We start from the raw sequence: 550,850 nt of genomic DNA, 5'->3' as shown, positions 1-550,850 counted from the left end.
TCCACAGTCTTGACCAGAATGGCAAGCAGGACTTGGGAGACACTTTTCATTTACCTAAATGTTAAAAAGTGAAACTTCTACTTCCTACAACTTAGTTTAGGCTTTTTCTAATCCCAATTGATTTTTTTCCCTTGGAATCAAAGAGGTGATCTAATCCAACTACCTCATTTTACAAATTCACAGAGAATCTTTGAGGTTCAATGCCAAGCAAAGCTTTAGCAGGTAACCTTAGTCCTAGACCAGCATTCTTTCCATAAGTGGTCAATGCAGTAACCAGAAATAAAATTAAGTAATTTTTTCATTTCTTTTAAGTTTTTGAAAATGAAACAAGGAATGCATGAATGCATAGCCATTTTAAAATACCCAGTACAGAAATAGAGTGGTCTATCTCTATACAAACACGTGCTGACTATCCATGCCCCTTTTCCAAAGTATTCCTTACTAATCCTTTCAGAAATTCTTCTATGCATTTTCATACATATTTATAGAAACTTGGGGATTTAAAATTAAGTCATCTAGGTAATTATTTCTTCCACCATGTTGGCATTAGCTTTTTGGGCAGAAGTAGGAGTTTCTGAGATCCTTGTTTCTCTCCCAGATGCGTCTGTACCAAATGGAGGAGTAGTTAATAGAGACATCTCACAAACATGGTTGCAGACCATCAGACTCTTATCACATCCAGAAGTTTAAAAGTGAATTCTAATATGCAATATTCCTTTTTTCTTATTGGAAATGGACTTTCTCTTTTGATGTCAACTAGGGCCCATGTGCTGTGAGAGAAGAAAGTGAATGACCCATGCCCGAAATCCAAATCGATTTTCTTTTCTTTCTTTTTTTTAAAGATTTTATTTATTTATTTGACAGAGAGAGATCACAGTAGACAGAGAGGCAGGCGCAGAGAGAGAGAGAGAGAGGGAAGCAGGCTCCCCGCTGAGCAGAGAGCCCTATGCGGGACTCGATCCCAGGACCCTGAGATCATGACCTGAGCCGAAGGCAGCGGCTTAACCCACTGAGGCACCCAGGTGCCCCCAAATCGATTTTCTTGACAGGGCTTCTTCAGCTCTGTCTCAGCAAAGACACACAACAGTGTAGAAAGCAAAGACTCAAGAAAGTAAACTCTGTGATTCCATTTAAAAAACAAAAACAAACAAAAAAAAAAAAAACACTAACTAATGAAGATCCCGGTGATCCTATTTTCCTGGTCGCTTTCCTTAGCTATCCTGACTCACACTACCCATAAAATGGATGCATTGTAGTGGGCAAGAGCGAAGCTTGGTTTTGTCACCTCTTCCTTCTCTGCCCTCCTCTCCACCCGGCTTTCCCCTTTCTAATTGCATCAGATTTTCCGAGTTACCAGCATTAGGGAGGAAAGCAGTCCAGTTCCTTAATGAACTAGACTAGAGACACCCAGGAGCCCCTAGGCCTGGCAGGGGTCCCAGGCCTAGTGTCTTCAGCTGTTTGACCTTGAGCAAGTCACTTCATTTCCCACTTAACACATTTCTGAATTAAGGCAGCAAACAAAGATATCCCTAAGATCTCTTCCAGTTAAAAAACTCAGGTCCGTTTTTATTTAAGTAGGAAGAAATGATGGAAGCTGTCTCTAAAATTGCAAAGCTTCCCAGCACTTTCCTGTTTCCATTTGCACAGTGGCCCTCCTCCTGTGAACACATGGACTATTCCACTGAACACATTTGACCAGAAGAATTGGCTTTTTCATTGTCTGTGGGAGGAGATAAGCTGCAGGTGCTGTTTATTTCCCCCAAAGGACTTTGTATATGAAATGCGGGGCTTATTAAATGTATCAAATGCAATAAGAGAGAAATCTGCCATCTTATGTTGAGACAGCGGCATTCCAGAAGCCAGGTCAGAGCACTGCATTTGCTGTCTGGAATCAAGCCAAACCAGGAACCTATCCTTTGGCTTGGTTTGATTCATTGTGAGTCAGTGATGGGTTTGCACCTGTAGAAATCAAACTGTCAGATCAGATGGTAAAGCCCATCCTCAGACTTATATTTCTAGAGTCATGGCACAATCAAGGATTGATTGTAAGTTGTTTTGCCACTCTGTCATCCTGGACGAGGCCACATTCTGTCAGGAGAGCTCTGCAGATTACAGAGTGAGAGCAGAGGCTCACCTTGTCAAGGCCAGATCTATACACAGGTGTTCGTAAGCAAGGCTTCATTGAGGCCCTGATGTGAGCACAACAGCTGGTGGAGAAAGAAACTGAAAGAAGGGACCAGGCTGGGAGTTTAGAGGCCTGGGTCTCCATCTCTGTCTCCAGGGCAGCTGCTGAACACCCTCAGGGCCTTTGGCAAACCACCCGTCCTCTTGGACTTCAGCTTCCACACCTCTAAATTAAGAGGGTTAGAGTATATGTTCCTTTTGGCTGAAAAGTTTTTTACACTTAGTGGTCACATGTCACCAAAAGTAGAAGACCATAGTAGAGTGCAAAACCTATCTCCCAATGTTTCCAGTTGTGCATTATCACCCCAGATAAATGGGGAATTCTACAAGGCCCTCTTAGCTGTTAGTGATGTGTTACCAGGATCTGGGCAGTGGGAGAAACTCAGTCTGTCAATATACCCACTCATTTCTTCAGTCATCCTTCTATTTATTCTGGATACAGACTAACATTATGTATGCAGTGTCTGCCTGTGAAAGAGAATCAGAAAAACCAAAGATGTTTCCATCCTCAGGACCTTTTAGATGTATTTTAAAAACCAAAATACTCTCCTGAACTAACGATTAAAAGAAGGAATGACAGTTTCCCAAATCCTTAATTATGCACAGCAGGAACCTAAGTACCTTTCTCATACCATCATTAACCATAACTGATTTCAAGGAAAGGATATTTGGTTCCATTGAAATTTTCATCACAGACAGAAGCTTCATCTCTCGGGAGCATAGCATCAATTTTGGCATTAGGAATCCCAACCCTCACCATCACGGCCGGGTCAGTTACTAGTCCTTCCGGAAGTTGGGGAGATTGTTGGCACCTCTGTCTTCCTCTGAAGACAAATTTAACAAAAGCATGAAATCTTCCAAAGATTTCATAAGGCCTGGTGAGTCTCCTTTCTAAGGGAAATTTGAATTTTAAAAACAACAAAAGGAAGGATTTTTGATGATAGGACTTGGGATTTCAGCCTGTCAGATAGATAGAGAAGGGTTAGTCTGAACACGGGAGACTTTCCGGCAGCCTTTCAGGTCTCCCCACCTGTGAGTGAACCTAAGCGCACTTGAGCAGCACTAGTGAAGCCCTGGCCTCTGAAGACCTTTGGGTTTTTTGCAGAAACCCAAAGAATGCTTTAAAGGCCTGGGTGGGGGCAGGTTTTAGTCCTGCAGATAATTTTATTTACTACAAATGTCCCCAATCTCAAATTTATCTCCCTGCCCACGAGAAATGTATCATTTTGGAGGCTTATAAAAATTAAATTTTGGGAAAATTCTGCCTCCCTTCTACTAGATTGCATCTACAAGTCCAAAACAAAATCGCGTCCTTGACCTACACTCATAACATGCTATTTCTGTTTTGTTGTGATTCAGAGAACAGGCAGAAGTCAGGAGGAGTGATTGGTCCCACATCACCTGCCGAGGCAGGAGGGGCCTGCCCAGTGGAATTTAGCCAAGATGGAGGGGGTGTGTCGGGGTGGCCCCTTTCTTCATAGTTCTTTCTTGAACTCGCCAGTTCACATTGTTTTGCTCTTCCTGATCAGTACGTTATTGCTGAGAAATTGTTTCAGAAAGTGCTAGAAATGTCTCAGATGCAGCCATCCCTCTTCTCCGTAATCCCACTATCCTTTTGGTTTGTGCCCTAGAATCCTTGTTCCATGTTCCAAGGAAAGTAGTAACCCTTGTTCTTTCCGTGGAAAAAACATCAGTTGATATCGTAGCCCTGACACCTCACCCTCTTTTATCTAGAATAGAGAAGTCCTTCCATATTTGTTGTCTTTTTCACTCAAGCTTAGTGTCGACCCCCATGCAGGGCGACTCCGTGCTGCCCTTCTGTTGCCTGTAATCATCCTTCTACCTAACTGGGAGAAAGATTTTTCTAAGAACCAGCTACTGATCCCCTTCCCATCCAGTCTTTTATCAATATTGCTCTACCAATAAGTTCTTCGTTGGCTAGGTCCTGGAATTTATTTCATGTTTTTTTAAACTTTAATTTTTTCTTACAAAATTGCTTCTTTTATCTTAGAGCAGACTATGATCTTTTTCCTTCTGCGTACTTTATAAGACAATTTGAACATAATAGAACATTCTAAATAAAGTCAGGCAGGGATTTCATCATAGCCAATATTAAATGCCGGGAGAGGCAGATCATATTTAAAAAAAGAGAGAAGATCTGGGATGAAGGAGGCTGGCTCTCCTAATCCAATGCAGCGCTCTTACTGCCTGCTGAGCACTGGGCTAGGCACTGAGGATGTAGAAACAACACAGTGGATTCCAACACATGGATACATGTAACCTTCACAGACTATACCATACTCCTGGGAAGCTTTTGAAGGGAAAGGCAGGGAAATGCGTTTTGATGACTTGAGAAGAGGGGGAAAGGTTTTAGGGAAAGCTAACAAGCTTCCAAAGATTTCTGACCTATTCGTGCTCTTTCAAACACAGGATTAGGCAGAGGGAAGAGCCTTTTAGCAAGGAGGAGACAAGGCTATGTAAGGAGGCCCAGGAGACCACCGTGAAAGAGTCAGTGAGACAGAAGCCAGGCCTAGGAGGCATGTGTTAACATATCTGCTGAGCAAAAGTGGAGAAGGAGGTTTGGAGGCAGAGTTGTGGTAGAAGCAGGTTCTGGAAAACAGCCCCCAAACTGGCTTATTCTCACTGAGTCATCTGGCCCAGCCTCCTGCCTCCAAGTACATCCCGCCTGTGGCACGTCTGGCCAACTGCTTTCTCAGCTCAAGAGGGCTGGAGATGCGACAGCTTCCCGGTCATCTGTTCCAGAGCCACTCCCCGTTTGCACTGAGAACCTCTTGCTTTCAAGGAACGGAGGCCAGAGCGGGATGCTCAAGAGAAAGAGAGGCAGAGGGGGACTGGCAGAACAGTCAAGGCAGAGGACCCAGGGGAAGAGGAATTGGAGTGGTGAGGAAAGAGACCCCACATTTCCCACTTCGAGTTAGTGCAAGCCCGTGGGAGCGCTTGAAGTGGGAACCAACCATCTGGAAACCCCGCCCCCACAGATGCCCTGTCTGGCATAGGGGGTCTCCTGTTCTGCTCCGGGAAAGCAGTGGGAATGGAGACATCCAGCGCCTCCCAAGAGGAGCTGTGCTTTACTCGAAATGCTGTAACTTTAACAATCCCCTTCCCTTCCATCCTCCAAGGAATGTTCTGTAATTGAAGGCATGCCTTCAGTACCTATTGTATTTCCTGCACTCTGCCAGAATAGTGGCTTTTCGTGCCAATTTTTGGATGCAAAGAAATCTTGAGTAGTCCAAGTGGACTTAGATCCAAGTAAAGTTTCCATTTGGACTTTTCTGTCCATCTCCATCCTCTGGGTCACTCTCCTAGAAGCAAGCCAGAAAGCCTGTCCAACCAAAATCACTATCCCAAAGCCCGAACACTTTGCTGTTCTCCTTCTGCTCCTAAGCCACCATGGATTTGGACTAATTTTATACCATTCATAGTTCTCTGGCTTACGTGGCTGTGCGCTATCTGACAGAGCAGGAAGGCAGGCAGAGGCCGGGGAAGCAGGTGGCAGGTCAAACGGCTGCTGAAACAGCAAAGGCAGCTCATGGAGCAAGAGCCTGCAACAGTCCCATGGCCACCACCATCCACACTGGGTGGGGGAGGGGGGAGAGGCGCCCGGGGGCTAACGCACTAAATAGGCTTCCAACTCCCATTCCCCGAGGTGGTTCCTGTAGATCACCCTGCCTTCAGCCTCCCTCTTGACCTTGAGCCTCATTACCATTCATGCCCCCCCATTCTCTCTGGTTAGTCCCAGGCTGCAGTGAAGTGACTCCCCTGATTCCTTTCATTCAGTCTACAGAAAAGCAAAGTCCTTTCCTGCCAGGATCTGGGTCCACCCTGAGAATGGTTTTTGGCTGAAAATGCTACAGTTAAACACAAGAAGTTCTGATTGCCAGAGTGAAATAACGTTCCATCAGATTGCAGCCGACCCCGCACTTCCGGGGCAGAGCCTTAAGCTCCACTTAAGGAGGAGCATGGGTCAGGGCTGGGCCAGAGGACTGAGGATAAACCAGATAATCTCTTGTGATTCCTTCCAGCTCCAGGAACTGATTTTTCACATGGCAACGCTAAGATCTAGGCAACACAAAGAGGCAGACTCTCTGGCAGCGGGGGCTCACCTCCTATGACACCCCATGTGCCTGGGCAAACTTCCTCTTCCCAGCACAAGACATGGTGTAAATATGAACAGGTGCGGAGGGAGCATAGACCCTGCCCAGCCGGAGACTCGATGCTGGGGGAGAGGAGGCGGTTGTGTGCATATCTGCCGGCCTGGCTCTGTGACCCAGTGGGTCTATGCAACTGTCAAAGCATGAGAGCGTGTGATAAATGCCCTCTGACACTCATCACAATTTAGGAAGTGTTCTGTGCGTTTTTAGACAATTCTTACCATGTAAAGATTGTATTACATTTTAATAAAAAAAAATTTTTTTTGCATTTTACTTTTTTAATATTTGGGGTTTTATAGACTTTTATTTTATGGCCAAGTATACTTTTGTAAGGAAATGTTGAAGTCTTGAGTATTTTTATTCTATAGTTAATGTCAACTGTAAGCACTGATAAATAGTATTCATATGCAGTTTTCCCTCCTTTCCATCAGGTCTTTTTAAGAAACTTATGTTTTGGCAAAGCGCTTTATTTCAAACTCTGCTTCACTTCACATTGTGAAGACTGAAGATTTTGAAAAATAAAGATGCATTTAAAATCTCTGTGCTGTTACATTGTGAAAATGGTAATGTGCATTGCTTTGCCAAAGTGGTAATTAAATGTTTAATGGTTTAGAACTCCAGTTCAGAACGGGGTTCTAGTCATTACTCACCTTGCGGGAGCTTCCATATAAGCCTCCGCGCCTTTGGAGAATGCACATTGGAATGGCGATCTCCTGTTCCGTTCGGAAATACTGTTATGTTGACGTTATAGTTACTACTGTGCTGTGGTTTTGCAATAAATGTGTACTGAAAGCACTCGTGATAAAGTGGTCCGTATTTTGTTTTTAATCAAACTCCAAATGGCAGTAGAAGTAAAGCCAAAGCTCCACGAGTGTTTGGGCAGCGAGATACAGTAGGAAGATGTGAGCTTGGGAGCGGGACAGGCTGGGCTGAATTCGGCTCCTTTACCAATAAGCCCTGAGCCCTGGGAATTCTTTCAACTCTTGGTGATCCTGCGCTCTCCTCCATTAAAAAAGGTATAATCAGGGGTGCCTGGGTGGCTCAGTCAGTTGGGCATCTGCCTTTGGCTCCGGTCATGATTCCAGAGTGCTGGGATGGAGTCTGGCATTGGGCTCTCTGCTCATCTGGGAGCCTGCTTCTCCCTCTGCCCGCCGCTCCTCCTGCTTGTGCTCTCTTTCTCTCTGACAAATAAATAAAATCTTAAAAAAAAAAAAAGTATAATTAACATGAAAGAGTGGGATAATCATACTTGCCTCACATGGATTTTGTGACGACGCAACAGAGCAGCGAATATAACGGTCATAAAGCCCCGGGCATCTTGGTTGCCTGATAAGCTTTGTTTGCCGCCTTCTTTCCTTTTCTCTTGTATGCCTCCCAAAGTCTTCATTTTAATTTTCACTTAATTTTTTAAAACATTCGAGGTTAAACTTGTTGACCATTTAAGTAAGGCAATCGTTATTAAATCTGTACAGATTTAATACTACCTCTGACTTATCATAGGTGTTAATTCCCAGAAAGGTTGATCACAGCTGGATTGAAAGAGTCTTTGGGAAATGTGACAATGTTGTTGATCTAAGTATGCCAGACTATTAGTATGCTGGAGATCCAAAGGGATTTGCCTTTGTGGAATTTGAAACAAAAGAACCAGCAGCAATAATTATTGAGGTAGGTCCAGTTCTGTCAAGAAAACATGGAAGAACCTTCTTTTTCAGTTCCAAAGCAAGGACATCCATGGTGAAGTGGTGGAGAGCCGCCTGGGCTTGGAAAGACTCGGAATGATGAATGTCCTTCAACCTTTTGGAGGCATGTTTATCTTCACACTTTCTGGATTAGTTTCCAAACAGTCCTGTTCTCCCCTCTAAGGTTCTAAAGTCTTCATTTTTAAAAATAGAGAAAAGTGTACTGCTGTCTTTACGTTTTACTGTAAACAATTTTAATTTAGAACAAATTGCAGCTGTATTTTTATTTTCTTTCCTTAACATTATATCATGAATGTTTTCCCATGACCATGGAAAAATTTATACTTTAAAGTATCTAATTTTATTATTGGACATTAAGGCTGTTTCTGGGGAGTTTTATTCTGGGGAATACATGTTGTATATTTGTCCTCGACCTAGTTTCTGATTCTTTTCTTAGAAAAGATACCTAGAAGGGGAATTACTTGATTCAGGTATGAAGACTTAACTTCTGACAAGTATCCCCACAATAACTTAATTATTTATCCGGCTTAATGGAAAAAAAAAAGTTTTACTTCTCTACACTCACTTCTGACACCAAATGTGTAGGTTTTTTTCACACCAAGCAATTCTGTGAATCTCATCAGATACCAACGGTATTTTTTTTTTAATTTTCAAATTTTTAATTCTTAATTTTACTTTTTAAAGTAAATTCTACCCCCAAAGTGGGGTTCGATCTCACGATTCTGAGATCACGAGTCGTATTTCTACTGACTGAGCCAGCCAGGCACCCCCAGACTCTAACAGTTTAACTCAATTGTGACAGTAACTGCCTGAGTTAAGGTAGACCCTCCCAGGTTAAAGGCTCAGTCTCACAGGAGTGCTTCCCTGTTCCCTACTTCAGACCCCCAACTGCAAGTCCAAATTGCCTGTCACCTCTGCTTCTGATCAATAAAAAACTATCAATCAGCCATTCCCCTGACCCCATCCCCAGGTTTGATAATTCACTAGAAGGGCTCACAAAACTCAGGAAAACGGTGTGTATACTAGGTGACCAATGTATTACAACTCGGAACAGCCAGATGCAGGAGATGAACAGGGCAGGGTGTGGGGGAAGAGGCAAAGACCTTCCAGGCCTTCTCTAGGCTTGGCACCACCTCCTGGCACCACCACGTGATCATCAACCCAGGATCCCTGCTCCAAATGCCCTTCAGTCAGGGTTTTTAAATGGAGGATTCGTTAGGTGGGCATGACTGATTAACTCATTAGTCATTAGTGATAAACTCAATCTCCAGTCCCTTGGCCGTCCTAGGCTGTTGAGGGGAGGTCTGAAGTGTCCACCTTCTAATCACGTGGTTGGTTCCCCTGGTAACCATCCCCCATCTAGAGGCTGTCCAGGAGCCTCCAGCCCAGTCATTCAATAGCAGACAAAAGGCACATCACATTAGAGATTCTGAGGGCTTCGGGAGCTGTGTGCTTAGAAGTGGGGTCAGAGACCAAAGGTTTGTTTCTTATGGTGTCACAATCCCCATTAGGGTCCACCAGCAAATGAATTTTTCAGGGAGTCTCCTCAGCTGGGAAAGGTGACAAAGAGGGGTGACAGAAGGGTAAGTCACACTGCTCTCTCCTTCCTCTTCCTGCTCTTTTCTTCACTTCTCATAAACTGCACTCCCTGGCACTGGGGTGGGCCCTGAGTCAGCCCTTTAGTCCTTTCTTATATTAAAATCCTGGACCTAATGATCTTGAAGATTCTGTTCAATTCTGAATTCCAGCAAGTAGGAGGCAGAAAGGAGGCAGCATATTAAAGGATGGAGGGAAGAAGGGAAATTCTCAAGTAGATAAATGAAGGTGGGAAGGCCTTATGTGGGAGACTAGTTTTTCACTAGCGATGTCCTGCACGAGCTGATTGATGCATAATTTACCAGACGGGTATCATTTGTTCCCCCAAAGGAAGCTAGGTCACATTTTGGAATTTTGTCTGTGAAGCAATTTTTGTGCAACTCAAGACCACATTTTCCGTGTTACTTTGACATACTAGTGACGCGGATTGCAGGATCGACCCTTCACCCTCCCATGCTCAGCTCAGTAACAATGGGAATAATTTGGGGTGCGTGCTGGATACTGTTCTAAGCACTCTCCGTGCTTCAGCCCTCCCAGCAAACCCAGAGCAGGTTCTATTATTAGATCCGTTTTTCATTAGAAGAACAAATTGCCCGAGGTCAAATAGCTGGTGAGCGGTGGGGCTGGGTTTGAGCCCAGATTGTGTGGCTGCAGAACTCCAGCCCTCAACTCCGTGGACGTAGGCCCTGGGTAACGCCTCCTCCCCACCATTCTCTATCTAGCGCGGGCTCGCAAAGGAGTTTTTTTCCCAAGAGCAGTGTATTGGTATTGCCAGACTTTGTTGGAGGCCCGTTCTAGACTCCATTTACTCTTCACAAAGTTCTGCAAGGGAGGTGCCACTACACGCCCACCTCACACATCACATAGCTGGGCAGTGGGGACGGCGGGGTCTAGAATTCGAAAGTCCAAGGTCATCCCTCTGTGTCTGGGGCCTTCAGATCAAGGCACTCACGTGCCCTGGATTTAAGGAAAACCAAATACTGCCTTTCCTAACACCGGGTCTGAGATCTGAGACCCTCCCCCTAACTTGAGGTCAGAGCTGGGTTCCCCTTTCCCACTCCCCTTTCAAGTTTGTCTTTCTCCCACTTTGCAAATGAAAAGTAGGTCTCTCACACTTGCACTCTGACTGCGCCCTCCCCCGCGCCCCCCCCCCCCCCCCCGCAAAAAAGTGGGAATGCACGTGTCCACAATACCTCTTCTAACCAGTTGTTCTGCGCCCACGGTGGGGCCTCAGCGCTCTCCCTCTCTCACACAGTTTCTGTCACAGACGACGTGGCATTGTAAGTGAGGCTTTGACTCATGTTGAGATGCTCAACCTTTGGACATATTACAGAGTGGGCGAGCAAGAAGGATGACAGCTGTCATTTAATAACCTTGGTCATGGGGGTCCTGGGTGGCTCAGTCGGTGAAGCAACTGACTCTTGGTTTTGGCTCAGACAGCGATCTCTAGTTGTTGAGATGGAGCCCCATGCCATTGGGCTCCGCACTCAGTGTGGACTCTGCCCAAGATTCTCTCCCTCCCCCTCCGCTTCCACCACCACTTGCACAAGCGCACGCCCTCCCCCAAATAAACAAACAAACTCTTAAAAAAAAAAAAAACACGAAAAACCTTGGTCATTTAATCACTTTTTCATCCCCTAAATATTGTCAAAGATTGCCAAGCTCCTGAGGGAGTCCCAGGAAAGCAAAGCAGAGAGAGTGTGAGAAACAGTGAAAGAGGCAGGCCCTTATCTCCGCTGTGACGCAAGTATGGCAAGGCTGCATCCCTTTTCTAATTGTATCTTTCCTGGAATATTCAAGATTGAGGGGCGCCTGGGTGGCAGAGTCAGTTAAGCTTCTGACTCTCAGTTTCAGCTCAGGTTGTGATCTCAGGGTCATGGGATCGGAGCCCCATAGCCTCACATCTCTCTGTGCTCAGCGGGAAGTCTGCCTGAGACTCTCCGTCCCTCTACCCGCACCCCTCCCCCACCGCTGCAAGCACTGCACTCTCTCTCTCACCCTCCCTCCTGCTCTCTCTCTCAAATAAATAAATAAATCTTTAAGTAAAAAAGAATACTCAAGATTGGAATAAAACATGACGCTTTTGAAGCCCAGCCTCCCTGCCTGGTCCCCATTCAGTCTTGAGGAACAGCTTTGAGAGTCCTCTCTGGCCACCCCCACCCCAGCCACCCACCTGTGCCTCTTCTCCACCCCAGGGCAGGACTCGAGAAGAGGGGAAGAGGATAAGAAGTTCCCCAAGTACTTCAGACAGATGAATAGTAAGCCTTCAAGTAAGACACACATGGTAAGAGCCAGTTAGTACTGTGTTTTCTTGGACATTTATTCACATTTTCTAAATGGCTTGTTGAGATGTAATTGCCATGCAGTTAGCCTCACATATTTAAAGTGTACATTGTCTGTTTTGATACATGTATACACCCACAAAACTGTCACCACCATCAAGGTAAGGGAACATCTCTCTCACTCCCTTTAAGATCCCTTTTTCCCGTCACCCCAATGATCCACCTAACCCATCCCTAGGTAATCATCGGTCTGCCTTCTGTCACCATAGGTTCCGTTTTCTAGAACTGTGTGTCGGGGCACCTGGGTGGCTCAGTGGGTTAAAGCCTCTGCCTTCAGCTCAGGTCATGATCCCGGGGTTCGGGGATCGAGCCCCGCATTGAGCAGGGAGCCTGCTTCCTTTCCTCTCTCTCTGCCTCTCTGCCTCCCTGTGATTTCTGTCTGTCAAAATAAATAAAATCTTTAGAACTGTGTGTCAGTGGAGCAATACAGTATGTACTCCACCTTTGCCTGGCTTCTTTTACCCACAGTCATTATTTTGATATTCATTGATGTTGCTGTGAGTATCAGTAATTCATTCCTTTATATTGCTGTTTATGTCCATTGTATGGATCTACCACAAGGTGTTTATCCATTCACCTGATGATGGATAGTTGGGTTGTGTCTGGTCTGGGGCCCTTACAAATAAAACTGGTACGAACATTTGTGTATAAGTCTTTGTGTGGACACATATATTCTTTTCCTTTGGGTAAGTAGCTAGGCATGGAATGACTGGATCATATAGTAAATGTATGCTTAACTAGTTAAGAAACGGCCCAACTGTTTTCCAAAGTGGTTATTCCATTTTACATTCTCACCAGCAGTGTAGGAGAGTTCCAGGTGTCCCCCAACTCTTGTTGTGATCAGCCTTTTTAATTTTGCCATTTTAATAGTGTGTTGGGATATTTATCTTGGTTTTATTTTGCATTTTCCCAACAATTAATGATGTTGGTCATCTTTTCACATATTTATTTGTTATCCAGAAATCTCTGGTGAAGGGTGTCTTCAAACTTTTTGCCCATTTGTTATGGGGTGGTTTGTTTTCTTGTTATTGAACTTCGGTTCTTTATATATTCTAGATTTGTCAGTAGTTTCTCCTAACCTGTTTATCTTTTAATTGTGTTTAACAAGGTTCTTAATTTTCACGAAGTACACTTTATTAATATTTTCTTTTGTAGATTGTGCTTTGGATGTCATATCAGATCCCTACTTAACCCTAGCTCCTAAAGATTTTCTCCTAAAAGGTTTATCATTTTTCATAAATTTCATCCAAAGAGTCCCAAATACTATAAGTCCATATTCATCCTTTACTTGGATACAAGTCCCCTCATCATCATGGCCAACTCTCTATCATTTTTATATTTTTATTTTTTTAACAGACATGTATGTATGTATGTATTTATCAGAGAGAGAGAGCACAATCAGGGGGAGCAGCAGGCAGAGGAAGAAGCAAGCTTCTCGCTGAGCAGGGAGCTCAATGCAGGACTCAATCCCAGGACCCCCGGATCACAACCTGAGCTGAAGGCAGAGGTTTAATCGACTGAGCCACCCAGGCATCCCTCTCTCTATCATTTTTAATTCCTGCTGTAGATTTCAGTGTGCCCACTCTAGCAGGAGTGCTTTGTGGAGCCTTCTGGAAATGATGCCCTTGGCAACAAGTGTAAAAACATGTTTCGTAAGCCTTCAGACTCTCACTCTTCTCTCTCTGCTGTTAATCTTTTTCATTCTAGTGATAAGTAACATCTATTCTACACCACTGCTCTCTAAAATTTTACTTGACATTTAATAACTGTCAAAATTCAGGGAACTCTAAAATGTTTGATGTTAGTAATAATCGTGGTATCTCAATCCCAAATCATTTTTAACTTAGATCTCATCTTCACAGGAAATTTTAAAAATTAACATTATAATTCACATATATATTTTAGTTGCAGAAAAGTAAGATAGTGTGAACAATAAAAGACTTTCAAGCTTAAAAATACATTACATTAGGATAAAACTCTCTGGGGGAAGTGGACTGATACACACCTTTAAAGGGTAAAAGGAACAATGTAAATTTTCCAGTTGTTAAAGTGGAACCCTTCCTGTATTTTTAAAAATGCAGTACCTTTTAGATTCTATTAGTTGCAGTTAAAAGAACGGCTTTATTTTTAAATGTCAGTATTTACAATATGCTGGCAATTACATTCTTTGTGGATCTTTAAACTTGGATGGAAAATACTAGATGTCAATGTAAAAATTGTAAGTGTGTAACTAAATTCTTTAAAATTCTTTCAGAAACTATGTGGTTAAAAAAAAAAAGGACTAATTATGAACCATTGCTCTACCCCACTGTACCTCGTATAAAAGAGGTGTATGCGTGGCACTGGCTGAGTGCAAGGCACACTCCTCAGAGGAGGGAGATATGTTCAGGGAACTGGATTTACCTCAGCATGAAGACTGTTTCTGTATAAACCCCAGGCAGGCAAATGTGAATGTGTCAAATTCCTCTTTTCTCTGAAAGGGAGTTTAAAGATAAAGATCAGAAGCCAAACCAATTTTTTACTCTGTGAGTGGAGAATCCCCATGGTGGGGCATCTGGGTGGAAGGAGGAAATGGAAGACTTGGGCCCGGAGAGAGTTCGGAGGAGGACCATGGTTATCCATGAGCTAGTGTACTCCTGTGGTTACAAGAGTGGGTTACTTCAGCCATCTTAGCAAGATGGTGTGACTGGATATATGGGCTGGAGCCTAGAGAGGGCGCAGCCAAGCCTCTATCCCCCAGTCAGCCTGGTCTCTCCATGGAATCCCTGTGTGTCTACTCCATTCTTATATTGTTACTGGCCGATCTAATCTTCATTCTTTAGCCCAAATCCCATAGAGAGCCAATCTTTGGATTGGTTTAGGTGATTTCCCTCTGGGATTTTGGGCAGAGTCCTTCATGCCAGGCCACCCTGTGGCAGATAGAGTCAATCACTAGTCATCCTTAATGCAAACACCAGCCTAATGGGAGGAAGACTGGGGTAGGGGTGGGGTTGTTTCAGAAATTTGGGACCAATAGCCTTGAGAGGAAGGACCATGACTGGAGCATCCATTTGAATGTCATTCTCTGGGGTTGGGATGGAAGTCCAGTGTTCTCTATGCTTGTTTGTCCCAAACCATTCCCACAAATTAAGTTGAAGAAATGGCCTTAATATCATTATTGTAGGAACATGGTCCTATATAGACATTAAAATAAAGATAAAAAAAAAAAAAAAAAAACACAGGAACTTGGAAGTCCACAAAGATGCCCTAAGCAGCAGAAGGGAAACTGCTTCTTGCTCAGATCAAAGTACTAAAAGTAGAGGGTCAGGAAGGAGGCCTGGAGGAATTCAAGGAAACTCAGGCCTTTTCCTAACTCCTGAAATAAAGAAACGGGTGAAAGTGTGTGGGTGGTGGGGGTGGGGTCATAGTATCCCAGGGAGCTTTGACAGACAGGGCTTATCCAATTGCTATTTTAAAGAACAGGGACCCAGGAAACCTGGAACTTCTGGCAGTCAGTCTTTGATGGCTCAGGAAGAAAGGGTGTGATGGAGCCCTCAAGGGAGTTTTGACCAGGTGCCCTAGGTGATCAGGGCTCTGTAGGCAAGAAAGGAGCTCCTTGGAGACGAAGGGCCATAGAAATCACCTTGCCTGATTGTCTTTCCCCCCCAGGAATGAGCCCTACCACTAAAACTAGAGAATTAACTCTAAGAGACAGAAAAAACTAGAAAGTGCGATGCCATGTTCCAGTAAGTTGGACAATGTATCAAATGTGAATAGTCTTTGAGTAATGCCTTTTTTAGGAATTCACTCTTCTTTTCCAGCTGTACACATCCAAGGATCGACCTTGTAGCACTGTCGATAACAAAAGACCAAAACGCAGCCAGCAAGTCTCATCACTGGGGTTTGGTTAAATAAATGGGGTGTAGTTGTCAGGAAAAAAAAGAACCATCGAGCACTCTGCAGGGAAAGTGGCAGAGGGACAAGGTGACGCTGAGCCACGTGCAGGCAGGCTTCCATGCCACCCACCACACAGACCAGAGCAAACACATTTATAAATGTGAGGTTCGAGTTGAGGCCAAAACCAGGGGGATGCAAGAATTCATCTGCAATTTCATCCCAAAGAATGAAATGATTCTTAACGGTTTTGCTATTAAAGTTGCTATCCGTCACATTTTAAATTTCACATGACGGTGCAGGAGCCAAGGTGGCTCAGGATGGTCACCCACGGTTTTGTGACACAGACTCAATGCTCACGTCACCGGGAACAGCAGAGAAGCCAGATATTTTTTGGAAAATAAATTTTCCTGGGTTTCTTTCTCTTCTCTATTTCCTTTATGTTCTCTTTTCGGTTTAGATCAAAGGGGATTCATCATAGATATTGTACACGTATTGGTAATTTTTTCTGCTTATGAGATGTTGAAGTAGAAAAGCTGATGTTCTTTTTTTAAAATCCATATTCTTTTTCTTTTCTTTTTTAAGATTTATTTATTTATTTATTTATTTGACAGAGATCACAAGTAGGCAGAGAAGAAGGCAGAGAGAGAGGAAGGGAAGCAGGCTTCCTACTGAGCAGAGACCCCGATGCGGGGCTCAACTCAAGGACCCTGGGATCATGACCTGAGCGGAAAGCAGAGGCTTTAACCCACTGATCCACCCAGGTACCCCTTAAAATCCAATTTCTTAAGATGTAAAAATTCCCAAGTAGAATTTATTCTTGAAAGACTCATAACCGAAATGGAGTTAAATACCCAGAATTAAACAGACTGCTTCAAGGTTATTTTGTTTAACATAACGAATGCTATAGAAAGATGCCAACCCAGCTGACAAATATTAGAATTATTATTTAAACAAATCTCTATTATTCTGCCCTGTAATATTTTAAAATTGCTTAACATATGTTGGTTCACAAAACCCATAATGTTCTTCCTAAAGTTCTCCTGCTCACATTTTCTTGCATTACTTTTTTAAAAGATTTTATTGTTTATTTGAGAGAGAGAGAGAGAGAGAGCTCACGCACCAGTGCTGGGAGAGGCAGAGGGAGGAGGAAAAGCAGACTCCCCACAGAGCAGGGAGTCCGTCGCAGGACTCCATCCTAGGACCCCAGGATCACGACCTGAGCCGAAGGCAGATGCTGAGCCAACTGAGCCCCCCAGGCACCCCTCTTGCAGTATTCTTTTTAACTCTCAGTCTTTTTCATATTTATTTGCTATTTTAAAGTGCTTAAGTATGTTTGAACATAAAATTACCAGCTTTCACAATCATTAGTTATCTGGCATTTTACTTTTTACAATACTAAACATACATATATCATCCCACTGTCAGGATTTGAACGTATGAAACATTGAGTTTCACTTAAAAATTTATCTAGACATTTACAGTGAGTATCATGTATTAGCAGTAAATCTGAGAGGCATGCCTGTGCCTACTATGGGAGTCGAAATACTGATTTGGTCCAGTGGCAACCTGTGTACCTGTGACTGTAGACCAGGCTCAAACTCAGGGCCACTGTAAATGACGATGAAGTACACAGTCAGCACTTAGACTTCCAAAAGCTGAGGCCGAAGGCCAAGTTTTGGCTGACTATCAAGGGTAAAGGCAGACTGGCACATTTTATGGGCACACACAAAAATGTACCTATTTGCACGTGTCTTGTTGTCAGCCTCTATCTAGCTTAGGGAAGGGGAACTTGAGGCCCAGGAATGAAGAATAGGAGATCCAGTGTTCACTGAGTATCTTTTAGTACTGTTTTCTGTTTTGTTTTGTTTTACTCCATGCATGTACTCCTTTTAAACACCTGCTATATTCATTAAAGAAATTAATTTTTAAAATTAATTTAAAATTTTAAAATATGTTAATAAAATTTTTTTTAAATAAATAAAGAATACACACACACACACTTAAGGGAAATTGTGAGCTTACCTTCAAGTAAAGAAAGACTGCAGATGATCAAATGGGAATTTGGCTCTATCTTGATTATCCCTGGTTATATCCAGGAGAGTTTCATGACACAAGCTATTTGGGGCCTACTCCTCTGGGAAATCAGGGAGACTTGGTGGGGTGGGGGAAGTAGAGCCTTGTGCTTGTGAATGCTTAATGTCCTGGGTATATGGGGAGGGGTGCTATGTCCCATCAGCCCCTGGACACTGGGTACAGTCCTAGGGAAAACTGTCTCTTTTATTAATGTTTTTTAAAGATTTTATTTATTTCAGAGAGAGAGAGCACACACATGTGTGCGCAAGCATGAGAAAAGGCAGGGGGAGAGGGAGAAACAGACTCTCTGCTGAGCAGATAGCCTGACCTGGGGCTCGATCCCAGGACCCTGGGATCATGACCTGAGCCAAAGGCAGAGGCTTAACTGAGTTCCCCAGACACTCCAAACTGTCTCTTTTAGAATGTTTGGAAGGACCTCATGAGTAGGGATGAATTTTCCAATAACTTCAGAGATAGGACTCCAGAGCCTGAGGCCTGAACCACCCCCAGCCCCCCATAGTCACCAGCATGGTCACCATAGTCACAGAATTAGAGCCCCCGCTCCTTAAGCATTGGTCATCCTGTTGGCAGCTTGGGATGAGGAGAAAGGCCTTGCCTGAGTCCGTGTCAGACTGGCCAAGCGTTCTCCAGTGAATCATCTGGGGTGACCTAGTAGTGTAACTGGAGGCACAGGAGGACCTGAGCAGAAGGTTAGCTAGGACTAGAGCAGCTGGGCCCTAGGAGAAGTCCTAGGGCCACAGACACGGCCATTTGAAAGACTCTCCTTCGAGGGACGGAATCAGGCCTTGGGAACTCACAGGGCCGCAGACCAAGATAAGAACCCACTGCTTGGTACTAACAGCTGGCTGTCTCTTACCTAACAGAAGCTCCTCTTTTAGAATGTTGCCATTCTGGGGTGCCGGGATGTCTTCTTTGGGTGAGGGTCTGACTCTTGGTTTCAGCTCAGGTCATGATCTCAGGGTGATGGGATCGAGCCCCACAGTGGGCTCCATGCTCAGAGGGGAGTCTGCTTGAGATTCTCTCCCTCTCTCTCCCCCCTTGCTCCTCCCCCTGCTTGCATGCATGAGCTCTCTTAAATTAATTAATTAATTAATTAAAACTTTAGAATGCTGCCATCTTAGGAAACAACATTCGTCCAGTTGGCTCTCCGAGAAAGACATTTTCCCCAGTTCTGTGTGAGGGCAGTGAGTTCAGGAGGCTGATTTCTCCAGCAGATGACCCAGCCCTGAGTAGCCCAGCAGAGTCTGAGACACGTTATAGGTGGCAGAGAAAAGGCCCAGCGCCAGGGTGACACCACAGCACTTGGCTAGCAAAGAAAAGACAGAAAAAATACTATGTACAAGATTTTTTCAAAAGCTCTCGGATCATAGAATTTGGCAGGGATCCTGGGCCCAACCCTTCCATTTTATCGGCCAGAAAACTGTGACCCACAATGAGGAAGAGATTTGCTGAGGCCACACAGCTGGTGAGTGATAAAGCTGGAAACTCTGAGCTCTCAGCCGTCTGTCTGTCCAGCATCTCTCCCACAACAAATACCCAGAATGGCTACTATGGGACAGGTGTCTGTCCATTGCCAGCTGCCAAAGCAAGTTTGGGTCAATATCGTCTGTCCCCAGATGACACGTACCAAGTGAGACTACATTTTCTTTCTTTCTTTTTAAAGATTTTATTTATTTATATGTCAGAGAGAGGGAGAGAGAGTGAGTTCACAAGCAGGGGGAGCAGCAGGCAGAGGCAGAGGGAAAAGCAAGCTCCCTGCTGAGCAAAGAACCCCATGTGGGACTCCATCCCAGGACCCTGGAATCATGACCTGAGCTGAAAGCAGATGCTTAATGGACTGAGCCACCCAGGCATCCCTATATTTTCATTTTGAATATGGAGGCTTGAATTGTGCTGTATGACTTTGGAATCAGGACCTGGAAGCCAGCACCTCGTTGGAGAAGATCTGACCCTCACCCGGGGGTACCGCCTCTTGTCAACAGCACCTCCCTGGCTCTGTAGGGAGATCATCTCCTTGCAAGATCAATGGACTCTTCACCGTGAATGCATGAGGGTTATGATTGACCTGCTCAGAGACACAGCTGTGATCCAGGGGCCCCTGTACTCTGGGCATAGCCATCCCCCACTGTGGCCCGTCTCTGCCACCCAAGAAAGAACCCCTGGGTTTTGTTTTTCATCAAAACCTCATTTGCGGGTCACCTGGGTGGCTCAGTGGGATAAAGCCTCTGCCTTCAGCTTAGGTCATAATCCTAGGGTTCCGGGATCGAGCCCCACATCGGGCTCTCTGCTCAGCACGGAGCCTGCTTCCCTCTCTCTCTGCCTGCCTCTCTTCCTACTTGTGATCTGTGTGTGTGTGTGTGTGTGTGTGTGTGTGTGTGTGATATAAAAATCTTAAAAACAAAACAACAGTAACAAAAAACCCAAAAAACCTCATTTGCCCTGACAGGCAGCAGGGGCCCGTCTATATTTCCTTCTCCCAGAGAAATGAACCTCTCACCTCACACCCTGTGGTTGTTCTCACTCTTAGGCATTCCTCTTCCTTTGAAGAGCATAGGATGTGAGCTCCCTTAAGTCAAATCCCAAATAAATAGTTCCCCAGCCTGGAACTATCTTTTCTTCTCTAAGGTAACAGCTTGTTCAGGGCTTTACTTGGTTAGGGTCACTGACACCATGTAAGGTGTACAGGAAAGAAATATGTCCCCAGGCTCTATGTTTTTGAGCTTCATGTTGCTAACCGTGACAAGACTCATTACTTCAGGGTCATTCATGCAAAATCAGAGCAATTTTCATTTAAAAAAAAATCTGTAGCTCTATGTAAAAAATCCAAACATTTGGTGTCCAAGCAGGCATATGATCAGTTCGAGAAATATTTCAATCTTTCTGACCAAGGATTAATATACTTATATACACAAGAATTCCTTTTTATACTTTATATGCAAAGCAGTAGGGAAAAGATCACCACCTAAGAGAAAAAGTACAGAACACCTCCCTTAAAACATAAACATGCAAATGACCGATATGTATATAGGGGAAATGGTCCCTCACTAAATATGTTTAAATGAAAATTTAAGCAATTGCACTTAAAAAGCTTGATAACAAACACATGGATTCTCTGGGTTGAAATTCTGGGACCCTCACTGACTAGCAATGTGACTTTGGGCAAGTTACTTAAATTTATTAAACGTCAGTTTCCTCATCTGAGAGTTGGCCTGCGAATAGGACATTTGTCTAAGGATTGCTGTGAGAACGGAAGCAGGTGTCAGTGCTCGCCCCCTGATCCAGTGTTTAGAGGGGATAAGACTTATCAGTGTTGGCTACTAGGGTTAGAAATCGGAAAATAGGAATACACTGCTGGAGGGAGTGTGTTCTCATCAGCAAAAGACCTGGCCAGAGACGTTGAGACCCTTCACTCCTGGGAATTTATCCTAAGGAAATATAGTCAGAGATATGGATAAGAAGTTCCCTAGAAAATTTTGAAACAAATGAATGGTTTCAATAAATTATGATAAATTTATGTAATAGAGTGGTATATGTCTATAATAGAGTAAAAAAAAATGTATGTAATAGAATAAATCTATGTAACAGAAATAGAATTTATATAACAGAGTGTTTTAGGCCAGTATTTTTCAAATATTATGCAAACTTTTCAAAGTAAATCTTCCTCCATGGTGTAAACAAATGAAATATATAAAAACTGAACTCTCTCTTTCAAGGGGGGAAAGGTGGGGATACATTGGTACCTGTGGGGCTCTGCAAACAAGTCCTCTCTCCACTCCCTGACCCCTTCCTAGGGCAGCCCCTGAAAGGGTCTGAGGCTCCCAGAATTTTTAATAATGTGGGGAAATAGGGACATAACGTTACATATCAAAATCAGAACAATACCTCTGAAACCAATAACACATTATATGTTAACTGAATTTAGATAAAAAAATAAATACATTTTAAAAATCAGAATAAAAACCATGTATGTATCTTAATTTTATCAAACTCACACACAGCTATTAAAAAAAAAAAAACCTGGAAGAGAACATAATGAAATAAAGATGGCTATTTCTTGGTTGGATTTTGAGAATTTGTATTTTCTTTTTATAAGATTTTTGGGTTTTTTCACACCCAATTTTTAAAAAAAATTATTTAGTTACTTTATAGGGGAGGGGCAGAGGGAGAGGGAGAGAGAGAATCTCCAGCAGACTCCCCGTTGAGCTCTGAGCCTGGCAGGGCTCGATCTCATGATGGAGACGTCATTGACCTGAGCCAAAATCAAGAGCCCAATGCTGAACTCACTGAGCCACCCAGGTGCTTGTCCCAAAATTTCTTTAATGAACATGTACCATAGTTATAATCAGGAAAAAAAATCATTTAAAATGTTTTATTCCTGGGGCGCCTGGGTGGCTCAGTGGGTTGGGCCTGGGCCTTCGGCTCAGTTCATGATCTCGGGTTCCTGGGCTGGAGCCCCGCATCGGGCTCTCTGCTCAGAGGGGAGCCTGCTTCCCTTGTTCTCTGCCTGCCTCTCTGCCTACTTGTGATCTCTGTCAAATAAATAAATAAATAAAATCTTTTTAAGAAAAGTTTTATTCCTTTCTTTCCCAATATCTACCCAACATTCAGTTGGCAACAAGAGTTAGGGCTTGTCCGTTTGGTGCCTCCCCATGATTAAAAAAATAAAAAGTGTGCTATATCTGTATTACAAGGTATGCTTAAGTCGACCTATAGTGTTTTAATTACTACAATTATATAAATATCATGGTTGCACCAAGTGACAAGCAATGCACCAAGTGACAAGTGTTAACAATTATCTCATATTTGGAAGGAAGGGGTTGTGACAAGGATGGCACAGAAGAAGGGGATCTAGAGTATTTGTGAAAATTCTATCTCTTGACCTGGATGGTCATTACAAAGATATTAACCCTATACACAGTAAGCTATACTTTTGTCCTGTGTGGTTTTTCTGCACCTGTATTTTATTTTAAATAAATCATTTAAGAACCAAAAAAATGCTTTTTGTCCTTAGTTTTCTTTGGACCCAAGCTTAAGTCTTTCCATACACAGTTTTATAAAATAACAGTTTTTTTAAAAAGATTAACTTATTTATTTTAGAGACAGTGTGCATACATAGGGTGGAGTGGGGAAGGACATAGGGAAAGGGCGAGAGAATCCCAAGCAGACTCCACTAAGCATGGAGCCTGACAGGGGCCTCGATCCCACAACCCTGAGATCATGAACTAAGTCAGAATCAAGAGTTGGATACTTAACCGATTGAGCCACCCAGGTGTCCCTAAAATAATGGTTTCATAAAATAAATCTTCATATAATTTTTCATACAAATCTGCAAGGTAATCTGCCTGTTATTTTTCCTGGCTCTCCCTGGATGCATGCTCTCCTCCTACACTAACCTAGATTGTTGCTCCCTGGGCCTGTTGCATCACTGTCAGCCTGATATCTGTCCTCCTCCCCTTTCTGTGTTACGTCCCCTTTCCCTTGGATCCACATTTTCTTTGTTTTCTCTTGTTTCACCAAAATAAGAGTACATGTGATGTATGTTTTTTTTTTTTTAGATTCTTCATGTCTAAAAATGCCTTTATTCTACTCTTATGACTCATAGTTTGGCTGGGTATAAAATTTACAACCAAATATTATTTTTACTTTAGAATCTTGAGGATAATTTCCACTGCATTCTAACTTTAAATCTTGTTAGTAAAAGGTTTATACTATTCATATTCCTGAATTTTTTTGTCTGTTAGAATCTTCTGTTCAAGGCTGTTGTTTTGAAATGTCACATGTCTGTCTCTTGGTCCTAGGTGCTGATCTGAAGACCTTGTCTTTTGGTTCTGGCAAATTTTCCCATAGACTTTCTTTGATAATTTCCTCCTGTGAGTTTTTCAGTGTGCTGTTAGACCTCCTGGATTGATCCTTTAATTTTTTTAAAGATTTTATTTATTTATTTGAGAGAAAGAGATCACAAGCAGGGGAGAAGGATAGAGGGAGAGGCAGACTCCCTATTGAGCAGGGAGCCCCATGTGGAACTCAATCATGACCTGAGCAGAAGGCAGATGCTTAACTGACTGAATCACCCAGGTCACTAAGATTTGATTCTTTTAAGTCATCTTTGTACCCAACATCGGGCTAAAACTTACAACCCCCGAGATCAAGAGTCACATGCTCCACCAACTGAGCCAGCCAGGTGCCCTCGGTCCTCTAATTTTCTTTTCTTTCCTATTTTCCATTACTTTATCTTTTCATTCAACTTTTTGGGGAACTCCTTTTATCGTTAAATCCTTTTTATTTTTTACTGTTGTCATTTTTTTTTAAGTTCTAAGAGGTTTAATTTGTCCCTTTTATTTTATCTTATTATTTCAGGATAATAAGTATCCTGCAGTATCTTATCCTGAAGAATTATGGTGTCTTTGAAATGTTCTCTATATTTACCACCTCTGTTTTCATTGAGTTCCTCTTGGTCTTCCCTTCATGTTGGCACTTTTTTCTGATGTTTGTGACCCTTATCTGCGTGTTCTTGTTTATGAGTCAGGTGCTAAAAACTGACTCACGTTCTGTGTACTCGGACACTGCTTGTGTCTTCACTGTAAGACTGTTGCACAGATGACCAGCTGACTTATTTCTTCAAATTCTGTAGACTTAGCATGCTTCTTCAAAGAATTATCTTCCAATCTCCTGCCTAGAGGAGGGGATAGGGAGAAGCTTGGTTGCCAGAATCTTGGAGTTAGTCAAAAAGGAAACTGCTGTATCCCACCAATAATCATAGTGTGTTTCTTAACCCTCTAGTTGTCCAAACAGACTCCCACACACCCACTTTGCGCCTGATATCTCCATGTCCAGTCTAGTTCAGTCTCAAGGGAATATACTTATTGCCCTCTGTGGAGAGAAAGGAGTAGTGACTTAGGTTTAACACTAGAGAATGATGTCATCTTGAGGGTCTAGATGAAGCTTAAGCACAGTTTTTCAACCAACACCTCATTTTTAGGCTCCCACCTTAACCCCACCTTCCTGATACCAGGTCTTCCAATTTGCTGATTCTGAAATCGCTTAGGTGCTTAGGTTTGACCCATGCCCACTCCTCCAGATGATTTCTGTTCCTCTATCTGCTTTCTGTATTCATGTACTATGATTTGGGATTATAGCTATATCCTAGTTTTATTGAAAATAGTGACAGCTTTTGCTTTTTGTCCTCTTGGCTTTTAGAGTGATGTTGAGAAAAGAAATGTCTCATATCGCCATTTAAAAATCCCTAAGTCTCTGCCTTGGTCTTTACCTATAACTGTGTTTATATTTTTTGTTTTTTGTAAACTTCAAATTGTCTACAATAAACATGTATTACTTTAATGACAAGAAAACATACATACAGGGTTATCCAAAAACAAGATGGCCCAAGAAGGCCTAGAGTGCCCAACCCCACATTTCCCTTCCCCTTTGGCTGAGCCAGCTGAGCCTAAGAAGCACCTCTTCTTCATACCTCAGCTTCCTGACACTACACAGTCATCCAGGTGGCCTCAAACACCTGCCAGAGAACACAGCCTCCAGGAAGAACATTCTTGGCTTCCTCATCTGTGGGTCAGGGCTGGCTACAGAGCAGCTTTTGCCAACCACGCAAGCTCATTTGCAGGCAGTGTGGATCCCTTTAATGCATTCTGGTGGTCATGCGTCCAAAGACACAACAGTTTTGTTTTGTTTTGTTTTTATTAATAAAAAGTGAATTCAGTGTGTGTGTGTGCGTATGGTGTTTTTCCACTGCACCCATAGGTTTTTCATTCCCACCAGTGCCATTCCAGTCAATAGGGGGTGAGCATTAGCTAGTTACTCTCCGTTACTACTTCCTACAGACCTATCCAGTCCCTCCACTTGAACATACAAGTGGCCCTTGAGAAGTAGGCCCTGGGCCCTTGGACACTCTTAAGCTTCACTTGCTTCTACCAGGTCCAAGAGAATCAGAGACCTCAAGATCTAACACACCCTTGGTTCCCACAAGTTCTGCGCTCATGTTAACAGGAACCTGGTGAGAAACCCCAAAGCAGAAATACTCCTTTGTCCCCTGAGCTCTCTCTGATTGGGCTCCACCCTGCCCTGAGGACACCACTACTTAATTTGTCCCAGAAAGGACAAGGGATTATAGGACTGGGGCCCAGGAATGCGCTTTTCCTCCTCCTTACTCCTAGGATCATAGGCCTTAAAGTCTGACCTACAAGTGGAATTCGTTGGGAGTCCTGGGAGAATTGATCCAACCAATTAAGTTGGGAAATTTTGCTCTGAATTGAACATATCCATCCATTTATCTCTCTTTCTGACTCGGTGGGCTGAGGCTTCGAGGTTATTTTTACTTAATCCAGCAAAAACTATATTGGGCTTCTCCCACTTCACTGGTTTATTCATTGTTTCAGTCAGCTTTGGTTTTTTATTAAACTTAGCCTTATAAATACGTCATAAATTAACCTCCATCAATACTCTGTTGCTGCACTCATGCATTTCCATTCTGGAGCTGTTGTCCAGAAGAGCTACTAAGGGAACAGGCAGAAAAATCTCCAGTTGTGTTGCCTTTGGTGGACTTTGTGTTCCTACTTATGGATTTGTCCCTCATCTCTTTCCCAAAAAGGGTTTAGAGCAGCAAGTGTGTATGTACATATTGTCACCCTCTATGAAAGTCAAATTCTCTGTGGATCACTCCCCGAGCCCTGAGAAGACCACCTATTACCCCAGTGCACTGCTCGGCTTGACGAGCCCGCGCTGAGAGGAGCCCACACACATAGGCACGAAGACAGAATTCTATTTGGAGACTGGATATCATCTTTAATTAATAATGCCACAGTCCAACATCCTTCTTGTTGCTGTAGCATGTTGAGTGTGTATATACGTGTGTGTGTGAGAAAGTGTGTGCATATGTGTGTGTGTGTGTGTTCCTGAACAGACGAAGGGCCAGCAGAGACTCCCAAGCAGGTCTCAGCCAACAGCTCTACCGAACAACAATCGAAGACAGTCTCCATAGTGGCACGGAGGGTGGACTCCTGCCTCCCTTTCTCTTGGACCACAATTCCTGCATTCTGAGGGCAAAGCTGAGGCCTGCGCCAGCCCAGATTAAAGGGCTTCTTAGCAAAGATCGATCTTCAGTCCCCAGCCCTCACTGCCTCTGACCAGAGGAGGGATGTCTCCTGGGCAAAGCACAGACTGCTAGGCAAAAGTGGACAACCTGGGCCAGCCTTGGCCCCCAGGTCACACAGGGGCAGCACCACAGTGGCCCAGCCCTGGGCAGAGAATCCGCAGCAGCTTCTGGGACCATTTGCTTAGTTCCTCTCAGAGATAATCAGGGTGGAGGCTGGCCCTTCCTGGGGCCAGCCAGAGAGGGACAGCTTCGGCCCATGGGGGCCATGTGAGCCTCATTTCCAGCCCAAACCTAAAAGTCTGCTGTCCTGCCATCTCCACTCTCCAGCTCCTCTCATGCCCAGTAGGTCCACAGCCCACACACGGCAGGGGAGATCAGCACGGTAGTGGGTCGCAAGGAGGCCATGAGAGACCTGGGCTGAGCTGGAAGTGCCGCCATGTGCCAGCCCTCTCCCCCATGGTCACCGCCAGCCAGAGCTCTTTGAAGTTGGATGGGACCCCCGAAGGCAAGGCAGCAAGTTCTTGGCCTAGTGCAGAAGGAGAAAACCAAACTGGCTCCGCCGTCCCATTTCCATCTGCTCTGTGTCTCAAGAAGGCAAGGAGCCCAGGTCCCCAGAACAGTGTTATCAGCTGTTGGGGAAGCACCGTTGTCCAGGCGAGGCCTCGGGCCGGAAGCTGTGTTTGTTCAGCGGGCTGGGATAGTAGGTGGTTGTGTACACATTGGTCTGCTGCAATGGGTAGAAATTGGCTCTGTCATCGGGGATCAGGTTATTCTTGTTCAGGGTCTGTGGGAGAAGGAAGGAACCAGAGAGGAAAGGGTAAGGGAGAGATGGGAAAAGGGACAGGCCAGGGCAAGGGGATCAGGCACCAGGCAGTGAAAAAACATTCTGGCCGCTGACACAGTTCACACCACTAGGGCGCCCTCCCCAGTGCCCAGCCCAGTTCAGCCCAACTCAGGGCCAGAACCCAGACACCCTTCACCCCACAGTCTCTGTATGAAGGCTCCCACCTTGAACTCCATGGGCGTGTACTTCTCATTCTTGGGGGTGCCCCCACCCTTGTAGTGCAGGTGGTTGGGGGTGGCGGGGTGGACGAGTGTGGATTCCTGGGACTGACGTTGGCAGTGCTGGCAGGACAGGTACACTGCCAAGGTCAGCAGCCCGGAGCCCAGGAAGCAGGAGACACCTGTGGCTACCAGGTGGATGAGACTGAACCCTGGGAGAGGAAGAAGGAAGTGGTAAGGATAGGCCCACTGTGAAGAGGAGAGACTCCACTTCTGACAGCCTCCCAAGAAGAGGCTCTGAGACATAAAGGGAAGGGTTTTAAGGCCAGAGTTACTGAAAACAGGAAAGCTGGGCAGTCTGCCAGGGGCCTCTCTCACAGGACACCTGTGGTTGAGTAAGAGGAGGCCACCAGAGGGGGTGGAGCTGGGTGACTTTTCTTGAATACAGGTTTGGTAACTGCCTCCTAGTTGGGGGGCAGAGATGGAACCTCTTGGACCCCCCATACACGGTCCAGAGCAGCCAGGACCTCCACAAGGTTTGTCTCTCTGGAGCAGGAAGTGGAGAGACTCCAGATTTCAGAGCAGAGCTGGTCTCCTCTTTGGGGAGGAGAGGTGGAAAGACAGTGTCATGAGGTGGGGCAGGTTCCCTTTACCTCCACAGCCGGCGGACTCCTCCGTGCTGGAGGCAGGCAGGATCACTGTGGGAAGACAAGCGGAGAGGGGCTTGGTGTAGGTAGGAGAGAAGGCTCCCTCTGGGGTGAGGGATATCTCTAGGAGGACCCCTGGGTCAGCACGGAGCCATGGGACATGGTCGGAGGCCTTCATTCCACTCTGTCCCCACTCAGACTCTGTCTCTAAGAGAGGTCAGCCCATTCACTAGAGAAGGGGCAACAGCCCCAAACAGGCGTACCGCCCACCCTGGTGTTCCATTTGAGACTTACTAAGGTTCTTTAGAAGGGGAAGGAGGCTGGGAGCTCAGGGTGGGAAGGGCTGAGGTGAAGCCTTTGGCTTCAGGGCCTACCAGGAATCTCGCTGTAGGGGCAGGGACGGCTCTGGCTGCTGTTTCCGGCACAGGTGCTGGGCCCTGGGACCAGCTCTTCACAGTGCCGACTGCGGCTCTGGGCTCCATCCTCAGTGCACGCGCTCCACTCAGACCACGGGGACCAGCCTTCTGTGGGTTGCAGGCTGGCTTGAGTTTAACTGACCTGGGCCCCCATGAGGTTGATCAGAGGGATCCAGCCCTGGCCCAATGTTCTTAATACCTGGGCAAGCCTGTGTCGCACACAGTGCCTCCTCTGTGTGCAGACCAAGACAGATGTCCTCTCCTGGGGAGGGCGCGGGACTGGTGCAGGACCTTGTGCGTTGATAGTGGCCTCCACCGCAGGAAGCTGAGCATGGGGACCACGAGGTCCAGCAGGACCAGGCACCACGCACTACAAGGGGATGGGGTGTGTGAAGGGGGCTGTAGGGGCAGGTGTGACCCAAGACAGACTTCTACCCTATCCCAAGTTAGGCCACTCTGCCCCCATCACCTGCACCCCCACCCCCAGCCCATTTTTAGGGACTGCCCCTTCCTCCTCAGGGGTCCAGAGGGAAATGTAGGATGCAGAGGAGACATCAAAAACCAACCCCACTGCAAATCAAACCTCTAATCTGGCTAACCCGTTAGGGGAGAGAAAAAAGTGACAGGGAAGATGAGGAAAGGACCCCCCCTCTGCAGGAGTAGGTGGTGTCTGTGGTCAGGCCACAGACTTGCTCTAGGGCCCAGTCTACAGAGTTGGCAAAAAGAAGAGGTCATTTGGTTACGAAGTATGGCCTAGTGGGTCTCCCAAATGGGGGCTCCCTGAGCCCAGGGTCACCTGGACAAGCCTGGGGGTTACAGTCCTGGTACTCGGCTGCGTCGCCTACACACGGCAGGCCTCCATTGCGGGGCTCCGGGTTCGTGCACGTTCTCTTGCGGACGCGGAAGCCCAGCTCGCAGTCCCGGGAGCAGGACGACCACGGGCCCCACGCGGCCCAGCCACCACTCACCGAGTGCGGGGAGGTGCCCCCGCTGCGCAGGAGATCCTCCACCAGGGCTGGGTGGGGCACGGGTGGGGAGACTGGTCTCAGTGAGGAGCACACCCCACGGCCCCACTCCCGCCCCACAGGCCTCCCGGCTCCTTCCAAGCCATGTGATCCACCTCCCTGCTCTCTGTCCGACTCTGGCCTCCCCCAGTCCCGCGCCAGCGCTCTGGGCCTGGGAGGGTGTGGGGCGCGGCGCTGTACCGTCGGTGTCGCAGGCTCCCGAGCCGTCCGCTGGGCAGGTTCTGGTCTCTGTCCTCCTCCTGCCAAACTGCAGGCCGTGGGGGTCGGGCAGGGGCGCGCGGCACGTGAAGCGGAAACGCTGCTCCTGCCGCGCCCCACCCTGAGTCACGTTCACCGGCAGCCACGGTGTCCACGGCGTGTTGCGCCTCACTTCTGGGCAGCCCTCCGGATTGCACGTCTTGAATTCCTTGGGATGGGAGCGGGTGCTGTCTGGTGGACCTGCAGCCCCAGGCCTGCCCTGCGGCCCCGCCTCCCCCCACCCTTCCCTGGGGGCAGGTCCTCGGCAGGGCCTCACCACACCACAGCCAGGGCAGGAGTTGCCGTTCTCACAGGAACGCCGCCGCGATTGCACGCCGCCCCCACAGTTGCTGCTGCACTTGTTCCAGGAGCCCCATGACGCCCAGAAGATGGGCACCGGGCAAGGCGTGTTTTCGTTACAGAACCTGAGGGGAAGAGTGTTGGGGGGGGAGCAGTCAACGCACTAGGGAGCAGGCACCCCTTTCCCTAACAAGAGGTCACTGGGAGTGCAAGCCTGAGAAGGACAAGAGTCCACTGGCTCACTCGTAGAATCCAGGCCACTTCCTAGGGGGCCGGGCAAGTCTGGGACTGCAGGGCTAGCTTGCCTCCAAAACCTCTGGCCACGCGCTCGCTCACCGCTCCTCCCGGCTCTTGCCCACGCAGATGCGGCCGCCGTGGCGGGGCGCGGGGTTGCTGCAACTTCGCTGGCGGACCTGGAATCCGATCCCACAGGACGTGCTGCATAGGGCCCACGAGGACCACGGGGTCCACGCCCCATTCCTGGTGGGGTCAGAGGGGACAGAAACAGGTGACCCTCCGACTTCTAGCTACTCAGATCTATCTATATCTGGGCGGGTGGGTTTTATATTGCTATTAGACAGTGATTCTGGGAAATGGCAGCTCCTAGCCAGGTCGGTTCAGGCAGACTTATTTATTCGTTCCTGTATTCATTCATTCCTCAAACATGTGTTGAGGGCCTTTTTCCAGGGCTAAGGGCATAGAGATAGGACCCAGGGCCTGGAGATACTAGTGGGGCCAAAGGACACATTCTCTAGAAAAGTCTCCATTTGCCTTTTCAATATGCAAACTTGGTTTCATCTTTCTGGGTTGCCCAACCCTTGCACTCACACTCAATGCCATGCTCTCTCCCCTGTTCTCCAACATCCCACGCTTTGCTCCAATCTCAGACACCACTCACTATTGTCTACTTTGACTCCAATTTTCAAGTTTTGGCTGTATCACTTACTGACTGTATGAGCCTAGGCAAGTTACTGAAAATGTCTGTGCCTCATAAAACTCTTATCTTTAAAATGAGGATAATGATTGTATTCCTACCCCATGAGGTTGTTTTGACAGTTCAGTCAATACATGTGTAGAGAATTGAGTTATTTTAAGAGAATCCAGGGTCATACTTAGAGAGGATGGCAATCCAGGATGGGCACCAGCTCTGCCTACTGTACCACCATCCTATGCTATCCCTCGTGTTTGGAACAGCAAGGCTTATTGAGGCCATGATCTGTGACGCTGGGCCTGTCCAGCCTTCCTGTTTGTATCAAGAGCCCCCACAAGGCAGAGACTTCTTTCCCACTAGAGTGGAGGGCTCATATTTTAGCCACCTCTCCAGTTCCCTGCACCGTTCTGAAGTGGCTTCTGTCCCTTTGTGGGAACACCTGTCTGGGGATGCCCCATTTCCTCTATTCTACCCCAGCCCCTTTTCCAGTCCAAAGCAGCCACCATCCAGGTATCTTCACATACCTGGAACAGTTGGCAATGTGGATGGCTGGCCCCAGGCAGTCTCGTCCCCCACAGCGGGGTCGGGGGGAGTCACAGGCTCGAGCCCGACAAAGGCAAGAGCCTGAATTGTCCCCATCCAAGTGCTCGCATGGTTGCCATGGTGACCACTGGCCGAAGCCCCCATCCCGAGTCACGTTTCGAACCTGCAGATACACATCAGTGGGTCAAAGGAGGCAGGGAGAGGGAAGATACCAGGTCCCAGGGGACACGCGGATACTGATGGAGAGTCATAGCATGAATTGGGGGGAGAGGTCCCAGGTGGGGAGCATGAGAGGGTTCTCACAGGACACGCTGTTATGTTCTGGGTCCAGAGGCTCATGTTGGAGCTGTCCTCAAGTGTGCTGCACCGTTGCTGCTTCCCGTCCCAGCCGCAGTATGGGTCCCGTGCCCCCAGGCACGCCCTGCCAGACAGAGGTCCTGAGACTCAAGCCTGCTGGCCTCCCAGCCTCACCTGTAACCCATGAGCACACCTCGCCACTCCCCTCTGGGGGCCCTGATCCATCCAGTTGCCCTCCAAAGTAATAACTAAGCTCACTGAACACCTTCTGTGCCAGGAATAATTTTAAACACTTTATGAGCATGAGTTAATTTAACACAACAACCCAATGCAGGAGGTACTGTTATTATCCCCATGTTATATAGAGGAAACCCAGAGAGCTGAACAAGGACTCAAACCTTTGCCTTCCAGGGCCCACACACTTAACCTTGCCTTCCCCAAGCCTGGGTGTCCCGTGTTCCCCATCTAGGCCCACAGGAGAAGATAAGGGGAACAGAAATCCAAGACAGCAGTGCTGTGCCTCTCTGCCAGACACTATGAAGATAGCTCCATAAAACACGAGTGATGGATGAGGGACGGTCCGGCTCAGGGTTCTCAGCCCTGGTTGCACACTAGAATCACGAAAGAAGCTTTTAGAAAACACCAATACCTGCCCCGTCCATACAAAAATGTCCAGGGAGGAAGGAGGAGGTTTTAAAAGCTCCTATGTGATTCTAATGGAAGCCAAGGTGAGAATTACTGGGATCCACAACACCACATTTTCATTGTATAAAGGAAGAGACAGTCACAGAGAGGGAAGAGGAGTGTCACCTAGATCACATGAATTACACATGGCAAAGCTGGGGCTAGAGACTAGAATTCTTCTTTCTAGGAGCCTAGACTTCTTGACCATGATTCTTCCACCATGCTCTTGCCTCCCAGCTGGAGGCTGTGTCTGACTTCACCCACTGAGGGAACCTAGCCCCATGCCTCAAGCCACAGGCATAGGGTCAGGGAACACCAAGGCATGGTCCCCTCCTGGGCACCCACATGCCTGTGCTGCTCAGCGGCAGGAACCAGAGTCTAGTGCGTCAGCATCATGAGAACGAGTGCAGGCTGCCAAGAGAGGGAATCACGTGGCTCACATCCCCTTTCCCGGGCTCTCAGGGCTGGTCTATCTGCAATGACCTAGAGAAGGTAATGGTTCACACAGCAATGAATGTCCCGGATGCCTCCACTTCTCACGTTCTAGGGCTCCTCTCTTCCCTTTCTCCTTCAGATGTATTCATTGTATCCTTTATAGTTTTTCTTTTAAAGATTTTATTTATTTATTTGTCAGAGAGAAAGGGAGAGAGAGAGAGGCAGCACACAAGCAAGGAGAGAAGCCAACAGAGGGAGAAGCAGACTCCCTGCTGAGCAAGGACCCTGAGGTGGGGCTTGATCCCAGGACCCTGGGATCATGACCTTAGCTGAAGACAGACATTTAATCAACTGAGCCACCCAGGCATCCCATCCTTTGCAATTTTTTCCCCCAAAGATTTATTTATTTATTTATTTGACACACACACACACACACACACACACACACAGAGAGAGAGAGAGAGAGAGAGAGAGAGAATATTCTTTGCAGTTTTTAACAACAACAACAGCAACAAGTTAATGTTGGGGGTCCCTGGCTGGTTCAGTCAGAAGGGTGTGTTATGCTTGATCTCATGGTCATGCGTTTGAGCACTACCTCAGGTGTGGAGATTACTTAAACTAAATAAACACATAAAACTTTTATAAAACAAATCTCTAATAGTAAGATTTCAAGGAGGAGAAAAAGAGTATGGAAATTATGGAATCAGAATTGGCTATTCATTGCTAAGTAAATGGAGTAACAGATTCTGGAGCCTGAAGGAAGTACCCTCTGCTGGGATGAACCCACTGCCAACCCCAGGGGATTCTGGGTCCCTTCTGCCTCCCCTTCCCAACTTCCACCCCTTTTACCAGACTTGGCTGCTCCCCAGCAGTGGGCCTGCAAGACAGGGTCTAGAGAGAGCACTGGGAGTAGGGGCAGAAACTGGAGCCCAGGAAGCAGAATAGGCTTCAGGTAAAGGGAGGTGGGGGGAGTCCACACCATGACGTGACTCTGCAGAGGGATTTTTGATGGGCCAAAGAGGCCAAGGATGTCAAAGGTGAAAGGAATCTATGAAGGAGTCAACGGTTTTCTCTTTTTGGTGTCTCCAGGGTAGAATCTTTCTTTCCTCTCAAAGCTTCAGGGAGAGTCTCCCGTCAGGTGAGTTCTTTATTTTCAGTGGAGTTCATTGGACCATGTCAGGTTCCAAAGAGAAATAAGGTTATATGAGAGAGCTCACCAAGCGGGGGGTGGGGCTTCCCCTTGTTGCCAGAAGCAGCTGAAGATGCTGCCCCTTGCTCAGGCAGCCCATGACCTCATTTAAGGGGGGTGATGCCTGGGGCTTCAGTGGGTGAGGCCCATGCTGGACCCTAGCAAGCACACCATCACCTGCCCGGGAATCCAGAATGCTCATCTGTTACTCAAAAATCTGTTTTCATTTTATTGACTCAAGGACAATTTGTGTAAATTGTACAATATAAGTGTGTTCGTATTTTCATTTGGGGCCACTGGTTTGATGCGGGGGGTGTTTCACCAGCAGAATGCATCAAACTAGACACCATGGGACTAGATACAGTACATAGGCAAAGTAGTCCCAGCAACATGTGGTTTCGAGATTCTGCTCTCTGGCTGATGCATGGACCAAACTTGCCGCTAGCAAATCCAGCCCATCAGAACTCACTGAAGTCCACACTCCTGAGGGTATTTCCATCAGGTCTCAGAAGGCAGAATCAAACTCCAGAACCAACTGACAGGGCGCTTCAGAAGCAACACAAATTAAATAAAAGAGAGCCTTGACTAGGGATGAATAATAATAATAAATAAAATTCTACTCATCAGAAACTAATGTCTGTCAGTAGAGAAAATGGAGAAGAGCAGAAAATTTGAATCAGTTTGTACAAGATAAAAGCAGATGATTCTTGAGGAATGCAATTTTGCCTCATGCTACTTCTTTCATCTATGGTCTAGCCAGTAGACTAGACTTTTGACGTCAAATTGGAAACTCCTAGGGATCTTTTAAAAAGCTTCAGCAAACAAAATACCCCCCCCCCCAATCTCTGGGCATTAGGGACCAAAGTTGGCTCAGCCACTGGAAGCTTTTAAACACTCCCCAGGTGATTCTCAGGAACAGCATGGTGGAGAATTGTTGTTCCGGGGCCATGTTGGTCAGGGCTCCCAAGCCAAGAGACCAAATGCCTTGTCTTTCCAATCCATGACAGAATAAGAAGGGAGGGAAGAAAAGCCCAGACTGGCCCCAGAACCCTGACTTGGGGTCCCTTACTCTCTCAGCCGGCTCTCAGTTCTCCCAGACAAGAAAGAGACCAGATTGTCCACAAACATGCCTGCTCTGCCGTTCCCCGATCCTGGGCGCCTGATGGGGCTTACACGACTTCCCCAGAGCCAATATTCAAGCTCTTTTCCTGGCCACATTTGCTGCTTTTGGCCCAAGACCACTCCAAAGTTTATAGAGCAGGGAATGTTCTTAACAAAATTAAAGCTCCAAGGAGAGAATTAAAGCGTGTCTGCCTGCAAAAAATGGGTATCAGTTGATTGTTCCTTTCATAAAAGCGGCCATTAGACCAATAAGATATCACCATGTCTTCTTTACTGCAGTGTCTCAGGCAGCCATTACAAAAGGGAACAGGTTCATTCCGTGGGCTGGGAAGCAGGACAGAGACGGATGGTGTAAGTTGAAGAGCGGGCAGATTCCAGCACCGGGTAGCACTAGTCTCACAGCGGGAGCTGTCCAAGGTGGAGATTGGGAGCAAGTGGCCATCATTTCAGATGGCCAAGGAGGAAAACCCAGATTTCCTATAGGGAGTGAGGCACCTTCCTGAGCCAACCGGTATAGACACCCCCACACCCCCTCCAGTGCAGCATGAAAGGCATGCTGAAGGGAGGGAGGAGGCGGTTCACACATAAAACACTTGCTTTGCAGAGCCTGTCAACAGCTCATTCCCTCTGCCCCACCTCTTGTGGGCCTCGATCTCTCTCTGGCCAGCCCAGGGTCCTGGGTATGCCCCATGGGGCTGTGATTTGCCTGAGCCAAAGGAGGGGGCTGGAGACAAGCCCCTGGATTCTGGGCAGTGGAGGGGCCTGAAAAGGCCTCTGCCAATCCACCCTCATCCTCCTGCCAGCTTTGGAAGGAATGAGGTAAAAAAGCATGAAATGTCTATGCTAGGACACGGTAAAACCTAAAACCCTGTGACAACCTGCCCCCAACAGCACAAATTCAGATATAGTGTGACAGTTGGCTTCCAGACTCCGGGGTGCACAAGGTTGGTGACTACAGGGCCTCACTCTGGTCATTTTATTACCGTCGCGATCATGAGACCTCACATTTTCAGATCCACCTAGAGCCTTACAGCAGCGTCTCACTGTACATGTCAAGCACTCTTATCTCAAATTCAGGAATCCAGAGAGGGTGAAAGTATCAGATTCCAAACTGACCTTGTTCTACCTTGCGGTTCCACCCGGCCACGGGACGCAACCTCCCTGTCCCTTCTCCGCAGCGTCACCTGGCGTTTTCCTTCCCCTGGTTCCCCTGCAGACCCTCGTATCTGGCCGGGAGCCACGCTAGCTCACGCTGGCCAACCGTCTTGTCCCCTTGACAATGCCACTCACCACTGTCTGATTGATCTTTGTCAAACACCTAGTCATGCTGCCTATCACTCTCCTCCCCGGCTCAAAGACCACTTCAGTGCCCACAGGCGAAGGTTCAGATCCCATCTTCCCTTGGCATTCCCAGCTGGCCCGAGTCCCCTTCCCCACTCCTCTCCTGCACCGACCTCCTCTCAGGCCATATGATTAATGAGCTGAAGGATCAGTCATGTGTGCAAGGCCACTTTGTGCCTTGGGCTGGACGTGGCCCCCTGGTGAAGTCTAAAACCTACTGGGATAGTAGTGGGTTTGCCTTCAAAGATTTACCAGCTCCTAAGCAACAAGACACACATGAAAAGTTTAATAACAACACAAGAGTTGAAGCAGAACACAAGGTACGGGGGAAAGGCCATCAGCAGAGAGCCTGCGATTCGTGCCAAGCAGTGCTGCCTGAACTCAGTGTGACAGGTGCTGAAGCCCCCGAGAACCCAGGCGGCTGCAGGGCCCCGCCATGCATTTGTGGAGATAAGAAGGGAATAAGGACGCCAGCTACCATGCGCGAGCACTTCCTGAATGGAATTCCCAGTCCTTACAATATCTCTGCCAGAATGAACTATCATTTGCTCCATCACAGTTTCCTCCTATTTTCCCCTAAGAAGAAACTTCGAAAGTTGAAGTAGCTTGCTCAGGATTGTGTAGCTGGGAGATGACGGAGCTGAAGGAGAAGTCCAATTCTGCCATGGGAGCCCCGCTTACGATGCCCCACTGTCCCTCCCCACATGTCCACTACCAGACATCCACAGCGCTGGGGGAAATGAGTGTCCTGGGCCCATTTCATCTTGTCTCCCTCCTCCCACATCCACAGTCCTGCAAAGTGCTTTGAGCACTAGAGCTTGGTAAATGTCAGGTGTTTTGTGGCTGGAGCCAGGGGTTGGGGCCGAGGGGAGCCTAAGTGTCTGCTCTCCCTTTCTTCTTCCCTGGTTGCCACCCCATGACCATCCAGCCTCCTCCCCGGGCGTCCGGCCCTCTGCTCAGCTCCTGGCACATCCCACAGGGACTGGAGAATGACCCTTGGCAGCAGGGGTACCATGTGTCTCTCAGATCTCGAGGACAGATGGGCGCGGCCAGGAAGCTTCTGGGTTGCAAAGACCACGGGAGCCGACATGGCTGCGGCTGTGCCAGCTAAGGCAGCTTTTGATTTATCTCGAAAATGAAGGGGCACCGCTCGGGGGGCGCTTCACATGGTAGGAATCAGAGATACATTTCCATTTGGCTTCGGAATAGGTTTTTGTTTTTCCCCTGAAATGCCAGTGCCGTTATTGCCAAATTCATGAATCCACTTGAAGCTGAGGTCCCAAAAGCAGTTGGGAAGCAAATACAACCAACAGCTCCACATGGTTCCTGATCCCCACCCCACCCAAGCCAGGTCTCTCTGAAGGAAGAAAAGCAAAATTCTGATGCTGACTCAGAGAGAGAGTCCTCTCTGATCTCCCCACACATCTGGGTAGTAAGTCCTGTGGTTTCAAAGATAAAGACCTTTCTCTGGATTAAAGGGGTTGAGAAGTTAGAGACGGCTGACAGGCCTGAGCTGCGGGGTTGACACAAGGAATAGAGCGGCCACCCTCATTTGGGAAAGCACACACCTTTCCCGGGCAGTGATAAGTGGTATATGCAGACTAGCCCAATTAACCTTTACAAAAAGCCTGCGGATATTTTATGACCCGGGAATTGAGGTTAAGTGACTTGTCCAAAAGCAAACAACTGGAGACTGGGTCAGGAAGCCACCCCAGGCGGCTTCAGAGCTCTGCCTCTCTAGAGCCACCTCCGAGGTGTGACTGGCAGGGCCTAAGCCTGGAGAGGGCCAGGGCCAGGGCCAGGGCCAGGGCCAGCCCGCCAACCCGCCCTGCAACACCTCCCCCACTCCCCGGCCCCGGCTTACCCCTGGCTGCGGTAGGTGGCGCACCTCTCCAGGGGGACCCGCAGCACGCCGTCGCTCAGACCCACGAAGAGCGCGCGTGCGCTGTGCAGGATGCGCAGGCTGCGCAGGGGCTCGCGGCGCCCCGGAGGAAGGACGTGCAGCTCTTCTAGGTAGCAGCCACGGAGGCTGCGGCTCGCGGTGGACAGGGCCTTCAGGATGGTGCCCGACTCTGGAGGGGCCAGAAGAGGGGGGCCTTGAAGGCCCAGCCCCGGCCTCGCCCCTCAACCACCTCCCGACCCGGGACAGGGCCCCGCGCGCCGAGGGCTCACCGGTGCCGATGTAGAGCACGTGGTAGAGCGTGTCCTTAGCCTGCACCAGGTCCACCACGAGGTGTGAGAAGCGCACGCTGTCCTGGGTGACACAGGGCTCGGGGGTCACCGGCTGCACAGCCTCGCTCATCAGGAACAGGCGCTGCGCGTCCTGCAGACTGCGCTCCGTCAGGTTCTCGTTGGGGCCCACCTCTGGCAGGGTGCCGCACTACAGCGGGGAAGGCGTGGGGGTCACGCGGGCCCAGCCGATGGGCCGCCCCGTCCCCTGTCCTTCCTTATCATAACCCAGGCGCCCGCGGGCAGGTCGTGATTACTCGATCCCGGCCCCGCCACCCCCACCCTGATATCCTCTCTCCGTTCCCTGCAACCCCTTCCTGGGAGGAGAGATGCCTCTTCCTTGAGAACTAAGGGAAAATGAGGCTGGGAAGATGCAGAGGAGGGACCTGCGAGGGACAGTGAAGGGGGGGCGGGGGATGAAAAAGGGGCTGGGTTATCGAAAAATGAATCCTTTGAGTGTGGATATCAAGTGTCCTGAGATTTTCTACTGTTTCTGTAGGTGCTTCTCCCCCATGCTGGGCCACAACCTGCCTTCCCGATCCTGTGTTCCTACCAGCTCCAAGTTCTTGTGCCTTCTAAAGCGGAGCTGGAGGGCAGCTACCATTTATGCAGCAGCCTGTCAGGTGCGTGTTTAACCCTTGCACTTATCTTTTTTTTTTTTTTTTAATATATATTTTTATTTCTTTATTTGACAGAGAGAGATCACAAGTAGGTAGAGAGGCAGGCAGAGAGAGAGGAGGAAGCAGGTTCCCTGCAGAGCAGAGAACCCGATGTGGGACTCGATCCCAGGACCCTGGGATCATGACCTGAGCCGAAGGCAGAGGCTTTAACCCACTGAGCCACCCAGGCGCCCCCCCCCCCCCGCCTTGCACTTATCTTTGAGGTTGAGAGTGTTATCCCTAGTACCAGATAAGGGTAAAGAGATTCTGGGAGGTTCGGTGACTTGACCCATCCATCAGGATGATCCCACTGCAAAACTTGAGGTCTTCCCATACTCCATACTGCCCGGTGGGCAGGAAGTTGGATGGATTCCAAAGTTAACCATCAGTAGCTTCTTTTGCCTCATGGCTCTTTCCCCTTCTCCATCATAGCACTAGGGATGTTCCCATCACCCATGGCTGGACCCTGACCACTCCTGGCACTCAGACCCTCCAGGAAATAGTACCCAGGCTGGGTAGACTGCAAGCAAATTCCAGCTAAAAATCCCCCAGTTCTGACCAGACAGCTTGTAAGTGCTCCCCTAGTTCCCTACATTGAGTCTCCCTGGAGGTGTGAAGTCACGTTTAGAGATCGCTCAGAGCGTGCTCCCTTGCTCTGCATGCCACCCACTCTCCCGCTCTCACTCCACTGTGCTTGGGAATCTTCGCAGACCCCACAGATGGGTGCAGACCAGCACGGATGGGTCGGTGTTTGCACCAAGCAGCTGGGAATCAGCTGGGGGCTGGTTATCTAGGGAAAGCTGCTCTGTGAGGAGAGGGAAAGGGGAGGAGAAGCTGTACCTGGAAGTTGGGGATGGGGTTAGCGATGGGGAGCCAGGCAGCCCTGGGGTTCTCCTGGTAGCGAAATGGGCCATTAAAAGCCTGGGAGATGGCGCTGAGGTTGAAGGCGCAGACAGCAGAAGCCGCAATGCTGTTTCTGAAAGGCAAGAGGTGGTGGGATACTGCCCTCCCTGTGGGCATTGGTGCCTTAAACCCCAGTGGTGGCCGTCCAGGCATGACGTGGCACAGCTCCGAGGCCTGCTGAGGACCTAGCACAAGACCAGTGCTCTGCACACCAGCGGTGTCACAGAAGGAGGGCATGCAGTCCTCGCACTCTGGAAACCCTGGGAAAGGCCCCCTGAGGAGAAGCCCTCTGGGAGAATTCTGTGCTAGCTCCTCACCCCTTTCCCTTCTCCAGTGGGAGGGTCAGATAAAGTTAGTGTTTTTCAGACATTTAATCTGGAGTCCACTGTCAGAAATATGTCCCAAGACAACATGCACCCGAGCACACACATCTGTAAAGCATTTTCATGAAACAATACCCTTACCAAATGCATTGTACTCCACTCTTTTGATTCCATTTTATTCTGCTTTTTTCATTTTATTTGACGTTTCAAGCTGGTTATCAAACCACTGATTCCTGCTGCTGCCCACCCCAGCCTGGGCCGGACAGCCTCGTGAGACCTGTTCAGTCCCAGGATCAGGCGTTTCTGGGAGTCCGATGTGAACAGGTCACAGAACCCATAACATGCCAACAAATGTTTCCAGTTCTGTTCTCTGCATTTATTCCCTCTCCCAAAGGTGTCCATTACCCTCCCTGCCCTTTCTGCCTTGCCTCAGCACCTCCATCACCTCCGTGGTTGCTGTGCTGATCTCATGGCTGCCCTTACTACAGCCTGTCCAGTCTCGTGGAATCCATTCTCCACACAGCAGCCACGGTGAACATTTCAAAATACGCATCCAAGCTAGTCTCTGGCTGGCTTCAAGCCCTTCAATAATTTCTCCTTGCTCTTAGAATAAAGATCAAAACGCTGAAGCAGTCTCTAAGGACATAATTCTTCCCGTCCCAGCCCCTCAGCCTCCTCTCCTGCTTCTCCTCTTCCTCACCCCCCAGGGTCCTGCCACACTGATCTCGACTAAGTTCCTGACATTTCTCTCTTCCCACTCCAAAGCTCTGAGTATGTTGTTCCCTTGGGCTGAAATGGTCCTCTCCCCTAGTTAACTCCCATTCATCCTGTAAATGGCACTTCCTCCAGGAAGCCCTCCCTGATCACCATCCCTCCCTCCACACTGGCAGAGACTTCCCTGAGCACTGCCCTTTCCCTTTGTAGCATTCAACACAGTTAAAACTGGATGTTTAATAACTCCCATTTCTAGAAGGTAAGTCCCTTAAGGGCAGAGCCAGCTTTGCTTTTGCTCACTGGTACCCCTGCTTGTGACAGGCACCACCACAACAGGCACCTGACATGGAGAAGGTACACAATACAGAAACTATTTCCAATCCATGCCAATGTCATCACTTTCTCCCCATGCCTCTACAGCAGCTCCTGCCCCTGCCTCATGGCTGTCCCCTTTCTGGTGCCAACTGCCGGACTGGTCACTAATTCCTGGTTGTTGGCTCATGGCCTGCATGGACTGTGATGCCTGGGTGTCCCTCTGCCTTGGATGGTCTCTCTGCTCCTGTTTCCCAGTTTTACCCTCATCCTGTCCATCCCCTCAGACTATGCTTCCTGTAGCTAGCCTGGCCCTCCTCCAGTCCCTGCTACTGGGGGCCCAGGGTAAGCACACAGCACTCTACGCTCACATGTTTCCGAGGTCCTCACCAAGAATCCCGCACAGAGTTCTGTACGACAAATGAGTTCCTTGGTCTCTGCTGCCTGTTCAGCACTCTGTACATGACAATCACCTGACAGGGTCAGCCTTTACACAGAAGGGGATGAGGCGAGGAGGGGCTCGTGATCTCCATGAGGGCTACCCTTCCTTACACCCAGGAAACAAAAGGGGCTCCGAATCCCAGCCTGTGTCTCCCAGTGCTGGCAGGACTGCCAGAAGACTCTGCTGCTTAGGTTTAGCAGGATGGTGGAGTCCTGAGGTTGGAAGGGACCAGAAAGAATTCTCTCTGAGTTTGCCCATAGGGTGGCTGCTCCTGGACCCTCCCAGGGCTGCTATCCCCTCATCCAAGGCAGGCCATTTTCCTTTCTCCCCCAGCAGTTTCTTCCCGCACGGAGCCATAATCCAACTCCACTTACTTTCTTCAGATCTGGCCTCAGCCTGCCCTTCAATAATTCAGAAAAAAGTGCTCCCCCCTCCAAAGGCAGCAAGCCACAGCAAGGGAGGAATGTAGGATCTGGGAGCAAGTTTACCCCAAAGACCGGCTGGAGCGCTATTGCACTCCCCACTTTACAGAAGGAGAAACAGAGGCCCAGAGAGAGGGACGTGCCCAACCCCACTGGTCCGCGAGGCGGAGAAGGGATGGCAGCGGGCCAGGGACTCACACGTTGGTGGTGAAGACCCCGTAGATGAGGTCCTGCTCAGGAAGGTGGAAGGCACTCTGCAGCTCATTGTAATAGAAGGGGACCTCGCCTGGGCGGGAGCAGTTGAGCCGGGCCTTCATGAACGTGGTCCACGTGTCCTCCAGCAGGAAGCGGCCCCCCACGTCGTTCTTGCACACTCGGGCCACCCGGGAGTACACAGTGCGTCCACAATCGTGCTCCACCGCGTTTTCCCGCAGGAAAAAGTATGCGAACAGTCCTATATCATAGGCTGCCACGAAGTTTGGCTCTGCGGGGCAGAAGAGGAACAAAGGGGTGGGTCAGGCCAGTGGGGAGGAAGGGGAGAGAGTTGACTTCTGTTTTCCCAGATGGGCATCCTGACACTCCTGGACAGTTGGCGGACCTGAGGGCTCTAGCTAACCCTGTTCCCACCTCCACTATGAAGTTATAATAATAGTTAATATGAGCTACTGAGCCCTCACTGCACACCAGACATTATTATAAGTCCTGTAACCCTTTCTCCTAATGAATTCCCAACTCCTCCTCAGCCCTCATATCCTCCCCTCCATTTGTTCTGGGTACACCTGTGATTTCATTTGAAGTCCATCTCCAATGTACTTTATATGATCCTCTTAACAACCTATGAGGTAAGTGCTGTGATTATCCTCTGATTACGGATGAGAACATTATGGCAGAGAGAGGTCAAGTACGTGCTCAAGGCCACACAGCCAGTCAGTGGAGAAGCAGGAATTCAACTCCAAGGGAAAAGAAACTCCTACTGCCCTCTCCTAATCTGTTCTTTCCTGTAACCCTTTCTCCTAATGAATTCCCAACTCCTCCTCAGCCCTCATATCCTCCCCTCCATTTGTTCTGGGTACACCTGTGATTTCATTTGAAGTCCATCTCCAATGTACTACTGTCCTTGGTGAAACATTGGCCCAATTCTGGGCATCTCAAGGGAGGAGGTGTGATCCCTTTCAGAGGCGGGCAGGGACGAGGATCGAAAGGGGTCAGGGCAGGCTGGCTGGCAGGAGATCCCCCCACCCCTGGGCCTGCGCCCCCTTACCATTGAGCCACTTGGAATTATACTGGGCCGTGCGAAGTGGTGGCCTGCTGCCCAGGCTGCGGTAGATGGCGGGGTCCCGACCTGAGAAGTCAATGACGGTGGCCGCATAGAGCTCCCCCTGAGAGGAGATGACAGCTGTGGAGTTGTGGCGCGGATCGTAGGGGCAGCGGGCCACACCATTGATCTTCTCTATGGTCCGGCTGAGGTTCCCCACCTGGGGATGATGGGGAGATAGGGGCACTTTTCCCTGAGACCCAGGGGCTGCATGTTCTCCCCTCCCCACCGAGCCCCAGAGTTTGCTTCTTCCTGGGTCCCTGGTCTCCCTGTCTCCAACCTCTTCCTTACTCCCCACCACCACCATCGTCCCTCTGAGAGAGCCGCCATCATGGAGGGAGGAGGTTGTGCCAGGAGCTCCTTCGCCTCTGTTCCCTGCTCCACCCCCAAGTCAGGACCCTCCACGGTGAGGTTGACTGACAAAATAGAGTAGACCCAGTTAAATTGGAATTTTGATGAATTACTGTTTAGCATAAGAATGTCCCAAAGTTTTCATGGGATATACTTAAGCTAAAATATAATTTGCTGTTTATCTGAAATTAAATTTAAGTGGGCATTCTTTTTTTGTTTTGGGGTTTTTTGTTCTTACTAAATTTGGCAACCTCACTCTTTGTGGTGTCTGGGTGAGAGATTCTCTCCATGCCCTTTACTGTTTTTATTTTTTAAATATTTAATTCATTTATTTGACACAGAGAGAGAGAGAGAGAGAGAGCGCGTGCGAGCGCAAGCACAAGCAGGGGGAGTGGCAGGCAGAAGAAAAGGGAGAGGCAGGCTCCCTGCTCAGCAGGGAGCCTGAAGCAGGGCTTAAGCCCATGAGCTCAGGACCACAATCCGGAGCCAAATGACTGAGCCACCCAGGCACCCCTCCGTGACCTCTTGAGTCTGCCTTACCCCGAGGGGGCCCCACCTGTCTGCTGGAGCACACGGGGGAAAAGGCATTGGTCCCGCACATGAACACTTTCCGGCCAGTGACAATCAGGACTCGCACGTAGTTCTGACACTCCTCCTAAAGCAACCGGGATAGAGAAGTAAGAGAGGGACCCGTGCACCCCGTGTGGGCCTGGCTGTCCTTCCTTCATGCCACTGCACCACAGACATCTGAGAACACTCCCCTCTGCCCCTGATGCACCCTGCTCCGAAGTTGAGGTTGCCTCTATGGACCTCTCCTCCTCTCACACCTCCGCCCCCAGGTCAGCCCGCTCCACCAGTGCCTGCTCCCATGCTCAGTGCTGCCTCTTTAACTGCCCCCAGAACACCTCCTCACACACACACACACGTGCACACGCACACACGCACACTCCTCCAGGCTGGGCCTCTCTGCAGGCGGCCCTGTCCCCACATGGTGCCCCTCTGTCAAGCCTCCCGCCAGCTCTAAGTCAGTCCCCTGGACCCCCAGAGCCACTTACCTCGGTTTTCCCTTTGCTTTGGCAGGAGCGGCGCGTGTCCTCGTTGGAGGCCCACTCTGTGGCCTGTGGGAGGAGCACACAGACATCACATGGCTGTGCTGCTCACCGTCGTGGCAGGCAGCAGGCAGGGTTGGGAGAGGACCAGAGTTGGGAAAGGGTCAATGACAGCCAGTGGGGTAAGTGTCCCCCTCACTGCATCCATGTGAACTCAGAGGGCTGCCAGATCTCCTTACACAGAGACCTTGAGGACGTCCCCTCAGTCCAACACTGCCCCCACTTGGGTCAGGGAGGTCTGCAGTAACAATGTCTCCATGCTGAACCATCCCCAGGCAGCTCTGTCCTAGGACCTCCCCTTTTTTCCTCCCCCAGGCCAGCCGGGGAGCTGGAAGTGGCCAAGGAGGACCTTTAGGACCACCCCAGACCCAGAGTGGGAGATGGAAAATGTGCCTCCCTTACGGGCCAGATGGCCCTCAAATGGGTAGGAGGCGGGGAGGGAGGAAAGGCTAGATTTGCAAACCTTAGAGACAGACCTATTTCATTTTCCCACTATTATCTTGCAAAGTGTTTTGTTTAGTTTTGTTTTTCCTTAACAGGTAAAGAAACTCTGATTCTGTGTGACTTGCTGCTGCCATGTGGTAGAGCAGGGATTGGAACCCAGGTTCTTGATTCAGAGGCTCTGTGTGTTTTTTCTCTTCATCCCACTGTCTCAGAACCTCAGGCTTCCCGTTTCCTAATTGCTCCCCCTTCCCCGACTCTGCTGCCAGCTTCCCTTGTAGCATGACCCTTGCTCTGTCGTGGGGTGCACCATGGGGTACTTGGGGATGGGGCTTTCCGCTCAGGGACTTGTGTTCCCCAGTATTCTTGGCATTGGGAGAGGGGGGTTCCACCTAGGACCCCCCCCCTTCACCCATTCTGTCTCTACTCTCTCACATCCCTCCCAGCCTCTGAAGAGCAGCGGCAGGAGGAACGCTACCCTCCATGTCCCGGCAATGCCACCAGCCCTGGAGTGGGGCTCCTTATAGATTTCTGGGTCACATGGATAAACTTGAACTGCCTATCTGCCCTGGGAGAGGGAGCCTGGAGCAAGCAGTCCTTCAATCCAAACAGGAAACAACAAAAACAACAAAGCCAACCTGTTTTTAATTTCTCACAAAGCTCCTTCTTGCCTGCAGAGCTCCAGGGCCAGGGTGTGGGAGGGGAAGGGGGCTGGGAGAGGAAGCAGCAGGCTGCTGTCCACCCACAGCTCCCCAGGCGGCTGCTTTGTGGGGCAGAGGGAGGGCTGACTCCTGCAGAGCCTGGAATCAGGAGGTGGGGGGTGGGGGGAGACAAGTTGGTCATGCCTCCGTCAGCGCTATGAGCAGACTGGGCTCCTTCTGCCACGCCAGGCCTGGAGCACAGGCAGACCTCTGCTCCCAGACCTTGGAGGGCAAAGGACCCCTGGCATCTGACCTCAGAGCCATAGGGTTTATCTGGACAGGGACAATGGAACCATTGTCATCCTCAGACCTCCATCAGCTCCCTGGCTGAGCCTGATGTGAGAGGAAAGAGGGACATAAATAAGCAACTCAGGGGGCCCCAGGGACCCGACAAGAGCAATGGCCCACAGACACTGCAGAGGTTTGGGCCTGAAGCTCCAGACAGTGGGAAACTGCGTGGGAAGGAGGGGCTGGGAGCTGGTGGGCAAAGGGGCCTTGCTCATAAGGGGGTGGGAGTTCCACTGGGTGGGTAGGGAGGACAGTTGTGCACGATCAAAAGCAGTTCAAGTTACCCTGGGCTGAACACCCAGACAGGCACTGTGCCACGGACTTGACAATACCTCCCTCTTGGATCCTCACTGCCAGTGAAACATGTAGACTTTTGCTCATTTTATAGGCGAGGATAATGAAGCTCAGAGCGGTTGAACAGTTTGCCCAAGGTCACAAAGCCAGTTAGCAACAAACCTAAGATACAACCTGGACAGTTAGCACTAGAGCTGAGCCCTCTCTGTTATATCCTGCAGCTTCTCACTCACAGTGAATACATTTCTCAAGCCCAAAGTTAGAACATATGGCCCGAAAAGGATATGTATATTTATAATGATAACAGCACAGAACAGACTTGTTTGAGTCATTTTGAAAATTTTTATTTTATTTTAAAAATTATTTATGTCCAAGTAATGATGTACAGAGTTGAAAAAAGTCAAATGATATGAAAAAATTAATAAAAATAAACCCCGACAACCCACTCCTCCTCCAACTCCTCCTATTTCCTAAAGACAACTACTTCCAATGCTTTTAGCTATTGCTGTGTATGTGTATGTTTTAATAGAATTTCTTTTCATTTAATTTTTTAATCCAATTTCTCAGAAATATGTATCAGTCTCAGACTTTCTCTTCTGACTTCCTGTTATGGAGGTAAAGATTTTTCCCAATCACCCATCCCATTCTCCCCCACCCCAAAGCACACATACATTTCTCTTTTCCCCATCCTCTCATTGTAATTATATAATAGTATTTAAAATGTTAAAACAGTTATTTGTTTTTAAATTAAAATCAACATTGGTATTTGCATTATTATGAATATATACAAATTGTTCACTACTACCAACCAGTGCCCTGGATTTCGCTGAATATAAAACACCGTTGATTGCAATATGAAATGCCAAGAAAGGAAATATATCGCCAATCAAATCTTTATTACTTAAAATTTTAATGTAAACTTATTGAAAGTACTCTTATTTAGATTTACAATTGTTATCATCTATCAATCTTGTGTGTACAAAAAAGAAAAACAGAAACAAGATTAATTAAGTATTCTTAAACCTTCTTTGAATTCAGAGTTTGCCTCTTCTGAGTCACTTTACAGTGGTTGGTGCTCATTTGTTTTGTTTGCTTGTTTTCGAGGATCATGTTTTTGAACTGCCTGGGGCTTCAGGGATGCAGCAATTCTTAAAGGATATTCCACTCTGGTCTCCAGAATTTTCTTCCAAGCTATGGATCCCATTCTGTAAGTTGGGATGCTGGTACTTTCTTGGTCTTATGAGAAGGTGTCCACAGAAAGTTTTCCAAAAAATCAGGACTCATATTCCCTCCTCATATGATCCTAAAATGGTTTGTGGCCTGAAATGTTAATGGGTTGCTGTTATCAGACTAATGACCAAGTTCACGCCTGCATAGGCGAGGACAACTCAATCAGGACAACAGTCTGGCTGTCGGTGATGGTAAGACGCCACAGAAAGACATGGCCTGATTTCAGACTCATTAAAATGTGAAAATGTGCATCTGAGAGTCAATGCAATCATGTCTATTCTGATGAGGTTTCCTTCTTGACCAACTTTTTATTTTCCTGAACTGAATAATTGCCTTGGTTTTCTTCATTTGCTTGTTTTGCGATGTACTTACCATTAATTTCTTCCCGGGTGTTCAACAGATGTTACAAATCCCTCTCAATATCACTTGTATCATGTAAATACAAATGGTTCTGATCATCCATTCATTCCTGTCCTCTCCCTCCTGCCCCAGCCTCCGGCCTCCTGCCCCAGTGTGCACTGGTTGTTCCTGGGGTCTCCTATTTGGTTGTTATCCCGGGACTTACCTTCTCTCCTTTCCTTTTTGCTAAATCCCATTTTTCCCATTTTTTTGATTTACTTGCTTATTTTGGTGAAATACATTTCCAGTATCTTCCTAAGAAAAGGAACATAGTAGATCAATTTTTTAAAAGTTTTAATCTATTCATTTATTTAAGTAATCTCCACACCCAACATGGGGCTCAAACTCACAACCCCAAGATCAAGAGTCCCATGCTCTTCTGGCTGAGCCAGCCAGGTTCCCCATGGCAGATTAATTTTTTTAAATTCTTGCGTGTCTGATTCATCTATTTTCATACTTGATCGGTAGCTATGATACAGAGTTCTAGGTTGGAAATAATCTTCACTCAAAATTTTAAAGACATTTGTTCTTCCATTGTCTTTTAGATTCCAGTGTTGCTATGAGAAGTCTGATGTAATTCTTTTTTTTTTTTTTTTTTTTGTTGAGGAGATGGGGACAGAGAGGGAGGGAGACAATCTTGAGCAGGCTCCATGCTCAGCACAGAGTCAGACGTGGGTGTGGATCTCACGACCCTGATATCATGACTTGAGCCAAAATCAAGAGTCAGATGCTTAACCAACTGAACCACCCAAGCACCCCAAAGTTTGATGTAATTCTTACTCCCCAACTTTTGTAGTGACCATTTTCTTTTTCTTTAGACTCTAGGTTTTTTGGTCTTCTCTTTCATAACAATATCCTAAATTTCACACTGACGTGCTTTAGTGCATGTCCCTTTTGGGGACTCATTCAGCCCTTTCAATGTGAAGACTGGTCCTCCACATTGGCAGATATTCTTATGTAATTTCATCTTTAATTTCTTCCTCACCTTTTCCTTGGTTCCCTTTTTTGTAGTTCATTAATGCAGTCAACTGTTGGCCTTTGTCTGTTGATCCTCTAATTTTCTGTTATTTCTCTCCTGTTCTTCATTACTTATTTTTGTTGTTGTTCTAATTTGTGGGAGATTTTTCTTCACCCTCCTCTTTTATTGCTTTGATTCAACTTTTATTTCCCCAATCTCATTTTAAATTTCCATATTTTTATTTATTGTTTTACAAAACATTTTTATATCTCAGAAGATTCAATTCATTTTTTCTAATTCCTTTTAAAAAATGTTTTCTTATATTTTTCTTATTGTCCCTGTTTTCTTACAGCTTTCTTAATTCTATTTGTTTGTTTGTTTTGGTCTTTCTCCTTCCCTTTAGAGGCTTTCCTGATAGGTCTGGTGATTTGGGCTATTTTTTAATATTTAAAAATAAATCCACTAGCTATTTCCCACTGAAAGGAACTGGCCTCTTAGAGTAATGGCTGATTCCAGGTCTGGGGTTAGGAAATGTACAACAAGGCAAGTTTGGAACATCTCCTCACATCAAACAGCAAGGATGCAACCAAAGGCAACTAGGGTCATGATGTCAGAAGACCCAGGAACTAAAATGAAGAGGCAACCTACTTGCAGAGAAGGGATAGTCATGAAAGATAACTCCAATGGACTGAAACACTTCAATAATGTTTAAAGCCATTTTGAGTTTGTAATAATAAGAAAAGAATAAAATTAACTGATCATCATTGACAGACTGATCATTGACAGACACTAGCATATTCTTTGAAAAGTGGTAAATAAAGAATATCAAAATTTATCCTGCGCTTCCTATAGGACTCTATGGTTGAGTAACCAAATAGGAGATGAAAAGTTTTTCTTTGTAGAATCCAGCTCATACACTGTAACATCTGCAGAATTAATGGATCTGGGAAACAATCATCAATGGCTGCTAACATTGATAAAAACAGAATACTCTGTGTGTCCTAAAAAAAGCACACAATAATATCTACAAAGTAAGCAATCTTGCAACGATCTAAACTGAATGAAGTCTTTAGATCTAGCAATCAATTTACAGATGATACAGAGAATAGAGGAACGTGTTACAATGTACCACTTGCATGGCAATCAGCAAAATCCAGACTGTGGAGAACTCTATAGGGTAAATGACCAAGTTTCTTCAATAAATAATTGCACAAAGAGAGAAAGGAGAGAAACACTGTTTTAGCTGCATACCCCATTAGTGTCTTTAGCCTTCTTGGAGTCTTAAATTTTGGAGACTCGCCAGTTAGCTCTTTAGAGAAAGGGTCTTAGTCTCCCTTTGTTGGGGGAGGGGTAAAATGGATGATGGGACTGCTATGTGGGATGGGATAGGAACCCTGGATAGGAACCTCTCAATTTAGACAATTTCAACTAGTTCCCCGTCTTATCGTTATACGTCATCCTCACATTCCACAATACCTAGCAACCCAATTTCTGAGCCCTTCGGGTGCAGGGGGTGCAGCTTACTTCTGTGCCATATTTTCTTCTGTAAACTGTTCTGCTCCGCTGAATCAGTTATGACTGTCCATCCATGTCCCATCTCCCTGAAATATGTTTAATCTCTTCTCCATTGACATCTCTCTGTCATCGTGGATCCGAACAATTAAAAATTCTTCACTGTCCTTTTAGTGGGTTTTTGTGAAGACGTGGAGATAGATATGTATGATCAAGCAATGTGCCATGCATAAAGCTTTAAACTAGGACCGTCCCAGAAATTCCAGTATGTTAATCTCTGGTAACTACATGGTTTTTTGCTATGGGAGAGAACGGACGAGTTGGTCAGGAACTGGAGAACTCTTTGCAGAGACTCAGCACCTCGCTTGGACACCAGTGACAATGGCTCAACATTAAAATATCCTCTGAGCATTAAGTCCACTATTCAGCAGAGGTTAGATTTCAAAGAACTTGATCGCTGCCAGACGAGGCTGGAGAATGTAGCGATAACTAGAAGAGAGCTCAAAATCAGCTTCACTGCCAAGGCCGAACAAAGCCCCATATGCGTGCTGACACGTATGTGCAGAACAGACTGCGTTTCTGCACTTTCGAGACATCTGGCAGCCCAAGGTCATAAATCCATTGCAATTAGGCCGCCAGTCAACTCATCCCCTGGAACCCCTCCAGCAAAGGGCAGAAAATTGACAAATCCAAGTTAGCTCATCACACTGTAGCCCCTGTCACTGTGGACGACTGGTCACCTTTTCTTTCCCCAAACCACTTTAAGTTACACTAATAAATAACCTCCACAGATGAGGCGATTTGACTTCCCCTTCCTGTCCACAAGCATGAGTACACACACACACACACACACACACACACACACACACACACAAACACGCCTGCACGCGCACACACGCCTTCTGTGCTGCTTCACGCATCTCCACTCCCTTTAGCATGCTCAGCATTTCGATTTTCCTGAAGAAATAGTCATTTACATAAATTGTTTAATAGGGGTCGGGTACTTAGAAGTCCTTTTAATGGACGCTGGTTTGCATAAACTGTTTGTGATTAGATTTTCTTTAATTATTTAAACTATCAATAAAGCATGGAGCTTTAAGTTTGGTTAAATCCTACCTTGGGGCCAGTGGGGTGATCATTTGGCTGCAAGGAGAGGTAGAGCCATGGGGACTCCCGGGGCATATGGGGAGTAGAGGAAGCCGGGCAGGAGGGGGGTTGCTGGGCCCTTCCTCTCTACTGTGGGCAGTGGTCTGCTCCACTTTGGATAGCAAATGCTTCAGACTGAAAGCTTATAAGCAGGAACCCAAAGCCCCAGAGAGGGCAATGGAAGGGCACTTGTTGAGGTCAGGCTTCTGTGGTCAAAAGTCAGGGCTTGTTCACCAGGCCAGATGACAGACGAGGGGACTGGAGGCTGGGGCTCCCCCCCGCCCAGCCTCTCCAGGGAATGCTACGCAGCTTCTCCAACTTCTCTCCCTCTCTCCACTTTGTGGTTAGAAGGTACTCACTATGGGGGGTGGATGTGGGCATGAAAAGTATTTATTCTTCTCCTGAGTTCTGTCATGGGGAATCCACTCTGGACTCCTGAGATCAGGCCCCAAAGAGACCCCCTGGTAAGGTGGTAAAACCAATTCCTGGTGCACCTGTGGCTGATTTGCCACCGCTGAAGCTGAGCCCTGCCCCTAGTGTGAGCCCCCAGTGTGCCTATGGGGCCAGCATAAGGTCTCTTCCTAGGGCTGAGGCCAGGTCCTCACAGAAAAGGATGAACCCAATGCCAGGCCTCATCAGCAAGCCAGAGAGTCCTAACATCTGATCAGGTGTGGGACCTGGGATCTGCTGTCAAGGACACCTGGGGAGGCCAAAACAGCTGGGTAGCCCCTACAGAAAAGATACTAAATTTGGCTGCACACTGGAATCACCTGCAATTAAAAAAAAAAAATCCCAGTGCCCAGCTGTACCTCGACCAATCAAGTTTGAATTTCTGAGGGTGGCACCCAGGCATCAGTGTTTTTTAAATCTCTCCTGATGACTCTAGTGGGCAGTGAAGGGTGAACCACTAGCCACTAGCTAGCCACTAGCCACTAGCCACTAGCAACGAGCCAGGCTAGCTCCATTCCCAACCTGATCTATGCTACCCAGCTCTGGAAGCTAGAAACCTAGATGGCACCACAGGGGCTTAAGCCTTTGGTTAAGCCCTCCGGGGCTGCTAACTTCCCCAAATCCAGGGGTCACCTTCACGGGGAAGACTGTGCTGGGTACGTTTGATGTTGTGACCCTGTGTTTCTGTCCCCTGAAGATCTTTCTCTTCTCTCCATCCCCATTCCACTGCCTTAGTTCCATTTTCCCCACTACACACTTGGGTTCTGGCAGTTGCCTCCTAACTGGCTCTTCCACTAATCCATTCCCTGCACCAGGCCAAGTGATCTAAACACCAAAACTGGTCATGCCACTTCTCTGCTTAAAACACTTTGGTGAGCCCCACTGCATCCAAATTAACATATAGACTCCTCAGCTCAGCAGTGAAGACCCTCCAGTGTGGCCCCTCTCTTTCCCCAGGCCTCACTTGCCACCCCTCTCCCAGGCACACCCCATGATCCCAAGCACTGGGCCCCTCAGCACCCCATGCTATCTCACACCTCTGTGTACCCCCCTCAGTTGCTTGGCAAACCCCCATCCTTCAAGCTCCAGCCCAAGGGAAGCTTTCCGAGAAAGCTTTGCAGACCATGCGGAGCCTGATGGGTTCCTCATGCCTCTGGGCCGTCGTTGAACCTAGCATTCACCCCGCCGCGCATGCTTCCCACTGCATCGTTTTTATTTCTGTGCATCCGTTTCTCCTCTCTTTGACTGCTTTACTGCTCTAGTACTGCTCCTAGAAGACCTTCATTTGCAGACCTTGGGGACCTAACAAAAAGCCAACTGCCTGAGCTCAGGGCAGGGCCCCGGGATCCACTTCCTTCCACCCACTTCAAACCACCTCAGCACCAACTTTCCCCAGGCCCTGACCTGCTGGGCTTAGCATCTTGGCTTCATTTTCTGTGGCTGTCAATTGGTGACTAAGTTCTGGACGGGCACTTGTTTACCAAGCTGGCAGGCCACTGGAAGGCCATAGCCCAGACCCAGGACCATGCTACAGATACCCCATCCAGGACAGGGAATCATTTGTGATCCTACCTGCTTATTCCTGAGGCCAGTGACTGAGCCTTTGGATCTCAAAAGCCTAGTACCATGCCTGAGACCAGACTTGGCTTTCAGTAGGTACTCAATAAATGTTTATTGGGTGGGTTGGTGGATGAATGGAGGGCGGCTTGGCTGCTTAAGGTAAGGACTGAAGGATAGATGGACCCATAAATGCACGAATGGCATTTTCCTTTCAATTTGTCCTAGGTCCTCTGGGCCCTTGCCTTCTGATGGTTGCACCTTTCCTGCTCTATTTCCCCGCCCCTCTGGCAACCAGTTGCAATGTGGCCCTTGTGGGTAGACACCCAGGCGCAGCTGGAAGAAACCAGACCAGAATGTTACAACAGCTCACCAAGGAGGTGCCCCTTCCCCAAATGCCCTTTGCTGTGAAATCCTGTACCAAACAGCCCAGCACTTGACCACCTCCTATAACCGTTCCATAATAAGGTCCGAGGCGGCACTTATCATCTTGTCTTGGCTACACTGTGAGCTCTAGAGGTCAGAGTCTGATTGTCTTAGAGCCCCTGCCCGCCCCCACCCCAGTTCTGATGAAATAAACACTCAAGCCTCCCAGACACAAGAACTGAGTCTTTTCCTTCACTGAGGAAGAGATGGACTTTTTTCTAGAATGTTCTGCCTCTGCAGAGGTGGTTTGGCATCTGTTTCTCAATCTGGGATAAATGTTCTGGATCAAGGGGTCCCATTAAAATGCCTCCCAGAGCACTTAGGGAATTATGCTTGGGGAGTCCTTCTTGGCAGCAGATAATAAATCAATCACAGCTCAGTGAAAATGCTGTGTTAGAATGGGATCACTCAGGCCAAGCTAAGAAAGGAACCAGGGACACCCTTTCTCTCGAGGCCAAAATTCAGACCTTCCTGTAGGACTACGAAGGACCAACCATTCCAGTTTGCCCAATAATGTCCCAGATTTCGCACCATAATTCCTGCATCCTGGGACCCCTTGTTCCCAGGCAAACAGGGCCAGCTGGTCATCCCCACCCACGTGCTCCTTCTCTCCGGCGGCAGCAGCCCCTCTCCATGATGCAGGAGCCCCGGGTGTCTCCGTGTTTATGTGGCCATGTCCCCACCGGCAGCTACCTTCCCCCAGTTACCTGGAAGCCAGTCTGAGTCCATGCCCATGGGGCTCCTGTTTTTGCCCCCAAGGGCTGAATTTTGAATCTTGCTCCCTCTGCTACCCCAGCCCCAGCTCCCAAACCCCAGGGAAATCACAGGGAAGGGAAGGGAAGGGAAGGGAAGAAAAAGGAGGCAAATGTACCTGAAGGAGAGAAACATTGGCAAGGCTGAGTCTGAAGAGGTAGTTCCTGTGAAAACAGAGACAGAAATCATAAGTCAAGCTGGCTCTGCTGATAGGTCCCCAGGAAGCAGCTTCTTGGCTCCTGTTTCATGCGGGGCTAGGTGCAGAGTGCGGAGGGCCTATGGTAGGCCAACCCCAGGGATAGCTTCACCCCCACTGGCTCTTTTGACTTTCCAGCAACCCCGGGAGTAGAGAGAGAAAACTTGATTTACAGACAAGGAAACAGGTTGTTGGATCAAGCAAAGGAGCTGGGATTAAAACCCAGACTTCCTGCCCCCTGGTGGTGCTGGCAGGCCCAGGGAGCAGCCCCACCACCATCTTCCCAGCCAGGGAGCCTACTTCTGTTAAACTGGGAGCCTCATGGACCTCCTGCTAATGAGCCATCTCCTTCCTTCCAGCCGACGCACTCCGCTCCTCAGACAGGCCAGCCCTCTCTCCCAGTGTGGGGCCTTGGGCCCCTCCAAGTCCCGTCTGCCTCGTCATCTCCTGCCGTCCCTCCTGCAGGGACTCTGGATCTGACCTTCCCACGGCCACCTCCCTGGACCACCATGTCTCCTCTTGCCCAGATCACCACGTCCGTCCCCTCCCGATTCCTGTCCCACACCACCCAACCCACACCACAGCCTCATTGACCCCAAACACTGTTTTCATCCCATTGGCCTGCTGCTCGAAAACCTTAAATAAGGAAACGTGTCCACACAAAAGCCTGCACATGGATGTTTTTCACACCTTGATTCACAATTGCCCACACTTGGAAGCAACCAAGAGGCCTTTCAGTGGGTGAACGGGTCAATACACTGTGGTGTATCCAGATACTAGAACATTCCACAAAGCAAAAAAGAAGTGAGCGGTGGGCACCGGGGACATCGCTTTGCATGGACTTTGGAGCTATGACTCATCATGGACATGGAGGGTGGCAGGACCACTGGTCAGCGTGCCACACAAAAGTGACGGCAGGCTCACTGAGCAGACCCCTCGGCAGGCGCAGGGAGAATTCTGGCTTGGCTATCTGCTGGGTGCCCTCTGGGAGCCTCAGTGTCTGCATCTGGGAAATGGAGAAACAAACACCTGCCTTTCTCATTTCACAGTGCTGTGAGACAAGGGAATGGTGTGATGTGTGCTAAGAAGCTTTATTAATATCAAGCAGATGTAAAGTCTTGGTTTTCCCTAAGAATTTTCTTTATTTCCTTCTAACGTCTTCTTTTGGCTGTTCGTCTTTTGGTTACTGAAGTGTTTAGGAATAATTGCTTTAGAACTTTCTGGCGTACCTCAGCTGTATTGAGAAGAGAATTGAGGAGAAGTTTGTGGAGTAGGCCAGCAGGAGAAGGGAGGCCTTGCTGTAGGAATCCGGGGGCCTGAAGGAGACCTCAGCCTAGGGGCTTCTCTTCCCCAGCTGTGGCTCCAGGCCCAGCCTCCACTTAACTTTTTCGCTGTGCTGGGGCTGAGCAGGCCTTCCCCGTGACCTTGGCTCTAGACCTCTGCTGGACCTCCCTAGCCCCTGCTCTGCAGAGCTTCCCCGCCCCCTCCGTCCTGGCCTAAGGACAGATGGGCTCCGGCTCTACTCTCAGGGAACACCAGCATCTGCTCACAGCTTTAAAAAATTAGGGGAAGCATTGCATCACTTTATTATTATCCCATCAAAAATCATTCATCACAGCATTGCTTGCAGTCTGCTCTTCTGGGAGATGAGAACAGAGAGAGATCTCTGCAGGCTGACCGGCCCCTAAATCCCTTATGGAATAAGACAGGGTATCCATGAGTGAAAAATATCCCAGCCTGAATGCCAGAGACCCAGGGGCTCAGAAAGAATGGGGGAAATGTCTAGCAGAAGAAAAGGAGGAAGGAAAGTGACCTAGAAGAGGGAGAAGAAACTGAGGACCCACTTGATTTGCTGTGAGGGCTGCGAGGGACCAAGTCCAGGCCTGACTTTCCCTGTCTCTGAGGGCACAGGCAGGCTCACGGAGTGGGAAAGCCCTAGAGTGGGTGAGAAAGAGCCGAGTGAACACAGGTGGGTGGCCCAACCCTTCCAAGCCTCAGTGTGCCAGTCCATACAATGGGGATAATCACAGAACACCCTGCCTGAGGCAAAGGTTAAGATGAGGTGACTTATGACATGCGTCATTTACTACATGCTGTGGCTGCTCTCCTGCATGTGTGGTACCCTCTTGTCATCTTATCATGTGATCTTGGGAAGCTCCCCTCCCCCTCTCCTGCCCCTTGCCTCTTCATGTTTAAATCAAGGGCAGTTGGATTAGACTAGTGGCTTTCAAACCTGAGAGTCATCAAACTCACCTGGAGGGCTGCCTAAAACACATTGTTGAGCCCCCAGCCCCAAACTTTGGATTCAGCAGGTTTGGGTGGAGCCCAAGAATTTACATTTCTAACGAGTTCCCAGGGACTGCTGCTCCTGCCCTCCAGGGACCACACTTTGAGACCCACTGGAGTGAACGTCTCTAAGCTCCCTTCCCTTCTAGAGTCGATGGTCCATGCTTTTGTGAGAACTGTCCTTCTGTTCTACTCCATACTGCGTCCCCAAGTCCTCCGTGGAGCTGGAACAGTTCAGCAAGATGAGCAGCACAGAGGGAAGTGAAGGAGACGCCCGCAGCCCAAGTCCAGCATCCCAGGTGCAGGCAGCCGGCCAGCCAGCAGGGGGCTCCTGGGCACCTTTTCTGCAGGGAGCTCCCAGGGAGGACATGGACAGGGCAGTCCTGGCAGCTGGGTAGGGACAGGGGGTAGAAGGTGGCCAGCAGGTATTCTGCTCTTGGTAACTACCAACCATGAAGGAATATGGCTTGCTGAGATCTGGAGATCTAGAGGTCACCTCCCACCTCTGCTCCCCCCACACCTTGCTTCAACTAATGCTTCCTTTTGTGGGAGACAGACATTCAGTTACAGAAAAGGAACCTGGGCCCAAGAGAGAGTCTGCCCATAGTGGGCTCATCCCAAATAATATTCCCTCTACCCAGGTCTAAGCACACCGCCACTGGTGGCACCAGCCCTCCTACACCCCCTTACCTGGCTCCCACGATGAGCTGGTTCCTGGAGGGATCCAGGGCAAGCTGGGAGAAATCCCGGGCTCCAGGGTAGGTGAAGTTAAAGACCCACGGCTTCAGATCTGGTGGAGGGAGAGGCAACCATTCTGGTTACTGCTCTACCAGCATCCACCCCCAGAATGGAAGAGCTAAAGTCAGCATGAGGTCAGGGAGCAACGAAGCAGGGGCACCACCGAGACCTCGGTTCCACCTGCCCCCTCTGTGAGCAGCCAGCTGGGGGACAGGGAGTGGGGGTGTTGTCACTGTTCCTGCTGTGTTCCCTAGTTTGGAGAAGGGCTCCCCCTAACCCCTAGCCATCCAAAGGGAAAACTATAATTATCCTTGACTCCCGTTAGACCCTCCCCAGCACTTAAAAACACTCACAAATCCCGACTGTTCCACCTCTAAAAAAATCCATCCCTCTTGCCCTCCGTACCCCACTCCCATTCCAAGCTACTAGGGTCTCTTGCCTGGACTGGTGCCAAGAGCATCCTCTCTAGCCTGGCTTCCACTCGTGCCAGTCGACTCCTTAGAACCCTTTACTAGCTCTCAGTTGCCCCAAGGAAAAGTTGCAATTCCTGGGAAGGCCTTTGGGTTCTGCACTCACTGTCTTCCTTCCCGGTTTGAATGCCAGGTACATTAACTATTTAGTGACCCACCGAGAGAATGATGCTTCATCTTTTACATCCCCCTCAAACAACCACCCCAGCCACACTAAACTAGAACACTGCGCAGATCTCTCTTTGCCCCTCTGTGCTTCCTCAATGGAACAATCCTATTCACCCCCATCGCCATTGCACCTCCTCCGAGAAGCCTTCCCTGACTCCTCCAAGCCAGAGTAAGGTCTCTACTTTACTGCCACCAAAACCCCCATCTTGTTGGGGGTCTAGTCCCGTTGTTTTCTCTGGGAGGTAGGAAGGATCTTGCTTCTTAGATCTGTAGGCTCTGCCCAGCGCCTGAAAGGAGTCTAGTGAATGCATGAGTAATTCACTCCCTTCTGTATACGAAGAATCAAGTTTTCGGACAAGACTCCATGGAAGTGGGAATAACAGGGACATGTGTGGTCAGTCTTGAGTCCTGTCTCCAAGAAAGGCCAAAGCCCACCAGGGGATTGGGGGTTGGGCAGAGACTTCACAGCCCTATGGATGGATGGGCAGTCGTCTGAGGAGGGTATGCCTGGGGCACAGTGCCTAGCTCTTCCATATTACCCTCCCACTGGAGAGCCCCTTCTCCTATCCAGGTCCACAGTCCCTTAACAGCTTCCCTCAGCCCTGGCCTCATGGGGTGGGGGGAGGGACCTGGCCAACAATGAGCAAGCCATGGGGCAGAGAACTTTTATGTCAGTGGGGATGAAGATGAGGGGGGAAATGTGAGACCCTGTGCTGTCTCCCCGCAGTGCATTAGCAACTGGCTCACAGAAGGTCCAGAGGAGTGTGTGTGTGTGTGTGTGTGTGTGTGTGTGTGTGTGTGTAATCCAGGGGAAATAAATCATTGCTCATTATCCTCCACTACAGAGTAAAAGCAGCCCTTCATTTCTGCACGATAGGCAAACACTTAATCGCTCCCTGGAGAACTCGAGGTTTTGTGAGCTGGATGTTTTTCAGAAAACTGTGATATGCACGATTAAAAAAAAAAAAAAAAAGAGGAAGAAACTCTGCAGCAAAATGTAGCAAACCCCTTGGGTCTGCCTCAGCCCTCAGCAGGTGACTGCAGGTTAGCCAGGATCGTCATGAATGTGCAACGCCATCTGAGCAATACTGGTGTAAGGAGTAGATTGGGAGTCCGGTGGGCTGGGTTTTTAGTAGAACTCAGGGCCACTCTCAAAAATCCTGGCAGATAGTATACTACATTAGAGACTAAGCCAAGGGTCCTCCTCTTCCAGGAAGACTTTCTGGATTGTAATCTCCCACCCTGAGTTTATTTTGTTCCATATTCTCTCTACCTTGTCTGGTTTACTCACACTGTATGTTTTTGTTGCTCTAAATGTGCTCAAGTCTGTTTTCTGTGTGTGCAGGGGGGAAATACGAGGGGCTTGCCTGTCCCCATCAGACTGCATGCTCCCCAACAGTAGCAACTGGATCACACTTCATTCAGTTCTCCTCTCCCCCTCTGATGGGGATCTTCCAGGTGTGGGCAGCTGAACAGGGGAGGAGGTAGTGTGATTGGTGTGCAGCAAGCCAGAAGAACTCTGTCTGGGGACTTCTCAGCCTGGTCTCCACTCAGGTCCTTTCCTGGGGTGGGGGGCGGGGAGGGGAAGACAATACAGAGCAGGAGGGGGGTGGCTGGCAACGGGAGGAAGGGGCAGCGATTGGAGTGGAGTGTGGCAGCCCCTTCCAGTTTCTGTCCCTCTCCCCCGGCCCCAGAGGGACCCCCTGACAAGGGCAAGGGGAAAGAGGCGAGGGGAGAGAGATGCAGCGGGTGCAGCACGATGATCCTGGGGGAGCTGTCTCGGGAAGGGAGCCAGCTTCCTCTTATTAAACAGGCAAACAGGACCAGAGGGAAGGCTGTCTTTAAAACACCAAGCACGTTCTGAGCTCCGTGTGCAGTGAAGGCTTTGGACGGTGACTTTAAGAGAAAAATGACATTCTCCATGACGCGCCTGTGATTTTAATTATAGTCAATTCAATTACCCACTTTGTGGATTAACCACTGTCAGTGTTAACTCCATACTGGCTTCTCCCTGCCTCCTACAAATTCCATGCTCTGGCAGAAGGAAGGATGTGCAGGCCAAAGACAAACACAGGTGGGCCCCCCTTAAAAGAAATCCGTAGGAGAAAATTTAACCTTACGAAATGGAAAAATGCCTGTCAGGTTCTGCAACTGGCAGTTCCTCTAGGGCATTTAGGGGTTACTCACAGATCAGCCAGGTGTCAGGGGAGAAGGGAACTCACAGCTACAGGGCTGGAAGCCTACTGATCAGTCAGAAATAAAATGTAACATCTGAGGGGATCCTGGGAGCTGGGGGTTGGCACTGGGCTTGGTCGCGTGGCAACTTCTCTGGAACATGGCATCACCCAGAACAGTCAGTCACCCAACATGAGTTGAGTCCCTTGTGTGTGCTCAGCGGTACTAAAAGATGTGAGGAGATGAAAGATCCAGTCCTGGTCCAGGACCAATAGCTCTAGGGAACCAAAGGGAGTGACCTGTAAGGAACAAGAGGTATTCGAGTACCCAAAGGGGACTCTCACTCCCCTGATGTCCCACAGCACCCAGAGCTCTGCCCCTGGTGTCAAGTAAGGCTCAATAAAAAATTTGGTGAATGGAAAACAAAGTCGTCAGAGTAGAGAACTGAGTTGGTGGAGGGCAGGCCAGGAAGGCTGGGGGAAGCGGGGTGGGGGGGGGTGGGCGGGGAGAAGCAGACACGATGCTTCTCTCCTGGGCTGTCAGTCTAGATGATGGACCATCTCTGCTTGCTGGGGGGAAGGGGATTTCTTAGTTACTCTACGTCAGCTGGAGCCTCATTTCTCCATTCAGAAAGAGGGTAGGCGGAAAGTTAGTTTCATTCAAGTGATATACACCTGCAGATTAAAAATGGTGTCAAGGAAAAAAAAAAAAGGGTGACAAGGAAGCCAGGCACTCGAGGAACACATCTTCTACCACTCCCTCTCCAGTTGGCTCCAGTACAGGTATAGACCAGCCTGGTGGGGGTTGGGGGTGGTGGGCAGGAATTCCCATGCTCTCCTTCCATTGTCCCTGCTGCCAGAATTAGTCAGGCCAACTATGTCCCCCAGCAAGGCCCCCTGAGAGGAAATGGTCCATCAGGAGCTGCCACAGGGCATCCAACAAGAGGACAGCCCTCGGAATCCCACCCTCTCTGTCCCCTACTTGGTCCTTCCCTTCCGTGACGGGTACCAGAACTCGGAGCCATCAGAAGTCTGAGAGTGTACGCGTGTTTTGTAGGCTTAAAGACACTGCTAATTTACTTTAATCCACTTAAGCCTTCAAAGCCTTGGATCCCAGCTCAAACAAGACAGCACGGAGGAGACAGCTGCAGATTCTCCTCCCTCAGACGGGAGCCAGCCCACAGCTGGGAATCCCGCACTTCTAAACCACCCCAGCCTCCCCCACTTTGCCACCCTTCCCCCACCTGTCCCACCCTCCAAATCCCATGCCAGCCTCAGACTCTTGCATTTATTTTTCCGCTCCAGTTTCCGTCTTGCCCCCCTTGACTAGCTGTGTGGAATCCCAGAGGACGGCTTCTCATCCTCCTGCCGAGGGGCTGTGAAGGAGCTCCGGTCATTCCCCCATGGGAGCTGGAAGAGCCCTTGGATGCCCGCCCTTAAGTCCTGCCTCAGACAAAGCTCTCCAAAGCACTACACCTCAGCCCTCCCATTGTTGTTGTTGTTGTTTTTTAAGTTGGAAAAGATTGAAATGGTTTATTTTTTTAACATCTTAATTTTATTTTTATTTTTATTTTATTTTTTTCAGTGTTCCAAGTTATTAAAGGAGATCGACCATCCTTGCCCTGCCTCCCTGTTAGGGTCATTGTGATGTGGAAATAGGGCAGGTGTTTGTTTATTAGACTTATGAACCTGGGGACCCCTTCAAGCTACATCCGCAGATTCCAGCATGAGCTGTAATGCAGGTGATGGTTCTGGAAGGGTCGATGTGATCGTGGCCCCACCGGGGAGCCCCACACTGGCCACCAGGTTATGGGAGGACATCCGAGATGTTCTGGTATTTGTGTTTTGTTTGGGATTTAGATTATCATTGAATACATGTATATTCATTTTAGAAACTTTTACTGAGAATTTATAGACTCCTCAGAAAATGTCCAGCGATTCACAAATCCCAGTCTGTGAAACACTTTAATAGGACATCTCATGCCCTCCCTTGACAGACAAAGGGAGTTATTAGTCATCAGGCCCCCTGTCCCTGTGGGTTCCCAGGGCCCCGAAGAAGACAGGAGTCCCTGCAACTGTCTTAGAGCAGCAGGAAGCTTCCAGAGAGCTCCAGCACTTCCTAAGCAGTGAGTTATCTTCATTCTGCCTCCCGGGGGAGCTACGAAACAGAGCTCATGCTTCCAGAAGAGCTAGAACTGAGATGGCCAAAGAACTCTTGCCCACTCCAACCAGGGCACACACACCCCTGCTTCTAACAGGGATCCCAGAAAAATGGGCCCTCCTCCTCCTGGTGAACATGGATGAAAGCTTAAATAAACAGTCTGGAGACTCAAAGCAGAGCCCTCCAGCCCATGGCTGCCCATCCTTCTTATATCTATCCTCAAGGGGGGACATCCGGGACTTCTGAGAGCTGGAGTCCCTGCCGAGTCCAGACCTAAGTCCTTCTAGAACCAGGCATCTCGAAACAGGAACTAGTGGGAAGGGGTTCTCACCTGCAAAGGCCACAGTGGGGTGTTCCCTCAGGCTGCAGAGCTGCGGCTCACTGCTGGGCTCAGGGGCGACATCCTGGGAGCTGGACAGGTGGAACACCAGCAGTGTGAGGCTAGGCGGCAACAGGGTAATAGCCAGGGGTCCCGGGAACACCATGGTGGGCCCCTCCGCAGTCCTAGCTCCCGGAAGCAGGTGGGGAAGATCTGCAAGGCAAATACACTGAATCTCACCACGCGCTTCCTCAGCAGCGCCCACGTCTTCCCGCTTTCTCCAAGGTTGTGAGCCGTCCCCCCAGGCTCTGTTTATTTGTCGGTGTAAATAAATTTATATTTTACTTATGTGACTTACAGTTTACCTCGCCCTTGTAACACAAAGTTAATAGATCATATCTTGAGAGCTAATTTCCCTTGTAATGGTATTCTGGATAAAACTGACAAATTACTGAGCTTTTTCTATTATGATCCCCAACGGCTTAAAATTAGTTTTCATGATAAAGGTGGTATCTAGGGGTTTTAATAAGTGGAGCTGGGACAAGAGGGTAACCATTCATAAAAAGATAAATTGGGATCCATAATCCACACCTTGTACTAGGAAAGATTCCAACTGGATACAAGATTTAGTCGTTAAGAATAAAATCATAAAAATACTAGAAGAAAATGTGGGCAGAATTCTTTATAACTTTGGAATAGAGAACCATGACTCAAAATCCAAAAGCTGTTAAAGAAAAGATCGACAAATTTAACTACACAAAACCCCAAACTTCTGCAGGCCCCCTTCCCCCAAAAGTGAACAACAAGCAAAATCAAAAAGGCAAGTGACAAACAGGAAAAACTATTTGCAATACAAACAAAGGGCTAATATTCCTAATACATACATAATTCCTGGGGATCCCGAGGGAAAAGATCAACAATCATTTAGAAAAATGGGCCAAGAATATAAATACAAACAGGGCTTAAAAATATGCATGACCCTATTTTCACTCATAATAAGAGCGATGCAGGGGTGTCTGGGTGGCTCAGATGGTTAAGCATCTGCCTTCCGCTCAGGTCATGATCCCAGGGTCCTGGGATCGTGCCCCATGCTGGGCTCCCTGCTCAGCGGGGAGTCTGTTTCTCCCTCTGCCTCTCCCCTTGCTTGTGCCCTCTTTGTCCTTCTTTCTCTCTCAAATGAATGGATAAAATCTTTAAAAAAATGAGAGCAAAGCAAATTAAGACTTAGCAGAGGTAAGCACTGTTCACCTATCACTTTAGAAAAAATCCAAGTGAGACGGCACTTTCGGCGAGGCTGTGGGAAAGGGGGTGCTCGTAGAAACCATGGTGCAGAACACTACAACTACCAGGGACAGAAGTCTGGCCAAACGGCAGAGGTGTGAACTCTTCGACCTGATTTCTGGGAGTCTTAACCCGTGCAACTCAAAGTGTGGTCCATGGAGCAGTGACCACCCACAACCTGCAATGACTTTGGAGTAAGATAAATGCAGAAACTTGAGAGGGAGTGGTGAAAAAACTTTATGGTAATGCGACACAGTGATTTTTATGTCCGTTGGATCTAATAAAATTTGGGGGCTTGTATCTTTCCTAGTTTTATTATTTTTTTTGTCAATTCACTTCTCCAGTAATTCACTTTTATTGAATTTTATATAAGTACCCATCTGCGACAAATTGTAAATTGAAATGTAAAACCTGCTCCTTCACCAGAGATCACGGAGAGGCAGAAATAGACTAAAGAGGCACCTGTACATATGCGAAGTGATTCATGTACAAGATGATCCCATGGGGCATTCTTCGAAATAACAGAAGATGGGGACACGACCAACTATCTAGCCACTGGACACCACTTAAATAAGATACAGCATATATTTGTGATGGAATATTATGCAGCTCTAGAAAAGAATGGTGATTTTTCTCTAGATTTTGGTAGGGAAAAATCTCCAGGTATATTAAGTGAAGAAAACAAAACAAAACAAAACCCACAAACCAGAACAGTGTAATAGTATGCAACTTTGCGTGCAAAAAAAAAAAAAAGAAGGTAGAAATGAGACTATATATTTATATATGCTTGTATTAGCATTAACATAAATAAACCCAAACTAATTGTAAAACTGGTTAACTATAAGCAGAAAAATCATGATAGAGGCTTCTCAACATACACCTGTTTATGTTATTTTCGCTTTTGATTATTAAATATGTTTAATATTACCCATTTCATAAAAAATTTAAAGACCGTTTAAATCTAGTTTAGTTCCCTAAAATGTCTAATATGGGGGAGCACAGCAGTTCCTCTGGAGTCTGACTCAGAATCTCTGAATCAGCTCCCACCTTTCTCCTTCCCCATCACCAAGCCTAGGTGACAGCACATCCCTCACCTGTGACCCCTCCTTGGAGTCACATCCTTACCTGGGAAATACAAGGTTGCACCAGGCCAGAGATTTCTGGCTGGAGGTGGGAGAAAATCAGAATCACCTGCAGTGGGGGTGGGGTCCTGGGTCCAGCAGGTGAGTGATCCCAAAGGGGATTCCGACCAACTTCTGCAGGGACTAGAGGTCCCTGGGGGTCCTTCCCACTCTAAGACCCTTTGCTCCCAACCCCTCCTATTTCTTCCCTTCCTATTGACGTTGCTTTACGCTAGGTCTAGAAAATGAGAGCAGGGTGATTTTCTTCCTGCCTGTTCCGGCACACACGTGTGAGATGGGCTAACACCTGACATTGTATTGCTTCGAGTTTTGTAGGAAATCCACTGGTGACTCTGTGGACTCTGCACTCAGCAGAGCCCCCTTCTCCTTTACCCTGGCCCATCCCGCACATCCCACGGGGCATAGGTCCCTAGAGCACCTCCTTGGTCCCCTGAGCCTCAGTGGCAAACATGGGACTCTCTGTTCCTCCCCAGGAGAGCTGGCCATCCCTCTTTGAGGAAACCCACCGGGTGGGAGGTTTGGTCCAGGCATACCCCCTAGAGTGATTTTCACATGGCCACTGGCATGGCATCATTCCTGAGAGCTGAACGGAGTCTTTCCTGCTGCACAGGGCTGGGCACTGCTACAGAATTTCCTCTTGCCCTTTGACACTTGTGCTAGATGCTTTCTATTTGTCCCTCTACTCCGTCCCCTCCTCCCCACTGTGCCTGGACTGCAACAGGGGACTCCTTCCCTCTGTTTGGTCAATGGAGGCACTGGGAGAGATGGGAGGAAGGAGGGAGAAGGGAGCAGGGTGAGTGGCTGCACCCCTTCCCCCCAGAATGTCAGGGTTAAGCCCCCTGGTTTCAACAATTACCTGGCTCACCCTTCCTCCCTTGGCCTGGGGCTAGGGCTATTTCCTGATAACCAGCTGCAGGGTAGAGCCCAATGAGCAGTCCCATAAGGCTCCCAACCCCTTCCCAGACCTTCATAGATAGTTCCTTTATTAAACTGCCCTCCCATGTCCCGACCTAAGTGTGCCATCTGTTTCCTGGGGGGATACTGACTGATAACAACATCTCACGGGTGATACTCGACACAGAGGCAAATACCATCTTTTCAGACCTTAGCTGGGGCTTTGCCTCTCTCGGCCCCTCCCTGGAGATGCTATGGCAACGGCCCTCCCCTCATTGTTCCCCAGGGTCCCTTGGCCCCATCTTTCCTCCAGGCCACAGGCCTTAAAGTACCCAATTTCCACAGCAGAAGTTCCAGTCACATCATGGCTTTTATGTAAATATGTCCTCCAAGTCCCTCCTGAATCAATAATTACTAGATTAATATCAACCTGGTCCACCTTGGGCGCCCCGCACTGCGCTGTTTGAGACCGGAAGGGAATGGCGCACAGAAATGTGGGTGGGGAAGGGTGGGTGGGGGGCAGGACCCTGATTTCAGATCAGCTCCACTCAAATGAGGGAGGAGGAAGAGAGGAAGAGAGAGCCATGCACACTGCACACAGACCAGACAGGCCCCCAGAGGGAGACAGACTGAACGCTAATCAGGGAGGAGACAGGAAAAGCCTTTATTCTGATGAACGTTCCGAGTCTTAGGAATGCAAGTTCGGGCCAAGGAGCTGACTTCAGGGATCCCGTGGGGACACATGCACAGGCCTCTTTTGGCATCACCTTCAAGGACCTCCTCTGCCCTTGCTAAGAAAGCCAGCAGACCCCAAGAGGGGTGCAAAAGAGGGACAGAATGAGCAAGACAGCGAGGAATGGGGCCGGAGTGTGGAGTGCTGCTGGTCACGGCAGAGAGCCTGATAAGCCAGGGTTTGCAGCCTTGTGAATGTCAGCCGGAAGTCGAGGATGCCATCCCGAATAAAGGAGAAAGGTGGTCCATCCCCACATCACTGAGCCCTACAAGACTGGTCTTCGTGAGCAGAGTGTAAGACACTGGTGTGTGTGTGTTGAGGGGGTGGATTTCCAACCCCTGAGGGCCCCTCTTTGGAAATTACCTCCCCTCCATCCACAGGTCAAGGGGGTAGTCCGGCCAGTCTTGCATACACCCATCCCCACCCACCAGAGCCCAAAGCACGGAGGATAGTCATGTGGTCAAAACAGACCAATCAGATGCTCTCCCGTGGCGATTTGGGAGTATGACCCCCATCCCACCCCAGGGTCAAGTCAGTCTTTGTGGAGGAAACGGAGAAGAGCATCATGGGCCCTGTGGGGGGGTCTGCCTTCCCCCTGTCACATGAGATAAGTGGGGTAGCCGAGGAGATGGCCATCTAAAGATGGCCAGCCCTGGCGGGAGACAGACAACAGAGACTCTCTGGAATGCTAATAGATTTCCTGAAGTCTGATACTTCCTACTTCCATGAGGCATAAGCCTACTTCCCAATCCCTGTAATAGAATCTTCCATGTTTGCTTAAGTCAGCCAGAGTCATGTCAAACCTGGAGTTGCCTCACACTATCAACTCTGCATGTGCATGCTTTCCTCCTCCTTCCTAAAGGAGCCTCTGCACTGGTGGGCATTGCGGGCAAGGTGCCCTGCTCAAAGCCTCTGCCAGCGGACCAAACCAGACAGAGATGGCCGGGGCGATGCGTGAGGAAGCCATCAGTGGGGCCTCTGCGGAACCATGAGAGGAGGCTTTCCTTCTCCCCACTTGGCCTACAGCCGGGATGTAAGGTGCCACATTGACTTCCCTGAGCCGCATGATACGGATGGTGGTGCAGGAGGGTAGGTGGGACCTGGGAGGGTGACAGAATCAGTCGGCTTTGGTCTGCCCCCATCCAAACCTTTTCTGTGATGTTTGCCCATCACACTTCTGTGCTTGCTCCCTTGTCTGTGACATGGGGAGACTCATGGCACTTGACTCGGAGAGGGGTTGTGAAGATTGGATGAGGCTTAAAACGGCTCCAGTGGGCGCCTGGGTGGCTCAGTGGTTTAAGCTGCTGCCTTCGGCTCAGGTCACGATCCCAGGGTCCTGGGATCGAGTCCCGCATTGGGCTCTCTGCTCAGCGGGGAGCCTGCTTCTCTCTCTCTCTCTTCCTGCCTCTCTGTCTACTTGTGATCTGTCTGTCAAATAAATAAAATTTTTAAAAAAAAAAATGGCTCTGGTCACCTGGGTGGCTCAGTGGGTTAAGTGTCTGACTCCTGATTTTGGCCCATGTCCTGATCTCAGGGTTGTGGGATTGCGCCCCGCATCTCGCTTGGCGCTGGGCATGAAGCCTGCTGAAAATTCTCTCTGCCCCTCCCTAGAACCACACCTGCCCTAAAGTACAGAGCACGGGGGTTGGCTATTATTATTGTTGTTGTTGTTGTTGTTGAAGAACTCACTCCCCATCCGTTGAAGCCCTTGTTCTTCAGGTCTCGGGGATCACCTATCCCATACAGTTCCTATCTCATACAGTTCAGGTTTTCATTCCTGTAACCAGATATGCCTCAGACAAACAGGAATTTCTATTTCTAGTACATTTGTCTGATCTGACATTAAAATAATCTGGGAATTTCTCCGCAGGCAGTGCATAACAGAGGTCTCCCCCCACTCCCCGCCATCTTCTGGAGAGCTGTAGTCCTAAGCTCAGGAGGCCACCGGGCCTGTGGAGATTGGTGGTTTTGTCACCTGTAAAATGGGGCTTATAGTTCCCTGCCTGAGAACTAAGTCTGGCACAGTGTAGGCCCTTTATGAAATCCCCTTGTATGAGTGTATTCATACACATAAAACCCTCACTAGTTACTGAAGTGTCTTCCCACGTATAGCCATTCGTTCACTTATACCACACTTGCCTGAGCATTAGTTGAACACCTGCTATATGCAGGTGTCTGGACAGACAGGGGAAGCAAGGGACAGACAAAAGCATGGTCCCTGTCTGCAAGGAGCCCACAGTACAATCAAGGAGAGTAGACCATTTTCCCAGGGCCAATATATCACTAGACAGACACAGCGGCCCGGGGCCCGGGCTCGGACAGGTAAAGGGACCCAGAAACCCTGCACTCCGTCCTGTCCCGGAGCCACATGTCACTGGCACTGTGGCAGGGTTCTCGAGGAGTGGGGAAGAGAGAACCGTAGCACCAGCCGACTCTTGCTATTTTGGGAAACCGCCAGTGATAAGGAAAGCATTTTCCCGAATCATGGGCCAGAGCTTCTACAGCCTTCTCTCCTGCTGCTGCCCCAATTCCCTGCGGTCCTCGATATGGGGTCACTCTAATGATGCTGGGAGGCGTGTGATGCATGTGCTTGTGTGTGAGAGAGAACGAACACCCACACAGGCACCCTCTTGAGGACTCCTCGCCTTCCATGGGACTTCTCCCGGGCTCATTTTCCCAGCACAGACAGTGGGAGGAGGATTAGTAGCAACGGGGGCGGGGGGGGAGTGGAATTGCTGAGTGCGAGGGCAGGAAAGCAAGGGAAGGGCAGAGGACCAGGGCCAGAGCTGTTGGGAGGCCCAGTGACAAAAGGAGCTTTGCTCTTCTCTCTGGGGCAAAGGATGAGGGAGGCAGGGGCGGAGTGTGTGTGTGGGTGAGAGAGAGAGACAGAGAGAGGGCACACGAATCCCACCCTCCCATAGAACCCAAACTGGCCCCCACTGTTTGCTGCATGACTAACTCCCCAGGCCTTCTTGTGGTGGCGAGAAGCTGAACGTCACACGGGAGACCATCTTCATTTACCAAGCCATTCAGTACGGGGACAGACAAGGGGGTCCATCCCAGTGTCTTGCAGGTGACAGTCCAACAAAGGAGAGGGAGGCCTGAGTGGAGAATGAGCAGGAAGGGAGGTTATGAGGGGGGGTCTGCAGAGAGGTGCAAGGTGTCCTGAGAAAGGGAAGAGAGAGGAAGGCCAGGGGCTGGAGGTCTAAGATGCCTCTTGTAGAAGGGAGCACTCCTTGAAGGAGAGAAGTGGGGAGCTTCCCGGGCCATCAGGGGCAAAGAGCATTCCAGAAGGACGGAATGGCAAACAGCACTCAGCCCTGGACCATCCTCACATGAGCTAGAGAGGCTGGAGAACCGGGCAGGGCGCACTGAGTCTGGAGAGAAAGACCGAGGCCAAATCATGGCAAACTTTCACAAAAACCTACAACATCAGGAGGGTTCCTTCTGCTGAAAGGAGGACTAGTTGGTGGTTGGGGCAGCGGAAGGATGTGGTCAGATCTGTGCTTTGGGAAATCGGGTGGCGGTGGCAGCAAGAGCAATGGGTCAGAGCTGGCCGCTGGCCTGCTGGGCAGCTCAGAGAATGGAAGTGGGTGCCTCTTGCTCCAAGAGACCCCAGCCCCACACCCAGAGCACGGTGGATCTCAGGCCTCACCTGCACCCTGCAGAAGACACCCCAGCTCAAATGCAAGTGATGGTCCTGGACAGAAGCAGGGAGGGACTGGGGGACGAGGTGGGAAAGGCTCTGTGTCCCAGAGCAGAATCAAGGCAGCAATGGAGACCACTCATGTTGCTGTTGCCGGCGGTCCTCTCCAGAGAGACCGGGGACCCTTTTCTTTTGATTGGAAAAAAGGGTGGAATCAGAAAGGAAAAGACAACCTATGACCCTGAGGATGAGGGCTTACATAAACAAGGCTGCTATGTACTGAGAAATGCCACGTACAGTGCTAAGTTCTTTCCCTGCAAGACTTCATGGCCATTTGGCAAGATCGCTGAGAGATGCCTTTGCTATCATTCAAGGATTACCCTTCACAGTTGATAGAAGGAAGTGGAGGTTGGCAAGGCTGAGGACCATGCCGAAGGTCCCAGTGCCAGTGGATAAGAGAGGAGGGATTTGAACTCAAGACGGTCTGCTGCAGAAGCCCAAGTCTGGACCACCCCACACACGCCATCCTACCTCGAGGAGATGGGATCCCAGCCCTCCTGGCACCTTCCAGAGCCCTAACTCCACATTCTCTCCAGGCAGCCTTCAGAGTTTCATTTGGTTTCCTGAGTTGGCTTCCGAACTAGGGAGAGCACTTTCTGGCTATAAATTATTAAACTGACTTCCTGCTGCAAATCAGTCTCCTGTGAGTTGGGGCTGTGGGACCCAGTTTTCCAAGTCCTGAGCAGCTACAGAAAAGGAAATTCCAGAGCTGACAGACAGGGCTGGGTCCAGACCTCAGCCTCGTTGCTAACAGCCACACCCCAGCCCCCAGCACTGCAGGACTGCCAGGGGCCAGGCTGGGTGGGAGAGAACGAGACTCTTCTTTTTGTGCCCACCTCATGCTCAGCCCGGGAGCCCCTGAGGATCTTTCAGGAAGGGGGCACCGTTGGTCCTCCTTCCCAGCCCCTCCCTTCTTGCCACCATTCAAAATCTCCACTTGGCTGCCTGCCTGGGGAAAAGGGAGAGAAAGAGAAGGAAAGAAAAGAAGAGGAAACAGGGGGATACTAAGAGCAGGAAAGAATGCATTCTGTCTGCGGTTTGGTAAGGAGGGGAAGGCGTGGGGGCGCCCCTCACTCCCCCACCGGGGCCACCAATGCCATCTTCCCACCCACCCATCACTCACCACTTGGGGGGCAAAGCTTAGCCAAGCTCAGCACAAAGATAAAATTGAGATGCAGATTCCTTCCCATTGCTCTGAATAGAGCAGATTGGATACGGATTTTCCTCTTTTCTTCCCATTTAGACCATCTGGACAACTGGGGCCCAGAGGGAAGGTTGGGACCAGGTGGGGGAGGGACAGAGGCTCAGAAAGACTTCCCAGCACTTTTCAGCTCTGGAACCTGGGAGGGAGCACCCCCACCCACTTTTCCAGGACCAAGTTCATTCCCTGCCTTTGCAAGGTGCTCTCGGCTCTTTGACCAGGACAGGTCCTGGTTGGGTTCTCCTCTCCCCTGTCTATTCCTCGCGAACTCCAGGCAATGCATTTGCCCCATCAGCGAGGGGTACTCCTTCTTGCGGTCTCACCCATATACCCCCCGCTGCAGTCAAACCCAGATGGAAGATCAAAGGAAAAAGGCAAGCACAGAAAGTTGAACAGGAAGGGCTCTTGAAGATCATTTAGTTCAACCCCATATTTTACAGATGAGAAGACTGAGGCTTTGGGGAGAGTGTCTAGCTCAAGACTGGGCAGGGAGGTGGTGGGGGAACCAAGACTAAATAAATAGCAACAACAGAGACCGTGTTACCATATATGAGGTGGTATTCTATGCTCATTTTGCCATTTAATCCACACAATAACCCCCGGGAGGCACATACTATTATCATATCCATTTCATGGATGGGGAAACTGAGGCACAGAGCAATTAACTAGCTTGCATAAGGTCAAACTGTCAGCCAGATCAGAACCCAGGCCGTCGGGCTCCAGAGCCTGCCCTTTGCACAGTCTTAGTGCACATCATGCTGGAAAATGGCATTATTTGACATAGCCTCGTGAGCTTCTCACCAGGGCTCAGGCGGCTCCGGTGATCTTTTGCAAATGAGAGCCCTCTAACGCACAGCCCACGGCCATTCTGTCTTTATAATCATGAATCCCTGGCTTGCTCCAGGGAACAAAGGATGTCCACCCAAGGTAAGAATTGAAAACAAAAATACAAAGGGAATGTTCACATCACTTGGGAAAGCAAGCGAGCTCCGTAGGAGAGGGCACATGTGTGATGGCAGACGGGCCAAACGCATGAGGAGAGAACCGGTGTGGGAGGGGGCTGCACAGGTTAGACCCAGGACGCTGCCTCATATTTGCAGAGCAGCTCAAGTGAAGGGGAACAAATGTTCGGTTCATGCCTGGCACAGATCAGTATTAGGAATGGCGATGGCAGTCCCACGAAGGTAGTATGACGACGAATAGGGACTTTCTCCCCCAAACATTCTGTAATATTTTATTGTTTTTGCAAAGAAAAGGAAAACAGACTTGCCTACTTTAATTGCTGAAATTAAATGCTAAGGATGTTGCCAAACACAAATCAAGCTTATCTATTCATTAGAACAGCCGCCTTTCTCTCCTCCCCATGGGCAAGCTCTCTCCGTGGAAACATTTTGCTATCAGATATTCAGTTGCTGTATAAAATGAAAACTGCATTTGAAAACATGCCTACAACTCAAAAATAGACAGCAAATCCGGGAAAGGCCCAGGTTTCCTTGGGGTTTCAATGACAGATTCACTGGCTCCACATAAACCTTTGCAAAGGAGGGCCCATTTCTGTTCCCACTCCCGAGCGAGGTTTGACACCCCGAAAGCCAGTGCTCTTAAAAAGATGGGGGGTGCAGGTGGCTGCACAGCTGTGTGAGTACTTGATGGCCTGCACTGGCCTGCACCGTGAAAACTGGCTGAAACGGGCTGGCGGGAATGCAGAATGGAGCAGCCGCTATGAAAAACGGTATGACGCCCCCTCAATTAATTAAAAGTAGAATCACCATCTGATCCAGCCGTTCCACTTCGGATACGCCCCCCCAAAAAAGCTGAAAGCAGGAACTCCAAAAGGTATTCGTGCCCCCGTGTTCACAGCAGCCTTACCCACATCAGTCAAAAGGGGGAAGCAACCTAAGTGTCCACTGGCAGACGAATGGTAAACTAAATACAATGGACTATGATTCAGCCTAAAAAGGAAGGAAATTCGGCCACCTGCTGCCCCGTGGATAAACTCTGGGGGCCTGACCCTGAATTACAATAAGCCAGACACAAAAGGACCAATACCGTATGATTTCCCTTACATGAGGTACCTGGAATGACCAAATTCATAGCCATAGAAAGTAGAGGGGGGGTTGCCAGGAGCCGGGAAGATGGGGTACTGGGGTTGTTATTTCCTGGGTACAGAATTTCAGTTTGCAAGAGGAAAGAGTTCTGGAGACTGTTGGCGGTCCCGGTTGCCCAGGAATGTGAGTATACTGGTACTTCTGAGCTGTACGCTTCAAAGTGGCTAAGATGGTACATTTTATCTTCTTGTATGTGGCCCCAATTTAAAAAACAAAAAAAGAGCTCCTAAAATCCGCCGGGCTGAGGAGGACCAGGAGATCTCAGGAGGTGGGCTACAGGCCCCCCAAATGGTCAGGTTTCCTCTCTGCTCTTCCCTCAGCGTGGGCCCCGCCAGCCCCTCCCTCTTCCTCCTGCAGGGCACCGTGATCCCTAACCAGGGCCAAGTGAGCCCCCTCCTGTTCATCCGCACCTTCGCTGGGTGTATGGGACGTTGGGAGGTTCAGGGATGAGGTGTGGGCAGCAGGAGAGAGAGGGGAGCCACAGGACATCCAAAGGGACAGAGCCTGGAACGAGCTGAAATCACTCAGTGAAAGGGGAGAATTTCGGGTGAGTCCATGAAGATGCCGTGAGCGAGGCCAAAGAGACGAGGTTCAGTGTGTGGCCAGATTTCCCGACAGACTGTGGGGTTGTCACCATATCCGCTTCCTGTTGCTGCTGTAACCGAGCGGCCTCGGACAACACGTCCATTCTCTTCCAGTTCTATGGGTTAGAAGTCAGACATCTGTTTCAATGGGCTAAAATCAAGGTGTCGTCAGGACTGGATTCCCTTCCAGAGGCTCTAGGGGAGAAGCCACTGCCTTCCTTTTCTGGCTTCTAGAGGCTGCCCACATTCCTTCCATCTTCAGAGCCAGCAGCACCGCCTCCCTCCAGCCATTCTTCCATATTTACCTCCCCCTCTATCACACCTGGGAAAAAGTCTCCGCGTTGAAGGACCCTTGTGATTACAATGGGCCCTGCCGGGTAATCCAGGACCATCTCCCCACCTCAAGGTCCTTAGCCGAATCACAGACGCAATGGCCATTCTGGTAACACTCACGGGTTCCAGGGATAAGGACATGCATATCTTCGGTGGTCGTTTTTCTGCCTACCACACTCATCGAATGTATTCTACCCAATTGTTCATTTCTGATACCCCCTCCCCTCCCCCCAGACACATCTGTGGAAGAAGGAAGAGCAGTAAAGGATCACCAGCAGGTCATGGTCACACAGTCTGGGGGTGGGGGCGTGGGGGGAAGAGGCTACTGCTGAGGGAAGGGTCAGGGGGCATGACGTGAGAGCCTGAGGGGGGCAGTGGGGAGAGAGTACTACAGATGGGGGACAGGACGTACAGGGAGGGGGAACAGCGTGTCCCGTGGGAAGGAAGACGGTCCCAAAATTCTAAGAGGAGATCATGGGAAAGACCTTCCATGAACTGCGCTTCAGACACTGGCGCAAAAGTTGTACCAAAGGGTGATTATTATTCACTTCCCAAAAGGATTTTCCAATGTGTTCTTCAAGTAATGAGTTCCACTGTGTTCTTAAAATAGGATTTACACCCAATTTTTCAGTAACACATAAAGGCATGCTTGTAAATCTATTGAAATGAAGTGAGACCAGTAACATCTGCTGCCTTCTGTGCTGGGTGGGGGGTGGGGGTATCAGAGGGAGCGGGAGGGAACCTCTGCCGGACAGGGTGGGGCTCAGACTCCAGCCTGGGCCCCCACGAAAGCCACCCACTTTGTGCTCATGCCCAGCTGCCACCCTTCCACACACGTACAAACACACCGACAGTAGAGAGGTGAGAGGGAGGCAGGCCACAGGCTGGGGAAGGGCTCCATACCTCGAGGACTCCACAGCCCCACGCCTTCTGCCTCGCCTTAGAGATGAGAGACTTTTTCAGGGTGGCAAGGAGTTGTGCATCGGTGTTGGTTAGAGAAGCTTGCATCCCTCTTAGGTGCACAGGCACAAGGGGCTGCTGGTTGCCTACGGGATCATTTCTGGGATGACACTGAAACTTTCCATGAGGGACAAAAGCCTTTCCTTCTAAAGTTATTAAAGACGCTGGATGGCCTCAAAAGGGCAAAACTGCCACGATGTAAATGGATGATTTCACATGTCTTCGAAGGAATAAGGGCATTAGTTCCATTTCCCTCCCTGGGGCCATAGAACTTGCTGGAAATAGCCCTTGGGCTTTAAAGCAAAGAACATAGAAGAAGGGTCATCAAAATCTTGGACACTTCCTACTTCTCTGTCATTACACTGTCCACGTTCCTCCTCAACCTTTATGTTGGCCCTAACTTTCATTTCTAGCTTTTTCTCCCAGACATGTGCTTCTCCAGGTTTCTATTCCCCGTTCCCTCTCCTCTCACTCTGACTGCTCCCAGGGTGGTCTCAGCCCCCACTCGCTCCTGCCAGGGCTCTCACTTGTACCCCAGCTCCGTGAGCGCCCCAGATCTCACCCCCTCTCTTTGAACTCCAGACCACATGGCCATCTCCACATCAAGTCACACAGACATGTCTACAGCAGCCTGTCCCAAATTCACTTGTCACCTTTCTCCCTTCACCTGCTCCTCCCATGTCCCCCATTTCTGTCAATGGAACTATGATGTCCCCAGGTATCCTGACTCACATCTCAGTATTTCCAGACCTCCCCTGCCTCCCCTGTCTGGTCCACTGTCAAATCCTGGCCCTTGTACTCTGCTGCAGATCCCAAACCCAGAAGTCCTCAGGGGCAGCAGGGGCACATGAGTTAGGTGGATGGGGAGGGGACAGCAGAGGACAGAAAGGCATGGACCCCATATGGACAGGACAGCTGGGACTCAGATCCCTCTTCTCCAGCTGACTGTTGCCTTCTCAGGACACAGTCCTTGATCTGTCCATTTCTCCCACCAAGTTAGTAACCAGGCCCGACCCTGCTTAGCTTCCAAGATCAGACAAGATCAGGCACATTCAGGGTGGTATGGCTGTAGACTCATCTGTCCTTTTCTAAAGAAAGTCTATCCATCTGATTTCATGCGAAATTCCCTTATTGTTTAAATGCTGGCAATTACTTGCATTTTTTGAAATCCCTAGGTGCGTTAATCAAAACATGTCTGTTTGTGACCTCAGGGCTTCAGTCTCTCCTATTATTCCTTCTCTCTGTTCCCAGTGTCACTACTCCAGCATGCCCATGCTCCCCTCCTGGACAAGAGCACCACCCCCTCAGGGTCACCCTGGGCCACTTTCCCCATCTTCCCTCTGCTGGTCTCAGGCCCCCTGCACCAATCTGGGCTTTCCAGGTACAGAGGGTAGTGAGGGTGAAGGAGACAGATAAGAGAAGGCTGATGCCACTCAGGGTAACAGAGCCATTAATTAACAGAGTTAAACATCTGGTGTTTAATTAACACTTTCCCTCCTCTTTCATCCTCCTTCCCATTTTCCTTTCCCAAGGGGGCTTCATGGTGGGTAAAAAGCAAATCAGAAAGCAGGAGGGCAGAAGGCAGATGTGGGGAATGGGATGGGAGGTCGTGGCTGGCAGTGGGGCAGGGGGAAGGGTGGAAAAGTGAGGTCCATGTGTGCAAAAGGGAAAGAGGACAGGCTAGGGAGAAGCAGGTTTACGATTCAGCAGGTGGGACTCAGATCAGTCCACAAATTTCTTTGGCAGGAGCAGGGGCGGAAGCTCAGTGCCTAGGATCGTACAAGGAAGTTCACAGCTCGTCCTGTGATTGCCTCCCCACTGGATGACATTCATTCCCCCACCACTCTCAGTAACATCCCCATGTTGCAGAGTGGCAATGCTCCCAGCCCCAGGTAAGATGCTTTCCCAACTTTCATGCAGTTAGGGGTGGCTCTGTGTATCGTTGTAGCCAATGAGAAATAAGCAGAAGTCAGCTACAGATTTTGGAAAAGTGCTGCTTTCCTTATAAGAGAATAGAGTAAGCTGGCACCAACCCCTTCTGTCCTGCCACCCTCCTTGGTGACTTCCTTGAATGTGATGTCTTGAGCTATGGCAGCCATTTTGACACTATGAGAGACAGGCTGAGAGAATTACAGCACACCCTGATGATGCTGAGCCAGGAGACAAAGGCCAGCAGCTGCAGTCACCTCTACTCTTATGTCCTTATGTTTAAAGTTATTTTAATGGTGCTTTTGTTACCTGCACCAAAAGTATTCAGGGAGGTCACAAACTGATCCCTTGCTTATTTAGAGGTGAGTGACGTCAAGAACACACACTGCTGTTCAGAGCATTTCACAGCCTGGACGGCTCAGGACCGGAGATTAGGGACTGGAAAGATGACAGCAGGGTGGGCCGTGTCTGCATTAGATGGTGAGCTTCAGGCGGAGCCCTCTCCTCCCTGTCTCCCCAGAGCCAAGCACAGAGCCTGCCATGTAGTGAGAACTCAGCTGACACGCACGTGTTCTGCGAATGAATGGAGGAACGGATGGATGTGCCACTGCTTGGCAGAGGTCTCCCAGTGACAACCAGCTGGCAGGAAGGGAATATTTAGCAGCTAGCTTGAATCTAGCTCATTCAAGACCCATGTTTCTCTAAGGCCAGCCTGGAACACCTCTCCCCTTCAGAAAACCACCCCCCCCACTCCGACCCATCCAGTTCCTACGATGCGCACCTCTCCTCTTACTTGGCATTTGATCCAACCTGCCTGTTTGTTACATATCAGGCTCCCTGGTTAGACCGAAAGCCCATTAGGCAGATAACACAATCTTTTCAAAGTCCCCAGACACTACCAGTGTCTTGAACACTGAAGACCATTGATAAATATTTTCATTTGAGGTTGATGCTTTGAGGGTAGGGTGGGACTAAGAGGTTGATGATTTAAAGAGTTCCTTTAAAGAAAGAGCTCTCCTAAAAAGAAGAGTCCCCAGATGTCTGTAGTGTTACCTACAATTTTACTGTTAGAAATGAACTATTTTGCCTAGCTGAGTCACCTCAAGTAAAGCGCTTCGCCATTCTGAGCAGCAGTTTGTGCAGCGGGAATAACAACAACAACAATAATAAAAAAGCTGCTTCCCAGTGCCCTTTTGAGAAGCGAGTCAGCGTGAAATTTCATCATAAGAATATTTATTAGAATAAGCCTTTACAATGATTGGTCTTGGAAGAATTACCCCAATAATTACTCACTGTGGAGTGTAATCTTAGAGACTTTAGGATAGAGAAGAACCTTAGACTCCCCCCCTTTCCAATCACCCCACAAATGACCTCTATATGGTTTTCAGAAATACATGAGGAACTTCTTGAGTTTAATTAATGTGGCTTTTCACAGGAGAGAAAGAGGAGAGGACGAGTGTGGAGTTGGAATAGCTGTGTAGCAGGTGCTGCTGGCGTCCTGCCCAGACCCCCATTCCGCAGCCAGAGTACCCATCCCCCACCCCCAGCAACCTTCTTGAGAGGCTGGCCCTGAGCCCAGGGCGGGCTCCTCCTGGAGTTATGTCTGGGAGACGAGTGGGCAATCACCGAAGTAGAAAACCCAGCCCCCAGTCCTGGGTGCACCAGCTTCTGGTCTGTAATTCATGCCCCAGAGCTCCCCCGGGGATCGGCAGGCTTCCCCGGATAGCACGCCTTCAGCTGGCCTTGTCCTCTGCTCTGTCCAACTTCCCTCACACCCTGGCAGGTGCTTCAAAAGGGCCCTTTGACCACTTGCACGGGAATCCCAACCAGCTCAGACTCTGCTTCTCGGGAATCTGCCCAAAAACAAGTCCTTAGGAGGCTTTGAAGAGGAGGGCTGACAGGAGCTGGGGGAAGGAGCGCGCTGTGGTCAAGACCAAACTGCATGAAACTTTGGTTGGGGGCTCTTCCCTTCACCCTGTTGGTATGACAAAGTGTGGGCCAGGCCCAGCCCTCAACCCCTTCCAGGGCTGGAACCTTGACCAGAGCCGGTGTGGGCACCTTCTTCCTCTAACCTGTCTTTCTCTCCTCCATTCCTCCCTCCCTCCAAGGGAATTTGTGAATCCTCTCCAAGGCTCCAGGATGTTTTCCTGGAAAGCTAAAAATCCAAACATCAATTGGTCTCCATGTCACCCGATTATCAGGATGGGCCCCCAGGAACGTTTAGGCTCACAGACTCGCACAGTCCTCGGGCAGAAAGAGCCTTGGGGGAATAGTGTAACTCCCCTTTGCCGTTTAATTTGGATTATACTTCTGCATCCGTGCTCTCCCTGCTCATTATAATTGTTATAATTACGGGCTGCTTTAGTCTTCACTAAGCCATTTACACAGCTGGACAGAATCAGAAATGCATGGATGCTAATCCCCCACTCCAGGCCTTTCTTTCAGGGTTGGTCTCCTCAGAAGCAAGAACCTGAGTCAGAAGGAATAGTGATCCTGGGGGTGATCTAGTGGTGGCCTGGGTGGCTGGAGGGGTCCAGCCCTCCCAGTACTGTCCCTTTTATTTACTTCTTTTGACATATTTTATTTGTTTATTTACCTTAGAGATAGAGAGCGTGAGAGAGCGAGCAGGGGGTTGGGTGGAAGGAGCAGAGGGGGAAGGACAAGAAGACTCAGCTGAGCAGAGAACCCAACAAGGGGCCTGATCCCAGGACTCTAAAATCATGACCTGAGCTGAAATCAAGAGTCAGATGCTTAACCAACTGAGCCACCCAGGTGCCCCAGTACTATCCCTTTTAGATTAGAAGAGAGAGGAGCTGTTTGCATCCCAAACCCCAAGCCAAAACACAATGGGACATACCATTTTTTTGTGAGAAAGGGCAGGGGGAAATCAGGCAAATTTGGATCTTCCTGAGGTTAATGTTTGTGCGGACACCTGAGGTAAACCTGTCCATCACCCCCAGGTCTAGGCAACACAGATCCTCCCCACTCCATTGAGGCTGGCTTCAAAGAGGGGAGGAGGAGTCATGTCACATGAACATCTCTTAGTGACTTCATCCGTGTCTGGCACCCACCACTAACAGGACATTCTTGCATCTCTTTTGCTACACAAACCAATACTTATCAAGGGCCCTAATAAATGCCACGAGCCCCAAGTATTAGGGAAGGACACTGTCTCTTTCTTTGCAGTACCTCTCTTTTAAGAATTACATGATCTTCTGCTCATTGATTAACGTTTACATCTGAATCCATTTTCCTCACCAATGACGCCATTTTGCCAAATTCAATACCCGGGTTTCCGGTGAAAAGACATGGTTTCTGCTGTCTGATAATTATAAGTATAACTAAGCTTATTGTGTTCTTTATTCTATGACAGTATGCTAATGGTTTCACAAATGTTATCGCATTTCATCCTCACCATATGCCTATAAAATGGGCTTTCCAGACCTTTGATAGGTGAGTAAACAGGGAGGTTGGGTCCCTTGTCCAGAGTCACACAGGAAGTGGCTGAGCTGGGATCTGACCTCAGATCCGTTGGATGTCAAAGCTTGTACTCTTAGCCTGTTTCCTATGTCCAGATGGAGCTGCTATTGAGGTGTATTCTCTCCAGAAGGGAGGAAGCATTGGTCTGGCCCCGGGGGTGGGGTGGGGTGGGGTACAAAGCAGGGAAGCTTCCTGAGTCTCCTCCACATCCCTGTGTCCAATGTTGAGCCCAACTCGGTCCCTCTCCCACTGCCCACAGTTTGCTCCTCACAACCCATTCCATCCCATTTCATACTGAGATCTGGGTCCATTTTCAGTCATGATTATCTGTTCCAGCCTCAGCATTGAGAGCTCCCAGCTCCACACTCCCCTGCTCCATCCCCCAGACACCACAGCCCCCGGTCCTCCCAGCCTTCCTGGATCCCACTTGGATGTAGACTTCTGGGGCAGGCAAAGTCCCGCCCCCAGCTGAGCTGCCCACTGCTGGCCCTTCTGTCTCTCCACGTTAGCCATCCCTTTTCCAGTCACTGCTCATCAGCTGGGCCAGTGGCGAGGGTGGCACAGAGCAGCCAGGCAGATAATCCAAGGTAGTGGGGAATGTAAAAATCATCTCAATTTGGCTGTGGAAGGTATTTTTGGACTTACAGTGGAATGTGGGTGTGTGTGATGTGCTGGGAATTCACAACACTTCAGACCAAATCCCGAAGTGAAACCAGTAGGCTTTGGGAATTAGAGTACGGGCTTCCTTGTTCCTGTTGCCTGCTGGGCCGGGGAGCTCAGCGTCCCAGGACGTTCTCCCAACCCCACGACACTCAGGATCTGGTGAAACAGAGCAGCTCCCTCTGTGTGAGTCAGACCCTGACCTAGAGCCCTGGCTGCAAACTCAGATGCCCGCTGCCAGGGGCTGGGCAGCCAAGGGAGGGAGGCCAGCTGGTGGGACACAGGAGGGAGCGGCAGAGCGAAGACTGTAACCCTTCAGAAGGGCACAGCCACTCTTCAGAGGCAGCTGCTGCTCAGCTCCAGCTGATGACAGAAGGCAAACAAAACACATCTGTGCAAGAACTTGGCCCCCTGACAGCCGGTTCGCAATCTCCAGCCCAGAGGTTCCTCACATTTTAGCCTCGATCACAATCGCCTGGAGGCTTGTGAAAATCGATGATTGGGGTCCCTCCCCCAGGATTTCTGGTTTAGTAGTTCTGAGGTGGGGCTCGAGACTTTGCCTTTCTAGTTAAGTTCCCAGGTGCTGCTGAGTCCAGGGCCACATTCTGGGAACCACTGTCCTATCCTCGTGGGCCTACGCTAGGGGGCTTCATTATTGCTTATTTTCTAGCATTTGCTGCTTTTTCTTGGGAAGTGTCAACTCCAGAGGCAATCATGCCCTTAAGAAGCTGAAAGTCATTTGGACACTGAAGGAAGAGTGGTCAACCCTCGATTAAATGACAAACAGTCCAGAAGCTTTCATGTATCGTATCACATTTAATTACTGCAGCGAGATTACTGCCCCCACGTCATGCTAGGGAGCTGAGGTGCACAGACATTCACAACTCGCTCAACCCCCTAGCTAGGTAGGTGACAGTTCTGGGCCTGGAATCCACATCTGCCTAACTGCAGCGTGGCCTTTGCCGAGCCACCAAACTCCATAGAGAAACAAGGCCTCTCTTTTGCCCTCTTTCTGGGGGTGGAGCAGAATGGCCTCCTCTTTTCAGAGGCCCTGCTAAGCTTGTCCACTGCAGGCAGCTCTCATAAGAAGGGCTGGATCAAGAGCCAGAGACCAAGAGAGTGAACATGTGTCCTCTGCCTCATTCCAAAGGGAAGGATCCACCAACACCTGGTCCTCGGGCACTGCCACAGCAGACAGGACAGGCTGAGGCTGGGGCAGTCGAGGACCCTAGGAACGCCATGCCTGAGGGAGCCACTCCTGAACAAAACACCTCAGTCCTTGGGAATGCATCAGAGCACGACGAGGGAATCATCCGGTTAATGTCTATAAACTCCCATGGGCAGGAATCCTGTCTTTTCTGCTCGGCACTGTATCCCCAGCTCCTAACACAGTACCTGACATGCAGACCCAGAGTTATTTGTTCACTGAGGGGATGACTGAACGGTGGAACAAAAGGTAGGGGATCCTTGCTCTTAGCCAAAGGGAGGTTAGATAACGTGCCCACTCGTGGTTGAAAGTTTAGATACTCATAAAGCAGCCAGCTTGGAGAAGGAAAACGTGGCAGGTGAGAATTCTGCTCAAGGTAATTGATAGGAAATGTTTTTGGAATCCGGTGTGGGCTGAGAAGCAAATATATTAACAGGTCTGCTAAGAGGTGACAAGAATAATGTCATATTCCTCTCTGGATTCCCCAGCCCTGATGTCTGTTGAATGAATGAATAGGAGGCCCCATCCTGAATGCCCAATGAGGAGGGTTTCCACACACGGCTGCATGGGTGGTGCCAGGCTTCTGCAGAGGAAGCCTTCCCTGAGGCTTTCGGGCAGCCAGGTGGGGTGTGGGGACAAGTGTATGTGCTGTGCCGGCACTGCCTCTCTCCCTGAGCTAGTCAAAGGGCACTGTCCCAGGCGGGGCAGGGTCAGACGCTGTGCTCAGAATCATGGGGCCCCACTGGCCCCTTTCTCTTTAAAAGAGGGATCATGGGGTGCCTGGGTAGCCCAATGTGTTAAAGTCTCTGCCTTCGGCTCAGGTCATGGTCTCAGGGTCCTGGGATCGAGCCCCCCATCGGTCTCTCTGCTCAGCAGGGAGCCTGCTTCCCCTTCTCTCTCTCTCTGGCCTGACTCTCTGCCCACTTGTGATCTCTCTCTGTCAAATAAATAAATAAAATCTTAAAAAAATAAAACAAAAGAGGGATCATGACTACAACAACACTAGTGGTAATGACAGCTACTTCATAGACTCTGCAGGAAGATGAAATGCCGGGGAGGTGGTGGCACCACGAGTCGAGTAAATAAATGTTCAACGAAGGCCTCTCAACCAGACCCACAGGGGCCCAATCATGTCCCTAGTGGCAGCTGGTGAGACCTCTCCACAAGACTAGTTCTTCAGTATTTCTAGGAAACCGGCAGTAATACACTTTTTGGGAGTCGCGCACTGATGTCGCGGGGAGTATGCGTTGAACGTGTGATGTGTTCAAATGAACACAACTTCAGACCACACAGCAACAGGTATCGTTCTGCTGCCCCGAGGGAAGGGTGCCAGCTCTTTCCCCTGCGGTCCAGCACTCCCCGGATCTCTCCCCTCCCTCAGTTGCAGAGGCGCAAAACTCAGTCTAGACCTGTCATCCTCAGAACGTGAATCAAATACAAGTTATTCACAGTTTGCACGCTGTTTTGCACTATCTGTGCCTTGGGCTACGGTTTGACTTTATTCAGCTCTTCATTTAACCCACTGGCTTCACTCCTGCTCCTGGGCTAAGAGGTCCAGCCCTGGGGAGAGACTTCCCCGGGAGTTAGTGAGGGTGGTTAGGATGCTGGCTTGGATGCAGATGAAATGGCTCCATGGAAAGGCTGGGGTCAGGGAGGACACACACCTCCTGCCCTTTGAGGACCCCGTCAGATCCCCTATGAAGTCTGCAGGCCCTAAGAAGGGCCACAGTTCCGAATGTTCGGAGTGCGAAGTTAACCTACCCCGGCCCTCCCCTGCTGTACCCTCTCCAGATCTTGAATGCAATCTTCTCCCCAAGTCAAGCCTTGATGGCCACCCACACTGGATAAGGCTCTGAGCAACGTGGGCCTGGGAGCCTGAAACTGAGAGCCTGTCCTCATTGATGACAGGTAATTCTGAGGGCCCACATACCTTGATTCAGAAATCTGGAAGCTGCAAATGACTGAATCCCACCATCTCCAGAAAAATCACTCTTAATACCCGCTTTGGGGAGTGAGCAGTATTGAGACCATGGCAAAAGAGAGAAACAACAGCTAGTCATCAAGCCCAGGGTGCACATGCTGATCCAGCTCAGCTTCTGAGATGCCAGCAGCCAAGGACAGCACCCACACCTCTATCCTGCAGGCGAGTCTTCTCCCCTACCCTCGGTGACCTGGGCAGGGCCTGGCAGGCTGCAGGAGGTGCTGAAATCTGCCCCCTTTCCTCTTACAGAAAGGAAGGAAGGAAAGGAGTTGGGGGGGGGGAGGAGAAAAGAAGGAGGGATATAATATGGACAGGGACTAGAAGGGAACAAAAAAAATTGAACAGCTCATCTGTTAAGGTCATGAAATGGAGGGAGACTTTTTCTTTGGTTTATGTTATTGCTGTTATGGTGGTGTTTGTGCAATAAATAAAACAGCGGAGGGCTAAGAGACCGGAGTTCGTGCTCCAGGAGAGTCGGTGGCCTGAAGATTTCCAGGGAGGGCAGCGAGTGTAGAGCCCAGGTTGGGGGCGGAGGGTGGCAGGGAGCCACTCCAGGAGGGTTTCCTCCTGGAGGGCCGAGAGTTTTCTCCACCAGGCTCAGTTCCTGTTGATCTGGGTCTTGCCAGCTCAGATCCCCGAACTTCCAGAACTTAACTGTGTCCCAACTCATCGGGCAAGGCCACGGGCTGGGAGCTGGCTGCCATTCCCTGCGCATACCCCATCGGCACCCAGATCCATCTGGCAGCACGTGGTTGGCTGAGGGAAGCTGGGAGAAAAAGCCCAGGGACACCACCCCCCAGCTGCTCCCCACACATGCTACACACTTCAGCCCAGGGAGGAAGAAGGCTTACAGGTGGTTGGCTGATGGCGAGGGGAGGCAGGGACAGAGACAGGGCACACACAGCCCCACTGTCCAGCCCTCGCAAGAAGCCTTTCCAGAAAATGCTTCCATCATCCTCCCCTGCCAGGTGAGCCCCATTCCTCCTGCACAAACAGGTAAAAAACAGATTTGAATGAAGAGCAGGTCTGGGACTGCACCACCACCACTGCCCCAAACACACACCCTCCATATGGGAATACGCACATGGGTGCACATTCAGCTGCGTGCACACACACGCACACAGATGCCTACAAGGCTTCTGCAGGTACAGTAAGAACCTCACTGCTGCCCTAGCCCCAGGCATCTATGAGGCGGGTCCTTCTGGTTGGTGAGAGGGGGAGGTGGCGGGGCAGGGCACGTGCTCAAAGACCTCCCAGGTGGAGAGTGTCCAGGAGCTGAGCAAGCCTTGGGGCTTGGTGGAGGACAGGACAGAGAGCTTCAGCCCTGGGCCAGGGGATGGGAAGAGAGGAGGGGGTTCTTTAAGAGAAGTACAGTGAGCTCTTTCTGACCTGGTATAAAAGCAGCCCTTCTTAGAGACAGAAAGATGGTCAAGATCTGACAAAGCCCTTCCAGTGCTTAATGAATGTCTCTCTTTAAACCTGGTCATTGGTGCCAAAGTCCCCAAGCTCTGCATTCATGGAGCCCAGTTATAAAAAGAACAACAGCTAACAGGCTTACTATTTGCAGGCATGTTTCTGTAAGGACTGTTACTTACCCTACAGGTCCTGCCCAAACACCCATTCCCTTTTCAGTAATGGAACTGCCTGGGTATACAGTGGCCATGGTAGGGTTAGAGGAATGCCCGAAATGCGAGAATTCTGGGGAAGTGCCTGGAAGTGTCCTTTCCTCAGGCCCAAGGACAGTAGGGACCTCGAAGGGAGTGGGAAGCAAGGTCACTTTTCTCCTAAAAGCTTTAGTTAAGTGACTACAGGTGTGGTGTACAAGCAGCCGCAGGGAGCACTGCACATGGAGGGACAGAGAGTGGGTGCTAGGCCCGGGGCAGGGTAGAGGGAGGCACAGCTGAGTCTCTGCTTGCCAGGAAAACCACGCGTGGCTGGTGGCGGAGGAAGAGCGATGGCTTCCCCCCGTCCAGCTGCACCTCTCCCAGCTCGGGCCCAGCCTCAGCAGGGACGTGCACGAGACCCCGAGCTAGGGACTGATGATGACTCCCTGGGGATGTGAGGACCCAGGCAGGGACCTGCCAGCCTCCTCCTCCTCCCCACCACTCTCCTCACCTTTGTGGGAGCACCCACACAAAACGCACAGCCCTGGGTTCGAATCCCAACCCGGGCACTCCTTAGCTTCTCCGAGTCGGTTTCCTCACCTGGAAGACCAAGCAGTGCAGTTGCAAAGATTAAAAAGGAACGTTTGCAAAAGCACGGCACTGGCTAGCCCCCAGAAAGCACTGGATAAATGTCAGCCACTATTTTATCATCATTATCCGTGTTGTGATTACGTGGACCCTCCACACGACTCACCGTGGATGCTCACAATAGTCTCCTAAGAACGCTGCCTATCTTTCATCTCTCCTCCCCAATCTGTCCCACACAGAGCTGCCAGAATGAACAGTCCACGGCGATGATTTGGTCACATCATTTTGCTGCTAATAAACCTTCGCTGGCTTCCCACTGCCCACATGATCAAATCCAAGAGCTCTTGCCATCTGGCACAAGCTACCCTTCCTGCCTCCCCTCTGGCCATTCCCTCTCCATCCCCCACCACCCCCTCGGTCCATCCCCAGATCCAGCTACCCCTCCTGCACTTGCCCACCTCCCTGTCTTTGCTTCTACTGTTCCCGCTGCACAGAAGGCACTCTCCTCCTCTGAAAACCTCCCCATCATGAAAGCCTTCCCATCTTCCAAAGCTCGCACAAATGCAGGCTCTTCCGCAAAGCCTCTTCTGACCCTCCCACAGCTAATAGCTTCCTTGGCTGACAGATGCGGCGTGTGGTTGATACTATGGCTTAGCATGCATCCACCCTGTGTCTGGCTGTGTTTGTGTGCGCGGTGCTTCTCAAAGTGTGGTCCTGGCACCAGCAACATCTGCAACCCCTGGGAACATCTACAAAGTGCAAATTCTCAGCCCCCTACCCAGACCTACTGGATGAGAAAGTCTGGGGAAGAGGCCCAGTCATTTGTTTTACCCAGCCCTCCACACTCAGATGCACTGGGAGCCGGGCAACCACTGATGCAGGATACCTGTAGCCTGCAGGGGGTGCCTGGTACACAGGGAGGAGGGATGGGTGAGCTCAGATCACCTGGGTAGCGTTGAAACAAGACTGCTGCCTGGGCCTCACCTGCATAGATTCTGATTTAATTGCTCTGGGGTGGGACCTAAGCATCCAGGGTTTTTTCCTCCCAACTTTTAAGGAATACTTTCAAATATACAAAGCAGTTAAACGATTGAACAGTGAACACCTGTATACCCACCGTCTAGATTCTGTCATCAATGTTTCGCTATATTTGCTTTATCACATATTTATCCACCATCCCTCTGCCCATGCATTCATCCATTTTATTTTCTGATGCATTTCAAAGTAAGTTGCAGACATCATACACATCACCCAAACACAGGGGAGTGATTTAAAATCCCTCCAGGTGGTTCTACTGTGTAGCAGGGGCTGCTCTGATCTCAGCTGGGAACTTCTGACAGTCTCCTACCCTCAGTTCCCACTGTGAAATGGGGATAATGGCTATGATGCCGGCTCTGCCTCCCCATCGTTGCAAGGGTGGAAAGAGATCACATCAGAGAAAGCCCTTTGTAAAGGAATACAATTAACAAGAACCAATCATGGACTCCAGGCTCAAGAGAAAAGTGTGCAGAGCTGTCACATCCTGAAATGCAGGATGCCCAGTGAGATCTGAATTGCAGATGAAGTCTTTTAGTATAAGTATGTCCCAAACATTGCATGAGACACACTTCTACTAAAATAAGTTTCAATGCTTATCTAAAATTCAAATTTTACTGGGCATCCTGTATTTTTATTTGCCAAATCTGACAATAAAATCGAGGCTCTGTCCTGGGGAGGGCAGCAGGTCAGGACCCTCCGCCCAGAGAAGAGTCAGGGCAGGGCAACAGCAGTACTGCTATGCTCAGCCAGCCTCTCTCAGGTGCTTTAGAACACATGCTTACAAAGCCAGGACTGGTGGGCAGAGGCAGACAGTGGACTGCTTTAAGCTGACATCTGCCCAGGTGTGACTGTGATGTGAGGGCCAGGGTCTTACACATAGCAAGCCAGTGTATTAGTAGAGGTTCTTTCGGTAAACAGAACCAAAAGGGTGTGTGTGTGTGTGTGTGTGTGTGTGTGTGTCAGAAAGGGAGGTTTATTTCAAGGAATTGGCTCCTGTGATTATAGAGGCTGGCAAGCCCAAAATCTGCAGGGTGGGCTGGAAGAATCCCCTTTCACTGAGAAGAGGTTAGTCTTTGTTTTATTCAGGCCTTCAACTGATTGGACCAGGCCCACCCACATTACAGTGAGCAATCTGCTTTGTTCAAAGTCCACCAATTTAAATGTTAACCTCATCCAAAAATATCCTCACAGAAACATCCAGAATAATTTTTGAACAAATATCTGGGCCCCATGGCCCAGCCACATTGACACAAAATTAACCATCACAGCCAGCAAGTCTCAAACATTAGGGCACAAAAATATCACTTTGGGGAACTGATTAAAATGCAGATCCCCAGGCTCCACCCAGAGATTCTGATGCATTAGGTCTGGCATAGTGCCCAGAAGCCAGCATTTTAACCATCATTCCAGATGGTTCCTATCCAAAAGCTCCATGTTCCCACTTCGGGAAGCACTACAGTTCGAGCTCAATAAATATTTGCCAACTAAAGGAATGTCGAAGTCAACAGTGTGGGCAGGAAGATGTCCGAGCCAGGGCCAGATCACCCCTGCAAGACTGTGTCCTGGAGCTCTGGTGTGGAGACAGCCGTGGCAGAAGAGGAGCCTTGCCAGCCAGTCCTAGCCCAGGTGGGGATGCACAGCAGCGTGGGCAGACAGCCATGGGAGATAGATGGCAAGACTTGTGCCTACACCAGCCCTGGCCCTAAACTAAAGGGTGAAGCCCTGAACCTCCCCTCACCCCACTTGGACCCTAGAAACCCCCTCTCTCTCCAGTGGGAGTTGGTGTACGTGCTCAGCCTCTCATGAGCCGATGAGATCATGGCTCAGGAATCCGTGTGCAGTTGGTTGGCCCTGAAAAGAACCTCTCACTCAGCTGGGGAAGTGAGCAGCTGAATGCTCACAGGCTGGGGTGGGGGGGAGGCGGGCTGCCTGGCTGCAGGATCACAGCATCCCAAACACCAGCCAGCCAGCATTCTTCCTTTCCTGCAGAAAGGAGGAAAATCGATCCAGGACAGTAGAAGCCCATTATAACACAGCTTGTTTTTTAATGGACTCCCATAAACCATGGGTCAAAGTTATGTCCCTGAAAACCTAACAGCTAAATAGGAAACAGCCTGGGAGTGGAGGGAGTTAGGCAGACAGAAACTCGGTGGTTGATTAGCCTGTCTTCCAGGACCAGCTTCGCAGAGTAACAGGAGTTAGGCGAATGGAGGTCTTGGCCATGCAGCCCAGAGTGAAGCTCTGCAGGGGTACAGAGGAAGGACAGGGGGTCCTTTCTGGAAGACTCGCTCACCCTCAGCCTCCACGGAGTGTGTAGGTCCTCCATAAATGCGTGATCAGCTTACCTGGGCAAATGGTAAGGGAGAGAACAGGGCAGGAGGGGAGGCTGATGATGGTTCCTCCTCCCAGGCCCTTTGGGCTCCTGTCTCTATGTCCTATGGCCCTGGGCTGCTCTGTCTGCCCCTTTCCCATGATCTCAAAGCCACCATGATCCCTCACCCCCAGTCACCCTGCCTCTCCCCCCATGCTTTTAACTTCTTCAGCTTGCCCTGCCATTGCATAGTGCCTAGGAATGGGGGTTCAGAGGGAGAAGTGGAAGAGACATTTAATGAGACATTTTTCAACGAACACCTTGAAAAAAAGATAATGTGCTGGAAATCTACAAACTGGAACAGGAACAAGATATCAATGGAACAGGAGGTGGGGGGAGAGAGTCAAAATCTTCAGGTCTCTGAAAGGCTATCACCTAGAGGGGATGACCAGAGACAGCCAACAAAACAAGGCAAAGAGAGTATAAGGAAAATCAGAATCAGAATTGGAGCTGTGGGGCAGATCCAGCTCTCTGAGGGCACTCAGGAGTGTCCCCAGGGGGAAATGTCACTCCACCTGACACAGAACTCAGAAGCTGTCCTCCCAGCCCAGAACCCCCTGACCACCCACTATGGATTGTCATCTATGAACATTTCCGCACTCTCCCTGAGTCTAGTCCTGTGTTTAGTTTACGCCACCTCTGGGGGCTATAAGTTCCAAAGATGCTTGTTACCCGCTATGTAAATAACACTTGCTCATGGTTGTGCTAAAGCTGCCTTTTGCCAGGTCCTCGTTCTGATTTGGGGGACTTGGAGATCAAGTTCATATGTCACCTCAGCCAAAACGTTAAGGAGAGGGCATTCACGGTGGGGGATGGCCCCTGCCTCATGACTGCCCTCCCGTCCTGGAGTCCTGGTAGATTTAGTCTCACCTCAGAAAGACAATCCCTTCAAGAAGAAGCAACAGGCTACATGTCCAACTTTTGCCGAGGTCAGACCCAAATGCCTTGCTGTTTCCAGCACCCTCACTATAAGGCCTGGCTGTTTGGCTGGTCTTTTTGTCCAAAGCAGCACATGAGTCTAAAGTCTTTGGGAGAATGTTTCCAACAGCTTTTTAGATTGGCTGGGCTGTATCGGCTAGATCGAGGACATGACATTACTTATTTTTTCCTAAATGTATAGCCTTACACATCTGGGGTAAAGGGAAGCTGACTCTGGTTGGAGCCATGCACACCAGCTGACCCAACATTTCATTACTTGGAAGCTTCTGATGGCATCCACATTTTCTTGGAGACTCTGCGTTTGGCTTCCCCCATTCGAAAAAGTATCATTTCCTTCCATTTTATTAGGCCAGTCTCTGACTCATGCATGACACAAACCCCTCCTGTCCCAGCATGACTTACTGTGGGGTGGATCTGAAGGACCCAAGGACCCAAAGAAGGACCCCGTCTCCAGGGTGTGGGATGCTGGGCGGGGCCGTGCTGGACACAGACCCCCCTTCTCTGGAGAGTTGCAAGGCCAGGGCAAGGCGGAGCATTCTAGCTAGCAGCGCTCTTCCCAGGGGCAGGGCAATGGCTCAAATTATTAAAAAGTTTTTTATCGTGATGAAATACACATAACACAAGTTTACCACTTCAACCGTTTTTAAATCTACAGTGGCATTAAGTTCGTTCACATTGCTACTATCACCTCCATCCATCTCCAGAACTTTCTTCATCTTCTCTAACGGTGGCGCTCCACTTCCTCCTCTTTCACCACCCCTCATCACCATTATCCTATTTTCTATCTGTATGAATGTAACTACTCTAGGAACTTTATATTAGTGGAATCATAGAGTACTCGTGCTTTTGTTACTGGTTTATTTCACTCAGCATCATGTCCTCAAGATTCATCTATACTGTGGAACGTCTCACCAATTTTTTTTTCTTTTCATTTTTCTTAATGATTTTATTTATGTATTTGACAGACAGCATGAGAGCACAAGCAGGGGGAGCAGCAGAGGGAAAGGGAGAAGCAGGTTCCCCGCTGAGCAGGGAGCCTGATGTGAGATTCAATCCCAGGATGCCTGGATCATGACAGGCAGATGCTTAACCAACTGAGCCACCCAGGTGCCCCTTTTTTTCCCCTTACGTAAGCTGTAAGCCCAAGGTGGGGCTTGAACTCATAACCCAAGATCAAGAGTCACATACTCTGCCAACTGAGCCAGCCAGGTTCCCCTCAACAAAATATTTTTAAGGCATGCCGGCAGCTGGCACTTTGGAGGCATGGTGATGTAAGAAGGGGCCCAGTTCCCAGAGTGGCACCCATAAATATGGACATGAGCACACACTTGACTCCTATGGGTCTAAGCATGCAAATGCACGTGTGCTTGCACACTCTTTCCCACATGACCTTCACAAATCCCAGAGGGCTGCCCTCCTGCCCTTTGGGAGCTGTTCTCAGACCTCCTTGTCATTAGACACACATGACAATCTGGTCGCAATGCCAGTTCCAGGCTCTGCAGGGCTTCCTAGTGGCCCAGGGACATCAGGTGATGCTGAGGCAGGGGACCGGGCACCATACTTTGGGAGGCATATAGTCACAGGAACCGCTCCATGTGCAACAAATGGTGGCCTTCACCCCAGACCGAGCTCATGTGTAGACAGTCAGCTTTGGATGGCTTTGTGGAAAAACGGAAGGCGAAGGCTCTGTTGGGAGATGACAGCACCATGTTTTGGAGAGCAGGCCGGTCCTATGACACTCAGCTCTAACTCGCTACACCCGTTCCAGGGGAGGATCCCATTTTCTCTACTCAAGGAACCCCTGGACAGCACACGTTGATGGCAAGGCAGGGTTCCGTGCTTTCCGCAGGGAGGACAGACTATGCAAGAAATTTCAGGGTGTCTGGGTGGAAAGAGACAAGAACGCCAAGGCTGTCACATAGGTAAAGCTTGACATGAACCATAAGAGAGGCACATCTGCCACCAGTTTTCTGAGCAGAGGGAGAGAGAGGGAGAGAGTGAGCACTTTTGGAACAGGGACAGGTCCTCAGAAGAGGTGGCACCTCGGATCAACAGAATCCTGACAGCAGAGAGAGAAGAGGCAGGAACTGAGGTGCGGCTTTGGGAGTTAGCCAGGATCCAGCGTGCTATGGATGGATGGGAAGACTCTGAGTCAGAATTCTGGGTACAATTCCAAGTGCTTTGCATCTAACCACGTGACTGTGGCAAGTTGCCAGGCCCTGCAGGCTGTTTTTCCTAATGTCAGGGGCATGGCTGGAATGATGGGAGAGGAGGTTAGAACCTTGCTACGGAAGGCCTTAGGTGCACTTAATTCAGGGAGAAGCTGGGAGCCATTCAATGTTCTAGAGAAGAGACTCATACTCCTCTTTTTTTAGCTATTGGCTTGGTGGGGGTGGGAGGGAGGGGGAGTGGGGAAGGTGTCCTCTTGACCAGGGCCCTCTTGTGCGATGGGCCTGGTTAGCCTAATACCTCCAATCTCATCTTCATTTCCCACTTTGGGGATTCCCGCCCATGAGTGCATAATCCCTGGAAGAGGTTTTCCTCTGGCTTCTGGGAGGACTTACAGCCCCCTCCCAGCACCCGTTCACAAAATCATGAAATGTGAACTCTAAATAATTTATAAACATGTTAAATAAGACTGCTTCTAGCCTTGATCCCTGGGGAGCTCGCTGTTAATACTTCCCTCATTTAACATCAGCCTGAGCCAGACATCATTAGGAAGGGAAATCTCCTCTCTCTTTTAAAAATCATGTAGCTTAAATGGTTTGGGATTATTTGCTGCTTTGAATCATTCTTACCACCGCTCCCTCCCATTACGGGGATAATTAAGAATTGACTATGGTTGGCAAAAAGCATTCGACAGCCAACTTTTCATTTGGTTTTCCAAGTGCCCCCACCATCCCTGCCCGCCCCGTAGTCCTCCCTTTCTTGTCCCCGCAGCCTTGCAGCCCCAGTCCCCGGTGGCCCCCACCGTTCAGGTCTGCTGCCTGTAAACACACTTGGGGCCCCATGGAAACCACACACTGAATGGAGGGAAAGCAGGGAGGCCATTCACTCTCCTCTTATTCCACTGCCCCATTTCCTCCAGGCACCTTGCCTGGTGTCCCTTGGGCCTGGAGCCAGAGTGTATTTTTTCGGCTGCCCTGGTCACCCGGGAATGGGGTGGGCTCAGATCCCAGGCCTGTCCCCCAGCTGGTCACTCTTTCTTTCAAGAGTCACTCTCTCTGATGGGCTATGGCAGGATTAGAAGGCTTCAGGAAGAAGACCATGCCTCAGATCACAGAAGAAGGGGGTCACGACACCAGGCAACCTCTGAGACCAGCCAGCGGGCTGTGGGCAGAATTGCCACCTGTCTCCATCTCCCCCACCATGAAGCCTTGGCAGTGTCCTGCAGACATGAGTGCTTTTGTTACTGGCTTGTTGTCATTATTGGCAGTAGTGGGGTACCCGGCCTGCCTAACCCTTTGAGGGCAGCCCTAGGACTGGGGTGATCTCTATTTCCCCATCCCTGACGAGAACCACATCCCAGTCATCACACGGATTTTCTTCCTTTTTGTAGCTCCGTGTCACTGATTTCTAGTATTCTAAATTCTTTGTGCGGTCTCACATTAATCTTTCCTGCTGTAGGTCCAATGAATTCTGGGTTGTTCTGGGTTCAGGAAGCTGAGGCCTCGGCTTTTTTGTATAATATATCATCAGGGAAACTAACAAACAATAAACCCCATAGAGACACACAGGCAGTCAATCTACCTTTTCATGGAGATGGAGATTGGAATGCAGAGAAGATTCTGGAATGGCTGCCAGCGTTCTCTTTCCGCACCTGGGTGGGTGTGAGGCACGAACCTTAATATAGCCCACTACTAAAACACCTATGTTGTGGTTTGTTATATTTGTTTTATAATATCTCAATTAAAGGTAAAAGGAAAAAATAAATCACTGTGGTGTTAAAAATAACCAGTCATTTGAGTCATCCTTCAGGCCCCCCTCCCTATGAGCTCTTCTTTGGGGGTAAAAAAAACCAATTTCATTAGCATCTCCTCCAAGGTTCAGAGCCCCTGCACCAGATGGTTAGCCAAATCCTGTGACATCTGTCTTAAGGCAACCTTTCAAGTGAGGTGCTGCTGGCCCACTGAAGAGGACAGAGTGGGCCCTTCCCCAAACTTCCAGAACAGGTAAGACTGTTTTGTGCTGGTTCACTAATCAATACAGGGAGATAGAATGTGGCCTGAGACTGCCTTTCCTGGCAACCTGGTAGTGAAGTGTGAGGTGGGGCCCATAGCCCTCACTGACCCTTAAAGGTTGGAAGTACTCAAATTGACCAAAAAGAACTTAAGACCCAGGCAGTTCATCTCAGCCCAGCATCTAGTAACTGCTCAGTAAAAGGTGGCTATTGTGACTCCCCCCATCACCACCGCTGTGAAGAAGGGGAGGGTATGCCATGGTCATGGCACACGAAGGGAAAAGAGAAAGGAGAGCAGAGAGGCAAGGGCAGGTCACCCTCAGGGTTTGGCCCTAGAAAGACATTAATCCCTCAGCCTCCTAAGCGGCCCTGCCATGAAGGGGGGTAAATTGAGAAACAGCTGGCAGGGCGGAGAAAAGCCACCCCTGCCATCCTGCAGTGCTCTGCTTCGGAGGATCTGCCCACAGTTTTCCAGCTAAACTTCCCCATGCCCTTCTCATTGGCTGCCTCCCCTCAGGGCACCCCAGAGGCTCATTCACGTAGGGCCAGCCTCCAGGTATCAGAAGCTGTGAAAGCCAGTCCAAGTGCTCAGAGTGAGCCCCCCTCTGCCATCTGCCCGGCCAACCTCCCCACACCCAGAGCTAAGGAGGATGCCTGGCAAAGTGCTTGGGAGATCCTCACTCCCATCGTGGTCAGGGGACAGGCTCATTGCTAGGAGGGCATCTGGGTTTGACACTAGAGTCCTCTTTCTTTGTCACTTGTCAGTTGGCACTGCCAATCTGACAATCCATGTCTTTTTTTTTTTTTTTTGAAAGATTTTATTTATTTACCTGAGAGAGAGAGAGTACATGCGAGCGCAAGTGGGGGGAGGGGTGGAGGCAGAAGAAGAGGGAGAAGCAGATTCGCTGCCCAGCAAGGAGCCTGATGCAGGGTTCCATCCCAGGACCCTGAGATCAGGACCTGAGCCCAAGGCAGACGCCTAACCGACCGAGCCACCCAGGCACCCCACGTCCATGTCTCTTTATACCCATCTGTGGTCTTCGGTTTGGGCCTGTGTCTTCATCTCTTTGCTTTCTCGCTCTCTGACACTCTCGGCCTCCTCTGCTCCAACCAAAAGCCATAGTAGAATTCTGAAATCACCTTAGATGGTTTTCTTTAAGAATGACAAAGGAACCTACAGAGGAGGAAGACTTCATCCTAAATTTGCTCAACACAGAAGATTCCCAAGGGATAAGACTGAAAATGTGAAGGCCTAGAAGAAACACATAAGGGAAAAAAAAAATTCCCCCCACCCTGGTTTGGTCCCAAGGACTTCTTTGAAACAGATTATTTCAAATATATCTCTGGATTCTGAAACTTTTTCAGAATGAATAAAGTGTTGAGGATGGAGTGTTTTTATGCTGTTTCTAAAAATTATGCAGTAAGATTTTATGTTAAACGAACTACATCTATCTTTTCGTCTGGATATAATGGTGCACCATGTTTGACATTCCTTTCGAAACGACCTCCAGAAAAATCAATTGTTCCTGGGAATCCAAATACATTTCCACTTATACGTACAGAGAAAAGTAAAACAAATTGCTTTAATCAAGTATGGGAAAAAATTTTGTCCTCAGCAGCTCAAATTGTTGTGAAAGCCCTGGGTCCAGGATTCAGAGGCAGATCTGTGCACAGGTGAGAGGGAAACGGCCACAGCACCTGACCAAGCCACGAAAACACACCTCAGCTGCTCAGTACTGCAGACAGTGGGCATTGCTGGGGGGCCTGGATCTAGGGAAAGCTGGGGGAGGGGGTGTCCAAAGCTAATGTCCCCAACATGCTCCCATCTGTCCCCAATTCTCACTGCACGCGGCTGCCATGGAGCCGTATTTGGAAAAACGTGACGCAGATCAAGAGATAAGTTAACAGGTGAAAAAGGAGAGCAGATTATCTCAATCTAGGTGAATCTTCAGTTTCCAAGACTCTGGGAAGGCCCTAAAAATGCAGCGCTGGAAGAATCCAGAATGACTCAAGGTGGGGGCTCAGAGAACCTGGCTGGTTGGAGAACATTCTGCGGAGCAAATTGTGTCCGGTGAGATTGGGAACGTCTCTCTCTTTGCACAATTTCCTTCCTGAAAATAAGTGCTTTTCTATCTCTCCCAGCAGCAAGTCCAGAAACCATAACGCTGTCCTTTGTCTTGTTCTAAGTGTACTGCAGATGGGGTCTTCTGTTCAAGGTTTTACTACTTCTTAAAAAAAAAAACGATCAGAAGAGAAGAGATGCCAGGCTTCTGAATGGGCAGGTGCTTTTACCACCAGAAACTTAGAATTAGCAGGATAGACTAGAAATTTGACATACCCAACAAACTCATTTTATTAAAAAAAAAAAAATCAATCATCTGCAATCATTCTGATGTTTCAAAACAAAGGAGCATCCGATTTTGTGAAATCACCAAAAGGAAGTTTTATACGGGGGTGCCTGGGTGGCTCAGTCATTAGGTGACTGCCTTCGGCACAGGTCCTGATCCCAGGGTCCAGGAATTGAGCCCCCCATGGGCTCCCTGCTCAGCAGGAAGCCTGCTTCTCCCTCTCTCACTCCCCCTACTTGTGTTCCCTCTCTCGCTGTATCTTTCTCTGTCAAATAAATAAACAAACAAAAAAACTTAAAAAAGGAAAAAGTTTTGTATGTATGTTCATTTTCTATTATTTGAAAAAACATACCATCTCTTTTCCCTGTGTCTCCCAAATTTATGAGAATGCTTACATCCAAAATAAGACTCTTCTGGTGCTCCCCAGAAAGGAGAAGGAGAGGCAGGGTAGAGCACTGGGAGGTGAGGCCCGCTCCAGACGCAAGTGTGCATGCGTGGGTGTCTGTGTGTGTCTGTCCCCTCCCTCACTCCCTACCCCGCCCCTCCCCTGCAAACGGTGGACACAAGGGAAACAAGGGACACACACACACACACACACGGGCATCCACTCAGCCAGGAAAACACTCTCAGCAGAGGTTAACCTCCATAAGCCTTCATTCTCTCTGCCCCCTTTAAAAGAGATTTGGAATTCCTTCCCCAACTTTGCTGCACTTTCCATGAGAATGGGGATGTTTCTGCATAAAACATGAGTGTGGGAGGGCAGGAGCTGCCGGCCTGGGGGAGCCTTGGGGAGCTGGGGGTTGGGGGGAGGAGTGGGCAAGGAGAACAGAGCAGTGGGGGAAGGGAAGGGAGGCCGTTTTCTCAGGCTGCATTTCTTGCAGGCTCCTTGGAGACCAGAGAAAGGCCGGGAAAGGTCTCAGCTGGGGCCGGCTGCTCACAGAACCAGCGCAAAGTGGGATGCTGGGTGTGACCCGATGGAGCCCGACCAGCAGGGGTTTGAGGACCTCCAGGAAACTGATGCCAGCTGTCTGCACCACGGAAGGAGAGAGGCTTTGGGCCAGGGGAAAGGCCTGCAGGGGAATGGAGGGAGCCCGAAGCAAATGCTGAGGACTGCGGCATGGCCCCCGGCCCCCCTGCTAGACCACTGGTTCATAGAGGGCAGGGACAAAAGTTCCATTTCCTTTGGGATCATCACAGAATCCAGTCTAGCGCTGCTTTTGTGAATGACTGCAGGGGGCCAGACAGGCTTCCTAAGCTGTTATCAGCACCCCGCGAGTAGGGTTTAGGAGTAGGGTTTAGGGGTCTGCGAGAGGTCTCCTCACCGGCAAGCCGGTTATTAGTATTGCTTGAATTAACTCAGCAATGGGCTAAATGCCAGCAGCAGGAGAGAGATGTTAGGGCATTCTGCTCCTCCGGGGAGGGAGGCGTTATTAAAGTCACCGGCGCAGGCCTCTGTGCACTGCTGTGGGGGGCCTGTGGAAAAGAGGGGAGCAGCTTGCAGCTGGCCGGCGGTTCTCAGGGCCGCAGCCCCCATAGCAGATGCCCTGTTATTGTTCACTAGACTGTGGCCCAGCTCCGCGGGTCCTCCCTAAAGCCCCTGGGATGCAAACCACCTTAAGTCCTTTCTGGAAAAAATGAACGGTATAAATAGTGGGCTTTGTTTCTACTTGATTTGAGTTGGGGTTTTTTGGTTTTTTGGGTTTTTTTTTTTTTTTTTAATTTTGAGAATTTAATGACGCCCTCGGGATAACTGGCCATGCTCCTGAGTGTGGCTGCTGTATTTTTGCAAGTCACTAGTTATTGCCAGGTGGAACATGATGAGCCCAGCCTTAGTATTGCAGTTGGAGAGGGGCCTGACTGGGTTCCAGAGCTGTGGTCCCCAAACGTGGGCTGAACCAGCATCACCTAGAGGGCATGTCCAACACAGGTTGCTGGGCCCCAACCCTGCCGCCTTTCTGTTTCGGTGGTCTTGTGGGGGGCAGGGCTGAGCGTCTTCACTCCTACCAAGCTCTCAGGTGCTGCTGGTGCTGCTGGTCTGAGGACCTCACGATGAGGACCCCCATTCTATCTAGAACTCCCCTTCACTTTAGATGTGAGGGACAAGAGAAAGCATTGGGGCTTTAATGTAGAACCAGGTACCCAACAGCCCCTTTTCCAGAGCCCCCCACCCCCCACTCCCGTGGAACAGGAGAACGGGAACAGGGGAACGTGGAGGTGAGCTGAAGGAGAGGAAAAACACCAGACGCAGTGAAAATCCAACACAGTCCCTCTCTATACTCCGTGTTCAGGTAGGCTCTACAGAAACACCAGCCACGTGGCTCCCCCTGGAGGGTCTGAATGGGCCAGTGGGGAGGAAGGGACAGTCCCAGAGCCTGGACAGGCAGACCCAGCAGGGGGAGGAAAGGCCGGGAGGGAGCGAACAGATCGTGGAAAGCAATTAACTGAGTGCAGAGAATTGAGGGGCATCGAGGAGCCTTCCGCCAGCCCCGGGGGAGCAGAGTTTAACAAGCCCCTTTAGGACTTGGCAGTTTGGGAACAGCTCCACTGCGACCCGCTGTGACTTGACCCCGCTTCTCAGTTATCTCCCCAAAAGCCTTGGGGTGGAGCCTGGAAAGCTCTGCTGGGAGAAGAGCCAAAAAACCAATTAATCTGGACCTCAAGTGGGCTCCCACAGATGTGTGCGGGCCACCTTGTCTCCACCAGCCTCCATCCTCCCCCTGGCTGTGAGCTCCGGGAAGCCAGGGATGGGGTTACCGGGCACAGGGCTAGCAAGCACTCCGTGAAAGCTGGATGACAAAACGGACGCCATAATGAATGTGGCCTCCGGCTCCCGGAGGGGTGGGCTCTGTCTTCGTATACTTCCCCAAGAGGAATCACATCTGCTTCAGATTTCAGGCTCAGTCCCAGGGCGGGGCTGGCCAGCAGCGCTCCTGCTGCTCACTGGCATGGGATGGGCAGAAGCGCCCTTCTACATGCCCTCTCCACATCTTTCTCTCCTTGATCCTGATGGGAAAAAATTCTTTTTGCCTCTGCCCAGAACAGACCACATGCGCTGACAGTCTGACCACTACTCAGGGGACTGGGCTGGGAATCTGTGACGCTCTCAGAAGCTTCTCATGGCCACCCTACCAGTTCCTGGGCTCAGAGCCCTGCTGTTTCCCAGAGGCCACACAGAAGCAGCGGTGGGCCAGAGGGGACTGGGCTAGGGTTGCTGCCTAATGTTGCCAGGGCTCACTGATGAGCTCTCTCTCTGGAAGAAACAAGGGCCTCTGTGCCTCTGAGTGACCTCTCTGTCCCTGTTCCACGGTGGATGAATTTCATGGAAGTCCTGGAAGTTTCATAAATCCAGGCCTGGCCCTGCCTGCAGGCCCTGGGCTCCTCTAAGACCCACCATCTCAGAACAGAACAGAATAATAGGTGAGGACCCAGCTCTGTCTTAGGACCACGACACCGCAAACCTCAGAGCCTAACCAGAACACTATGGGTTCAAAAGCTGCAGGTCACAGAGTTCTGTGTTGCCCCCAAACTCTCCATGTAATGAGATTTCTCTCCCCTTCTCCGTGGCCCATCAAGCTTTTCAGGGAAAACCGGCTCACTGAGGGAGATGGGGGGTAGAAAGGGAAGGTCAAAGGCCCCCAAAGAGTTGCTGGGGCAAAGAGTCCACGTAGTTGGGTGAGACCGTGGAGAGTCGGGTGGAAGGACGCTGCATTGTGGCTTATCGGGGGTGACTAGAGATGCCAGGGGCCACCGCCCAGCCACCTCCACATCCCTGCCATCGAGATGCTGTTTGGTGGGAGCCTGTAAACTTACCCACCAGAATCAAGGCTCACTAGGAGACATAATCTGCTACAACTGGACCACACAAGGCATTTCAAAGCCCAGCAGGCCGATTAGGTGATGATTTGCCGGCTTGTGCACCGGCACAAGCTCTATCCACAAATTAGAACGTGGCCATAATTTCTCTGCAGCATGGGGCTTTCTGTAAGTCCCTCCTCTGTGCTGGGGGTAAAAGAGTCTACCGTCCAGCTCAGAAGACAAGTTTCAGTAGAGTACGTGGGAGGCATGGAAAAAAAGTGCTGGCACCTTGGTTACTCAAGGAGGAAGGATAGACACTCCTTAGCCAACTTCTCTACCTGCCCCCGCAAAATCACTGTCAGCAAAAAGGTCCAATGCTTTCTCTCTCTCTCTCACACACACACACAGACCATGTTGCCTCCCACCCGCATTATAGGTTCTAAAATATCTCCACCTTCAGGAAGTCCTCTTGAATTGATAAAGAGCAAGACCACTGTGACCCCCCAGAGGTTCTGATAAGCAAAAAACTCAAGAACTTTCTTCTCCCCTTGTCTAGTCTTCCTCAGAAATAATTTGCCTAGAAGAATGAAACTTAATCTAGGCAAGGCACAGAATCCTTTGGATTGGTTTATTTCTTTATTGGTACATAATAGGATGTCCACCTCACTCTGCAAGTTTCCCAAGGCAGGGCTCGCTTCCACATCATTCATTCAGGACAGGGTCCGAAAGCTGCAAGCAAGTATGTGTGTATATACATGTACACATATGTGTGCATTTACACTTGGCCCTGGGGACTGGACCCATCCTGGCTTCCATGCTGCTTTTGGCTTTAGGGCAAATGTCAGGAAGAAATGGTGGTATCCTGCAGTGGGATTTTCTTTCCCAGGCCCCATCTCTCCTGGGGACTCCTACCCAGCTCCTCTGAGCCTCACCACGATGTTTCCACTAGGAGATCTGGAAGTTGGCGGAGTCAGGGGAGGACTAGAAGTGATTCTCAGGCCAGACTGGGTGAGAATGTGAGATCACTCAGGCCCAGAACCCAGGTGTCTGCATTCCAGGACCAGAGATGGCTACACTTCACTTGGCCACACTGGGCACACACCCATGAGGCCGAAGAAGAGAACATAGCAAGAGGAGCACTAACCTGAACCAGTAATTCTCAACGAGTATAATTTTGTCTCTGGGACAACATTTGATAATGTCTGGAGATGATTTTGGCTGTCACAAAAAAGGGTGCTACTGGTGGATAGAACCCAAGGATGCTGCTAAACATCCTACAAGGCACAGGGCAGTCCCTCCACCCCACCAAGAATTATCCAGCCTTAAATGTCAATGGCGCCACCATTGAGAAAACCCACCCTAACCACACACTGCCGCCCCAGCCCCCTGCTGTGATTTTGGAATCATAAGATCGAAATTCTCAAATGAGTCAGAATCGGGGCGCCTGGGTGGCTCAGTGGGTTAAGCCGCTGCCTTCGGCTCAGGTCATGATCTCAGGGTCCTGGGATCGAGTCCCACATCGGGCTCTCTGCTCAGCAGGGAACCTGCTTCCCTCTCTCTCTCTCTGCCTGCCTCTCCATCTACTTGTGATTTCTGTCTGTCAAATAAATAAATAAAATCTTAAAAAAAAAAAAAAAAAAAAAAAAAAAAAGAAAAATGTTCAAATGAGTCAGAATCCCAGTTTTCCACCTATGCGTTAGATTTCAGATGGGCCCCAAAGGATTGGGGTGTAATAGGACATGGGGGTACAGAGTTGTCCCGCCCCCACCACGATCTCCAGAAAGCTGGAGATGTTCCCCAAAAGGACTTCAGATCTCATCATGTCCAAACACATTCCCTGTATGAAATTCATGCAGATATAAGCAAAGACTGTGCCATCGTAAGGGAGCAGAAAACACGATCATCGACACATCTAAAACGCTAGAAAGTGGGCCTTTGACCATGGAGTCCAAAGAGACAGTGGAGGGCCCATGTAGGAATATAAGAGGTATTGGGGAGCCTGGGTGGCTCAGTCGTTAAGCACCTGCCTTCGGCCCGGGTCATGATCCTGGGGTCCTGGGATCGAGCCCCACATTAGGCTCCTTGCTCAGTGGGGATCCTGCTTCTCCCTCTCCTTCTGCCTGCTCCTCTGTCTACTTGTGATCTCTCTCTGTGTCAGATAAATTAACAAAATCTTGGGGGGAAAAAAAAGGAATATAAGAAGTATGACTTCATGCAGCATGGGGCGGCCTCCCAGACCTCCTTGTTCCCAGAGGTGGCCCACGCTGAAAACATGTCTGTAACCAGCAAGGCCCACGCTTTAGAGGGGTAGGTAGGGAATGGAGTGATGACAGAGAGCCCCTGGGTCCCAAGGCTGCATCTCCCCGGCCTGGAGACGGAGACCGGCCCCCGTCCCAATGTCTTGTGCTGGTAGTGCCAGGCACAATCTAGCCCTCAGCAGCCCAGTGTGCACGCGAGCAAGGAGAAGAACCGAAGGGCCCTCTCTGATGGCCACAAGGCAGAAAACAAGAGGGGAACCTCACTCAGCCCTTCGACCCACGGGGCTGGGCAACAAGAGGGCAAGTTGGCCCCAAAGCCTGAAACACCCATGAGGAGCGGGCATTCAGGGGCGGCCATTCCTCCACACAGCCCTAGACACATCCCCCCCCAACCAGGATGGGGACTCAGTGAGACAGGCTTCTTCTTCCAAGGTTCCCTCAGTCCTCTGAAAAAACACTTGCGGCCCCAGGTGCATGAAAGCTCACCTCCTCAGCCTGAGTTGGCCCTGCTCCCTAGATTTTCCACCCCACCCAGCTGGCATGAGGTGAGGCAAATTCATATCTATTCTCTGAAAATAAATGGCAGAGATAGCCACGTGGCAGAGCTAGCCACGGTGACTCATGTGGGCATGGCCAGTGAACACGAAAAGGCACATCTGTCCAAGTACTCACCACTAGCAGCTCAGCCGTGGATACGCAAGACCCAAACACAGCACAGGCAGGAGAAGCGATCCCGGGGAAACCAGCTCCTTGAGCCTGGCAGCCCAGCTGTCTGTCAGAGCCCAGGCAAGCTGCCGCGCACCTGCTCCTCACCCCCAGCACTAGCGCTGAGGACCCTAGTCGCAGCCTGGGGGCAGAGCCCGGGTCACAGGGGAGCCCAGTTCCCAGGTCTCTGAAATGGACTGGGGGCTTCCTTGGGATGATGAAGGGCCAGGGCTTGAGTCCCTGATAGTGTCTCTCAGTCCAGGGGACCAAGGCTGCTGCCACTGCTTTCAGAAACATTTGCTGGTAATATCAACCCAGGCTTCTGCGCTCAGGTTAGCAAGGAAAGCTCTTGGTCCAGCCTGGGGGCTCTGGCAGCCCGGTCTGGCCACCAGAAAGGCAGGACACAAGACAGCAGCCTGCCTGAGTGGCTCTGATTGTCCCTCCCTCTGCTGAGCCTTGCTCCCAGCACCAAGACAAAAGCACTGGAAACAGCTCGCCGGTGACACACCAATCGCCAGTTCCCAGGCTGTCCTCCCAGCCACCCCACCAAGGGCTGGCTCTGCCTCCTGAGCTTCTTCAAAGGCGCCTAAGGATGGTTTAGGATGATTTATCCTCACGGAGTAGACTGCTCATCCCAGAAATACTTCAACTTTGGCTGGACCAGAGAGCAGTAGGGCAATGCTTACGGAGACAGAGAAAGAGAGACCTGCGAGAGTTCGTGTGTGTGTGTGTGTCTGCGCTGGTGTGCGTGTCTGTGTGTGGGTGTGCATGTGAGCAGGAGTGTGAGAGGCAGGGTGTGTGTATCTTCCTGGGGTGTCTGTCCCTCTCTCTCTCCTCCTGGGTTTTGAGCCTGAGGGTGTGTGGGGGGAGGGATGGGTGGTGACAGACACAGATTCCAGAACAGGCAGGAGACGCCATCCCCCTTCCCGCCCCGCAGGGTGATAACGCCACCCCTCCAGCTCCTGCCGCCTCCACAGCTGCTGCTGTCAGCAGTCAGCTTCCTCTCCCTCACACTCTCGGGGAACAACTTCGGAGGAAGCAGTGTTTCACAAAAGTCAGCGGCACCATCTCTCCTGTTCCCAGCCCGTGTCCTTTTCTGTCCCCATTTTGGTCACTGGCCTCCCTGCGCCCCTCCCAAGGCCCATGCTCCCGAAGAGAGCCCAGATACCTCCCCCATCTTCTCCCATCACAGACCCACATCCCTCTTCTCTATCTTCCCCAGGGGTCCTGGGCTAGAGGGGAAGGAGAAGCCAGCCATCATGGAACTTCCCGTCAGGGAAAATGGGGAAGCCGCCAGCTGGGTGAAGGACCTGGAACAGGATGAGTGCTTTGGAGAAAGACCACCAGGGTCCCGCCCAAGACCTAAAGGTCATGAGCTTGACCACACTAGCTGACCACCCAGGTAGCTTGATATTGTAGGTAATGGCTTGGGCTCAGGAGTTAGGCCCAACTAGGACTTTGAAACTCACTAACCGTGGCATCCTGAGCAAAGTGCCAAACCTCTGACATTCTGTGTCCCTGCACGAAAACTGGGAATGTTAACATCTACTTTATGGGACTGCTGTGAGGAGTCCAAGAGATAAAATATGTAAGGTGCCTCCCCCATGCCTGGCCACCATATCAGGCCCTCAGGAAAGCCTGGTCCCTACTTTTCTTCATCTGTGGAATGCCGAGATGGTTGAGGCGGGTCCTTACAACGGGAAGGTCTCCAGGTGGGCTGAGCAGAGAAGGGCTCGGCTCTGAGACACAGAGAGCCGTGGAGAAGGAGCAGAGCCAGTGTGTAGAGCTGGAGGGGAGAGGCTGAAGGACGGAGTGTTGGGAAAGGGAGCCCAGCAGAGGAGGCAGAACAGAAACGGAGCAACTGTGCTGGAGAACAGGACCCATAGGAACCGTAGGAGAGAAATGGGCACGGTTGCTGGTACTGGTGGCAGAGAGAGCCGCCCACCCAGAACGAAATGTTAGTTTGGGGTTTTCTGGAAAAGAATCCAGAGACTGAGGCAGAGAGTGGCTGGATCAGCACCAATAATCAGAAGCCAGAATGGACAGGGGCGTCTGGCTGGCTTAGTCAGTGGAGCATGTGACTCTTGATCTGAGGGTTGTGAGTTTGAGCCCCACGTTGGGTGTAGAGATTACTTAAATAAATAAATGAATCTTAAAAAAGAAGAAGATAAAGCCAAAATGGACAAACTGAAGCCTAAATAGAAGAGAGCCAACTTTACCAGATTCTTCCAGAAAACCCTCGATAATCATCAGTGCCAACAGGGATGATGTGGGGCCCCCAACCAAAGGATCTGGGCCTGGAGACAGCTCCAGGGCTAAAGAGGTGGTAAGCAGGGGCTGCCCATGAAGGTCTCACTTCACAGCTGCAATGGGTTTGCCTAACCTGCAACTGGCGCACATTCTGAAGCCCTTTCTGGCAGAGGAAAGGCTAAGAAAGCCTCATACCCAGACTCAAGAGGTGGGCCTGACTCTGTTGGACAGGGAGGGGAAACAGAGAGGGCTTCGAGGCCATGCATGCTCAGGCCAGCACCTCAAAAGAGGCAGCCCAGTACCCTGGAGCAATAGGGGAACCGAGGGGTTTGGGCTCCAGTCCCCACTCTGCCAGTAACTGGCCAGGGTACTGACCTTCTCTGGCCCTCTGTATCTTCCTCTCTGAAATGATACCAGATCTGTGGCCTTCAAACTTTTGTTTCTAGCAGCCGAACCCATTCTTCAAATGCAAACTTCTCTAGAATATCTTTATCTAAATCAGATACAAGCAGAGTTACACAGATGGGCGGGGCCGGGGCCCTGGATGCTCCGCATCTCTCAGCAACTCTCGAGGAGGCTCAGGGAAACCCCAGAGCTCCTCCAAGAACAAAGTCTAAAACCACAGCACTAGCTGTCTCTGGAGTCCTTTCACCTCTCTGACACCAAGGCTTTCTATCCCCAGGGGAAGCGAAGAAGCTACCAGCTCGGATGGGCACCAGTTAGAGAGGCTAGTGTGAGGGGGTCCTAAGAAAGGGAGCAGGCTCCCCGCCTCGGAGCACCTGCTGGGGCTGGGAGCTGTGGCCACAGATGGCAGAGGGGAGGCCAGCCCTCTTCCAGGCTCCAGGGTGATAAATGTACTACACAGAGAGGCCAGATGGATGCCCCTGGCTTTGGCACAGCGGCTCCTCCAGGAAACACTGGGCCGCTTTTCATACCCTGGATTGTTGCAGACTCCCGCTCTCCCCAATTCAGCCAAATCATAAATCTAGCCTGCCAGGGGAGCTGGCTGCCCTGACCCCGGCCCTGTGCTTCCCCCCGTCTCGGCCTTGCCTCAGGCCAAGATGGCGATCCAGACACAAGCAGCAGAAGGAGGGATCGTGGGTGGAGCTGGGCCACACGGACCGAAGGTCCCAGCTTGGCTTGGCGTTCCAGAACTCCTTCACCCAGACTTTTCTCTTTTTGCCTCTCGAATCACTGCCTCGGGCTTTTACCACGCCCCCCTCACACCAGCCTCCTCAGTCGAGAGTTACGGAAATCGGGGAGTTCCACAACACCTCGAAGCCCGAGTCTGCCTTCTCCCTTCCTGGAACCTTCCTCCTGGCCCAGCCCCGCCTCAGCTGTTCTCACCCAGGCACAGGCTCCTCAGCTGGAGATGCAGACACAGCCCACGACTGACAGCCGCCCGCATTCTCTGTCTCCCGGAGGGAACACAAACTCCCTCACCAAGGGAAGGTTTTATGTGTCCCTTGGTCCATCTTTGGTCATTTCTTTCCCACTCCCCATCCCTCTGTCTAGCCACGTCCCCAGACGTGAAAGGTTCCTAACAGGATCTCCCCTGGCTCCCTGCCCCCAGCCTTCCCTGCCTCTCTTCTCAGTGTTTTTTATTGCGAATTCAGCGTGTGAATTTGGGTGCTACTTTATGGCTTATAACCTGCTTGTTTTACCCCAGGGCCCCAGTCTTGCATTTTAGGTGTGGAAGGCACGGCCCAGAGGCCCTGACTCACCAGAGACTAAACCTCTGAGCTCTGTGTGTTTCTCATTTTATCGTGGTTTTTTTCTCCTCACCTCTATCCCTACCCTCCTCTCCCCGCCCCTTTCTTTCTGGTATCTCTTCTCAGTCCCATCCCCTGGTGCACAGATGAAGAGACTGAGGCCACGTTATGTGGCTGGGTCCCCAGGCTTCTTCCCCTAGCTCCACCAAGGCACGTGGGTGCCTGTGGGAGGCCAAGAGGGGTGATGGATTTCTTAAGTCAACCTGATTTTATTACTTGAAGCATTTCTAGGGCAGGACACAGACAAATGCTTGCTGGCGTGCTCCCTCCCTCCCTCTGCAGCAAAGACTGCATCTCTGCATAATGTTTGCACCCTATTTCACTCAGAAGGGAAAGGTCAAGGTCTTCTGTCTCTGCAGTCAATGTCATCAGTCCAGGACTTGGAGAAGTTCTCCTGCTTGCTCCCTGCCTCCAGTCCCACGCCAGGAGACCCTGCCCCTCCCCATAGTGCACAGCTGGGGGTGGTTCTTATTGTTCTTTGGGTCTCCTTACTGTTTGTCTCCCTGGAACAGTGATCCTCCCTACTCCTGTGGATCAGGATTTCTTGTCCTCACACCCCCGTTTTAGGGCATCCCTCCCTGAGATGCAACCTCAGGGGGCCAGAAAACACTGAGCGCCACCGTGCTGGGGACTGCCATGCTGGGCTCGGTGGCAGGCGTGGCTGTGCCCCACTCTCAGCCACAAGGGCACAGCTGGTCAAGAACCATGGAGCCTCCCTAGGAGCCCCCCAGGAGCCCTCTGCTGTGCCCCACTCTCAGCCACAAGGGCACAGCTGGTCAAGAACCATGGAGCCTCCCTAGGAGCCCCCCAGGAGCCCTCTGATCACAGATTGGATGACTTCACCGCCCACACCCTCCTGATCTTTCCCATGCCCAAGGCCAGCCCACAACAATGTATCTTGGGTAGTTTGCAGACCCTCCATAGGGAGGCCAGTAGAGGTAGCCTGCCAGGCAGGACAAGCTAGCCCTGGTAAGGTAGAAGGGACATGGGCTTTGGAATCAAGAGGTTTTGAGCTGAATCCTGATGATCACTTATTAGCAACTTAACCTTATCTTGAGTGAGCCACCCCTTTGAGCCTCCATTTCTCATCCGTTAAATGGGGGGGATAAAAGTTCCAAGCTTATCTATTTCACCAGGTGTAGGAGGATTAAACAAGACAATGCAGGTGAACGTATTCTGGAAATGGATGTAAGGCAGAAGTACAATTCCCCAGATCTGCAAGTCTGCCAATATTCCACTCTATCCACATGGCTCCAAGCCTACCCTGAGAGGTGGCTCATTTTGTTTTAGGACAGTGCCACCTAGCTTTCTCTATGTGTGGCTTTGATCCTGACTCCTGGCCTCCCGGAGTCCCCAGGTAGGAGCTGGTGGGTGGCTCTAGCCTCCCTCTTCCCAAGGGCTCCATTAGGCAAAAACACAATCCGAGTCTCATCCACTCAACTCATTACAAGAAGTGGAGAGATTTACTTCTGAGGCCTTCATTATCACCTAATTGTGTTCCCACTAAAAACTCATTAATTAGCCATTCTGAAGCTGTCAGCACATTTAAATAGACTTGTAAACTTACAAACTTTTAGAGTTGGAAGAGAACTTTGGCAACTCCAACCTGTTTAACATCCTTATGCTAGAAATGAAAAAGGTGAGGCCCAGAGAGGTTAAATGACTCAACCAAGTTCACACAACAGGCTAGTGATAGAATCAGAGCTCGAAACCCAAGCCATTGACTTTTTTTTTTAAATATTTTATTTATTTATTTGACAGAGCTCACAAGTAGGCAGGGAGGCAGGCAGAGAGAGAGAGAGAGGAGGAAGCAGGCTCCCTGCTGAGCAGAGAGCCCAACTTGGGACTTGATCCCAGAACCCTGGGATCATGACCTGAGCCAAAGGCAGAGGCTTTAATCACTGAGCCACCCAGGTGCCCCCCAAGCCATTGACTTCTAGCCCAAAGACCCTCCTTCCCACTACATCACTCTTCTAAAGCAAAGTAATGCCACCCCTTACCTGTCTCCTCTATCCTTTTCTCAAAGGAGCGATTCTAGATTGAGGTATGACCCTAGCTGGAAGAAAATATAAATGTGGAATTTTAAGTAGATATTTTTAAATGATGATATATGTACCTGAGCCTAGGAGTGATCAGCTCTAACATGTCAATGGACCTCATGTTTCCTGGGAGTGGAGGCAGCAGTGGTCCTCCCCTTACTGGACAAGAGCAGACACAGACACTGGACCTCTGGAGCTAGAGGCTGCTCTGTGGATGCCACCAGCAGCAAGCCAGATGCGGAGTCTTGGTCCCCGGCTGGATATCCTACTCAGAAGCTCTGGAGTGGGGCTCAAGAACCTGCAATTTGAGTACCACAGCCTAAAAGAAGTTCTAAAAAAGAAACGGGAACAAACATAAAGAAATACTATGGAGAGAGAAAAAGAGAAATACCATAGAAATAGACTTCTAATGAGAGGATCAGAGAAGCCGCCCTCCAAAATGATCGAATGGAGTGAGGGCAAGAGGGAGGAGCTGAGCAGGGACCAGGGTCAGGGAAGCATAGCGACCCGGGCTGGGGGGCTTGGGTCCAGGACCCTGGGTAAGTGCCCATACCTGGGGCCAAGTTTCTCAGTCCTGGTGGCTGGGGGCCCAGCTCTTTATGAGGCAAATGTCGGCTAGGACCACGGCTTCGACCTTGGGCTGAGTGGTGGTCCTGGAGGCCCATCAGGAAGAGGGAATGTTCTCTAGCCCTTGTGATACATGGGCAGTCCTAAGTCTCTATGTCTATCAACACACCAAATTCTAGTTCAACTCTGAAATGGGGGCACCCGCTGAAGTGGGAAATGAAGGAGGCAGTGGGGAGATGCCCTGACTCCCAGAGTCTGGGCTCCCTCTGTGGGGGGGGGGGCTGTGGTGACAAAGGAGCTGGCCAAACCACAGGAGGGGTGCCTGGGAGGAGCAGGGAACTGGGCTGCTGCAGGAGGTATAGGCAAGGGTGATGCTGGCCTGAAAAGGGAGAGAAGAAGAAGCCATAAAGCCAGACACAGACGCTTGAAGGGGAAACCCCAGGTAAGTCTGGGATTCCCTCAATTGTCTTCCCTTAACCCCAGCATCTCATTCTCTCACACGGTTGGTCAGAGCGGCCACAGTCCTCTGAATCTCAGAGGGTGACCTTTCCCACGGAGGCCAGGGTAGCAGCGAGAGTATCAGGCAGAAAAAGAGAAACAAGTCTGAGAACCCAAGCCACTGACTTTAGAGAAGGAACTATCCCTCTACCACCATTTTTTAAAATATTTATTTATTTATTTGAGGGGGTGGAGCGGGACAGAGGGAGAGGGAAAGAATCTCCAGGAGGCTTCTCGCTGAGCTGGGAGCTCCATGTGGAGCCCCCATGTGGGGCTCAATGCCCGGCTCTCCTAGGGGCTTGACAAAGTGTGGGGCTTGATCTCACAACCCTGAGGTAATGACCCTGAGATCTTGACCTGAGCCAAAATCAAGAGTTGGACACCTAACTGACCGAGCCACACAAGCCCCCCTGGCCCCTGGCCCCACCCCCCTGCTGCCATTTTTCAAAACATGGCTGGTGGCAGCAGAAAATTCAAGAAGAGCTGTACAAGCCCAAATGGTCTGGGAGAGCCCTGTGTCCCCGTCATCAGGGACCCTTCCACTTCATCAACAGATGTGACATCAGAGCAGAGCCCGGGACCTTCAAACCTCTCTCTCCTAGTATTCAATACACTAACCGCATGGCGTGTATCTCTGCATTTCCCACCACTCTCCCCTTCAGACCCCTGCAGACCAGACACCCAGACGTATCTGTAAGGTCCTGAGGAATGCACTCAGACATTATACACTACATCCACGCCCACTCATCCCCTTAAAAGCCTAGGCTTCGTGAGTCCTGAATTCAGTCTCACAGTGAGTGGCCAGGCAAGGTACTCAGCAGAGGAAGGAAGCACCGATAATCCATAAAGTCGAACTCTAGGAGGCGATGACATTCCTCAGGTATTTACTGGGTAATGCATTTGAAAACTCTAAAAATTCTATAGGATAAGGTAAATGTTAGATGCGGTGTGTCATTGAAGAGCAATATAAATCATAATCCTCACCCTGTGGGAAACAAGGCATACACACAATGTCATTTCTGAAATAATGTCAAAATAGGCGTTCTACACAATAATTTCTATTGCTGTTTGGAAATGCAGCAGAGATCAGCTCGCCATATCCAAAGGAACAGGAATCAGAACAGGCTGTGCACCCCCAGCGTGGCAAGCATCGTCAGAGAGGCCCTGGCAGAAGTTCAAGTGCAGGGAAACAAAAATGGGTTAGGCCCATGGGGCAATGGGAAGTGAGAAGGGAAGATGCCCTATAATAGGATCATTCTGGGGGCTCTGGGCTGGTTCAGGCCATGCAGGGGATGTGGTACAGATCACTTTTAACTCTCCAATGAACCTTGGGCCATGTACACCAAAGGAGCCCTTCACAGCTTTGCTATACAGAGGGGAATGCACTTCCTCGGCAGCAGACCCACTTCAGAGCTCCCAAAGGCCATTGTGTGGACCACCATCATGACGCAGGTCCAGAGCAGGAAACCCTCAAGTGTCACGATTGCTGTTTTTAGCTGCGAAACTTACAAGAGCAGACAGAGGCAAACTCCTGCTTCTCTTCCACGGGGGAGAGCAGCCCAATTTGAAGAGTAAGCACCAATTAGCTAGGTGAGAAGCTCAAACTGTGAATCTTAAAGAGCTTTAAGCTGATGGCAAATTGCAATTCTTCGGGTGGCAGTGGGAGGTAGAGACAGTGCCATCCTCAAGACCCGACCCGCAGTGGCTGATCATTACGTGATTTATGTCTCTTAGCGACCAGAAGAGCACCCATTTAGGAGAAGTCTTGTAAGACAGGCTCCTTTTTAAGCCCAGGGTTATTTGTTCTCAAAGGAAGTGCTTTGGATGCCACTTCAAAATTAAATTTGTTAAGAACTAATTATAAAATTAAGCTTTGTGTAAATCCACTGACCTTTGGTTTTCTTATCTGGAAAAGGACCATGATCCAGGCCCTACCTATTTCCTGAGATAAGGCTGAGGCACTATTTTACGGGCTGGAAGGCGCTATGAAAAAATTACTAGTGTTAAGACTTTGTGGTCTGTCTTTAACATCATAATAGACTTGGTAGGTGAGTGTCCGCAGGAAGGAGAAGAAACACGAGGTTTGAGTCAATCTGACATTTTTTTGAATGCCTAGTAAGGGCAAGGCCCTGTGAAGAGTACTGGGGATACAACGGTGAACAAGAAGCAGTCACCAGACCCCTGGATGAATGCAGGAAGAAATAAGCCTCCAAAATCAAAACACAAAAACCAGAATAGAGTGACAAGTACACATACTACAATCTCCGGGCTTCACCTGGAGCCCACTCGCTTTTATTTTGTACATTTGATATTTAAACATTGTTACGCTTTTCGTTATAAGTAACCCAAAACCCTATTCAATTCCAAGGGGCTGAAACCAAAGCAAATATAATAATTCACACGAGAGGAGGTGTAGACATTCCAAAAACCCACCCAGCTTGTGGTTCTTTCCGATTTCTCCACTACGGCAGCCTCTGTCACATTTCCATGTTCCGCTCTGCCATCCCCAGGAGGTGTTTTTCCCTGAAGAAAGTTCTGAAAGTTACAATTTGGCTGCCAAAAGCAATCAGGGCTGTGTGTCTCATTTCTATCTACTTGGGAAATGTATTCCCATGGCCCTCCATTGCTAGTGAGGAAGAACTTTCTCAGAAATCAGTGGAGAACCTCTCTTCAAATCCCGTTAGTCAAAATTCCATCATGTGCCCATTTATGACCCAACCACTAATGAAAGAAAAGAGTGTCTCCTTATACCAATCAATCAGGCCACCTCCTTAGGCTGAGGTCGATCCCAGATGTCCTTGCTGTTACTCGGGGAGAGGGTGTGGAATGAAAAATGGGAAGTTAACCACAAGATTTCCTACCCAATTACAAGGACCTTAGTTGTCCATTTCCCAAACCTATATAATAAATGCAAATTGGAAGTGAAGAGACATTTGCTTTAGGCAGGTACATTGTGTCTAGCAAGAAGGGACATCACTCAGCAAGAACCACAGCTGGAAAAATTAAAAAGCAGACACAAAAATGCAGAACCTCAGGGGGCCATTTGGTATAAGCCAAGAGTCCTGTAAACCCCACTGAATTACAGCCCCATACATTAATTAAGGTCCCTAACACACCCTTGGGACATCAAGAAAAGGTTACATTTATGCTTGTGTGACTGTTTAAAAAGGCAGGGGTGCATGTAATACATTTTACAGAGAATCGCAAATGCAGTGGCTGACAATTTTTCTAAAGTGTTGTTGTTTAAGTGGACAAACTTAAACGAGTTAGAAAACTTTGAAATTTGGAATGACCCAGCTCGGCCTCCCTGGAGAGCGGGGCTTTAGTGTGCAGAGTGTAAAGAGGATCCCCGGCAGGCCGCAAGATGTCACGGCTGGCCTCCTCCCAGACTCCTTCGCACTGATGGAAATTGATTGCCGCTCATCTCCAGACGGGGTGGCTGATTACCAATGCCAAACAAATAGTAGGTATTTGTATTATGGTGTTGCTCTTCTAGAACAAATATTCAGACTGCCAGCCCCACCTAGATTTATCACAGCAGAGTCTCACAGGTGTGGCTCACACTCTTCTTTCCTTAACAGTCCCCCTAAAAAAACCTGATCCTCAGCCACACCAAACCTCATGCTACCTTGCTGAGAATCCAGAAAGCTCTGCAAAGGGGAAAAGCCCTACGAAGGACAGAGCCAGGCCTCATGGACTCCAAGAGTCTTGCAACAGGAAGGCCAGCATGAAATGTCAGAAACCACAGGTGTTCTGGGCACTTAGCCCTCTGGGGACGGGCACCGCTCTGCCCCAACCCCAACAGGAATGTCTCGACAGTACGCGACGCACACCACCATCAGGTTAAGTCTCTTGCTCAAGAATCACCGCCAGTCCACCTCCTAGACCCAGCTGCTCCCCTCCTCCACCTGGTCCCCAGTCTTCCCCAGCCAGGCCCCAGCCCCACAGCTCGATAGCTCCCAGCCAGGAAGGACGTTCTTTGTCACCTGTCACATGGTACCACAACCAGTTTCTACTCCACAGGTTCCCTTTGCAATCGACCACCCCACCCTACCCTCAACTCCCTCTCCATCCCATCTCACTCTTCAAGGCCTTATTCATGTTATATCCAGTCCCAGTCCCTCTCATCACAATTGGCTGAGCGTGGGGGTGGAATTGGGACTCACGACTCCAAGGTCACCAGACCGTGCTCCGAGGGACCGAAGGGCGATTAGCCTGAAAGGGAGACATGTACTCCCGTTTACCTTTCTCGAACAAGGGAGAGCGTGATATCCTGACCTCAAACACTCCAGCTAGGGAGACACGGGTCTCAGGCCAGACAGAAGTCACCATGTTCTGCAGGCCGGCCTTCAGCGTCTCGGACACTCTGCCTCCACCTCCCCAACTCCCGTGGCCTTTAGTTATCAGCCTCTGTGCAGCCAGAGATTACGGAGTTGGCCAAGGCCTTAAGGCTCTTCCAGTTCTGGCCCCACTTAGCACCACCTGTGTGACCTCGGAGAGGGTCTGCAACCTCTCTGAGCCTTCGTTCCCTCTTCTGGGATGGATAATGCTTGTCTTGGCTCATCTCCCCAACTCTCATGAGGCTGAAAACACAACAAATGTGAACGTGCTCTGTCAACCCGAAAGCACTGTTCACTCACGAAGGATCACTGTCCACTGGGCTCGGAGCATCTCCAGCTGGGGAAAGTGTCTCATTCATCTTTGTGTCTCCAGTGTCTGGAGTTGGCAAATGTCTCCTGAGGAAGGGCCGTGGGTGGTACATGAACTGAATGAGGAGAGGACAATAAAGCAGAATGGGCGTGCCTGCCAAGCCAGGACAGTGAAAACGAAGAAAGTTGGGGAGAGAAGAAATGCCCCCTCTTTCCTATCACCCTCCAGTCTCCAGGAGCAACAATGTCTGCCAAATGCTTCTCCCCTACCACTGATTAAAGAGGTAGTTTTGAAAAGCTACTCTAGCTCCAAATAGAAATAGAAAAAGATGTTATTAAGGCTTTTCCATGCCAATTTAAATAAATAGCAAACATATCCAACCTTTAAGCTAAATGGAAAGACCCTTTTTGTTAACAACCTTCCAAGGTTGCTTGCTTGCCTTGGCTGGTGCCGCAGGGAACCCTGAGATTGGGAACTGCGGGACTTGAGAGCTTGGGGTGGGGCCCTGGAGGGCACAGCTTTCCCCTAACTCCATGTTGCTCTGGTTTTCTGGAGAAACAGGCCCTCCAGAGGCTGAGGGAGCCAGGATAGCCATTAGGTAATTTAAGTCAAGGTAGGAACTATTTCTACACATGGAGCAGCTCCGGTCCTGGGAACTCACAGGCAATTCCTACCGTCCGCCACCATCAGCTCTGCTCCCCGCACCTACCCTACCACCACCACCACCCCTGCTCTCAGAACAGAAACATGACCCCTTAGGAGATGAAAAGTACAGCTGCTTTTCACCACACACAATCCCTCCTACTACAATCTCCGCTTCATTGTCAACATTTCTGCCTCCTTTGCATCCCCAGGCCTAAACTGTAATAGCATAATTGGGATACACTGTGAAGGAGAACCCCTCCCAACTCAGAAAAGCATGAGGAATCAGAAGGTGGTAATCTGGGGACACAAAAGAATATGCCCGCTACGTGACCCTCACCCTTTGAATGTGGGAGCAAACCAGCACACCCTCTTGGTACATCCTTGCAACACACATATACACACGCATCTTGTTCTTGACCCCTCCTTCCTCCCCACACCGTGTTAGAGCTGGACAGGGCCTTGCTCCCAGGAGCAGAGGGCGGACTAGGGCTTTCTGGAGAGTCCCACATCCACAGAACCCGACCATCCTCTCTCTCTCCAGGGTAGAACATAGGGAGCCAGAGCCAGGGGACCCCCTTCAGCCACCTCCACCCTCACCCCCCAGCTCCCTGACATCTGCTAAGCACATCCCAACCTGAAACATCAATTCTTCCCTTTTTAATAGGAGACTGAGTCAAGTATAAATCCAATTCCTTAAAATCTAGTCCACGCCAAGCAGGAGACTAAACAAGGACAGATGAAGAAAATGGATAAGCCCCTGTCAAAGGATGGTTTTCCAATGCTCTCATGTAAATGTAATTTATGATTTAACTCATTCATGAGGGATGGTGAAGCTAGCTCCAAAGAGAATTTGAAAATGGGGGTTTGTATAATCAGTCAGGGAAGGCACGCAGAAATGAGTTTGCAAAGCCCAGACAAAACTGGTTAATGACCTACAGGGCAAAAAACCCATAACTTTGCAGTTATCTCTTCCACTGAACAGAAATCATTTGCATCTCTGCTGGGTAAAGATCTGTGTTTTATCAACCTATATGTTAACATTTAACTTCATAAAGTCTGGCCCCCAATCAATAATACATTGAAAGTCAAGCAAAAGTACATCCCCCTAGAGAATTATGTAACCTTTGGGTGCACCTGTTAGGCAACAGTATGAGGTTGCTAAGACAAGCAATCAGCCTTTTGCCTTGTCTCCAAGCTTTGGATGCTTTTTTTTGACACCCTGGTCCTTGCTTTCAAGGGGCTTCCAACACCTGGCAAAGTAAGACTGTCAGACACAGCAGAGTTAAACTGTTTAACTCTGTTCTACCTGACAAAGGTAGTGTTTACGTACAATGTAAATACATCTTAACCAGTTGTGATGTACATTGAATTCTCCATAGATAAGATTTCAAGAAACCTGGGATTGATTGATTGATTGATTGATATGCTGGGACAAATAAAAGTTTGGCCGGGGGAAGGGAGCGGTGGGGGGGCAGTCAAGTGGAATAGGTGAAACAAAATGGGCTTAAGTATTGTCAACTGTTGAGGCAAAGTAAGGAATGCATGTAACCCATATATTTGGGAATTTATTCAAGCTGTTGTCCTGCTCACAGTTCAGACCACATCCTATCCCATGTCTATGATCTTCTCACACACTACATGGTTTACTGTGGTTTTTCTCAGTGTTTCCTGCTTAGAAGAGAAACTCCGTGGGGAGGGCTTCTCATCAGTGCTTTCGGCTGGCAAGCAGCGGAAGGCCAGCAGCAGCTGTGCGCACAGTAGGTACTTGTGAAAGGATTCTTTGAGACCCTCCACCGCTCTGGGGGCCTGGTCCCGGCCCTAAGGGGGCGGGTGGGATCAGCACGGGAGGGGAGGAGAGCTGTCAGGGAGCAGAGCAGGAGGACAAGGGGTGCAGGCTGGCCAGAAAGAAGCCCCGGGAAAAACAGGGTTTTGTGTAGAGCGTTAAAGGTGGGGGATCCCAGGGGCCGAGCCCTAAGAAGTGGCCCCTGGGCTGAGTCACTGGAAGCCCTCCGAGAAGATCACTCAGGGAAAGGGACAGTGGCCACTGGAGTGTGGGAGGCTAAGGTGGGAATGGGGGGAAGGGACGGCACGGAGGTCGGAGGTCGGAGGTCGGAGGTCGCAGGCAGAGACGGCACATGGGAAACCCTGACAGACCAGAGGTAAAGCAGAGGCAGTCCCGGGGAGCAGCCAAGCTAGGGGCAGGTCTGTGGAGAAGGGCCAGACTGGGCCCATTTGAGATGGGAGGAGAGAGGCAGGACTGTCCAAGCAGCAGGTAGGCTGCAGACCTATTGGAAGGGGCTCTCCCAGGGGTCCTGGGCTCAGGGGGCGTGGCAGGAGGCGGGGCCTCCAGCGGGAGGGGGAGAGCCTGCAGCTACCCAAGGCTGAGGGCGGGTGGGTGGAGGCGGCCACCCCCCACTGTACGTGCGCCTTTGATGTGGCTTAGGCTGTGGGGCAGAGGAAACCCGAGCTTCCCAGCGTGGCCCCCTGCATCAATGCCACCCAGTCTTCAATGGGGTCGCAGAAGATGTGGGCCCGTAGCGGGGTTGGCAGGAAATCAAGGCACAACATTTCAGCAGGAGATGAAAGGGAGTTTGTACCCAAACTCCTACCAACACACCCAAGCTCCATTCTCTCCCTCTGGGAGGGGTTCTCAGTGTGGGGAGCAGGCTGCTACTCTCTCTTCCATGTCCTCACTTCACTGAGGAGAAGATCACCCAGTGGGGTGTCTGTTACGAGAGAGACTGGGGATTGAGAGAAGGGTCTTCCTTATCTGTGCAGGTTTCAACAAGCTTCCCCTGTGGGATGAGGGAGGGTGCCATGCATACATCAGGTAAAAACACAGACACAAAAGGTGTCCCCTCAGCCCTTGCCTGTGGGCTCCCCCACCCCCGTGTTTCGAGATTTAGCACCTCCATTCACAATTCAAACCATGTATGAGAGAGAGACAGAGACAGAAAACATGAGAGTGTGCAGCTTCATGGCGACCCCATAAAGGACCCTGCCCATGTCCCCTGCTCTGTTTCCAGCCACAGACACTCACCAGTGACCCTGAACTCCTGGAAGGGTTCAGGACCCTTCTCCTCACCCTACACTGGAGATATAAAATCCAGGACCCTGTTTTTGAAAACATGCCTGGTCCATGCTTTGAAAGAAAGAGAAAGGGAGAGGGTGGCCAGGATGTTTTCTGCTTCAGCTTTCATTAACAACTCAACACACATCGACTGAGGCTTCGGTGCCAGGCATTGGGCTGGGCAAAGGGACATGAAAATAAATGGGGCTCTCTCCCTGCCCTGGGTGACGGAGCTCATGTCAGGGACACCATCACCGGTTCTCAAACAGTACAGACAGTGGTAAGGCTGAGGGCAAGGCAGAAAGACGTGCCCCAGGGTTTCTTACCCTGACTGTTCCTGAGATTCAGCTGGGGAGCCCTGAAAATTAGACAATTGTCCAGCACCCTTCCCCCACCCCTGGGCCCGTGGAAACTCTCTTTGATGGTGGGACCTGAGCTTCAGTAGTTTTAAGCCAACCCACACCCATCATTCCCTACCACCCCCATGATTCTACTGTGCTGCCAGGTTAGAGAACTGTTAAAGCATATGTTCCTTTTCAAAACAGACATGAAAAAGGATAAGGAGTCAGGGCCCCAGGGAAATGCTACCAGCTCTGATTCGCCCTTCCCCACCAAAGCATGGCATGGCAAGTGGCATAACAGTCTCCCCTCCTCAAATGGCCACTCTGGCCAGTTCCAGGACAGCCCAGAGCAAGAAAGGGAATGCTTTGGGCTCTTTTCCCCCCAACTTTGACCTCAAAGGTAGAAAAAACCAAGAGGTTTTGTTGACATGGAGCCCAGAAGCATCCTGTCCCTCTCTTTCTGAAACTCATTCTGAGTCTTATTGTTGCCTTTTTTAAGCACTCCAGCATGCTGGAGAAATGAAAAGGAACAGCACCCCTGCTGAGTGTCCTAGATGCCCAGGGAAGGGAGAGGCACTGCTGATAACTACAGGCACTATGGGTGGGCACCTTCAAGTCCAATTCTGAACAGATCTAGAGACGAGCAGTCAGGGTTTACCCTTAAGGAAATGGAGCAGGTAGCCAATATGGCTAGCTCTGCGGGGTACGGGGCAGGGAGGCCTCAGAAAGTCCAGAACACTAGGGCTTATGAGAGCCTGGCAACAGAGTCCCCCCAGATACTCACCCTGAGAGCAGATACTATGTGTTATGTTCGGACATAGCATGGAGTTTGGGATTGGAAACAAGGATCTCAAACTGCCTCTTACTACATGTATGACTGAGACATATTCTTTCTGAAGAATCTCTTTCCTTCCTTCTTTCTTTCCTTCCTTCCTCCCTCCCTCCTTCCTTCCTTCCTTTTCAATATTTATATATTTATTTTAGAGAGAGAGAGCAAGCCAGAGGGGCAGAGGGAGAGAAAGAATCCCAAACAGACTCCATGATAAGCTCGGAGCATGACACGGGGCTCGATCCCATGACCCTGAGATCGTGACCTGAGCCGAAACCAAGAGTGGGATGCTTAACCGACTGTGCCATCCAGGGGCCCCCTCTTCATTTCTAAAAAATGTATATATACATACTGTGCTGTGGGGAGAGCTGTCAGCCCAGACGACCGAGCAGGAAACTCGGGGGTGCCCAGCTCGATCCTGGTACTGTTGTCGCCTCCACCTTCTCTTTCCTGCCCTGGCTCTTCTCTGCCGCATGTGGGCGCCTATGTGGGGTGGCGAGGCTGTGGGAATCCTGACATTTCCTCATATCTCAGCCTCCCCACCTGATGGAGGCCAGGTATCCCTGGGTCCACCTCTCATTCTGAAATGTGAGTATCATCAACAGATAATGAGAGCTCCAGAAGTTTGTCCCTTCAAAGCCCTGAGAACAGGGCACCTGAGTGGCTCAGGTCAGTTGAGTGTCTGCCTTCAGCTCAGGTCATGATCTGGGGTCCTGGGATCAAGCCCCACATCAGGACCCCTGTTCAATGGGGTCCTCTCTCTCTGCCCCTCTCCCCTGCCTTTTGTTCTCTCCCTCTCTCTCTCTCTCTCTCAAATAAATAAATAAATAATCTTAAAAAGAAAACCCAAACCCTGAGAACAACTGTGACCCACACTCAGAAGAGCCCATCTCGGGGGCGCCTGGGTGGCTCAGTGGGTTCAAGCCTCTGCCTTCGGCTCAGGTCATGATCCTGGGGTCCTGGGATCGAGCCCCACATCGGGCTCTCTGCAGAGAGCCTGCTTCCTCCTTTCTCTCTCTGCCTGCCTCTCTGCTTATTTGTGATCTCTCTCTGTCAAATAAATAAATTTTAAAAAAAAGAAGAAGAAGAAGAGCCCATCTCTCATCAATGTCACTCAATGAGGAGGACTGGCTCGGCTGTGAAGCCAAGTTCACAGACTGCCATGGCTGAAATTCCAGACCCACTACAACCTCCATATCCCAGCTCTTGCTGCCTACACTAGATGTTATCCCAGATCTTTCCAAGCCCTGTGGTTCTCCCGTTCACTGCAAACATTTTTATCCACAGTGTAAACACTGCACAAGGTTTTGAGTTTAGAACCAGGAAGAATTTTGGCACAGTCCCATCAGAGCCAACCCAACAGGAAAAACCTCAGTTTCCTTAGTGCTTGCAAGGATGGATGGTCCAAGCACACAGACCACCCAGCGTCTGAAGCCCCGTCTCCCTCCCACTGACCTTCACGCCCTCACAAAGGGCACCAGCTTGTGTCAGGCCCACAAAACAGGTCTTCTTACCATGGAAAGATCATCTCAGACCCGCAGTGAGTGGAGCTTGATTTCTACCAGTGCTTCTGAGATGAGAGGCTCTCCATCTCAGCCTCACCACCCCAAATCTTTAAGACAGATATGGGGTACGGTTTGGGCTAAATGTCTGAATGTAAAGCCATGGTGCCTGGTCCTGGGAGCCCAGCCTCTGGTGGGGAGGCCCAAAAGCCATTGTTGAATGAAAGTGGGTGGGAGGTAGTAAGCCCCTCTCTTAGCTGCTGAGCCCCTTTCTCTTGCAAGCCCTCTCAAGGGCTGCAAGGAAACAGAGGGTATCAGTCAGTATGGCCTGGGACCAGTTACCTAGCTACCAGAGCCTCAGTTTCCCCATTACCAAAATGAGGGAACAACTCTTGGGATGGTTCCCTGGTAATTATTTGGAGAGCAGAATGCCAGGCATATTGAGCACCCAAGACATGGTCCCCCTGGTCTAGCCTTCCTTGTCACACATGAGCAAGCTCAGGTCCAACACAGAGCACTGTGGGACATCTGGGATGACAGGAGATGGAGTCTGGAGTTCTGCCCCAGAGCAATGGGAATATGAACTCTGACTGGGGATGAGAGATGGGGCCTCCACAGGGCAGCAGACTCTCCCTCAGGCTTCTGTGAAAAGACTTCCCTGTCTCAATAGAAGGACACATACACGCTTGTAAGTCAGGGCCAACGGTTCTCTCCTGAAGGCTCAGAAAGTGCCCAGGACATTGGAACTTGGCAGAGGTGCAGGCCAGGGAGTGGTCACTAGAGGGCTCAGGATGGCACAGAGGTAGCTGCCCCAGGGAGGTCACAGGAGAGGGACAGCCTGAGAACCAGGACAGGGCTGGGGGTGGGGGTTGGGGAGAGACAGAAAGAGAGAGAATGTCAGGGGGAGGGAGACCACGGCTGAGCAGGATGGGAGAGCAGGATGGCTTCCTGTAAAGCTTCCCCATTACCTCCTCAGGACCCAGAAAGACCCAGAGAAACCCAGAGCCCCGGGGTTCCTAGCAGTGACAGCACTCACACACAATATTGTGGCAGAAAACACTGCCTATCCCAAATGCCGGAATCCCCTAGTTTCCTATCCCCCTCCAGCTCAACGTGCATTTCCCTGGTTCTGTCTGGCACTCCCCACCTACAGGAGATTGCTACGGGGAGGGGCAAACAGCTTCTGGGAGAGCCCTACCGTCAGGAGGAAAGAGCACTTGTTCTGCGTTGACTGGGGCCTGGGTTCAAATCCTTCCACCTTACTTCTATATAGTTGTGCCATGCTAGATAAATTTCTTCACCTCACTGAGGTCTTTCCATCCGGTGTAAACCAAGAGCTAAATCCCTCCATCAGAGCCTCGGGAGCTTAATGAGAGACTGACCCCCATTAGTGGTTGTTACTTGTGAATACAAAGTAAATGCCTCCATGATTGATCCCTGGGGCTGGAGGCATTCACCCACCCCTAGGGCTAGCTGTGCTCCTTTCTGCCCAGCTCCCTGTTTCCTGCTATCAGAACCCCTGAATGAGGCCACAGCACCGAACTGCCAGCAGAAGTATAAGTCACAGTCAGGGAGGTTTCCCCAGAGAGGTGACCAGCGCAGGACAGGGCAAGCCACAGTCACAGGCATGCCCCCCTTTCCTAACCCCCAGGCCCAGACCCAGGCAAAGCCGTCCTCCCAGGCTCTGCCCACTCCAGGAGAGGAGTTTGTGAAGTGGAAACTTCTTCCAACATTTAGCCCTGTGTGACAATCTCAGAGCAATCCTCTCTCTCAGCAGGACCAGCCTGTGAAGTGTAATTAAAGCCACGGGTTAATTACGAGCAGCAGCCATCTTGTCCAGAGGAGCACCTCACTGCTGCTCCTCCTGCATCCAAAGCCATCCTCCCAGAGGTCCAGACACGGGAGTCATACCACCTCTCCACATCCTCTCCCTCTTCCGCTCCTCCACCTCAGCCCTAAAGGTCTCCAGCTAAGTCATGCCAGTGTTGCCTTCAACGAGCTGTTTTAGTATCTACTGCAGTTCGTACTTCACAAGGGCTCCCTGTGCTCTGACTTAAATCCGTCCTTCTACAGACTGACGGTGGGAATGGGAAGAACAGACGTGGATGTGAGTTAGGGCTTCATGGAAGGTGCCCTGAGAAGGGTCCTTAGTGAAGGGCAGGGCCTTGTGACCCACCCCACAACCATGAAGAGGAGATGGGGGGCGAGGATCTGACAGGATCCAGCCAGGGGTGGGGGCGATGTGACAGTTGGAAGGGAATGGGGAAGGGAGAAGCCTGTCGGTCGGAAGGAGGAGAGCGCGAGCTGGGAACTGGAGGCCTGGATTGGCTTAACAGTTATCTACTAGCTCCGTAGCTCAGTCAAGCCACCTATAAAATGGAGGTAATAAAGTCAAACTTACTCTTGGGACCTTTGTGAGCTAAAATACAGAAAACAGCTTTTTAAATGGCCTGGCACAACTTAAGCTCTCAGTAAACTCTGGGAAATCCTCTTAACACCCGCATCCTTGTCCACAAATTGCTCAGAATCCTAGAGCTTCTTCCCTCTCCTTTTCTCTCACACTAACTTCTTCTTCCCCATTGCCACGGCCTCAGGCAGTCATGGCCCTCATCCCAGCCTGTGACCTCACCTCCTCCCCGGCCTCCCCACGGGCCTCCCCAAGGGCCTCCCCAAGGGCCTCCCCCGCCCCCACCACATCCACCTCCAGCTCCCCAGTCCACTCTGCAGAAGGGCAGGTGTGCTTGGTACCCTCAGTCCCCAGGTACTTTTCCAGATGTCCCGCTCTACTAAAAAGAAGCTCATTTAATTCAGTCCTCACGCTCACCCTCGGAAACAGGTGTTATGGCCACTGAGCCTCAGGGAGGAGAAATCATCTGCCCAAAGTCACTCCACCAGTAAATGGCAGAGCCAGAATTCAAGCCCTACCGTGGGGATCAGGCCGCCTTCCACATGGGACTCCTCAGCAGAGCGTCTAAGGCCTTCCGCTCCCGGCCCCCCTCCGCTGTCCCAGTGGAGCCCCGTGCTCGCCCAGCTCCTGATACACCCACCTCACCTTCACTTCTGTCTTATCCTCAAGGAGTCAAAGAGTCCAATTAGAAAAAGAGAGGAGAGACTATAGGACAGGACAGGAATTGGGGAAGGAGAGAAGAGCCGGAAGGGAAAAGAAGGCCGAAGGGAACGGATCCGGCATCCAAAGGTTCGAGGACTTCTCCAATGGGCCGTCAGCTCTTCCTCCAGCTTTGCTTCTGTTTTCCCCATCAGGACCTGGGATTCCGCAGAAAGGAAAAGGGGAGCCGAGCGTCGGGTGCAGGAGGCCCAAGCTGGAGGCTGGTGCGCAGCCTGTAAGAACTCCAGCTGCTCTGCAGCCAGGGCGAGAGCCAGCCACTTGACCCAGCCGCACACCCGGGGTACAGGCAGATGAGGCGGAGAGCAGCTGTGGGGATCTCGCAGGAATCCTGACAGGATCCTGGCAAGCATGAGAGGCGCTGGGAGGCCTCAGGCAGGCTACACAGCCCTCATTTCCAGAAAGGGGTCTGGGGTGGGTTGTGCAAACCACACAGAGGGAAACTCAATGTGCTGCCCTAGAAAAATTCCTGCAAAGACTATAAACGAGGGGTGGTGGGCACTGGGGAAAGGCGGTTGAGATCGCGAGCAGGCAGTGTGTGTTCAGTAATAAAGTCCTGTCAGGCAAAGCTCATCTTCTCTGTTGACAGGGTCACCAGGCTGGTAGACGAGGGAAATGGGGTTTGCCGGGAGAGCTGATCTTGAAACCATCTGACAACCTCGTCATGAAATTGTTGCATGTAAGCTAAAGAAAGGAAGCTATAGGGTGGGAAAACGAGTAGGACAGAGCCGGCCCACAACATCATGCCCAAGGGTGCTTGCCCATGGATCAAGTCCCTTGGGACAGAACTGTCCAGGGGCAGGTAGGGCTCTGAATTATCCCACTGCATTCAAGATCTTAGCAGTTCCTTGGATCAATAGATGGGAAGCATTTGAAGGTGGAAGCTACTGGTAGATTTTTGGATGCCAGAGACAGAATCTGAAATCTTTTTAAGATTTTATATTTTTAGCAATCTCTACACTCAACATGGGGCTCAAACTCACGACCCTGAGATCAGGAGTCGCGCGCTCCACCGACTGAGCCAGCCAGACATCCCCACAATCTGAAATATTTTAATCAGCTAGGGAGATGGACTGAACTTAGACAAGATGAAATGAATTAAGGAAAAATACAGAGTCCCAAACACAAGACCAAAAAGGCTACAGTGCTGTTATGGGTTGAACTGTGTCCCTCTAAAACTCATGCATTCAAGTTTCAAACCCCATCACCTCCAAATGTGATCTTATTTGGAAAGAGGGTCGTTACAGATGTAATTGGTTAAGATGAGGTCATACCGGAGTAAGGTGTGTCTCTAAACCAATATGACTGGTGTCCTTACAAAAGGGGGACTTTGGAGGCAGACAGGTATAGAGGGAGAATGCCATGCAACGATAAAGGTAAAGATGAGGGGGAAGCTTCTATCAACCAAGGCATGGCAAGAAACCACAAGAAGCTAGGGGAACACTCTCCCTTATAGCCCTCAGAAAGAACCAACCCTGTCAATGCCTTGATCTCGAGCTTCTAGTCTCCAGGACCGTGAGATAGTACACTTCTATTGTTGGAGTCACCAGTGTGTGGTCCTTTGTTATAGCAGTCCTAGCAAACTGGTGCAACACAAAGACACGACTGGAAGATGGGACTGAGTTGCAGATTATGATAAAGAAACCTGAGGGGAATGGTTGGCTGCTAGCTCAGTAAAAGTCAGCAGGGACACGTGGCTGCCAAAAATAGCCAGGGCAGAACTGAGGCTGCAGGAAGAGAAGCTGTGGTGCCTGGACTGATGTGGGTATGCTGGCCAGGCCCTCACCTGGAAGACTAGATTTGGTCCTGGTGACCGCAATTTAAGACAAATGGGAGGACTTGCAGAGTTCTGTGCCTAGGGATGAAGAAACAAGTCAGAGGAGCACTAACAGGAGTGGGGAAGGCAGTTGGTCTCCAAAGCTTGAAAAGCTGTGGCATGGAAGTGACTGGGTTCACCTAGAACAGCCACATGAGAAAGGATGGAACCCTCAGTGAGAGACACGGACTTCAAAGAAATAGAAGAACTTTCTATTAGATGTTGTTGTCCAAAAACAGAATGGGCACCTTGTGGGCAAGAAGAACTGGAGACTTTACCCACTGACCACTCAGTAGGGACTTGCAGAGGTGATCTTGGCACCTTCCAGCTCCAAGGGACCCATTCCAATTGCCCAGCTTGGCTGACACCAGCAACTCAAGTTCCTTATTCATGTAAATTTAGAGGCTCCTGAGGACTATTGGGGCCCAAGTCCTTTCATCGAGGCTCTCGTGAGTCAAATTGCATGCTAGACTCATACACCTCAGAATATCAGGTCTGGCAAGACCCAGGCCACCGGAAGGATGGACTTGCTCGTGCTCACGAGGATGAGGTCAGGAATAGGGGCGGGAAGGAAAATGGTCCTGGCTCTCCATTGTCCAGAAGGGGAGTAAACTGGCAGACCCAGAGTCAGCCAGCCTCTGCCTTGAGGGAGTGCTCTGCTGGTGGGTGCTAAGGGGAAATGGAGGAGGCTTCACCCAGGCCTCCCTTTGAGCAATGGCTATGCAAACAAACCCTTCCCAGGATGACATGATAGTAACAGTGAATGTAAGCTATATACAGGAGTTCCTCTACTTCATGTAATCTTCCCTTAAACTAGTCCTCCCTCACTTTACAGTGCAAAAAGCAGGCTCAGGGAGGGAATGGATTTCATACAAGACCCGCAAACACAAACCAGTCACGCTGGGTTTGAACTCAAGTCTGTTTCATCCTGAAACCCATGTTCCTTCCAAGTTTCCACACTACGTCGCCAGGAAAGTGTTATGGGTTGTAGAAATGCCACAAGCACCCAGCAACGGAAAGAAGAGCTTAGTGTGGTCTAAAGTCGTGTCTCTCAAACTTCAGCGAGCATCCAGATGGCCTAGAGAGCTTGTCAGAGGGCAGGTTGCCGGGTGCCGGCCTGAGAATTGCTGAGTCAGTAGGTCTGGAGTTTAGCCCAAGAACTCTCACATTCCCAGCAGGTGCCAGGCGGAGCTGATGCTGCTGGTCAGGGACGTGGCTTTGAGAACAACCGCTCCAGAGCAATCAGGAAAGGAAGCAGGTGTCCTCCAGACTCAGAGCCACACAGAGATAGAGGTTCACTTCCGGGTCGATCATCTGTCTCCAGGACGGGAGTCCCCCAGCAGCATCCTGGACAGCAAGACTGACAGCTGGTGCTGCTTCACCACAACCCATCTGGTTGGGAAGATGCTCATTCTGAAAAAAATCCAGCTTCCTGTACTTCCCACTCTGGAGTCTCCCGCTTCTCCCAGGTAGATGAGCTATGTTCTCTCCTACCGGAAATCCTGCCTCTTTGGCAGTCAGCATCCAGGACCCCAGGGTTTTCTCCCCCTCTAAGTGGACAAGTTCCCTTCACCAGACCTTCTGTAGCTGGGTTTCCCTAACCCCTCCTGGCTGCCCTCCGTGTAGCACACTGGACTTGGTCGGCTCCCCTCTAAAATCCATGTTCAGAGATGAGGACATAATGACCAGGAAGAACCCAATCTAGTCCCTGCACTTCTCTTCGTAACACTGAAGATGGTGTTGTTTTGAGCAAGCCCCTCGCCCTGCTGGTTCCTATAAAGCCTGTGCACAATTAAACCCCTCAGATCTCTTCCTGAGGATCCGCAGCCAAACCAAGTCTGCTCCCGCCCCCATCCCCCTCATGAACTTGAGCAATTAATTTGTGCAATCTAAATGTGACTTTCCATCTGCCCCTGTTAAATTTCATCTTGTTGGTTTAAACCCAGCATTCCAGTCTGTTGAGATCATTTTGAATATTTATTCTGTCTTTTATAGGAGCTGCCCATCACAGTCTTGTCATCAACAAATTTGATAAGCTCGCTTACTCCAGTTTCATCCAACTCATGGATAAAAATGTGAAGCCTCATTTTTCAGAATCTCACCTGCCATAAGCCATCTTCCCTTTTGGAATCCCTAATCACAAGATCCGACTTCCTAAAATCAGAATTCCTAGATTCTAGAGAAGGTCTGTGGGCATGTCATTTCTTTCTCTGGCTGTTATTAACACTAGGCTGATGTGGTTGTCTTTCATCCAAGCACCATGACATCACCACCTAGCTCTTGGTCAGAATCAAATCAGAAGGATAGTTTCAGTTGCTATTTCTCTATCTGTTGGGCAAGGATGATGTAAAAGAGACAAGAATACAAAAATGTATCCACTCCTCCACTTTAAACAGTATTTGACATCCAACAGAAGTCAGACTGCCTATCCCCTCATCATTGCTGTAGCATGCCTCCCTGACAGCTTTATAAGCCATACTGGGCAAGTAGCATCCAAATTCTTCTGACTGGGTAGGGAAGCTGCAATAGGGATGGATATGTCAAACTTGGGCCTGCTCAGCTGCAAGGCATGCTGGGATCTTGGCAGCTGGTCAGTGAGGAAGCAAGAAATGTTTTCTGGCATGGGGTACCTGGAGGAAGGGATGAGGACAGAATCAAGGAAGTGAAAAAGGGAAAGGGGTTCCTAACAAATAGCCACTCTCCTGCCATTCGTAGGAGAGAACTGCTCTTCTGCTAGAGAAAGGCACAGTCTGTGTCCATAGGATGCTGACGGAGCCTTTGTGAACAACGTATTGATACCATAAGCCAAGGATGAAACAAAGTATACACACATATACAGACATTCAAAGTATACAAAGTATACATAGTTAAGAGGCTAGGCTCTGAAATCAGGCAGTCTGGGTTTAAATCCCAGCTCAGCTATGTTTTAACTGGGTGACCTTGGGCAAATTGTTTTCTCTCTCAAGGTTTCAGTTACTTTGTGCAGAATACACACAGAGAGACCCATGAGTATTAAAAGAGAGAATGGGTATACAAAGTGTAAGAGACTGCCTGGTGCATAGTAACAGCTCAATAAATAATAGCTGTTATTATGGAACAATAGCTTGAAGGCAGAAAATGTAGATAGTTCCTGGGCTGGAAATTCAAAGAAGAAAAAGCCAAGCAGGTGAAAGAAGAAACTAAATATGTGGGCAGGGTGGGGTGGGTGTTAGGAGCAGGAGAGACTTGGAGCTCACCTGGAGAGGGGTAGCAAAAATTTGTGGAACAGACCTGGAGGTAGAGCTGAGGCACCAGGTGAGGGCATGGATTCTGACCTTCAGGTCAAGTGGGGGTGAAACAGCCAGCTTGCGGGCTCAGAGGAGTTCAGTGAAAACAGTTTGTTTTTTCAGCTCTGAATATGAAAAAATTTTATTGTGATCGGAAGTCAGTCAAAAATGTCTAGAAGGTCCATGTTAAAAGGAAGCATAAATATCCCCACTTCTAGAAATCTGTTCTGCGGAAATAGTCATCAATGGGCACAAAGATTTACGTACAAGGATGTTCACTGCAGCATTATTTAAACCAGTAAAAAATGGTTTACAGCCTAGATGTCCAACTCACAGAGGGTTCTTTAAATAAATTATAGCATATCCATATGATGGAATACTGGAGGCCATTAGAAAGCCCATTTGAGAAGAATACTTAAGACACGGGAAAATTCTCTCAGTATGTTATGAAATGGAAAAGGCTGGTTACAGAGCACCGCAGGGTACAATCACAATTTTGTTATCTACATATCTAGAAGGAAATAAGCAATGATGTTGAAGGAATATGCATTGCTTTTATAAATGCTTTTTAAGAAGAAATGACCACAGAGAAATTACCCTGGAAGGGTGCTCCCACAATCAGCTTATAATAGAAAGTCATTAAATTCAGAACACAGGAACACAAACAGTAGCTATGAACCGAATGCCAGGAGCTGTGCTGGTAACTACTAGAAAGGACCTGGCTGTTCTGAAGGGCTGAGGGCAAAGAGATTCTGCATGCCATTGGCGTGAGTCCAGGGGGAGCCTAGGAACGAAGATTTAGGTCAGTGGCTCTCACCCATGGCTGCATTATCGGAAGCTCAAAAAAATATCAATTGCTCAGGGACTCTGACTTAATTAAAAGGTCTAGGATGGGGCTGGTCATCTATAGGTTTTCAAAACTCTCCAGGTGATTCTAATAGAAACCAGTGAGTTAGAGCTGAACTGGGCCAGGCTACTGTTACTTGAATACAGAGGTCAGTGGAGCCTTGCTCTCCAGGCTGGGCCCCGTATGCCGAGAGACTTGCTCCGTAAGTTAGAGGAAAGGGAGAAAGGGAGCAGGTGGCCCCAAGGTACCTGGTCTATGAAGGAAAATGCCCCCTCAGCCAGGAAGGGCATTCCCAGAAGTACTCCTTGGAGCTGGTCCCTTTGGGAGTTTTCACCACAAGGATCCTACTCTCCACGGAGACTCCTGAGGGGGCCCAGCTAGCTCTATGAACAGGAGAAGGGAAGAAAACCAGAATCCCAGGAAACCTATAGGGACCTGACCCTGTACAAGCTAGACTTAGTCTAGTGGTATTTTCCTCTTCTGTCCTGCTTTGGGGCAGAAACACACCCTGGTCAACAGAGCAATGTGCAGACCTTAAAGGCAGTCTGTTCTAGGTGGAGGAGGGCTCTCAGAGGCTCCTGGTTTCCTCCGGGCACCTTGAGGGAAGAGGAGCAGAAGGAACAAGCTGCAAGAAACAAAAGTTTGTATTAAATGATAAGATCTCCCCCAGCTTCAAACTACAGGTATAGGGTTACCCCAGGCACCAAAAGAAGGGAAAGAACAGACTTGGGTCGGGTGCTTTACACACTGAATCCATCCATCCCTGAATAATTAAGAGCCAACTGCAAGCTCTTTTGTACTCCTTAAAGGGGAGCTCCTGGGGGCCCTTCAGGACAATGATAAGGGCAGTATGGAGGGAGTTGGGGTTCAGGAGGAAAAGTGGGGTTAGCAAGTAGGGATGGATCTAAATTGCTACCCCACCAGCCCTTTCCCTGAAATTCTCTCTAGGGGCAGCCTTACATCAACTCTAGCAGGTGAACGGAGCTGTGGATAATCCAAAATCGCAGATGGCCAAATGATAACACCGCTTTGCAATGCATCGCATCTATGTTTATACATGGACGTGTATGCATATGTTTACACATACACGCACACATGCATATACCTAATATGCAGCAGATTTACCTTGCAAATGGTGTTGGCTCAGGCAGAGGCTAAAAGGACCATGTACCCTCTGAAGGGACCGGCAGTCAGGTGTCTCACCAGCAGTGGGGCTGGAGGGAACTAGAAACTGGTCTTAGACTAAATATTCTCCACAAGTGAGCCACAAAAAAAGATTTTCCTGGAAAATCTAGTAGTAACTGGAGTCTCCATTCAAGATGGCTGAACTGGAGGGCCAGAAAGTCTTAGGGTCCATTTGACCTCCTCGTTTTCACAGATGGGGAATCGAGGTCTAGCAGAGGTGCTCAAATGGGGCAGACTCCCTCATTTCTAGGCCTCCTCCTTTGGGAATTTAAACTGTTGATCTGCTCCGATATGATCCGCAGTGGACTGACAGAGCAGATGGTCACCAGCCATCCTCTTGTACCAACCCTTTCTTATCACAGAAGAGCCCAGCCAGAGACATTCTTGGTTCAAATGCAAAGATATTCTGATAATATTGACAAGGCTTCAAATTCAAACGAGTTCCAGGTGCAAGTCTGATTAAGTCATCCTTATTAAACGCAGATCAATGAGGGCAGTGTCATGGCACAACTCAACTCAGCACATACAGCATTGCCTTTAAAGCTTCCATTTGCTCAGGAACAGCCCAACAGAATCCTTGTCCTCCTGTTTCAAGTCAGACTGGAGGAGGCTGAACAGCCCAACTGTTGGGAGGTGTGCTCAAGGTCAAACTCTCCCAAGCCTGGTCTCCATCCCAGGGGTCTCTCCTCCTGCTTTCCTCCCTGTGCCCAGCAGCAAATTAGACAGGGAACCACCTTCTTCTTCATTTTTTTTCCCCTTCCATTTAGAAGCCATCAAGTGTAGTAATTTCTCACTGGTGAGAATGTCAGGATTAAAGAGTGCATTCTGCAAAGGTTTGGTTTTCATCTCTCATGCTCACTAAAGCAAAGCACTACAGCAGAAGGAAAGGAAAGTGACACGGCAGAGCCACAGAACATTCAGCACCCTGCTTCCTTGTCAGAACTCTGCTCCCAGCTGGAATTTTTCCCTGCTACTTTCTAGCATTCAAGCCAGTTATAAGGGAATTTTTCCCCCCCCGAAAAGAAAGCCTTGGGGGAGAGTCCTCCATCTAAGACAGAGAATGGCATAGGCAAAGATCCCCTTCCAGATTACCCATTGTTGAGCCATCTCTTTAGCTAAGCCACGTGTTATCAAATGGAAAGTCGGAGAGAGGGAGGTTCACAAAGGTAGAGCACTGTGAAATTCAGGTGTTGCCCACACAAGCTGGAAAAGAAGGGCTCCATTCAGCAATTCAATGAAACTCCATTAGTTAAGCCACTTGCTTTGGCTTCTTTTCCTGTATTTAAGACCAAGCTAGTTAAGCTTTGTCGTAGATTTAAGACCAGCTCCGCTGTGGCTAAACTAATATGCAAAGATCTGAACATGAAGAGAACTCATTCATTAGAGGTACCTATTCCCAACACACACACACACACACACACACACACACACACACACACGGAGTCACCAGTCAGTGAAGACAGACTAATGATCTAGGTGCCTGGGTGAGGCGAAAGATGGTCTCAGGTCTCAGTGGGGCTCAGACTCTGAAGATTAACCAACACTCCCTCCCAACAGTTCTCATCTCCACATCTCCAGGTGCCTGGCTATGCCTCTGTGTACACCACAGGTACAAGGTAGGTATTCAGCCCCCTTGATGAATGAGAAATTTGAGGAACCGAGGGACGATCTGAGGTGGTGGCATCCTAGAGCTGCCAGCCACAAACCCTGGATGACAGGTCATTTGGACAACTCCACCTTAGCTGTCAGATCACCCAGACAAACCTACAGGGAAAAGAGGGGAAAAAAAAACCCTCACAGTAAATTCCATCACAGAAGTCGAGGCAAGGCTAGTCATTATGTCCTCCTAGTCATATCGGTTTACCTCCATTCAGATCAAAGATATGTCTTGTTTACTAATATCCACAGCTTCTAGCACAGTGCCTGGCGTATAGGAGGTGCTTAGTAAATGGTGAACATGTGAGTTTACTGCCACTATTGTTCTCATCTACCTTGCACCTAGGCAATAACAATGCTAGCACTTGAGGATCTTAGGGAACATCTGGAGGCTGGAGGCATGGGGCTCAGCCCAGTGTCATTTAAGGTTTACATGGTGGCAGGCACTTCTAATCAGGTAACTTCCTTTGCCCTCTCTGCCCATTCTATCACCTCCATCCTCAAAGAAAGTAGTAAACTGGTTAATTATACGGTAGTGATCTGAGTTGCTACCTTGTTAAATTTCCCAGTGGGATGTAAGAGAGTTACCAAGATTAAGAACAAGAATGTCATGATCAATGTTCAAAATAATTGGACTCAACAGCATCTTCCTCCCAAGGGCACATACTCTATCTACTAATCCTCAGCCTTGCCAAGCTAATCTGTAAATGTCTGCCACCCCTCTCCCCATTGCTGGGGTTCCTCTTCCCTTTTTTATACCCACACTCAAGGCTCAAGACTTTCTGGATATTTCTTGGGATCCCTGAACATCCCCTAGGTGAGGTTCTAGATTTTTCTTATCTAAACCCTGAATAAGGTTTACTGCATTAGGGGAAGCAAAAAGTCGTGGTTGGATTTTCTTCCTTTGGAAAGAACAAAGCTGGCTTACATTCACTGGGTTCCTAGGGTGCTGGGAAGGGAGGGGGAAGTAGGGACTGGCAGAGGTGTTCCAATCCTGGCTCTGCATCTGGAATCTTGCATCAGTAGATGTGAAATGCTCAGATTTACAGAAGACAGACGACTCCCTGCCCTCAAGGAACTCATCATCTAGAGAAGTCATCATAGAAGAATCCTAATGGGTCCTGAAGATGAGAGCGAGCTGGGAGTCCAACAGGTCAGAAATGGGAAGAGACTGTGGGCTGTTCCAACCAATCCCCAAGGTGCTGGGAGACACGATAACACACACACACACAAAGAGATAATGCTTCTCAGGATCTTGATTTCTTGATCTATAAATATAGGCAATATGACTGCCCAAGGGCAACACATTGGTTTTGTTTAGACCATTATTTGGACAATTTGACTTTTTGCATCCAGTTGTCCAGCCTTTCTAACTGCCTGATCAGCACATTGTTCCCTGCCTGCCCTCTGTAGGCATCAGAGTTTGTGACCCCCCCGATATGGACAATCTCCAAGCCCTCTTCCAGATTTGAGCCTCAACAAGAAGTAACAAACTGAGGGGCTTTCAAACAAGCCAAGAAGGGTACACCAAAACAAAAAAGCTTCCGCAAAAAAAAGAAAAAAAGAAAAGAAAGAAAGAAAAGAAAACTTCTGTCAATCCACCAGTCCTGAATGGGAGATCAAGCCACAGAACCAGGGTGGACCTCTCAGCTTCTCTGTCTTCCTGGTCTGGCTCTAGAAGTGGAAAGGGAGCCCCTTCCTGACCTTCCCTTTTCTCTCCCACCCTCCAGATATAGACAGCTGCTGGGGAGGGAGGCAGAGTCAACAAGCCCAGCTCTTGGTCCCCCCTGAGTCCCAGAGCTTTCTTCAAACAGTACTCTCTTATGCCCTAGGTCACCATTTGGCACCAAGTCCTTGATGTTTTGTATTGCCTATGGATTTCCCCTTTCACATTCCCCTCCTCAAACAAATACACACATGTCTTCTTTGAATCAAACTGGTGAATTTAGCAGCCTCTCTGGTTATGAGCTCAGCCCTGGACCGCTCTGTATCTCTAGTCACCGAGTCTGGTGCAGCCAGCACAGTAGGTACTTAAAAAGTGTTTGATGTCCAAGTGATGATAATGCTGACTGCTGTCAGCTCTTGAACTTACTCCCTGGAAACAGAAAAGAGACGGAATATCTGTCACCCCCCTCCCAAACTGGTGTTGGTAGTTGTTGATACCCCTCCCCCACCACATACACACTTTTCCTGGCTCGGAGAGAGGCAGCCTTTCCTGCTGAGCAGGTCTCCCAAACTGTCTTCTGGTGGACCAAGTGGCACACCCCCCTCCCTCTTTGATATAGTCTCCCATTTTCTCCTCGGTTGGGGGTCGACTTTTGGGGCAGGATACTGACCGTTTTTCCCAGTCAGCTTCTTAACCTGCTCCCCTTTTCCTAGTTGTGAGGTCCAGTTCTCAGGCTCAAGATTTCCCCCTGCCCCACCCTCAAGGTCACCTATCCAGTCTCAGAAAGGGTGAGAGGTCACTTTTAAATGTCAACAAGAAGGGCGGGTGAGAAGTGATGGGAAAGAATAGACTAAAAGATGAGGGAAAGTGGGGGTGGGGAGGACGGAGAGGCGGGCATGGAGGGCGCTTGGGAGAGGCGCTGCTGCCTTCAGAGCAAAATGAGGCCAAAGTGGGAGGATGGGGAGAATGGGAAGCGGGGTGCCTGAAAAATGTGCGAGGAGATTGGAATTGCTAGGGGCTGAAGGAAAAAGATGGGGGTTGGAGGCAGAAAAGGTAAGATCGTGGTGGGGTCGAGACACAGGCGAGCTTCCAAGCCTCCAAGGCCAGTTGCGTTTGCTCAGGCTTAGGGCTGGGAAGGAGCGCATCCCGAGGGTGAGCTGCCCTTCCCAGCTCCAGCTGCTCCCATCCCCACCGCAGAAAGCCTGGAGGGGATCGCAGAGGAGGGGGCAGAGACCAGCGGCTACCCGTCCCCATCCAACTCGGGGCCCACTCCAGCTCGAGGCGGCTGGGCGGGCGGGATGACCCGGGGATTGGACACCGGGAGATGGGGAGGAGGCAGGAACCGCGCTTCAGGTGGCTCCTCCTCGTTGTTTAAAGTTTGCGGCAGGCGAAGGAGCCGGCTCTGTCCACCCCCCAACCTCCCCCACGGCCCGGGCCGCGGGCTCGCTGCTCGGCTCGGCCGGGTCGCCTCAGCCTCGCCTTCTTCCTCCGCGCGTCCTACCGCCACTTGCCTCTCGGCTCCCGCCCCGCGCGGGTCCCGGATCCCCTCTCCTGTCTCCATCCCTCCCTGTGGCCGAGCGCCCCCCGCTCCCTCCCTCCGCGCTGGATCTCCCGCACGACGTGAGCAGAAAGTGAATGAGCAGCCCCAACCACAAAGACAAATTACCATGAGAAAAATAAATCAGGAAATCGCCGTTCGCGTCCCCCTTTCCCGCCGCCGCACCCCTCTCTCCACCGGCCGAGGCGGGAGCGCGGGGCTCCCGGGCCGCGGCGTGTGGGGCCTGGCAGGGCAGAGTTTGGGCTCTGCGGGGCCCTGGCAGGGCAGGGGGTCTGAGAAGAGCCCGGGTGGGGGCCCCGCAGGCGGCGGCGGAGCGGGGACGCCGGCGAGCGTGAGATTTCACACTCCGAGCGGGCCACGCGTTCCCACGCGCGCTGCCGCCCGCACTCTCCTTCCACCCGGTTTACTCGTCGGCCCTCCGTGAGCCTCCATCTCGGCGCCAGTCTCAGCGCCTTTGCCCGGCGCTCTCTCAGCTTTTCATTCGTCCGTCCCCTTCTCCAGGCCCGGGCCGCGGGTCCTCATCAGGGCTGCAACCCAGACGCCCTGGCCGCGGCCCCGCGAGGGCCCCGCGCCGCCCGGACCCGGAGCAGGCGGGCGGCGGGAAAGCGGCAGCTCTGAGGGCGAGGGAGCACAGGGACCCCCTTCTCCTCCCGCCCGCGGCCTCTCCCACCTGGTTCCAACTTGCTGGAGCCTCGGGGCCCCTACCCCTCTGCCCACCCGAGTTGCTGAAGTTTGCAACTCGCAGCCCCAGCCCGCGCAGGGGAAACGCCCGGGGCTCCCGGGACTCACCTCCGGGCTGCGAGCACAGGTGCCCGGCTCTCTGCGGCTCCCGGCTCCCGGTGGCACGAAGCGGCGGAGGCGAACCAGGAAGGCTGGCAGCCCGTCTGGGAATGGGGCGGCGGCGCCGGAACGGCCCCGGCTCTGGGTTCGGTGCTCCCGGTGCACTCCGGACCCGGGCCCGCGCCCGCTGCGCTCCGGCTGCTCCCGCAGCCGCTGGACGCGCGGCCGACCCGCCCGGCTCCGCGGAGCTGGGCTCTGGCAGCAGTCCCCGCGCTCCAACTAGCTCCCGACCCGGAGCGCGGGTGAGAGCGGGGAGGAGAAGACCGAGGGAGCTGAAGGAGCGGGGGGAGAGGCTGTGGGGGAGGAGTTGGGAGCGAAGGGAGAGAAGGAGGGAGCGGGAGCGAAAAGGAGGAGGGGGTTGGCGAGGACCTGCCGCGGCCGGCGCTTCACCCGCCAGCCCCGAGGCGCGCGGAGCAGCGCGAGGGGGCGCCCTGCATCGCAACGTCCCCAGGCTCAGCCCGACTCCCGCCCCTGGCCTGCCGAGTGTGTGCCGCACGGGGGGTGGACACAAGTCCCGCTCCGCAGCCGGCGTTCGAACGGCGAGACCCAGGTCCGCCTGAGCACTTGCTACCTTTTGCTACATCCTGCCTTATTGTCCTCGGTGACATCCCCCATCTCTAACATGACTTCTCCGGGGTGTCAGCTCACCCGAACCCTGCCCGCCCAACCCTTGGAGCCTGAGGAACCCCACCCCCACCTCCACCCCGCCACCCCCGTCACCCGACTCCCAAATTCTCCAGCCCTGTTAGCTAAAGACGATCTTCCTGCCTGTGGATTGAAAGTGGGAAAGAAAGAATCTCGTACGAAACAGGAGAAATCTGGAATAAACTGCAGTCGAAGGGAGTGAGGCGAGGCTGTGGGGCTGGACTGTAAAGCCAAAACTGGCTGGATCAGGGTTAACTTTACACTGGACACGACCTTGAGTGAACCTCTCCAAGCCTCAGTTTCCTCAACTGTGAATTAGGGTTAGCAACACCTACCCTACAGAACGATTGGAGGAACAGTAGGAGCTGCAGTGAATGAAATAACCTCAGGAACTTGGGGAGGGCATCCCGGATATTAGCGATCCCGGGAGGCAGAGGGGTGTTCTCGGTTAAGAGCGAAGGTTTACCGAGATCACGCATCAGGGCTGATTGTTGACAAGTTTAAGTATCTAGCGTCTGATGGCTAGAAAGCGGGAGGGAGAGACGGGGAGGCGGGCGGGGGGCTTCAGATTCTATCTGCCCGGGCTGCGCGAGAGATGGGAAGGGAGCCCTCTGCTGAACAAAAAAAGGTATTTTAAAAATTTAAAGAGGTGACCTAAGATTTACAACGAAAGAATGAAGGATAAAGACAAAAGACCAGAAAAATTAAACATGGAGAAGTGTGATTTTAAGAGATAACCAAAGAGAACTGTGAAATAAAACTGGATAAGCCAGAAGAAGAAAAACATTAAAATATTTTCTGGAATATGCCGGAAATGGAAGAATTAGAGTGAATCACTTTATAGAACGAAATTCTGGGTAAAGGAAATCCCAGATAAAGCAGAGGGATGGAGACAATAAGAGCCCCAGAGAAGCATTTCCCTACACACACACACACACACACACACACACACACACACACACACACCCCTTAACTAGATGAGAAGCAATTTGGCCAGGATGAGGGGAAAGAAAGAATCCAAGAAGGGAGTTTATGGGATGCTGTAAAAAGGGAAACAGTGCACAATCTCAGAAATAAAGACTTTCTAGGGCAACAGAAATGCCAGAACTCATAAAGTGCAGAATGGAGAGGAACTTGCAAAAGTAAGACACACTCTGGACAAGAAGAGAGAGACACAGACAAGAGAAGAAAAGGAAGTTGTGTGTCAGGGCATACCAGTCTGGTAGCGATCCATTTAATTAGGGGTCGAAATCAAGTTGGAAGGGGAAATACAGGGCATTGAATCCAAATCTATTATATTATAGGTAAGGACAATGAGATCTAGAGAAGGAAAGCAATTCTCCCAGAGTTCCAGGCTAGGGGCGGGGAGGAGGTCTCCTGATCCCCTGAGACCCTTCTACCACTGTGAGATCTGCTTCCCCCACACCCACCTCCCCATTCTCATTCCCTACAGAATCATGAAACTGTTGTCATTGCAAAAACATAAATGTGTACAATAGATAGACACCCTTTAATGAATACAAGAAGAGGAAAATATTCCATGTATTGCAGGGGTAAGGAGTGAGCCGGAGAGTTTCCCATTTGTCTGCTGGGAGAGTAGACAAAATGCCTTCTGAGTGTTTCTGTGGCAGCAGCTCTCTCTTGAAAGCTAATAAAAATCATCTCCATCCTTCACCATGTTCTCTCACCCTCCCTCTCTTTCTCTACCATGTTCTGATTGCTTTATCTTTCTGCCTTTCCCACATCACTTCATGCCGCTTCCTGGTTCTCCCTCTCCACATTATGAATGAGTAAATGAATGACAAGGGACTTGATGCAGTATGGGAAGCAAGGAGACGGGGGACACTGGTCAGACTCTTTCTTTCTAGGGGAAGGAGGAGCCAAGAAGGGGAGACACCAAGGAGACACACACAGAGGAACAGAGCTGCTTGGGATGCTGGGCTAATTAATCCTAATTGTGTCCTACAGTATTGTATTGATTAACAGTGATTACTCAAGAGCTCTCAATAAAAGAGAGCTTCAGAAGTCCGAACCTCAGGAAAGGACAGTTGCTTTTCTAGCCTGGCTCATCACAGGCCTCAGGCAGCTCCTGAGTTGGACAAATCCAACCTATCAGGATCTCTGACCATTTACTGGGAACAAAACCTGGGGCTTTGACCCCATCACCACAGCATGCCCATCACCTTCCGTCCCCTTCCTTAAAACTTGGCAATAACCTGTACAGTAATGACTTCTATTAGAAGTAATTCTCTACCTACCGGAACGGTACTTAATTAAGTAGAATGCAAATACAGTAATTAATACAGAATTATCCAAAACAAACATGCTAAAGAGCAGTCAACATAGGTGGTGGAAAGGAGTTCTTAGAATTCACACTTGACCTAGAAATTCCAAACTTAACCTTGAACTAAGTTGCCAAGAGGTTAAGAAGTAAGTCCAAATTTTCAGCTGGAGGATGACAAGTCTGAGCACAACACCGCCTCCTGCCTCCCACCGTAGGGCATTTTTCTGGGAGATCTTCGGTCCCTCTGGAAAACTAGAGTGCAGCCTCTCTCAGGAAGGCGTGTAGAGGTGTGTGTATGTATGTATACACACCTGTTACACGGCCCAGACACAAGCACAAGTCTGCCCTTGTAGCAAAAGGGAAACAAACAACAGCCACACATATATTGATAGGAGAGAATTGAAAAGAAGTCACCCATCACTTAGAATGTCTGAATAGTTTCCTGGTCCCCAGTCACCTGCTTATTGCGCCTGGGGAGAGAAAAGAAAAAAGACATTCCCCACCCCACCAGTCATTGTCAATTTGTGAACCAAGAGCACACTTAGGTCAGAGGAACTGAAGTGTCACTAAATGGCAGCTTTGCCATTGTCCTGAGCTAATGCAAGAGAAAAGACCTTCCTTCCTTCCTTCCTTCCTTCCTCTCCAAACATTTAAGCACCATTCACTAAGGCTGGGTGGAGAGGTCTTAGGAAGAGGAGAGAGTCTGAGCCGCACCAGCAGGCGGGAGAAGCAGGCAGGATCACAGCAAATCTGAGGACTGCCTCAGGGCCAGAGGACCGCAGGCCCGTGGAGGGCCAGGGACCAGCTCCACTCGGCAGGGCAAGGAAGTCTTCATGGCACAGGGCTGGGAATGGAGACAGGGCTGGGATTCGCCAGACAGAGAAGCAGGAGGATGCAGAGTATTCCAGGCAGAGGAAATAGCATGTATGAAAGCACCAGGCGATATAATTAGATTTCTGTTTTGGAAGAATTACTTGGCCCCGGTTAACAGATTCAGAGAGCTGAAGCAGTAAATGTGAGCAGGTGCGTGGTGTTTGGAAAGAGCACTGCACCAGCAGTTAGGGCTTCTCAGTTGTAGGACCGGCTCAGCCACTGATGAGCTGACTGTCCTTGGGCAGGCCTCTTAACCTCTCTGACCTCAGGTCCTCGAGGGTAACAGAGGGTAAGTGAGGGGTGGGTCAGCTGCTTTCCAAGGTCCCCTTGCTATGATTCTCACCCTTCTGCAGACACTCTTTACAATTACGTTCTTTACCGTATTTATGCACTTTGCCTTTTCCATGTGTAGAGCACTTCCAGCTTACAGAAGAATTTTCCATTTGATATCTTTTGACCTTCACACTCCTGCGAAGGGGAGAGCTCCACTGACACTCTAGATGATTTTGCTCAGCTCCATGGTGGTAAACACCACCTCTGTGCTGATCACATCCAAGGTTTTATCCGTGGCTCTGACCTTTTTCTTAAGACCCAGATGTACAGACCTGACTATCTGCTGCTCTCCTCTATGTGAACATCTAATAGACATCTCGAACTTAACATTCCCCGAGCCTAATTTCCAATTTTCTTTTCCAAAGCCAGATCTTCCTCCCGACTTCTCTAATCTAGTAAATAAAAACTCTGTTCTTAGAATTCCTCAAGGCCAAAATCTTGAAGTCATCTCACACCCACACCCAAGCTATCATAAGCTATCATGGTCTCAACCTTTGAAATGCTTTTAGAAACAAACTGCTTCTCACCCCCTCCTCCACTAACACCTCAAACACCTCAATTCAAAACACTGTCTTCTCTCACCTGGTTGTTTGCTCCTCCTGCTTTCACCTTTGTACTTACTGTCTATTCTCTACATAGAAGCCATTCTAAATCAGATGCTGTCACTCTTCTGCTCAAACACCTCCCATGGCTCCCCAGCTTGCCAGATGAAATGTTCCATCCTTAACAAGCACACAAGGACTTGCTGACACCATCTCCTACCACTCTCCCCTCCTTCACTTCTCTTCAGCCCCACCAGCCTCTCCACTATTTCCAAAATACCTAAGACTGTCACCTCAGGGCCTTTGCACTTGATGTTCTCTCTGCCTGGAAGCTCTTCCATCAGATACCCATCTGGGTCATTCCCTCGCTTCCTTCAGTCTGCACTCAAATATCAGTTCATTAGAGATACATTGTTATCCTTTCAAAAATAGCAAACCCCTTTCACTATCATCACCCAACATTGTTCATACCTATTTATTGTCAGTCTTCCCTGACCAGAAGATGAATTCCACGGAAGTAGAGACATTGCCTGATCTGTTTATTACTATCATCCCAGCCCACAGAATGGTGCTTGGTAAACAGAACTGTGCAATGACAATTATTTGTGTGAATTATTATTATCCCCATTTTACAGGTAGGAGAACTGAGGCACGATAGCAAAATTGGTCATTTTCAGAGTAGGGATTTGAGCTTAGGTTTTCCCATATTAAACTGTGCTCTCCAACTGGTTATTAATTAACATCTATATTTGCGCTTAAAACTTTTTAATGGAAAATGCATATAAGAGGGGAAAATATATTAATTGTTTTCCACCCACTTAACCACACAGGTCTATTGACCTACACAGTTAAGACAGAGTAGAGTTAGCTCTGAAAACCCAGAACCTCTAGTGTCACTAATCCCACATGCACATACTCATCCTGGCATCCTTTTGTTAAAAAGATTTTATTTCTTTATTTGACAGACAGAGATCACAAGTGGGCAGAGAGGCAGGCAGAGAGAGAGGAAGAGAAGCAGGTTCCCCACTGAGCACAGAGCCCCATGCAGGGCTCAATTCCAGGACCCTGGGATCATAACCTCAGCTGAAGGCAGAGGCTTTAACCCACTGAGCCACCCTGGCGCCCCTCATCCTGGCATCATTTTTGTTTCTTGTGTTACAGTTCTGGTTTTTCTTCTCAACTCCTGAAAAAGTAAATCCCCTTCCAGGCCATCACATATTTATCCTCACGCATTGTCTCTGGCAACATGTATAAGTGAGTGTGTGCATGCATGCTTGCCCCCCCCCCCCACACACACACCATTTTCATGTCTCCTAAATCAACGGTGTGGTGAGAGAGGAGGAAGGCTCCCTGCGTAGCTCGCTCTGGGACCAACACCGAAGAAGAATCACATGTCTGTCCCCAGGCACTCAAGAGGGCCTCTCCACCTTCCTCTTTCCTGTTGTCCCAGCAAATACTGTCAGGTCTGGCCTGCGGATGAGTCGGGAGGAAGTGAGGTATGGGAGGGGTGTGAAGAGCAGAAGAAAGGACAGAGGCACAGTTGGCCCAACAGATGACACCAGACTTCTCAGTGCATGAGCTACAATGGACGAGTCAAGGACTCAACTCTAAGCCAGCAAGCAGGGGTCACTGTCAGGACATTAGGATTCAAGGAAGAACATAAAGTGTGGTCATTCTTCTCAAAGACATTTGAAAACATAAGATCTGGGTCTGTGATTTTCTCCCAAGATCAAGGTGAAGCCACAGAGGTCCCATATTGATCAGGACAGGATGGATGTTGGCCAAGGAAACATAAGGCAGTGTTCCCAGAAGGAGGACCTGAATCCTATTAAAACGAGGATCCCAAGTTGTAACCAAGAAGAGACCCAGGCCTGGCCCTAAGAGGACCTGAGCAGGGCCAGACCTCTGGACAGGAAACAAGGAGGAATGGGAAGGAGACCTGCTGCCTGAGTGGGCATGGAAAACCACTAACCTGGTTGAGAGGTTATAGAAAGTTTCCTTTGCCCTGACTAAAACATCTCTCCTCTGATGTTCAGTGACCTCAGAAATCCTCCCACTGGGGGAACAATAGGTTGGCATAATGCCTTATCTAGACAAGTAACCCATAAACTAACAGCACTTTTGCAGGAGTGGGGATAAACAATCATTCCTTTCAATTTATTTACTGAGCACACTTTCTTATTATTTACTCAAAATGGTCCCAGAACACTAGCCCGAAGAGAAGAATCATTCCATACATTGTTATTCATTGAACACTAGGAGATATATAGTAGGGAGTGATGTCTGTCTGGCCTGTGAGCAAGGCCAGATTGGAGAGGCCTTGAATGCCATGGAAGGGGGCTGGATTTAATCCTACCGGCCATGTAAGGAGTATCATCTGAGGTTTGGAGCAGGAATTTGATGGGTTCAGCTGGGTGGCAGTGGGTGGATGGGGGAGGGAGGCCAGCTAAGAGACTGTTAGGACAGCTCTTACAAGCCGCTGAGACTTTGACCAGGGCAGAGATGACAAAAAAGTCATGAAAAACCATGTCTACCTTTGCAGCATGAAGTAGGAATCTAAGGGATTGGAGTGCGGGATGGAGAATGGAGACAGAGTGGGTTGGAATGAATAGAAGCAGGAATACGCATGCCCAGGAGAGCTGGGAGCAGGAGCCAAGTGAATAATGGGGAAGGCCTGAGAAAGAGAACTTTGCCACCGCAACCCCACCTCCAGTATGGCTTAGCCTTGACTCTTCCCCAAGTCCGGGAAATGCAGGGGCATGATCTGTGCCCTTAAGGCAACCTGGTGATGCCGGGGGCAGCTCGGATCTCAGACATTGGCTGAGAGGCACCAATTCTCAGGGAGGAGCAGCAGACTCCTTCATTTCAATTAAATAAGAATTTTCCCCCCTCTGTTATTTGCTCAGTTCTGCAGTGAGGCCGGAGAAGACAGCAGAGGATGAGCAATTCTTAGGGGATGATCGTGTTATTGGGAATGTGAGGTGCATGCAAGAAGTAAATAGCAGGTAAATGCCAGATTGGCTGCTGCAGGCAGTCAACAGCAGACAGGCTCAAGGGAGAAGGAGCCCGTGGAGCTGCGTCTGGGAAGGCTTCTTGATGATGGGAATTGCCTGGACCACACAGAAAATGGAGGAGCAGACAGACACTGGGGAGGGAAGAGACCCACTTGACGGAGTTCTTTGAGACAGTAAAAAATATATATAAATAAATAGAAAGGAGAAATAACTATAATCTACTGAGACTTTTTCAAAACTTTTGACTAAGTTCTCTAAGAAAGGCTCTTTTAAAAGTTTAAGTTGCCCTGTGGCTACAGGAGGGAATGAAGTCTCTTTTCTTAAGATTAGTGAACAAAATTAGGAGCAAATTTTGGTCTCTCCAGATGATGCCCTGTTCAGACTCCCTCTCCAAGTATGGACGCAATGCGTGGAGAGATAAAATGGGGTAAGACGTACAATGGAATAGTATTCAGCTCTAAGAAGGAAGGAAATTCCGTCACACCCTACAACATGGGTGAACCTTGAAGATATTCTGCGAAGTGAAATAAACCAGACACAGAAGGACAAAGATTGTCTGGTTCCAATCATACGAGATACCTAGAAGAGTAGAGCTAGAATGGTGGTTGCCAGGGACTGGGGTGATGGGGAAATGGGGAGTTGGTACTTAATGGTGTAGAGTTTCAGTTTGGAATGATGAAAGAGTTCTGGAGATGGATAGTGGTGAAGGTTGTACAACAGTGGGAATGTACTTGATGCCACCCCACTGTGCATTTAAAAAATCATGAAGATGGTGAATTTTATGTCATGTGTATTTCACCACAATTAAAAATGCAGGGCAACCCAATATAGATAGGATAATCCAGTTTATATGTTTAAAAGGAAATACATATTTTTTAAAGATTGTATTTTTTTCATTTTTTGAAGTTTATATTGACTTAAGCAATCTCTACACCATACGCAGAGCTCGACCTCACAGCCTGAGAACCAAAGTCGCGTACTCCACCTACTGAGCCAGCCAGGCTCCCCTAAAAAGGAAATTACAAAAAAAAAATTAGTCAACATGCTAAATGTTACATTATGTATACTTTATCACCAACACCAACACTACCACAACAAAAGAATCTATGCCAAGACTGACCAGATTTAACATGTATATGCATGTTCTGGAGGGAGGGGAAAGTCACAAGACAGACCTCCACCTAGCAAATGACTACATGTTATCTGGATACGGTAGAAATAAACTAACAGGCTCTGACAGTAGGAGGCACCAGAGCAATGGTCCTCAATCCTGGATTGAGGATGGAATTGCCTGGGGGCGTTTTTATGGCTATTTGTATCCTGGACCTCAGTCTCCAGAGAGTCTGACTCCACTGTCCTGTGAGGTGAGGGCTGGGAAATTGGTGTTTTTTTCAAAAACTCCCGGATGATTCTAATCTACAGCCAGTTAACTGCATAGAACATTCAGGTTGAAAAATCTCAGCCTCTCGGGGGTTGAGTCTAAGCTCTGCCATTTACCAGCTGTGCAATGATCAAGTTACTTTTTCTCAATATTTCTTAATACTCTAATTTCTCAATATTCTCAATAGTTTGCTTGTCAGTATTCTCGTCTTCAAAACTGGGTGATAATAATCCCTACCTCGGAGGGTTGCAGAGAGGATTAAGAAAGATACTGATCATTTAGCACGGTGCCTGGGGCATTTTCAGAGCTTACTAAGTGTTAATTACTATTGTTATTGACCGGCCGTGTGTAAATTGGTGGGGAAGGGACAGATGAATTTAACATGCATGTGTAAATATGTTTAAAAATAAGCAAATCCAAACTTTGTGACTAACACCTCTGTCAAAAGCCAGGAAAGAGCTTGTGTCTTTGGAAGACACGAATTGGAGGGCTGCTTTGTTCCAGGCCAAGAGGACAGGCATCCACAAGGGGTGGGGGCGGAGACTGAGAATGAGTTTACACCCTTGCGTTTCTCTAAACACCATACATCCTCCCCTCATTAATTCGTGGTGAGTTCTAGTCAGCAAACCTCCGAAGGGATATTCTGACCCTGGAGAAGGAAAGGAGATAGAACAATTGAGGTCTGAGGAGGGCAGACAGGCCATAAAGGTTAGAATTCTCCAGCCTGGAAAAGGACACGATGGAAATCAGTAAACTCATCAATAACCAAGAGAAGATGAACCAAGAGTTATTCAACTCAAACACTCGCTGGAGGGGAAGATGAGTGAGGAACAGTTAGGACAAAAAAAGGAAATGGATAATAAACTCCAAGATGGAGCTCATGAGGGAGATATAAATGAATTCACAAAGGATCTGGACAAATTAATGTCAGAATGTAAACGGATGCCCAGGGGAGCTGACATATGCCCACTTTGAAGGTCGGGGTTGGGGAAGGCAATGAGCTTGTCCTTTCCAACGATGGCTGTGGAGACTGCGGTCTGACCAGGATGTATATTGCAATTTTCTTAGTGTCCCTATGGAAGGATTTGGCAAAGGGTCAAGAATCAATATGAATGTGCTACGTTCAGCGACAGTGAGAAAACTGGTTTGGCTAGAGTAAAGGGGCCGTGTTAGGAAGTGAGGGGGTTTGGTCTGGATATGCAAGACTGGATTAGATTATCAAGAGTGCCCAGAGTGGAGCCGAGGGGCTAAAATTAGTTCAAGAACCACAGAATGTTGTAGCTCTTCCAATCCATCCCTTTCCTCTTTAGGATGGAAAACTTAAGCACAAAGAGATGAATTCACTTGCCCAGGATCCCACAATGTGTTAACAGCAGAGCAGAGACAAGAATCCTGAGGCTTTTCTATTAAACCACACGGTGGTCTGGGTCTGGGAAGGACTTTGGAGAAAGATCATTACTAAATCAATAACCTTTAACAAGTGTCTTAACCTCCTCCGAGCCTCTGTGAAATAACATAACCCTCCCCAGGCCGCATTAGCCTGGGGGTAAAAGCAGAGACTTGGCAGAAGTCACAAAGTTGTATTTCTCGGACTCAGCCCCCTTCAGCTTGTGGAATTGTAGCTTTCCCCCAATTCCCTCCCGGTTAGTCCTTGCACCCTCCAGCAGAGATCTCAGTCAAGTTCTGGGCTCAAGACATATTGGCTGCTCTTGCTTTATTCTTGCTCTTTGCTTTGGTTGATGGGGTTAATGTCCTCAACCCGTACTGATGTCCTATCTTGGTGGCCAAGAGTACCTACAAGGCCTGTCTTGATGCTGGCACACAGAACATTGTCCCACAGGACGCAGAAAGCCCTGTTTTCCTCCCACTGCCCTTTTGTATTGTTTTTTAAAAAATGGAACCAAAATGATTCTTGGTGTTGGTTCACTTTGTACTTCAGCTGTCATACCTTGGGAATGGGGTTTGGGTCACAGGACAGTCTGAGTGGTTCACTGCCTGCGGCTCTCAGAATTCACCCTCCTCTCCAAAACTGGCTCATTGCCCTTCAGTTTCTCACAATTGTATCCGTGGTGCCCAGCACATTGTAAGGACTCAACAAATATTTGTCCAGTGAATTAGTGTGCAAATTTCTCTTACAGTGGATTCTCTCTTTAAACTTAGGAAATTAATTTTTTTCCCAGGAGGTTCAAACCAGCCCCTGAATACTTGTTCGCCTCATTCTTTCTTCAGATTCCAGATGGGCTTGTCTGAAGCTTAGGGTAAACATGGCTTAGGCTTCAGCTAGGATCTTATAAATTGAGGTGCGTGCAGTGAGCTAATGTAGATAAACGTGTCCAGCATAGAGCCTGGGATATCATAGATAACTCAGCATTGTTATCCCTTTTCTTTCTTTTGCCTAACTAGGATCACTGACTCAGAAGGGGGAAAAACATCAAAGGCTTCACACAAAGAAATTGACTCAAAACGAAAGCCATTTGGAAACAGGAAAATTATGGTGCAGCTACGTATGACATAATGTGGGTAGTTCTACTCACTGAACCTTAAAAAGGCTACATGGATTTTATTTATTACAATTTTACTTTAGATGCTCATCTACTTCCAGACAGGATTGAAGGCAAGTAAAAAGGTTGGAAAACAAACACATATATAATAAAAGAAGGAAAAGAAGAATAAATATGTCAACCAGAGTGGTAGGCATATGTGATGAAAGTATGGAGAGAGTAAGGCTGGGGACAGAATGACACGTCCAAGGTGCAGGGCCCGGTGGCTGGGGAGGGCAGAGATGGTCGTCAGCAGCACTCACAGGTGAGTGTGCTTGTGCTATAGGGGTACATCTGTGGGAGCTCTTGGATGAGGGGAAAGTGCTCAGTGTTTCCTGGTCAATCTAAGAATAAAGTAGATCTGGTTAAAAGGCAGAGAAAAGGGGCCCCCAAATGGCTCAGTCAGTTAAGCATCTGTCTGGCTCAGGTCATGATCCCAGTTATCTGCCTTTCAGCTCGGGTCATGATCCCAGATTCCTGGGATGAAGCCCCGCATCAAGCTCCCTGTTCCTCCCTCTGTTTGCTACTTCCCCTGCTTGTGCTCTATCTCTCTCTTCCAAATAAATAAATAAAATATTTTTTTTAAAGGAAAAGGCAACAAAAAAGGTATGTTGATCAATTTAAACTTGGAAATGAAAAATAGTAATGCTTGGAAGAAGACAATTCGTGTGATGCAACAGAATGACTTTTGAGATGTTAACCACTGTGTTCTTTTCTTCACCTCATTTTCCGCTTCTCCATCGCATTCTGGCCTCAAAGCAAGAGAAGAGAAAGATCCCTGGATTTTTTAGACCTTGGGAGTGGCATGAGAGGGCACATCTAGCTCCTGTGAATGGGGCAAGAGCGTTAACTGAGAGACCACTGGAGAGCCCTCCACTTTTCTGAAAAAACTGGAACCCTGCGTGGAGTGTCTCAGGATCAGGAGACAGCCGTCAGGGGATATGATGTGGACAGTCCCCACAGCGAACCTGATGAGGGCGTGACCACAAGTCAGGGAGCATCAGCACCAGGACCGTGCAGTCTCCATTCAAAGGAGGACCAAACGTTACCCCAGCCAGCCTCAAATATCAGGGTCTAAAGAAGCTACAGAAGGACACCACCATCCACCTCCCAACCCCAATGTAGGGGGAGCATTTGCAGAATTCCATCTTCCTTCAGGAACTCCATTCCATCCCCAGGGGGAAAGGGGAAATCATCTTAAACTGACTAAATGTTAAGTAAAAAATGGCCAAGAAATCTGAATTTTATAGAGTTTTCTTGAAAGTGACTAGAATTTATTTCTTGCATCAAGCAGAATGAGAACAGGAATTAACCTGAATTATAAGGAAATGAGGTTTGATGTTCGCACACCCTAATCTGTGGATGTGAAATTTGTACTTCCTATTTTGGTTTTTATTGTCTCTGTTGCTATAGTAACACTTCAGTTAACCAGAGAGCAGCATTCCAGGCTTTAAACTTCAGGCGTAGCCCCAAAGTGGAGACTAAAGCAATTTCTAATGACAAATGTCCCCGGATGTGGAATGACAACGAAATGGTAAAAGCAGGAAATGTCTGAAGAGCTCACGCTGAGATGGTTGATTTGTATGCCAGAAGTCTTTACAGTCTCGTTTGTCTTCCACCACATCTTATTTGTGTGACCTTGGATAAGTCATCTAACCTCTCAGAGACCAAGAACTGCAGTGGGAGATGTGTGGGCACACTTGGGAAACCTCAGCGAGCTACACACGTGCAATGCAGACTTTCCCTATCAGACCATGACTTTGGGTTTGCCTCTTAGCCCCTGATCCAGTGCTCAGCAGGGCTAACTGCTCACTGTATGTGACTTGGACTAAGCTGAACAGGTTGACCACAGCTAGTAAGGTCAGAATGCTCCTTGGGAAAATGAAGAATATAAGAAGAGGGATAAGGAGAGAAGGAAGAAGAAAAAGGGCAGGGAGCAGAGCAGAATTCACAGAGCAAGAAACAGTGGAAAAGTCAGGCAGGAGCACTCCAGAGCCAGACCCACTAGCTGTGTGACCTGTGTGGCCAAGTTAGCTCATCGTGCTGAACCTTGTTTGCCAAACGGGAGTAATAATAGTACTTACTAAAATAAAATAAAATCTTTTAAAAAGGGGTGGTGGCACCTGGGTGGCTCAGTCGGTTAAGCATCTCTTGGTTTGGGCTCAGGTCACGATCTCAGGGTCAGGAGATCCAGCCCCAGGTAGGGCTCCCTGCTCGTGGGAGTCTTCTTCCCCTCTTCCTCTCCCCCTGTCCTTTCTCCCTGATCACACACACACACACACACACACACACATACTCTCTCTCTCTCTCTCTCTCTCTCTTTAAAAAAAAGGAAAATAAAATCTTAAAAAAAAAAAAAAAACATTAGTACCTACTGCATAGGATCCCTGTGAAGATTACATGAGTTAGCAGAAGCAAAGTAACTGGCATATAGTAAGAGTTCTGCTAATTATTTTGATTATTAGACATATCCACAGGGCATATGAAAAATGGGTACTTATTAATAATTAAAGAAACACAAATGAAAACAAAATACCATTTTCACCTGTTGGCAAAGATTATTTTTAAAAAGTATAATTCTTGAATACTTCACATTCTATGAAGATATAAATGAAGTACAGGGGATGGCGATTGGGGAGGAAAGAATTAAGAGGATTTCTTGGAGAGTGTTGTGCTGAGAATCACACACACACACACACACACACACACACACACACCGTCAAGGTAGGATCCCAGTGCCTACCCATCAACCCAAGCCTGGTGAAGGGGATTTCAACAGGAGGGCTCAGAAAACTAGATATGTGACCCCTACAGTTGCAGGAGGGGAGTGCAGGAGGCTGGTATCTGTTCCCATGAACCTAGAGGGCAAGTGAAGCCAATGGACCCCTTGGGAGGCTGAGAGCAGGAGAGCTGCTGTCAAAGAGACACAGCAGGGTAGCCTCAAACAGATACATGAAAGTTCCCATAAGAGAGTCAGCTTTAAATACTTGCTGTGCTATGAAGGAGCACAAGGCCATTTCATGATAGCACCAGTTAAATACTTTCTTTTCCTCCTTTCCATTCCCTCTTCCCCTGCTGTTACCATGGAGGGATGAGAAATACTAGGTAGTGAAAAGGAAAGAAAATAGGCTGACCACTCACACTGCCAAAGGCAGACAGCTTGCCCGCAGCTGATCCCAGTTGGGGAATGGGGGAGAAGACCTATCTTTGAATGAAGATTAAAGAGCTAATAGAATTAACATTCTATTACTGAATTTAACACCGCGTTTGCATCTTGGAGTGATCACAGGCTGTTTCGCTCTTTAAAAATGAGTAAAGTTTATACATTCAGGGACAGAAAGTCAATTTTGTTCGCTAAGTGGGATTAAAGAGACATGGGCAGCAGGAAAAATGTTTTATTTTTGCATCCTACGATTCCTTTTTACTGATTGTGTATTGTTTTCAGGCGGTGGTCTGCTGTTGCTATGGATGGTTGTATTTGCCTGTCCAGCACCCACCTGCCCCAGTAGCATCCCCCGGGTTTCCCTGGGTATGTGTGGGTGGGGGAAATGCCTTCCTCCAGGTGCTAGTTTGGGGACATGTTAATCCAGACAGACCTTCACTCTGGCTAAGAAGGGCACATACCCAAGCTGAGTCTGTTGGACTTTGTCTCCGGAGTCTTGGACCTTGAAAGCAAGACTGGTATGCTGGAATTACTTCATTCCTGCCCCTCTGATTAGATCCTCTACCCAGGATAGAAACTCTGGAATTTTCCGTCCCTCACTCCATGGGCCACCCCATGTCCTTCAAATAAATACCTTTTATTTTAAGTTTTTTTCTTTTTGGTTATTTTTGTTTTTTTGTTTTTGTTTTTGTTTTTGTTATTTTTGACAGAGAGACATAGCAAGAGAGGGAACCGAAGAAGGGAGAGTGGGAGAGGAAGGAGAAGGCTTCCCACTGCACAGGAAGCCCGATGCAGGGCTCGATCCCAGGACCCCAGGATCACGACCAGAGCCGAAGGTAGACACTTAATGACTGAGCCACGCAAGTGTCCCTAATTAAATTTCTTTTACACATATATGCGTCATTGCCAGTTTCTACTGCTTGTAGCGGAAAGATCCTAAGTGTTAAACCAGAGAGAAACCGTATGTGACAGAACAGAGCTGGCCACGTGACGAGTATCCTCCTATGAGGGGGATTCCCAAGTTCCTCTAATGAAAATGTCACAGAGCACATCTCAGCTTTTGTGGAATGTGGACAGTTATGCAAGGTGGCAGGGAGGGAGGGAGGGAGGGAGGGAGCCAGATGTATATGCAGATATGGATAAAATGTTTATTTCATATATTGTACAGCCATCTCTCTAGCCCAGTATGGAAATGACATATGGCTGTGAACGAGCAAGTGTGGCTGACGGAATCACGTATTTTCTGAAGAGCTGCTTTGGCATTTCAAAATGAGGCACATAATTAGAAGGTTATACCAAGTTAGTGAAAAGTAATCACTTCGTTACGAAGCTATAGACCAATTTTGTGGCTTTTTCAGGAAACTGTTTCCTGACTACTGTCTCTCTTGAGCAGTTTTATAGTGTTTCTGAAACTGGTTTGTTATTACGTGAGGCTTAATGATCTCTATCCCAGTAGGTGTCAGTGAATCAAATGTCCTGAGGTTTAAGTGGAATAAAATAGATTAAAATTAAGAAATGTGTTGAGCCCTGCAGCAGACGTTGTCAGTGCCCTGCTCAGAGCCACTCTCCCACCATCACTTCTTTGTTAATAGAATATGTGTGCTGTTCAGATGTCAAGCCGTCATGTAGTTTGAGGATATGTCACCCCAGCACCAGTCCAACGGGTTACCTGAGACCTTTAAAATAATTCTATTTATTTTTCTAGGAAGCAGCTTTGAAAAGGACATGTGACTGAATTCTGTCCACTGGGATATTAGTATCTCTTTGCTGAGCAGAACATTTCAAGAGAGACTGCTGAGTCTTAAACAAAAACACCAGAAAGAGGTTTCCCCTCTTCTGCCTCTGGATGGTGGTGTTTGAGGATGTGGTGCCTAGAGATAGTGCAGCTACCTTGTGCCTATGAGGAAAGCCAGCTAATATACTTGGATAACAGGAAAGGCAAGCAGAACTTGGATCACCAGTAATGTTAAGTCAATTAATTGACCAACTCTAAAACTGTCTTACCTTTAGACTTCTGCAAATTAATGGTGAATCTTTTTATTTTTTCAGTCATTTGGAGTTGTTTTCCATATTTGGAAGGCTTGTTCCTTGAGGATTTTACATTCTCTTTTAAAATGTTTGCAGTTGCTGTCAGACAAAGATATTTTTCCTAACTGGTACTAACATCATTTGAACTTTATATGAAAGGTTACTTGAGAACCACAGAATTCCCTGGGTAAGCAAAGCTATCCTATTACTAGATAATTATAAAATGCTCCCTAAGGTTACGGTCTGATAATATTTTTACCAGCTTCCTGCCATCCCCCATCACCCTCCCCACTCCGTGTTACTTTCCCGATCTGGCCCATGGACCAGGGGATACGCTGAATATGAAATATTATTACAAAACAAATGTCAGGAGCAAGCTGCTTTATCATGTAGACACTACAGAGGATTTCTTCCGTCTTGTGACAATATTAAAGATATGGCTTTCATATTGCTTGTGCCTGGGAGTCTGTCAAAAGTCAAACATTAAAAAAAAAAAAAACAACTTGAGGAAATCATGATCAGTGGCATATTTGGAGAAAAGTGTCACCTGATGAAAAAGAGGATGATAATATCAATGATATTTTGAATAAATTGGTGTCCAAACACTCTTGCACAACTTCTTGGCCATGGCAAAATATAATCTTCCTTCACATCCCAACACAAACCTCCCACACACGTGAAGGCATAGTAGGACCCAGTACAATCTACCAGGTAGAGAGGATGGCCACGGTGAAAGGGAAAAGCTCTTCTGGAGGACCAACCAATCACTGGGGAGGAGGTGGCTCTGACCTTTGATTGGCTAATTAATTTTGCAGAAAGCCAAGTTATAGTACATTGCCCCCAAGAGCAGGCAGGATACAACCTTCCCCTAGCTTTATGAGAGAGAAGCAAATAGCCAAAAAGCAAGCTGACTCTGGGATTTTCCAGGAGAGCAGTGTGCAGGGTTTCCTGGGGTCAATGATCATTTAGCCCCATGGCCATCCTGTCTGCCGCAATTACTACAGTGCAAAGTGATGGCCAGTGTTTGAGAGGCTGACGGGAGACTGCATGGCACGGGAGGTGGGGGGGGGGACATCCCAGGCTTTGATTCCACCTACCTCCTACCACTCCTGCCTTCAGTCTTCACCCATCCCCAGCTCTGCGACCTCTGGCAAATTCTTGATCTTCTTTTAAACCTTATTTTTTCCTCTTATAAAGTACAGATAACAGGCTCACCTGCCTTATTATAAAGACTAAAGGAGATAATATGAATACAGTGGATGCTTACTGCTTTGTGGATCCATACCCCTTTGCCTTAGAATACTTCTCTCTACCTATAAGATTTTCAGAGTGTTCATCTAATTGGAACCAAGACCCTTGCCTCATGGCCACGGTTGATGGGCCCGAGACACACACACGGACCTAACTGAAGTGTAGGAACTGAAACAACCCAGAAAGAAAGGCTAGTCTCATTCTGAAACTGAGAACCAATAAACTGAAAAGAAGGTAGCCTTATATTGTAGAGCAGAAAAACATAGTCAGCAAAGAGAGAGAAAAAGGAAGGAGAAGCCCAAAGATAAGTAGAGATGAGAAGAGGGGATTTCCCCTGCTTTCCCCAACCTTTCCCCGCCCCCTCCCGCCAAGGCAAGGCTCCAGCCTGGTCCCAGTCATTTCCTGGTGCTCAGACTGCAATTAGAGACCCCATAAATCGCTCTAATCATCTCCATTTTTGCCTACCTTAGCAACAGTCATTTTCTGAGAGTAGCGACGGAGTCCTCCGTAATACAGTGTATTATACAAGAGTGGGTTCTCACGCATTCAACAAACATGTCTCTGTGCCTGCTCTGTGCCGGGCATGTCTTTGGGGATGGGGTATATGGTCCCAAACTTCATGGAACTCCCAGTTCCTTGGGGAACACGGGCATTCACGCAGATAATCACCCAAATAGATATATGATATACTCTTGGTGCTTTTCCCTCGCGTTGTTAGAAAAAGGCTAAATTATGCCCCATACAGACCCTGATAAGATGGAGGAGCATCTTAGTGGGGTTAAAGGTCAAGTCCTGGCACTTCAACAGTTAAACATCAGTCCTGTGGAAAATGTCCTAATCCTAACAGCTTATCCCCTCCTGCCAGATGAGTGAGGCATCCCGTTTCCCATCATCACCTTTATTGCTCTCTTTAAATCCTGGGGTTTCAATTTCCCTTCCCATCAGAATGACTCTGCTTTTAACAACCCCAGACCTTTCTCCCTGTTATTCTATAGCCCTAGGCTGGCGTATCACATCCTATAAGAGAGCCATCTCTCCCAAGCGGAGGGTTGCACAGACCCCAAGGAGCTGTGTTGTCACTGATTTATGACTCCCTGTCCTCTGCCTGTTGAGGGAAATCACTTTATCAAGATGAAAAGTCAGGGGTGGGGGTGGAGCGAGGTTTCCTGTTTGGCTCCGCGCACTCTCCTGCATATTCCAGAAGCACTTAGAGCTACAAGTCATCAGGACTGCGTGTGAGTGATGGGGAGAGAAATTACCAAATATTGAACAGAGCTGTGTGATTTGCCTTACACATATTCAGTTATGCTTTTAAGGATTTCAACACAGGCTGGGGAGCCAGAGCGATTCTGAATGTAGAAATAAGGAGCGAAGGCACCGGTCTGCAGACATTTTAAGGAAGATATTTTTCTGCCTCCTTAGTCTCCCATTCAACGACTACGAATGCACCTGTCGCCCGTTAACATCATCTGCATTGTCACATTTCAGAACCGGACATTTCTTGGGCATCCTCCTCGTTGAACCCATTGTTTCACAGATGAAAAAACTGAGGCTCAGAATGGGGACCGATTTGCTCATGGTCATCCTGTAAAATGCAGGCGGGACTGCAAAGCAGACCCTTTGACAATTATCAGGACTCTTGGGCAGGGTGAAGCACTGGGAGCTATTCAGGGGCCTCCGCAAGGTGTGTAGTGACTTCCTCATTAAGGTGTTCCCAGTCTCAGACAGACATCTGAAAATACGCACAAGGCATTTGTTTCCACTGAAATAGTAACGCAATCACGTGATAAAATCTTGGGGAGTAGGGAAGAGAAAAAAAAGATCCAATCATCATCGTCGTCATCATCACACAATCTATGTTAGCATTTTGTTCTTTTCCTCTCTAATTATTTTTCCTTTACATTTAGTCTTGCCTGCATGCAGTTGTGAAGAGCGTGTATCTGCACAATCTTCATTTGAACAAATGGAAACAAATTTTCATTTAACTTTATGGCACAAGCACTTTCCATATTATTGCTTCGTCTCCATGACTGTAATTTTCAGGATTACTTAATATTTTACCAAATAGATGTGCCACCGCTCACTTGCCCATTCCTGTATCATTGGACATTCAGGTCGCTCTGGTTTCCCATCAATACAAATAATGCTGCAATGAGCGTCTTCGCATAGAGCATCCCACCCCCTCCCCTTATTTATGTTATTTCTCTAGGATAGTTTCCAAAAGTGAAATAACTAGGCCAACAATTCTAAATAGTTTTATGGCTCTTGACACATATTGCCAAATTGACCGCTAAAAGCTTCTTACCAATTTACATGAACAATTTTGAAGAAGAGTCCAAAAGGTGACCAAATAAAAACTTAGCACGGAATTAAGAACCTCTTCATGTATGCACCATGTATGCACCCCAGGTCAGTGCACTCTGACTTGTCTGTTGTGGGATAATCCTCTCTCACAGGGTTGAAAGAGAGGATGAGAGTAAAGACCCTCAGGCTTGTTACGTTGTTATCATCTCCCGGCTTCTAGGCTGTAGTTCTTGTGATTATACAATAGAATCACCTGAAATACTTCCCAAACTGCTAATGTCCTGGGCAGGTCCCCAGTGATTCTGGTTTAATTGGCCTGGGGTGTGGTCCAGCTCTGAGATTGCAGAAGTTTTCCAGGTGATTCTAATGGGCAAGCGAGCTCCCCTGCACGGACTCAGAGGCAGGCTGGGAGGCAGAAGAGGTCAAGAGAAGCAAAGACACTGAGTGATGTCTCCAAACATACTTCCTTCTCTGTTTCCTGTGCCCCAGCGAGGCCGCAGCCCATGGGTGCCAAAAAGTCTCCCACTGCTCCTCCCATCCTGAGGCCGGATGTGTCTGCTGCATCCAGCTCTCACGCCCTGACTTTAGAGGCCCAGGGAGTCCAGCGATTAAGACATGTGGAAGAGGGGCGCCTGGGTGGCTCAGTGGGTTAAGCCATTGCCTTCGGCTCAGGTCATGATCTCAGGGTCCTGGAATCGAGTCCCGCATGGGGCTCTCTGCTCGGCAGGGAGCCTGCTTCCCTCTCTCTCTCTCTCTCTCTCTCTCTCTCTGCCTGCCTCTCCGTCTACTTGTGATCTCTGTCTGTCAAATAAATAAATAAAATCTTTAGGAAAAAAAAAAAAAGACATGTGGAAGAGTATAATGTCAGGGACAACTGGGGAGACTCTGAGTTGTCAGCCTTAGGGGACTTAAAAGGATGGGAATGTCCAACCCCGAGTACCTCCATTCACTTCGTGGAGTGTCATTCGAACATTACAGAATTTATTTGTGCTACAATGAAATGTTCTTCAAGATACTGAATGAAAAAAGCAAGGTGCAGAAGGGAAGTACAGAATGTTCTGATTTGGAGATAAAAAGAACCTATTGATAGCAAGTTCACTTGCATACACACGGAAGGTGTCTGAGAGCTACATAAGAAAAGAAAAGGAGGGGCGCCTGGGTGCTCCATCGTTTGGGCCACTGACTCTTGATTTCTGCTCAGGTTGTGATCCTGGGGTCATGGGATCAAGCCCCATGTCAGGCTCCACACTGAATTTGAAGTCTGCATCAACTTCTCTCTCTCTCCCTTTTCCTTTGCCCCTCCGCCTGCATTCTCTCTTTCAAATAAATAAAATCTTTAAAAAAAGAGGAAATGAATAGGAGTGGTTATCGTGGCGTGGGGTGGAGGCATGGGATGAATGAGGGGAAGTTGAGCTCTTCACCTCAGGCCGTTCTCTCCCGCTTTACTGTGTGTCTCAAGCATGTGTTACTTTTAATTGTAGGTATAAGAAAATAATTACAAGGTTTCCCAGTAACAAGGGGCAGGAAAGAAAGACAACCATAGCAATAATAAACTTGTACGTCCTTCAGTACCTTAGTGTTCTAAAAGCACTACTACTATCTCTTATGAGATGAGTTGTGTCAGTATTTTTCCTGTTTTAAAGACAAACCAAAGCTCAAAGAAGTAAAGAGCATTGGGACTACTAAGAAGTGGAGTTCAAGGCTCCAGACTTCCAGCTTCTGACCCCAGCATCCTTTCCATAATCCCATACTTCAGAAGCAAATTCCAGGGGAACAGGGTTCGGAGGACCCAGAAAACACTTATTTTCATTTGTCCTAGCTTCTCCTGACCCTGCCCCATACATGATGAGGCCTCAGGTAGTATCAGAGGAGCCCAGAGGAGATGGGAGGTGAAGAAGAGCTAGGTAGCTCACCTTCCAGGACCTCAATGGCAGAGATGAGACCCAAGAGGCAAGCAGGACCCCCTTCCCAGAGGGTCTACGGTGATAGGTCTCTGCCTCCCAGCCTGTGGGTTGAACAGAGGAGAATGGCAGTCTGAGGGTGAGCTGGCTGGAAGGGTTTTGGGGGAGAGGAGGAAATACAATCATGGACAACTGAAAATGCAACACATGGCACGAAGCTTACCGGCAGCTCTTTAAGCAGCCAAGACCTGGCTCCCAGCCCAACCCTGTCAAACCTGGCCAGAAACGGTTAGCCATCAATCACCACCTGAGTCTGGGCCTGAATTCCCCCAGGTCTGGGGCAGAGCCCTCCAGAGAGACTGAGTGAGACAGAGAGAGAGAGAGAGAGAGAGAGAGAGAGGAGAGAGGGAGAACCAGAGAGAGGAAAGAGGGGAGACAGAGACAGAGAGACACACACGGAGAAAGAGAGGTAGTGAGGGAGAGACGACAGAGGAGAGAGACAGACAGACAGACAGAAAACACCTCCAACACTGTCAGAGCCCCATAAAACACCACACCTACAGAGATTATCTTTTAAAGGTCATCTGTGTAGCTGCCTTCTGTGCTGTATCTTTTCACCTCTCCTCAAGACATCTCAAGTGCTGGGGGCTGGAGTGCTGGGAACCGGGTGGCAGGATGCCAGCGGCCACCAAAGCTCAGAGGGAGGCCTGGACCCGATTCTCCTTCACAGCCCTCAGGAGGACACCCTGCTGACATCTTCGCTTCAGATTTCCAACCTCTAGAACTGAGACAGTGAATTTCTGCTCAAGACACCCAGTTGGTGGTACTTTTTTATGGCAGTCACGGAAAACTCATATACACACTGCTTTTGGTAAAGGTCTCCTCCCCTTGCAAGCCCATGGTTTACTCTTCTGGCTTCTGCTCCTGCTCCCTCCTCAGGGCCATGGCTGTGCTGATAACACAGAGCCAGCCGAAGGTCCTTCATGGTAGGCACCACTCCAAGCACTCTAAATGCAATCTTAGTAATAATCTGTGAGGTGGGGCCTCTTGTCATCCCTATTTTACAGACAAGGAAACTGAGGCGTAGCGACCATAAGTGCCAAGTGTCACACTGCTAATTAATCCCAGCGGCAGGGTTAAAACGCGGGCAGTCTGGCTCTGGCATCTGTGTTCGATCCTCTGCGCTGGTCTGGCACCCCTCCCATCTGGCCCCGGAGTGACAAGACGTGCCCCGAACTGGATCAATGCGAGCACACTCTAAGGATTTTCTTAAATTGGATTTTGTGGAGAAGAGCCAACCTTCTCAGGAGCCAAGATTTATCGGGTGCCATTAGTGTCCTTTACCATGTGGAAGGAGTAGGCGTACGTTAAGAAAAGGACACTCGCAGGCAGAGATGAGAAGCGGAGAGATGAATGACGTCCAGTCCCTGTTACCCTCTGTCCAGGGGGCCTCACGTCCGCCCTGCCCATCCTGAAGCTTGTTTATCAGAGCCATAAATCATGTTTTTGTCCAAGCTAGTTATGTTGGTTGTCCATCACTTGCAAGGAGAAGATTCCTGACGGGCATACCTGCAGATTGGAACCCGGGACTGAGAGACTCCGTTTCCACTGGGGAGTAGTTGCTTGAGTGGTGGGGATAAAAATCAACCTTGGCTCTAGTGAGGCAGCACCCTTGTGCCAGGGGCTGAGTACCAGAGAGAGCCCCGTGCATGGAGAAGCAGAGGCTGAGAAAGGCAGAGAGGGGATGGGAGAGAACCCCGCGGAGTCCGGAGAGTTTTCCAGTTGTGAGGCTTGGTTACATTCCTGCCCTTGGGTACTAGGAGGTCTCCCCTTATCGGAGTAACCAACTCCTGTTCTCAATTTAAGCTGTCGCACGATGGTTTCTGCAGGCTGCGTGCAAAGAATCATAAATAATACACACGCAGTAGGAACACAATGCTTCAACTATAATTGAAGGTTTTTAAAGGAAGGGCTGAGTAGGATGGGGACTGTTCCTTAGGAATCTCACTCTAGAACCTGTGTGTGGGAGAGACTCCTTGGGGGAGCCTTGGAGAGGTGCCTACAGAAGCCAGTGTGAGAGAGGGGCTGGGCCTCCGTGGCTGGAGAGATGTGGGGGATGCCAAGAGAAAGGACATGAGATGTGAGGGTAAAGAACCAGGAATGTCAAAGAGGACAGGGAATTGGAGCCTGGTTTCCAGGACGAAGGATGGTGCATTAATAGAAAGAGGGAGGCAGGCAAGAAATGAGCAGGCTTTCACACACTGATGAGCTGAGCTCCCAGGGACAGAACTAAGTGATCCACTGAACAGAAAGAAGTGTGTCCTGGCATTCGGGAGAGGGGTCAGCAGTAAGAGTAGAGACCCGGGGGTCACCCTCGGCTGAGAGGCCAAGGCAACTGAAAGAGAACCTTCCGAAGAAAAGACACCTTGCTTTTCCTGAGGCACCTTGCTCAGGAAGCCAGAGAATAAAAAAACAGAGTAGCTGAGAGATGGGGCAGGCCTATGGCACAGACAGCGTAGGAGAGACGGAGGAAGGTGACAGTTTCAGAAGTGGTCCTCAGGGGCCAGAGACCAGGCGCTCTAACTCCGCAGGGAGGAGAGCCTGGGAACTCCCAGGGAGGTGTGAGGTGATGATGAGGGTGGAAGATAGATGTCAGGGAGTCAGGGAGAGGCAGGCCCTAAGGAATTGAATGCCACAGCAGTCTGCAGCTGCTTTTGCCTTCTCAAGGAGTGTGGCGGGGATGATCTCACAACTGGGAAAATATCTGGACGGTCTGCCTGAGGGAGAAAGGTGAAGACTTCAGGACAAATCCGGGCTATGCCTGGGAGAGCAAGAGAAACCTGAGACTGAACTCCCCTGCCTGAGAAAGGGGGAGGGCTGAGAGCCTGAGGCAGCAGGCTGGGGGACGAGGGGGAAGGTGTGAAGAGGTGGTACTAGCCAGCGCTCTCGGTTGCCAACAGCACAAATGGACTCTAGCTAACTTCCACAGAAAAAGAATTTATTGGAAGGTTTTTGGGTGGCCTACAGAATCCATAAGGGCCTTCACGGTTCATGCTACATCACAAAATTATTTCAAAAGTTAGAGGCTAAAAACACTGTACATTTATTATTTCGTGGTTTCTGGAGTCAGGTATTCGGAGCAGCTTAGTGGTGGTGGTTCAGGTTTGGAGTCTCTCAATAGGTTGTAGTCAAGATGTGGGGGCCGGGGGGGTTCAGTCATCTGAAGTTTGACTAAAGCTGGAGAAACTGCTTCCAAGTTGGCTCGCTCACTTGAATGTTGGCAGGAAACCCCAGTACTTCATTGGCTATTGGCAGGAGGCCCTTTTCCCTTGCATATGGGTCTCTCCATAAGGCTGCCTGAGTGTCCTTATGACATGGTAGCCAGCCTCTTCCAGCGGGGGTGATCTAAGAGAGTATAAGGAGGGAGCTGCCATGCCTTTTATGACCCAGTCTTGCGAGTCACACGTTGTCACTTCTACCATATTCCATTCATGAGAGGTGAGTCACAAAATCGAGCCTATCCCTGATGGGAGGGGAAGGAAGGCCCAGCTCCCGAAGAGAAGAGTATCAAAGAATTTGTCGGCATATTTTTGAGTGAAAACCATTCCAGGAAAGTGGGAGAACTAGACTTGAAAAGCAGGCTGGAAGAGGTACCACAAATGGAGTCCTCAGATGACCCCCACTTTTGCCTGCCTGACTATAAACTTGGGGTTTCCCACAATTCCTCTCAGGTTTGATAACTCACTAAAATGACACACGAACCCAGGAAAACACTGTACTTATGTTTACTGGCTTGTTACAGAGGATATTCCTCAGAAATAGCCAAACAACACAGTACATGGCGGGGAGGGCACACAGAGCTGCCACGCCTTCTCCGGGGACACCATCTTCCCAGAACATCAGTGTGTTCACCAACCCAGAAGCCCTTCCCAATGTTCTTTTTTCAGGAGTGTTTATTATATCTCAATCTCCAGCTTCCTATGCCTCCCTGGAGGTTAGGGTGGTGGCTGTAAGTTCCCACCCCCCTAATCAGGTGTTGGGTCTTTTTGGTGACAGGTCCATCCAGAAGCTCTCTAGATTTATGCTCCTTAGCAAAAACGCAGATACAGTCAAAAGAGGCTCTTTATGAATAACAAAAGACACTCCTGTCACCCCTTGGGAAATCCCAAAGGTTTCAGAATCTCTGTGCCAGGACCTGGGGACAGAGACCAAATATGAACATGAATATAAATATGAATATTTTGGGTGGGGCTTGAATTCAGACCCTGAGATCAAGACCTCAGCTGAGATCAAGAGTCAGATACTCAGGGGGATACAAATCAAAACCACAATGAGATACCACCTCATACCAGTCAGAATGGCTAAAATGAACAAGTCAGGAAACAACAGATGTTGGCAAGGATGCAGAGAAAGGGAAACCCTCTTGCACCGTTGGTGGGAATACAAGCTGGTGCAGCCACTCTGGAAAACAGAATGGAGGTTCCTCAAAAAGTTGAAAATAGAGCTACCCTACGACCCAGCAATCATACTACTGGGTATTTACCCTAAAGATACACATGTAGTGATCCAAAGGGGCACGTGCACCTCAGTGTTTATAGCAGCAATGTGCACAATAGCCAAACTATGGAAAGAACCTAGATGTCCATCAACAGATGAAGGGATAAAGAAGATGTGGCGTATATATACCATGAAATACTATGCAGCCGTCAAAAGAAATGAAATCTTGCCATTTTCAATGACATGGATGGAACTAGAGGGTATTTTGCTAAGTGAAATAAGTCAATTTCACTGAGTGAAATAAGAATTATCACATGATCTCACTGATATGAGGAATTTGAGAGGCAGGGCAGGGGGGTTGGGGGGTAAGGAAGGAAAAAAGAAACAAGATGGGATCAAGAGGGAGACAAACATAAGAGACTCTTAATCTCAAGAAACAAACTGAGGGTTGCTGAGAGGTGGGGGAGGTTAGGGAGAGGGTGGTTGGGTTATGGACATGGGGGAGGGTATGTGCTGTGGTGAGTGTTGTGAAATGTGTAAGCCTGACCATTCACAGACCTGTATCCTGGGGCAAATAATATATTGTATGTTAATAAAAATAATTAAATAAAAATAAAGAGTCAGATGCTTAACTGACTGAGCCACCCAGGCACCCCAAAATATATTTTGGTTATACCGTAGTTCCAGAGAGAGGGGATGTAGTAGCATGGTGATGGCGGAAGGAGGAGGTCTGAGAAGAAACCCCAGCCAGCGAGGAGTTCCTTGGGGCAGATGCCACAGGCTTTTATTATTTATTTTTTATTCCATTTAGGCCATTTGCCATTTGTGGTATTTGCCTGTTAGTCACATATTGCAACTCTCCTCCCTAATCAGTAAAGCTTTCAATAAAACTCTGTTGGATCCTTGTATTAATGCTTGCCTCCAAGAATGGGAGGAAAGTGGGCTGCATCATGTTTGTGCCAGCACAGGACGGAGAGAAATCAAAGTGCCAGTGAGATTCAAAAGCTTCAGTGGAAACCAGATTTGCGTTCTCAGCCCTGAGACTTCTCAGAACCCCATCCTTGATTATTCCCAAAACCTCTAGAGGTACTTGGTGGGGGAGGGTCTTGGGTTTTCCACCCTCTGTGGGATGAGGTTTTGAGCCATTTACATGTAACTATTAACAGAAGGGTGACCCCACAAGGCAGAAGATATGAGGACATCCTGGCTTTTGACACTGGGCTTTAAATGTCAACTCGAAGTCTTCCATAATGTGAATACCGTTGTTAAGGAAGAAAATGGTATCATGTAAGGTCAATTCAGGATTTAGTTGGAGCAAGCCAAAGATTTTTTTTTTTTTAATGAGCTAGAGCCTGAGGCCGTGTAGGTGAAGTCAGATAGAGAGCTAGCTAAGTTCTAAGAAGAAAGGAGAAAGTGAAAAAGAGGTCAGGGACATAACTCTCTCGGACATCTTCTGACCATGACAAAGGAGTCGGGGTGCACAATTTCAGGGTGCTATGGTCTCACCTCTAAAAAGACCTAAAAGCTCAAGCCAGAGGACAGTCACATGGAAAGGATGACGGTTCCAGCCGAAGGACAAAGGGTCAGCTCGAGGGGCCTCAGGTTTAGGCAGTAGCCTGCTAACCATAGGTAAGAGAGGCCGGTGGGAAGGAGGGTGAGGCAGTTGGAAGAGAGGGGTCAGTCTCCGAGAGGACAGCAGAAGAGTGCTCTCACTGACTTGAGAACTGGGCTTTTTAATGTGATATTTTTTTTAAATGAAATGTCAAAGGGAGACCCTGCAAACGAGCCTAGGATGGATGTTCAATCGATGTCCAATAATGAATTACTAATTATTGTTCAATGAACAAGCGTACTCTTTCCAGGCCTGCCATGGAAACGAGGGCTGACAGAGACCCTGAAAGCGTCACCTCCACACCCTGGTTTTGGGAAGGACATGCTCTAACCCAGACCTGTGAGGATTATTTTGGGTCTTCAAATTACTTGATCAGCCTGTTCTGCCGTTTGTCTGGATTAATGTTGAGAAGGTTTCCTTTTCTGTGTTGTCAAACCCTTTTGCTAAACTTCACTTCAAACATTTAATGAGCTCCTGCTATGTGCCAGGCACTGGCTGACCACTGGGAACAAAGGCAAACAAGGTAAAACAGAGGTAGTCTTTGTCCTCAAGGGTTTGCATCTAATGCGCATGTGTGTGCCGGGGTGTAGGCAGTTATGGTGGTTGAGAAATGGGAAGCTGTAGGAAATTATAATGCTTTGTAAAGAGGGTTGTTAGATAAGAAATAAACATTCATACAGTAGAAATGCTACCTAGATATTTTGCACATATAATCCCAAGTAATCCTCAATACTGCCCTGGGAGGAAAGTACTCCTCCTGTCCCATTTTACAGAATGGGGATCTGAAATCACATGACCTCTCCAAGGTCACACAGCTAGTGAGTGGCAGAGACAGGACTCAAATGTGACCTTTGTAAGGTCACATTTCATTTTTTTAAAATTGTGGTAAAATAGACACAACATAGAATTTACCGTTTTAATCGCCTCTTACAAAAAAACTGGAGTCTTGTTCTTTTTTTTTTTTTAAAGATTTTATTTATTTATTTGACAGACAGAGATCACAAGTAGGCAGAGAGGCAGGCAGAGAGAGAGAGAGAGAGAGAGAGAGAGGGAAGCAGGCTTCCTGTGGAGCAGGGAGCCGGATGCGGGGCTCGATCCCAGGACCCTGAGATCATGACCCGAGCCGAAGGCAGCAGCCCAAACCACTGAGCCACCCAGGCGCCCCTGGAGTCTTATTCTTTAACTTATTTTGACATTTTGACATTTCATTTTTTATACTTTCAATTTTTTTACGTTTTTTTTTTTTTAAGATTTTATTTATTTGACAGTGCGAGACACAGTGAGAGAGGGAACACAAGCAGGGGGAGTGGGAGAGGGAGAAGGAGACTTCCTGCTGAGCCAGGACCCTGGGATCATGACCGGAGCCGAAGGCAGATGCTTAACAGCTGAGCCATGCAGGCACCCCTATACTTTAAGTTTTTAAAAAATTGTGATAAAATATACATAACATAAAATTTACCATCTTAACCACTCTTAGGTATACATTCTGTAGTGTTCAGTATACTTACACTATTGTGCAACCAATCTCCAGAACTCTTTTCACTTCCCAAAACTAAAACTGTATGCCTATGAGACAACTGCCCATTTCCCTCCTCCACCAACCCCTGACAACCACCATTCTGCTTTCTGTGTCTATGAGTCTGACTACTCTAGGTACCTCCTATAAATCAGCTCATAATATTTGTCTTTTTTGTGACTGACTTATTTCACTTAGCACAATAGCCTTAAGATTCATCCGTATTGAGGCACCTGGGTGGCTCAGTGGGTTAAAGCCTCTGCCTTCAGCTCAGGTCATGATCCCAGGGTCCTGGGATCGAGCCCCATATTGGGCTCTTTGCTCAGTGGGGAGCCTGCTTCCTCCTCTCTCTCTGCCTGCCTCTCTGCCTGCTTGTGATCTTTGTCTGTCAAATAAATAAATAAAGTTTAAAAAAAAAAAAAGATTCATCCGTGTTGTTCACATGTTGGGATTTCCTTCCTATTTTTTTTTTAAGATTTTCTTTATTTATTTGACAGATAGAGATCACAGGTAGGCAGAGAGGCAGAGAGGCAGGCAGAGAGAGGGGAGGAAGCAGGCCCCCTGCTGAGCAAGAGCCCCATGCAGGGCTTGATCCCAGGATCCTAAGATCATGACCCACTGAGCCACCCAGGCGCTCTGATTTCCTTCCCCCTTTTTTTTTTTAAGTTTTATTTATTTATTTATTTGACAGACAGAGATCACAAGTAGGCAGAGAGGCAGGCAGAGAGAGAGAGAGAGGAAAGCAGGTTCCCTGCTGAGCAGAGAGCCCGATATGGGGCTCGATCCTAGGACCCTGGGATCATGACCCAAGCCGAAGGCAGAGGCTTTAACCCACTGAGCCACCCAGGCACCCCTCCTTCCTTTTTAATGTGGATCATACTCCGTGTCTTGAACAACACAGAGGCTCTTCTGCACAGTCAAACATTCACATATGGGGGTGCCTGGGTGACTCATGTGATTAAGCATCTGCCTTTGGCTAGGGTCATGATCTCTGGGTCCTGGGATCAAGCCCCAGGTTGGACTCCTTGCTCAGCAGGGAGTCTGCTTCTCTCTCTCCCTCTGTTTCTCCCCACCACTCGTGTTCTCTTTCTCTCTCTCAAATAACTAAATAAAACCTTTTAAAAAAAAAGAAAATCATTGAGAATAAAAAACACATTTATAGTACTGTCCTGTAAACAATTTGCTTGTGAGTGGACCCTCGCAGTTCAAACCCATATAGTTCAAGGATCAACTGTATATTCCACATCTAATTTATCCATTCATCTGTTGATGGATACTTGGGTTGCTTCCACCTTTTGGCTATTGTGCTGCTATGAACACCTATGTACAAATATCTCTGAGATCCTACTTTCAATTCTTTTGGGTATATACCCAGAAGTGGAATCGCTGGATCATTTGGCAATTCTATTTTTAATTTTTGAGGAATCACCATATGATTTTATATAGCTGCTGCAACATTTTATATTCCTACCAACTATGTGTTAGGATTCCAAATTCTCCACATCCTTGCCAACGCCTGTTATTTTTTGCTGTTTTTTTTTTTTTAATAGTAACATCCTAATGGGTGTGAGATAGTAGTTTGTTGTAGTTTTGCTTTGCGTTTCCCCTGATGATTAGTGATGTTGAGCATGTTTTCATGGGCCTGTTGGTCATTTGTATATCTTCTTTGGAGAAATATTTATTCAACTTCTTTGCTTGTTTTTAATGTTGTTGTTGTTATTGAGTTGTAGGTATTCTTTATATATTCTGGATATTTAGTCCTCTCAAAAGAAACATTCGGAAAGTTTTATTTAGTATGAATATTTTATTGAGCAAGAAACAAACTGTTCAAAAACAAGGGCTTCAAACCCAAAATGGTTAGAAGCTTGTTTTCAGCAATGACAGCTCAGTTTCTAAAGGATGAATGAGGCAACACCTTCTTCTCTATTGTGATTGATTATTAGAATCTTATATTCTTTCTCATGGCATAAGCTTGCTTATTTGTAGCTAACTGGCTTGGAAGCTAGAAGATCTGAAAAAAGCTTAAGTTGAAGCTCCAAGTCAGCATTTGAGGAACATCAGACGAGTTCTACATTCTGGTTATGTGACTATGAATGATGGGTTCAGGGGTATATTCAAACTGTGGCTTGTGTTTTTGGTTTTTCTTTAATGCATCCCTGAATATATGATTTGCAAATATTTTCTTCCATTCTGCAGGTTACCTTTTCACTCTGTTAATGGTGTCCTTTGATGTAAAGTTTTTGTAAAATTTTGATGCTGTCCAATTTATTTATTTTTACTTGTGTTGCGTGTGCTTTTGGTTTCATATTTAACAAATTGTTGCTAAATCCAATGCCATGAAGCTCTCCCCACGTGTTTTCTTCTAAGAGTTTTATGGTTTTAGTTCTTACGTTTAGGTCTCTGATCCATTTTGAGTTAATTTTTGTATATGGTATAAGTAAGGCTCCAGCATCATACTTTTGGGTACAGGTACCAGGTTTTCCCAGCACCATTTGTTGAAAAAACTATCCTCCACTTTTAACCATTTTAAAGCATACTGTTCGGTCGTAGTAAGCACTTTCACGTTGTGGGGCAAACATCATCACTTTCCATCTCCAGAACTTCTCATCATCCGACTGAAATTCTCTACCCAATAAACAAAAACTTGCCATTCCCCTCTCCCCTCAGCTCCTGGAAATCACTGTTCTACTTTTTTGGTCTAGGAATCTGTCACAATCCCTGCTCTTAAGGACCATGTTCCAACAGGATGGAACTAAGAGCTCCATGCTGTGTGGGAGCCTGGAGAAGGGACACTTAGACCCAGATGGGTGGGGGTATCGGTGGGAGGCTGATGAGTGTCCCAAGAGGTGTTTGGAGCAGAGTGGGGAGGGTGCCCCACCTAGGTGTGAACCGGCCGAGCAGGGGAGGGCTGGGGGAGCAGCACACCCGCTGACATGAAGAGCCGAGGCAAAGGCTGGTGAACAGCACCAGGAACTCTGGGCACTAGGAGTCGTCGTGTTCACTCTCTCTTTGTTGGGACTAGAGGCTCACCCCGGTGCAGGGATTACAGAATGATTTCCCAGCTACCTCTTCTTTACAAGTTCCCTTCTTTTCACCTTTCCTTTTCAGAGCTGACCTTTCTTTCCCTCCATCCCCTTCCTCTTCCTTTTTGTTCTTAATTGTAAATTGTAATTGTAAACTTAATGAAATGTAACATATGTTCAGCATCCCCTTTGAATATGGGTGATGAATTTTCACCAAGCTGGCCTCCCCAGGTGCTCTGTGCTCAGAGTCACAGAACCCCAGCACTCCAAGAGACCCCTTCTGGCGATTCCCCACACCCTTCCCTCAAAGGGAACCACTACCTTGACTTCTCACAAAATAGGTAACTTTTGCCTTTTTGTACCTTAAATATATGTGGCATCATATGGAATATACTCTCTGTGTCTGGCTTTTTGGCTCATCATTCCTCCTGTTTTGTTCTGGCCAATTCTCATCTGTGCTTGAATGTTGTGAAAATGGTCATTGTGCTAGACCTCATCCGAGCTGAGAGGATGGAGAAGAGCTACACAATATATAACACAAATATAAGGTGGCGACACAATTCACAATAAACGGCAGGACAAGAAGTTTCTCTGGCCTGACCCCTGGGGCCACTGCTGGGAAACAGATGGCTCCCACGGAGGGCTGTAATGGAGGAGGGACAGCACTTGCCCTGTGCTAGTCTCCTAATATTTCAAGGAGAATGGAGCTTAGAATTGTTAAACATTCCCAGAAGGGCCATAAATCTCATTTTAGTTAGTTTCAATTGCAGAATGAAATGGCCTATTTTCTTGGCAATTTTTATTTTCCCCTCTCAGTCCCTTGCCCTCTGGTTCTCTGGCTCACAGGCTCATGACTTCCTTCCTTCCTCTCCCGGACTCTTTCCCTTTTGGCACTTAAATTTCTGCAGAATCCAGCCCTCCTCCCAACCCGGGAGCTTTTAGACAGCCCTGGACTCTGGAGATATAAGAGTTACAAGGGATGATAAAGATGAGTGGATTCACTCGACCCTGCTTTTTTTTTACTTTAAAAAATTGAGCATGATTTACATAAAGTACATGGATCTTAGAGTACAGCTCATTATAATTTAGTTCAATTAATAAGTCATTTTTACATATGCAGGCTGTTATGTAACTATTATTTAATCAAAATACAGAACATTTCTAGCACCAAGATTTGCTCATGTTTTTTCCCAGTTGATTTCTCCTTGCCATCTCGCCCCACTCCACATCACCCCGCATTGGTAATTCCTATTTCTCTTCTAACACAATAGATCATGCTAGCCTGTTCTCGAACTTCTGATAAATGGAATGATATAGTATGTGCTTTTTGTCTGGTTACTTTCATTCAACATTATGGTTTTGACATTCATTCATGTTGTATATCTCTACATTGTTCTCTTTGATTGCGCAATATGCTATCATTTATTTAACTATTTTTCAAGGGCATTTGGACTGTTTCCAGTCTTGGCTACTACATCAGTTTGTTAGAGCTACCCTAACAAAGTGCCACAGGTAGGGTTGCTTAAACAAGAGAAATTTACTCTTTCACAATTCTGGAAGCTAGAAGTCCAAGATCAAGGCGTTAGCAGGGATAGCTGCCTTTTTTTTTTTAGTGGGAGAAGAATCTTTTTTAATTTCTTTATTGAAGTATAGTTGATATACAATGTTATGCTAGTTTCAGGTGGTTTCACAATTCTACACATTATGTAACGCTCACCATTATAAGTGTACTTACCATCTGTCACCATACTAAATTATCACAATATTATTAGCTATATATTTCTATGTTGTGTTGTTCATCCTCATGTCTTACTTATTTTATAGTTGGAAGCTTGTGCCCCTTAATCCCCTTCATCTGTTTTGCCTGTATTCTCTATGTTGTACTTTTTATCCTTGTGAATTAACTGGAAGTTTGTACCTCTTAATCCCCTTCACCTATTTCACCCACCGTCTTTCCTCTGGCAACCACTCGATTGTTTCTGTATTTATGGGGGGTTTGTTTGTTTGTTTGTTTGTTTGCTTGTTTTCTTATTAAGTTTCCACATATAAGTGAGATCATATGGTATTTGGTTTTTGCCTGGCTTATTTCACTTAACATAATACTCTGTAGGTCCATTCATGTTGTCACAAATGGCAAGATCTCATTCTTATTTTTTAAAGAGTTAATTTATTTATTTGAAAGAGAGAAAACAAGAGAGAGTGAGAGAGAGAGAGCACAAGTGGGTGTGGAGGGAAGGGCAGAGGGAGAGGGAAAAGCAGGCTCCCCGCTGAGCAACAAGCCTGATACAAGACTTGATCCCAGGACTCTAGGATCATGATCTGAGCCAAAGACAGATACTTAAATGACTGAGTTGCCCAGGTATCCTAAGATCTCATTCTTTTTAATGGCTAAGTAATACTCCATTGTTTATTATGTGTGTATATATATATACTACATCTTCTTTATCAGTTCATCTATCAATGGGCATTTAGATTGCTTCCACATCTTGGCTATTATAAATAACGCTGAACTAAACAAAGGGGCACATATATCTTCTCAAATTAGTGTTTTCATTTTCTTTGGGTAAATACCCAGCAACAGAATTACTGGGATTGTGTGGTAGCTCCATTTTAATTTTTTTTTAAGGACCCTCCATACTGTTTTCCACAGTGGCTGCACCAATTTACATTCCCACCAACAGTGCACGAGGGTTCACTCTCCTCCACAGGACTGGTTTCTCCTGAGGACTTCTCTTCTCGGTTTGTAGATGGCTGTCTATCTCTGTCTTCACATAGTCTTCCCTTCTGTCTTCCCTACCATCCCTTTTTGTAAGGACACAAGTCATACTGGATAAGAGCGTCCACCCAATGAATCCACTTAACCTTAATTAATTCTTTGAAGGCCTTCTCTCCACAAACAGTCAAATTCCAAGGTACTGGGGGTTAAGATTTCAATATATGAACTTTGGGGGACACAACTTAGCCCACAATAGCTACTATGAATATAACTGCTATGAACATTTTGGTACATACCTTGTACTGTTGCCCAAAGTGGTTGAGCCAGTTTTTACTCCTATTAGTAAGTGAGAGCACAGTTGTCCTAACATCCTCACCAGCCCCTTCATCGTATAGATGAGAAATGGAGACCCACAGAGCTGAAAGGCCCACTTTCCCCAGATCACGAACTTGAAGTTCAGAGCAGAACATACAGAGAAAGTCCTGTTCCCAACCTGCATTAGGAGTTCTTGAAAGTCCCAAACATATCCCCTTACCTAATCATCCAGTCACTCATCAAGAACTCTGAGAAACACCAGAGGCTCTGGTCCTGTGCTAGGCTCAGAAGGTGGGTGGCAAACAAGAGAGAGGTGAAACTTACATTTCGTTTGTTGCAATGGACAATGCGACTAAGTGTATATTGCAGATTGTGGTAAGTGCTAGGCAAGAGATGAACAGACCCTGAGATAGAGCATAATGGGCTTGGGAGTGGGGAGGGTAAAATCTCCTGGAGATGGGTGGCTCCAAGGGCCTATCTGAGGGGAGAGTCATGGAGGATTTGAAGGAGCCAGTCAGACCAAGGGCAAGGGAAAATGTCAAGGCAAGGGATATAGGAGGAGTATTGTCCCAGAAACAGTAACAGCTCTCAGGTGGGAGATGGGCAGAAAAGTGATGGTCTGTATAACTGGAAACAAGTGCACAGGGTAGGGGAGAGGCAGGAGATGAGGTCTAGAGGGCTGGGCCCAGAGTATGCAGGGCTTACAGGTCCTGTGGAGGGTCTGAATTTCATTCTAAGGGCAATGGCAAGCCACTAGAGGGTTTCAAGGAAGTGACAGGCAACGTCTAACTGACATTAACATGCATTATGGGGGGTATGAGGAGAAAGAAGCAGGAAGTACACCAGGAGATTTTACCCTTGCTCAGGTGAGACATGTCAGTGACTTCAACTCAGGAAGTGGCAGAAGAGATAGATTGTGGAAGTAGAAATAATGGGACATGGTGATGGGTTGGATAAACTCACTGTCAGTTGAGAACTGACAGTGAGTCAAGGATGACTTCTAGGTTTTGAGCTTTGAACCTCTAGACAGTGGGCAAGGATCTTTCACCTATAACCTACTAAGCATTTTAGTGCATTCAGTCTGTGCATTCCCTTTCCTTTGTTCATCTTACTAGTGTGTATCTTGAACCTCAGGATTTAGTAGGTGTTCAATAAACATTTTTGAATGAATAACTGCATGCAAGAATGTTTTAGCATGAAATGAGTTCAATAGAGTTTTTTTTTTTAAGATTTTATTTATTTATTTGATAGAAAGAGCACAAACAGGGGAAGAGGCAGGCAAAGGGAGAGCAGGCCCCCACTGAGCAAGGAGCCCAATGTGGGACTCGATCGCAGGACCCTGGGATCACGACCTGAGCCAAAAGCAGACACTTAACCTCCTGAGCCATCCAGGCATCTCAGTAGAGTTTTGTGGGTTTTTTTTTTTTTTAATTTTTTGCTGATGTAAAATTCACATAACATTAAAGTAACCATTTTAAAATGGACAATTCAGTGGCATTTAGTACACTCCAATTTTGTCCAATCATTACCTCTTTCTAAAATATTTTTACCACCCTCAAAGGAGGTCCTTTACCCACTGAGCATTCACTCCACAAACCCTCCTCCCTGCCAGCCCCAGGCAACCACTAGTTGCTTTCTATCCTGATGGATTTACCTATTTCTGGATATTTCATTTAAATTTAATCATACAATATGCAATCTTCTGTGTCTGACTTCTTTCTCAGCATAATATTTCAATAGATAATATTTTCTAGGTTCATCCACATTATAGCATGCATCAATACTTCCTTTATATGCCTGAGTGATATACCACTGTATGGATGTACCATATTTTGTTAACCATTAATCCCTCAATGAACACTTGAGTCGGAAAACTCTTGGCTATTGTGAATAATGGTGCCAGGCACATCTATGTTCAAACATTTGTTTGAATACCTATATCCAATTCTTTTACGTATATGCTTAGAAGTGGATTTTTAGGTCATGTGATAATCCATGTTTAACTTTTTTTGAGGAACTGCCATAGTGTTTTCCAATAGCTCAGTAAAGTTTTTCTGAATGAACAAAAGACAAGGTAAGTGTGAGATTTTTCTACCCTCCACAAGCAGCACGTTTTGCTGCTTTTGCACCTTTTGCAAATTATGTGATTTGAGTCAAACTACTTAACTTCTCTGGGCTGCCTCTTCATCCTCAGAGTGGGGAAAATAAAACTTACCTCCGTTTCTGAAACTTCAGGCACAGACTTAGCCCTGCAAATTAATTGTCTTCCCTTACAGGCTGACCTTGCCATTTCGCACTCCACTCAGGTCCCTCTGTGCGCTTAGGGCCAAGTCCACGCTAGAGGCCCCCAGCCCAGCCTTGCTGCAAACTACGACTCCCAGCAAGCACCTCTTCCCGGCCGCCTCTCCCACCCTGGTGCGCATGCTTTGGCAGACGTGGCACCGGGAACTCGGAGGCGGGGAGCGGCTGGGAAGTGGCCGTGGCTGTTGGACCCTACGGAGCTGCGGGAGCGGGAGCCTGAGTGGAGAGCGGAGCCCTCCGTAGGCAGCGGCGGCAGGGATGGCGCGGGTCGGGCGGGCATGGCTGCTGCTGCTGGCGATCTCGGTGAGGCTGCGGAGCTGGGGTCCGGGCGGGGGCGGCACGTGCGCCCGGCGTTGGGGTCCGCGCCCCCTGCTCCCGGCCCTCGTGGGACAAACGGGGAGAAAGCCCCCAAGTTCCGGGGTGGAGGCGTGCGTGCTGGGCAGGCAGGGACCCAGTGGCTGTGGGGGGAGGCGGCGGGGCGGCCCCTGCGCCTTCCTCACGGAGCGCTCCAGGGCGCAAGGGTTGGAGGGAGCCGCGCTGGATGCTTGCGCCGCAGGCACAACTTTGCGGGGGTGCAAGTCAAGGGGCGGCCGCCGCCTAGGGCGGGACTCCGGCAGATTGGGGGGTGCGCCGCGCCCGGGCTCTGGGCCCTGCACCTGTGTGAGTGCCTGGTGGCATGGGGGTGCTTTATACCTGCACTGCCGGAAACCTCGCTTTAGGGCCACCTCGCTCTCGATTTTCACCCTGAGCAGCCGGGGTTTTCCACCCTGAGCAGCCGGGAAACTGCCTGTCACCGCCTGGGCCCCCGCCTGCAGGCACTGCCGGGCGGGCTGGGTGGGGTCCGTGGAGGAGTTCTGCTCATACACCCAACGGCCTCCCGCTCGAACCCCAGCCACTTTCTAGCTTGTGACGCAGACTATCACTTAATATATCTGACTTAGTCTTTTCATCCATGAAATGGGGACGGTAAAGGCACCCGGCTCACAAGACCGTCAAGGGGGTCGGATGAAGGAAGTTCTGGGAATTGCAAAATCGGAGGAGAGTGAAAGAGGGGTGGTCGGGTCGGTGTGCTGGGAGTGGTGGACTCTCTGAGAGGAGTTTGCTACACTTGGGGTTGGGGGTGGTAGCTGTCCCGGGGCATCTCTAGAAGAGGCCAGAATGGGTGTGGCCACCGTGCCCTGGACTCTCTGGGTTTGGCCTTGGTGTTACTGTGGGGGTGTGATGGGATAATCTGGCCTGTTTCCACTTATCTCCATAACTCCTGGTCTCCCTTGTTTTAGGGCAATCTTGGTTCCTTTTTTTCTTTATTCCCCGAAGTTCCAGTGGAAAACTTTCTGCTGCTAGCACCCTCTCCAGCCCAGATTTTTCAGTTTTTTTTCTTTTGGGTGTGGCAAGGATGCAGGGCAACATGAGGAAAACTGGAGTGTGGATTTAGTTACTTGAAACACTTCCATCTCCAGATACCCTGCCTTTTGGGGTTCACCAGTGAGGAGTGGCCCTGTCTCTTCCGGTTATCTGGAAGTGGGTGGGAAAGGAAGCTCCCTGCCTCCTGGATCTGGCCTTTCTCGCTCTGGGAGAGAGTGTGGAGTAGGACAGTGTCCCTTCACTTGCATCTGTGTGTGTAAGATCTGTTTTGCATTCTATTTTCTGGAGCCAGCTGGCCAGGGCTGGTCTCTAGGCCAGGTGGTGCTGCAGGACTGGGCAGAGGGGGCCAGCTCCAGTGGGAGCCCCTAGCAGGTCTTTGCACTTGGGCTGTTTTAGCGGGTCCTGCTTCCCTCCCCCCACCCTTCTGTAAAAGTAAAGGGCTTGGGAACCTGACTGGGAAGAAGTTTCATGCAGCAAACATTTATTTGTCAACCACATTGTTTGGCGTTGGATTGGATTTTGGATGGAGAGCAAAGCACAGACTGTCCCTACCCTCCCCAGTGCTGTGCTGGTTTGGGCAGGGGAGTGAGTCCTGTGAGCAAATAAAGACAGGACAGTGAACTCTAATACCCGAAAGGCTGAGAGCCTCCATTGAAGAGGGGGGCCACACATTAATTTGGTGGGAAGGTCAGCCCCAGCTTTCTTGAGGCAGTGGGTTGTACAGTCTGGAGGGAGTGTGGGGAGAGTGCAAAGTGCAAAGACCAGCTTTTGAGGTCTGCTCCTGCATTGAGGTACAGAAGGGTGGTGAGTAGGTTTGCCGGGAGCACTAGAATGGGTAATCTGCAGAATGAAATAGACATTATCCTTTCCCCATGCCCTAGCTCGGCTCAGAAGGTGTCATTGGTGCAGTTTGATTGTCGAGCGGCTTGTGGATACCAGGGTGGGCCTCTGTAAATTTAAACTCTATGTCCATCTGATAAGGGCTCCCAGGTCCTGGGAGTGTACTGGGTTTCCTTGTTCACTCAATATTTACCGAGAGCTGATATGTGCAGAGCAGTAGGCTGTGACCCAAGGAACATGAAGCAGTATAAAGGGGTCTACAGAGATTCATGGACAGTGATCCATACCTATCACATTTTTTACAACAGCAAAAATTTGGAAATGGCTTAAATGCTCAACAATAACAGCATGGTTTAAATGACTTTTGGTCCTGTCCATGCCATGGAAAGTGATGTTTATAAAGAATGTTTGTATTTACTAGAATGCCATGATTATCAAAATATTTTATGATGCTTATGAGGAATATTTAGGGACGTGGGAAAGTGCTCGAGTGTGATAATTAGGGGAGAAGCAGGGTACAGCATGAGTCCCAGGGTGGCTGATGGTAGCTGCGTAAGTGGTTGAGGAATTAGCCCTGCACTGGAACGCCCATAGCGATTGTTTAGGAAGGCACAGTTGTGGGTGATGTTTGTTTACTTCTTTGCTTATGCTTTTTTTTCTGTTCCCCCAAGTTTTCTCTATGAATATGTATTAGTTTTTGATCAGAAAAGTTAATAAAGGAAAAAAATGTTCCTTTGGGTCCGGCCTTTCAGCCTTGCACAAGAATATGGGGATGAAGAGAGTCACAGTTAATTCTTTGGACCAGTTAGTTCCAGCCCCTCCCTCCTGGCTGGGTGTCTCTGCCCTAGGCCTGAGGAGGCTGTGCTGTCCTGCCCGTGCCCCTGGGGCTGACTGTCCCTTCCTGCTGCCCAGCTCAGCTCCCCTCTGCGGCTGCCCCTTCCCCAGACCATCCACGCTGACTGTGGTGTAGTCTTTTCCAGTCCTCAGGATGGAGACTTGTTGCAGCTGGAGAGGACGCTAAGTCACCCAGCTCAGCTGGTTACAAAGTTAGGCCAAGGACCAAAGCTGTGCTCTGACAGTTTTCATAGGATAATAGACACATTGGAAAAGTAACAACAGTGAATGGTTTTTCCATGAATCCAGATATTTTCAGTTTAAAAACTTGTCTGCTTTTTTTTTTTTTTTGATGTGATGTCATGTTGGGGGGGTGGCTTTCAGTGTCCTTTTGAAAAATTAAAGCAGGAATCATACATTGTGTGCTTTTTAGAAGGGATTGATAAAATTCTTTTAAATATTTAATATACATTATGTATTATATTTAAAACATATGTATTTAAAGTATTTTTTAAATATATGAAATATATTTAAAAAAATATATCCTGACAATCTCTGAGATTCAGAAGTCTGAGAAATACCAACGTAACTCAGCTCTTTCATTTTAGAAAAGCGAGGCTTTGAGAGGGAAGGGTCTCGAGGCCACCATGTTTGTAAAAGCAGAGCTGGGATTGGTGCCAGGCTCCTGAATTATAAATCAGGTTTCTTACTGCTCCATCTCTGCCATCCCAGCCCCCTACCTTCCACCTGCTTCCCTCTTTTCCAGTCCCTGCTCTGGTCTCTGCCCTTGACAGTGGCTTGACGCTCAGCACCTGGTGGGACGGCGGGCGGGGCTGCAGGAAGCAGATGTCTGTCCCCAGTCTTTCCTGCAGAGCTTTCAATGTACACATATTTAGGTTCTACACCATTATATATTTAATAGGCTTTTGTGGGCTGGCCTGGGGACCTAATTGCCATTTATAATGCTGTTTGGAACCTGGAGTGCACTTTTCCCACAGAAATAAACACATTACAGAGGAAGTTTTAAAACACAACCGGCACATGAGTTGGAAGAACAGCTGAGAGCCATATGGAAGGGAGATACTGAGCACTGTGGATCTGGGCCAGGGTGGGGCCACGGGGCACCTCGTCATTGAGTGCTGTGGATTTGGACTGGGGTGGGACCATGGGGCACCTTGTCACGAGAAGGGTCCCAGCTCACGCCTTACAACGAGAGCTGACTCTTGAGCTCTGTGCCAGTGGGGATCCTCCTGGTTCTGCCCGTTGTGTCCCCAACACCTAGCCCAGGACCCAGCATACAGTCGTCCCTAGTCCATAGTTAGCCGAGGGAACCATTGTCATAGGCAGAGAAAGGAAACTGTCTGAGACAGAAATACAGGCAATGAGGAGTTATGGTCCAGGCTGAATGGAAGGAAAGATTTAAGTCTGGCGAGGGGGGATAAGAGTGGGAAAGTGGATTGTGAAGAAGATTACATGACTGGCAAAGCTTTGGGGATTTGATTCTGTAGGTAGTGGAGAGATGTGATGAAAGCTGCCCTTTTAATAACAAGAGCAGTCAGTGCACAGTGTAGGCTTGGGTTGGAGTGGAAGAGACTCGATGAATTTTCCCAGAACAACACTTTCTTATCTGTTATCTACAAGATAAAGTCAAGTGTGATGCTGTGGACAGAACATGGGTTTTTAGCCAGCCTGACACTCAGGAGCTGTGAGACCTTGGGCCCTGCCTCCGTCTTCTTTCTGTTAGTCGTGGTGATGATACCCTTTTGCAGAGTTGAAAGCATCAGAAATAACACAGGAAGCAGCCAGCACAGTGCCGGCACACGGTGGGCGGGTGGGGGGGGGGGCGGGCAGTAAATGGGAGCCATGGCAGTTATCTCAAGTTGGAGAGGAGAGGTACTCAGGAAGCCAGGAGGCTGTGGCTGTGGAGGGCCAGAGGGGGTGTAGGCAGAGGCTTCAGGCTGGGAGTTGGGGGGCTCTGGTGCTGGGATTCTCCCATCACAGGTCCTCTGAGCTGGGCTCTGGACTCTCTGTCCCTCTCAGTGGGTGGGCCCCCACAAGAGGCCCTGGATGAGTGGGAGAGGCTGCCGAGGAGCTAAAGATTTAGGCGCTCTGGGTTTCTGTCCCGTTTCTTCTGAATGTGGGTCCTCTCTTGAGAATGAGGAGAGTAACCACACCATCTCCCCAGAGGGTTTGCTCCAGCTGTGTGGTTTTGTTCCCTGGGGCTCTTGTGTGTCATTTAGTGGTGGTGGCAGGTTTTGGAGGCTTAGTGACAGTGGGTCAGAGAGTGATGCATGGGGTGTAAGGAGCCCAAGTTCTCTTGTGTTCCGAGGACTTCGTGGTTTCTTTGACTCCCACCCACCCCATACCTAGCATCTTAGGTCCCAGCGGGGAAGGGAGGAGCAGTGATGCCTGTCCGTCGCTGGACTGCCTGGCGTATCTTGCAGCGCTGACTGGAGCTTCTGGCTTCCCAGTTGATCTGTTGTCGAGGATTATATGACACTTGGCACATTTGGAGAGGATGTTAGAGTTTGCAAAGCATCTCCATGTATTTTATGCTGGTGAAACCGCTTCTAAATACTAGCTTTGCCATCATGGGGTGGGGGGGTTAAATACACTCAGATGGACTGTAGGTTTAGAATATCCTTCTGATGTCTTTTTATTCTCCAGGGTCATCCTGAGCCCCCAGGTAGATGTGCATTTTGCCAGATGGCCTGATGGCAAGCCTGTGGCTGACTTCATGGCAGCTGGCTGGGGTCAGGGTAGAGGTGGCCACCCTCTGCCCTGCCCCCCCCCATCTTACCATTCTCCCAACCCTTTGGCTTGAGCAGATGTCTTTAACTCATGAGCAGATGCTTTAATCCTTGCTTTGGAAGGTATTGATGGAGACCTGGGTCGAGGGCTCTATGCTGGGGCTGAAACATGGAGGTGATCTAGTATCTGAGTTGAGAAGTGGGGTTGCCTGGAAAGTTCTGTTGTTGGGTCGAGTAGAGCTGGCTTGCAAACACTAAGTGGGTCTGCTTTTGTCAAGGGTCTAACTTTGCTGGGCCCTGGACAGAGTACGGTACATGCTCTGTATCTCTAAGGCATGTGGACAGACATCTGCATGCTACTTGTGTCACGGTGTTCATTCATCCCCCAGGTCTTTCTTTTTTCTTTCTTTTTAAACAGATATTTCTTGATGGTCTTACGAGTTAGATATATCATGCTGAGGCATTAGGGACATAATGGTAAATAAGATGGACATCATCCCTTCCTCCCCTTGTCTGGTGGGGGAGCCACTAATTTATTAATTCGGGCAGGAAGTGCTGGAAAGAGGAAATATAAGGTGATAAACGAATGTATAACATGGGTCCCTAACCTTAATGCAGGGAGGCAGGAAAGGCTTCTCTGAGGACTTATGGACCCTTTCTTAGAATAACGTTTTTAAATGTATAAAACAATGCACAAGATTACAGAGCAAACCAATGGTACTGAAGTACAGTTACCAAAATACTACAACAAGTACATAATAAAAATATTTATATTCATAAATGCATCATTTAAGAAGAACTGATGGCAGGTTTCGTATTTTCTGTACTATTTAGTGATGAGCATCAACGATGTTTCAAGATCTCTGCACCTTTTGTTATGAGAAAAATGTAGTTTCTGGGGGACGAGAGTAAAAAAATTTGTATGATTTCTGCGTCACAGACACCTGCTAGTGCTTCTGTAGTTTGTTACCTACCTTTGTAATAAAGGTAAGGCCAAATTTCATTTAGAGGTTAGTGAAAATAAAGATAGAATTTTTCCCCACCCAAGTTCATAGATCTCATTGTAAGGAAGAATTATCCCAAAACTTGGAAAGAAAAGCTTATTTAGTGTCTTTATAATGTCATACTAGAGCATTGTCTAAGAAGGATGGCTAAGGGCCACCTGGTGCTCTAGGGAATATAACTTTGATTATTATTCTTTAGGACCCATACTCTACAGGTAGATGAGATGCAAATGATTTCTCTTTGGTAGAGAAGAGAGACGAGGTGGTTTCCCTGCAGGACATTAACCAGTTTGATACCGGATTTAGCAGCCTTCTAACAGGATGCCTTTTCCTCCCTATGACCTATATGCATATTAGTTTCTTGTAACTTCTTTTTTTGAAATATTTTTAAGTCTTTTTTTCCTTATATCTTTTTTTGATGTCCCTTATTAAGAGCTCAGTAACACTTTGGAAGAGGCTCTGTATCTCTTTGTTTGAGATTTAGGTTTTTAACACTTGAGAATTCTATGTGACCCCCATTTAAGAGCCACTGAGTAGGTAAGATGTGAGGACGTGGCACCGAGGAGGGAGGTCTGGGCTGGACATGTTAACTCAGGGGTGCTGCTCCAGAGGTGGGTGAGGCCCCCATGGCGAGTGTAGAGAGGGGAGAGAAGGTGGAGGCAAGTGAGCCCTGAGGAGCTTCCACATTGAAAGGCTGGGGGGACAAGGGATTGCAAAGAAGATGGGAAGCGTGACTGGAGAGGTAGAGGGAGGCCAGGAGTGACCCGCTGGGGCTCACAGGTTGAGGCACAGAACTGGAGATGTCTGTGGGGCTATCTGTGTGGAAGTCATTGCGGGTCCTCCTCAATCAGCGTCTTCTTGGTGGTGGTGGTAGGGGAGCGTATGAGGGGGCTGAGGAATGGACAGGGGGTGACTGGAGATGGGGGATTCTGGCTGTGAAGGAGAACGGAGTGGTGTGGAGTCCAAACATGGGTGGGTGGCAGAGGTTTCCCAACCTGGCTGTGGATCCAAATCCCCTAGAAGGGGATACGTGTATGGTTGGATTCCCGGCCTCCCCGGATCTGTGGGCTGATGCTCTTCAAGGATAAGGCCCAAGAATCTATTTCTAAAAAACCTATACTTAGAGCTGTTGTGCCTACAAAGCAGGAAGATTTACCAGTTTTTGTGCATAGTGTTTTGCCCGCCTAGGCCGTTACTCTGGGCTGAGTGGCGTGGAACACACTCTCCCGTGTCGTGATCCATGGGACGCTGCAAGGTGGCCCTTGGCTCGAACCTACATTGCTTTGCTTTCCTCTGAAGGCGTGCAGGAAACTGCAGGGAGCAGGGAGCAGGGAAGATGGGTCAGGTTGTCGCTGCATCTCCTTGACTTGGTGTCCTTTAATGGCTGCCCCAGAGGGGCAGGCGGTCCTGGTGGCCTCCCTGGTCTTGTTTTGGGTGGAGCTCTAGGGAGCCCAGCGGGCTTGAGGGATATCTGGGAAGTGTTTGTGTGGACTCGCTGTTTTCAGAAGTCAGGCAAGTCTTCGGCTTCACCTGAGGGCTTTCCCTTCGCTTCTGTGAGCCTCAGTTTTCACATCTCTAAAGTGGGGATAACACAACCTCCCGCCCAGATTGTTTATGACAGTTTTTTGAGTATTTTTACTGCAACTGCTGCAAACACAACTCTACATTTTACATCATTGCCAAGTGTATATGTACATAACTACAACAGATATAAAGGTTTTACAGAACACTTAGTCTTGCTGTTTATGGTACATACTGATGTTTTCTAGTTAGCGTCATTTTTAAAATGCTGGTGGTAATCCACTGAATTGATTTTGTGACTCGGCTCATGAGTTGAAGCCTGAAGGGGAGAAAACACTGGTTTAAACCCTGAACCTTAAGGGACAGAGAGAGAGAATGTGTGTAAAAGCATGGATATACACCATGGGTCGTGAGCGCCTGAATTGTTACCTTCTTCTCAATTAACGAAGCTTCGAGGCAGAGTTGGATTTCCGGAGTGGGAATTTACCTGCTCTCCTTCCCTCCCTGCTGCCTGATTCACTGCTCCCTCTACCCCCTCTTCCTTGTTAGCAGGCCTGGCACACCAGGCTGGCAGCGGCCCAAAGCCCTCTTGGCGCTAGGAGAGGTTTTTCAAAACATTAAACGCTTTAGGGACTTAAGTCCTGGTTAAATGCACTGCAGTTGCAATTTCAGGATAAGAAAACCTGTTTTCTTAAGCTCTCGGATCAGTTGTCCTGCCCCTGAATTGTCCCTTGTTGACCGCCGCATGCTGTGGGGAGCACTAGGGAGGAACCCTGTATTACGTGGCCCACATGTGCGGTGTGGCGCTTAAAGGAAGCAACATAGAGGAAGTGCACCTAGTTTGGTGTTTAGACGACCCAGCAGGAACATGTGTGTGGCTCCAGGGGTCTGTGGTCTCCATGCTCCGGCCGGGGCATCCGAGCCTGTGAGATGGGGCTCTGGGTCACTATGCACCTATCTACTTGCTGTGTGATGTTGAGCAAGTTTCTTAGCTCCTCCTCGTCTCAGTTTCCTTATCTATAAAATAGTGATACCAAAAGGACCTGCAGAGTTCTCTTGTCAAGATGATTAAGTGAGACGGGCCTGTGGATTTCTTAGCTGCTCCTGGTCCCACAGGAAGCACTCCACACTTGGAGCTGTTGTCATGACTGGGGGCTCATCCCTAGGCCCTGGATTTAGGGACTGGAGAATTTGGTCTGTTCCGTGCCAAGTGCTTTCCTATCTCTCTCTCTCTCTCTTTCTTGCTTTCTTTCTAAAAGATTTTATTTATTTATTTGACAGACAGAGATCACAAGTAGGCAGAGAGGCAGGCAGAGAGGCAGAGGGGGAAGCAGGCTCTCTGCTGACATCGGGGCTCGATCCTAGGACCCTGGGATCATGACCTGAGCCGAAAGCAGAGGCTTTAACCCACTGAGCCACCCAGGCGCCCCTCTATCTCTCTTTCTTAATAAGCACATTTAGCTCCTAAGCTGCAGCTAGTCAGGGCTCCACCACTCAGAGCCAGGCCCTCTTTGTATGTCTGACACACACATACACACACACACTCACGCAACCCCCCCCCCCCCTTCAGGGACTCACGGTACTTGTTTTCATTTCAAAGGCTGCTGGGTAGACATTTGCACATTGGGAAGGATCAGTGGTGAAATTCCCAAACTTGGTTTCTGGTGAGGCCTTCATCCTGGCAAAGAGTGCTGTTTAGCTGTGGTGGTTGGTGACAGATGCTTAAAATTTGCCTTATTAAAGGGCATAAATTACCCATATTTAAAAAGGAATGTTCTTTTGTATTTCTTTTTCTCTCTCTCTCATCAAAGCCGTTCTAGGTTTGTGCTGCATGCAGAGTGCTTTGCAGATTTCATATAATAGATCCTATAAAAAACTACAGTGTCAGGTGAGCAGAGGAGCAGAGAGTCAGCTGGAAGGGAAGAAGGGCAGATAAGCACTCCTCCTACTTTGGAAGGTGCCACCAGTGTGTGCTGGCTGGCGCAGGCTTTCAGGAAGAGGTGGGGACAGCATTTGCTTGTGTTCTGGGCATCTTTTTTTTTTTTTTTTCTCTTCCCTATCTTTTTTTAGGGAAGTTTTTTTTTTTTTTTTTTTTTTCTAACTAATTTCAGACTTACAGAGGAGTTGCAAGAAGAATACAAAGGATTCCCATCTGCTCTTTACCCAGATTCCACACATATTAACATTTTATCACATTGGTTTTATCACATTCTCTCGTAGCGTTTATAAAGTTCAGAGACATGATGCTCCAGTCAGGATTGTGGCATTTGGCTCAGAACCCAGTTCAGAATCACACGTTGAATTTGTTTGTCATATCTCTTTAGTCTCCTTTAATCTGGACTAGTTTTTCAGTCTTTGTCTTTCGTGACCTTGATAATTTTTAAGAATGTCCTTCACCTTTTTTTTTTTTTTAAGATTTTATTTATTTATTTGACAGAGAAAGCACAAGTAGGCAGAGCCACATACAGACGGAGAGGGAGAAGCAGGCTCCCCACTGAGCAGAGAGCCTGATGCAGGCTCAGTCCCAGGACCCTGGGATCATGACCTGAGTTAAAGGCAGACATTTAACCGCCTGAGCCACTTAACCGACCAAGCCACGCAGGCGCCCCTCATCAGCTGGGTTTTTGATGATGTTTTCATTCAGTGCATTCGGTCTGGAGGCATATGATATCAATTTTACTCATTATCTGTGTTGCTAGCACTGGTCCCTTAGTTAAGGACGTTTCTGCCAGGCTTCTCCCCTCTGAAGTTATATTTGCTTATGGGGTGATAGTGTGAGATTGTTAATTATTTCCATGATGGTGTCCAAATGGTGATAATTCCTTTTTTTTTTTTTAAGTTTTAAATTGGACATGCATATTGTGGTGACAGAAAAATAGACAAAGGGGGAAGAAGAATAAAATCTATCCAAGGACAGAGTTTTACTTTGGTGCATTTTTTCATCCAGTCTTTTTCTGAGCATAATTTTGTGTATAGTTGTAATCATACTATGTACATTTGAATTGTTTTTTATTTAATTTTTATTTAAAAAAATTTATTTCTGTATTTGAGAGAGAGAAAGAGCAAGGGCCCACACACGAGGTGTGGGCAGGAGCAGAGGAAAAGAGAGAAGCAGGCTGCATGCTGAGCAGGGAGCCCAGTATGCGACTTGATCCCAGGACCTTGAGATCATGACCTGAGCTGAAGGCAGACCTTTAACTGACTGAGCCACCCAAGCGCCTCCCTGGATTTTATTTTGTAACACTTAATATTAAAGCAAATATTTTTTTCATTGTGCAGTTTTTGAAAACATCACTTAAATGGCTGTGTTATTCCATTGAGTGGTTTCCTCGAAATAACCATTCCCCTGCTCTTGAATATTGAGGTTGTTTACAATTTTTGACTCTTACAAGTGGGACCCTGTGAGTCATCTGTCAGAACCTTTGCTCATTTCCTCAGGACAGATTCCCAAAAGTGGAATTACGAAGTCAAGGAGCATAAATACTTTTAAGATACTTGACCAATTGTGCCAAGTAGCTTTCCAAAAGAACTGTACTTTTGCCAGTGCTGTATGACATTTGGGCGCCATAACTTAAGAGATTCGTTAATGATGTGTCTCAGCTTTTTTTTTTTTCTTTCTCACTGTGACCCACTGGTCAAGATTTGTGTTGAGATTAATTTCCTATATTTTGAATTATGAAAGCAGAGGTATTTATTTCCCAGAATAAATTCTAGGAATATAGCACGTTGTTCTTTCCAAGCTCTAAAACTCGGCTGCTGGCGTGGGATAGCTCTGAGAGCCATGAGCATTGTCCTGTCTGAGTTACGTCATTCAGAACGGTGAAGGGCTTGAGGGCATAGGTGAGGAAAAAACTGAGGTATTTTGCCTACAGAATCCTAAGAAGGAATGCGTTTGCCATCTTCAGAGTGTGATGGGCTGATAGAGTGGCCTGGGAGAGGGGGCCATTTTTGCTTTCTAATGACGAGATGGTAGTGTGGAGGGCATGGACGTATGAATATTTAGTTCCCAAAGCCTTGGGGACCCACTACGTTGAACAGCATCCAGTTTTGAGTCGTTGGTCTGGAGGGTTACCTGGAGGCTGCATATGGCATGTGAGGAATGTGGAGAGGAGTCCTGTATCGGGGAAACTGATCAGCCCTATTCTAGTCTGGGAAGTGCAAGGCCTTTTGGTCTCCTGCAGTGACCCCACTTCTTAGTAGTAAAAGCCCGAGGTTGCTGGGAAACTGAAGAGCTACTAGCTAATTTTCCTTTCATTTGTGGGTAGTTGTCACTAACTGACCAATACACATGATTGGAACAGACATAATGAAGCACACAGTAGATCAAGTAGATCACAGTAGATCAAGCCTTTGATACTTTCTCTGTCTCCTTCCTTATAGCAATTTATCTGAAGTATAATACATGATTTAATGCCTTAGACACTTTGAAATATCCCAACTGGAGCAGGTGTTAATATTTCTTTCTAGTTTAAGCTTTTGTTCCGCAATAGATCCTCAAGATCTATTTGTGTGTGTGCCGGAACACCCAGAATGATAGTACCTTACAAAGATCATATATTTCACTCATGTCAAAGCCTAGAAAGCAGTGTTCTAAGGCGAGTATATACCCGTGGAAGTCAGGGACCCAGGTACTTCTATCGTACTACTATACATCTTTAATAGATCCATTCTCCTCATTGTCTCAAGGTGGCTGCCTGAGTTCCAGCCATCTTGTCCAGATTCCATCTGGCAGGGGGAGGAGGGGACTAAGACATAGATGTCTATTAGGAACAGCTCCTAAAATTTGCACATGACTCCTCTGCTTACATTCCAAGGGCTGGAATTTAGTTACATAGCTACACTTGCTGCAAGGGAGACTGAGAGGAGTGGCTTTTAATGTGGGTGGACATATATTCAGAGAAATTTGGCAGGTTTTTTTTCACAAGGTATAATTACTTTGAGGTACTCTCTGGTAGTGGTCATGAGGATGGATTTACCACAATGTCACAGTTGCAAAGAGCTTTGGAAAAATCACTTTTGGCCCCTTCCTTTTACAGGAACTTAGAGAATAGAGAGGACTTGTCCAAGGTCACACAATCAGTAAATAAAGCTAGTGCAAAACTTGGGTTTCTAGCTGTTTCCACCGAACCTTCCCCTCTAAATTCTCAGCCACCTCAAGTTCTCTGATCTTGGGTTCAGGTCATCTGTTTTTAACATTTTTTTCCTGGATTCCTTTACCACCAGCTTCTTAAGAGTCTAGACTTTCAGATTCTGACATTTGAAAACTATTTTGAGCCAAATGTGGGTTACACTAAATTAAACTGGTTTCTTCACAGCTCCCAACATAAGAAGGGTATCTTTTTTCAGGTGACAGAGTGAAAAAGGTCAAGTCCCACCTCCACCCTTTTTCCTAAATGCTAAACTTCTGTCTTCAAATCCTCCTTCTTCGGCAAACTGCTTTTACATAACGGAATACCTCCAGCTTCGTGGTCAGCATTGAGGAGTGAATCTGTAACACCAGCCTCCCTGGCTGGAGGGAACATGAGGGTACCGGCATGCACCCCAGAGAGCTGGAGCTTTTTAAAGCTGAGGGTGTGATGTGGCAAGGAGTGTTCTCCCTGTTATTTTCAAGAATTGTATCGCTCTTTATCTTGTTAGTCTGGTAGGGATCATGGGTGAGGTTAAGTGAAGAGAGATGAGCTTATGCGTGCTGTGGGTCAGGGAGAGAGGGAGCTGGAAAGGGGCACAAACTCCTGCACATGACCTCTGATGAGCAGCGGATCTGGACTAGTTGCCCCAGCAAACTGAGAACCAGGACAGACAACTGGGCACTGTGGGCTTGCAGGAAGCAGAAGTTTAGAAATCCCTTCTTGCTGTGGGATTCGGAAGTTGGGGGCTTTTCTCCAAAAGGCCCTGCTTGGGAAAGAGGGGCTCCTTTTCTTCATGGGTCCAGGGAGCTCATAGGGTTGAGAGAAATAAACTTCCTCTGGCCAGGAGCTGGGAGACCCGAGGTGTAGTCCCTGCTCTGCTGCTTACCTACTGTATGACCTTGGGAAGTGATAGAACCTTGCTGAGCCTGTTTCCTTTTCGTGGGCTAAAGCTAGTCCCCAGTTATTGGGTTTGGTGAGGGGCAAATGGGCATGAAATCTGGAAGGAGCACTCTGCCTGTGCTGCGTGGGCTCCTGGTCTGGGTTGCCATGTGGATGGGTGATGATTTCAGGTTTTACATCCTGAGTGTGTGTACGTGCATGCTCCTTCCTGCCTGGACTTGCTGTTTTGCCTGATTGCAGCCAAGGCCCTGGAGAGGAAGAGGTGGTGCCCATTTCACTGTTGTTCTTGCTCTATCTCTGATTTGTCTCACTAATAGTACTAATAAAGATAATTATGATTATTATGTACTTCTGTGTGCCAAGCATTATGTTAGGTTCTCTATGTACTTTTCTCTCCCTCATTTAACCTCAGCCAGCCCCACAAGGGAGTATCAGTATTGTCCTCCCCTCTTTATGGGTGGGGAGATGCCCCCCTGAGAGGGCTACTAACATCTGAGGTCATGTTGCTGTAAATGATGGCCCCTGGGTCTGACCCCAGGTCTGTATGGCTCCAGAAGCAGTGCACTCTCCCTGGTGTCTGAGGGGTGGGACTCTGACGAGGGTGGGGTTCTAGGCTGGCCGTGATACTAGGCTGGCCGTGATACGGGCAGGAGCACGCTCAGGGCGTCTGGAAGATGAGAGGACCCATTGCCTGGCTGAAGAGGGCCTGGGGCAGTGGATGGAGGCCCGAGGGCGGAGGTGGCTGTTACTCTGATGGAGGTGCCTGGTGTTCTGAGGGGGTGTGCACTGCGACGGGGTCGGGGGTGGCACTGGGGGCCTGGATTCCCGGGCAGCAGAAAGAGGGCAGCTGTCCTTCCCAGCCATGGCCTGCCCTGCGTTGGGTGGGTGGGTGGGGGGCAGTTTTACGAGCCTCAGCCCAGCCCATGATGGGCAGCCCAGTCTTGCTGTAAACACTGCTGAAGCTGAGGGATGGTGAGCAGAAAGAAAGCAATCATGGGGAAAGGTCAGAAGGAGTTTGCATGGTGGACAAAGGGGATTTTTTTTTTTTTTCTCTCTCCTCTAACACCAAAGCTAGTGACTTAGAATGTAAAGAGCCTGCCGCACCCGGGGACAGTTCCGTGGCTGGCTGGGCAGGTGGCTGGCTTCTCAGATACCGTCCTCTCCCCCAAAGGCTTGACAACCTGAGCGTGTGTGCACCATTAACATGGTTGTTATTGCTGTTATTTGTGGGTTGTGACTTAGGAAGTCTGTGGGAAGGTGCTTGGCAAGGCGATCCAAGGCTCACTGGAGCGGGGTCTCAAGGAAGGGAAGGAGCGTGCACTCTGCAAAGGTTAAAGAATGGAAGTGGAGGAGAAGGGAGAATGTTAAGTGGCTGGAGGAGAGGCTTAGGGGAGGGAGGAAAGGGACGGCCAGGAGGCCGCCTCCTGGTTGTGAGCTAAGGGGGTGGTCCCTCTGGGGCCAAGGAACCAGGGGGCCTTTTCATCCTTCCCCCTCTCAGTGATGTTAAGCCTGTCACCTTTGCTCCTAGCACACCTCGCCATCTGTTTCCCCTGGATCTGGCTCTGCTGACTGTGTTTTCTCTCTTGCTCCTGAATCTCCTCCCCTCCTGCCTCTCTAGGCAGTCCTGCTCCCCTGTGCCCACATGCGTGCATCCCTCCACAGGGGAGACCGCCCACCCTTCTCCTGACTGGCTGGGTCACCTGTGCGGCTTCCTGTTGTCAGTCACTGCAGGCTGGGTGTGCAAGCTGGCTTCTGGCCGCCCTCCCCGCTTACTGCTGGGGTTCACTCATGATGTCCCAGGGGACTTCGCCATGGCCTCGCCCGCAGGGTCATCACCCCCTTTTCTGTGGGTCTCCTCCCTGGTCTGTGTTGACGCAGCACTTCCCACCTTCTCCTTCCCGACTTTCCTCTCAGTCCTCTTCCTCCCCTCAGCTGAGGTGTTCCCTTGTTGTCTCCCTCTGAACCTGTCCCTGGAGCCTTCACTGGCCTCAGGGCTCACTCTCCAGCCTGGAGGATGTCTGTACTGGCCACATGTCCACACCTGAGTGTATTATCTACCAACTTTCTCAACAGAAGACCACAGCCTTTCCTGCCACCACTGCTCAGTTCTTCCATTTTGGCTGTCGTTGTGCATGCCTAGCCCAGAATCATTGTGCATGCCTAGCCTTTGAATCATTTTAGCCTCTTCTCCCTTCCTTCCTTGCTTACATAGGAATAATTGCTGAGTTCTCTTGTTTCCCCCTGAGGCTCTTGGGTAGACCCATTTCTATCCCCTTGGGCAGCTGCCCAGCTGGTCCTCTCACCTCCAGCCTCCCTGGTGGCTGCCCAGTCTAAGGTCATGGCCGGATGAGGCTCTTGAGCCAGGCTTTCCAGACCCCCCAGTTGGTCCCACCCATGCTCTCCCACGATTCTCCAGTCCAGATGATGACTGCCCTGTGGTCTGTCTGCTTTCGGTGGTCCATCCTGGGTCTCGCAGGAGCTGCCACGGACTCACTTTATGACCTCCTCTGTAGAGGTCAGGAGTGTGGTGACCATTGATTCTTCATGGTTATGATGCTGAGCAGACACTTCCTGAGGGCTTTCAAGGGGCCAGGCACCATGCTGGGCTCCACCCTCCAGAGTTCTTAGTCTAGGGGTGTGGTAGGGATGGAGGGAGAGGGGGAAGGAGACACTTCCATAGGGAGTTCTAAACCAGGCTGGCCACGGGCAGTGCCCAGTTTAAACCCTAGCATCATACTGGGTGATAGTGTTCAAGTATTCCGTTAGCTCAGTGCATTTCTTAGGGTGAACTTAAGTTCTCTGCTGTGTGAGGGTAAATGTTGGGTCAGAGGCTTTGGTGGCTGGCTGGAGAGTGGTTTGTTTACTATGAGGGGGGCTATTGGTTAGATGATTGGAGGGACTGATTGGGTTTTAGAGAAAGGAAGCTGTGGGTATGCCATTGGACTTGACTCTTGAGGTTTCTGCTGTAGACCCTTTGCTATCAGTGGCCCAGCGGCGTGCCACTGCACTCCCTGGACAGGTGGGCACTGGGCCTGGCCTGGCTCCTTTCCCTCCCCTTCTTCCCTGTTCCACAAGGGTAGGTGCCTGCCAATCTCAGGAGGGCTGTTCTACAGGGCAAAGTACTGAGGCACTGGGCAAGGGCAGTTTGTTTTTCTCAAGTTACCGTATTATCTGAGGATTAAAACCACAGCAACATCAGTGTGTTTTTCCAACAGATTCTTTTCTTTTTTTCCTTCAGTCATGTGTATTGAGCTATGGAGTTTTTAGTCTAAAGTCCATTAGCAACCTGAGAGCAGTAGAATAACAGGTAATAACATAAGGAATGAACTTTTTGGTGGGCTCTCAAGGTGGGTTGCCCGGCTCTGGCAGGGCAGAATGAGGGACACAGTTCCTCAACTCTTCCTCTTTGATGGTTTGACCCTGGGCAGAAGGAACGTTTGAATTCCAATGGCAGATCAGATTTAGAAATGCTATAATATGGCCACATTTTGGTCTTCTACTCTGCAGAAATGGGACATTGTATTATATACTATGGTAACTGATACCATTGGGGTGCTTTATGATTTATAAAGCATGTTTGAGAAGTTACCCATTTCATCCTCACAGTCATCCCACTAGGGAGGTATCATTATTTCCATGTCAGATGCAAGGTACTAGGCTGTAAAAGGTCAGGTGATGTGGACTAGGCATCTTAGCTACTGGCTGGTAGAGCTCAGATGCAGCCCAAGACTTCTGGCTGCAAAGAGGCAATGGACTAAGAGGGCATTGGGTCCAGTAGAGAGACTAGGGCTCAGGCTCTGGCCCTGTTACTTATTAGCTGTGTAACTTTGGTCAGATTTTTTAACTGATCATTACAGTTAAGCTTATCAGATAATCTACAGTTGCCTCCTTTTATTGGCCACATTCATCCATAACTCTTTGTCCTTGCTCCATTACAGGCTGGTTGCTGTATAGTCTACAGGATATATATCCTGGACTCCTCTTCACCATCAGCATAGTAATTCTTGCCTCCCTTTGTGGGATCCTTTGTTTCCTAGATTCCCTGTCTTTCTCATTTTTTACTAATTTGTTTTAATAGAGCATGACTTCCAGTATTTTCCTTTGAAAGGGTATATTGGTGGTAAGTTTTTCACATCTGAGCTCTTAAGCCTAAGTAAATCTGTACTTATAATTGACAGATAATTTGGCTGGATATAGAATTCCAGTTGGAGATAGTGTTGCATGAGAATCATGGAGGCAATGCTTCATTGTCATCTTGTGTGCTGATGAGCAGTCTTAGACCAGTTTTGACTCCTGATCTTTTTGTGTGTGGTAGGTTTTTTTTTTCTTTGAAACTTTCAGAATCTCTTCTTTGTCAGCAGTGTTCTGAAAGTTTTCAGTGATGTTCTTTGGTGAGAGTCTTTTTTTATTCATTGTGTGGGACCTTCTCAACTGGAGACTTATATTCTTGAAGTCTGGGGTATTTTCTTGAAGTTGTTTTTTTTTTCTTTTCTTTTTTAAGTTTCTTTTCCTTGAGTTACTTTAATTTGGCTCTTGCACTCAATGGATCCATTTTCTTATTTTCCTTAACTTTTTCTTCTATTTTGTATTTCTTAATTTTATATTTTATTTTCTAGGAGTTTTTTTTAAATTTTACTTTCAACTCTATTGGAATTTTTTTAGTTCTTTGAGAGTTTTACTTTCCAAGAGTTTTTCCTGATCCTCTTTGACTATTCATTACTCGTGGCATTCTATTTTTTTTTTTTTTAATTTATTTGACAGAGAGTACGAGGAAGAGCACAAGAGGGGAGAGCAGCAGAGGGAGAGGGAGAAGCAGGCTCCCAGCTGAGCAGAAGCCTAATGTGGGACTTGATCCCAGGACCCCTGGCATCATGACCTGACCTGAAGGCAGACACTTAACCGACTGAGCCATCCAGGCGCCCTGCATTCTATTCTTGTTTTATGGAAGTGGCATTTCATTTCTCTGAGAATAATAATCATAGTTTTTCTATTTTCTGTTCTTTTTCTTTTCTTCTAAGTATCCTCTTTCTTCTACTTTGTTTTCATCCCTGTCTTTTGTATTGAGGGCTTTCCTCAAATATCTGGAGAACTTGGGTTGTCTTGAATAGCAAGTCACTGGCACATGCATTGGAGACTGTGAGTGTGAGGAGGAGGTAGAGGGCACTTGTTTACTGAGAGGGCCTCACAGTGGGCATTTCAGTGGGAACTCAGGTGTTTGACTGGAGGCTCTCCAAAACACCATCTTTAGGCTGTTTTACTTGTGCTCCTCAGTTTCCACAGAGAAAAATTCTCTAATCTCCTGCCTGGGGGAATAAGACTGGCAGCATTCTGGAAGAGGGAAGGGAGATGTCAGGGGAGTGGGGGCTCATGGGGATGGGTGATCTCCAGGTTCAGTTTGCAGACTTTCCCTTAATCCCCTTGTTTTCTCTCAGGACCATACTTCTTCTGTTTGCCTGGTGTCTCCCAGCAGAGCTTTTCTTATTCAGTCTCTCCATATAGTAACCCTGTGTTTTCCCTCAACTAGGCAAGGGGCTGCTGGCCAGCTCTGTGGGCTGGGTAAGGGGATCTGCTGTGTGACTGTTCCTTATTCAGACTTTTAACACATTTCCTCCCCAGCCTGCTTCCAGCCCACTCCTCATGCCTGCAGAGGTGCTTGGGGCCTCCAGTACCCAAGGTTGTTCTCCGGGTTCTCTGGGAAGAATTGCTCATTTCTTGTTGGCTGGCTTCCTGAGATCACTGGCTGAGTGGGAAAAGCAGAAAACCTTCCATTCCCATCCTAAATATGAGAAGTGATCTTACTTCTCTGTGGATTTGTGCTTCAGTGCTTCTAGGTGGGATGGAGTTTGCACATTGCTCTGGTGTGTGGTGTTGGAGTGCGGTGTGGGGTACAGATACAGACTTTCCAGAGAGGTCTGGATTGAGTAGGTGGCTGGTACATCCGGCAGCCTGCTTGTGTAGAATGCAGCTCTTATAGCTTTGTATAAGGGCCTGAAGAGGAATGCTGAGGTGGAGACTGGGAGTGAGCTGGGCAGTGTCCTGGGGGAGAGCTGTTGGTGGTTTGGCAAAGCAATAAGGTGGAAAGGTTGATGCAGTGTCCCGAGAGGGGTTGGTGTGTTCTTATCCCTCTGAAATAAAGTGGGTTCTAGGCAGTGTGTCTGCAGGCACCCATCCTTCCTTGGGCTTGGCAGGAAGCTGGGGCTCACGGTCCTTGGTCTCTTGATCCCCAGGTGTTCCTGCCAACGTGGCTGTCCTCCACAAAGGTCTCCTCGCTCATCGAGAGAATTTCTGACCCCAAGGACTTGAAAAAACTTCTCAGGACCCGGAATAATGTGCTGGTGCTTTACTCCAAATCTGGTGAGTGCCCAACCTAGTTTTGGGGGTCATCCATCGGGAATGGGACGGTTTGAGTTCGGGGCACAGGTGGGAGGCAGAGACCTCAGGACCAGAAAGCATTCAGGGAGGGCCCGAGGGTCATCAGGCTTGTCAGCTTTCCCCAGAAAATGAAGCAAAGGCACAGAGGGGTGTTTGTTCCTGTCTTTTTGGATTTCTGAGATGCTGTTTCCATTCCCTGTAATCAGTTGTTCTTAGGTAGAGCCTCTGGAGCCCTCACTACATCAGGAGGGAGAGGGTGTGTGTGAAGGGGAATGGAGGATGGTAGTCGCTGGGCACGGATGTTCTGGCTTCCTGGACAGGTGCAGGCTGGCCACAACGGGCTATGTTTCACCAGAGGTGTTGATTCAGTGATGGGGCTGGGCTGTCGTCTGCTGACTTGGTCCCAGGCTTGGGAGCACAGACCCAGGCTAGCAGCCCTGGTCCTGCCCGGTCCCCATCTGTCCCACTCTGGGGTCAGAACACAGAATGGAGTTGGCAGTGGGCTCCAGGAGCAGGACAGAGTAGTTTTGGGGGGGGGGTAGGAGCTGTGGCTTGCCTCCTCTGACCTTGAGGCTGGCCAGGGCATAGTGGCTGGAGAGAGGTTTGCTTAGCTCTTGGCCACGAATATCCGAACATCTGACTGTTGATGTTGTTCCAGCAGAGTTAAGTGTTTTCACTGCTCCTCAGGATGCCAAGTTTTCTGTGCCCTGGAGAAGCAGTAGCCAGAGGCTGGGCCAGTTCCGGGCCCAGTTCTCCCTGGCAGTTTATCCTCGACACTCATTGGCACTGGGGGCTGATGGATGTTTTGGACGTGTGTCTCTCCTGAAGCCTGCATCCGCTAAGCACCCTGGCACTTGCTACTTCTTGCCCTTTGGAGGGCTTGGCACACCCTTCTGAACTGTTTGTTGGGAGCCTGGCCCGTGTCTAGCATTTCTCCATTGTCAGGAGGAGGGGGAAATTGAGGCAAAGGAGAAGCAGAGCTACTCCTGAAGCCTGGGGTGCAGGGCTCTGAATAAGCCTGGTTTACCTCCTGGGATGCTTATGCGGCTGCCAGTGCAAAAAACATGCTCCGTCCCTTCTCTGGGTCCGTCCCATCACAGGAGCTCATCACCTTACACGGGCTCCACAGGGAACTTGTGGGACACATTCCCATCTGCTCCTTTGCCATGAGGGAGGCACTGCAGGTTGTCAGAGAGCGTCTGGTTTTCTGGTGGGGAAACTGAGGCAGGGGGAGACTAGCTGACTCGTCTGAGCTCCACTGGCTGGTGGATGATACAGCTGGCCCTCTGTGCTTCCCCCACCTCATTTCCTCTGCTGGAGCCTAGGAAGAAATGTGTGAATCCTGCAATGGCGGGGGGGCTCTGAGATCAGGAGATGATTAGGGTAGCTGTGGGGCAGGACGCAGGGCCTTGACCATTCTTACTTTCTCTTCTGCCCCTTACCCAGCCTCTGGCTCACTCATTGGCAGTGGGCTTCCAGTGCTTCCTGGGTGCTTCTCCACCTTGGACTGCCGGGCAGTAGGACCCATGTGAAAATTTTACCTTCCTGCCCCCTTACCCGGGCTACCTGAGCTGTGACGAGCACAGTGGGCTGTGGAGCAGTGCAGTAACTGGATTTTCTCCACTTCTCTCCTCTCAAGCAGCATCTTCCTTTCCCCGGCTGAAAGATGGGGTTCAGAGAGGGGTGCTTCATATAGCTCAAGTTGAGCTCCCCTGCTGCCCCAGGGAGCCCCATCTGAGCCCCGGTGCGTGTTGGGGCAATGGCTTTCTCCCCTCTGCTGCACCCCCTCCTCCGGTTGGGTTTGTGGGGGTTCCCAGGAGTGCCTCCTTCGGGTGGCTTCATGCAGTTCTCTAGAAAGATCCTTTTTGTTCACTTCTGTGAACAAACAGCTACCATTATGCCTGCTAGAAAAGGGAATCTGTGGAAGCAAATAATTCAGACATCTTTTCTGCTCGGCTTTGGAATGTATCTTATGGTTTGGGGTGGTGGGGCGGGACAGCGGACCTGTTCTCGCTCCTGATGTCTGCACGGTAGCCCTTCAAGTGAGCTCCCAGGTGTGATGGGGAAAGGCGAGGCGCCGGCCACAGACCCTCACAAGCTGGCCATGTTGGAATCCTGGCTGTGAGGCTTTGTCCCCAAGCACCTGCCCTCCCACCATAGGTTCCAGGGCTTTGCCCAGAGGCCCAGTGACAAACTTACTTTCTCATGCTCACTCCACCCTGCCCCCAAGGCATAGTGCCTGTTTTTGCAGGTGACCCTCCAGGTACTGCCAGGGATGGCCCTATTGTCACTGCTGGGGAAATGGACTGTGAATTGTGACCCGGATCTACTTGACATTGGTCCATCAGAGACTAGTGTCACATATAAACCTCCTTTAACCACCAGGCTGTCCTGAGCCCCTGTTGAGGCGAGGATGTGACGCACAAGTAAAGGAAGAGTCTGGTCCTTGCTCTTGTGAGCTCCCAGCATGGGCTTCAGGACAGAGGAGTGTGGAATGGGCAGACTTGTTTCCAGTGTTAGTTATAGAGTTGTAATCGTTTGGTTACAGGATTTTCACAGTTTGTCCCAGAAGAGTAATGAGTCAGAGATTTTACTGAGAGTTGAGCATCTGGCTGAGAGATTCTTAGAAGAATGGGGTGTGAGGTGTGGTGGAAAGGAGGGGTGAGTTGGGGGCTCTGTGTCTTGAGGAAGGCTCCGGAGGCTAGCGGAAGCAGGGTTTCTGAGAAGAATTCTCACCGAACTATTAATCCCAGGGTCAGTGTTGTAACCAGTGCTCTAGACCTCCTCCCTGGGACAGGTCTCCATCCTTCCTTGCTCCCGAGGGAAGATGGCTGGTGTGCTCAGGCACAAATGTTTAATTTTTTGTTGTTGTTTTTTTACAGAGGCTGCAGCTGAAAGTCATCTCAGGTTATTATCCACTGTGGCCCAGGCAGTGAAAGGACAAGGCACCATCTGCTGGATAGACTGTGGGTATGTCCGGGGGACATGGGGCACGGGGGCTGAAGGGCAGGGCCTCCTTGGGGATTTTACCCCACCTTTGGGTGGGGTAGGGAATGGTTCCTGATGAAGGCTCTGGGAGAGAGGATGTGATGGAGAGACTGGGGTAGGAAAGCCTTTCTCACCTTACCGCAGGGCCACCTGTTTTCTGGAGAAGGGGCAGTTCTGGCTTCCCACCTTTTCTTTCCAGCCCCACCACTCTTCTTCCCTTTTTGCATAGTGCCACGTATGACATGATTTTTTTCTTCCCAGTGGGTGGGAGTGGGGGACTTGATTTCCTGAGAGCAACGTTATTTTCAGGGTCACCCGGCAGGCTTGCCTAGAAGGGGTCTGTGGCAAGAACCAGGGGCTTTACCCCCAGCCCAGGTCATTCATAGAGCTCTCCGATGCCCACAGCATGAAAGTGGTGGAATCAGCTGGTCTGAGGGACGGCTGCCTTGCCTTCTGAGGTAGCTCCATTAGATCAGGCCTGGACAGGTGGCTTTGTCCTTCCAGTGCTCTCTTCTGACCCATGTCTCCCTGCCCACCCCATCTGTCCCCATGCCAGCACTGCCCGCTCCTCCTCCTCCTTTTCCTCCTTCCTGACCTCCCTCTACCCAGAGACTTTCTTGTCAGTGTTAAGGTGGCAGGATCAGACACCAGCCCACAGGCAGGAGTCTGGGGTTTCTTGATGGAATTTTCTTGATGGAATTCCTCGGATTCTTCCGAGTGTGGGAGTTTGAGTCTAGGGTGTGCTCAGCCTCCCTTTCCTTTCAATCATCAGGAATAATTTCCACATCTGTCTGTGCTTGTGTGTGTGTGTGTGTGTGTGTGTGTGTGTGTGTGTGCGCACATACACACACCCCCTCGTTATATAATTAGCTCCCAATTTGGTATAGATTGGCCTAAGTACAGAAAAGGCACATAGAGAGTGAATGAACGTAGGGAAAACTAACCGGGAGCAGGTTTGTCCTTTGTATGTTTGGAGCACCTACTGTATGCAAGGCTCTGTGTTGCCCTTGGTGGATGCCAGCGGACATCTGCTTCTGACTGAGGATGGGAGGTGTTTCCAGAGCCCCTGTGTCTAGCCACATGTCACCTGGACTTCAGGTCCCTCAGGGGTATGGGCTTGGGAAGAGGAAGGGAAAGGAGGATATTGCACTGTTGTTAGTATGAGGAAGAGGCGGGGCTCTGCTGGGAAAAGAGGCAGTTCTTTTCCTGGATGGCCTGCAAAGGCCTTTCCTAACCTTTCTTGTAGCTGTTCTTGCCCGGGCCACAGCCCAGCTATGAACCATGGGTTAACTGGGCTTTGCAGACTTCGCTCCAGTCCAGTCTTCTCCCACTCCATTTGGAACTCGAAACGGCTGTTTTGGGCATGAACTTCTGGGACACACTGATTTATAAGCTGATGGCCTCAAGTTTGTCTTCCGCATGATTGGTGAAAATTGAAGGGGGATTTTATTCTGACAAAGCACTGGATGAGACCAGGAGGAGAAGTCTTAGTTGAGTGCTGTTTGCCGTAGGGGTATCTGTGTGTGTGCACGCTCCTGTCTCCAGCCTCACCCCTCCTGATTTACTCAAACATTGTTTTAGTGGAAGAGACTGCTCACCAGACATTTGGGGAGATCTTGGCCACTGGTTAATTCTAGTTCATAGTTGGTGCAAGAGCGTTCTTGTGTCCTAGGTGTGTCTGAGTCTCCTGCATTCTCCCAGGAGTGCACTGTGTGACTGGCAAAGCGACAGAGCCTCTTTGAGGGGACAGGGCACTGTGGAGTCTCCGTATCTGGAGATGACACTGGCCTGCCAACCAGGAGAGCCTATCCCAGAGAGTTCATAGTCTTGCAGGTGGCAGAAATGGGAAGGAGAGCTTTGATGTAGTTGCTGCCTTCTCCTGGAACATTCCTAAGCACTTCCTTTATGCCTTAAGGTACACAGATGGATAATAGTGTCCTCAGCGTGTGAGGCGGAAGCAGACACTGAACCCAGTGATTCTAATTCTTGTGAGAAGTGCAGTCAGCAGAGGCTCTGGGTGTGAGGGGTATCCCTTTATTCTGCCTGGAAATGTTGAGAAAAGCTTCACGGTGAAAGCAGAGTTACAGTTTGGGGCAAAGACCTTTGAGTACCCGGTCTTTCAAAGTGCCCTGGCTTTCCCTGCAGGCAGCTCCCTGTGGTATGGGCCCCGAGCATGGCCTGGGGCCCTCTGCAGCTGGGTGAGGAGGCAGCAGTCTGCCTGCTCGCTGCAGGGGCAGGACTAAAGGGGACCAGGTTAGAACATCAGGATCCAGTGCTTGCTTGGAGACACGACATCTGGAGTCAATAAGAGTACCAGTGGGAGAAATAAACCTGTGACTTCTTATGTGCTAAGATGAAAATCTAGGGGGACACCTTAGAGCTTAAAGGGGTGACCTTAAGACAGAAGGACACACTGTGCCACATAGTTGCCACTCAGTTCATCCCTCCAAGAGGAAGTATGAACTGAAATGTTAGATGGCTTTTAAAATAGCTGAGATAAGTAGATGGGTTATGGAGCTCTAATGGGTTGTGTTGGAAGCAGGAGGAGGAGGATCTGGGTCCAAATCTGAAGTCAGAGGCAGGGTGCAGTGAGATCTTCCCAGAGCAGCCCAAGAGACAGAACCCGGGGCTCTAGTCCATGCAGGCCATTGGGGGTGGCAGTTCTCAGGGACAGCCATGACACAGGGAGTTCCCCAGGGGTGTGAGCTGGTTCTGCCCTCCTGCTTGGCTGCTCCAGGTCATAGACTTCTCAACATGCCCTATAAACCATTATGGGAACCTGCCACGTTGACCCGAGGGCCCGGTGATGACAGCTCTCATTGTGTCTTAAATGTGTTCAGTGTGTGTTTTTGAGTCTGAATGAGAGGATCAGAGATGGGCAGAAGCGCTCGCGGGAGGACTTCCTCTTATTATCTGCAGTGGAGTGTGCAGGGGGAATGGAGCCAACGTCTGCTCACTTTTTATCCTAGCAGCTACTAAATGGCAGGTGGTCAGCCCGAGCGTGCCTCCCCTCCCATGGGCCCTCCTGAGGTTCCCCTTCTCTCCTCCTTTCCAGCTGTGCCTTCTGGCTTTCCAGCAGAGGGTTGGAGGCTAGACTGAGGATGCCAGGGCTTAGAAGGGGGTGACGGGAAGGTCTTGAGTGAAGAGCCCACTCTGCTTTTCTCCCTCTGAGGGCAGGTGATGGGGATAGAAGGCCTCCTAGGGCAAGAGAAGGCAGTGCTATGGCGTGAAATGTCTTTGAATGTGTGCAGAATAATGGCAGAAGCCTGGGTAGAAGGGTCAGCTCTGCTACTTATGAGCCCTATGACCTTGGACAAATCTGTTTCCTCATCTGTAAGTGCAACAATAGTATATATTCTGCTGCCTTTCCAGGTCCGTGGTGAGGAGCCCGTAAATGCAGGTTCTTTCTAGAACGTAATTTAAGTGTGAGATCCCATTTTTCCTGTTACTTTTCATCTGGACAGGATTGTTTTGAGCATTCCTGGAAGAAGCCGAGGGGAGAAACCATGCGTGCCTTCTTCAACGGCTTTCTTGGAGGAGGGTCCCTTGGGTGTTGAGAGGATGCCCCTGAAGAAAGTTCTGAGCATGAGAGTCAGCCCCAGTGCACAGGCTGTTTTGCTCTGACCTTTAAAAAGTTTAGGGTACAGTGGGGACGTGTAGGACTGTAGGTTATGGGACCTGGCCTTGAGTCTAGATGGACAGCTAATAGCTGTGGGACCTTTGGCAAGTCGCTGCCCCTCTCTGGGCTTCAGCGTAATCTTGTGTGAACTATGGAGTTCGGCTTTCCGGTTTGCTCTCATCCCTGAATAGCATGGCTCAGAAAATCCTGGAAGCTGCCAGGTTTGTTGTGTGTGTATGCACGTGAATATGTGGCAGTCTTGGGGAGGGGGGGTGTCTTCCTCTGTGTCTCCCCCCATTCTGGGTGTCTTCTCCTATGTTTCTCCTGTCCTTCCCTCGGAGCTGCTGGCCTCTCTCTTGCTTTGTTCCCTTTTCCTTGCTAGTTTCTACCGCCTCTTCCCCATCTCTGGGTCCCTGCCTCCCCTAGGTTTTTGGTCTTTCTTCTCCTCTGTTTTCTCTCTGGGTGTTTCTTTCTCCCTTTTTCTTGATTTTCAGGCTCTTCCCTCCCTACCCTTGCACGTGTGGCTGCAGTCACACGTGCCCCTCTGTCGGTTTTCTCCCAGGTTCCAGACCCTGTAAGCTTGTCGCTGTGAGGTGTCTGTGGGGTGTCTGGCTTCTGTCCAGGGATTTGTCAGCTCTCCCTTCCCCTCAGTCCACCTCCTGGCTCAGAGCTCAGCAGCCACGCTCGGGTTGGCTGGCGACGGTTGTCCGGCTGTGAAGTGGGTTGTGTGTGAGGGCGTTGGTATTCCCCTCGTGCCCCGCAGCCTGGCATCGCGCTCGGCCTTGGCTGCTGTCGGGGCAGCTGAGCTGGAGCCAGGAGGAGGGAGCTGAGCCTGGTATGCTAATTCCTCAGGCTGATTCTCACTGGGCCGAGACTGCGAGAGACTGCGCATCTATCTGGAGCTCACTTCTCGGCTCTTCCTGAGGGTGTAAGGCCATTACCTAGCTGCAGTTTCCGTCTTCCCTGCTCTCTTTCTCCCATCTGCTCTCCTTCCCCCTGAGTGGTGCTGGCTTCCCAGATCCAAGCCGTGGGGCCTTCCAGGGCAGGGATCACATATTTTGAAGTCTTCTGTTTTCTTCTAAAAATTCTTTGCATTTAGCGTTTGCTTCTTCATATGTAAGCATGTTTAACACTACTTATCAGGGGATAAAGGGGACTCCCAGGAGAAGTGCTGTGTTTATGTTGTGGCTTCAGATGCCTTCCGGCACATCGCCCCCTGCTAGTGGAGAGGGGGGCCATGCTCCCTGCTGAGGAGCACAGCCTGAGAATCTCTGGGCTGGTGGGGGGTGGTGAGGGGGAGGAGAGGACTGTGGAGATCTTCTTACATCCTGTGCCGTCTGGAGGTAGGTGCCATACAGAACGGCCAACCTGGGATGATCCCTGTTTTTGCAAGTCCCTCATCAGAAGGTGCTATGTGACCACCAAGGCTGGTCCAGGTTTAAGATCCATTCCTTCCAGGCTGTTCTGTCTCCTTCCGCAAGCCCTCCAGCAGCGTTCTTTCAGGTTGTCCTGGGTACGTGGCACCTAGCGGTCACTCTGACAGCGTTTTCTTGCTCACTCGCTCCTAGTCCTCTCCCATTTTCTTCATGTCTTGGGCGTGAGACCCTTCTTACATTTCCTGTAGGAAGTCCCAGGTCCATCTGCTCAGAATCCCACCATGTTGGACCCGGCAGATGGGAGAAAGAGGTTTATTCTACTTTGAGGGGGCTATAGAACCTGGAAAGTCTGGGTTAGCCAGCGGGCACGCCATGGCTGGGACAGCGTGTTCCACATCCTGCCCATGTGGCTCTAAGGATGCCGACTTGTTGAGCCAGGACACGGTTGAGGGGCTGGAGGGAGAAGCCTGAGGTTCAGCTTTCTCTGAGTCTCCACCTTCTGTCCTGGGGTCTGGCTCCTGATGCACCTGTCAGGATATAGGCAGCCCGCTTTATGTGTTAGTAGTATTGGATCCTACAGAGGAATTAAGAGCTCTATTTGCCTTGTGTGGGCAGCTCCAACATTTTGCAGCTCGGGACACCACAGGCCCCACCAGAGGTCACAGGCTGGCTGATGGCTGGGCGGGATCTAGAAGCTGTCAGTCCCTCCCACCGGTAGCTAGACCTTCCTCCAGGGAGGGCGTGGTTCCATAGGCTGGGATTTGGGAAGGGCATGCCTCCCTTCTCTGAGCTTCCAGCACCTTGTTTCTTCTCTTCCTTCCTGCTGCCTCCCCCAACCTTTCATTCCTGGGTCTGATTCCCTGGAGCAAGAGTGGCCAGCCTCTTGGACAACCGTGGCCCACAGGAAGATCTAGTAAACACGGCAGCATGCCCCATGGGGGCCACACCGGGCTCCTAGCCCGCCAGCCCACAACACCTACAAATACATGTGGGTGTGTCTTTGTCCCTCTGGCCTGGCAGCCTCTGGAATCTTTCCCTCACATTCTGTGGAGAGGAGGGCCAAGGGGGGGTGGGGTGGGACAGGACACAGCGGGTCTGGGTGAGTAAACAGCAGAGGGAGGCAGGGCTCCAGCCTCCCTGGCAGACAGACCTGCTGACAGTCTGTTCTTGCAGGACTGTGGGGAATGGCAGGTGAGGGCCTTTGCACAGCAGTCCGCTCTCTGATCCATGCTGGGTTTCCCTCCCTCCTTATCCCAACAAAGCCTCTCATTTCCCTGATTGCTGCCTTTGTCTCCCTGCGTTTTTTCCCCCAGAGCCTCACTCACTGGCTGGGGGAGGGAAGCAGAAAGAGAGCTAGCCAATAAATCAATTAGTTGTGCTTCATCTATCAGCTCAGATCCTTTTAAGGTCCTGAGCTTGGGTAATTTCTCTGCCTTTCTTGAACTCTTGAAGACGTTTATTGTGTGTACTGAATGATTAGCATGTGCATGTGTGCGCACACGCATACACACGGACTCTGAGAAACAGGAGGACGGGGCGCCAGTCGGAGGAAGTACTATGAGGAATTGTCACCTGGCAGGATTCCTGGCGCTAAGGAGACGAGCCCAGAGAGCCAGAAGTGTAGAGCCTTACCCCAGGAGCGACAAGACACCCTCGTTCGCTCCCTCGCTCACTCAGGCTTCGGAGAGTGCCCGCTATGGGCCAGCTGCAGAGTTGTCTCTGAGCCAAGCAAAGCCCTCGCCTTCCCGGAGCAGACAGGGGTGACAGTGGACACGGTTAGATGTGGAGCCACACTGCCGTGGACAGAAGACCATAGGGAAGGGCATGCGGGCCTGAGGAAGGTGCTCGGCTGAGGCTCTGGGGTCTGGGCCAGAGGTGCTCGGACAGGCCAGGAGGCCACCTCCCCACAGTCCACTCTGAGCACGTATGCTTTCACAGTTGTGTATGTGCGTTTGTGAGTGTAGGGAGCAGGGAAGAGGAGGAGATCCTTGGGGAGTATCACAACCCAGAGGGAAGCGCATTGCACGGAGTCTGCAACAAGGAATCCTGTGGCAGAGGCAGCTGTGACTTGCTTTACCGGGGTGGGGGCTGCAGCTTGGGGGTCCATGCTGAGGAACCGGCGGGGGACCCTCTGTACCCTCCTGGCTCCGCTCAGCCCAGCAGGTTGCATTGGAGCATCAGCCCCTGAGCCTGTCCTGAGCTCACCAAGGACCTAGAGCTGTGGCAGCCAGACTTTTCTTTGGAGCAGGTTCTGGCAGATCAAGGCGGGGATTGAGGTTCGAATGACTCTGAGCCCTGTCCCACCTAAACTCTGCTTTGTGAAAGTCACATCGAAGAGGGTGCCAGCTGGGCTCCTGGAGGAGAGCCAGCATGGGGTGGCACATCACCCCTCCATTGGCTGCCTTGTGCAGTCTGAGGGACCCCCTCAGGTGTGGCAGTGGAAGCAAGCTGGTTGGGTGCCCCTGCTGGGTGCCGGGATGGGGCTGAGGGAGGCCTGAGCGCTCAAGATCCCTTCCTGACCTGGCCGCTGTTTCTTGTTGTGGTTGGGTAAACGGCAGGTGGTCGCCCAGGAGAACAGTTGAGTGCAGCAGAACAAAGCTGGACCAGGCAAGGGCCAAGTGAACGGTTGTAAACACCCAGAGTGGAGTCCTCTCTTGTGGGGAGTTAGCTCAGGCAGGGAAAGGGCACCTTACATGCAGTCGTCTGGAAACAGACCTCCCCACCCCTTCAGCCTGACTTCACTACAGAGCCTCTGCGGCCAGCACATGCCCAGGCTGTAATGGCTCCTGTCAGTGGAGGTGTGTATGGCATCCCCACAGGGCTTCTGGGTATGGCTTTCTAGCTCCTGGATTCCGGGGGCTGCCCTTCCCCATGCCTTCTGCTGCATCCTGATGGCCTATCTGCATCTCCTCCCTGCCCCTGCTGATTCCTTCTCTGGGGATTCCCTGTCTCTGAGTGTCCTTGCCTCCTTGGGGGAGCAACCACTGTCATGTGAATTAGCCTATCATTCTGGAGTTCATCATGCATTTCGTTTGAGTCCCTGCTGTTTGCCAGGCCTGGGGCTGGAAGCCACAGTGGCTGCAGGGGTGCCTGCCCCAGGTAAGACTAGATAGGGAGGGAAAAGCCTGGGCCTGAGTTAGGCTCGGGCCAGGAGAGTGGTCCCCTCTCTCATCCCCACACATCTCTCCAGTCAGACAGGCTTCTTGAATTGCATAGTGCTTATTCACACTGAAAATGAGATGCCACAATGTCACTTGTCCATTGATGGGAGTTGCTTTTAGAGCTGAGCTGAATGGTTTAATCTGCCTGTCCTGAGGCCAGCACACAGTTCTGTGGAGCCAGTGGCTGTAGAAGATGGTGGGATGTATGCACAGGTGGGAGATGAAGGGACTTCTCTCAAGTGGCTGTCACTCCCGGCAGAACAGAGTGGTTCATGCAGTGTAGCCAAGGGGAACCAGTGGAGACCTGTGGCTGACATACCCTTGCCAAGCCGATGCTGATCTGGGGAGATGGCCCTGCGGGGGTGGGGCAGCTGGCTGCCTCTGGCTGGGCAGACTTGGCTGAGTATGGTGAGGTTATGGGGAAAGCCCTGAGTCAGATGAGGCCGCTGAGCAGCTGGTGGAGGCCACAGGGGACACCAGACCTTGGAGAGGTTGGGGAGAGGAGGAAGAGCCCAAACAGGACAGGGGCCTACATCAGAATCACCTTGCAGGCTCTTTAAAACACACTCGCTCAAGTCCCCACAGAGTTTTGATTCAGTAGGTTTGGGATGGGGCTAAGAATTTGCATTTCTAACAGATTCCTGGGCGGTGCTGATGCTGCTGGTCCAGGGACCCCATTTTGAAATCCATTGATCTTCCAGGAAGAAAGCCAGGTCAGGTGAGATCAGGCATGAGCACTCTGTAAGCCATCAATGGCAGGGGACCGATGGCATGGGACCGATGCCATTGATGTTTCGTAGGAGAATTGCTAGAGTGTAGATACTGCAGATGCTGCACTTGGCAGAAGCTCACTCCTCTCTCCCGGTGGCTTTGGTCAAACCTGGTCCAATTTCATATCTTCGTCAGCATTGTAGAACGTCTTCCTCTTACCCTGGTCAGATGGTGTCTAGCAGGTGGCATATGGCACACATTTGTGCTTTAAAAACAAAAACTGGTGTGGCCCTGAGGCAGAGAGTCTGAAGTAATGATCTGGGGAGGGCTGGGCTAATCCGTCTTTTTTTTAAACTTCCCCAGATGATTCTGATGAGCAACCAAGATGGGGACCACATATGTATACCGTAGTTTGTTTTCTTCTTAGAATGGGCTGCCCACCCTCTGTGCTGCTGGGCCCTGGCTTTGTCCAGAGCTGTCCACACTATCCCCTCACATGTAGGGAGACACTCTCCACATCTGCTTGTCTCTTTCCTGATTGAGCCTCTCTCCCATTGGCTACCCTCCTTTTCCAGTCCTTGGAATATGCATCTGCCATCAGGGCCTTACCTGCTGTTGAGAATTCTAAGGTACCAGGCTTTTCTTAGACCAACAGCAAATTTTACTCTGTCAACACCTTTGTGAGGACCTCCAGTAACAAATGGCTTCCGACATTTGTGTCTTTCAGTGATGCCGAGAGTAGAAAATTGTGCAAGAAGATGAAAGTTGACCTGAGCCCAAAGGACAAAAAGGTTGAATTATTCCATTACCAGTAAGTACCTGTGGGCATTTCCAATTTCCAAGTAAGTGCTGAAAGCTTTCATTGGTATTCTCAGGGAATGGTGGTTTTTAGTTAGGTTAATTTTATTTCAGAATGATATTTTTTCCCTGTGTTTACAGTTCTTTCTTTCTTTCTTTCTTTCTTTCTTTCTTTCTTTCTTTCTTCTTTTCTTTCTTTAAATCTTGAACCGTGTTCAATAGCTGAATGTTACTGAGATGCTGCAGGAAACCAAAGGTATGTATCTTCACAACCATTCTTAAAGTTAACACCTTTTTCTCCTCATTTGACAGGGATGGTGCATTTCATACTGAATATAACCGAGCTGTGACATTTAAGGTAAATTTACTTCCCTCATTCTCAGCAGAGATAGCGTCTGAACAGATGCCAAAGGCCTGGCAGGTTCCCTCTGAGAGAAGGAAGGGCAGATTGCACAGATAGCTCTTCCAAATGACCTGAGGGATTCTTATCTCTGGAGCACATGTCAGCAGAATATCTAGAGAAGTTTGTAACTGTTAACACAAGGGGGGCTGGCCTCGTAGATAAGTGTGCAAATCTATCAGCAGTCATCCCAGGAGGCAAGCCACCATCTGCCTCTCTCCTCCAGAGGCCTGGGTCTCCCTTTGCTGTGGTGTGACCCTCGCCTCGTCTCCGCCGCAGTGTCCATGCTGGCTCTCCAGAGGCTTGGGGGTGGGGGGACTCCCTGTGCCCAGGTGAGCACAGGGGGTGGGACATAGGCAGGTAGGCCCCGTCAGCGGCTGCAGCTCGGTTCAGATGACATCCCCATGTCACCGAGTTGCTCCCTGCTACAGAGCCAGTTGGGAAGTCAGTGGAGAAAACCATCAATGAAAATAAGTGTGGAGGGGCTGTGACCCACAGGTGCTGTCACCCCAAGGCCCCAAGACCTTCTGTTGCCCTTGGATTCTCCTCCTCCAGCATACCCATCCTCTCCATCAAGCCTATCTCCTTCTGTGTCTGGTCCAGGCGGAATCCCCCTGCCCCAGAAATACCTGAGACCATGTATTTCCTCTCTTCCCAACACAGGCAGAACTTACTTTTTCAGACTCTCCTGCTTATCTCACTGGCTTGAACCCCATGCTCCTCTCTCTCTGTCTCTCCATGTCCTTCCATTCTTTCTTGTCCATCCGTCTGTCTGTGCAGCCGCCAGGACCCCTCTCCTCTGCCATTCATCCTCAGCTCCCCGGTCACTTCCTGTTTACCTACCAACTTTCCTTCTTTTTTAAGTCTACAGATTTTACCTTCTACAGACTCGCCCTGATTACTCATCTTAACACCCACTTAGACACTTAGAGAAAGTTCTCCCAACTAGGGTTGCTTAAGCCTCTTATTCTGTGTTGTTAAGACGTCAGTTAAAGCCCTGGGAGAGAACATGTGCTCCCCGGGAACAAGGTGGGGAAGTGCCATGCAGGGATGGAAGGGGTGCTGGGGGCTCTTCGTTTTCACATCTGAGGCTGTGTCCAATTTATGTTTCGTGGCTCCCTCCGAGCTGGCTGTCCTGGGGTCGTGGAGCAGGAGATAGCAGCTGCTCAGAGCTGTGGGGGTGGGGAAGGAGCAGGGAGCCTGAGCACTTGGAGCTGGCCTAGGTAGGGGAGGCTGAGGCCTGGTCTTTGTCCACCCCTTTACCAAGACAAGGTGTGCGGCATCTGCTCACTCTCCATCCTTTCTGTGACTTCCACTTGGAGAAGAGGTCTAAGTGTTGGACAGGATCAGGGTCTTCAGTGGAGAGAAAGCATCCTTAATCCCAGGGTCTCTAAAGACCCCAGGGCTATCAGGGCCTGGGATAGAGCCTCTGGAGCTCTCCAGAGCTAAGAGGAAGTGGCATAGTGTTTCCCATGACTGCCTGAAGGCTTCTGCTCTTTGTCCAGCAGGAGTGGTCAAGACCAAAGCCCTCCTTGGTCACAGGTTGGTGTTCCTCTCAGGGAGTTTCCTGGGCCTCAATGTGCAGAGAGCTAGAGGAGTCCAAGCCCGGCGGGGTGCCTGTGCAGGCCCCTGCTCTGGCTGCTGTCGCTGTCCTGCTGGATGGTTCGGCAGGGACCTGGCCGCCGGCACTGTGCGGTGGCCCCTGTAGAAGCCAGAGGCCAGACAAGGGAGGGGAAAGAGGGGACCTTCCTGTGTAAGTGGCCTTCTGCTGGTCAGCATTCTGTCCAGCAGAATCCTTACTGTGTGTAAGCAGTGAGGCCCGGAGGTGCCTGGAAGCCAAAACTCAGATGAGCCTCTGATGACCTCCCAAGGCTGTGTGGCTGTGTGTTTTCTCAGACACCAAGATGTTCTGAGAACCAGGTGTGAGTCCTGGGGCCATTTCCCCGGGATTCAGGGCACAGAGAACAAGAGGGCTGGGAGAGGGAGGCATTCCAGGTGCAGACCTCCACTTCCGATGTTGTCAGCAGATGGACTTAGAGAGAAACTTTAAATGGGGTTAGTCATCTTCAGTTAAACAAGAGTAATCTCCACCTGAAAAGCAAGTATGAGGATTTCAGTTACTACATCAGCAGAGGTGACCCCTTCCCTTTGGTGTCCCCATGTCTTCTCTCCCTGATGCTGAGGCGGGGCTGGGGCTGGCATAGGGGGGATGGGAGCCAGGGCTCACTCTCCAACTCAGCTCATCTTGCCGTGTGGACAGGAGCCCCCTGGGAGCAGGAGTTCCTAACCTATTTTGGGTTCCTCATCCCACTGAGAATCTACTGGAAGGCATAGATCTTCTCCCTAGAAACAGTATGTTCGCATAAAGTAAATGTAAAATGTGGGCGTGCGAGCAAATGGAAATGCTAAGTAAAGTAGTGTATAAAGGAGGGCTCTCTTGGGAGTCTGAGGTCTCACAGGCTCCCGAAGGCTGCCACATGCCCTGCGTTGGGAACCCCTGCCCTAGGTGTTTCTGAAACAGGTGGGTGCCTAGAAGCATCTCTCTCACATGGCCTGGGCAGCAGGTGCCTCTGCAGCTGTGGGTGAGCATGGGTTTCAGGAGGCCCTGCCATTTCCATTTTGGCTTATCTTGTCGCGGCGAAGCTTTTGCAAGGACAGACCTGACTTTGCCATGGTGCAAACGGCCCCTCTTCTCTTGCCAGGAGTTGTTTCACAGCTCCATTTGGACAAATAAGGAGCATTACCTGAATGAAATTCTGCGAAATCTTAGCTGTCTCCCAGTGTTCCTTGGTAGCTCTTTCCAAATAGGAGTTTCCAGAACTAGTCGGCCTCCCTGAGGTCCTGTGTCTGTGACCAGTGCCTGGGCCAAATGAACCGCCTTGCTAAGAGGGTGTTTCCTTTTCTCGCCCAAGCCCACCTCCTTCCCACCACACTTGTGGACACGCCCAACTTGTCATCTGCTTGTTGGAACTTGATCAAAGTGGAAAAAAGTCTCAAAATCTTACATCAAACTGGGGACACTGCAGGCTCTGTGTGTTGACACGGAGACCAGCAGCTCCCCTCTGGGGATGGAGAGATGGAGGTTGGCTGGTTTCTGGTACTCATTCCTGGCTCTCACAGACTTTGAGCACCGGTTCCCAGAGTGGCTGTCTGAGGGAAGGGAATGCCACTCCTGTCCCGGACCAGTGAAGTATGGCAAGGCTGGAGGGCAGTGGAGGGACGTGGCCCCTATTTCTGTCCCATGTGTGTCTTCCGCAGAGGGGGGTGAGATTTGAGGCAGTTGTCCACGTGACAAAGGCTAAATAAGCCCTTCAACCTGCAGGTCTTTGTCAGATCTTCATCCTGGGCATCTAGAAGGGGGCAGTAGTCTTCAGGGAGAGAAGTGCACCAACCAGGCAGGCCTGGGGTTGAGCACCCTGCCTGAGCCCCACAGAGGATGCAGGATTTAACCTGCTTCCTAGCCAGTTTAGATCACACAGTGTTGGGCAGGTGACAAGTAAGTGTGCTTACCTGCTGATACAACTGACAGTTTTGGTGCCGGAATGTGGAGCACTTGGACAGGACTGGAGGCCTTTAGTCAAATTGATCAGAGAGCTTCCTGGAGATGAAACCTAGCCGAAGCATGAGTGTGTCTCTGATTTTAGTAAACCAGTGAATTGTCTCAAATCTCATTTCTGTGTATGAAGAAGCACAGAGGTGTGGATCAGCTGACCAGAGTCAGGTGTCACGTGGCTGAAAAATTTTGGTGGAGGTGGTGGGGGTACGTTTTTTAGGGCCCTCAGCAGGGATGTCCGTGGGCAATGGAATTGCACCCCTGCCCCCCATGTGGTTGGCCACATGCCACACGTAGACTCTTTCCATAGGTGCATGGGTCTCCGGGTAGGGAGATGGGGCAGGTTCCTGATTTCCCCACCTCCCTCTTTACCTGGCTAAAATGAGTTTTTCCTTTTCTGTTCCTTTCCTCAGTCTATAGTGGCTTTTCTGAAGGATCCAAAAGGGCCCCCACTGTGGGAGGAAGATCCTGGAGCCAAAGATGTTGTCCACATTGACAGTGAAAAGGTAATTTATTCCCCATCAATTCTTGAAGCCTCCCCCAACCAGGCGCTCCCTAGGAGCGATGCCCAAGGAAATGAGAAAGGGGCGTCTTCGAGGACGAGTTGTGCTTTCCTCCGAGATAACTGGACTGCCAGGCCCCTAATATTTGTTCTCCTTCCCAGCTCCATGATGGAACTCACAGGAGATCACAGGCTTGCTGCCTGAGAGCTTCTTCCCTTCTTCACCGCCTTATTTAATGTATTTTAATGGGTTTAGATTTCCTCATAGGAATATCCATTTAAACGTCCTTTCCTAATGTAACTCAGTTGTTGCTGGGTTTGGCTTTGTGCGTGTGTGTTTTTAAAAGCGTGGTGTTTTTTGGTTTTGTTTTGTTTTGTTTTTCCTTTTCTTTTCTTTAAGAATAATCTCAGAGGTTTGGGTTGGATTTCCAGAGACTTGGGTCAGGTCTCTACAATTCTAAGTAATATAAATTTGAACAAATTATTTATCCTTTTAAGCTTTCAATTCTGGATTTGGCTAGAATGGGGGGTGGAATGGTGGTTGAATGATAATCTTCAGACAACTGTGACCCTCCTTCTTTCTAAACCTGTCCCACCTGTCCTGAATGTGCATCTTTACCCATGGGTACCTTCATATAGGATGGGCAAGAGCTTCTTTGTTGTATTAACAGGGACTCTAACAGTGAGGCAGGCAGTGCTGTGTTGTAGATGGAAGGAGAATGTCCTTTTTTTTTTTTTTTTAAATATGAAATACTGTTGACACACAGTGGTGTATTAGTTTCAAATATATTAACAATGATTTGACAGTTCTGTATATTACATAGTGCTCACCATGAAAAGTGTGGTTGCCATCTGTCACAATACAAAGTTATTCGTGTTATTGTCTCTATTCCCTATGCTGTACTTTTCTTCCCTGTCACTTATTTTTCTATAACTGGAAGTTATACCTCTTAACCCCCTTCACCTGGTTCACCCATCCCCCCACTCCCTTCCCTTCTGGCGACCACCAGTTTGTTGTCTGAATTTATCAGTCTGTTTCTGGTTGGTTGGTTGGTTTTGCTTGTTTGTTTGTTTGTTTGTTTGTTTGTTTTTAAGATATATAAGTGACAAATATATGGTATTTGTCTTTCTCTGACTGGCTTATTTCACTTAGCATTATACTCTCTAGATCCATCCATGTTGTTGCAAATGGTAAGATCTCTTTATGACTTTATGGTGGAGTAATATTCCATTGTGTACACACACCACATCTTCTTTATCCATTCATCTGTCGACGGGCACTTGGGTTGCTTTCATATCTTGGCTACTGTATATAATGAAGTAAACATAGGGGTGCATATATCTTACCAAATTAGTGTTTTCATATTCTTTGGGTAAATACCCAGTAGTGGAATTACTAGATCATATGGAATTTCTATTTTAATTTTTGGATGAACCTCCCTACTCTTTCCATAGTGGCTTCACCAGTCTGTATTCTCCTAATATTCATATTTCTCCTAAAATGTTTATGTCCTGAAACTCCAAAGATTGTTCTTCTGTAACTAGAAATATTAAGCAGAAAATTTTTTTTCATACCTATAGGCAATACTCTTGTTATACTTTGTGCTGTTTGCTCTCTTTTAGAAGTCTAAGGTACAGCTGCCTTTCTCCTGATTGAGTCCCCACATAAAATAACAAAAAGTTCCAAATTCAGGTTTGAATTGCCGATCCGCATGTGTGAGCTTATTATTCCACATTGAAGGCAGTTAAGGATCTTTGAATGTAATGTAATATTTGTTTCTGCCCAGGGTATGAAACCACATTGTTACAGGCCCAGAAAAAACTTTTTGTCTCAGATCTTTATGAGGTTTTATCTCCAGGGATTTCAGAAGATCATTTTCAAAGCGTTTGCATTTTCTACCCATTGTCAGGGTCAAAGATCTTAGTAATTCTTCCTTACAGTGAGTAGAATTACATATTTCTAGTTACTTAAACAAGAGTGAACATTTTCAGAATTTATTATAAAATGTTTTGAATTTTTACAAAATCTTTGTAATGTTTTTTATCTAACTGAAAAATTATGAGTAATACATATGCATTGTTGAAAATTTGGAAAATACAGCTGAAGCTTAAAAGAAAAAAAGTTACCCTTTCCCTTCCCATTGAGAGATACCCGCTGCTAGTATTTTCTCTGGCCTTCCAGGCTTTCAACATAACGCATGCATAAACATTTTTACTCACAAAAGTGTCATTGCATTTTATATGCTGCTTCGTAACTTGCTCCCCCCCCCCACTTAATGTAACATGTATATCTTATTGTGACGTTAAATATTCCTCTTCATCGTTTTTAATGATGCACTAGTATTCCATTGTGCGGGATGAACCCTCATCTATTTACCTAATGCCTTGTTGTTGCCAGAAAGCGGCATTTTGTAATCTCCTTTTATTTTCTTTATTATTCAAAAGAGAAAAACCTCTAATTTTCTTCTATGGAAACTGGTTAGAGAAGCAAATCATTTTAATCAAAATATGCTCTGTCATTGCGCTTCTCTGCAGTCCCTCAAAGATTTGCTTTTTCTGGAACATCGTTGACTCTCGTTGGAAGAAAGGTCTCCAACCCTGCTTTACACCAAGTCTCTCCATTAGCACTGTTGTGACCGTTTGTCTTTGTACATTTATTGTATTTATTTAAGAAACAGTTATATATTGCCTAATAACATGCCAGGTGCTATTCTTAGGGTTTTACAAATACAGATGATCTGTTTAGCTTGTAACCTCCTGGGGCTTTGGGGCTTGCTTTTTCTGTATGCTTCTGTGCCCAAAGTGGACTCCTGGGCGCTTGGACAGCAGCAGGGCTGGGGAAAGAGATTAGCGGGTGTGGGTTAACCCTGTGTTACCCTAACAAGCAGCTAGATCCCCATCTGGCCAAGCTGGGCTATGAGTAAGCAACCACAACCACCCCCAAGACCAAACCACTCCATAAATCCCGTGAAGGGGCAGCCTCATTCAGCCACGTGGGACAAGATTAGCTCCTTGCAGTCTTTGAATGGTTCAGGCAGAGCTAAAAGTGAAGCTGTTGGCCTGATGCTGACTACTTCCTCCCACTAAGTGACCTTGGGAAAGCTGTGTGCCCCCATGGGGCCTCTGTTTCCCCATCTGTCACATGTGGTGACATGGTACAGATTGTCGCAGTCCTCCAGCTCCTGACCGGCTGTAGCTCTGACTACATGTCCCTCAGCTCAGGTCAGCCCGTGGGGCTTCTGAAGTGCCCATCCACCCTCTCTGGCCGAGGTGCCCCCCCCCCCCACCCAGCGGATGCTGATTCCCCATTGTGTTCTTTCGTGTCTGACGTGCCTGACCTGCCGTGTTCTCTTTCTCTGTTTGTGCCTCAGGACTTCAGACGGCTCCTGAAAAAGGAAGACAAGCCACTCCTCATGATGTTTTATGCTCCCTGTGAGTGATCTTTCTCCTCCCCTTCAGACTTGTGGAGGGACAGCTTGGGGGTGGGAGGCAGGGGACTGGGAACTCACCTCAGCTTCCTGAAAGTGCAAAGTGTGTCCCTCACCTTGCTCTGTCTCTGCTTCTTTGCCTTTTCGCTGGCTCCTCCCTTCCTGCTGTCCGCATCAGTTTGTCTCTCACTAGAATCCATTCTTCTGCCCTCCTTGCCCTGAGCTCCACCCAGCAACAGCACAGGTCTCCTCTCCAGATCCTCCTGCTGGCTCCCCTTCCCGCCCCCCTGCACCCAGGGGGCCTGAGGCCTTTTCCCCCCAGCTGTCTGCCTGGCAGAGCCATGTGCTCCTGGAGCCCTGCCTCCTGTGTCCTCTCCAAGGTGCTGCTGCTGCTGCTCACCCTGCTGAGGCTGGCTGGCCTCCTGGGGCAGCTGTTCGCCCAGCAGAGCTGCTGGGGCTGCCTACGAGGCGTGGGGGGATGGGGACAACGGAAGAAAGGGCCCCAAATTCCGGTTCAGTCTCTAGATGAGACAGGAGGCCACAGGAATAGCAGGAAGACTGTTGAGATGACAACCAGAAGACCTAGGTTCTAATCCCAGCTATGCCACCAGCGAGCCGGGTGACCTTGGTCAAATCCTTCACTTCTCTGCCCCCCAGTTGCTATTTCTATAAGAAAGAGGGTTGGGAGCGCCTGGGTGGCTCAGTGGGTTAAGCCTCTGCCTTCGGCTCAGGTCATGATCTCAGGGTCCTGGGATCGAGTCCTGCATCGGGCTCTCTGCTTGGCAGGGAGCCTGCTTTCTCCCCTCTCTCTCTCTCTCTTTGCCTGCCTCTCTGCCTACTTGTGATCTCTGTCAAATAAGTAAATAAAATCTTAAAAAAAAAAAAAGAAGAAAGAAAGAAGGTTGGATCAGAGCAATGGCTTTCAGAATTTGTGACTGTATTTCATAGTATTCATGTAAAAATATTTTTCGGGACACCTGTTCGGCTCAGTCAGTGAAGTGTCTGCCTTCAGTTCTGGTCATGATCCCGGGTCCTGGGATCGAGTCCCACATCGGGCTCCCTGCTTAGGAGGGAGCCTTGCTACCACCTCTGACTGCTGCTCCCCCTGCTTATGCTCTCTTTCTGACAAATAAATGAATAAAATTTTTTAAAAGCCATAAAAAAAGAAATATTTTTCATTGTAGCCTAGCACTATAAGTATACACAAATTATATATCTATACACATATATAATATTTATGCACAAATGATACATATACATAAATTACAGAATTTGTGTATACTTATAGTACATAAGCTGAAACAAGTTTTACAAAACCATACTTAAACTCTCACTACTTGCCATCCACTCTGCCAGATGCAGTACACACTATTTTCTTTTTCTGTTTTGTTTCATTTAGAAGTTATTGGTTTTTCCTACTATTTCATAACCCTCTAATAAAGTATCCACAAACTGTGGCCCATGGACTGTCCACCTTTTTGGTAAGTTAACTTTTGTTGGAACATAGACACGTTCATTTGTTTATGCCTTGTCTATGGTTGCTTTCAGGCTAAGCAGAGTTGAGTCCTTGTTTGTTCTGCAAAGCCTCAAATACTGCGCCTGGGCCACCCCTGTGATCTGATAGGTCCCAACCCACTAACTGAAAATCCTCAGATTATAGCCTATGGGAGTCCCCTAGTGACTCTGTGTTCAACATATGCCCTTCAGGAAACCAACAGCCCGAAGGCTGGGGCCATGTGTGGTGGGAGGGCAGTGTGCCATAGCCTGTCTGTGGCTTGGATGAGGCTCAGAGGCTATGGCATTAGAGTTCTGTTTAGTTTTTTGGTTGGTTGGTTTGTTTTTTCCACTTTGGAACTACTATGTCTATTTCAATAGTATGCATAAGACACAGTGTAGGTGCTCAAATCAATTATATATCACCCTGCCTAGACTGGATTTCTGCCTAGAAGACATATGGCATACGGCACATTTTCATTTTCTCCCCCCCCCTTTTTTTTTATTATGTAAGTTTCAGGCATACCAGTTATAATTTGACTTCTGCATATACAGCAAAGTGATCACCCCCAAAAGGCTAGCTACCATCCATCACCCCACAGTGGACCCCCTTCATCCACGCCCAAGCCCCTTTCCCCTCTGGTAACCACTGAACTGTTCTCTGTACCTAGGAGTTTGCTTTTTTTTGCCTTTTTTTTAAAGATTTTTATTTATTTGCAGAGAGAGAACACAAGTAGGCAGAGTGGCAGGCAGAGGGATGGGGAGAAGCAGGCTCTCTGCTGAGCAGGGAGCCCGATGCAGGGCTGGATCCCAGGACCCTGAGATCATGACGTGAGCCGAAGGCAGCCGCTTTAACTGACTGAGCCATTCAGGTGCCCCTACTTTTGTTTTCTTTTTAGATTCCACATGGAAGTAAAGTTAAGTTTTTTCTTCTTTTACCTCTGATTTATTTCATTTAGCATAATGCCCTCAAAGTCTATCCATGTTGTTGCAGGGGGCAAGAGTTCATTCTTCTTTATAGCTGAGTAGTATTCTGTTGTACATATATCCCAGATTTCTTTATCCATTCATCCATTGATGGTTATATAAGTTGTTTCCATATCTTGGCTATTGTAAATAATGCTGAACTAAATGTGGAGGTCCATATAGCTTTTCAAATTAATGTTTCTGTATTCTTCAGGTAAATACCCAATAGTGAAACAGCTGGGTCATATGGTAGTTCTAGTCTTAATTTTTGGAGGGATCTCCATACTGTTTTTCATAGTGGCTGCACCAATTTACGTTCCCACCAACATTGTACAAGTCTTCTTTTTTCTCCACATCTTTGCCAACACTTGTTATTTCTTATCTTTTTTTTTTTTTTTTTTAAGATTTTACTTATTTATTGGATGGACAGATCTCAAGTAGGCTGAGAGGCAGGCCGAAAGAGCGAGGGAGAAGCAGGCTCCCTGCTGAGCAGAGAGCCTGATGTGGGGCTCAATCCCAGGACCCTGGGATCATGACCTGAGCTGAAGGCAGAGGTTTTAACCCACTGAGCCACCCAGGCGCCCCTGCCTTTTCATTTTGATGATGGTTTCCTTCAGTGTACAGAAGCTTTTTAGTTTGAAGTAGTCCCATTTGTATATTTTTGCTTTTATTTTCCTAACCTTTGGAGTCTGTGCCACAAACACGTAGCTAAGATTCATGTCAGGGAGTTTACTGCCTACATTTTCTTCTGAGAATTTTATAGTTTCAGGTCTTGTGTTCAAGTATCTAATCCACCTGGAGTTAATTTTTATGTATGGGGTAAGATAGCGGTCTAGTAGTTTCATTCTTTTGCATGTGGCTGTCCAGTTTTCTCAACACCATTTATTAAAGGGCCTGTTGTTTCTCTTTTATATGATCTTGACTCCTTCATTATCAATTAATTATCTATGTATGTGTGGGTTTATCTCTGAACTCTCAATTCTTTTCCTTTGATCTGTGTATCTGTTTTTATCCCAGTACCATATTGTTTTGATTATTATATCTTTGCAGTATAGTTTGAAATCAGGGAGCATGATCCTGCTAGCTTTGTTGTTCTTTCGTATGTTTTGACTATTTGGGATCTTTTGCAGCTCATAAATATTTGAGAATTATTTGTTCTAGTTCTCTGAAATATGCCATTGGAATTCTGATAGGGTTGGCATTGAAATCTATAGTTTGCTTTGGGTAGTATAGACATGTTAACAATATTAATTCTTCTAATCTATGAGTGTGGAATATCTTTTCATTTATTTGTGCCATCTTCACTTTCTTTTGTCAATGTCTTATAGTCTTCAGTATATGTACAGGTCTTTTACCTCCTTGGTTAAGTTTATTCTTAGATATATTATTCTTTTTGATGCAATTTTAAATGTGATTGTTTTCTTTATTTCTCTTTCTGATAGTCTGTTATTAGTGTATGGAAATGCCACAGATTTCTGTAGATTGATTTTGTATCCTATGACTTTACTGAATTTACTTATTACTTCTAACAGTTTTGGGTGGAGTTTTTAGGGTATTCTATATATAGTATCATATCATCTGCAAATAGTGACAGTTTTACTTCTTCCTTTCTGATTTGGATGCCTTTCATTTCTTTTTCTTGCCGAATTACTGTGGCTAAGATTTCCAATAATGTGTTGAATAAAAGTGGCAAGAGTGGGCATATTTGTCTTGTTCTTGATCTTTGAGGAATAGCTTTTAGCTTTTTCCTGTTGAGTATGATGTTAGCTATGGGTTTGTTGTATATAGCCTTTATTATGTTGAGATATGTTTTCTTTATACCCACTTTGTTGAAGGTTTTTATCATAAACAGAAGTTGAATTTTACTGAGTGCTTTTTCTTTATCTGTTGGGATGATCTTATGATTTTTATCCTTCATTTTGTTGACATGGTGTATCATGTTGATTGATTTGCAGGTATTGAACTATCCTTGCATCCCTGGAGTAAATCTCACTTGATTGTGTTGTGTGATCTTTTTAATGTTGAATTTGGTTTGCTAATATTTTGTTGAGGATTTTTACATCTGTGTTCATCAAGGATATCAGCCTATAATTTTCCCTTTTTTCTGGTGTCCTTCTCTGGTTTTGGAATCAGAATAATTTTGGCTTTATAAAATGTGTTTGGTATTCCCCTCCTCTTTAATTTTTTTGGAAGAGTTTGAGAAGAATAGGTATTAAATCTTTAAATGTTTGGAAGATTCATTAGTGAAGCCATCTGGTCCTGGACTTTTGTTTGTTGACAGGTTTTTGATTACTGATTCAGTCTCATTGCTAGTAATTGGTCTATTCAGGTTGGTTTTCTGTTTCTTACTGATTTAGTCTTACAAGATTTTATGTTTCTTTTTTTAAAATATTTTATTTATTTATTTGACAGAGAGAGAGATCACAAGAAGGCAGAGTAGCTGGCAGAGAGAGAGAGGGGGGAAGCAGGCTCCCTGCTGAGCAGAGAGCCTGATGCGGGGCTTGATCCCAGGACCCTGGGATCATGACCTGAGCTGAAGGCACAGGCTTAACCCACTGAGCCACCCAGGTGCCCTGAAGATTGTGTTTCTAAGAATTTATGTATTTCTTCTAGATTGTCCAGTTTGTTGGTGACCAATCATTCATACTAGTCTCTTATGATCCTTTGTATTTCTGTGATGTGAGTCGTAACTTCTCATTTCAGGTCTGTTTACTCTTGAAAGCCTGTCTTAAATCCCCTTTCTTGAGAAGTTATTTGAGCAGAGACTCCTCCCATTTCCACCTGAGGGATCATGCCTCTCTGGATGGCTGTCCTTCTAGGAGGATCTGGTGGTTCTCCCTGACTTGGACCTATGGTTTATTCACCATGACAATAGCCTTTCTGCTACCCCTGTTGATTGCCAGGTATCCCTCTAACCCATCCTCTTCTCAGAAACCTTGCTTGCCTATAGAAGGGAGATCCTGGTGTCTTGTTAGAGCTGTCTCTGCTCAGAATGATCTGCACTTTAACCCTGGGTCATTCTCTTCATTAATGTTCACTGGTTGGCTTACCCCCGTTTTGTTTCTCCTTGGAGGGACATTATTAATGGCCCAGCTGCCAGTTGCCCCAGGAATTGTCCTGCCTACCCAGCCCTTGGGGACAGGGCCTCATATGGTTCATCTCAGAACACTTCAGAGCTCAAGGCATTGGTTAAATGAGACTAAAGCTGAGTGCATATCGGTACATAGTACGTGTCACAAGGCAGGAACATGGTACAGTTGTGTGGGTTTCAGGATAATGATACTAGTAGACCACTTAAAAGAGTAGCTCCCTAGCAGTTTGTATTAGAATATGCGAGCCATCTCTCCCTAGCCCTTCCCCAGGCTGTCTGGCAGTGGGCCCATCCTTCTCACCACAGCAGGCAGAGAAGCAAGCATAGTTATTATGGAATGGAAAGCTGGGGTAGGAGAAGTTAGACCCCTTGTTGGGGTCACAGAGCAATCAGCATTTGGGGAAGGAGGGAGAAAACTGGGAGCTGTTAAGTTCGGTTCTTGGAGGGTTCAGATTGGACAGCCTCCTGGGTCTCAGGTAACCCCAGGACTCTTTTTTGTGGTTGTTTTGATCGAAACAAACTTGTGCTTTTATTATACTAGTCCACTCAAGCCTTCATGGCTTCATAATTCAGCTTATTGCTGGAAACACCAGTTCCCTAAGTGGGAAGACTTTTAGGACTCTGATCCTTTGATCATGTTTGGGGTGAATGAACCTTAAGGTATTGGGAGGCTCTACTTGTGACAAGGAATCCAGGTCCTCAGGACCTACTGCTTATTCAGTGAATGTTTGTTGACTGAATTAGTGAGCAAATAAAAGAGTGACTACTATAACTTTGGGGATTTGAGAGTGACAGTTAGTCTTATTTCTTCCCCTGCCTCTCAGTTGAATCCATTGAGAGATAAATTCAGATAGGGATCACAGTCCCATCTCTATTTTTGGTGAGGTTAAATTGGAAACTGGCTGGCTTGGAGCTTCCTATTACTCTTCCTATCACCTCTTCACCTCACTAACTTCTTCTTCCAGAACTGCTGAGCTCCACCCACAGGGAGTTGGGAGGGCGTGGAGTTGGGAGGTTGTGGCAGAGGGTAAGGTCACTGCCGCTCCAGAGGGTCAGAGCTGGACGAGAGACGCCACCCCTCTGGGGACAGTTCATAAATTAGGCTCCTGACAGATGAACATGGTCCAGGGGGTGTCTGACTCTCACCCCCTCATCCAGTCACCAGGTAAAGAGTGGGTGAAAGCAAGTGCCCCCCACCCCCATTCGTTTTCCCTCCCAAGAGTGACAGCCTCTGTCCACTGTGGAGGAGTGTCCCCCCACCCTCTGAAATTACTCTGCTTCCCTGCCCCCCACAGATGTAGCGGGAACATACATTTAGGTCTTGTGTTCACAGTGCTGCCCCTGCTGAGTGTCAGGCACTATCCTTAAACCTGCGGGACAGGTACTGTCCCCACTCCACAGATGGCAAAGCTAAGGCTCAGACCACATGGCCAGCCTTTCAGAGGCAGCAAATAGCCAAGGGGAGGCACAGGCCTGTATCTCCTACTCTCTCAGAGCCGAGCTTCTTACTCTTCTGTGTGGCCTGTTGTCCCTACTGTGTGGCCTGTTGTCCCTACTGTGTGGCATCCAGCATGGGGCACGGGCACCTGGCCGAGGCACCCTTGTTGTCCCTGTGTCCAGCCTCTGTGCTGTCCCACAGTGGGAACAGTGTCCCCTGCAAATGTCATGTTCCTTTCTTCATGACACTTGTGGGGGTGGTGCTATGTAGGCTGCTGCTCTCATGTCTCCTAAGGGCAGAAGCGGTGGGCTTGTGCTGCGTGCTGGCCTGGCAACAGCTCCTGCTCTCCTGAGTCTCCCGGCGTTCTAAGCCTGAACTAATGGCATGAGCCTGAGCCCACGCTTCATATGCTGGCATGTGTCCAGTGTGTGTCCATCGGTCTGCCAGGCCGGCATGTTAGGGAGAGACTGTGGGCACTTGGGGGACTCCATGTCAGAATAGCCTGTGTTACATGTGGTCCAGTAGAATTGGTGCTGGGGAGGTTCCTGAGGCCCTGGGGGTAGCTTGGACCTGCTCACAGTTCTGCAGTGTCTGTGTGTGGTCCAGTGGGGAAGAGCACCTCTCTGATCAGTATCACTCTGCCTGAGGTCTGCTGCGTGTTAGCTAACATGGATTAGAGCTTGTCGGCCTGCTGCCGCATGGCCCTGTCCCTACAGTGTCATGTTGAGATGAGATCTAGCCTGACATGGGGTTCTAGGCAGCTTTGGTGTCTGCGGCCTTTAGGTTGCATCTCAAAGCCTTTTTGCAGCAGAGCGGCTGTCAGAAAGAGGAACAGCCTGTCATGTCAGAATTCCTTATGTCTGAAGAAACCTGCGCTCATGTCCTGTGGGACTCAGTGCCGAAATGTGGACTGCTCCGACTGATGCAGGGTGGGGCGAGCTTCTAAATCAAGGTCACTCGGAAGTAGTCGTGGATCTTTGGAGCCTGACTCTCTGGGCCCTGTGTCCCCCAAGTCTTGGGGGACCTTCAGTGTCCTGGGAGAAGAGTGTGGCCATGGTAGACCACAGAACCCCACAGAAGACTGAGCTGACCTCATAGGATTGTCCGATGTCAGAGCTGGAGGGGCCCTGAGGTTGTGTGCTTCAGCCCTCATTTGCCAGAAGGAGGCATCGGCCAGAGAGGACAGGTGACCTGTCCAGGGCCATGCAGTGCATGATGGGAAGATGGGCACTCAGGTGCACCAATCCTGACCTGGTGCTCCACTCACTGTCCAGCTATTCTTGTGGGTGGAAGGAAAAGGGCTGTGGAAATCCAAAGCTTTTTCGTCTCGGTGGCTGGACCACTTTCTTCCTGATGGCATGTGGTTCATGTTCATTCCTAGCCCCTGACTAGGCAGTGAAGGGAGGCTGTTAGCTGAGCTTTCCTGTCTCCATTCTGGTTCCTAGAATTCCTGGTGAACTCCTGATCAGCCCTAAATTATTCCCTGCTTTGCCCTTCTCCAGCCATGTTATTTTTGCTTAGGCCCATGTTTGATGAGGGACTGCTGGGCTGTATCCTATTTTATGCCATCGAGACTGTAAGCTCTTTGGAGAGCCGGGCCTCTGCCTCCCGTTCTTTCTGTGTTCCCAGGCCCTGGGGTGGCCCTGCCCTTCTGCAGGCTGGGTGAATGTAGCCGGAGGTCAGCCTGGGGTGAGGGGGAGCAGGGCGAGGGCAGGGGACAGGGGCCTGGTACCTGGTGTAACGGCATCTGCTTTCTCTCCCACCCGTGACCAGGGTGCAGCATGTGCAAGAGGATGATGCCACATTTCCAGAAGGCTGCCACCCAGCTGCGAGGCGACTTTGTAAGTGAGGCCCATGGGCCTGGCAGGGCTGGCTGGCTCACCCGGAAAGTTGTGGGAGGAGGGCTTCAGGGCAGGGGGAGGGGGAGGGCGGGTTTGAAAATTGTGAGCCCACCCCCTCCTGCTACTGCCCCTGTTCCCTGAGCCTGTGACCCAGACCTGTCCTTGATGGATGGTAAGAACTCTGCAGAGTTGCTGAGACTGGGAGAATCTGGTGCCTGTCCTACCAAGACCAGTAACACAATAGCCAGGAAACCAGCAAGAAGCACAGGTGGAATTGCTGGGTGACGAGGGGCCATTAGCAGACCATCAGGGCTCCAGAATGATGGGGGCTAGGTGCCAAGGTGGACTGAGGCTCTTGGTGCTGGGTAGCCCAGTGGTAAAGAAAGGGGTGTAGTAACCAGTGGTGGGCCCAAAGTATAAGCGGGTTCAGGGACAGTTCCCTGCCAGGCTTGCCAAGGCTCTGGCTCCCATGCTGTGGGATGACCATGGAACTGACAGCAGGAAGAAATAGTCCAGACAGGAAGCTGGAGATCTAAGCTTACGGGCGCTCTCTGAAGGAGAGGGTGCAGAATGTGAAGGGATGGGAATCCGACAGGAGGCAGGGTTGTCTTGGGGTTGCCCACCTTTCAGGAATAGGATGGGGAAGAGGAGTCACTGAGGAAACGGTCCTTAAGAAGGAAGAGCAGCCAGGATGGTGCAGGAAGGGCAGGGAAGCCGGACAGTCAGAGCTCACTAAGCTGAGGACCCCTCGCTGATGGTCCTGGTCATCTCTGTGTGGCCCCCACCTGCTTACCTTGTCTCTTTTCTACCATATGGTCTGGTCAGTTTTGCATATATCCTGAGCCACAGAGATTTGGGGTTTTGTTTTGTTTTTGTTTCTGTTAGTGGCAGCAGAAAGAGCTGCTGGCTCCTCCAAGGAGCATGGAAAAATTCATACAAGTCTTGTGAAAGGTTGTAGGGAGGCGAGCCATCATGACGGAGCCAGCCAGAGTCCCATGAAGGGAGTTCTGAGGTCTTAAATCTGAATCATGATATTTACAGATCAAATTAAGTTGGTGATTAGTTCAAAGTCAATTTAAAAAGTTGACATGGCAGCACCTGGGCATAGTGACAGCCCTGCCAGCCAGTCTGGCTACAGGATTGGGTTGCAGAGAACTGGTGCTTTCTCGCTTGACCTCATTTTGGGGCGACACCAAGGTCCTGCTTGTTTCTCACTAATGAATGAGATGTTTGGCCTTGGGGCACAGATACATCACTTGGGGGGAAGTTTCACTTTGCATTTTGGGACCTCAGTAGATAGCATATTTCACGATTATTTCGCCTGGAGAAAAGACTTAATTACCTAGTGTTCTGCCTGCCCACACATACCCTTAGAAAAGTCCTTGACTCTACTTCTTGGCTCTGTGGTGTTGGGGAAGTCAAACAACTCTAGCTCCAGTCAAATCACAAATGCCTCGCCAGCTCCATCAGAGCAGGTGAGGTCCTGGGGCCAGTCTTATGCAACATCTGGAAGATTCTCAGCTGATGGTGCATCTCCCTGCTGAGCTCAGTGTTCTTCCCAACCCCTCCTGTGCTCCCACAGAGCTTGTCCCTGCCATGCATGGCCGGGTCTGCTCATCTTCGCTTTTATTCCAGATCACATTCACCCGTTGATACTAATTATGATTTTCTCAATGTAGTGTGAGCTTCTTGAACACTAGGGCTCTGTTTGGTTTGTGTCTAGTTCTTCAGCACAAGCACAGGGCCAAGCTCAGAGTGGTGCCCCGTATGTGTTAATGAATGAATGAATGAGTGTGTGGCTTATCACTCCTGGGGACATTGTATTTTAAGCTCTGCATTTATATAAAAACTGATGTTCCCCCTTTTTAATATTTTATTTACTTATTTATTTGAGAGAGAGAGTGGAGGGAGGGGCATAGAGAGAGAGACTCTCAAGCAGACCCTGCACGTGGTCCCACGACCCTGAGGTCATAATTTGATCCAAAACCAAGATCTGGATGCTCAACTGACTGAGCCATCCAAGTGCCCTGATGTTCCTCCTTTTTAAGGGAATTCAGAGCATCAGTTATTAAGGACAGAGACAAAGTGGGACGAATGTTTGTGGGATGAGGGCTTTCCCATTAGCCTTGGGCTCATATGAGGCTCTTTCTCAAGATTAGCCTTGAAGATTACTTGTTTTAAGGATATTTGCTTCTAAAAAAATGAAACAAACAAACAAAAAAACCCCAACAAGCAGTGTATGCTTCTCCTGCCTGGGCCCAGGTCCAGAAACATGAAAGTGACCCTTCCAGTTCCCTAGAGAACATTACAGAAAATCCAGTGGGATTGTCCGGGTGCCTGGAGAGCCTGACTGATCAAGCCCAGCTTTGGCCAGGTGTTAGTTACGTTGGCGTAAGGCATCTGTGTTGTGTGAGTTCATTCATTGCCTCGCTTCTGTGTCTTTTTGCTTGGGGTACGTTTATACAAAACATTTCTTAGGAGAGCACCTTCAGAAAATTCTCGGCCTTTCCCAGCTCCATAACTGGGGAAAGATGTGGCCGCACACACAGCCCACTGCAGGAAGCTCCTGGAGGCAGGGGCTCATGGTACAGCCATAGCTCCCCAGAAAGAGGGCGACCAGAAGCATGATGCCTTAGTGTCCTCACATAAGGGCAGAGATGGATGGTAGGCCCCTGAAATCAAACACTTGCCCCCTCACCACTGCTGCAAGCAAGCTGGACTAGCACCTCCAATCTTTGTCTCCTTCATCTGTGAACCCTTTCGGTCAAGCCGTGTCTGTGGCAAGGGTCAGAAACCTTCCTCCTCTACAGATTTCTTGGGGCATATTCAACTTGATGATGTCTTTAAGATGGAAGCCAGGCCAGGTCAGCGATGCTCATCAGCCATTGCCATTTTCCAGACTCAGATCTGCCTCTCTTTGGCTGTCATTAACATCTGCTGACTCATCGGTGTCTGTCCTGTGTACTGCTGCTAATTGACATCCTCGTCAGCAGCCGTGATGCTCCCCCTCTGAGCAACTTTCAGAGCCTCTCCCCATCTGCCTCCTCTTCCCAGCTTTGCTAGTTACTGAGGTCCACACTGAATCTTTGGTTAACCTTGGCTGTGAGGGCTGTCTAGGTACAAACACCATGACAGGCGTCGTCATGGTGACAGACTGGGGCAGATCAGACTCTGGTGCTTGCTCTTACTACCCAGCTAGGCGATCTTGGGCAAATAGCCTTGGAGTCTCTGTTTCCCCATCTGTAAAATGGGGATAATGATGCAAACCCCGTCTACCTCACTAGGCTGTTGTGAAGAGCGAATGGCTGGCATGTGGAAACAGTTCTGTAACCTACAGATAATTCACAGATGCACACGACTGACTCCCTCCACTGCCCTATGCTTACTGTTCCTCCCACTCAATAAATGAGGGTGCTCCCAAGCTTCCTCTTTTCAGCCTCTTTTCTTTTTAGCATGGTGGAGCAAGGGCTCAGCATTGTGTTCCTTGTTGTGATGGCCTCTCCCTCAGTGATTTTATCTACGTTCACAGTTTCAACAAAATGTAGCTCCATGGAGCCTGAGTCCCTAAGGTCCACGACTGTGTATCAGACTCCCTGCTTGACATCTTGGTCTGAATTTTTCTCCTTTATGTCCCAAATGCAGGATGTCTAAAACAAAATTCCATGTCTTCCCACCCAACAGACCGCCAGCTTGCTTTCATGACTCTTCTCAAGTACCCCAGGCTCCTCTGCCAACATGCCTTTTTGCTGGGGCCTCTTCATACATCTCTCTCCCTCATGTCCTCTGTCCTCTCTCTGCCCACCAGCCTGGGTCAGGCTTGGTTAGCTCACACAGGGTGATTGCCAGGGACTGCTGATTTCTCTCTCTGACCCGTGACTTGCCCCTTACACCGTGACCTGTTTATATTTAAAAAAGAAAATGGGGGCAGTGGGTTCCTCGGTGGCGCAGTCAGTTGAGCATCCAGCTCTTGGTTTCGGCTCAGGTCGTGATCCCAGGGTCCTGGGATCGAGCCCTGCTCAGTGGGGAGTCTGCTGTTCCCTCTCCTCTGCCCCTCCCCCCACTTGTGCTCTCTCTGTCTCTCTCTCTCAAAATAAATTAAATCTTAGAAAAAAGCAAAATGCAGCTGGAAAAGCCTCCAGCACCCCCTGAATAAAGTCCTGGTTTCTTAGGCATTAAAGCCTTTTCCAGAGTGAGCTCAGCAGTGAACCTGTCACCCTTCTCTTTCTGCCCCCTTCTGTGTCTTACAGTCCTGTTAAACCAGCATATTCCCTGTTTCTTGGCCTGCGTCTTGTTTTGTCTCACTTCCATGTCTGTGGAAGTCTTACCCTTCTCTGAGCACCAGCTCCATGAAGCTTCCATCTTGTTCCTGTCGGATTGTGAGGCACAAGCTCGTGTGGTTCTAGGTCAGGACTTGTGACCTTAATTTTTAAGCTGAGACCAGCTTTTGCCTCATTTGGCTTTATGGACTCCAGAAAGTGTTTGTACATAGTTTTTCAAAAAATATTTGTCTCGGGGCACCTGGGTGGTACAATCAGGTAAGCATCTGACTTCAGCTTAATTCATAATCTCGGGGTCCAGGGATCAGAGCCCTGAATCAGGCTCCTTGCTCAGCAGGGAGTCTGCTTCTCCCTCTGCCTGCCACTCTCCCTGCTTTGTGTGCTGTCTCTCTCTCTGTCAAATAAATAGATAAAATCATTAAGAAACATTTACCTAGGGATGCCTGGGTGGCTCAGTTGGTTAAGCAGCTGCCTTCGGCTCAGGTCATGATCCCAGCATCCTGGGATCGAGTCCCACATCGGGCTCCTTGCTCCACAGGGAGCCTGCTTCTCCCTCTGACTCTGCCTTCCACTCTGTCTGCCTGTGCTCGCTCTCGCTCGCTCTCTCTCTGACAAATAAGTAAATAAAAATCTTTAAAAAAAAAAAAAAAGAAACATTTACCTAGTTAATAAGTATCCCCAAGAGGCACAAGAGTACTAAAAAAAAAAAACCTCAGAGAATTAAAAGTTCATCACAAGCAAAGGTGGTTTGGAAAGGCTGCACAGGAAGGTGGAATTTGATTTACCTTCAAGGATGAATCAATTTTTGGTAGAAATTGAGAGGTCGGAGTGGCCATCCTAAGCAATAGGACTAGAAGACACAAAGTAAGGGCCAGGGGAACACAGCATGTGTTCAACAAATTTGGGCAGAATCACAGAGCTTCTCAGTTGTATTAATGAAAATAGGTAACTTTTTTTTATTAATTTGTTTTTTAAAATTTAACTTCAATTAACTAACATAGTGATATGTTAGGTATAGGGATAGAGGTCAGTGATTCATCAGTCTTATACAATACCCAGTCTTCATTATATCACATGCCCTCCTTAATGCCCGTCACCCAGTTACCCCATCTCCCTCCCTCTGCTTCAGCAACCCTTAGTTGGTTTCCTATGATTTCGTCTTGTTTTATTTTTCCCTCCCTTTCCCTTTGATCCTGTTTTGTTTCTTAAATTCCTCATATCAGTGAGATCATATGATAATCGTCTTTCTTTGATCAACTTATTTCACTTAGCATAATACCCTCTAGTTCCATCCACGTCATTGGAAATGACAAGATTTCCATTGTATATATGTACCACATCTTTATCCATTCATCTATCGATGGGCATCTGGGCTCTTTCATAGTTCAGCTATTGTGGACATTAACAGCTAACACATTTTGAGAGCTGTAGATACCTTGAGTGTTGAAGATCTCTTCCCTTTACCATCTCCCAGCAATCACAGAACATGGCTGCTGCTGAGGAAACTAAGGCACACAGGCAGCCGACTTATTCAAGGAAATGCATCTACTGAGTGGGGAGTTAGGACCCAAATGCAACACCCTGATGCCTGTGCCCCAGCATCCTAGTCACGATAGTATACCCCTATCTGCTGCATCCCTTAGACTACAGGCAGTCCAGCTTCCTCCCTATGCAGCCGTGTCAGACTGTCCCATTCCCGGGATCCTAGCAGGTACACAGTTAAGGGTTTTGTAGGAAAGAAAAACTCAAAAATGAGATAGGGACCCTATGATCTCTGAGTGTGGAGTTAGATGCTAGCCCGTATTCTGTGGGATTGAAAGGTTTTGTGCGGGAAAGTGATATCACAAACAAGGAGGACATGGAAGATTAATCTCGTGGTGGATGTGTGCCCACACTAGGGAGATCAATTAGAATAAAAACAGAACTTTAAAGTAGACGATTATTACTGGAACAGGCTGCTGAATCAGTCTGGGGAAATGAGCAGAATGGCCAGTAGAGGGTCCCAGGGCTTCTAGTAAGTTCTATTTCAGGCTTATTCTCGTTGCAGCATCCCACATATGGGGCAAAATCAGTGATTTAGTAAGCATTAATTGTGTGCCTACTGTATGCCAGGCATTGTGCTAGATACCTAAAATAGTTGGGAAGATGTGTTTAGGTGCCTCTAGGGATGGCACTGCCCAAGGCACAGGTGACTTCCGTCACTGGGAGAATTTTTTTTTCTTTAATTTTTTATTTTTTATAAACATATATTTTTATCCCCAGGGGTACAGGTCTGTGAATCACCAGGTTTACACACTTCACAGCACTCACCAAAGCACATACCCTCCCCAATGTCCATAATCCCACCCCCTTCTCCCAACCCCCCTCCCCCCAGCAACCCTCAGTTTGTTTTGTGAGATTAAGAGTCACTTATGGTTTGTCTCCCTCCCAATTCCATCTTGTTTCATTGATTCTTCTTCTACCCACTTAAGCCCCCATGTTGCATCACCACTTCCTCATATCAGGGAGATCATGTGATAGTTGTCTTTCTCCGCTTGACTTATTTCGCTAAGCATGATACGCTCTAGTTCCATCCACGTCGTCGCAAATGGCAAGATTTCATTTCTTTTGATGGCTGCATAGTATTCCATTGTGTATATATACCACATCTTCTTTATCCATTCATCTGTTGATGGACATCTAGGCTATTGTGGACATTGCTGCTATAAACATTCGGGTGCACGTGCCCCTTTGGATCACTACGTTTGTATCTTTAGGGTAAATACCCAGTAGTGCAATTGCTGGGTCATAGGGCAGTTCTGTTTTCAACATTTTGAGGAACCTCCATGCTGTTTTCCAGAGTGGCTGCACCAGCTTGCATTCCCACCAACAGTGTAGGAGGGTTCCCCTTTCTCCGTATCCTCGCCAGCATCTGTCATTTTCTGACTTATTGATTTTAGCCATTCTGACTGGTGTGAGGTGATATCTCATTGTGGTTTTGATTTGTATTTCCCTGATGCCGAGTGATATGGAGCACTTTTTCATGTGTCTGTTGGCCATCTGGATGTCTTCTTTGCAGAAATGTCTGTTCATGTCCTCTGCCCATTTCTTGATTGGATTATTTGTTCTTTGGGTGTTGAGTTTGCTAAGTTCTTTATAGATTCTGGACACTAGTCCTTTATCTGATATGTTGTTTGCAAATATCTTCTCCCATTCTGTCAGTTGTCTTTTGATTTTGTTAACTGTTTCCTTTGCTGTGCAAAAGCTTTTGATCTTGATGAAATCCCAATAGTTCATTTTTTCCCTTGCTTCCCTTGCCTTTTGCGTCGTTCCTAGGAAGATGTTGCTGCGGCTGAGGTCGAAGAGGTAGCTGCCTGTGTTCTCCTCAAGGATTTTGATGGATTCCTTTCACACATTGAGGTCCTTCATCTATTTTGAGTCTATTTTCGTGTGTGGTGTAAGGAAATGGTCCAATTTCATTTTTCTGCATGTGGCTGTCCGATTTTCCCAGCACCATTTATTGAAGAGGCTGTATTTTTTCCATTGGACAGTTTTTCCTGCTTTATCGAAGATTAGTTGACTGTAGAGTTGAGGGTCTATTTCTGGGCTCTCTCTTCTGTTCCATTGATCTATGTTTCTGTTTTTGTGCCAGTACCATGCTGTCTTGATGATGACAGCTTTGTAATAGAGCTTGAAATCCGGAATTGTGATGCCACCAACTTTGGCTTTCTTTTTCAATATCCCTTTGGCTATTCTAGGTCTTTTCTGGTTCCATATAAATTTTAGAATTATTTGTTCCATTTCTTTGAAAAAGATGGATGGTACTTTCATAGGAATTGCATTAAATGTGTAGATTGCTTTAGGTAGCATAGACATTTTCACAATATTTATTCTTCCAATCCAGGAGCATGGAACATTTTTCCATTTCTCTGTGTCTTCCTCAATTTCTTTCATGAGTACTTTATAGTTTTCTGAGTATAGATTCTGTGCCTCTTTGGTTAGGTTTATTCCTAGGTATCTTATGGTTTTGGGTGCAATTGTAAATGGGATTGACTCCTTAATTTCTCTTTCTTCTGTCTTGTTGTTGGTGTAGAGAAATGCAACTGATTTCTGTGCATTGATTTTATATCCTGACACTTTACTGAATTCCTGTATAAGTTCTAGCAGTTTTGGAGTGGAGTCTTTTGGGTTTTCCACATATAATATCATATCATCTGCGAAGAGTGATAATTTGACTTCTTCTTTGCTGATTTGGATGCCTTTAATTTCCTTTTGTTGTCTGATTCCTGAGGCTAGGACCTCTAGTACTATGTTGAATAGCAGTGGTGATAATGGACATCCCTGCCGTGTTCCTGACCTTAGCGGAAAAGCTTTCAGTTTTTCTCCATTGAGAATGATATTTGTGGTGGGTTTTTCATAGATCGCTTTGATGATATTGAGGTATGTGCCCTCTATCCCTACATTTTGAAGAGTTTTGATCAGGAAGGGATGCTGTACTTTGTTAAATGCTTTTTCAGCATCTATTGAGAGTATCATATGGTTCTTGTTCTGTCTTTTATTGATATGTTGTATCACATTGACTGATTTGCTGATGTTGAACCAACCTTGCAGCCCTGGAATAAATCCCACTTGGTCGTGGTGAATAATCCTTTTAATGTACTGTTGAATCCTATTGGCTAGTATTTTGTTGAGTATTTTCGCATCTGTGTTCATCAAGGATATTGGTCTATAGCTCTCTTTTTTGATGGGATCCTTGTCTGGTTTTGGGATCAAGGTGATGCTGGCCTCATAAAATGAGTTTGGAAGTTTTCCTTCCATTTCTATTTTTTGGAACAGTTTCAGGAGAATAGGAATTAGTTCTTCTTTAAATGTTTGGTAGAATTCCCCCGGGAAGCCATCTGGCCCTGGGCTTTTGTTTGTTTGGAGATTTTTAATGACTGTTTCAATCTCCTTACTGGTTATGGGTCTGTTCAGGCTTTCTATTTCTTCCTGGTTCACTTGTGGTAGTTTATATGTTTCTAGGAATGCATCCATTTCTTCCAGATTGTCAAATTTGTTGGCGTAGAGTTGCTCATAGTATGTTCTTATAATAGTTTGTATTTCTTTGGTGTTGGTTGTGATCTCTCCTCTTTCATTCATGGTTTTATTTATTTGGGTTCTTTCTCTTTTCTTTTTGATAAGTCGGGCCAGGGGTTTATCAATTTTATTAATTCTTTCAAAGAACCAGCTCCTAGTTTCATTGATTTGTTCTATTGTTTTTTTGGTTTCTATTTCATTGATTTCTGCTCTGATCTTTATGATTTCTCTTCTCCTGCTGGGCTTAGGGTTTCTTTCTTGTTCTTTCTCCAGCTCCTTTAGGTGTAGGGTTAGGTTGTGTACCTGAGACCTTTCCTGTTTCTTGAGAAAGGCTTGTACCACTATATATTTTCCTCTCAGGACTGCCTTTGTTGTGTCCCACAGATTTTGAACCGTTGTATTTTCATTATCATTTGTTTCCATGATTTTTTTCAATTCTTCTTTAATTTCCCAGTTGACCCATTCATTCTTTAGAAGGATGTTGTTTAGTCTCCATGTATTTGGGTTCTTTCCAAACTTCCTTTTGTGGTTGAGTTCTAGCTTCAGAGCATTGTGGTCTGAAAATATGCAGGGAATGATCCCAATCTTTTGATACCGGTTGAGTCCTGATTTAGGACCGAGGATGTGATCTATTCTGGAGAATGTTCCATGTGCACTAGAGAAGAATGTGTATTCTGTTGCTTTGGGATGAAAAGTTCTGAATATATCTGTGATATCCATCTGGTCCAGTGTGTCGTTTAAGGCCTTTATTTCCTTGCTGATCTTTTGCTTGGATGATCTGTCCATTTCAGTGAGGGGAGTGTTAAAGTCCCCTACTATTATTGTATTGTTGTTGATGTGTTTCTTTGATTTTGTTATTAATTGGTTTATATAGTTGGCTGCTCCCACGTTGGGGGCATAGATATTTAAAATTGTTAGATCTTCTTGTTGGACAGACCCTTTGAGTATGATATAGTGTCCTTCCTCATCTCTTATTATAGTCTTTGGCTTAAAATCTAATTGATCTGATATAAGGATTGCCACTCCTGCTTTCTTCTGATGTCCATTAGCATGGTAAATTGTTTTCCACCCCCTCACTTTAAATCTGGAGGTGTCTTCGGGCTTAAAATGAGTTTCTTTGAGGCAACATATAGATGGGTTTTGTTTTTTTATCCATTCTGATACCCTGTGTCTTTTGATTGGGCATTTAGCCCATTAACATTCAGGGTAACTATTGAGAGATATGAATTTAGTGCCATTGTATTGCCTGTAAGGTGACTGTTACTGTAGATGGTCACTGTTCCTTTCTGATCTACCACTTGTAGGCTCTCTCTTTGCTTAGAGGACCCCTTTCAAGATTTCCTGTAGAGCTGGTTTGGTGTTTGCAAATTCTTTCAGTTTTTGTTTGTCCTGGAAGCTTTTAATCTCTCCTTCTATTTTCAATGATAGCTTATCTGGATATAGTATTCTTGGCTGCATGTTTTTCTCGTTTAGTGCTCTGAAAATATCATGCCAGCTCTTTCTGGCCTGCCAGGTCTCTGTGGATAAGTCAGCTGCCAATCTAATATTTTTACCATTGTATGTTACAGACTTCTTTTCCCTGGCTGCTTTCAGGATTTTCTCTTTGTCACTGAGACTTGTAAATTTTACTATTAGGTGACGGGGTGTGGGCCTATTCTTATTGATTTTGAGGGGTGTTCTCTGAACCTCCTGAATTTTGATGCTCGTTCCCTTTGCCATATTGGGGAAATTCTCCCCAATAATTCTCTCCAGTATACCATCTGTTCCCCTCTCTCTTTCTACTTCTTCTGGAATCCCAATTATTCTAATGTTGTTTCGTCTTATGGTGTCACTTATCTCTCGAATTCTCCCCTCCTGGTCCAGTAGCTGTTTGTCCCTCTTTTGCTCAGCTTCTTTATTCTCTGTCATTTGGTCTTCTATATCACTAATTCTTTCTTCTGCCTCATTTATCCTAGCAGTGAGAGCCTCCATTTTTTATTGCACCTCATTAGTAGCTTTTTTGATTTCAACTTGGTTAGATTTTAGTTCTTTTATTTCTCCAGAAAGGGCTTTTATATCTCCCGAGAGGGTTTCTCTAATATTTTTCATGCCTTTTTCGAGCCTGGCTAGAACCTTGAGAATTGTCATTCTGAACTCTAGATCTGACATATTACCAATGTCTGTATTAATTAGGTCCCTAGCCTTTAGTACTGCTTCTTGTTCTTTTTTTTGTGGTGAATTTTTCCGTCTTGTCATTTTATCCAGATAAGAGTATATGAAGGAGCAAGTAAAATACTAAAAGGGTGGCAACAACCCCAGGAAAATATGCTTTAACCAAATCAGAAGAGATCCCAAATCCCATCACTGGGAGAATTTGGTGGGAAATCAAGAACTTGGTGGTTCTGAACTCCCTTTCCCCTCCCCTCCATGCTGCCTTGCTTTGTGGAACAGTCCTCCCGTGTCTGGCCACTCTGTCTTCTTTCTCTCCAGGGACTCTGAGTTGTTCTTAGTATTTAGTAACCCAACTACTATAATTCTCCTTTCCCACCTAGGGCTATTGGATATAGGGACCCTGCAGCTAGAACAAGTTCAGGCTTTGGAGGTGGTTCCACCAGGCTGTCGGGGATGGTTACAAACAGTAGGAGAGAGGCAAGGGCTCTAACAGTCTGGAGGGAGGAGAGTCAGGCGGGTAGATTGCCGCACAGGAGCTGTGAGGTGTGAGGATGTTGCACACAAAACCAAGGTGGGCAGATGGGGGGCAGGCCATGAGGACGTTGTGGAGTGGCTGAGTAGTGCCTGTAACCTAGGAGAGGAGTTAAGCCCGAGTTCACATCGGCAAGGAGAAAGCTAAAGCATACTTGGATGGCAGTAGGAACTGTTTGAACTTGGTAGCAAGGCCAGGTGTCCTCAGCCCTTGGAATTTTGTTTTTGCTCTGGGTGAGCTCCCCCTGCAGGGCAAATAAAAAGAACGCCTCTCCACAGGGCAGCTCCTGACCCAGACCCTGTTGTCTTCCAGAGCTGGGTTGGCTTGCCTTACTCCCCCACTGCCCAGGGCTACATGTCAGTCTGTGAGGCTCTGTCCCCTTGGTCTCTTTGCGGTGGGATAAGTGGACAAGGCGGGGGTGTCTGCAGGGCAGAGTGTGGATAGGCCTGTTCTCCCCTTGCTCCTAGGTGCTGGCTGGGATGAACGTCTACCCCTCGGAATTTGAAAACATCAAGGAGGAGTATAATGTGCGAGGCTACCCCACCATCTGCTATTTCGAGTAAGTCCCCTGCTTCCCTTCCAATGCTCACTTGCCTCCTGGATGGCTTTTTCCCTGGCTGAGTCCATGTTGTCTGTCCACATTTCACAGGAAAGGACGATTTCTGTTCCAGTATGACAACTATGGGTCCACAGCTGAGGACATTGTGGAGTGGCTGAAGAAGTAAGTTGGAGTGTTGTCTGGGGGAGGTGGGGGCGCGGTGGGCAGGGTTGTGCCTAGAGGGAGGGGCCTCAGCTAGACCTCGGGCTGGCCTCCAGTCTCCGGGCTGGGGCTGTGGCTGGGGTTGGGAAGGAGAACCCGGAAGGGAAAGGTCCCACTGTGCTGCCCAAATGATGGTTTCTGGGTTAGCTCTAGGAGAATATGGGGTCTTTGTGGGTTTAGGATGTGGGAATTGGGAGGATTTGGTATGACTCTGGTCATGGTGATTGCATGTCAAATAGTTCTTTTCCCCTTAATGTCTATCCTGTGATAGGGGTATTTCTCATCTAGGATGTCAGTTTTGAGAGAAGCTCCCCTGCAGGCCCTTCTGAAAATTGCACTGTCAATTGAATGCTTACTTCAAATGCTGTACTGTATTAGGTGCTGTGAAGCTTCTAAGAAATACTCTGATACCTTAGATTTGTGGAGTGCTTTGCCATTCATGAGCTCTCCCCACAGATGCTGCCTCATGGCAACCTTGGGATCCTTGTTTGTAATGTGATTAGAACTTCATAATGCAGAGTATCCCGTACTGGACCCCCACCATGCTAGGCACGTGACTGGCATGTCCTTGACTGGTATGTTGGATGGGGAGTCTGTGTCCCCCACTGTGGGAGCTGGGGAGGGGCCACCTCTCCTGGCAGCCTCCTTGGGCCATCCCAAGCACTTGACCTGCCTGCTTTGAGCTCTGCCTGTCATCAGTTTGGCACTCACCGGCCCCTGCCAGTGTGTGGCTATTTGTGTATAATTCTTGGAATAATACCAGCTCACATTTTTTTGGGCTCCACTTCATGGCTGAGCCTATTCTAAACACCATATATGGATTCTCATGGAATCCTCAGAACAGCCCGGTAAGGAAGACATTATTCTCAGCTTTATTTAATGAATGAGTAGTGGAGCACAGTGATAAGGAGCTTCTCCAGGCTTTTGCCGTGGACAGGTAGCAGCGCGGGGCTTGTTCTGGGCGGCAGCTCCCCGGGGTTCTGGTCGGAGCCCCCTTTCCCGCCCCAATTGCTGGCACGGTGGATATTCACTGACATCGTTCCCTGAGCAGCACAAGGTTAAAAAGAATTAGTTATGCAAAGATACGAAGGTTGAAAATATGTATTTTCAGAATGGGAAGGAGGGTGAATTTTGTACCCACCCCCACCTCAAACAAACTGGCAGATTCTAAAGGTTGAAACTCTCAGTCTTCCGTCCTGTGGGTCCCTGGGAGATAAGACCCAACGTTAACCCCGTGGGTGCACAGCATCTTTTGTTCCTCGGAAGCATTTTCATGTCTCTGTCCCCATCCCTCCTTTCCCTCCTCGTTTCCCACCTCTGCCCGGGAAGGTGGCCCCCTTTTCTCACGTATGCATGGTTTTAACCTGGGCCTTCACTCCCCTGTTTTCCTTTTTCATTTGATAATAAGCATGTCCTCGCCTCCAGCCAGACACCTCTTACTCTGCTTCGGGAAAAGGTTTCAACAAATAGCAGTCTCATTTGTCACCGGAGCATAAAATCTGACTGCCTCCCTCCCCCTTCTCTGACCTTTTCTGGTTTCAAAATATACTCCTATCTTTTGGACGGATAAGGTTTAGGTTTTTTGTTTTGTTTTGTTTTGTTTTGTTTTGTTTAAGTGTCGAGAATTGCTTGCTGACCCTACACAAGGGGAGCATGTCAGGGGAGTTTCTGAGACAGGTATTTGTCTCTGTAGTGGAGCCTAGCACTCTGTCCTGTCCCCTCCGCTCTGCCCACAGCCACCCCAGCTCCTCCTTCAGACTCTGCTCTGGACGGAGACCCGGGAGCAGCCCAGGGCTGGTGCCCCCTCCCCCACTTCCGACCTCTTCTTTTCTCCCTCCTCTCATCCATGTGGGGAGGAAATGTTAGCAGTTCCTGGTTCATTGCTGGTCTCTAGGCTGAGAAGTTTGGTGGAGTGACTTAAAGGAGTGGGGCACAGCTTCTGGGTCTCCCTTGGCAGCCCTGTCCAGCTGTCTGACCACCAGTGATCGCTGTGTCAGGGGCACTCATGGGGGCAGCTCCTCTGAAGGCATAACCATAGCCCACCCCCCCAACACAGCAAGGGTAGTGGACTACCTCCTAAAGGACCCCCAGTGAGCCCCCTCATCTCACACCCCAGCAAGAGCTAGGATCTGTCTGTGCTGCCAGCTGCCTTAATTTTTAAGGACATATTTTTTGCTTTCAAGGCTCTTCAAGTGTGATATGTTGTTATAGAGAAACTTGAAAGATATATTATATATATTATATAAAATATATATTTATACATATAAATATTTATCTATATATTTATTTATTTAAGATTTTATTTATTTATTTGACAGAGAGACAGGGAGAGCATAAGCAGGGGGAGCAGCAGAGGGAGAGGGAGAAGCAGACTCTCTGCTGAGCGGGGAGCCCGATGCAGGACTCCATCCCAGGACCCTGGCATCATGACCTGAGCCAAAGGCAGAGGCATCATGACCTGAGCCAAAGGTAGTGGCTTAACTGACTGAGCCACCCATGTGCTCCTAAAAATATATTTAAACAAAAGGAAAAGCCCTTCATTCTTCCCCACCCAAAGATAATGTGTTGTAATATTTTGGTGAATATCCTTCAGTTTCCCCCCTACGTGTATGTGATTTTTCCCTGTGGCAGGTATTTTAAGTCTTTACCGGTTTTGACCCACATCCTGGTGGTTGGCAGTGTTCCCACCTTTCCTGCTTTCTGGCACCTCTTCCCCTGGTCTTTCTGTTGGCTGCTCAGGGCTTCCGTGTGGCCAAGTATGAAAGAATGAGCGTGGATCTGGCCTTATTGACACTCTGCGTGACTTTCAGTAGCCCAGGAGAGAGGAACCCAGATCTCACCTCCTGCCCCACCCCCACCCCCGCTATGATTGGCTGGCCACTGGGCACTGTGTGGGGCCAGGTGGAGACTTCGGGGTCTGAGCGTGCAAGGACGCTGGAGTGGGTGGGTTGATCATGGCAGGTTTGCTCCCTTGTGCTCCCACTGGCTGCGTTTCTCATTCTCTCCACAGGCTTCATGCTGCTGTGTTGGGCTTGGCACCTAGAGGGTGTATGCGCGGTAGTCTATTTTGACTGAGCCCATGTTTCTGCCTGTGTATTTTTATTTCAGCCAGAAGCGTACTGAGCACAAAGTTTGCTTGACTTATAATGCTTACTGCATCTTCTTATCTACCGCATGGGCACTGGCCTCAGATAAGGGTCTGATCTGTAGGAACTCCCCAGTCTGGAGAGCCCAGGAAATCGGAGTCGCGGGGTTGGAAGGAAATAGAAACATCCGTGACGCTGCCCCTAGCGGTTTGCCTTGTCATGTTTGCATGACCTCAGAACACTCGTCGTTACCCCAGCCCCACTCAGACATCTCAGAGAACAAGGGCTTCACTCATGTTGGGGGTCATCTACTCCTGCTGGAACAATTTCTGCATTTCATATAAATGATCTCTAGGAACATGCAGGTAGGACTTTACCCATTCCTAAAGTATCTTACTCTGGAGCATGGTCTGTTCAGATGTAGCAAAGAGGGAAAGAAAGGCCTCCAGATACACTGCCTTATAGATGTTTGAAGTCAGGTTTGTTGCCTAAGCCCTGGAGCTGGTGAATGGAGGAAAGCGGGCTCAAACCCAGCTCGTCTGACTCCCAGCATTCCTCGAGTCCGCTCTAGAGAGAAGAGTCTTACTTCCAGTGACTGGTTTCCTTCTCTGGAGCTTCCACTTGTTGGCTTTGCTTCTCTTCTTCAGAGCCACAGAGAAGTTAATTTCTCTTTCTGATGCAGTCTGAAATATTTGAAGATCGCTATTGTGTTGCCTGCGTCTTCTCTTCTCCAGGTTCCTTCAACTGTTCTTCTCTCATTCCATCATTTACTCAGAAAGCATTCACTGGGTGTGTGCTGCCTGTTGGGTGAGGAGCGGTCAGAGGTTGCCCCCGTCTTCAAGGAGACAGATTGTGAAAGGTCTAAGTCAGGAATAGTGTTTGGCTTCAGACATCTACTCAGTCCTTCTCTTTGCAGTGAGCCGTCTTACCACCATGCCTAGGTTTGCAATCTTCTCTAGAAAGTTCAGCTGTTGTCTGCTGGGTGGGAGAGGGGTGTTCACCTGGCTGGTAGCCTGAGGGCAAGGATCTGAGGGCCGAGCTGCTCAGGTTTCTGGTATATGCCCTTGCTTCCAGCCTCTGCCGTGGCCCCGCTTCCAGGGGTGTTGCCCTGGGGTCCTTCAGAGCCTTCGCCTTTGTTCCTGGTGTGGTTGTTGGGCCCCGGACCGCTGTCTGCACCTGCACCTCAGGTCTCTGCCTTCTTTTTTGCTGGATCACTTTCCTCGCTTCTAAAATTGCACAGACCTCTTTTCCTCTCTTCACCATCATCTTCTTTCCTGTTCCTTTTGTTCCTGTGGGTTCTTAGGTTTTTTAAGTCCTGTTCTGTTATTTTAGTGGTCTTAGAGTGTGTTCTCGTTCTCTGTGTTTAACTAGAAGTTTCTCAGGTGCTTTCATATATGCTTGTACCGCATCTTAGCTGTGGCTTCTCCATTCTGTGCTCTCATAGGATGTTTAAAAGTTATTTTAATTTCTGAATAGATTCCATTCACTTAATTAAAATAATTCTTTAAAAGATACTTGAAAATTATACATTGGAAAGTCTCGCTTTCACCGCTTTTCTTCATCCTGTTCTATCTCCCCCCCCCTTGAGGCAACAACTTTGATTAGTTTCTTTATGCAGATGCAAGCAAATACGGATGACTATGTTTTATCTCTCCCTCCTTTATGCAAAAATTAGTACACTGTGGCCTGTTCTGTGTGTCCCAGTGGTCTATCCACGTCAGTGCCTCGAGAGCTTTTTTTGTTCCTCCTTATCATGCTCAGCCCCCGTTGTGTGGCTGGACTGCAGCTTACGTAACCCTTTCCTCCCAGTGAGCACTGGGTTGTTCTAGTCTTTGGCACAGCACACCGTCTGCAGTGAATGCTTCAAACATACATAGTGTTGCACGTGTGCATTTGTACTGGAACGATAAATTCCCTGAAGTAGAATTGGTGATGTTTGGAGCCCAAGTACGGGAGCCTGGGTCTCTGGGTGCTGGTCTGGGACTGTTGTCTGGCTAGGGACTCATCCCAAGGCATGATTTTGCCACCAGCACCGTGACACTGTATATACACAGGCTGGAAATGGTTTGCCCCCTTCCCACTGGGTCTCTCTGCCTGGGCCTAGGAGGCCCTGCTGAGGCCTCCAGCAGGGAGGGCTTCTGAAGGTGACATTGAACCTGGGCTCTCAGTGGGGGCAGCCCATCCTGTTGTGTCAGCCATGTTCTCATGATCTCTATCCTGGCTGCTGACACTGTACACATTTTTCTACAGTAAGCTCTCAAAGACAGAAAACAATGGTTGTCTTTTCACATTTGTCATCCTAAAGAGCTTTTTCAGCACGGCAGTTAAGGGGCTCTGGCAAAGGTGCCTGTGGCAGCAAAGTAGCTGGAGCTTGTGGCCTCCGGCAGCCTTGTCCCCCACTCTGGAGCAGTAGAGGGCCCCTTCAAGCCTCTCCTTGGAGCAGCTGGTGATGCAGCTAGTGGCTTGCACCCTGCCAAGGTTTTCAGCCAGCAGGTGGGGAGTGGGCCTCTGACCTCCAAGCCCGGCTCCTCCTGCTCTAGCTCTCTGCCTCTGGGGGAGCTGGATAGCTTTGTTCCTGGTCTCTGGGAAGGACTAGTGATGTGGTGTAGATGCTGTCAAGGCTAGGGTGCCCCCAACTTGCTTCCCCTTGGCCCCCCACTCTTCCTCCTCATAACCATTCTCCCACGCTGGTCAGGGAACAGGTTGCAGCACTCATGTGACAGCCCGCTCCTTTCCCAGCCCAGAACCCGGGACCCAGGTTTGGTCCTTCTCAGACACTTGGCCTCTCTTTCCTCCTTACCACTGCACGTACCACTGCCCCCCGCAACCCGTTCTTTCCTCTCCCCACTCTCCGCCCTTGCCTGTGGGGAGCTACCAAACCAAACACAACAGTGAGCCTTGCCAAAGGTCACTCTTTGTTGTTATTTATTCTCTTCGGGTTTGCTGGAAGTTTGAAAGAGCTTGAGATGCTGTCAAAACCCCCAGATTCCTGGGAGGCAGGGGGATTTCTTGAACTGCCTGGGAAGCTCTAGCTAAAAGCCACTGTTTGTAAGAAGACATTTGGCTAAGCCCCCGTGTGGCTCTGGGGAGACAGCGAGGTGCGCAGGGCCAGATCTCTCAGCCCCTGCTCCTCCCCTGAGGGGTTTCCAGTGAGCCCCGGCCACAGGCAACGCGAGCTGTGGGGGCTACGGCCAGGGGGCTGGATTTCGGAAGGGCTGCCCAGGCCCCGGGCTTGCTCTGAGCTCTGCCTGTTTTTGGTCTTCCAGTCCGCAGCCGCCACAGCCCCAGGTCCCCGAGACTCCCTGGGCAGATGAGGGCGGCTCCGTTTATCACCTGACCGATGAAGACTTTGACCAGTTTGTGAAGGAACACTCCTCTGTCCTCGTCATGTTCCACGCCCCATGTGAGTGGAACCTTGCTCCTCCCGCCACGTCTTCTCCTCCCTGAGCATAGGGCGGGCACTGCTCTGGGACATGTGTCCAGTGAGCACTTGCCTGTTGGATGCCTCCCCTGTGCGGATGCCCTGGTGCCAAGCGAGGTCCCCACCCCCACAGCTCACACAGCCCACCCCACGTCACCATCGGAATAGCTCCGGCACCCTGATCAGGCCACAGGGCTCCTTGCCTCAACCTGGAGGGCCTGAGCGGCTTCCTCTAGGTCAGCACAAATTGGGAAATACAAACAAATTGCCCAGAATTGGAGGAATTAGGACTGGAAGGGCCCTGAGATACCAGCTGGAATAGTAATCACCCCCCGAATCTAGGTGGGGAAATTGAGGCCCCCAGCAGGCCCTGAATCTTGCCAAATAGCTAAGAGGGCCTGGTGAGGCTAGGGCCAGAGCCTCAGATCCCCCAGCATCTGGAATGCCTTCCTTCCACTTCAACCTGAGAGTTTCGTAGCCTGAAGCAGCCACAGTGGATCAAGGAAGGGAAATGTGCGAATGCTGTAGAAGGCGTTTGCAGTAATAACTGGAAAGCCTGCAGTCCAGGAATTTCCTAGGCCAGTGTCTTCCCCATTCCCACGAAGAATGGAAAATTGATTGTAATTTGTTACTAAGCAGGAGCAGATTGCTCCTGTGGAGGTGAGCAAAGGGATGCCAGCCCAGGGATGCAGAGTTCCTGGGAAAGGTGGGCCCATCCCCCACCCCCATGGGTGAGCAAGGTGGGTCCTCAGAACCCTGGGACAGGTGCGTATATGGCGGGGGGCGGGGCGGTGTGCTCTTCTCTCAGAGCTTCTTGCTGGCTCTTTGGCCCAGTGATGGTAGGGAAGGATTATGAAGAAGAAGAACGAGCAAGAAATAACTGCTTTGTAGACCAGTGCCATAACCGTCCAGTCCACGGAGGCATCTTCAGCGGGGAATGTAGTGGTCATCAGCACGGGGGTGAGGATCTGTGTGCTAACAGTAGTGTTTCAGCCTGTGGCAATAAAGCAGCTCCCCGCAGGGTCCCCTTCTTTCATCTTACCCACAGTGCCTCAAGGCCAGGAGGATGAGCCCCATTTTACAGATAAGGAGACTGTCACACAGAAATGGCCCAAATTGTTCACGGCTCCCCAAGTGCAGTACTGCTGACCCCCTCTGCACGCCCCTGCCTTGGGGTAGCATGTGGGTTTGGTTAGTCAGGAGCTATTCGAAAGCAGATCGCTCCCTGCTCAGGATTTCCCCAGCTCCTTCTTAGAAGTACCAAATTCTTGAACAGATCCAGAGGTAAAGTCTTCTTATGACCCTTCTGAATTTTTAGAAAACTGACAAATTGCCCCCAAAAGCTAAGTTTCGGAGAGCCTCCTGATTAAGGGCAACTATGGGGCCTTAAGAGCACTTCACCCCCAGCTCTGCCCAGGCCTTAATGAGCACAGCACAGTATGCTCGCGGCTGACACATGTTCTCGGGCCCATCTCAGAGCTGGGGCAGAAGCCAGGCCGGCGGGAAGTCATGTGGGATCAGCCCACCTGCGTCCCTGTCCCCACAGAGCAGGTTGGTCGTGACTGGCCGTTTTCACTTCCTCCCTGGGAGCTTTGTCCCTTGCAGCCCGACAGTACCGAGTGGTTTGAGCAGGGGTTCATGGTTGATGCATCTGAGCATGAAGAGTGTGTATCCCCTTTGATGAATCCTGTGTGGTATCCAAAAACAGTATGTACCACATAGACTGGAATTTTTTGTCTGTGTTCTTTCTTATAGTCTTAGGTGGTGAGCAACTCACTGTAGGAGCTAATGCCTCCAGGGTCTGGGGGCTGGAGCTTGTCTGTAGTGTCCCTCCCTTTCTCTTCCCCTCATGACTCATGCTCTTCCCTCCCTGAACCAGAAGGATCTTGTTCATCGCTCCCCCCTCCCCCACCCAAGGGCCTTTGTGGGCACAGTGAGGGCTTAATGGACAAGAAACAAACCAGTGAAGTTGTTTAGAGCTAAGTTAGAGAAAGAGAACGGGGAACCAAATGGCAGGTTTTGTTTTCCCCATCAGTCATTGTTATTAATAAATATTTTGAAACCCACCATACTCCTTACAGAGCCCCGTTGAGGGGACTCTGATTTCAAACCTAGCAAACAGAGACGTCTGAGGCTTCTGTTGGTGGGTGTTTGCTCGGGAGGAACCCTCTGAGGAGGCTAGCCCCGTGTGTGTGTGCGCATGCGTGCGCACACCTATGTGGGTTTATTTCTGCTGGACTGACAGGGACAGGGATCAGGACACAGGCATGCAGTGAAGCTTCCTGTTAAAGCTTCCATTAAGTCCTAGCTCTGCACAGTCCCTCCGTATCCAAGAGCACGCAAAGGATGTCATCTGGCAAAGGATGGACTATGTGTGGTTTTCGAGAGGATTCGGAACCCAGGAGGAGATAGCTGGGAGCAGAGAACTCTTGGCTGCCTACCAGTGCAGCTCATGCTGGAGCTCCAGGGAATCCAGAGCAGTTGTAAACCACTTTTGTGGGGTTTGGGTAACCAGGAGAAAAGGACAGACATTAGGAGGCCGGAGACTGGCCATGCTGTCCTAAGTTTCCCAAGTGCATAAAAGGTGAATTCTGGAAATCACAGCAGTATGACACATTTCCATCTCAGACCAAACAAGGAGTGGTTTAGAAACAGACCATGCTGGAGAGTTAGAAAAACAAGTTGGGGTCTGTCAATAGAAAAGACCATAGTTTATATAAAGAATCGCTGGTTTGTTTCTTGTGACAGGCCTACTGGGTTGATGAATTAGCATGTCTTTGTTCTGTTTTGTTTTTTAATTTCATTTTTTTTCAGTGACCCAAAATTCATTGTTTGTACACCACACCAGTGTTCCATGCAATATGTGCCCTCCATAATACCTACCACCAGGCTCCTAGCATGTCCTTGTTTCATCAAAAGCGAGTCTCTGCTTTCCTGACTATCATGGGGGAAAAGGGGTGGAGTGGCCCACCTTCTTGGTGCTGAGTGACTGTGAGTCTAGCTTCGTTCTAGGTGGAGGGTGGTACTTGTTTTTTTATTCAGCAGTTTCGTTAAAACGATATATGTAAAAAAAAGGCATACTTCTAAATCTCCAAAGGTTAGAGCTGGAAAAAGGATAACTAGCTAAAATATTGAACAATTGCATGTAAGATTTTTGAAGATGCCAACAGACTGAAATAGTAGGGCCCAAACTGAAAAGCTGAATTTATTCTTAGGACTTTCTGGTAATTAAAGAGGAATGCATGTACATATTATAACAGGATAATACGGGAAAATATAGAGAAGAAAATTCACACTCGTGATACTAACTCCCAGAGAGAGCCGCAGTCCCTCTTTACACTGTTATTTCTATGCACAGAGTATATGCTCAGTGTCTCTTTCTTCCTGGGTTCTGCTCTTGAAAGGCCAGGAAGAGAAAGGGCCTTCAGCTTTCCACCTGACTGTTGCCTGCCTCGGGTGGCTGCTCCCTGGCATGTGTAGGTTCCAGAGGCAAATTACTTTGTTCTGTGCCTAGAACCTTCATGGGGGACCTATGGAACTACTCTCCTGGGTTCTTGAGGAGAGGCACACGGGCCCCTCATTGTTGGATATCATCAGCAGTCCAGTGGTCTGCTTCTTTCCCTTTTCCAGCTTTCCTGCCACTTGCCCCCTCAGCCTCATCACCTTCTCTTCTTTCCCCTCTGATTCTGGCTGGAGTAGGTTAGAAATCACACAGATCCTTCTGCTTCCTCTACATCCTGATGTCTGAGTGGTCACTGAGCAAATAAGCACAGGCCCAGCACAGGGTGGGCCCCTCCACGCACATGAGCTCCAGTCCTGACCTAGGTCACACCGTGGGAGTGATGGGAGCTGAGATTTACAAGCGGGTTTGCCCCATGGACCTTGCTTTCCAGTATCAGGCTGAGCCTCGTGGGGAGGACAGTCCGTGAGTAGCGGGCTCTGAGAGGAGGGTGTGCACTGCACAGGGCAAGGACGGAGCCGGGGCCTCACGTAGAGCCCTGGGGGCAGCCCGCCGTCACTCTGCACTTCCCCCTTTCTTTTATCTGGCCCTCAGTGTGAAGCCTGGCATGGGTGCAGGAGACTGCAGCACTAGGCCCAGCTCTGCAATCCCCCAGAGGACACAGTGTCCACAAAGGGTGTGGCAGCAGGACACAGACTTCTGCCGCTCCCCGGGCCTTTTGTTTCTTTTTGCAGCATCCTGAAGGAGAAAAGTCAGACTACGCGTGTTCACTCCTCTTCTTGTCCTGCTTACTTTGCTGCACTAACATCCACCTGCTCCTCCTTCTCCAAGAACCTCCGTTGGGCCACAGCAGGTTGCAGTGTTGAAATAACACCGCCTGAGCGAGCATCACTCATGTGGGGACAGCAGAAGGAACGTAGGGGGCTTCTGGGGAGGGTGTCCCTGAGGAGCAGCCTGTCTTCTTTCTAGGGTTTTATTCATTTATTTATTTGAGAGAGAGAGGGCATCAGAGAGAGAGAGAGAGAGAGAGCGCATGAGCAAGGGGAGAGCAAAGGAAGAGGAAAAGGCAGACTCCTCGCTGAACAGGGAGCCTGATGTAGGGCTCAATCCCAGGACCACAAGATCATGACCCAAGCCGAAGGCAGATGCTCAACCAACTGAGCCACCCAGATGCCAACCTCCCCCCGTAGATGTTTTCTTAGAAATGTGTGCTGGAGGCTGCTGGGCTTTCCCTTTAGATTTGGTGGCAGATTGCTGTCAGACTCCAGATTTTCTGCTTCTTAGTTTCCTTCTTATTCTCAAGTAATATGACTTTTGTAGAAAATCTAGAAAGTACAGAGAAGTATAAATGATATCGGAAAAAAAACCCCAAAACCTAGCTATAATCCTATTATCCAGAAGCAACCATTTTTCACTTGGTTTCTAGTTTCTTTTCCCCCATTTTTTAAGGCTTTTCAATTAGCATATAGTTAACTGACTTATTTTTCTGATGTGTAGATTTGTATAACCATCATGCCATAAACCCCTTCGTGCTATCACTTTAATTTTTAATTGTACCAATAACGTAAGGATAATAATGGCATTTTTGTTACTGACCATCCAAAGTCCAAGGGAGACATAGACTGTAGGGCAAACAGTGAAAGCCCTTGCTGCTCACCCTTCTCCCTGACCAGAGCAGACCACTGCTACCAGTCAGTACGACCTTCTCCTTCTGTGCTTCTACCTAAATAACAGTGTTTTTGTTTTTATTCTTTATGTAAATAGGATCATTTCCTGTCTTTCTGTTCTGTCGCTTCTTTTCACTTAGCAGTGGGCCATGAAGATTGTTTTGTATACATGTAGATGTTGGTGTATAAATCTACCTCAGTCTTTTTAATCTTTGAATAGCATTTAACCATTGAGATACAGATTTTAAATCATTTCCTGTTGATAGACATTTGCCGACAGCCTTTGATTATTCAAACAATGCCATGAACATTTGTAAACATATGTATTTGGGAACACTTCTAAATATTTATGACTAACTCCTGAAACCACAGTTCTGGGCTGCAGGATGTGTGCTTGAGCTTCGATACATACTGCTAGCTTCCCTCCAGAAAGGTTCCACCACCCCCGGCCATGTGTGACAGAGTCTGCGCCCTGGCCATGTGTGACAGAGCCTGTGCCCGGATGTGTGTGTGACAGAGTGTGCCCTGGCCGTGTGTGACAGAGCCTGCACCCCAGCCGTGTGTGTGACAGAGCCTGCTCCCCAGCTGTATGTGACAGAGCCTGCTCCCTGGCCGCATGTGACAGAGCCTGCGCCCTGGCCGTGTGTGTGACAGAGCCTGCACCCTGGCCATGTGTGTGACAGAGCCTGTGCCTGGCTTTGTGTGACAGAGCCTGCGCCTGGCTGTGTGTGACAGAGCCTGCGCCTGGCTGTGTGTGACAGAGCCTGCACCTGGCTGTGTGTGACAGAGCCTGTGCACTGGCTGTCTGTGACAGAGCCTGCACCCTGGCCGTGTATGACAGAGCTGCACAGAGGCCATGCCCCAGCTGTGTGTGACAGAGCCTGCATCCTTGCCAGCTGTGGACACTGTTAGCCTCTCATCTTCCTGCCAAACTGGGCAAAAGGGCAACTTGTGCACAGCTCCACGGCCTCCAGGAAATCAAGTGTCCTTTCATGTGCTGGTCAGCCTTCTGTATTTCTGCAAACCACCTATTTGTATTCTTTGCCCATTTTTCTACTCGGTTGTCTTTTTCTTCTTGACCTAGAACTCTGTACTTATGGGTAGTAATATTTATCTCTTTTCTGTGTTCCACATGTTCTCTTTGTAGTCTATGGCCAGTTTTTACTTTCATGGTAGTACCTTTCATTGCACAAAAGTTTTACCTTTTGTGTGATAAAGAGTAAGTAGAATATTTATGGGATACTTACTATGGATCAGGCATTCCTTCTAAGCACTTTCCGTATACTAACTCATTTAACATTCATAACAAATCTTATGAAGTAGGTATTATGATTATCCCTAGTTTACAGGTTAGGAAAGAAAGGCATCAGAATGTTGAGAAACTGGCCAAAGTTCGCTTAGCTAAGAAGGTAGAACTAGGGTTAAAATCTGCACCCTTGTGCCTTCTGCAAGACTGCCTTTCCCCACCCTGACCTCTGGGATTCATGGCTTGCTTGGGAAATCCACCCCTCAGATATAAAACTAGTGCCCTGTGTTTTGTTATAATATTTTTTTTGTCTCATTCTTTAATTCATCTGGATTCTTCATTCTGTTGTGCCAGATGGGAGGAAAGGATTTAATTTTATTTCTCTAAGTCCTTTTTTCCCCATGCATGTTTTTCTCTTACATTTTTCTTAAGATTATCTTATATTTTCTTATGTTATTAAAAATGCTTTTCTGTACATGCTTTTTGTGGTCACATAATATTCCATTGTATAATGGCACCATAAATTACTTAACCAGCTCCATAATGTTGAAGGTTCGAGTTGTTTACCGTATTTCTGCATTATAAATCACACAGCAGAGAACAGTTTTATGCATAAATATTTGTCCACATGTCAGATTATTTCCTTAGGATAGAAGCCTAGATGAAAAAATTTAAAAGCCTGTTATCTATATTTTCCACTAATACAAAGGAAGAAAAAAAAAACCCCACTCTGTTTTTGCACACGAAGAGGGCCACATGATGGATGGAAACATCCGTCAGTGTGTGAGTCTGCCCCAGAGTATCTGTGAGTATCTACGAGTCAGCTTTGTTGTGTAGACAGCTGGAAGCCTTAGAAGAGCCCTGAGGTCTCTGGGGGTGCTCATCACAATGTTAGAACATGAGTGTTTCTGCTGGCATCTGTAGGAGCCCCACTTCCCTCACATGCCCTCAGCCAGGTTCCAGGCAAGGCAGCAGGAATGTGGATAGGAAGATCCAGGCTCCTGTAGAGGCTCAGCTATAAGAGAGCTTTCCAGATTAATCTTGGTTCCCTAGAAAATTCCTGTTCCAGGATCCAGGAAAGTCTCCATAGCTGGTCTGTAATAAAATTGTAGGTGTATCTAAAGTTAATGGAATCCAGGGGAATTGGAAAGCTTGGGGTTGACAGGAGGCAGCATTCCCATAGCCAGAAAGGAGGGTGCTCAAAGAGTTGATGTGCAGCCTCTGTGCCAGGCCATGAAAATCAGCGTCCGCACACTTACACAGATGATAAAAACCCAACAAGGAACTTCGGCAGTAAAACTTAATGGCCTATCAAATCACAATCAGAACACTAAAACGCAGTGGGCTGGAGTCCTGCTCCTGCTTTCTTCCCTCCCCTTCTGGCTATCCCGCAGCCCACGCTGCCAGGATGTGCTGAAGGCCAGGTTCAGGATTTGGGGGCTGGGGTCAAGGCTGGCATGACCCAAGACCCATGGGTCTCCAGAATAGGTGGGGGCCAGCAGAGGACATGTTTGCGCAGCCGGACCTTTCTCCTCTCTGGGGCCTGACCAGTCTGCTTCTCATAAACTTTCTTTACAGAAGCTTGTTGCGTGGCCTTCCTATCTTGTTCAGATTGCTGAGGGAATTCATGGTGGAAGCACAAGCCACGGCTAGTTTAGGGTATGAATGAGAAGCTGTAGAACAACATCCATAGATGGATTTCCAGAGCTGTTTTCTAGACCTTGTAAGAAGCAGGAGAAGTGTACACGGGGTGGTGGGGAGGGAGGGGACATGCCTAGTGACGGGCTTGGCTGCCAGTGATGCTAGGTAGAGGTGTTTAGTCAAATCAGCAACTGTTCATGTCCAGGCAGGACTCTTGCCCCAAAAGAATTTCACCCAGTTAAAACTTGTGTACACAGGTGTAAACCTGAACCATCCAGCCATGAGGTTAATTCATCCAAAAAGCGTGCAGACTGTCATCCTCAGTACCAGGGATGTGACGGTGAGCGGACAGATGGCAAAGCCTGTGGGGAGCTTCCACTCTGGTTGGGATGGACTGGTTCAGATAAGCAGGTTACTCCAACTGTTCTGAGTACCGTTGAGAAGATGAACAGGATATTGGAAGAGACGTGATGTGTGAGGCTCCTTGGGGTTAGCTGGTCAGAGGATTCTCTGTGGAAGTGAAATTTGAGCTGAAGCCTGAATGATGTGAAGTGATCAGCCATGCACAGACCTGGGGGAAAGATCGTGTTCCAGGTAACTGTACGTGACGAGCCCTGAGGTGGAAAGGAGCTTGGTCTGATAGAACAGAAAGAAGGCCACGGGCTGCGGAGCAGAGGACAGGAGGGAGGAGACCGGAGCTGCAGCTGGTGGGTAGGAGAGACCAATGGTGCGTGGCCTGTGGCCATCGTAGGGTCTGGATTTTGATCTGCCTGTGACGGGAAGCCATTGCAGAGTTACAGCCGAGGGAGTGTAACCTGATTTGTCTTGAAAAGATGTCCTGGCTGCTCCTAAGTATCAGAAGACAGCAATGGAACAGTCACAAGGCCGGCCAAAATTAAATGGCGTGGAAATGTATGCATAAGAAGGACTTTGTGAGTGGAAGAGGAGTGGGTGGTTTGGTGGGGTGGAATGAACTGAAGACTCAGAGCAGGGCCCGGAGCTTGGTAGGCACTGTGTGGAGATGCCTGGTCCATCGGGGCGGTGGTTGTGGTGATGAGGAGCGGGTTCTGGGGGCCAGGAGAACTTTGGAGAAAAGGTGGGCTCATGTGGACATGGTGATGGGAACTCCAGCCGGAAATTCCACCGTCATCCCATATGGAGGCCCCACATTTGTCACTTCATCTCCCAGAGCCACCACTTCTGGCTCTAAGGAGCTTTGTCTTGTCTGTCACACTGTGCTGCCAAAGAAAGTGTGTGGAAGCCCAGGACAGAGGGCAAGTACTTTCATTATTTTAAGGAGAGTCCTGGGAGACTGAGCTGGAAGTTCAGGAGAGAGGCGTGAGTGCAAGCTAGAGAGTCTGGACGTTTCCTGGCATATCTTCTACCTCTCCCTCCTATGTCTGACAGACCCTTCGTCCCAGTGAGTGAGTTCTCGAGCTCAGATTGTATCTCTGGCCCACCACTGAGAGAAGCTGGCCAGTGATATGGAGTCTATTTGCCACCTCATCTGGGCAGTGACATCAAAGGGCCAGAATCTCATAAAGGTTTGAAGGTGAATTTTCTCATCTTCACGGGTCCTGCCATATTGACTGGGATATTTTGGGAAGAAAGCACGGTTTTTCTGTCAGGGGCAATGGCCGGCTTTTCTTCGTCCTCCCTCCACCCCCTCCCCACTCCATCCCACTGCCCACCTTGACTGCAGCACTTATCTCCTGTTTAGGGGAGAGGGTGATGAGGGGTACATCTTCTGCCTCTCCTGCCTTCTTTGGAGGCCAGCTGGAGTCTTGAGCCCAGGTGTTTTTAGGCCTGCCCTGATGTTCTCCCTTGTGCCTCCTGGGCTGAGTGGGTCTGACTTAAGCCACTCACTTCCTCCTTTCCGGGGCAGGCTGAATTCTTGGGTGACAGATCAGCACCAGGAGTGAGCTTCCTTTTCTCGACTTGTCTTCATGTTAGGTGAGCCTCCAGCACCCCAGACAGGGAACGCCAGCCTAGCAGAGGCCAGTGGGGTGCTTGGTACCTTGGAGTGGGTTGCAGGGAGCTGTCCGCCTGGAGGTAGGTAGGCAGGGGGATCCCCATCAAGAGTCTAGAATCCCTTCATTCCCACCATAACCCCCCCAAAATGACTTATTCCTTTTGTTTTAGTGAGAACCAGAAAAAAAAAAAAGTTCATTTTTACATATTCCATGTTATGTCAGTGGAGTCTTCTTGAGAACATCTCATTACCTGGATGGGTGTGAGAGGGAACCCAAGCCTGAACTCCCATGGGGTGACTCTGTGCTCTTCTACCCACCCCCACCACGGGAAAGTAAATGCCTCAGAGCTGGGCCTTGTCTGCCATGGCTTTTAACCTGGGATCTGGGAGTCAGTCAGGGGATTGGATCCCTGTGAAGTGATACATAAATTTGGACTATATTGGCATCAGTATTGGAGGAGGGAAAAAGAAGCCTTATTACATTCTCAAGCGTGTCAGTGACCCAGGAAGGCCCAGAGCCCCAAGCTGAGCCAAAAGAGACATTCTCCATTCACCACTGTGGGCAGCCATTGCCTACAGCGAGTGTGGGGAGAGGCCGGGGTGGCGGACGGTGGGCTGCCTGTTTTCCATCTGGGCGATGGTTCAGTGGAGTAGAAGTAGCAGTGCGTGCTCTGTGTGCTTCAGGCACATTCTGTTAAATGGGGTTTTGTGGCTGTTCCTGAAAATCTGCAAGGAATCTTTGTTCTAAATTGTTTCTTTGGGGAAAGCACATTTTCAGTTCCGAACAACCCCCTTACTAAAACAAAACAAAACAAAAAACCTTTGTAACCTGGTGGCTTAGAATGTAACAAATGGGTTGTGATAGCATGAGATGTTTCTAGCTGGAAAACAACATTCTTGTGTTTCAATTTCATGACAACCATGTCACCCCTATGGTTCATAAAGTCCTGAGTGGGCTGTAGTCAGAGCACAGGCCCATAGGTATCCCTCATTTTTTGGCGCATTTGAGAAGGGTCAAAATGTTGTTGCAGCTGAGAATCGTAGCTGCTCCCTGGGCTGGATGCCATCGGGGACTGTTCCGTCCACGGGTCATGTCTTGGCTCCCGAGTGTTCTGTCCAGGCGAGGAGCTCGGCAGCTCTCCAGCCGGGGAGCTGGATGATCATTTACAGTTTCTACTGTCAGTGTGCCTGGTGGGTGCAGCATAGCCACTGTCGACCCCTTGTCCCTACAAGGGACAGATATGCAGGGACTGAGGAAGGTGGGGATGGGCAGCAGCGGAGGGGACAGGTTTGTGTCCCAGTGCCACCTACAGCTGGGCTCTGCGGGAATGACCTGGAAGAGAGAGGCACTTTTGTCCCAGTCCCCTGCTCCAATGAAAGCAGGAATGCCCATTCTGTGGCTTAGTGGCTTCTAGAGGCTGTCAGAGGTGTCCTCGGCTAATCCTGGAGGTTTGTCTGTCTCCTTCTTTCTTAAGACAGTTATGAGTCGCGGTGCTGTCGGCTGCCACACAGCAGCCCCCGTCACGAGAAGGTGGTGGTTTGCCCCGTCTGCTGCTTAGCCTGCTTCCTGTCTGGAAAGATCCCGAAGCTGGCTGTGTGGGGGTCTGAGCCAGTCTGGACCACCTCGCTGAACAGCCCCTGCAGCATTAAAAGCCAGAAAGTACTCTTTATGCAAACAAAAGTTGTTTGCAAATGTCTTGACGTCACCTATCAAAGTGATCATTTACTTGTTAATGTATCATGTTTGATTATTCGTGACATTACTGAGTTTGCGTGGTGGTAAGGAGAAGGTAGAGCAGTGTTCGTACCCAGAAGGAGGCATTCGGAGACGATGATCCAGATCCCTGCGCCTGTCCTATCATACGTCCTCCCACGTGGGAACAGTTGGAATGTATTCTTGCTTCTGGGAATGCTTATTCCCAATTCAAGGTGCAGACCCCCTTCTGCCTAGAGGGTGGGGGGGATGACAGGGGTAGCGGCATGGGGCTGGGAGGCACACACTGCCGGTGGCTGTGTCTGTAGCCTTGGCCAGTTGCTTACCTTCTCAGTGCCTTAGTTTTCTCATCTGTAAAATGGAGATAATATCAGCTTATACCTTTGTAGGGCTGTTGTGAGGCTCTGAAGCACTTAGAGCAGTGCCTGGCCCTCAGGACCTATATATATATGTGTGTATGTTGCCAGTATTTTTTATGTAGTTGCTTTGGTTTTGCCTCTGGCACGCCCTCCCACTCCCGCACTGAGTGGATTGGGGAAAGGTTTCTGTCCTCTGCGCTGGTGCTGCTTTTCTCTCAGGTGCCCCTGGTGTCTGGGAATAGGGTGCCGCTGTCTTACAGAGGCAGGGGACCTCACTGGAGCCTCCGTGCCATGGGAGTGGTTTCTCTGCTTCCCACAGGGTGTGGACACTGTAAGAAAATGAAGCCAGAGTTTGAGAGCGCAGCGGAAGTCCTCCACGGAGAAGCGGACGTAAGCTTCCTTTCCTGAACCTCCCCCCACCATTTTTCTCTGAAGACTCAGTGACACGGATCCCTGCAGGGACTTTCCCCTGCAAGCTCCCAGAGGTCTACAGCACTTCATCGCCCCAAATACACATATCTTAGGTCGGAGGGGCCCCTACCTGGGATGGAGGGGCGCAGAGTGACTCTAAGGTCCTGTTCCCACCCTGTCCATGTGGCCTCTGCCAGATTGTGGCCCTGGGGTGAAGCCCCAGAGTTCACCCTCTTTTCTCTGGGACCTTGGCTCTTGGGAACAGCCAGGGTCTACACAGCCCAGCTGGTAGGACAGATTTAAAAGTCTCTCTTCAGCCCACAAATAAACCGTGGACACCCGTGGACGTATCCTGGGGATGTATGAGCCCTGGGGGCCAGCCACCCCAGAGAAGTGCTGGCAGGTCCTGCGGGGGTTGGGGGCTGGCATCTGGGCTCCTCTTCTGCCGGCACTGTGTCTGAGGCTGTGATGCATGGTTGGCCTCTCCCCCATCCCAGAGCTCTGGTGTCCTTGCAGCTGTCGATGCCACCGTCAACAAGGCCTTGGCAGAGAGATTCCACATCTCCGAGTTTCCCACACTGAAGTATTTTAAGAACGGAGAGAAATCCGCAGTTCCTGCGCTCAGAACAAAGAAGAACTTTATTGACTGGATGCGAAAGTAAGTGTGGCGGGCTCAGCAGCACATCCGACTCTTGGCCGCTGGCCCCTGGAGCTGGCCCCATGGACACAGAGGAACCCTGAGGAGCTCCTCAGGGCCACAGGAGCCAAGGTGGACTTGACTTCCCCAGTTCCAGAGCCATCTCTGGTGTGCAGGCCACTTGTCCTCACCCAGCATGTTTCACTGGTACCGGGGGCAGTGGGTGGCATGTTTCTCTTCTTGAGGGACCCCCCCTTTCCCTATGTCCTAGCCCCAGGCTTCATCATGGCATCTTACTCCATCTGTTTGAAATGGCTGAAGGACATACACAGCTCTTGACATTCAGAGCTGGACTCGTTCAGGCCCAGGTCTGCTAGTGGTTGACTGGACCTCTGGGAGTATCCACGAGTCAGCCTGTGGTGGTTTGGGGTTGAGAACATAGACGGTCAAGTGCTCCCTCGGTCTGTGTAGGAGTTTGCTGATTTACCACAACAGGAAACACAGACTTACGGCTCAATGGCAGGAGTTTACTCTCTCACAGTTCCACAGACCACAAGTTCAAGATGAGATATCGGCAGGGTTGGTCTCTCTCCTTGGCTGTCTTCCACTCCATGTCTTCACAGGGTCTTCCCTCTGTGTCTGAGTCCTAATTTCTTCTTGAAGGACACCAGTAAGATTAGGGTAGGGCCCACCCCGGTGATGTCATCTTAACTTAATCATCTCTCTAAAGACACCCCCCCCATCTCCAAAGACAGTCACATTCCAAGGTACTTGGGGGCTGGGACTTTAACATGTGAATGGGGAGCAGGGCACAGCTCAGCCTATAACCGCCTACAAGTCCAGAGAACCTGACTAGCCTGGTAATTACTAGCCCAAGGACCTCCCACTTCCCCAAGGTCTTTGGAACCTGCAGTTCTGAGCATTTCCTTCTCCTGTGAGGGAGAGGAAGCATCACACAGTTGTCCTGTGTGGAAGAAGCCCCAGGCCTTGCGAGAGAGCCAGAAATTGTTAAGTTGTAGTTAAGAAGACTTTCTCCTGTCTACGCTCTTCCCCCAAGACAGACACACACACACACACACACACACACTTTCTCTCTCTCTCTCACTCACATAGAGCTTGAATATTTGAGAATATTTCCTCATTTTAGCACGGGGTGGGAAAGATAACGTAAAAGAAGACATATTCCAGCCTTTGCGGAGGTTGCTGGTACCCAGCATCAGGGTGCCCAAGTGACAACCAAGACTTTAGAATCAGAATGTGACATGAGAACTGTCCAAAATAGCAGTGTCCAAATCGAATTCCTTTATTAGGATGTTTGTGCTCAAACTTGGGTGTACGCATGTGCCACCTGGTTTTGAGGTGCTCCTTTAAAGTACAGATTCTGGGCCTGCTGTCCCTGAGGCTTTGATTCGGGAGCTGGGAATTGGAACCCTTAGCCATTGTTTTAAGAAATACCTGCTTAATAAGATTGGGAGCAAAGTTACCACTAGATTCAGGAGAGGCTCCTGGGAGGAGGTGAGAGTGCTAGCAAGCTCCTGGTCTCAGCTCCTCCCGCTCTGTCCTGCTCATCACTGGGAGCAGGTTCAGTGGTTCACTTCTAGAAGAGACGAGGTACTTACCCTTTTGGGCCTCTCGGTGTCAGAAGCAGGTTGCTCTTCACACCTGCCTCGCTAGCCTGCATCAGGGGCCGATGCTGGTACCCAGAGAGCATTAGCCGGGTGGGGGTTCAGGCAAGTCCTTGGGACTTGCACTTGTGGTTAGAGAGCCCAGGGAATCTGGAGTGGCCTGGACGCAGGTAGGGAGCCCCGAGGATCTTTGTCCCTTTTGTGCGTTGTCCCTGCTGCTGAGCACCTGAAAAGCACTTGAGAGAAAGCAGGGGTTTTGGATTCTGAGAGCCCTGCACTCCGATGGTGACCCCAGGCCATTTGCTTGACCCCACTATGCCCCAGCTTCCCATCTGGAAAATGAAGACAACACTTTCCCAAAGACTTGTCTAGGGAATTAAATTAGACTCCTGTGCTTAGCAAGGTGTGTGGTGTGGCAGTGCTCAGAGGGAGGAAGCTGTTTTTATTACTGATGTCAGCTGCTATTTGGAGCTGTCACTGACTGTATCGCTATGTAAGTGGTAATTCCCTCCCAGCCTTTGCCAAGTGCCTTTTTATCTGCTGCCCATTTCATGCTCAAATCCTGTGAAGTCAGGGGTTTTAGTTTTTGTTTTTTTAAGATTTGTTTATTTGAGAGAGAAAGCATGCACACATGTGCATGGGGGGGGGGCGGGGGGAATCCCAGGCAGACTCCCCACTAAGCACGGAGCCCTGCATGACACAGGGCTCGATCCCACGCGAGATCATGACCTGAGCCGAAACCAAGAGGCAGAAGCTCAACCGACTGAGCCATGCGAGCGTGCCCAGGTCAGAGTTTTTATTCCTGTTTCCTTGACGAAGGGACTAAAGTTCAGAGAGAGAATAGGGGCCTTGTCTAGACACAAATAGCGGTTCTTTTGGGAGCTCAGAAAGCATCCTCAGGCAGAGCTGAGGATTGAGCATCCTCAGGCAGGACTGAGATCTGTCACCCAGGAGCAGGGTGGGCACTGGTGAGTCCGGTAGTGTTTCCAGACTGTGCACAAGGGGCGTGCTGTGGGTGACTATGACGTGCTCACCAGCAAGCTGGCCTGGGGACACAGGATCCCGGGCAAAGGAGCTTTTATCCCCATGCAAGAGGATAGCTGGTACCTGGAGAGGTGTCCCGCCCTGCAAGGGGCTCAGGTCTCCCACATCTTCACAAAATGGCTTCCTGATAGGCTCCTCAGAGGGAATCAGAGTATCTCCATGGACGGTACAGAGTTTTTCAGTTTAAACTCAGCTTGTGAATTACATTTTAGAAAGGATGTGAAGTGATTTCTTCTTGAGTGCTCCTCTGGGTGGGGGTGGAAGTGTTTGCCCTCACCCAAGCCTCTCCTTACGACTCTCTCCCCACCCTCCCCCCCATTCCTGCAGCCCTGAGGCCCCGCCACCCCCAGAGCCCACCTGGGAAGAGCAGCAGACCAGCGTGTTGCACCTGGCCGGGGACAACTTCCGGGAGACCCTGAAGAAGAAGAAGCACACTTTGGTCATGTTCTATGCCCCTTGTAAGTAGTTGGGGGTGCTCACCATGGTGTGAGGCAGAGGGGCGGGCCAGACCAGACCAAGAAGACCCCTCCCAGGGACCAGGGCAGCCACAGGGGGACTCTGGGCTCCTCTATGCTTTCTCATTGCAGGCTGATATCCTTCAAAATCCAGGGCCTCCTTCTGTCAGTTCTGTCAGGGTCTCTCCCTCTTTCTGGGGAGCCTTTCTCACATCGGTGCTAAAGCCATCCACTTCTGTTTGTGGCAGGGACGCCATAAAGTCGCTCAGTCTCCTCTGGTCCCTGGAATTTTCTAGGCTGCCTGCCTCCCACTTGCCCCTTCCTTCCACCCCTTGACTCTCCTGGTATCCCCCACTAGGCACTGACTTCACCTTCAGACCTTGGAATTTAGCTGACCCATTTTGGCCTCTGCTTTCCTTGTCTTCCTGAGCATCCCCAGCCCAGCCCCCTCCCTGACCTCCCTGACCTCCCCACATGGCTTTGATGCCATCGGGTTTGAAGCTATGGGAAAAGCACACTACATAGTTCTGAGCTAGCTTCCCCTTGATCCCCATTTTCATCAGAGTTTAAGTTGAGGAAGTGACACGTGTGTTTGTGACCTTTGGATTTTGTGCATAAAATTTTGAAGTTAATTGATACTTAACAGGGAACGCTCTTGAATTTCCCACTCTTCCGCTGCCCTTGTCTCTCTCCCCCGGGTTACAGCTCTGCTTAATGGAGTGGGGATAATAAAGCTCTGCGCCGCGGAGAAGCCAGGCAACTCAATCTAGTCATAAACCTGCTTGCTTGTAGCCAGCCCTCCTGTTGGCTCCCCTCCTGCCCCACTTTTCCAGTGTCAGTAGTACCTAATGCCTCTCCTCCCTCTCACTTTCTGGGAGGGGCTGCCTCCGCCTACCTTTCCCAGCCTCAGACCTCCACCCTCTGTCTGCCTGTCGCTCTGTTTTTGCCTTTTCTTCTCTAAGTGGGAGTGGGACTTTGGGTTCTTTCTTGCTGAGCTTCTTGCTGTCCTCATCTGTCCTTAGGGCATGCCTGGAAGGCTGAATGGGGTTTAAGAAGCTGTCTTCTGTCTGGGCAGAATGGGGTGTGCAGGACAGACAGCAGAGGGCATGTGACCGTCCCGAGGCCTCAGAGCAGCGTGTGACAGCGTGTGGCTCTTGCTGTCCCAGATCTCTGTTCTGAGAGGAGGAGCTTCCTCTGCAGCAGTGAAGGCCTGGCCGCACAAGTCAAGGTCCTTGATCGGATACTGGGTGGGCTTTTGTATGTCCAGACTAAATACGTTCCCCCCAGAAATGCTCCCCTCTTACCCCAGACCTCTGGGGTCAGGACTCCTACCCTCTGGGCTGCTGATGACCCCCCTCACAGAACCACTGGGTGCTGGGTGGTATCTGGGGCCCAGGATACAAGGGAAGGAGGTATGGTCCCTGCTTGGCCTCAAGGGCTTCCTAGTCCACTCTAGCAAGAAACAACCCCATTCAGGGCCAGTCCACCCTGTGACTCAGCTTCTGTCAAAGGGCCTCACACCTAGAGGTTCCCTTTTCCTCCACTGCATGTTCCTGTCCCTGAACTCTACTCCAGATTCCTGAGACATGTACATCAGGAAAGTGGATCTATCCAAAGACAAGTCTTTCAAAAATTTTTTCAATTACAAAAATAATACATATTTATGTATTATGTAATACCTCTTGATGCTTATTTACATATAAAGAACCAATACTATAGGAAGGTCACACCCCTGCTAAAAGTAGGTATAAAGTGAAAGCAAAACCAACCCCCATAGCCTTCCCCAGTGTCCCTCCCACCTCCTGCCTCCCTGCCCCACTTCCCACCTCCCCACCATGTCCCTTGCTTCCCAGCTCCATGTACCCAGCCTCCCACCTCCCTCTACCTCCGGCTTCCCTAGTTTCTACACAGATCTTCCTCCAGCTGTTTCATTGTTCTTTCCTGTTCCAACATTTCCACCCCCCAACACACACACACACACTTCGCTCTCAGAGGTCTGGTCCCGGTGACTACCCTTCTTAGGCCGGCTTGCTGAGTCTCTAGCTATGGAATTTTCTATCCTGTCCTCGGTCTTTGTTTCTGACTCCCTGCTCTGGAAATCTTTGGTTTCCTGCTACACAAAGGTGGTGCCTTTTTAAAGAGCCCCAATTAAAAAATCATGTCTCTTCTGGCCCACCTGAGACCCCTGGGAAACGTGTTCATGCCCTTTCTAAAACAACCTCCCCTCCAGTTACCCATTTGCCTTGCCTTTTCTTTTGGATAATGATAAAATTAGATCCACCAGGTGATTAATCTGAGACCTAGATACTTTAAATTGATGGTAATAGGAATTTGCACTAAGCTGACAGTTGCCTTTATACTTTCAGTAAGCAAAGAGCTTAAAAGGAAAAATTAATAGTGATACCAGATTTGGGGGGAGGGGACGGCTTATTTCCGGCCAGCCTAACGCTGTTAGTGGGGCATCCATGTGCCACTCCTGAGGGATTTCTAGGGGCCACAGGGCTAGTGCTCTGACAGACCTTGTCAGCCAGCACACTGTGCCCTCTGAATGTTTTGGAATGTATAAACCATCGTTCCTTTTGAGTGTAACATTTTTATGAATATGAGCTATTTTTCCCTCTGCTGGGTCAAATTAATAAAGTGTTCATATATAATTGCCATTGAGCCAGTTAAACAATCATCTGTTAGATCTGCCCCAAGCGAGGCTGTGCTAGGCACTCTGTTGCATCCGGTGCTGCTAGAACCCACAGGCAGCCCAGCTCTCTTCCCCACACCTGCAGTGGATGTGGGCAGAATCCCTTGACTGCCCCTCCTCATCACTGTCCCCACTGCTCTGGGGCCAGCTGGCTGCTCTGCCAGCCGGCCGTATGGGGGGCCCCCCGCCCCTCTCAGGAATTGGCTCACATGTTAAATTCATATTAAAGTTGTAGCCTAGCCTTAATTTGGTTTCACAAAACTCTTTGAAATGCCAGTCATTATTATCTTATTTTAAAAAGAGAGAAAGCAGATGAGCAAAGCCATTTCTGTTTCCCGCCTTGGCTGGCCCGACTGTTTGCCAGCTCTCCCTGTGGGGCATTTGGCCTCTCCCACCTGTGTTTTGATCAGAATTAATTACCAGTGTCAGGGAACTCCTCCCTCAGAGCAGTTCTGCTCTCCTGGTGCAGTTGGGTGCAGCATCTGGAGAATGGTTACAGGAAGGGGGCTTGGGTTTGGATCGGCCAATGCTGAGGGAGGTTGCCAGGAAAGGGGGTCTGTCATATCAGGTGACACTTGCACCACTGTCACACCCAGGGCCTCTGGAGTTATGGGTCCTTGTCCATTGTGATCCGCCTCTTCCCTTAGTCAGGAACCCAGGCCCTGAGAAGCGTTGGGGACTCACTGTAGCTTATCCTCCTTTCAGCCTGACCTTGGATCTCCCGCCCCTGAATCACAGGTTCAGGTGGACTGTAGAGCGAAGGGTGGAAGGCTAGCCTGAGGACCAGGGGCTTGGTTTGGCCATGTGGTCCGGGGTGGGGATTGAGCAGTGGGGGCTCAGGTGGAGTAGTTCCTCCTCCCCACACCTTTCCCAGCCCATTCTCTCAGCCATGAAGTGGACAGTATATACCGCAGTCCCTAGGGAAGAAGAAGGGGACTCTGTGACAGGCTCAGAGAATCCTGAGCACACATCCTCCTTTTCCGAGCCCAGAGCTCCCCCCTCTACGCTGGCTCTGAGGGCAGCCCTCTGTGGAAGGAGCTTGCAGAGCAAGACTGCAGCAACTGTCTCCCCCACCCCCAGGCTCTTCAGCCCCAGTGTGTGACGGGAGGATGGGGTGGTAGGTCCCGGGCAAGAGCAGACCTCTCTCCAAAGTCCTTGTGCTGACAGCAGACACACAGGGCAGTGTTTGAGTGGCTGGGTTGACACGTGGACCCTGACAGTCTGGTGTGTAAGGGGTGGGAGTCGGATGAACCCTCACCTGCTGTTGGGTGGAGGGAAGCCCCTGGAAAGGCTTCTCTTCAGTGCCAGGAAGGACCCCTGGCCCTGCAGCCTCCCTCACGTGCAACACTTGATCCTTCCCCTCCCCCGCAGGGTGCCCGCACTGTAAGAAGGTCATCCCACACTTTACTGCCACTGCCAACGTCTTCAAAGAGGACCGAAAGGTAAGGATACCTTTCCTCATTTCTTGTCCTGCCCCTGACTTTGCTCAGCCCTCGGTTCCTCTACTTCCCTCCCTTCCACTTCAGCTCCCTTTCCTGAATAGACTCTGCTGACATCAGGGAATTCCTGGGAACCAGGACATTCTTTTCATAAGGCAGGATCGGGCAGGCTGAGTTTCTGCTGAAGAATCAGCTAGCAGAAATGGGTACCCTGAACTGTTTCAGCCCCTTATGGGAAGAGGGGATTGGAAAAGGGGTCACCTGCTTATTTTTAGCATTTGAATCTTTTTACAGTAGGATTTGTAGTCATGCATTACTTACGTAATTGAAAATACAAATAAAAAATATCCAACAAAAATGAACTGGAGGCAGTCAAGGTGGAGGAGGGCAAGGCTGTCTGCAGAGCCTCGTACCGCCAAAGTAAAAGGCTCCTACAGCTGCCGACTGATGAAGCATAAAATTAACAAGCTAGAACTGCAGATTGGATTAAAGTGTGGGGAGAGGGCACCCCCAGGCACCTCCCCAGGCAGCTCCAGCAGCCAGAGCAGCATGGGCTGCCACCAGGTGAGGGCAATGTGTGACTCTGGGGCCGAGGGGTGGCGTGGCAGGGGCAGACCTGGAGCTCAGGCACGGTACAGCTTGACTGCTGCTGAACCATGTGGCTTGGATAAGTCCTGTCAACTCTCCAGGCCTTGAGTTCTCCTCTCACCAAGGTTGGCATCCTGCTGTAGATGATCATGAAGACTCTGCCTAGCCTGGGACTCTGTTGTGGGAACCTGTCCCCCACCAGGCTACAGAAGCGTGCTGATACACACCCAACCCAAAGCTGCATGCATGTGCACTGGGTGGGGTCCTTAGGGGCAGCTAGAGCAGGCTGGACACACACGCCAGGACACGCTGGAGTTGGCCCTGGGTGGGGTGACAGTGACGGCATGTAAGTTCTGTACAGGGACAGAAGGTCAGAGGGAGCCAGGCTAGGGCACAGGGACATGTGTGTGGTGGGGGGGTGGCAAACTTGGGACTCAGATCCCTGGACCCTTCCCTGGATTCAGGATGTCCTGTTGTCACCCACAAAGTCTGGCTATGCCTTGAGGCTCCCTTCATCACATCAGGAGGGAATATAAGGACCAGAAATCTTTTCTCCTTTGCCTGCCCCTTGGCCTGTATCAAGAGGGGCGTGGCAAGAAGGGGCTTCCTGTCTTCCATCTCCCTCCCCACCCAGACCCCTCTGCCACCCAGGTTCAGTTCCAGCACGACTCCGTCACAATCTGGGTGTTAGTTGGTGTGGGGAAGACTTTGCTCCCTGCAGCCAGCATGGGACTGGCAGTTAGTCCACACTGACCCCCATCACCCCTCACCTGGAAAACTCTGGACAGACAGGAAAGTGACTGAGGTGTGGGGTCTCCCTGTCCCTGGCTGCTAAGGTCTCTATGGCCCCAGGGTCTGTGAAGGGATCACCTCAGTCCAGGTGGGGCCAGGCTGTCTGTGCCCACTAGTGAGTAGCCAACGGCCAATCCTCTTCTTCCTCTCTCTCCTCTGCTAATGCACAGGGACTCCGTTTCCACAGGGAGACTTCCTTCTCCAAGACACTGAAATGCCTTTGCTTAATTGTCTCAGCTTGGGACAGTAATGTTACTGGCCTTTTCCTGGGGTCATTCCCTGTCGGTTATTTCCTTTCTTCTCTCCTTCCAGCTCCCTTTATCCCAAGCCAGAGATCACCCTCACTCGCTTGAATCTCGTGTCCTCTCTGCCAGGCAGTTGGCAGGCCTGGGGTTCCTGGTTCCAAGGCTCTCGGTAACACCAGGGAAGCATTCGCTCTCGGCCCCGGGGGACTAGAGTTACCTGTGTCACAAGTGCTGGGTGCCATCCTAGAACTGTCCCATCAGAGGTCTAGGGATGGTTCTAGAAATTTGTAATATTTATCTATCTTTCTCTCTCTCTCTCTCTGTCTCTCTCTTCCTTTTCCTTCCTTCCTTCCTTCCCTCCTTTCTTTTTAGAGAGGGAGAGGGAGAATCCTAAGCAAACTCCACACTCAGTGCAGAGCCCAACGTGGGGCTCAGTCTCACGACCCTGAGATCATGACCTGAGCCAAAATCAAGAGTTGGGTGCTTAACCGACTGAGCCACCTAGCCACCCCAGGAATTTGTAATTTTTAAGAGCTGCCTCTCGTACTGGCCAGTGGCTGCTGTTTGGGGTCCAGTGGCCCATCCAGCTCTCTCCTGCTCATGGGGGTCACGGCCCAGAGAGGAGCTGTGTCCCTTGCCCAGGGACAGCCAGCCACCAGTCGCTGACAACCAGAACAGAGTCTCTTGACCCCCACTTCTTCCAGACACCCTGTTAGCTAGAACTGTATTCCACCCCCCAACACACCCAGAAGTCAGTCCCTGTTCCTTCCCCAATCAATATGCTGTTGGTTGTTCACTTCCATTTTCATAGCCAGAGTCAATATTAGCTCCTGCAGAGATTTATTTTACTGAATCAATAAAGCCGCATGAGGCAGCTCATATCTTAGGTGGGGAGCCTCCCCCCTCCCAGGAGCTTACTAGGGAACTTGAGCAGTTGATACACTGGCTGGAGAGAGGGCTGCGTGCTGCTCATGTTGGCACCGAAGGCCGTAGAGAAGGGGCCACAGAGGACACGGGCCAGAGGTGGAAGGCTGGCCGATACAGGTAGGGGCAGGGTTCCACTGGGCCAGCAAGGTGGGCTCATCTCTCATGGCAGATCCAGGTGTCCCCAGCCTGGATCAGGCTGGCCAGCGAAGTGGGAAGGTCATCCCAGGACAGGCGACCCAAGGCAGAGGGGGCTGCTGTAACTTTGGCCATGGTGTGTGTACTCCCTTGCGTTGACAAAGCTGTCTGTCCATCAGAAAGGAAAGCTCCCTGAGCATAGAGACCTCATTGGTCCTTGAATTCCCTCCAGCCATGATGCCTGAAACCTCTGTAAATGTTGACTGAATGACCACACAGTAGCATTTGATATTTTCAGAAAACTCCTCTTCCTCTGATGCTTAAGAGGGTTATGTCATGTCCTTGTAGTAGTCACTGTAGCATAAGCAACGAAGTATTCTCTGTCTCCCATTTTACACAAGAAGAGAATGAATCTTCGAGAGGTTCAAAGCTCTCCCAAAGTTTTTCAGCTGGGAAGGGGCAGCTCAGAACCAGATAAACAGGCTTTGTCGGAGGTCTCTCCCAGAAGCAGACTCAGGTTCTGGGACTCGTGTATAAGGGGTTTATTTGGGAAGTGGTCTCAGGTCACAGCCTCAGGGATGGAGGAAGAGGGGACAGTCAGGACAGGAGCCAGAACAGGTGTATTAATGAACAGATTAGTTCATGCATAATTGGGTTCAGCCCTAGAGGCGTCACCAGGGACAGAATCGCCCAAAGGTCAAGGAAGCAGGGGGACCTGTCCTCAAGTTCCAGCCAACATTGGCCTTCCTTGGGGCTCCCTGCAGCCAAGGGGTGCCAGTGGCAAGTTTGGCTAAGGGGTCATGGCAAGATACCAACTATGGCAGAACAAATCTAGAAATGATCATGTACCTTCATTGACAGTTCAGTCCGTGTAAATCTAGAGTGGGTGTGTGGGGGGGGCAGGCATCCAGACAGGAGAAATTGGGATAGGTGAGAAGAGGTTTATTGTCTGTCTCCTTTCCAGAGTCTAAGCTGCTTCCGTGAGAAAGAGCCACGCTCGACTCCTCTCCTCCCGTAGGGAGGGAGTGTGGAGGAGCCTTTGGGGCCAGGAGTAGCACTCCATGTGTATGGGGCTGGCAGCTAGTTTAGGGGATTCGAAATAAGTACACATTTTTAATTTAGTCGATTTATAAAACTGTACACTGCATTTCCCACAGCTTCGGGGCATGTATACAAATTAAATTCATAATTTAAAGCAGATGCAGGGAGAGCAGCCACCCGGAGCAACCCTCATCAAACACTTCCTCAGCCTAGCGGAGAGCCTTGGCCCCTCGCCGGGGGGCGGACACAGAGGGCTGCCTGGGGTGAGCCACCTCCCCCGGGCTGGGCCCTAAGAGCTGGAACGCTGAGGACAGCCGGAGGAACATCTGCCTTATGTTTCTAAATAATTCAGAGAGCACTTTAGAGGGTGAGCTGGGGTTCTCAGAAGCCTGCAGGGGCCCGTCTGCCGGCCCAGTGAATTGGGCTCGGGGGCGGACGCCAGCCAGCAGCTCGTTGAACCTGCCCGACAGAGACAGCTGCCCTCCGCTCCAGCCAGTGGCTGCCTGCGGGAATGCAGGGCGAATGCCGTCCAATCTGGCTTTCACACAGAAGCTGGAGAGCCAAACTTTTATATAAAATCTTCTGGCTCTTTTTCTAGGTTGGCAGCTAATTCAGGTTTATTTTTTTTGTTGTTGTTAAATTCTATGTGGGCCAAATAGAACAGGACTGAGAGCCAGATACGGATCGTGTGTGGCGAGTTTGCAAACTCGGCTCTAAGAAGTCTTATCATACAGACGTTCTGTAGCTGAGGTGGGAGGGAAGCAGCAGAGCGGGGGGCCGGGGGGTTGCACTGGTGGTCCACGGGTGACAGGAGGAGAGGCTGCCCCTCGCTCTGCACTCTGTCGCCCCACTGCCTGCAGAGAGGGGTTCCTGCTTACCTGGGCACCAGGTCAGTGAGCCAACCAGGACCGTCGGTGGCCTGCAGGGTTCTTCTACTTTGAAAGGGAGCCTCCGTTCCCATGGGAAGAACCCGTAGCCATAGAACCATGTGAGCTGTGACTATGTAATCACTTGAAATTTCAAGCATGGTGAGAGTTCAGTCGGAATGCCTTCATGGGCTCTGGTTCCCGGAGACTGCTTGCCCAGTCCCCTCCAGGCCTGGTGTGAGCGGGTCCCCCTTCTTGCACCTGCTGCCTAGTCCTGACTCGGGCTGTAGATCAAATCCTGTCTCCTGGGAAAGGCCTCCTTGGCCATAAAGCAGCCCCTCTGGCTATTGTCTTGAATCACCCTCTTTTAATTTCTTTAGAGCGTTCACCAGGCTCTAAAATGATCTCACTTGTTATGTATCTATTAACTGCTTTCCTTCGGTAAGAGTGGCGGTCACTAAATGGCCGGACTTCTTCAAGGTCACCCGTATACCACTAGCACGTAGCAGCCCTTGGGTACGTGCTCACTCATCAGAAGCTGCCCGCCCTGCTTCTGCAATGCTTGCGTTTGGTGTGTTGCATAAAGTGACCTTCTTTCCTCCTTCCCTGCTCTCTGACCTTCAACAGACAGAAGGTTCCCCTGGTCTGCTTTATACCCTTTTATTTAAAAAAAACAAACAAAACAGTAAAAAATAAGGGAAAACTACCAGTCTGTGGAATTTGTTAGACAGGCAGGAAGAGGCCAGTGGCCAATTTGGGAACCTCCTTCTGACTGAAAATTCCATTTGCTTTGGTCATGCCGAGCTCTTCCGGTCCCTGGAATGTGCTCCCCCAGCTGGAACTTCTTTCTCCTCCTTCAGGCCACTGCTCAGATGGCAAACGTGCAGAGCACCTCTATGCCCCTCCTCTTGGCACCCTGGACCTCCTCCATCACCTCATACCTCCTTTCGTGCCTTGGAATTGTTTCTCTCTGACCCCTCTGACCAGACGCTGAGTCCCTACTAGGGGCAGAGCTCGTGTCTGGGGGCCGTAGGGGTGGTTAAGAGAGCAGTGAACACTTACTGACTACTAACCACGTGCCGGGTTCTGTGCCAAGTCACCGCCCCTGGATTCTCTTGCTCAGTCCTCCTAATTGCCTGATCACTTAAGTATTGTTATTACCCCCATTTTATAGATGAAGAAACTGAGGTTCCAATAGACTAGGTCATTTTCCGAAAGTCTTCCTATGCTGCCAAGCCCAGATTTGCACTTCGGAAACTCGCCTTCAAAGCACTTGTTCTTAACCTTGGTCCTCTACTGCCTCCCAAACAGATGTTCGGAAAGTGTTGGTTGATAAATGAATGAGACCCACCATGGTTCACAGAAAGCATCACAGAACCTGCAGTGTTTAAAAATGCTCTCAGGTCATCATTTCCTTGACGGCCATTATGCTCTTGATTTTAAAGGGTGGTCTGAGGCCCCTGCAAACTGAGTCCCCTAACCTTACCTATCTGCCTTGAGAACTGGAAGCAAGCCGTGGCGGCCTCAGTGGAGCTCTGAGCTGGGGAGGCTCTGGTTCAGCTCTTCATCGCTATTGAGAGAAATCAGAGAAAGCACACGGTGTGGGCCTAAAGTGCTGTCCATATGCAGAGGGTCCAGGCCTCGGGTCTCAAACAGGAGGCTGCCTGCACTGACCCAGCCTTTCTCCGGGCCCGCAGATTGCCTGTGCTGCTGTGGACTGCGTCAAAGAGAAGAACCAGGACCTGTGTCAGCAGGAAGCCGTCAAGGCCTACCCCACATTTCACTACTACCACTATGGGAAGTTTGCAGAGAAGTATGACAGCGATCGGACGGTAAGCTGGGGAGAGGCATCTGCTCTGAGCTCTTTCTGTCGGGCAGGGAGATAGCCACTGAGAAGGGCAGCAAAGGGACACTTCCCAGACACCACAGAAGTTAGCCATGTGCGTGCTGCTGGGAAGGCAAGGGCTCTGGGTCTGGCTGGGAGAGTGCCCCCAGAGATTGTTCTGGAGTCCGGCTCCCAGAGCCTGGGTGGGTTCCAGAGGTGGAGTGGCAAGGACTCCTCTGTAGCCAGGCAAGCCCTCCCGACATGGCCAGCTGCCTCTACTGGCCACTTCTCTGTGTCCAGAGGAGTGAGCACCTGGAGGGTCAGGGAAAGGGGAGAGGGGGAGAGGGTGCACATCTGCATCAGGGGTTAAAGGCTTTTTTCTCTTTCTCTTCCCCTTCCCTACAGGAATTGGGGTTTACCACTTTTATTCGAACGCTCCGGGAAGGAGACCATGAGAGACTAGGGAAGAAGAAGGAAGAGTTGTAATTTCTGCCTCAGAGAAAGCTTTTCCATTACACTGTGAATGATACCTGTTTTGTTGTTCTTTCTGAATTTCCACGTGTTCAAAAGACAAAATTTTTTATAGCCGCTTATGGCCATTTTGTACAATTTTTGAAATAAAATCAAACCGATTGTTTGGTGGTATGGGTTGTTTCCACAGAGCCTGTACTAACAGAGATGAAGAGGTGGATACTCGTGCTGTCCCTCCTGCCACGTCCTCTCCCGGAAGGTGGGGAGCTAGCTGCACGCCAGCGTCCCATCCGCCCGGGAGAGGCACGTGAGGGCAGAGTGGGCAGAAGGAGGATGGCGTGGGACACTGCCCCTCTCAACCATTGGAAACCAAGACAGGAAGATCGGACCACAGCACATCCCATTAGAAATGACTGGTTTGGGGAGGAAGTATGTTAAGATAATCAGAAAATGGGCTGCTGAAGCTAATGGTCACGAAGTACTAGCTTTTTCTGGATCATTTCAGTTTTAGCTTGGAGTGTGTCTTCCTTGGACTTCATTTACATGTTTCTCTTTCTTCAACCATTTCTTGTCTTCTCTTTTCCTCTCTCCAGTCCTCCCTGCTCTCCCTTCACAAAAAAGCTGAGTCTCCAATCTAGAGTTGAGTGCAGTGGTCAAGCCCAGGCTCAAACGGGCTTCTAAGAATGGAGTAGGAGAGGGGTCTTTGTGCCGCTGCTTGCTCTGCACACTGGAAGGGGCAGACGTGGGTGGCATATTCTCCATAGGCATGCAGATGCTGGGTCAGCGCCCCCTCACCCTGCCACAGTAACCTCCAGACATTACTCCCATGTTCTCTGTGGAGGGATGCCACCCAGGCACCTGGTCTACCCCAGTGTCTCACTCTGCTTCTTTCCTCCATTCCATCTCTTTCCCAACTGGCTTTTACACCAGTCATGCTTCCTGCATCGCTGGGTGACTTAACACTAGCCCTTGGAGCTGGAGAACCCTGTCCTGTGTCTTGTCTGCTCAGGGGGTAGAATGGCTCCTGCTCCCTCTGCCTTGACTTGACTTATAAGCTGCCATCCAAGCCTTGGATTTGGGCCGTTCAGAAGATGGGTTGCCCAAGTTGTAGTACTTAGCTTCTCACTTGCGTGTTTCTGTTGGCAACTTGGCTTTCAGGAACAGCCCTGTTTCCTAGCCTGGTTTCCTCCCAGTGGCCTCCGGCCTTCCTTCTAATGGGTCTGCTGAGAAGGGACCAAGAGCACAGAGCCACAGAGCTCCTCATGGCTGTGCTGACAGGTGCCACGGCTCCGTCAGGTGAAATTGGAGGTTCCCAGCTCCGCAGTCCACCCCCTGCCGCTTCAGCCTTGCTTCTTTTCTCCTAAGCACGCACTTTCTCAGCAGTGGCCCTGGTCTTGCCTCAGGTGAATGGGCATGAAAGAAAGAAGCATGCATTTAAACACATGTCCTGCACTCCTGCTGGGTACTGTAGGCGGCCATACAAGGAGGCACGTAATCCTGACGCTGTGTAGTGTGCACCCATTCCTACAAGGGGCTCCCAAAAGCATTTGTGTGAGCAGACATGCTTTTTCCCTAATGCTGACTTGGAGGCTTTGTGGGAGGAATGTATTTGCTTGTGTGTTCAAAAAAAAAAAAAAATGTTTTTAACTGCATCTTTAGAACAATACCTGACAAAAACCACTTCCTGACTGAGGACAACTGGTGCTCACCTTCAAGGTGTGGGGCTTTCTTTTTGTCTATTCTGAGCCTCAAGGTCAGGCTTGCCTGGCCTGGCTTCTTGGTGTGGGCTTGAAAGCACTGGGAAATGGCATCCTCTTCTGCAGGATTTGATCCTTATAAGGCATTGTCAGAATGTCTAGTGATTACCATGACTTTGGGCATGACCTGAGCAAGTTCACCCCAGCTCCATGCAGTGGCCTCTATGGACAGCGCGCCCTACCTCCACTCCCCACCCCACCCTCATCTATACCCTCTCTCCCACCCTTCACCTCCATTCCCCCGTTCGGGAGCTCTGCGCAGACGGTGTCAGTACTGTGGCATCTAGTTAGTCCCGTTCCTCATGCCCACGCTTGTTCCATGTGGAGTTCATTGATCTTCAGTGCAGACCCCTCCCTACTCCTCGAGGACCTGCTGTCCTCTCACCCGCCTTGGTTCCCCCGGACCCTGCATTTGCAGGCAGATTTCTCTGCAGGAAGTGTCTGTTGCTTAGGGGAGAACTGATTCCCAATCTTCTTTCTGGGCTTTGACATAACCTTCGCCTCAATTTCTATCCTTTGGGTTGCTGCTTCTGTTTCCCCTCCCCGCTGGTTTGCCTTAGCTTCCCGCCTTCCTCTGCATTCCCCATGCTTCTTGCCCACACCAGTGATTCCCCATCACTGCCTAACTGGAGCTTTCAGAGCTGGCCCCCCAGCACTTCTCATCTTCTCCATACTACTACCTCCCTTTCTAGAAGTGCTTGGCTTCCAGAAACTTAAAGAGGTGATGATCTGGGTTTAAGAAGTGATATGTGTGTGTGTGTGTGTGTGAGAGAGAGAGAGAGTGTGTGTGTGTGTGTGTGTGTGTGTGAGAGAGAGAGAGAGAGAGTGTGTGTGTGTGTGTGTGTGTGTGTGTGTGTAGCATCTTATTATGGTTTTGATTCGCATTTCCCTGTTGAGCATATTTTCAGTACTTTTTGGCCATTTATAGATCTTTGGAAAAACGTATTTTGCCCATTTGCCACATGTGTTGTTTATTTTTTTATCATTGCTGTCTTACAGAAGTTCTATATATTTTCTAGGTATGAATCCCTTATCTGATCTGATATGCAAATATTTTCGGCCATTCTGTGGGTCACCTTTTCACTTTCTTAATAATGCCCTTTGATGCACACAAGTTTTTAATTTTGATAAAGTCCAGTTTATCTATTTTTTCTTTTGTTGTCTGTGCTTTTGTTTAGTATCCAAGAAATCATTACCAAATCCAGTGTCCAAAACTTTTCTCCTATGTTTCCCTCTAAGAGTTTTATAGTTTTAGGTCTCATGTTTAGGACCTTGATTCATTTTGAGTTAAATGTAAAGTAAGGGACCAGCTTCATTGTTTTACATATGGCTATCCATTTTCCCCACCACCATGTGTAGAAAAGACCATCATTTCCGAATTGAATCTTGGCACCCTCGTCAAAAATCATTAGACCATATATGTGAAGTTTTATTTCTGGGCTTCCTATTCTATTGCATTTTTCTAGACGTCTGTCTTTACGCCAGTACCAGTTTGGGTTACTGTAGATTTGTAGTAAGCTTTGAAATTAGGGAGGGAAATTCCTCCAACTCCATTCTTTTTCAAGGTGATTTTAGCTGTTCAGGGTCCCTTGAAATTCCACATGTCTGTGCCATTAATCATGTGTGTAATTTGTAAAACCAACACTGCAATCAAAATGCAAAACTGTCCACCACTGTAGAGATTTTTGCTGCATTCCTTTATGTTTACTCCTGTTCTCCCCTCCTCCTCACAAACATTGGCAACCACTAACTTGTTTTCCATCTCTAGCCTTTGCTCCTTTGGGGAATGTGATATAAATGGAATCCAACAATAAGTAATCTATTAAGATGGACTTTTTTCACTCTGCATAAGGTCCTCGAGATCCATCTAGATTGTATCAGTATCTTGTTTCTTTTTATTGCTGAGCAGTATTCCATGGTATGGAGGGATGTACCACAGTTTAACTATTTAACCAATAGGGAACATTTTTGTTGTTCCCAGCTGCCTTTTGTCTAGAGGTAAATTTTCATCTCTCTGGGGTAAATACCAGGAATATGATGGCTGGGTCATATGTTAAGGGTATGTTTAGCTTTTAAAGAAATTGCCAAAATTTCCAAAGTGATTGTACCATTTACTTTCTTACCAACAATGTATGAGTGATACAATTTCTCCATATCCTGCCCAACATTTGTCATTTAAAAAATTTTTAGCTGTTCTAATAGGTATTAGTAATATATCATGGTCTCATTGTACATTTCCCTAATGATTAGCAATGTTGACTATTTTTTAATGTGCTTATTTGCCATCTGTATATCCTCTTCAGTGAGATGCCTCTTGTCTTTTGCCCATTTTCTAATTGGACTGTTATTTTTTTACTGTTGAATTTGGAAGTTCTTTATATATTCTAGATACTAATCCTTTGCCAGGTATGTGGCTTGTAAATATTTTATCTGTAGTGTGTTTTTTAATCTTTTTTTTTTAAGATTTTATTTATTTATTTGACAGACAGAGATCACGAGTAGGCAGAGAAGCAGGCAGAGAGAGAGGAGGAAGCAGACTCCCCACTGAGCAGAGAGCCCAATACAGGGCTCAATCCCAGGACCCTGGGATCACAACCTGAGCCGAACGCAGAGGCTTTAACCCACTGAGCCACACAGGCACCCCGTGTTTTTAATCTTAACAATGTCTTTCAGAGAGCAAAAGTTTTTAATTTTAACAAAATTAATTTATTTTGTGGATCATGTTTTTGGTGTCATATCTAAGAACTCATCACCAAGCCCTAGCTCCTAAAGTTTTCCTTCTATGTTTTTTTCTCAAGTTTTACATTTAAATATATGATCCATTCTGAGTTAATTTCTGTACAAGGTATGAGACTTAGATTAGGTCTGTGGTGTCCAATTATTTCAGCACCAGTTTTTGTAGACTATCCTCTACTACGTTGCTTTGGCAACTTTGTCAGAAAACAGTTGGCTGTACTTACAGAAGTCTACTTCTGAATTCTCTGTTGATTATATATGATATATAGCATATATCATATATGATATTTATAATATATAAGATTATGCTTATATAACGTACTTGTTATATAGTAAGTCTCAATATCAAGTAGACTGATTTCTCCCTTTTTCAAAATTGTTTTAGCTGTTGCAGTTCTTTTTCCACATAAAATTTATTTTATTTTTAAGATTTTTGTATCTATTTTAGGTAGTAAGCATGCATGGAGGGAGGGGCAGAGGGAGCAAATCTTCAAGCAGACTCCCCGCTGAGCGTAGAGCCCCTCATGGGGCTCCATCCCACAATCCATGAGATCCTGAACTGAACCAAAACCTAGAGTCAGACGCCTAACTGACTGATCCAACCAGGCGCCCCTTCCGTATAAATTTTAGAGAACCTTGTCTATATCAAAACTTTTTCTGGGATTTTTTCCTTTCCGGTGATTCAGGAAAAAAGTATATATGTATATATGTGTGTGTGTGTGTGTGTGTGTATGTACAGAAATGTGTCTGTGTACACATACATACATACGTATATACAAACACAGAGAAAGATAAAGCCAAAGACACAAAATATAAATAACTGGTGAATCTTAGGCAAAGGGTATATATGACTTTTTATACGTTTGAAATTACATCAAAATAAAAAGTGCTTCTCTTACCCGCCCTCTTCCTTCCAAAGCCACACACAGAGAAATTACACATGGAAAAAAAAAAAAAGCCTGCCCTCAATACATAAACTCGGCAACCCAGTTTAACAGGGAGGGCCTGAGTTTAACTGTCTCTAGGCAGCTGTGCGTCCTGTGTGGCCAGGACCCAGAGTTCCCCTGTGACCCCACAGAAGACTGCAGAAATTGGCAGAGTCTGGCTGAGTTTGCTAGAGGATGTCCCCTCAGTGACATCACAGGCCAGCCTCTGAGGTTAGGGGAGCACGCCACCAGCAGGTATGAGGTGGTGCCCAGCCAGGACTAAAGAAGGAAAGACGACTAATGAGCCCCACAGTACCCCAGAGCAGGGCCAGTTGGCCCTCAGCAACTACCACTCCAGGTGCAGTGTTGACTACTAGGGCATGCAAGGATCTGCAGGACCCACTGTGGGTCTAGGTCCCTACCTGGCTGTCTCAAGGGTAAAGTGAAAGTTTGTCTGCACCTTGTAGGAGAAGGCACCTCTGAAAGACTGGGCATTTACCTAGGGAGTCATCCTATAGTTACCTGAAGAGAATTTTCAGTTTATTGGATCAGACAGAGATCACAACTTCTACTAAATCAATTAGTAGGAAAATACACCCACTTCCAATTTTTTCTGCATAAATAGGCATTGTGTAAATACACAACTCCTACATTTCTGATAAAATGTAGTGCCCAGTACTGAGCACAAGAGTCCAGCTGAGAACTGACCAGCATAGTGGGAAAAGACCATGAATCCCTCATTCCAAATGCTATAAGATGTACCTTGGCTGATATAGTCCAAGCTTACCAGCTTGCTCTCAACAAAAGCCATCAAAACTTTTTGTACTGTTTACAGAAAGACCAACCCTTGATAGTTCATTTTCATTAAATTTTTTTCTTCGCTGATCTTCAAGGTAACACATGTGTTGTAAGAAACTTGGAAAAATGCAGAAAAGCATGCAAAAGAAAACTTAAATCACTCATAGCCTTGCTACTCATCAGTTATTCAATAGGTTGGTGTACTAGCTTTTAATTTTTTAATAAAGATTTTATTCATTTGTTTATTTGAGAGAGAGAGAACGCACGCGCACAGGTTGGGGGAGGGGCAGAGGAAGAGGGACATACAGACTCAGCTCCTAGCACAGCCCCACACGGGGCTGGATCCCACCACACCAAGATCACAACCCAAGTGGAAATCAGGAGTAGGATGCTCAACTGACCGAGCCACCCAGGCACCCCGTCTTCCAATTTTTTTTTAATCACATACAAATGAAATCTCTTAGTATTTTATGACTTGAAAATCATTTTACAGAGTATGTAGAAATTTTTCTGTATCCTTAGGTATTCTTCCGCAATTTTTAAAGACTGTATAGTAGAGGGTCTCAACATTATTTCTTGGCAGTATTGACATTTTGGAACATAATTCTTTGCTGTGGGGAGCTTTCCTGTGCATTGGAGAATTCTTAGCGGTATCTCTGGCCTCTTTCCCCTAAATGCCAGTAGCACTCCCCTTCCCAACAGGTCGTGATAACCAAGAGACTCCAGACTTGGCCAACATCACCCCCCAGTTGAGAACTGCCACTATGTATCATTTCAGCCTATGTAAATACCATCCTTTCCTCACAAATCTGTGTCATCAGATGTATATGTTATTTATAGTTATTCTCTGTCATACATAATGCTGGGATGGACATCTCTGGTTTTATTATTTTACACATTTTCAGATGTGACTTTTTGGGTCAAAGAATATACTTATTTTTAACACCTCTGATATATACTGTGAATTTTCCTTCCGTGGTGTGCCTATTTATATTCTTACCAAGAATATATGAGATTACCTGGGGTGGTGGTGGTTGTTTTTTTAACTCTGGCTAGTTCTGGGAATTAGAATTTTTCAAGATCTTTGCAAATTATATTTTTGATATAATTGTAAGACAAAATTATTCTAGTTACATTTATCTCAAAAATCCATCTTTGTTTTAGCCTACCAGGATGCTTTAGATTCTCTTTTTGTCTCTGACAAGCTTTCTATCTTTAACTTCATGTCACTTGCAAATTTGATAAGAATTAAAATATGAAAGACAGAGGATAGCCTGGAACTTTGTCACAGGCCAATAGAAACTTTCTTTCAATCCATTAGTTCTGCATCCGCATCCGTAGGCAAGAGTCATCCCCAAGTTCCTAACCCAGTCAGGTGTCCCAGCCACCAGCTCCTATCTTCCAGCCTTTCCTGAAAAATACAGTGAAAAGTGACGTCAGATATTTTGTTCAGGTCTGGGTATTTTGGCTACCACATTTCTGTGCTCAATCTAATAACCCCGTGAAAGAATAATAAGCCTTCACCTGTGCACAACCCCTGCCGCTTGGAAGCATCTTTAGCAGCCCCGTTTTGTCCAGGGCTTATACCCCTCCATGGTGTTGTGATGGAGAGGCAGAGGCTCTGGGAGGCCAGATGAGGTTAGGCAACTTGTCTAAGTGGGTGGCAGAGCTCGCATGCAACTCAGGGGCCCTTTCTCTCCCCCATAACCAACAGAACTTTCAGTTGCCTCCTTTCCAACACCCACTAGTGATTGCTGAACTAACCAGCATAATGCTGCTCAGTGCCACTTCCCCTTCCTGAACCAAGACGTCACCAGTCTCACATTCTTTCAGACCCCAGTGGAGAGATCCTTCCAGGCCAAACAATTTGAAATTATACTTAGACCAAGCAAGTGCTTTTCTTCAAACTCTCAACCAAAGTTGATTTCTTACAAATCTGTCTTTGTTTTATATATCTTCTCTGCAAAACAAAGTCAACTAACACCTAATACTTAAATATATATGAAATATATAACATAGTTATATTATACACAAAATATGTATTTAGTTATTAACTTAGTGTGCATATATTTTTCGATATGTATGTATACATATATGTATATTTATATATAGAAATATATAATATTTATGTACACTAAGTTAATCAAATTATATACATATATGTAATTGTATATATAGAGAGAGGGAGAGAAATGTTTTTATTTTTTTATGATTTATAGGTTATTCAAATCTAATAGCACTATCAGTAAATACTTTTTAATTTAACATATAATGTATTATTTGTTTCGGGGTACAGGCCTGTGAATCATCAGTCTTACACAATACACAGCACTAACCATAGTACAGACCCTCCCTGGTGTCCACCACCCAGCCACCCCATCCCTCACACCGCCCTACCCTCCAGCAATCCTTACTTTGTTTCCTAAGATTAAGAGTCTCTTGGGCGCCTGGGTGGCTCAGTGGTTAAGCCGCTGCCTTCGGCTCAGGTCAGGATCTCAGGGTCCTGGGATCGAGTCCCGCATGGGCTCTCTGCTCGGCAGGGAGCCTGCTTCCTCCTCTCTCTCTCTGCCTGCCTCTCTACCTACTTGTGATTTCTCTCTGTCAAATAAATAAATAAATAAAATCTTTAAAAAAAAAAAAAAAAAGAGTCTCTTATGCTTTATTTCTCAAATTCATCATATCAATGAAATCATATGATAATTGCCTGAGAAACTGTCTTTAGTGTCCTCCAGTTTCATGTCCCAGAAATAATTGCTGTCAAGTTTGATGTGTATCTGGCCAAGAATTGTTTTGTTTTCTTTTTGAGGCTCACAAACATACGGTATGCTTTTTATGTGTGTGTATGTATGTGTGTACACGTATATGTATATGTATATGTATGCATATGTAGATACACAGATCCAGAAAATTCTTTTCCACCAAGATCACATTACATTTGACCCTTGAGTAACGTGGGGATTAGAGGCACCAACTTCCCCATGCAACCAAAACACTACATATAACTTTTTCCTCCCCCAAAACTTAACTGCTAATAGCCTACTGTTGACCGGAAGCTTTACTGAAAACATATAATGTCAACTAACAAATACCTGGTAGGTTATATACATTATATACTGTATTCCTATAATAAAGCTAGAGAAAAAGTGTCATTTAAAAATCATAAGGAAGAGAAAACACATTTATAGTACTGTACTGTGTCAAAAAAGTCCACCTTGAAGTGGATTTGCACAGGTCAAACCTGTGTTGTTCAGGGGTCAACTGTATAAATTCATTTGTGTTCTTCCTGGTATTTTAAAGTACATCTCAAATTCATTTCAATTTCAGTTTTTTTCAAAATGGCTAGCCACTTGCCCCCAACACCATTTTGAAGAGTTTGTCTTGTCCCCACTGAAATGCCACTTCACCTCATTGTAAATTTCAAAATCTATTTGGATGCCATCCATCATGCCCTGTTCCATTACTTTGTCCATTTTCATTTCGTTTGTTTTTTAAGTCCCATTCTAGGGATGCCTGGGTCACTCGGTCGGTTAAGTGGCTGCTTTCGGCTCAGGTCATGATCCCAGCACCCTGGGATTGAGTCCCACATTGGGTTCCTTGCTCCGCAGGGAGCCTGCTTCTCTCTCTGCCACTCTGCCTGTCTGTACTCTCTCTATCTCTCTGACAAATAAATAAATAAAATCTTTAAAAAATAAAATAAAATAATATCCCATTCTAATTACTTTTTTATTTTCAGAATTTCCCTGGCTGTTTTTGCACATTTTTTTCAGTTAAACTTTTTGTCTTGGATCTCAGTTCCTTATCATCCAAGATCATCCTATACTTTTCAGTACAGTAATGGTTCTTTTTGATGGAGTAAACAGAAATAATCATTGTAGGGTTCACTCTTTTACCTGGTCCATCAACATGAGGCAGTTGGTTCTGAGCAGTGAGCCCAGGTCTCCTTCCCCTAACCCCTCACTTTTGACTTCATTACAGCAGCCCTATTGTCTTGTCCGTAGCTCCTTGTTGCAAGCCTCAGTCCACTGGGCTTCCCAGGAACCCCCTCTGGCTCTCCTTATATGCCCTCCTTATTCCCTGTTGCTTTCTGATATAAGCCAGCCTCCCAGTGCAACCCCCACTGGATTCTTCCCCTTGTGTTCCTTTTCTTTTCACTGAGATCACTTCTGATTGTAAAGTCAGAAAACATTTCCAGGAATGTCTTCATCCTCTCCAGCCACATCTCCTACTCCAAGTATTTCAGCTTAGAGGAAAGGCATTCTTTCCATGAGAGCACTCCACAGACTGAGCTGAGGACTATGCCCCATGGGTCCCAGATGCCTTCCCCCCTCAAGCTCTAAGTCCCCCACAATGAGGAAAAGGAAGGAAGAGATGCCATCAGCATTTTGTCATTGGAAATCAGTAACCCCAAGGGGTGAGTTTCCTGCAATCACCAGAATTTTCTGCCTCTTCACTCCTTGGGAAAAGGATAGATTGACATTCTTGCCCATTTTTTCCCCCAGGTGCAGTGGTGCCCAATCCTGGCTCCATGATTAACCACTTGGGGACCTTGAAAAACTATCAGGGCCAGGGTCCCACCCCAAAACCACCGAATCAGAATCTCTGGGAATGGGTCCCTGGCATTGACACGTGTTGAAAGATCTCCAGGTTGTTCTAATGTGCAGCTGAAGTTCAGAACTGGTTGGTTGAGTCCTGCAGGCCTCACCGGGGTGCACCGCTGAGCTTATGTACACATATGGAAGCAATGCTAGGGGAATTTGGAAAAAATGAAGGGAAGGACGTTTTTCCAATGCTATTCTTCAAAGTTGGAAAGTTTTCATTATGATTAAGTAATTAAGTTGCTTGTGATCTACCGCTACCTTTAAGTCTCCTAAAAGTTATTTCTAAAAAACATTCAGTATGAAGTGATATATGTAAATCTGTCCATGTTATCAATGCAATGCAGGGTCCATGCAGCTAAAATATCTTGGCTCCACGACTCAAAGGCAGCCGAGCAAGTGACGGTAACAGCACCACTGTATCTGTGCAGACTAGCGAGGGAGCAGGACAGGCAGAACATGACACTTCAAATGCGGCCACATCACTGGGTGATCAGCCTGGCAACAAGGCTGGGAGTCTGCCAAACAAATGTCTCCTCTAACAGGATGTTAAAGCCTCGGCAGACTAAGACTTTAATTCCTGTCATCATCTGACTGCTTTCAAACCTTCCACTTTCTGCATGGAAAGAAATTGGTCTGAGTTTCAAAACTCTTCTATCAAGAAATAAACTAACACGTGAAAGCATGGGGGGCTTATCTGAATGCAAGCAGACGGGGTTTCAGAAGTCTTTGACATGCTGGGAAAGAAAAGAGATGTCTGAGGAAGGTAAATTGCTGATAGCAGTAACTCAGAGGATGGACGAAGTAAACCAGGTTGCATCAGCCAGGGTGGGCTGGGGGCTGTTCCACCGCACCAGGGAGAGTGGAACCTGGGAGTACACCTTTAGATCTGCGTGTATCCCACTTGTCCTCTTGTTTGCAGCCTCACTTTTGGGTGTACTTGGGGCCCCCTAATCCTAAACCTGCCCGGGGTTCTATGATATAAATCTGCTTCCAGGCTCTTCCCCTGCTGGGCTGGGCGTCTGGTCCACCAAGCCAGTGACCACACCACTGACAGATGAAGGATGGATGCCCAAAACCATTGTTAAGAGGTACATCTCTCAGCCTCCCTTACAGAGAGTGCCTCAAGTCCTGAGTTCACCATGGGTGGGGACTGAAGCCTATACAGTTCAGGGACCCTCTTTAAGGAAAAGAATACAAAATTAGGGACAAAGGCAAATATTTATTCAGGATGAAAAGAAATCACAAGTGAAACACTTAACCTGAAATATACCAGAAATAACACCAATTCCAGAAAAATAATACTTACTTCTTTCTTTCTTTCTTTCTTTCTTTCTTTCTTTCTTTCTTTCTTTCTATACTTCTTTCTTTCTTTCTTTCTTTCTTTCTTTCTTTCTTTCTTTCTTTCTTTCTTTCTTTCTTTCTGGGATCTGCTCAACTGTCATCTCCCAGGGAAACTTCCTCTCTCACCTCCCCATGCAAAGGGACCAGCTCCCTTCCCCATCACCTCCACCCCTTACCTTGCTTTCCTTTATTTCCCTAGCACATGTCTCTTGGAATGTCACGTCTATTATTATTTGTTTGCTTATTGTCTTTCTTCCTCACTAGAATGTAAAGTCTGGGAAGGCAAAGACATTTTCTGTCTACTTTTCCATATTGCCCCAACCCGCAGCATGTGATAAGTGCCTGATGCATGTTTGTAGAGTATTTTAGAAATTTTCATACAGAATTCAATATTCTACAAACTATATTTAGAGTATTATCTATGTTAGGGCCGATTTAATGTTAAAACCTGTTTAACTATTAGGGCCTACTTAGCCAGAGCAACTCCATATTACCTGGGTAGCCATATTGTTGTTTACATCTAAAGACTTCATTCCGGGGATAAACGCCCCAGTAGTTCCTGGTATTGGTTCTGGGTGTCAATTCTGGGAGTAGACGCCTTAACAATAGAAGCCACATAACTTGGGTCTGCTGTTATGCCCTATAAAACCAGCCTGTGAGACCTGGACGGGGTCGCCCTCTTCGGAGGCGGCCCTGGCGGGTCAGTCTGACTTCTGATGCTTGGCATAGAAATAAAGCCTTGCCTTACTTTCAATTTACATCAGTCTCGTTCCTTTGATAACGGACCCCAACAATCTAGTTTTTATAATAATATGCACAGGAATACACATAGGAAAGAAGACCAGAAATAAATAGGTCAAAATATTAAAAGTGATTATCTCTGGATGATAAAACTTTGGGTGATTTTCATTTCCTTTATCCTGCTTTCCTAGCTATTCCAATTTCTTTTCAATGAGGTATTACAAATTTTAGATAAATTAAAGGCAAGGTGCTCATGATGAAATGTGAAGTAAGAAAAGGTAAATTAAAAAATCTAATGTATTTAATAAAGGGGCACTCGGGTGGCTCAGTTGATTAAGAGTTCTCGGGGTCCGGGATCGAGTCCCGCATTAGACTCCCTGCTCAGTGGGAAGCCTCCCTCTGCCCCTCTCCGCAACTCATGTGCTTGTATGCTCTCTCTCATTCTCTCTCTCACATAAATTTTAAAAATCTTTAAAAAAAAATGTGTCTAATAAGATCCTGATCCTGATTTGTTCAGTTGTGTTTTGTTCTGTTTTTTAGTTAAAAAAAAAAAAAAAAGACTTGGGCACCTGCTTGGCTCAGTCATTGGGCATCTACCTTTTGCTCAGGTCATGGTCCGGGGGTCCTGGGATCAAGTACCGCATGAGGCTCCTTGCTCAGCAGGAAGCCTTCTTCTCCCTCTCCCTCTTCCCCGTGCTTGTGTTCCCTCTCTCACTGTGTCTCTCTGTCAAATAAATACATAAAATCTAAAAAAAAAAGAAAACTTGAAGAAAATACAGCAATAAATTAATAGTGGTTATCCTTGGAAGTTGGAATAACAGGAAGTTTTCATTTCTTACTTTTTGGTGTTTTTGAAGTTGTTGTAATAGGCATGAATTACTTTGATGACCTAAAAAAATTAAGACAAATACTAAGAAAATGTCTTAAGAAATAGTAAGAAAAAAAATACAGAAATTATTTTTTAAAAAAAATGAAGTCCCCTTAACTAGAAATACAGCTAGATATTTGGTGGTTTTCAAAGAAAGGGCAGGAGATGACAAAAAGAAGGGCGCCCAGAAGGAGGGAGTGACCTGGGAATGCAGACCTTGATGAGATTACAATAAAATAGTAATAAGGAAAGAAAGAAGAAGCCAACTACAGGGAGGGACAAACATAATAATGGAGAAAAAGAATTGGAGCAAAGACCTTCAAATGAAGTAAGTTGAACTTTCCTTCATTTGACTCAAATAAATGCCCACCCTTGGAGCTTCCTAAATTTTGGAAAAACCCAAAGCTAGGTGGTAAGTAAATGGATATTATTTTGTAAACTACTGATGGGGTCTTTTAAAAGGCTTTGAACAAAAATTACATTTTGGGGGCGCCTGGGTGGCTCAGTGGGTTAAGCCGCTGCCTTCGGCTCAGGTCATGATCTCAGGGTCCTGGGATCGAGTCCCGTATCGGGCTCTCTGCTCAGCGGGGAGCCTGCTTCCTCCTCTTTCTCTGCCTGCCTCTCTGCCTACTTGTGATCTCTCTCTGTCAAATAAATAAATAAAAATCTTTAAAAAAAAATTACATTTTGAAATTGCCGGCAAAGCCTTAACTTCAGTTTTTCAGAAGAGGCATCTGAGTCGGGATATTCATGACTGGACCTAATTGTGTATTAATTCCAATGGTGATGATTGGAATCATAACTACAAATAACAGGACACATTCTTGTGGTCTCTTAAGTCTCTTACCTGGGTGATGGAATAATAATAATAATTAGGACATGGTGAATCTACCTTCTCACTGTGAAATAAAATCCCAAATAGAAGTAGTTAGTATTCATTGAAAGCGGCATGTGAATAATCAGATAAAAGAAAAGTACTTAGTGAAGGTACAAAAACACTTGGTGAAAAGTCCTTTAACACTATTTTTGTAGCACAATAAAATAAAAATGTGGATTAGTTTTAAAATTCATAGCTTATCTAAAGGAATTCCCTACTGCCTACATATAAAATTACTTTAAAGAGAGAAATAGGGGACTGTATAATAAAATGGAAAGAATTCAGAGTTCCTTTTTAATAGAATACACATTGATATGTGAAAGTGCTTTTAATTAGAGATAATTAAAATAATAGGCTATATTTAAAATAATTACATACTGAAAGATGTCTACAAAATGATGGGAACTTGGCTATAAAATTTTAACATGAGCAATATCAAGTCATAATAATACCTTATCTAAATGCATTTTTAAAATTAATCTATCTATTCACCTCACTTGCCTTTCTTTCTGCCTTGGAAAAAAACCCCAAAACTTTTCTTATGTATGGACCCTGGTTCAGCAAGTGCAGAAGAAATTTACTGGAGTTGTATCTCTATGACAAAGTCATAAACATAAATTTACTGTTGAAATAAAATTTGAAAGTAATAGATCCCTGGAACTATATATTCAAATTCACATATCTATAGCTATAGATAGCTATATATTTAATATATGACAGATTTGACCATGTTTCTCACAATAATAATTAAAGGAAATAAAACTAGAATGTCATACCTATGGAGGATGTTGAATTTAAGTACTAAAAAACTGAAATATAAATTTAAAAAGGAGCTTTTATTTTCACCTAAATTATGAAGTATTTTTTTAAATGATGGTACCCAAAACATGATCATTAATCACCATCAACAGCATTTTGAAGTGAATCAAACCTTTTGGAAAGTAATCTGGCAATATATATTGAGAGATACACAAAATTATAACTCTCAATTTAGCAGTTCTAGTTCTAGGAATGTATCCCAAGGAAATAATCCTAAGCAGGGAAAAAACTATAAGCAAAGAAAATATTGATCTACGCATTACTCGTAATAGATTTAAAAAAAACAAAAAAAAGGAAAAAGGAAAGGTGCCTGGGTGGCTCAGTGGGTTAAGCCTCTGCCTTCAGCTCTGGTCATGATCCCAAAGTTCTGGGATCAAGCCCCGAATCAGGCTCTCTGCTCAGCAGGGAGCCTGCTTCCCCCTTCTCTCTCTCTTCTGCCTCTCTGCCTACTTGTGATCTCTCTCTCTCTCTCTCTCTCTGTCAAATAAATAAATAAATAAATGTGTCCATACATACAATCTTTAAAAACAACAACAACAAAAACAAGAAGAGGGAGATTTTCCTGGAAAGATGCCAAGTATTTAATAAAAGAATAGTTATGTAAACTATAGTACATTCATTTGGCATATTCTACAGCTGGTAAAAATGCTAGTTATGAAAACTAGGGAGAAACATGGAAAGAATCTTATGGCATGCTAAATTTAACAGCAGAACACAAATTTATATATACTATATGATTGCAATTCTTCAAAGATATGCTAAAAAAAAGTACCAGAACTAAGCACACAAAGATGATAATGATGGGGCTACTAGGGTGATCAGAGTGAGGACACTTTTATCCCTTTTCTCTACTTTCTGTATTTTCCTGATTTGATTATATTATTTAAAAAATCAATGTGTTACTAAATTTTTGGACCAAGGGTTTGCTAGTGTGGGATTTTTTTTTTTTTTTGGCAATGTTTTTCCAGCATTTTCAATTCTAGTATATTTCTGAAGGCTTGATAGGCTAGATAGTAGGAACTTAAAGTAAAATTTTGCAGAAAATTTTAGGTAAATTACAGGTGGAAGGCTTATGATAAAATATGTGAAAAAATGTATGGAGAAAAAAATGTTTTATGTAACACAATTCCTATTTTTGAAAAGTATTTTTCATTAAAAATAAGCCTTGACCAAGACACCTGGGTAGCTCAGTCAGTTGAGCATCAGTCTCTTGGCTTTGGCTCAGGTTGTGATTTTGGGATCCTGGAATCAAGTGCTAAGTGGGTTTCACGCTTGGCTTGGAATCTGCTTAGGATTCTCTCTCTCCCTCTCCCCCTGCCCCTTCCCTCTCTTTCTCTCTCTCTCTCTCTAAAATAAATAAATAAATCTTAAAAAGCCTTGACCTTCCTCTTTATGATATGAAAATCAAAAGCAACAAAGGAAAAATAGATATATTGGATTTCATCAAAATTGAAAACTTGTTCTTCAAAGGATATTGTTGAGAAAGTGAAAAGATTGGGGCACGTAGGTGGTTCAATTGGTTGAGTGACAGATTCTTGGTTTCAGCTTAGGTCATGATCTCAGGGTCATGAGATTTGCCCCACATCAGGCCCCGCATTGAGCTCTGTGTCCTCTTGTTTTTCTCCTTCCGTTCCTCCCCCTGCTCATGCTTGCTCTCTCTCTCTGTCATAAATTGATTAAATCTTTAAGAAAAAAAGAAGAAGAAAGTAAAAAGGCAACCTGCAGAGTGGGAGAAAATATTTGCAAATCAGATATCTTATAAGGGATTTGTAACCAAAATATGCAAGGAATTCATAACAATAAAAAGAGAAGTTAGCCAATTTTTCAGAGACAAAAGATTTAAGTAGACATTTCTCCAAAGATATACAAATGGCCAAGAAGCACATGAAAGATGCTCACCTGCATCCCTAATGATACTAATCATTAGGGAAATGCCAATTGAAAGCATAGTGAGATACAACTTCACACCCAGTAGGACGGCTCTAGCCAAAAAGGCAAGACAGCTAGTGTTGGCAAGGCTCAGAGCAAGGGAGACCCTCGTTCACTGTGGTGGGAAGGTGACATGCTGCACCTGCTTTGGAAAACAGTTTGGAAGGTCCTCAAAAAATTAAGCATACAGTTATCATGTGAACCAACAATTCCACTCCTAGGAAAAATGAAAATGTATGTCCACACAGAAACTTCTACGTCCATCTTTAAAACAGCCATATGTAATAGCTAAAAAGTGCAAAGAGCCCAAATGTTCATCAACAGATGAATCGATAAAGAAAATGTGGTGTACACATATCATGGTATAAAATTCAATGGAATAAAGTTCTGATAAGTGCTACAACATGGATGAACTCTGAAAGTTTCATGCTAAGTGATAGTAGTCAGCCATCACAAAAGACCACATATTGTATGATTCCACTTATATGAAGTGTCCAGGGTAGGCAAATCTACAGGGACAGAAAGCGGTTCCCCAGAGCTGGGAGGTAAGAGTGTAGGGGAGTGGATATGGAGCTTCTTTTTGGAGCAATGAAATAATCTAAAATTAGATAGCCGTGACGGCACACCTCTTTGCAGGACTAATTGAATTGAATTGAATTGAATCCATATACTTTAAATGAGCCACTTATGTAGTATGTGAATTTTACTTCAACAAGGCAGTTAAAAAAATAATGTCACCTCTATTTTGACCCAAGGGTGTGGGAAGAAAAAAAGGTGAAAGGAAACACAGCAATAAATTAATAATGGTTGCCTCTTGTAACCTCTAGAAGGACAGATGATTTTCATTTTTTCCTCTGTTTGGTGTTAACCAGTATTCATGTCAAGAATTCCTGTTATGTATTATCAGGGGTCTGGTGAGGAAAAACCGCTCCACACTTCAGCTAGGGCCTAGGTCACAGTCCTTGCTCAAGGCTGCTATGATCTTGTTGTGCGACATTGGACAAGTCACCCGACCTCTCTGTACCTTAGTTGTTTCTTCTGCACAAAAGACATCATGATGATTTCTCGATCCTGGGTTGGTTGGTTTTTTTTTGTTGTTGTTGTTTAATTAACATATACTATATTATTTGTTTCAGGGGTACAGGTGTGTGATTCATCAGTCTTCCACAATTCACAGTGCTCACCATAGCACAGATCTGGGTTGTTTTAAGCAAAAACATAGAAAGTTTGTGTTAGCACAGAGTACGGTACATGGCCTACAGCAGATTCAGGAAATGCAGGTTAGTGATAGGAGTCACAGTGGGCTAACAGAGATGGTCGAAGGCCAGGGGCGTAGTGGTAAAAGACCTGTACTGCCAAAAAGTAGTTAAGAGCACCCTCAGTTGCCAGGCCCTCTCACCGCAGGTCAGCCAGTTGTTGTGAGTGAGGAGGGCAAGGAGAGCACCTCTCCAGTTCCCAGGGCTTTTGTAGAAAATGTTGAGAGAAACCTTCTTTTAGGTTTCTGGACATTTTGAATTCTTAATACTGGTTAGTATTTTTTTTTTTCCCTCTGAGTTTTGTGGAGCCCAGAGGGAAGCCAGGCAGAGCCAGATTTTTTTTTTTTTAGTTTTGCTCTTTTGCACCATTAATTTGTTCCCTTTCTTTCTTCTTTTTGGAACTCACATCCAAGTAAATGGTTGAATTTGAGTTTCTTTTTCAATCACGTGAATTTACCTGGGGTTCAAAAACAACACTTTGAGAGACATAAAGAAATAGACCTTAAAGGGATGAAAGGTTTATTTATCACTAGCAGATCCGAATTGTCAGCATAAATTCTACAATTTTACTGAGGTTTACACAACTAGGGAGAAATAGGGCTGGACTTTTGCTCTTTTTAGACTTAGATTTGCTGTTGAGATCAGCAGTTGTATATGAAAAGTCAGGATTAGTTGCTTCTGTAAGTGGCCACATGCTGCCTATTGTCCCACTCATCGCGAGTTTTGATTTTGTCAATAAGTTTTCCCAATACCATCTCTACCCGATTCTGGTAGAGATGGTACAATGCATTCCTCGCCCTGTTTGCTCTTCTTGGGTCCCCGGGATGACTTTGTTTCCAGCCTCTCTTGCAGGTGTGGGTGTCTTTGGCTTTTACCCGTGTAATGTAGTAAGCCGCCTTCAGTTTGGCTCTTAAACGTCCTGTGTGATCCTTCAGCTCTCTCTTCCCGACTCGCCATGTGTTCTAGATGAAGATTTCTGGGTCCCTCTTTGGAGAGGAGCTGCCAAGGGAGCGGCCTGACACCAGACTGTGACATAAATGAAAAATAAAAGCTTTATTATTTTAAGCCTATTCTCTGTCTTGCCTAAAACAAACTGCATTTTAACGAAGAATCCCCCATATTCTCCCATCACAGAGCTGGTGTCACATCGTGTTAACTGGTAGTCATTTTGGTATATATTTGGTTCTGCTTTTAGGAGCGTAAGTAGGATCAGATGTTCAGGAAGCCTGTATCTTTCCATGTTGCATGTGGCATCACTTGGATATTTGCCTTTATGTTCTTTTCAGTCCCACATGGGAGAGGGCTTGTGCTTACCCATGCCAGGGACGCACCATCCTTCGCCAGAGCTCTCTTTTCTCTCGATGGGCTTCTCCTTGCAAACTGCACTCATCGGTCCTTCACTTGAAGCCAAGTGCAACAATTCAAAGGAGTTGAGTACTTGGAAAAGGGCATACTCTATGAAATGCCTTCCTCCGAACACAGGATGGTAGTCTTTTGCCCCTTTTGGAAACAAAAAATTGTTTGGTAACCAAATTACTAATTCATTAGAGAGATTATCGTACTGTCTTTCTTGCTAAGAATCCAGAAATTCTTAGCATTTTAGAAGCCATCACATTTATATTACAATTTTTTCCCCTTCTAATTCATAGGCACCTCAAGGTCAAGGGAGCGGGTGGGTTTTTTTGTTTGTTGGTTTTTGTTTATTTTTTTTTAATCTTACATGCTGAGAGTTGGGTTAGTCTTGCTCCTTGATTCATAGCAAATGATCATTATCAGTCCATATAAAGCCCCTTTCTAGTTTTATATAATTTTATTTTATTTTTACCCATTTACCCTAATAATCATCCACCAATGTATCTGATATGTGTTGTTAAATATGTATGTATCCTTATAAGATATGGGTTGGGGTGTGTGTGTGTGTGTGTGTGTGTGTGTTTAAAATCTTTGCTTCCTTTCCATGGATATTAAGTGACATTGTTACACAGTCTGATGCAAATGTCTGGGCTGGTTTCTAGAATGTACATAAGTAAGCCACTTCCTCCACAGTCTTTCAGGTAACAAGCTGATGATTAGACTATGCAACTTTATTACATTTATATGGTTTTCAGTGCCCTTTGAAATGTGATTAGTTCTTTTAAGGATTGGGGACCCTTTTGACACTTAGCTTATGAATAATTAAATCCTATTAATGCTCCAGACTGAACAAGACCTAATTTATTTCAAGTTCCGAGTCTCGGTAGAGGAGGCTTTGGCTCACCACCTTCCAAATAATATCACTACCTCATTTCATCTTCTCCTTAATTCATTTAAGTGGTAAAACACAGGTGATAGAAGAGGAGGTGTGTGTAGAGTATTATTGAAATATATTTTATTAATTTGGGAAAAAACCTTCAAATTCTAGAAAAGTAGAGAGAATAATAAACCATATACCTCTGAATTTCTTCTTTAAAAAATAATTTATTTCAGATACATAAAAAGACACTAAAGGAATATAAAGAGAATCACTGTGTCCATTCCTCCACTTTAGATCTTACAAATAGAGTTGAAGGCACTTTCCCGATCCAATTCCCAACTATCCTTCCACCCCTAAAATCACCATTATCTTGATTTTTGTTTGTTATTCCCATGTAAGACTTTATGCTTTTACTCATCCTATATGCATTCAAAACAGTAATATTATTTTGTAGATTGGAAACTTTATATAAATGATATCATACTCTTAGTAACCTTTTGTAACTGACTTTTTTTTTTTTTAATTTTTATTTATTTATTTGACAGAGAAAGAAAGATCACAAGTAGAGCAGCAGGCAGAGAGGTCAGGGGAAGCAGGCTCCCTGCTGTGCAGAGAGCCCCATGCGGGACTCGATCCCAGGATCCCGAGATCATGACCCGAGCTGAAGGCAGAGGCCCAACCCACTGAGCCACCCAGGCGACCCTGTAACTTACTTTTTTATTTAACTTTTTTTGGGAGGGTTTTTTTTTTTTCTGGTTAATATGTGTGATTCTGATTCATTTAAATTCCATTGCCACCTGTTTTGTTGCATTACTAGGGTTCATTTTTGCTATGACAAGCAATGCTAACGTGAACATTCTTGAGCATGTTCTCTTCGGTACATGAGCGAATTTCTCAGAGTGGATGCTTGGAAGTGAGGAGCTGATGGCTTCTGGTGCTCCTTCCCCTGCCTGGCGCTCCTGCCTGTCCTGCTTCTGGTGTAGCTCTCTCCTCCAGGTCTTGCAGCCAGCCGGGCAAATTTTCTGCTGAGTACAGCCTCCTGTCAGTGGCTGAGTGCTTGGAAGGTGGTGCTCCCTCTGATCCTCTTCGGCTTCCACAGTTGTCGTGACTGTCCTCTCTCTATTTCTGGCACCCAGGCTCTCAATGGGCCCTCCTGGAGAGCAGTCAGGGGTTTGGAGGAACCCCTCCAAACGCTGGCTTGTCATCAGCTTGGGGCCCATCCCTATTGCCTCTGCCTCAAAGCCCTCCTCGCCATTGGACTCATTGTATTTTTCACCCCGGTCCCCAGCTTTCTCATCTTGGCCACCAAGATCCTCTCTCCTGCCAGACCCACCTCCCACCAAAGTTCTCTTTGTCACCAGTGACCCCATTTTGTTCACCCTCACCACTGGGCATCTCTCTACCACCAAATCACTTAATTCCATTAAGCCACATACTTTTTTTTAATTGAAGTATAGTTGACACACAATGTTACATTGGTTTCCGGTGTGCAACATAGTAATGGGACAACTCGGTATGTTAGAGTCTGCTCACTGCAGTGTAGCTAACTTCTGTCACCGTATGATGCTATTATAATGCCACGGACTCTATTCCTAAGGCTCTGCTTTTCAATCCTCTGACCTGTTCATTCCAGAACTGGAAGCCTGTATCTCCCTCTCCCCTGCACCTGTTTTACCCAATACCCCTCCCCCCTTCCCTCTGGCAACCATCTTTCATTCTCTGTATTTATGGGTCTGTTTCTGCTTTTTGTTTATTTATTCATTTGTTTTGTTTTTTTTTTTTAGATTCTGCACGTAAGGGAAATGATGTAGTATTTGTCTTTCTTTGACTTATTGTACTTAACGTATTACCCTCTAGCTCCATCCTCACTGCAAATAGCTAGATCTCATTCTTTTTTATAGTTGAGTAATATTACTCTGTGTGTGTATGTGTGGGCGCGCACGTGTGTGTGACATCTTCTTTTATTCATCTGTCAATGGACACTTGGGCTGCTTCTATGTCTTGGCAATTGTAAATAATGCTGCAGTAAGCATAGAGGGGCACGGATCTTTTCAAATTAATGTTTTCATTTTCTTTGGGAAAATATCCAGCAGTCAATTCCTGGATCATATGTTTAATTTTTTGAGGAAACTTTATATTGTTTCTACCCCAATTTACATTGGGGTCCAGAGTCTGCTCACTGCAGTGTAGCTAACTTCTGTCGCCGTATGATGCTATTATAATGCCACGGACTCTATTCCTAAGGCTCTGCTTTTCAATCCTCTGACCTGTTCATTCCAGAACTGGAAGCCTGTATCTCCCTCTCCCCTGCACCTGTTTTACCCAATACCCCTCCCTAATTTACATTCCCACCAGCAGTGCACGAGGGTTCCTTTTCCTCCACATCCTTGCCAGCTCTTGTTATTTCTTGTCTTTTTGATACTAGCCATCCTGACTGGTGGGAGGTGATATCTCATCGTGGTTTTGATTTGCATTTTCCTGATAATTAGTGATGTTGAGCATCTTTTCATGTGTGTTGGCCAACTGTACGTCTTTTTTGGGAAAAAATGTCTTCAGGTTCTCTGCCCAGTTTTTATAATTGGATTGTTTGTGTTTTGGGTGTTGAGTTATAGAAGTTCTTTAACTATTTTGGGCATTAACCCTTTGTTGGATATATCATTTGTGAAAAGCTTCTCCCATTCAGTGGGTTGCCTATTTGTTTTGTTGATGGGTCCTTTCACTGGGAAAGGGCTTTTTATTTTGGTGTAGTCCCAATAGCTTATTTTTGCTTTTATTTCCCTTGCCTGAGGAGAAATACCTAGAAAAAAATTTATACTTAACACTCCTAATGGACAGTCTTTACCACTAACAGTTGCCTTTTCTTCTCTCCCCCAGACCACATTCAGATCTGAAACTTCACCACCAAGAACTTACTTTCTGTCACTGGGCCCTTCCCTGTCATCTGACACCCAATATACATCACTTTAACCCAATCCCATGGAATATTGTCCTACAGAGCTCATCTCCACGGACTCCCTGTTGGTTGGCCTCTGCTGTCCCAACAATCTCAGGGATTGATCCCTTGAGCCTGCTTAAGAAGGTGGGCTCCTCCTCTATGCTGATTTCCACATTAGAGAAGTGATGTGGAAGACTGATTTAGGAATTCCTTCGAGGGTCAGAGAATCCCAGGAGAGAGCCAAGGCTGAACTCCTCAGCTGCAATCAAGAAACGCTCCTAGATACCGTGACCTGGGAAACTCCCCAAAGTAAAATGGATGTCTATGCAGTCTCAAGGTTCCAGTGACCCAGAAATGTCCTCCACCAAGGAATGTTAGTTACCATGTCTTAAGAGTGGCTTGCTGGTGATTTGGAGCTCAAATTCGAAATGAAGCCATAGAACCAGTGTTAGGTCTGCCCTTTGGTGAGGCACTTTGGCTTCTCAGGTCTCACTGGCCAGAATGTGCTCAGTGGAGACAGAGCAGTTTCCCTGGGGCTGTTTATCCTTATGGAGGCCAGAGGGTGCTGCCTGGGATGGTGGGAACACTGGTCTCTGAGCTGTTGTCCCCAATAAAGAGCCAGGTTAAGTATTTTCCCCCGGTGGAAGAGAGAGGCCGCTAAAAGATCTAATGGAGGGGCGTCTGGGTGGCTCAGTGGGTTAAAGCCTCTGCCTTCGGCTCGGGTCATGATCTCAGGGTCCTGGGATCGAGCCCCACATCGGGCTCTCTGCTCAGCGGGGATCCTGCTTCCCCTTCTCTCTCTGCTTACTTGTGATAACTCTCTCTCTGTCAAATAAATAAATAAAATCTTAAAAAAACCAAAAAAACAAAAAAAAAGATCTAATGGAGGAGAGCAAGGAGAACAGGCAGAATTAGGGCCTTCCCAAGCCAGGGAAGAGCCAAGCTGCTTGGGTAAGAACAGAGACTCTTGTAAACAAGACCCCCCCACACACACACACCAGCTGATGGCACAAAATGGGCAGGCTACTGCAGAATATAAATTGGGAAAAAAGATAAGGCACTTTTCACAGTGGCTTTTCCAAGAAAAAAAGACAAGGGTCAAGAAGACGTCTTTCCAAAGGCCAACTCAGCGTCAGTTCTGCATAGGGTCAGGCCCAGTAGAAACTAAAGCTGTTTTTAAGGGCAATAGGGATGCTCAGGGGTTCAGGAATGCAAGACAGTCATGGGTCTGATGCTGGAGAGGAAACTGGGGCTTAGGAATGGACTTCACACATGGGAAGAGGGTTAGGACAAGACAGAAGCGTGACCCTGGAAGATCCTAGAGATGGGCATGCCTGCAACCACAAGGTTCCCTTTTTCCCGGAGCAAAAGAAAATGAAAAGCACCACATCCTGTAGCAACGAAGCAGGCTGTAAGGGCCAGAGCTGTCCCAGCAGCAGTAAGTAGTAAGTCACCAGTAATAAAGTATGTTCCTATCACATAACGCTCAGTGTGATGGTACATGGAAAAAGATACAACACGACTTCTGGGATACTTTTTTTTTTTTTTAAGATTTTATTTATTTGACAGAGAGAGACACAGTGAGAGAGGGAACACAAGCAGGGAGAGTGGGAGAGAGAGAAGCAGGCTCCCCACTGAGCAGGGAGCCCAATGTGAGGCTGGATCCCAGAACCCTGAGATCATGATCTGAGCCGAAGGCAGACTCCTAACTACTGAGCCACCCAGGCACCCCAACTTCTGGGATATTCTTGCCAGAAGTTCATAAGCTCAATCTAATCAAGAAAATATCAGTCAAAATTAAATTTAGGGACATTTCATAAAATAAGTTACCAGTACTTTTCAAAAGCATCGAGTTCATGAAAAACAAGATGGAGGAAATGTCACAAATTGAAGGAGAATAAGGAGTTATGATAAATCAATGCCTTGGGGAAAGGGGAGATTCTGGACTGAACCCCAAAGACATTTGTGGGAGAACTAATAAAATTCTGCAAGTCTGCAGATTTTAGTCATAACACCAATTTCTGGGTTTTGATTCTTGTACTGTAACGATGTAAACTGTTAACAGTGGGGGAATTAAACAGGAACTCTGCACTATTTTTGCAACTTTTCTTTAAGTCTAACATTATTTCAAACTAGAAAGATTAAAAAAAAAAAAACCCTGCCTGACACCTTTTGATGGGGGGCAATTTTTGACCATTGAGTCAGTTTCTTCATTAACTATTGGTTCATCTAGGTTTTCTAGTCCTTCTCTAGACAACTCTGTAAATCTTTCTCTAAAGCTTTCCATTTCAACTCTGCTTTCAGAGTCATTGGCATGATATTAATTTATATTATTCTCCAATATGTTTTGAAATCTTTGCTGGGTTTACAGCCATAACCCCTTTTTCATTAAAGCTATTATTTACTTGTGCGTTTTCTTGCTGTTTTCCCCTTTGATCGGGACGGCCAGGGGCTTGTCTTTTTATTAGCCTTTCAAAGAATCGGCTTTGGTTTTGTTAGTCATTCTTTTTCTATTTTCAATCATTTCTGGTTTAACTTCACATTTTCTTCCTTCTTTTTTTGTGTGTTCATTCTATGGCTCTTTTTCTAGCTTCTTGGATTGAACACCATGCTCATGGATTGCTCACCCTTTTTGTTTATACTGTAAGCAGGGCACAGTTATTGTTTCTAGTTCTATTTATATCACTTACGTTGTCATATATAGTATTTTCATTGTACAATTTTAACGGTCATAATTTCTGTTATAACTTTTCCTTTAATCCGTGGGTTATTTTTAAGTGTGCCTTTTATTTCAAAACATACGGAATATATTTTTATATAATTTAAAAATATAATTCATTTAGAAAATATATAATTTAACAGGACTTGTATAATTTTTAACTATAACTTTTATTATGATGATATTTATTTTATCAAAATACATACATTCTTATAGTATAAATGATATCACTGCTATTTGGCACAAAGGTTCATAATACAATTTTAATAAATACTGTTCATCTGCTCTTCACTCTTCACACCAAAACAGTTATTGGTTGCCTGAAATGAGGAAAGTGTTTCAAAATAGAACATGTATCATTGACTGTATGATCTAAGGTTTCAGTTTTGACTCGCTGTCCCTGCACCTTTCCAACAATTCTGTATACTAATGGAGAGTATTGAAGCACACCTTGAGCTTGATTTGTGATTCAGTTCACCATCTTCAAACAAATTACGGCCAATAAAAGTTTTCAAATTAACATCTCTCTGGCACTTGCAGGTGTCAATGACACTTGTGTGTGGATAGAGGTCACAGAGATTTGTGATTGCGCCGAAGAATATAGGTCCAGAATCAGTACTTATTATTGCTAGTATTAAAGAGTGACAAGTAATATCCTGGTGAATTTATATATTCCCACTATTTGAAACACTGAGCTAAGCTGGAATCTGAGGACAAGGTCAGGAAAGTCACCCTCTAAAATGGAATCTAATGGGATTTAATATACAAGGGAGTGGAGTTTTTATACCATATTCTGTTTTGTGTGCTTTCCTAGGCACCCAAGATGTTAGAAGTAATGGCCCTGACTTATCCAGAGTAAAAAGAGAATCTAATATTAGCTATGTGTCACCACCGGTATTAGTCAGGAGTGATCAGAGATGTAGAACCAATGGGGTGTGTGTATGTGTGTGTATGTTTGCTCTATTTAGACCTTGCACTATCTGGATGAGTCTCACATTATGCAGGACAAGCTGCTTTTCTCAAAGTCCACAGATTTATTTATTTATTTTTAAAGATTTTATTGCTTTATTTGCGAGAGAGAGTGAACAAGAGAGAATGCACAAGCGGGGCGGGCAGGGGAAGGGAGGTGTAGAAGGAGAGAGAGAAGCAGACTCCCTGCTGAGCAGGGATCCTGCCCTGGGGCTTGATCCCAGGACCTTGAGATCAGGACAAGAGCTGAAGGCAGATGCTTAACTGACTGAGCCACCCAGACACCCCAAATCCACAGATTCAAATGAAATCTCATCTAAAAAACACCAATTCAGAAACATCCAGAATAACACCCACCACCAAACACTGTGGCCCAACCAAGTTGACACATAATATTAGCCAGTACACTGTCCAAGGAGGATGGGATTGTGACGGGTGGCTGCTGGTATTTTAGTCTTTAGAAGACAGGGTACCTACAATGAAAAGTGGCCTGACTTTGATTCCCAACTGTATTTCCTTTTAGTTTTGTGGCCTTGAGCAGTTTAGTTAACCTCTGGGAGCTTCAGATTCTATAACTAAATAATAAGGTTGTGAGAATTCAATGATATAATTCTGTGTATCATCCAAGGGTCCCTTCATACGTGCTCAAAGATTGCTCATATACCCCCTGCTTCTCCAGGAGGAAGCATTCTCCACCTGCTACCTCAGTCCAAGCCATACTCTTTATGAGATGAAACAACACTCTGGGCTCCGGCCACGTTCTGATTACTAATTCCATTTTCCATGTATGTGAACATATAAATTCTTGTCAGAAAAGATTGTCCTATTGTTCATGAAGGCAATGGCATCCCTTTTAAAAAAAAAAAAAGAATTATGTCAGGGTGCCTGGGTGGCTCAGTTGGTTAAGTGACCGACTTGATTTCAGCTCAGGTCATAATAATCTCAGGGTATTGAACCCCATCTTGGGCTCTGTGCTCAGTAGCGAGTCTGCTTGAGGATTCTCCCTCTCCCTTTGTCCCTCTCCCTGCTTGTGCTTTCTCTCATTTAAATAAATGTCTCTAATTTTAAAAAAATAGAATTTTGTCCTCCATGCATGCAGTATGTGTGTGTGTGTGTATGTGTGTGTAGCCATTTTCTTCATTAAGAAAATCTAACACACAGTGTTACGTTGTTTTCAGATGTACAACATAGCTATTTGATTGGTTTATGCTATGCTATGCTCCCCACAAGTGTAGCTACCATCTGTCACCATACAACACTATTACAATACCACTGATAGTATTCCCTATGCTGTACCACAATGTTATTCTTATTCATAAATCAATGTCTGAGTCAGAAATTGTTCGTAAGAAATCTGCTCTCTAAGAAACTCATAAAAAGAGGTTGTTGTTGTTATTGTTATTTTTAATCGAGGAGAACTCATAGAGATTCAATTATGGGAAATCGCCTATCCTCATTGGAAACCATAAAATGAATTCCCTGCCTCCATCTCTAGACTGGGACTACACAGTCTTGTTCATTTCTCTTGGGCTTTCCTTGCTATATTCTAAATATTTTCTCCCCTATAATTTTGGGCCACATGTGACAGTTCATAGTTTTGCTGTCCTGCTCTTTATATGGCCTTGCAGCTCCCTGCACATGGCATCTGACCAACTCACTGTGTTTCAGAGATCAAATTCAAGATAGTTGGATTGGTTGCTGGTCGGATGGTTCCATCGGCTGTGGCTAAGTGGGAATGGATCGTGTCATTGAAAGACTAATCCTTCCAGGAATATAAGTCAGAAACTTAGCCTGGAAAGGTAGGTTGGGTATGCCGGGCAAAGTAACCTACAACTTAGTTTCCAATATGGCTGCCTCGCTGGGTCCACTGACGCACCTCAGAAACCTGTACCTGCCCTATGCTCCTGCAGTCCCACAGCTTACCTTTTCACTCAGCTAGCTCCCAGATTTGCACCATCTGGCTTCTCCTCAAATCAGAGAAGCCAAAGCTCCTACAGGCCTTTCTGCCCCTGGCCGCCCTTTGTCCAGCCGGGGAGAACTTTGACCACACCCTTATGTGGTTCTCAAAGACCACTCTGATCTTTGGCATGGACCAGACATCTCCTCTTGTCTTGCTTTTGGATCCCTGTCTCCAGTCTCAGTGGCCTCCCTGGTGTCTCTCTCCTCCTCCCTCCTTGGACCTGTGGATTTTGTCCCTATTCATATTCTCCTACTGTCTCACTGGATCTTCTCGCTCACGATGCTCATGGATCAGTACTTCACTCCACTCCAGCATGAACCAACGCATAATGTTGGCTTCCTGAACTTGCACAGCTGAGAGGAAAACCCAGACTAGAGGCTGGATCCCTGTGACATGTGATATGTCCCAAGAGGGCAAGCCTAAAACAGCCAGACTGCCAGCGCCCTAAAGTACCACTAATGGCAAGCAGCAGCCAAGCTTCACGGTGAGAAGAACCAGCATGTGAGTCAGCAGGCCTGGGTTTGAATACTGGCTCTTATATTCACTAACTGTGGGAACATGGCCAAGTTTTCCAAGGCTTAGTCCTATAACACAATAATCATTATAATAGTTAAGGCGCAGAGTTGCTAGAAAAACTAAATGAGACGAGTGCAAAGTAATTAGCATATAAGAAACAAATGGTAATAGTTATTTTAAATCATTTTTATCAGTGTTAATAGCAACATCTCCTAGTCCCCAGGAAATGGTTAAAAAGGAGGTATTGTTATGCCACACAGTCAACCCCTCATTTCTGAAATAGGCTTTCCTCTTTACTCCATCTATCCTACAAGGTCATTGCTGTATGGGGGCGGTGAAGAAATGACGGATGTATTTATAGCAGTTAAGGAAACTGTATTTTGGATTTGGAGAACTTCCCCCACCTAAAACCCTCTCCTGTAATAAAAGTTTAAAGTCCTTTCCTTGCAGCTTACCTTATATATATATTTTTTGTCAATGTCACATTGAGGTTTCTCTGTGCAAGCACCACCATACTAAAACATATATCTTATGGAATTTTGGTTGGAGGGAAAATTATTTCTAAGTCATTTTTCCTATAGCTAAGAAGTATACAGTAATTAAAACATTATTTGTAAACAGGAACAAAAAATAATTTATAGCTTATATATGATCATTTCATTCTTTCATGAACTCACATATTTATGTGTTGAATAAAACCTATGAATACTAACTGGCTCTTTATTCCAGTAAATGAGACAGGTAAGGGAGTGAATTGGAGAAGAAAGTGTGGGGCACATAATTGAAAAATAAGATGGAATGATGGATTTGAGATGCATGTCTGCCACGGAATCCCTTTGTGACTCTAAATAAGTAGGACACGTTTGGGCTTTGAGCTCTCCACCTGGAAGATTATGAGAATATAACTATCTGGAAAGTATGGCACGAGAGTCTATTTTTTTTTTAAAGGGAGAACATCAGAAAGATTTTTTGGACTTTTGGATCCAAATGGGCAAACATTAAAAACAAGAGTCTAGGAAACATTTTATCCTCGGTTAACAGAGTTTGTAATATTTGAAGAAGCTATATTATATCTAGTGTTTCATCAAAATAATAGTTACATATACATTGTTTCAGCAAAGAGACGGATGAATGGGCAGTTTATAAAAGATGAAACACGTTTGTCCAAGGAACATATAAAACAGTTGCCATCCTTACTAATTATCTCAGCATTGCAAGTTTAACAATGAGATAATTCCCCCCCACCCCGCTATTCAAATTGGAAAAAAAATTAAACAGTCTGATGATATGAATCCAGCTTTGGTTGAGGGTGTGGGGAAATGCACATGTTGATGGTAGTATAAGATAGCAAAGGACTTTTTTTAGAGCAATCTGGTAATAGCTCTAAAAATTTTAAACCTGCATGCCCTTGGACAAGGAAATTCCACTTTGAAGGATCTGTCCTCCTTAAATACACACACTGTACAAAGATGTACATATGACGGTGTTTGTGACAGCAATGTTTGTAATGGCATGAAAGGGGAACCTGATCATCCATTAATAGAAAGTGATTCAATAATTTACCATACAACCATATTACCATCTGCCACTATGAAAAGGAATGAAGCAAATCCACAGATACTGACAGATCGGGTATGAAGAAGGATTGTCCATGAAATACTGTCATAAAGACAAGTTGCAGAACAATACCTAGAAAATGATCTCCTTTAAAAAAGTTCATGTGGAAGATACCCATTAAAATAATAAGAGGAAGATTAATTTTGAAAGGTGAAGTGATGACTTTCCCTTTTTTACTTGATATATGTCTAAAAAATTAAAAATTTATGTGTTTTTTGTAGATGGGGAATTAGTTCTAAAGATACGATAGATTCAAGCTAAACATCTTCTGGAAAGAATCCATCACAGGCGATGTGTACTTCTTACTGCATCATATCAGGGGGCAGAGCCATAACATCTTAGTCAGTCAGGGAAGTTGAGATTGCCCCCTGGAGGAGAGTGGTAGCAACACTTCACCTTCATCCTACAGGTGGGTTTTCCCCTTTGCAACTGAACAGTTATCTGTGTGGAGTGTGTTGGTATCAGAAGAGTCCTCTGTCCATCCACCATTCACCTACTGACTTTACCACCAAGTTTTCTGCCTAAATTAGTATTTTCATTTGAGTTGAAAATGATTTTTTAATTCTATCATCCCTTCTGTTATATCAATTTTCATTATTCCATTAAGTAGAGCTTTCTCTCATTGACTGGAACTATTTGCTTACTCTGAAATACAGCTCTTCCTAGAAAAGTAGGATTTAATCACCATTTAAATGTTTGTTGGCCACTGATAGTTCTTTGTGAATTATCTTTTAAGTGCCCTTGCCTGTTTGCAATGGGTATGTTCCTATTTCTCTTACTGATATGTTGGCATTCTTTGACATATGTGGTGTATATGTCAGTTTGTTGTCTGACTTTTCATTTATTTGTTTCATGTACAGACACTTTATATTTTAGTGTGTTCTACTAATCTTTCTCTTTGTGGTTTCCTCATTACTTTTATGCACAGAAATGCTTCTTTATCCCAAAGCCAAATCCATCTTTATTTTCTTACAGCTATTTTATTGTTGAATATTTTTATAATTAGAGAATACATTTATTTATTTTTTTTAAAGATTTTATTTATGTATTTGACAGAGAGAGAGAGAGCCAAAGAGCACAAGCAGAGGTGGAGGGCATGGCAGAGGGAGGAGACACAGGCACCCTGCTGAACAGGAATTCCAACATGGGGCTCCATCCCCGGACTCTGGGATCATGGCCTGAGCCATGACCGAGCAGAAGGTAGGTGCTTAACCAATGGGGCCACCCAGGCACCCCAAGAACACATTTGTTTTAAAAACACTAAGGTTTTTTTTCTTCCTTCCTTCCTTCCTTCCTTGAATATGCATATTTACTATTCCTCTATGTAAAATCCTTCCCTACCTTCCTATTGAATGCATGATAAAAGTCAGACTTGGTAGTTTGGCATTTCAGCTCTTTTGAGTTTGGCCTTCCTTGGCACCTCATTTCCATCCACACTTTAGCACTAGTAGACAACTTGCAGTTCCCTGAATTGTTAATGCTGTTCCATATCTTTATAATGCTGTTTCTTGTTAGGTCCGTGATCAAAGGAGCAAGACTGATACAAAGCAAAGGTCAAGCAAAGCTTTATTTCATGCCAAGCATTGAGAATCAAACCAACCATTCGGGGCCGCCCCTTACAGAGAGAGTGAGCCGCTCCCAGCCTCACAGACTAACTTTTATAGAGCAAAGGCCATGTGGTTGAGCCTGGCCATACACAGATGGCCAATGAGATTATAACACACAGAGAAAGCTGCACAGTCATGCTAGGTCACACATGGGTGGCCAATTGAATTACAATTCACCCCATAGTAGCTACTTGAACTAGCCTATCACCTTGGTCAGAATTGGCACCCAAAAGGCGGGTCCCACACTCCTTGATAGCTAGGGAGAGAGTATGCACGCTCCATTGATTGGATGTCTCCACCTGATGCGACTCATCCCTGCATTCGGGCTGTTATCTCCACCTGACCTGACCCGCCCTTGTATTTGGGCTCTGTTATCAGGGACTGGTCAACCATATTTTACTAGTTTCCTGGACTTGCTTTTAAGTAAGCTCCCCTGGGGCGGGGGGTCAGGGTCAGTTTATAAGTTTTACTGCATAAACAACAAAAACACTGTTTAACCCAGATGAAATCGCTCTGGCTAAATAGGCCCTTACACTTATATCTTTATAAATATAGATTCCCTTTTCCATGCCCTACCACAGTTTGCCTGATAAACTTCTTCTTCCTGTAAGAAAGGAACCTCCTTTTGTGTGATATTTTGTTTTTCTCCAGCTCAGTTTGTCACCCCTTTGGGTACACCCAAAGGTCCCCCCAGGTCCTTTGGTTAGATCTGTATTGACTTTTAGCTCATTGCATTAGCATTGTCATGACCATTTTCTGCCAATCTTCTTCACTGTAAAGTTCCTGGTGTTCCCTTTGTTTAAGAGGCAATTTAGGGAGATGTTTTGAGACTAGGTAAATATCATCTTCCTCAAGAATGTCCAATGGAAAAAAGACAGCCTCTTCAACAAATGGTGTTGGGAAAACTGGACGGCCACATGCAGAAAAATGAAACTGGACCATTTCCTTACGCCACCCACAAAAATAGACTCAAAATGGATGAAGGACTTCAATGTGAGAAAGGAACCCATCAAAATCCTTGAGGAGAACACAGGCAGCAACCTCTTCAACCTCAGCCACAGCAATTTCTTCCTAGAAACATCAACAAAGGCGAGGGAAGCAAGGGCAAAAATGAACTATTGGGATTTCATCAAGATCAAAAGCTTTTGCACAGCAAAGGTAACAGTCAACAAAACCAAAAGACAACTGACAGAATGGGAGAAGATATTTGCAAACAACATATCAGGTAAAGGGCTAGTGTCTAAAATCTATAAAGAACTTAGCAAACCCAATACCCAAAGAACAAATAATCCAATCAAAAAATGGGCAGAGGACATGAACAGACATTTCTGCAAAGAAGACATCCAGATGGACAACAGACTCATGAAAAAGTGCTCCACATTACTCAGCATCAGGGAAATACAAATCAAAACCACAATGAGGCACCACCTTACACCAGTCACAATGGCTAAAATGAACAAGTCAGGAAATGACGGATGCTGGTGAGGATGCGGAGAAAGGGGAACCCTCCTACACTGTTGGTGGGAATGCAAATTGGTGCAGCAGCCACTCTGGAAAACAGCATGGAGGTTCCTCAGAAAGTTGAAAATAGAGCTACCCTACAACCCAGCAATTGCACTACTGAGTATTTACCGTAAAGATACAAATCTAGTGATCTGAAGGGGCACGTGTACTTGAATGTTTATAGCAGCAATGTCCACAATAGCCAAACTCTGGAAAGAACCTAGATGGCCATTAACAGATGAATGGATAAAGAAGATGTGTTATATATGTTATATATATACAATGGAATACTATGCAGCTATCAAAAGAAATGAAATCTTGTCATTTGCGACAACGTGGATGGAACTAGAGGGTATTATGCTTAGTGAAGTAAGTTAATCGGAGAAAGACATCTATCATATGATCTCCCTGATATGAGGAAGTAGAGATGCAACACGGGGAGTTTGGGGGGTAGGAAAAGAATAAATGAAACAAGATGGGATCGGGAGGGAGACAAATCATAAGAGACTCTTAATCTCACAAAACAAACTGAGGGTTGCCAGAGGGGAAGGGGATAGGGAGAGCATGGTGGGGTTATGGACATTGGGGAATATCGCCCTCGACGCGCAAGGATGACAAGATGCCCCAGTTCGGATGCATCTTCTTTCTCTTTATTTCTGCAAGTCTACACACTTATATACGCTTACATGACCAATCAGCGAGCAGGGTATAGGAGGGAGCGAATCAGGCTGTGCACCTAAATGAACAACTTCACTAGCAACCAATGCTGTTTACTTCCTCTTTGGGTGTTCCGCTTAGTCTCACGAGGCAATCCTAACCTGGCAACTAGCCAGGCACCATCTTTTAATGGCGGAGGCCGCCCTGGCCAGGGGCCTGCCTCCGACATCTCCCCCTTTTTTCTTTTATGGCAGGGATCGTGCCTGTCTTAGGTTGTCAGTGGCGGGGAATATCCTTACCCATCATGAGATGGCAGATATCAATGATCTGCATCCTGTCTTAGGTTGGTATATTTTCCCCACCAATCTTACCTGTCGTTGACTACCGATCCAGCATACTTAGCCACACTTGTGGGGATGTTCCAGCCTCGATGGCTAACAAGGCCTGCACCATGGCTTGCTGTTGCCTATGTTGCTGTCGCCTCCAAATTTGCAGATTCCTTACTAGCAGAATCAAGCCCACTACGAGGATGATCATCAAACCAATTACGCTAGCCCATTGTTTCGTAAAGGTTAACACATCTTGCAATGTTTTGATTATCTCTGGGAGGGTTGCAAGCTCAACTCTAGTGTTATTTATCCTTGTTATGCCTAGTAGCAGGTGCTGAGTATAGTTTTGGAATTCTGCGGACTAATTCCCCCGCAAGTATTGGGAGAGCTGTCGGGAGACATTCTGTAGGTCACTCATATTAGTATAGGCTATGGGAGTTACACAAATTGCCAGGAAGGGTACTATACATCCCAGTCCCAATAGGGCCCCCCATATGTCCACTTGTTCTTGAACCAAATCCACTCTCTGGTTGACTATCAGGATTATACCGCTGGTTGTTTTGGTCCTCTAAAACCAGAAAGGCAGAGGCCAGGTCATGATCTCTCCAGCTCGAAACCCTGCCACTACCACATGTGGTGCAGCAGCTACAAGCTCCTTGGCACGCCATAGGATTATACGGCGGAGGGGCACTAGGCGTCGCTGGAGTCGACAGTTTCAACTGTTCAAACTTGGGAGTGCATTTTACGGTCTAACTCCTCCCCTGACATTTCTTCTTCCTCTTCACTAGAACTACCCCCCTCTAAGGCACGAGAAGACCGCTCCTCTTTCACTTCCTCCAATGCCTCTGCTCCCTCTTGTAGAGCTGATTCACATTTGGGTTTAGGCCCCACCAGGCATCCCCGGACTAAGGTCCATATTGCCAGGGTCCCGGGTGGCAAAGGCGTTTTATTGTCCTGTTTCTTCAAATCCTCCCCTAAGTGGTCCCATTGAGGTATGTTTAGCAAGCCTTCATCTAGGAACCATGGAGCTGCCTTTTCCACTGTATTCAAAAAGGCCTGAGCAGTTTTTGCTTTTAGTGGAGTTCCATTGGCTTTCAGCAGGTCTTCTAAAGACCCTTCCAACCGCACTTTAGATACTTCAGATCCCATTATGAACACACAGACAACAGACGCGGACGTTAAAGACTCACCGCTAAATTCCAGCTCTAAGGCCGCCCCGCTTCTTATTGCGGACTCGCTAAATCCCGGCTCTAAGGCCGCCCCGCTTCTTATTGCGGACTTGTACAAGATTCCCACCACTTTGATCTTGGTCCCTTCCCCGCTTACCTGTGGTTTCGATAAGAAAATCCCGGCTTTATAGCTGCTCCGCTTCTTGTTGCGGTCTTGTACAAGTTTCCCACCACCTTTGTCGTGGTTTTACCCCGCTTGCCTGCGGATTTCTCTCTTGCAAGGTTTTTCTATTTTTACTCCCCGCTTTACCGCGGAATTCCCACTTTTGAACGTGGCTAACATCCCCGCTTACCCGCGGACCTTTACTCCCCGCTTTCCTGCGGATTACCTTGCAAGATTCCTTTATTTAGTTCCCAGGTGCCGGCGCCATTTATAGCCCTCAATGCGCAAGGACAACAAGATGCCTCAGTTCGGATGCATCTTCTCTCTCTTTATTTCTGCAAGTCTACACACTTATATATGCTTACATGGCCAATCAGCAAGCAGGGTACAGGAGGGAGCGAATCAGGCTGTGCATCTAAACGAAACTTCGCTAGCAACCAATGCTGTTTGCTTCCTCTTTGGGCGTTCCGCTTAGTCTCAGGAGACAATCCTAACCGGGCAACTAGCCAGGCGCCATCTTTTAATGGCGGAGGCCGCCCTGGCCAGGGCAGGGGAAGGTATGTGCTATGGTGAGTGCTGTGAAGTGTGTAAACCTGGCAATTCACAAACCTATACCCCTGGGGCTAGTAATACCTTATATGTTTATATAATGTATTGTATAAAATAAAATTAAAAACATTTTTTTAATTTAAAAATTAAAAAAATTTTTTAAATTATTTTTAAAAGTCCTCTTCCTCATTAAACTCTTGACTACTGATGTTGGCATTGGCATCTATTAATGGTTTTCTAATTCCATCATTCCTTTTGTATTTACTAGTTGGCATTCTACTATAAGGAAAAACTCTCCTTATTTTTTAATTTATTTACTTATTATTTAAATTTATGTGTATGGACTATGGATTATTTGTTTTAGTCATTACTTTTATTCCAGTCAATGGGTTATAAAACGTTACAATCATTGTTTGAGTTAATGTTCATGTTGTCCCAGATTGAATCCATGGGAATTCCTTCAAGCTGGCTCCTATGTCCTGTCACTCTTTGGTACTTATTTGCTTTCTGACACAAGATGGTCTAGGCTCATATTATTCTTTCAGTGTCCCAGGCTAGAAGTCAGCTCCCCCCACCAAGATGTCTGGTTTCTTTCAGTGGAAATGGCGTTATGTTCATTATTTTTAGGTAACTTTCTTATTTTCAAGTAACTCCTTTTTTTTTTTTTAAAGTAACTCCCTTATTTTTAGATAACTCCTTTTATTTTTAACTACCTTCCCTGTCAGGAAAAACTGGCTTCCATTATCCTCTATGTAGTTGCTCATTTGCTTAAGCCTAGAAAATACAGAAAGTAGTTTCAGAATTGCTAATTAGACTTCAATATTTATATGCTATTTGTCACTTTTGAGGTAAAATTTACATACAATGAAATGCAAAAATCTCAAGTGTACCATTTAATGAGTTCTGAAAAATGCACACACCTGTGCAACCCAAACCCTTATCAAGATACAGAACATTATCACCAATTCCAGAAATTCCCTCATGCCCTTTTCTAGTCAACCTAACCACTAGAGGCAACCATTTTATGATTTTCTTTTCATTACAGATTTGTTGGATTTGTTTAGAAATTCATTTAAATGGAAAAATACAGAAAGTACTTTTTCATGTATGGTTTCTTTTGTTTTACATAATAGTTTTTTAAAAACTATTTTTATGGGCCAACATATGGTCCGTCTTGATGAATATTGCATGTACACTAGGAAAGAATGTATATTCTGCTGCTGTTCGGTGGAATGGTCTATAAATGTCAGTTGTGTCAAGATGGTTGCTAGTTCATGTCTTCGATTACCTTACTGACTTTTTTGTCTACTTGTTCTATCATTTCCTGAGAAAAGTGTTGAAATCTCCAACTATAATAGTGGATTTGTCTATTTCTCCTTTCAGTTCTACCTATTTTTGCTTTGTGTAGTTGGAAACTCTGTTATTAGATATATTTCTGTTAGAATATATGCCTGTTCCAGGGACACCTGAGTGGCTCAGTGGGTTAAGCCTTTTGCCCTGGGCTCAGGTCATGATCTCAGGGTCCTCAGATGGAGCCCTGCATTGGGCTCTCTGCTCAGCAGAGAGCCTGTTTCTCCTTCTCTCTCTGCCTGCCTCTCTGCCTACTTGTGATCTTTCTCTCTGTCAAAAAAATAAATAAATAAATAAAAATAATAAAAAAGAAGAAGAAGAATATATGCCTGTTTTGATGAAATAGTTTTTTTGTCTTTATATTATATCCTTATTTAGCCTTGATAATATTCCCTGTTCTGAAGTTCACTTTGTCTGATATTAATACAACTACTTCCCCTTTTTTTGGGTTAGTGATTGGGTTTTTCTTTTTTCATCTTTTCACTTTTAGCTTACCAATGTCATTTATTTAAAGTGAACTTCTTATAGATAGCCTATAGTTGGGTCTTGAGTAATTTTTCAAATCCAGTAAGACAATTTACCTTTTAAAGCAGAATTTAGACAATTTGCATTTAATGTAATTATCAATAATATGTTTTGTGTACATCTGTCATGCAGGATATTTGGTTTTAATTTGTCTCCCTGTTCTTTGTTCCTTTTTTCTTTTTGGATTGAGTATTTTATAGTGTTCTGATTTTAATTCTTCTATTGGTTATTTAGATTTTAAATGCCTTTTTTTCACTTTTAGTCATTTGTCTTACCAAACATATCTTTAACTTATCACATTCTATCTTCATATTATACCACTTCAAGCTTGGTATATGAATCTTATAGCAGTTTACCTCTAGTTATAAGTTTATCACCCTTTCCTTATATTGTTAATGTATATTTTACTTCTTCATTTTCTTTAAACCTCACAAAACATTGTTACTGTTTTTGATGTAAATGGTTATTTATATTTTAGAGAAAATTGTAAAAAAAAGTCTTACATATTTGCCTTTTCTGACAGTTTTTGTTTCTTTTGTGTGAATTCATATTTCCATCTAAAATCATTTTTGCTTAATCTGAAGAACTTTTCTTAGCATTTATTATAATACAGATATGCTAGTAACAAATTCTCTCATCTTTTGTTTGTTTGAAAATGCTTTTATTTCACCTTTATTCTTTGGAAGAATTTTTGCTGGGTATAAAGTTCCAGAGCTTTTTCTTTTAGGACTTTAAAGATTGTATACTATCATATTCTGGCTTACATTCTTTCTTTCTTTTTTTTTTTTTTAAAGATTTTATTTATTTATTTGACAGAGAGAGAAATCACAAGTAGATGGAGAGGCAGGCAGAGAGAGAGAGGGAAGCAGGCTCCCTGCTGAGCAGAGAGCCCGATGCGGGACTTGATCCCAGGACCCTGAGATCATGACCTGAGCCGAAGGCAGCGGCTTAGCCCACTGAGCCACCCAGGTGCCCCATTCTTTCTGATATTAAGTCAGTAGTAATACGTATCTTTGTTCACGGAATACTATGTGGCTTTTTCTCTGACCATTTCTAATATTTTTAGCAGTTTGAGTGGGGTATGCCTCAGTAAGGATTTCTTCATATTTATCTTTTTTGGGGGTTGGTTTTCTTTCTTTGACCTATCTGTTTATACTTTTTATTAAACTTAGAAATCTTTTGGCTATTATTTCTTCATATATTTTCTTTTTTTTTTTTTAAGATTTTTATTTATTTATTTGACAGAGAGAAATCACAAGTAGGCAGAGAGGCAGGCAGAGAGAGAGAGAGGAGGAAGCAGGCTCCCTGCTGAGCAGAGAGCCCGATGTGGGACTCGATCCCAGGACCCTGAGATCATGACCTGAGCCGAAGGCAGCAGCTTAACCACTGAGCCACCCAGGCACCCCTCTTCATATATTTTTAAAAATCTCCTCTCCTGTCTTCCTGGATCTTTTGGTTACATGCATGTGTTAGATATTGTCAGACCAATTACCAAGGCTCTGTTCATTTTATTTTTAACTTTACTTCTTCCTGCACTTTTGTGTAGTTTGTTCTTCTTCTTCTTCTTTTTCAAAGATTTTATTTATTTCTTTACTTGAGAGAGAGCGTGCACAGGATCAGGGGGAAGAGCAGAGGCAGAGAGGCAAGCAGACTCCCTACTCAGTGGGTAACCCTAAGCAGGGTTTAATTCCAGGACCCTGAGTTCGTGACCTGAACTGAAGTTAGATGCTTAACAACAGAACCACCCAGGTTTCCCATAGTTCATTTTTTGGTATGGTTTCTTCATTCACAGATCTTTTCTTGTGCAATGTCTAAGGTGCATTTAAAGCCATCCAATGAAATTTTCATTTGGGATATTTTATTTTACTACTTTAGAAGTTTTATCTGTTTCTTTTTATAGTTTCTTTTTATAATTTCTTTAATTACATTTATGTTTTTCTTTAAATTTATTATAACTGCTTTAAAGTTACTATCTCCTGGGGTCCCTGGTGCCTCAGTTGACTGAATGTCTGACTGCTCAGGTTGCAATCTCCAGGTCATGGGTTGAGCCCCATGTTGAGCCCTGCATGATGCTTCATGTGGGGCTCTGTTCTCTGTGGAATCACCTTGAGGTTCTCTCTCTCCTTCTCTCTCTGCTCCTCCCTGCCATGTTCTCTTGTCTCTCTCTGTAAAATAAATAAATATTTAAAAAAATAAAGTTCCTATCTGTTAATTTCATCATCTTCACCATTTCTGGGTCTGCTTCTACTGACTGATTTCTCTCCTGTTCATGGTTCTCATTTTCCTACTTCTTCACATATACAATAACTTTTTTTTTTAATTGGATAATAGACATCGTGGGTATTCCTGGTTTGATGCCTGGATATCATCTTTATTTAAAGATTGTTAAGTTTCATTCAAGCAAGCAGTTAATTACTTACAAATAAGCTTTTCTCAGTGGATAGAATAGGCTTTACTCTTGGGTTAGTTTTATTTTTAAAACTCTTGGGTTAGCCTTATTTTTAAAGTGTGGCTTTTTTGAGGTCTCCCTACCAAACGCCCCAGGTGTTTATAAGGTGTCTTCATTCCAATTGGTCAGGATTTGAATGTTTCCGAACTTTATTGTTCAGCTTATATTTCCCCAAGTAGCTGTAATTTAACTAGTTTAAGAAGTTTATCCTTAAACTTACACCAAAGTTTCATGGAGACCCTTATGCATGTTTCTGGAGCTCTTTCTCTGGTATTCTGCCCTGCAAATTTAATTTGTCTCAATGTCTCCTAATTCTAATTTCTCTCTCCTCATTTAGCAGGAGTAATAAAACCTGTTTAGTTTTTTCCTATCCTGTGCTTAGGTAAATACATCCAGAAAGAAATCTGGGGAAACTTTGGGTTCATTTTATTTGTTTTCCTTTTTCCTAGTGTACCTATTGTCCAATGTCTGAAAACCCTTCTTTCATAGATTTGGTCTAGTTTTCTACTGTTTGTTATAGGAAGTTTAGTCTGGTACCAGTAACTTGTTCATGGCCGGATCATGCATAACATTTTAAAAATGTAAACTTTCTATTGAACAATAAAATGTGTACTGGAAAATTTCATAAACTTTAAGTGTACAGCTTGATGAATTTTCATTAATTGAATATATTGGTGTAATCAACACACAGATCAAGAACAACAGTATTAGAACTCCAGGAGCCCCCTAGTGGCCCTTTTTAAACATTATTACCGCTTAAGGATAGCCAATATCCCAACTTGTATTACCATGCATTATTTTTGTCTATTTTTGAATATTATAAAAGTAAAATAATATAATATACAATTTTTGTGTCTGGCTTAGTTCACTCAGTTTGACAACTGTGAAATTCATCTGTGTTTGTGTGTACCAGTAAATTGTTCATTCTCTTTCCTGTATGCTATTCCACTATGTGAATATTTTAAAATTTATTCATCCTATTAACATTCTTATATATGTCTTTTGGTGAATACATGAATACATTTCTGTTGCATATATGCCTAGGAATGGAACTGCTGGGTTAACGCACTTCAATTACCACCAAATTTATATTATTAGTCCAGACATTTCTTCTGCTCTCCAGACTTACACGTCCAAAACTGTTTGGCATTTTTGTTTGTAAGCATCTCAAACTCATATCCAAAACCATTTGCTCCTCTTTTTATGTTCCCTGAATCAGTAAATGGCTTCTTAATCCGTCTAGTTACTTAAGGAGTCATTCTTAATGCTCCTTTTTTCTTAACTCTTCCCAGAAAACCAATACATTATTAAGCCTCTTGGATTCCATTTCTCATTTATGCATGTCCTGAAATTATCCAACTCTCACTGTCTCTACTACCATTATCCCAGTTCAAGCCACCATCATCTCTGCCCTTGACTAATGTAACTGCCTCCAACCTGGCTTTTCAGCAACCCTTCCTGCCCTCTTCCAAACTACTTCCCACAAATAGCCAGAGTGAGCTTTTAAATATGTAAATCAGATTCTATTTAACATTCTCTATTAACTGCCCATTAACCTTAGGATGCATTCCAAAATATAGTCTGAAATCTATTATGTGGCCAGTAAGATCCTGCATGGTCTGGCCTCTATGTCATCTCTGCCCAGGCTTGCTCCCTACCTTTCAACCACACTGACTTCCTTTCAGTTCCTAGAACCCTCCAAGTTCTTTCATGCCCCCAAGGATCTAACACTTAATGTTATCTTGGCTCGAAACATTTTTTAAGGCTCTTTCACATGCTTGGAATTTAAAAGACACTTCTTCAAAGACATTTTCCCTGATAGTCCAGAATTAATCCATCATCATACCTACTAATTTTCCTTCATAGTACTAACGACAGTTGATAATTATATAATGATTTATGCTTTACCGTCTCTTGCTTCTATTGCCCTTTAGATTTCGTCCAGTGTTACGTTCGTTCTTGTAACCCAATGCCTAACACCGTGCTTTGCACGTGATAAACAGTCACTGAGTGCTTATTTAACAATGCACGACCTCTGCAAAGGTTGGAAAGGGCCGCAGGGTCTGCATCTGGCATTTCTCTGCCAAGGTTAGGTGCTTCCTCTTTTGCGGTGATAGATGGGGCAAGTCCTTTTCTTGCTCACTCAGAGGGGGCATTTCCCCTGCTGCTCGGATAAGTGTTTGCTGTAGGGCCGCGTGAGAGACAAAGTGCCTCTGGATAGAGGCGACAGGCAGGAGAGATTAGCTTTATTTGTGAGAGACAACATTATCAGTCACGGTCACCAGAGGACTTGGTAACATCTCGGCGCAGGTGCGTGAAAAGCTGCCAATCTTTCTTGGATGGGGGCGGGACTACATCGGGCCCCAGGAGGGGGCGGGTCAGCGTGTCCTTCGCACAGAACTTGATTGGTCCGGGAGAGCCGAGGGACGGGGGCGGAGCTTGATCCTGTCTGGCGCCAGCCACGTTGGACGCGGGGCTGCCCCGCAGAAAGGCCACTCCCTGGCCCCACAATGCACTGCGGGTCGCGTCACTCGGAGCGGCGGGTCCCGGCTCGACAGGTACGACCTGACCTCTCGCAGTTCTTATTCTTCCCTTCTTAGGGTCGTTCGAACCCCTAGCAGGCGTTCCCATTGCTCTCCCTGCCAGCCGTCACGGCCCTTACCCTCGCGACTGCAGACCTCCCCCTGGGCAGGAACCCAGCGCGTGCCCTCGGGGCGGGAGCCCGGTGGTTGGAGCCGCCGAGCTCTGGGGAGGTGGGATTGCGGGGGCTTGGTCCCCTTCGACTTGAGGAGTACTGTGAGTGCGCGCGAGCGGCGGTTGCCCCGTGGTTGACCTGTCTTGGGTATGGGGCAGCCCAAGCAGAGGGGTCCGGGGAAGGGGCAGTCTCTGTGGGCTGCCAGCAGCGGGGGGCATTCCCTGGAGCCCAGTTGTTAGAAACACGGTAATCCACCTAGGCTATTTAGGTGGCCCAGAGAGCTTGACGTGGCATTTACTGTTTTTTTAAAGGCAGGGTGGGATTTGAACTAGTGGCTTACTTTGCGTTTTGTGGGGATTTAATGGACATTGAACCCAGAGAGTTGGCCGCGTTCGCCATCAGAAACCTTTTAAGGTCCTGTTAATGACACTTTGAGAGCGATATGGCTTAAAGGAGACCTGAGCAATTGGCTCGACAGGTGGAAGAGGGCTCTGGAATTGGAGGCCGAGCTCCAGCGTACTTGAATCTCTCTCTGCCAGCGAAAGCAGCTTTGGACTTTTCTCCGCCTTAGTTTCCTGGATCATCCGCTGGGGCTGTTGGAGAGCTTGAGAACCAGTCTCTCCTATGCGTGTACAGCCAAGGCAAAGTCCAGGGCTAGAGTGTCAGAGGGGCGAGATGTGATCCCAGCTAACAGGTGGAGCAGTCATTTTTATAAACTCTGAACTTGCTCACATGCTGACATTATAAGGAGTTGGGCAGTACTTGAAATAGTACCTATACTTTCCATTATTGAAGGTAGTTAAGTATTTGAATTTGACATATGTCTATGCGGTAAATTAGTGGGACATCTGGGCATTTCCTATGTTAAGAATCATGATATCAGTTTAGTGATTTTTTTTGTGTGTGTGTGTGTGTGTGTATGAACTGATTTTTAAAAATCTATATATTTATGTTTAAAAGAAGCACAGGTCTTATTAAAGGGGTGCATGTGACTTTCTGTATACTTGAGTAGGAAGCTTGGAAATGTTGTAAGGCAGTGTCTTATTGGGTGGTTAGAATTAGGCCTGTATTTAAATCTGTCACTTATGAACTTAGAAATTGAATAAATTGCTTTTCTGAGCTTTAATGTCCTCAAAGATAAAATAGAACTGATAATACCTCTCTCACTGGTTATCAGAAGACTTAAATGAAGTAGTATATAAAGTGCCTAGAAAATAGAGGGCAGCCAATTAATGATAATAATATTAATAAAAAACAGTATTGTATTTTTGGTCTTCAAGGTGATGTTTCAGGTTCTTTATGTATCCCTATCAGGTAGACACTATCACTATTTTTATTTACTTATTTATTTATTTTTAAAGATTTTACTTATTTATTTGCCAGAGAGTGAGATCACAAGTAGGCAGAGAGGCAGGCAGAGAGAGACGTGGAAGCAGGCTCCCTGCTGAGCGGAGAGCCTTATGTGGGACTCGATCCTAGGGCCCTGAGATCATAACCTGAACTGAAGGCAGAGGCTTTAACCCACTGAGCCACCCAGGCGCCCCACTATTAGTATTGTTAAAACAATCCTATGAGATATATACTGTTAGTGACCACAATTTACAGGTGCTCAAGTTTACAGTTAGCCAGTTTTTGAACACAGGCCATTTGTTCCAGAGTCCATCCTGTTAACTATTATACTGTCTCTTAAAATGTAAGGTGGTCTTTTATAATTTCAAAATTAGTAGATAGATAGTTTCTCTATTACTGGGTTCTTACCCATTGTTGGTTTTAGCACAGCGGTGATGTGGTACAAGAAACTTAGGATTAAGTGCTGGTTCTGCTGTGTATTTGCAGTATGACATTGAGGAAAGGACCTTCAATTTCCTCATCATTAAAATGGAGTTAATACCTATCTCACTGTTTGTAAACTGTGAGGTGCTACATAACTGTTGGGGATTGACACATTTGTGCATGTGTTGGGGACCCTGTTCCTAGTTGTGTGTATAATTACTCCAGAGCCTGAGGTCTTACACATACTGTGTAGTACAGGCAACTTGAAGGCTATTGGTAAGGTGGGGGGCATAGGCAAAGCTGCTAAATAAATTCTGATTTTCTTTGGTACCCTTCCCCTTTTCCTCTTCAAACTGGTTTTCAAGTGTCTTTCTGTTAACATATGGTTGTGCAAAGTCCTTCCTTTTTCTCTCAATCTTGCTCCCACCCTATAATCACAATTAATGTAGCCTTCTCCCCCAGTAACCTCCGTTTCCAATTCCTAGAGATCTCAGCTAGCATTTTCAATTAAGTGTGCACCACTGTAGTGTTTCCCATGCAAGGTAATTTGAGTGATATGTAGGTGAACATTTAAAAAAACAATTTTCAAAGAATTTTCACACATACATTTGGATGAAACAACAACATAAAAAATCTCTAATTAGGAGAAAAACTTCTAGCATCTCAAAACTGATTTCACATGGGGCGCCTGGGTGGCTCAGTCAGTTAAGTGTCTGCCTTCTGCCCAGGTCATGATCTCAGGGTCCTGGGATTAAGCCCCCTGTAGGCTCCCTGCTCAGGGGGGACCGCCTTTTCCTTCTCCCTCTGCCACTCCCTCTGCTTCTTCTCTCTCTTGCTCACGTGCTTTCTCTCAAATGAATAAATAAATAAAAATCTTTAAAAAAAACTGATTTCACAGATATTATTGCTAAGGATAGGGCAAAAAAAAGTCAATTGAAAGACCTATATTAGGTAAATAATAGTACAGGTGAGATGTAGATATGGTAAGACTGCTGAAAATGGGGGCATCTGGGTGGCTGAATTGGGTTAATCAGCTGACTCTTGATTTGGGCTCAGGTTATGATCTCCGGGTCAGGAGATTGAGTCCTGCATCACTCTCTAAGCTCAGCATGGAGTCTGCTTGAGATTCTCTCTCTCTCCCCCCTTGCTTGTTAAAAATAAAATCTTAAAAAAAATAAAGAATTCTGAAAATGGTACTTGGATGATTTAGGTTTGGGAAACAACTAAAATAAGATATGAGTGGTTAACCCAATATGAAGTGTTTTTATCTTTTATGAAAACATCTTGCTGGAAAGTAGATATAAAGAGTACTTAAGTGTTGGGTTTTATTAATTACTTTTTGAGAAAGTGCCTTCCTGGGGCCCACAGTCAGTACCTGACAAGGTTATGAAGCAGAGGTCAGCATCCCGTTATCCTGGGACTAAATAGTTGCTAAACCATTGGCATAGTGGGAGTTTATTTTCCTCAGGCTCTACATAAATGTTTTCCCAGACTTACCCGGATTTTAATTTAGCAGTTCCTTTAGCAGTTGCTATTGAGGAAAGAATATACAGGTCAGTACTCGGATTCCCTGTGAGTTTTCTGCCGTCAAAAGACATAATTTTTTTTTTTTTCAGTGTTAAAGGTGAGGGAAAATGAATCATGGCCTAAAAATGTATCTGTGGCCCTGATAAAACTACTATTGCTCCTGAATCTTTCCATGCAAATGTTAACCTCTTGATTTCCTCAGTTCCCATCACGTCTTTCTTGGTTTTCCCAACCACCACCGTGCCTAGACTCTAAGGGTTTTCTAACCCTAGCTTGGCCTTTATGGGGACAGATGCCTTTTTCTACTGGCATAGTCCAGATGATATTGGAGTGAGAGAGAGAGAGAGTGTGTGTGTGTTTAAGAAACTGCATTAAGAATCCAAGGTAGAAACAGAAAAGAAAGGTGGTAGTAGTTGTTAGAGGAGAGATTGCTTATCCTAAAGTGACTCAAGTCCATCTACAACTTATTCAAGCCTGGCAGTGTTCACTGGGCAGTCATAACAGTTTTGTTTGCTAGCTCACTGGTTTGGATATTAGGTCCAATGACTCTGGGAGGAGGAAATTTAACTTTTTCTCCGAGGAGTTTTATCTACTGACAGAGGCAATTTTCCAACAACTTTTTAAGAATCTTGACAAGGACTGTCAGTGCTTTGTTGTGCTTTTGGTTACAAGCCTAAATATATTAGGAATATCTGAAATGCGAGTTTGTCTAACTATAGTTTTCCAGTTAATTGGTGGGTGACACAACTTGTGTTTGCTCTTTTCATCTGAATTTCTTTAATTCTGGATTGATGGTTCTTGAGGGTAGGAACTGTGTAATCCTGATGTCTCCCATAGTCCCTGGCGTATAGTACCTACTCAGTAGATGTTTGTTAAATGAATGGAACTTACAGTTTGGGATTTGTTTCTCCGTATATGTTATAGGAAATATGAATCATATTTTTCAGTTTTTAATTCATAAAAAAAGAGTAACTGAAGATTACGTGAAAATTGGCACTCTGTAATAAAGATTATTCCTAATATTTCTGTTGCTACCCTAGAAAGATCAGGCATGAAAGAATGCAGCCTACTTCTAAATTCTAAGAATGTGGGTGCTTGGAAACTATAGGTCACAACTCTTGCCCTCATGGTAATTCCCAGAGTAGTCATTGTGTTGCAGTAAACTTCAGGAAGAAAAAATTTTATATTTAAATAATGAATGCCTAAGGGTTCAAAGACATTTTCCTACTTTCTTATACTTAGGCTAAATCTCATAATTATGGTTTAATAATTAAATAAAACATAGTAATAGTTTTTAAAAGGGGTTTGTTGTTTGGATATTGTCCCTTGAAGATTCCCAGCTTTCTCTTGCTATTGCTTTTGGAAGAGAAAAGAAACTGATTGAAGAGAAAAAAAAAAAGTGATTTGAATATGTCATGTTGGTTTTCTTTATAAGATCCCATTATGGTAAAGAATAATTTAATTCCTGTTGGTTTTTTTTTTTTTTTTCTTTTTTTAAATGAACGGAGGAGAAAAATAGTATTGACCTGTTAATACCTAACTATTCCTTTAATTTCCTCATGAAAAAAGGAAAAGGGAGAGTAGATTTAATGCATTAACTTTGTTGTTTGGGTTAATTTTTCATGTCAGTTACCATCATGAGTAGACAGATTGCAACTTTACACGCCAATGAAAACAACAAACTATAGTACTGATTTCCAAAGTTGGTACCAGTTGTTTTTCTTTGGCATTTTTTGATATATAATAAACTCAGTTTTTCACATTTGGAATGCGATACTATTGAGCTATCTGAACAGGACAGGTGAAGATTTAGTCTTTGAGATACAATATCTTGAAAAAAGCCTATGAAATTGTTTTGAAAATTTTCAGTTTTCACCATTTTCCCTACTGCTAGTGAGGCAGTATTTAGTGACATTCTTCTCTAAGACCTGGCAAGAAAGAGTTATCACTTAATTTCAGACCGTGAACATGTTTTAAGTTAGTGTTTTTCAAAGTGTCCGTAGACATTATGCATAGGAATTACTGGGAATTTGTTAAAAATGGAAGTATCTCAAGCTCTGCCTTATAGTCAGTGGATCAGAATTTGGGGGAGGGGGAGGTTCAGAAATCTGCATATCTAACCAAACTTCCAATGGTTTTTATACAAGCTAAAATTTGAGCAACATTGTATAGTTTTTAGCAAAGTTTCTGATTACCTGATTTCTTTCAGACCTAGCCTATGAAGTCCTTTTATCTATTTTTGTGAAGCTTGATCAGAATATAATAAAAGGAGCATTATGGTTTATTTTCTGGTAATAAGCAGTACTGGGAACAGTACTTAAACCAGTATTCCTTTAGCTTTAAGACTTATTAAAAGTAGAGGCACCTGGGTGGCTCAGTGGGTTAAAGCCTCTGCCTTAGGCTCAGGTCATGATCTCAGGGTCCTGGGATCGAGCCCTGCATCGGGCTCTCTGCTCAGCAGGGAGCCTGCTTCCTCCTCTCTCTCTGCCTGCTTCTCTGCCTACTTGTGATCTCTGTCAAATAAATAAAGACTTACTAAAAGTAATTTTTTTGTTTTTTGAAGATATATTTATTTATTTTAGAGTGTGTGCATCAGTGGGGAGAGGGGTAGAGAGAGAATCCCAAGCAGCTTCCTCCCTGCTCAGTGGGAAGCCTGACACGGGCTCAATTTCAAGACCCTGAGATCATGACCTGAGCGAAAATCAGAGTTGGAGCCCCAACTAACAGAGCGGCATGGGCACCCCAATTAAACTTTTTTTCTGTTTACAAAAGTAATATATGCCCACTGTGGAATATTATGAAAATTTAGAAAATTAAAAAATAATAATCACCCTAATACTACTTTCTGGAGATAAGCATTATTATAATTGTGGCATATTTCCTTTTGATATCTATTTCTCCATTTATCTCCCCTTTCTTCTCTTTGGCTTTACAGTAAACATTTGCAGTTTTTATCCTGCTTTTTTTCTGATTTATATGTAAGCATTTTACTACATTATTGAACTTTTTCATAAACATAACTGTTCTTCATTATATTCAATCATAGTGTACTATGATTTATCTAACCATTCTCCTGTTGTTGGATGTCTAGATCGTTTTTGGATATTTCTGTGAAAGAATGCCTTTCTGTTTAACATTTTGTCTGAATCTGATTACTTCCCTTAGGGTAGGGTTATATATTTATATTGCTATCGTGGTTGAAGGGCATCAATATTTTTAAACTCTGTTGAATATTGCCAAATTATTTTGAGAATGGTGTTTATTCCAATATTTACTTCTGCAAATACTTACAAAAATGCCAGAAAAAAGCAAGTATTTTTAAAAGTTTTTAAAAAATATATTTATTTACTTTAGAGAGAGAGGGGTATGGGCACACTGGAGGAGAGGCAGAGGGGGAAGGAAAGGGACAAGCAAACCCCACCCTGAATGCAAAGGCTGACGTCGGGCTGGTTATCAGGACCCTAAGATCATGACCTAAGTTGAAATCAAGAGCAGGTAACTCAACCGACTGAGCCATCCAGGTGCCCCAACAGTTACTATTTTTTAAAGGCCAATTTGTTAAGCAAAGTGTAGTATGTCATTGTTTTAATTAGTGAATCTTTGGTTATTAGTGAGTTGAACATTTTTGCACCATTTATCAGATTGGGCTTTCATTTTTTTTTATCTAACCCAATTATTTGTTTTGTTTTAGGTCTCTTCTGCTGGTTGAAATGTCCATGATTTTATCTGCATCAGTCATTCGTGTCAGAGATGGGCTGCCACTTTCTGCTTCTACTGACTATGAACAAGGCACAGGTGTGCAGGAGTGCAGAAAGTATTTTAAAATGCTCTCAAAGAAACTTGCTCAGCTTCCTGATAGATGTACACTGAAAACTGGACATTATAACATTAAGTAAGACTTCATTTTGCTCCATTAGAATCATTTGCATAGTGGTTGCCAGTTGCATGAAATTTAAGTGGTTGCTGTAAAACGTAGTGATTGCTTAGTTTAGAAAAGTGTTCAAGTCAAGAATCATGTGGTTCTGAACTTAAACTAAACAGTAGTCATCCTGTCATTGCCCTTTTTGCAGTTTCTCTGTGTCTATATCTGCTTTAGAAATTTTTATAGTTTTGGAGATCGCAGGTATTTTATCTTTTAAGTTGGTCACTAGGTAGTTATTGGTGTTCTTACATACCCAGGCAAACTGTCTTGGGAAATATAAAAATTGTACATGATACCTGCCCTCAAAGAATTTAAGTTTACATATAGTGAGAGAGGCTAGCACATCTCTATTTATTGTATATAAAGTAACACTGGGTGATGCGGTAGAGTGACTTTATAATAGTTCAGGGACTCTCTAAAAGGGTGATATTTGAGCAGAGACCCTAAAAGATGGGGGGACAGGTAGTCAGGTGAAGGATGCTGTGGATGAAGAGCAGGGCAGAGTAACAGCCAGTGCAGAAGATCTTTGATACTGATGAAGGGATGGAAAGAAAACCAGAGATGCTAGAGCATTTTGGATGATTAATAGAGTGGCAGAAGGGGAGGTCAGAAAGCTAAGAATGGGACAGGTTATGTAGAGCCTTCTAAGCTGTGATACAGAGTTTGGATTGAGTCTAATGTATAGGAAACCATTGGAGAGTTTTAAACTGGAGAGTTACATAGTGTGATTTTTGGCTTTGAGCAGATCATCCTGGCTGCTGTGTGAAGAATGGGCCCTATGGGAAAAAGAGTAGAAGCAGAGAGATCATTTAGTAGACTCTTAAAGAAGTTCAGGTAGAGGTGATGCTGAGAACTTGAATGAAAGTGAGAATGATGAAAGGTGTTTGGATTTGGGGAATAACACCAACAAATCTTCTTAACGGATAGTAGTGGCATGTGAGGGAAAGAGAATAATCGAGTTACCTCTAGATTTTTGGCCTAGAGAATGTTCATAATTACTTGGCTAATGGGGTTGAAATGAGTAAGGTTGGAGATATGTGTTTCATTGATAAAAATCAAGAGTTCTGTTTGAACATGTTAAGTCTGAGATGCACATTAGACATTTAGGAGGCACAGTCAGGTGGGCAGCTGGATGTGTAAGTCTGGAGACTAGTGGAAAAGGACCAATACTGAGATATAGATTTGGGGGTCAGCCTTATAGTTTATAATTGAAACTATGGGAAAAGATAAGGACTCCCCCTCCCTTGGAGAGCATATGCATAAAACAATTAACTTTTGAGCAGTTTGACATAGATTTTGCATACAGAAGGATATCAGATGAGGACAAGATTCAGAAGGGATATAATTAGGAGAAGGGCTTCGTTATTGGGATGATACATGAGCCATGTCCTGAAGAATTCATGAGATTTGGCTAAGACAGAGGAGAGAGCATTCCAATTTTAGAGAGGAGAGGCAGAATTATTAAAGAATGACTTGGCCTTGGGGATGTATTCACCTGTTTGGCCTGGTATAGTGAATGGTGATTTAGGGATAGTTATGGAAATGTGAGATAAATAGTGTGGGGCCTGATCCTGGGTTTCTCGGCAAGTTCTGACTTAGTGATGTCACTATGATGTAATAGGTTATAAGAAGCTGTTACTGCAGGTTTGAGAGAAGTGACTTGCTAAAAAACAATGCTGAGGCAGTGAAATGTAAGATGGAATGGAAAGTCTGAGAGAGATTAACTTATAATTAGGGCCTGACCTAATAAGATGCAAAAGAAAATGCCGGTCACAAAGACACGTCAAAAGAAGGAGTAGGTAAGCCTGGTAAGATGGAATGCCAGAGATGAAGAGATGGAATACCGGAGATGACTGAAGCCTTGGAATTGGACAGAATGAGCTTTTTGGGAAGGGTTGCTTATGGGAGTGAGGAAGAAGAGATAGATAACTAAGCACTATTTTGAGTATTTTACTTGAGCTTGTGACTAAGCAGCCCACTTGAGCTGGGTTAGAGATTTTGGAATCATTCACATAGAAGTTGAAGCTCTGAGAGTAGAAATGCCCACTGAGTTTCTGAGAGGCCCAAATAGAACCTTAGGGAAATGTCCATAATTAGATCAGCGAGGTAATGGTAAGGTAGTGAGCTTTTATCTTAAACTGGGCTCTTAAAGGGTTTAACTGGGAAATGTAGGGGTATGATGGTTAAAATATATCTAAAATAATGTCTAACCTATTTCTGTTTTATGGAGAAAAACTTGTAAATTTTAATATTCCATTTAATAGGCACTTTTAGAACCCTTGGTCATTATTCTGAGTATCAGTTGCTATTGTATGGTACTGTAGACCTTTATGTCAACATTACAGAAGATTGTTTAAACATATATTAATTCTGATGGATATTCTGGACTTGAAAGAACAAATTTTTTTGCAAATATTTTTCTTTCTCTCTCTTATTTTCTTAAGAGTAACATGTAGTAAGATTTAAACACACTTCCAATTCTGTTTAATTGGTTTTAATTCTAGATTATGTATTATTTCTTTATACCCCATCTTATTCCACAAATGATGTGAGGCAATTAGAAAAAAAAAAGAGCACAGGAAAGAGAATCAAATGAAAGTAGAGATAGAGATAGGAGAATAATAAACTGAAGTAACATTTCCTTCTGGATATGCAGACTACATAGTCCACATTCATTTGTTGGAAAAGGACTTGGCAGTGTTGCTCTGAGCATCTTCATGGCCAAAACAAAGGAAGATAATGAATCATTTACCAGGACTCGGTGTTCATTGGATAAAAACTTTGCTCTTCATGTTCTTGAGACCTGATATACTTAAAGAGGGACAGTGTTTGGGTAGCATTCTTCCAACAGCCATAACAATGAGCTTTTTATGATTTTTCTTATAATATTCCCTAGTGTAAGCAAATGACATGATACAAAAAAGCAATTTTATGAGACAAGTTTAGGAGTGTGATGAATCAGCAGTGGTTTGATCTAGCCTGATCTAAGAATACAATTTAGAAATGTCTAAAGGAATAAATAGATTACATGGCCTTTGGAACCACACATAGAAAAGCCTCTATGCATGTTATTTTTGTAACGAAGTTTTTAAAAAGGTTTGAACAAGAGAAGTTTCAGTTCTAGTTCCGGACAAGAACCTGGACTTTATTTGTTTACTATCATTGATTAGAGGACTTGTTGATTGTTTCCTATTTTATTGAGGTTTTCATGTTGTTTGACAATACATTTAGACTGAATTATAAAGTCACCATAAAATTGGGAGTTTATATGTTACCTGAGTTATTTAAAGTTCTCTTGTGACACCTATTTTTCTAGCTGTCCATATGCTTGCCAGATAAAACTCACAGATTTGCAGGCGTAGCATCATAGCACAGTCTGGAACTGGCACCAGGCTGCCTGTCTGCCTTGTTGAAGCCTGGCTTAGAGCCTCCTTCTTTTGAGTCACCTTCTTCCTTGCTATTACTGTTTCATTTCTCTTATGATCACTCTCCTTACACAGATTGCCTATAGAACTTGTTTTTTGTTTTATCATTTATATTTTTCTTATTTTACATTTAATTTAAAATTTTTGTATCCTTTCTCTATAGTTAAGTCACTGAGATACTTGATCTGTTCTGGCTTATAAATGATTCCTCATCTCTTAACTTTGTGGATTTCAAATTTCTGTAAAAATTCAGGTGTTCTTTGCAGAATACCCCTGAGAACCAAAACAGAGTAGCTAGGTGTGTAGTTATATGCTAAATCAGATGGTACCTCACAGTGGATTCTAGTTGAATAGGTAGAGGAATACCGTAGAGTTTGAGAAAAAAAATTGGAATAATGTTTTAAAATTAAGAAAACTCTGGGGTGCCTGGGTGGCTCAGTTGGTTAAAGTGTCTAGATCTTGGTTCCAGCTCAGGTCATGATCTCGCCAGTTGTGGGATTGAGCCCCACATCAGGCTTTGTGCTCAGCAGGCAGTCTGTTTGAGATTCTCTTCCTCTGCTCTTCCCCCTGCTCCTGCATGCACACTCTTACTATCTCTCTCAAATAAATAAATCTTTAAAAAAATATTTTTAGAAAACTAGAAAAATAAAATTGGGAAAATTAGTTTAATCCCCCCAGCCCCCACATGTGTTGATGTACTTCATCAGATTGTAGTGGCTGAATACTTAAATTTGGCTAATGGAGCCCATTCTGTGGAGCTTAGGCTGGCACAATGCCTTGCACAGAAGATACTAACTGCTAAATGAGGGATGGTTGTTTTGGAAGTATGGTAGTGTTCAGAGTAGCATGGAGTTACGTCTTCATTTTCAGTTTGGGTGTTTGGGGGGGTGCATAATCTAGTTTTGTGATTTCTTCTCTTCTTATACTTGAATCCTTGAACAACATGGGTTTAAACCACATGGGTCCATTTATAAGATAATTCTTTTCAGTAAATATAGTGTAATACTATAAGTGTATTTTCTCCTTATGATTTTTTAAATAACATTTTCTTTTCCTTAGCTTACTTAGTTGTATGAATACAGTATATAATATACAAAATAATTGTTGATTGTGTTATTGGTAAGGCTTTCAGTCAACAGTAGGCTATTAGTCAAGTTTTGGGGAAGTCAAAAGTTATGCTGATTTTTGACTGTGCAGGATACTCACATCCCTAACCACATTATTGTTTAAGGATCAACTGTCATAGTGATGGTACAGTTCTCTCTAGGTAAAGCTTTAAGGAATTTATCTGTTTCATAAGTTGAAGAATACTTTCCTTAAATTGTCATAAATGTTTAATATATAAACATGTCAGAGCTTAGGAAACAATGATGACTAAAGCAATATTTATGAACCATATGAAATTAAGTTGTGTCCTATGAGAAAAGATGTGTGAGGATTACTACTGTCCGTGATAAAAGGACAATAGACATATCTAACATATATATATAGCCATCTGTAGCTGAGTAATTCTGCATGGCATCTGAGATCATCTCTGTCTTTAAGGTAGGGGAATGTTGAAAACTCACTGACTTCAACCCTAAAGCCTTCTGGAAGAGGAGATAAAGTTGTATTCTGTTCTGTAAAATTTAGTCAAGTATTTATTGAGCTTCTGCTTTATGTAGGTACTTTTGTGTAGATACTGCTGGGCTGTATAATTATATGTACACAATATACTCAACAAATTAGTATATAAATAGGTGAAGGAATGATGTAATCTTTGTACTCATTTATTCACTAATTTATTGAGCGTTTATTTTATACTAGACACCAACTATTCTGGTTGCTAAGAATACAGTGGTAAGCTGTGTAGAAATTATCTCTGCTCCAATGGAGCCTATAGGTATTAGTGAAAGACATTAGAACAAATAAACATAAATATATAATTACAAATTGGTTTAATTATATGAAGAAAAATAGCAACCACTGTGATATAACAACCATAAGGGTGGGATCAATTTCTATTTTATTTCTTTTACTATTTATTTATTTATTTATTTATTTTAGAGAGAGTATGAGCAAGTAGGGGGTGGGGCAAAGGGAGAAGGATTGAATCTCAAGCAGACTCCCCACTGGTCATGGAGCCTGACGCAGGGCTCAGTTCTGCAGCCCTTGAGATCATAACCTGAGCCAAAGTCATGAGTCTGATGCTCAGTGTACTGAGCCACCCAGGTGCCCCGGAGCGGGATCCATTTAGATTGTGTGCTCTGGGAGGAACTTTAACTCCAAGAAGGATGAATAGGATTAACCAGATCAGAATTAGAGCATGGTAGAGATGGGTTTGGGTTGGAGCATTGCAAGTGAGGAAGACTGAATTCGTGAAGTTTCTCAGATTGGAAGTTGGAGGACTGGGAGTACATTGGTATCCTTCGGATCTGAAATAACACTAGTGTGGCTAGAATGCAGAGAGGGAGGAGTAGAGTTGCACAAGAAGTAGAGGAGTTGGCAGAGCTTCTTGAATATCCTGATACAAGGTCCCAAATCCTGAGGTTTCATTACTGTTAATTAGAAGGAAAATATAGAGACTGATTTGTGGCTTGAAAAAGTGGGGGGAAACTGTTGATGAATTAGCACATAATTGGTTTATCTAGATTATGGGGAAGTTGAGTGTTATGTTGGGAAAGAATGTGGGCTTTGAAGTTAGAACTAAGTTTGACCCTGCTCTGCTTCATAATGGTGTTTGTGGCCCTGGTAAGCTACTGAACATCCCTGAGCCTCCCTTCTGTCATCTGTAAAATGGAGATAGTAGTGCCCTTTTATCGTGAGAATGAAATTAAATAAAATATATACACAAAGCACTTAGCAGAGGGTTTCATTCAAACTAAATGGTCAGTAAACTGTACCTGCTGCTGTTACTCCTCCTCCTCGTCAAGGCAGAAGGACAGCAGCCAGATTGTCTGTGAAAGGTGAGCTAAATGAATCTAATGGACAGGCTAAGAATGCATGCACAAACCGGCATGCCTGTAGTGACTTTAGACTATTTCATATGAGGAATTCTCCGTGAAAGGATGGGAGTCTTTGAGTTTGTTCTTGTGATAGTTGAAAGCCAGAAGTTTTTTGATAACAGAAGGCTTGTATGTACTGTGGAAAACTGGCTTTGCATTTCAAAGAAAGACAATAGCATAAGACTAAATTCACTATGAAAAGCCATAATATTATAGAGTACTTTATGGCCTTTTCAGAGAATATCACATAATTATAGTAAACTAAAGTCTTTGAAAGAAAGACTCTCTGAAAATGCTGACATATAATCTTAAAAACACAGGCTTCTCTTTATTTCACAAATAATTCTCTAGTTAACTAAGTGCAAGCAAGAGAAACTGGGATAAACTGTCGTGTATGTGTCTGTGGTTCACTTTATATTAATATGGAAATACAAATAACACAAAAACTTGTCCGAGTTCAAAAGCTTCAGTCATATTTTTAGAGGATAATAAAACAATTCCTAGGTAGCTACTTGGGTGTTTGGAGTGTAAGGTAAGCAGTCACCAATTGTTTTATCCCCCAGGTTACTTGGGGGGTATGTTTGAATGCTAATGACATGTCAAAGAATTTTTGTAATAATAGTTAAGATTTTTGGGGAAGAGAAAATTGCCTGAGAAAAACAAACGTACTTTGCCCTTTGATTTAGTTATTAATTTCATAGAAAAATGCAATATGTATGGCTAAACTTTTTTGACTGTGATTCATAAGAAGAGATATATATATTTTTTAAATTTTTAAAAAAGATTTTATTTATTTTTCAGAGAGAGAGAGAGAACAAGCAGGGGGAGCTGCAGGCAGAAGGAGAAGCGGTTCCCCGCTAAGCAAGGAGTCTGACATGGGACTCGATCCCAGGACTCCAACTGAGCCACCAAGGCTTCCCAAGAGATACATTTTAGTTTGTAAACATTACTATACAACTAGGAAACTAAAAAGTTTTATGAAACGATATACATTCTAATATTTTATGTTCTATTTCAATTTTTAAGAAAATGCTTTATGTAGTTTATACTAATCTTATGACCTAATAGGTCACAAGTTGCAATTTGAAAAACATTGCATCAAATGACTGTATTAAGTGAACTTGAGAAAGAATTCCAGGTTATTCCAGCAGCCGTAAAACCAGCACAATTTTTCCGGTAGTATATTCCACACCATTATTAATAGGTGATCAATAGGTGCCAACCCCATATCATTTGGCTGCATTGGATGGTCTTTTTTTTTTTTTTTTTTTAAAGATTTTATTTATTCATCAGAGAGAGAGAGGGGGAGAGAGCAAGCACAGGCAGACAGAATGGCAGGCAGAGGCAGAGGGAGAAGCAGGCTCCCTGCTGAGCAAGGAGCCCGACGTGGGACTCGATCCCAGGATGCTGGGATCATGACCCGAGCCGAAGGCAGCCGCTCAACCAACTGAGCCACCCAGGAAAGAGAGAAAAAAGAAAGGAAGGGAGGCATCCATGAACTCTCACTGAAGGATACATAAGAATTTAATAATAACATGAGTTGGGGTGCCTGGCTGGCTTGGTCAGTGGAGTATATGGTTCTTAATCTTGGGGTTGTCATGTTGGATGTGGAGATCATTTGAAAAAAAAAAAAAAAAAAACAACATGAGTTGCTTGAGGGACAGAGAATTGAGTAGCTTTGGGTGGAGGTAGTGATTTTCGTTGTTTTTAAAATTTGAACCATGTGAATATATTCTACATATTTAAAATAATAAATTCTACGTCTACATTATTAGAGAAAAAAGAAGGCAGGGGAATCCATTTTGGATCTGGGTTTGTTCAGTAAAGATTGCTGTGCTAGATTAGCAGTGTCTTTCACAGGAGTGAGAGATAATAACTTTTGTGCTCTGTTTGCTGCCCCTGATCTAGATGATCTACATTGACAGTTCTATAAAAGAATGTTTAGAGGATTCACTAAGAAGGGTTAATTTGTGTCCCATTCCCTGCTTATTTTAAGGGGTTATACACTTTAGAATTTTTTTTTCAAGAGAACATGGCTAATTTGAACAGTTCAGTGCTTAATTAGAAGTTGAAAAATTTTTTTAACTTGTTATTTAGAAATAATTTCAAACTTAGAGAAAAATTATGTAAATAAGAATGATAATACATAATACCTATTCCCAGAGTCACACCTTTTGTTAACATTTTACCCCATTTAGTTTATCATTTTTATCTTCCTGCCTATCTGATTTATTTTTGTCTGAATCATTTGAGAGAAGCTTAAAATACCATGCCCCTTTATTCCTTACTACTTTGAGGTGTATTTTCTAAGATTAAGGGTATTCTCTTAACAATGGAACAGATACCAGCTCTAGTAATATTGATATCCTACTTGAATCTGCTGCCTGTTTTCCATTTTTGTCAGTTGACCCAGAGATGTCCTTTAATAGCATTTTCCCCTTCTCTGGCTCAGGATCTAGATCAGGTTTAGGTATTGCATTTAGTTTTGTCTCTTTAGCTTCCTTTAATCAGAAACATTTTACAACCTTTATTTCTTCTTTACAGCATTGAGATTTTTTTAATATAGCCCCCCCACACTTTTAAAAAATAGAATGTTGATCATTTTGATATTCTTTTAGGATTAGAATCAGATTATGCATTCTTGGCTAGAATACTATATAATATATATATACATATATATATATATATATATACATATATATATATATATATACACATACATACATACACACACACTATATAGCTGATATGTCTTTCTGAGAATATCACAACTGAAGGCACAGGAATTCCATCTACCCCTCATTAATGTTAGAATACTCAGTAGTCAAGATGTTATCTAGTTTCTGCTGTATAATAAATATTTTCCCTTTGTAACAAATAAGTAATGCATGGGAAGACATTCTTAAAACCATGCAAAATTTCCTGCTCCTCACCAAAATTTCCACCTGGATTTACCATTCATTGATTGTCCTTGCTTGATCCAGTCTTTACTGTGTTGGTTGCAAAAGTGCTGATTTTTCCAGTTAAGCACTACCTATACATTTACCAGTTGGAACTCAGCATTCTTTTGTAAGCAAGAGTTCTCCTTTCTATTCCACTTACTTGTTCTTATAAACTCCTCAATTACTCGTATTTAACCAGTGGTTCATACTTCCTTATTCTGTGAAGTAGAGGATTTATTTCTGGAATTAGTGGATGACGTCAGGAGGTCAGTGACCAACCTGAAATTGTGTGGCAGGTTGTGTGTGTGGACAGTTTTCTGAGGAGGGTGTCCATAATTTTAACCAGAATCTCTAAAGAGTTTTGTTTTTGTTTTTGTTTTTTAAGATTTTATTTATTTATTTGACAGACAGAGGTAGCAAATAGGCAGAGAGGCAGGCAGAGAGAGAGGAGGAAGCAGGCTCCCCACGAGCATAGAGCCTGATGCGGGACTCGATCCCAGGACCCTGGGATCATGACCTGAGCTGAAGGCAGAGACTTTAACCCACTGAACCACCCAGGTGCCCCAAGAGTTCTTGATTCAAACAGGATTAAGTCCCACTAGGTTGAATAGTTAAATGTTAAGCTCTCTGTAATTCTTATATATTGTGTATTCCTTTTTAAAAATTTATTATTTTTATTAACATATATTATTTGCCCCAGGGATATGTTTGTATATTCTTTGCCGGTTTTCTACCCCAAGTGATAAATAACTGAAGTGTTAGAGTGGTAGTATGTGTCCTTCTGTCGGTACATTCCAATTTTTTATCTGCTGTTTTTAACTGCAACTGAAAGTAGTATTATATTTTGGTTTCCTTATTTTTTTTGCTGGAATATATAATAAATGTTAATATCTTCATTTCCACTGTAGCAGCAATTTATGGTGTATAGAACCAGTCTTTTGAAGCAATAAATTACCTTGATTTAATTTGAAACTTTAACATGAATATTTTTTACACTGTAGTTTTATTAGCTCTTTGGGAGTGAGCTACATGATGTTGTGCACTGAAAATTACCCAAATGTTCTGGCCTTCTCTTTCCTGGATGAGCTTCAGAAGGAGTTCATTACTACTTATAACATGATGAAGACAAATACTGCTGTCAGACCATACTGTTTCATTGAATTTGGTAAGGGCCTGATTTTTTTCCTTTTCATTATCCTGTTTCTATCCAATCGTAAATGATTTTTCATATAATACTGGGGGCTAGGGGAAAAACTCGGAAAATTCTGCTACCTTGCTTTTGATAGAATAACTTGACAAATGGTCAGTAAATTATGGCAACTTCTTTTGGCCCATTTGAAAAAAATTGTGTTTGGGCTGTGGAGGGGATTGTGATTATTGGCACAAAGAATTAATCCAAGAGGACAGTCTCTCAATGAGAAATTTATAAGCCAGAGATTCAGAGTTCTGTGTTTATGTGATAATCTTTTATAGTCTGCTTAATGTAGAACGAAGGTTGGCAAACATTTGCTGGAAAGTACCAGTTAGTACATATTTTAAGCTTTAGGGACCATATGGTCTCTGTCACAACTACTCAGCCCTGCCACTGTGGCTTGAAAGCAGCCATAGGCAATATATAAATGAATGAGTATAGTTATAGTCCAATAAAACTTTATTTACATAAGCAGTCAGCAGGCTCACTTTGGCTTCTGGGCATTAGTTTGCTTGACTCCTGGTGTATGAGGAGAAAAACGTAAAACCGAGTTGTAAATAATGAAAGAAAAATCGGAAGATATTTAGAAAATGTCTTTTATTGATTCCACTAAATTCATTGTTTAAAACATACATTCTAATGGTGAAAGCAATAAATATAACAGGTTTATAAGAATATGCAACTTACAGCATATGTTCTTATGTAATTACAAGACAATATTTTATGAGAGATGAAACCGTATAAAAATTAAGACTTTGGTTTAAAATTAAAGCTGCTTTATTTGGTTTGTTTTTTAATTTAAAGAAATTCCTTGAAGGGAATGTTATAGTAGAAAGTCTCACAGCCATGAAGTGTTAAATCCGTATTTTATTTATAATTATTTCTAGAATATAATTTCTGGAGTGAAACACTGATGACTCCATGGTATATAAACTATTAAACACAAATAATATTTGAATATTCCATGACACATTGAGTAGCTTTTTTTTTTTTTTTAAGATTTTATTTATTTGAGAGAGAGAGATAGTGAGAGAGAACATGAGAGGCGAGAAGGTCAGAGGGAGAAGCACACTGCCTGTGGAGATGGGAGCCCCACATGGGACTCGATCCTGGGACTCCAGGATTGTGACCTGAGCTGAAGGCAGTTTCTTAACCAACTGAGCCACCCAGGCGCCCCAGATTTAGTAATTTTGGACAAAAAATAAAACTGTTGATCTGCAGAATTTATTCTATAAACATCACACTCTCAAATTAATTAACAAATGACTGCAAGGAAATTTATTTTTATTTTGCATAGATAACTTCATTCAGAGGACCAAGCAGCGATATAATAATCCCAGGTCTCTTTCAACAAAGATAAATCTGTCTGACATGCAGATGGAAATCAAGCTGAGGCCCCCTTATCAAATTTCCATGTGTGAACTGGGGTCGGCCAATGGAGTCACATCTGCATTTGCTATTGACTATAAAGGTGGTGGTAAGATTTCTTCTGGTGAGTTATGGATCTCAGTTACAAACTATTTCATTAAAAAAAACTTTTGTAAGAACTGAGTAACTCTTGTAAATTAATTACTTTATTCTAATATTTTAAAGCAAGTACATGAGAGAATGTAGAAATTTAAAGTAATTCTCCCAGTAATTTATACGGTAATCTACCAGATATGTGACTAATCAGGAAAATACTTTAAATAGTACTCTGAGAGGAACTCTGCTAGGGACATGGTTAAGAATTTTTCTTAATTGTTTCTTAAATATTTCTGTATAATGTGTTTTCAAGAAGTGAATAATAGTTAATTTGTAATATATATTTATGTACATGTAAGTGTTTTGCATTATATCAGAATGGCTACATTCAAGGCCAGGTTTCTTGATTATCACAGAAAATGGGATTATCTACCCAAACCTACCCTCCCAAACAAGAAATACCATACTCAACAGTTGTGACAATAGAGAACTTCTGTTTAAAAATGGAAACCTCATTATTGTATAAGGTAGCATATGCCATTGTTGAATTGCTTGTTTAAAAAATTTCATGTAATTCCAACTTGTTTGTTCTCTGACTTTTTCTCTGCTTGTCAGCTATGCCAGAATAGCACTTCAGAACTTTGAAATCAGCAGCTCTGTGTTCTTTCTATCCTATTACTCTGATCAATTGCAGATATAATCAGTTTCCTTAGCCTTTTGTTCTGTGACATTTTGAAACCCTCCCCATCCTGGAAGCTGCTTCTGTGTGTGCTTTAGTTTGTTAGTATTCTTCAAATGTGGCATTCAGGACTGAACACATTTCTTCAGTTGATTAATTCAAATTATAGGAGAAAGGGAGATGCAAATTTTAGTAAAATAATCCAGTCAATCAGGAAACAAACACGAAAACAGGCAAATACCAGTAACAAGCCCCAGGAGAGAGGAGGTGGATCAGTACTCATAGTTGTTATAATATGTTTTCTAAAATGTCCAATTTCCAACAAAAAATACAAGACGTGTAGAGGAAGGGGAAAGTATAATCCATATACGAATATATAGGGGGGGAAAAGCAGGCAATAGAAACTGCCTTTGAGAGTGATCAGATATCAGATTTAACAAAGACTTTGAAGTAGCCATTGTAACTATGTTCAGAGAACTAAACAAAACCATGATTAAAGAAGTAATGAAGGTATGATGATGTTGTATCAAATAGACAATATCAATAAAGAGATAGAAATTATAAAGAAAAAGAACCAGCTGGAACTTCTGGAATTAAACCAATATACTTGAAATAAAAAATTTACTAGTAGGCTCAGAAGTAGAATTGAACTGACAGTAGAAAAAGTTAACAGATTTGAAGAGATCTTGCAATCCAAAGAATAGAGGAAAACGAAGGAAGAAGAATGAACAGAACCTCACAAAAATGTGGGGCACCTCACAAAAATGTGGGGCACTTAAGCACACTTATGCATGATGGGAAAACCAGAAGGAGAGGAGAGAAGGAAAGGAGCAGAAAAAGTATTTGCAGCAATAATGGGTAAAAAGTTTCTGGATTTACTCAACAATATTACTCCTCCAGGAAGCTTATTGAGTTCCAAATAACCATGCAAGAGGTCCACAAATAGATGAATCATATTAAAAATCTGGAAGATCAAGACAATGAGAAAATCTTGAAACAAGTGAGAGAAAAAAACAACTTGTCACTTATCAGGGAACCCCAGTAAGCTTAACAGCTGACTCTCAACAGAAACAGTGGCAATCAGGAGGCAGTGGGACAACATGTTCAAAATGCTCAAAGAAAGAAAAAAGTATCAGTCAAGAATCCTATATCCAGCACAGCTATCGTTCAAAAATAAGGTGAAATAAAGACATTTGCAGATAGCAGAAGCTGAGAGAATTGTTGCTGGCAGACTCATATTACAAGAATTACTAAAGGAAATTCTTTAGGCTGACAAGTGATCTAGACAGTAATTTGAATCCACACCAACAAAATCAAAGAACAACAGTAAAGGTAATTATAAGACAGTCATTTTTTTCTTCTTTGTTTTGTTGACTGATATAAAAAGTAAGTATATAAAACTAATGTATTGTTGGCCTATAATGTATAGAAATGTAATACATATTTTTCATAACAGCACACAGGAGGTGGATGGGAGCAAAACTTCACTGGGCTAAAGAAATGACTCTAGATGATAATTTGAATCCACAGGAACAAATGAAGAAAGCCAGAAGTGATAAGAATTTATATTAATAAAACTTACAAAAATTGTTGTCCTCTTAGCTGCTCTAAAAGACATAAAATTATGTGAAGTAATAATTGTTAACAATGTATTTTGGGGTTTGTAATGTTTATAAATGTAATTTGTATACAACAATACCACAAAAAGGGAAGAAAAGGAATAGCACTCTATAGGAGTAATGTTCCTGTAGCTCTTTGGAATTAAGTTAGTATAAATATGAAGATATTTTTGGTAAGACGTATATGTGAAGTCCTAGAGTAGCCACTAAGTAAATCACTTAAAAAATGGTGAAAATCATTAAAGAAATTAAAGTGCTACAGTGTAAAACATTTAATGCAATGATAGACTAAAGGAGAAATAGAGCAAAAAAGGGCATAACACATAAGGAAATAAGTAAAATGGTATATGTAGATCACTGTCAATAATTAATGAGATTGGATTTAAAAATGTGAGTGGATGAAACATTCCAATCAAAAGTTGAAAATTATAAAAGTGGATTAAAAAAATCAAAAGGTAGAAATAGATTGAAAGTTAAAGGGAAAAAAACATATAATGCAAATAGTAACTGAAAGAGAGGTGGAGTGGCTTTTTGATACTAGACAAAATGGGTTTTAGGACAAAATTTGCTACTAGAGACAAAGAAGGACATTTTATAATTGATTAACACGTAACAATTGTAAAAATATAGGTGCATTTGACAACAAAGCTCTCAAATACATGAAACAAAATCTACCAGAAATGACGGGAGACATAGACACTTAAACAGTAATGGTTGAAGACTGAATACCCAACTTTCAATGATGGATAGAATAGGCAAAGGATAAACAAGGGAACAGAAGATTTGAACAATGCCATAAACCAACTAAATCTAATAGCTATGGAATGCTCCAGTTAACATTAGAAAATATATTCTTAAGCATATGTGGAACATTCTCCTGTAGGGTAGACTTTATGCTAAGCCATTAAAATACAAAACCTTCATAAATTTAATAGGCTAACAATAATACAAAGTATATTCTGTAACTGCAGTGAAATGAAATTAGATGTTAATAACAAAAGAATTTGCGAGACTCAAATATGTGGAAATTAAACAATACACTCCTAAATAATAAATGGGTCAAAGAAGAAATCAAAGGAGAATTTATACTGGGAGATGAATGAAGATGAAGACACAATATAACAAAATCTGAGATGCAGCTGAAGTTGTACTTAGAGGAAATTTTATTGCTAGGAATACCTTTTTTTTTTTTTTAAGAAGATCTCAAATGAATAATGATCTGCCTAAAGATAATAGAAAAAAAAGCAAATTAAACCTAAAATAAAGAGGAGGAAGGAAATAATTAAGATTATGAAATGAAAATTAAATAGAAAATAGAAAAATAGAGAAAAATCAATAAAACCAAAAACTGGTTCTTTGAAAAGATAAAATTAACAATCCTTTAGCTAGATTGACCAAGAAAAAAAAATTACTTGAGTCAGAAATGAAAGGACATTTCTACTGATCTTACAATACGAAATAAAGGATTTTAAAGGAACACTGAACAGTTGTGTGCTAATGAATTAAACAACTTTGATGAAATGGGCATATTCTTAGAGATACACTAATTACTAAAATGGACTCAAGAAGAAATAAATAAGCTGTATCCAAGAATAGGGATTAAATTACTAATAAGAAACTATGGGGTTGCTTGGGTGGTTCAGACAGTTAAAAATCTGCCTTCGGCTCAGGACAATATCTGGGTTCTTGGGATCAAGCCCTGCATTGGGCTCCATGCTCAGACAAGAGCCTGCTTCTCCATCTCCCTCTGCTTTTTCCCTTACTTGTGTGTGCCCACTCTTCTCTGTCAAAAAAAAAAAAAAAAATTCCAGAAAGGAAATAGTAAAAAACAAAAAAGCAAAAAAGGGAGGAATGGGGAGAAAGAGAGAAACTACTGACAGGGGTTCCTGGCTGGCTAAATGGGTGAATGGGACTCTTTTGGGTGTAGAGATTACTTAAAAATAAAAATCTTTTAAAAAAGAAAAAGGAGAAAAAAAGAAACCATTGACAAAGAAAACCCTAGTTTGAAATGGCTTCACTGGAGAATTTTACCAGTTTAAGAATCAACCAATTCTTTAGAAACTCTTCCCCAAAAATGGAAGAGAGAGAAAACTTTTCAACACATTCTTTGAGGCAAGTATTATCCTAATACAAAACTAGATAAAGACATCCAAAGAAAAGAAAACTACAGACTAATAATATATCATATGAATATGGACCACAGTCCTCAAAAAGCCAGCAGGCCAAATCCAGCCACATAAAAATTACTATATACTGTGACCAAGTGGGATTAATCCAGGAATGCAGGGTTGGTTTAACATCTGAAAATCAATTAATATATATAAAATCAACAGAATTAAAAAACAAAATCTCATGGTTATCTCAGTAGATAAAGAAAAAGCATTTTTAAAAAGTCCCAACAGTCTTTCAATATTAAATGAAAACAGCAAACTAGGAATAGAAACTTGTTCGATGTGATCATCTGCAGAAAACCCAAGCTATACTCAGATGTAGTGGTGAAAGAGTGATGCTTTCTCCTAAGATCAGGAACAAGACAACAATGTCTGCTCTTAGTTGTTTGTTGTTGTTGTTGTTGTTTTTTAAGATGTATTTATTTGAGAGAGCAAAAGCCAGTGTAGTTGGGGGCAGAGGGAGAGAGAAACTCAAGCAGACTCCTGATGAGTGTGAATCCCAAAACTGGGCTTGATACTCATGACTCTGAGATCAGACCCAAGCTGAAACCAAGAGTCAAATGCTTAACTGACTGCATCACCCAGGCACTCCTTGTTAGTTCTATTCAACATGGTATCTGAGGTTCTAGATAGGGCAGTTAAGCAAGGAAAAGGGAAAAAAAAAGCATCTGATTGCAAAGGGAGAAGTAAAATAACTTCATATATAATATGATCTTAAATATAGAAAATCCTAGGGCGCCTGGGTGGTTCAGTGGGTTAAGCCGCTGCCTTCGGCTCAGGTCATGATCCCAGAGTCCTGGGATCGAGTCCCGCATCAGGCTCTCTGCTCAGCAGGGAGCCTGCTTCCCTCTCTCTCTCTCTGCCTGCCTCTCTGTCTACTTGTGATCTCTCCCTGTCAAAGAAATAAATAAAATCTTTAAAAAAATATATAGAAAATCCTAAATATTCCACTAAAAAACTATTAAAACCAATGTCTTTAGCAATGTTGTAGGATACAAGATCAATATACAAAAATCATTTATATTCTATATACCAGTAATGACAATCTGAAAATGAAATTAAGAAAATCCTAGCAACTACTGGATGAAACAAGACAGATTATACTTTGTATTGTTTGCAATTTAAAAGAAAAAAAATTCCTTACAATGAAAACTACAAAACATAGAAAGAAATTTATAAAACCTAAATTAATGGCAAGTCGTTCAATGTTCATAGAAGACAATATTGTTAAAACTGGCTGTACTTCTCCAACTTACATATAGATTCAGCAAAATCTCTGAAAATTTCAGCTGTCTTTTTGGCAGAAATGACAAGCTGATCCTAACATTTATTTGGAAATACTACAAGCCAAAATAGTCAAAATAATCTTGAAAAATAATAAAAATGAAGGATTCACACTTCCAAGCAGAAATGAACCCTTACTTTATAGTCAGTTAATTTTTTTTTTAAAGATTTTATTTATTTACTTGGATGGGGGAGGAGCATAGGGAGAAGCAGACTCCCCACTGAACAGGAAACCCCAACTCAAGTTTCAGTCCCAGGACCCTGAGATCAGGACCTGAGCTGGAGGCAGAGACTTAACCAACTGAGCCACCGGGGCGCCCCCTTACTCTCCTCTTTATAGTCAGTTAATTTTTAATAGGAATGCCAAGAGAGTGGTGGAAGAATAGATTCTTCAACAAAAGATGATGGGACAAGTGGATATCCACATGCAAAAGAATGAAGTTGGACCCCTGCCTTAAAAATTTAAAAAACTAAAAATGGATCAAAGACTTAAATTTAACCACTAAAACTATATGACTTTTAGAAGAAAACATAAGTGTAAATCTTTGTGACCCTGTATTAGACAGTGGTTTTTTAGACTTGACAGCAAAAACACAATGAAGAAAATAAATTAAAGTGGACTTCATCAAAGTTAAAAATTTTTTTAGGTGGGGCGCCTGGGTGGCTCAGTGGGTTAAAGCATCTGCTTTCAGTTCAGGTCATGATCCCAGGGTTCTGGGAATGAGCCCCGTCTTGGGTTGATGAGTGCCTAGGTGGCTCAGTGGGTTAAAGTCTCTGCCTTCAGCTCAGGTCATGATCCCAGGGTCCTGGGATCGAGTCCTGCATCAGGCTCTCTGTTCATGGGGAGCCTGCTTCCCCCTCTCTTTCTCTGCCTGCCTCTCTGCCTACTTGTGATCTCTGTCAAATAAATAAATAAAATCTGAAAAAAAATTTTTTTTTTTTTTTTTTAAAGTAGACTTCATGGTCAGTGTGGAGCCCAGTGCAGGGCTTGAACTCACAACCCTGAGACCAAGAGTCAGACACTTAATGCTTAACTGACTGAACCATCCAAACTCCCCCAAAGTTAAAAATTTTGTTCTTTAACAGACACTATCAATAAATTGAAGATAATTGAGAAAATCATGTATTTCCTAAGGGATTTGTATCCAGAATATGTAAGTAACAACAATAACAATAAAAAGATAATCAGTTTTTAAATGAGAAAAGAATTTGAATAGATACTTCTATGAAGAAAATGTGCAACTGGCTAATTAACACATGAAAAGATGCTCCACGTTATTAGTCATCATGGAATGGAAAGCAAAATGATAAGGAGATAGCACTTCACCCACTAGGATGGCTGTAGTTTAAAAAAATAGTAAAGTATTAGCAAAGATATGGAGAAATTGGAACCCTCCTATAATGCTGATAGTGTTGCAAAATGGTGAGCTGCTTTGGAAAATACCGTGGAAGTTCTTTAAAAAGGTAAATATAGTTACCACATGACCTCACAATTCTCATCCTTGAAAATTGTGAGTTGAAAATGTAAGTCTGAATAAAAATCTGTACGTGAATATTTATAGCACTATGATTCATAGAAGCCAAGTTGAAATAATGCAAACATCCATCATCTGATGAATGAATTAACAAAATATGGTGTATACATGCAACTTAATATTAAGGAGTTAAAAAGGAATGAAGTATTGATGCATGATACAACATGGATGAACTTTAAAAACATTATGCTAAATGAGAGAAGCCAGATACAAAAGGCCATATATTTACAGTTTTATTTATACAAAGTGTTCAGAATAGGCAAACCCATAGAAACCGAAAGTAGCCTAATGGTTGACAGGAGCTGGAGAGGTACAGGGAACTAGGCAGTGACTACTAATACTTATGAGATTTCTTTTTGAGGTGTTGAAGATTGTGGAATTAGATAATGATTGCACAATTCTATAAATATTAAAAATCTTTTTAATTATATACTTATATTTTTAGAGAATGTGCCTGTGTGTTTGCAAGTAAGAGCAGGGCAGAGGGAGAGAGAATCTTAAGCGGGCTCCATGCTCAGTACAGGGCCTGACGTGGAGGTAAATCTCACAACCCTGAGATCATGGCTTGAGCCAAAATCAAGAGTTGGATGTTTAACCAATTATGCTCCCCCAGGTGCCCCTGAATTATATACTCTTAAAGGGTGAATTTTATTGTATTCAGATTATATTTCAATTTTTTAAATCAGTAATTAATGAGAGAGTTATTACTTTGAAGACTTCTTCCAGTAGTGATTGAGTAGGCAATCCAGACCAATAGTTCCACAAAATACATGTAGGAAAGGTGAGTAGGATGTATATATTCTATAGAATATGTAGGTAAAAAAAAAAAAAAAGAATACGTAGGCCTGATATGATACAGAATTTAAAATATAATCTTCCTGAAGTCTTTGGATATCCAACAAGATTAAGAATTACTGGGATCTAGAAAAGGATGGAGGCCTATGGAGATGAGCTCAATGTTTGGAGCTATTTTTTCTTTTGGGGCTTTTACCATACTGGAGGGAACAGTTGTGACAGCCACTCAAGACTAGGGAAACAGGGCTTAGAAAGTAGGGTCCACCAGGCCCCTACCCCAGCTTTGGGTTTGGGCTTTAGATGTTGGCACTCTAGGAATATAGGTAGGCAGGAGTATGAAGTAGACAATCTTTTAGGAGAACTGCAGCTTAGTTTTGAATCATATTGGTTTCTAAAATTGGATTAAGTGAATTCCACGGTGCTATGCTCCAAATATACTGGCAGAAGCAAACAAATGTGTTTCCTAGAGGAAATAGTCACATAAGCTTCAAATTATATCTACAACAATATTTTGAAAATAGAATGTTTGGTAAACAGTGAAGTAACCAGGCATAAATCACCAGGCACTTGGATTACATGAACACAAACCATTACACACGCATGCGCGTGCACACACACACACACACACACACACCCCTGGTCACACACACACAAACACACCTGGTCTCCTAGGAGTCATGAAAACACACACACACACACACACACACACACCCTGGTCTCCTAGGAGTCATGGAAGCCAGAAGACCATTTAGGTATCTTCTGACGGTTAAAAGAAAATAACTACAAATGTGGATTCTGTGCTTAACAAAAATATACTGAAAAAATGAAATGGCAAGAGTGGCTATCCTTGTGGTGTTCCTGATCTTAGCAGGGAAAGCATTCAGTCTTTCACGGTTAAATATGATGTTAACTTAGGGTTTATGTAAATGCTTTTTTTAATCCAGTTGATAAAATGCCTTTATATTCCCAGTTTGATGTATGGTTTGTATCAGAAATGAAAGTTGTATTGTATCACTTTGTCTAAATTTATTTATTGAAATGATTGTATGATTTTTCTTTTTAAAGTCATTATGTGGTAAATTAATTGCTTTCCAAATGTTAAACCAACCTTGCATTTCTGTGATAAACCCCAGTTGGTTATAATATCCTTTTTATATATTGTGAGATTCAATTTGCTAACATTTGGGACGCCTGGGTGGCTCAGTTGGTTAAGCAGCTGCCTTCGGCTCAGGTCATGATCCCAGCGTCCTGGGATCGAGTCCCATATCGGGCTCCTTACTCCGCAGGGAGCCTGCTTCTCCCTCTGACTCTGCCTTCCACTCTGTCTGCCTGTGCTCGCTCTCACTCTCTCTCTCTCACAAATAAATAAAAATAAAATCTTTAAAAAAAAAAAAAAAAACAATTTGCTAACATTTAAAAATTTAAAAATTTAATATGTTTTCATGTGGGAATTGGTTTATAGTTTGTTTATAGTTTTCCTTTTTTGTAATGTTTTTGTCTGGTTTTGCTATCAGATTAACATTGGTCTCAGAGTAGATTGGGAGATATATTTCCTTTTCTTCCATTTTTTTGAAAATGTTTTTGTAGAATTTTTATTTCTTCTTTGTTCAGTATTTTGAAGCTTTTTGAGCATCTGGTATTCTTTGTGGAAAGGCTTTTAACTACAAACCAATTCCTTTGATGAATGTTCAAGTTATCTGTTTCTTGAATGAGTTTTAGTAGTTTGATTTATTTATTTATTTATTTATTTATTTTTAAGATTTTATTTATTTGTAAGAGAGAGCGAGTGAGAGCGAGCACAGGCAGACAGAGTGGCAGGCAGAGTCAGAGGGAGAAGCAGGCTCCCTGCAGAGCAAGGAGCCTGATGTGGGACTCGATCCCAGGACGCTGGGATCATGACCTGAGCCGAAGGCAGCTGCTTAACCAACTGAGCCACCCAGGCGTCCCAGTAGTTTGATTTTTTTAAGGAATCTGATCATCTTGCCTAAGTTAATGAATTTTGAGGCATAAGTTAATACTCTCTTATCCCTGTAATATCTGTAGAATTGCAGTGATACAATCATTCTCATTTCTGATATTGGAAATTTTTGTCTTTTGCTTCTTTCTCCTGATCATTTTTATTAGAGCTTAGCGTTTTTATTGATTTTCTTAGAACCAGCTTTTGGTTTCATTGACCTTTTTATTGTGGTTTCTTTTTTTAATTTTATTGATTTGTGATCTGATTTGTACTACTTCTTGTCTTCTGCTCACTTATGGTTTAATTTACTCTTCTTTTTCTAGGTTCTTGAGGCAGAAGTTGAGGTTATTTTTTTTAAAAAAGTGGAAGTTATTTTTTTATTTGAGATCTTCTTTTTAAATGGGCATTTAATAGTATATATTTTCCTATAAATATTGCATTAGCTACATTCATAAAGTTTAATATATTGTATTTTCACTTTCATACTATTTAAAATGCTTTTTAATTTCCCTTTTAGTTTCTTTTATGATCCATGGATTGTTTAGAAATGTGTTACATAGTTTTAAGAATTTAGAGATTTTTCTAGATATCCTTCATTTCTTGATTTATAACTTAACTCCATTTGTGTGATACCAAATTTTGTATGATTCTAATTCTTTTAAGTTTATTGAGACTTGTTTTACTCTCCCAGAATATGTTCTATCTTGGCCATTTTTCTGTGTTCTGTGTTGAAAAGAATGTGTATTCTATTATTGTAGGGTGGACCTCTATAAATGTCATTTAGATAAAGTTGGTTGATAATGTTCAAATCTTTCATATCCTTTCTGATTTTCTGTAGACTCTCAGTTATTGAGAAGGTAGTGGTGAACTCTGACTGTATTTGTGAATTTGTATCTTTCTCCTTTTATGTCTCTGTCAGTTTTTGTTTTAAATATTTTAAAGCTTGTTAAATATTTAAGATTGTTTTGTTCTCTTGATGCATGGACTCCTTTTCATTTTGAAATGACCTTCTTTATACCTAATAATATTCGTAGTTCTGCAATCTACTTTATTAATGCCGTCACTCTAACTTTTTCAAGTAGTATTGTAATAGTGTGTCTTTTTCTGTCTTTTTTCTTTTAACATTTCTGTGTCTTTCTATTTACAGTGGTTGCTTTTTAGGTATTATTTAGTTGAGTCTGTTGGGGAAAAAAATCCAGTTTGACAGTATCTGTCTTTTCATTTAGGTGTTTAGGCAGTTAGGCCACTTACATTTAATGTGTTTATTAATGTGGTTGGGCTTTTTTTTTTTTTTTAAAGATTTTATTATTTATTTGTGAGAGAGAGCGAGAGAGTAAAGAGTGAGCACAGGCAGGCAGAATGGCAGGCACAGGCAGAGGGAGAAGCAGGCTTCCCTGCCAAGCAAGGAGCCCAATGTGGGACTCAATCCCAAGATGCTGGGATCATGACCTGAGCCGAAGGCAGCCGCTTAACCAACTGAGCCACCCAGGCGTCCCAGGGTTTTTTTTTTTTAAGATTTTATTTTATTTTTAAATTATTTATTTATTTATTTGTCAGAGAGAGAGGTAGAGCGAGCACGAGCACAAGCAGACAGAGAGAGGCAGGCAGAGTCAGAGCGAGAAGCAGGCTCCCTGCAGAGCAAGGAGCCCGATGTGGGACTCGATCCCAGGACGCTGGGATCATGACCTGAGCCGAAGGCAGCTGCTTAACCAACTGAGCCACCCAGGCATCCCTAAGATTTTATTTTTAAGTAAACTTTACACCCCTCATGGGGCTCGAACCCACAACCACAAGATCAAGTGTCATATGCTCCAGTGACTAGCCAGCTAGGTGCCCCCATACAGTGGGGTTCAAACCTACCATCATGATTATTTGTTTTCTTTTTATCCCATCTGCTTTTAGTCACCTTTTTCTATTTTTCTTCCTTCCTTTAAATTATTTTTTGATCCTTTTCTGTTCTTGGTTGACTTACTATACCTCTTCATTTCTTTGTTTGTTTTAGCAGGCGCCTTAGGGTTTATAGTATATACCTGATAGTTCATGGTAGGGCCACTAGTTTCTGCCGTGGCCAAAAAGGAAAACAGGAACTAGTTCTTGAAATGAAAACATTTTTCTTTTTGCCTAAGGGCCATGTCATTGCTTCAAAACCCAGGAGCCTCTTTTATGATTCTTCTTTCCAAATTTGCTACAGACTCAAAACATTATCATTATGTTCTGCAAATATTTTGAACACCATTAGATCCGTGAGTCATAAGGGCTGAGTGGCAAAATGTTCTGTAACGCAGTCTAGATCTTTCAGTTGTTTTGGCTCTCTTCAGCCATTGTTATTCAGTAAACATGTTGAAGCAGTTTACCCAAGTCTTGTAACGTTGCTTTTGAAATCTAGAAAGGCATACTCAGCAGCATATTTTTTCTTAGTGGTATGGGTTGCAATGAGCATCTTGATTTTTACATTTAGTATACTTGAGACCATTAACCTCCAGAAATTTGACTGAGGTGGGAGGCTCCTATAATTTTGTTATTATTTTCCATACTCTTCCATACACGTATCATCTCAGGGTATCTGCTGTCTGTTCTTCAGATCCTGGCAGCATGAGGTTATCAACAAAATGGATCAGTATAATGTTCCAGGAGGTGTTAAGATGTTGGGTCCTTAAAGGCCAAGGGTCAGCAGACGTTTTCTATATATGGCCAGATTGGAAATATTTTAGATTTTATAGGCTAAATGGTCTCTGTTGAAATTACTTTACTCTGCTGGTATAATATAAAAACAAACATAGACAATGTGTGAAAGAATAGGTAAAGCTGTTTTGCAGTGAAGCTCTGTTTACAAAAACAGGTGGAGGGCTGGATTTGACCTGTGGGTCATAGTTTGCCAACCCCTGCTACATACTAATCTCTGGCTTAGAGTTGATATAACTTGGTGGCAATATAATAAATGTACTAAATGTGCTTCTCTCTCTCTCTCTCTTTTCTGAGCAAGAGCTCAAGGGAGTACTAGGGGAAGGGGGTGAGGGAGAGAGAATCCCAAGCAGACTGATGCTCAGTGTGGCGCCTGACATGGGGCTCAGTCTCACAACCCAGAGATCATGACCTGAGCCAAAATCGAGTTGGATGTTTAACTGACTGTGCCCCCCAGGTGCTTCTGTGCCCTGCTATCTTTATCAGGTAAAAGCAAAATGCTTCTGATTTTCTCTGTTTATTAGGTAGAGAAGAAATTGTTAGCAAATTAGCACCTACATGTCATGGAATTAGTTGATTGTTCCATATGGAAAAGCGTGTGCAGTTGGAACCCACAGTAATCTGTTGTCTTCCTCTAAGACACTCTCATTTTGGAGCCTTAAACTGGAGAGTTAAATGCGTGTGTAGTAGGAATCACTGTCTGTGCATATTTTAATAAGCCTTGGATGATGACACTGATTGCTGCATTTACCTTAGGGATTGATATTTTGATGATGTTTGGGTGGGGGAAGCTCCATGGCTTCCATTGGCCTTTCCTTTTCTAATAGTTCTAATTCCGTAGATCTGTCAGTCAGTGTTGCTGCCAGAGTATCTGTCCATTACTGTACACACTCAGGATCTAGAAAATTAGTCTTTAATTTGGGGTAGGGGTCCATCCAACTTTACCTACCAAGAGAGAAATTCTTTTAGAAAGTTCATGTATTGTTTGACTTCTGTAAGTCACCACTCTGACCTGTAGTCTGCAGTGGTATCTTGGATCACCAGACAGCAGACACTGGAAGATGGAAGGACATCTGGGATTTGATAATTGTTTTAAGAAAGAGAAATTTTAGGGGCGCTTGGCTGGCTCAGTGGGTTAATCCGCTGCCTTCGGCTCAGGTCATGATCTCAGGGTCCTGGGATCGAGTCCCGCCTCGGGCTCTCTGCTCAGCAGGGAGCCTGCTTCCATCTCTCTCTCTCTCTCTGCCTGCCTCTCCACCTACTTGTGATCTCTCGCTATCAAATAAATAAATAAAATCTTTAAAAAAAAAAAAAGAAAGAGAAATTTTAAGAAAGAGAAGTTTTTAAAGTAATTCACAGAACTTATTTTAATATTAACAGAAAATTTTCTTTTAATCCAGATGAAACCTGGGTAATACTTCCTATAATCTCTGAGTTTAAATATGTTTTCCCCTTTTCTTTCCTGAATAAAGTTATTTACTTTATTTTGGAATTTGGTTAATAGTTATTTGACAGACATTACTCTTCAGGCCTTTTTCTCTGTTAGAGAGAAAGACTGTTAGACTACCTTACATTTGGTTTCTTGACTTTTTCTCTTTCTGACCTTTTGACCCCTCTCCGCACAGTCTAGCATGAATATTTTCTCTAATTTTCTGAAGTCTACAGATGTTCTGCTGTCCATCATGGGTCAATATGTTAAGTTAAACACTAGGTCCTACTTTTACCTTTTTTCTTTTCTTTTTAAAACATTTTATTATAGAGAAATTTCAAACAGCTACAAAGTAAACGGAATAGTGTAATGAACTTTCATGTACCTGTCACCCAGTTATAATAACTATATCAGCATTTTGCCATTCTTATTTTTTCTGTATCCCCAGCCACTATCCACTCATCTAGTTGATAATTTACTTCTGTGGTTTTCTTTTCTTTCTTTCTTTCTTTCTTTTTTTTTTTTTTTAAGATTTTATTTCTTAGAGAGACCAAGGTAGCAAGAGAGAGCACAAATGGGGAGGAGAGGGAGAAGCAGGTTCCCCATGGAGCAGGGAACCTGACTTGGGGCTCAGTCCCAGGACCAAGGATTGTGACTTGAGACAAAGGCAGACACTTAACTGACTAAGCCACCCAGGCACACCCATGGTTCTTTCTTTTTTAAGGAAAATTTGCACATATTAACATGCACATATCTTTGCTATATGGTTTAGACACATGGATACATTTTTATAAACCACTCTTTTTTAAAGTATATTTTATTACTCTTCAGGTATGGTAAGGCCAACAGATCAGGAGACAGCTGCCACTGAAAAGGTAGTTTGTTATACTCAGATCCCAAGAGAAGGGTTCACGGTACTCCACCCACGCCCACGTGGGGAAGTATAGGTATTGGTCCAGAGGTGAGGGAGTGGGAGGAAAATATGAGCAAGAGCCTTTATTGTGCTTTCCCTAGGAAGGAACTGGAGAAGCAGGCTAAGCAGGTTTAGATTGGCTAGCTTGAGTACTTATCGCAGTCTCTGGGATAGAGGCCTGTCCTTTGTTGTCTGATACCAGACCCTGGGGTGATTTGGGCAAGGGGATAGTGGCCCTGAGTGTGAGAGCCCCACAGAGGCGGTAGTGTGTGTGGACTTTGGGTTAGGGGATTTGATTTTGAAAAGCACTCTTGCAGGTGAGTTGTTTGCTATCTCTGGAAATTAGATAGCCCTAAGGGCTTTCCTCTAGGGTCGGCAAGGCTCCAAGGTATCAAAGCATCAAAATACAAATATAAGAAAAAACACCGAATACATATCCCTATCACGATATAGAATATTTCTATCTCCCTGGGAAGTCCTTTCATGTCTCTTCCGAATCTCCATCCCACCTCCGGACAACCATTGTTCTAATCTTTTACACTCTAGTTATTTTTAATTGTTTGTTGTAGAAATTTATAGAAACAAGATTATATAGTGTACTCTTGTGTTCATCCTCTTTTAGTACTACATCATATGTTGTAGGTCTCTGTAATTTGATCCTTCTTATTGCTGAGTAGTAGTCACTGAATGAGCATGCCACATTCTGCCCATTCTCCTATTGAGACATTAGCTTATTTCCAGTTTGGGGTTATAAAGCTTCTACAGATATTTGTCTTTTGTTAACACGTTTTCATTTCTTTTTTTTTTTTTTTTAAGATTTTATTTATTTATTTGACAGAGATCACAAGTAGGCAGAGAGGCAGGCAGAGAGAGAGAGGGAAGTAGGCTCCCTGCTGAGCAGAGAGCCTGATGTGGGGCTCGATCCCAGGACCCTGGGATCATGACCTGAGCCGAAGGCAGAGGCTTTAACCCACTGAGCCACCCAGGTGCCCCAACATTTTTCATTTCTTTTGAGTAAATACTAGCAGTGGAATTTGCCAAATCAAAAGTGAGGTACATGTTTGACACTTTGAGAAATGGCCGGTTTTCTGAAGTAGTTGTACCAGTTTACATTTTCATAAGCAGTGTATGAGAGTTTCAATTGCCCTACATTCTCATCAACATTTACTGTTGCTAATCTTTTTAATTTTATTATTCTGCTTAAAAAAAAAAAAAACTTCACAAAACGTTAAATTCAGTACATTTTTCTGTCTCTTTAACACCTTTATTTTTAGGATAAACACTAGATTAATCAGCCTTTTTCCACCTATGTGATTTTATAGACAATTTGTCAGTTGGCTGAGAATGGTACTCCATTCAGCAGTTGCCCCATGAGGCAAATAAATTTCCTAATCTCTCATTCTCTCTCTCCCTCTCTCCCACACACACATGCCAATAAGTAAGATACAAGATAGAATGTGATACATGTTCCCAAAGAGATAAACAGAGATAAATGGAAGTACCACTTTCAGTCCCCAGGGCCTTGAACAACATACAGGGTTTTGACAGGTTTTGACAGGTAATGATGTAAGAAAGGGCCTCACTGGTGAAAGGAATGGTGTGTTTTTAATACCATACAATTAATTTCAGTCATAATTTAGTAATCAGTTATACTCATTTAGATGGAATGGACCTGAAATTTCTCTCATATGTTCTAAAATCTGTTTCTCCAGATATTTAGGGCATCATTGAATGACTGTACCTCCTGAATTTCGTTTTTGCTCAAAGCGTAGGCACTGTGGTATTATGAGGAGGTTTGAAGGTTAGAATAGTACCATCATTTTGAATCTTCATAATGCTTCTTCTGGTATTCTCTTTCATCATTTTCCCTTTCTTTTGACTCTTCTGATTCCTCTACACTGAATTTTTTCATTCTACCTATAAATGTATTTAAATCTCCCTCCTCCACCACATTACAGGGGAAAATTATTATTTCTCAGTCCTACTCCATCTGTCACGCTGTCATCTTGGTTTTCTTTAGAGGCAGTAGTATTCACTTACTGCTTCTCTCTCTTACCATCAATAGTTATGTAGCCTCTTGCAGTCTAAATTTTGCCTTCACTCTTGTGAAATTGTTTTTATAAAGGGTCAACAACCATCTTTTAGTCAATAAATCTAAATTTTTTTTTTTCATTTTGAGTTCAAACTGTCTTTGGCTTGTCCACAGGCATTGTTATCCATATCTTTCTTCTGGATGGCCTCCCCTTTCTAGGCTTCTGAGGCTCTTTCCTCCTCTTGTTCTCCTAAATCTGTCTTCCTGACTCCTCCTCCTCCCTGCAAAGGTACTGTTTGCCAAAGATTTGCCCAGGATTTGCTCTTGGGCTACTTCTTTCCCTAGTAATCTCATCCCAGCCCTTCCCTTCAGATACAAACCACATCTTGTTTCTTCAGCTCTGCTACTCTTTCATTGCTTATTAAACATGTCTCATTATCACTACAAGTTTGATATATTTAAAATGTCTCCATTCTTGGGGCACCTGGGTGGCGCAATCATTTAGTGTCTGCCTTCAGCTCAGGTCATGATCCCAAGGTTCTGGGATCAAGCCCGCATCAGGCTCCCTGCTCAGCAGGAAGCCTGCTTCTCCCTCTTCCATTCCCCCTGCTTGTGTTCCTTCTCTCTCAGTCAAATAAATAAATAAAATCTTAAAAAAAAAAAAAAAATCTCCGAAAGACAACTATCATATGATCTCCCTGATATGAGGAAGTGGTGATGCAACATGGGGCCTTAAGTGGGTAGGAGAAGAATAAATGAAACAAGATGGGATTGGGAGGGAGACAAACCATAAGTGACTCTTAATCTCACAAAACAAACTGAGGGTTGCTGGGGGGAGGAGGAGTTGGAAAAGGGGGTGGGGCTATGGACATTGGGGAGGGTATGTGCTTTGGTGAGTGCTGTGAAGTGTGTAAACCTGGCGATTCACAGACCTGTACCCCTGGGGATAAAAATATATTATATGTTTATAAAAAATAAAAAATTAAAATGGTGAAAAAAAAATCTCCATTCTTGATCAAAGCTGAGTTTCTTCCAGCGTTTTTGTTGGTAGCACCATTAACTTTCTAATTACCCACACTTAAAATCTTGACATTTAAAAAAACTTTTTTCCCTTTTGTTTCCCATATCTAACTAGTTGCCATGTCTAGTAGTTTGAACCCCTGTGATACCACTCACCTCTTTCTTCTTTATTCCTACTGTCACTATCCAAATTCAGGCCCTCTTATCAGCCAGTCTTTTGCAATGAATCCCTAAGGTATATTTGTGGAAATAGCATGGGCTTTGCAGTCTTACAGACCCAAGTGCTAATTGTGAAGATGGCACTTACTAGCTGTCTGACTTACAGCAAATTATTTAGCCTCCATTGACAGATGAAAAAATTCAGAAACTGAGAAGTTAGTCATTCCTGCCTTATGAAGTACCTCATTTTGAAGGATAAGTGGGATAAAGTATACCTACTAAGAAAGCACTGAGAAAATACTGTCTTCCTGCTTTTAATCTCCTTACAGCCCATTGATAGATTAATATTCCTTAAGCATAGCATTAACCATATTGGTCTCTTGCTCTTCAGTGTTTCCCCATTGTCTAACTTGTTCATAATTTTTAGTCTAGTATTTACAACTATCTATTAATTTGCTTCAACCCCCCTTTTTTACCTTCTTTCTTCCTCTCTTCATAAATATCATTTTAAGGCAAACAGAACCAGTAATAGTGCCCAGTGGCAGAGTGGTTAAGAACATGAGGTCTCATGTCAGTCTACCTGGGTTTAAATCCCCCATTCATTTACTTACTTTGGGCAAATTACCTAATCTCCCCAAACCTTAGTTTCGTCTAAAAAAATAAGGATAATTCTAGTACCTACTGCAGTGGGTTCCTAGAGGGGTGACATGAGATCATGTATATAAGCACTTGTGCCTGGTACATTGAGAACAGACACAATTAGTAGGATTGGCAGAAGTGGTTGTAGTTGTTGTTGTTCATGCTCTTATTTGCATCTCATTTCCACCTCCATGCTCACATTCTCTTCTGCAGAAGTGCAGTTTTTCCCATTCGTGCCTGTCTAAATTTTAACCATCTTTAAAGATCTTCCTTGGTTTTCTTACCATTGCTGTATCACCACCTTCCCCCTAGTTATCTTTCCTCTTCAGAATTCCTTTTTTCTTTTCTTTATTTTTTAAAAAAGATTTATTTATTTGACAGAGAGAGCACAAGGAGCAAGGCAGGGCAAAGCATACTCCTCATTGAGCAGGGAGCCCAGTGCGGGACTTGATCTCAGGAACCTGGTATCCTGATCTGAGCCAAAGACAGATGCTTAATGGACTGAGCCACACAGCTCTCCTCCTCTCAGAATCTTAACTCTTTTAGTTTAGAATGCTTATTACTTTCACAGGCTTATCTGTTTTTCTTCCCTTCAAAAGACTAGAAGTATCTTGAGGGCAGGTTATGCAAATCATTTATTGTATTTTCTAAAGCACAACATCTTACACAGAATTATGCTAAAAAGTATTTGCTGAGTAAATACTTAATTCCCTATAAGCAATAGCCCTCTGGTCCCAAAAGATTTACTTCTTTAGGAACTTGTCTAGACTTCAATAATTACTGGTTCATAAAAAATTTAATTTTGTGAAAATGCCATTATTGGGCTCAAAGAGGCTAAGTAAAGAAATGGTGTTGTAGCAAAAGATAATAATAGCAAAAACAAAACAAAAATTGACCAGGTAACACTATTTTGGATTCAGTAACTTTTTTTCCACATTGCCTCTCATTTGTTACTGTTCCAAATCCACTTTAACCTAATAGTACCTATCATGGTGCCAGACTGAAGTGTCAAGTAAGCATTTGTGGATAACAATGAATCTAAAATTTATTTTACTGAAATAGAAAGTAGCAGATATCGCATAATACATTAAAATGTGATTAAATATCTTGTTCAGTTGTTGACATGACAAATTATCCTTAGGGAGTATCACCCTCATGTTGTATGCGGATGGAGTTTTCTCTTGGTAACCATTTCCACAGGTCCTAGGGAAAGAAATAGGGTGGGAGTGGGTGAATCTCCACTTGAGAATTTCTTTTCCACAGTGATTGCGCACAGCTCCAGCCTCTCCTGCAGCATAATACATGTGTTGCCTTTATTAAAAGAGAATTGTCATTTGCTTTTATGCTTTTAAAAAATATTTCTGTTCATTTTGAAATAATTTTAATAATAACAAATGGTATATTATAATTATAAAGAGAGTGCTGGAAGGTCAAGAGATAAATATTAGAAAATTTATATAGTCCTATTTTTTATTTCTTAAACATTGATCAATACATTAAAATGGTAATATTTTCCCATTCAAGAATGGCTATACTTTACTTGACCATAAACAGCTAATATTTTTTAGTTATAATACAGAATATTATTTGGGTTTTTTCGTAAGGTAAACTTGTGTATTTTAGAAGTATGATTTATATAATCTGTTTAGTTGTCAGGTATTATGCTTGAGGCCCATATTAAGGATTTCTTTTTTTTTTTTTTTTTTTTTTTAGAAGCCAGCTTTCCCTTACTCCTGAGCTTCCCCTTACATCCTTTAGGGAAGGATGGACCAGGAGTACAAAACATGACTAATTGGTAGACTAGTTGGAAAGATTTTTTTAAATTGTGAGGGGTTTTTTTTTCTACTACTATAAACTTGGTATTAATACTTTACAGAGATATTTAATTTTTTATTTTCATATTAAAATCTCAAGGAAATTGATTGAGAGACCCAGCAATCAGCTTGGGCACAGAAGAAACTTCAGGAACTTTTTCCCATCTTAGCATTTTCTGCTGAACTTGAGGAACAAATAATTTCTGTGATATGTGGGGTTTTGTGTTTCTGTGAACTGTTTAAGGAAGCTTTTCTGCTGTAATGGCTGAATATAAGTTGCAAAGATTTAAGCCTTTTTTTATATTAAAGTTCCATCCCATTAACTTCATTGTTAGGGCTTTTACACTTCAGTGATTTAGATAAATGACCTAACTGTAGTTCTGTTGTCCTCTCTTTCCCTCTGTCTCCTTTTTGAGGTCTAGATGATTATGTATTTAGTTTTGTATTTTCCTTTAGACTCAGTTGTTTATTAAGCCCAAGATGATGATAAAGTAAAACTGTTGTATAACTAAATTTCTTACATTGCTGAAACCCCTTATCTAGGGGATGCATTTGTGAAGTTGAAGTGGTCACTTGCTTTTTCAACTAGTGTTTTATCATTTGTAATGGTCTTCAAGTGGTCCTCGGGGATCAAGAACTTCATAGCCATAAGACTTTCTATTGTGAAGTTCAGATTGGTAATTATATAGAAGCTTTCACCTATATCCTGTGATATTTATAGACCTGGAACCCAAATAAGGGAGACTTTTGCTTTAAAAAAGCAAGCTGTGTTTGTTCTTAAAAATGTTATCTAAGCATTTTCAGAAAAAGTAGGAATTATGCAATGATCTTTCAGGTGAAGTCACCTTTGCAAATACTTGCAACTCTTTGCAAATGGTAGACCTATTTAGGCAGTAAGGTTTTTGGTTTTGTTTTTGTTTTTTACATGATACACTGCCAGATGTGAGCACTGCTTAGCCTATATACCCCAAGTGCACGTTAGATGTCTGTTAAAAATATAGAGAGGGGCGACTGGGTGGCTCAGTTGGTTGGGCGACTGCCTTCTGCTCAGGTCATGATCCCAGAGTCCTGGGATCTAGTCCCGCATCGGGCTCCCAGCTCCATGGGGAGTCTGCTTGTCCCTCTGACCTTCTCCCCTCTCATGCTCACTCTCTCTCTCACTCTCTCTCAAATAAATAAATAAATAAAAATCTTTAAAAAAATATAGAGAAAAAGAAGTTAATTGACTTTGAGTTCAGGGCAGTGAAGCTATCATGTTGTCAGACATTTTGCATTAAAAAAATTTAACTACTAATATGTTAATAAATAAATTTATGAAGATTAATTCATGTTTGACCCATTTAAGTTGAGCAGTGAATTTCATTTTACGTAAGTTTAGGTATTGGCATAGAATAATGGTGTTCATTTCTAACCATTACTTTTATTTTCCAGCTCACCAGCGACTGGAACCAGCAACTCTGTCAGGGATTGTGGCATTTATTCTCAGTCTTTTATGTGGAGCTCTGAATTTAATTCGAGGTTTTCATGCCATAGAGAGTCTTTTGCAGGTACTGTACTGTTTTTGCAATTTCAGGTAACTTTGCCTGTTGATTCTACTTGTAACTCGATTTGAATTGATTTGAGTATAGTGCAATTTATGGTACATGCTCAGATTCTGTATTCTTTACGCCTGCCCTAGTCTCCCCTTCCTCTAAGAACAGTGATTTCTAATTGGCTTCCTTGACTCAGTGCGTATTAATTATTTACTTCACAGGAGACACTATTTATAGGTACTCTTGGGACACCAAGGTATGTCTGACATGAGTGCTGCTGTCTCGGAGACTAGGGTTGAATTGGGAGGGGGAAAACAGCACATAAATGATTGTCAAATACAGAGAGTTCGGAAGAGGAGCAGTTATTTTAAGTCAGGATAGAAGAAAGGGGCTTTGTGGAGGAGGAATGAGCTGGACCTAGAAGGATCTGAGTGGATAAAGAGGAATGGAAGAATAAGGGGGTGTTTATGGGCAGGTTTTTGTCCTACTTCTATGTATTTCAACTTTGTTATCTGTTCTTTTTCCTTTTTGTTGGTGGCTACCTGAAACCACTATTTTTTTCAGATATTGCAACTACTTTGTTTTCCAGTGGAGTTTTTCCAGAGACTATGGCTATCAGAATATATTAACTTTTTCTCTTTTTATAAACTTTTTGAAACTTCTTTCTTTAAGTTTAGCACATTTCAGACTGGACAGTTTTCTGTACCTTTGTTTCTACTCACTTCTCTAAAGATTTTTTTTTTCTTTTGACACTTCCACATGTGAATTAGTTCTCTGTTTTTGGTCAGCATTAAGCTCAGAATACTATTTGTAAAAAAACACTTAATACACCTTATATTCTTTTTAAAAATTGCTTCTTAATTTGGGGAACACTCAGAGTACCATTCTGAGTACCGTCCTAATGTCTTCTGCTGTATGGAGCCAGTAGCAGAGGACATCAGAGGTTCCAGGCAGCTGAGCTGTCCCTTGAGTGGGAAGGGGGTGCTTCTCATGACTTTTCAATTCTTTTTTCAACCGTCATGAACCCTCAGGTAAAGCCCCTCTTCCCTATCAGGCACAGGACAGATGGCTACTCTCCCTTGGTGTTCCTGTCCTTGCTTCATAGCCAGGTCAATTTTATTCCAGTGGGAGTTCAGTTTTGAGCCAGTAAGACAACCTACCAAAAAGAAAAAAAGGCAATTTGGAGAACACTGACTAAAAAGTTAATAAATAAGATACCCTCTTCCTTTTTTTTTTTTTTTTAAATTTTTATTTATTTACTTGACAGACAGAGATCACAAGTAGGCAGAGAGGGAGTCAGAGAGAGGAGGAAGCAGGCTCCCTGCCGAGCAGAGAGCCCGATGCAGGGCTTGATCCCAGGACCCTGGGATCATGACCTGAGCCGAAGACAGAGGCTTTAACCCACTGAGCCACCCAGGCGCCCCCTTTTTTTTTTTTTTAAATAGTTGAATAGTGGAAAGACTAGTAGTATAGGTGGGTAAAGAGTTGATTTTTGTTTGTGGAGGAAAGAGAGAAAGGGTTGGCTACAGCTCAGCTCCTGTATAGCTCTGTGACCTTAAATAGCTCACTTTACTTTCTGCTCCTCACCTTCATTACTTACGAAACAAAGATCTCATGAGTATTTCTCAAAGTATGCGGCACATTTAGCACTAGTCGCACAGTAGATGACTTTAGGTGGTAGAGGGATAAGTATTTTTAACTTTCGGAGTCATGTTTTTAGTGTATGTCAATGTGTAGCATCTGTATTTGGTAAGATTAACAATGGAGAGGGACGCCTGGGTGGCTCAGTCGGTTAAGCCGCTGCCTTCGGCTCAGGTTGTGATCCCAGGGTCCTGGGATCAAGTCCCACATCGGGCTCTTTGCTCGACAGGGAGCCTCTTTCTCTCTCTGATAAACAAATAAATAAATAAAATATTTTAAAAAGAGATTAATGTTGGAGATAAAATTTTCCTTTTAAGATTAATTTTCATAATTTTATGGAATTTATTAAGTAAATAATAGTATAATTTAGAGTTGGCAAAAATTGTGAAGATAGTTTTCTGTGGTTAAAATTCTTGGGTTGTTTGAAATTGTCAAATTGATAAAGAAGGGGGGAGAGCAGATCTGGGTAGAGAAAAGTTTTGTGCTACAGAAACTTATCATCCTTGACCCAGAAGACAGTGTCTAAGCATGGAACTGGGGGCTTAGACCCCCATTATTTTTAAGTTAAAAGTCAGACAAGGCTATTATATCTCACAAAAAAAAAAAAAAGAAAAGAAAAATAGTTTCTTTCTGGCACTCAGAAGATATCTTATCCCTCATCTTCCTGGACTGATTCTTTCCTTCTCCCTCCTCTGATTCACAACTTCAGAACTAAGGAAAATAGTATAATCTAAGGTTTTCATGCTCTTGAGCTGCTGCAGCTGGCTGATGACTGCCTTGATCCCTGAGTGTTTTATGTTTTCCCTTTGTGCGGTAATATCTTTGCCCCCTGCAGTTGTTTAGCTTTCCGAAGAACAATAATCTGATTAAACTGATGACCACTTACATGTAACTGACTGATGGCTCTGAGATTTCTCAGCCTGTCGACATATAAAAAAGACATTACAGACCAATGTAACTCATGAACACAGATGGAAAACTCCTCAGCAAGATATTAGCAGATTGAATCCAATGTATATAAAAAGAATTACATGCCACAGACAAATGGGATTTATTCCAGGTATGCAAGGCTGGTGCAACATTTAACAGTTAATGTAATCCATCACATCAGTAGGCTAAAGAAGAAAAATCATATGATCATGTCTGTGGATTCAGAAAAAGCGTTTGACTCAAAATCCAGTACCTGTTCATGAACTCACCATAAACTAAGAATAAAAGGGAGCTTCCTCAGTTTGATAAAGAACATCTGCAGAAATCCTACAGTTTTTACCATACTTGATGAAAAACTAGAAAGTTCTTCCCTAAGATCAGGAACAAGATAAGGATGTCCCCTCTAACCATTCACATTCAACATTGTACTGGGAAACCTAGTTAATGCAGTAAGACAAGAAAACAGAAGGCATAAAGATTGGGAAAGAAGGAATATGATACTGTCTTTATTCACAGATGTTTCGATTGTCTATGTAGAAAATCGCAAAGAATTGACCAATTCTTGGAACTCATGAATGATTATACTAGAGTTGCAGGATCCAAAGTTAGTATATAAAAATCATGGGCGCCTGAGTGGCTCAGTAGGTTAAGCCTCTGCCTTCAGCTCAGGTCATGATCCCAGAGTCCTGGGACTGAGCCCCGCATCGGGCTCTCTGCTCAGCCGGGAGCCTGCTTCCCCTCTCTCTCTGCCTGCCTCTCTGCCTACTTGTGATCTCTCTCTGTCAAATAAATAAATAAAATCTTAAAAAATAAATAAATAAATAAATAAATATATATATATATATATAAAAATTACTTTATATCAGTAAGGAACAATTGAAATTTGAAATTTAAAAAACAGTATATTATTTATATTGGCATACCAAAAATGAGGCACTCAAGTATAAGTCTAACAAAACATATACAAGATCTATATGAGAAAAACTAAAACTCTGATAAGAAAAAGAAGATTTATTTATTTTTATTTTTTAAAAGATTTTATTTATTTATTTGACAGAGATCACGGACAGAGAGGCAGGCAGAGAGAGAGGAAGGGAAGCAGGCTCCCCGCTGAGCAGAGAGCCCGATGTGGGGTTCGATCCCAGGACCCTGGGATCATGACCTGAGCCGAAGGCAGAGACTTTAACCCACTGAGCCACCCAGGTGCTCCAAGAAAAAGAAGATTTAAATAAATGGAGAGACATTCCATGTTCACGAGTGGGAGGATTCAATATTGTTAAGTTGTTAGTTCTTCCCAGCTTGATCTGTAGATTCAACACAACACCAGACAAAATATTTTATAGATATTGACTAAATGATCCTATGTGGAAAGGCAAAAGACTCGGAATAGCCAACACAATACTGAGGAAAATGAAATCAAAGCACTGACACTACCCAACTTTAAGACTTACTATTTTTTTTAAAGATTTTATTTACTTATTTGACAGAAAGTGCATACACAAGCAGAAGGAGCTGCAGGCAGAGGGGTAGGGAGAAGCAGACTCCCCACTGAGCAAGCAGTCCAGTGCAGGGCTCCATCCCAGGACCCTGGGATCACGACCTGAACCAAAGATAGATGCTTAACCGGCTGAGCCACCCAGGCTCTCCTTTAAGACTTATTCTTAAGCTATCACAATTAAGACAGTGTGGCATTGGCAAAATAATAGACAGATGGATCAGTAGAACAGACTAGAGAGCCCAGAAATACACCCATATAAGTATAGTCAATTGATTTTTGATGAAGGAACAAAAACAATTCAGTGGAGGAAGAAAAGTTTTTTCAGCAAATGGTGCTGGAATAGCTAGACATCCACAAGCAAAAAAGTAATTTTAGACACAGATTTTATACCTTTAATTAAAAAAAAAAAAAAACTCAAAATGGATTTCAGACCTAAATGTAAGATATAAAACTTAGAAAAGATAGCAGGAGACAACCAAGATGACCTTGGATATGGTGATGACTTTTTAGATATAATACCAAAAATATGATCCATTAAAGTGTAAAAACTTTTGGTCTGTGAGGGACATTAAGAGAATGATAAGCCACAGACTAGGAGAACATATTTGCAGAATACATCTGACAAAGGGCGTGTGTCCAAAACATGCAAAGAACTCTTAAAACTCAAGAAACCAAATAATGCAATTAAAAATTGGGCAAAAGAATGGAACAGACACCCCACCGAAGTAGATATACAGATGGCAAATAAACACATGAAAAGATGTCTAACATCATATGTCACTAGATTAAACATCATATGTTGCAGATTAAAACAATAAGATAGCACTAAACTCCTAGATTGGCAAAAACCAAATATTAGGATATGCAGCAATACAAACTTTTCATTCAATGCTGGTGGAAGTGCAAAATGGCACAGTCACATTAGAAGATAGTGTGGCTGTCTCACAAAGCTAAACATAGCCTTACTGTATGATCCAACCATCATGCTCTGAGGTCTATTAACCCAAAAGAATAGAAAGCTTGTGTCCACATAAAAACCTGCATATGAATGTTTATATCTGCTTTACTTACAATTTCAAAAAACTAGAAGCAACTAAGATATCCTTCAAAAGGTGAAAGAATAAACTGTGGCAGTATGTACAATGGGGTATTACTCAGTAATAAAAAGAAATGAATTCTCAAGCCACAAAAAGGCATGGCTAAACCTTAAATGCACATTACTTAATGAAAGAAGTCTGAGAAACCCACATACTTACATGACTGCAACTGTATGACATCCTAGGAAAGGCAAAACTATAGACAATAAGTGTAGACAATAAGTAAAAAGATCAGTAGTTGCCAGGGGTTTGGAGGGAGGTAGGAAGGGAGGAGTAGCTGGATTATGGGATTTTTAGGGTAGTGAAACTCTTCACTAGTTACTGTAATGGTGGTTATGTCATTATACATTTGTCAAAACCCGAAGGATGTACAACACAAAGAGTGAACCCTAATGTAAACTGTGGGCTTTAGTTAATGATAATGTGTCACTGTTGGCTCATTTGTTGTAACAAATGTACCACATTAATGTAAGATGTTAATAATGAGGAAACTGTGAACAGGGAAAGAGCCAGTTATATGGGAACTCTTTGTAGTACACATACTGCTTAATTTTCCGTCAGCCTGTTCTAAAGATAAAAACCTATTTCAACACACACACACACACACATACCACACAGCACCATTAAAACAAAGAACAGGAAGGGAGGAGCAGTCTTTGGGCTTTGATTTTTCATTACTTGTGGCTCCACTTAACAGTTAAAGTATAGCCTGTTGTACCTAGCTGCCTCTTAGAAAATGGTGGATTGGCTTTCTCTTCTCACGAAGGGGCTGAGCCTTCCCGTTCACACAGACCAGGACGGGATGTCAGTGTCCCAGCCAGGGTGGAACCTAGTCTAGAAATGTGATTCATGTTTTAGGTCAGATGTACAGTTTTGTGCCCTCTGAGAATAGTGGCCATTTTGAGAAAGGCAATGGAGAGTCCCCCGACCCTATACTCACTCACCCCTCCCAGCTCAGCCCCAAATACCCCTGCCAAAGATGGACAAGGAAAATAATATCCTTTAATTTGTATAAAGAAAGTCTGGAACAATGAGAGACTAAAACATGCAGTAGGAACTGGGCAGATGAGAAGCAGGGTAGGAATGACACTCTTCATAGTATATGCCTTATGTATTATTTTTACTCTTTGAACCATATGAATATACTATTCAGATTTTAAGTAATAAAAATGAGTGTTTATCAGCACCTATTATTTAAGCATGAAACAAAACAAAACTTCAGTTAACCCAACCTAGTAAGTAGATTTTCAAGTAACATTTGAGTAGAGTAAAGGTAAATATTTTTGTGGGGGTTAAAGGGAGCCTGAGCAATTTTCCTGAGTTTTTATAGTTTCTTACTGCCAATGTCTTAGAGTCCACAGTTTCCCTAGAAGCTTCAAGGTTTTTTGATTGTTTTAAATGGTTCCTTAAAACTGTGGTGCTAGAGTGTGAAGGACACATGGGGTGAATTACAAGTAGGGAAAAAGGGGCTTTTCTATTCATAGGTCATTTATCATTTGGGAACTCAATGGATGCTTGTATCTTTGAGATCTGTCTTTCTAATGCTTGATACAGAATTCTCTTTTTTTCACTGTTGTCCTAGACTAAATTTATTCCAACAGTGTTTCCTTCTCATCTGATCCAAGGAACTGTAAATTGGTCCATATGGGATTTTTAGCTGACTGGAAACTGTGGACACCTGGTTACTTGGTTCCTTTAGGGTTGTTTTAAATTTTTGTTCTGTCATAGGCATCTGACATATTCCACATACACTCATCAATAATTGAGGTTTCTAAAACAGGGATGCTCAGAGAAGGGAATGAGGAAACAGAATACAAAGTTTGGGGGAATATTGTCTACAGGTAGTTTGTCACTCATAGGTAGTTTAAGATTTTCTAGCAAATTCTGATCTCATCTGAATGAGAATCATTGCTTTTTGGAAATTCATTGGACTAAAAGTAGAGATTCATATTATTTGAATTATTGGGGATTTTATATCAGTATAGAGGAAAATGTTTTGGTAAATGACTGGTGCTTGGCAATACTTTTCCATGTCTTGTTAGAAGAATAATGAAGGAGCAGTGTAGAATTGGAAATCTCTACCTTCTAAGGATTCTGTGTCCTAAAGGATGGAATGGACAGTAGGCAAAGAGAAGGAGAGAAAGGAATGCTAGATTGCAGAGGGCACTGTGATAAATTTAGAGGTTAACCAGAGTAGGATTAGGGGTACAAACTATGTTAACTTCAACAAGTACATCCTTTCATCCCAAGTTAACTTAAAAACACATACAGAATTGGGGGCCTGAGGTCTCTTGCTTTTCATTTTCCCTCATTGGAGTCTATTTTATTATTATTCATGACTTGTATTGGATAAAAGGATCCTCTTTTTTTTTTTTTTTTTTAAGATTTTATTTGTTTTGGGGCGCCTGGGTGGCTCAGTGGGTTAAGCCACTGCCTTCGGCTCAGGTCATGATCTCAGGGTCCTGGGATCGAGTCCCCGCATCGGGCTCTCTGCTCAGCAGGGAGTCTGCTTCCTCCTCTCTCTCTCTGCCTGCCTCTCTGCCTACTTGTGATCTCTCTCTGTCAAGTAAATAAATAAAATCTTTAAAAAAAAAAAAAAGATTTTATTTGTTTTATTTGACAGAGATCACGAGTAGGGAGAGAGGCAGGCAGAGAGGAGGAAGCAGGCTCTCCACTGAGCAGAGAGCCTGATGTGGGGCTCGATCAAAAGGGTCCTTTTTAATGTCACTAGAGCCACTGAATTTAAGACATACTCTCAGCCTTCTCTGTGGTTCATCATGTATTTTGTGTTAGAAATAATCCCTAGAGTCATTGTAGATAATTTTTGGTGAGTAAAAGATCTTTTTGAGATGGTGTGGTATGTAGACTCAAGTGCAAATTCCAGGACATGGGACTTAAACTTACTTGTTTTGAGGTTGACTGTGGGGGAGTTACTGAAATCATGGTGGTCATAGAGGAGGCAGGAAGGCATACACAGAGTAAGTCGCCTCAGCATTTCTTTAATACTTGATTGAAGAGCCAAGTATTTATTTGGGGATATTTTTAGATCTAGCTGAAAATATGTATTCTATTTCCTGAGTGTGAGCAGTACATTGATATTAAAATTTACCTTCTTAAGGCTGTGAATTTTAACTCCTCTCTCTGAATGCGGAAAATGATTGCCACATTTATCTGCTAGTATGTAAGTTGGTGCCTGAGGCGCATTTCAATTTGAGAACCCACGTGAATCAACATTCCTATGTTGTTAACATTGTTTGAAGATTCAGTGTGTATGTTTCTTCTAAATTAATAACTGCCTTTTATGATAATAAGGAATTTATTTAAAAATATAGCACTGAAACATTTCTTTGGAATGTAAGTTCAAACTGGAGAGGTGTAGAATGAGTACAGTTTTATTTTAAACTGGTAAATTTGAGGGCACCTGGGTGGCTTAGTGGGTTAAAGCCTTCAGCTCAGGTCATGGTCCCAGGGTCCTGGATGGAGGCCTGCATCGGGTTCTCTGCTCAGCAGGGAGCCCATATCCTCCTCTCTCTCTGCCTGCCTCTCTGCCTACTTGTGATCTCTCTCTCTCTGTCAAATAAATAAAATTAAAATAAATAAATAAATAAACTGGTAAATTTGATTTGGTGTTCAAGTAATGTGTAAATTAGATTATTTTCACCCATTTCCTAACTTTGTTCTGAGTTTAGAGATGTTGATAAGTTTATTGTGAATTGGCATCTTGTGAATATATAAGCTTTTATCACACTAGGTTTATATTGCTTGTGTTCCTTTAATGATCAACCTTGAGACAATGATATTAATTAAGCTGGTACCAACCTAGAAATAATTTGCATGTGGTGCATTAGGAAAAAACTGAGGATTCTGATACAGCAGTAGAAATGCTGGCCTGGAATTCAGTCTACCTGGTCACATCTGCCAGTAACCAGTGACCTTGAATGGGTTATTTTACCTTCTTGGATCTCATTTTCTTGTTCTTCAAGATGCAGATTTTGAAGAGGCTCAAGGACCACTTCAGTACTAGCATTCTAAGACTCTCTCCGAAATTCTTTCTAATGGCTACTACAAAGCAGGAAATAATCAACTTTTATTCCTTGAGTTATTTCCCATAGATTGTTTTCTGCCTATTAAAGCTCAACAGAAGTTTTTGCCTTACTTAGTGGCATAATATCTATGCCAAGATGCAGTGCTTACTTACTGGCTTTCAAAAGAACTAAAAGTATTTTTCCTGATTCTGTGCTCATTGTTAAAGAATAGAGGGGGAAAGAGTATAAAGATAAAATCATCTCCAAATTTTCTCTGTATTTATATACATATGCACATACATACAAACATATACATATATACATAGACTTGTATAATACCATATCCATTATATAAGTTTGTGCCCTTTTTTTTACTTAAGATTAAAAAGGGAATATTTCCCAATTATTACAAACAGTTCAATGGTATCATCTGAAAACATTGTGTGACTGTTATATAACGCCTCTGTTTATCTCTTCATCCTCAGCTTCAAAAAAAAAAAAAAATACTCTTTTCCTCTGTTAGTTTTCAAAGCAGTGTATTGGTATCCTAGCATTCCCCTAAAGGTGAAAGTGACATTTAAAAATTTTTTTTATTTGAACTCCTTACATCTGCCCCACTTTGCTCTTGCCTTCAACCCTCTGTTGTCTTTCCCCACATACACACACTTCTGTCCCACTCTGAGCCTCTGTCCCACCTTCCCTCGACTACTAGCTGTTCCCTCCCGTGCATTTCGTTTTCCTCTCTACTGGAGAGGACGCTCTTAGCTCATAAACATGCCCTAGCTTGCCGGCCTTTAAAAATAAACAAACTTCTTGATGAAGAGACCCTTCTTGTTTTTGAAAGGATAAACTGTGTTTGTTGTTTCCACTCCCTTCCCTCTATTCTCTTAGTCTCTTGTGATCTCTTTTCTGTCCTTAATTCTTTCAAATACTGGCCATTAAGCTCTCTAGAATCCTTCCAGTTGCCAAATGCTGCAGCCACTCTTGAGGCCTTGTCTTCTGTGGCCTCTCTGCCTCACCTTACATACTATTCAGGTTTTCCTTTGAAAAGTAACTCTATTTAATTTCAGAAATAGTATTTATTTTCAAAAACTTAGAAGCAGATAAATCACTATTAATGGTTTGCTACATTGTTCTTCTTGACATTCTCTTATCCCTTCATTTTCATGAAACCATTTTCTCCTATTGTATCTTTTTTCATTGTCTTCCTGTTCCTCAGTTATTTGGTAAACTTCCTTCCTTCACCTGTGCTTTAAATAGTGGCATTCTCCAATGTTCTGCCCTTGGCTTTAATATTCTTCTTCTTTTTTTTTTAATATTTTATTTATTTATTTGAGAGAGAGTGAAAGAGAGTATGAGCGAGGAGAAGGTCAGAGAGAGAAGCAGACTCCCCATGGAGCTGGGAGCCCGATGTGGGACTCGATCCCGGGACTCCAGGATCATGACCTGAGCTGAAAGCAGTCGCTCAACCAACTGAACCATTTAATATTCTTCTTAACTTTCACCTTCTCTTTGGGTATTTTCATGATGGCTTTTTAAAAAGACGTTAATTTGTGCACATACCCACACATCCTCACACAGTAAAATGTACATGTGCCTACAGTTTCCAAGCCTATAATTCCAAAGCCTGATGTCACAATAAGTCATTCTTTTCCCATTTCTCTTTCCTAGAATCAACCACTGGGTTATACTTCTAGAGACAGAATGTATGTATGCTAGTACATATGAATTTATATATTTACTTATATAATTGTTTTCAGAGTGTTTCTGTATAAATGGCAGTATACTCCATGCTTATTTGCATCTTTTCCACCTAACACTATATAGGAGGTCATTTTATATCAGTGTATAGAGATCTATTACATTCATTTTAATGGTAGCATAGTGTTAAAAAATTTTTTGTATTCCTCTTTCCTCCTACTGCCTCTTGTTTTAGAAGAATTCAAACTTACAGAAAGATTTAAAAAACAATGCAATTAGCACCCACCTGTATACCTACTTACACTTTTTCTTTCTTTCTTTCCTGAATCATGTGAAAATAAAATTGTAGGTATCATGACAGTTTATTTGAAAGTTTTTCAGTATGTATGCCTTAAGGACTAGGAATTCTCCTGCATAATCACAATACCTTTATTACACCAAAGGTTTTTAAGATCAATGCGGTATTATCTAATATAAAATTCATATTCAAATTTCTACAGTTGACTAAATATCCTTTATAGTTTTTTCTCTCTCTCTCCATTCTAGGAGCCAATCAAGAATTAAGACTTACATTTGATTGTCCTAGGCCTTCACTTGACAACTGTTTAAATAGATGACTGAAGTAGGATCTCTAGAGCCAACTCTTTCCTGAAGCTGACTTAAATCTATGAAATATAATTATTTGGATGTCACATTGGCCCCTCCCAAATCACATGTCCAAAATGAACTCAGTTTTTTTGCTCTCAAACCTACTCTTCCTCCTATATTCCCAACTTAGTGCATGCTATAATTCAAATGTTGCCTTAAAAGAAGGCTGAGGGCGCCTGGGTGGCTCAGTGGGTTAAAGCCTCTGCCTTCGGCTCAGGTCATGATCCCAGGGTTCTGTGATCGAGCCCTGCATCGGGCTCTCTGCTCAGCAGGGAGCCTGCTTCCTCCTCTCTCTCTCTGCCTGCCTCTCTGCTTACTTGTGATCTCTGTCTGTCAAATAAATTTTAAAAATCTTTAAAAAAAAAAGAAGGCTGGAGTCATCCTAGGCTCTTCCCTCTTTGAAACCATATGTGCTATTCCCTTAGCCTGCAATTCTCTCCCTACTTTGTCTACCTTTCTACTAGATCATTCTTCAAGACCCAGATTAAGCTTTACTTCCTTGACTTTTTGTTTCTCCATGCATGTTTAGATGTGTCTCCAGTAGTCTCCTTTTATACTCTGTACACACACCTGTCCCATCAGTTACCACTTTAAGTGGGAATTGTTGGCTAATGTATCTGCCTCCTTAATCAGAAAGTAAGCTCCTTGAGTTCATATGGATTTAGTTGTCTTCTGTTCTAGGTCTAGTAATATAAGACCTGGCCTGTAGGTGTTTAATTAATATTTATTGAATGGAAAATACATAGACAATCTTTGGCAAGTAGAAATAGATTTTTTTAAGCTCAGCTCAACCTGGCATGCATTTATTGAATTCCTGCTATATGCAGTTTGATGCAAGTAGTAAGATTGATTTTCTGCCTTGAAGGAAGGTTAGGGGGATGGACAAAATGGGTGAAGGGGGGGTTAAAGGGTACAGACTTCCAGTTATAAACTAAATAAGTTATGGGGATGTAACATCAACATGGTGACTATAGTCAGTAATATTGCATTGTATATTGAAAGGAGATAAGAGAACTTAAGTTCTCATCACAAGAAAAAGTTTCTAACTTTGTACAGTGACAGATGATAACTAGATTTATTGTGATCATTTTGCAACATACACAAATAAAGAATTGTTATGGTGTGTGCACCTGAAACTGATATAATGTGGTATGTCGGTTATACCTCAATTAAAAAAAAGACAGGTCGGAGTCTACTTGAGGCTAAGACCAGTATACTTAGAAGGTAATCTAATTATTCGATAAATGATGCAGATGGTAGCCTCAAGGAGAGAGGAGTTGGTGAATGATTTTGAGTATTTACTGTGTGCCAGTTACTGTTCTCTGTTTGCAAGTGTTATTTAATTTGTACAACTTTTATATTTTTTTAAAAAGGAAATTGAAGTTAAATAGTCCAATACTATACAGATAGTAAGTAAAGATTTGAACCCAGGTCTGACTGACTCCACAAACATGCCATTGAGTGTTCCAAAGGCAATTAAGAGAGTCATAAAGTGATATTGTAAATCAAGGGAAAAAATAATATCCAATTATGGGGTAATTAAATCAGTGGTATAGCCCCCCAATGAAAGGTTGTATAATCGCTACAAATCATGTAGTTGAGAAATACTCATTATCTTGAGAAAGTATTTATGATAGAATATATAGTACTAAAAAGCAGTATATAAAAGTATGACTCCATTTTTTGGGGGCACCTGGATGGCTCAGTGGGTTAAAGCCTCTGCCTTCTACACAGGTCATGATCCCAGGGTCCTGGGATCGAGCCCCACATCGGGCTCTCTGCTCAGCAGGGAGCCTGCTTCCTCCTCTCTCTCTGCCTGCCTCTCTGCCTACTTGTGATCTCTGTCTGTCAAATAAATAAATAAAATCTTTAAAAAAAAATAAAGGACTAAGAAAAAGCAAGCAGGATTTAGTCTTATAATTATTAAAGTCAGAAATGTTTCATAACCCGGGCGCCTGGGTGGCTCAGTGGGTTAAAGCCTCTGCCTTTGGCTTGGGTCTCAGGGTCCTGGGATCAAACCCTGTACTGGGCTCTCTACTTGGCAGGGACCCTGCTTCCTCCTCTCTCTGCTTACTTGTGATCTTTTTCTGTCAAATAAATAAATTAAATCTTAAAAAAAAAAAAAAAAAAGAAATGTTTCATGACCTTCCTTGGCTCTGAGGTGGAACAGGCCTAAGCATCCCAGACAGATTAATGGTTCCTATTTTAAGATCATCTCACTAAGATAAGCAACTCTCCTTCTGCTTTATGGTCAGTTCTGTTGCCCAGTAGCAAGTGGGAAAGGAGTTTTCTCTGTGTATTTTTTCATGAAGACATGGGCATGAGAGACACTCCCATATTTTGTGAAAATTTTCGTTGTTTAAAGGTACTTTTTCTAAAATAAGGGCCAAATGTAAGGCTCCTGTCTGGGATTTATGTTTCACTTTATAAAAACACTGAAAGAAATTTAATATTTAAGAGGACTCAAAAGAGAATAGAAAAACACTTGGGTTTTCTCTTAGTTTTGCATCAGTTTGAAAAACACTCTGTGTGTGATGTATCTTCTAGGTGGCTGTTTTTCTCACACAGCATGTGTGGCTGTTCTCATTGGGATTTAGCACACTCTAGTGGACAGTAACTTTTCATTTTTTTTTTAATCATGTCAAATTACTTTATTGGACATTTCAGTGATGTGCTTACCTGATAGTAAGGTTTGTCAATATCTATTTGAGTCAAGTAGTAATCCTAGTGAGTGGGATGGACTTGTAGGCCACTGGGGTGTTGTATGTTTTATGGGTTTTTTTTGTTGTTGTTTTTGTTTTTTGTTTTCAGTAGAGAAGAGAGGTTTTTTTTACCTTATGTGGAAACTTTCCCATTGGCTTTCATCTTTTCTTGGGTTGACTAAGAAAAGAGGTAGAGCTGAAAGAAAATAAGAGCAATTATTTGGGGTCTCAGAATTGCAGCTTGAAGAGCACAGATTTGGTAACAACCCAGATTGTGTCCCTTTAGGTTACAAAAAGTCAAGAGCTTAAGACAAAAAGGAATGTTTGTATGTGTTATTTACAACGAATTTTGTTTGATGTTGGCAGCAGAACACCAATCTTGGCTGAATAGAATTGGCTGCTAAGGTTGTCCCTAAGCAAATTCTCTTACTACAGCAATTGCAGTCTTTGGAATATTTGTAGTTTGGCCCAGATAAAGTTCATAGCTTCATCTGGTGAGGATGTACATAAAGGTCCATCTCCTTAATGGCCTCTAGCACCATTTTAAAACTCCTTGACAAAAGTGATTTCATTTCATTTCATCTTGCACACATGGGTAAGGTGAAATTGATGGGTCTAAACATAAATGAACACTGGTAGTCTTTCTGTACCTCACACTCCTTGGAACTTTCAGGACTCTTGAGAATTTTTACATACCATGTTTTGATGAAGATTTGAACCATTTGTGCTTAAACATTGCTGTATCCTATCCTGATGGATTGTTTTTGGAAATGGGCTTCCACCAGGAAAAAAGTAATTTTTAATTTTGTTTTTGCAGAGTGATGGTGAAGATTTTAATTACATTGTTGCATTTTTCCTTGGAACAGCAGCCTGCCTTTACCAGGTAGGTTCTCTCCAACTTTTGAGAAACACTTTCCTATTATTGTTTGTTTTAGGTATTGTCTTATTTGTACACTTTAAATAAATAAAATGTCTGAGTTCTTTACCTCACTTTAGAGCCTCTGTTAACTTTATGATCTACATCTCCATTTTGAATGGACCTGGATCCCAGTGTCCTTAATGTTAACACTCTTCTGTGTTAGGTTTCAGTGGCAGTATGTCATCTGCCTGTGGCGGTAAAGGCTACTTCTAGATTTTTTGGTGATGGATTATTGAGCCTCAGGGCTCTGCTTATACTTGAGCATGAGGATTTTGTACTTTTGGGCAAGTCTGAACAGGAAACAGCCAAAGCGGATTTTAGGATATTTAATTTAATAGTGAGGAATGGGGTGGATTGCCAGAGCAGAGAAATTGGAAGAAAGGAAATTAGTTGGGAGGCGATTCCATTACTTATGGCAGGAGGCGGTGAGAGAGTGAACTCTGATAATGGCAGTAGGGATCAGGGGTGAGGGAATGACACTGAGGAGGAAGACTCCTAGGACCTAGACTTACAGAGCCAGGAGGCTTGCACCTGGTGATAGGAAAATGGGTACTGGCATTCCTGAGAAGAGAGGAAGCACAGATTTGTAGGAAAGGGAGAGGTGACCATGCCAGTCACTCAAGCTGAGGAATGTCTTTGCTAAAATGTGGTACAGCAGGCAAGACCTTTTGACCTAACTTATAAGTAACACATTTCTCTGGCTTGCATAGGAAGAATGTTAGAAAGATTGAGGACTGCAAACATAGGGCTACCTACAACTCAGAAGTCTCTAGTGAAATACTTTGAATATATACATTTGACTTTATGTAAAGATAGATTAAAGATTTTAGTTTCATGTTTTTTTAAAGCCCCTAGTTTTTCTTAATCATTTGTATTTAGAAATTTTCTATACAGTTTGACAGATTGAACTACAATGAATGACATTTCATGCAGGAAATGTGAAAACTTGTATTTGTTAATGTCACAAATGCTTTAATTTTATGAAATATTCTTGTGTAGATTTTTTAAAAACTTTAATGTCTACAATTCTGTCACACAGAGGATATTATCTCATTTTTAAAAATGAGAAATTTGAGGTAGTTTGGGTACTATCCAGAAATCATATAGCCCAGTAAGTGGTAGAGTCAGGACTTAACTCTGGGTCTTCTGATTTTAAATATTGTATTCATTCCACTATATTATGCTGTCTGTAAGCAAAATTCCTATATTTGTATAATTTCTATAAGGTTATTCAGTTAAAATTTTATTACATATGCATTATTTCATATGATTCTAAAGCGATGTTAGGTAAATGTTAACTTTAAAATAATTTAACGAGTAATTCTTGTAAAATATACTTTTGGCTGTTTTGCCTTAATGAAATAATTTTATTCATTCATTAATTTATATTTTTAAAAATTACTTCTTATCAAAGAGACTTAATGAAATTTTTTAATTTTATTTTTTCAGTGTTCCACGATTCATTGTTTATATTTTTAAATACTACTAATAATAGCAAAATGTATTGAGTTCTTACTGTGTGCCAAGTTCTTTATATTCCTTGTACCCATTAAATCCTACAGAAAGTCCCATGCTAATCTTGTGTTCACTGTCATTTTTCACTGAGGGCTAGCCAGGTCTTATCATCATTGCCTCCAACCCCAGTCTGCACGACTCCAGAGTCCTGCTGTTGCCTTTAGAGAGGCTCTCTAAAAGGCACATCCCTGTTACATTACCTGGAACAGCTGAAAATCGTTCTCAGAGGAGACTGTCACCCAGGTGTTCTTTTACTTGAGAGAAGTTAAATGGATTCGTGCTTTAAGAAAGAATAGCAGAAAGCCAGTTTTCTTTTTGACAGGCATGAAACTGCACACTTCCCAAATATGCTGAGCAGAGTGATAATAACGCTGTTTTTTTCCACAGTAAAACTTGCGTGATTATATTTTATCCTATAACATGCTCCATCTCCAGTTGTGAGGATGTTTTTTAATCCCCTTTAGATCAGACCTCAAAAGCTATAACTACGTAGTTTCTTGGCTTTTTCTCCAGGCTGGGGGTACTTATGGACCCACAGAACTCAGCCAGATAGGAATAATCTTGCTATGGAACATTTGAAAGAGGAAATCAAAAGATGTAGAAACCAGAAACTTTTCTTTTTTCCTCTCAGTGCTTTATTTTGAAAACTCTCAGACTTCCAGAAAAGTTGAAAGACTAGTACACTTAGAACCACCAAATTACTAACATTCTGAAACACTTTCTATATCCCATTCTCTTTTGTATGTGTATGTGCATAGTGTGTATATTAGTTTTCTATAAAGTAAGTTGCACATATGTACATGAGTATAAAGTTGTTTTTCCTATTAAACTTTTTATTTGATTTAATTGTAATAGCTGTGAGAGAGATATATCCTTTACCTGAGTTTCCCCCAGTAGTACCATCTTGTACGACTATGATACATTATCTCAGCGAGGATGTTGATGTCAGTGTGGGCAGATACAGAGCATTCATATCACCACAAGCACCCCTTTGGTTGCCCTTTTAGAGCCACATCCACTTCTCTCCTGCCCCTTCATCTCTGGCAACCACTAATGTGTTCTCCATTTCTATAATTTCCTCATTTTAAGTAATGTTATATAAAGGGAACCATATATAGTATGAATCTTTAGTGATTGGCGTTATTTTGCTCAGGTATGCCTTAATGAAGGCAATTTTGCTCAGTACAATTTTGCTCAGTACAATTGTACTTTGCTCAGTACAATTCTCTGGAGAATTTTCTGGGTTGTCGCATATATCAATGTTTGTTCCTTTTTGCTGCTGAATGGTATTCCAGGGTATGGATGTACCACAGTTTGTTTAATTATTCACCCACTGAAGGACATCTGGGTTTCCAGTTTGGGGCTATTATAAATAAAACTGCTATAAACATTCTGTATAGGAGTCTGTGAGAACATAAGTCTTCATTTCTCTAAGATAAATGCTTAGGAGTACAATTGCTAGGTCTTAGAGTAGTTGCATGCTTAGTTTTATTGAGACAGACACAGTTCTCCAGAGTGGCATTCCATTTTACATTTATATTTTTACATTTTACATCACTCACATCAGCATTGTTATGAGTGATCCTATTTTTCCACATCCTCTCCAGCATTTGTTGTTTTTTATTTTAGCCATTCTGACAGATGTGTAGTGATCCCTCATATTGATTTTAATTTGCATTTCTGTACTGGCTAATGATGTTGAACATTGTTTCAGGTACTTATTTGTTATCGATGTGTCCTCTTGGGTGAAATATCTTTTCATGTCTTTGCCTATTTTCTACTTGGATCATTTGGTTTTTACTGTCAGATTTGAGAGTTCTAGCCATCAGTCCTGTGTCAGAAATGTAATTTGCAAGTGTCTTATTCCAGTCAGTAGTTTGTCTTTTCATCCTCTTAACCAGGTCTTTTGCAGAGCAAAAGTTTTTAATTTTGATAAAGTTCATTTTATCAGCTCTTTCTTTTATGGAAAAATATTTATGGTATCAGGTCTAAGAACGTTTTTTTTTAATTGAAGTATAGTTGACACATAGTATTAACTAGTTTGAGGTGTACAACATAGTGATTCCACAAGTTTATACTCTAGGCTGTGCTCACCACCATGTAGCTACCATCTGTCACCATCCAATATTATAATTCCATTGATTCAAGTCTAATACTCTTTGCCTAATCCTGGACCCTGAAGATTCTTTGTTTTCTTCTAAAAGTTTTGGTTTTATGTTTTACATTTAAGTTCATGATCCATTTTTAATTAAATTTTGTATAAGATTGTATGAAATGTGAGACTTAGATGATTAGATTGGAGGGTTTGTTTTTGTGTTTTTGGTTTTGTGTTGTGTTTTGTTTGCTTGTGGATGAATAGCCAATTGCTCCATTTTTTGAAAAGCCTTTTTTGTCTCCCCTGAATTACTTTTACATCTTTGTCAATTATCAGTTGGACATATTTGTGAGAGTCTGAGTTTTCTATTCTGTTTTATTGATCTGTGTCAGTCTCTCTGCCAGTACCACGTAGTATTGATTACCGTGACTGTATAATCTGTATTAAGTTCCATTTTCTTAAGAGTTACACATTTATTCAAATTCTCTTTCTCATGATTATGATAGTTTGTATTTTATAAGGGAGTGATCTATTTCATCTTACCAACTTTACATGTGTAGAGTTGATTGTAGCATCCTCTTACTATCTCTTTGCTGTCTGTATGATCTGTAATGATATTCTCTATTTCATTCTTCATACTGGTCAGACTTACTTGTTAATTTCATCAGTCTTTTCAAAGAACCTGCTCTTTGTTTTGTGTTTTTTTTCGTATATTCAGTTTTATTGATTTCTCCTTATTATTTCCTTTTTCATGCTTGCTTTGGGTTAATTTGGCTCTTCTTTTTCTAGGTTCTTGAGATGGGAGCTTTGATTATTGAGAATTTTCTCTTTTGTAATATATACTTTTAGTGATATACCTTTCTCTCTTTGAGCATTTTATTATGTGTCCCATAGATTTTGATATGATGCATTTTTTCATCTTATTTTTTTAAAAATATTTTATTTATTTATTTCTTAGAGTGAGGGAGAGAGATACAGGCAGGCAGAGTGGCAGGCAGAGGCAGAGGGAGAAGCATGCTCCCCACGGAGCAAGGAGCCCGATGTGGGATTCTATCCCAGGACACTGGGATCATGACCTGAGCCAAATGCAGCTACTTAACTGACTGAGCCACCCAGGTGTCCCTTCACCTTACTTTTTATTAAAATTTTTATTTTTTAAGTTTTTATTAAATTTCTGTTAGTTAACATAGTGTAATATTAGTTTCAGGTGTAGAATTTAGTGATTCATCACTTAAATACAACACCCAGTGCTCATCACAAGTGCCCTCCTTAATACCCATCACCTACTTCACCCATCCCTCTGCCCACCTCCCTTCCAGCAGCCCTCAGTTTGTTCTCTGTGATTAAGAGTCTGTTTCCTGATTTGCCTCTCTTCCCCCCTCCACATTTCTTCTGTTTTCTTTCTTAAATTCTACATATGAGTGAGATCATATGGTGATTGTCTTTCTCTAACTGACTTATTTTGCTTAGCATAGTACTTTCTGGCTCCATCCATGTTGTTGTAAATGGTAAGATTTCGTTCTTTTTTATGGATGATTAATATTCCATTATATATATGTTTATATAATAGTTTACACACACACATACACACACACACGAACACACACTATGTCATCTTTATCCAGTCATCAGTCAGTGGATATTTGGGCTCTTTCCATTGGCTGATAAGTTGCATTTTTATTTTCATTTATATCAGTGTATTTAAAAATTTTCATACTCGTGGTTTCCTCTTTGACCTATGGATTATGGATTATTTGGAATTGTGTTTTGCTTCCAAGAGTCTGGAAATTTACCAGTTTTCTTTCCATTATTGGTATCTAGTTTGATTCCATTGTGGTTGGAAAACACTCTGGGATTTCAGTTCTTTTAAATTTGTTGAAATTTATTCTGTGGCTCAGAATATGGGCTGTCTTGGTATATATTCTATGAGCACTTAAACAGAATGTATATTCTACTGTAGCTGATTTTGTGCTCTATAAATGTCAGTTAGATCACGATGGTTGATGGGTCTCAGTTTTTCTGTATCCTTGTTGATTTTGTCTAGTTCTATCAGTTGAAAGAAGAGTATTGAAGTTTTTAACTCTAATTGTGGTTTGGTATATTTCTTATTTCAGTTTTATCAGTTTTTGCTTTGCATATTTTGCTTTGCACATTTAGCTCTGTTGTTTGGTTCATTCACATTTAGGATTATTGCCCTCTTGGTGGACTGATCCATTTATAATAATATATCATTATATAATATCCTAGATAATGATAACCCTCTCTAGCCATTTCTCTTTTTTTGGAAATATTTTTATATTTATCTGATATTAATATAGCCATTTCTGCTTTCTTCTGATTAATGTTTGCATAATATATTCTCCATCTTTTCACTTTCACCTTGCTTATATCATTTGAAGTGAGTTTCTGGTAGATTTAAAAGCTGTTTTTAATCCACTCTGCCAGTCTCTGTTTTTTAATTATTGTGTTTAGGCCATTACATTTACTGTAGAATCGATACATTAGGGCTTAAGTTTGCCATCTTATTTTTTGTTTGCTGGTTTTCATTTTTATGTTTTCTTTTTCCTATCTTTCTATGGGTTACTCGTACATTTTCTAAAACTCCATTTTGATTTATCTGTAGTGTTTTTGAGTTTATTTCCTAGCATAGTTTTTTGTTTGTTTGTTTTGGTTTTGTGTTTTTTTTTTTTTTTTTTAGAGAAAATGCACATGCATGCAGGATTGGGAGAAGGGGCAAAGGGAGAGGGAGAAAGAATCCCAAGCAAGGATGTGGGCTTGATCTCATGACCCTGAGATCATGACCTGAGCCAAAAGCAAGAGTGGAACGCTTAACAGACTGAGCCACCCATGTATCCCTCTCCCCTCTTTGTATGGTTTTTAAATGCTCTAGGTATTGCGTTATACACTTTTCAATTTTTTGGTGTCATTTTACTAGTTCAAATGAAACATAGAAATTGTATTTCCTTTTATGTCCCTTTGCCCCCCTCTGTTTATAATAAAATTGCCTTAAATATTTCCTCTACCTATATTTAGAACCACATCAGACAGTATTACAAATGTTTACTTCAGTCATCAATTTAGAAATCTCAAGAGGAGAAGGAAAACTATTATGTTATTTTGCTAACTGTTCTTTTTGCATTCTCAGTGTTCCAGGATTTCTTCTTTTATTGTTTCCTTTCTGCTTAGGTATTTTCCTTTAGCCATTCTTTTAGGGTACTTCTGTAGGTGTCAAATTCTGTTAGTCTTTCACCTGAGAATGTCTTTATTTCTCCTCCCACAAGAGAACTTACTAACTACAAAGGGAAAAATAGTAACTTCACAGTGGAGAAACCTGTCAGACACCACCTTACCAAGAGATCAAAGTTAACACCACCAATTTTAAGATATACTGCGCATCACCTCTGTGGTATTTTAGCCCAAAGTGCATGTCCTCACTTCAGTCTTGAGACCATGTCAGGCAAACCAAAATTAAAGGATGTTCTACAAAATAACTGATTGATACTCTTTAGACTGTCAAGGTCATGAAAAAGAGACTTGAGGAGCTATAACAGATTTGAAGAGATATGACAGCTAAATGCAAGAGGCAATCCGGGATTGGATTCAGGACCAGAAGAAGGGCCTTAATGGGACAACTGGCAAAATTCCAATAAAGTCTGTAGATTAGTCTACAGTATTTTATCAATGTCAATTTTGTGGTTTGATGATTATACTGTGGTTATGCGACAAGATAACATTAGGGGGAGCAGGGTGAATGATGTACAAGAACTGTGATTTTTACAACTCTTCCCTAGGTCTAGAATTATTTCAAAAGGAAAAATTACTTTTTCAACTTTTTTTTTACACAGTGAAAACCACTCAAATAAAATAAGTACTTACAGTTCATTTTGCTTGGATAGTAGTCTTCTTTTTAAGTAAGCAAAGTCCTAATTTGTATAAGAAATAAAAAGATTTGGGGCGGCTGGGTGGCTCAGTGGGTTAAAGCCTCTGCCTTTGGCTCCAGTCATGATCCCAGGGTCCTGGGATTGATCTCCACGTCGGGCTCTTTGCTGGATGGGGAGCCTGCCTCCCTTCCTCTCTTTCTGCCTACTTGTGATCTCTGTCTGTCAAATAAATAAATAAAATCTTAAAAAAAAATTTTTTTAAAGAAATAAAAAGATTTATGGGGCGCCTGGATGGCTCAGTGGGTTAAGCCGCTGCCTTCGGCTCAGGTCATGATCTCAGGGTCCTGGGATCGAGTCCCGCATCGGGCTCTCTGCTCAGCAGGGAGCCTGCTTCCCTCTCTCTCTCTCTCTGCCTGCCTCTCCGACTACTTGTGATTTCTCTCTGTCAAATAAATAAATAAAATCTTTAAAAAAAAAAGAAATAAAAAGATTTAATAGAACATTTCCACATTCTTTCTGCATTGTTGCAAACACCTTAAAGTCCTTCCTCTCCTGATGCCTGGATAGAATTTCACAATTTCTGCGTCTTTCTTAAGACTTTGTAATCACATATAATTCCTATATTTAACAGATTGTGAATTTAGGCATTGTCTAGAAAACAATTCATTCAACAAATTTTTATTGAGTACTTACTTACTATGTGCCAGGCACTATTCTGGGCACTGGATAAAGAGCCCACTGGATAACAAATCAAAAATCTCTCCTCTCATGAAGCTTAGATCCTATTGGAAGAATATATATGACAGACAAAACAAGCACATTTGTAAAGTGTGTTTATCTTGTGGAGAAAAATAAAGCAGGAAAAGGTGACTGCCACGATTTGGGGCTTATGAGGGGTAATTTCTATATTCTGTTTTCTAAAATAGCAGTTATTACATTCTCTGTCCCCCTGTTCCATCTTTTATTTTAAGACATAACTATTTGGTATTTTATATACATAATATGATCTTTTGTATATATAATCTTTCTCCCTCCATTAGAATTTAAGTTCGATGTGAGCAAGGGCTTTATTTCATAACTTGAAACTAAAGAACAATGATTAGCTCTTAGCTGGCCCTCAATAAACATCTGTTGAATGAATTCTACCTCAAATGTTCACTCAGATGCTCTACCTTACTAGTTCCTGGCGCTTAATGGGAGAGCAGTAAATATTTGTGGATTTCGTTAATATGCAGATTCAGGTTGTGTAAGAGTCCGTTTTGCTGTGGTTTGTTTGAGGTATTTTGTACTTTTCTGGGCTAAGAATGAGAGATGGAATCCCCTCAGGCCCTGAGTGTTTCATAGTTGCCTGACACCTTGGAGGAATGTGTGATGTGCTCAGCCTCTTTGCAAGGGAGTCATCCAGTTGCGACTCTGTTTTAAAATATGATACAAAATGTATCTTTTGACAGTGACAAGCATAAAAGGAAAAATCTGTTTTCCTTTCAAGCTGCAGGCTTTCATAGCTGAATGTCTTAAAGAGGTTACGTTATCTTATCTGTAGGTGAAAAATCCTCTTATTCCACTCTTACATTTTACTCTGTGGCCTGTTAAAATTTTATAATAGAAGCATCTATTTCTTTTCTTGTAACCCTAATCATCTTTCATTTTATATTTTGAACAGTGTTATTTACTTGTCTACTACACCGGCTGGCGGAATGTCAAATCTTTTTTGACTTTTGGTTTAATCTGTCTGTGCAACATGTATCTCTATGAACTGCGCAACCTGTGGCAGCTTTTCTTTCACGTGACTGTGGGAGCGTTTGTTACACTGCAGATCTGGCTAAGGCAAGCCCAGAGCAAGGCTCCTGATTACGATGTCTGACCCCATCCTTCAGACATACTGCCCTGGCCTCCGGGGGAAAAGGAGGGAGCGTATCTTAACTGCCACTGTGATGAAGAAACTGTTCACCACACTCAAGGAGCTCTGCTTTCTTTCTCGCCAGCTATCCTTTTTGTTTTAAGTCCGCATGGCATGCCTGAGAGCGTGCAGCACCCGCTAGGCAAACTCCTCATGTTAGTCGTGGGATTATTATTCAGAGGAGGAGGAGGCTTCTCTCTCCAGGGCCACGATCGTGGAAGAACAGTCAGAAGCCATTTGGAGACTTGGCCAGCGGTCCTTACCCCTTCTGAAGAGTTCAATCAAAAAATGTGTGTGGTACATGCTCTGAGGACCAAGCGGGAACTCTACAGTCTGGGTTCGCCTTTGTGAGGCATGAGTATAGCCCAAATAAAAACATGCCGTGGAGTTTGTGTTTAAAACAACTTGCTAAATATCACATTATTTGCACACTTACAGTACCCTGAGTTTATGAAGTCCAGGATGGTGTGGAATTGGTTTTTTTTTCCTTTTATATTTTTTGCTTGAATCCTAACTCTGGAAATCACTTGATATAGGAAAAGGCTTCTTATGAGCTTATCTCTAGAACATCACAAGTATTGAGAACATAGTAACATATGTTTCCTTCCTAGACCATGTCTGTAGTTTCTTTTGAAATCACTTCTTAAACATGGAATTTGTTATTATAGCTATCATTCCCCAGACTTCAATCACTTGAGTATTAAAATATACTATTATTTTTAGTATTTATCTTTTAAATCTTAAAATAGTTTAAAGACAAACTAATCTCTACTCCAAGAGAAAAACCAGCATCAATTTACCATGAGTTAACTACAAAATAAAACAAAAACTGTTATTAAATTCTAACTAGATACTAATGCCACCCCCCACCACCACCACCAAGGCTCTGAATCTCTGAAGCCTGCTCTTTGTTGCAGTGAGAGAGATCTTACCCAGTATGAAAATGGGGCTCTCTCTGTGGAATTATCAGAAGGGTTTTTAAAACTGTAAAGGGAATGACATTTTCACTGTGATTCTGCATTATTCACTTCTGTGTTGTATACCGCCTAAAATCCCCTTGTGTGCTGCCAGTGTTGTGGGTCGTGCTCTCTGGAAACAGTGACATGTGCTAAGAATCAGAAGGTGACTTCTCCCAGCAGCTCTTTCTATTTTGTGGCTTCGAAGAGTTCAGCACCTAGTATGTTAGAGAATTTGTTTGCTTTTTGATAATAATAAACGTTCAAGCAGTTATGAATTAATAATATAGGAAGCACAGTTTGATTCCACTAGCAAAATCTGCCAACTCTCTGGTTTTGGAAGGTACCTTCATTAATGATTTTCTTTTGTTTTTTAAAGAAAAGATTATAAAAGTATATATATAAGGTACTAAAATTTGATATCCAGAAAATAATGGACCCGTTACGTATAATTCATGTTACTGGGTGTATTTATTAAGCAGAATAGTCCAGAGGGGTAAAGTTGTTGAACTACCATGTTTGCCTGAACCCATATTATGTAGGTATATCTGCGACTGTAAAACCTTGCTTAACTAGAAGTCTTTGTTGCACTCCCCTTTTAGGAGAATGAGGCAAAAGGAAGACAATAAGTTTGTAATATCAGGGATTTATTTAAAACAGGAAATTCCATTTCAGTTTTCTGCCTCTAGCAAAACTGCACAGAAATTATGTATATTCTAGAGCTATGCCAAGATATACTACATGATATTAAATCAGCAAAATCAAGTTGATGTATGTTTGTTATTTTGTACTTTTTTACTGAGCCAGGAAAGTGAAGTAGTTCAGTTTAGAAAGCCTTTTCTGAACTAATGGTTCAAACAAGAAGAGTTCTCTTGTAAATAGCCAGCTAACCAAGAAGATGGAGCATTCTGCGATTTTACTATATATATTGACACTTTATGGCTCGCTTACCAGTTTGGTTCAGTTTGGTTCTTCTTATTGAATTATTGAATTATAGTGTTTGGTGTTTGGAGCATTCAGCAGAGACATTTTAAAATTCACCAGCTGTCTTTAAAGGCTTAATTTGTTTTTTGTTTTTGTTTTGTTTTCACTGCTCTTTTGGATAATGGGATGTTTACATCTTAATGTAAAAAAATGAAAATAGGCATAAATAATGTTTATGTATAGAAATGCTTTCTTTCATTATTTGGTGTCTGCATTGCTGAGTGTTTATATAACTTCTCTGTCTCTGTGATGTTGCCAAAGAAACTATTATGAATTTGGAATGAAAAATTTTTGCCATGAATGTAAAGTTCTTAAGCTCATTAGACTTTTAATGTGTATGATAGTAATATCTTCCGTTTGTACTGTACTTTAAAGAACAAGTTTCTGTTTACCTAATTATAATGAGTTTTGTAGTGTAGGAGAATTACTTGCCTTCTTGTTATGAAGGAGGAAACTAAGGTAATCAAATGTTAATGACTTATCTAGGGTCACAGAGCTAAGCACATACAACTTCTAATCCCTTAGCCTTGGGGCTCTTCCCCACCAGAGTGGGGACTGATGATGATAAATAACTAAGGTGGTACTTGGGAAATAGGTCTGCTCTTGGTGAAATCAGGGAATTGGGGACTTAATGAGCTCAGGCGTGGTGTGGTAAATTCTTATCCTAAGCTAAAATTGGCTTGAAATTAGGGTAATTCTGAAATACTGCTTTTTTATTAAGGTATGCCGTGAAGGCATAGATGCTCTCTTTTATATCCTAAAAATAATTCCTTTTTTTTTTTTTTTTTTTTTTTTTTTTGCTTGGGGTTTTGGGGGTTTTTTTGTTGGTTGGTTGGTTTTTTTTTTTTTTTTTTTTGTCTGTTTTTGTAATGTATTTATACCTGGCCTCCTTCCCAAAAGAACTTGAAGCATGATACCAAGTAAGACTTACACAGCAATGGCAATAAAATATGAACAGAAAGGGAGAAAAACAAGATCAGTGAAAATGAAGGAAGAGGGAACATGATGCTGTTATCAGGTATAAAACTTGACTCTTGAACTTCCTGGAGGTCATGGCTTAGAAGAAGGGAAACATGTTTTGCACTACTCTAGCTCTGTCTGTAAGTCATAGTACGCCACTTCCTCAGAAGCCAGGGACTTCTTCCTGAGGGATTCTGATAAAAAATGTTGGCACTTAGGGCTCCTGTGAAATCCTAAAATGAACAGAACTCTCAACTGTTTTAGATATTTGCATATCGTGATTGTGCCTTAAATCCTCAGCTTGTAACAGCTTTCAGAATGCATTTAAGAATGTTTGGTGTGGTTAATAGAGGATTTTGTTCCCATTAGGAAAAATTCTTATCCTAAGCTAAAATTGGCTTGAAAATCCCTTTGAGACAAATGGAGACATGGAGAATCTTTACCTAATTTTGTAATTTTATGATTTATATCAAGTGAATGTGCTGTCCCTGTATTAGCACATTTATTTTGTATTAAATGTGGTCTTTTTCACAGTGGAATCTAGTCTGGAGAATTGTCTGGCTCCATTCCTGTTAAGCCACATCTAGAATCTCATTAGACTTGATTTGTCAGGGCTCCACAGATTTGTCGTATGAGCCTTAACTTCTAGGTCATAGAAGTGCTTCTTGCTTCAGCTTCTTAGCTGCCAACCTAAAAGGGAGTTGCTTAGCCTTTAATCCAAAAGTTTTACTATGTAACCTGGGGACCCCACTCTGAGCTGTTGGATTTCTAAGAGATACAATGAAACGTGTGTGTGTGTGTGTGTGTGTGTGTGTGTGTGTGTGTGTGTGTGAGAGATTTATTTTAAGAAATTTTTTGTTCAGTTTAAAAGAGCTATCTGGAGTATGTAGTAAAAGGATGAATAAATTCCAGTTGACTTCAAACATCAAGTGCAGGGGTTAGGGGCACCAACCCTTTCTTGTGCAGTCAAAAATCCATGTATAACTACTTAACTAGTAATACCTACAGCTTACTGGAAGCCTTACTGATAACATAGTGAATTAACACATTTTGTATGAAGATAAGAGAACATTTTAAGAAAATCTTTTTTTTTTTTTTCATTTTAAAAAATCTTAAGAGAAAATGCATTTATAGTACTTTAATTGTAGAAAGGTCCCATGTAAGTGGCCATGCACAGCTCAGACCTGTGTTGTTCAAGGATTGGCTGTACTTCGAAAGCAGCCAGCACTCGGATCGAATTGAACACTCAGCCTTACCACCAATTACAGGTGACTCCTCAGGGCTGTTGTCTTTGTCTACGGGCTAGCCTTCTTTGTGTTTTTCTGCTTTATCATCTCTAAGGAAATGCTGCAATAAAATCAAACCTGATTTTCAGTTCTAGTTGGCTTTAGTAATATGCTCCCTAAAAGTTAATGAAAGAAGTCCCTCCAGCTCCAAGCGTGATGGATGAGTTTGTGTAAAGGCTGTGTTGCCTGAGAAGGTAACTCAAGTCGTTCTGTTGATTAGGGCTGGAGGTGTCCGATCATCTTCATTAGTGCTCTGGGACTGCTGCTGAACGCTGACGTTATTGTGGCTTCCTGTGGGAACAGTAAGCTTTTCAAAGAGAAACCGTGCCTGTGGCTGCCACTATTGAAACTTCTTCCCCGAGTGGCCAAGCTTTCTAGATTACTTTATTTCACAGGTGGAGTCACAGTGTGGAGGCACTGTGTGATTTCAAGTCATGTGGCCAGTAACAACCTTGCTCATGAACAGTGATTGCCATTGACACATGTGTATGTGTTTTCTTCTGCGTTGGCAGTGCCAGTGTATAATGAATAGTCTTAGCACAGTTGGAGACCGTAGGAAATTCGAGAAGAAAACAGACAGTTCTCAAGGAGTTCCTGAAATCAATAGCCTAGTCTTACAAATTGTTCCTGCTACATCCTTGGTAACAAACAGTATTTTCTGCCCCACCTCACCCACAGTTCCATTGGCCCTTTTCTCCTTCATTCCACAGCACAGCAGTGGGATACAAGGGTTAAGGGGCTTGACCTAAGTCAAAAAATCTAGCTCATGTGGTGGCACCAAGATTTTAATCCAGATCAGACTTACCCAGAGCTCATGTTCTTAACCATCATGTAATATTAAGTTAGACAACATGTTGAAGTGTATAAGGAATATATATTGGAATGTATATATAAGTAGTCTACATTAGTTTTTAAATAAGAAATTGGTCAGTGCTAACTCCTGCACTGTGGATATTCTAGACTGAGGAAGATGATTTCCTAAAATTCCTGTGCCTATAATGGTACATCAAGACGTGGCTGCAGGAGGTATGGTGAAATGTAAGTGAGCCTTTGATTTTAGGGCAAGAAGCAATACAGTCTGCTGTTTGTAGTGGGACTAACTCATGAATTAATGATTCTTGATGTAGAATGTTAAAGTTTCACTAGTGATTCATTTATTACAAACATTTGCTTTCTCTTATTTTTTTAAAGATCCATTTATTTTATGAATCATTTATTTAGTGCATGAGCTGGGGTGGGGAGAAAGGCAAGAGAGAATCCCAAGCAGACTCCCCACTGAGTGCAGAGCCCAACATAGGGCTCAGTCCCATGACTCCCAAGACCATGACCCCAGCCTAAACCAAGAGTCAGACACTTAACTGACTGAGCTACCCAGGCACCTCTCAAACATTTACTTTTTCTAATTGAAGGACAGAATCAATTGCTTCTTTGATATAAAGTAGTATTATGGAAAGTCTGCAGTAAGTGGTCCCAGATGTATTTGAAAATACTAAATGAAAAATAGAACTATTTGCAATTTTGAATAGTGATTATGAATTTGGAGTCAGACTCCCTAGCTCTCACTTGTTCTGGCATGGTGACCTCAGCAAGCCATGTAACGTCTCTGCCTCCATTTCCTCACCTGTAAAGTCAGGATAATAATAGTACCCAGGGCAAAGTGTTTTCAAGAGCATTTAATGAGTCAACAAACACAGAGTACTTAGAGCCTGGCACAGTGAGTGCTAGGACAGCATGGGCCACAGCATTATGGTCTAAGTGTTACTATTCCTTTCAAGGTAATAAGTCTCTTACATTGTAAATGCCTCTAAATATAAGTCATTGTACAAAGTTTTCCAGAGATCACCCGCTAAGTGAGGATCCTATTGAAATCTGCCCTGGCAAGCTCTTGGGTGCAGACTTCTGGGCAGGGTCGTGAGGGTGCATTCAAAGAGAGGAGAAGGGTTTGTAGAGACTTGTGCTTGCTTCTGTACAGGTTCTGTGAGCGTAACAAAATCCATCTGAGGTCAGTGAGCAGGATTATGTCGTCTGGTGTCACCCAGTCCAGCAGTGGCAGACTGTGCTCTCCAGGACCCCACATTCTCCCAGGTGCTGGCGTGCTGTCAAAAGGGGAAGGTGCCTCTGGGATCCTCACTTGTTTATTGTGGCCCTAGCACTGTGGCACCATCATTGTTTGATCTGATCTAGTGGGTACTCTTGAATGGTGGCTGCCCTAGTGTCCACCATGTAAGGGCCTTCCTGAATGTGCATGTGTGTGTGGTCTCTGCTCTGATAAGGAAGCAAAGGGTGACAGAATGAAGCCAGCAGCCTCCAACCCACAATACAGAAATAACATATAGATGCTGGGGATGTGAAGCTCAAGGCACTCTTAAAAAGTGAAAATGTGACATGGATTTTAAAAGATTAGTCTGATGCAGAATGCAACTCCCCCCCCCACCCCCCCAAAAATCCCACATGAGCCAAGAAGTGCCACTCCAGCTAACTGACAAAGTCAGAGCACAGAAGCAAATTTTGCAAACTTGGAAAATAGAGATGCTGACAAACCAGAGATTTCAGGGAGGTCTAAATTAGAAATTGGCTGAGGGGGAGAAAAAGTGATGAGGCCCCTCATGGACTCCAGTGAGAACTCTTTAATTCCCCAGCCTAACAGACCAGCAATAGGGAGCGGGCCTTGAGGATGCGGATGCAGTCAGCCAATGATGGGGTGGCTCCATTCCGTTCACTAGAAACTGACGGGTGGGTGAGGTTTAGGGCTGGCAAGCCAGTTGGAACAGGGTACCTACTTTACCCTCAGCCCTAGACAATCCTCTTCCTTCTCCTTACTGTCTTTCCCCTTCATCCCATCTGCTGGACTTTCTGCTGGGTCTGTGAACTGAGACTGGTCACCTAACCCTCTGCACTGCATGGAGCAGAGCCCTTGGTAGGAAAGGACTCCGGCCACTCCGCCGAGGTGCTCGGCTACTGTTGCTGCTGCTGCTGCTGCTGCTGCTGCTGCTGCTGCTGCTGCTGCTGCTGCTGGCGTATCCGGAGGAGGTCCAAGCAAAGGCTTTGGCAACTTTGGTTTGAAGGTGATCTTCCCACAGACCCCCCTTGGTGTGATGCTTTTCATCTCATTTGTCTGTCTTCGGCTTTAAAATCTTAAAATCCTGATTTGATTGTGTCTATGTCCGTGTCATACTTGGGGTCTGGCGCTTGAAGATTGGACAGGGTCACACAAATATTTAGAATCTGAGAATGCCAGAGGAGAAAGGAGCCTTGGAGGTCAGCCATTCCAATGGCCTGACTTGGCTTTGTTTTTGTGTCTATCGTGAGAAGCAGTGACCCTTACAGGTGGGAAGGAAAGAGGCAAGAAGAGGACAGCAAATACCATATTTCTTGTTCCAAGACGGGGGGTGGGGGGGGGAACACCCACTGAAGGGCTTTTTCGAAAATCGGAAAGGCAAAGAAAAGCTATAGTATTACAGTAAAAGGGCCTCAGCTCATCTGTTGTCAACCTTGAGAAGTGGCAGGCCCTCTGTCCCTGTAAGGTCATCAGTGCCCAGCCAGATGGGCACAGTGGACAGAAATGGCTGTGGGCTAGAGCGATAGTTTTCGCCCTGGAAGATCAGAGCAGCCCAGGAAATGCGCCAGTCCTCTCTCCCACCGTCTCCTGGGCCTGGGGGCAAGCACAAGTGAGAACATGTATGGGAAAGCTCTTTATACACTTTGGATGAAGTTCATCCAAAGGCAGGGTATGAGGGGCATGGTATTCCCTGGTCTGTTGTGCCCTCCCCTACCCCATCCCCACAGGTAACACCGGCCCTTCCAACTCTCCTCCTGATCCCTGTGCTAAGTGGTGCCTTTTCATGGCCAACATGGCACACACTGTCCCTTCTCTCGGGAGACAACGTGTACAGCATTCATTGTCTTCAGTGAGCGATTATTTGGGTTTAGGCAAGCTCAGAAGCTGTGGGTTTTCAGTGTGTGTCCCTGCACTTGTGTTCAGGCGGCAGCAAGAATGTGCTCAGCACTACTTCTGAGTATTGGCCATGCCGTGCCCAAAAATGCTTTCCTGGCCTGTAATGATATGGGCTCAGCATCTTTTCCAAGCTCTAGAGGCTCACTTTCTGCTAATCAGCAACTCGTGGCGAGGTTGCAACATTATGGAAAATAATTTTTATTATGTAAAAACCACAGCTCTGGGCATCATTTGACTACATGCCACTCGGGATGCTTACTTTTGGAAAAGTTCTGTGAATGCATTTGTATTTTTGAAAGTGTTAAATTAACATGACTACCCGGTGAGTACGTAGCTCCAGCTTTCTTGGTGCACCAAGCTTCACCATGTCTTCCCACAAACGTTGCTCACCTCGCTCTACAATCAAATCATCACCATGTTGGCTGAGGTCCAGTCTTGGTTTTAACGGCCTTTGCGGTCAGTGGATGTTAAAGCGTATCACTGATACATGTATCAGTGGTGTCTTTGCTAGTAAGTTTTGCTAATTAACATTGCAGGTATGGATATACTTTTGCCAAAAAGTGAAATCTATAAGGGAGAAACAAGTTTGTTCTCTGGAACAAGCTCAGTGGAGATGGAAGCGGAAGGGCTCTTGGGAGTTCGGAGTTGCTTTCCCTGGCTGCCCTGATGTGCGCTGGGTGTGCCTGCGGTTTGCTGGGCCTGCCTGACTGCACTCATCCCAGGAGGATGGGGGTTCTTCAGGAGCTGGCCTGCTAACTTAGTCTAATCAGCCCCCACAGGTTGGCCTTTTCATTTGGTTTCCTTTTCTAATTGGTGGACCCTCGCCTGAAAAGCTCTCCGAGTCGAACATGAGTTCTATACAGTTGCATCCCACACCATGGACAGTGGAATCCTTGCCAATGCTGTCCTGATTCCTCGGAGCAGGGGGCCTGCCTATGAGCAGGACAGCCACATCTGTGCCGTGGGTGGCCATTGTTGCAATGAACCCAGTGAGGTCTTTTTCACTGGCTCCTTCATTTTTGCTTGACCAAGCCCCCGCCCTTATTTCCTGAACCCAAATAGAACCCTGCATTTGATGGGCGTGGCAGGCAGCCACTGCCTTTCTACCACCTTCCCTTTCCTCTCGAGGAAAGAGTCGTGCTGGGCATGCTTGAAGTTACCTGCATGAGCTTAGCAGACAGGCCTGCTTTGAATCTCATCTTAATTGCCAGTTGTGTGAGTTTAGGCAAATAATTTAACTTCTGTCTGTCAGTGACGTGAGGTGGCCAGGAGGAACAAATGGAGTTTGTATGGTGCTTGTCCCCGTGCTCGGCACACACATGGTCCAGTAAATGGCAGCCATGGCTACTAGCTGTCCAGGCCAAGTCAGTATGCCTCCGGCCAGCATCTCCTCCTCTCCCTGCTACTTGGGTCCTTTCTGTGATCAGTGTTCTTGTATTTGCAACTTTCTTTCCCTTAGCATAGAAACAAGGTTGGCTCACCGGTTTTAAAACATCCTCTGCTCAACCCTGCATCTTTTCTGGTACCATCCTTGGTCCCTTGTCCCCTTCACTCCTAGTGTCTTTCCTCATTCCTCAGCCTCCAGCACCCTGGGATCTGCTCTGCAGTCCAGTGAACTACCGCTTGCCAAGAACACAAATGTTCTCTCCCCTGATTGCCATGAGGACTGTGGCCCTTAGCCAACATTCTCTCTGTAGCAGCAAACCGTTCCCCACTCAGGGTCGGTCTTTGCCCTCTGGGGCTCCCTCCCCAGTGCCCCATCAAGGGCTGAGTGCACTGTTCTTCAGACTGGAACCAGGCCCATGGCCCAAGCCACAAATCAGACCAGCACACATTACCAGTGAAAGTGTTTAATAGTTAAATTATTTAAATAGACTTTTAAATTTCCATGGGAAATCATAATCGTATCTGTTTTTGCAAGAGCAGGAATAAAAAGAGTGCACACCCTTGGAGGGAATGAAGAGCTAGCACTGCACGGTGTCACAGTCACTGCTGAGATAGGAGGGGTGGGCCCCCAAGAGGCCAAGGAGACCATAACCAACGGCAGGGGGGGCAGGGGGGAACCACCAGAGGAGCTCAGCACACACACGTCACTAAGATTGGAAGCAAAATTAATACCTGGCACCACTGGCGGGCACTATGGAGGGGAAGGGGACTTGAGACCACCACCGTGGAGAAAGCCAGCCCACCCAACAGATGCGGGGGGTTGGGGGGTGGCAATGCAGAACTCAAGGATGGAGCGGCAAAAGCATCGACAAACTTGGGCTGGCAGTTTCGGGTCTGTAAGCTTTGCTTCTCAGAGCAGAGTTCACACTGGGGCGAGGGATGGTGTGCGGAAAGGGGAGGCCAGTGCTAGGGCCCAGCGAGATGTGGTGCGGCTGGGGGTCAAAGTCATGTTTCACAGCTAGCATATAGCTGCACCCCACCTCCTGCAAGCTCGTGTTGGAGGGGAGAAGAATTCTGCCCTGAGAAGCAACAAAAAGATCTGGGCACAGAACCCAAGGGTTCTGTTTGAATAGATCTCTATGATAATAGATCATTTTTCACTTTCATGCCCATATCCATTTTATACCCTGGTAGGGTATAAAAAATTTTTTTTTTCTATATATTTAACTGCCCCCCCCAAAAAAAAAACATAAACCAGACAAAAAATTTCTGCTAACTTTGCCCCTTGGACGCTGAAGCTGGGCTCTCCCCTTTTCTCTGTCTGGTCTGCAGATGGAGAGCAAAGCCACCACCCTACCTACACCGGAGGGCTACATATAAGTTACCCCCGAGTCTGCGGCGTTCTTTCTGGGAGAGCCCCCTGCACAATAGCCAACTGAGAAGGTCAGGCAGGTAAGGCTTCCTACCGCCCGCACACCAGCTGAGCGCCGGTGGCTGTCCCTGAGCTCTCAGAGCTGCCTCTCCCGAGGCAGCAAATGGCTGACAGCTCAGGGAACAGAGAGGAGACAAGACAGTGGTGTGCGGCGGCTTGGGGCTGTTTCCCTTGGTTCCAGCTGGGCCTGAGATGGGAAAACAGCTTTTTGTCTTGTTACCATTTGCATTTAACTTAAGGGAAGTGCTGTGTTGAATGTGATGTTTGCATGCATCTTCCCACTTCATCTGCGCGCAGGGCACCCCAAAAGCACACACGTTCCCTGTTCTGGGTGGACCTGGAAAACCCCCAAAACTGCTGCATCTGCAGTGAGGGCAGCAGGCATCCTGTACGTGACCAGGTCAACAGCACAAACACACACACCTACACCAGTACACACACGGACGTACGTATGGTACAAATGCTGTGCACAGCTGTTATCTAGTATCATTTACAAAATATAGAATTTGGTATATTTGTTAGATCTCCAAGGATTTCAAGAATACAAAATCAAAAATACAAAAAAGACAAGTTGGGATCCCCACCCTCCCACCCCAGTGGCATCTTTGTTTGCTTGTGGGTCTTATACGCATACAACTAGCGTAGTCTAAAGAAGGGCACAGAAAGTTGTTTTATTTAATAAATATTCTTTTTCTCAGAACCACCCCTCCTTGCCTCAAGTCCTCTCACCTCCCCCGCACAATTCACTCTGTTCCCCTTGAAGAGGCCTTGGCTACGTGTGTAGGTGTGGGAGGAGGACTGCGGAGAAGGCCGCAGTCCAGCCACAGCCCATGCTCCTGCCAGAAAACCCCTCCATGGGGCAGGGGCCATGGCCTCTGTCGGAAGTTGAAAGGCTCACACAGGAAACCGGACCCCTGGGGCCCCTAGGTTCCCAGGGCCAGAGTCGCACCACCGACCCACCTGCCCTCGGCCGAGGCCTCCCCCTCAGCCCTGTTGTCACACGCCGGGCTGCCCCACACCGTAAGAGCTCCAGCAGCTCTGCTCCACCCGTGCAGCAGCGGTACTCGTTAGAAAACTCGAGATTCAGATCACGCCCAGTGGAGTCTTCTACAGAGGAAACATCTTTGGTCAGCTTGGTGCTCGCAGGACGCTGGCACCGTGGGGCCTGGGACGGAGGCTGCTGCCTACCCACAAAGGCAGAAGCTGCTTCTGGAGTCAAAGTGGAAAATCTCACCGGCGTGGCCACGTGGGCTAGAGCGCAGGCTTCCACCTGCCCACCGGTGCACAAAGAAGCCATTTCTGTTTCTCTGGAGGCCAGGCTGCCTGGCATCACCAGGTGGCAGCTGCTAACTGAGCGGGGGCCCCCCGTTGAGGAAGTAGGTCATCATCTCGCCTTTGCCCTTGACCTTGACCACACCCCTGCATTCCAGCTGGTAAGTGTTGGCAGCCAGTACCTGGTACATGTCCGTGGTGACCTGAGGAGGCAATAGAGGAGACAGGATAGGCTGTGGTTAAGCTAAGCTGTGAGTCTGTTGTCTGGTGGCTCTGCCTTACTGTCCCCAACACAGAGGGCGGGCAGCACCTCCCAGGCAGGGGCTCCTGAGGACTGACAGCTGCTCATCCTTGGAACTGCCTGTTAGAAACCAGAACAGCAGCACCTACTCCGTTCCAGGCAGTGTGGCCAGGAGCTCACCTGTGCTCTTTCAGTGCTGCTCAGAGCGTGGCCTGTGGTCCCTGAACTGCCTGTCACTGTCCACAGTGAGAAGTGCAGAAGGTGAGCAGAAGTGGGCATGTCCATAGCGTTCTGACCCTGCCGCCTCGAGAGCGAGCTTAAGACCAGTGTGCTCACTCACGTCTCACTCCACCACAGGCAGGTGGAAAGCCACTGCTTATCTCATTTAATCTAAGGAAAACACTTTTTTTTTTTTTTTAAAGATTTTATTTATTTGACAGACAGAGACCACAAGTAGGCAGAGAGGCAGGCAGGGAGAGAGAGAGGAGGAAGCAGAGAGCCTGATGTAGGACTTGATCCCAGGACCCTGAGATCATGACCTGAGCCGAAGACAAAGGCTTAACCCACCGAGCCACCCAGGCGCCCTAAGGAAAGCACTTTTATCTCAGGCTCAGACAACCTAAGTTCCTTCCCTGAGGCTCCACCGCTAACAAATGCAGAGCCTGGATTCAGCTGTATGCCCTACTGCCCATCTGCTTTAGCTTTTGGAACAGAGAGGGGAACTCCCCAGTGGCTTCAGTCATCACTGCACTATTGCTGGGCGAAGGAGAAAGGCTGACTGGAGCAGCAATGCAAACTTGTGTCTTGCAAGGCGACCTGATAGCTATGTGAGCACACCCTATGACACCCCTGCTGAGGATCCTGGCCCCGCCTGGCTATCACGCCTGGCTGGGCTGCTGGAAGGAGACCTGCTGTGTGATCACATGTATTCCAAGAATGGGAATGCCCTATGCAAAGGTGAGGTGCCAGGCCACTGTGTCATTGCAGAGTCCTTCACTCATCTATGGGTGGGGTCAAAATTTCTATACACGTGTGCCTCTCTCTCCATCTTCCATCTTGTTGTCCTTTCTCCTCTTGGCACAGGGTTGGAGGGGGGAGAGAGCCATTTGGCCCAGTCCCAGTCCCAGTCTCTGAACAAAGGGCTTACCCTTTGTTCAGAGGTCCCACAGGAGAGAGAATTTAAGGGACACTTAAGCAGTGTCAGTGTGAGCAAAGGACCTTGAAGAGAGCACAGGTCAAATGGGAAAAGCTAAGTAACCTGCCCACAGGCTTACGGGGCACTGGGGTTGGAGGGTACAAGAAGAGAGCCCAGTCTAGGGCCTCACTGTTGTCGGACTGAAGCAGAGGGAATCAAGGAAGGCCTGAGAAAAACAACAGCAGCTGAAGAGAGGCAGACCTGGGCATGACAAGCACCAGCTTGCAAAAGAGAGAGAGGAGCGCAAGTCTCTGTGTCTCTGGCCAGCCCCCTTAGCTGTAGGGAGCACCATCCCAGGGGGACGAGTGGCCTTGCCTCGTTCTACTGAACCAGGCCCTGAGTGCTGGCAGCTCCATTCGGCAAGACCTTGCTCCCTGCAAGTCATCTCTGTGTCCCCTTGTATGCGTGGATTTTGACAGTAGCACTCCTGGCTTGATACGGGCCGTGGCTCCCGCCTATACCCCCCAAATTCCTCCTGTGGCCAGTAGAGGGCTTTGCACAGGCGTGAAGATCTGTCCAAGGTCCTGAGGGCTTGAAACACAATTGTGTTTTTCAAGCTGCCAAGACACAGCCCTAACTACCTTCAAGTTTGGCTGCAGAAATTCTGAGTAGGAACTGTGGGCAGCCTGCCCAAAGCCCACGCAGCATCAGACAGAGGCCCCCCACGTGGGTGAGGTGGGTGGCGGATGTTCCAGCACTCACCTGGATGCGGTCAGGCACACCGGTGCTGTCCATGCGGCTGGCCACGTTCACCGTATTGCCCCAGATGTCGTACTGAGGCTTGCGAGCCCCGATCACCCCAGCCACCACAGGGCCGATGTTGAGCCCTGCAGGGGACCGAAGTCAGCATGTTCATCAGGACTCAAGACCAGAGTTCACACTCACTGTCATTCCCCTTAGATACTCAGGGTCCTTTGGGCCTGAGGCCATGCTTGGCCCTGCTTGGCCCTGCGGCTCCCACTCCACTGCTTCCACTAAGGGCCTGCTAACCCCAACCACAGAGGTGTGCTCACACAGCACTGCTCCTACATACTGGCCACTCAGCCAGCCAGCAGCTCCTGCAAGCCCATCACCAGGTCACTTCACGTGCCCAGTGACCTGCATCACCCAGCTGCCCTTCTTTAATCATCCCTCTCAGTGGCACTTAAATTTCCACGTCAGTTCAGACTCCACGTACCATAACTCCCCCTTTTCTTACTCCTCACCTCCTGTTTCTTTCAGGGGCACTGCAGTTCTTAGAACCTAGCTCCTAACCCACAGTCTCCTCTCTGTCCAAGTGATCTTCCCTTTGGGTATCTAGGCTAGGGCAGGGATGTCGCCATGACCCAGCACCAGGAGGCAAAGCCACTGCCCTCCGCCTGGGCTCGCTGTCTCGCTTCTGGCATGTCTGCTCTAGTCTTTCCACCCTCCCAATCTTATCCACCCCAACCCTGATCACCCTGCTACTCCACTTTGGCTGTGCTGGTTCCCCCCATGAAGTGTCCTCCCTCCTCTGCAGGCAAGAGCCTTTCCCAACACATCTGGCTCAACTGACATTATCTAGACATTTCCTGCCATGTCTCCATGTCTCTGGGTACTCCCTCTTATCACAGAAATGGTCTCTGTCACCAGGGGGTTGCATGAAGCCTCACTGTTGTGTGAGACGCAGGACTGCAAACACGGCAGAAGCTCCCAAACAACAATGTCATCCATCCATAAGATACTGCCCACCACAGCCCTCCTCTTCAGTCCTGCCACACCACCTGCTCTTCCCAGGCCCAAATAGCCAGAAGCCAAGCTCACCAATCTTCATCTGGAAGTTGTTGAAGGAGTGTTCATTGATGTACTTCATTTGGTCCATGAGCTTCATGGCAAAGTCGGCCAGGGCTTTGATGTGGCTCTTGCCCACCTTGTCGTATGTAGAGTCATTGAGGCCTGAGGCGGCCATGTAGGTGCTGCCAATGGTCTTGATCTTTTCCAGCTGCCTGAACCGATCCTCGCTGATGATCTGGATGGAAGGAGGTCAAACCTGGGTCACCACCAAGGCTGGGGCACTGAGGTCTACAGGGAAGGGAGCAGCATGGCCCCCCACAACCCCCGAGTTCACACAGGGGGCCAATCTCCACACCAACTCGGTGCAAGACCGACAGAGCAGGCCTCCTCCAGTATTCACCCATGTGCGGTGGCCGGGTGCTACCATCTGCCCCGTACCAGGAGCCCCAAGCCAGCTCCCTGTCACTCCAGAGCCTCTTGCCCCAAACAGGGGCTGCTGGCCATCTCCCCCCTTCTCGGGCTCACATCCCCATCCCTCCCAGGGATACATCCTCGTCTTTGTCCAGAGAGATCCCCTTCTTCCAACTCCAGGCCCTGCCAGCCAGGAGCCTGCCCAGACCCATTTCACCCACCTTTAGTTTCCCCCTGCCCCAGGACCTTCATAGGCTGCTTCCAGCACAGTCCCGTCCCAGCTCCACCATCCTTCACCCCAGGCACTACATTCCCACTGGGATTGGCCCCCTCACACTCAACACTCAATGAGCTCCCAGGGTCAAAATGCCCAAAATGCCCTATTGGCATGGTGTACCCAGCACTTGGCACTGGGGGACTTGGAGAGGACTTGGCGAGGGTGCATGCTTGTGTTTCTGTCCCTACTATTCAGGGCTTTGCATCTTTGTCCTTCCTCCTCCTTTAGCCTGGGAGTCCCTTCTTCCTTGGACTCTCTCAAAAGCTGGGCCCTGGCCTGGGGCCTGCCCAGCCTTAGGTGGCATGAGAGAAGCAGCAGCGAACAGGGAGGACTGGCGAGATAGCTAGGCAGGGTCAGCGAGATAGCCGGGCAGGGTCTCAGTGGGGCACAGCCAGGGTGCTGAGACTTCAAACCCCAGTAGCCGGGGCTGGAACACCCAATCTGCCACCCACCGCCTGGAAGCCATGCCACATCAGTGAACCTGTTTCCTCCTCTGTGACAGGCTCGGGGAAGAAATGGAGGCAAGGTGCATGTCCTCAGGTGCCCCAGTATTCCTCCCACTCCAGGAACCCAAGCTCCCCGCAGTCATACCTCGTCAAAGTCGGCAATGATCTCATTGAGCAGCCGCAGGCACTCAACGCCCTCATTGTTGGCCTCCAGCTCCACGTAGAACTCAGAGAAGTTGGCGATGGAGGCGAACATGACGGCCACACACTCGCACGACTGGTAGTAGAGCTCGTCGTTGCGCCGCTCGCGGGCCAGGAAGTGGGCGGCCACGTCCTTGGGCAGGATGTTGTGCAGCAGCCGCCTGTTGTAGGCCTGCAGCTCCTCCATCTCCTCCTTCTCCTCGGTGGCCTAGGACCGGGCAGCCGCTCAAAGGGAGGGCCGTGCACCCGACACCTCCACGGGGTCCTGGCTTTTGTCCTCCCTGCCTCCCCCCCCCACCCCACCCCCCTGCCCAGGCTCTCCACAGGGAGCGGCTGGTGCTCTGGCCATCAGGAAGGGGAGAGACGTGTTCGCCACAGCCTGGGCCCTGCCTGCCCCTCAGAACGTGGCACGAGGGAGGGTGCTGGCCCTGAAGGAGGGATCCCCAGACTGGAAACATCCTGAAGCAGAGGCTGAAAGCATCCTGTCTGGCCAAAGCTAGACCAAGGCAGGGCATTACGGGGCTGATCCCAAACCACGCACACCCCGAAGGCCCTCCAGCTACCAACCGCTCCTCAACCGTCCATGTTCCTCTTCGTAGCAGGAACTGTGGTTTGATAAGATCACTTTAACAGCCTGGCCCCACGGAGGATGGCCTAAAGCCCTGCCCATTCTCCGGGGCTCCCACAACAGCAGACTTGCCCCGGGGCCACACGGTGGGGGTGCCCCAAAGTGCCCCCCGGGGTGGGATGAGGACATCACCATTGACTTTGATTCCTCCCCAGTTTGGATCCTGGGTCTGGGAAACTGGGATCTGTGGTCATTCACCCTCCAGGTTAGAGGGAGAGTGCAGAGCCCTCGAGTCAAGAGGCCAACGGTGGCCCACAAGCTGAAACGCAGAGACAGTCATGCAGCAAGGTGTGCAAGGAGCCATATGACACAGGAGGTACGAGTGTAGTCTCCTGCCTTCCTCCCCCTCGATAGCAAACAAAATGGCCCCTTTAACTGGGAGTCACCATGTCGGTAAAATAGGCAGGTAAAGGATAAGTAACAGGGCCACTGAAAAGATCTAGGCAGCCTGCTTGGACATTCCCTAACTACATGTGGAGGCCTATTTGGCAGCAACAAGAATCTCCACAAGAGCCAGGACAATTTCCGTGACTCTCCCAGTGGGTGGTGGCTACTTGAGGGGAAACAGCTGGCACACCCAGCCAAAGGCACAGGACCTGCATCCGGCAGCTGTGGCAGAAGGCTTAGGGGCCCTGAGGCTCAGAGGCCTGACATCACCCTATGCCTTAGGTGAGAGGACCCATCACACCCAGAGTCCCTGGAAACATGGCCTTGAGAATGGGGGCCATGCCTAAGAAAGTTACTGGACCCTGAGACGCCCGATGGGCCCAGTGGGCATAAGCTCTCTTCTAACCCAGGCGACCTTTGCTCCTGTGAGGTGAGATACTTTGACTGCCCCCATCCTCATAAACGGGGCCACCTGCTCCTAGCCCTGAAACCTGTGTGCCAGAGGGAACAGGGCGAAGTGGGGATCGCTGTAATTCTCATGGAGGAGGTCCAGCTGCTCCATCTGCCCCGGCAAATGCTCAGCCTGCCTCCAGCCCTACTGCCTGCTGAGAACACAGATCCTTTGATCAGCCCCGCAGGTGGCAGAAACACAACACGCACCCTTCCCTCGTACATCTGCCTGGTGTCAGGCAGGTGGTGGTGGAGGCTGGGCTTGGGACACTGGGAGCATGGCGACCGCTGGGAACAGAGGCCAAGTCCCGACCAGGGACTCCTGCCACATCCGGACAACTTTGCTCTGAGACAGCTCCCAACATAGCCAGCTGCTTCTAGGATTGGGCTCTGGCTGGGAAGGAAGACTCAGGGCCCCACAGACCCCCCACCCCTTGCTGAGGCTAATAAGGTCAGTGCTGTGGGAGAAGGACAAGACTGGGCTCTCCCAAGAACTGAGACCCAGTGGTCCGCCCAGGAGCAGGCTTGATGCCTCCTGCAGATCTTTCAGGGAAGCTAAGGACCGCAGGCTTCCCCATCTTCCTGTCAGCACCACACCCACCCACCAGGGCCAAAGATGCAATAGCAAAACTGGCTTCTGGATTAGACTAGGGATGGGGCAATGGATTATCACTCACCCATCCCAAGAGCCTGTGTTCAAGTTTTTGCTTATTGGCATGTTGTTCCCCCTCCCAAAAGTCCTGGAGGGGGACAGGAGATGGAGGGATGTGTAAGCATCCTGAGCCTGTTGTAGGGGTTCAGAGGAGAAAGGCCAACACCCCTGGCAGGTGGAGACACGCTCACTCCCCCCCACCCCCATACATCTGTGCACAGGCCTTAATTGTTCTCAAAGTGGGAGAGGAGCTACGGTTGCCTGAGCTCTGGGGTGGGTTTGTGAGGAAGCCTCAGGTCAGGCTGCTCTGCTCATCCCTGGCAGGCAGCTGTACCTTGACCCTATGCACTCAGGAGCCGGACAGACATGGGGTGAGGCTGACAGGGCAGAAGGGCACAGGCGGGCTGAATGGCAGGATCACCCTTCCCTTGCTTCCACACCTTTCTCGAGGTCTCTACAGCACAACTGAGCTGCACAATAGCAACCATCTTGGGGGCAGGGGGCTTCCTTGGGGCTCATGCAGGAGGTTGGGTGTGTGTGTGTGCGGAGACAAGGACGGACATCAGCCCTAGGTACCCTGGAGTTTTGTCAGCCCCTAGGAGAGAGCTGAAACCTCCAGGGAGATTCCCCGAAGGAGAGGGCTGGGAGCCAAAAGAAGGCAGGGAGGCAGCAATGTGACCCAAGAAGGCAGAGCCTCACCCTGGAGGTGTTCCAGGTCCCTCCCAACCCAGGGCTGCCCAGGGGCATGCCACATGCAAAACAGGTTCCCTCCAACCTCAGGACATCTGCTCAGCAGGGACCTCAGCCAACCTCGTGCAACACATCCAACGGCAGGGGCAACTGGATTCCCCATCTTTAACAAAAACCCGGGACCTCCTGCTGCAGCCTGAAGACTTGAGTCTCAGCATTAGTAAGAAGCTGAGGATGAGGAAGCCTAAGTGGTTTGCAGGTGAGCCAGAGAAGGGGTCTGGAAATGGAGACCAGGTCAGGGGAGGCAGAGACTGGGCTGGGATAACAGGTCTGAGGCTGCCCACGGGGAAGATGGCTTTATCACCATGAATGCCCTTGGGTGCCCTCCCTGGAACTTCTGAGGCCACCTAGCAGGTGATGACAGCAACTGGGTCTCCTGCGAGCACCTGGAGCCTTATCCTGCATGTGGCCCAGTGGCATCCCCTCCTGCACATGGACACCATCAGGGCGCAGGCACAAAGCCTGGAGGGTAAAATGCAGGACACCTAACACCCCACTGCCTCTCTCCCTGCCTGGGCCACCTCTCTCCAGGGCAAGGGCACAGCCACCTGCCTAAGCTTCCTATGGATGGTCTTTGATGCCCCTTCCATCCATTCTCCCCTGGAAGGGCCTTCACGCCAGTTCTGGTCATTCAAGCCCTGCTCAGCAGCCTCCCCATACTCACCTCCTGCTACTCCTTCCTACCCCCTCCTGAGACCTTGCCACCCACACAGCAGACTGGAGCTGGCCATGCCCTGTCCCTGCCCCTGGATGCACACAGTGGGGCCTGCTCAGGATTTGTGACCCATCAAATTCCCAGCATTATCAAGGGGGGGTGTGTTTGGAATAAGCGCTGGGGTTCTGCCCCTGGGCTCCTGAAAGAAGGGAGCAGAGCTGCCGGGACCTGGGGCACTAGTTGGGGGAGGTGGTGAGGCCTCAGCAGGACACCCCAGCAGTGCAGAGCTAAGGCCCAGCCAGCCCAAGTGATGAGCCCGTTCACTCACAAAGTGCTGCGAGGTGTGGATGCTTCCCCAGCCCAGCCCCAGGGTCACCCACCTGCAGTTTCCAGAGGAAGTCCAGGCGGGCGGTGGACTCCACTTGCTGGGCATGCAGGTACAGGGCCAGCACGAACACCGAGATGATGATGGGCGTCACCACCTTCAGCGCCACCTTGGTCGCATGCTCGGGGCTGCAGGCCGAGGGAGATGCCCCAGCGCTTCATGGTGGGCTCCAAGGCCCCTGCTTTTCTCTTCCTCCCACTATGCCCCCTTCTCCTCACCCTCCTGCTCAAGTTTTTCCTGACGTAGGGCCTCTTCCAGGACGCCTTCTTGGCTGGCAGCCCCATCTCAGCCCCTGCTCCCACCAGCAGCTCAGCAGTCGTGACTCCTTTCCTGATGCCCCCCTCTCCCCCAGGCTGGGAAACTTCTCTGGTCACATGAGGGGATCAGTGAGGCCCTGGTAAAAGGCAGTATGTACATCCCTGGTCTTACCCAGGGGACAAGATAGGGCCCGTGGGCACAGTAACAAGGGAGCCAGGCAGGCCATACTGACCAGCTCTGGGCAAGTCTCTTAACCTCTCTGAACTTTAGTTTCCTAATCTGTAAAATGGGATAACGACACCCACATCTAAGAATTAAAGATACTGCATAAAAAATTCCTTGTGTAGCACCTGACAAGCAGTAGGAACTCCAAAACTGGTAGCTAATAATGGCTAATTACATTCCTGTTAATATTATTAGTAAGTACTCTTAATAAAAGCAGCTATCCCAGGGCACCAGGCTGGCTCAGTCAAATGGCTGACTCTTGATTTCAGCTTAGGTCTTGGTCTCAGGGTGGTGAGACTGAGCCCAGCGTCAGGCTCCATGCTGGGTGTGGAGTCTCTGCTTAAGACTCTCTCTCTCCCTCTCCCCCTACCCCTCCCCTCCCACAGGCATGTGCACATGCTCTCTCTCAAAAACACCCCAAACAAACACCACCCCCCACACACAAAACCAAGCAGCTCTCCCAAACCCTGCTCCCTGTCCCAGCAAAGAGCCCAAACCTTGAATGCCACAGACTCCCTACCCAGCAGCCGCCCCAGGGCAGGGCTTACCCTACAAACCCCACAGGCCTTGCCTTGGCTCCGGTCTTCCAGAGCGGGAGCGGGGGCAGGGGCCGGGGGGTGAGGTCACCAGCTCCCATTCTCTTGTGCCTGGGATCTCACAGGCTCCTGGGGAAGAGCTTGATGGAATGTGGGATGGTCTGTGGCTCCAGATGACCTAGCTACTGAGTCTGCAGACCACCTTGAGGTGGTAGGAATCATCCAAGAAGGGCATCTACTCAGGAGGCCCCCTTGGTACCCTGTGAGGAGAGGGTTTCCTGACCCCCTCCAGCCTCCTCCTCCACTGCGCACCTTGCCGCCAAGGTCCCATCCCCGCGGGGCACCACTGCCTTCTCTCCTGGGCCCTGGGCAGTTGGACTCTAGCTGCTCGGCACCAAGGGCAGGGAGGGGCTGTATAGAACTTGGAGGAGCGGATCCACTCACCACTGGGAGGTCCCGTTGTTGTTGAAGTCTCTGTGAACAGGAAGTGGGGAGGGCCGTTTGGGGCTGCTCTTCTGCATCGGCAGTCTCCACGCCCACTGTGCTCCCCTACCCTGCTCAACCCCTCACACTGCCATGCCCCTGCTCCTAGCTCTGCTACCCCATGCCCACTGCTACTACTGTTGTTCCTTCCTCCCCCCCGCCCCCAGCGCTTCTCTGGATCCAAGAATACTTTCAGGATGGGAGTCTTGCCGAAAGCCCAACCCCAGCCAGTATCTGGTCACCATGACTACAAATCTCCAGCCCTTACTTGGGGCCCCCAAGCACATCGACCTGGGCAGAAGCCAGCCCACCTCCCACCCCAGCACTTTGCCACAACCAGAGGAAGAGAAACGTCCCTGTGCTGTTCGGTGTGGCTACCACAGCCACATGTGGCTCTTGAGCCCTCCCACGTGGCTAAAGTTACAAAGTTCTGGAAGTGTAAAAGAGCTACTAGGTATTGAAGAATTAGTGAGGGAAAAAATCTAGTAAGTTTCATTCATAATTTTATATTGAATACGTATTAAAATAATATTTTGAATATATTGGTTAAATACAAAGATTAAAATTGCATGTTTTGCTTTTTTAATAGCGCTACTAGAAAACTTTAAATGATGTACGTGGCTTGCATGATTAATCTATTGGACAGAGCTGCCCTAGAGCCAAGCCAGTGTCTCCCAAACCAGAAAGGACCTCTCTGTTCTCTGCTACTGTTCCAGCAGGAGGAGAGGAGAGGCTGGGGTGGGGGAAGGAGCACATAAGAAAGAGGAGGCCAAACTTCCAGCTCCTACCCTGATTGGAGAGTAGAAAAGCCTGGACCTCCTCCCTCCCCTAGTCCTCACAGGACCACAGGCTGCCCCGTTCCTGGAGCTACTGTGTCTCCTGGCTGGCTGCCCACAGTTCCACACAGCCACTGAGAAGGGCGTCCTTGGATCTTAGACCCTTCATTATACCTTCCTCTGCTCAGGTGACAATCTCTTCACTAGAAAGTAACATTTCTGACACTGGAGTTATGGCCTGTTTTATCCATGACTGTTCTGCCAGGCTCAGTGCCTGGAATATGGGAGGCCCTCAAGAAATACCTTTGGATGAATGGATAGAAGGATGAATGGATCCCTTTCTATAACTTGGAGAAAACACAGTTTGCTGCATTTTCTCAGGGGACACAAAATTTTTTGCACTTCCTAGTGTGTGTGTGTGTGTGTGTGTGTGTAATGGGGTGATGGGAACAGAAGCGTATTGACATCAGGCACTTAATGAACGTTTTACGACTAGGGATATGATTCCCATTTTACTGGGAGCTAGACAGCCTGGGTTACAACTCTCAAGCCTGCTACCTAGATGTGAGACCTAATGACTCACCGTCATAACTAGGAGCCTTTGAGCAGTGCACAAATTACCCAACTCGTCCATGGAAGCCCTGTCTACTTGGCTGGGTTGCTATGAGGATGAAAAGGGATAATGCATGTCCCAGTGCCTAGCTCGAGGCAGGACACAGAGCCCAAGAACAACAAAGGCTGTTTTTCTGCTCCCACAGACCTTGCTATTCAGCTCTGTTGAATCTTGACCCCTCCCTGGGCCTGAGGTGCCACAGGCAGATGGAGTTAAGTGAAAACAGCTCATCAGAGGCTGCCCTGAACAAATGAGGAACAATTCACTGAGTCTGGAGGGCAGGACTGAGTAGCAAACTGGAAGCAGAAGGACAGCAGGACCCAGTCATCCTGAGGCCACCCCCCATACCTGGGAAGGGAAGGAGGGAAACAAGACACTGAGGTGCTTTGCCCAGGCGGTCAGCTGGGGAGGAACAGAACACTGCCCTTGCAAGGCCCCTGCACCCCAGCCACCCACTCTTCTGGCCTCTCCACAATGCTCCAGACCCAGCCAGGCATGAGGAGAGGGGTGCCACCTACATGGCATTGGCGGTGACCAGCAGGTCAGCATTGTCAAAGAGTGTGACACGGGGCACCTCAACGATGAGCACGTATGTGAGCTCAATGGCCAGCATGAGCACCAACTTCCCGATGCAGCTGATCTGCAGGAACACGGAGCATGCCAGCAGGCTGAGCAGCACGCTGTAGGTGAAGTACTGCGGAGAGAGGGCAGCTAGCTTCAGCACCCTGGCCCCACCTCCCCCGGCCCACCCACCCTCCAAAATCCCCCCCAGTCTGAGCTGGCCACAGGCCAAGCCTGTTCTGAGGGTATTTCTGCTGCTGCAAATTTGGGAGGCAGAGAAAGGGCCCAGGTTAGGAACCAGGAGCTGGGGCTCCAGCCTAGCCTGTGTGGCTAGGGTTAGGCAGTAGAGCCCCGAGGTTAGAGCGAGGCTCCAGGCTCCCACAGACCTGAGTCTTACCCCTGATTTATTATGGACTGTCTGTGTGACTTGGGCCATTTATTATTCAACCTTTCAAAGCCTCAGTTTCCCCATCTGCAAAAGCTCATGTGTCATGGGCTCACTGAGATGGTTCCATGAATTGGAACCACCTGGTGGCTTATGCCTGGTCCCCTCAGTAACTATAGGGAGCCCAGGCGCCCCAGCTCCTGATCTGCAACTTTAAACCCAAAATTCTGAAAACGGAAAGTGTTTCTAGGACTGATAGGGCGGCAACACTAAGCTGGCCTTATCTGGTGGGAAAACCACTCCAGCGGGTGTGCTGCTAATTAACATCTTCATCCTGCCTCCTCCGACGAGGCACACATCTTGCTGCATAAGTATTACTGTATGTCATTGGCAGGGGCTGCCCAGACTACACCAGGGGTGTGACATACCCTTTTGAACTCCGAAAAATTCTGAAATTCAAAACGTATTTCATCTGGAAGCCTTCAGATGAGGGACCGTGGCCCTATACGATTTACTTTAGGGAGGTCCTTTGCGCTTCAGTTTCTTTCTCAGATAGCAGAGGAGCTGAACCATGGATTCAGTGGGGTTCCCTCCTGCTGTCATCCCCTGAGGCTAATCCTAGACATGTCGGCATCATTATTATTAGCAAGGGAGAGAGGCAGATGGAGGGGGAGAAGCAGGCTCCCCACTGACCAGGGAACCCGACACGGGGCACGATCCCAGGACTCCGGGATCATGACCTGACCAAAGGCAGATGCTTAACTGAGTGGGCCACCCAGGCATCCCTTGTTATTTCTTTTAAATTTAGCATCATTACTTCTGAGTCAGACTTTGGGTGTCACTGTTTGCTTCCTCTGCCCATCATGGGCTGGAGGCCAAATGGCAGTGGAGGGCACTCCCAGGTCAGACCTTTTCCTCCCCAGGCCTTCTGGAACCCAGAGAGGGGCTGTGAAGGGCCCCTGGTGACTGGCAACGTGAGGGAGCAGCCTCAAGCCACTACCTGGAACAGGGGCAGAGGAAGGAGCAGGGAGGCTCGATCAGATAATCCAGCCCCAAGGATCATAATCCGGTCCTTGGGAGCAGGGGAGGGATCGTTCAGGGCCAGCCTGGATTCCCATGCAGACGCTGAGCCAGACAACCAGGAGGCCAAGGTTTAAAGTAGGTGTCCTGAAGGGCCTCAGAGTCTGTGAGGAGCTGCTGAGTTGGAACACTGTGGGGTCCGGGGAGCCAGAGAGCTCTGTAGTCAGCAAGGCCTGGGATCAGTGTGAGTGAAACTGGTGGGACTAGTGAGGCCTGGAGGCAGGCACCAAGCATCTCCCACAAAGAAGGAGCTAGAAAAACCTGCCACCACCCCCTTCCCCCATTCCTCAGCTTCTTCCATGAAACAACCACCAAGGGGCAAGTACAAGATCAAACACAGCCTCTGCTCCTCCGCAGACAGCCCTCAAGCAGCGGCTCCTATGGGCTCAGGCAGCTGCGGGGGCGGGGTTGGGGGGGGACTCAGCGGGGTGGGGGGGCGTGGCAGACAGAGGCAGGAGTGGAGCCTGGGCTCCATGGGGGGAGGAGGAGGACTTGGCCTAGACCCCAGGGCAGGAGGGAGAGGAGAGCCCATCTAGGTGAACACTGGAAGAGTCCTGCCCCTCTGAATTCCCCTTGACCCCTTTCTGGGGCGGGGGGTGGGGGATGGGGTAAGCCAGCACCATGAGAGCCCAGGGGGCCCTCACTGCAGTTCTGGACATTTCTGTCAGTCCTGGGCCCTTCTGGAATAGGATAGAAGGTTGGACCTTGCCCAGGAAAGGGCAATAACTCACAGGTTGTGTGGAAGCCACACGCAGCTGGGGTGTGGGCATGGCCCCGTGCATGGAGTGGACAACCTGGGCAGGAAGCCTGGCCTGGCTGCTCACTCAAAACCACTCCCCAAGAGAAGAGTGAACAAAGTACCTCGCATACCACAGGCACTTAATGCATGCTGCCCTCTAAGGACTCTCAGCACTGGTTTTTAAAGCCAGTAACCTAGGGATATGATTTTCTTGGGGGCGATGAAATTATTCTAATTAGCTGATGCTGTTGATGACTCCACACGTGTGAATACACTAATAATTACTGAACCACAGACTCAGACTGGGTGACCTTGACAGAAGAAGGGGTTCCTTGGCTTCCCTCCTGGCTCTGGCCCACAGCAGAGGAGCTCAGGCCGTTTCTCCTGAGGCAGGCCTGCTGCCACAGCCGAGGGTCCAGAAACAGCTCTGCCCTCAGGTTGAGACCAAGAATTCTACAGCCAGCAGATGATCTGGGTGAAAGCTCTGGCTCTATGTATCACTGATTAGCTGTGTGACCCTGGGCAACTTACTTACCCTCTCTGGGCCTCTGTTTCATCTGTATAAAAAAGATATTCATCATGTCTGTGTTATGGGGTTGCTGCGAGGACTGAATGAGTGATGCCGTGTGGGGGACTTGGCACAGTGCCTGGCACACTATGGAAACGACAGCCCTCCTGTTCTAGTACTGGCTTGAGAAGGTGGGCCTTGCTCCCTGGGGTCCAACACAGGTAGCGAGAGCCTAGGGAAGGGAGGTCTCTGGGAGGGCTTCGAGCTTGAGAGCCCTGCCTCCCTTGGAGCAACAGAAGGCGGGGAGGGATGGGATGGGAGGGTGTCTGACTGCCCCAAGAACCCCCCACCCCCCCACTCTCCCACCCCACGTACCTCAGGGAAGTTGCAGCTGGGCCACGGGCTGCGGCAGAAGCCCTGCTCGGCCCCCAGGCTGTAGTTGGAGGCCGACGCCACCACATGGCACGCGTTGACCTGGCCGGTGCTGATGTTGTGCTCGTCTGCCAGGCAGCCCAGCAGGTTCTCTGAGTTACACGTGAACTGGGGGCAGGGGAGGGGCGGGTGAGCCGCGGGAGTCCATGACATAGTAAGACTCACCTCCTACGGGGCGGCCCGTCCCCCCACGGACTCAGGGGCAGCCTGCCGCAGACCAGGGATGGGAGAGGAGCCTGGAAGAGGCCAAGGAGCGGACAAGGTCTGCCCGTCTGCCGGACTGGGGCTCGTCAACTTCCCTGGGGAACGCCTCTGGGTCCTTCTGGTTCTGCCAGCCTCGCAGGCAAGGGACCAAGAGCCTGTGTGAGAGGCTCCAGAGTCAGATCTGATTCTGGACCTGGGTGAAGCCCTAGTAAGAAATCTGGGGGTGGGAGAACAACAGAGTGGGGGAAGGTTCTGGGAGGTGGAGCTGCCTACCATGTTGACGAAAGCCGACAGGAACACGAGGGTGATGGTGAACACGCCGACCAGAGTGCTGTTCATCTTGGACCTCACGATCTTCCTGGAGAGGGTCTGCAGTGGGGTTGGGAAGAGCTGCCCCGGGGAAGAGAGCGAGAGAACAGAAGTCAGCGGGAGGCAGCAAACTGCCACAGGGGAGTTGGTGAAACCCACCGTCCTCCCCACCCCCACCCCCACCCCAGGGGGCTTCCTGATGGAAGGAAGGATGCCATCTTAACCCCAACAGCGCGCAGGAAAAAGCACGGGAATGCGGCATGTGAGCTGAGCTGGTCAAGATTACAGTCAGGGAGGGGCGGGAGGTGGCAGCTGGGGGGCCTTGAAGGGGCCCAGAACTTTCCCAGGGAGGGTCAGAAGGCTTGGTGGCAGGAGGAAGCATGGGTCTGAGGATTTGGAGAGGACCTGGGGTCTGGAAGAAGGGACGGGCTTGTGAGATGGGGGCAAAGTACGGTGTGAGCAGGAGGGCGGGGCCCTGGACAAGAGAGTTTAGTGAACCTTTTTTCCAGGACTCTCACTGATCTCCTGTTGCCTCACCTAACCCTTCCTACATTTCCTTCAACTAGACAAACTGCATGTCCACTCAAAGACCCTCTGCGGCTCTGGTAATAAAATGACCCACTCCGCCAGATCTGACATTGGTGGCTTTGTCCAACCATGCCCTCTTCATCTCCAAAGAAACCTAGATTTAAAAAGATGTTGGCAGACACAGAGAAACAAAGGGGTGGACTTGGGCTTCTCCTGCCCCTCCCACCTCAGTGCCTCCTGGTGAGGCTGGTCTGCTACATGAAGTCCAGGTGTCCTATGGAAACCCAGAAGGGCAGAGGAGGGTGGAAAAAGTACTGGACCAGGAGTCTGGAGGGTTCTAGACATGGATCTTCCTGTGCGGCCCTCAGCAAATCACATCCCTTCTCTGCAGGCTCCCCATCGGTAGGACTCTCAGGGCCCTGAGCATCTGTGCACATTCTGGCTGAGGAGGCCAGACTACAAGGCTCATCCCTCCTCTGATATGGACAGGACGGTCACACAGACAACTAAACAGGCAAGAGGACACCCTGTAACCACGAGGTGACTGCTCATTCCTACTGTGCAGGAGACTGGCTTATGTGCTACGGTGTTTGCTGCTGGCCAGTATGGGGACCTTGGTCTACTGCTCCCCAGCTGCAACCCCCCTCATTATATGCAGAGCACCCACATGGGCCCATCACACCCACCCCACAGGGCTTTGGGGAGCTGGCAGTTACATGCTGATGTGCCTGCTGCCTGCTATGCTGGCAGTCACAGACTCCTTCATCTCTGACCCAGAAGTCTTGTGTCCCCTGCCAGAATCCATGACATAGTAAGGTTCACTTCCTAGCTTACCAGTAAGGTGAACCTGAATCTCAGACCCTTTACAGTTCTTGCCATTAAGTAAGTGCCCTGCTCACCCCTCAGTGTTGGGCTTCGAGCTGGGTATGCATGTTGGGAAGCAGTATATCTTTTCCACCCAAATGTCCTTCCAGCCTTCCAACAAGGCCACCTCCTATTCAGCAGAAGGAGAGAGAGGACCACAGGGAATGACACACGCAGCAATGGTAGAGGTCTCACAGGCTCACGCTCCACTTTGGATTCCAACAGGGGCGCCCCCCCCCATCCATATTCACATATCATCAAGTCTGTGGCATTATTCTGAAAATACACTTCCTTTTGTAGTAAGAAAGAAGACACTCTGGTTAAAGCCACTTCTGTGGTAGAAGGAAAGCCATGTGTGATTTGGAGAGCATAAGCTTCAATGAACATCCTGCTTAATGACACAGAGAACAGAATATTCCACTCAAAGGAACAGAGTGAATCCAGAAACAATGCCTGACATTTCTGATCGGTTTATTTTGACAAGGTTGCCAACATGATGCGGGAAGAATAGCCTTTAAACAAATGTTGCAGAGGCACCTGGATATCCACAGGCAGAAGAATAGCGCTGGGCCCCTCCTTCTCACCACATATAAAAATTGCCTTGAAATGGATCAGAGACATAAATGCAAGGAATAAAACACAGGACTTGTGGAAGAAAATATGCAAACCAATCCTTGGGACTTTGGGTTGAGCAATGGTTTCTTAGAGCACCAACAGCAAAGAAAGAAAGAACGAATGGAGGGAGGAAGGGAGGAGAGAAGGGAAAGGAAGGAAAAGAAAAAAGAAAGAAAAAATCGATTAGTTGGATGTCATCAACATTTAAACATTTTTGTGCTTCAAATAACACCACAAGAAAGTGAAAAAAAAAAAAAAGGCGAGGCTCTAGAAAAATTGGAACCTCTATGCATTTGCTGGTGGGCACAAAAAATGAGGCAGCTGATGTGGAAAACAGTATGACAGTTGCTCAACCAACGACACATTGAGTTCCTGTATGATCCCGCAATTCCACTTCCAGAAATATACCCAGAAGAATAGAAAGCAGAGCTTGTACACCTATTTGCGGACTTGTGTTCACAACTCACAATGGCCAAAAGGTGGAAGACCTAAGTGTCCACCTATGGATGAATGGATAAACCGAATGGGGAATATACATGTAATGGAGTATCATTCAGCCTCAAGGAATGGAATGCTGGGCCCTGCTACAGTGTGGACGTCACCTTGAAGACAGCAGGTGGAGTGAAAGAAGTCACAAAAGGATAAATAGTATAGGATTCCACTTTTTACAAAAAGATTTATGTGTTTATTTGAGAGGGAGAGATTGAGCGAGCACTAGTGGAAGGGGCAGAGGGAGAGGGAGAGAGAAAATCTCAAGCAGATTCTGCACTGAGCACAGATCCCAATGCGGGGCTGGATCCCTTGACCCTGAGATCACCACCTGAACTGAAACCAAAAGTCGGATGCTTCCCTGATGGGACCACACAGGCGTCCCGCTGTAGGATTCTACTTGTATGAGATACCGAAAGTACTCTAAGTCATAGAACTGCAGTGGCATGGTGGTTGCCAGGGGTGAGGGCAGAATGGGGAGGTACGGTTTAATGGGTTTAAAGCTTCAGTCTGGGAAGTTGAAGTTCTGGAGATGGCTGGTGGTGACCTTTGCACAGCGATGTGAATGCATTTCACGCTGCTCAACTGTACATTTGGAAAAGGTTACCATGGAAAATTCTGTATTATGTGCGTTTTAAAAAGAAAGTGAAACCCAGAAAATGGGAGAGAATTGTTGCAAACCATATATCTAATGAGGGTCTTGTAACCAGAATACAAGGGTCTCCTCTTATCCATCTTATTCCAAGACCCCCCCACTAGATGCCTGAAATTGCAGACAGTCCTGAAATATATATACTATGCTTTTTCCTCTACATACACACTTAGGATAAAGCTTAATTTATAAATTAGGCACAGTAAGAGCTTAATAACAGTAACTACTAGTAAAATAGGACAATTATAACAATGTAGTGTGATAAAAGTTATGCGACTGTGGTCTCTCTCTCTCAAAATATTTTGCCGGATTCACCCTTCTTCTGCTGGTAATGTGAGGTGAAGTGCCGCATGATGGGATGTGGTGAGGGAATGACATCAGCACTGTGACATAGAGTTAGGTTCCCACTGGCCTTCTGACCACAGGTCTACTGCTTCCAGACCATAGCTGACCCCAGGAACTAAAACCACAGAAAGTGAAACCCTAGATAAGGTTTACTGTATACAAAGAGCTCTTATGACTCGACAATAAGACAAATAACCCAATTAAAAATGGAACAATGATTTGAATAGCTGATTCTCAAAAAAATCTATATAAATGGCCAAGAAGCACACAAAGGATGTTTGTCATTAATCATCAGGGAAATGCAATCCAAAAGAGGAGATACCACTTCACACTCCCTAGAAGGCTATACGCAAGAGTCAGGTGTTGGTGCCAGCGTTGGTGAGGATGTAGAGAAGCTGGGTGGAATGCAAAACAGGGCAGCCGCTTTGGAAAACAGGTGGGCAGTGTCTCAAAACGATAAGCACAGTTACCAGATGACCCAACAACTCTACGCCTAGGTATTTACCCAAGAGAACTGAAAACCTAAGGGCCCGTAAGAGCTTGGATACAAAAGTTCATAGCAGTACTATTCATCATAGCCTGAAAGTGGAAACCACTCCAAGGTCCATCCCCTCAGGGATGAACAAAGTGGGACACAGCCACACAATGTGACATCATTTGGCCGTAAAACAGAGTGAAATGCTGTCACATGGTACAACATGGGTGAACCCTGAAAGTATTATGCTAAGGGAAAGAAACAAAAGGCCCCATATTGTATGATTTCAGGCAAATGCATACAGAAAGAGTTTGAGGCTGCCAGGGGCTGTGCGAAGCAGGGAAGGAAGAGGGACCGCTAAGACGTCTGGGGTTCCCTTGCATCACTACATGAATGTACTAAAAACAATTACAACTTCATCTGCCTTTATCAAGGTGAATCTTCTGTATGTGAATTGTAGCTCAGTAAAGCACTTCTTAAAAACCCTGCACAAGCTCTGACTAGCTGTCGGACCCTGGGGAAGGCATCAAGGGCTCTGAGCACAAGTTTTCTTATCGATACCTGAGAGATATCTCTCTCCCAAGAGGGCTATAAGACTCAATGAAATGATCCATTTTAAAGTGCTTTGTAAGCTGCGAAATTCAACAGAAAATTTAGTTAATATTTGCATTTTTTTAAAAAGAGCTCTGTTGCCAATAGGAATGAAAGTCCTTGTTTCCTAGTAAAGGAATTTTTTTTGTTGTTTCACAGCTGGGGAAAGTGTCCTGGCACTAGCCTGAAGTACGACAGATGGTTCCCCGTTTGTGTCTGCTTCAAATGTTGCCATTCCATCGTACTCCTCTTAACCCATGTTACTTAAATTGTTTCAGTTCTGATCATCCTACCCATCAATCGAAGGGTACAAGTAGATGCTAGCCGAAGGTGGCTGGAGGGACAGGCTAGGCGCATGGGCTTCCTGGGGATGGTGGGACCAGGAGCCCACAGGAGCCACCTAGGGGTCAGGAGAAGAACTTCAGGCTATTTTTTACATTGAATCCAGAATGTAGTTCTAACATCTAATGAACGGTTGATGGGTGGTGGGGGGCTGGGGGGTGTTTATATATATATATTAAAATTAATTTTTATTAGTTTCAGAGGTAGAATTTAGTGATTCATCAGTTTCATGTAACATCTGGTGTCCTTCCATCAAGTGCCCTCCTTAATACCCATCACCCAATTATCCCTTCCCCCCCTCCCCCCTCCCCTCCAGCAACCTTCAATTTGTTTCCTAGAGTTCGGCATCTCTTATGCTTTGCCTCCCTCTCTATTTTCATCTTGTTCTTCCTTCCCTTCCCCTATGTTCATCTCTTTTGTTTAAATGCCACAAATCAGTGAAATATGGTATTTGTCTTTTCTCTGACATATTTCACTTAGCATAATAACCTCTAGTTTCACCTACACCATTGCAAATGGCAAGATTTCATTCTTTTTGATGGCCAAGTAATATTCCATTGTATGTATATACCACATCTTCCTTATCCATTCATTAGTCGATGGGCATCTGGGCTCTTTCCATAGTTTGGTTCTTGTGGACATTGCTGTGATAAACACTGGGATACAGGTTCCCCTTTGAATCACTACGTTCATATTTTTTGGATAAATACCTAGCAGTACAATTGCTGGGTCATGCAGTAGTTCGATTTTTAACTTCATGCATTGAGTTGTTACAAGCCAAATTCTCATCACCCTTTTTAAAAAATTTATTTATTTTTAAAGATTTTATTTATTTGTCAGAGAAAGACAGCACAAGCAGGGAGAGTGGCAAGCAGAGGGAGAAGCAGGCTCTTTGCTGAGCAGGGAGCCTGACATGGAGCTCGATCCTAGCACCCTAGGTCATGACTGGAGCCAAAGGCAGGTACTTAACTGACCGAGCAACCCAGGCACCCTTCTTGTCAGCCTTTAAAAAGAACTGCTCTTAACTTTAATACCTCAGGCAGGAACCCAGGAATTGGTGTCTTGAAATCTCCAGAAGATTCGACATCCTGCTCTGGTAATGGTTTATAGAGTATCTCATCTCCTGTGATCAGAGAATTCATCCGTATGTTTCCCCTAAATCCTGTCTTTACTAATCCCAGTGTGGATGGTGAAAGTCTTCACCCAGGGCACGTCTTCTCACAGGGACGCACCACGGCTGCGCAAAGACCCTGGAGACCATTTCTTTACAGCAGGATAATTGTGCCCGTGCAAACCAATTGTTCAATGCCTGCTCACTCGCAATTACAGCTCAGAAAAAGGATTGATTTTTTAAAAATTCCAAACTAGTACTTTCCTTGTCTGATTAGTTCAAATCAATTCAACATAAAAAACAGGAGTGGGGACATAATTAATAAATCATGCCTGGGGTGAAGGGCAGTTTTGATCCTGGCCTTTCATAAAGCCTCCAGGCAAATCAATGGCAAGCCTGGGGCCCTGGTTCCCTGTCTGTGATGTGGGGTCAGGGTAGTATAGTGGAAAAAATGATGAAATCTGATGGGAGAGGGGGTGCCTGGGTGGCTCAGTCAGTTAAGCACCTGCCTTTGGCTCAGGTCGTGATCTCAGGGTCTCAGGTGTGTCGTCCTCTGCGCTCAGCAGGGAGTGTGCTTGTCCCTCACTCTCTGGCCCCGGCCCCCCTTGTGCTGTCTCTCTAATAAATGAAATCTTTTTTAAAAAATCTGATGGAAAAAATCTTAAGAAAACTGTCTTTCTGACAAGAAACCAATTTTAAAAAGCAGTAGCTTCTACTTCACAAAATTTTATTTAAAAGCTATGGAAACTTCAGAGGCCAACCAAGGCAGGCAGAAGCTGACCAAGCTCCATACCACTGCTCTCCCAGGGATTAAACGGACACATTAACAAGTGTCTTTAAGAAGGACTATGGGCTCGGGAGTCACGAACCACTGGGGTTTAAACCCCAGCTCTACCACTTCCTAGCCTCAAGGCTTCGGGAAGACTGCCTCACCTCAGAGCCTCCTCGTCCTCATCTGCAGGACAGATGTAATAAAAGCCACCTTAGAGGCTTAGGAAACACAGCTCAAAGGGGCAGAGCTGGGATCCAGACCCTATACTGCCGGACTCAGAAGCTGTGGGAGGAACCTGAGACATGCCTCCTGAAGTGAAGAGTTCTCTATCCCCAAAGGAACACAAGTCTCATAATGACAACCTCCCCTTAACAGAGTGGGACCCTGAGCATGCTGGTGGGAGGCGAGGGGGGGCATTCTCCAGTCCTCCCAGGATAGAAGATACCTAAGAGGTAATAGTACTGCTGAGTAGTCAGACCCTATTTCAGAAACCGGGGACAGCGGTCAGGCTGCAGGGGTCGAAAGGAGAGCCGGCACAGCGAGGGACCTGGTGAGGACAGTCAGGCTGCAGGGAGGGAGAAGAGGTTTCTGGAGACTGCACAGAGCCCACAGAGCCTAGATGCAGCTCTGCTCACAGTTCCCAGGAGCTCAGACAGCTGGGCCCCAGAAGTCCATGGGGGGCAAGCTAAAAGAGAGCCAGCAGCCTGGAGGAGAAGGAGATTTAAATACACACATGTATGTACCCATGTGTATACACACACACACACACACACACACACACACACACACTGCAAGAACTATGGCACTGAGTCTTCCTTCTGTGCCTATCTACTCCCAGCCCCCAAATGCAGGAGAGGAGTCTGGCCTTTCTATTAAGGAAGTGCTAAAGAGCCACAGTGAAGACAGGGAGTCCAGGCCAGAATGTGGGGAAAGGAGGGAGCCACCCCTTTCTACCTATCTGAGCGGTGGTGGCAAAAATGCTGGCACTCTCAGAAGTAGGTCTAGGGGTGCCCGGGTGGCTCAGTCAGTTAAGCATGTGCCTTTTGGCTCAGGTCATAATCCCAGGGTCCTGGGATCAAGTCCCGCATGGGACTCCCTGCTCAGCAGACAGTCTGCTTCTCCCTCTCTCTCTGCTCATGCTCTCTCTCAAAATAAATAAATAAAATCTTAAAAACAAAATGAAAACAAAAACAAAAACCAACATAGGCCTGGGCTGCCTCACTGGATGATAAGGCAGAAGCCACAGGGAGGTTAATGGAACAAGTTAGTGGTGCCCAAAGAGGGAAAAGGCTATACTCAGGAGACATGAGTGAGCTCACCATCCCTGGAGGTAACCAAGCAGAGGCTAACCCATCCTCGCATGCTTGTCATAAAGGGATTCCAACCTCAGGTGGGTGTCTGGGATGCTTCACTACTCCAGCCATTTCCAATTTGAGATTCCCAGCCTGCGGACCCCGTGTGATGACAAGGAGGGATTTAGCATGGCTTTTTGTAGGATGAGCAGCTCTGGTGCCCAGGTCAGCATGGATGCCGAGGGAAGGGAGGAGTGACATGTCGGATGTCCAGACTGACCCCAGAAGAAAAGAAGTGCTTGAGAGAGGAAACTTAGGGCAAAGCAGCCCGGAGACAGCAGGGCAGCTAATGGGGCAACAAGACCAGGACACCAAGGCCCCAGGTTAGCCCCACATCTAGGTGTGAGTGTGATCTGGGCCTTGCTTGTCAGGAGATCAAACAAGCCCAGGACGAAAAGGCCATCAGAGCCCTGGGTGGTGAACGTCAGACACCTTCACCCAGGAAGGTCCCAGGCAGTGCTCCCCGACACACCGCTAAGACAACAAAGTGGGCTGGTTTCAACTAACTCAGCCCACACTTTCTTCACAGTTCTCTCATCAAAAAGGGTAAACTAGGGACATTTGAGCAAGTAAGCCCCTGCTGTGCTAGGGACATGGGAGAACAAAGGGAACAGAGAAAGCCACCGTGGCTGACAGAGCCGCCCGGTATAGATCTGCTGAGCCCAGGCCGCGGGTAATTTAGGAACTGTCGTATCTCATCATGAAGCCACCACCCGTGACTCCTGAAAAACCGTGGAATGAAGATGAGAGATGTCTGGGGTCTAGCAAAGGGCAAATGTTTTCAAAGGGAAAACAGAAGGACATGGAAAATTCCAGTCTAGTCAGTGTCGGGGCCATACCTGAGAATGTGGGATAAAATCAACTCTCAGTCGGGGCTCCACCACGGGCCACACACCATGGGGACACAGAGGCCAAAGGAGAATTACCCTTCACATCTTAGTGTGTCAACAGTTCGTCCACAGCACGGAGGAGGAAAGGATAACGAAATGGGAGAGGAATTCATACTGCAAACAACTTCTCAGATTGGGGTCTACTTCCCAGAAAGTGGAGAAATGCTGAGATGATGCATCAGAGATGGGGCGGGGCGAGGGTGGAGGGGAAAGGACCCAGCAGGACCTGAAGGCGGGTGTTCAAGTCTACTTGACTCTTGGCCCAAATCAGTGGGGGCAAGACTTGATAAGTCAGGGAGCACTTCTTTCCTAAATAAATTGTTTAGAGGATCTATACTGTAGGATGGAAGCAGCAGCCTCCCCGGGTTGAGGAGGGGCTGTGTGGAGGGGCGAGGGATGAAGTGGGGCCGGGAGGAAGGCACTCCCTTCCTCAGCCTCCCCTGAGGGGACCCTGGCCTCCTCAGAGCTGTCAGAAAAATCAGTGGGCTGGACAAAGGAACTGAGAATAAACTTATTGAATGTGACACCGATTACAAAATAGATTCAATGAGACACAGGAGGCAGGAATGATTTTCATAAATAATCGTGAAGAGTAGCAAAAAGAATTCACCGGACCAAAGTATGAACTCAAAATGGCCAGGGCAAGTGGGAGATGAGCCTTCCTCCCCGTCTCCTCCCCTACGCCCGGATATACGTGTGGGTCAGGAAACCCAAACCAAGTGAAATCAGGGTAGCTCAGGCTTACCAAAGCAGCTAACAGGAAAGAGGGAAATCTAGGTTCTAGTTTTAAAATCAGAGACCACATACAGCTTTGATTCTGACTGGAATAAGCTAATTAGGTACCTCAAACAGACAAGGACTTTGCCTCAGATTATAACTTAAAAAGAAAATAGATTCTTCTGGACATTCAAAACAGAATGTTTAAAAGGCCCTTTTTAGCTGTGGTGTACTGTTTTTGTTTTTGTCTGGTTGTGGTGACTTACTGTGGTAAAACATATATTTCATCAGGTTAGCATTTTCACCATTTTTAAGCATACGATTTAGTGGCATTAACTCTCTGCACACAGTCGAGCAACTGTCACAGTTCCATTCCGGGAATGCTCTAGTTCCAGACCCTTCCATCACTCCCTACAGAAAGTCTGCATGCATGAAGCCGTAGCTCCCCATCCCTGCTCCTTCAACCCCAGGACCATCTAGTCTATTTCCTGTCTCTGTGAGTTTGCCTATTCCAGAGATTCCATAAGTGGAATCCTATAGTCTATGTCCTTTCAGGTCTGGCCTCTTCCACTCAGCATGTTTTCAAGGTGTGTCCATGTTGTAGGGTGTGTCAGAGCTTCACAACCTTCCGTGGGTAGATAACATTCCCTCACAGAAATGCCATTTTTGTTTATTCACCTGTCCATGGATAGTTGCGTCGTTTCTACCTTTTGGCAGTTGCGAATGTACCACATGCTTCTACAGCCACGAGATGGAGAAAGTGGAACTGGCTCTTGGGACAAAGCGGGTGGGGGGTGGGGGTGTGGGGGAGGGAGGCATGAGAACAGCAAGACCAAAAGGCAAGGTGTGACTGAACAGAGAGCCTTGAGGAAGGAGCGGGTGAAAGGCTGGAAATCAGGATTAAATCCTACACTGCTCCAGATGATTCCCGGGGGGCCTTCCAGTTCTGATCATTGGTCCACCAAGACCTTGACCATTAGATAATTAAACAATTATAATTATAATGAAATACCCTGCCTGGAGGGTGGAGAGAGAAAGGGGAATTTGGAGGCCATCAAAGTCTAATCCCTCCAGAAGAAGAACTCGGTGGCCACGGCGGTGTAGGTAGAGAACGATGGCGGAGACGGCCCCCCACTTTTCCTGGGGCTTGGCTCCAAGTGAGCATCAAAGAGGAGCAGAGAAATGATTTCCACAGAAGCTGGAAGGGCTTGTACCTGCCTAGGGACAGAGCGCTTTCTGGGACTAGGCTGGCCTGTGAGGGAAGTCTTTTTTTTTTTAAGATTTTATTTCTTTATTTGACACACACAAAGAGAGAAATCACAAGTAGGCAGAGAGGCAGGCAGAGAGAGGGGGAAGCAGGCTCACCGCTGAGCAGAGAGCCCGATGCGGGGCTCGATCCCAGGACCCCGAGATCATGACCTGAGCTGAAGGCAGCGGCTTAACCCACTGAGCCACCCAGGCGCCCCTGTGAGGGAAGTCTTCAATCACTAGGGAAGGAAATGAGGGAAAGGCTTGGTGGACAGGGCAACTGGGAACATGAATGGCTTCCACCACAGACCAGAATAGCTTGTGGCCAGGTCCGAAGGAAGGATACAGCCTTGGGACGGGGGTGAGGGGGGCACAGCATGCCTAAGAGAAAGAGGAAATATGGGAGAAAAACAGAGAACAGGGTCTCATGCCCACGTTCTTGACTGTGTGGCTCTGTCGGAAACACTGAACCACTCTGGGCCACTCTCTGTGATGACTGGCTCAAAAGCCATCATCCCTATGGTCCCCTCCAAGGCCAATTCCAGGCACATGGGGGGCACTGAAGAGGGTGTTGCGAGAGGTCTCTTCCATACTCACTCTTCCAGCAAATATTTACTGACCACTGCTTTGTGCTAGACACCTTTGTCCTGAGACCAAGCAGACGGACAGGAGGGCCAGTGGCATGACCTTCTTGTCGCCAAGGTTGACAAAGGCAAATGAGAATAACTACCACCATGGTCTCCACGAATACGCACTCCCTGTGGTCTAGGTCACTGCCGATGCCAAGCCAGAGGGGTGCCCCAGCATCATGCACCCCGACGCCAAATGCGTCTCCTGGGCTCCTGGGAGGAGCTCCTATCAGCGGGCCGGGAAGGGAGGGAAGAAGGCGACAGAGGGCTCAGGTGCCAGCCAGACTCACCTTCACGCAGGAGTAGATCACGGACACAAATACCACCAACGTCAGCAGCAGGAAACAGGTCAGGTAGAAACTCAACATGAACACGGAGCTGGAGGAAGAGAGGAGGTGGGGAATTCTGGGGGCTCTGAAAGCCTCTGGAAGGTGGGAGAGATGGCTCCATCTCCCTGAACCCACTGCCCAGTCTCTTCCGGCCCCTGACTCACTGAGAAAGGGGCTTACACAGCCCTGTGCGCTGACTCAGGACCCCCTCCACGATCACCTGGCTTCTGTTCTTGTCATCTCCCTGCACGGCACAGAAGCCCGAAGGGGGCTGAATGGAGAAGCGAGTGTCACCTGCTCGATATTTTGCCTAAATCTTAGCCATCCAGAGACTCACCTCATTTGGCTGGGAAGGACCCATTTTAAAAGTCACCTGGTTATTCCCCCCAGGCAGTTACTGAGGGCTAGGTAAGTAACCATGAAGGCTGAAAACGGGATAGACGACCGTCACTTTTTAACACACATTTGTCAGCAGCCTAAGCAGACACTCTGAGAAACAGTGGTGATGTTTCCTTTTGGGGGACAGAGTGCCTAAACCCTGTATCCTGCCAGGCCCCATGACAAGTCCTACTCAGCTTGCCAGTTCAACATGGAAATGCAAGGAACCCTCCTACCCCATCCCTGCAGAGGCAGATCACAGGTGACCTTATTGTTCACCGTGGGCCAGAATCCTCAGACAGGAGAGCTGCCAGTGCCTTTCCATCCGGCCCTCCTGGGGCAGGGGCTGGCTAAGGTACACCCCGTCATATCAGGAGGCCACAGAAATCCCTTTTCCCTTGCAGGGAGCAAGAGTGGCCCGGAGGTGCCAGGCACTATTAGCAGGTTAAAGGCAAACGGAGGGCTTGACAAGGCAGGCGAATACCTCTAGAGAGGCATTCAAAGGGCATCTTTGTTCCAGGCTCCCCCAGAAGCCAGCACTTAGATGCCTTAAACAAATAGAATGAGGGTAGAGAACGCTCTTCAGAGGGAAAGAAAGATCTTTAAAGTAGCTTTTAATGCTTCTGTAGAGAGAGGACTGCTGGAGCAAAACTTCCATCAACGCCTTGGCAGCTCGGAGCTGTAGCCGGCAGGGAAGGAAGCCATGGCAGGCAGAGCAGGGACCAAGGGAACCCCAGCCCATGAGCCACACTGCAGGAACAAAAGAGCGAGTGGCACAGAGGCAGGGTTACAGGGACCTGGGCTAACTGGACTATCGGGAGCAGCAATGGGACAGAAAGACTGGGTCGCTTCTTTATACCTGTAGCTCCATTTCCATATAGAAAAAAATGGGGTCCTGTGTCAATAAGGACCCACAGTCACACCAGCTCTGCAGCAGCTCAGCGTGGGCGGCAATGGGCATGAGCAGCACCCACCAGAGTGGAGCTGGGTGCTGGTGTCTGTGGGGTCCGGACAGAGTCCCAGCAGACACACATGTAAGGGCTATCCCTGCAACAGTGTCTCATTACAAATAAAAGACGTATGGAGGCCTCGTGTACCTCCTGATAACATGCACTAAGGAGGACATAGCGCTTCTGTGGGATCCTCACCCAAACTGCATAACCTCAACCGAATTGTGAAAACACATCAGACAAACCCACATGGAGACAGTCTACAAATTAATCAACCATCTCCCATTAGAAGCTCCAAGGCCACAAAAAATAAGCAAAGGCTGAGGAAGCGTCACAGATTAGATGCGACTGCAGAGAACGAAGAGCTAAACACAGTGTGGGATCCTACCCAGCTGCTGGGACACAAAAAGGCCACTAGGGGCAACAGCAACGGAATTAGATTACAGTCAGTCAGATAATAGCATCATTCCGGGTTCATCTCTTGCCATTGACCCTGGGCTGCTGTCACGGAAGTGTCCGTGTTAGGGAAAACTAGATGAAGGATGTCTGGAGACTCTGTCTCTATAGCGCTTCTGTAAGTCTACAATTATTTCAAAGTGAAAAGTAGAAGGTGCTGGGGTGAGGGGACTCTCCTAGATTCGGCTGGACTTAGGAGACATAACCAAACACAACCAGTGGATCTTGAGTGGATCCCAGCTATGAGGAACTCAGGGCAGGAGCTGTTTGGAGACGACTTTGGATATGTGAACATGAACTTGGTGTTACATGATTGCAGAACTGGGGCTAATTTTGTTTGGTGTGTGGGGCATTGTGGTGAAGAAGGAAAATGCCCTGAAAATAGATGTATGGTAAGGGCTTTTAGGGGGAAAATGTCCTTTCATCTAAAATTTAAATAATCAGAAAAAAACCAGATGAAACAATGGTAAAACATCATCAATAATTATATCCAGGGGGTAGGTGCTGAGGATATTAATTACCTTGCTTTTCTGTATGTTTGCAATGTTGCATAATAAAATGTCACAAACATGTAGCTACGTGCATACATGCACATACCAGTGTACACACACACACGCAGAGATAACACAAGCAATTCTCTTCCTTGTCTCCATGTGACTCTGTGACGATTTACCTAAGACTGCATTTCCGAGAGCCCACTGCCCACAACAGGGTGGTTCCCTCAGGGGCCACAGGCCTCCCTCAGGGACACAGCCAGTCCTTGGAAGTGTTCTGGCTTATCTGTGAGAAAAGCCATCAGAACCAGAAATCCATTCTTTGAAATACCCAGAGGAGCAGAAAACCTTTATCTTTTGAAGATGTGTTAACGTTTTTGCAAAAACCAAAGGTCACACAGAAGCAAACCTGGCGAATACTTTGGGTGATTTAAGGGCGACCATGGTGTGGGTGACAACGGGGTGAGATGATAAAGGATAAAGTGTCAAAAAGGAGTCTCTCATGCAGCAAGGCAGGCCCGGAGGGCTTCCCACCCTGTCACGGGGGAGTCAGACTCCCGGCTTCCCAGTCCCTCCAAAGACACAAGCAGAAGGCTCTCCTTGTCTGAACAAGCCCACCCCCTGACCCCCTCCCTGCTCTCCTCCATGACCCTTGTTTCCACCCTCAGAGCCCTGCAGCCAGGGACAGTACTCACTGGGGCACGATGGTGATTTGGACAAAGCAGATGAAGAGGAAGACAAGCGAGGCACAGGCCACGTAGGCACCGAATCGGTCATCCACCTGCTTGGAGTACTGAGAGGAGGGCGCAGGGTGAGGGGGGCCCGGTCTGGTCCAGCCCCGCCCAGCCCAGACATGCGGGCAGCCCACTCCCAACACCTGGGAGAAAACTGCCCTAGCCCTTGTGCTGAAGAAACTCGTCCGAAGCAAGGTTTAACGCAATGCCTGTGGGGACAGCAGCTGGACTGTGTCAAACCGGACACTTTCTGCGGGTCGGGTCACCGTGAGAGTCCTTCATAATGATCCTGGCTCCAATCACGGAGCACCAGCTACCGGCTAGGACACGCGCCCGTCTGTGGTGTCCTCGGCACACCCTCGCAAGAGCCCCAGGAACAGGACCTGTGTAGCTGCCACTTCGCAGAGAAGCCAACAGGAGGCCTGCTGCAAATCACAGAGCTCATCTCCCAGGGGCCAATTCCTCCTGCGACAGCAGCCAGCTGCACCCACTGAGGCTGTGCTGGCACAACGGCACCAGAGATGGTGCTCGCGGCTCGGGTCCCGTTCCCCACGGCCAGCAGCATGTGCTCACAGGTCGGCCTCACAGGGCCAAGGTTGGGTCTGGCTCTGTCACGACTTCACTGGTTGCCTACAGCAAGTCGCCCAACACCTCAGTCACAACTTAAGGAGATGGGACAGAGAGATCTTGACTGTTCCTTCCGACTTTTTGTCAGTGTGCCAAAGGCAGAAGGGAGGTCCTCTGGTGATGATGTTCATAATGGTAATAGCAATAAAAATAAAATAAATACCAACAAACATCACTGAACATCCGTGGCAGATACGATTTTGTGTGTTTTACACATATAGGCTTGTTTAACCCTCACTATGCCCTCTGAAGAAGGTCAGAAAACGGAGGCATGAGGAAGTTACGACTTAGCCCTGCTGACCACGAAATGTCTCCCCGAAATCTCCATCTCCTGAGCACTGTGGCATTGGAACAGGCGACACTGACAAGAAAGGGCACTTTCTATGGTGGTGGGGACAACAGGGAACTGTCGCCCTGTCCTCCTCCCCCTAGTCCTGGTCCTGCCCAGGGCCTCCTTCCCACCCAGGGTGCCCTACCTTCTTCTCTAAGTCAGGCTCCCTGAAGGTCAAGAGGAACTTGCGGACATGCTCAGACCGCAGCCTGTCGATGCTCCTGGCGTCAATGGCGCGGCCCAGAAACTCGTCCACTTCATCCTCAGGGTTTGCACTTTCTTGGGCATTCCTGGGGAGCAAGAGGAGCAGATGCAGGACAGGCTGACCACCAGGGGGCGCCGCTAGAGGGCCCACCTGGCGCCCTGGACCCAGGCCCATCAGAAAAGTCCTAATAAGGGGCGGGGACTCTGGGACTGAGACCAGGATGGCCTGAAGGCCAAGTCCCCCCTCTTAACTGCACACATGCACAGAAAACTGCCCATGTCTGACCCTCTGGCTGAAGGGCCTCGCTGACAATAGGCTTTTCTGAACTACTGATACATTATTGTAGTGTAATAATAATATGACTTATCATAGAAGGTCTAACTGCTTTTCCCCACAGGTGACAGTCTCTGCTCTTCACTGCCCAGCTGCACCATCATCCCGGACACCCTCTGGGAAGCGGGTTTCATGATCAGGCTGCTGCACAAAAAGCCTTATTCCTCAAGGTGACACCCAGTTGTCAGTGGGGTAGTTAGCGCCCCAGAGCGGGGAAGTAGAAGAGATAGAAGACATTCCCTCAGGGCATTAGGATGTGACCAGGGCCAGTGACCAATGTGCTGGGTCTGCATTTTCCTGAGAGCTGCGGTTCCTGTGTGTGTGTGTGTGTGTGTGTGTGTGTGTGTGTGCGTGCACAGCCATGAACAGAGTATGCATGTCTGTAGTTGTATGTGCACACGTCTGTGGGGTGAGGACACATGGGCGGCCCTCGTGCCCAGCCTGTCTGCCCGGCAGCCCCTCTGTCAGCAGCAGGGGCTCCAGTCACTCTCAGCCAAGACCGTGAGGGCGCACTGCCCACACAGCACGGGGCAAATGAACTATAAGGCAAACTTGGGGCTATCCCTCAGGCCAAGAGAGCAGGAATAAAGAAAGGCATATTACTCACTTGTCCTTGGGGTCTTCGAAGCCCTAAAAGAGAGGAATAGAGAGGGAAGGAAAGGTGTATGAGAACAGAGAGGACGCTTCCAGAAGGGACTGTGGGAAGGCAGTCTAGCTCACCAAGGAGCCTGCCCTGAGGGAGGCCTGTCACTCAGGAGATTTTTCTTCCTTCCTTCAGTGAATACAGCCAGGGTCTTCCTATGGGACGGGAGCTGTGCTAGACACTGCAGGAGGCCGGCACTGCAATTTCATGTCATCCACTAGCAAAACCCAGGTGTCTAAGCAAATCCTATCCCCACACCCAATTCCCCAATCTCCCCTTCTTCCTGGACCCAGGCAGGGTAGGTCCCTCTCAATTCTGCCTTGAAATAAGCTTGGAACAAGAGAAATCACTGTGTGATCAGTTCCCACATGTGTGCACACCCCTTACCCCCACTGAGCACACAAAGTTCCCCCCTCTGTGAGCTTAAGAGAGTTAAACGCCAGTGACCTGCAGCAGGCTTCACGGTATCTGAGAACCAGTGTGTTCTTCCAAGGCCAGAACTGGGTGGGCACCCGGGGGGGGGGGGGTGAGAAACCTGCCTGCCACGGGAGTGACTATTGCTCACATACCCTGGGCAGGGTTGAGTGTGACAGTCCCTTACTGGTTGCCAACCTCAAAGCCCTATTTACAGTTAATCTACGCCGTCCATGAAAATGTGTCTCAGGGTGTGACCAGGTGTGGCAGAATGGAAGGTGGGTTCCCTTAAATGGGAAGGGCATAGAATCTAGGAGGTGGAGGCATCGGCAAACAGCCCCAGGGCCGTTTCAGATAAGGCTCAGGTTGCCAGGACAAGGACAGAAGGCTACCTGTGGTTTCTAGCGGCCCAGTATGGAGCTTATTGCTGGGCAAACACGGGGGTCAGCAAGTGCCAGGTGAACCCAAATCCTAAAACACCGCAGACATGTTTTGAAAATGCAAAAATCAGGATTTATGTTGCTCTCCATGAACCAGAGCTGCCAGATGCTAAAAGAGATTGGGGCCCACACTGCCCCGGTGTCTCCATTCTGTCCCCGAGGGGAGGGCTTCCGAGGGCCTTGGCAGCCTCTAATGGCAAATCCAAGTGCCTGACCTCGGACTCTGAGCTCCTCCCAGGCTGCCTGGCAGTGGTCCTCCCTGGACCAGCCAGGCCTTCTTCTTGCCCTCCTACCATCATCAGGCCCAGGCCACAAGACCTGGCCCATGACAGCACCCCAGCCTCGGCAGGAGGAGTTGTGGGGGGGGACTCACGTGAGTGCTCCACCGGGGGGCAGGCCTGTGCTGGGTGCTCCCAGGATCCATCAGGCATGAGCTTAAGGGAAGCCAGACAGCCAGCTCTCCACAGAATACGGTGGGGGGGCTGGCCCTGAATTCCATCACAGGGGTCGGCCATGACTTTACTCTGGGACCAAGGACAATGGAGCTACTATTAAGCCAGAGCTGGCTTCTGCTGCTCAGAAGTAGACCTGAGACTTTTTAACACACCTGTTTCTGACTTTCTCCTATGCTCTTTTGGTCATCTGCTGGGGCTGGGGGTGGGGAGCAGGTCTGCTCCGTGTGCCTTGTTAGTGTGGAGAGCTGAGCACTGGGCTGGTGTGTTGGCAGACTGACCACGGCAGACGGTCATTAAGAACACAGTCCAGGAATGTCTGGGTGGCTCAGTCAGTTAAGCGTCTGCTTTCGGCTCAGGTCATTCACCCAGGGTCCTGGAATCGAGCTCCCTGTCAGGCCCACATTCAGCAGGGAGTCTGCATCTCCCTCTCCCTCCACCCCTCCCCCTGCTCATAATTTCTCTAATACATAAATAAAATCTTAAGAAAAACAAAGTAACCCAGTCCAGTAGACAGGGTTCAAGTTCCCCAGCCTGCTTACTAGTTCCGGGACAGCAGTCCTCCACCCGGCTAGGAGGACCCCCAGATAGGTTCCTGTAGTTTGTAACACACCACTTCCGGGGAGCAGCTCTGATTCTGTTTCATTCCCAATTCCTGTCCCTTTGGGCCTAAAAGCAGGAGCAAGGGCTGTGGCCCCTCCGCTCACCCACGGGGAAGTGCAGGCTCTGGTTTGGCCGCCGGGCAGGCGAGCTGTATCTTCCCTGAGCACTCCGGCTCTGCCCACTGCCCCCCAGAGAACGGAGGGCCTCCCTGGCTAGATGAGCAGAGGCCCCTCTGGGCCCTTGCTGTCCACCTTCTTATTCCTCAGTACCCTTAGGGAGACAGGCCTAAGCACAAACCAGAGCAGCTCGCCACTACACTTTAAAAGCTGAGTCCAAGTTGGAACAAAATTTAAAGACGTTAACTGATGCCTACGAGTTGGTACCTTTCTTAGCACTCCCAGTCATGCTTTATCTAACCCCCACCCCGGTCACTGGCCGAAGTCAGGGGAGAAGCTCTTCCTCTGTGTATCCTTCTCAAAGATCTCAGGCAAGCGTACCACCAAATGCTGACGGTGTGCCAGGCAGCTTCTGGAACCACGCCATCCTCAGCCTGGACATTCTGACTGCATGGAGGGGACGTGGCGTGTGTCCTTCGACGCTGGCCTCTGGTGACTCTGCCCAGCCAGGATGAGGGCCGGGGAGTCTCTTCTCCCAAAGGCTGCGGCAGAGGTGTTCCCAGCACTCTTTGTCCACACACTTTCCTGTCCCTCCCTGCTGGCGAGGCAGCCAACACCACGGAGAAATCCTGTAGCCCGTCTTCCCCACGACACCCCTTCTCTTCCAAGGCTCCTGGTCCTAACAATGATGAATGTGTCTGCTAAACCAGTGCTCACACTCCCAGCTGCCTCCTTTGAGACTCTGAAAGAACTAAAGACTGCACTTACACCAAATATCACCAGGAAAAAAGCTTCCCCACGATTCTAAACAGAGAAAGCCCACCGGGTGCCTTTCCTGCCTGCTTGTGGCTCTTCCACTCCCCGCTCCCACAGTCTCCTTCTCTCCTCTGTCCTCTCCCTCCTATCTTCCTGTTCCCCCTTCCCTGCCCCCTGAACAACAGCCTCCCTCTCTGCCCCAGGCTCTCTCTGATTTCTGCCCCCTACCTCTGCCCACCCCCTCTCTGGTCCTGGTCACACGGATACACGGTCCACAGGAGATTATGAAAGGGCTGGGGTGAGAACAGAGAGGAACCACCAATTGCTCTTTGCTTTGGGGAGGGCCCCCCCCCAGGAGGGGAAGTGGTGGCTGGAGATCTGTAGAAGTCCAAATTCAAAGCCCTGGAGGAAGGCAGGCACCCTTCCTCCACTCTGCCCCCTCATAAACTTGGTGTCCTATGAGTTGCTTCTTTACCATCAAAAATTGAAACGAAGGTCTTGACTCAATTCATTTTTTGATCCTATAGGTTTTCCTTAAACCCTTGTCATCTGTTAGTTGCCACCTAGCAAGGAGCAGAGTGGCCGGGTTCCCAGCCTGTCCCTGGCTCAGTCTGCTGCCTCTGTGGGATTTTCATAGAATTTACCTATAGTCCCTATTGCTATAGCTAAAATGTGGTCAAACCCACAGATCCCAAATTTGTGATCTCAGTGCCAGCATGCCCCATCTTGTTCCAGTACTCTAGCTCCGAGGGAGCAAAGTGCCCCCCAGACACACACACAGCTCCCTGCACCCTCCGGCCTCACTCTTCCCTCTCACCAGTGTGGGCGCCTCCTGCCTGGGAAACAGGCTGCCCTAGAGCTTAGGAGCACGCGTGGATGTGGAAGCCAAGCTCTCAGAGGAAAAGAAAGAAAACACTGCTGCTGTACCCTTACCTGATCTGTCATCCCTCTTCTTCTTCGTCCCACTGTCTGAATTATTTCTGTCATCCCCGGCAGAACCCAGACAGTACATCCCAAATTAGGCGGCCCCTGGTGTACTCAGGGAGGGCCAGGGCTGTCTGTCCCTCCAGGCAGGCAGGGTCACTTGAAAGGGACGTAGCATCCTTACCATGGCCTCTGCCCATCCAATCTGCCTGCCCCACCCCAGACACCTGCGGTTAGCATGGGCACTTCTCAGCACAGAGGGCTAAGGGGACCATCGCCTGGTGCTTGCCAGAAAGTACTGAGATGGTTTCTGAGCCCGAGGATGTGTTTCAGCTGCCTGGGAAAGGCGGAAGGTGCTGGAAGGACGTCTGAGGAGTTGCTGCCCCACCAGATGTTGTCATGGGAGGACTGAAGGCTCTGCCTGGACTCGGGGTCTGCTTCCAGCCTTTGGGACTCAGAGAGAGAACCCAGGGCGAGTAGGCAGGCGCTCTGGGTCCTAGCCCAGTGTTGCTTCTGTGACTCTCCAAGGTTCTGTCAGGCAACCTGAGGGGCTTGGCCCAGTCCTCACACCCATGGAAGGCCCCAGCGCCGGAGCAGCTTCAGCCCACACGCTGCCCCACCTGTACTTACCATCCGCTTCATCTCCTTGGACACCTGGTTGCCCCCCAGGTGGTTGTAGAAGGGACGCTCGGCCCCCCAGTGGGGTGGGTTGTGCCCGATGGAGTTGGTTCTCTGGCGATTCATCTTGGCAATCATGGCCTTTTCTTCTTTCTGCGAAAGTAAAACAGACAACATCAGCCTGTGGGCAGAGCCTACCAGGTGAACCCGAGTGGGGCGTTTCTCATCCCTCCTGGGTGCCTGGCCACGTAGGAATTAAGGAAGGTGGCCTTTCCTTTGGTGCACAGCCGGAGCCTAGTCTGGGATCCCGGAGCTCAGTGTAGAAAGTCTCCTAAATGCCTTCCCACTCCCCAGGGTAGCCCTGGCTGGCCTAGGTGGGAGGCTGGTCTCGTGAGAAAGCAAAGGGGTGTGGGGGAGACTGTCATTGGCATGGAATTCTCAGGGGGTGGGCAGAGCCTGGGTCTAAGAGAGGAAGAGAGAGGAAACCAAGGATTCTAGTCTCCACTCGACTTATCCCAAACAGGCATGTTCTACCGGAGAGGCAGCTTCTGGAGGTTCGGATCACTAGAGCCTGAGAGGCAAAGGCCAACATACGTTGTACAAATACACAAGTGGGGCCTCAGCTGTCTCCCCATATGCCAGCCACGATCTCTGTCTGCTCGTCCACCCATCTGAATGGGCTCCAGGCGGATGGTTGGAGAAGCCCTGGGGGGACCAGAGGCAGCCTTCCCCTCAGCTCCCTCTCTGAGCCTGGAAGGGAGTCCGTCGGACCAGGGACACAGCTGACACGGCTCCGGGTGGGGTGGGGTATGAGGTATCACTCCCTGTCTCCATTTCATCTTTCTGGACCACCTGTCAGAAGAACATGACCCAGGGAACCCAGAGTAGCAGGTGAGGCCTGAGCCTGAGCGGGGCAGGAAGCTGGGGCTGAAGACCTTGTCACCCTGACAGAGGGGAGGGTGTGGAGGGGCCGGGAGGAAATCAGTTCACTTATACTCTAATCAAAGAGCGAGCAAATGTTCAAAAATCCTCCCATCCTTCTCTGTGTTCTATGGGGGACCCGACGCAGCTCCTGTCCTGCTGTGGGAAATGAGGTCCCCCCCGGTGGTGTCCTTGTCAGGGTGGACATGCCCCCAAGGAGCCCCCAAATGTACCTTTGGGGTCACCCAAGACTTTCTCTGGACTTTTCTCCCAGCTTAGTTTTATCTTTCATTTAACTTCTTACAAAAGAAAGAAGGAAACTTTTCTCTACCAAAGGTCACTGACCAACAGGTCAATTCAATGGAAAGATTCATTGGTAAAAGGTTTTTTAATCTAGGGAGAAATAGAAAATGTTCTCTTTGTTCGCTTTTTAAAAATTAAGAACATGGAACATGACACTATTAAAAATAGAACGCCGAAGTCTGCTAATAATTCAGTTTTATATTTGGGCAAGTGTGGGCTGGGACAAAGGGAGGGAGGCGAAAGGGACTAGAAGGTGAAACCCTGGAAAGGATGGAGATCCTCCAGAGAAACGAAGATGTGTCGGGACAGACGGCAGAGACAGTCAGGACACATAGAGGCAGAAAATGGCCCAATATCCACCTGGTCCAGGCAACAGACAAGGAGCAGGATGGACACGAAACCAATGGTTGGACAGAGAGTAGATGGTGGACAGAGTCCCTGCTGTTTCATTTCCATGCCTGGCCTGCAGCTGTGCTTTGGCTAACTGATTTGAGGCCTGTTGCATTTCTGCAACGGGAGGCAAAATTAAAACACCGTTGCTTTGCTGCTGGCCTTTGCAAGCCCTCTGTAATGCTCATGAGCTTCCCCGACACAGGAACCACAGTGCGTGAGGAGTTCATGCCCGGACTCAAGGAGAGAGCGAGAAGAGAAGGAAGGGGATGCTGTGAAACAATCCTCCCTAGAAGAACAAGTCCCCACAGCCCCCACCCCACCCGGGTTCTCTCCGCCCCACCCCGGGCCCCCCAGCCCTCAGCCCCCTCCCCGGCCGACCCGCTTCTGGGTACAGCGCAGGATGAGGAAGGTCTCGATACTGTGCTCCTTGAGGTAGGCGTTGCGCTCGCCCCCACAGCCCGGCTCCACCTCGTAGTCCCCATTCAGGTAGTTGAGTGTGGCCTTGGTGATGTGGATACGCCTGCAGGTGGGGAGGGACGCGGGGAGAGGAGGGCAGAGAACGTGACTTCAGACCTCTAGCCCCCACGCAGAATCACTCTGTGACCGACTCTGTCACAGATCAGATCCCAGAGCCCAGCACTTTGGCTCAAACGGTAACCTCAGCCTAGATCCCGACCTCGATCTCAGTGTGCTGTATCCCTCCACTGTCATCGTCACGGTGGCTCCCGGAGGCCCCTTCTGAGCTCGTGTCCACCCTGAGCATATCATATCCCACTTAAGTTGTAGCATTGTCATAGCGGAAGACATCACTGGCTCATGAGGAGGACACAGCCTCCTCGGTCCCACAAACTTTGCTAACCTGCTCTGAAGCTAGCAGTGGCCCCAGCTGAGAAGAGGTCTGAGCCCAGATCCCCCAACCACACACAGAGGTCCTTTTATTACAGGCACTGTTTCTCCTGCAGGTCACCGGCTCTACTTCCATTCCTTGGAAACACCATGTTTCCTATACCTGTGCCTGTCCTCACCTCAGTCCCTCAGACTGGCTCTCTCCCTACCTCATCTTCCTCACCTGTCAGAATCCTGCTCAGCCATCCAGGCCAACCCATGTCCCACTTCCTTTCTGTCCTGGCTACTCTGAAATTACCCATGGTTCCTCCGGCCTCCAGAACTCTACCCCACCTATCCCATTGCACAAGTGGCCCTGTGTTATGCAAATATCTTCTGGGTGAAGTTCTGGGCAAAGGTTGAGAGGATGGTCCCTACAACTTGCCCTGGTGTGAAGCAAGTCATTTGTTAAGGAGCAGAATTTTTACTTAAATTCTGCCAACCCAGAGTTGCAAGTTACCCCATCCTGCCCACCCCAGGATGGGCAGACCCCCAGACCCCCAGACCCCCAGATGGGGGTGGGCTGGGAAGTTAAGTCTGGACCCTCACTCACCCTGCCTTGCCTCCAGCTTCCATGTGGTTGGCCAGCGTGACGTCATTAGACCAGACGTCGAACTGCCACTTCCTGAGACCAAGGACACCGCAGTGTACTCGCCCGCTGTGAATTCCCACGCGCATGTTCACGTTCACCCCTGTCACCTCCCGGACCAACCTGGGGATGGAGCAGGGGTAAGGCTAGGAAAGGGTCAGGGACCAGGCGCACAGAGTGGGGGCGAGGCTGGAAGGCATGGGATCGGGGGTGTGACAGAAGGTGCAGGGGTCAAAGAGTCACTTCTCTCTGGTCCAGCCCAAACCCAGAGTCTGAGACTGTTTCCCCTGAGGTGGGCAGGGGCTGGGCCCTGGTACTCTGCGGCTCCAAGCAGGGAGGCATCGCTTCCCAGTGTGGCCACAAGGGGGCACAGTGCCTCACACTCCCATTAGGACCCCACTGCTTCCCCAGGAAGGCACCTTGGGCTTTCGCTACCCTTAGTCAATTCAACTGTAATCTGAGGATGCAAATGCTGTTAGTGTCCACTTGAGCCAAACAGGGAAGTTAGAGCCGCTGCGAACCCCGTTTGTGTAATGCTCAGAGTTGTCCCCATTGCTGCTTCTTGGATATTAATGGCGTGCTGAGCAAGGTGGTTAACTGACTGGGGAGGTTCCATGTGCTCAAAGCAGCACCACTTCCCACCACAGGCACCACACCCAGGGCTGAGAGCGTCCCCGGGACATGGGGGACCCCTCCGTGGGCTGCAGGTTGTGACAGGAGCTATACTGCTCTGGGCATACGTCTGAGGCCCGAGGTCTGCAGAAGAGGGTGCAGGAGCTCGGGGCAGGGCAGGGGGTTACACGGTGTGTACTCTTTGGGGACCTGCATGCTCTCAGATACCCTGGTATAGGCCCACTCAGCCAGTGGCGGGCCGGCAGCTTGACTTGGACCAGTTCTGGAGGCTTGCCCTCCTCCCTGCCAGCCAGCGAGTGGTGAACACCAATGCAGGGAAGAGTTATGTCATTCATCATTTCTCTTGTCCCTGCTGGAATGTGCCTTCCATCCCCAGTGCCTCAGGACCCTTGCTTAAGTTGCTAGTATCTCATTCCACCTTTCTGGCTTAACTCCCGAACCACATCCTGCATGAAGCCTCTCCTGGTCCTCCCAATGGAAACAAATGCCCCTCCTGCCCCCATCTCAGTCTGCCCTCTTCACCTGATGCCGTCCGCTCTGCATGACTGGGCGGCATACAAGGGCACTCAGCAAACACTGCCCAAAAGGGCTCCGCCAAACCGAAGGGACCCGGCCACCTTCCTGGACAGCTGCTCTGCCCCTGACCTTGTCCACGGTGGCTCTTCCTTTGCTCCTACCCAGGCTGCTTCTGAAGCTCCAAGTTACTGAGCCCAAGTTTGGATTAGCTCCACATCTTTTAATAACCAGGGCTCCTTCTCTAGCCGGCAGTGATCGAGAATTGGCCAAAGATCCTTCTTGCTATTGCTCCCACGAAGGATGGATTTTCTTAAATGGGGACACCTGCATTTGCATCCACCTGGCATGTTGTATTACCCTGGGGAGATGTTTAACCTCCGTGCATCCAACCTCTCTCACCTGGGAGGAAATGGGGCTGGGTGGCCATGGCCCCTGAGAGGTGAGGGAGGGAGGCACAGGGCACGGCACGATGGCCAGCTTGTCCTCCTCGCCTGCAGAGCTAGGGCCACACCTCCCAGTGCCCGGGAGTCTGCAGAGCTCTCCCTTCCTAGGACACGCTCCTCTGGGAAAAGCTTCCCGGGCTGCTGTGGGCAGAAGCAGCCTAGGAGAAGGTTCTAAGCCGGGAGGCACTAATCAACTCTCCAACATCAGGTCCTCAGGCTGTGGGATGGTCCCCTCCCAGACAGGCACTTACGAGATGGCCTCAATCATGTCCATGCCCATCTCCACGCAGCAGTGGGCATGGTCAGCCCTCGCTTCCGGCAGCCCAGAGACACAGTAATAGCAATCCCCCAGGATCTTAATACGTAAACAGTGATTCTCCTGGAAAGCAAATTAATTTTAAAAATTAAAAATAGTAGGAAAGAGAAGTGGGAGGGAAAGAAGCGGGAAGCAAACAGATTCACCCCATGCCTGGAATAACTTGCCTTTTAGGGCAGCGAGCACAGACAGATGCATGGCCCCAGCCCCAGGACAGGCTTATCAGGAACTGAGAGGGGAATGGAGGCCCAGCTGAGCAGCTCTCAGGCATTCCAGCCTCCCCAGGCTCAGGAACTCACTTTTTGGGTCACTGCTGAGACCCAAGAAGAGTGCAGTCCGATGTGGGAGCAAAGAGGGCAGACTTATCAATTCACGAAGGTCCCAGGTTGAGAGTCGGTGTCCTTGCTTCTACTCCCAGGCCCTGAGAATGCTCTGGCCCTTGGCCTAAGGCTCTATGAGAAGTTTTCTGATTCTCCTTCTTTTACAAAAAGACTGAAGCAGGAATGAGACTTAACCAAAGCTTGCCTGCCCCTCAGCCTGTCTGAGATGTGACCAAACAGCACGCTGCTAACCAGCAAGCATGTGAGGACTAAGACCTCCCCACCCCGCAGAGCTGAAGTCCTGCCCACTGCTGCTCCTGAGGAGAGTAACCGGGCACAACGGGGATCGCCCAGCAGGTCACAACTGAGCCAGAACTCGGACTCGGATGGGATATCACTAGTCACCAATTCTCAGCTCTCCAAGTCTGGCCACCAGAGGTTACTTCATGAAGTAGGACACTGGGACTCAAATGTCCGAGTGGCCTGGATTCTCATTTAAGGCCCGTCCAATGCCTGACGGCCCAGCATATATCCAGTTCCCCTCATCCATGGTCAGGGGATAAAAACCACCAAGCCAGTGTGAGACCCGCCATCTAATGCCCTTGGAGGCCCTGGCACCTCTCTGACCAGCACCAGCCTCTCATAAATGGTTTGATGGCAAAAGGAAACGTGTCCGCCTACCGGTGGACATTGCAGTGGGCAGCCCTGACATAAAATGACTCAACAGAGGTCCGGAACATCACTCAAAGACACAAAAGCTGGAGAGGATGGCAGTATAAACAGGGACTGAATGAACAAATATGTCATTTACCGCTCCCTGGCCTGGGATGCTACTTCCAATTTGTCTGAACAGCACAGAGTCCTCTTTCTGGAAGCCTCTGGGGGGTGGCACATAGCTGTCGGCAGGCCATTTGGGATTCAGACTCATTCTCTTACCACTCTGGCCGAGCTCCCCAAGAAAATGGCTCTAAGGGCACTGAATCTGCCCCACCATACAGAAATTCCTCAGGGGCCTGGGCAGCCTCACCCACAGGCTTTCCCACGCCCTTCCTCAGGTGGAAGGCTCACTCCCTTGTTCCCTCATGATCACCGACATACAAAGACACATCCAACTGTGTGAGGTGTGAGGAAACACAGCCACAGTGCGTGTATCCCCCCTGCCCAGCAGGGCACATGCTGGCCCAGGGCCCGTCCCTGGGGCTCACAGAGCCTTGGCCATAGCGCTCTCCCTTGGGCGGCCCAGATGGAGCCAACCTTCTGGCTCTGGCACGGGCCCCGGGTGCCGGGGACGGCAAGGAGAGTGACTCACCGCAGCCAGCTTGTCAAAGCGGGCGAAGAGCTCGTTGAGGGTCATGACCAGCTCCTGGGCAGTGCACTGGGATGCCAGGCTGGTGAAGCCCTCGATGTCGGCAAACAGGATGCTGGGGAGACAGGTGGAGGAAGACCCCTGTGAGGGAGGAAGGACAGGGGACGCAACTGCTGGCCAGCAAGAGTCCTGGGGACGGGGAGGCTCCAAATGGCTGCTGGGGAGGGCATCAAGGTCCCTGGCCCTGGAGAGTTGAGGGAGCTGGCCTCTCCATGCTGCCCAGGAGACAACTCTATGCTCTCAACGTGCCCTCACTCCCACCCAGGATGGCGGTGGGGGTGGGGTTGGGGCAGAGGCATATGAGGCCTGGGAGTGTGCATCTGCCTGAGTTACCGAAGACAGGGCCCTGCGCACCCCCACCCCCAGTTCTGTCCCCTCTTGGGCCTGCCCTATGTGACTCCTGAACAGCCCCTTCAAGGTAGCTGTGGCCTTTGATTCATGGGCTTAGAAAGTGTTCCAGGCCCAGTGTCAATCCCACTAAGGTCTCACTTCCCAGCCCCACAGATAGGGTTTCGGGCCCAAGCCCTCCATCCCTAGGGAGTCTCTAGAAGGGACAGACTAAAGAGGCTCGGGGAGGAGAGAGAGAGAGGAAGACACAGCAAACATGTCCGGAAGCCTCCAACTCGTCCCTGCCAGCAACGGCAGCCTCATCGCCAGGCACGGAGTCAAATGCAGCAGCCGGTCCCCATGGTGGTTATTGTGGGTCTTCTGTCTGTGTCTGTGGTTTATGTTCTGGAGGCCGAAGCCATCTTCCTTTGCTCACAGAACACCACTAGAGGTGAGGCCCCAGGGCGGGAGTGTAGAAGGGCTAATGGAGTTTTTTCTTTAAGTAGACACAGAAACGTAATAACCCTCATGTACTGAGATGGGCTGGCTCAGGGCTGGGAGCCTGCAGACTGTCTTCTCACTGAGTCCTCCATGCAGCCCTGCAGCAGAGGCTTGGGGTCTCCATCTCACGGAGGAGGCGGCTGAGCCCCCGGGAAGAAGCTGCCGACAGCAGCATGGTGGGCTCCTTCTCCGAGGTCCGTGTTCTTCCCACTACACCACAAGGCTCCTGAAGCCCCAGACAGCCTTCCTTTTTTAAATGAGGAATGTAGAACAAGCATATTTTGTCATTCTATCTGGAAAATATGCATTGGTGCATTAAGCCTGTCTTTCTATTCTGATGTTTGATACCTGGGACCTCACTGACCCTGGGGAGCCTGTCAGTCCCAGGCCGGTAGGGTCTCAGAGATTGTCCAACAGCTTGCCTTAGCGTCCAGTGCCCCATAGCCCAGCTAGGCTCTCACGCTCAGGCCATGGCTCTCCTGCCCTAATCACCCCAGGGATGGGTACCAGACTTGGGACGGTCCCTGCAGCACAGAGCCCACTGAAATGGTTCCAACTAGCCTATCCCAAGCCTACTTATCCATTCCTTCCTGCAAAAACCCCAACAAAGTCCCATCCTTAAACCCCTCTCGCTCTGCCTCCTGACCCGCCACTGCAGCACTTCCCCAGGGGCGCCCACGGCTTGGGGGCGACTTGCTCACTTCTCCCAGGATGAGTAACAATCTTTCCAACGGCAGTTGTCTCCTCACCTCTTCGCCTTCGCACATCTGGCTGGTAATAAAACCTGCCTTTTAAAACAACTGGACACTGTCCTGTGCCCTTATGTGTATGAACTCACTTGAACACCACAACCACCCTATGAGGTCAATATCCCCCCTTTACAGGCGAGAAAATGAAGGAAAACAGAGAGGATGCGTCCTGTGCCCAAGGCTACACAGGCAACCTGGCTTCACAGCCCAGGAGCTGAACCCATAAATATGAAGCTGTTGGCCCCAGAGCCATCTTAAGTAAATATGAGCGTAATTCAGGGATCCGGCATTGTGAAAGGGGCAGAGGGAGCCGGAGGGGCTGGTATGGGTCACCACACATGGCGTCCGGGACTCCATCAGGAGGGGGGCACCCTCAGCGGCTGTCTGCCAGCCCACACGAGGGAAGGTGCAGACAGACAGGCCAAATGAGGGGAAAGAAGAAAAGTTGAGGAGGAGGAATGGAGAGGAGAGACACTGCCCCGGCTGGCCACAGAGCTCGGGAAAGCAGACAAGCTGTTCCTCAGCAGGCAGCTAGGGGGGCAGGGGCACAGATGGTGCGAGGTGGTCAGAAGTCTCCAGCAGCCTTCGATGCCTGGGGTCTGACCAGGCACATGGGCTCAGCAACCCCCTCCAAGGGGAGTACACGGGGAGTGCCTTGCGTCAGCATGCGTGGTAAGAGGAGCAGGGGAGGGAAGGCTGCCATGCCCCCAATGCTGATCTCAGCTCCCTAACTAACTAGAGCCCCCTCTCCACCCAGCTGCCGCTTCTCCGCCGGTCAGTCTTGCAAGCAACTGGCCCGTTCCACTCAGGAACAAGAGAAAGGTCTCTCCCAGTCTGTGGAAAAGCGCCATCACATAGATGTTCTGGAAATTCTTCTTTAGGTCTCAAGAATCCAGAGCTAGTTCAGGTTGGGGTCAAGATCCACGGCTCCAGAGTTAAGAAACATTCCCCGGGCTGGAGCAGTATCTTGAATGCAAAGCCAGCAGATACCACACCCATGGCTACTCCATGCTAAGTCCAACGCTACACAGCATCAGCGGCCAGCTGTCAGGGGGCCGTCCTGCCTCTGAGGCTCTGGGCAGAAGCCTTCCTTGCCTCTCCCTAGTTGCCAGTGGGGGGTGTCCACGCATGGCATTGTGGGGCTGGCGACTGTGTTATTCCCAACTCGGTCTCTGACCTCCCGCGGCGCTGTCCCTGCGTATCCAGGTCTTCATACAGCATTTTCCTCTTCTTAGGAGGTCCCCCCTTATATTGGATTAGGGGCCCACCCTACTCTAGCATCTGAACCTGATTTCATCTGCAAGGACTCTATTTCCACATTCACAGGGACCAAGGGTCAGGACTTCCAACATATGTTTTAGGGGAACCCAGTTCAACCCAATGTTCTAATGTATGTTTGTTGAATGGAAGAGAATAGTCACCCTTTCAAAGCAAGCAAGAGGCAAGACCGGTCACCTCAGCAGCTCTTCCTTCAACCCCATGGGGCCTCTTGGAGTCCCAAGCTAAGTCACCTGAGACAGGAGTCTGTGGGGCCCAGGGCCTAGGTCCATGGGATGAACGGCAGAACAGTTACAGAGGCCGTGAGTAGCTTCCCAGTCCATGCCAGGAGGCGTGGGAAACAACGGTGGTGTGTGAAAGGCCTCTGGGGGCCGAGAGAGCCGGAGACCCCTCCAGCCTGCTGGGGTCTGCTCTTCACAGCCCCTCCTCGGGGGGAGGAGTCTGGGGGCACAGGCTGCAGGCAGATGAGCTGGGGCGAGACGGAGCCACCAGCCCACTAGAGAGGAGTGGCTCCGAGCAGGGCCCAGCGCGGGTTGCTCCCTTGCGCAGAGGCTTGGACAGGGTGTCCAAGGTCTCAGCTCTGCTGCCCTGCGGCCTGTCCTACACATTCATGAAAATTCTGCCTCCTCTACATCCCCCCACCTCCTGTCAGAGGGAAGTCACACGCCTCTGCTATCGCCTCCGTGCAGGGTTCCCCTCCATGGCTGTCACTCAGGAAGCGCCTGTGTTTTTGAGGTCTGCCCAGCTGCAGTCTGTTCCCCCAGCAAGATTTCCTGATTGGCTCTTGGGTGACCCTGAAGGCCGTCTTCCAAGCATGCCGGGCCCAGAGAGGCATCGAGGTCCTCTTCCATCCATCAGCTCACTTCAGAGCTCAGCTTGGCAATGCGCTTAGGCCCTGGCAGTGGGGGCAGCGGGGGCAGAGGGCATGTGGAAGCTGGGCCGGCCCACCGTGGTGGCGCACTCCTCCCTGAGCCCAGCCATCCATCCCTTGTGGCCGCCCGCCTTCTCCTCTGCAGGCCAGAGCGGCCAGGCCCCGAGGCGGCCCAGTGACCACAACAGGCCTTTCAGCATTCCGCCGCATTCGGCCCAGCTTCTCCACACGCGTTCTTGGGGAGGCACCTCTCCCTGCAGTTTTTCCCTCTCGCACCTGCAGGCGCTGTGACCTGACAAAGATATTGGGGTCTGACTCTGCCCCTGAACAGAGGCCACACCCAGCAGCCCCTGGGGCACCCAGACACAGACTTCTCCTCACAGTCTGGGCGGAAGGCTGCACCAAGGACCTGCTTCTTGGACCTGCATTTCTCGGCACTGTACACGGAGGGGACTCAGGGAATGCTGGGAGGCAAACCGTCTGTCGAGGCCAGCCCAGGGGGCGTGGGGGTCTGGGGAAACAGAGGTCATCGGGCAAGGGCAGGAAGGGAATATGACAAGGTCTCAGCCCAACTCTCAGGATCTGAGCCTAGCAGGAGCTGAAGGTTTTAGGGAAGCAGGGCAAGATATGCCTGGGAGGCCCTAGCAGCATAGGCTGGGGAGGGGTCTACCCCTGCAGCTTGCCCTCTGTGTGCTCCAGGCCATACCACCTGGGTCCAGGCCCCCAGTACGATAAAGGAGGAGCAGTGGGTCACTGCACGCGCTTGGCAAACGGTGCAGTCAGGCTGCTCACACCAACATCTGGCTGACGACAGACACCAGATGACTGGGCATTTTCCAAGGGGGGGTGCAAAATAATTAGAGCAGGGCGTCTGGACCAGGAGCAGCCAGAGAACCTTCTGAGGGACAGGCTGGGAGAGGCAGAGGGGAGAGGCCACTGAGAGAATGCTGAACACACTGGATATGGGTACCCGCTCCACCCTGGACAGCCATGCCCCCTCCACTCTCTTGGCAACGGGCCACCTTCCTTCTGAAAGCTGAAGGGCCCTGTGACTGGCTTGACTCTCGGGATCGGATCCAGTGGGTCTGGGGTCCACAGATGTCCTGGAATCCTTCTTACCAGCCTCAGGGCCTCCTGCAGACCCTATTTCAACCCCTGATCCCCTGGTCCTGTTTCTGTCCACCACATTCTACTCTCACCGCCAGAGAGTGGACCTCCCATCGCACTTACAGACTTTGTGTTCAGAAAGCCTTGCAAGAGCTGGGGGAATGTGGCCCACAGGAGAAGCCCACAAAAGGTAAAGGGTTGCACCAAGACTGAGCAGTAGTTAGTGACCTCTCAGTGATGAGCTCGTGGTGATTTCTACTGTCTTCTCTGTATTATTAGTTTTTAATTTTCTGCAAAGAAAACACATCCTTTGTAGAACGAGAAAGGTTGAAAACTAATTATGTTCTTCTAAGATCTGATTCTAACCCTTCCATCTTCATGATGTCTTTTCTGACCTACCCAACCCAGCATAATTCTTCTTATTCTGAATTCTTATTAGGATCAGAATTTCCAAGGCCTAGCCTGACACATTCAGTGGGTCGGTGTCTCTTCACCTTAACTTCTCTGCCTTCCCCTCTACCCCCAAGGCCCCCAGTTTTGAATCCAAAGAGCTAAAATAACAAGTCCTAGCTGGATGCCAGCTCCATTCCCCCACTGATCCCCATTCCGTGTCCAAGGACAAACTCGGGTCTCTTGTGAAGACCCACGTCCATGCAAGGAAATGAAACCACCTCAGGCAAGGTGGAGAGGCGAGATGGCCAGTCGCTATGGAAAACACAGTGGACTCCCTTAAAAAATTAGAATGTAGCAATTTCTCTTCTAGGTATACACCCAAAGGAACTGAAAGAAGGGACTCAAGGAGGGACCTGGGCACCCATGTTCACAGCAGAATCATTCACAATAGCCCAATTTGGCAGAGGAATGGATATACAAGCTGTGGCGTACCACATGCCACGGAGTACTAGGCAGCCTGGAAAAGGAAGGAAATCCCGGCCCACAGTACCACTTGGACAAGCCTTGGCCACGTTATGCTGACTGAAATAAGCCCGCCACAAAAGAACATGTACTGTAGGAGTCCACGGCCATGAGGTACCCGGAGTAGTCAAAGTCACAGGCATAGTGTGGAAGGGTGGTTGCCCGGGGCCGGGGGGTGAAAGGAGAGGAATGCGGAGTCGTTTCACAGGGACAGGATCTCAGTCTTGCAAGGTAAAAAACATCTGGAGACAGATGGTGATGGTGGTTGCACAATGATGGGAGAGGTCAAAATGGCCTGTTTTATATCATGTCTACTTAATCACAAGTAAGATAATGAATTAGCTGGTTGTTTAAGAGGAAAGCCCTGCCCCCAGGGGCTTCCCCAGTGGGACCAGATGGGTTATGAGGCTGCTGATCCCACCGCAGTGGGCATGGCCCGACCTCACTGCTGAGAGCTGGACAGTACCTGAGGGGCAAGCACCGTATCTTTTCTATCTACTCCTAGTCACACGTGGCAAAGAGGGGCAGCACAATAAATGTGGGATGAATGAGATAATAATATAAAGGCCACTTGTGTCTATAATTGGTATAGCGTAGAGCTCAGAATACTTTTCTTAGTGTCAGGTTGGAGACAGGAATGCTAGGCTTACGGACCATCCCTTATGTGGTCGGTTCCCAGGAATATGACTGGAGGTAAATATTTTTTCCTCTCTGCCCCCAGGGTGCACAATCCACCCACAGGTATCTGAGCATCAGGGACGCTGTCGTGAGGCCATTATAATTCAGAGCCGCGCCGCAGCTGAGCCAGACTCCAGAACGACCTGGGGAACACAGCCAAGTCCTTGAAGGAGACGGGAGAGGAGATGATAACCTTAAAAGGGGGAGGTTCAGGAGAGGCTGGGGAGAGAAGGAAAGAAAGGAAGAGGAGGGAGGAGGGAGGAGAGGGAGCGCTCCCCAGGCCCCTCCACACGTACCCCCCCCCCCCACAGTTCGGGTTTGGCTGTTACCTCATTTCCACCCCCTGAGTTTGCAGCTCTTCAGCCAGGCCCCCTGAGAATGAGGCTGTGATTCCAGCCAATGAGCCAAGACCTGTACTCCATCAAGAACTTCTCCGGGGGTCCAAACAGAGGAAGCCAAGTGAGGACCAGCGCCCCCTGGAGGAGCCAGCTCTCCAGCCCGTCCCACCATCTACAACCTCTAAAACCGCAGGGCTCCCCCGTGAGAACATGTCATTCAGGTGCCAAGCTGTCTCTCTCAGTTGGGACCCATAGGGCAGTAGCGTATCCTTCAGTAGCCTCTCCGGGCTGGCTTGAACGTTCCCTGCCCCCTGAAACCTTTGGGGTATTGGTCTCCTGACCTTGACTCTCACCGCATACCCTGCTCTGCCTCCAGAGGGCAGACAGTCTGCAGCTACCTCCCAAGTGGGGGGCCTGGCAGCGGCTTTCCATACTCTACCTCGTCTCCCCTTCCAGTACCCCGTGAGGAGTAAGTCCTGGGGCCCTCTCTTAGGGGCTCTGTTCCTTTGTGGCTTTTATCCTAACAGAAAAATTAAGTGGTAAGTTTTGTAACATCTATATATGCTCGTAAGAATGCAAAGCCCTAACCCCCATTCCTTATCTGATTCAATCCCAATTTACTGATTGACCTGCTGTTTACTGTATGTCTTCCTCAAGAGAAAGCAAGCTTCCCAACATCAGAGACAGTGTCCCTCTTAATTCCCATCTCAATCCCTGCCTCTGTAGCTAAGTGTCCCACCAGTGGAAGCAGAGGAAAGCAGCCACTGAATGGATGAGTGAGGGGACATCACCATCTCCATGTCATAGATGAGGCACCTGAGGCTCGGGTTAGATGACTTGCCTGAGTTCCCACAGCCAATACGTGGCAGAGAAGGGTGTGACCCAGGCTGCTCCACACAAGACATTCATCTTGCTCCACAATAGTGACATCTTGGCAAGGGTCCCCTGGTGACAGCTGGGTTCTGGCAGCATCTGTAAGTTTACTGTGACCCACGGGAATGTGCTACGTGCTTCTAGGGCCAGCCCCTTCCTCCCACCTCAGTGCCCTCCTCCCAGACAGAGGAGGAGGCCTCTGGCATGCTGGAGGCCTTTGTCCCAGGAATGCGGGGAGGACAGCGCAGCCTCCCTCTGACCTTCATACTGCCCTGGCTGCAGGGGAGGCAGGTGTCTGGGAGGAGGGCCCTCAAGCCACAGGTCTGACACCCCAGCCACCTGGTCCCAGCTGCCCTGTCCAGCCAGAAGGGCTAAAACAGCTCTACCTGTCACTACATGTCAGACAGGGGGCGGGGGGAGGGTGGTGGTGTCTCCAAAGGTTCCTGGGCCCCTGGCCCACCTCAGTGCATTGCCAGTGGCAGCTCAGCACCAAAGCATCTGACAGGTTCCCGGCAGGTCCCAGGGGCAGTTTTCTAGCGGGCACCAGGAAAGGGGGAGGCCACAGAGGGAAGTGGGGGTCTGCTGTCACCCCTCCCTGCTCAGGCCAGACTCTCCCCACCCATTCGTCTCCTGCCCTTCCGCAGATCCAAGCCCAGTCTGTCACACTGCAGGGCTGATTTATTTTTCTTGTGGCCTTGTTCTCAGTGGGGGCTCGAGAGCAGCATGTCATCACCCTCTCTAAATATTATAACTCCGCAGAGAATTGACAAACGTGACTCATCACCCTTCCACGCTTGAGCTAGAGAATCCCCAGGCCTTGCTTTGTTGATAGGAGTGTGATAATCATCACAATAATAGCAGTAACGACAATAATCACTGCTCCCAATTACTGAACACGTGGCCAGGGCCAGACACGGCGCTAAGCGCTTCCCTCACACCCTTTCATCCGCTCTCCACAACGCTGCTAAGTTGGTATCCTTCCTGTCCCATACAGAGGAGGAGACTGAAGGTCAGAGTATCCAGGCCCATCACTTGCCCTGCTCACATGGCCAGAGGACAGTGGAGCCCGACTAACCCCAGGCCCCAGACCTAATCACCACACCTCAAGCCCAGCCCCAGAGTGCATTTCTATACCTTGATGTCACCCCTCCACCCACTACCCAGCCCCACACCCAAGTCCAGAGACTAAGTGCACGATGTGTTTCCATCAAGACCTGTGGCCACAGCTGCTCACAGAACAGGAAGGGCCCCCACAGGCTATTTGCATCTGACTGCTCATGGCTGGGCTATGGTGTGTACCAACCACAACCAGCCTGGCAATTTCAGAGTCAGAATTATGTCTGTCCCTATGAAAAGGGCAGCGTCTTGATTTTTCTCCCCTTTTATCTGATAGCTGCATTGCTCCTTAGCTCGTCTAAAAACAGAAATACCCCCCTGACAGCTTGTTGGGGGGGGGGGGTTCTGGTTATTGCCACATGGACACTCGGGCCACTCTGTGATTAGGGTGTTGTTCTTTTCTTTACCCAAAGTCACAGCCTCCCTGGGAGTGGAAAGATGAGGGCATGTCTCCCTAGGAGCGGATGACTCCTTATGGTGGCAGAAGAGGCCCGAGTCAGCCCCTTTGCCCCAACCACCTTGCTGGAGAGCTGGAGGCCCAAAGCAACAGAGGGGCAGGAGATGGAGGGGTGAGAGGGCCAGGTGCGGGGCAGAGATGCAGAAGTGGGCAGATGTGCTAGCCCAGCCAGGGAGAACCTACACCTTGCCTGCCACACTGTTTCTGAGCTGGGAATTTTCTGCATTCCCTACGTGTTCGACATCATACTTTAACGGAGTCAGCCAGATGCTCTGCCGAGCTGAGAACAATCAAGAAAAGCACCTTTGTCCGTGCTGTGCTTGGAACAATGCCAGGGCCCGTGAGGCTGTGAAGACGGGACTGAGAGAGAGTATCCCAGAAGCGGGTAACAGGGGTTCCGGTATGTTGGCTCCCACCTGAACTTTGGGCCTCCAGGATGTGTTCTAACAGGGAAGGCTATTTCTTTAAATGTCTTAGAGTCCCCCAGACTTCAGGGATTGCTAAACAGGAAAGGCCTCTGGTGGGTCCATAGTGTCTGTCTCTCTCTTTCTCTCTCTTTCTCTTTAGAAGCCAAACTTCTCTCCAAAATCTCCCCTTGCTGGGGACTCCCCGAGATTCCTTCCCACAAATCCTCATACACACTCCTTCCTCCTGGGCATGTAAAAAACACCTAGTAAGGCTAGGTAAGAATTCTGATACCGAAAAGTTTCCTGGGGGCAGCTGTCCCACTTAACCAGCTCTAGGATCTTAGATAAATTAACCCCTATGCCCCAGTTTCCTGCAAAATAGAGATAATAGCAGCACTGACTTCTTATATGTACGCTGTGGACTCGGCAAATGTTTGAAAGTATTCAGAAGAGTGCTGGGTTAAAGGAGGCACTAGACGAGTATGACTGTTGTTGTGAGTAATTTTTCTACCTTGTGGGGGCAGAGAGGGGTGTGAGAAGAAGTGGGGAACCCACATGTCAGCATGACCTGCCTAATCCCAGGCCCTACTCTCGTCTCTTGAGCTCGGCTCAGCGGAGCCCACGGCCCCTCGGAACGCCTCCTGGGCACGCGTGGGGACTCGGCCTGCAGCAGCCTTCTTCCTACCGCTGGCGATGCTCTCCCTGCCTGACAGTGAATATGCGTGGGCTCCAGAGGGATCAGGGTACCCCAAAAACTGAGGACACAAGTGTTGTTCAGGTAACTTCTTTCTCCCAAAGGCTTAGCATCTCTTTTGGAAGATGGATACAGGACACAAGGGCAAACAACAGTCTTGGATTCCAGGGTATGCTTGGCAACTGGGCAATTGCGCCTGAAATTCTGATGATTTCTACATGAAAACTGTGTCCTCCCCACCCCTGCAGCCATCAGCCTTGCCTTGAGTGCACATTTATCAGCGTGTGCGTGTAGGTGTGTGCACCATTATTCATTTTATTCCATTTAATCCCTTTATGAAAATTCAGCCCAAGCCTCCAGAGGGTTCCCTCTACACCAGCCTTGGAATATTTGTGGGTCCAAGGAAAACCTGCCCAGGAAGAGAGTCATTCTCTTAAAGGCAGCCTCAACAGCTCCTTTTCTGGGCCTGTGGGATGATTCCTGGGCTCTCCAGGAAGCCATGCTGCAGGAAGGCCACTGAGCCGCTCCCCGTCCCCACGGAACTCCGAAGCCGACTGTGCACTCCATTAGGCTACATCTGTTTGCACGGGCCTGCCGTCAGCAGCTTCCCTCTAGAGAAGCAGCGAATGTGCAGTAAAAGGGGCATGGGCTCCGGGGCAGGCTGACCAGAATGCACCGCCCTTTACCATTCCTGGCTGAGTGACCCTGGGCAAGGGTCTTAGCTGTTCTGAGCTCAATCTCTAAACGAGGAATGTTGATAAGGGAGCCCACCTTGCAGCATGGTCAGGAGGACTGGCAATGAGGTACGTAATGCCTGTCACACACCGGCTCAGAAGGAATGGAAGCTGCTAGATAATGATGAAAATGGAGATGATAATAGCAACATGCAGGTCCCAAGTTGGCTTTCTGTCACCCTTGTTAGGCTAGGAGTTTCCCCAACAGCTGGTGCTACTGCTTTCTCTTTTCTCCTCCTTCCTTCCCTAGCTTCTCCCTGGGGCCTCCCCTTAACAATTCACTTCACCAACCTCGAGGGTGCCTCGTGGCTGGGGCACCCCAGATAATACACCCCAAAGCCACAGACCACGCAGTCAGATCAGCCACAGACCTCCCTTGGAAGGGCAGAAAGTGGGGATGTTGCCTCCCTGGGGATCAGTCCTCCCACCCTGCCCTCGCCCCCCAGCCTCATTCCTACCTCACGTTGTCATGTTTCTGGATGTAAATCTTATGGAACATCATATCCTCCTGCTTGGCATTGATGTCTGCTTTCATCTCCATGGCAACATGACGGGGCAGGACAGACAGCAGGAGCCGCTCCTGGGGAGGGAAGCACATGCTTTCATCACAGCTCCCTCCGTCTGCCTGGCAGTCCCCTTCCTTTCCCAGGCCAACTCCTCAGCGCCTGCCCCCCCCCCCCCACAGGGTCCTGGAGAACCCCTCAGGCTGGCCTGAAATTCAAGGAGCGAATACTCATGTGGGGGTGAGGCCAGCGTGATGCCTCAGGGCTACTTGGACTCTTCTCCCTGGGAGACCACCCGGGTTTTCTGTGTGGGTACTTGGGGAAGAGCACACCTGGTGAACCAGTACTGAGCCCCCTGGAATCCTGGATGTCACCTGAGACCATGTGTAACCATTCAGGCAAATGACTGAACCTCTCTGAGCCTCAGCTTTCCCATCTATAAATAGGGAGGGGGCTGCTGAGAGCACGACATGAGATTCACTCAATTAGTCATCAAACACATACTGAGCTCCAACCATGTTCCGGGCACCGTGCTGGTGTCCCCGAGTTACGACTGTGGGAGGGGCAAGGTTTCTCCTCCACAAAGCTCCCAGTCTTGTGGGATTACGCAGTACTACGGGGCACTGCACAGGGGTAACTGACCCAGGCTTGGGGGAATGGGGTGGCCAGAGAGGGCTTCATGGGGACCAGAAGGATGAGGTTGGGGTGCTCCCTTTCCACGTCAGGGATAGCACCAGGGGAGGAGGAAAGCACACGGACTCTGAGAACCTGAGAGAAGCTAAGACCTATGGAAGAGGAGGTGGGAGAGCAGCAGGGAGAGGGGCCAGGAGCACTCTGTGGAGGGGAGCGTCCCGACTTTGCCTCCCTTCCACGTTCTCCTCCCAGTCCCGCCTGGGGTCAGAGGTCCAGCGGCCTCAGGAATGGGCGACCTCGCCTTGCGCCCCGACAGCCCACTACTCATGCCAGGTGCTCTGCTAGCCTAGCTCACGGACTTCTCCCACCTGGGGCCCTTCAGCCCGGCTGGCCCAGGCCTCCTCATTCTCCCATCACTTGCCCCTGGATGCTGGGCCCCCCGCCTTGTGTGGCCCTAAGACTCCGCTCCTGTTCCCGCATCTTTCTGGTTTCTCTCCTTCCTCCTGCCCGCCACACAGCACATCCGTGCCTCTCTCCTCTTTCTGCTCACTCTCACCCCTCCGAGCACGGTTTCCACCAGCAACTCTGCCCACCACCCTCTGCCTCCTAGACCTTGTCCAGGCTCCGTGTCTCCAGCTGCCTGCTCAATGGCTGGCTACTACAACCTTGACGCCGCACCCAAAACCACCTCTCCTTCCCAGGTTTCTATTCCCCAGTGGCTCTTCAAGTTCTTGTCTTTGCCCGTGCCAGCCCCCATCCTCCTGGTCAGAGGTCAATACCCCACCCAAGTAACTGCTTTTACTCTTCAGAACTTTCCCTCTGAGATTCATGCCTGTCCCTTTGGCCCCAGGCGCTGTCCAGCTCTGACCAAGTCCTGTGGATGTGGGCTCTCGGCCTTCCTGTTCCACGGCCCCCTCCACTGCCTGCACATAGTTCTCTCACCCAACTGTGGGATTCTGGCCACCCCATCCCAGACAGATGACCCCGGCCCCGCTGTAGCCCTCCTCCCTCCCTGTATGGCCCCAGTCTCTCCAGCACACTGCCTTTGTCATGCCACTCCCCAGCTCAAAGCCTCCAAAGCTTCCCTGGGTTCCACCAGCCGCATCAAATGTGCATTCTTCTGGACCCAAAGAACCCACGCCTCTTTATTTTCCACTACAACCTCATTCTACCTGCCCCCTTTCCCGTGCCTGGCCTGCTCCCATCAACCCAGGCCTGGCTGCCATTCTCATCCTTCTGAAGCCCTCTACCATCCCAGCCTGGCTCTCACAGGTCTCGGCAAGCTTCAAGTCCCTCCCAGGCAACCAGGGCAGTCCCTGAAGCAGCTTCTGCGTCCCAGCTTGCTGCCTCTGATCCACCATCCACACTGCAACCCAATGAGTGATCTTTCTAAAACATACACCTGACCCCATCACTGCCCTGCGTAAAACCCTCCTGTGCTTCCCGAAGCTTCCAGAACTAGCCTATAAGCCCAGCCAGGCCTCAAGCTTTCCATGATCTGGCTCCCCTCTATCCCTCCCTGGGCCCAGCACATAGAGCTCTGTTCCAGACACAGTGAACCACGAGCTGCTTCCCAAGATCCTGGCAGTGTTTCCTTGCCTTTGCGCACAAGCTCATCTAGAATCACCATCCTCACATATGCTGGGACCCTCCTTCCTGGCTCTGTTTCCTGTGGGCAGGGTCCCGGCTCTGGCAGAGGCATCCCCCACCACTCAGGGTCTTCCTTCCAAGTCCCTGATCGCTCACTATGTCATGGTCTGTTAATGGGGTCTCCCTGCAGCGCATGCAGTGAGACAGCCCCAAGGACGGAGCTGTGTCGCACTCAGCTCCACAAGTGACAGCCTTGGGCCCGGAAAACACTGGTAATGCATTGAAGGTGCTCACTGATGCTCTCGGTCTCCCTGAGCATCAGTGGACATGGCCTTCAATGGTTATTTACTGAACTCTCAGTAAGCAGTTCCTGGTGACAGACACACAAACTAAAGGAGAATTAGTGCAGCTGGGGGAAGGGGTGCTCTCTATAGTTATATCTGGGAGAGACCTTCCCACATTTCTAACCACTTCTGGGTCTGAGGGTCAGGGCATGGGTGCGGATGGCTGGACAACAGTTTGGAGTCCCACCATGAGGGGGCACCTTGGAGTGCCACCCCAAGGAGCCAAAGAGCAGCACCTTCTGCAGAGGGTGGGGGAGGCCCCAGAGCTGCTGGGCTCTGGCTGGGTGAGGAGTGCCTGTCCCCAGGAAGCACTCCTCCCCTCCCTGCTCTCTTGGCTCAGAACATGGTAAAGCAAATGGATTTTCTCCTCCAAATCCCTGTGGGTTTGCTGGAACGTCCAGCCTGTCCAGGGCCAGTGCAAATCAGCTGTGAGGAGCTGTAAAATACGCATTTTACTGGAGAAAGAACAAGGCTCAGGAGTGACAGGGGACATGACAGGGGACACTCCCTGACACAAAAAGAGAAGAAAGGCACCCCGATCTCAGATGAGCGATGCCAGGGCCTGAACTGGGACAAGAGGTGGCTCCTGAGGCATGCAGGAGCTCAGGGTAGGGGGCAGAAGGGCAACAAGCTTGTCAAAGAAAGACAGGGACACCGCCAAGCATGGGGTTCATTCAAGAGCCAGACCAGGAGTTCAGAGAGGGCTGAAAGAATGCCTGGGGCGAGGCAGGCCTCCGACTGGACAGCATGAGCTGGGGACTGGCAAGACTCAACGGCCAGAGCAGCAGGGCTGGACGGGAAACAGGGACAGGCCAGGCGGCCGCTGGGGCAAGGTGGGGGAGGGGTGCCGTGCTGGAGAGACACCACAGAGCCTCACACCTTTGCTCAGCCATTCGGACTTGGCCAGCCCGTGTCACATAACTCCTCGGGAGGCATCCAGACGGAGTCAGAGACCCTCTCACACAGGTCAGACTGCTGTGCACTTGGGGTGTCCCCAGCATGCCCTCTGGACAAGCGAGGAGGGTGCAAGGGACCATTGCTGTCTAGGCTTTTGTCTCCCTTGTCCCCAAGCTCAAAGGCAGCGGGATTCCACTCACGTCTGTTAGGTAGACATGAATATAAGGAGAGAGGAGAACTTGCTTTGGAGAATTCATCTCTCAGAGCCACACCTAGTCCGAGTCCAGTCGCGACCCCGTCACCCTGCTGACCTGCCCTTATTCTCCCTGGGGTCACACAGCCCCACCTCAGGGGCTCCTGTGAGCTCTTCAGCTCCATCATGTCCCAGAGTCCCCAGACTGCATGTGGTTCACATGCAGGAGAGGGCACAATGGTCTGGAGCCCCAAAGAGGATGCGGGGCAGCTGTAGGGGGCACCCTGACACAACCCTCAGTCCTTGCCCGGCTCCCACCCAAGAGAGCACATAGGGCCAGCTCCCTCAGCCCCAGCCCTCTGAGTCTGTGGCCTGTGTGAATGGCTTCCCTGAGAGTGAGGTTTAGGGTGAGACAAGGTCCACCGTCCTTTCTCTGAACCAACTAAACCCCAGAACTTGGCGCAGAGAAAGTGCCTAGTGGGGGTGTCCCAGGGGCTGACTGAGCCACCTCCTCTCCTCTCTCTCAGGGAGCACCTTAATCCCAGATGGGAACACTACAGCTCTCAGTGCTCCCACTCATCAGCACTGGGGAGGGGGCAGAGCCCACTCTGGTGCCCAGGGCCTGGGTGATTTGGCTTGTTTGCAGCCCACAGGTGGACACTGAGGAGGCAATAGGCAAACTCTGAGGTAGAGTTTTCTCCAAAGTCTCCATAAAGCATTCCCACAGAGCCAGAAATGCTAGGCTCCCTCCAGGGAAAACATTCCCTTCTGGCTGGGTCCCTGCCCAGGGAGGTGGGGCTGGGCACCTCCAAGGAGCATGGTTGGTGGGGAGACAGGCAGCTGGGCTGAGGCAGGTCTGGGGCCTCTGCTCCCTGTAGCCATGCAAGGACAGGAGGGCCTCACCTGTTGCTGGTTCTCCCGTTGTGAGTGGAGTCGTGCCTGGATGCACTCCCGGGTCTCCTGGAAGGCCTGTCTCTGGGAGACCTCAGCCGGGTAGTGGGTGCAGACACCCACGATGTTGGTGCAGGAGAAAATGAGGACATTGGAGACAAGCTGCAGAGGGAGAGATGAAGACACGGAGCTCAGGCCCAGAGCAGGCACCAGTCATGGGAGCCCCAACCCTAATCCTCCAGCCCCAAAGCGTGGAGCTCCCAGCTTCCACATTAGTGCACACGTACACACACGTACACACACACACACACACACACATACACACACACACCTACCTACCTGTGAGTTAACCAACGCCAAGGACACCCAGTCATGGCTGGCCACAGGGAGTAGCCATGCATCATAGGTCAGGCTCTCTGACTTCCCTGAAGCCCAAAGCTTGGCTGGCCTGTGACAGGTGACAGGCTGTGGCCCTAAGGAACTAAGTCTCTGAATAATCATACTGTACGTGCCCATAGCCCCAGTGATGAAAAGTTCAGCATATTGGTAATGATATGAGGGAGCTGTGTATACACTGGGGCTGGCAGGGGCATTGCAAAGAAGGTTCCATAAGGGTCATGGGATTTCATGTTTTGAAAGTGTGATAGAGTCCAGCATAGGACAAAGGGCTGCCAATTTGCAGGGAAGCCTGAGATGGTTATTTTTATATTAGCTTATTATTCCCTAGGATCAACTGCAGAGAAGCAAGCAGTGCTGGCTACCCATGAGATACCCAGCATTGCGCTGACTCCTCTGGGGACTGAGGAAGGAGAGGATCCCTGGCCAGGAGGGGTCAGTGTCAACGGTTGGTCCCCTCTCCTCTTCCTGGGCTTCCATTCCTTCTCTGCACCAGTTGGCGAGCAGCCACCATCGCCCTCTGCTCCGCACTCATGCCCTTCTCTGTGCTGACGGAGATGTGTGTGTGGAAAAATACTACTGCCCCTCAGGTCACAGAGACAAGGTTGGAATTCTTTGGAAAGAAGTATTTACTGAAAAGCTAAGGGAAAACAGAAAACAACACTACACACCCCACAAAAGCAAATTTACATAGCACATTTCAGATCCTGGCAAAGATGCTGTTCAGACAAACTTCTTCTTGGCAGGTGTAGCTCCTGGGGTATCTAGGTAAACTTACGCTGGTCCTGCCCTTGCCTCAGGCCACACAGGACAGAAGCCACGCAAAGATGTTCAGGCTTCCCCAGACCCATCACTCCCTCCCAAAACTTAATTCTTAGTCTCCACGACAGAAGAGAACCCCAATTGGCCCCTGGCACCTTCTGCTATAGCTCCTGAAGCTTTCTGGGAGTTCAGCGCCTGACTGTGACCTGGCAGACAGCCTCCCCACACCCTTCTTCCAGGGGCCTCTTTGTCTCTGGAACCTAGAAGTCCTGTCCTGCACTCAGGTCTGTGTTTCACCTGAAGGTTTTCTCCAGCCCAGCTTTGATATATGCTGACTCTGCCCAGGGTCCTTGGCCAGCCTAGGCCTGGAGGCCATGTGGGCCCCATGCTGGATGTGGTGCCACATTTCCTTGGAAATATCCTATACCATAACTGTCCCAATCCGTCAATAGAAAGAGACTTTGGGTTAAAGCCTGGGTTAAAGCCTCTGCCTTCAGCTCAGTTAATGATCCCAGGGTCCTGGGATCGAGCCCTGCATTGGGCTCTCTGCTCAGCAGGGAGCCTGCTTCCCCCTCTCTCTCTGTCTGCCTCTTTGCCTACTTCTGATCTCTGTCAAATAAATAAATAAAATCTTTAAAAGAGAGAGAGAGAGACTTTGTCTTTCCCGTCCCAAAGTCTTGTTCTCTCCTTGGTTGCACAATAAATCCTGGTTTCCTAGCTGAAGGACACTGTAAGGTCCCCTTGAGCACCTCCAGACACTTCCTGGATGTGTCTTCGAGGAAGGGGCAAACTGATTACCAGCTCCACCAACCCTGATGATGACTCATAACTCCCCCAAACTCCACCCCAACCCACCCACCTCAGAACTTCCTTTCATGTAAAAACATGGCAGAGGAAAACATAACCTACTCAGCACAAGGAAAGAAAACAATCCAGGTGAAGAGATAAGTGGTCAAGACTGACAAAAAACTGGCAACAAGCAGCAGAACCAGCCTCACACCAAGGAAGAAAAAAAGGAGAAGATCATGGGGAGGCAAGAGGAGAACCAGGGCAGGCCAGGGCACATTAGCCCTGGGGTTGGGGGCATAGCTAGCAAGTCTGGCATGGGAAAGGTTATACCCTGGAAAGAGTATCCATGATGCTCAGTTTGTGAGGTACTCAGGGTCCTTGAATAAATAACTCAGGCTGTATGATCCTGAGGGGAAGTCCACAGAGAGAAGATAGAGCTGGAAAGGCAGACCAGACCACACTGAAGGGGCATCTGAATGTCAGGCTGAGGAGGCCTGACACAGCCCTTATCCCTTATACAATAGGAAATGAAGGACTATTGAAGGAAGAATTCTTTCTTCACCTGGAAAGAATAGCAGGGATGAGCACACAGCTTCAGGAAGTCTCATCGGGGGCAAGAGTAGTGTAGGGAGTAGGAGACCAGTCAGGAGGCTGCCACAGAAGCCCAAAGACCTATGTGAGGCTGGGGGCCAGGACAGGCAGAGCTGACTCAGAAGGAAGAGCCCCGAAGACGAGGGGGATAAGGTTCAGGAAGAAACAGACTATGGCTTACAGTGTTACCAACACAAGTGACCAATGAGACAAGCCTCCAGAAGCCAGCGGGGCCCACTGAGAGAGAAGGAAGGAGAGAGAATGAAATGGAGGAGAAGGCTGAAGGAACGATCTCCAGAGAATGCTGGAGAACGTTCTAGTTAGGAGATATCTTTTGAAAGGAGAGGAAGGTGCCAGATGACTAAAAACAGGAAAAACTGGGAAGGAAAAGATGAGAAGCTACCCTCAGACAGGATAGGTTATCATGATAATGCAACATGGCCAAATGGGGTTTGTCCCAGGAATGGAAGGCTGGTTCGACTTTGAAAAATCAAGGTAATTCACCATATTAACAGACTGAATAGAAAAACTATATGGTTATTTCAATAGTACTGAAAAAGTATATGAAAAAAATTCAACATCAAGGCAAGATATAAAAGAAAAACTTAACAAATTAGGAATGGAAGGGACATGCCTCAATCTGATCAATGGCATATACAGAAAAATACAGTGAACATTGTACTTAATAGTGAAAGACTGAATGTTTCCTGCTAAGACCAGGAAGAAAGCAAGGTTAACCCCTTTCTCACTCTTATTCAGCATGGTAATAGGGGTTTTCAACTATGCAGTAAGACAATAAAAAGAAATAAGAGGCATACAGATTTAAAGAAAAAAATAAAACTGTCTATATTTGCAGATGACACGCAGAAAATCCCCTTCAAATTCTACAAAACAGCTACCAGAATTAATAAGCAAGTTTAAAAATATAAGAATATAAGATCACAGGATACTAGTTCAAAATATAAAAAGAAACTCTATTTCTATATGTAAGCAATAAATAATGTGACATGAAATCTTTTAAAGTACCATTTAAATTATTACCAAAACTATGAAATTTTTGTGTATAAACTAACAAAAAACATGCAAACCTGGTCACTGAAAGCTACAAAACACTGATGAAAGAAAAAAAAAAAAGACCTGAACAAATGGGTATACCATATTCACATATTTGGATAACTCAATATTGTTCAAATGTTAATTCTCCCCAAATAGATGTATAGATGCAACACAATCATAATCAAAACCCAAGCAGGATATTTTAAAAGATATTAGCAAGTTGAGTCTATAACTTATATGGAAAAACAAAACAACTAGAATAGTCAGAATGATTTTGAAAAAGATGAACCAATTGGAAGACTCCTACTCAATTTCAAGACTTACTATAAAGCTACGGTAATTAAGTACTGGCATAAAGATAGAACTACAGATCAACAGAATAAAGTTGAGAGTCCAGAAATAAACCCTTCCACTTATGGTTAGTTGATAATTTGCCAAGTGTACCAAGACAATTGAATGAGGGAAGAATATTTTCAGCAAGTGATACTAGGATAACTTGATATCTACATGTAAAATAATGAAATTGGGTCTCTTAACCTCACACCATATATAAAATTAACTGAAAGTGGATCAGAGGGCTCAATATAATAGCTATAGCTATAAAACTCAGAAGAAAACAAAAAGTAAATCTTCATGATCTGTTATTAGGCAATGATTTCTTAGAATGCTAAAAGCACAAATGACAAAAAAAAAAAAAAGATAAGTTACATTTCACCAAAATTAAAAACTTTTACTCTTTAAAAGGCACCAAGAAAGTAAAAAGACAACCTACTGAATGGGAGAAAATACCTGCAAATCATAGATTATACTCTTATTTTTTTGCAAATAAATAAAGGCAAATAAAAAAAAAAAAAGGACTATCTTTTCAACAAATGGTGATAGAAAAATTGGTCATGCATATGACTAACTCAAACCTCACAAAAGACATAAAATTTACTCAAAATGGTTCATATGCCCAAATGCAAAACCTGACACTGTTAAGATTTCACTGTATGTTTCAGGAAAACATAGGACTTTGGGTTAAGCAAAAACTTCTCATATACGACAGCAAAATCATGACCCAGAAAAGAAATGATAAACTGATAAATGAGACATCATGAAAAATAAGAACATTTGTCTTCCAAAGACACTGTTAAAATAATGAAAAGACAAGCCACAGAATGGGAGAAAATTATTCATAAATCACATACCTGATAAAAAGACTTGTGCCTAGAATTCATAAAGAACTCTCAAAAGCCAACAATAGAAAACAACCCACTTTTTAAAAGAGCAAAAGAGGAGGGCCTGGGTGGCTCACATGGTTAAGTATCTGCCTTCAGCTCAGGTCACGACCTCCAAGGTCCTGGAATCGAGCCCCATGTCAGGCTCCCGGCTCAGCAGGGAGCCTGCTTTTCCTTCTCCCCCTGCCTCTGCTTCTCCCCCGCCTGTGCTCTCTCTCTCCCTCTCAAATGAAAAAATAAAATCTTTAAAAGAAAAATAAAAGAGCAAAAGATCTGAATAGATAATTCATCAAAGATGTAAACATGACAAATAAACCCATAGAAAGATGCTCAAAATCATTAGCCATTAGGGAAATGCAAATTTTTAAAAACAATGCAGTACTACTCAACACTGTTAGGACAGCTACAATAAAATGACGAAAAGAAAAAAGAACGACCAACACAAGGACCGGTTGCAAGGCAGACCAACTGGAACCCTGACACCTTGCTATGAGAGATGAAGAATGGCCCAGCCACCTAAGAAGATAGCTTGGCAACTTCTCCTAAAGCTAAACACATACTTGCCATATGACCGGCCACCTCACTCCCAGGTATTTGCCCAAATGAAAAGTTGTGTTCGCTCTAAACTCTGTGCAGGAATATTTACGGAGTATGACTGATCTATAAAATGGAGCGACCTAGGGATAACACACAACAGCATGGACAAGTCACGAATACATGAGGATGAGTGAAAGAAACCACCCTTGAAAGGCCGCACGATTGCATTTACACGGCATTCTGGGAAAGGCAAAACTGGAGGCGCCACAAACAGACCGGGGGTTGCCAGAGGCCGGAGGGACAGGCTGGCTGCAAGGGGCAGCAGGATGACATCTTTCTGGGTGGCAGACCCATTCCCCACCTTCACGGTGGTCGTGGTTATACATCTGTTTACCTCCATCAACCCACAGAACTGTATGCCAGAAAGGGTGAATTCTACCGCTTGTAGATGAGACTTTTTAAAAAAAAAAGAATGGGAGTAAGATGTAGGAGGGACTGAAAGAGAGAATGTGAACGCTGGCCAGGCCGAAAAAGAGCAGCCTTTCCTCTCTCTGAGGTCAGAAAGAGGGGTCAGAGTCTATTTCGGGACATGACCCCCAAGGTAATTATCAACTGGCCGCTGGAGCTTCTCAGTCCTAATCCTCCGGGCCTCTCCTGCTGTAATCTGACTCCTACTGCAGCCAGAAGCCTGATAGCAACAGACGGTGCAAATCCAGGTAAAACGATGCCCCATAACCCAACAGGGGTCCAAACGGCTTTGCTGAGCTTAGTGTGTCTCCGTGAACCCCTTTCTCATTGACTAAACAAAACAGGGTGATTGGTTACAGGGTGCTGGGTCACGAGACAGGGGTCTCGGGCCAGCTCGTTGGGAAGGGTGGCTTCAGCAAATTTCACTCGCAAGTAAACAAGTAAGTGATGAATATGTTTGTTACAACACACACACACACACACACACCACTCACCAAAAAAACAGAAATCTGTGCCCCAGTTCTCATAGATGGTAAGACTCCTATGCAGACACTAATGTGATGAATGGAGAGGAGGCATCAGTAAAATCAGGTGGAATTCTGTTTAAAGCCTTCTAGAAAGGAGTTTGTAGCTTAAAAATGATCTCACACCTTGAGCACAAGGTCCAAATGCTGACTGGCTATGATCTCCACTAAAAACAATTTTCAGGGCACCTGGGTGGCTCAGTTGGTTAAGCAACAGCCTTTGGCTCAGGTCATGATCCTGGAGTCCGGGTATCGATTCCCACAATCCGCAAGGGGCTCCCTGCTCAGCAGGCAGTCTGCTTCTCCCTCGGACCTTCCCCCTCTCATGCTCTCTCTCTCTCTCTCAATCATTCTCAAATAAATAAATAAAATCTTTAAAAATAAATAATAATAAATAAAAACAATTTTCAATTACTGAGCCCCATGCAGACTCAGTGAAAGTATAAACCTGGTCCATATATAAAAAACCAAATTAGTAAATAAAAACAGGTATCATTCACAACAGCAGGGCAACAAAGCCTAATTAAGGGTTTGCTGGTTTTCCTCGCATTGACCTCAAGGGACACATCTAACCACACAGAACATGTGCACAGCCGTGCGTGTGTGTGCACACGCGTGTGCACATACACCTACACCAGGCAGAGTAATGAGGAGACCTAACAGTACAACAAACCTCAGCCCTGGGATTCGCCTCAGCATCTGTTTTAAAATGAGCCAGGCAGGTGGTCTCAGGACCACACTGGGAGAGGCACCCCCCTCCCCCCTGCTAGAGGGGAATGTTTGGAATTCTCGTCTCTGTGCCAGGAAACGCAGGAGAGATGCCTATGAATATTTACCACTCTGGTGGCGGCAGTGGTGGTGACAGTTCTAAAATCCCAGCACTTTAGGAAACCCCATCTCTCGCTGCCTGCCAGCTGCAGGTTTGACTTGGCCCAGGGGGAAGCCACAGCACCCGGTGTGCACAGCGCCTCCTCGTGGAGGCTCAAAGGGATCCCAGCAGCTGGCCTTGTGCACTGCAAATGTCAACTGCAAATGTCTGACCTCCCCTCTCTGACCTCCCGCTCCCGGGGCTTACTACTTGTCACTGCTGGGAAAGGTGGAAGGCAAAGGGGGATGAGGAATGCACAGGTCTGGAACAGAAGGAAATGAGCTGGAGAAGACACTCTCACAATTCACTCTCTGGCATGGCTTCTGTCCTGGACACGTTGGCTTGCCTCCTGCACAGTGATTCATAGGATGTCTCTGGTGGTGGCAATGGTGGCAGAGATAAGGAATCAGAATACCCCAGGGAACCAGATGTGGTGATATGGGGGGGGGGGGGTGAGATGTTCAGTTACATGTGAATTTCGGATAAACAGCAAATATTTTTTAGTATAAGTATGTCCCACATGATATTTGGAACATACTTATATTAAAAAATTACTTGTTGTTATCTGAAACTGAAATTTAACTGGGCAACCGTATTTTACCGGGCATTCCTAGGAGGGAGCCTTTTCAAACCTGCCCTCCCCCAACTCTGGCAACCCTCTCCCCCTAGGCAGGACGGCCCTAGGACCCTGGGAATGACCCAGCTCCCACTCCACCCTACTTCTTCCAGATCCTCCTCCACCCTCTGCTGACCTTTCACAAACAGACCACAGTGCTCTCTCTTCATATCAAAGTCTGACTCCCCCTCAATTAAGAGCACGCCAAAGCTGAGATCTGATTTTCTAAATCCACCCATCTGGCCACAAGGTTCTAGACCGACCACCTCTGGCTCCTGCGGGCTGAGGACCCCACTGCTCTGGTATTAGGAAGAGAAGAAAAGTCCTCTCCTGGGACCCAAGCCCTAAAGACAGGCACAGCCCCCTCCTGTTCCAGTCCTTTTTTTATTTGCAAACACACAAAGCTGGCAACCAAATGAGTCCCCAATAAAAGGAGCTGACAAGCCTGACAGGAGTTTCTTCCGCCTGCCCCAGATTTCATTTGTTCTGCATGTTGGCGGTGGGAAGCTCGAGGGACCTCAGTGGAATCCTATTATGATACAAAATACAATAAACCAAGGAAAGATAATCTTAAATTATATACTCTAGGAAGTCACATCAGCTCGCTTCCTTGTATACTGCACCGTGCTCAATGAGGTGTTAAATGGCTATTTTAAAAATCTTCCATATTTTTAACTTTTTAAAAAATCATAGTGACGCCTCTTAAAAATGTGTCCCTTACAAAGATTAAAGAAGACTGTATGCTTTTTTGGTGATCAAAGCCGCATTATCTCCGCTCGGGGGTTTTCGTGATGAGATCTCCTTTCGTGGAGATAGTTGGTTTATCTCAGTGGCTCTGGGGAGACAAGACCAGGCTCTCTGCTGTCTTCATTCCCATGGGGTCCTGCCCAGGAGGCATCCCCTACTCTCCATTCCAGCGAGGATCTAGTCGTTCAGGGCTTGTCCATCTCTCCAGCTCTGAAAGGCTCTGTGTCAGAGATCCCCACATCACATCATGATGGCTCCTGCTCCAAAGCCTGCCATGACTCCCTATCACCGGGAAGAAAAAGCCTCAGTTTCTACAAGCCTCATTATGGGCCACATTCCCCTTCTCATCTCCTACCCCAAACATATGGGCTACCCATTGTCTCTGGAAAATATCCAAAAGGATAATGTTTAATTAATACGATTTTACTGTTACTATATGCAGGGCATGACATAGTCACAAATCAATAATTAGCATCTGCTTAATACATTTTTAGCAAGGACCAAGTAGACTAAAATGTGATGAAAGACAAGAATCTAGGAACGACTGGATGCATCAATTTACAGCTTTAAAACAGTTTTCACATGCACCAATTCACCACCTCCTTATCTCGTCCTACCGAGATAAGCGAGCTGGGTGGTATCACCCCTTTCACTAATGAGGATGCCGAGGCTCGAGGCAGGAGCGCTGTCTGCAGCTACACAGCGTAAGAGGCAGCAGACCTAAATCACAAATTCTCATTCCAAGTGCAGAGCTCATCCTACTCTACAGGGCTAAGCTGTTATTTATCCCAACCTAATTTAGGCCTACTTTTGCTTTATTCTATTTAATAAAGAAACACTCGACTTTCTTCCACTCTCGCCCTAGGTGCCCCAGGCCTTCCTCATAGATCCTGGTCACATAAAATGCTGCTGATTAGAGACCTGCTCCCGGCCACGGCCTCCAAGACTTGCTCTCTCCAAGGAACGGCCGCTGTGGGCGAGAAAGGCGCACCCCGTACCTCAGGGAGGCCAACGCTTTCTCTAGTACAGCTTCCCTTAATTACCTTTGCATTGACCTACAATTTCTGTGCCTTACAATTCACCCTCTTAAAGTACGTAATTCAGTAGTTTTTGATGTCCTCTTAAGATTGTGCCACCTTCCCCATGATCTAATTCCAGAGCATTTCAACATCCCCAAAAGAAATCCCACATCCATTCATCACTGCTTATCTCCCATCTGCACCCTGACCCCCAGCACCCATCAGCCCTTAATTTACTTTCTGTCTTGATGAATTTGCCTATGCTAGACACTTCTTGGAAACAGAAGCATATAATAGGGAGCCTTCTTGCCCAACTACTTTCACTTAGCATAATACTTTTAAGATCCCTCTCCGTTGGGGCAGGTATCAGTTCTACATTCTTTTACGGCCAAAGGACATTCCATAGAATGGATATACCACATTTTATTTCTTTAGCCAACATGTGGGTCATGTTGCTACGAACAGTCATGGGCGAGCTCTGGCACAGACGTATGTTTTCCATTCTCTTGGGTATATACACACAGGAGTGGAATTGCTAGATGTTCTGGACTGAATGTTTATGTCTCCTCGCCCCCATACGAATTTGTATGTTAAAATCCTCACCTCCAGTGAGATGGCGTTAGGAGGTGGGGCTTTGGGGAGCTGATTAGTTCATGAGGTTAAGATTAGTGAATGGGATTCATGGACTTATAAAAGAAATCCCAGGGCTTGGGGCGCCTGGGTGACTCAGTGGGTTAAGCCGCTGCCTTCGGCTCAGGTCATGATCTCAGGGTCCTGGGATCGAGCCCCACATCGGGCTCTCTGCTCAGCAGGGAGCCTGCTTCCTCCTCTCTCTCTGCCTGCCTCTCTGCCTGCTTGTGATCTCTGTCAAATAAACAAATAAAATCTTTTAATTAAAAAAAAAAAAAGAAAGAAATCTCAGGGCTTGTGGGTGGCTCAGTCAGTTAAGTGTCTGCCTTCAGCTCAGGTCATGATCTCGGGGTCCTAGGTTAGAGCCCCACATGGGGCTCCCTGCTCAGCGGGGAGTCTGCTCCTCTCTCTGTTCCTTCCACTGTTCATGCTCTTTCTATCTCTCTAATAAATAAATAAAATCTTAAAAAGAGAGAGGGAGAGATCTTAGAGAGCTCCCTCTAATGCCCCTTCCACCCCATGAGGACACAGTGAGAAGATACGCATCTACGAACCAAGCAATGGGTTCTCAGCAGACACAGAATCTGTTGGTGCCTTGACCTTTGGACTTGCCAGCATCCAGAACTGTGAGAAACAAATGTCTGTTGTCCATGCCCCTCAGCTTATGGTATTTTGTTATGGCAGCCTGAATGGACTAAGAAGCCGGGTCATGTGGTAAATCTACACAAAACATTTTGAGGAACTGCCTGTTTTCCATAGTGGCTGTGCCATTTTCTCCTCCAACCGGAAGTATATAGGGGTTCCAGTTCCTCACATCCTCCCAACACCTGTTTCTGTGCATCTTTTTTATTACAGCCGTCCTAGTGGGAGCAAGGCTGTTTATCTCATTGTGGTTTGGATCTGCTTAAATTTTATTTATTTTTTTTAAAGATTTTATTTATTTATTTGATAGAGAGAGATCACAAGTAGGCAAAGAGGCAGGTGCAGAGAGAGAGGAGGAAGCAGGCTCCCTGCTGAGCAGAGACCCTAATGTGGGGCTCGATCCCAGGATCCTGGGATCATGACCTGAGCCAAAGGCAGAGGCTTTAACCCACTAAGCCACCCAGGCACCCCGGATTTCCTTAAATTTTAAAGCAAATAGTGACAATAATAAGTGAGATGGTTTGTTCTGTAACTCAAACAACCGTGCTTTTAGAGACAGATAGTCCTACCGTACACTTTATATTTGTCATCTTTGGTTACGTATCCCTAGGAAGACCGCAGACCTTATAGACTCATTCAAAAGAGAAATGACAGCTTTCACAGAACAGTCCTCACTTGAGGAGGATATCCTCTTACCGCACTCAGCAAACACTGACTGAACAGCCCAGGACAGAGCACTGTACTGAGGGGTCTGGGAAAGCTCAGCCCTGGCCACCTGGCCCCTGTCCCCGAGGACTGCAAGTCTCGTGACAGAGTTAGGCACGCGCACAGAGGAGCTGAGAGGACGCGCATGCTACAGGCTTTGCAAACTTCAACTCCAAGTTAGTTTCCTAGACACTCAGTTTGCAAAAAATACGGCGGCAGAGACAAGAGTCTTAATATGAAGTGTTTTCTAAATTAACAAGAAATAAGTAGAACAGAATAATCAGTGACGTAGATGAGCAAGCTATTCAAAGAAGTAAACTCCGAATGACTGACAAATGCATGACATGAAAAAAAGGTGAAACCTCACTAGCAAACCAGGAAATACAAATGAAAACAGTATTTGCCTATTAAACTAGCAACACTTTTTTTCATGGTGATAATATTAGCAGCAAGAATGCAACAGAACAGACACCTTCCATCCATCAGTGGGGATGAGAATAGGTACCACCCTTCTGGAAACCAATTTGGGAGTATGGACGAAGAGCCTTAAAAATGTTCATACTCTCCCCTCACGCCTTGTCAGTGGGAATGTAAATTGGTGCATCCACGACAGAAAACAGTACAGAGGTTCCTCAAAAAATTAAAAATAGAAATGTTGTATGATACAGTAATTCCACTTCTGAGCATTTACCTAAAGAAAACAAAAACACTATTTCGAAAAGACATACGTGCCCGCATGTTTATTATAGCATTATTCAAAAAAGCCCAGATATGGAAGCAGTCCAAGTGTCCACTGGCAGAAGAATGGATAAAGAAGATGGGGCGTACATACATGATGGAATATTATTCAGCCAGAAAAAGAATGAAATCTTGCCATTTGCAATAGCTTGTTGGGTCTGGCGTGTGTGATGCTACGTGCAATAAGTCAGAGAAAGAAAAACACCATATGATTTCACTTAGATGCAGAATCTAAAAACCAAATGAACACACAAACAAGCTAAGCAGAAACAGACCCATAAATACGGAGAACAAACTGAAGACTGCCGGAAGTGGGGAGTGAGGAGGGTCGGGCAAAATGGGCACAGGAGAGTTGGAGGTATGGGCTTCCAGTTACGGAATGAATAAGTGACAGGGATGACGGGTACAGCATGAGCAGTACAGTCAATGGTATTATAATAACACGGTGACAGAAGGAACCACCCTTGTGCTGAGCACAGCAAGATACAGAGCTGTCCAGTCACTCTGTTGTATACCTGAAACTAATGTAACATTCTGTGTCAACTGCACCTCCGTGAAAAAATAACATGCTTCCTCCGTGAAAAAATAACATGCTGGGGCGCCTGGGTGGCTCAGTGGGTTGATGCCTCTGCCTTCAGCTCAGGTCATGATCTCAGGGTCCTGAGATCGAGCCCCACGTCGGGCTCTCTGCTCAGCAGGGAGCCTGCTTCCCTCTCTCTCTCTGCCTGCCTCTCTGCTTCCTTGTGATTTGTCTGTCAAATAAATAAATAAATAAAATCTTAAAAAAAAAAAATAACATGCTTACAGTCTTTGACCCACAAGTCCGTCCCCTCCCCGGAATCTCTCCTATGCAGAAACTCACTGGCCGGGACGGGGCTTTAAATGCAATCTTAAATTAGAAAATTTAACACGAGGAACAGAAATGTTGAACTGGAGAAGAGTTAGGAAAATGGCAATGCTTCAGTACCCTGAAACATGTCAAGGCCTCTACAATGTTTCATTTGAAGAAGATTTAACATCATGGGGAAATTTTCAAAATCCAATGTCAAGTGGGGGAGAAAGAGAATGCAGAACTGCATATTCAACATGATCCCAATCTAAAAATGTGTATGTGTCAACAGCAGTAGCATGTCTCTAGGTGGCAGCGGGATTCTAAGTACTTTTTCAGACCTCTTTCTTTAGGCTACTGAACACTTTCCAACTTTTCTATTATAAGAATTACTCTTAAAAGACAACAATGATAAATTGCTATTAAAAAGGAAAAAATACATGCTTTTGCTGTGAGCAGGGCAGGCTGCAGAAACTTCTCAACTAATTGAGGAGATAAGATGAGAATCCAAATGCCTGCAAAACCAGGCTGAAAAAGCCAAATGGGAAAAGAGATTCAAATCAGAAAAAGAAGCCATTGGAGGGACGCCTGGGTGGCTCAGTCCTCAAGCATCCGCCTTCGGCTCAGGTCATGATCCCAGGGTCCTGGGATCAAGTTCAGCATCAGGCTCTCTGCATCAGGCTCTCTGCTCAGCGGGGAGCCTGCTTCTCCCTCTCCCTCTGCCTCCCCCACTGCTTGTGCTCTTCCTCATTATCTTTCTCTCTCAAATAAGTAAATAAAATCTTAAAAAAAAAAAAAAGTCATTCGAGACAGTGGGAACCAGGAAGGCTTTATGGAGAAGGTTACGGAGATGGAACTCACAGTGTGAGTAAGATCCAGGCATCGAGAAACCACATGATTTAAGGGTGGAGGGACTTCAGTGGGTGCAAGGCTACCTGAGGAACTCCAGGAAGTCAATGTTGACTGGAATAGAACAAGTAAGGGGAAGTGGCCAGAGAGGTGGTGGAGTTCAGGGCTATATCCCAAAGGATATCCATGTCCAGGTAAGGAGGCGGCTCATGATGCAGGAAGTACAAGAGCTCTTTTGTGGCTGCATTTCCAAAACCCAATATGTTTAATTTAATGAATAATTTTCAGTTTCTAATATGCACATTCATTAAAGAAAATTTCAATTTACTGCCCAACACAACCGGGGTTAACCAGTTCATTCCTCTTTCTTTTTTAATCTACTCACAGTTTTTTGTTTTCTTGAAGCTGCGATCTTACTGTTTATAATATCCTGCTTTTTTCACCTAAAGTTATAACATAAGTCTATTCCCCCGTTATTACAACTTCTAATGTTCCTCTAATTTCAGTAGGAAAATGTGATCAGGGCTGCATTTTGGGAATATTAATTTCATGGCTGGCAAGGAGCTGGCAAAAAAGGAAGGTGCTAGAAGAAAAGTGGCCAGAGAGCTGGGCAAATGGCACAGATGAGAATGACCAGAGCCTGATGGAGGCAAGGGGCCCTGTGAAGGGAAAGGGGAGCAGTGTTCAGGATGTCCCAAGGAAGCATCTCAGAGGGGTGAGTCTTCAGGAGGAAGGGAAGGGGCTTTGGTTCTTAATCCATGCGGGGAAAGCCATGGAGGGAATGGTTTCAGGGTGGGCAGAATGAGTTATTCAGTGTCATAAAAGCGAAATGGAAGGGAGAGATTCAAGCAAGAACTGGAGAGCTCACAGTCAGGTGCTGCGGGAGAGGCTGAAGAGGTAAGGAGGAATCCAAGGTGGTCAGGGGTCCCGCAGGTGACCTCAGAGAGAGATTAGGTAGAGGGGTCCAGACTGCAAGGATAGAAGTCATCAGGGGTGGCGAGGAAGACACTAGTGAAGGTGGCTCTTTCTTAGGGTACTTGGGAGAAAGCGTGGGTTACAGCTTGGGAGGGGGTACAGCATGAAACAGAAGGAGAGGCAGGAGAACCCAGTTTATCCAAAGACAGAGGGATGGAAGACTAAAGAGCCAAAGGACAGAACTCCATCCAACAACACGGCTGTGCTGTCCATGGTGGGAACCACTGGCCACTGTGACCACGAGCGCTTGAAACGTCACTAGTCTGAATTGAGACGTGCTGTAAAACGCATACCAGAGTTTGAAAGAATGTTTTATATTAATTACATGTTGGTAGGATATTCTGGATATACTGGATGAAAAAAAAAGATATTGCTAAAATTAGTTTCATCTGTGTTTTTTGTTGCTTTTCTTTTTTAATTTTTTGGCTACCGGAAAAATTAAAATTATGTATGTGGCTCTCATTATATTTCTGTTGAACAGCACAGCTGGTCGTAGAACAAAGGGAAGGCAAATCAAGAGGGACCAGGAACCCGCCGTCATCATGGGCTGATTTGCAGAATATTCAACCGTTGTTTGGGAAAACTGAAGGACTGGCAACTCTACCTAGAGCACCACCTTTGGATCTCAGAGAGACTGGCCTCCCTCCCTGTCCTTTAGGGGGGTCATTTTCCCAAGGCTCAGATTCATTCATCTGCCAGGCTCAGAACTCACTTTGGATGGTGCACCCCATAGCAGCTTCTCCCTCTGGCTTTGGGGAGCATAAAATGTAAAGGAAAAAGTGGAAGGGTTGTGTGGGGACAGAGGTGCACCCATAAGACCCCAAGGGACTAGAAAGTCTCAGGTGGGAGCCCCGGTATAGACTGAGACAGCAGAACTAGCTAGCATGTCATCTTCTCTAGCATGTGATGAACCCTGGGGACTCTGGGAAAACAAATGGATTGGAATCCATGGAGAGAAGGGGCAGCCTAGGAGCGACGAGTGAATGTCTATAGGCAGCAGAGTGTAGAGAAGGGACTGGGGACTTAGGAAGCTAAGTTCTCATCCTGGATTTGAAAAAAAAAAAAATTATGTGTGTATACATTAAACGAGAGAGGCAGTGGGTAAGGGCTAAGGTCTCTGCCACCTGGGACAATCCATGGAGTAGCCACAGCCTGAGTCTGGCTGCTCAGGCAGGACACTTGTCCCGATCATACTAGTGGGAACGGAGAGGCCACTCACAGGATGTTCTGAGAAATCCCCTATTTCAAATATTCTGCTCCCAGTGCTCCTGAAATGCAATGGAATGCCCCAGACTGCAGCATGTAGACAGCTGGTAACAGCTGGAAGTCCTGCAAAGATCTCCCTTCTGGCCTGTGCAGGATCCATGGGGAATCCCAGAGGAAGCTGGAGTCCCTCAACATCCATGTCACGGTCACATGTACAAAGCCCTGTGGAAATGCAAATACATTCCCACCCAAACCAAAGCAAGGACACGGGTGGGGTGGAGGGAACAGGGGTGACAGGGAGGCTGGCCTGGCGGGAGTGCCTGCAAAAGCCTTTCTAGAGAAGCTGGGTGGTGAGTCTACTCAGCCAATAAGCTGCTTCCCGTGCAGTTCTCTCATCCCCGGGGTGAGGAAGAGTTTGTTTTGTGGCCTGGCAAGAAGTTCTGGGGGCTAGCAGTTTATTTATAAACCAGTGCAAACGAAATTTCTCTCCTCCAAAATCTCATCTTGGAGAACAATTATCGAGCCCCCACGCCCCACAAGCTCCCCCACTCTCAGCTTCCTCCTCCCCCTTCCAGGAAAGTCAGACAGGCTTTCATTGTTCCAGGTGAGCCACGATGACAGATAAGGATGATGCCAGGCTGTGTAGGTGGAGGGAAGGGGCTGACAAAATGCTAGAATCGGATTCGGGGTGGGGGGTGCGGGTGGAGCGCCACCAAACCCTGAGCACTGCTTGCCACCCTGCACAGGTGAAACGCGGGCTTTCCTCGTGCCTCTCTGCCCACGAACCTCCTCCCCTTCCTCTCCCAGACCTCACCTCCAGGGCCCATTGTAGGTCTGCTGAATTTGGAAGGAAAACAGGAATGCTCGAGGGAAAGTGAAACTGCCATTAGTCCACATACCTAACCTTGACTTAGCGCAATGTGCTATGGGGTTGGGTCAGACTGTGTGGAAGGCCCAGGCACCCCGTGCAGGACCCAGGGCAGAGGTGGCCTGGCACTGCTCAGGACAGGTGCCAGCAGGGACTTGGGGGCTCCGGAGGCTATCCCACAGACTGCCCGCAAAGGAAGGCAGGCAGAGACAATGGGCAGAGCACTTGTGCTGGAAGTCTGGGGACCCGGGGGCTAGCCCTGTGCCTTTGGGTAAGTCACAGCACCTACAGGAATCTCAAAGACCTCATCTTTAAAATGGAGTGAAGGTCACCTGCTAATAAAATACTGGTGCAGGCACACTCCCCACGTCTGTACCTGGGCCGGCCACGCCGTGAGTGGTTTGGGACCATGAGAGCTGGAAGAAAGCCCTGCGGGAGGAGGGGGAGTGCTGGCCAGGCCTCCCTGCTCACTAGCAAGGCCTCCCGCTCCAGGATGGAGCTGACACACAGCAGGCACTCATAAATGCTTTGCTAAATGGATAAACGGGTGAAAAGGAAGTTGAGGGTTGCCGGGCACGTCCAAGGCCTCAAGGAGTCCAGCTCCCATGAGGAGTCTGTAAAAACCCCCAGCAGTCTTTGCTTCAGACATGAGCATACAGCCCAAGGCAGGAGGGGGCGGGGTACAGGACCCCCATTCACAAGGCCGCTGGGGCCTGACTCAGAATGAAACAAAACACAGATGGCGCAGTAAAAGACGGACAAACGAACACAGACTAACTGCCACACGAAGGGCCTAAAGGTGGTTTCCAGCAGGGAGATGAGCCGCGAGACAAGTCTGTGTGCCCCTGCGAGGAGAGATGAAAGCTCAGTTGGGCGGAGATCTGGATCTGGGTGTAGTGTTGGGGAGTCCCTGCCTAGCCAGCTGACCCTGTCCCTATCCCAGGGAAACCCCCAGAGGCCAAGCCAGTGAGGGAGGCATAATGTGGAAATGGTGCTCTTGGTGAGGCGGGGTGAACAGCAAAGGCCCAGCCCTCCTCCTCCCTGGCTCAGCTACCTTAGCAAGTTCTGGGGGGGCCTGGGAAGTTTCTTCTTATGTAAAACAGGAGAACGTGACCCCATGGCTCCTCCCTGCTTCCCAAGGGCCCTGACATCCTGGGAGGCTTCTCTGTGGTGTGACTCAGCGTGCCAGAGAAAAAACCAAGAGCTGGTCCCAGTCCAGTGGCCACTCACTCCCAGTCATCCCGCTAACAAGGGGCAGGAAGGGCGACAGAGGCTGGCACCGAGGCCATGAGGTATGAGGAGTTAGAAGTAAGTCCTCCCCAGGGCCAAGGTCAACATACCCCGGATGCTGAGGGGCAAGTCATTAAACCACCAAGCTGGTGCATGCCTATAAAAAGCACTCAGTAGGAAGAATGTGGCAGACGTTCCTTTGCAGATTGCCCACCCCACCCTTCCCCTCCATCCAGAAACATCATCTCGGTTTGAGGTCTACCTGGGGAGCCCTAGATTATCAAACTCCACCTCTTACCACATTCCCTTAGAGTACAGCATTAAGCTTTTTATTTTGAAAATCCATTTTTTAAAAGGCTATGGAAGAGACTGTTCATGGTCTACCTAAATTCATTCTCCCCTTCTTCCCAAACAACACACAGTAGCTGGGCATGCAGCGGCCATCCCTCCAGCCATAGGATGGTGCTCAGGTCAAAGAGGTGGAAGTAGAAGAATGCACATGACCCTCTATCATCAGACCTGGACCAGCACCTTTTTGCACTTTCTTCTGGACTGGAACAGGGACAGGCTCCAAACCCAGCTCTGAGCACACAGATGGGGAGAACATCCTTATAGCTAGCAGAACAACCCCAGGGAAAAGGACCAGGTCACTTTGACCCTACTACATGCGAAAGAAAGAAACCCATTTCCTTAAAGCCACTGTATCTTGGCATCTCTGTGTTGTAGAGCTGAACCTTTTCCCCAACTCACAAAACAGCAAACAGCAGAGGTTTCTAGAACTGAGCATCCAACGGCAGCCTGAGCCCATCCTTCTTCCTCCTCCCCTAATACTTGCTCCGGTGCAGAAGGGAGAAGGCATGACACGCAGGGCGCGTAAGATGAAGGAAGGCAGCATGGGGTTGGATGTGTGAACACGGGAAGGCCACTTGGAAAACAGCAGACGGTTTCTGAGGTAGTGGTCCTGACAAGAGCTGGACCCGAGCCCAGACACCAGAGCAGAGACAAAGCAGACAGCGGCTGGGTTCTCAAGGGCGGAAGGAGGTGCGGTGGCTGCACTCAGCAAGCTGGGAAACAGAGGCCAAGAGGAGAGAAGGAGCAGCTCTGCATTATCTCAAGGAGGTGAAGCATGGTACGGGGAAAGGAGTGGGATCTGGTGTCCGAAGACCTAGGTTCAGCTCTCAGCTCAGTTACTTACTAGATGAGTGGGGTTCACTGAGTAACATCCCCTAGTTAGCCCGAGATTCTTCTATAAAATAAGAATGTACTATCGGGGCGCCTGGGTGGCTCAGTGGTTAAGCCGCTGCCTTCAGCTCAGGTCATGATCCCAGGGTCCTGGGATCGAGCCCCGCATCGGGCTCTCTGCTCAGCAGGGAGCCTGCTTCCTCCTCTCTCTCTCTCTGCCTGCCTCTCTGCCTACTTACGATCTCTGTCTGTCAAATAAATAAATAAAATCTTTAAAAAAAAAAAAAATAAAATAAAAAAAAAAAAAAAAAAAAAAAAGAATGTACTACCTACTTCTCAGGTCCTGTTAATAAACTAAATAGGGCAATAATATAAAATGTCCAAAAAGCAATTATCTTCCACTGCCTATCTGGGTTTAGATACGGTGAAAGCAAGAAACCGAGAACCCCAACCAATCTATCCCTGGGCCCTGAGGGGAGTAGGGACGGGAAGGACATCAGTTGGTATCTGTCAAGTGTCTTGAAGCACCTGGAATGCTGCTGGGTGCTTTTCCCAGAGCATCTACCAGGGAAGGTGACACACGAGCAGACCTACGAGGGGTCTGGCCTGGGGACCCATGGCATTGGGCATCTGCAGCCCAGGCTCAGAGACGGGCAAGGGTTGGGGGCAAGACTGCTGTGCCCATGCCTCTGGGGCAGCACTTCAGGGGCTCCACCCACGAGGAGAAGAGGCCCCCAAAGATAGGGACGACCCCTGCTGGAGAAGGGGCTCCTCTCCTTCATCCAGAGGCCTCTTCAAGCTCTTGCCTGGGGACAACAGTCCTTTGCTAGAGAGTCCACATGTCCTTTACCTAAAAGCGGGGAGCTGGGAGGCATCTGGAAAGTCTCTAACGTAGGAATGAAAGCAAAGATTTAAGCTTCTCCAGAGGCTCTCAGTGAGCTGCCAGGTCTGGGCCAGCACAGGCTTTTGAATACCTCATGTATCTGTCTGATGGGCCCTCGGCATTTCCATACAGCCAGTGCAGGAAAGCAAAAGTTGTCTGAGTACCTTGCCTCAGGCACAGCCAGGCCTTGGGCTCAGACTGAACTGGGGTGACAGTGAGAGATTTTGCAGAGGTTGGGACAGCAAAGTCCCTGAGGTCTGTAGTGGGACTAGAACCGCCCACAGTTCCCTTCTTGCCCTTTGGCCTGTCTTCCTCTTTCTCTTCTAGTTCCTTCCTTTCTTCCCAAAATTATTTGAATTGGTGGAAGAAAGTGAACAGAAACTGAGCCCTTGCCTGGCCCCATAGGCTATCCCTGAGAGCCCCAGGCCCACACTCTGATGAGCCCACTGCACAGACCCCTGGGCTCTCAACCTGTCTGGCCGCGTCCCTCTGCCAAGGGGTATGTCCAGGATCCTTTGTCTCCTCCTAAAGATGACCTCCTATGCCAGCCTAAAGCCCTGTCTCTCCCTTACTTCACCCCCATGTTACCACGCTGACCTTAGTCCCTGCTGCTTATACGCGCCCCAACTGCACTCCTCACCTCTGGCAAGCTCCCCGCTCCTCACCTCTCCCCAAAGACTCAGCACACTCTGCTCTGATCCCCGAAACATGGGCATTTCCCAGAAACATGGTGGGTTCCAGGAAAACATCATGATGGCCTGTGGGGCAGACTCTCAACCCTGGAACGACATGGCCGTCCGGAGAGCACCCAGATTGGAAGAGCCCAGAGAGCACTTCCTTCTCCCCATCTGGAGGAAGCAGAGTCCTGCCCAGGACTGAGGTGGATAGAAAGAGCTAGAGCCCTCAGTAAGGCAGAGTGGAGAAGAACCCAAGCCAGCGAGACAAGATGCTCTCATCCCCGGACCACGTGCCTGTACCTGGGATGACAAAGTGTGACAACTCGAAGTAGAGGATTGCAGCAGCCCATGCTTGGCCACCAAGCCTGCCCCCACTCCTGAACGTCCGGCTCCACACCAGCAATGAGGGTGGGAAAGCCCGAGCAGGCTCATGGCTGGCATCAGCCACTCCCTATGGTGGGCTGTGGATCAGGGTCTGCACCGAGGAAGCCGCCATGGGCAGGAAGCCTGGGGCACAGCCTTTGTAGTCCCCTACTTGAAGCAAACCATCACTCCCATCGTCAATGAGCTCAGTGAGTCTGAATGTTTGTCAGCAGGGATTTTTTTTTTTTTAAAGATCTTTTTTATTTATTTGACAGACAGAGATCACAAGTAGGCAGAGAGGCAGGCAGAGAGAGAGGAGGAAGCAGGCTCCCTGCTGAGCAGAGAGCCCGATGCAGGGTTCAATCCCAAGACCCTGGGATCATGACCTGAGCCGAAGGCAGAGGCTTTAACCCACTGAGCCACCCAGGCGCCCCGTCAGCGGGGCTTTCTTAAAGAAGGCCACGGCTACAGCAGAAAGCAGAGCCTGGCAAAGCCTCCTTGGATCCTAGAGCAGCTGAGCCCTGACCAGCAGAGGGAAGGATGCAGAGGCTCAGAAACATGGGCATTGCAACACTCGGCCCCAGGTTCTCTTCTGGTCAGCTAAGTTCTTCACGTTGAGAAGTACCCACACCAAATTCCCACTGGGTCGGCCAGGTAGCCCTTCGGGTGCCAAGACCACATCTCACAGAGCCTCAGAATGCCACACCATGCCTGGCACGCGGCAGGCACTTGATAAATGTTTGGTGAGGAGGAGAATGGGCAAACACGTCAAGGAGTGACGGGCTTATCCTAGCTGCGGCCATTTGCAGGCAGCAGATATGTACATGCACAAGGAATACAGACCGATTTGACCTCAGTCTGAGCTCAAAATAATTAAGAGAGGAAGTCTGCTACAAATCACCCAGTGCATTCCAAGCTATCAAATGCATTTAGAAATTCTCTGTTGCTTGGTATTAACATGCTCACTGGCCTCCTTGCTTAATGCAGCTAACTGGACTGACACCCAGAGGGGTGGGGACCTCTCTTGGAGCCTACAAGTCTCAGCACTCCAGGAGCCAGAACAGGACCGGGGGAATGGCGGCTGAGCGAGGGGCAGATTCTCTCTGTCCCACCCCAGGACTCCCAGCAGCGATACCCCCTGCCAAGTCCTAAGGGGCTCTGGGAGCTTGAACAGAGGTCCTTGTCAGTACCTCAAGTGCTCCCACAAGCCACCTAAACTAAAACACAGCCACTGCCTCGCACTTGCAGGGCTGGTCCGGCTTGCATCAATGACACTCGCTGAGCAGTGGAATTTGGCCAGGAGCCCCTGGTAGCACAGGACCAGGCCTGAGGGGGCACAGGCCCTGGGCTGGAGTCCAATCCCATTTTGACTGCAGCCACTGGGGAACCTTAGGACACATCTCTCGACCTTTCAGTGCCTATAAAATCAGGATAGGACTTCCCTGAGCCTGATGAAGAGGTTTCTACTAATGGTTACAGTCAATCTCCAACTATCCATGTCAAAGGAACCAAATCAGTGTGTCTGGCCCCACAAGACATGCTACGGACATTCAAGACATGGCCCTGGCTCAAGGCCCTCTGTGTTAAGGTGGAAAGCCCCAGAGAAACCACACAGATAGATGGTGAAGAACAAGGTGGCTCGGTTCAGAACACAGAGGTCACCCGTGGGCCCCAGATGCCAAAACAGGCTGAATAGAATGTGGATAGAGAGGGGAAATTTTTACACAGAAGTGACAATCTTGAAAAGATTCCGGCATGGCCAGTGTGGTGGAGAGGCTTCCCAGCAGGATCAGGAAGTGATGAGAGGGCCCTGCATATCTGAGTAGCCCGGATGAGGCACTGCCTACCCCGATGGGAAACTTGGTATCACAGCCAATGAGGAGCCACTGTGGGTGGGGGCAGGGAGGAGTTTCACGGTGAGATGATATTTAATAACAGCTCGTTTCTACTGACTGCGTACCGTACCGTGTCTGTCACGACAAGGGCGGGTGCAGTGAGAATTCCCATTTTATGGACAAACAAAATGAGGCACAGCAAAGTTAAGCAACTGGCTCCAGGCCACACAGCTAAGAAAGGACTATCCATCGTGCAACACTGCTCCTCGCCACCACCAAGAAGGAAGAATCATCTGTCTGGAGTCGCAAGGAAGAGGAGACACAGTGAGGTCTGCAGACTGGGAGCACTGCCGCCTTAGGTGAACGAGGATGAGGACGACGGGGGAAGGAGAGACGAAGGCAAGAGCTCCCATGAGGGGAGTACTGAGGAAAGGACTGATGGACCCCCAACAGCCCAAAGAGACTTGAACATTCAGGAGACCTGTGACAGAGATAGAAAAGTTGACAAGTCCACCAGTTACAGGGCGGAGGAGTGCAGAGTTGCCCACATGGCTGATGCCAGGACATCTCTCCTTGTCGGGGAGTTGGTTCTCCCACTTGGCCTAACCGCAACTCCAGCCTGGGGATTTTCAAATTAGCCCCCACCCTCTCCCTGCCCCCAACCCCCGCAGGTCCCTCCACCAGGGATACCTCTACCCCACCAGAGTCCCTCCTCCAGGGCAGTGCATCTGTTCCCAGGGGAAATGGCCCTGATCTGGTTAGTGTCTATTCAAGGCCATGGAGTCCAGAGTGGGAGACTGATTACACCCGAGTCTGTGTGTGTGAAAGCATGCACGCATGTATCAAGATCCTGCAGATATAAACAGCTCTGCCTCTGAGCAGGAAGCACACTCATTTTTCCTCAGTGGACGACAAACGAGATAAACCAGGCGCAGAGCTTTCCTAGGTCCCGCTGCCAGAAATCACAGCCAAGAGGGCTTTCCACAGGGTGTCCTTCCTGGAAACTCTGGGCCCCCACAGCCAAGTGTCAAGGCATCACCCCAACATCACTCCCGTCTCTGGGCTCAGCCACCCATCTGAGACAGGCCCCTCTGGTCCCGGTTTTCAGAGCAATCTGGAGAAGGAAGGATATTTACAACCCAAGGTCAGCAGGCACCATCTTGCTTTCTTGAGAAAGAATGTCTGCAATTAAGAGTTTGCCCCGAGAATGCATGAGGTGCCAGAGGGGTGAGAGGCCTCTGGCAGGCCAGCCATTCTAAGGGCTGATTTCATCCTTCAGTGTCTCCTGAGGCCCCATGGCATGCTGGACATGTGGCCTTTGGGGCTGCTGGACGGGGCACTCACACCACATGTGGAAAGCTAGGAGGGAACACCTTGGTCATGTATCCACGTCGGTGTCTCTTCTGGTGATTCCTAGGCATCTGCCATGAGGAAGTCCAGCAGAGTTCCATGGCCGGGCTCCCTGCAGGCCTTCAGAGTTAGAGTGGGAGTCCTGGCGGCAACAGCGACGTGGGAGTTCTCAACTCAAAGGCTGAATTCTCTCGTGGCTGTTTGGGGGTGGGGGGTGTGCAGTAGACTTGGAAGATCTGTCTGCTCTCCAGGCCAAGGGACTGCAGTGGGGTACAGGGGGGACTCAAGGACCGCTTGGCAGTTCTGCCTGTTTTAGAAGGACTGTGACTAAGGTAGTCCTCGGTTCGGAGGCCCACAGGATCAAAGAACAAGGAGACACCCCAAGTGTAGCTCCGGTGGTCGCAGTTAAAAAGCTAAGCAGGATCAGGGCCCTGGCACGGCTGTAAGAGGAATCCGAATTTCTTCTGAGCATTGTACGTTCTCTCTGCCCAAGGCCAGGGTCTCCCAGTCCAGGCCATATGCCTTTGAGAAAAGCCTCATTAGGGGGAGGAAACATTTGTTTCTAGTGGACTCTCCTCCAGTAGAGGCCTCAGGACAAAACCTGCTAAGGAGAAATGACAGTCAGCCAATGGCCAGCCCACCTACCATGTGTGTAGCCAGTGAGATCTAAAACACGTAACAACGAGGCTCTCAACCTTAGCCCCACATGCCCCCCAGAGCCAACGGGGCCAAGTGAGCTAAAAGAATTTACTGGCCAGAAGGAGAGGCTGGAGAAGAGAAGTCTGGGGAGGCAGGTGGGAGGAACCAGCGCCAAGCCCTCAGCAAGAAAAGGACAGGAAGAAGATGTTTCACTGAAATATTCCCAAAGCCTAATTTTAGACAATAGCTCCTTTCTCTATCAGCATTCTTCCCAGAATTAGGATTCGCATCTGGCGAATTCCCATCATCCCCTGGGGAAGTTTCATCCTCTTGTGTTTCAAGCATGGAGTGCTTTTCATCTGTGCTGACGCAGACCAACAGAGAGACATGCCCCAGCTTGAAGAAGGGAACCTCAGCCCATGGCCTTTCTAAAATCATGTGCATGTTCACCCAGGCAAACACACACACCTGTCCACCACTGGTTGACAAGAGCAGAGCAGACGAGAGCTGGAGCTTGACACAGTAGCCAAGATGATCTTTTCAAAACACAGATCTGATCATGTAAACTCCGTTTCCTCCCCCACTTCAAACTGATAACTTCCACGCCTCTTGGAATAAAACCCAGTCTCCTTAACTCAGCTACATGTACGTGTGTCCTCTGCCTCCTTTGACCTCCCCAGCCTCTTCTCACCCTACCTCTTGCTGTCACTACCCTTGAGTTCAATCCCTGCTTCAACATGCCACAGGGCTTTTGCATGTGCTAGTCCCTCATACAAGAAAATGCAACCCCCACCCTCACCCCTCTCTGCATTGTATTGTCTACTCTTCCTTTAGATGGCAGCCAATTATTCAATTCCTCTGAAAAGCCTTTTCCGACCTCCCAAAGTGGCTGTGACCTCTCCCTAACAGCCACCACAGGCCTACATCTCCCTCCCTTTTGTGCTGACTATAATGGAGAGGTTACCATTGCCTGTGTGACTTCTCATCAGAGAACCACTTCCCTATTGGATGGACAGCTCCCTCAAGGCCACGCCCAGCTGCTCGCAGTGAAAAACCCATGCCTCGCACAGTGCCTGGCCCAGAATAAACAAATGCTCAAGAAACACTAAATGAATGAATGAGTAAGAATTACCAGGTCTGAGGGAGCTAGATTCACAAATCGCACCTGGGAGCAAAGCTGAAAACCAGCCAGGGCACCACAGGCACCTGCCTAACTCTTCACCACTGCCCAGGAACCCTTCCTCCTCCAGCGGGATCATTCAACGCTCATCTTCAAGTTTCAGGCCCCAAAAGGACTAGACGCTTTCCTTTCCCAGAGAAGGAAACACTTGCGGTGCCCAGGATCAGACACACAGTGGGGACCACCACCCAACTGCATGGGCCACTGTGTGAGAATGGGCCAGGCCTGGCCACAGAGACAAGTACACCCAAGAATCTCGGGGGACCCCTCCGTACGAGCTTAGCTCTGGCTCAATAAAGACACAATACAGGCTGAGTGCTCTACTCGCTCTGGCCCATGTGCCTCTCGGGTCACCATGGGAAGGTGGGAGAAAATACATGTCTCTCTGTTGGCATGTCTCTCTCTTGTAGGCTGGCCCTGTACGTGGCACACATTGTGGCGTATGTGGCTTCTGCCTGTGTTCCACAGGCAACAACTCAGTCAGTCACCGGGCCCCAACCCTCTGGGAGGGAGGCTGCAGAGGGATGGTGTGGAGAACTCATCCACACCACCTGCTGTTCCTTGCTGGGTCTACTTCCCGCCAGAGTCCTGTAGTGACCCATAGCCTCTGTGGGCCCAGGGGCCCCACGTCCCTCGTGGGAGGACAGAGCTTCCTACCCTGTGATGATGGACTGGCCAGGAGCCCAGTTTCCCAGAGCAGAGAGCCCCCAGGCAGAGACCAGCAAGGGTCTTCCAGACTGGCTGGGGCTGAGCAATAGTGAGGACCATGGCCTAGTGCCCTGACTATGCCCACCTCGCTCCTGGAGGCTCAATGGGCCAGCTCATCCCATCCAGGAAGCCTGACACTATCCTGGGGAAGCCCCACCACTGCGTGGAAACTGGGGGCTCTTATCTTGGTCATCAGCCTGAGATGCCAAGGGAGTACCAGGGAAAGGAGCCCCAGCAAAGGAAAGCTACCTGTGACTCAGTTCCCAGCCCTAGTCAGACTGGCCAAATGTCTTTACTTGTGTATCTTCATGCCTTTGTTTCCCGAAAGGTAAAAGGAGGATACCCAATACCCACCCCACCCTATGGCCAGGGTTAGTGTGCAGATCAAGGAAGAGAAGTAAAAAATAATGCTGCGATTAAAGCAACCTCAGTTACTATAGAGAGAGTCACGTAAAGCACCCCCCCCCCGGCAGGGGGGTAGGGAGGCTCCTCTTTGACCTTCCTCTGACTGCATGGCAGGCCTGTGCTGCCGATGTCCAGTCCCACACTCTCATTTTCCGAGTGTCCTAGCCTGGCTTGCAGGAAATCAGGCTGAGATTCTTCAAGTGAAGTGAATTCCTGGTACTGGCTAGCTCACTCCTTCTACAGTACACAGGGGACACGGCGTCAGACACAAACTTTCCATGCAAACACTGCTCTTGTCCAGCACACAGGTTTTCACTGTGTCCAGCCAAGGGACACACACCACTCACAAGTGCTCTGGGATCATATCTGGTCTTATCCCTGCAGACGTTCTGGAGCTGGAGAGTGGGGTTGATATGGGGTGGCATGGGTACAGGGGCTCCAGAGTGGGGGTGGGGAGAGCAGGAGGAGAGGACCTCACAACCACTGCAAGGCTGAGCCTGGGCCAGTTTTCCTCGGGCCGAGATCTGCCCTCCAGGAGGACTTTGAGACAATCTCTGGAAATAGCACAGGGTCTCTCCATTCTGGGGAAGGGAGCATGATGAGGTAAGAAAGGAACAGACAGCGCAGGAGGCAAGAGGAATCAGGCCCACAGAGCAGGTGGGTTTGCAAGAACTTTGAGACAATCTAGGAGAGCAACTGCTGCTGCTTGGGGTGGGGGTGCGGAAATGGGAGAGACAGGAAGGGGAGGAGAAGGTGTGAGAAGAGAGTGGGTGAGGCAGACAATGAAGGCTGTCAGAAGAGGCTTGTGTGACAGCTCAGAGCGTGGGACGGGTGTGGGGTGAGGGTGGGGTCGCCTCACGGGGGCTCTGAGGAGCAGGGAGTTCGGCGGGGGGGTGCTGGGTAACAGCAAAGGTGAGAAATGCAGCCGGGGTCCCAGGTCCCAGACTGCCTGAATCTCCAAAAGTTTCTGAACCTGCACTTGTCTTTCCACTTAAGGATCTCACCGGGAGTTTCTACGTAACCTTAGTTGATTATCCTCACTCTTGCGAAAGAAGAAACAGACTCAAAGGAGAAACCATTGCAATCCCAGGTTATGCAGAAGAAAACAGCAAATATGGAGTCAGAATTCAAATCTGGGTCCTTTTAACTCCAAGGGACACAGCCAAACACCCGGGGGCCTGAGAAGCCTCTCCCGAAAATGGGTCAGACTCTCCTAGCTGGGGCTCCTTCCCTAATTAGAAGTCATTCGTCCCTCACCTGGCTCTGAAACCGTGAGTCCAGGTTTGAACACTTTGGTCTCCTAGGAATAAAGAAGCCGGAAAGATCCCAGTTACAATGACCAACACCATCAGCATGATTATTAGCCACAAACATGTATGGGGAGCCATGAAAATGGGCAAGAAGTTGAAGCTGGTGAGCAAGAAAATGAGGATAATGCCCTCTGCCTTCAAGAGGATGTTTTGGTCACTACTGGCAAAACCAAGCTCTGAGCACTAGCATTCAGGGATTGCAGATCCTGGCCCCCTAGGGGGAGGAAGTGGGGGAGAAGAGGTGTGTGGGACCTGAGTGACGAGCTTTGTCAGCTTCAGTTACCAACCTAAACCATGGGCTAGACACTGCCCACCACCCGGCCCTTTGCACACAGTCTCTGCTGGCTGGCTGTCCTGGAGCCTGAGATCAGGGCAGGCATGCTCCTGCAGTGCCAGAGCCTGGGGTCCCCACCTCTGACCTTCCTCAAATACCCTCTGCCCCTAACAAGAAGTGCAAACAGCAAGTGTCCCCCATGGTGCACAGCAAGTACATGATGGGGTGTCAGTCCCCTATTCTGTAGAACAGAGATATCCTCTAGGTTGGCCTGAGGAGTGAGTCGCTACCCTGAAAAGCACTAACTGTGCCAATCAAGACTGTTGCCAACACTCTTACATTGTGAGGAAGCGATGGACAGATGTGGAGAGCCCAGAGAGGCATGTCTCCCCACCCCCCCCCCTCTTTCCCCTTCCTTTGCTTCTCTGGGATGGGGAGGGGAGCAGGAGCTCACAATTAGCACGATCAGGGAGAGATCAGGAGTCTGCCAGGAGACAGCAAGCCTGGGTTCTGTTTCTGGCTTCTCTACCTCCTGGTGTGACTTTGGGCAAGTTGCTGAAAACTGTGTGCGTGTGTCAGCGTTCTGGTCTGCAACAGAAGGATAACAACGGTACTTTCCCCGTAGGCTGGTTTGAGGATTTTATACGCACTAGTAAATGCAAACTGCTAACACATTTTTTGTTTTTATCAAAAGAGTATATTATTCTACTCTTCCATTACTGGAGGACAGCAGCTCTCTCCTTTCTAGAAAATGCCAAGAATTTTCTCAGAGCTGAGATCTCCATCATCTTGGGTCAGAACGGCGGGATGGGAGCTCATCACCTGCTTCAGCCACGAGACCACCATCTCCATCCACCTGGGAGTCCTTAACCTGGGGCCTGGGCCACGGGTTCTCCAGCACCCATCCCAGGAGCCTCTTGCCACAGGTGCCGGGGAATCGGCGCCGTGGCTGGAAGCGTTGCCTCGTTGCAGCGCTGCTTGCTGGCCTGGGAGAAGCTGGCTGGTGTGCGATCCTGGCAACCGCTGAGTTTAACACTCTGCTATATTCATCTCGAAATTCTCAGGGCCCCGCATTTTCATTTTGCACCGGGCCCCGCGAATTACGTAGCAGGTTTAACAGGCCTCTCCACCTGTCTCCCAGTGGCTTCTCCTGTCACACCCAGGACTCCATGTTTGAGAGCTTCCTCCATGTCAGGGCTTACCTGGATACCTAAGGCTGCTCTCCACCTTCGACCCTTGTTCCCTACAGTCTCTTTGCAACAAAGCAACCAGAGGATCCTTTCGAACTAGGAGTCAGAATCCTATCACCCTTGCTCAAACCCTCTAGTAATCCTCATCGCACTCGGAGTAGAAGGCAGGACCAAGTCCTGACAGAGGCCTTGAGGCCCTTCACAGTCTGCATCCTACCCTTGCCTCACTGACTTCTTATCTGGGGTCCTCCCTTCATCTCCCCCCCTGCTCCAGCCATACTGGCCTCCTTGCTCTTCTGCAAAAATGCCAGCAGCCATATTCCCACCAGAGGGCCTTTGCTCTGATTGTTCCCTCTGCATGGGACACTCTGATCCCAGATAACCTTTCCAAACAGAGGACCAAACCGCCCTTTAATGCCAGAGAAGTCTTCTATCATCTCTATCCCCTTGTCCCCAAGTTGGTTGACACTTAATCTGGTCTTTAAAAAAGTATGGCGCATTGGCAAGAATGTGAAGAAACTGGCACCCTGGTACTACCAGTTTTGGGGGGTGGGGGATGTAAAATGGTGCAGCAGAAAACAGTATGACAGTTCCTCAAAAAATCAAACACAGAATTACCATGGGACCCAGTAATTTCAGCTTAGGGGATACACCCCAAAGAAAAGAAAGCAGAGACTCAAAGAAATGTTTGTATGCCCATGTTCCCAGCAGCGTTACTCACCACAGCCAAAATGTGGAAACAACCCAAATGTCCACAGGTAGACGGGTGAACAAAATGTGGTACGTGCACACAATAGAATAGCACTCAGCCTTAGAAAGGAATGAAATCAAACCCATGCAGCAAGACGGATCAACTTCACAGAAATCACGCCGAGTGAAATAAGCCAGACACAAAAGGACAGACGTCGTGTGATTCAACTTCCATAAGGCAGAATTCACTGAGACAAAAACTAAAATGGTGGTTACCAGGGGCTGGGGAGGAATGGGGAGTTGTTATTTAATAGGAACAGAGTCTCTGCTTGATACAATGGAAAAGTTCTGGAAATGGCTGGGGGTGATGGTTGCACAGCCCGGTGAATGTGCTGATTGCCACTGGACTGGACACTCAAACATGATCAAAATAACAAACTTGACGCTCTGTATATTTCACCAGAACAAGAGAAAAGCCTGAAGGTAGAAGATTCTGTGAAATCTGGAATCTACGCTGGGCCCCAGACTCCCTTCTGGACTCATCAGCCTCCTCCACAGCCACCCCATGGTCTGACTCTGATCTCGGGTGACAGTGACCACCTTGCACAATGGGTAGCTGAGTCTTGGCCCCATGCTGGAGAGGGAAGGGGGTGTTCTGGCTCTGTCGCACCCCCTAGTGACAGCACGTGTAAGGGACCCTCAGACCTAGATAAACACGCACAGCCCAGGCCACTGACAAAGAGACAGGCCCTGTGAATAGATGGAAAGCTCAAAGGGAAAAAACAGTCTCCGGTGAGGCCTCGAGACAACTCTGTATTCCAACTCCAGTGCTCTGAGTTGCATGAAAGCCCCTTGGAGGGGCAGGTGGTGGCCACAGCGTATGACGAGGAAGGGAGGAGGCCTCTGTCCTCCGCAGCCCAGCCTGGCAGCTGTCCCCAGGGCCAGTGCTTCAGGAATGTGAAGTGGATCCGCACAGCCTCTCCCTTGGAGTAAGCTCCAAGACTCGGGGCTCTCCAGGCCTGGCCTTCCCCACAACTGACAAGGCTGAGAGGGGAGAGGGAAACTCTTCCAGCCTCCTGGAGAGCTGGAGATGCTCACAGCTCTGCCCCTGCCCCAGCCCCAGCCCCAGGGCGGGGTGTGGTGGGGCGGGACAGGGCCGCCAGGGCTGAGCTCTGGCTCCCACCTTCCTGGAGAAGGCCGAGCTCTTCAAGGAGAGAACTCCAGATGAAGAAGGGCCCGCCTCTTGGGCTAATTTTAGGCTCACAGCATCGGCGGTGGTAGCAGCAGCTCCCCGAGCAAAACTCCCTGTACCACTCAGCTAAGGAGCCTTAAACTCTGGGGCCAAGCAGAAGGGGAGGGAAATATGCCCATGCAGGCACCCCCACCTGCGTGCACACACACCCTTCCTCCAGGCAGGCCTTGGAAATGCTCTGTCCTGCCCTAGGAAAGGGAGGGAACTGGTCAACCCTCCTCACTCCCTGTAGCTCTGACCCAGGAAGTCCCCAGCGAATGTCATGAACCATGTGACTTGTGATTCCCCAGCTCAGAGGGCCTGAGGTCGCTAGGCCCCAGGCAGAGACCCTGAGGGAGATTTAATAATAAACAGCCTGCAGCTCACAGCTGCAGATGGGCCCAGCTGTCTCCTCTGAGAACAGAACGAGAAGCTCAGCAGTACATATTATCAAGGAATTTGGGTGAACTTGAAGCTGAATCTTCCAACCAAGAGAAACCTCAAACACAGAGCCGCAGAGCTCCTCCCAGAGCATGGCTGTCACAGAAGGCTGCCTCTTCTGCCAGGCTTGGGGCTAGCTCAAGCGTGACCCACATGCAGACTGGGGGTAGGGGGACACTTACAGGGCTGATCGGAGCCCTTGATAACACCTGCTTGTACTTCCTGCATATACACTTCTGCAAAAGTGGCTCAGAGATGGTAAGAGTCTTGCCCCAGGTCACATAGCAGGTAAGGGACAGAGCTGGGATCTGAAAGCAGGTGTGTCCTTGTAAAGCCTATCCTCATGCCCTATCCTTTCTCTGACCTCATAACCAAGCTCCAGGGGACCACAAACTGTTCCTTCTTTGTCCCCTCCCCATTAAAGTCACAAGAACTGGCCTTAAGCTTTGGTGTCCCTCTTTTCTCCCAAACTCCCATGCTGAAGCTCAGCTCTAGCACCATCTCTGAGCCCGGCATTTCCAATCTGCAGAGCACAGAGGCCCCTCGCATCACCCTGCTGTCCCTGGAGCCATCCCTGCGCCTATGACCCTTCAGCTGGGAGAGGAAGGGGACAGCAGGACTTCAGGGATGTAGGGATCAAGCGGAGGACAATCCCTGCAGTCTCCTTGAAGTCCCTGGGGCCCCGCCCCGGTCCTCGAAGTCATAATATTTACAGGGAACACTGAAAAGCCAGCCACCCCGCAGCTCCGCCTGGCTGGCAAGTTGCTGCAAACAGCAGATGTCTCTGAACAATGTGAACACGGCCCCCTCTCCCCACTCAGCGCCCTGCTCCGCTCGCAGTAAACAAATAAACAAATACACGGCTGGAGCCAGGAGAGCTGCCCTCCCTGCAGAGGTCACCCTTGAGCCTGAGTTGCCCACTTAGACTCCATTAGAGAGCAAGTCCTTCTAGGGGCAAAAAATGTCCATAGCAGACACACAAACACACACACAACCAGTGCTATAAACTGTGTGTGCGTGAGACAGGGGTGGGGGGAGAGAGAGAGGCGGAGGGGGGTGGAGAAGGGAGAGGGAAGGAATGTCAGTAGAGCCAAAATGCTTACTTTATTAAAACCTTTTATAAATAAGCCCACTTAGCCCCAGCCAGACATGCAGCGTCAATGCCAGAAATTGTGACTCGCCAGCTTTCTGGAGACCTGGGTGGTGAGACAGAGGTGTGTACAGCAGGGTAGAGGGACCTGCAAGGTTCGTGACTGCTTATCCCTGTGCTCTCCAACCCCTAGAACTCCCACAAGGAGCCCTATCTATCCCCAAGTTGACTAGAAAGCCCAAGTCCGAGTCCCACGGCCCCGCTTACTTGCTGAGTGACTTTGAACAGATTTCTTAAGGGCTCTGTGCCTCAGTTTCCCATCTATAAAATGGAGAGTAACAGGGTCTGTATCTGAGAGTCGTGGAAATTAGATATTAGCTATCGTGACGATGATCCCATTGTCCATTTTTCTTCCTTCCATTTCATGGTCGAAAAGCCTACTTCTGTGGACCAGCAGAGAATCATCACCACCACCATCTTCCTCCCTTCAATCCCACGGCAGTGCTCCAAGGCAGCTGTCCTTATCCCCATCTTAGAGGCTCAGAGAAGCTTCTCAACTGGCCTGAGGTTGTGGGGAGGCTTGTCCTAGACACAGTCAGAAATAGAGGCATCGGCCCCACGCAAAGTCTTTTATAAGAGCCAGCTCGTCAGAACCCAAGAGGCCAAGAGAAAGTGAAAGAAGCCACACAGGTGTGCAGGACCCTGGGGCGGGGGCAGGCGCGGGGGCACAGGGCTGGCTGCCAGGCTGGGCGCCTCAGCCTTGACCCCTCACACCCCTTGGTGCCCAGAGCCCTGAGTTCCCAAGAAAGGGTCTTCCACAGAATGTTAGCAGCCTGGGACCCTGACTCCCACACTGGCGATTTCCCGACTTCCCAGAACGCTGCCACGATGCTCCATCTCTCTACCCTAGCACAGGCCTGTCTTCCACACCGGATGTTTCCATCTGTCCGGGTGGGTCCTGGTCTATGCCTGCTATTTCGGAGCAGTGATTCATGGTGCTCCCTCCCCTTCACTGTCAAAACTGTCTTGGTTTTGATGCTCAATTTTATGGCCCCCATACTCTAACACCGCCCTCCCCAGCCCCCGCAGGGGTTCTTGAACCCTGGGCCAAAATCTGCTACCCAAGGGGACATCCCACCCTCCTTGGGCAGTTCCAAGGACCTTTAAGAAACAATCCTGACCAGGCTCCTTTACTCTCCAGGCTGTGGAAACTTTCTTCCCACGCTGCCTGCCTGCCCCCACTGCCTGTGACTTCTAGAAGCAGCACAGCTGGGTCTTCTCAACACAGCACAAGTGACCAAAGGTCGTGAGCCTGTCAGTGTGGAAGGCGACTCCAGCAGAAACTGGCCACTCCAGAATAGAGAAGGGAAGCAGCCAGATGCATCACCACACATGGCCTGCCGCCACATGAGGTCCATGAGAAATCACCACATCTTCCAGGAGAGAAAATGCTCTCAAGTTCTAGTCTGCTCGATCATTGCTCCTTTCATTCATTCATCCCACAAAAATTGATTGAACATCCGTGAGGTTCAGGCTCTGTCCTACAGTCAGTGAAACCATAACTCACATAATTAAAATATATAGAAAACCTAGAGAATTAGGGTGGAAATACACACAACATATATACAGATTTAGTTACCAGTGCTTGTGAGTTGTGAGCTATCCCAGGGATATTGTGACAATCCCTGGAATCAGACTTTAATATGCATTAGACGATTTTGTTCAATACATTTACCTCATTGGTGATGTTTCAGCCCAAGGATATTACACTGTTATTTAAATGAGCCTAGATTCTGAGACCTCTTCTACATGCTCAGAAAATACCAAGGGTTGGGGAAGCTAGCCAGGGGAAAAAAATCAATTCAACCAAATTCATTGACCTGGGAGTTTGTATTAATTGCCCAGGATGTGACCAGGACGACAAGAAGCTGGGGGGGAAACCACAGAGGGAATACACGAAGTCAGAGTAATAAAAATATGCAAATTCAACAAACTGCAGAGAGAAACCTGCCTCTTGCTGAGGACATTCAGCCCAGCCCAGCCACGAACACAAGACATTCTAACTAAGTGACAGAGTAACCTCCCTTAAAAAGACCTATTAGCAGATGCAAGAGAGAATTTATCTTAACACAACATTAATTAGACAAACGGACCGAGGCCAGTGGCAGGCCAGGCACTCTGCTAGGGCTAGAGAAATCAGCAATAAATAACGCCTGTCTTGGATCTTGAGACACACCCAGTCTAAGGGAAGAGAGACAAAGAAAACCAGAGAGAGCACAACAGCTAGGTGAGTGTAGTCCCCAAAGGGCCCCAAGAAAGGAAGGAAAGAGCCCATCTCAGTGAGACATGGCCCAGGAAGGCTTCCTGGAGGAGGTGATGTTTGATTTGAGCTCAGGAATGCAGAGGAGCAGTGGCAGAGTGGGCAGCAGGAGGGACAGATAGCATTCTGCGGAGGCTTGGAGAGACAGCTAAACAAGTATACAGGGCAGATGGGGGAATCCCGCATGGAGGGCTGGAATGGCCAGGAAGCAGTATGCTCAGACCTGAGCTACAGAAACGTAGCATTACAGCCGTGTAGCAAGCGCACCAAAGACAGAGAGAGCAGAGTCACGGCGACCAAGTCAGGGCTGCTGCAATGGTGTGGATGAGAGATGAGGGGCAGAACAGGGCAGTGGGGGTGGGGAGGAACAGCGAGAACATTTCAGGGCCCAAACCATCAGCCCAGGGCACCTGGGTGGCTCAGTGGGTTAAGCCTCTGCCTTCGGCTCAGGTCAGGATCTCAGAGTCCTGGGATCGAGTCCCGCAACGGGCTCTCTGCTCAGCAGGGAGCATGCTTCCCTCTCTCTCTCTCTCTCTGCCTGCCTCTCTGCCTACTTGTGATCTCTGTCTGTCAAATAAATAAATAAAATCTTAAAAAAAAAAAGAACACAAAAAACCATCAGCCAAAGGGACACACAGCCTGGGAGTGACAGATAGCTGTTTATCTGTGAGGCCTGGGCCAGAGGGACAGGTACATGGACAATTAGTGAATCACAAAGGTGGGCAAGATGAGCTAGAAGAGAACCCACTACGGACTGGGAAACAATGCTCAAAGAGGAAGGAGAGGACCAGAGGCCAAGAAAAGAGATGGTGCAGGAGAGAGTGTCAGGCAGGAGGCAGAGCCAGGCTAACAAGAGGGGGAAGACCAGAAGCTAAGAAGCCCCAACCATGTGGCAGCCCAGGAGACCCCAAAATGTGTAGCAAGAGCCACTTTCATCCTGAGGGGGTAGAATTGGGGAGTTAGGGAGACACATGGGCTGGGAACACCCTGTCGGGAAGGCTGGTGGTGACAAGGAAGAAAGAGAACATGAGGATGCAGGCAGGCCTGGGGGAGGAAGAGGATGGGTGTGTCGTGGGAGAACCGGTGCCCACACTCAGCATCTGAGGGAGGGAGCCGAGGAGGGAGGAGGCTGAGTGAAGGCCAGGAGGGATGGGGGGAGGGAGGTGGCCTGGAGGGACAGAAAAGAGGCCAGGACAGCAGGAGAAAGTCCTGGGCTTGGCTCTGAGAGGCCAGGAAGGGTACGCAGGAGGTCAGTTGAGAGAAGGAGGGACAGAGGTTGAAGGGTCTTCAGTGAGGCATGGAGTTCATGTGCCAGCAATGAGGGGTCGGGTGACACAGGCCTGGGAGCGAGAGAGACAGTGAAGACGCCTCCAGCCAGCCACTCTGGGGAGGAGGATGTGAATAAAACCACAAACCTCATTAGAAGATCCTTGCTAGGAATTCCAGCCCAGAAGGGGAACTGGCTCGGAAGAGTCAGGAACATAGCTGGAAGAGTTTCCTCGGGGCTCGGATTTGTAGTCCTGTCCCTACATCTTTCGATCCCTTTGCCCCCGATGCCAGCAGGGTGCCTCTGCCCATGGAGAGTTCTCCCCAGAGAACCCACACACACACTCCCTGCACATCACAGCCAAACCCCCCGTCCAGCACAGTCCACATCTGTTTCTTGCTCTCGGCGATGCCCCCAGCAGAGCACTGCATGCAGGGAGGCATGTGACAAGCAGATGAGAGGGACACTAACCCAGAGGTTAGAAAAACCTATAACTTTCCCCCTCGCTGACCACAGGGTCAATCAACTCTCCCAGAATAAGTACTTCATATCTGAGGCTCTGAGCAGAATCAGCTCCAAAAGAGAGCGAACATGACCTAAACCTAATTTAATGGAGAGGACACAGATGTCCAAGCAGGCCTCCGAGCCCCAAGAAACAAAGGGGACAGAGCATGCTGGGGAGCCTGGCTTGTAGGGAACGGCAAATGGTCCTGTCCTTTCTCAAGAGCAGCGGGGGGTACAGGTGGGGGCTGAGCCAGAGGGAGGGCCAGGGAAATGCTCCTGCACAGGGCTGCCCACAAGTGCAGAGCAGGTGGCCCTGGATGACGGGTGACTGCCAGTCCCCGAACCATCAAGATTCCAGCTTTGGTCACAGGCCGGGAAATTGGACAGACACTTGGAGCTACCAGCTTAGATAAGAGACCCCCCTCCCGCCCCCACTCCCTCACCCCACTACCCTTTCCTGGCAGACACAACTCACAGTCAGGCCTGACATTTTTCATGGCTTATGGCCAAATGGGGAAAGAAGAGGGAGCTGGTGGCCTGGAAGCCTGCAGTCAGGGCAGGTGTGGGACAGCCTTCGGGGACTGCTAGATCACCGGGTGCTATGCCAGGCTTTGCCCCGCCCTCTATGCCCTCGCCCTGCACCCTCAAGCCCGACCCTTCCTGCACATGCTGGTGGAATGGGCCGCAGATGGCCAGCCTTGCTGTGTGAGACCTGGTTAGCAGGGTCTCTAACTGAGGCATGCACAGGTGGTCTTCAGGAACCCAGGACCCTCTAAGATTTTGAGCTTTCTTTGTGTGTACAGAGGTGCACTTCTCTACAGGGAGGGTTTACAGCTTTCCTTTGATTTGCAGAGGGGCTAAGACCCAAAGGAGGATAAAACGTTGTTTTCAGGGACTCAGAGGTGCCACAGAGTAAGGAACAAGGGCTGGGCTGGGCTCTGGTGGCTGTGGGTGAAGCCACAGGGCATCCTGGACCTGGCAGCTGGGCTGCCCAGTCACATCCCCAGAACGGCCTCGTCCTGCTCCTTTCTTCCCCTTAACTTGCTCAGAGTGGCAGGCTGAGGTCTGTACCCCCGCGGGGTCATCTCTGCGGTCTGTCCCCTAAAATCTCATAAGAAGGGAGAATTGACTCAAACTTCAAAAAGAACTTTAAACAGAGACTCATGGGGGCAAGGTGGGCACTTTGAGGTTTCCCCCCTCCCTGGAATGAGGTGGCCAAAGCCGACTTCAGAAAACCAGAAGCAAACACTACCAGCACCCTGTGCTGACTCAGCCTTGGGTGGGAGCCAGCACACTTCCCAGCTGCCCCTCCTGGAGCTCAGGGGACCGCCCAGCGCACCTGCGCACGAGGCCCAGCTGCCCAAACAGACTGTCCAAGGGGTTCCTGGAAGCTCAAAGAATGTGCAGGCATGCTAATCCCTCCCGGGTGGGTTGGGAGGAGATGGATGGGAAAGGAAGCAAAAGTGTGCGGGTCTGAGATGAAAAAAACTGAGCTACATTCTGAGACTCTCAAAACACTTGCCATCCCCAAGGCTGTTGGGCCACTAAACTAGGCCAAGCCCACCCTTCCTAACCGGTCCGTGGCGCTGCTGCCCAATGACCACAGACTGTCTAAACAGTTCCAGATGTCCTTGAGGGCCGTGCTGGAGACAGCAAGAGCAGCTCGGACAAAAAAAAGTGAAAGATCATCTCTTGGGAAAGACCAGCTATAAATTACAGCTATGACCTCCCACCCAGAAGGAGGGAGAAACCCCGGTACTAAGGATGGACAACAGACAATGGGATTGCCCTTCCTGAGAGGCAGCCCGCACTCAGTTGAGGAGGCCGAGAAACAGGGACACTCCGGGGGCTGACACCCTGCTGCAGCCCAGCTCCCACCATCTCCCCTTCCCAAGGCCCAAATGCCATGGAATGGAAACAGGACTAAAATAACTTCAGCCCATGAAATGTGCTGGGCTGTCTCCAGGGCCCGGGGCTCCTGTTAACTCCAAGTGGTGACGCGCAGGCAGTCCCCTGGGCCTTGGACCACCCTTGGCCTTGTACAACCCCAGGGGATGCCCCGCATGGGGTAGACTGGGCGGGCTAATGGGTGGTCAAGCCCAGGGAGTCCCTACAACCTGCTCCCAAGCCTCCAGACAAGTAGCCCCCCACTCCTCTCCGATTCCAGGAGCACCCGCAGTCCCCACCATGCTCCCCTCCCTCATGGCTTCCCCATCGTGCAGGGATTCTGAGAGTAAGGGCAGGGCCCTTTCCAGAGGCCCCAACAGAAGCAAGGCAGCTGAGACAGGCCTCGGGAGGTTCTGGACAGGTGCCTCCTCCTCGCATCGAATTTACTTCATGTAATTAAGAAAAATTCACTATGTAGTGACCAGAGTGGGGGAGGCAAGTTACAAAACAGTACATTCTGTATTATACTTATGTTGGTTTTAAACAATTAGAAGGACATACAGAAATGTCTTAGAATTAAGGGTGATTTTAGTTTCTCCTTTATACATTTTTTAAAATTTTCCAGATGGTGTTCAAGAGACATGTATGGCTTTTATGATCAGACAGAGAGAACTACAAATGCAATAAAGATTTTTTTTTTTTTTTCCCTCAGAGAAACCTTGAATGGAAAGCTCCGTGAGCTCGAGGTCGGGGATGAAACCTGCCAGGTGTTACAAAGTCTGAGGAAAAAGTGGAGATGGCTGGTGTGTTCAGGTGAGGACATGTGTTCAAGCACCCCTTTGAGGCACTTATAAACCCCACAGTTAGAGATCAAGAAGCATCTCCAACCCACTTACCCCAGGATGGAGGCCCGAGGCCTGGAGGATATGAAGCGGACCTACAGTCTGTTAGCCAGGGGGTACTGGTAAAGCTGAGCCTGAGCCTGAGCTCAGCTTCTTGACCACAGGCACAGGGCACTGATACTTCCCCCCCCCTCTTCATCTCTCTCTGTGCCGGTTTCTCTCTCTCTCTCTCTCCTTCTCACACACACATGGACACAGACACACACACTGCCCTTCTGTGTCCTACCACCCACACATATGGAACAAGCTATTTTTTGGTGAGGGGAGGATACCAGCATCAAGGAGATCCCCACCATCTCCCCCTCCTCAAGTGGCTCCAAGGACATGTGACCCTGATTGCACTGGGCCTAGACAATGGTACCCAGGGGGAAGGCTGTAGGCACTGCAGGGTCTACATCAGGTCACAGTCGAGGCATACATCTGAGCTGGCACAGACACCCAGGTCCCCTTCGTCAAAACCTCCCCCCAGCAACACACGTGTACCAACACCGCTGTCCCCCAGAGGTGCAAAGAACCACAGGGTTTAGGAGTGGGGCAGGCCTTAGTTCCAACAGGTTCACTCAGAGCTGAGCTCTGCGGCCATGGGTATGTTATTCCACTTCTCCAAGTTCCCGTGCAAAATGAGGACAAGGACATTAACTCCTAGGGGTGTGGTGTCACATGAAAGCGAGATAACACGTGCACAGTGCCCATTTGGGCTGGCCTGGCCAGGTGCGCGCTAGCTGGCAGCCACTGAGGCCACCAGCAGGGACCTCTGCAGACCAGTGCCAGATGCCAGCGGCTCACCCCCATTCTACCTGCCCTCTTCCCTTCTTTCCCCAGCTGCTGAGAACTCTGGCCCACCACGTACAACATCAGATTTTAAGATGGTGACATTCTAAATTCTTTTCTAACTTTAAAAATATTTTTTCAACTCCTTAGCTGAATTTGACTTAAAACAATGTTTTTTCTTACCCAAATCAAAGATAATGAATTTTTCCCACCTTAACAAATCAACCATTTTTTAGTTGATTTCAGATCCTTCTGGGGGATCTTATTATTTTTGCATTAAAAACAATGTGTATTTACAGTGGTACCTCATCCTTCCACAGCACAATTTAGAACCCAGAAATAACCAAAAAGGCACCGTATGAGACAAAACAGAGGTCGCTTAAGACTATGCACTCACATTCATGAACTTTACCCACAAGTGATAATCTCAGGTTATCCCTAAGTACCTGATAACTGTTAGTCTCTGCAAATTCTAATAATATAGTTGCCAAGCTCGTGCAGTTTAGAAATAGCAAATTAGAGGTGGAGGTGGCGGAGTAGGGGAGGGAGAAGTGAAGAGCCGCTTGGGCAGGCCCTGTGTGATAACTTTCAGAAGTGACAAGTGACAGTCTATTAAGGAGAAAGAAGACAGATCATGATTTTTTTAAAGCATGCTTCAGTGATCCAAAAGACCCAGCAGCTGGGGCTTTTTAATATGGGAGCAAACATCCTCACGCCCACCTGCCCGCCTTGTTCTGTAGCAAAACATGCTCATTTACTCACACAAGGATTCCCCAAATCACACAGAAAAGGTTATACCGGGAACCACTTAAGGAGGTGGACGAAGTACATATTTTAAGAAGACATCTATCAAAAATAGTTATAATAGGGGCACCTGGGGGGCTCAGTAGGTTGGGTGTCTGCCTTCGGCTCAGGTCACGATTCCAGGGTCCTGGGATGGAGCCCAGCGGCCGGCTTCCTGCTCAGCAGGAGGCCTGCTTCTCCTTCTCCCGCTCCCCTTGCTTGTGCACTCTTTCTCTCTCCCTCTCTGACAAATAAATAAAATCTTTCAAAATAATTATAAGAATAAATGCTGGCATAAATTCTTAATTATTTAGAAAAAGCAAGCCACAGAGAATGGCCTCCTCCCTAAGGCTTCCGGGGAAGCAGCGGGGTTACCATGCAAACTTCATTTCTTTGTTTTTTTCAAAGTGAACATTGCCCTTTGGACTTTCCCTCCTTCCCTGGGCCCTGTGTGATAAGCAGAAGGACTTCCCACTCTCAAGGACACAGACTGTTCTCCACTCACAGGGCCCATCAGACCCATACCCAGCATCCAGACCGAAACCTCAGTCCGGCGTCCGCTGGGCCAGACAGCTGACACATGGGCCATCCAAGGCATGCAGTGTCCCCGGAGTCAGGTCTCCACTGTGGCCCCAGGACATACCCATCCCCCAACCCGATCTGCCTCCTCTCCCGCAAACACACGCACCCACCTCCACGCTGCCTGGCTTCGTGTGCCCTTGGTGCTCCTCAGTGTGCCTCACAGTGCAGGGCCCGCTAGCTCTCCCCCCACCAAAACCCTAATCCACCCGTTGAAACCCCTTTCACCTGGCAGGCCCTGCCTGAGGCTTCCCTTGAGCTCTTTCCCATCCTGTACTTAGTGTAGCTGTGCGCACACCTGCCTCCCCCACTCCAATAGATGGTAAGCTGGGTACAGACAGAACCAGCCTGTGTGGCTGCCTCCAGGAACAGCACGGCAGTCAGCACTTAACGGGCCTTCGGTAAACTTCTGCTGGATTTGAAAACCCGCGTCCACTCCACTGCCCTGCTTTCCAGGGCACACAAAGGCGTGCACACCCGTGGGCACCCTCACATGCAGGCCTCACCCTCCCCACCACTTTGGGGAAACTCACACACGATGTGCTCCCAGAATTAGGAAGGAAGCAACGAGGTCCAGCTGGGGCGGAATTCCCCCTTGCCCAATAAGGACTTTATGCTAATGTTTTTCTCCATAAACTCTAAAAAATAGAAGGGCTAAATTTGTTTCTGTACTGGTGTTCCTGAGAATGGGTGGAACTAGGTGGAAGGGAAAGGGGCCCTGCCAACAACTGCCTCGGCATCTTGCCTCGCTGACTTTTTCCTTATTCTTTGTTTATGGCACAGTGCAGGGTGAAGCAGAAACATCCAGAACCCCTAAGTCCTTCTTTTCTCCCACCTCACCAGGCAGCAGTCTCCCCCAGCCTCAAAGACTGCCGTGGGGAGGAATGGCAGACTTGGTCATTCCAGCACTTCCAGATCTAGAAGTTCTTCCTGACGTCTAGCTGAAATCTCTCCTGTTCAGGCTGAAGGATCTTCTGTCCCATTCTCAACCATTTTCCCCCTCGGAGCTTAAGTGAACTGGACTTTTTCCAACCAGAGTGGAAAAAGGGATGAGGAAAAGGGCTTACCCTAGTGCTGGCTTAAGCTCTGTCTTATCTTAGGGATAAAACAGTGAGGGGCACCGACGTGGCACAGTCGGCTGAGCAACTGACTCAGTTTCTGCTCGGGTCACGATCTCAGGGTGGTGAAATGGAGCCGCCATCAGGCTCAGCAGAATCTGCTGAAGTTTCTCTCTCCCTCGCCCTCTGCCCCTCCCCCCCCCACTCACACGCATGGTCTCTCCCTCTTTCTCTTTCAAATAAATCTTAAAAAGCAAAAAAAAAAAAAGCATCAGTGAAGGGGCCCGTGTGGGGGAGACAGCGCAAGAGGCTGCTGGGTAGAGTGCAGAAGAGGGGACAGACAAAGAGGAAGAAGGGAAGTTTAAGGGTTAACCCTCCTGTCACAAAGTCCTGCCAGCCAGCTGCTGGGCACTGACAAAGCTGCTCACGGGTGTTTGGCTTCCATTACCCCCTTGTCTGGGATGCCCAGACACCTAAGCCAGTGTGGGCTGCCCTCCTCCTCAGAGCACCCGCAACAGGTGCCCATCGCCATGGCAACCAGCTCTCCAGGCACCTGGAGACCAGGTCTCATCAGCAAGGAGGCCCCCAGGTGACCTCTGACACAGCCTCCTTCCTCCAAAATCAAGGGCTCTGCCAAGCCCTGGACTGAGACACGCCATCTGGCTACAGAGTAACAGAGAGGCCAGTGTGCGCCCTGACTTGGACCCGTCATGCAGGCCATCACACGGTCTGGAAGGGTCTGCTGCAGAGATCCCAGGGCTGAGATGACACAGGGACACTGGAAGGCGCTCACTTCTTGAGATTTTGCAAGGATGAGTCAGAATATGCCCCCTCTCTCATCACCACACCACTTGCCCTTCATCACCTCTGGTCTGGATTTCACAACAATCTCCCCTACTCCAAACCATCAAGCTCACGGTCGCCGCCACCACCAGGATAATCTTCTCCAAATACTATTTTTATCCAATCACTCTTCAGTGCCTAAAATAGATTGCTCTGGCTTATCAGCTCTCATCTAAACCTTTATGGTATTTACACCCCCACACACTCCAAATTCAACACTAGGTCCCCTCCATTCCAGCCACGCCAGTTTTCTCTACCAATTTTCCCGTTCTACCATGTTTTCTCTGCTCATGCCATCATGCCCCCCTCCCCTCACCCTGCCTCCTGCATGTCTTTGCCTTCTGGTTCACGTTCAGGTCCCCAAAAACTATGCTGTAATCTGTCACTGTAATGATGTTGCCGTACATGACCATCTGATTGTGGGCTCCCAATTTCTAATTTCACCGCCAACTCCTCAACCGGGAAATGTATTCTTTCATTAGTCTGTGAGACGCCCCTGTTAGAATGGGCACTCTCAGAGGACCCACAATGTAGCTTCCTCCATCAGACCAGGCACTCCCTAGGGACCAGCAGCCCAGTTTCCCTATGAAAATTCTCCAGGGACAGAGTTGGGTGAGCTATCTCTGCACACCTCCCCCAGAGCCTCAGCCCCTCATGGGCTTCTCCACACCACAGCTGTGGCTTCCAAGGCAAGTTGAACAGTGGAAGTCCAGGGCAGAGCCAGTCCCTGGAACTTTCTACAATACTGGAAATGTTCTGTATCTGAGCTGTTCAAAATACCGACACAAGTGACAAGGGGCTATCAAGCACCTGAAATGTGACTGGTCTAATAAAATGAGATCTATTGTAAGCCTCCAACGATATCAAAGACTCAGGAAAGATAAAATATCTCAATGATGATTTTTTTTATATTCGTTACAGGTTAAAATGATAGTAGCTTATGTATTCTGAGTTAAATAAAATACAGTGCTAAAAATAAATATATCAGGGGGGCCTGGGTGGCTCAGTGGGCTAAAGCCTCTGCCTTCAACTCAGGTCATGATCCCAGGGTCCTAGGATCAAGCCCCGCATCAGGCTCTCTGCTCAGTGAGGAGTCTGCTTCCTCCTCTTTCTCTCTGCCTGCCTCTCTGCCTACTTATGATCTCTCTGTCAAAAAATAATAAAAAATTAAAAAAATAAATGTACTAATTTCTTTTCACTGTTTTGAATGTGACTACTAGAAAAACTTTCAAGTATACATGCAGCTGCCATTATGTATGTTTCTATTGGATGGACCTGTCTAGAAAGCTTTGGGTGTGTTCACCGGCTTGTACCTTTCAGTTACAAGAGTCTCTCTTTGACCCCTGAAGGGTGTAATGAGTGTCCCTTCGGAAGAATGTTCATGACTCACCTTTATTCCCCCTCTCCATATTGCTTATTGTAGTAAAACACATATAAGGAAATCTACCCTCTTAACAAATGTCTAAGTATACAGTACTGCATTAGTAACTTTATGCACATTAGCATACCCCATCACTTTTCTAGTTTTCTTTTATTTTGAGGCATGCTTCTCTGACAGATGCCTCAAATTTTCTCTGGAACAAAACGCTATTACAAATTAGTTACTTAAGCTAGACCTCTGGTGCCCTAATGCTGAGTCTCGCTCATCCCAGTTGTGCTTTAGGAATAACTGCCATGGGGACAGCACATTTCCTTTATATTGTCCCTTACTGTACCGTGGTGCTTTGGGCACGAGCTAGTTCACACACTGACCCCATGAAGCAAGCAGGCCAGTCATGAATATTCATATTAACAGGTAAGAGAACAGAAGGTTAGGGGGTAAAGTGTGCAAAGGCCATGCCAAGATGAGACCTAAACCCTTGACACACAGACGCTCCCTGCAGCGCATGCGCGGGCAGGGCAGTGGACAGAGCTCGGGAGCAGCAGAGTTCTAGCTACCCTCTCCTTGCCCCTACGGAGAGGCTGGGACAGAGGTCCAAAAGCAGAAATGTTATTAAAGAAAGAGTAGGTGGAAAGGATAGTGAATAGAGCTAAAATGGGAGCCTGTAGACCGGGGTTCCAGAATCACCTCTGCTACCCGGACACTGTGCATCCTTGGCTCACCGCTGCTTTTGCATTGTGTGCTCCAGTCTCCTCATCTGAAACGTAAGAAGCTGGAGGCTTCCAGAGGCAGCTGGATGGGCACCGCTCACCCAGCCAGTGGGAGTGCCCGCCAGCGCAGTCCTTTTGTACAGCAATTTGGCAATATGTGTCAAGAGCCATTGAAATGTCCAAACTCTGACCCAGTAATTCCACTTCTGAGAATCGTAAGGAAATAATCCTAAATAAGGAAAAAGCTTTATGTGCAAGGACCTTCATCTCAGCACTCCTTAGAACGCTAAAATACTGGAAGTGAGCGAATATCTAATAATAGGAGAACGGCTAATCCGATATGGTAAATCCACTTAATGAAGTTATACAGTTAGGTAAAAGAACGCAGCATCAACCAAAAATGTGCTTTGGGGCCATGTGAAAAATGTGGGGTACAGAAAGGTTGGTACTATATAATTGTAATTATGTTCTAAAAAGGAAAACTCTTGGGGCACCTGGGTGGCTCAGTGGGTTGAGCCTCTGTCTTCGGCTCAGGTCATGATCTCAGGGTCCTGGGATCGAGCCCCGCATCGGGCTCTCTGCTCAGCGGGGAGCCTGCTTTCTCCTCTCTCTCTCTCTGCTTGCCTCTCTGCCTACTTGTGATCTCTGTCTGTCAAATGCATAAATAAAAAATCTAAAAAAAAAAAAATCTGTGCTCACGAAGAGCACAGATTGTGCCCCTATGGATATGCACCTGTATATATTCACAAAACTGGAAGGAAATTCGCCACACTGCCAATAGTGGTCACTTAGAGTGATGGGACTTTGGGTCACACTTCAGATGAAGCCTGGCCAGGCTAAAGCAGGTTGGGGGATGGGGCAGTGGGAGGAGGGCACGGACAAGGGCCATGAAAAGCCAGAATCATGAGCCAAGACCAGTGCTGGTGGCCCTGAGGGCTTAAAGAAAGTCCAGTTCGGACACAAAAGAGAAGTGCTTTCTGCTAAACTGGACGGGAACCTCTGACCCCCACTCTGTCTCCAAGCTGAGATAGGCTGAGGACAAAACAGACACAGGGAGGGTTCAGATAAATTAAGATTGGTTATCAAGGGACACAAGGGATGCCTGAACCACAAGCAGGACCTTTTAAGGTTGATGGCGAGGAGGACAGCCCTCCACTCTGCAAACACACTGGCTTGGGCCGGGCCCAGAGGTGGAGTGCTGGGGCTGCGGAGCATGGCTCCAACCCAGAGCTACTATTCTTGGGACTGACTGGCTGCCTGACAGCGCGGGACTGCCGGGAAGCTGGGCGGCTGTGTGGCTGACAATGCCAGCAGGACGGTGGAAGGGAAGGGGGACCCTTGTTGTGTAAGAGGGTCTGTTCCAACCTGAGCATCCCAAAGCAGAACGGCTCTGAGGACCACGGTTGGGAAAGGTGTTCAGAGAGGACTCTAGTCATGCCTACCGTATTTTCTTCTTGACAAAGAAAATGTACTTAGGTTACCTTGATTATATAATCAAAGATTGGCAATAAAAAGTAGAAAAGGAAACCATGAACATACTTCTCAATACTAACAAGATGGACAAGGAAATCAATGGATTTCTTTACCAGGACCTCCACATCTTGCCTTGTCTTGAGCATCACGAAGAGCACAGATTTAGAGTGAGAAAGACCTGGATTTGAATCATGGCCCCACCACCTACGGCATGAGGGACCTGGGTCCGGTTTCCTCGTCTGTGAGACGGGGATGGTAAGAAGAGCCACCTACCAGAATCACTAGGAGAAGAGTTCAGGCGTGTTTGTGGGAAGCTCAGCACAGGGAGGAATGGGGTCTGACCTCCGTCTTCCGAAGGATGTCACCTTCTCCTTCCCTTTACTCCCACCCCACTGCCAGATGCAAGAATCAATCACAACAGTCAAAAGCTCCCAATGGTCTCCTGCTGACCGTGAGATTAAGAATGAATTTGTGGGGACGCCTGGGTGGCTCAGTTGGTTAAGCAGCTGCCTTCAGCTCAGGTCATGATCCCAGGCTCCTGGGATCGAGTCCCACATCAGGCTCCTTGCTCAGCAGGGAGCCTGCTTCTTCTCCCTCTGCCTCTGGCTGCCCTTCTGTCTGCCTGTGCTCGCTCTCTCCCCCTTCTCTCTGATAAATAAATAAAATCTTAAAAAAAAAAAAAAAAAAAAAAAAGAATGAATTTGTGAGCCAGCCCTTCCCAGCCATCGGAGGGCCTCTGCTCACACTCCTCATGAGCCCTGGGTCCTTCCTTCCTCTCTGCCCCTGTCACCACCTTCCTTCTATCTCTTCTGTTTTCGATCCCGTCTCTTTGGAATCCATGCCCATCCATCATCCCTCCTCTGTGAGGTCTCCCCTGACATCACCAGTCAGAAGGGAATCCTATCTCTCCCACCACCTTCTCACATGCTGATCTGATGACAGTCACCTGCAGGAAGGTGTCCATCCTGTTGACAAAGCAAACATTTCGAGTCTGCTTAGTTTATGAGAAAGGAATTCTTCCCTCAAAGACCTTGGAATCCAGTGAGGAAGAACAGAGATATGCCCACCCAGGAAACACTGAGGAGACAGAACATTCGATGGCAAAGTACCAGCAGAAGTAGCTGAGTTGCAACCCTACCGGGGCCAAGCTCCAAGATGCTACCTTCAGGCTTTGGAAAGAGACTTTAAAATGCAGCAGGAACTTGGGTTAACAAGCACCAATCAAGCACGCCACTGCTGAGAACACAAGACCCAAACGAAGACGCAGTCCCTCTTCCCATAGCTTCCAACCCTGGACAAACACTGTCCCAGACACAGGGGATGGACAGGATTATCCTTGAGCTGCTGGCCAGCTCAGAGCATCAAGCAGAGGGCCCTCTGGTACCTCTAGCCTTGCCTCACCAGCCCCCGCCCAGGACTTCCGGCTCTGGCGGAGCCGGTGGGATAGGGCCAGAAGGCGGGTGGTTGGCCCATGTCCCTGCCTGTGTTTAGGGCCTGGTTCCTGCCTTGTCCCATCTCTCCAGCTGTGTTCTGGAGAGAAGAATGTGCACTATGCCCAGAACAAACACTCACACAGGCCTCCTGGGTGGAAAGACAGCTCAGGGAAAAGAAGGGGGAGCCTCCACCCCCATCAGACCAGGGATCCTGGCAGCTCTGTGGGCTCTGTGTGTGTGTATGTGTGTGTCCCCAGAGCTACTCTGAGTTCAGCACTAGGGAATTTTCAAATCAGAGGGAGCATGGTGAGAAAGTCACAGAACCATGGCTCACTAGCCGGGCATCCTCGGAGGAATCAAGCTGAACACAGACAAGTCAGCGTAAGTCCCCCGGCTGCAAGGGAAGATGACTGACACGCAGATTTCTGTCTCGTTCTATCTTTTCATAGCCTATCCTCAATCAGCTCCCAAGAGAACGCCTGTCAGAGTAGTCTGGTAAATATGTTTACTTCGGGGTTTGAGCCCCTGCCTCTGGCCTCCTCTGAGCCTCAGCGTGCCTACATAGCACAGACAGAACTAGACCTACCCTCCCTGCCTCTGGAGTGTCATTAGGACAACACAGAGATGCCAGGAGGAAGGCAGTGGGCAGCAAGCATGCTAGAACCACTGGTTAGTGTTTCCTATCAGTGTTGCTGCCATTTGGCTGGAACAGCTCCCCAAGAGCAGAGTTGCTCAGTGAAGGCCTATGGGCCAAACAGCGCAGGCTCGCCAGGCCTGGCTGCCATGGTCTTGATTCTGCAGCCGAGAGACCTAGGCCCTCCGTGGCCCGCAATAGCCCCACCCCTGCATGCTCCTCCCTCAGCCCCTCTGCGAGACTCTGACCACCAGCCAGGAGCTGACGGAGAGGGACCCGCAGACTAGAGTCTTCTCGGCTCACAGTACGCCTACCTTCCAAATCCTCCTTCCAGGGGCAGAGTCCAGACAGGCAGAGAAGCTAGAACTCCAGCTGGGCTCTGCTTCAGGTCCTGCAAGAGTGGGGAGGCACAGAGGACCAGTAGGGCCAGGCTTAAAACACGGCCCTTGGCACTCCCCACCATAGCCATCAGGTCTGTTTATTTTTCTGTATTTCGAGACTTTGACATCTTGTAGCCCAGTCAGTTCCTAGAGATAGCAAATGACCTGCCTCTTACCTGCCTGCAAGCCTTTTACAGGCAAATCAACGAACCCAGAGCCCAAAGGGCCAAGCACCTCCTTTATCAAGCTCTTATAGGCCAGACCACAACTCCCCTGCCCTAATCACCCCAGGGACGGGTACCAAACTCAGGACGGTCCCTATATCCCAGAGGCCACTGAAATGATTCCAACTAGCCCATCCCAGACCTTCTCACCCTGCCTCACCCATTTCTTCCCATAGAAAGTCCAACAAAATCTCTCCTTCAGAATTCTGCCTCACAATGCCTCCTGACCCACCACAGTGCTTCCCCATTGGGGGGGTCCCACAGAGCGGCACCCACTCCCAGGGAACTGTGAGGAACAACAGATCTTTTCAGTGAAAGTCATCCCCTGATCTGTTGGCCTCAACACACCTGAATCATAATAATACCTCCATTTGAAAACACTCAGAACTAGAGTTCTTTAGTCAGTTACAAAGATAATTTCCAGGTCCCACTGCCCAGCAAAGTGGTGTTTTCATTTGAGTTGGAGACAGTAAAGAGGAGAGGAAAGGGATTTTTCCTTCTGAAGTCGTGCTCTTGAGACTCAAGGCTGTTTCCTTTCTGTCTCTCCCAGGACCACTCAAATGGCACAAACAATGGTTTAACAAGGACCCACTGTTGTAAAGACGGGAGGGACAAGGACACTCGGGTGACACGGGGTTGAGCAAGCTGACGTTCCCAGCACTCCACCCAGCCGGGCTCCTTATAAGGCTCTTGACAGTGTCCAGGCCCTCTCTCCCCGCCATGCCCCGCGCTGGCTTCTCTCAGGGCTACACAGCTGTCCTCAGCCGGCCTGACACTTGCACGCCCACCCCACAGGCCAGGCTGCAGCTACTGCTGCTGTTTCTCAGGAAATACAGGACCTTTTCCATCAGGGCACCAGGTCACCCCTTGGTTTGGGATCAAAATCCCTCAATGTGAACCCATTCACATCCAGGCTTGGGGACATCCATGGAGTTCAGCCACATTCACCTGAACTGCCTGCTCCTCTCTTCTAGGAATGTGACAGCTCTTAGCTGCCCCTCCCTGCCGGGCTCCCTCTGTCGGCTCTGCCCCCTCAGTCCCTCAGGGCCACATCCCCAGTCCCAACCCTGACCACCAACACTAGACACCCTCGCACTCCTCCCACTGCTCTCTCAGCGCGCCTCCTTTCTCAGAAAATAACCCCTAACATTGGCCCTTAGGTTTCACCGGTCGCCAACAAGCACGGCACTGGATAAACAAAACATGATCTCTCTGCGAACTGAGTATTATTCAGCCATACCAAGGAATGACATCCTGATAAACGCCACACCTGGGATGAGCCTCCGAGACATGACACTGAGTGAGAGAAGCCAGACACAAAGATACACACGTGTTACATGATTGCATTTACATGAAATCCGAGATACACACATGTTACATGATTGCATTTACATGAAATCCGAGGAGTGGGTAAGCCCATGGAGGCAGAGCCGGGCTAGTGACTGCCAGCGCCTGGGGGAAGGGGAGGATGAAAACAGCCTACTCACGGATTTGGAAATGGGTTTGGGGTGACAGCAACGTTTGGGACAAGACAGAAGCAGTGGCCACACAGCACTGTGAATGTGCTATATGCTACCGAATTCATGCTCTTTGAAGTGCCTGACTTCATGTTCTTTGGCTGGCCCCTCAATTAAAGAAAAAAAGAATCAGGGGTTCCTGGGTGGCTCAGCCAGTTAAGCATCTGTCTTCGGCTGAGATCCCGGGGTCCTGGGATCGAGCCCCGTGTCAGGCTCCATTTTCAGCAAGGAGTCTGCTTCCCCCTCTAACCCTCTCCCTGTTCATGAACACTCTCTGTCTCTCTCAAGTAAATAAAAAAATCTTAAACAAACAAACAAACAAACAAAGAATCAGATAGGGTCATCCATCAGTCCTGTACCATGGGCACACAGGAACGGAAGAGGTGGTCTGGGACAGCACAGAGAATGCTGGACCCACAGTGGCCATGCTAAGCCCCAACTCCGTGTGCTGTGCTGGGGAACCATGAGGCAAGCCATGGACCGTCACCTCCATGGGATGTCCGACAGCAGGCATACTCTCAAAATGCATGCCTTCAGTGCCACTGGGAGAATTACATGAGATAATGTAGGGAATCCCACAAAAGACACTCATTTGTACACTCAGCAGGAAAATGAGCACGCAAAATGTTAGGTTTCAAAAAACCAGCAGACACAAAGATCTAACTAGGCAAGCTCCATCCATAAATGTGTGTCTCTGTTTGGATAGGGAAGACCTCATGAACTGGCTGGTGTTTTCAGCTTACGGAATTTTCTATAAAATGGTCTGTACAGACAGTGCATCATGGGAGTCCAAGAAGCCAGGTTGCTGTTTCCGGCTCTGTCCCTAACAAGCCTGGGACACCTCTGTGAAATCCCTCCCTGCCTAAACCTCTATTTCCTGGTTTGGAGAATGGTTTGACCATGACAACAGCCCAGCTGAAGCAGACACACTCAAGCCCTGGTCTCTCCATGTGCCAAGGGCCCTGCAAGGTGCCACGGGGCCCCCCATTAATGAGACTATCTCCCCAGTCCTCAGGGAGTGTGCAACAGCACTAGAAACCCAGGCAGAATTCGAAAAGAGAGGACAGATGGCCCAGCACACACAGCTCTGTGTGGCAAAAGGGGAAAGTGTCCTTTGAACCAGGGTCTAAAGACAGGACGTGGCTTTCTCAGTTGGAGAGGATGAGTTCCCAACCGCAAGCACCCCTGTCCGAGAGGCAAGGCTGGGCGAAAGAAGAGGCACCATATATCCCCACTTGGTTGTCTAGCGCTACAGTTCCCAGAGAGGGATACCCACACCAGACCTGGTTAGATATGTGAATTCTTGGACCCCATCTAAACCTTGTGATTTGGAAACTGCAGGGGTGGGGCCCAGCCTGACTACCTGGTTCCTGCACCAGCAAGGCCTGCCCAGCAAGAAGAGTGTGACACCTGCTCCAGCCCCACCCACCTCCAGGCCCCAGGGGGTGGAGCTGAGAAAGTGTACTGTGCTCCAAGGAGCTCATTTAGCCCTTGAATACAGATGACCTTTCGTTCTCCTCACCAGCCCACTGGCCTGAAAAAGGCAAACACCTAAAGGGACAGAGCCTAAATCAATCTGCCTGCGGCTGCTTCCACCCTAGCTTTTCCTGACCTGAAACCTGTGCCTCCCAGGCAGTGGCCCCAGAGCCCTGAGGTCCCTGGACAGGAGGAGGTGACTGGGACCTCTCTGTGCTCTCCCCACACAGCTGGCATCCTATCAGCCCAGTAGGAGGCCCCATCTGCCCCCAGGGCACCCTCCAGAGCTGAGAGGATGAAGGAGGGAGAAATGAAGGCTTGAACACAGCTCATCACTCCTAAGGGCGGCAAAGTGACTAGGAGTTTCCTTTCTAGAACTCTCCAGGAAACAGCTCACAAAGACTCCCTCCAGGGCAGCTCCGCCCCTGGAGCCCTTCACCTCCTCTCCTCCTCCTCCTCCTCCTCCTCCTCCTCCTCCTGGTGGGAGCACCCCCACCTCCCAGGTGTCAGAGGACCACAGGGGCCCATCGCCTGTTTGGGGAGGCTCAGCCCCTATTATTCCAAAGCCCCCGGCCACTCCCTGCACGGGGTCTGGCTTTGAAATCACACTTCCACCTCCTGCTAGCGGGGTGACCTTTGAGATTCGGGTTTTCTGGAAAAGCAGGATAACAATACCCTCTTTAGAGGGCTGCGTGGAGGATGAAATCAGAGGACATAACACAAAGTACACACAGGAAAGGCTCAACAACCGAAGCCCCTCGATTCAACACCACCATCACGTGAACCCATCCTTCATTCAAACTCCTGCGACGGCTAATCATCACCCACTGGGTAAAGCCCAAATACCTAGGAACTGGCCTTTCTGGCTCCCAAACCAGCAACAACAGAAAGACATTCTTGATTTGTCAATTATGCCCTCCAACTATCAGGCCCAACCTCTGGGACCATGGAAGACCTCCATGACCGTCCCAATTCTGTCTGTCAGAAGCTCTCTTTGCCTGTACTGTGCTCCCCTCTCCCAGTCCCAGCAACCTGCCCAGGCCTCCAGGAGATGAGTGCCTGCTTGGCAGAGCACCCGTCGTCCACCCTGGGGTCCTCTCACAGAGGGCTGAGCAAGGCCAAGAGCAAAACCAATGTTTGGAAAATTGAATGGAATCCTTTCAGGTTCCGGAAGAGAAAGCAGATCCTAAAATCAGCAGAGAGCAAATGGGTGCTGGTTGACCCTTTCCCACCACTGTCTTAGTCATCCTACATGATCAGGGCCTGTCCTGGGCACTTGGGGGAGGTCAGGTTCTGAGAGACTATGTCCTCTGAGTTCCCAGCCTGAGACAGAGATCTCCAGAGGCAACAGATGCTGACCCAGCCCCAAGGGGACAGAGGACAAAGGCCTGAGCTTGACTCAGGATCTCAGCTCCTGCTTGCTGTCCTCAGCCTGCTTCCCACCCCCGGGGCTGAGACCCACCATCCAGACATGTTCTAAGTCCTGGCTCTCAGAGTACCAGCCCAGCACTACAGGCTCAGCCCCAGGTCCTAGAAGCAAAGCAGGGTGGGGGGTTTAAAAGCTGTTCCTGACCTCACATGCTGGAGGCCAGGGCAGCACAGGGACCCGGGGACCCAGGCTTCCAGGCTCCAGCACACAACACCTAAGAACAGCGTAACCTAAGGGGACAGCTGGGCTGACATGTCAATACAGGTGAGTGGGCCCATGCAGAGCGTTCTGCCTGTGTTGACCACACAACAGAGTCCCACATGAATAGACTGCAGCCTTCATCATCCTTCTCGAGACGCAGTCCAGTTCCTATCCCCACATCCTATGGACCCACTCACCAAACCTACTGAAATAGAATGTCCCCCCTTCTAGACCATGCCCTCCTTTTGCGAGCAGAGCTTCAGAGCCTCAGGTCCCTGCCCTAACATCCAGGAGTTCAAGACTTCTGCCCTCCTCTCTAGAAGGGGCCAATGAAGTCCCTATTCAAAAAATCTTCCTCCACATAGGGGAGGATCAGAAGAGACAACAGGAAGGAAGGAGTCTCGCCTTCAGGGAAACCTCTTGATCAAAAGGGGGATGTCGGGGCACCTGTGTGGCTCAGCGGGTTAAGCCTCTGCCTTCGGCTCAGGTCAGGATCTCAGGGTCCTGGGATCAAGCCCCGAATCAGGCTCTCTGCTCAGCAGGGAGCCTGCTTCCCCCTCTCTCTCTGCCTGCCTCTCTGCCTACTTGTGACCTCTGTCTCTCTGTCAAATAAATAAATAAAATCTTTAAAAAAAAAAATGGGGGGGGGGGAGAATGTCACAGCAGGAGAGAAACACCTTCCCCCAAAGGGCTTTCCTGAGCCCAGCCTGGGTGACCCATCTTAGTTCAGATTGCTGCCAGCAGACTGCCCTTAGAGAAGGCATTCTCCCCCCTAGGAAATAGGGGGGAAGGGAGAGATAAGAACAGAGCAGCAAGGCTAAAAAGAACCCCATAGCACTGTCCCCACCTGCCTTTCTCTTGCTCTGAATAAATGCCAAATAGTGCAATCATAATGTTTTCCAAAAGTCCAGGCCCTCCTCAAACTGTGATTCTCAAAGGGGCCAGGGCTGGTTCTTTGGGTGACACGTAAAGGGTATTAGGACAGCAATCACAGTGCTGGCGATGGAGAGTCTCAGAAAAGAGAGAGGTTGGAAATGTTGGCGGGCTCCGTGTAGAAGTCCAGCACAGAAGGAATCTGGATCCCTACAGAGGACAAATGATCAATCAGTTCTGTGTTATGTGGAAGCCTCTGGAACCCACCTGCCCCACACCCCTCATTTCCTATCTCTGCTCTTCAGCTTTACCACAAAAAACATCTGGGGAATCAGAAACATCTGGATCCGTCCTCAGGGCTAAAAACGAAACAAACAACCAGGAAAGGCGGTCATGGTTATGTGCTTATTTGATGAGCCCTCTAATGAGCCTGGTCTCTGAACACGCCCGTCACGATGGCCAGGGACCTTCACTCACAGGGCTCCAGACACCCAGGATGGCTTCAAAGAGCAGGAGTCACAGCCAGTTTGGACTTCGTTTCAGGTGAACTCGAGATTTGTTAGAAGTCACAGAGCCCCCGGAGACGTCCTCAGTGGCAGAAACAGACACAGACTTCACAACATAGGCTTATCCCGGAGACGAAGAGCCTCTCTCCCCTGTTCAATGTTTTCCCAGTTTCATCTTGGAAAGGCTGCCAGTTTGTGGGAGAGGAGCTACAGACCCTGCCAGGCTGTTTGCTTAAGCAGTGTTTTCTTAAGTCGTGACCTTTCTGAAGGCAGGCACGGAGTTTGCCTAAAACACGTAACACTTTCCCAATCCCTAATCTCAGGCAGGCAGGAACACTTCCTGTCCCCGACGAGGTCCCTGGGCTCTGAGCTCAGGCCCATGGGTGGACTGGGGCCAGAGGAAGGATGGCCATTTCTGATCTCAGCCTGAGGAGGGAGGGAGGGAGGGATGTCGATGCTCCCTCCTAGACAGAATTTCTAGAGTTGAACCATATAGAAAAATGCACTTGGGGAGGGCCTCCCCGCAGAAACCTGAGGCCTGAAGTCGGTCCAGACCTGCCTAGAATTCCCCATCACCACCCCCCCCCCCAGAAAATCCTAGACCAGTGTGGCTCTCACCAGAGAGGACAATCAAGGACACAGCCTCCAGAGACTCGGGGCAGCATGGCTGCCTGTCCGTACCGTGAGTCTAACCTAAAAACCTCTAGCTGCATCTGGAGGTATTTCTTGTTCTCTCTTCAGAAAAGACAGAGAGGAAGCGGTTCACTTTCCCTTTGCTTTGTTCAGCAAGCACTTATTAAACCAGACAGTGCTGGGGGCAAGAGACATAAACCCCAGCGTCCGCCCTGAAGGAGAGTGTGCAGCAGCCCAGACTGAGGGAGATCGCGTAGGGGGCAGGGCTGTGCCATGGATTGCGCAAGATGTGCGAGTAGCCTCCCAGCCCCACCATGGACTGTGTGCTCCTAGGCAGATTACTTCACCTCTGCGCACTTAGCCTCGTCCTCAAGGCAAGTGGAGTGACCCCAAGGGTCCCAGCCAGCTCTGGTTCAGACCTCAGAGGGGAAAGGAGAGAGAGGATGAAAAGGTGGTGCAGACAGTATGCTGTGAACCAAAGGCATATAAACTACTGGGGAACCTGCCTTGGGATGGGAGAGTGAAGAATGACTTTGGGGGTACACGGACTCTTCAAAAGCCTGCACCACATCTCAGCCCATCCCCAGCCTCCTCCACTCCCAAGAGGACAATCCCAGCCCCACTGCCACTCCACACGGATCTCACTCACTAGTCTGTGCCTCCCCTCAGCCCCAATGCCACACTTACTGTGCAACTACATGAAATCCTCTTACCCTCTCTTAGCATCATTTTTCTAATCTGTGAAATGAGGATGATAATAAATACTTCACTGACACATCAGTGGGATAATGTATGGGAAACGCTCCTCAGAAACTCTACCAACAATGATTTGGGGACAGGAGTCAATGATTTTTTTTCTTTTCTTTTTAAGATTTTATTTATTTATTTGAGAGAGAGAGCACACAAGCGGTGGGGAAGGACAGAGGAAGAGTGAGAAGCAGACTCCCCACTGAGCAGATAGCCTGCCGAGGGGCTCTATCCCAGGACCCTGAGATCAGGGTCTTGATCTTTGGACCTGAACCAAAGGAGATGCTTAGCCCACTGAGCCACCTAGGCGCCCAGCCAGTGATTTGTTTTGCCAATGGTTCTCTGTGTCATGAAGTGAATGCCCGAGGGACGTAGGTGCTGCAAGTCAATGGGAAGAGAAAGCAGCACTTCTGAGTACCAGTTCTGAGCTAGGTGCTAGAATCCAAGTTACCTGCCTGAGGCTGCCAGGCAGACAAGGCAGGAGGCAGGAGGTATGTGGGGCTGTCCGACTTCAAAGCTTCCACCACATCAGCATCTAGAACCCCCAGAGAGAAGAACCACGGGGTGAAACCCAGCAGGACCAGCAGCCCCCTACCGGTGACCAGGAAGGAGGCCCACACGTTCTGCCCAAATCCCCATTGGCCCTGGGGTCTGACAGGAACTGTTTATTCTAGACTCTGATATTTTCTGTAAACATGGCTGAGGTTGCCAAGAGAGAGAGAAATTCATTTGTTAGAGAGGAATGAGACAGAATCCTTACACTTCCCCAGGCTCAGTGGGGGCCAGGGAGGCAGTGTGGAAACAGCCTTGGACAGGCACTCAGTGGCCTCTCCCCCAACCCCACCACAGACTCCGCACCTCCACGCCAGGTGCCCGCACACCTCCAGTCTCATGGTCAGAGCACTTCTCACCAGAGCGCCGGGGAGGTCTTCCTGGTACAAGATAAAATGACCCAGATTCTTTCCGAGCTGGGCCATTTGTCCTCCCGGGGGTGACAGCGGGCCCCTGGGAGGACTAATGAGCCTCTCCTCAGTGTCTGGGGGACCGTTTAGAAAATGATTACTTTTCCTGTGGCCAGAGAGAGGGGGCAGCACGTCCCACAGAGCCTCTGCAGCCTCAGGGAGGAGCTCCAACCAGGGAGAACGCAGTTTAATTACAAAGCCCAGGCCTCTGGGTATAACCTGATACACCTTACTACACGGATTTTCTTTTTCAGCTCTCCTTTATTTTACCCCCAACACCGTACCTTTGGGAAGAAATCAGAGTGAGGAAACTGGGCACTGAGGGCATCATTGATGGACTTGGGATGGCACGGGGTAGAAGTCAAATTCAGGTGCCGATTTTTTCTTTTTTCCAAAATCCATACTAAACACATTGAGATAAAACTGACATGACGGTGGGAATTTGCTTTAATATGCTTCAGCAAGAAGGAAAAGAAAGGATAAATGAAATAAATGGGGTGAAAAGCCTGACAGTTGTTGCATCTGAATGATGGGTACCTATGTGGGAGTTCATGACTCTCTACTTTGAAATGTTTCATATTAAAACATCTGAGACAAAGGCCCCACCCAGGGGCAGGGGAGTCATAATGCAGAAACCAGATGAGGTGCACAGGGAAGGCACGGGAAAAGGAAGAAGGAGGGACAGGGGGAAGGCCGAGGTGGCGCAGGAGGGCTTGGAAGGGAAGATGATGCCCCCACGGAGGTTGGCATTCTCCCCCAGGACCCGCTGTCTTGACGAACAGGTTGCCTCCATCCCAGCAGCTCTCTATCTGAGATTTCATTCTTCAGGACTCATTTCCAGACTCTTCCCCAAAAGGGGCTAACAGCACAAATTTCCTTCTCTGGAACTTTGAGAACTAGAACATTTTGTCTAATCGACTTGAGGAAGACACCACGCTGCCCCGCAGAGGGACAGCTGCGCTGACATCCCGAAAGCCATCCCTGGCCCTGACCTAACTGGAGGGGAGGAAGCTCTAAGGCACAATGGGACACTCAGATGGGGTTTGGGGAGGCCACTGAGATTAAAAGAGGCCATAAGAGTGGGGCCCTCATCCAATAGGGCTGGTATTATAAGTCTCCTTACAAGAGTCTCCTCTCTCCCTCTCAACAGCTCATGCGCAGAGGAAAGGCCATGTGAGAACCCAGCCAGGCGGCCATCTGCAAGGCAGGAAGACAGTTCTCACCAGAAACTCAATCTGCTGGCACCTTGATCTTGGACTTCCAGCCTCCAGAACTGTGAGAAAATAGATGTCTGTTGTTTAAACCACCCAGTCTGTGGTATTTTGTTATGGCAGCCCAAACTGACTAATTCTTCCCCTCAGAGAGCCGAGGAGCACTGCAGTTCCATCTGACCCAGTCAGCAGACCTGATTGCCTAGCACGCTCAGAGGTAGAGGGTGCCTTGGCCTTCCTCACCCAACACATGCCATGACCTAGGGCAGGAGGCAAGAAAAGCCCACAGAGGGTCTGCCTTTCCAAGGAAGGATAGGAGTTGGCACCAGCCAGAGGCCCTCCCCCTCTCCTCCTCAACCCTCTTCCTGGGCTCAACAAGGCAGTGAGGGAAAAAAAATCACCCTGCCATCAAGCCGGCCAAAGCAGTGAGCCTTCCTCTCTCACAGGCCCTGAACAGCCAGGACCCCAGAGAGGACATTTCCTTAAGCCCTTGCCACTCCCTAAATGACTATTTGCATATGCTAGGCATTGTCCTTTTATTCAGGCAACAAATTTTTATTAAATGTCCACTTAGCTGAATGCCAGAGATGGACATGTAGCTCCTGACTTTGAAGAGACCAGAAACCTACACATAAAGAAGGTGACATGGGAAAGTGGAGAGTATCTCAGTTCAGAAAATTGGTCTAAATCCCAATCAATTATGAAAGGTCTAGATCAGCCCTGACAAGCCCCGTGACTTTCGGTGGTTGGTCACCTCACCTTCCTGGGCCTCCATGCATGCCACTAAAAATAAGAACTGGATACGATAGCTAACGTTCTTGCAACCTCTGACATTTCAGAATTGTAGGTAGGAAAGTGCAGAAAATGATACAAGTGAAGATTTGCAGGGTAAGAGTTTGAGAGGCCTGAAACATGCTGCGTGAAGACCCAGAGTGGCCCTCCGGCACAGGAAGACCCTGAACCAGCCGTGGTTACCAACTCTTTTGCGGCAAGGAGACAGCCACAGTAATCAGAGTGGGCTCATTTCCCTAGGGAGCCCTGGCCGCCAGGCCCATTGGCAAGTCTGAGCTACTAAAACAGCCAGGGACCAGGGAGCCAGGACCCACGCCGCTCACTCATCCTGGAAAGGGAAATGCCACGTGTTCACCCAAGAATCCCACCATCCCAGGCACCCTAGAGGGGGCCCAGGCCCTACATCTCCCTCACCCCTTCACGATTCTCCAGAGACCTGCCATCCACCACATCAGAGGCTCCAGTTCTGACCCCAAGCCACCAGCCCCTTCCCTCCAAACGCCCACAAGCCAAGAAGCCCCAGACCACACGCTTCCCTTTGAATGGCAGCCCTATTCCTTTACCCTGGCTCATCTTCCATGCCTCCTCTCCCTTCCTTGCCAGATCCTGTCAGCTGTCCAAGAGAAATGTCTCTCCCGTCAACCTTTCTTCCCACTCCCACTGAGCTCCCCACCCACCTCCCAGACCGCCTCAGCCTCTTTCCAGGGCTGCATGCTCCCCACCCCACAAACTCTCCCTCCCCAACCCCCCCCTAAAGTGCAGCCTGAACACACACTCCTGTCTTCGAAGGGTCCCTGCCTACAGTTCTGTTACACACACGCTCCACAGCCCGTGTCTGAGGCCACCCTGGGCTACGTTTCCTGCCTCACCTCCCAGCCACCCCAGGGAGGACTCTGCACTTGGGTCACCAGGAAGACTCAGTGTGCCCAGACACACCCTGCAACCCTCCGGTGTCTGGCCCTTTGCTTCTGTCAGCGGCCTGTCAGCGCCTCCCTCATGAAGACTCCCTGGGCTCCTTCCCTGCCCCCAACATCCCCAGAGGCTACTGAGCTCTTCTTCCTCACTCCAGGCCCTCTGCCCGCTCCTGACTCTCAGTCTGCACTTCTCCATGCTCCTTATTTTATTCCCCTCAGACGTTCGTGTGCTCGTCTTAGACGCCACCCACCCCTCCATCCTGCACAGATGACACGTTCCCAGTGGGCGAGCCCTGTGCCTTCCTTATCACTGGATCCCCGTGCCCTACAGACAGAGGCACTTGGGACCTATCTGTTGCCTCAAGTGACACTGAACAACCAGTTCTCTGGAGGGAGAAGGCAGGGGCGGCCTGCCAAGGTGCACCGGGGAGGGCCTTGGCACTGGCTGCCGAGCCGGCATCGCCCGCCCCGGGGACAGGTCTCCTCTGTCCGGCGCAGCCTGATTGTACGCTTATGAGTCATGGTCACGAGGCCTACAGCAGCTTAATGAGGGACATTCTCTATACACACACTCACATCACAGGCACACAGATACGCACCAGACAGGCGAGCCATTTCCCGCCTAGAGAACAGAGTTAAGGTTCCAGGAGACCAGTGAGGGGATGGGCAGTAATGTTCAGGCCCAAATCCCCACTTTGGCTTGCCCTCTCTGGGGATTTGGGATCTCCTTTCTCCGTTTCCTCTGGCTTGAAGCAGGGAGGAGGTGGGAAGTGCTCTCAGAAGCAGAGGAGAGGGGCAGGAAGGCAGGGCAGAAGGTGAGGAGTGAGCTCTCTCTGTCTCAGGCCCTATAAATGGCTCCAGCTCTGTTCATCTGCAGGCCAAGGACCTGGACCCTCTGAGACAGATGTCAGATGCCCAAGGCCAGCCTAAGCCTGACAGCAGACCACAGACCATGGCTGCTCCACGCCAACTCCATTCTTCTCCCCTGAGGGTGGAAGGCAGCTCAGGGTGGCTTGGGGTGAGGGAGCATACACCCATCAGACTTGGCTTTCGTTTCGGGGGTTGCCCTGACAGGGCACCATCAAACTGAAGGCTCAACCACAAAAATTACTGTCTCACAGTCTTGGAGCCCAGAAGTCCAAAAACCAAGGCGTGAGCAGGGCTGGTTCCTCTGGGCTGGAAGGGAGAATCTGTCTCAGGGCTCCCTCCTAGCTTTAGGGGGCCTCGGGCATTCCTGGGCTTGTAGATGGCCTTTTTCTTTGTCTCCAGGCCATCTTCTTTCAACGCATGTCTATCTCTACATCCAAATTTCCCCTTTTTTATAAAGATACCAATCATATTGGATTAACACCCCCCCCAATGACCTCATCTAACTCGATCATCTGCCAAGACCCTATTTCCAAATAAGGCCACAGGTTCTGAATTAGAATTTCAACGTCTTTTAGGAAAATACAACTCAACAAAAGCCTGATGTACCCATGTCCAGAGGCTTTGTATTTAATGGGGGAAGACAATGACAGAGAGAGAGAGAGGTGAGCATGAAAAGCCAGAAACCCACTGCCTTCCAGCCTCACAGCCATCCCTCATGCACTAACCACAGCCTTGGCCTGGAGCCAGGTCCTCAAATCTTGGCTTCTCTATAATTGCACGTCCTTGTTGGTGTTGTTGCTGTTATTATTACTGTTGTAGTAATCGTATTACTCGAGGTTTGTTCCCTGGCCACTCTGGGGACAGCACAGACATTAGCTCATAATAATGCAGTCTTGCCTAGGAGGCAGAACAGTGTGCCGGCACTGGGAATGCCAGCTTCCTCCTGGGCAGAAAGGGGCCCTCCCGGGGTTCTGCTCAGCTCCTAATATGGCCACACTTTCTCCCCTTCTCTCGGCAAAGTGGCACCAAAGCTGAGGCAAGATTTAGATGTGTAGCTAGAGCAGCCAGAAGTTAAAACACTTAAGACCATGGAGAAACTAGTTGAGCACAGGAGCCAAAGGAGCTAGACTAGACAACTGACTGACCGCACTCTTCCTCTCAGCCGGTCTTGGGCATTTCCATGATTTTACACAGAATAGTGCACAAGTCTTAGAACAGTGCTATGGAATAAACAGAAACAGCCCTAAGTGATCAGATGGGGACCCTGAGGGCCAGACGTGTGGGCACTCATCCGAGGTGACTTGTGCGCAGGAAGGTGGCAGAGGTGGGTTTCAAACCCAGAGCCGCCTGACTGCAAAGCCCAAGCACCTGACAGCAACTGAGTCATGACTGCAGGTCAAGGGCAGTTAACTCAGCTCATGACCAGAGGTGCTGCAAATCCCCCTCCTATAACCCCCACCAGAATGACCAGACCATATGACACTAGTTTCCATTCCAGGCCCACCATCAGTTGGCTTAGACCCCTCCTCAATGAGCCCCTCCTCATGCCCCTGAGAGCCCTTAGAAGCCGTGCTACTCCAGAAGAATCTGGGGGTCATGGCCATTCCAGGAGAGGGACAAGCACACAAATCAGGAAGACTGTCCTTTCTCAAGTAGGAGAGAAAGATACAGACACAGATCACAGTCTGACAGGAGGCTAGCACAATTTGGATGCATGGAGCAGAGAGGTCCTCCCAAGTGTCCCCCCTGGGGAGAAGCATCAGGGCCAAGCTTGAGGACAAAGCGGGGACAGGACAAGTGACCAGGGCTGCTTCAGCCCTGGGCTCAGAATTGGGTCACGTAAGGCAGCAGTTCAAGAGGACAGTTAGACTGGCCCACCAGAGAGCTACCCAGTCCTCCTTGACCACGCACCCATCCCACACCTGCACCCACTCCCGACTCGGGCCCTGGGCTTAGTACAAACCCTTAGAGCTCCCCTGGTATCATACTGTGACATCCTGACTGTAAAACCCATGCCCATCCCACCCCTGGGTAGAAGGGAAAGGAAAGTGAAACTCCCGCTGAAGGGGGTCTAATTCTTGGCTCTGACTTCCTGCAGGAAGGTGGAAAATTTCTCCTCTGCCAGCATCCCTGGCTATAAACTGTGCAGCCCTGAGCATTCCACCCACTTTCCAGGTTTTCCAGGTGCCTGGGACTGAGCACCTTTGTGTCCCACAGGCCAGGAACTGGGTCCTAAAGTGGGGAAGAAGAGACCCAATTCCATCCTCAGGGAGCTCCCAGTCTGATGGGGGAGGTAACATCCTCTGCCCTCAGACAGTTCCCAATCTGCTGAGGACAGACTCAGCCCCTGGCCTCAGGGAGCATCTAGTCTGATAGGGGAGACATGGTCCTTGTCCTCAGGAGCTCCTGGTCTTGATGGGGGAAGATGGAGCCCCGGCCCTAGCGCCCACTCTGATGGAAGGGGCAAGCCCCCTCCTCTGAAGTTCTCTGACATTCTGAGAAGGGCTGGCACTTGGTCCCAAGGCAGAAGCCCCACAGGACAGAGCCCAGCAGCTGGCTGTCCCTCTACAGACAGCATCCAGGGACAGGAGTGCGGTGTCTCCTTGAGGCAGAGAACCATCCTAGGCCCCCTGCTTATTTTTCTGGAAGGATGGGGCAGGCATTTCACCAGGGATGAGGAAAGTAGCTGCCACACACCCTAAGAAGGGAAGGGTGGGGCTGGCCAGCAGAGTGGGAGAAAATAGGGAGCTACCCCAGGACTCAGGCCTGGTCACCATCACTCCTGGGCAGCTTCCACCCCAGCCCCTGATCTTGGAGGTGGCAAGAGTATCAGTCCCATTTCTCACATGAACAAGCCAACACCCAGGAAAAGGGCCAGAGAGCCTCAGGCGGAAGGTCTCTGCTGTTCATTCTATTCTCCCACTGGCTCCACGCTTGCCTTTGGGAGCTCCAGTGTCAGGGGCTGCTGGGGGGATGGAGGGTGTGGCCAGGGCTCCAGCCTCAGAGCAGAGAGGCTGGCCCCCAAACAAGGAGGCCGGAAACAAATGTGGGCATCATCACACAGCGCTCTACGGTCCACGTCGTACACCCCTGTACTGCACAGAGTGCCCTGCACGCAGGAGGGGCTCACAGGTCTATGTGCTGTGGCTTAGCATCTGTTCTGCTCCAGCAACCTGCTCTCAAGGGGATCAAATGATGGGCAGGGCTGTGTGCACACTTCCCCTCGGTTTATGCCTGTCCCTTCTCACGCTCTTGGCTGTCAGGGGGTCGGATTGAGAACTCTTCTTCTCCCCAACAGAGCCCACAGCTACTCCCACCAGGCTGGGAGCTCTCCGAAGGCAGAAGTGATGTTTCCCTCCTCTGGAAGACATGGGCTTGGTGGAACCAGATAGAAAGGTCCTATCAAGAGGGCCCTTAGTTCTCCCAGGCCCCATGCTTATTTTTCCGGAAGGATGATGGTTCAGACAGGGCTAACAATCTTCTCCCCCATGAGCCCTTCCTAAGAATGAACATCCCTGAGGGCGAGAGAACAGGAACAGAGATGCTCTGTGGGGGTGGGAGGCATTTCTGGGGAATGATGAGTTTGGGGAGGCCACTGCCTTCCATCAGCCCTTCCTCCACCCCGACTCAGTGACCATCCTTTTAATGACATCCCCCTGTGCACCCTGGGTTCAGCCTGGTGGGTACAGGCTAGCTTTTCCAATGGACTCTGGGTTGAGGGTGTGTGTTTGTGCACACACATGCATGTCAGAGTGTGTGTGTGTGTGTGTTTGTGTGCCCATCTGTCCTGGGGAGCAATAATAGTTAATAAATAAGTGAATGGCAAAAATAGCCTCAAAGGAGCTGACAGGCAGAAGGCCAGAGCAGCTGGGCATGGGGCCAGCACCCTGAAATGCCAAATGTTAATTTAGCCAAAAAGAAAAAAGGTCCATTCCGAGACCGCCTCCATTAGCCAGGGTCAGGGTCTGTTGTGGTTTCTGGCGCTGGCCTAGCCCCTCCCCGGGCATCCTGAGTGCAGCCCAGGCACAGGGAGCCCCTGGTGCACCAGGAGAGTAGCAGCACTGGAGGGAAGGGGCCCTGTCTGGGGTACATGAGGTTAGGAACAGGCAGGAAGCCGGCATGCCGCTTCCCAGCAGTTCTCCAACAGTCCACCCAGCTGGCCAGCCCTGTTTCTAGCCCCCAAGGTCTAACCAGCTGGGGGAATGTTCTGGACATCCTCACTGATCCCTTGACCAGGCAAGGGCCCTGTCCCACCTAGACACTCACTGAGGGGCAAGCCAAGTGACTCAATGGCCTGGTTGTCCCTCACCCTCAGACCAGATCCCTCAAGTGTCTAGTCTGGCCTCTCTCTGGACTTCTCCCCAGCTCAGAGTGCTCTCCACACTGAGGCCTCTGGTGGTCCGTGGGTGGGTTTTTTTGTCGTTTGCTGCCTGAGTACATGTCTTAATGAAGTTATAGACGAAAGTACGTCTGGGAAAAGCAGATGTGTGTCCCCCTCGCCCCCAGGGCCTCGACTCTTGAAAACCACTCTCAGTTTACTTACTGGCCTCTCTAGAAAGGTCCTGATAGGGGATGCTGGTCACAGGCCTCATCTCCTCACAGCCTCCTCAGCGACAGCCACCACCAAATTCAGAGAGGGACCTGGCCCAGCCCACTCCCCACTTCATGCTTACCCAGGAAAGTCTTGCCCCAGTTCCCAGACTAGTCCCAGTCGGTTCTGGAAGCTGCCTTACTCCTAGGGGTTCTATGCCAGTCGTCTGGTAGCCAGAATAAGGATGAGGCAAGCCTGAAATCAAAACCCCCGCCCCAGCACCTAGACCTCCCTCCACTTAGCCTATCTGGGAGATAGTGCAATTTTCTTCTACCCTCTTTACTACCATCCATGCTCACAGACATTGGAGAAAAACACTAGGCTCTCCTAGAATGTGTGGGAATTTAAAAGTACAAACTAGACACAGCCAGGACAGACCACGGGTCATTTATTCAGGGCATTTTAGTTGGGCAGGCCCTGTGCTAAGTCCTTCGTATATATCATCACATATAATGTCCGACACGAGTCTCCAAGCTCACGATTTGTATTAGATCCTATTTTATGCAAAACAGGCTCAGAAGGGGCAGGGACCTGCTAAAGAGGCCCAGAGGGGTGCGGCAGACCCTGTAGGCCTAGGGAAGAGGGTCGTTGAGCATGAGGCTCTACCTGGGGAAGCAGGCACTCCTGTGGGGGATGGAGCACAGGCAAGCAATGAATGAGTGAGTTCTATGCGCACTTTGTCCGGGGGTCTCTGAGAAAGGACAATATGTAGAAGTCTGCATAATGGGACTCGGGGAGTGCAAGGAGCTCTGCTGGGGGTCAGCAAGGCCAAGACACCAGGTCCCAGAGCAGGGTAATGTTCTCAGAGACATGGGATCTCTGGGTACCTGGCTGGGCTGGCTGCGGCAGGGGGTCCCAGTTTCCAGAGGGAGAACTCAGAGGTTCAATGTCGAGGGCTTAACATCTGGACAAAGGCAGAGCCCTAGGGATTCAAAGTGGGGGAGGCTAACACGGGATATTTAAAATCCAAGAAAAGGAAAGAAGGGATCCATCCCAGATCTCCCCAGAAAGGAGGTGATATCCAGTTGCCCAGAGGTTGGAGAACTGGTGTCCTGGTTAGAGAGCACGAGGGAGCAGCTGGAAACCAAGGCAAGAAGAAACTAATAGGCAAATGCCCAGGTGCTCTCTGGGAACCGCCCTGTCTTGTCTGAAGGCCCCACCCTCAACTCTCCAGCCTCCCCCTCCCCACCTCACCCAGTCTCAGGGCCAAGGTCAGCAGTCTCTCCACTCACATCCTACCCTCTCCGCTTCAGCTCCAAACACCAACACTAAAACCACATTTCTAAATACACATGGGGCCACATCCACTTGCTATCCATAAGAACCTTCTAGAGATCTTCTTTGCCTCCAAACAAACAAGCCTTGGTCCAGAAATCTACACTCTGCCCAACCTAGTCCCACCTACGAGCCAGCCTCCCCTTTGCTGCAGCACTTCCCATTCCCACCAGGGAGAAGCCAGTGGGTTTTGTCTCTGGTGCCAACACTGCGGGTGCCCCACTGAGCCCCAGGGTGTGTGAGGTAAGAGACTAGACTTGGAGCCAGGCTGCCTGGGTCATCAGTTCAGCTGGCTCTACCCTGCCATGTCTCAATGTGCCCATCTGCAGAATGGGGGTGACAACATCTGTGCTTATCTCAGAGGGCAGTTGTGGGGTTTAAATGATTTAACACAACTGAAACACTTAGAACAGAGCCTGGGACGTGAGAGACACTATTCACAGGTCTCCTCTCAAGGGAAGGGTCAGTGGCTAATTCATCTCGGTTCCCAGTGCTTAACACATGGGCCATATTTGCTAAACATCTCAATCCACCAACCTGGACATTAGGACAGAGAGAGAAATGACACTGACAAAAATAAAGCCAAGTTAGGAATGCTGAAGAATTTCAGTTTAGGACATACTAAGTTCCAGGACGTGGAAGGACACTGACCGGGAGGACTGGTGGACAGGGACACGTGATGGAGGTTAAAGCAGGAAAGAAGCATCCAGGAACCCTGTCGTGTCTGCTGCATGACTTTCAGTCCCTGAAGGGCTATATCGTTCTTTGTTCCCATAGCCCCTGAATTACGGGAATGGCAGAGAGAACTAGGTTCCTCTGAGACCACCAGAGTCCCCATTCCCCAGAGATGGGGTTGGCTAAGGTGGTGGGAGCAAGTGGGAGAAGTTAGGGTGTGGCTAACCTGGTAGCTTCTCAGCTTCCTGGAAACCCAAGGCTGCCAGCCCCTCCACTCTAAGGAGGATACGAATGCCCCCCACCCCGACACCTGCATGGGACTGCAACAGGTCCTCCCAAGCTCACTTGCTCTCAGCCACTGCTCTGCTCCCTCCGGGCCTGAGCCAGCCCTATTAGGCTCATTCCAGCTGGGGCTGTGGAAACCTAGTGGAAGTCTCCAAGCGGATAGTGTTTACTCGCCTGTAGTAAATGAGTTAAGTGCTCCCTGTCATTCCAGGGCCAGCCTGGGGGGTGTGGAGGGGGCCCTCCTCACCCAAGGGCCCAAAGCACCCTCTTCCTTCCGCAGTGGAACATAAAGAGGACCCTAGGGAAAGTGGAGTGGGCAGCCTACATCTCTGTTTCCTTAAGAGAAACCAGGTCTATTTTTCCAAACCTGCCATGTCTGGGTTTAGGGTGATTTCCCTTTTACTTCCAGAAGATAAAAAGCAAATTTAAAGAAAAACGAAAACAAAACAAAAAACTACAGGAGAATACAGGCTGGAACTTGCTTATAGACCTGGACACAGCCTCACCTGGATGCCACTGCTTCCTCCAAGGAGAAGCAAAGAGCACCCCTGGGGGCCGTCCTGCCACCCCTATAAGCTCTCACCTGCCCCCCCAACACACACACCCCAGGATCAAAGCAGAGAATGACACCACTCCAGACCCAGCAGGAGTTCCCTAGAGACCTGTCTGCCAGTGCGATCTCCCCAGACACCTCGGAGGGAGAGGGTTTAAACCCACCCCACGGAAGGAAGGCAGGTGGGAAACAGGCAGGGGCAAAACACCCCACACAGGGAAGATGTCAGCTGGTGACTAACTGGCTTTTCTAGGCCATTGTCACCAATGCTGGAGAAATATCCCACTTTAAAAATAAATGTAAAGCAAAATCCAAAATTAACTCTCCCCAGATAACCCCTTTCCAAAAAAGACCACGGCGTAATCCACATGTGGCCATTCGCGTACAATTTAACCCAAGGACATCGCTCTGTCCTGGATAGGGGTGCTTTCCAGGCCTCCACCCCACACATCTGATGTGTTTCCATCGTCCCAGGTCTCAGATGGACCCCCATTTCCTGTGCTTCTCTAGGTGTCCCCAGAGCGTGAAGACTGAAGCAGAGCCCTTGTGCTTCCTGCCCTGATCTGAAGGTGCTGGAGAAGTGATTTGAAGGTGTCTTCGCCACACAGGCTGATTGATAGCAGTAAATGCACACAGGGAGTCACTAACGACATCACCCCTTGCTTTTCAAAAAAATCAAGAGTCCAAGGAGTACCCGTAGTTAACAGCGCAAACCTCGCTAGTGACCTGCTGTGTCCCTCGGGGCAAATTCATTCATCCATCCCACAAATATTTTTTGAGCATCTACTACAGACGCTGTTCGCCTTTACAGGCTAGGTGGAGGGACTCACAGAGGGCCGCGAACACTGCTGAGGGTGGGGAGGAAGGCCTTGGGTGTTTGCACGCTTTCCGCCCACTCCAAAGGGAGATGCCGTGTACGGAGAACAGGACGGAGTTCCTGCGGAGCAGCAGGGACCCGGGTGTCGCCGCCGGGGCCGCAGCCCGGAGCGGGAGATTTGTGCCCCTGCTAGGGCGGCTCGGGCGAGCACATGGTGCGGCAGTCATTTCCAAAAATATTCCTGCCATTATTACAGCACCATGCTCAGCCATTTATCGAGCTGCGTTTGGGGCTAATTGCTGGTGATAAGAGCAACATAAATATACCAAGCTACAGCCTCGCCTGACAAGATTTTATACACCGACCACCAACCAAGTTTCCTTCCCATTACATGCCTGCAATAATTTTTAGTGGCCATCACTCTTTCCTGAATCACCACAATAAACCCTTTCGATAGGAACAACTCGCCTTTCAGTAGAGCCATAAATCAGACTCAGTGTCATCTACCCGGTCCCTCAGCGGAGGGAGGGAAGCTCAGGGCGGTAGTTGTCCGCCCCGGTGCGCGGCAGACTCACCAGGAACGTGAGAACTTGCAGACGCCCAGCTCCCCTCCACCCCCGGGGCCCCTTTCCCCGCATGAGCCTGGGTACTGGGGTTACGTAAGAACCCCTAGATGTGTCTTCACTTCCCACACATTAAGTTCCGTTGGGTCTCTTGAGGTTAACCCACCCAGAGAGCTGAGGTCTTGGCCCTGGGAGTTTGAGGTGAAAAGCGGAGCCCTCGGGAGCACGCGGCAACCAGCTCGAAGGAAGCTGAGAATGTACTGCGGGAACCGCGATTCCACGGGGTTGCTTCCAGAAGCATGAAGAACACTTTCTGGCATCTGTGTAGTCATCCGCGCCCATATTTATTGTCCTTATGCTTAAACTTGACTCCTAGCAAGTCTCTGGGGGTCTTCCCCACACTTTACAGCAGGAGTGGCGGAGCTGGGGAGGACTCAGGCAGCAGGAAAGAGGAGAAAAAGAGGGGATTGGGCACCTGGGTGGCTCAGTCAGTTGGGGTCTGCCTTCTGCTCAGGTCATGATCTCAGGGTCCTGGGATGAAGCCCTGCATCAGGCTCCCTGCTCCGCCGGGAGTTTGCTTCTCCCTCTCCCTATGCGGCTCCCCCTCCTTGTGCTTTCTTGCTCTCTCCCTCTCTCTCTCTCTCTCTGTCAAATGAATAAATAAAATAAAACCTTAAAAAAAAAAAAAAGAAGAGACAGGGGATTGAGGATGGGGGGGAGGGGCGGAGCAAACAGCGGCAGGGGCCCTTCTTGATGCCACCAGCCAGACCAGTAGGAAATCGGAGAGAGAGAAGAGAGTACAGAAGAAAAGAAGTGTTTTCTAACGCCATGACCCTAGACACGTGGTCCCCCGCCAGTGGAGGACGAGCCTGCCTTGGTCCACGGAGGGAGCACCACGAGGGACTCTTCTCTGCCAAGTCAGAAATCCCTACGGAAACTGAGAAGGGGAACTGTCCGCTGTCTTCCCACACTGCTGGGCAAGTAGGAACCAGTCAAGAGCATTCCGTAAAAACCCGGGTATTAAAGCAGACACAGACCCCTGCCCTCAGAAAGCTGAGTGTCAAGTAGAAAGATGGAAAAACGAGCCAAGACAAATTACAGACCAGTATAAGTACTACAGGAAAAAAGAAGAGGACCTTCTAATTTAGAGCTACAGGGTTCAACTGCAAAGGCAGGGCCCCGGGAGGGGGGCACAAGGCTGCCCTGCTCACCAAGGTTCAGCTCACGCACTGCTCCCTGGCAGACTCCTCGGCTGAGATGTAGGGCCAAGACACTGCCTGCTGGTGGTACCCACCGGGAGCCGGTTGGGGAATGGGGGAGGGTGGCGGATGGTTCCCTCCTGTGCAACAGGGTAAAATGTTGACAGGAACAGGGCGTTGGCCAGAGACAGACTGGGGATTTGGCAGGCTAAGTAAACAAATAAATAGCTTTCCCATCCCCAAAAGAGAATGTGAAAATAAAGATCTTGAAATCCCACTTGGCAAAAAATGGCACTTGGGTAGGAGTTAATGTTTTCCTCTCGTCTTCTTGAGAAGAGGAACAGGGAGAGAAGCGGATGTGAAGCAGGATGTTTAGGGTACTTTTTAGGATGTTGCTAGTTGTGAGGAGCTGGGCTTCGACCATATCGAAGGAACACTCTCATAAGCACGAAACCGCACATCTACTAGATGGTACTGCCAGAAAGACCCGGGGTCTGACCTCCAGGCTCTACCAAGGAGTACCATGGCGCATCCCCAGCAGCCTCCTCCGTCCCCTCCGCTACTCCACTTATGCCACCGTAAGAGTGGATAGGAGGCAGCCTCCCCCGAGGTAAGCCATCCTAGTGTCACTTCTGACCCCTCCCCTGGGTCTCAGTCCCTATCGCACATCCATAAAACCACTCAGGAGCTCTTCATCGGTAAGCATCTGGTCCCAAGCAGCCCCTGAACACCTCCAGGCTGCCTTCCCTCGACGCATCGCAGGCTCAGGAAATGACAACTCACTGAATGCCCACCTGAGCCAGACACCATGAAGGAAGGAAGGCTATCACAAATAAAACACCACGCATTCCAAAACCTGACAACAGCTGTGCCTTCTCTAGCTTCTGTATGCACCATGAAGTGGAGGCAAGGCTGAGTCCATATGTGAAAAGAGCACAGGATTTAGAGTCAGAGATCGGGATTTATGGGGCAGGTTCCAAGCAAAACGACTAGCTGTGTGACCTAAATGAGTTCACTGAAGCCCTCAGAATCCCTACTTCCCCCTCTCCAACATAATATCAGTAACACAGGTCTGGAATTGGGAATGCATTACCTTGTTTTGGCCACGCAACGTCAGATCCTGTCAATCAGGAATCTATCATCCCTCGTGAACAGGAAACACTGAGGGGGCAAAGCAGCTCAGCTTGGGACAGAATGAGGGTTTTCTCTGGGCCTCTGGGCCTTAGAGCTCCTGACTGCCCCATCCAAACCCATCAATGCCTCAGAACCCTCATAAGTAGCAGGCGAGATCACACATGGTAAAGTCCTTTGTTACCAATCAAGTGCTAGTCAAATGGGAAAGTGAGTCATTAAAAAAGAGATGGTGGGTGCCTGGGTGGTTCAGTTAGTTAAGCATCAGGTCAGGATCTCCGGGTCATGAGATCAAGCCCCGCATTTACTCCTCACTCAGCACCCAGGCAGTGTATATTTATAGAGATATATATATTTTTTATTGTTTTTTATACTCCAGTTCATTCCTCTTGTCCAGCAACAACCACTCTACTAGTGACAAAGGTTACCAGGTAGGAGTGAGGGGCCCAGGCAGGAATCCGTTCTTTTTTATTTTTAATTGTTTTGATTTATTTGACAGAGAAAAACACAGTGAGAGAGGGAACACAAGCAGAGGGATTGGGAGAGGGAGAAGCAGGCTTCCCGGCAAACAGGGAGCCTGATGCGGGGCTGGATCCCAGGACCCTGGGATCATGACCGGAGCCAAAGGCAGATGCTTAATGACTGAGGCACCCAGGCACCCCAAGACTAAGTTCTGAGCCTGCCACAGAGTCTTGCACCCAATGCATGTTTACCTGCATAAGCAGCCTCTCCCCTTTCCTGGTGTTTAAGTTAGACCTGGATTAGAAGCCCCATTTCTCAACTCTCGATTTGGATTCCCCACAGGAAAAGATCGTGCAACAAGGATTCAAGTACAAGTGGCTTACCTGGGAGGTGACCCCAAGAAACACTAAAGGGGAATGGAGGAGTGAGACAAGGAAAGGAAGAAGGCCCGGAAAAAGGGAACATCATCAAGCCTGCTACCACTGTGGGCAACTACAGCCGACAACTTCCTTGGGGTGGGGAGCCGGTAGAACACATGTCTCAGAGTGAGACTCCCCGCACCCCAGGGACAAGAGAGCTGGGGCATCCCTCCACCAGCACACGATGGTCACTGGTTGAGAGCCACTCTCAGGCTGGAGACCCCCAGCACTCTGACCTGCCCCACAGGCAAGCAGAGAGGCTCAGGGCCAGAAAAAGCCCTCAGGTACTTATGGCTGGCAGGAGTGGAAAGGTACATGCCCAGGGAATATGGGGGCACGCCATACCATCTGCTCTGTCACAGGCTGTGTGACCTTGTCACCAGCTGTATGACTTACCTTCTCTTATTTCATTATCCAAGCCCTAAAATGAGGATAAAAATGTCTTTCTTGTAGGGATATTGTGATTAGATGAGGTCATGTATGGAGGGGATTAGTTCCTTCCATGTCTGGCTCCTAGTAAACATTGAGTATATACTCATGGTTTATAATCAATAATCTTTGTTTTTTTGTTTTGTTTTGTTTTAAAGATTTTATTTATTTGACAGAGAGACACAGCAGAGAGAGAGAGAACACAAGCAGGGGGGGTGGGAGAGGGAGAAGCAGGCTTCCCACTGACCAGGAAGCCCAATGCAGGGTTTGATCCCTGGACCCTGGGATCATGACCTGAGCTGAAGGCAGACGCTTAACGACTGAGCCACCCAGGCTCACCCAGGCATCCCATATAATCAATAATCTTTCAAGACTTCTTCCTTTTGGATGAAGAAGTTGAGGTGGGAAGAAAACAAAATTTAGGGAAGAAGAATGATCTAGAATCACCCATCACTTACTTCCCTACAGACAGCCATATAATCAGAGCCTGAAGAAAGTTCTAGAAAGACATTCAGTGGCCCCCAGACCCACCAAAGGTCATTATACAGAAACCCAACCAACCTGCTCCAATGTCGAATGATAGCAAAAAAAGGCAGAAAAAAAACCCAAAACCAAACTAAAATTAGATTAAAGGAGGCATCTTCGTGGTCCCTTCCATCAAAACCCTCTATTTTATAAGGATTTCAGACCCAGATGAGGAATGAGACTTTAAAACGGGCAGCCAGCCAATGCCAGCTGAGAAATCTTCTTGAGGGAGGAAAGCCCCCAGACAATGCCCCCATCTCGATTACTTTGCCTAGGCCTATCCCAGAGGCCCATGCCTGAGAAATTTCCAGGCTGCTCCCAGCTCCTGAAGCAGTTGTGTCCTAAAGTGAGTTCCAACAAACACTATTTTTTTTTTTATTTTTTAAGAGTTTTCATCTATCTATTGGACAGAGAGAAAGAGAAAGCATGAGAGTGAAGACAAGCATGGGAAGCTGCAGAGGCAGAGAGAGAAGCAGACTCCCACCGAGCAAGAAGCCTGATGCAGGCGCTTGATCCCAGGACCCTGGGATCATGACCTGAGCTGAAGTCAGATGCTTGAGCCACCCAAGCGCCCCCCAACAAACACTACTGACCCCTGTTATGTTTCTTAAAAAATGGATTCTAGGGTCAAATATGCTTGATAAAGGCTTCATATGATATCCCCCTTGACAAATTTTAGTGTGCATTAACACATTCAAAGCTTTGAAGTCCTATGGTAAAGAATTCTGTTTAAGCCAGTATGTCCAAAGCTCATCTGACACAGAAGCAAATGTGTGTAGGCAAAACATCTATTAACATCCCTCCAAAGGACACTTAGAGTATGTACTAATGGCAGTCCTGGGTGCCACGACCCAGCCTCTGTAACGCACCCCGCCGCCCGCCATGGCCTAGCACAGTGCCTGGTATACAGTAGGTGCCTAATAAACAGCTGCTGTCTGACTGAACGGGGAGAAGGCTGAAAGAATGACTTAATAATGGTTTTCAGATCTGTGAAGTGATATAGTATCGGCAGTGCCAGGCGACAGCTCTCCGTTTCCAAGAAGGCACACGTTTTAGATTGCAGCAGGAGGGATTCTGGAAGCCCTGCTCTGAGTTTCGGATTGCAATCCACCAAAATAGGCTTCCAAGCCAAGCTGCATCGCTTCCTTCTGTGGAGGTGTTGGTCTAGCACTTCGGCACAACAGAGTCTGTGTGCAGCCATCCACCCACCCCACCGCCCATTCATTCACTCATTCAAACCCTCACTGAGCACCTACTATGTGCCAGGCACTGGGGTCCCCGAAAACCCCTTCCAAGAGCCAACTGAGACTGCAGTGAGCTGTGCAATACAGCCCGAGGATCCCTATGGGGAAGGGAGGGGGACCACCCAAGTGTGAGGTTAGGAAGCCTCAAGCCCAAAAGCAACAGCTCATAACCCACTACAAGCAAGGAGGGGGTGGGAGGACCGCACACTGACACATGAGGCTGTCCTGTAGAATAAAGCCACTACTGTCTCCCCGTGTTTGTTTGTCTTTCCCCCTTTTCTGGTAACTACATCCCATTGTTCCCAGACAGCATCCCTGCCCCCACGGCCAGGCCTGGCCACATCCTCAGAGCTGCAATCTCCTCTCGCTTTCCTGAAGCTCTACTCTTCCTTCAAACCTACCTCTTGCCCCACTCCTTGTTCTCCCCATCCTGTGCGTCTGTTCTGGACCAGGGTATCCTCAGTATTTTTCATAACCACTACCAGACAAAGGAATGAATAAACCAGGACTCAAACCGAGGTCGACCTTTCTGCTGAACGCCCCCCCAGCACCGCCACAGAGGGCCACAGAGGGCTTTGTCCAAATCAGAGGCAGGGGATGGGAAAAGTTGAGAAGAGAATATGAGTCCAGGTCTGGGGCATCCCTTCCATCCGATCTCACCACCACCCATCGCCTTCCAGACCTGCATCTTCCCATCAGCACATCCTGGCCAGCCCCACCTGAAAGTCTCACATCAGGTCTGCTATGATTTTGCTTCTTTTTAAAATTTTTATTTAATTTTTTACATTTACATAATCTCTACATCCAATGTGGAGCTTGAACTCAACCCCGAGATCCAGAGTCATACGCTCCACTGACAGAGCCAGCCAGGTGCCCTCCCCTGCTCTTGCTTCTTTCAAACAGAGCCTGAGATGGGCATGACGACAGAACACCCCAACAGGGTTTAGGGCCAGCCAGCCTCGACTTGAAAGCCTCCACTGCCCCACTGCCTACCCTGGGAGACATCTGGTTCAGTGGCTGCTGCCCCAAAGTCTGGAAAGGTACTTCCTTCCTGGAGCTGAAATCTGTCCACTGTTTCCACCCACTTACCCCAACTCTGCCCTTGAGAGCAACTAAAAGTAAACTTAGTCCCTCTTCTAGTGTCTGGTAACAAGGGTCCCAGCAATGATGTCTTGCCCAGCTGTTTTCTTACCCTGCTATAGCCTGCACTCCTCCTAGCTGAATCTCTCCCGCCTTTCAAATGTTCTCTCAGAAGTCAAGGTCTCCAGTCCCCTTCCTCTGAACTCCAGGATCAACAACAGTATTTCAAAGGGGGCCTGAATCCTCCCAGGAACTGGGTATGCTCATTAACCCACTGGTCTTCTCAAACAGCCAGTCTGCAATGCAGGCTCATTTTGAACACACAGTCTATTACCCGGAAACCCCCAGACTTTGTTTGCAACCTTATAAAAAGAGAGATCTTCCCTGTCCTACATCTGGACAGTGCCTTGAGAAAAACTGGGAGGAGGAGATGGGAAATAGGGCTTTCTAACTCTCTCCATGAAGTTTTGGGTCTGGCAGAGAACATTAATGCTGATCCTGCCCTCAGTTAGCTAGCTGCCCCCATCTGATAAGCATGGTCGAAAGGAGGAGATTCTAAAACATAACCTATGTCACGGCACCCAAAGGATTGATGGGCATGAGTTTCCAACCCCCCCGGGAAGTAAATGACCAGGAGCTGGACCCCCGACAAGATACACAAGATACACAAGATACACACAGTTAATTGAGGCAGGCGTCATGGACAGGACATCTCCCATAGACAGGCTGGTACAGTCACAGGAGTCTCCCATCTGGCCTTGCCCAACACCCACTCCATCTCTGGCTGGGACCAAGGCTGCACCTTTCATGACCCTTAGGAAAACAAGAGGCCTGGCCCACCGTGGGCCAAAGCCCTGCTTCTGCTGCCAGCTGCCCCTCAGAACAGGTGACCAATGGCCAGGGCCCTTCTGCATGGAAAAGCGTCTGTCCAGAACTTTTATACTGATTGTTGAAACTTTTCTGTGAGATTGGGCAGGTTCCCGCGACCAGGCTCAACACAGCATCTGTGTCCTCTTTACGGACAGACGTGAGCACACTGTTCTGTGTTCACGGCACACATACTTCAGGCTCTTGCTCCAGAGCAAAACTTAGATTGAATTATGAACACTGAACATTCCCACAAATACAGAAGCTGGTCATGTTCCTTGGCTGGGTCTCTGGCCTGCCTGAAGTCCTCCCACTAGGAAACAAGGCACCCCTGGGATCTGGAAGACAACCCTTACCCAGAAGCCCTGCTTGACGACCCCCCACCCCAGGCTTCTGCTCCCCTCCAAACACCCCTGACCGGTGGCATTGGGAAGGGGACAACATAACTGAAAACAATTAGCAAAGAGAATTGGCAAAAACAATCAGCCTTGAGCTAAGACAAGCAGACCCTCCTGGGCTCCAAACTCAGAGCCCACCCCCACCCCACCCCAGACAGACTGCTGCCAGATGTCTCCTGTCCAGAAATGCGGGTGATGGGGGCAGTAACTAGTGGCCAGAAATTCCCAGGCACTGTGGTGGAAGAGTGTCCTCCTTCACAGCACCCCAGCAAGCAAGGAGGGAGCGGCCGGCGGCAGCCCCAGTCACCCACCACACAGGCCTCTGCGCCGAGCTCCCGAGCAAGGAGGCAGCCTTTTTTTTTTTTTTAAGATTTTATTTATTTATTTGACAGAGAGAGATCACAAGTAGGCAGAGAGGCAGGCAGAGAGAGAGGAGGAAGCAGGCTCCCTGCCAAGCAGAGAGCCCGATGCGGGACTCGATCTCAGGACCCTGAGATCATGACCTGAGCTGAAGGCAGCAGCCTAACCCATTGAGCCACCCAGGCGCCCAGGAGGCAGCCTTTGAATGGGACTCACTGGGCAGCTGAGTGAGTGGGCAGGAGGCAGAATCTTCGAAAGGGAAGGATCGGAGCCCTATATTTCAGAGGAGCTGACCACTCGAATCCAGCCCCCAGCTTCATTAGGGATAGTAGAGGATGTGTACCCAGAATACTTCCCCAAGGAGCCAGAGGTCAAGGTCGGAAGGCAGTCAAGGCCCAGAATCAGAAAGGCCAGCCACCAGCCAAGAAGAAACAGGACAGAGCTGCAGTGATCTCCTTTGGAAGTCAACACAAAGCCGTCCCCAGGCCCACCTCCATTGCTGGGGTCAGCCCATGCGATGAACACACATACACACACACACCAGACACGTGTGTGCGCACGCACACCGGCAGACACACCCGCGCATGTACAGCAGTCAGTTAGTGCTCGGCAGCCCCTCCCCCCACCAGCCAGCTAGCTACAGACACTCACACGTGCTCACAGCCACAGAACATCACCCACACAGCGCCTGTGCCTCTCTGATCTCTGGGACAACTGCTGATGGTTACAGGTTCAAACAGGCACAGAGGAAGAAACGCAGGCAATCGTGGGGTTTCTCCAGAAGGGTCATGGCTGGAAGAGAGGAAGGAGGTGATGGGGGCGGGGGAGGAGGACTGGTCATCCCACACCACGAGGGCGGCTTCTTGCAACTCTCCCAAGCTCACAGGGACACGCATGGGGTCAGAATCTTCTCAGAAATAATAATAATAATAATACCCAACATCTGAACAGGACTCTCTACTTTCCTCTCCCATCTGTCATCACCTCATGGAGTAACACCGGACAGTAGGAATGTTCATCTCCTCGAGCAGATGACCGCCCGCACCCACGGAGCCCAGAGAGATATTCTCCAAAATGATCTTTAATAGCTGAGCATATGTGATGGTTGTGCGAGCGTGCTTGTTTGTGTGTGAGTGCGTGCAGAGGCTTTATGTAGCAGAGTGGGATACAATCAAACAAAAATGAGGTTGCCATGGCAACAGGCTCCAGCATCATTGCAGCCCTATTAACACAAGTGAGGAATGTGTTTGGCAGATGCTCGAGTGTTATTTATGGTATGGGTGTAGCAGAGGGACTTCTAACAGGCAAAGAAGGATTAAAAAAAAAACAAGCCCGTGACGCTCCTACTGTACCCCACGGAGGAGACAACGGTGAGACAAGATCACAGGAGAGGCTGGGAGGCTGCAAACAGGGAGTGAGAGATGGGGAAGTAGCAGGAGCCGGCAGGCAGATAAGAGAGGAAAGGTGGGCAGAGAGCAACAGGGAACTGGAAGGGGGGCGGGAGGAGAGAGGAAGTGAGAGAGAAAGCAGAGGGGGAGGGTGATGGATGCTGGGGGTAGAGCTAGAGCAAAAGACATAGGAAGGGAAGAAACACCGTCCCCCAGAGACGACTACCTCTCGTTCATCTTTTGAGGAAAAATCGTCAGGAGGCACTGGTTCAGAAACCAAGTACTTCTCCTCCTAACTGGAGCAAAGGACGGAGCCCTGAACATAGGGGCGGGGGGCGGGAAGAAGAAAATACCCGGCTCAGATAATGATGTTGAGGACGGACGTGGGCTATGGGAGCAAAGGGGCTGGCCTTGCAGGAGAAGAGAAGAATATGGTTTTCTGAGGGTCTATTATGTGTCCAGGGCACTGTGGGGCGGCGAAGTGTGGGGAGGATTTCCAATGCCCCAACATTAGAAACCATGCACTGCTCCCCCATTTCCCTGGACGTGTGTCTTTACCCCAGAAAAGAACAAGGCATGTAATGCAAGCCAGCCTCAAACAACGGCTGCTCTGAGGCAGAGGTTAATGCTAAACTGTCCCACTAATGGTTCCCTACCATCCATCACAGTTTGGTCAAGAAACACAAATTTTCTACCAGGCATAACCAAATACAAACCCCCGCTAAAATACAGTTTTCTCTGAAGGCAAGGAGAATGTTTGCATTCCCTCGTCCTGGACCATTGCTAACAAGCTTTGCTGTCCTCAACGGAGCAGAATGTGAGAAGTTAAGTGTAAATCCACCCAAAAGCCTACAGCCAAGTCTAAAGACTGTAACAGGTAAAAGCAGCCTGGGTGGGAGGTGGTGAAGGTAGAGGAGAGAAGGGAGATTTGCCGGAGAAAGAAGGGGAGCCCCTCAGACAGTCCCTCTGCTGTGGCCAGAGCATTCTTATGCTAAGATGGGGCTGGAGCACCCCAGGACCAGAACTCCTTTCTTGGGATCTGACTCCAGTCCCTTGAAACCATACATCTAGGATGGCTTAGGGCTAGTTCAGAGAAAATACCCTGAACGATCCTAGAAATTTCTGCTTCTCCATATGGATGACATGCCCTTCCCTCTGCAGAAAAGCTACACCCATCCAAGCAACCTGCCTCCCACCCAAGCCAGGAACAACATCCAAAGATATGATATCCCTGTGAGAGCCTGGGTCCTCAGGTCAGAAATACTCGCAGCCTATATAAGCACTAACAATACCAGTTAACTTTTTCTTATACCCCACCTCTCGATGGGTTTCTCTGTCAAGTTCAAAGCTGATCTCTGAAGATTTTTTTTTCTTTCTGATCCCAGATCAGAAAAACTTGAAGCTTCAAGAGCCCCACCTACTCCACTCACTGGAACACAACCAAACTGGCAAGCAGTTATTAAATCCCTACTAAGTACCCGAAAATGTGCTAGACAAGGGAGAGGGTGGAGAAGGAAAACGATACACGTCAAGAATCCTGCATGCAAGGAGCTTACATTGGACAGGGAGCAAAACCAATGGGCGCTGGAAAATAAGTAAATGCTCCGCTGTGTGGCTCACACTCTATTGTTAACCATGCAGAAGAGGGAGAGACCAGTGTGGTTGGACTGGAAGGAGGGGCTCCCGGTAGGCGGTGAGGCTTGGCACAGAGGGTGAGGCTTGGCACAGAGGTGGGAACTGGAAGGAGCATACACAATTCTCTCATTCTCGAGAAAAGAACCTGGGGCCCAGAGAGGCTGCAGATCCTCTCCCTCCCAGTCACGGAGTACTTTGGAGGTGCAGCTAGAGTCCAGCTCCCTGAAGCCCATACTGGTGTTATTCTCTGTGGAGAGATGGGTACCACACCCAGGAAGCTGGGGGCACAGAAAAATCCCTCAAAGAATATGCAGTACTCAACGGGATCAAAGTCTGAGAAAAGGCATCAAAAGCAGGGGGAAGGGAATGTCAATGGAATATGGCCAGAGGGTCTATCAGAGGACGCAGACATTCGGAAAGGGGTGGGGTGCAGTGGGGTCCACGGTCAAGAAACGAACTTAGTCAAGGGCTCACCTGAGTCTCACAGCTGAGCTGCACTGAAGCAGGGTCAATGCCTGAGGCCCGTGCAGCTCCAGACAAGGCCACTGCTAAAGGAAGCAGGTGTGCCTATCAGAGGGGCTGGTCTCACCGGAGGTGAGGAGACCAAGCGCACCTTTCTTCCAGAAGCCTTCAGTGGAGTCACCAGTTAACCAGAGGTTTTATTTCCTCCAGAGCTCACCGTTCTGAGCTCATGGAACCAGTCTCAACAGAAAGAAAGAGCCCCCACCACAAGCAGTAGCCAGGAACACCCTGGGAAAGGGGTCACACCACCCAACGCTAGCTTTCTGCTCAGCCCAGGAGTGGGAGTACCACACACACACACATCTCAGAGGTTCCTTCCCACCTTTGCTAAAGGCAGGTTGTTTTTATTTTGGTTTTGGTTTTGATTTGGGGCACTTTCATAAACAAAACAAACTTGTCAGTCCTCCCTCAAGTTCAGGGACCTCTCCAGCTCGGGAGATGGAAACCCCCTCGGCCTCAGACAACTGGCAGGGTTATCATTTCTCCTCCTTGAAACCAGGCAAGGGGAGCCCAGGAGCTCCCCTCCCCAACGCTCTATCCAGGAAACCTCAACAAACGAGGAGGGAGAGGCTGCTATGGGGTCCAGACACTTTTGTGAGGGGCCTTTTATATACGGGGACAGGGGAGGGAAGGGGGACTTCGCCATAGAATTTTCTCCTCCAACTCTCCTTCCTCACGCCTAGCCCCACACTAGTGGCTACGTGTCCTCTCCGGGGGCAACGGCATCATTTGTAAATGGACATGCTGGGGCTCAGAGGGGGTTAAGAGGCTCTATAGACACCACTGACTGGCACAGCCAAGTCACTCTGGCTCTTTCACTGCTTTAGAAAGGGTGATGGGGTTGCTTCTCTTTGGAGTCAGCCCCAGGCCTCTGCACCCCACAACCCATGGCCCTGCGGCCAGTTGGGCTCCTACCTGCTTGAGCAGGAACTGGTCCTGGGCGTTGGTGCGCAGGGCTATGGCCAGGTGGAGGGCAGACAGGAGCACTCCGCTGAGTACCGCGGCACGCATGCGCACAGGCAGCAACGTGTAGATGGTGTAGATGAAGAACACGGTCCACCAGATGCCCTCCGAGGCGCTGCGTGGCTGGGGCAGCAGCAGGCCCACCACCTGGACGGCCAGCACGACGGCGATGAGCGCGTAGCAGGCCAGGCCCATGTGGTCCTGGTGGAAGGCGGCGCGGTTGCAGAGCACAGCCATGACGAGGATGACACCTACCGCAGCCGCCAGCACTGCCAGGTAGGGCAGCTGGAGCGGGGGCCGCGCCGCGTGGAAGGCCAACATGACGAGGCACACGAGCACCAGCACGGCCATGAGCATCGTGAGGCTGCTCTGGTTCAGACGGAAGAAGTAGCGCTGGTACAGCCGCTCCAGCTTGTCCGACGGGAACTTCTTGGAGCGGAATATCTGCAGCAGCGCCAGGCAGCAGGCGCCCAGCGACAGCACTGCGCCGGGCCCCGCACTCGATTCTGCCGAGCTGCCGCCATCCCCAGACCCTTCGTCGCCCTCGACGGCGCCGGCCTCCAGTTCGTCCACCGCGCGGCCCTTGCCCCGCCGCTCCTCCAGGCCCAGCTCCACCGAGCGAGGGCGCACCTCCGTCCCGCCGGCCGCTGCCGCCGCCGCCGCCGAGCCGCCACCGCCGCCCGCAGGGGGCGCCCGGGTGCTGCCCCCGCCGGCCGCGCCCCGCCGCTGCCGGCGGCTGCCGCGACCGCAGTCGTCGCCGCCGCGCTCCTGCCAGGCCGACTTGGAGCGGAAACTGAAGCCGAAGCCCCCGGCCAGGGGGTCGTCGCCGCTCAGCGGAGGATCGTCGTCGTCGTCGCTGCGCCAGCGGTTAGCCAAGCGCTGCTGCTGCTGCTGCGGGGTCACCGCCCCCCCGGGTTTCTTGGTGCAGCCGCGGGTCGAACCCCCGGGAGCGTGGGGGTAGCCATTGGCGCGGGAATCCGCCTCCCCCCACGCCGAGCGGTGTTCCGGGCCTCCCCGGGACGCCGGCGCAGCAGCTGTCTGCGCCGCGTAGCCCGGGGGGCTCACGCTTTTGGAGCCGGACATCCCCCCCTCGGCCTCGTCGTCTTCTTCCTCTTCCCCCCGGGGTCGGGCCGGGGGTCTCCAAGGGGACGGCGGACCGCCGAGCAGGGGGACCAGGCTGGGGTCACACGTCGAGGGCGGCCCGGGGCCCTGCGCAGCAGCGGGGCATCTTGGCACCCCCGTCCTGAGCGGAGAAGCAGAGCAGCAGGAGGGCAAGCGGGTAGGCAGGCACAGCCCCGAGGTGAGAAGTGGCTGAGAATCCGCGTCCGGAGTCCCAGGTCCGAGATGGAGTTGGCTCCGAGCTGGGGCAGCTGGGACTGCTCGAGCGGCTGCGCCGCGCGCAGAGGGACGTCCGGACTCCTGGTTCGCGTCGAGCTCGACGAGGACCGGAGTTGTTGCGGACAAGGCGGGACGGAGAGGTGTCCTTGCGGGCGGCGCCTCCCCGGGGCTGGCAATGCCGGGGCGCGGCGCTCGCAGATTCTGTCTAAGCGGGGCCCAGCGGCACACGCGGCGAGGCGGCGGCTAGGGCGGCGAGGCGGGGGTCCCGGCGTGGAGACCGAGCGGGTACCCTTTCCTCGCGGCGGACTAGGAGCGACTGGGAGGTGCGGGAGCCAGGCAGCATTATTTTCTTACGAGGGGTGGGGAGGTGGGATGGGGGGTGGAGAGGACGGGGGAGGGGGCGGCGGGCGGAGCAACAGCTCCGGGGCCCTGGGGGGTGGGTCCTGGAGCCCAGGGGGGCCGTCGCCCGCATCCCCCACCTCCCGCAGCGAGAGTGGGAGCGAGGCCCCCGCGAAAGCCGAGCCGAGCTTTCAGCGCGTCCGCGCAGGGGGCGGGGGCGAGGACCGGCTCCTGTGGCGCGGCCCTTCCCCTCTCGCCTCCCCCTTCCCCCCAAACCGAGCGGGGCTGGCCCGGACCCGCTGGCCCAGGAGGGCTGCCGCGCCGACTCCGTAAGCCCCAGGCTCCTCGCCGCCGGCTGCGGGCCCGCCGCCGCCGGGCGCAGAAGGACTAGGCGGAGGGCGGAATCCGGCGCAGCGCCGCCGCCGTTGTGCCCCGAAGCAGGCGGGCTTCTCCCGGGCAGTGCGGCATCCAGAGATCGAGGGCCAGGACTCAGATGCAGCCGGCCGAGAGGGGTCCGCCCAAGAGCTGCTGCGGCCCGGGGGCGCTCCGAGGAGGCCGGCTGGAGCCGGGCTCAGGGCGCGCCATGCACGCCTCGGGCCCTGCGCCGCTCCGGCCGCTCGCGCCGCTCCTCCCTTCTCGCCCGCTTGCCGCCGCCGCCGCCGCCGCCGGAGAGCCCTCCGCATCCCCTCCTCCCGCCGCCTCCCCGCCCCCCGCGCCGCTCCGGCCTCGGCTCAGAGAGGCGGGCGGCCGCCTCCGCCCCCGGCCGGGCCGCGGCCCCCGCCTCTGCGCCCCGCGGGCATCATCAGGCCAGGCCCCGTGAGGCGCCCGGGGCCGCGGGGTCCCCAGTTCCCCTTCCTCACCTAAATTTCTCGCCGCACCCCCTCCCTCCCAGGCGCCTGGAGCCTCGTCCAGCCGGCAGTCCCTTCGCTGGACCTGGGTGGCATGCGCTCCTCCCCCGCCCCCTGCTTAGGTTCTTGCGCCCCTAGTCCAAGCTCCCCTCTTTTGTATCCCCCTTTAATCCCCCTCCCCCCATTCAACCCAACTTCAGCCCCCGCGCTGCGCCCCCCTTCACTGGCCCGGCTCGATTGGCCGCTTCCTGAGCTGTCAGACTTGAGCCCCGCGCTCTTATTGGGCGATTCTCTGGCCGGGCGGCCGTGCCAAAGGAGGGCGCACCGGGCTGGGGGCGCCGGGGCAGCGACTGCAGCAGGGAGCGAAAGACCAGAGTCCCCGGAGGGGCGCGAGAGCCAGACCCGGAAATGGACGGGGGAGATGGAGAAATTGAGGATCTCTGAGACGCAGGAAGGCATGACGGAAAAGATGGAGATGCAGTGGGTGAGGCTGATGCAGCCAGGGCGGGGCGGACAGGAGCACTTCGATGGGTAGTTACCTAGAGGGAGCCCAGCAGACAGCACTAGGAACACCTGGCGTTTGTGAAGAGCTTTTGCCTGTTGACACTTTTTCTTTTTGTCTTTCCTGCTTCTTCCTTCCCTCCTTTTTTCCTTTTTTCCTTCCTTCCTCCCTCTCTCCTTCCCTCCCCCGTTCTTTCGTTCGTTCCTTCCTTCCTTTTTCCTTCCTCCCGTCCGTCTTTCCTTCCTTTGTTCCTTCGTTTTTTAAATCTCATTTGGCTTCCTTCAATAGCCCTAGGGTGTGACAGAGAACAAACAGGGCGTGTGTGATTACTCCCAATTTTATAAATTGAAGCTGAGACTTCGAGAGTGTGGTTAGCTTGCCATGGTCACACAACTCCCCTAACTTGCAACGGAAAGATCTTTGCTCGGCACCAAATTGCCCCCTGTACACCTAGCAAGCTGTTAACCCAGAACGAAGTGCGGTCCCCCCTGGACCTCGGATGACCAGACACTCCTCCTGCACAGCACCAGCCACAAAGAGTCAGGAGTGGAGAAAAGGACTTCACTGCCCATCAATGAGGACCTTGATCTGTGGAATGATGTATCTACCCAATTCTCCTTGCCCCTAAGCTGCTCTAGTGGAGTTTCTGGCAGTCTAGACAGTGGGGCAGGCACGGGTAGGGTAGCACACCTCTACTGGAGAAAGAGAAACAACCTTCACTTTACTCTTCTTCCTCCAGCTCTCTCTGCAGAGCTTCTGAGAAGGAGCCTGCAGTCTGAGTGAGCTTCCCTTTCTCTCTCCGTTGATCATCTCTTTGCAGATTGCAAGATAAGCCTTGCCAGAGTCAAAAATTGGGAGGACGAATCCAAGAGATCTGAATAAGAAACCCTTGAGCAATTCAGCCCTTGAATAACCAATCCATAATTAGCTAAGCCATAAAAAAAAGCACCCTGAACTTGGCCCACATACATTCCTGGAGCACCCATTATGTGTCAAGCACCCTGCTAGGTGCTCTGGGGATAAAAAGATGAGCCAACTTTGGTTACCATGAGGGAGGGAGAGTAGCTAGCCATTGACTGCAGTTTTGAGCCACGATTTTGTCATTTAGGGATTTTAGGGAGGAGGCATTTCTTCTCATTATGAGAAGGCCAAAAAAAGACTAGAGGTCAAATCAGGTTAACAGAGAAGGATGAAAGAAGAAAGGAGGAATGGACTGATATTTAGTATTTAGTAAGCAACTACTATATATCTGTAGATATTCTATTGTCATATAAACATTTTGAGGAAGATGTTATTCTCCCCACTGTAAAGATAGAAAACTGAGACTTAGAGAATCAAGGCCTGTAGTTTGTAGCGGAATGGAACCGAAGGTCAGCCTGCTCCTTGTACTCTACCACACAGCCTGTAGCATAAATGGTATGAGAGGGACCCCCAGATAGGCAACTGCATGGACAGACCCAGATGGCCAGAGGTATCAAGGTGATTGGGTTCCCTCCTTGATCCTCTGATTCCCTGAAGTTCTCCCTAGTTCATTCCTTTTCATCTTATTCAAATGTTTAAAACAACCATCATCTTGGGGGACCTGAGTGGCTCAGTCAATTAAGCATCAGCCTTCAGCTCAGGTCATGATCAGGGGGTCCTGGGATGGAGGCAAATGTCAGGCACCCTGCTCCTCAGGGATCCTGCTTCCCCCACTCCCTCTGCCCCTCTGTCTTTCTCCCAAATAAATAAGTAAATAATCTTTTAAAAAAATAAAATAAAATAAAATAACCACCAACTTACCCAAAAAAGGCATTTATGATCAAATATAGAAAAACTACCAAAAAAAAGACAAAAGCAAACACATTCATAATCATACTACCTAGAAAAAAACCATTAACATCTTAATTTTTTTCTTAACAAAAAATAGGGCTTAAAAATGGGACTTTTACTGGGCAAATGATTTTACAGTTTACATTTTTCTGCTTAGCTAAATATTGTATTTTTTTTTCATGTCAGTAAGCATTCATCTACAATATTCCTCTTATTGTCCAAACAGAATTCCATTGCATTTTAAAATGGCATAATTTATTTAACCAGTCCCCTGTGGTTGGACATCTTTCACTATCATAGCAGTTTTATAGAAAGTTTCCACTCTTTTACTGTTATAAACAATGAACATTTTTGCAGATAAATCACATGTATCTTTATATCCTTAGAAGAAATTCCTACGAGGAGAATTGCTGGGTCTAAGGATAAACTTTTTTTTTCTTTAAGGTATTGCAGAAATGTCTATCTTCAGCCCCTGCCTCCCTTCCCAGTACCAAGCTTAGTTAGCCCTGTCCACCGGCAAGCTTCCCATGGATGCTCCTTGGGACCCACCAGGGAAAGGTTCAGCTTATCTAAAAGTAAGTTAAGGTTACTTACTTGAAGCCTGCTCCTCCCTGTTTTCTCACCACTTGTGGAATCACTGTCCCCCAGTCTCCCTGATCTTTGAGCTGTGAACCCTCCTCCCCTCCTATCCCAGTCACAGGTTCCTGCTGCCACACCCTCAACTTTTCACATCTGTCTTCTTCCACATTCTCCAGCTGCTGCCTTCCCACATATCCTCCCTGCTCCTTGCCTGCACAATCTCCGGCTCTCTCCTTCTTCCATCCTCCTTGCTCTCAATCTGTCTTCCACTTTGTGCCCCACTTTGATCCTGCAGGTCACACCCCCTAACTGAAAACTGTCCACAAAACAGCCTCTTCCTACTCGCCTGCTTTCACTGTCCATCACTTCCCCATGTCACCCAAGCACCCCGAGTTGCCCCTTAAGCCTCTGTACCGAGGACTTTTCCTACTCTGCCCAGATGACATTCGTGGCACCTCTGTGAAACCCTCCCTCATGCCTCACCCAGGCTGTGAGGCGCTCCCTCCTCCTCAGCTTCCAGCACACCTTGCTTTAATCTCTATTATAGCACTTGTCACATTGTATTTTCTTAACTTGTCAGAACTGTCTCCACAGTCAGCTGAACTCCTTGAGGGCAGAGTTGGTATCTTACTCATTCTTGTGCCCCGTGCTCAGCCTTGTGTCTGGCACATAGGAGATGCCCGATAACTGTTTGTTGATAAACAAGTGGTACAGCTGAGGAATAGTGAGCAGAATGGAGTCTGCTGGGGGAAGGGGCAGGATGGGGAGCATGGCAACTGGCAACAGTAGATGGAGAGGGAGAGGTGGGGTGGACTCTTGAACACGGTGTAGAGGGAGGGTGGGCTTCAGTTTGAAAAGCCCCTGAGGGGCACCTGTGGGTTAAGCCTCTGCCTTCAGCTCAGGTCATAATCCCAGGGTTCTGGGATCAAGCCCCGAATGGGCTCTCTGCTCAGCAGGGAGCCTGCTTCCCCTCTCTCTGCCTGCCTTTCTGCCTACTCGTGATCTCTGTCTGCCAAATAAATAAGATATTTTTTAAAAAATTAAAAAATAAAAAGCCCCTGAATCTGGGTTCAGGAGTTTTCTGGCCCATTATGTTTTAGGAGGCAAACTCTGGCAATGATATAAAGACTGAGAAAACAAGATCTAAGAGCATAGGGGACTGGTAAGGAAGCTCTTGCCAAGTGACTGAGCCCAGAGTGATGCAATGGAGATGATGCCATTGGCTGGCAGATATCTGTGGAAGGCTGAAACCCAGGAGTCAACCTCTGGGAAGAAGAGGAGTCCTCAAGGTCAGACGAAGACAAGGAAAGGAACGAAAGGCAGAAGTTTTGAAGACCAACTCCAGAATGCACACCTGGCTGTTGTCATCAGATAGGGGTTGACCCAACGCCACAGCAGGCCTCCTGCTGACATGAGTACTTGGTTTGCAGAGGTGAGGTGACCACACACCCCAGGGCACTGAAGGTCCTTTGGGAGATCTGCTGACGCCCCCTTCTTCCCCCAGGCATCTTCCCTCTCGTGCCTCAGTTACACTTTAGGATTTCATTCTGCACTCTCCCGGGCTCCTTTTTGGAAGAATAGTTCTATTTTGGAAATTAAAATATTAATATTTTAGAACATTTAGAAATATTTGTAGAAGTAGGTATCAGTACTATTCCCCTACCTAAAAATACCTTCCTTCACACTGCTTAAAATTCCACCATTAGATAGTCATGTTTGGGGATGAAAATCATTCCCTAAAAATGAATGCAACAAACCTAGAGACAGAAAGTAGATTAGAGTAGTGGCTACCTGGCCCTGGGGATGGGGAGGAATAGGGAGTGATGATGGCTCATGGGCACAAGATTTCTGTAGGGGGGTTATGAAGATGCTCTAAAGTTAGATTATGGTAATGATTGCTCAACTCAAGAAATGTACTAAAAACCATTGGATTGCATAGTTTAACTCACCAGATGAACTTTATGGTATGTAAATTATATTTCAATAAGGTGGTTATAAAAATGAATGCAGATACCCCTCGGAGACTGAAGGATTCATGCCGCGGCTGTTGGTTGTTATCAAGTCAATGTGAATGAGTTTGGTCAGCAGGCTTCCCCCATTATTGCCCAACCAAGGCAAGGCCAATAAGGGAATGGATGCTTGCTGATTAGGAACAGAGATAAGTGAGGGAGAGGAAGGAGAGAACGCCTAGGACCACTGAGCATTTGCCAAGAAAAATGGAACCAGAAGAGGGCACGGGTGCCAGGGAGTAGGGAAGGAAGAGGGCAGAAATAGAAGCCAGTTAGGATTTGAGGGTGAAAAAAGGATTTATCCTGCCCTGTAATATATTCCTCACCTGGAATTAAGGACCGCTAAGACTCCAAGGGCTCTCGGTAGGGTGAAAGAATCTTAAAGATCACCCTATTCCCAAAAATGTGTCACTCACTCCCGGACGTTTGCATTTTGAAAGGAAGCCCCACCCTGCAAACTAGGTGATTTACCTTCCCCACAAAGACCTAACTCATTGTTATCCCCAAATCAGAGAGAGGCTAAGAGGATGGAGCACGGAGTATCCTGAGGGAGTCATCCTTGGAGGCTTGGGGCCCCGTGTCTTAGCCACTGGGCATGGGCAGCAGAAGTCCCTGCTGTCCCTAGGAACCATTCACCACTCTAGCCCCTTCCCCACTGGCAGTTAGGAAGAACCAAGGGTCTCAGCCCTCTCACTCTTGACCTCTGGCTTCCTTGGCTTGGAAATCGAGGATAATAAGAAGTTTGCAGTTGGCCC

At 47.8% G+C, this 550,850-nt stretch overlaps 4 protein-coding genes and 3 long non-coding RNA genes across 16 annotated transcripts; 3 read left to right on the top strand and 4 right to left on the bottom strand.

The window, feature by feature from the left end:
• Positions 1-26,734: 26,734 nt before the first annotated feature.
• On the bottom strand, positions 26,735-140,986 carry SEMA5B (semaphorin 5B). 3 transcript variants are annotated; one of them, XM_082747158.1, is made up of 22 exons: positions 140,781-140,986; positions 64,698-64,898; positions 59,346-59,445; positions 56,292-56,337; positions 45,965-46,027; positions 45,466-45,564; positions 44,505-44,718; positions 43,442-43,727; positions 40,968-41,103; positions 39,412-39,619; positions 39,104-39,311; positions 32,475-32,592; positions 32,153-32,334; positions 31,034-31,177; positions 30,675-30,822; positions 30,341-30,566; positions 29,932-30,150; positions 29,335-29,505; positions 29,094-29,243; positions 28,726-28,770; positions 28,079-28,284; positions 26,735-27,854 (listed from the first exon to the last, which is right to left on the bottom strand). In XM_082747158.1, exons 2-22 carry the CDS (start codon positions 64,849-64,851, stop codon positions 27,696-27,698), a joined length of 3,282 nt encoding a protein of 1,093 aa, XP_082603284.1. In that variant the 5' UTR covers positions 64,852-64,898; positions 140,781-140,986; the 3' UTR covers positions 26,735-27,695. The 3 variants fall into 3 exon arrangements, with proteins under 3 accessions (XP_082603284.1, XP_082603285.1, XP_082603283.1); XM_082747159.1 differs by lacking the exon at positions 140,781-140,986 and adding an exon at positions 72,913-73,156 and having other exon boundaries at positions 44,505-44,622; XM_082747157.1 differs by lacking the exon at positions 140,781-140,986 and adding an exon at positions 72,913-73,154.
• Positions 140,987-179,139: 38,153 nt separating this feature from the next.
• On the top strand, positions 179,140-275,862 carry PDIA5 (protein disulfide isomerase family A member 5). Of its 2 annotated transcripts, none has more exons than XR_014316111.1 (17): positions 179,140-179,373; positions 199,641-199,767; positions 202,668-202,755; positions 212,368-212,451; positions 212,751-212,796; positions 216,805-216,897; positions 220,265-220,325; positions 229,084-229,151; positions 241,634-241,725; positions 241,816-241,887; positions 248,279-248,415; positions 260,812-260,882; positions 261,401-261,561; positions 264,537-264,667; positions 268,065-268,801; positions 275,090-275,224; positions 275,623-275,862. XR_014316111.1 is itself a non-coding variant. In XM_082747460.1 (17 exons), exons 1-17 carry the CDS (start codon positions 179,329-179,331, stop codon positions 275,701-275,703), a joined length of 1,563 nt encoding a protein of 520 aa, XP_082603586.1. In that variant the 5' UTR covers positions 179,140-179,328; the 3' UTR covers positions 275,704-275,862. The 2 variants fall into 2 exon arrangements, 1 of the variants encoding a protein (XP_082603586.1); XM_082747460.1 differs by having other exon boundaries at positions 268,731-268,801.
• Positions 252,905-256,782, bottom strand: LOC309872789. The gene is made up of 2 exons (XR_014316118.1): positions 254,331-256,782; positions 252,905-254,278 (listed from the first exon to the last, which is right to left on the bottom strand). It is a non-coding gene; the product is annotated as an uncharacterized lncRNA (long non-coding RNA).
• An 18,974-nt stretch (positions 275,863-294,836) lies between the features above and the next one.
• On the bottom strand, positions 294,837-313,039 carry LOC309862445. Its single transcript, XR_014310522.1, has 3 exons — positions 312,938-313,039; positions 295,649-295,834; positions 294,837-295,360 (listed from the first exon to the last, which is right to left on the bottom strand). It is a non-coding gene; the product is annotated as an uncharacterized lncRNA (long non-coding RNA).
• Positions 313,040-320,017: 6,978 nt separating this feature from the next.
• On the top strand, positions 320,018-389,024 carry SEC22A (SEC22 homolog A, vesicle trafficking protein). Of its 6 annotated transcripts, none has more exons than XM_082746564.1 (7): positions 320,018-320,142; positions 327,271-327,471; positions 337,854-338,017; positions 339,342-339,536; positions 361,668-361,783; positions 376,828-376,893; positions 386,084-388,561. In XM_082746564.1, exons 2-7 carry the CDS (start codon positions 327,290-327,292, stop codon positions 386,282-386,284), a joined length of 924 nt encoding a protein of 307 aa, XP_082602690.1. In that variant the 5' UTR covers positions 320,018-320,142; positions 327,271-327,289; the 3' UTR covers positions 386,285-388,561. The 6 variants fall into 6 exon arrangements, with proteins under 6 accessions (XP_082602690.1, XP_082602687.1, XP_082602688.1 ...); XM_082746561.1 differs by having other exon boundaries at positions 320,019-320,142; positions 386,298-388,561; XM_082746562.1 differs by lacking the exon at positions 386,084-388,561 and adding an exon at positions 378,379-378,506 and having other exon boundaries at positions 320,019-320,142.
• Positions 389,025-396,295: 7,271 nt separating this feature from the next.
• On the bottom strand, positions 396,296-543,864 carry ADCY5 (adenylate cyclase 5). Of its 2 annotated transcripts, XM_082746353.1 has the most exons (21): positions 542,621-543,864; positions 458,307-458,456; positions 453,702-453,823; positions 442,142-442,253; positions 440,448-440,575; positions 438,569-438,727; positions 437,509-437,650; positions 435,526-435,666; positions 431,155-431,177; positions 430,155-430,299; positions 429,013-429,110; positions 426,001-426,088; positions 414,055-414,171; positions 413,521-413,685; positions 410,391-410,566; positions 408,445-408,474; positions 406,977-407,109; positions 403,019-403,282; positions 401,770-401,974; positions 400,690-400,814; positions 396,296-398,754 (listed from the first exon to the last, which is right to left on the bottom strand). In XM_082746353.1, the coding sequence occupies exons 1-21, from the start codon at positions 543,749-543,751 to the stop codon at positions 398,626-398,628; spliced, it is 3,783 nt and encodes a 1,260-aa protein (XP_082602479.1). In that variant the 5' UTR covers positions 543,752-543,864; the 3' UTR covers positions 396,296-398,625. The 2 variants fall into 2 exon arrangements, with proteins under 2 accessions (XP_082602479.1, XP_082602480.1); XM_082746354.1 differs by lacking the exon at positions 438,569-438,727.
• On the top strand, positions 540,888-550,085 carry LOC309872635. The gene is made up of 3 exons (XR_014316032.1): positions 540,888-541,143; positions 547,952-548,082; positions 549,187-550,085. It is a non-coding gene; the product is annotated as an uncharacterized lncRNA (long non-coding RNA).
• The last annotated feature ends 765 nt before the right edge of the window (positions 550,086-550,850 follow it).

The sequence above is a fragment of the Mustela nivalis genome (genome assembly GCF_964662115.1).
Source record: "Mustela nivalis genome assembly, chromosome: 1".
In the NCBI taxonomy this organism is placed as follows: Eukaryota; Metazoa; Chordata; class Mammalia; order Carnivora; family Mustelidae; genus Mustela; species Mustela nivalis.
Note: the sequence above shows the minus strand (reverse complement) of the source record. Positions and strands in the feature narration are given on the sequence as shown.

Bases quoted from the DNA above. Each gene is read 5' to 3' on its own strand.
- SEMA5B (XM_082747158.1), bottom strand. From the start codon at position 64,851: ATGGTGTTCCCGGGACCCCTGGCTATTACCCTGTTGCCGCCTAGCCTC. The intron at 32,593-39,103 runs GTAAGCCGGGGC...TCTGTCTGGCAG, and splicing joins GCCACCTACCGCAGCCAGGG to GGCGTGCCTGGGGGCACGGG. The intron at 29,244-29,334 runs GTATTAAGAACA...TGCAACCCACAG, and splicing joins TGCGACACAGGCTTGCCCAG to AAGGCTGGTCCCCGTGGTCT.
- PDIA5 (XM_082747460.1), top strand. From the start codon at position 179,329: ATGGCGCGGGTCGGGCGGGCATGGCTGCTGCTGCTGGCGATCTCG. The intron at 241,726-241,815 runs GTAAGTCCCCTG...CACATTTCACAG, and splicing joins CCCACCATCTGCTATTTCGA to GAAAGGACGATTTCTGTTCC. The intron at 260,883-261,400 runs GTAAGCTTCCTT...CCCCCATCCCAG, and splicing joins TCCTCCACGGAGAAGCGGAC to AGCTCTGGTGTCCTTGCAGC.
- SEC22A (XM_082746559.1), top strand. From the start codon at position 327,290: ATGTCCATGATTTTATCTGCATCAGTCATTCGTGTCAGAGATGGGCTG. The intron at 338,018-339,341 runs GTAAGGGCCTGA...TATTTTGCATAG, and splicing joins ATACTGTTTCATTGAATTTG to ATAACTTCATTCAGAGGACC. The intron at 376,894-386,083 runs GTAGGTTCTCTC...TATTTTGAACAG, and splicing joins CAGCAGCCTGCCTTTACCAG to TGTTATTTACTTGTCTACTA.
- ADCY5 (XM_082746353.1), bottom strand. From the start codon at position 543,751: ATGTCCGGCTCCAAAAGCGTGAGCCCCCCGGGCTACGCGGCGCAGACA. The intron at 437,651-438,568 runs GTGAGTGAGGGT...CCCCACCTGCAG, and splicing joins GAAGCTGGAGGCAAGGCAGG to GCGTATCCACATCACCAAGG. The intron at 401,975-403,018 runs GTATGACTGCGG...CCTTCCATCCAG, and splicing joins TCATTGCCGACTTTGACGAG to ATCATCAGCGAGGATCGGTT.